This window comes from Pelophylax lessonae (genome assembly GCF_965119305.1).
Source record: "Pelophylax lessonae genome assembly, chromosome: 9".
In the NCBI taxonomy this organism is placed as follows: Eukaryota; Metazoa; Chordata; class Amphibia; order Anura; family Ranidae; genus Pelophylax; species Pelophylax lessonae.
This window is the reverse complement of record NC_138776.1, coordinates 143257592-143834307: the sequence shown is the minus strand read 5'-3', so window position 1 is coordinate 143834307 and position 576716 is coordinate 143257592. Positions and strand designations below refer to the sequence as shown.

General features: G+C 42.4%; 2 protein-coding genes across 3 annotated transcripts; one reads left to right on the top strand and one right to left on the bottom strand.

Annotated features, from left to right (window-relative positions):
• Positions 1–102606: 102606 nt before the first annotated feature.
• Positions 102607–512171, bottom strand: ASCC1 (activating signal cointegrator 1 complex subunit 1). Its single transcript, XM_082268081.1, has 10 exons — positions 512051–512171; positions 502987–503107; positions 502789–502888; positions 493993–494090; positions 453758–453936; positions 385840–385976; positions 368012–368131; positions 303902–304026; positions 296278–296357; positions 102607–102948 (listed from the first exon to the last, which is right to left on the bottom strand). The coding sequence occupies exons 2-10, from the start codon at positions 503093–503095 to the stop codon at positions 102832–102834; spliced, it is 1065 nt and encodes a 354-aa protein (XP_082124207.1). The 5' UTR covers positions 503096–503107; positions 512051–512171; the 3' UTR covers positions 102607–102831.
• Positions 512172–512431: 260 nt separating this feature from the next.
• On the top strand, positions 512432–554863 carry ANAPC16 (anaphase promoting complex subunit 16). 2 transcript variants are annotated; one of them, XM_082268294.1, is made up of 4 exons: positions 512432–512502; positions 519624–519775; positions 543948–544022; positions 554657–554863. In XM_082268294.1, exons 2-4 carry the CDS (start codon positions 519634–519636, stop codon positions 554776–554778), a joined length of 339 nt encoding a protein of 112 aa, XP_082124420.1. In that variant the 5' UTR covers positions 512432–512502; positions 519624–519633; the 3' UTR covers positions 554779–554863. The 2 variants fall into 2 exon arrangements, with proteins under 2 accessions (XP_082124420.1, XP_082124419.1); XM_082268293.1 differs by having other exon boundaries at positions 554642–554863.
• The last annotated feature ends 21853 nt before the right edge of the window (positions 554864–576716 follow it).

Sequence of the window (576716 nt, the reverse complement as noted above, 5' to 3'; positions counted from 1 at the left end):
GGGCACAGTTCTGGAGGATGAGGAGGATGAGGAGGAGGAGGAGCTGGAGGAGGAGATGGAACCATGTTCACAGCAGGGTGGCACCCAGGCCAGCTCATGGCCATCACTGGTGCGTGGCTGGGGGGATACAGAGGACACGGACCATACACCTCCCACAGAGGACAGCCTTTCGTTGCCTCTGGGCAGCCTGGCACACATGAGCGATTACATGCTGCAGTGTCTCCACAACGACCGCCGAGTTGCCCACATTCTAACTTGTGCTGATTACTGGGTGGCCACGCTGCTGGATCCCCGTTACAAGGACAACGTACCGTCCTTAATTCACTCACTGGAGCGCGATCGCAAGATGCGCGAGTACAAGCGCACGCTGGTAGACGCCATGCTGCTGGCATTCCCATCTGACAGCGGGGCCACAGTGGAAGCACAAGGCAGAGGAGGAGGAGGAGGAGGTCGCCAACGCAACCAGGGCACCGCCAGCACCTCAGAAGGCAGGGTTAGCATGGCCGAAATGTGGAAAAGCTTTGTCAGCACGCCACAACAAACAGCAGCACCAGCAGCTCAGATGGAACGTCTTAGCAGGAGGCAGCATTTTACCAACATGGTGGAGCAGTATGTGTGCACACGCCTACATGTAGTGAATGACGGGTCTGCCCCCTTCAACTTCTGGGTCTCCAAATTGGGCACATGGCCTGAGCTTGCCCTTTACGCCTTGGAGGTGCTGGCGTGCCCTGCAGCCAGTGTATTATCTGAACGGGTATTTAGCACGGCTGGGGGCGTTATAACAGACAAGCGCAGCCGCCTGTCCAGAGACAATGTGGACAAGCTCACGTTCATTAAAATGAACCAGGCATGGATCCCACGGGACTTTTCCGTACCTTATGCAGAATAGCAATGGATACCGACCTTACCCACCCATTGTTCCATTTTTGCTCTTTCTCACTCTTTTGGGGTGTACCCTCATTTAAAATTTGTGAAAAGAAGCAGTGTTGGCTACCTCGTCCTCCTCCTCAGGGCCAGATTAATGTAGGGGCTATTGGAGCTGCAGCTCCAGGCCCCTACCTTTTATATAGGCCCCGGGTTGGCCATATTCACTGTTACCGCTCTTCTGTCACTTGTAAACACAGAAGTCTGGCTTCTATGCTCGCTTCCCCAGGCAGCACCCTCAGAACCTCCCCACACAGCGTGAAGGCCGGACAAGGAGGGACAGTTGGCGATGCATGGATGTGTTTATGGGCTTCAGAGACAGCATCCCATGTTGAATTAGGCATGCATGGCTGCACCCTTCCTCCTCTGGGTGCATGGCAAGGCACGGCCCTAAGGCCCTTCAAAATCCTCAGCACCAAGCCCATGATGCTGTTAATCCGGCCCTGGTCCTCCTCCACCGCCGCTTCCACCTACACCGCCCATAGGTGTGCGCAGCCTATTGCATTAAGGTGTGCACCCCAAAGTTGAAATACACATGCATGTGTTTGCCAGCAGGGAGAGTAATGTATCGGGGCCATGTACCTGTAGGCAAGGAGAAATAGAGCAGAGCAGGTCCCAGGGAGATCTTTCCCATCTCCTCACTGGCAATGCTATGTGCCCTAGGTGATTAGGGTGTGCCCAGGCACACCCAGCACACCCTGTGCGCACGCCTATGTCACCGCCACATCCACCACCACCTCAACCTCCCTCCTACTCCATATGGGCCTCGTCCTTCAGAGATGAAGAAGAACATTGTTTTATTTTTCTGTTTTTTTTTGTTGTTTTAAGTTATTTCCCTATCCACATTTGTTTGCAGAGCACTTGCCATGCTCTTAATTACGTTTTGCTGCCATTTGCAGCACTCTAGCCCTTTCCTTTGGTGTTTTAGAGCCATTTTAGTGCCTTAAAGTTCGGGTCCCCATTGACTTCAATGGGGTTCGGTGTCCGGGAAAAGTTCGGTAAAAGTCCGGGACACGGACCCGGACTTTTTTTTAAAGTTCGGCCGAACCCGTCGAACACGGACATCTAGGTGTCCGCTCAACCCTACTTAAGAGTAATCTTTTCCATAGCTTTTAGATTTGTTGTGGTGTTTACTTCCACTATTTATTTCAGGAATGTTGCTGCTAAAAGAGCCTAAAAAAAGCCTTTTCTTTCAAGTTTTAAATACCCAGATCGGGGCGTTGCTGCTGCTGCATGTAAGCCAAGAAATAATGTGTAGCACCCTTTTAGATAGGTGCTAGGATTTGTTAGATGTAGTGTTGGCCTACTGTGTTCAGTGGAGCTGGATGTGTTTTGGTTAGGTACATTTAGCTTGCCTCACTGTAACCAGTTTGGCTGTAATTATTGTGTTAGGTAAATTTAGTTGTGCTCACTGTAACCAGTGCAGCTGATTAATTAGGTCAGTTCAGTGTTCTCAGCTGCTGCCAGTCTGATAGCCCCCTCTGCTTTCAGGGAGCTGTGGGAATTATCTGAAAACATAGGTGTGGAGTTATGCAGATGACAGTATGAATATTTATGTAGCCCGGGCCAATCCCAGGGAGCTGGGCCCTGGAGGCTGATGGGAAACTGCATAAAAACTCTGAGAGACTGGGCTTCTAGGTTTTTTTTTTGTAGAGGAGCAGTCCAGCAGCCCTCCAGGGCAACACTGCCATGTGCTTGCTGTTCATGAGGCCTCAGGTGGGCGAACTGAGGGCCTGAATGCTGAAGGTACAGAGAGCTGACTGAGCGGCTTTCTGCTGAAGATCTAGTCTGGTATCACTGGAGAAAGGTGTGGCTCAGAAGTTGGAAGAAGGCTACCAACCAACCAACCATTTTGTGAGTATAGACTGCTGTGAGGGATATTTGAGACTTTTGGGCTGTTGCCATCCCTGTGCTTAACTGTTTCCACTACAAAGCCACGTCTAAAGCCAAGGAACTCTACTTCAGCTCTTTCAGAAAAGAGTTAATTGTCCTCAAATTTTACACTTTTGGAGTATCACACTCAATTCCCTCAACCCTATCCCAGTTTTCAAAAATAAAAACAACACCCCTAGACTGGTTATTAAGAATAAAGTATGACTGCGATTGTGTGCCTGGCTGTGGGGCAATCCGCTAGAGAAAAACCTGGGCACAATTCCAGCGGCTCCTATAGGAATAAGCGCTACAAATGTAAAAGTAAACAAGTCAATTACACTTGCAAAATACATGATACCAGAATACAGTATATCTAAAGCTGTGAGAGTTGTACTGTTCTGTAACATCACATACAGCTTAAACATCTCTCAAGCATGTATTCTAAAGGATTTGCATTTTTCGCATGTTGCTCCCGAAGTTGCTTTAAAATGTGAGCCCTCTTCTGCCGTATGATATTTTTTAACATTTGTTTTGCATTGGTACATGTTCCCCATCTCAGGGTTCAGCTCCCTATGCTCCTTGTTTGACTATCCCTTTCCTGTTAGCCTTGAAAATGGCCAGAACTGATTTTCAAGATTTGTCCATTATGGACTTCAGTTGGGGTTCAGATTAAAGATTGCAATTTTTGACTTTACATAGGGTTCAAAAAATGCCCCATGAACTTCCCCAACTCAATCCATGTACCAGTCTATTAAATTTAAACCCATCCTCCCTGCTTAACACCTCAGGCATTCTGCAGGTACCCAATCTGCTACAGGACTCTATTCTAGAGTACATACAATGATGAGGATAGTCTTTCAATAGGTTGGACAAATAAATCACACATCCATCTACATCTGACTAACTCCATCAGTTTGGTCTGAAGAGAGGCAAAGGGGAGGTTTTTGGGCTTTTGTGTCAAATGTTGTCTCATGGGGATAAAAGTACTCCAAAAAAGTCAGATGTTGCCATTACTTCTTAATGCCTTTTGGAAATCTACATAACAACTGCTCCTACAGTAAAGGACCCCCTCCTTACCAACTGTTCAGTATTCTTCCCACCTTCACAACTGATGTGCTATCACTTAGATATTACAAAAAAAACATGATTTCTGATTTTTATATTGACATTAGATGTAGCTATAAATATTAATTAGATCACACCTTGCATTAAAAATATGATCCACCATTCATTTGATAAAGTTAATTGCACAACTTTGAACCCTCTCCAAATTTCATGGGTCTATCTGCCATTACTATGCACAAAACTGTCCTCTGATTTAAAACAAAATATCTCTATAGCAACAATAAAACATTTGCATCATAGTTTGTATCTAGCATTTTTTTAAGCTCATAATTGTGCCTCCTTTTGCAGCTGCTGCTTGCCACAGCTTAGATCACTGTTAAAGAGGGTTTAAATCCAAAACCAACAAACAAAATTGATGTGGTGGCTGCATTCATTTTCTATTTAGGTCTGTTCACTCGTTTGGAAATCTGGCCAATAACACACCTCCTGTATTAGAGTGACTACACTCGGAATGAAGGTCAACAGAGACTCCTTTGGACAGTAATATTGTCAGTCTAGGGGGAATTTTAGATGCACTAACATGTTTAAATACATTAACCACTTCTGCTCCATAATGTTTACCCTCTTCCTGACCAGGCCATATTTTGAGATACAGCACTGCATTAGTTTAACTGACAATTGCCCGGTCATGCGACGCTGTACCCAAATAAAATTTATCTCCTTTCTTTCCTACATAGAGGGCTTTCTTTTGGTGATATCTGATCACCTCCGCGGTTTTTATTTTTTGGCTATAAACAAAAAAAACAATGAAAAAAAAAACAATATTTTTTTTACTTTCTGCTATAAAACACACCCAAAAAATTTTTAAAAAACTAATTTCTTTATCAATTTTGGCCAATATGTATTCTGATACACATTTTTGGTAGAAAAAATTCCAATAAGAATATATTGATTGCTTTGCGCAAGTTATCGCATCTACAAACTATGAGATAGATTTATGTACTCTATTTTATTCTTACTATTAATGGCAGCGATCAGAGATTTTTAGTGGGACTGCAACATTGCGGCGGACAAATCTGACACTAGGTGACACTTTTTGATAACCAGTGACACCAATACAGTGATTAGTGCTAAAAAAAAGGCACTGTCACTGTACTAATGACACTGGCATGGAAGGAGTTAACATCAGGGGCGATCAAAAGGTTAAATGTGTTCCCTGGGAGTGTTTGCTAACTGCAGGGGATGCTTTGACTGTTCTTGCTTAGCAGAAACACAAGATCTCCATCTTTCCTACTGACAGAACGGTGATCTGCCTTGTTTACATAAGCAGATCACCATTCTGCCTGTCTCGGTAATGATTGTGGACCCGCTAATTGGCTCCTGCTGTGTCCAATAACAGCGGGAGTGGGTAGCCAGTGGGGCGTGTACCCCAGACCTGAAGAAAGAAATGACGTACAGGTACGTGATTTTGCGCTTAATGACCGCCTTGCCGCGGTATATGTATGTGGGGCGGTCGTTAAGCGGTTAAAAAATTGAAGTCAAAGTTTAGCAACATGTCCAAAAAAGACCAAAAAAAGTAAATTAAGGGGACTTTAATGGTGTTATCTTTGAAAATACTGTACAAGTACACATCTAAAATAAAAAAATGTTATTCATTCAAACCAATAAAGAAAAAAATCATGCAAATAAATCCGCAATAAGCACCCCCTTGTGGCCTGCTTATAACTTAAAAATCTACGTCCAAAGTTTATATTTTAATCTTGATCATCACTTAGTACATATATATATAATGCATAAGTTCTGAAAAATTTGTTATGGATGAGGCCTGTGACGGACGCAGGTATCAGATCCCTGCCCTTCTCACTAACTCGTGACAAAGGACAGGCCAATCTCACACCATGCTGTCACTTACATAACAATGACACTCTCAGCTGCACCCTGCACAAAGATTTTCCAGCTTGCGGGACCACAATCTAGGTGCCAGCAGGCCGAGAGCAATTGTCACTGGGCTAATTAAGCAAATATCCCTTTAACCACTTGCCTACAGTGCACTTTCACCCCCTTCCTGCCCAGACCGATTTTCAGCTTTCAGCGCTCTCACATTTTGACTGAGAATTACTCAGTCATGCAACACTGTACCCATACAAAAATTGTGTCCTTTCTTTCACACAAATAGAGCTTTCTTTTGATGGTATTTGATCAATACTGGGTTTTTTATTTTTTGTGCTATAAATAAAAAAAGACTGAAAATATTGTGAAAAAACGCATTTTTCTTTGTTTCTGTCATAAAATTTTGCAAATTAGTAATTTTTCTTCACAAATTTTGGCCAAAATTTATACTGCTACTTATCTTTGGTAAAAATAACCCAAGTAAGTGTATATTATTTGGTCTTTGTGAAAGTTATAGAGTCCACAAGCTATGGTGCGAATCATTGAAAATTGATCACACTTGATCACACCTGATGTACTGAAGGCCTATCTCATTTCTTGAGACACTAAAAAGTCAGGAAAGTACAAATACCCCCCCAAATGACCCCTTTTTGGAAAGTAGACATTCCAAGGTATTTAATAAGGGGCATGGTGAGTTTTTTGAAGTTGTAATTTTTTCCCACAATGCTTTGCAAAATGAAGATTTTTATTTTTTTTTTTTTTTTTTTTTTACAAATTGCCGTATTAACAGGTTATTTCTCTCACACAGCACATGTATACTTGCAACTACACCCCAAAACACATTCTACTACTCCTCCTGAGTATGGCGATACCACATGTGTGAGACTTTTTCACAGCCTGGCCACATACAGAGGCCTAACATTCAAGTAGCCCCGTCCGGCATTCTAGGAGCACAAATTACACATATAATTTCCTGACAACCTATCGCACTTTTGAAGGCCCTGGAGCACCAGGACAATGGAAACCCCCATAAAATGACCCCATTTTAGAAAGCAAACAGCCCAATGTATAATTTTTGAGGCATAATGAGTCTTTTGAATATGTCATTTTTTTCCACAAGTTTTTGGAAAATGTGGAAAGAAAATGAAAACACATTTTTTTTTTACACAAAGCTGTCCATTTATGCAATATTTCTAACACATAGCATGTACATAGCAAAAATTGCACCCCAAAATACATTCTGCTATTCCTCCTGAGTATGGCGATACCACATGTGTAACACTTTTTCACAGCCTGGCCACATACATGGGCCTCACATCCAAGTAGCACTTTACACAAAGTTGTCCATTTATCCACTTTAAGACTGGGCCTATTTTTGACACTTGGTGTTTACAAGCTAAAATCATTTTTTTTTGCTAGAAAACTACTTGGAATCCCCAAACATTATATATTTTTTTTTAGCAGAGACCCTAGAGAATAAAATGGAGATCGTTGCAATATTTTTTATCACACCATATTTGCGCAGCAGTCTTCCAAATGCGTTTTTTTTGAAAAAACATAAGAAAACAGTAAATTTAGCACAATTTTTTCCATAATGTGAAAGATAATGTTACGCCGAGTAATTAGATACCCAACATGTCATGCTTCAAAATTGCGCATGCTCACAGAATGGCGCCAAACATTGGTACTTAAAAATCCCCATAGGCAACATTTTAAAAAATTCTGCAGGTTACTATCTAAGAGTTACAGAGGAGGTCTTGGGCTCAAATTATTGCTCTCGCTCTAACGATCGCGGCGATACCTCACATGTATGGTTTGAACACCTTTTACATATGTGGGCGGGACTTGCGTATGCGTTTGCTTCTGCGCGCGAGCTAACGGGGACAGGGCGCTTTAATTTTTTTTTTTTTTTTTTTCCTATTTATTTTATTTATTATTTTTTTATTTTTACACAGTTTAAAAAAAAAATGTTTTGATCATTTTTATTCCTATTACAAGGAATGTAAACATCCCTTGTAATAGAAATAGGCATGACAGGTCCTCTTTATTGTGAGATCTGGGGTCAAAAAGACCTCACACCTCACAACTACACTAAAAAAGCAAAAAAAAAAAAAAAAATTGTTGAAAGAGGAAAAAAAAAAAAGCAAAAAAAAAAAAGCGGCCCTTTAAACCGGTTGCTAGGCAACGTCTTTTGACGTAGCTCCGGTCCTCCAAGACCATAGAGTTGAGTGAGGGCCATCTTGCCCTCACTCGACTTCCTGTCTCTGAGGATCCGGGACCGGATAGTTTTCCCCGCTGCCGGCGGGTCCGGTAAGCTGGGAAAACGTCTGGGACGCGGCAGGAGGGGGGGGGGGCACCTCTTCCCCTGCACCGTAAGGGTAATTCCGCGGTGAATCCGCCACTGGGACCACCCTTATCTGAAAGCCGACCGCCCGCCGTTTCAAAAAATACCAGGGTTATGGGGGCTATCTGCTGCCATAACCCCAGTATTTAGCTTTTACTGGCCGACGCATATAGTCGTTAGGCGGTCAGTAAGTGATTGCATGTATATGGCAAACAGGTGACGATGACTGATGGGGTGACAGGTGACGATGACTGATGGGGTGACAGGTGACGATGACTGATGGGGTGACAGGTGACGATGACTGATGGGGTGACAGGTGATGATGATTGATGAGGTGACAGGTGACGATGATTGATGAGGTGACAAGTGACGATGATTGATGGGGTGACAGATGACAATCACTGACGGGGTGACATGTGACGATGATTGATGGGGTGACAAGTGACGATCACTGATGGGGTGTCAAGTGACGATGATTGATAGGGTGACAGATGACGATGACTGATGGGGTGACAGGTGACGATGACTGATGGGGTGACAGGTGACGATGACTGATGGGGTGACAGGTGACGATGACTGATGGGGTGACAGGTGACGGTGATTGATGGGGTGACAGGTGACGGGCGATGGTCACTGATGGGTGACAGGTGACGGTGCACGGCGGTACTGATGGCAGTCTCTGGTGACCGGTGAACTTTAGGCTACATTCACATGTGAGCGTAGCGATCGCGGGCAGAATCACTGCGATTCTGCCCGTGATCCAGAAATCATTGCAAATGGCGGGACGCCTGTGCGTTGCCCGTGATTTGCAATAGCACCCCAAACGCTGTGCGATGTTGCAGCGATTTCCGCCTGCCGAATCGAGGTAACATCACGCAAACAACGCATGACGCCCCAAAGAAACTCTTGTACCTTTTTTGGGCGTCATGCGATGTTTGCGCGATGTTACCGCGATTCGGCAGGCGGAAATGGCGGCAACATCGCACAGCGTTTGGGGTGCTATTGCAAATCACGGGCAGCGCACAGGCGTCCCGCCATTTGCAATGATTTCTGGATCGCGGGCAGAATCGCGGTTATTCTGCCTGCGATCGCTACGCTCACATGTGAACGTTATGGGTGTCAATTTCTGGGCACTGATGAGGTGACTGTTGGGTGACAGGGGACATTGGGGGGGGGCTGAGGACTGTGTGTGGGGACCTTTATTTGTGTGCTTTTTACTTTTTACAGGGGTACAGAGCAGTAACTCACTATTTCTAGCTCTTCTCTCCTCATACTGGAAACTGTATGAGGAGAGAAGAGCTAGTAACACTGAGTTACTGCTCTTTGTTTACATTTTGTGATCGGCTGTGAATGGATTCACAGCCGATCACATAGTAAACAGTCACTGTCAGTGACTGCTTACTACCGCCGGTGACAGCTGTGTTCCTACGGAACACAGTGCCACCGACATGACCGCGCTGCGCGCTCCCGATCGCGCATGCGCGGTCATCTCCCGGGCGCCTCCATTGTGATCGGCTGTGTCATTGGAACACAGCCGATCACATGGGAAACAGCCATGCCTATTGGCTGTTTCCCCCCTGCCGGTGATCGGCTGTGTCCCGGGGACACGCCGACACCGGCAGTGCACGGCGGCGCGCCCGCGATCGCGCGCCTGCCCTGCTTGAATGGGCGGACATCATATGACGACCGCCCAGGATAATAGCCGCACCGTCCCGCCGTCATATGACGGCGGGCGGGCGGTAAGTGGTTAAATGCCACCACCTCCATTTGGTCCCAGTGGGAGGAAGCTCGTAATTTTAGCAATACCAATTATGCTTTTTGGAATAATCATCTATAACACACACTGTCGCCACACCAATTATGCTTTTTGGAATAATCATCTATAACACACACTGTCGCCACAGACAGGTATGTTCAGAGGATTTATTCTACAGTATACAGTAGCACTCTTCAAGAGACAGGTTCTTTGTTAGCTTGCATTAAGAGCTTACCGACAAGGTTAACACTTTTCAAAATAAGGTTTTAATAATGAAAAGGTCAAAAATGGTGCAAATAAAATATTTACAGGAAAAAAGGTATTTCAAAGAAAAAGAGACATAATTCAGCAATAGAAAAAATAAGGTAGAATTGAGGAGGAAGAATACTTGCAATCAATGTCCTGGGTGTTATCAGAGTTCAATCCATGAGCCAGGTGTTATCGGATCTCAAACTTGACAGATGTTCCTGCTTTGATGGTACCATGAGAACTCCCAACTGGTTAGGGATCTCCCTTTTTCTCTGGGATCAAACGGGTGTTGACAGATGAGATGCCCCTGACCAATAAAACGGAGTGTCCATGGGCTGTCCTGAGTTTATGACAATATCAGGGTCCCTCCTCTATAGACAGTTTTATACCTCTATTCATATCTTCCAATATGTATCGGATGCTTTCTTGAAACTGATAGGTTATTGTTCAGCATTGGAATTCGCATCCAGGGATACTAAATGCAGGGTAGCTCAGATAAACCTGTCACCCAGGGAATATCTGACAGCTATCTTCCCTCCTATATGTGCTAGTGTGGTCATGTATGACCCTAATTCAGTCAGTACAACATTTCTCATTCAAATATATACTTATTATTAATGTGTCATGTTCCTGTCTCAGTTTATGAATCATGTGGGGATTTGTTAAGTTTTAAATTGGGCAGAGCTCTGTGATTGCCTTTTATGATCCCTGTTAGTTCTGGTTATCCTTAATGGATTTGGTCATAGTTTTATGATAGGCCTGGACAGCAGAAACAAACATCCTGCCACAACTCAATTAGCGGTTTACAGCTCTGCACAGGCCTAAGTACTGGTTTTTGATGTCTCCGAGTTGGGATAACGGCTCTTTTGAAGTGTAAAACATATGCATTCCATGGATTTGAGGAGGAGGGAGGGGGTTATCACTGCGGCAATGTGTAACTGTTCTGAACAACATGGCCCGCTTGCTACAGCTTTTCGTGTGTTCAGTAGGGGATATCATTACAAGGCCTCTCAATGCATTTTGCTCATTGCTTTTTCAGGACTGAGTTACCAGCTGTTAAGCAGTGACCTGTCACCAACAGGGGAATAAGCTCACCCCTAAACAAACCAGAAACACCAGGACAGACATCAGCGACAAGGCACAAATTTAATAACCCCTTAAAAAGTGTCTTCTGGCTAATACAAGGTCACAACATCACAAAAGGGGGGGAGTCACAAAATTTTTTTTTTATCCCATACAGTCCCATCTTGAACTCTGATACAATATATAATGTTCTGGGACTGCTTGTATACCCACATGCCAGCTACTTTTTAACCAGTTACTGCAACAATTCTGTTCCTTTCTGGATAAAGGTTTTACATAAATAAAGGCTGACCAGTGTGTAGCACCTTACTAGGTAGGTGCTAGGGAGAAAGTATAGTTTTGAGTCCTGTCTGCTTACCAAAAGGACTGCTGGTAAATCTATATTGTTCTCTGCCTACCAGAGTGCAGTATCTGTTAGCGAGGTCTGCTTATTGTGCTCAGGTGCAACTCATTCTGTCTGCAGAGTGATTCACACTGGTCCAATAGGGAGGCATATTGGACAGTGGGAGTAAACCTGACAAATACGTGCACAGGTGTTTGATACAGCCCTGGTGATTTGGCAGAGGAAAAGTGCCTCAGTGCATGCTGGGATACTGTATAAAATCCAGGAGCACATGTGCTCGAGGTCTTTCGGCTGGATAGCAGAGTACCGGAGGGAGCGGCTGCCTCCTCCTCTGTAGAGGTGCCAAGCTGCCTCAGGTAGTCGACCTGAGGGCCTGGAGAGTGCTAGTGAGTTACTGAACTCAGAGGTCTGGTGAAGCCTACTGAAAGGGGAGACACTGTAGGATCTGATTCTGCAGTACAGTGAGTACAGATCTGTGTCAAGGGGCCTGACCTGAGGGGGGCCACAGCTGCAGCTAGAAGAGTCAGTGGGCAGTTGTCAGTAAAGGGGATGCTAGTGAGTGTCCCGAAGATAATGTAGATTCACCAAGTCTATTGCTGGAGAGAAAAGAGCAAGGAGGCTTAACCCTTTCCATACATGGGGCAGTATGGATTAAGCAGTGCAGCTGCTTCCACAAGCAACCTGGTGAGGCCAAGTGAGAGTTGTCCTTATCCATTGTGAATAGTTACAGTTGGAGTATCCCACTATTCCCTTCTCCCATCCATGTTTCAAAATAAACACTAAAAACCAATACCCCTGGACTGATTATTGTGTGACGAGCCACCGGGAGTAAGTAGGGATGTGTTAACTGTACCCCAAGTGACTGTGTGTTGGTAATCAGTGGATGCTGGAGAGGTCATCTTACAGCAGGCCCTAAGGGGACAGTGCTACAAGTGTAAACACCTCTATAGAATAAAAAAAATCACTGTGTTTAGATAATATAAAGGAAAGCAGCCAACACACCATGGAGGAGATGCAGCATCTGTCAGGCGAGATTAACCCCTCATGCTCTTTTTGACCATTCACTAGTAGTAGCGGTCAATATGATCTGGTAAGAAGCTGGAGTGTTTTATGTTGGTTTTGGAGCACCTTTCTTGTCCTACCACACAATATTCCATTGTATTTAACCCTATATGTGCTGTTAGACCATTCACTAGTTTAATAGTCTTTAGAATCTTGTAAGAAGCTGGAGTGTGTTCTTTCTACCTGGGTGCATGGATCTGATCTATATCACATGGGTGATTATGGCTTTCAATATTGGATTATCAATTTATGAACTTTTTATATATGAGAACTTTTATATTGTCTGGATTAGGACACAATTAGAGCATTGGTGATCATAGTTCAGTTGGCATGTTCTGAGCAGATATTTTTGCTTATTAGTTGTAAGCATCTCCATCAATGGTAAATCGTTTGTCTCAACCCTCTTACATCTATATCTGCAGGACCGCTTGTTCTGTTGAAAAACAACAAACTTACTGGCTAGATCACCAATTGAAAAAAAAAAAAAAAGAAAGCCTAAAAAATAAAACAAATGCAGCCATCACACCTAAGAATTGGTAAGCTGTAGTATAATAAATGTTAAAAGTGATTGTAAAGTCTAATTTTTTTAACCAAACATTATGTTATACACACCTCCTCTGTGCAGTTGGTTTTGCACAGATCAGCCCGGATCCTCCTCTTCTCGGGTCCCTCGTTGCTGCTCCTAGCCCCTCCCTCCTGTCGAGTACCCCTACAGCAAGCAGTTTGCTATCGGGGCCAGAGCCAAGCTGCAGCTGTATGTGTCCATTCGGACACGGAGCTGCCATTCGGCCCCTCTCCTCCCTCTCTGATTAGCTAACTGACTTTGATTGACAGCTGCGGGAGCCAATGACGCCACAGCTATGTCTCAGCCAAGCAGGAGAGAGAGTCCCGGATGGCCGAGGGACTCGTGGACATCGCTGGAAGGAGATGGGCCTCAGGTAAGTATTAGGGGGGCTGCTACACCCAGAAGGTTTTTTATCTGAATGCATTGCCGCTCGCCTCGGGGCCGGAGCGCGGACGGAAGTGGGGCGCCTCCGACCGCGGGGCCCGCGGGGAACCACCGCCTCAAAGTCCCGCCGGCCAGCTTGGGAATGCCGGCCAGCATGGCGCGCGGTGCCGTTTCGCGGCCGGAAAACAAAAAACTCCTGAATTTACAACTACTTTAAGAGAGAAACAGTTTCGGGCTGACGTAACTCAGACTCCACCTATATGGTTCGGACTTTATAGGCTCAATATGGGAGACCACACACATACTGTAGATTTCATAAAATATATATTCATTCAAAAAAAAATTTAAATTCATGAATAAAATATAGGCATACCTGCCTCTACATGATCCAGATGTAGATACAATATAAATATTATGCCCCACTATAGCTACCGGAATTAATCAATACATTTGATATATAGCAGAATACAGTTATACACATAGACTTCAGTATATTTCTGGTAGTCAGGTCGAACTTCTGTATATTTCCAGGTTTTTCACATGCGCCCAGCTGCCTGCGCGCGACAGAAGTGATAACGAGAGGCTGTCATTCTGCTATAGCGTAGTCGGCAAGTGGTTAATTAGTAAAAAGTGATCAAATGAGTGCATGTCAAGCAATACAAAACTTTTTTCTATTTTTTGATGTAGTCGGGAAGGATTAGAAGTTCTGTTGGGTTCTTAAATGTATCCAGGGATTTATTAGAGATGTTTACTTTCACTTTCTTTTCTGTTGACAAGAGTTTTACTAGACAGGAAGTGGGGAAGAATATGTAAAATAAATATAAATCTGACAGGGGCTCTAGCCTTCCCCTACACTACAAAAGTCCAGAATTTTATATGTCTATCTATGTTGTTAATACGGGGGGGCATTCAAGTCAAACCGGGACTTTTGAGTTTATATAATTAAAGAACAAATTTCAAGGAGAAGAAACTGCATTTCTTTTTTGACATCCTCCCCTGCTACATTTATACACTTATCCCTGCATTTAACTAATGACAGGAAAGCTTTGGCATAGAAAGATTTGTCTGTACGCTTGAACCATTCTAGGACAGCCTGCTTCACTTCATCATCAGTGCTGATATCTGTGGTGGTGGTGGTGAGTCCACACGCATCCACTGCTTTAATGCTCGTTTTGATACCACAGTGAAATAATGAGCCCATGTTTTGTCACATGTAATGATGTGATCCAGAAAATCCTGCCCTTCCCTGTCAAAACGTTCCTTCAAGGCAGTACAGACTTCAACTCTTCTGTGCCGATCAAAAGTGGAAAGCGGTCTTGGTACCCAGCGTGCACTAACTTTTCAAAAATGCAAATGTTCGTGAATGATTGTGTTCACTCAACGTTCCCACAGAAAGATTTGTCTCTTGTGCAAATTCACAACAGGTTATGCGTCAATTTTTCAGGATCAGGCGTTCAATGCGCTGAATGTTCACAGGAATGACTGCTGTGGAATGGGAACTACCACAGCCGGGATCGTCACTGATGGATGTACGGCCATCTTTGAAATGTTTACACCATTCAATTGTCTTACTGTGGCTGAGTGTCTCATGAACGTACTAATTCTGTTGTCTGTCTTCTTGATTAACGGCTTCTGGACTGGCCTGTGACATGTGCGCCGCCTATCAGTAATAGGACACACTTGACACTTACTACTGCCTGTAGTAATTCCACGCTATCATCCCTTTTTATACCTGTAAAAAAAAAGTCCTAGTTTGACTTGAACACCCCTCGTATAAAGCTCCCCTGCATATCTTTTTTGGCAAAACCCTGACAACAGGACGGAGCCCCTAGCAGTAAAAACTGTACAGCAGTTCTAATCTTTCCCCACTATATCCAAAATGAAAAAGAAAAAGTGTTGTCTGGACATACTGTACACCTTACAATGTACCCATCTTTCATGAAACCATGCTGATTCTCTGTTATTAGAATATTCTCTACTTTGTATTTTTGTATGTCATCTCTTAGAATACCTCCATACAATTTACATACAACAGTAACCAGTGTTACCGGTTTGAACCATTTTACAAGACAGAAAAATTGGAGCAGCCATTGCTGGCTTGTTGAAAGTTCTAGTTCTAGGACTTTTGTCCTCTGTAAGTCCCTGACAAGAGGACAGCCAAAAGCTAGGCATTTTCATCCTTGCTTAGGGGCCAGTGTTTCACAAGTAAGCATGTCAGGATGAGAAAAAAAGCTCAAGAGCTAGGTCAGCAATCGAAACTCCCATATTTCTTTCCTGACAGGTTACCTTTAAATAACTGTACACTCACTCTTTGCATTATGTCAGGCTTCCTGCAGGCAATAAGTTAAAACAAAAAAATGAGACAATGTAGTCTTACCTTAATTATATTGTAAGCGCCTAGGGATAAATTCCATCTTACCAGAAACTATATTTGTCTTCATTTCTCACACCAGATCCATCTTTTATTTCAACAAGCAAAATTGTTATAACTTCTTGTTGCATGAAAAGCATAACTGCACCCTTTCTTGCATTAATCAGGTAGTACTGAATAAGAATCATGATTACATCCCTCAAGCATATTTTATTTCTTAGTCCTAAACAACCAGGTTGCAAGGCCTAACACCTTATCTGCCTCAGTGTTTCAAAGTACTCGAATCAAGATTTAGGGACATGTGGCTGGTTTAATATTTTTGAAGTTCCAATTAAGGCCACCCTATTCTGCATTATGTCCTCCCTGAATTTTACTTGTTGGAAGAAAGATGGATCTGGTGTGAGAAAACTGGATGAAGATGTGATTTCCTTCATTTGTTTCAATGTAAATCCTGTTTTTCCTTTGAAGAGACACCCAAAGTGAATTCACTGAATCCAAACCATTTTGTATTTTTTTCCCTAGACTTTAGACTTTAACTTTACTATGCAACTGCTCCTAGCAAATATTCTATGTTTCATTGTGGACATTAGTCATTTATTAGACAATACACTTCATGATCATTGGAAGCGAAGCTTGAGTATAGGGTTATTCAAAAAGATGGAACAGATTTGAACTTTTTATTTCAAACTGTAACTGGCAGAGAGGGGTTCAATGTTTTATGATCCTTGGGGTTGTATGCACCTAACATGAGCACCATGAGTTGCGGGGCAAACATCAAAATGGTAGGCCAATTCTTGCCCCACTTGAAGCAACTGGTCACCAGACTTGTATAAAGTACTCGAAATTTCTACTTGAGTAAAAGTACAAGTGCTCGATCAAAAAGTGACTTGAGTAGAAGTGGAAGTGCTCGCAGAAAAAGTTACTTAAGTAGAAGTACTAAAGTATTCAACATTTTTTTTACTTAAGTATTGCAAGTAGTTTTTTCAAAAAATTTGCTACTTAAGTACTAAAAGTAAAAAGTACCAGTAGTTTTGAAAAAAAAAATTCTACTCAAGTACTGAAAGTAGAAGTACAAGTACTGTGTTATGTAGTTATTAAAGAAAGAAGTCAAAAGTTTGAACATCATATTGTTTTTTATTATTTCAAATGATTTATTCAAATGATTAACCTGTGTTTGTTAGTAGTTTCTTGATGCACTTTAAGCGCTGTAGCATCATTTATTTGTTTGTTTCATATTTTCTTTTTATTGGAAAGATTTGGTATAGCAGCTTTTATTATACACAGCCTTTATTTTCGTATGCGCTGATTTACAAATGACATTATACACATTTTTTTGAGCTTTATGCAACCTGCCATCTACTGTTCTGGCAGTGGTAATTTTTTTAAAAGTAACGAGTAACTATGCAGCACAAAAAAAAAATACTTGAGTAGAAGTATCAAAATCATCGAAAAAATGTAGTGAAGTAAAAGTAGAAGTAGGAGAAAAAAATTCTACTCTAGGAAAGTACAGATACCGCATTTCGGTACTTAAGTACAGTACTTAAGTAGTTCTACTTCGTTACTATACATCTCTGCTGGTCACTAGTTATTAAATTCACAGCTTCAACAATTTGATGTCTCAGATCTTGAAGAGTAGCAGGCATAGGTAGAACAAACACATTTTCTTCTTTTATGTACCCCCACAGATAACAGTCACAGGGAGTAAGGTCTTGTGACCTGGGAGACCACAGATGATGAACAAGATCTTGTTGTCCACCTTTTCCAATCCATCATCCTGAAATGGTGTTGTTCAGATTACGCCTGACCTCCAAGTGGAAGTGAGGTGGGGCACCGTCTTGCATGAAATTGAAGCAATTCAAATCTTCTTGAAGTAGAGGAAAACAGTTTTGTAGCATGTCCAGACATGAAAATCCTGTTCCAGTTTCCTGAAAGGTCCATAAACTTTGCTTACAGAAATGGTGCAAAACACATTCAGCTTGGGGGAGACTCTTTCATGTTCAACAACTTTGCAAGGATTTTCACTCCCCCAATTTCTAACATTGCAGCCATTACCCTTACCAGGGATTTGTAAATTTGCTTGTGACAAGGTGGCTGTTTGTTGAACCGAGGGCGGAATACACCTTGCACTTGAACAATGGATTCACACTGCAAACTGCAGTACACAAAATGACTTCTCCTGTGGCATTGCCATTTTCCTATAAACAAGAAACAGCGCTGCTGTGTGGAATTGGATGTGACTTCTAGGTGGACTTTTAACTTTGAATCTTCCTCTATCCAGTGATGTTTGGAGTGTGCTTCTATCCCTTACAGTTTGTTTGAAATAAAATTTTAATCTGCCATCTTTTTTACAAACTCCATATGTCATATCACTTGCAAGTGTAACCCAATGTATTTCCTGCATATCCTAAAAACATATCATGAGTATCTGACAGGTCATTGTGTAGACATTACCTGTAGAAAAGGGTGTCACAAATTGTCCCTGCATAAGCTAGACTGTTTATTCACAATTAATCTTACAAATTAGTATTCTGTGCCAAGGTTGCATCAGCTAGAATATAATCAAAGTGAACAATCCTTCCTGTGGAAGTGTCCAAATATGCTGAGTGTAGTACTCCTCCTGCTGCTGATTACAGTGTCCAGTCAAGGATCCCAGTGACATACAATGTAATTAGGAAGGCACCAGCAGAGCTTGCCTGGTTTTTGCAAACATACAGGATCGCTTTGTTGAATTTGAAGTTTTCTCAATGTCAGGTTAGTTAAATGCCAATGCATTTAGCGCTATGCCCTGAAATGACTTCTTGCAAGGATTTTGTAAGAGTTATAAAAAAATAAAAAAAATACATGTCTAGCCTTAGTGTAGTACACAATATTCATGGGACAGCTTGATTCATCAGAAGTATTGAGTTGGTCTGTAAATTTGGAGGCACTTTAGAATAATCAGAACCTATTGAAATACTAAACGGTCCTTTTCCACTTTTAAAAGTCTAATTAGACTGTATGCTGCTTTCACAAGATGTATTTTCCTCCTTATTCATCTTATCATATGATGATTGGCGTACACACAGTGAAGTGGAAGATATGGGCACAATATAAAAGTAGAAAGCACACTGTGGGAATATAACTATGACAAGTATTAAGCAACTTCTCTGTCCCTAAAAGAGATACAGTGTGTCCTAGTCCTTCGACATTAGAGAAAATTAAAACAGGGATGGGGATGATAAAGATAATAATGTTAAAGCAGTTAGTAGAAAAATGCTAGATCTCTGAAAGTTACTGTTATAGAAAATACCATGAGATGGGGTGGTAAAAACATCCTGTCACCAGCAGGCAAACTAAAGCTAAACTAGTTTTAGTTTGCTCACTGTTTAGAAGGATGTTGTCACAAAGGGAGCACAGAGAGTGCAGTAGGCAAGTAGGGCGGTGGACATGTCCCGCTATCACATTGTTACATCCCTATTACTTTCAAAGAATTCCATTAAGAACATTTAAGGGGCTTCCATACATCTAAATGTCATACACATGTGAAAAGGCAGTTCGAGTGCAACACAAGACCAAGGTGCCATGTAAGTCAGTTGCCTCATGCCTCACAGCCAACCTCTTTTCTGTGTCTTTTTGGCATCCTACCATTTCCCCTGGAGTTAAAGAAGAAGTCTTATAAGCTATTAAATCCTAACTGCTGTTAGCAGTACTTGGTAGTAAAAGCAAACTCATTTGTGCAAATGTGCAATTCTTAAGGAAATCCATTCTCTTTCTCCCCCAATGCTACCTGTCAGCTCCTCCCCTGCTGGTAGCCCGATTTGTGGGCACTCATGTTAGCTAAAGCAGAGCTATGTTACTTACTTAGTAGTGATGGCACAATCCTCTCCTGTGAATCTGCCTGTATCCTGACCATCTAGCTGACACACCCCCTCCCTGAAATGCCTAGTGTTGGTGCTTGCCGCTAGCAAGTGCCTGGTGCTAAGTGCTGTTAGTCCAAGCTTATTACCTATTCATCTCCTTGAAAGCAGCATGAGGAGGATGCACTGAAGACATTGCTAGCTGTGTAGCCAGACTACATTGAAAAAAGGGACAGAGTGCTACATGCAATTTGTATCATGGAGGAGCAGGTCATAGAAATGTTTTATGAGACTCTTTTTAACACTATTCATTATCCTTTTTAAAGCACGTCACATAAAAGAAATAGGAATGTAATTACAATCATTTATAATAATGACAAAGAGCATAACATATAGTTAAAATATACACATATGTAACAATTGTTGTCCTGAATATACCATTTAAACTGAAAAAAAATATTGTAGACTAAAATTATGTTCAACAGTGAAGAAAGCTGCAAATTTTTCAATGATTTTCTTTTGTGCTTTGACTAAAATCATTCCAACCAATAATCAGGTACACATTATGCTAAGGTTTGTTTGAAGTTAAACCATGGGATCTCTGATAAAACATTTTTAGAAACCTCAATTCTTTCTAATATGCATTGAGAGTTTAAAATGTACTAAAAACCACAGAAAGTATCTGAAAGTAAACCTGCCCCATACCTGAGCAATTTAAACTGAGCATATGACAACAAAAATGCTGAAGTAGAAGTTGCCTTCTGTAAAAATGTTAAAACAAATAATGTATTCATAGATATAATCTGTTTAATTACATATAAACCTCACCTTTTTCTGTAACACCGCTAAAGCCTGACTACCTGTCAGTTAATGTTGATGGGCAGCCTTGCTGCATGAAAGGGAGAATCAGAATATGGGAGAGGCAGGGCAAAAATTGGCTGTTACAGAAAGTATTTTATAAATGTTGCCCAGGTTTGTGACAGGTTTACATATTCTTCACTTTAAATAAACCTCCAATGGTGCAACAAAGTCAAGTGGTAATGTTTTGTCTGGAATGGGTGCATAATTCTAGGCCACAGAATAAGCTGAGGGCAAGGACAACTGTTGCAGATAACAGTGCTATACTAATGAGAGCAACAGATTTACAGGGATACAGCTTACACGTTGTTGTAATAACACAATGTCTGCATCATGGGGATGCCTTAGAAAGCAATGCCTTCACAGATGCACAGGAATGCCCCTTAATCCATGTGTATTTATTACAGGTACTTACTGTATATAGCGCTGTCAATTTATGTAGCACTTCACATATATATTGTACATTTACATCAGTGCCCTGCCCTCAAGGAGCTTACAATGTAAGGTCCCTAACTAAAATTTATACACACACATACTAGGGACAATTTAGACAGGAGCCAATTAACCTACCAGCATGTGGGGGGTGCGATTCTCAGAACCTGGATAGTTGGTTTTGCCAACGTCCCGTGTGTATGTATGTTTAAGAGGGTTTGGTGCCTCGAGCCAAAAATGATTGGGGCTTTATGGGCTAGTAACAAGAGGTGTTTAAAATTATATAACAATTTATTGAACAAAAACAAAGTAGAAGTATTACACACAAGGGTGATGTGTTTGGGTTATAGACCCATTGGTGATGGTGAATAAGTTTAGAATTTTTGTGACAAGGGGATATGGTGACTTTGGAATATTTCTCTCTGCTGTTCCATGCTTTCTGTTCAGCCTGGAGTGTGCAGAGAGGGAATATCCTAAATTCCAACGCATTTCGGCTTTACATATAGAACGCCTTTATCAAGGATGGTTCACCATATCTGTAATTACAATAAGTCATTGATCAAAAAACATATGCATTCCAAGGGGTGACAAAAATCCCATAGTCACATAGTTTTTACATACTTTTAGGTGTATGCCTGACCCAGGATAACTCTATTCTGATCTGTGTTTCACATTGAGAACTGTGTGGATGCTGCTGTTTAGGTACATAATATATATTAGATGTTTTAGTGTTTATATCCTTAGTATATTTCTTTAAATCCAAATAAATAATATTGTACTTACTAACTGCACTGTATGTTGGCAGCAAAATTGGTTCAGTCCAGATGATTTCTGGTTTGCATGCCATTTTTAAACTACCTAAGAAAAATAAATTGTAACAATATTCAATAAGACCAGTCTCTTCCTCTGTGTCAGCGGCCGCTACAGCGGTTTCGTAATTCATCCATCCTAGGTGCGCGCGCAGCACTGCTTGACGCACGCGCACCAGAGACACACCCGCAAGTCGGTATGGCATCGCGCTGCGCACAACTGCGCATGCACAAACCGTTATAAAAGGCCGGGGAACTGAGCAAGGCGCCACTTCCCTCTTGATGACGGAGAAAGGCGGACCTCCTGGATATGCTGCTCTTGGATCTTTCTGATGACCAAGCAATACCAAACAGTGAGTTGTTCAAAGTTTACAGTGAAGTTCCCCCAGACTACTCTGGAAGAAACCACTAACATCCTCCTTTTTTCCTAATAAATATCTTATTGAATATTGCTAATATTTATTTTTCTTTGGTAGTTTAAAAACGGCATGCAAACCAGAAATCATCTGGACTGAACCAATTTTGCTGCCAACATATCGTGCAGTTAGTAAGTACAATATTATTTATTTGGATTTAAAGAAATATACTAAGGATATAAACACTAAAACATCTAATATATATTATGTACCTAAACAGCAGCATCCACACAGTTCTCAGTGTGAAACACAGATCAGAAGAGAGTTATCCTTGATCAGGCACACACCTAAAAGTATTGTAAAAACTATGCGACAATGGGATTTTTTCACCCCTTTGAATGCATATGTTTTTTGATCAATGATTTATTGTAATTACAGATATGGTGAACCATCCTTGATAAAGGCGTTCTATATGTAAAGCCAAAACGCGTTGGAATTTAGGATATTCCCTCTCTGCACACTCCAGGATGGACAGACAGCAGGGAACAGCAGAGAGAAATACTCCAAAGTCACCATATCACCTTGTCACAAAAATTCTAAACATATTCACCATCATCAATGGGTCTATAACCCAATCACATCACCCTTGTGTGTAATACTTCTACTTTGTTTTTGTTCAATAAATTGTTATATAATTTTAAACAACTCTTGTTACTAGCCCATAAAGTCCCAATCATTTTTGGCTTGAGGCACCAAACCCTCTTAAACATTAACCTACCAGCATATCTTTGGACTGTGAGAAGAAACTAGAGTACCCGGAGGAAGCCCATGCATGCACAGGGAGAACATGCAAACTCCAGGAGAGTAGTGTCGTGGTTGGGATTCAAACGTTTTTGATGTTAAAACATGCGTATATCTACTCTTATTGTATTTACCTTTTTTTTTTTTGTTATTCCCTTTCTTTATCCTTCATTTTCTTTTTGATTTTTTTCTTTATGGTGTTACTTAGCCTGAGCCTGCTTTGGTGCTACCATTTCAGAACTAGGTATTTGTACTGCTGACGTTCTATGCAGTCCGACGTGATACCAAGCTTCATTTACTTTCATACCTATATGGCAATGTAACTTTTTTGACCAATGTTGTATAAAGTCTGGAGTTTTTTCCCTGATGTAAAAGTCATTCTCATATGCACCATGATGTCTGTTTCTTACTGTTTTCTACTTCTCTGTATGAAAAAATTATCTATTCTAAAAATGAAGATTAAATAAAATAAACATGCGTAGGTAACCACACCAGTTCAGACTTAAGATACTCCCATGTTTAGCCACGGCACAGGCCCAGGGTACTTCAGTTCAACACTTTTGCCACCTGCTCCACAATGCCATTATGCCAAGGTATAAGGAAAGAAAGATCACCTAGAGCAGCCTTTCTTAACCTTGTCAGATTTCCTTAAAACAAAAAAGGCTATGGTACATTAGTATGATAACTGATGTTTAAAATAAAAGAAAATGGGTTACCCAGTGTATTTTATACCAAAGGCATAAATCACAAATCTGCTATATATATCAAAATAATTTTCATAATATCAGAATCTTGAAATGAAAAAGAAATTGTGATGCCCCATTACATTAGAAGCGTAGACATGATTGCTTATATTGGTGGTAAGGGGAACCCTAGAGTTCCATGGAACCCTGGTTGAGAAAGGCTAATCTGGAGTGTGTGGATGATACCCTGCCTATCCACAATCCCTGTCTGCCTTTAACCGTACATATCATAGCTGCTACATCTGTCCTAATAAAAGCACTTCTGAGTTACACAAAGCACCCTACACTGACTTTTTTTTTTTATTATCAATCATAAGGAGGTCTACACATTAAAGTTACAATTACTTAATCCCCCTTCCTGAACTTATTGATAAGTGCCTGGAATCCCAATGGTGCAAGATGTTTGGATTCCAGCTTGTTAATTATTCAAAATATCAAAGGTATTTTGCCATCTCGTGTAGTTAGGCAAATGCTCTGATCTATAAAGGCCTATTAATGATAGAAACAACATTTTGGAATTTATTACTCATAAAATAGTTCTGTTTAGTATTGCTAGCAGAGAAAGCAGACCCATCTGAAATACTGTATGCACAATCTGTAATCTACAGCCTCTTTACGGATATATATATATATATATGCAGGTTCCATTTTCCGAGATTCATCGCGGCATCATTCCCAAAGTAAGCTGTCACAGCATCTGTCGGGAATGTTGTGTGGCCTTTGAAGTTATCATATTTCAAGTCTCGTGTTCTGAAAGCAAGTAGGAATAATTGCAGAGCCAACAAAACAAGCAGCATAAATCCCAGCTTTCTATGAAGCAAACATGCCTGGGAGAATAAACATAATATAAGGAGCAGGATAGTGTGCTGAGCTCTCGACACTTACTCTATTGATGTGTTTGTTATTGTATTCTGTATGTCACACTGCTGTTGTCCCAGTGTGCTGCAGTATAAAACATTAATGATAACAGGGCTAATAAAATAAACCATTCCTACTAAAATATGTGGGTTTCTTTTGCCAAAAAATGACTAATTGCTTATTCTAAAGGGAAATTATTGAAGTGTAAGGCCATTTTTTAGACATTTTTATAAACATTTGGAGTTATAGTAAGGTTGGAATCCTTAGGAAAATAATTTCTTCATTACATCTCTTTCAAAGAACGATAATCACAGTGTACAGCTATCAATCTGCCAAGGACTCACAAAAACAGCTTGTAAACTGCTTTGGCTATTCTCAAACTCTTACTGCATCTTCTCGATGAATTGATGCAAAGTTTTACCATTACAGTATATCTAAACCCAAGAGCAAACCTTATACGTGTGCCACTGGCCAGCTGCCTCTTCAGGCTCAATAAATCTAGTATCAGCACTTAAATGGTCAGAAAGCAGCAGCGTGCAAATAGTGTAAATATACAAACACCAAAAGTGCATATAAAATTTAAAAAAAATGCTACAAATAAAACATTTACCAACTTATATCAGTATCAAGGTGAAACATTTAAATAAATGTAAATTCACTGAAATAATCAAGTGATTAAGAAAAATGTCCTTGTGTGCAATAAACAATCCAGGTGTGGATGATCAGCAATCTCCAAAAATCACTCTCAGTGTCTTGCCACCACCAAATAAACGAAGTGCAAACTCACCAGAACCAATTGCTGTCTAAATTATAGGACAGCAAAAGAGCATTCATTAATCACTGGTCTTCCTTTCAGAGGCGCATGTGATAATGTATTGACTGATCTGATTTCGAACAAGTGCAAAGGATTATTTTTTTTACAAGTTTATGAAAAATAGTGGATCATCAGTGGCCAACTTGGCAGGAGACCACCAGAGGCAGGTTTGAGAGCAGACAGCTGGCCACCAGAGGCAGGCTTGGCAGGGGACCACCAGAGGCAGGCTTGGCAGGGGACCACCAGAGGGGATTCCTCTGGTCTGGGTCAGATGAGAATAAGCATTTCTCCTGATGGCCTCATCATTGAGATTGAAGGATCAACCATATTCATACATTATCACATGCGCCTCTGAAAGGAAGACCAGTGATTAATGAAAGCGCTTTTGCTGTCCTATAATTTAGACATCAATTGGTTCTGGTGAGCTTGCACTTTGTTCATTTGGTGGTGGCAAGACCCTGAGAGTGATTTGTGGAGATTACTGATCATCCACACGTGAATTGTTTATTGCACACAAGGACAATTTTTAAATTTCTTGATTATTTCAGTCCACAACTGTTTATTTAAAATTTTCGCCTTGACACTCATATAATTTTGGTAAATGTTTTATTTATAGTGCTGCATTTTTCTTTTATATGCCTCTTTAAGCTGCCTAGCTGAATATTCCTCTCTGGTGGCAACACATAACTTCCCTTCACTGTCAGTGATAGATCATAGGGAGATGGGTGGACACTGGAAGGAATTTGATTGGTTGCCGCTATAGCCAAGGACAGAAGCCTGCCCTTGGCAATAGGGCATGCGGGTTCTGATTGACTGCATCCAGGGGATAGACCCATCCACTACCCAGCAGAGAAAAGGACCAGTGTGCCAGAATCATGTATTTGAGGATCCCACAATGTTCTAAGAAAACCCAGGCTTGAGTTTATTGGAGAGCTGCATAAAGCCAAGGGACATGCCATGCTGCCATGTGCTTAGGGTATGTGCAGGCACAGCCTATGGAGAGAGTTGCTGGGCAGGGTGTGCCAGGAGCCCTATGTGAGATGAGTTGCTGTGTGAGGACCACATGCTGTGTTGCTGTGCTGCAGGTAAGGAGAGGGCTATTGATTGATCATGTGCCATCCAGATACTGACTGTAGAAATCCTTGGTGGCAGAGCAATATAGGGCAGAACCACAAGCCAAGCATTTGATAGGAGATACAGACTTGAGAGGAAGGACCTTAGCTTTTGCCAGACTTTACTCAGAAGCTGTGTCCTAGCTAATCGATCAATCAACTTGGGTACAACCAGCCTGTCGGATTCTCTTGCAATTATCACGAGCGGCTGGTTCAGCTGCTAGCAATAATCACTGTCTTCTCCCGGCGACAATTTCTGATTTCCCTGTCAGCACTGTCTGTGTTGATGGGGGGGGGGGGGGGGGGGGGGGATCATGCAAATTTTCACTGTGTATGGCCACCCTTAGGCTGTGACAAGGCCTTAGGATGTGACAGTTGTCTGCATGTCTTTAGCTGTGATGCTTCTCATTCACTTGACTAACAGTTGTGCACTTTCGCAACTCCAGGTTTTGTAACTTTCATTTTGAGTAATCCAAGCCCAATGTTACTGTTTACATACAGTAACAGCATCTGTGGCCTTCCTCTTGCTTCCCATGACTTCCAAAACTCCCCCGGAAACCACTTTGTTTCCTTTATTTACCCTTTTAAAGGAAGTGACCCAGCCTCCAGCTGTTGTGCCACTGCACACAGTTAACCCCACAGGTATCCAGGCATTAACATAAAATACAGTGACAACAGTTGGCACCTGCAAACATATGTTTTATGCTTATTTCATGTGCTCCAATTGGAAGCTATGGGGCCAAAATGCTGCCCAAAAAGAAGCACCTGCACTTTTTCAAAAATTGCACTGCTTCATGTTGCCTTGATGTGAACAGACACTATAAAGAATAATAAAATGATCGATGTCTTGCAATGCAGTATGACGGTAGACACAGGAGAAAGCACACTAGTGTGAACAGGGCCTTATTATGTAACATAGATCTGATAATAGGACCTGATATTTTGTTAATTATTAGCTGTACCTAGCTAGTTACCTGGGAATAACAAAAAAAAAGGTGAATTTGTTACTTTCAGGGTTGCTTGTAAGGAAAATCTTTTCATCTTGTGTACTGGTTATAGTGTGCAGCCTGCATTGCAGCATGAAGACCTTCACATTTATGTGAGCAGGGCCCTATTATCCTTATTGTATTGTAAATAAAAAAGATCTGATTCAAAAACCTAATATGTTGGCAATTATTAGCTTTACCTAGCTAGGTATATGGTAACTAACAAAAAAGGTTAATAAGTTACTTTCAGGGTTACTTATCGAGGAAATCTTTTCTGCTTGTATATTGGTTTTGGTATGCAGCAGGGGTTGTAAACCCTCTTTTAAAAAAAACAAAAAAAAAAAAAAACACAAACATGGCTTTACTTACATGCACTGTGCAATCATTTTTCACAGAGCAGCCCTGATCCTCTCCTTATGGGGTGCCCTGCCTGCACTGCAGGCCCTCCTATTCATCAAGTGCCCTGACAGCAAGCTGCTTTCCATGGGGGCACCGGGAAGGTCTCGCTCCCAAATTCCGCTGCTAGGGCCATTGACACAGACAGCTGGATCACCCCCCGATCCTGTGTCACTAGATTTGATTGACACCAGCAGGAGCCAATGGCTCCTGCTGCTATCAATCTGTCCAATGAGGAGAGAGACAGTGTCTGGAGCCGCTACGCTTGTGCACATTGCTGGATCAGATCGGGCTCAGGTAAGAAAATAGGGGGAGGTCTAGGGGGAGCTGCAGCACAGAAGGTTTTTCACCTTAATGTATATGTAGCACCTTCCTAGGCACCCTAGGTAGGTGCTAGGTAGATAAAGCCCAGTGTCTCCATCTGCTTAATAGGGGAGCCTGATTGTTACTTAGGCCTGTTGCATGTGTCTATGTGTGATTCATCTGGTCTGAGGGAGTGTCCCCACTGTATCCAATAGGGGAGTCTGTTGGACAGTGGAGGAAATCCAGCCAGTGACACACAGGCTTTTGTAACTATCCTAGTGGGTTGGCACAAACAGTGGTGCATCCTGGGATAGGTTACAAAAGCCAAGGGCACATGTGACAGGGTGTCTTTGGGTGGGAAGCCAAGTCCCAGAAGGAGGGTTACATTTGTCTCTCCTTCTGCTGCTGTGGATGGTGGTCACAGGCGGTCGGCCTTGTGAGCCAGGAGTGTGGAGCTGAGCCAGGAGATCCAGGAAAGCTGACTGGTGGAGTTGGAGGCAGAGCAACCTTGGGAAAAACAATATCCGTGACTACCGGGAAGCTTGCCGGGGGTCTGCCCAGGAAGGGGACCACTCCAGTGGAGAGTCAGTGGACAGGTGTCAGCACACACAGCAAGTGAGAAAGATGGTGCCAAGTTAGAACACTGAAGAGTAATTCAAGCAGGAACACATTATCTATCTTCACTTCAGTGGCAAGGTGAAGCAGCGACCTTGCCGCACACTACAGCTAGTTGTCCTCAAGATTGTGCATAGTTCATAGTTGGAGGATCCCACTCATCCCTTCTCCTATCCCAGTTCCAAATAAAAACACAAAAAACCAACATCTCCTGGATTGATTATTGACTGAGCCAAGGACTTGCAATGCTAATTGTCTGCTATCAGTTGCTAAGGGTAACCCAGGGGAATCCAGAAAGTGTCATTCTCAGCAGTCCTCTAGGGGGCAGTGCTACATATAAAATGCATTAAGGTGAAAAACCTTGAGGCTTTACAAGCACTTTAAGATGCCCCCTTAATGACCAGGCCATTTTTTGCGATTCAGCACTGCATTATTTTAGTGGACAATTGCTCAGTCATGCGATGCTGTACCCATAAAAAATGGATGTACTTTTTTCCCACAAATAGAGCTTTCTTTTGGTGGTATTTGACCACCTGTACAATTTTAATTTTTTATGCTATAACCAAAAAAAGAGCGACAATTCTAAAAAAAAAAAAAAAAAAAAAAAAACAATATTTTTCACATTCTGCTATATAACATTCCCACAAAAAAATATTTTAAATTAAAACTTTTCATTCTTTTAGGCAAATTTATATTCTGCTACATATTTTTGGTAAAAAAATTGCAATAAGTTTATTTTGATTGGTTTGCACAAAAGTTATCGCGTCTACAAACTAGGGGAAAGATTTATGTCATTTTTATTTATTTATTTATTGTTTTACTAGTAATGGCGACGATCTGCGATTTTTAGTGGGACTGCGACATTTTGTTGGACAGATCGGACCCCTAACTCACACTTTTGGGGGGACCAGTGACATTACTACAGTAATCATTGCTAAAAATATGCACTGGTACTGTAATAATGACACTGGCAGGGAAGGGGTTAACACAGTGGTGATCAAAGGGTTAAGTGTGAGCCTAGGGGAGTGTTTTCTAACTGTATGGGGGATGGGCTTGTAAAATGATCATAGAGACCTGTGATCCCTTATAGAAGGATCACAGGCGCTCTGTGATCATTTCAGAGAGAACAACGGTCTGCTGTGTTTACAACAGCTGACTGTCCTCTCTCAGCAGGGAACTATCGCGGGTGCCCGGCGCAATCGCAACTGCCGGCCCCGTGGATCGGCTTCCCCGCTGCCTAGTGGGGGCTGGAGCGGGCTGGCGGCGGCACGCGCTCATCCCCAGCACCGCTCCCGCGAACCGACATATCCATACGTCAATTCGCGAAGCCAAGCCAGCCTGCCGCAGTATATCTGCGGCGGTCGGTAAGCGGTTAAAGTAATTGTAAAGGTTCATTTTTATTTTTTTTTTAAATAACAAACATGTTACTTACCTGCTCTGTGCAAGGGTTTTGCACAGTGTAACCCTGATCCTCCTTTTCTGGGGTGCCCCGGTGGCGCTCCTGGCCCCTCCTCTTCATCGGGTGCCCCCACGGAGAGCTGCTTTCCATGGGGGCACCCGTGCGAGCACGCTCACAAGTCCTGCTGCTGCGTCCATTGACACAGACAGCGGGACTCGGCCCTGCCCCCCGCTCCCCTGTCACTGGATTTGATTGACAGCAGCAGGAGCCAATGACTCCTGCTGCTATCAATCTATCCAATGAGGACCCCAGACAGCGGCTGGAGGGGCTGAAGCCGCTGGGCTCGTGCTCGTCGCTGGAACGATCGGGTTCAGGTAAGAAAAAGGGGGGGGTCTGGGGGGCAGCTGCAGCACTGAAGGTTTTTTACCTTAATGCATAGAATGCAGACTTTACAGCTCCTTTAAAAGGAGTGTATCTGCTCATCTTTGAAAGTGAATCTCCTTAAATGAGAAGATCTGTTGGGAAAAATAAATAAATTACTCAAATCTTAAATAATCTTGTTGTTAAAGATAAGACGTTTATGATTCAGCTGTTACACGACGCCTTGAGTGAATATAGAAATCAAATATATACATTTTCTTTATAGAAATCTAAGATCCACTTAACAAAGTTCACATCTCAAAGTAGTTTGCAGCTCTGGGCCTCAAAAATAAGTTTTTGAAATGAAAATAGTCTCTGCTCCATAGCTAAACTGGAAAATGACAGTTTGAAACTGACTGGTTGTTATGGAAACTGCAAACAGTTCTCATTTCCACAATTTGCTAAATGAGTTCCTCCGTGCAGCATCAAACTGAACATGAAATAAATCTGTATTCCCACCAAGTACATAGTGTACGAGTACACTGACTACATAAATGAAAGAAACATTTAAAATGGCTTGGGAAAAACAACAACAAAACAAAGCTGCCTGAATAGGGATTCATAGTAAAAACATGAAAAGCTGATGAATCGAGCTTTGGAAACACTTGTAGATATCAATGCTTTATGATGAGGGACAGAGTGGTCTCCATCCTATATTTTAATGTGTGACATGCGTAGTCACATATGTGTCACACATGTGTTAGCCAATTGGATGGCATCATGGACCAATTATAAGCCATGACCTTTTAGATATATAACATGGGGAAGGATCTTTAACCTAACCTTGGGATTGGAGGAAATAAAAGGAGAAGAGAGCTGTCTGCGGAGGGTGACTTTTCTGAAGACATTTTTAAAACCCAACTCTGGTTTGAGTAAAAAGATTGATTACGTTTGATTATCTCCAGCAGCAGTTAAAGCTGAACTCAAAAAGCCAAAATTGATGACCACTAATGCAGTCTGTTGTATGCCTGGCTCCTGCTTTGTTGTTTAAAGGTTTTGCTTTTATTAACCCCCTACAGAGCTGTAAGTGTCGAATTTCTGGTGCTGAAACTTAGGACGGCCACACTGTAGATGGTTCAAGTTTTGGCTGGCTCAGCAGGGACCGGCCGAGATTCCAACCATGTATGGCAAGGCTGAATATACCCATTTGATCGATCAATCAACTTGGGCACAGCCAGCTTGTAGGAAGTTGCAAAGAGACAGCCAAGAAGCCTTAAGGATTCAGAGAAGATCTGTAAAGAAAAGTCAACCAAAATCCTTTCTGAGATGTGTACAAACCTGGTCACCAACTACAAGAAACGTCTTACCTCTGTGCTTGCCAACAATGGTTTCTCCACCAAGTACGAAGTCATGTTTTGCTTGGGGATCAAATACATATTTTACTCACTGAACTGCAACTCAATTTATAGCATTTGTTTTATGTCTTTTTTCTGGATTTTTGGTTGATATTCTGTCTCTATCATTTAAAATACACCTGTGATAAAAATTATAAACCCTTCATTTCTTTGGAAGTGGACAAACTTACAAAATCTGCAGGGGATCAAATAACTATTTTCCCCACTGTATGGTTCTGCTTGGTGAGTGATGATCAGAAGAGTTATTTGTAGAATTTGTAGAGAATAATGTTTCCAGCACCTCCACCAAAACACTGGACCACCCGGTGTGCACAAAAATGCTTACCAGAATGAACAAACCCCTTATTTTAGGGGGTCGGTTCAGGCTGTGATTCACAAGTTGTAGACAGGATATTAGCGGGCAAGAACCAGATAATTCAGTCTCCAATAGGTACCTCCAAACACTTCACACCATCCACCTTAGAGTATCCTCAAAACCAGGGGACTGGCCTCCCGTATAGCATGGTTAAAAAACAACGAGGGGCTCTCATGGTGAAGTAAGTAAGTAAAGAGTTTATTAAATAAATGGATGCACTTACATAACGGTTTATTTCAACCCGACATGTAGAAATAAAAAGCTGTGGGATCCAGGTAGAAATGCCGCTTCTGCATTTCGTCAGCACGTAGCTGTCGTTATCAAGGGTCATTGATGACCCTTGATAACGACAGCTACGCGCTGACGAAATGCGTCGGGACGTTTGATCGCAATCACGCTACCACTCCACTTCCGGCTCCAGGTGGAACGCAGTTGGAACTCATGAATGTGTGTTGGAGGCTTTTCTTGATGCTGCTCTATGTGCTTTACATGCTCTGTTGTATGATGTCCAATTTGAGGTCTTTAGTGTTGTACATGACCACCTACGCCTTGTTCTACTGTACTTTTTTGCTTTTGATCCAACTGTGAGACTTTTCTTGTTAAATTATTATGTATTGCTTTACACTCATTTGTAAACTGCAACTTTTTTTGAAAATAAAGTCATTACAAAAAAAAAAAACAGTTCAAAGATCTGAAGGCTCTGATTGATCTGAATGACAATTGAATTTATTAAATCTAGTTTAATCTCTATCTTTAAGGAAAACTGTAGTGAGGGAAAACTCTCCTTCTAAAAATGCTAGTTGTTGGGCTGTCATGTTGGTCCAATAACTTCAATACTTTCCAAGTCACTGATTTTATACCAGCATGCAAAAACCAGAGTCAGATGGAAGTCTCAACGCCTAATTAACAGATTTAGATCAACCAGAATGATACATTTTTCCCTGGGTAGTTACAGAAAGACAAAATGCACAAAGTTTCAAAATGCGCAAAATCTGACATCAAATACTAGTGCTCAATGCATTTTCTGTTTATGACTCCCCAGCAGCGATGAGTTTTAGAACAGGAAGACACAGACACATGTGTATGCTAAATGTATGTGTTCTTCAAAATCTCAGTGGCTGTAAAAGCCTTGCTAGAACCTCAAAACAGAACTAAATTATTTAAGCCCAGCACCAATCTCACTACATTTCATTGTACATGTGATGTGGTGTGTGCAGAGGATGGACATTGAACCACCTTCATGGCCATTGATGCTTCTTGTGTGCAAAAACTATAATTTTACTTTTCCATTTACTATCCCTTAAGGAGGCTTTACATGGTCTTTTTATGTAGCATTACCCAATTGGCTCATTTTGCCATTGAAGCTATGTTTAAATTGACCTGTTAGAAAATCTTTGTACTAATTTGCAGATCAGATCCTTCTTGATTGAGAAAAAGAGACAAGAAGCGCATGGACTGCTTCTATTCATAGACCGAGTTGCAAGCCACAGAAGGTCCCAGAAGGTTATTCTCAGCCTGTCCATGGCCATCCGAAGGATACCACACATTAATTCGCTCATAGAAATATTAACTTCCAAAGTTCTGTGATTACTTTAGAACATAATTTAATCTAAATTGGAGCTTTGTTCTTTAACATAGGACGATTCCAATCACCAAGATACAACCTTTTAAAATTGAAAAATTACTGTACACTAACTCTGGTCCTATGGGTGATTGCCCCTGTAACTGTAATTAGCACCGAACACTAAGATGTATTCCCTTGATCCTTTTTTCACTCCGGTGTGTAATGGTTTATAAACAGATATAATTAATCTCTACAGCACCAAGGCTACAATATACTAACAGGATTACAAACTTCAGAAAGATAATAAACATTTCTAATCTCACATGACGGCATTGCAAAGACCCTATAAACCATAGCTACCTGGACACACCAGACAGATTTGAGCTATAAATGTATATGGATTTATTTTTAATGAAAATAACCTCACTGTGTTTGCTGTGTACATCATATGCACTTCCAATGTTATGCTCATATTATTAGTTACATATGCATGATTGCACTTTGAGGGTAATAAATTAAACATAAGGGTAAGAGTACCCAGCAGTCACTATGGTACCTTAGTGACATATAACTGTATCCATGCTCAGCTTGTGATTTATAAAAGCACGATTCTAGCATGATCACTGCACAAATGTTTGCTTAAAGGAACGTAAATATATATATATATATATATATATATATATATATATATATATAGTTATATATATATATATATATATATATATATATTTAGTACACAGTTTATACACAATATATATATATATATATATATATATATATATATATATATTGTGACAGGAAGTCAGGTAAATCTGGGAATGTAGTCACTGAGAGGAGACACATTCCCACCTGCTTTGAAAGTTCACTGATACTATAGGGTGTTGGCTGCAGAGAGAGCCAGCAGGAAGTTGAAAACCATTCAGCTGTTCAGAATGAGGAGATCAAGGACTCTATAATTTGTCCAGAGAAAATCTATTGAGTGCTGCCTCCTGTCGCTGTGTGAGCTGGGAAGAGGAGGACAGACATACGTGTACCTCCCGACGCCGTGTGGGCATGGGAGAAGGACTGCTGCCGCCTGTCGCCGTGTGGGCTGGGAGAGGGGGACAGTCGGATGTGTGCCTCCCGACAAGCTGGTGAGCATGGGAGAAGACCCCCTAAAGCGATGTGAAGCTAAGGAGGGTAACCACGAGTGAAGACGTCTCAAAGGTGAGAAGACAAAGTGTTCCATGTGAAGAGTGTGAAGAGTAAAGGGACCTGTTAAATGAACTGTGTTCAATATGAAGAATCTGAAGAGTAAAGGATCCTGTTATAAATGAACATGTGCTGTGTGAAAGAAAACAAAGGGACATGTTCAATGGACAATGTTTGTGCTGAGTGAAAAGCAAACAAATGGACATTTGAGTGTCTGCTGTAGGATCAGCAGTGTCGGCCCAACAGTAGGTTGGAAAGACTTCTTAGGTAGGTTCCAGCGTGAGAAGGTAGCCGCCCACAGAGGCAAGGATTTATTTTGTCTTTTATTTTATTTTGGCTGTTTTGATGCTTGCAATTGTGTTAAGTAAATTGCATGAATAAATCAGTCTTGTTTTCAACCTCTAATCGGCTATCTCTCTGTGAAAACGCACCCCCAAAGGGGTCATCCACGCCTACCACCGAGCTAATCCCTCACATATGGTGGAGGTATGCAGTGGGCAGAAGCAGCAAGATCCCTGCAAGGAAGTGCAAATGTTTGATGAACTTTGTCTGGTGCATGAGATTGCACAATCTATGTGTGCAGGAGAGAAGATCCTGACAGAAGAAAAAAAAAAAAAAAAAAAAGTGTTTTAAAGAGACAGGGGTCTCAAAATTTTTTGATGAACTTTGTTGTGTCTGGTGCAAGTGACTGCACAAACTGTGTGCGCAGGAAAAGAGATCCTGCAAGAGAGAGAAAAACTACATGTGTTGAAGAGACAGTGGTCTGAAAATTGTTTGCTGGACTGTGAAAAATTTGTTTGTGGAGTTATTGAAGATGGGGCGGTCCAAACGCCTGAAAAATGCAAAGATAGATGAAATGAGAGACCGGATTCTTTGGATGGAGGGGATGTTGCCGTCTGAACCAGCCCCATCCATGCCTAAAGAGAGTCTACTAAAGAGGAAGGTTGTTGTCCCTAGCAACACTGATGAAACTGCTATGGAGACGCAGTGTGCTCAGATGAAAAGTAAACTCAAAATGGAGGAGATGTTGAAACATCTGATTATATCAAATGCAGCTCAACAGCAAGCAAATGCAGCTCAACAGCAGGCAAATGCGGATTTTCAGCGGAGCTTTGCAGCTCAGCAAAAGGCTCACCAAGAGAGCATGGCAGGCTGGAAACAGAGACGCCAGCAGCCAATGGAGGCCATCGGTTTGGAAGAAACCGAGTATGTGTGCAGGGCTGAATTGGATGCCTTGCAACGGAAAATGGAAGAAAAGGAACAAGCCTTGGAATTGCTTAAAATGGAGCATAGAAACTTGCAGGAAATGAATGAACTACTCAAGTCTCATGTGTTACAGTGGGAAGAATCCACTGCTCTTCTTTTGGTCGAGTTGCAAAAACGCAGAGAGACTATAATGGAGAAAGATACCATCCTCATGGAAAAGGAAAGTGAAATTCAGACTTTGCAGAAGCAAAGTATGGCTGATATGTTGGAGTTGCGTAATCAGCTGGAAAAAAGTCTTCAGTGTTTGGAAGTTACAAAAATAGACCTGCAGGAGTCGCAGGAACAGAATGTTGCTCTGAAAGCGACATTGTCTCTCAGCGACAAAGAGAAAAGTGAAAGAGAGGCTAAATTACTGAGTACTGTGTATGAGCTCACTACTTTAAGCAATGTGGTAAATGAATGGCGTGCGGACTGTGAAAGTTGGAAAGGGGAAGCCCAACGTGTCCAGCAGCAGTTAAAGGAGAAAGAAGCCTGTGTGGCAGAATTACATTCTTATTCCCAGATGCTAGCCAATGAGGTGAAGGCTCTTATGCAGGGAAAAGAAGATTGTGAACATAAGAGGGAAAAAGTAGAGGCACAGCTTCTGGAATCGCAAGTCAAAGTGTCAGAAGGTGACCGATTGTGTGCTAAGCTGTCAGAGAAGGCAAACCGACTGCAGGTTGAGTTGGACAATGTTACAAATCAGCTTTCTCAAGCAGACAGCAAATCTAGAGAAATTGCGGAAGATTTTTCTATCTTGGAATCGCAGCTGCAAGACACGCAGGAACTCTTACAGGAAGAGAGGTGTCAAAGGCTGAGTTTTAGCACAAAGCTCAAACAAATGGAAGATGAGAAAAATGGCTTCCTGGAACAATTAAAAGAGGAGGCGGACGCAAAGAAAAACCTATCAGAGCAAGTCGCAACATTGCAAGCTCAGATAGCGGATATGAAAAAACGCATGGAAGAAAGCGTTGGTTCATTACAGTGTGTTGAAGATGTGAAAAAGAAGTTTGATCAGATGCTTGGTGAAGAGAAGACTGTGTCTGCAAAATATGCAGAAGAACGCGCCCGTGCAGAAACGGAGGTGCGTGATAACGAGAGCAAAGCCCTGTTCTTGGCTCGCTCTTTGGAGGAAGCTCTAGAGTGTAAGGCTGAACTAGAAAGTGTTAACAAACAGCTGCGTACAGAAATGGAAGAATTGGTCAGCTCCAAGGATGATGTTGTGAAAAGAGTTCAGGAGCTAGAAAAGTCTAAGCGAGCCTTAGAACAGCAAGTAGAAGAGATGAAGATTCCGTTGCAGGAACTGGAAGAGGAATTCCAGGCAACAGAGGATCTGTCCCAAAGAGGGGATAGTGTGCCTGATGCAGTTTTTAAAAGGATCAGTGTTTTGGGGTCTGTCCTGAGTGAGCCTCAGAAATGTGATGACATGTGGCTTGAATCACCCCTTTGGAATAAACCGTTCCTTCAAAAACTTCAAGCATTGGAAAATGTATCATTAGAGCTTCAGCAAACAAAGGAGCTGAGTAAGAAATGTGATGATTTCTCAGTTCAGGCTGAAAACCTAGTGGGGAAAACTAAGGCTGTTGGTGAAAACGTGAAGCAAATGAATAAGTGCCTTTCAGGGAGTGTTTCCAAAATGGAACTGGTGAAAGACGGGTGGCAGAAGTTTGATCGTGATCTTGAGATGCATTCCATGTGGAATTCAGATAGAGAAAAAGAACTAGGTGACCTTGAGCGGTCAAATAGTTCAGCAGAAAGTGCATTGAAGAAACCTGTAAAAGAATGTGTTGCAGTTCCATGCTTCTTCACTGATGCAGAGAGGAGGTCTATAATGGATACCACCCAGATCGCTGGGTTCAACTGTGTTGTTGCCTTTAACCCCTATGTTGGTGTAAGGAAAGTTGATGATGTTCTGGTTGACTACTTCTGTGAAGAGTTTGGCAAGAAATATAAACTGAATATCAAATCAAATAGTAGGCCTTTACTGCGACTCGCTCAGGAGGGCGAAAAGTTTAAGAAGTTGATGAGTGCAAATGCTTCCGATCTGCCTATGAATATGAAATGTTTGGTGAATGATATTGATATCTCTGGGAAAAGGAACAGGGGTCACTTTGAAGAAATGTGTGACAGCCTGTTGTCTCAATTGGAAAATCCTCTGCACAGCATCTTAGAGCAAGCAAAGCTCAAGGAGGAAGATCATTCCCTTTTACAACAAAAAGTCAATGATTGTGTACAGATGTATGGAGAGGCAACTCAAGTCACAGAGGGATGTCAAGAGTCCCTACTTGGAACAAAGCTTAGTGAAGCAAAGGTTCTCAAAGTTTTGTGGAAAACATTTATGGATTGCAGAGAGAGGCGTCTTAAGAATGTTGAAGACATTAAGACTAGCCCAATTGAGTTGCCTATGGATCACGGTCCTCCATGGTGGATTGGACAGACGGTTATGAGGGACAAGCTGTCTGACATTTATGAGAAAGCTGTCAATGAAGATGACAGAAACGAGAAGGAGCAAAATGATGCCAAAAATGCAGTTGAAGAATGTGTATATGAGATGAGAGACAAACTGTGTGGCAGTTATGAGAAATCTGTCAATGAAGATGACAAAACAGTTTCATCCGGAAGCTTGAGGATAATAGGAGGCTTATCAGTGAGTCAGCAGTGCCTGACACATGCGTGCCTGGAAATATGTGTCCCAACCCTAGGGTTGAAACAAGAGGGGGGGGTATGTGACAGGAAGTCAGGTAAATCTGGGAATGTAGTCACTGAGAGGAGACACATTCCCACCTGCTTTGAAAGTTCACTGATACTATAGGGTGTTGGCTGCAGAGAGAGCCAGCAGGAAGTTGAAAACCATTCAGCTGTTCAGAATGAGGAGATCAAGGACTCTATAATTTGTCCAGAGAAAATCTATTGAGTGCTGCCTCCTGTCGCTGTGTGAGCTGGGAAGAGGAGGACAGACATACGTGTACCTCCCGACGCCGTGTGGGCATGGGAGAAGGACTGCTGCCGCCTGTCGCCGTGTGGGCTGGGAGAGGGGGACAGTCGGATGTGTGCCTCCCGACAAGCTGGTGAGCATGGGAGAAGACCCCCTAAAGCGATGTGAAGCTAAGGAGGGTAACCACGAGTGAAGACGTCTCAAAGGTGAGAAGACAAAGTGTTCCATGTGAAGAGTGTGAAGAGTAAAGGGACCTGTTAAATGAACTGTGTTCAATATGAAGAATCTGAAGAGTAAAGGATCCTGTTATAAATGAACATGTGCTGTGTGAAAGAAAACAAAGGGACATGTTCAATGGACAATGTTTGTGCTGAGTGAAAAGCAAACAAATGGACATTTGAGTGTCTGCTGTAGGATCAGCAGTGTCGGCCCAACAGTAGGTTGGAAAGACTTCTTAGGTAGGTTCCAGCGTGAGAAGGTAGCCGCCCACAGAGGCAAGGATTTATTTTGTCTTTTATTTTATTTTGGCTGTTTTGATGCTTGCAATTGTGTTAAGTAAATTGCATGAATAAATCAGTCTTGTTTTCAACCTCTAATCGGCTATCTCTCTGTGAAAACGCACCCCCAAAGGGGTCATCCACGCCTACCACCGAGCTAATCCCTCACAATATATATATAGATATACATATATATATATATTTTAAGATTGGGGTGATTAAACTCAAGCGGTAGGTGCGTTTCCAATGAGTTGTGCCAGTCCAAAACTGTATTTTAGGACATGGTAGCCCACTTTTATTTAACCACTTGAGCCCCGGAAGGTTTTACCCCCTTAATGACCAGGCCATTTTTTTTTTGCGATACTTCACTGCATTTATTTACCTGACAATTGCGTGGTAGTGCGATGCTGTACCCAAATAAAATGTATGTACTTTTTTCCCCCCACAAATATAGATTTCTTTTGGTGGTATCTGATCAGCTCTGTGTTTTTTATTTTTTGCCCTATAAACAAAAAAGTGTGTCAATTTTGAAACAAAAAACTATAATTTTTACTTTTCTGTTTTAAAACACATCCAATAAAAAAATGTAAAAACTCCAATTTCTTCATCAATTTAGGCCAATATGTATTTCGCTACATGTTTTTGTTAAAAAAAGAAAAAAAGAAAAATCCCAATAAGCGTATATTGATTGGCACAAAAGTTATCACGTCTACTAACTATGGGATATTTTTATGGCATTATTATTTTCATTTTTTTACTAGTAATGGTGGCAATCAGCAATTTTTAGACATTGGAAATGTGACATTGCAGCAGACAAATCGGACACCTAACTGAGACTTTTGACACTTTTTTTGGGAACCAGTGATATTATTACAGTGATCAGTGCTAAAAATATGTACTGGTACTGTACTGACACTGGCAGGGAAGGGGTTAACATCTGGAGCGATCAAAGGGTTAACTGTGTGCCTAGCTGGTGCTTGCTAACTGCGTGGGGGTTGCTCTGACTGGGAGGAGACAGATATTGGTGTTCCCGCTTAGCAGGAGCACAAGATCTCTATCTTCTCCCCAGTCAGAATGCCGCTCTGCCTCTCCCGGGAATCGTCACACGCCCCCCAGTGTCTTTTGCATGAAATGACACACAGATACGTTGTTTCGTGCAATAGAGCCGAACTGCGGCAGCACAAATGCGGTAGGCGGTCGGCGAGTGGTTAAAAGCAAGATCATACAGATAGGTCTTCCCACACAGGGGGTTCTTGCCATCACTGCAAACACATAACATTCAGCCTCCTGGCTCTCTTATGGCAGCTTTACTGCTCTGAACACCTCTGCAGGGTCTTCCTGACCATCAAACACCTTTTGATCTTCCTGACCATCAAAGACATCCTCCCACTGTTTATGCACAGATGCTGTATCTTAGCTTTGAATCTTTCCTCGCAGCCCTCTAGCTGCGCTTGTGCCTCCTGGACTCTCTCTCAGGCTTCAGCCCTGGTCTGTCTCAACCTGGAAAGAATGGTATACAGTACCTCATGGCTCCATTTACACATTGACTTCCTCAAGGGAGTGTGGCCCCGAGCTCTATATATAGCTCTCTCTCTCTCTCTATATATATATATATATATATATATATATATATATATATATATACATATATACAGTATATATAAATATATATATATATATATACACACACACACACAGTATCTCACAAAAGTGAGTACACCCCTCACATTTTTGTAAATATTTTATTATATCTTTTTAAGTGACAATACTGAAGAAATTACACTTTGCTACAATGTAAAATAGTGAGTGTACAGCTTGTATAACAGTGTAAATTTGCTGTCCCCTCAAAACGACTCAACATACAGCCATTAATGTCTAAACCACTGACAACAAAAGTGAGTACGCCCCTAAGTAAAAATGGCAAAATTTGGCCCAAAGTGTCAATATTTTGTGTGGCCACCATTATTTTCCAGCACTGCCTTAACCCTCTTGGGCATTGAGATCACCAGAGCTTTACAGGTTGCCACTGGAGTCCTTTTCCACTCCTCCATGAAGACATAATGGAGCTGGTGGATGTTAGAGACCTTGCACTCCACCACCTTTCCTTTGAGGATGCCCCACAGATGTTCAATAGAGTTTAGGTCTGGAGAAATGCTTGATCATGCTTTGCTTCAGTATGTCACAGTATATGTTAGTATTCATGGTTCCCTCAAGGAACTGTAGCTCCACAGTGCTGGCAGCACTCATGCAACCCCAGACCATGACACTCCCACCACCATGCTTGACTGTAGGCAAGACACACTAGTTTTTGTACTCCTCACTTAGTTGCCGCCACACACGCTTGACACCATCTGAACCAAATACGTTTATCTTGGTCGCATCAGATCACAGGACATGGTTCCAGTAATCCATGTCTTTAGTCTGCTTGTCTTCAGCAAACTGTTTGCGGGCTTTCTTGCGCATCATCCTTAGAAGAGGCTTCCTTCTGGGACAACAATGCAAACCAATTTGATGCAGTGTGCGGCGTATGGTCTGAGCACTGACAGGCTGCCCCCCCACCCCTTCAACCTCTGCAGCAATGCTGGCAGCACTCATATGTCTATTTCCCAAAGACAACATCTGGATCTGTATGGTCTAGGCCACCGTGCTGCAGCTCAGTTTCAGGGTCATGGCAATCTTATTATAGCCTAGGCCATCTTTATGTAGAGCAACAATTCTTTTTTTCAGATCCTCAGTGAGTTCTTTGCCATGAGGTGCCATGTTGAACCTCCAGTGACCAGTATGAGAGAGTAAGAGCGCTAACACCAAATTTAACACACATGAGACCTTGTAACACTGACAAGTCACATGACACCGGGGAGGGGAAATGGCTAATTGGGCCCAATTTGGACATTTTCACTTAAGGGTGTACTCACTTTTATTGCCAGTGGTTTAGAAATTAATAGCTGCTCATTAGTTATTTTGGGGGGACAGCAAAATTACACTGTTATACAAGCTGTAAACTCACTACTCTATATTGTAGCAAAGTGTCATTTCTACAGTGTTGTTACCTGAAAAGATATAATAAAATATTTACAAAAATGTGAGGGGTGTACTCACTTTTGTGAGATACTGTGTGTGTGTATATATATATATATATATATATATATATATATATATATATACACACTGCTCAAAAATATTAAAGGAACGCTTTGAAAACACATCAGATCTCAAAGGGGAAAAATGTCATGCTGGATATCTATACAGATATGGACAGGGTAATGTGTTCGAAATGAAAGGATGCCACATTGTTTAATAGAAATGAAAATTATCAACCTACAGAGGGCTGAATTCAAAGGCACCCCGAAAAATCAAAGTGAAAAAAATGATGCAGCAGGGTAGTCCATTTAGCTAAAATGTCATTGCAACAACTCAAAATGGTACTCGTTAGTTTGTATGGCCCCCACGTGCTTGTATGCATACCTGACAATGTCGGGGCATGCTCCTTTTGAGATGACAGATGGTGTCCTGGGGTATTTCCTCCCAGATCTGGATTAGGGCATCACTGAGCTCCTGAACAGACTGAGGGTGCCAACTGGTGGTGTCAGATGGACCAAAACATAATGTCCTAGGGGTCTTCTATTGGATTTAGGTCAAGCAAGCATATTCAGTGGTATCAATTCCTTCATCCTCCAGGAACTGGCTGCATACTCTCGCCACATGAGGCCTGGCATTGTCATGCACCAGGAGGAACCCAGGACCCACTGCACCAGTGTAGGTTCTGACAACGGGTTCAAAGATTTCATCCCAAAACCTAATGGCAGTCAGGGTGCCATTGTCTAGCCTGTAGAGGTCTGGGCGTTCCTCTATGGATATGCCTTCCTAGACTATCACTGACCCACCACCCAACCAGTCATGCTAAACAATGTTACAGCTAGCAAAACATTCTCCATGGCTTCTTTCGTCTGTCACATGTGCTCAGGGTGAACCTGCTCTCGTCTGTGAAAAGCACAGGGCACCAGTGACGAACCTGCCAATTCTGGTGTTCAATGGCAAATGCCAATCAAGCTCCACGGTGCCGGGCAGTGAGCACAGGGCCCACTAGAGGACTTTGGGTCCTCAGGTCATCCTCATGAAGTTGGTTTCTGATTGTTATGTCAGGGACAATCACACCAGTGGCTTGCTGGAGGTCATTTTGTAGGGCTCTGGCAGTGTTCATCCTGTTCCTCCTTGCACAAAGGAGCAAATACCGGTCTTGCTGATGGGTTAAGGACCTTCTTTGGCCTTGTTCATCTCTCCTAGAGTAACTGTATGTCTCCTGGAATCTTCTCCATGCTTTTAAAACTGTGATGGGAGACACAGCAAACCTTCTGGCAATGGCACGTATTGATGTGCAATCTAGTGCCATTGTTCATTAACATCAAACCAGCTGAAACTGAATAACAACCCCCTCTGCTACTTAAACTATTAGATCAATATCCCAGAAGTTTAATTGACCTGATGCGTTCCTTTAATTTTTTTGAGCAGTGTATATACAGTGCCTTGAAAAAGTATTCATACCCCTTGAAGTTTTCCACATTTGGCCATGTTACAACCAAAAACGTAAATGCATTTTATTGAGATTTTATGATAGACCAACACAAAGTGGCACATAATTGTGAAGTTGAAGGAAAATGATAACTGGTTTTAAAATTTTGAAAACCATTCAAAAATGTTCAATCCATCATCAGAAAATGGAAAGAGTATGGTACAACTGCAAACCTACCAAGACGTGGCTGTCCACCTAAACTGAGAGGCCGGCTAAAGAGAGCATTAATCAGAGAAGCAGCCAAGAGATCCATGGTAACTCTGGAGGAGCTACCGAGATCCACAACTCAGATGGGAGTTTTTCATCATGTCCAGTAAAGAGTGAGAGAGCAGAGAGAGTCGCTGCTCTCAGGCACTGCGCTGGATCGAGATTGGGTTTAGGTAAGAGAATGTATTAATGTAAAAAAACATCTCTCTTTTACAACCAATTTAAGTCCATGCAGAGTCGAGACACAGTTCTTGTTTGTTTTTGAACAACATACAGTATTTATGCTGCATATCTTCAATTGCCTCTCATGCCAAAAGTGCTCATGCTATCTTCAAGTTAAATCAACTGAGGTTTTTTTATTCCCTTGCAATTTGTTGGGTTTCTTTCCATCCCATACTCATGATAGTCTTGCTTTTCTACTCTTAGCAGACAGAAGTCAAATCCTATTGGTTTTCTATTTCTTCAGCCAATCCTTCTTTAAAGTTTGACCAGCTGTGCATTTAGAGATACCGGCTTGACCACCTTTCCTGTAATCAATGGCTTTTTGAGAAGTTGTGGACTTTCTGTCAATGAGAAGGTTGGAAAGTTTCCTCTCACCTCTCTATAACAAGGCGTTTTCACTCACAGAACTGCTGATCACTGAATCACTATTGAGTGACAATCCCAGAATTCAGCAGTTCTTCATATGTTACACTTTCACCTGACAATCATTCCATGGTCCATCCAGTTTCCTGTTTATTGATTTTGGTTGATCCGTAGTCTATACAACATGGAAAGCAATCTTTCTGGTCACTGGCTGTGTAATAGAATAGGAAGGAGATTTATTTTTAACAACTTTACTATTATATAAGAAAAAGAGAAAAAGAGCATGCCTCGGTAACCCATCAGTTAAAAATGAACCTAAAAGTAACCTATTCTTATAACAAGATTTAGACGACTCCAAACTGGCACAATAACCCTCAAAGGAAAGGTTTTGCATCACAGTAATTGCAGATAGTCTTGATAGACAAAAACTATTGTTGCTATTGTGCCCTAATAAGGTTAGTTGCTTTAAAGGGTAATGGGAAAAAATAGCAAATAAAAAAATAATATAGTGTATACAATTGCGACACAAATCATATTGTAATTGAATGTTATTAAAAATGACCTTTCCTTTTCAATCTGCAGCTCTGTAATTTTCTGGAAAGTGCAATGCAATATGGCTACCTGGAGTTGTTCTGTACACAGAATATATAATGAACACACCCCAGAAACATCATTTCCTGCTTGTGTGATTGGCTTACTGATTTTCCCCATTTTCCTAAGATACAAGTCAGAATTCAGACAATCCCTGCAACAAAAAAGTAATTTTTGGTGAGATACTCACCATAGGAAATCACGTCTAAAGGGATGCAGACCCTGCAATTTTCCCTCAATAGAGCCCTGCAGGCACAGTAGCTGATTGATAATTACGAAATCACTACCATTAGCTTCACTTTCCCATGTGAACACAGACAAACACACGGGGATTTCTTCAGAATAACAAAAGGTAGGAATATGCAACAACGTTTTTTAAAATCCTTGCAATGACAGATCACCCAGAGGGGAATGTTTTTTTTTTTTCCAACAAAAGTGGAGTTACTCCATTATTAATATGCATTTGTCTATCGCAGAAGTTCCCAAACTGTGGGTTGGGACCCACTGGTGGGTCGCGAGCTGCGTTTGAGTGGGTCGCGCTGAGCCGGAAATCACTGAGAGCGGGCCTGCTTAAATTGTGCTGTGCGAGCCTGTGCAAATTACAGAGAGCCAGAGCAGTGAAATCGCGATGGATTCAGGACCCCGCCCATGCAGTTTACAGAGGCTGGTCTGCATTTCCCGTGAGGAGGATACTTGCATTAGTGAGTACCCATTTCTATGGCATTGTAATGTTGTATTTGTATGTACGTGGGCTGTTATGTATGATATGTTAATGGGGGGCAGGGCCAGCTCCTCGTTCCTGCTGGCAGCAACGGTGGTGGCTAGACTGGCGGCGGGATTCTCTCTATAGTGGGGAGAGATGGCAGCCTCAGTGTCATAGGAGGACCAGGTGGCCCGGCGGTGTCAGCATTTAATGGCAGCTTCTGTGACCCCAGTAGAGGATCTGAAGGAGAAGAGCCAGGATACCAAGACCAGCATAGAGCTCCTCATCATGGAGACTCTGGGTGAGGTGTGCTGGGCCCTGGAGAGGGCAAAAAGGGGCTTTACCTTCACTGTGGACCACTGGGAGAGGAAGGAGGGTGAATGCCATATAGCCTGCTGATCACTGTCCTGGGATGGTTGATTTCTGTCCTCTACCTGCCTTATACTGTCTATGAGAGTGCTGATTACTTACAACTATTATTTGCATTTATATAGCACCAACAAATTCGGTAGCGCTTTACAATATGCAATTACAAGCAAGTGGGTCACGAAAAATAATTGTATTCAGAAGTGGGTCTCAGCCCAAAAAAGTTTGGGAAGGCCCTGGTCTATCGGGTTCAGGCTAAATGGCAGCCAGCATTATGTGATCCCTGACTGTCATTAGTCTGCTCCTAGCCTGAAACTGGATAGTGAAGGAGAAGGCTTTCTCACTCTGCTTTTTCTTGCTATTAGCGTATGAAATGATGGGCTTATAGGCATGCACAGGGGGTGTACCGCTAATCACTTTGTGCAGCGTCAATTCCCCCTGCTGTCCGCTCTCATATGCGTGTAAAGGCAGGCGTCCCAATACTTTTGGTAATATAGTGTAAATATGGGACCCTGTGACCTTAAATTTTCCATGTTAGCTACAAAGATCAGCGTCATTCTAAAACAGGGCTCTTAAAACTATGGCCCTCCAGTTGTTCAGGAACTACAATTCCCATCATGCCTAGTCATGTCTGTGAATGTCAGAGTTTTACAATGCCTCATGGGATGTGTAGTTCCGCAACAGCTGGAGGGCCGTAGTTTGAAGACCCCTGTTTTAAAACAATAAATAAAGCTTAGTACAGAAATACTTACATATAACAGAATTCAGTTAGACTGCGAGTGACTTTGAGACGTGGTTTTCTTTAGGTGCTGGTCTCCCTGTGCAGCTGGGCACTATGGTAGCTGCTGGGCCTGCTAAGGTTCTCATTACATCTATGTAAATAGTTATAAGACTGGCAGTTAGAGGAAGCAATGTTTGCTTACTACAAATTGCCAAACAGGACAAGCAAGAGCTGCAGCTGAATAAATTAGCGTAGTCACCGGACAGATATCTTTTCTATGGGGAATACAAAGTCCATATGGGGGGGATGGTGATTGCAGTGTATTGATTGCATTCACCTCCATGCCCCCAGTTCTCTGATCAGCAGCTTCAGCATTGTTGTGTGTTCCTGGTAACTGCGTCCTGTTCTGTCATCTTCCCAGAATCAAATTCAATTTTTTTGTCTGGTGGGAAGCTCCAATGTTAGTTCTGTATCCTATTTAGCACAGTAGAGTAGATCGTATAATAGAGATGCTCTCATTTCCTGCTTAGGGGCTTTCAAGGAAGCGAAGCAATAACTTTTAATATCTTGTAACAAATCCCAAGAATGGGAAATCAAAATGAAAGCTCTTACCCAGTGGCTATCCAGTGCAAGGATCATTAGAGATCTAAAGGTACGGACCAAAAAATGTCATAAAAAGGTAGCTTCCAAAAATAAATACACTTAGGTTAATTAAATGTATAATAAAATGTATTTAGTATACTGGTAATTGTTACATACTGCAAAACAGCTCAGAAATTGTTCCCAGCACAATTGCACACATTGCAAGCTTCCAGTGTGGGGTGATATTATTAAAAGAACTGAACTGTAGTTGCTCCACTGTCTTGCTGTGTTCTTTGAATTAATACTAAGATATCATAATCAGAAATTGTGCCTGAGGACACCATTGCCCTTTTGTGGTGTATGTCTTCCTCTCGGAGTTCCAAGTTCTAGCTTCTTACATGCTACTGAGAAAAAAAAAAAAAAGACTAGAAAGATAAACTGTCTTGGTCTATTAAGCTATGATGGCCACTGCTTGAATTTATTTCCAGGGACATTTTACTGCTGCAGGGGGTTAGGCAGACCAACTAATCAGACTTACAGTAGGGAAATTCATTATTTGATCCCCTGTAGGTTTTGTAAGTTTGCCCACTTACAAAGAAATGAAGGGTCTATTTTTTATCAAAGGTGTAATATTTATACAAAAGAAATGGGCCCCCCTATGTGTACAATTATTAACCATACACCTGCCATAAATTTTGGGAATAAACCCAAAGAAAATGGTTATATTGATTTTAATTTTGAGGCGCTACGTGGTTTAGTGATACTTGAATATGGTGCATATAACATAAAAACATATAAACCTGTTAAACTTGTGCTGTAAATTATCAAATTATTCAAATATATACTGTGGAATTCAATGCAATAAAAATACATTAACACATATTGCTAAACAATTAAAAAAATGGGAAAAAATATTATATAATCCAAAAAAATATATGATAAAAAAAATGTGTCACGAGGGAAAAAGTATACTACCCCTAAACCATATGCGGATTTCTTGTAAAATGTGTTATGTTTGTTGTAAGTATACTTTTTCCCTTGTGAAATCCAAACTCTATCTTTACAGGGAGCTATCCCCCCCCCCCCCTTACACCAGGGATGTGTGGGGCTATCTCTCCTCAAACAAATTGGCTATACAGTTTTAAACATCTTTGATCCAAACTGTCACATGAAGAGCTATGTCGTATCTTATAAATGATTGTCTAAATTGATCCGGTATTTCATCTTGCCTTTCTTCCACCCCCCCCCCCCCAACATTTTTATTAAGTTCTAGAAACCTATGCTAATTTTATGTACCAAGAAGAGTGTTAATTTCTATGTATTCAATGTATTTTAATTATCGCTGTATTGTTGTTCATTTAATTAGAATAAAATAAAACTTTTATTGGAAAAAAAAAAAATAATGTGTCAAATAGATACAAAATGGTGTCTTCCACACCCTATGCTTAAATGTGCTCTATATTCTCCTTTCACACGTGCTCCTTAGTGATGCTCCTCCACCTTAATATAAGGGGCCACTCACCAGAGGAATCCAGGCCACCAGGACCCTCACAGCTTGGTATATATGATTGGTCTCAACTTGTAACTCCCATCTTCAAGACCACTTTCCTCAATCAAATATGGTCACAACCTTAGCAAATGGATATGTTTTTCTATGGGTATTGAATAAAGCTCCAGATTAACAGAATTCCAAAAAAAACATAGGACATATGATCGTACAATACGTTTATTCAACTTTCTTAACATAAGAAAAAGGTAAAACTACTCACATTTTAATGTGCCTACAAGCGGCAGCCACTGGTTAACATTTGAGTGAGCAGTGCCATCTGCGATCTAGACCGGCGTGCGTGTCAGCTGTTTTCCACCGAAGTTGCGAAACAAGAAGTATCAAAGGTGTATTTTAAATGATGGAGATAGAATATGAACCAAAATTCCAGAAAAAACATACGATACAAATGTTATAAATTGAGTTGCAGTTCAGTGAGTAAAATAAGTATTTGATCCCCAAGCAACCAACAATAATTCTAGATCCCACAGACTGGCTACAGTATGTGCTCATGTGTTACAAAGACCCATTATGTGTACTGTATAAAAGAGACCTGTGCACAGAATTTCTTTCTTCCATTCAAACCTCATGGGCAAGACCAAAGAGCTGTCAAAGGATGTCAAGGGCAAGATTGTAGACCTGCAATAGGCTGGAATGGGCTACAAGACCATCAGCAAGAAGCTTAGTGAGAAGGAGACAACTGCTGGAGCGATTATTCCCAAATGGAAGAAATACAAAATATGTAATTACCTACTATCAACGCTGTATCTTGGCCTAGGCCACAAGGCCCAGGCCTAGGGTGGCACTTTGCAGGGGGGCAACAAAAAAGCTGCCCCTGCATGAAAAAAACAGCCTCTTCCCAGCTCCTGCATGAAAAGGGTCCCCACCGTTTGCACTTTTAGTGTAGCGCCAGTCTTATGGGCCGGACCGGGTAGCAGGGCCTAGGAGACTGACCTCACGTATGGACAGACAAGTGGCACTTATCCCTCCTGGACATACAAGTGGCACTTATCCCTCCTGGACATACAATGCTGATCTGAAAACAAAGGTATTGCTCTTGGCTGTCAGTGCCACTTATCCCTCCTGAGATAAGTGGCACTGACAGCCAAGAGCAATACCTTTGTTTTCAGATCAGCATTGTATGTCCAATAATCCATAAATATGGATTTAGCCCAACCCTATCTGCTGGCCCAATATGATGTCATTTAGGGGTATTTTAGCAGGTGAATAGGAGCACTTCCACCACTGGAAGTGATTTTGTCATCACTTAGCACTGGCATTTGTTCTGACATCAGTTTGAGATGTTTCAGTGATTATTCAGAATTCATTGACAGGTGCACTTGACCTCCTTCTGAGCTGCATTTACCTGTGCTTAATGCAAGCAAAAGCCTCTAGCCACAACTTAGGGTCCATTCACACCAGCCGCTGCTGGCTTAGGCACAACACCTAGATACATCACTGCTTTACCATACTATATTTTTCTTATTATGTGCTTGCATTGCATGTAATAGGCAAGTATATCACTTAGCAGTATTTATTACCTGAGATCACAGCATGTCCCCAACAATGATGTAATTTTCTTTCATCTCAAGAAAGATGTTGCCATCTTTGTTCAGACATCAACAAGGATCAGCATCCTCTTCTTGAAACAAGATGCTAACTGAGCAATGACAGGGGCATGTCAATTGTGTTGCCTCTACTTGGCTGTGTTCACAACTTTCCCTACTCATACCTGTGCGACAATGCATGACAGGAGGAGTCTTATTATTTTCTATGGGGCCCTTCACACCTATGCAAAGCATTTTTATGGGGCTTTAAAAAAGTTGCAGGCACTTCTTTTGATGCAATCTAGTGTATTTTTGGTCCATTGGACTTCAATAGGAGTGCATAAAAATGCATTAAAATGCAAAAAAAAATGCACAGAAATTGCATGAAAATGCCTAGCTGAGTCTGGACCTAGTCTTAGGCCCGCCATACACTGTTCGAATATTAGCCGGTTCCTTCGAACCATTAACTGCTTCCCTACTGGCCACAGTATATGTACATCATGGTTGGGATGCAGTTATATAACAATCATGGTTGAGGCTACAACCATGATTCTGGTATCAGTTTTTAGTGTGATTCTCTTTTATGTAAACGTAATATGAGTGGGTGGGTAGCTGCTAAAATACTTTTACAGGTGGTAGAAGGGGGTCCCACCCCTCTCCTGCCGCCACCACCTTTACTGGGTTCATCCACATAGCAGCCAGTGAAGCAGGCGATTAGTCCAATCTGTGTCTGATCAGCTGCATTGAAGCCCAAAGGAGGGAAAGTCTGAAATGTTTGGTATCTATTTACTTGGTGTAAAATCATCTTTTAAATTTTACCCAAAAAATTGGTATTATATTGTGTTTTTGTTCACTATACTTAATAAATGTGTATTTTTTCCCAAAAAATTGCATTTAAAAAACCACTGCGCAAATACCGTGTGACATAAAAAGTTGCAACACCCACCATTTTATTCTCTAGGGCCTTTGCTTAAAATATATATAATGTTTGGGGGTTCTAATTTATTTTATAGCAAAAAAAACCACACATTTTACATGTAGGAGAGAAGTATCAGAATAGGCTTGGGAAGTAAGTGGTTAATGGGCAGGCTGAATGTACCAAGTTGATTGATCAATCAACTTGAGTACAACCAGCCTGCTAGATTCGCTTCCGATTATTGCAAGTTGCTGCTATAGCCACTAGCGATATTCACTGGCTTCCCACTCCTGCCCCCACTGGGAGAAGACAATTTCTTGGCACGAGGGAATCCTGCATCAGCACTGTCTGTGTTGATGAGAGAATTGTGTGAATTTCTTTCCTGCAACCCGTAGTTGCAGGAAATAATTCTGCACTGTCTACGGGCTGCCTAAGTTAGATCAGCCCCTGCTGCAGCTTCACCTTGTGGCCTGCTTCAAAAGTTACAATGTAAGTGGACTTATAATAGAATTTAAAACACTCTTAAGGTTTGAGAATAGAGAATAACATCAAATTTGGAAATTGATTGTTGAGTTGGATGGTGGGGTGAGATAGAGGCAGAAGGGGAGAGTTGGGAGGCAAGTTTTTAGGGTTTAATTTGTATTGGCAATGTTATGTGAGATGTTTGCTATTCTCCTCTCTTTTTATTGTTAACAGCAGTTTAAAATTAATAAAATATATATATAAAAAAAAAGTTACAATGTTGCACTGGGGGAGAGGGGATGGTGGTGGATAAGCTTTCTCCTACCTGCAGCAAACTGATGGCATCAGAGTGGAGTGGAGCTGAAGGACTGCTTTTACATATTAAAGACCAATTCAATTATACAATATTTTTAAATTATGCTGTTGCTGTATATTGCAACATTTCACAAAGGTATTCATGCAAACTTACTGAGGTCAACTATAATAAAATAATTACTGCACACATTCTGTAATGCATAGGTTAGATCTTTTATATTAGTATTTGTGTAAAATTACCTTTACTTTCCACCAGTAATAACAAATGTGCTTGGAAGGTACTGGAGATCCTCTTCAAATTCAGAGAAAACAATAGTACTGCATTCACTTAGTCCTACTGTGTTAGGTTTTAAACATTAGATAAATTATCTGGGAAATATAGACAAACATTATACTCATCCCAGATCTAATTCTCTTTTGTCCAAATGTGTTTGCATGCATTTACACACATTTACATGTGTTTAGACACGTACAGATCATCTAATCTATCCCAGATACACGGAATTCGATGTTCCCTGAATATAGATAAACCAAATGCAATACAGGCAAACACACTGTATGAATGATACCGTTATATATATTTAGAAATGTCCTGCAAATGCAAATAAACATGTATGTTATTGCTGGTGTGAATGAGACCTAAAGGTTATGCAGCCAATCGGGAATTTCCAGCAATAGCTGGTATAGTATTTGGACATTAGGGTAACGTAACTAGATAATCTAATGAACATTTAATGCATGTACAATAAATTAATAGACTATAAAAATAAAAAAAAAAAAAAAACAGAAAGCAGTAACAGTACAGCCACAGACAAGGCAGTGAGCAAATAAACAGACAAATGGCTTACATTTAGAAGAAGAGCCATGTGCTGTAGATTACTCTGTCTACATCTACTATCTACATTGAAAATTATTATCACCCAAGAGCAGAATAACAGAGGATTTGTCAGATGTGTTTGTCAACCAGATGTCAGCCAGTCCATGGAATTTAGTGTGCTTGTGCGCAGAGCTTAGACAGTTACACTTGTCTATGTCTAATCCAGCAGAGCAGACCTCTTGACAGAAATTTGCTGCAAGAAGCAATCATTCTCTTTTCTCTTCCCACTGCCTGTGAAAATGCTGTGTGAAAATGCACACAATCTGTATGCATAGCTCCCAACTGTCTCTGATTTCGAGGGATCGTTCCTGATTTGGAACAAAGTCCCTCTTACCGTCCCTCATTTTGGTCTGATCTATATAGTTGTATATAAAATACACTTTTTATCTTTCAAAAAGTGTTTCCTAGTGCTAAACCTTTCATTAAATTTCTAAATTGCTGTTTTGTATATTTCAAAAGCCAGTATAAAAGAATAGTAGAGGTAAAAAAAAGGACTCATGGTTTTACCTAAGCATTTTTTTTGGTATAATTCTCCTTTAAGGGGCTGGTGTGGCAGGGGGTATGTACTTTGCCTACATACTTTTGCTAATAGGTGTCCCTCGTTCCCATCTCAAAAAGTGGAATGGAAGTGATTACATAGAACTGTGGGTTTGTATACCGTAGCATTCCAGGGGGGGCATGGCTTGCAGTCCACATCAGGTACCATGATTTGGAGGGCGCCATGTTGTGGCCTTCAGCAACATGCAGAGCAAAAGCAGTGTGACAGGTACTGAATAAAGCTGGAACTGTCAGATAAGGTGATCTTGACCAAATAGTTGGAGCATAGTACAGTAGAAGTGTAGTCAGATTGGGGGGTAATGGGTAACAGCATAGAAGGAAGTAAAGAGAGGGTATTATGTTGTTTCATACAACCATTGACAACCAATGCTGGGATGAAGGGAGGGTTATTGTTATTGCTTACCTTTCCCTGGCTTCAAATCTTCTTAGTCACTAACCCAAACCAAGGATGAAGCTATAGAAGTCAAAGGTTCCTATCTGAATAATTGTGCTGGGTCAGACAGCAGATAAGCAGTAGTTATAAGAAAAAAGAAATAAGTTAAAAGAACAATAATTAAAAATCCTATTGATCCTATTGATAGACTCTTTTGAGACATTGGGGTTAATTTGTTAAAGGCAAACTGGCTGTTCAATTTGCAAGAGAATTTTCCTTTGATTTAGTGGATGTGGTGAAAATTCACTTTTCAAAGAATATGCAATCACGTGCAAGAAAAAAACAAAACAAAAAAAAAACGTATGACTGAATGGATGGAAATCAGCTTAATCTTACCTCATTCACTAAATTAGGGGAAATTTCATTTGCAAAGCAAAAATTACCTTCCAAAGTGAAAAAGCTATATAGCTTTTAAAGAAATAGCATATATATATATATATATATATATATATATATATATATATATATATATATATATATGTGTGTTTTTTTTAGTTGTTGTTTTTACATTTGTGCCTTGGCCCACACCTCAAATCATACTAACATCCATTGCATCCCCTGTGAAAAATGCATAGCATATAGTCAGCTTTACTGTATCCCATTTGTCAAGAAGCATAGGATTAACCATACAGTCTAGAAGTAAGTCAATTTGAGCAGGACAAGCAACCAGGGAAGAGTAAAGTGTTGGCTGCTTCTGCAGAAAGTCAGATTGATGTACAAGGAAATTCTATCATACTTCAATCACTGAGAAATAATTCACTTAAAGTCAACAAATAACAGATGGCAAACCCTCATACTGGAAGTCACATCTTACTTGTCATTAGACCTGGCCTCCGGGCCCTTGACCTTACTGTCTAAAGGATGACATTTTTAAAATATAGACGACAGCAATGCAATTCCGGTCCTCTGTTTTCTGTGCAATGTGTAACACAATCATTTTGGATTTCCATTTGGAAAATGGCACAGTTGTTTTATTAGTAGTAATTACAAGGAAATGTAGCCTCTTGCCCAGAATGTCTTTATTTGGATGTATACCTAATAAAGTTCCGATATCAGACCTCAAATTGAACTGCAAAATGATGTTATTCATCTGGCAAAAAATTGCTTGCTCTCACATTCATATTGTTCCGAATTTATCGATGCCCTATCAGAGAGCCTCTCAGCTAGCTCAGACAAAAATGGTATCTCTAAGTGGAGGTTACAGAATTCATTGATGTTAAGAACAATTTCATTGCCCCTGCCAGACCTGTTCCCTTCTCTTGATAGATGTCCCTGAAAAAATAATTTTACATCCACTGCTACTCTTTTCATATCCCACCAACTATGTCTTTTCCCTTACCAGTACGTAAAAGAAGAAGGTTTACTTTTTGGGAAAATTCCTTACTTCCCACTGGTATATTGCCTTCTGATTTCAGATGGTGGACAGAAAATGGGCTTAACTATCTACTATAGTTGAATAGGCATTTCGGCATGAATAGATCCCAAAATGTGGTCTGACTTTCAATTAGGCCAAACCAATAGGTAAACTTTCTGCTTTTAACTAATAAAACATAAAACATTTAATAGTCACACGTCACATGAAAACACTATTTAAACATTTACAAATCATTCAAGAAAACGTTTGAGGACTTGTAGAACCTCTTTAATTAGCAATGATCTCCAAAAAAAAATGCTTTTTTTGTAGATTTTGATCAGGCTCACACAATAGAGAGAATTTCATTCAATTCCTCTAAATAATTCTTAGTTCACCAATATTTTAGTGGTTCTTTGCATGAATGACCCTTTCAGGTCATGCCACAGCATAATAATTTGGCTGAGGTCTAGACTTTGCCATGGCCATTTCAAAATAAACAGTTTATTCTGTTCCAGCCATTATGTTCAATTAAGCCAAGGGTGATGGACTTCTTTAAGCAGTTTTGAATTTATTGCTGACTTTTATACCTGTCCAGGCCCTAAATAAGCAAGATGTTCCCAATCCACAATGTCCCCTACACCATGCTTCAAAAGATGATGTTTAGTGCAGGCGTATGGTGCCATTTTCCTTACCATTAGGGAAACATTTTTTGTCAACAATGCAGCTTTTGTCTTATATGCCCATTTTGACTGGGTTTTGCTTTACATGAACAGGTCTTCTTTCTTTACTGCCAGGGCACCTTCAAAATAACGCCTCCAATTTAATCTGATTCATTGAAATACTTAAGTCCAATTACCTTACCAAAGACCTGGACTGTTTATAGTCAAATACGTTTTTATTTACCATTTTTAAAAAATAGGTTACAACTGTTTGGTATTCAATATCAAGTGACATAGTAAAAATACATAGATGGTCCAGATACTGGTCACAGAGAGGATTTTCCAGGAAGAGGTCTTGGAGAATGAAATATCAACAAAGTACAAACAAACACAACAATATTATTGACAAAAAAAAAAAGGGAGGGGGGACAGCGAGGGCATTCCTTAGGCAACTTAGAAGGACCCAGACTCAGTTAAGTCCAGATGTTAAGAAATCTAAAGTATATTCCACAAAAAGTAAAAATGATTAAAGGAGATTAAAGAAAAAAGAGAAGCGCCAAAAGAAATGCAACTAATAAAGTTCAGATTAAAGATTAATTGAGCAGATCTTTGAAGTTTGCGGAATCAATATATGCGCACCAGCAGGTCCAGGTAGTGCAAACTTTTTCAAGGTTTGCACTATCCTCCACTACCAACGTCCCCATCGCTATTATATCATTAATAACCCAGACCCATTCTAAGAGGGAGGAGGAAGAGGAAGTCTTCCAATATTGGGAGATAACAATGCGGGCCACCAATAGGCAGTGTCCCTAGGATACCTTTTTTAATTTTGGATATGGGTCCAGGATTAATAGACAAAGGGGCAATTTCAGGGACAGCTTGAACATCCAAAATGTACATATATTTGCATGCAGTAAAAACTTTCCCCCAGAGCTGTGTAAGCAAGTGGAAACTCCACCATGTGTAAAGGTGGGTGCTCACCTCCTCCAAATACCACCAACAGTGGTTTGAGATGATGGGATATATGGGTGGCAGGACATCTGGGGGTCTGTACCAAAAATCTCTTATATCTCATATCTTCTAGCTTTTTTTCTTGGAAAAAAGATGTAGAAAGTTTATGAGTAAAAAGCACTTTTACCAATTGTCTTCTGAAAACACAGAACTCCGATAGGTCTTCCACTTAGCAACAAAGGGAGGATCCATGGTGGAAGTTTCATCTCTCAATATGCTATTTAATGTAGACGCTGTATAGTCAGGGACACTATCCTACAAGGGAAGCGTCCCAAGTGGAGTGCAAGTAAAGGAGGCCTGGGGGTCTGTCTGGCATTTGCTCAGTTGTTAGTTGTGTTCTGGCAAGCCAGTGACCACTTTGCGGGTAGGTGGATTGGGGGAGTGACACATCCTAGTGGGTAATGTGGCTGAGATGAACACTATTTACTTGGGACCAATTAACAAAGGACAAGCCTCCAACTGTAGATGCATAAACCCCCGGGCCAAAGAAGGGGTTGTCAAAGATGGGGTCTGTGAGTCAGGCCTCATGGGACTATGGCTCTTCCCCAAAGGGTGAGAGGGGGTACTGTCAAAAAGGGGAGAAATGTAGAAGAAAGGCAAAAGGTAGGAGGTATCAAGGGAAGGGCCCGAAGGTCAAGAGTGGATAGGTCTTGATTGAGTTGTGTCACCCGTTTTGTCTGTTCTATGGTGAAACCAGTCAACCACTCCATTAACCTTCCTAGCGGTATTCCCGAGTGTGGCTCGGGGTTAAATTTCACTGCCACTCGGGGTACCGCTAGGAAGATCACTGGATCCTGGAAGAGAGGGTACTCACCTTGTCCACGGGATCCAGCGATGTATCCCGGCAGTGTGCGGCGGCAGATCTTCCTCCCGATGCTCTGTGCCCCGGCTTCCGTCTCCTGTGACGTGACGTTCGCAGGGGGGCGGAACCGGCGGCAAATTCAAATAGTAAAACCCACCAAATGCACTGATACATTACAAAATAAATTCACATTAGTTTTCCCCCCAGTGCCCTTTCCTGCAGTTTTCCTGTACTTTATATATATATATATATATATATATATATATATATACACGTGTATATATAAGTATATATATATATATATATATATATATATATATACACACACATACATACATACTTTAACTTATTTATAGTTATTTATTATATTATAATTTATGATTTTGTGTTTCAAACTTTATCATACCAGAGATGTTATGAAGAAGAACGCACAGTAAAAAAAAAATCATATGTAAATAGTTGGTTTGGGCTGCTCATTCTTAAGAATTACATGCAAAATAATTGTACCGCTTTCAGCACCTAAAATCGTAAAGAATCATACCACCAAGGAGGTTAAGTAGTGATGCTCTGTGACAGAGTTCAAAAGGCCCCCTGCTGGTTTTAGTTTAGTAAGGACCATTATCTTCAGACGAGGGCACTGGGAACCTTGTATGAAATGTAGTATCCCTGACCGCAGCTAACGATAAGAGATTTTGGGAGGATGTATAGAGATCACATTGAAGATTTATAGTCAGCCCAAAAGTATATCCATTTTTAGCGTATTAACCCGGCCAAATCAGGAGATCTTTTGGGGTTCCCAGCATAACAGATCTTTCGATATGTCGTCAAGGATTCTAAGGTAGTTTAGTTGGTACCCAAAAGATCAGAGGGAAAGACTGTTTTAAGCAATAGTTAAAGACATGACAAAGTAAAATGTTGTGTAAGTTGTTCGTTGAAGCAAAACTACTTTAAAGAATGTTTTAAATATCTTTTCTCATATTTTATACAATAATTTTTTAGACTTCAAGGTTCATAAAAAATAGATGTCTGCGGTGTGATGACACTCGTAGGGGGTATGATTCTGATAGCCAGGAAGTGCTTAAATTACATTGGATGCCTTTTAGCTCAGAGGTTTATGAAAGCAGTAGGCAAGATCAAACCTTGGGCCCTACAACAAGAGGAAAGAAACGTTTGGATGTGGTTTTCATTAGGAAATAGCAAAAAGCAGGGCGCTGAGGTTAATACAAAGCACAAAAACACCTTTACTAAAAACAGAACACTTATATGTCAGTAATCACCAATCCGCCAGTGGATAGTAACACAGCAGATTGAGACACAAGAGCTGATCAGCTGAAGATACACAGGGGCAATGGATGGCTGCCAAGCATGCAGCAGCATGGGCTTCATATTACTCCATACTACCTGCTAGAGCTTTGGAGCCCCTGCAGCTGCATGCTTGGCAGCCATCCATTGCCTCTGTATATCTTCAGCTGATCAGCTCTGGTGTCTCAACCTGCTGTGTTACTATCCACTGGTGGATTGGTGATTTCTGACATGTAGGTCTGTTGCTATTAATAAAGGAGTTTTTGTGCTTGGTATTAACCTCAGTGCCCTGCTTTTTGCTATTTCCTACTTTATAAAGCGATCCTGCCCAGATCTTACAGCAACTGCAGAGGTGAACACAATTCATCTATCCATCTACTCTTCATTCATTCATCATCCATCCATAGATTTACTCTTTATTTATCCATCGTCCATCTATGCATCTATTTTTCATCTACCCCTCTACCATTCATCTAATATTGCTATAATTTAGGTTATATCACAGCTTCTTAGTGCGTTTATCCATAGACTAATTGTCAACACATAGGACAGAGGAGCTCTGGATGCTTTATGTAACTTTTACACCTTTCTTTGTTTTAGTATGTGTTTTTCTTTGCCTTTCATTGGCTTTAGGGAGTGCCTGCTGGTTACATAGTAAAGTAAAGATACCCGTCGGTTGTGGGATTAATTGATTTGTGTAGCCCCAGCTTGGCACCTTCCCGACAGGGTTTACAACCCTCCACAACTTTTTTCACTGACAAAACAAGGAAAATTTGCTGACAGAGGGCATTTTTTTACTTACGACAGAAACTCCTATTATATTATAAACTAAGAGACTTAATTTTTAACCTCTTACCACAAAGTGACGTAGGGGTACGTCGGCAGATTTTGCGGAGTTATATCGGGGTGATGCCTCTAGCTAGAGGCATCACCCCGGCAACGTTGTTTAGAGCCGGCAATCGGCTTTCCGGTAGTGATGACCGATGCGGCTCGGGAGCCGCTCGGTTGTTACCCCGGCGAGCGGGAGGGGACGTTCCCCCCCTCCCGCCGGCTGGATGGAGTCCCGATCTAAGCCGAATGCGGCTTCGATCGGGTCTCCGATGATGTAACCCGGGGGTGGCGTCCATGACATCACATCCAGGTTACTCTGCTGCTAAAGGTGGCAAATTCAAAAAATGAGTGTATTCAAAAATGCCATTTGCTGCGTTTTGAATATATGGAAGTGTAGTGGAGGGGTCTAGGGTCTAGGGGATAAAGTTAAAAAAAAAAAATAAAAAAAAATAGGAAAAAAAAAATAAAAATTTTAGCTGCCCCCGTCACCGTTAGCTCGCGCACGAAAGAAAACGCATATGGAAGTCGAGCCCTGAATGAAATCACTGTTCAAACCACACATGTGAGGTATCGCCGCGATCGCCAGAGAGTGAGCAATAATTAAAAAAAAAAAGAGCTACACTTTAACTCTAAACTGGTACCCGTTAAAAATTTTTAAAGCGTCGCCTATTGAGATTTCTATTGACCGTAGTTTGTCGCCATCCCACGGGTGTGCGCAATTTTAAACCGTAACATGTTGGGCATCTATTTACTCGGCAAATACCGCGTGACAAAAAATATTGCAATGACCGCCATTTTATTCTCCAGAGTCTTTGCTAAAAAATATATATAATGTTTGGGGGTTCTAAGTAGTTTTCTAGGAAAAAATACTGATTTTAACTTGTAAACAAAAAGTGCCAGAAATAGGCCTGGGGCTTAAGTGGTTAAAAAAGTGAAACTAAATGTAAACATTACCAATGCAACCATTACTATATGCAAACAAAATAATAGTGTTTTCATGTCTAGTATAATGACAAAATAACCTTGTGTAAGTTTCCTTTTCAGCCGAATTCATTTACGTTTCTAGTGAATGTGAAAATGATGTATACAAATGCTATATTAGGTAATAATCCAATATATTCCAGTATTTAAAAAAATACTCCATATATATACTCCATGTAAATACAACCACTGCTTGAATCCTATTTTCTGTTACCAGGGTATTTTTATTATATTATTAATACAGGGAAATTTTCAAGATTTTTGGGCTATTAACATTTTTTTTTTGCTAGATTTAAAATGGCTTGAGACAAGATCAGCTCAGGAGGGCTACAAGCAATACTGGTTACTGGACAATTGTCCTCTGCTTGCCTTTTTTAGAGCCCAGCTTTCATAGTTTGGTCCTCTTTAAAAGAGGTTGCATCAGTGTGTACTACTGTTAAAGTTCACCCATGCTTGCCGGTGAGAGATATTAATGGTCCGGTCCCCTTGGGTGTTTCTGTCTACCAGTGACTACAGGTGAGGTTGTTTTATTTCCCCACATCCAGTGCTACTTACCATATAAAAAGACAATATCTTTCACCCTTTTTTTTTTTTTTTTGTTATCCTAGATACAAAATTTACCCCCTTAAATCCTCCTGAGGAAGCGACTAAGTCCGCGAAACATGTAGAGGAACACGCTGAGACAATCTAGTCTCTTCCAAATATGGGATTGTATCGACACAAGTTTGTCACTGTATTGTCTGATTTTTTGTAATGTTCTGTATGTATATATGATTTTAATGTGTACTTAATAAAGATATCTTTTCTTTTCGCTTTCTGTATCGTACTGTTAATTGGTACCCAAAAATCCAGCCCCTCCCCTTTGTCCCTTCCCCTTTCTTCCCTTTTGGGCATCTATGTTTTTGGGGAACTGAGGCCCATTTGAATTCCCTTTCCCCATTTTTTTAATTTGAAATTTATTCTGGAAGTTGGTACCCTTTTTCCTTGTTTATTACACATCAGGCTCCCAATACTTCTGCTATTTAGGTCAATTGAAAACACGTGATATTAGAAATATTTAGAATTAAGTAATAAATCAGCTTAATAAAGCCAGAGCTCATTGCCTGCTGTTTGCAAGAAGAAAAAATTCAATATTTATTATGAAATATTTCATATTACCTAAATAAAATTACAAAGTAAAAAAAAATATTTTCAGTCATGAACAAAATAAAGAAAATATTGCATAATTATCCACTAAGAACGATAAGTCTGTTTAATCTCCTTAGCAATGTGCTATGTTTAGCAGTCCATGTGATCAAAACAAAAAAAGAATGGAGGAATTTGTGCCAACATCCCAATTAACATCAGTCTTTTAAAACTACATTATTTGTGGTGGGACTTTTTAGGCACCATTATGTACTAAAATGTCTGACACGCACTGTATATGAATAAAATCATTCAATATTTTATTGTAAAAAGAAACGACACAATAAATCAAAGCCGACAATCATATTCTCATTTTTCATACAAGCGGATATAATTACTCTCGAGTCCAGCAAATGTCATGGTGCCAAATAATTCAATTTTAGTCTCCTCTGACTACCTTAAATGCACCTTGAAGATTCTGAGGCCACATGGAAAAGATGTTATGGTCAGATGAGACTAAAATTAAATTATTTAGTCTCAACACCAAATGATCTTTCTGGTGGAAATGCAATACAGCTCATCATCCAAATAACACCATTCCTACAGTAATGCATGGAGGTGGTAATGTCCTGTTATGGGGTGTTTCTCTGCAGCAGGGACTGGAGCACTTGTCAGGATAGAAGGAAAAAATGGATGGGGCAAAATACCATCATATTCTTCAGGAAAATCTGCTGACCTCTACCAGAAAGTTGTCAACGGGAAGAAGGTTTACCTTTCAACATGACAATGACCCCAAAGCACACAGCAAAAATGACCACACAGTGGTTGAAGGAGAAAAAGGTGAATGACCTTGCATGGCCTAGTCAGAGCCCAGACTTAAACCCTATTGCAAGTCTGTGGAATGACTTGAAGACTGAAGTCTACAAACCGTCATCATCAAATATAACTGGGCAGTTCTGCAAAGAGTGAGCAAATATTGCAAAGTCTAGATGTGCAAAGTTAGTAGAGACATATCCCAACAGACTAAAGGCTGTAATTAGAGCGAAAGGTGGTCCAACAAAATAATGACATAAGGGGGTTCATCCTTTGTCCAACTCTGATTCTGTTTTTGAATTTTTAAATGTTTTTCTGACATGGTGGTGTTGTATCTATACTTGGATGTTAAAGATTGCACTAGTAAATAGAGCTGGATGAAACAAAAACCGTGTCTGTCTTCATTTCAGGCTGCAAAGCAAGAAAATGTAATTATTTCAAAGGGGGGGGGGTTATTTTTTATACCCACTGTAAGTATAACATGTTCGTTATTCAAAAAAACAAAAAGAAAAACAAACATTTACAATAGCTTAAAAATATTTATTTATGTGAATAGTATATCATAGCAATGGTAGAGAATTGTATCATGATAAACATAGAATAATGCAGGAGTTTACATGATACCCTTTTTTGGATACCTTTTATTGAGAAATATATAAGCCCGAAGAAAGGATCTGAGGCATCCCAAAAACGTGTATCTTTAATTAGCAGCCAACATATGTAAATCTATATGTGGATGATACATTTAAATTCTCCCTGCCCAGCCTATAGCAGAATAGTGGCCGGGTGGTGGCTTTCCCATCATGGCTGGACATCACATGACACCCTGTCAGAAAGCGCTGCTCGCGAAGCGGCGCGATCTTTCACCAGCTATGTCCACCGGACACAGCTGATGACTGATCAGTGTACCGGCCCACTGTCAGTGCCATGTGACTGCCACGATCAATCACAGAAGGTCACATGACACTTGTACACAATGGATGGCTTCATTTCATGCCATCCATTGTGTACAGTTATGTTGCTAGCTGTGATTGGTCAATTTGATCACATGGTACAGACAGAGCTAATCACAGCTCATCTGTACCATGTGATAAGCTTCACAGCTAATCACAACAAAACAAACTGAATGAATCAGTTTCATTTAGTAAAATGCTTGCTTCTAGCAATGTAATTTACTGCTATAAGCAATCATAAGCTGTAAAAAACAAAAATATATAATATCCTGATCACTTCCTTACAGTAGTACAATATTACAATAATAACATTATATTGCTCTGGTCACAGTTGAAAAAAAAATGGTAAAAAAAAAAAAAAAAAATAAGAAAATGTAATAAAAAGTTAAAAACTATCTAAAAAATAGTAACTTTTATTTGTACTGTCACCAGCCATTGTCCCTGATGACCACTACACCAGTTATATGATTAATACTGCACTACGCTGTACTGTACTGGTGACAGCATGTAAAAAAAATAAATACATTTTGAAATGTTTTTGTTTTTAATTTCTTAATTTCCTGAAAACTTATGACAAACAATTACAACTTACATACCTTGGACTGTCTACTTTTCAAAAAGGGGGGGTATTTATACTGTCCTGGTACTTTAGGGCCTCAAGAAATGAGATAGTAAAATGTGTGATTGCTCTGCCTCTAAATAAAGGTAAAAAAATAACTAGAAAGTGACAATAAAATTACCAAATAGGTAAGAATATATATATTTTTTTTTTTCCAAAAGAGGTAAGAATATTTTATATATATATATATATATATAAAGTGCCAGTGCAAATTAAATCCATGAACAAACATATAATGCAAAAAAGGCCTCACATTTATTAGGTAAAAACAAGCATATATTAACCACTTAAGCCCCGGAAGATTTTACCCCCTTCCTGACCAGGGCCTATTTTGCGATTCGGCACTGCGTGACTTTAACGGACAATTGCGCGGTCATGCAAAGCTGTACCTAAACAAATTTGACGTCCTTTTTTTTCCCACAAACAGAGCTGATTTGTATTTGATCACCTGTGCGATTTTTTGATCATGCGCTATAAACAAAAAAAAGCGTCAATTTTGCAAAAATAACAATATTTTTCACATTTTCTATATGAAATTCCCCCCAAAAAATGTAAAAATGAAAATTTTTTAATATTTTAGGCCAATTTGTTTTATGCCACATATGTTTGGTAAAAAAAAATTGTAAAAAGCGTATTTTGATTGGTTTGCACAAAAGTTATTGCGTTTACTAACAAAGGGAAAGATTTTTGTAATTTTTGTTGTTTTTTTTTTAACGAGTAATGGCGGCGATTTGCGTTTTTTTTTGCGGGACTGAGACATTGCGGCGGACAGATCGGACCCTTGACTGACATTTTTGACACTTTTGGGGTTACCAGTGACATTTCTACAGTAATCAGTGCTATACATATGCGCTGTTACTGTAAAAATGACACTGGCAGTGAAGGGGTTAACTTTTTTGAGAGGGAGGGGTTAAGTGTGTCCCTAGGGGTGTGATTCTAACTGTGATTGGATTTGGCTACTGGTGTAAGAACAGAGATCAATGGTCCTACATAGCAGAACCGTATGATCTCCATTCTTACACAGGGAAGAATGACAGGCGGCTTTGTTTACATTAGCTGCCTGCCTTTCTTCCGCTGTAACGGACGATCCCGAGTGCCCGGTGGACATCGGGTCCTCTGGGCACATGCGCGGGGGGGTCCGTGACCGAGCGGGAATGGGAGCACGCGCTCGCTCCCTAGAGCCTCACCGGCTAGCGACGTAGTCCTACGTCGCTTTGCCTGTGAGGGGCTGACCGCCGCAGTAAATAGTTGTGCGTCGGTCGGCAAGTGGTTAAAATCCAGCTTCTCACATGATCCAGTGAAAACTCCTGCCATCAGGCTCAACCTCAAAGCCTTGCGCCACCAACGCACGTGGCTTCATCTGGAGTTTTCACTGGATCATGTGAGAAGCTGGATTTTAATAAATGCTTGTTTTTTACCTAATAAATGTGAGTGCATTTTATGAAATGGGTTCTGTACGGTGTGTTGAGCTTAATAACCCAGGTACTGCACTAGTGGAGGCTGTTCTTTTCTGTTTGTTGCCTATGACCTAGAGTATCTCACAAAAGTGAGTACACCCCTTATATTTTATTATATCTTATCATGTGACAACACTGAAGAAATGACACTTTGCTACAATGTAAAGTAGTGAGTGTACAGCTTGTATAACAGTGTAAATTTGCTGTCCCCTCAAAATAACTTAACACACAGGGTGTTATTTTAGCTTAAAGGGTTAGTTCACCTTTACCAAAAAACTGCTTGCACAGATAAGGGACGTCTATAGATAAAAATAAAACTGTGCAGATTTTATTAAATTTGAATAATGCCCTTGCTAGAGGTGTAGGCCATTTACGTACCTAAACCCAGCTATGGATAGATCAAAAATTAGCTTAGCCTGTTAAACAAGGACCAGCCAAATTTCAATACATCTATGGGCAGGCTGGCTGTACAGAAGTCGATCTCTTGACTGACTTTGTACAACTAACCTGTCGGGTTTTTTTAGTCTGATCAGTGCTGCCGGCTATAGTCTGCAAAACTGATCTTTGTATTCTGATGGTGTCCTTTAGTAGCGCAGAAGACTAAAATGCTGTGATGCTCTTATATGCAAATGTTAACACTTTCTTGTTGTGTCAGGAGCTGGCCCACCCACTTCCTATTCTTTCCTTGAAATTTGCATAAATTGGGACTCCTTAAAAGGTATGTGCAGACACAGCAAGGAATTTGCATTTTAGCCATGTAACTAGTTCAGAAAAGTTTCAGTACTGACAAGTGTACCAAAAGCTAGATATCTCAATGGCCAACTGGGGGTGAGCAGAGGAAAGGTAAACCTTTTCCTCCTTTTGCACTGGCAGCTACACTATAGTTTTTTCTCCCTGCCTTACAGCGAGTTCAGATGTGGAGAGATGAGGTCTGTGTGACAGACAGCGATCCTATCAGGTTTTAAACCATTTTTTAAAAAAAGCTAAAATTGTGCCTCACTATGCTGATTTCAATAGTATTAGATTTGGAACTTTAGACCTAAGCTGCTCATTTTTAGTAAGGTTTGGATTTATCACTATATTCAGTAAAAGGGGAAGCTTCGTTTATCTGTCTCCTCCCCCTCCCCCCTGCCACATTTGGCACCTTTTGGGGAAGAGGTGGCAAATTGAGCCGGAAGGCTTCACTGCCAGTTTCCCTCAGCCAAAATGGCGGCAGCAGCACCTGAGAGCCAATTCAAGAATTGGCTTGGGTGAGGACACCGCTGGATACCTGAACAGGTAAGTACCCTAATAGTAAAAGTCAGCAGCTACAGATACGGGAGGGTCGGAACTCCTCTTTAAAGCATAACTAAACCAGAAAACAAAAATGTAATATTTTAAAGTTTACCAATCATTGGATGTGGTAGTTCCCTTCAATTTCATTTTTCAGGTTTTTATTACTTTATTTCCATTTTGTGAGCTGGCGCAGTGGTGTCACTAGGGTTGGTGTCACCAGGTGCGGTAAAACATGGTGTCATCCCCCCTCCACCAACTATAGTGCCCCCTCAATAAAGGCCCCCCTTCCCTCAGTACAGACCCCACTCTCCACAAAGTATTGACTCCCCCTCCCTGTCAGTACAGACCTCCCCTCTCTCAGTACAGACCCCCTCTACAGTAAACAAAAAAGGAAAAGGTAGTGTTCCGCAAGGGGCCTCAATCAGGGTCCACTAGGGAGAGTTAAAGTAGCCATATATATTAGACCTCCTCAGCATCTGTCCTGGATAATGACCGTTGGTCAAACAAAGGCATATAATACAAAAAAGGAAAAGGAAGGGGAAGTGTTTGATGACCAGACCGAAGTCTGTCAGGCACGACCCCAAAACACCAACTAAGGGCACTCCAGACAAATATTTGAAAAATTATGCAAAATTTTATTTAGGCACATATGCCTTGGAAATGAGGTGAACAGACAAGAAAATCAGGGTGGTGAACCATACACTGCATAACAACATAATCATTAAAATATATAAAAATTGATCATCCATGCACATGAGATAGCAAAGTAACCGCCTAATTATATGCACAGGACCGAACAGGCACCAGCATAGCTCGTAAGCTGTGTAGCCTGTATGGTGCTGTGCGAGGACCTCTTGATGAGTAGTAAAAAAGCTCTCATAAATCCTAATGTTGGTGAGCCTTGGGAGTGACTCAATACCATATAATGGATCCGAATGGAGTAGGACAATAGATGTGAAGGCAGGGGAGAGACCTGTGGATATACGGCCAGGAGGTGGACTGTGAACAGCTTCCAAATGATAAGTAGTGGCACAGTCAATCGGCAGTCCCAAGACCAAACAATTTAAATTGTATTAGGTTGACAAGGTGCACCGGGATGAAACAATAGTGGTCACAGTGAGAGCCAAACAGACTTAGTAGGTAGGAGCTTCACAGACCCTCTAGATCGTCCCAAAGATTAGTCAGCCAATAATAGGGGGCCGTGTAAAAGTGGCCAAATTATTTATTTACTGCCTATATTTGGGGAAGTATGTTTTCCCCTATACCTTCTCCATCCCACTGCACAGCAGCTTGAAGAAGCAGCATATTAGTACAGCAAGTGCACTTGCTGCATTTTATTAGAAAAAAACGTTGTGCCCAAACAACATAGTAAATTGCTACCATGGTCTAATTGAAATAATCTAATAATTGATTGCTTCATCTAATAACCGATTTTTTCATTAGGCTCCATATGTAATTATTGATTTAATTTGGTCATTTTTTATTGATTAGGTCAGTTTGTTTAATGTTTGCAAAATTATCTAGGTGTTTTTTTTGTTGAGCGGTTAATCTTCTATACATAAACTTGTCATATATTTTTAGCTTGTTTATCTAGATTGATTGTTACTGATTTATATCTTATCATTTTTTATTATAGCCCCCCGGGGGCACGCAGTAGCTGCGAGAATGGGCGGACGTCATATGACGCCTGCCCAGAGGGACGGAGTGTTCCTGCGGGCGTCATATTACTATGCTCCGGTAGGGAACTGGTTAAGCTATGGTCCAGGAATACAGGATCTTGTTGGTTGTTCATTACCACAAGACAAGGTCAAAGACTGCAGGCATGGCAGATGAGACGGTCAGAGACTGCAGACATGGCACAAGAGACAATCAGAGACTGCAGACATGGCAAAAGAGATGATCAGAGACTGCATACATGGCACAAGAGATGGCCAGAGACTGCGGACATGGCACAAGAGACGGTCAGAGACTGCGGACATGGCACAAGAGACAGTCAGAAACTGCAGACATTGCACAAGAGATGGTCAGAGACTGCAGACATGGCACAAGAGCTGATCAGAGACTGCAGACATGGCACGAGAGATGATCAAAGACTGCAGACATGGCACAAGGGGTGGTCAGAGACTGTGGACATTGCACAAGGGATGGTCAGAGACTGCGGACATTGCACAAGGGATGGTCAGAGACTGCTGACATGGCACAAGACGGTCAGAGACTGAGGACATGGTACAAGAGACGGTCAGAGACTGAGTATATGGCACAAGTGATGGTCAGAGGCTGCAGACATGGCACAAGAGACGATCAGAGACTGCAGACATGGCATAAGAGATGACCAGAGACTGCTGACAGATCATGCGTCTCTATGATCAATTATCATGGTGACAGTTGGTAGCAGTGTTTAAGAGCATTTCAAACGTCCTTTCTGAAGAAAATTTGAATAAAAACATGTTTTCAATTGGTACAGTGAAATTACATCAGACCACCTATTGGAGAACTAAACAATTTTTCCGCTGAATAGAGTTCGGCAATAACTTCTGGAGGAGTGAAAATCTTCTCCAGGAAGCAGTGGCTAGTGTTGAGCGAACACGGACTGTATTATTCGTGTTCGTACCGAATAATTGGATTTTTTGTACCCGAACACGGACACGGACACTTTACTGTATGTTCGGGTAAAAATCCGTGTTCGGTCGTTTTATTTCCGGGTTTTGCATGCTTTGGCGCTCTTTTCATGGCGGGCTTTCAACAGCCAATCAACAATCGTTTAACTGGTGTGCCTTAAGCCATCCCAGCCATGCCTGCAAATGTCTCAGTAGCTGTGATTGGCCGTCTGAAGCATGTGACCAAGTCTTTATAAGTTCCAGGCAGCCGCAGCGTCTTCATTCTGCTGCTTAGATCAGGGACAGAGCACACATCAACGTGCTGGCTGCTGATTAGGGAAAGACAGGCAGAAAAAAAACATTTGTGTCCGGATAGAATTGAGGGACAGGTCGGAGTGTTTAGGCAGGGCGAGTTGTAGGCATTTTAGGGATAGAGTCTGCTGAATTATAGGGTCAGTGTCTTCTACAAACTACAATCGATATTGCTGTGTGGGGGGTGGGGTCTGCACTCAATCCTGATCTACGATCTCTTCTCAATCCTGTTAGGGAGAGGCTGCTGCTGAATTTTAGGGAAACTGTGTTCTACAAACTACAATCGATATTGCTGTGTGGTGTGGGATAGGAGATAGGCAGGTGTCAGTGATCCACATCCATTTTTCTGTGTGTGAGCTGCAGTGAACACAATCTTTTTGGGCTGCAGTGAACACAATCTTTTTGGGGTGCAGTGAACAACGTCCTTTTTGGGGTACAGTGAACAAAATCTTTTTGGGGTGCAGTGAACAAAATCCTTTTTGGGGTGCAGTGAACAACATCATTTTTGGGGTGCAGTGAACACAATCTTTTTGGGGTGCAGTGAACAAAATCCTTTGTGGGGTGCAGTAAACACAATCTTTGTGGGGTGCAGTGAACACAATCTTTTTGGGGTGCAGTGAACAACATCCTTTTTGGGGTGCAGTGAACACAATCTTTGTGGGGTGCAGTGAACACAATCTTTTTGGGGTGGAGTGAACAAAATCCTTTTTGGGGTGAAGTGAACAACATCCTTTTTGGGGTGCAGTGAACAAAATCCTTTTTGGGGTGCAGTGAACACAATCTTTTTGGGGTGCAGTGAACAAAATCCTTTGTGGGGTGCAGTGAACACAATCTTTGTGGGGTGCAGTGAACACAATCTTTTTGGGGTGCAGTGAACAAAATCCTTTTTGGGGTGCAGTGAACAACATCCTTTTTGGGGTGCAGTGAACAAAATCCTTTTTGAGGTGCAGTGAACACAATCTTTTTGGGGTGCAGTGAACAAAATCCTTTGTGGGGTGCAGTGAACACAATCTTTGTGGGGTACAGTGAACAGAATCTTTGTGGGGTGCAGTGAACACAATCTTTGGGGGGTACAGTGAACACAATCTTTTTGGGGTGCAGTGAACAAAATCCTTTTTGGGGTGCAGTGAACACAATCTTTGTGGGGTGCAGTGAACACAATCTTTTTGGGGTGCAGTGAACAAAATCCTTTTTGGGGTGCAGTGAACACAATCTTTGTGGGGTGCAGTGAACACAATCTTTTTGGGGTGGAGTGAACAAAATCCTTTTTGGGGTGCAGTGAACAACATCCTTTTTGGGGTGAGGTGAACAAAATCCTTTTTGGGGTGCAGTGAACACAATCTTTTTGGGGTGCAGTGAACAAAATCCTTTGTGGGGTGCAGTGAACACAATCTTTGTGGGGTGCAGTAAACACAATCTTTTTGGGGTGCAGTGAACAAAATCCTTTTTGGGGTGCAGTGAACAACATCCTTTTTGGGGTGCAGTGAACAAAATCCTTTTTGGGGTGCAGTGAACACAATCTTTTTGGGGTGCAGTGAACAAAATCCTTTGTGGGGTGCAGTGAACACAATCTTTGTGGGGTACAGTGAACAGAATCTTTGTGGGGTGCAGTGAACACAATCTTTGGGGGGTACAGTGAACACAATCTTTTTGGGGTGCAGTGAACAAAATCCTTTTTGGGGTGCAGTAAACACAATCTTTGTGGGGTGCAGTGAACACAATCTTTTTTGGGGGGGGAGTGAACAAAATCCTTTTTGGGGTGCAGTGAACAACATCCTTTTTGGGGTGCAGTGAACAAAATCCTTTTTGGGGTGCAGTGAACACAATCTTTTTGGGGTGCAGTGAACAAAATCTTTTGTGGGGTGCAGTGAACACAATCTTTGTGGGGTGCAGTGAACACAATCTTTTTGGGGTGCAGTGAACAAAATCCTTTTTGGGGTGCAGTGAACAACATCCTTTTTGGGGTGCAGTGAACAAAATCCTTTTTGGGGTGCAGTGAACACAATCTTTTTGGGGTGCAGTGAACAAAATCCTTTGTGGGGTGCAGTGAAAACAATCTTTGTGGGGTACAGTGAACAGAATATTTGTGGGGTGCAGTGAACACAATCTTTGGGGGGTACAGTGAACACAATCTTTTTGGGGTGCAGTGAACAAAATCCTTTTTGGGGTGCAGTGAACACAATCTTTGGGGGGTACAGTGAACACAATCTTTTTGGGGTGCAGTGAACAAAATCCTTTGTGGGGTGCAGTGAACACAATCTTTTTGGGGTGCAGTGAACAAAATCCTTTTTGGGGTGCAGTGAACAACATCCTTTTTGGGGTGCAGTGAACACAATCTTTTTGGGGTGCAGTGAACAAAATCCTTTGTGGGGTGCAGTGAACACAAACTTTGTGGGGTACAGTGAACAGAATCTTTGTGGGGTGCAGTGAACACAATCTTTGGGGGGTACAGTGAACACAATCTTTTTGGGGTGCAGTGAATAAAATCCTTTGTGGGGTGCAGTGAACACAATCTTTGGGGGGTACAGTGAACACAATCTTTTTGGGGTGCAGTGAACAAAATCCTTTGTGGGGTGCAGTGAACACTATCTTTGTGGGGTGCAGTGAACACAATCTTTTTGGGGTGCAGTGAACAAAATCCTTTTTGGGGTGCAGTGAACAACATCCTTTTTGGGGTGCAGTGAACAAAATCCTTTTTGGGGTCCAGTGAACACAATCTTTGTGGGGTGCAGTGAACACAATCTTTTTGGGGTGCAGTGAACAAAATCCTTTTTGGGGTGCAGTGAACACAATCTTTGTGGGGTGCAGTGAACACAATCTTTTTGGGGTGGAGTGAACAAAATCCTTTTTGGGGTGCAGTGAACAACATCCTTTTTGGGGTGCAGTGAACAAAATCCTTTTTGGGGTGCAGTGAACACAATCTTTTTGGGGTGCAGTGAACAAAATCCTTTGTGGGGTGCAGTGAACACAATCTTTGTGGGGTGCAGTGAACACAATCTTTTTGGGGTGCAGTGAACAAGATCCTTTTTGGGGTGCAGTAAACAACATCCTTTTTGGGGTGAAGTGAACAAAATCCTTTTTGGTGTGCAGTGAACACAATCTTTTTGGGGTGCAGTGAACAAAATCCTTTGTGGGGTGCAGTGAACACAATCTTTGTGGGGTGCAGTGAACACAATCTTTTTGGGGTGCAGTGAACAAAATCCTTTTTGGGGTGCAGTGAACAACATCCTTTTTTGGGGTGCAGTGAACAAAATCCTTTTTGGGGTGCAGTGAACACAATCTTTTTGGGGTGCAGTGAACAAAATCCTTTGTGGGGTGCAGTGAACACAATCTTTGTGGGGTACAGTGAACAGAATCTTTGTGGGGTGCAGTGAACACAATCTTTGGGGGGTACAGTGAACACAATCTTTTTGGGGTGCAGTGAACAAAATCCTTTTTGGGGTGCAGTGAACACAATCTTTGTGGGGTGCAGTGAACACAATCTTTTTGGGGGGGAGTGAACAAAATCCTTTTTGGGGTGCAGTGAACAACATCCTTTTTGGGGTGCAGTGAGCAAAATCCTTTTTGGGGTGCAGTGAACACAGTCTTTTTGGGGTGCAGTGAACAAAATCCTTTGTGGGGTGCAGTGAACACAATCTTTGTGGGGTGCAGTGAACACAATCTTTTTGGGGTGCAGTGAACAAAATCCATTTTGGGGTGCAGTGAACAACATCCTTTTTTGGGTGCAGTGAACAAAATCCTTTTTGGGGTGCAGTGAACACAATCTTTTTGGGATGCAGTGAACAAAATCCTTTGTGGGGTGCAGTGAACACAATCTTTGTGGGGTACAGTGAACAGAATCTTTGTGGGGTGCAGTGAACACAATCTTTGGGGGGTACAGTGAACACAATCTTTTTGGGGTGCAGTGAACAAAATCCTTTTTGGGGTGCAGTGAAAACAATCTTTGGGGGGTACAGTGAACACAATCTTTTTGGGGTGCAGTGAACAAAATCCTTTGTGGGGTGCAGTGAACACAATCTTTTTGGGGTGCAGTGAACAAAATCCTTTTTGGGGTGCAGTGAACAAAATCCTTTTTGGGGTGCAGTGAACAACATCCTTTTTGGGGTGCAGTGAACACAATCTTTTTGGGGTGCAGTGAACAAAATCCTTTGTGGGGTGCAGTGAACACAATCTTTGTGGGGTACAGTGAACAGAATCTTTGTGGGGTGCAGTGAACACAATCTTTGGGGGTACAGTGAACACAATCTTTTTGGGGGGGAGTGAACAAAATCCTTTGTGGGGTGCAGTGAACACAATCTTTGGGGGGTACAGTGAACACAATCTTTTTGGGGTGCAGTGAACAAAATCCTTTTTGGGGTGCAGTGAACAAAATCCTTTTTGGGGTGCAGTGAACAACATCCTTTTTGGGGTGCAGTGAACAAAATCCTTTTTGGGGTGCAGTGAACACAATCTTTTTGGGGTGCAGTGAACAAAATCCTTTGTGGGGTGCAGTGAACACAATCTTTGTGGGGTGCAGTGAACACAATCTTTTTGGGGTGCAGTGAACAAAATCCTTTTTGGGGTGCAGTGAACAACATCCTTTTTGGGGTGCAGTGAACACAATCTTTTTGGGGTGCAGTGAACACAATCTTTGTGGGGTACAGTGAACAGAATCTTTGTGGGGTGCAGTGAACACAATCTTTGGGGGTACAGTGAACACAATCTTTTTGGGGTGCAGTGAACAAAATCCTTTGTGGGGTGCAGTGAACACAATCTTTGGGGGGTACAGTGAACACAATTTTTTTGGGGTGCAGTGAACAAAATCCTTTGTGGGGTGCAGTGAACACTATCTTTGTGGGGTGCAGTGAACACAATCTTTTTGGGGTGCAGTGAACAAAATCCTTTTTGGGGTGCAGTGAACAACATCCTTTTTGGGGTGCAGTGAACACAATCTTTTTGGGGTGCAGTGAACAAAATCCTTTGTGGGGTGCAGTGAACACAATCTTTGTGGGGTACAGTGAACAGAATCTTTGTGGGGTGCAGTGAACACAATCTTTGGGGGGTACAGTGAACACAATCTTTTTGGGGTGCAGTGAACAAAATCCTTTTTGGGGTGCAGTGAACACAATCTTTGTGGGGTGCAGTGAGCACAATCTTTTTGGGGGGGAGTGAACAAAATCCTTTTTGGGGTGCAGTGAACAACATACTTTTTGGGGTGCAGTGAACAAAATCCTTTTTTGGGGTGCAGTGAACACAATCTTTTTGGGGTGCAGTGAACAAAATCCTTTGTGGGGTGCAGTGAACACAATCTTTGTGGGGTGCAGTGAACAAAATCCTTTTTGGGGTGCAGTGAACAACATCCTTTTTGGGGTGCAGTGAACACAATCTTTTTGGGGTGCAGTGAACAAAATCCTTTGTGGGGTGCAGTGAACACAATCTTTGTGGGGTACAGTGAACAGAATCTTTGTGGGGTGCAGTGAACACAATCTTTGGGGGGTACAGTGAACATAATCTTTTTGGGGTGCAGTGAACAAAATCCTTTTTGGGGTGCAGTGAACACAATCTTTGGGGGGTACAGTGAACACAATCTTTTTGGGGTGCAGTGAACAAAATCCTTTGTGGGGTGCAGTGAACACAATCTTTTTGGGGTGCAGTGAACAAAATCCTTTTTGGGGTGCAGTGAACAACATACTTTTTGGGGTGCAGTGAACACAATCTTTTTGGGGTGCAGTGAACAAAATCCTTTGTGGGGTGCAGTGAACACAATCTTTGTGGGGTACAGTGAACAGAATCTTTGTGGGGTGCAGTGAACACAATCTTTGGGGGGTACAGTGAACACAATCTTTTTGGGGTGCAGTGAACAAAATCCTTTGTGGGGTGCAGTGAACACAATCTTTGGGGGGTACAGTGAACACAATCTTTTTGGGGTGCAGTGAACAAAATCCTTTGTGGGGTGCAGTGAACACTATCTTTGTGGGGTGCAGTGAACACAATCTTTTTGGGGTGCAGTGAACAAAATCCTTTTTGGGGTGCAGTGAACAAAATCATTTTTGGGGTGCAGTGAACAACATCCTTTTTGGGGTGCAGTGAACAAAATCCTTTGTGGGGTGCAGTGAACACAATCTTTGTGGGGTACAGTGAACAGAATCTTTGTGGGGTGCAGTGAACACAATCTTTGGGGGGTACAGTGAACACAATCTTTTTGGGGTGCAGTGAACAAAATCCTTTTTGGGGTGCAGTGAACACAATCTTTGGGGGGTACAGTGAACAAAATCCTTTGTGGGGTGCAGTGAACACAATCTTTGTGGGGTACAGTGAACAGAATCTTTGTGGGGTGCAGTGAACACAATCTTTGGGGGGTACAGTGAACACAATCTTTTTGGGGTGCAGTGAACAAAATCCTTTGTGGGGTGCAGTGAACACAATCTTTGTGGGGTGCAGTGAACACAATCTTTTTGGGGTGCAGTGAACAAAATCCTTTTTGGGGTGCAGTGAACAACATCCTTTTTGGGGTGCAGTGAACACAATCTTTTTGGGGTGCAGTGAACAAAATCCTTTGTGGGGTGCAGTGAACACAATCTTTGTGGGGTACAGTGAACAGAATCTTTGTGGGGTGCAGTGAACACAATCTTTGGGGGGTACAGTGAACACAATCTTTTTGGGGTGCAGTGAACAAAATCCTTTGTGGGGTGCAGTGAACACAATCTTTGGGGGGTACAGTGAACACAATCTTTTTGGGGTGCAGTGAACAAAATCCTTTGTGGGGTGCAGTGAACACTATCTTTGTGGGGTGCAGTGAACACAATCTTTTTGGGGTGCAGTGAACAAAATCCTTTTTGGGGTGCAGTGAACAACATCCTTTTTGGGGTGCAGTGAACACAATCTTTGTGGGGTGCAGTGAACACAATCTTTGGGGGTGCAGTGAACACAATCTTTTTGGGGGGGAGTGAACAAAATCCTTTGTGGGGTGCAGTGAACACAATCTTTGGGGGGTACAGTGAACACAATCTTTTTGGGGTGCAGTGAACAAAATCCTTTGTGGGGTGCAGTGAACACTATCTTTGTGGGGTGCAGTGAACACAATCTTTTTGGGGTGCAGTGAACAAAATCCTTTTTGGGGTGCAGTGAACAAAATCCTTTTTGGGGTGCAGTGAACAACATCCTTTTTGGGGTGCAGTGAACAAAATCCTTTTTGGGGTGCAGTGAACACAATCTTTTTGGGGTGCAGTGAACAAAATCCTTTGTGGGGTGCAGTGAACACAATCTTTGTGGGGTACAGTGAACAGAATCTTTGTGGGGTGCAGTGAACACAATCTTTGGGGGTACAGTGAACACAATCTTTTTGGGGTGCAGTGAACACAATCTTTTTGGGGTGCAGTGAACAAAATCCTTTTTGGGGTGCAGTGAACACAATCTTTGTGGGGTGCAGTGAACACAATCTTTTTGGGGTGCAGTGAACAAAATCCTTTTTGGGGTGCAGTGAACAACATCCTTTTTGGGGTGCAGTGAACACAATCTTTTTGGGGTGCAGTGAACACAATCTTTGTGGGGTACAGTGAACAGAATCTTTGTGGGGTGCAGTGAACACAATCTTTGGGGGTACAGTGAACACAATCTTTTTGGGGTGCAGTGAACAAAATCCTTTGTGGGGTGCAGTGAACACAATCTTTGGGGGGTACAGTGAACACAATTTTTTTGGGGTGCAGTGAACAAAATCCTTTGTGGGGTGCAGTGAACACTATCTTTGTGGGGTGCAGTGAACACAATCTTTTTGGGGTGCAGTGAACAAAATCCTTTTTGGGGTGCAGTGAACAACATCCTTTTTGGGGTGCAGTGAACACAATCTTTTTGGGGTGCAGTGAACAAAATCCTTTGTGGGGTGCAGTGAACACAATCTTTGTGGGGTACAGTGAACAGAATCTTTGTGGGGTGCAGTGAACACAATCTTTGGGGGGTACAGTGAACACAATCTTTTTGGGGTGCAGTGAACAAAATCCTTTTTGGGGTGCAGTGAACACAATCTTTGTGGGGTGCAGTGAGCACAATCTTTTTGGGGGGGAGTGAACAAAATCCTTTTTGGGGTGCAGTGAACAACATACTTTTTGGGGTGCAGTGAACAAAATCCTTTTTTGGGGTGCAGTGAACACAATCTTTTTGGGGTGCAGTGAACAAAATCCTTTGTGGGGTGCAGTGAACACAATCTTTGTGGGGTGCAGTGAACACAATCTTTTTGGGGTGCAGTGAACAAAATCCTTTTTGGGGTGCAGTGAACAACATCCTTTTTGGGGTGCAGTGAACACAATCTTTTTGGGGTGCAGTGAACAAAATCCTTTGTGGGGTGCAGTGAACACAATCTTTGTGGGGTACAGTGAACAGAATCTTTGTGGGGTGCAGTGAACACAATCTTTGGGGGGTACAGTGAACATAATCTTTTTGGGGTGCAGTGAACAAAATCCTTTTTGGGGTGCAGTGAACACAATCTTTGGGGGGTACAGTGAACACAATCTTTTTGGGGTGCAGTGAACAAAATCCTTTGTGGGGTGCAGTGAACACAATCTTTTTGGGGTGCAGTGAACAAAATCCTTTTTGGGGTGCAGTGAACAACATACTTTTTGGGGTGCAGTGAACACAATCTTTTTGGGGTGCAGTGAACAAAATCCTTTGTGGGGTGCAGTGAACACAATCTTTGTGGGGTACAGTGAACAGAATCTTTGTGGGGTGCAGTGAACACAATCTTTGGGGGGTACAGTGAACACAATCTTTTTGGGGTGCAGTGAACAAAATCCTTTGTGGGGTGCAGTGAACACAATCTTTGGGGGGTACAGTGAACACAATCTTTTTGGGGTGCAGTGAACAAAATCCTTTGTGGGGTGCAGTGAACACTATCTTTGTGGGGTGCAGTGAACACAATCTTTTTGGGGTGCAGTGAACAAAATCCTTTTTGGGGTGCAGTGAACAAAATCATTTTTGGGGTGCAGTGAACAACATCCTTTTTGGGGTGCAGTGAACAAAATCCTTTGTGGGGTGCAGTGAACACAATCTTTGTGGGGTACAGTGAACAGAATCTTTGTGGGGTGCAGTGAACACAATCTTTGGGGGGTACAGTGAACACAATCTTTTTGGGGTGCAGTGAACAAAATCCTTTTTGGGGTGCAGTGAACACAATCTTTGGGGGGTACAGTGAACACAATCTTTTTGGGGTGCAGTGAACAAAATCCTTTGTGGGGTGCAGTGAACACAATCTTTGTGGGGTGCAGTGAACACAATCTTTTTGGGGTGCAGTGAACAAAATCCTTTTTGGGGTGCAGTGAACAACATCCTTTTTGGGGTGCAGTGAACACAATCTTTTTGGGGTGCAGTGAACAAAATCCTTTGTGGGGTGCAGTGAACACAATCTTTGTGGGGTACAGTGAACAGAATCTTTGTGGGGTGCAGTGAACACAATCTTTGGGGGGTACAGTGAACACAATCTTTTTGGGGTGCAGTGAACAAAATCCTTTGTGGGGTGCAGTGAACACAATCTTTGGGGGGTACAGTGAACACAATCTTTTTGGGGTGCAGTGAACAAAATCCTTTGTGGGGTGCAGTGAACACTATCTTTGTGGGGTGCAGTGAACACAATCTTTTTGGGGTGCAGTGAACAAAATCCTTTTTGGGGTGCAGTGAACAACATCCTTTTTGGGGTGCAGTGAACACAATCTTTTTGGAGTGCAGTGAACAAAATCCTTTGTGGGTGCAGTGAACACAATCTTTGTGGGGTACAGTGAACAGAATCTTTGTGGGGTGCAGTGAACACAATCTTTGGGGGGTACAGTGAACACAATCTTTTTGGGGTGCAGTGAACAAAATCCTTTGTGGGGTGCAGTGAACACAATCTTTGGGGGGTACAGTGAACACAATCTTTTTGGGGTGCAGTGAACAAAATCCTTTGTGGGGTGCAGTGAACACAATCTTTGTGGGGTGCAGTGAACACAATCTTTTTGGGGTGCAGTGAACAACATCCTTTTTGGAGTGCAGTGAACACAATCTTTTTGGGGTGCAGTGAACAAAATCCTTTGTGGGGTGCAGTGAACACAATCTTTGTGGGGTACAGGGAACAGAATCTTTGTGGGGTGCAGTGAACACAATCTTTGGGGGGTACAGTGAACACAATCTTTTTGGGGTGCAGTGAACAAAATCCTTTTAGGGTGCAGTGAACACAATCTTTGTGGGGTGCAGTGAACAAAATCCTTTTTGAGGTGCAGTGAACACAATCTTTGTGGGGTACAGTGAACACAATCTCATACTTCTGAAGATTTGAGGGTGCTGCCTGTTCCATACTCCTCCTCCTACTGCTCAACCATCCTTTTAGGGGTACAAACAATAGTAATTGGGGCCTAGTGTGGTGGTGTACGTGTGAGATACATACACTTTCTTTTTGATCATATTTTCTATTCCGCTATTCAATTAAATCCTTTGGGGATCAATTAAATTGCGTGATAGTCTGTGTCGGTACGTGTGAGATCCACCTTTCCAAGTTTTTGGGGTTCATCTCATACTTCTGAAGATTTGAGGGTGCTGCCTGTTCCATACTCCTCCTCCTACTGCTCAACCATCCTTTTAGGGGTACAAACAATAGTAATTGGGGCCTAGTGTGGTGGTGTACGTGTGAGATACATACACTTTCTTTTTGATCATATTTTCTATTCCGCTATTCAATTAAAACCTTTGGGGATCAATTAAATTGCGTGATAGTCTGTGTCGGTACGTGTGAGATCCACCTTTCCAAGTTTTTGGGGTTCATCTCATACTTCTGAAGATTTGAGGGTGCTGCCTGTTCCATACTCCTCCTCCTACTCCTCAACCATCCTTTTAGGGGTACAAACAATAGTAATTGGGGCCTAGTGTGGTGGTGTACGTGTGAGATACATACACTTTCTTTTTGATCATATTTTCTATTCCGCTATTCAATTAAAACCTTTGGGGATCAATTAAATTGCGTGATAGTCTGTGTCGGTACGTGTGAGATCCACCTTTCCAAGTTTTTGGGGTTCATCTCATACTTCTGAAGATTTGAGGGTGCTGCCTGTTCCATACTCCTCCTCCTACTGCTCAACCATCCTTTTAGGGGTACAAACAATAGTAATTGGGGCCTAGTGTGGTGGTGTACGTGTGAGATACATACACTTTCTTTTTGATCATATTTTCTATTCCGCTATTCAATTAAAACCTTTGGGGATCAATTAAATTGCGTGATAGTCTGTGTCGGTACGTGTGAGATCCACCTTTCCAAGTTTTTGGGGTTCATCTCATACTTCTGAAGATTTGAGGGTCCTGCCTGTTCCATACTCCTCCTCCTACTGCTCAACCATCCTTTTAGGGGTACAAACAATAGTAATTGGGGCCTAGTGTGGTGGTGTACGTGTGAGATACATACACTTTCTTTTTGATCATATTTTCTATTCCGCTATTCAATTAAATCCTTTGGGGATCAATTAAATTGCGTGATAGTCTGTGTCGGTACGTGTGAGATCCACCTTTTCAAGTTTTTGGGGTTCATCTCATACTTCTGAAGATTTGAGGGTGCTGCCTGTTCCATACTCCTCCTCCTACTGCTCAACCATCCTTTTAGGGGTACAAACAATAGTAATTGGGGCCTAGTGTGGTGGTGTACGTGTGAGATACATACACTTTCTTTTTGATCATATTTTCTATTCCACTATTCAATTAAAACCTTTGGGGATCAATTAAATTGCGTGATAGTCTGTGTCGGTACGTGTGAGATCCACCTTTCCAAGTTTTTGGGGTTCATCTCATACTTCTGAAGATTTGAGGGTGCTGCCTGTTCCATACTCCTCCTCCTACTCCTCAACCATCCTTTTAGGGGTACAAACAATAGTAATTGGGGCCTAGTGTGGTGGTGTACGTGTGAGATACATACACTTTCTTTTTGATCATATTTTCTATTCCGCTATTCAATTAAAACCTTTGGGGATCAATTAAATTGCGTGATAGTCTGTGTCGGTACGTGTGAGATCCACCTTTCCAAGTTTTTGGGGTTCATCTCATACTTCTGAAGATTTGAGGGTGCTGCCTGTTCCATACTCCTCCTCCTACTGCTCAACCATCCTTTTAGGGGTACAAACAATAGTAATTGGGGCCTAGTGTGGTGGTGTACGTGTGAGATACATACACTTTCTTTTTGATCATATTTTCTATTCCGCTATTCAATTAAAACCTTTGGGGATCAATTAAATTGCGTGATAGTCTGTGTCGGTACGTGTGAGATCCACCTTTCCAAGTTTTTGGGGTTCATCTCATACTTCTGAAGATTTGAGGGTGCTGCCTGTTCCATACTCCTCCTCCTACTGCTCAACCATCCTTTTAGGGGTACAAACAATAGTAATTGGGGCCTAGTGTGGTGGTGTACGTGTGAGATACATACACTTTCTTTTTGATCATATTTTCTATTCCGCTATTCAATTAAAACCTTTGGGGATCAATTAAATTGCGTGATAGTCTGTGTTGGTACGTGTGAGATCCACCTTTCCAAGTTTTTGGGGTTCATCTCATACTTCTGAAGATTTGAGGGTGCTGCCTGTTCCATACTCCTCCTCCTACTGCTCAACCATCCTTTTAGGGGTACAAACAATAGTAATTGGGGCCTAGTGTGGTGGTGTACGTGTGAGATACATACACTTTCTTTTTGATCATATTTTCTATTCCGCTATTCAATTAAAACCTTTGGGGATCAATTAAATTGCGTGATAGTCTGTGTCGGTACGTGTGAGATCCACCTTTCCAAGTTTTTGGGGTTCATCTCATACTTCTGAAGATTTGAGGGTGCTGCCTGTTCCATACTCCTCCTCCTACTGCTCAACCATCCTTTTAGGGGTACAAACAATAGTAATTGGGGCCTAGTGTGGTGGTGTACGTGCGAGATACATACACTTTTTTTGATCATATTTCCTATTCCGCTATTCAATAAAAACCTTTGAGGATCAATTGAATTGCGGGATAGTCTGTGTCGGTACGTGTGAGATCCACCTTTCCAAGTTTTTGAGGTTCATCTCATACTTCTGAAGATTTGAGGGTGCTGTCTGTTCCATATTCCTCCTACTCCTCATCCATCCTTTTAGGGGTAGAAACAATAGTAATTGGGGCCTAGTGTGGTTTTGTACGTGCGAGATACATACACTTTTTTGGATCATATTTCCTATTCCGCTATTCAATAAAAACCTTTCTAGGGCAAGATCTTAAATTACAGAAATATGAGGAGACCGTCAAATAAGGGCCGTGGCCTGGGTCGTGGTGCTGCTGGTAGAGCTCCTGTTGCAAGGAGAGGACGTGGTCGATCTGTGCCAGCTACACGCACAAGTGAAACACCTTCCTCAAGTGTGAGTAGGCGACAGAACCTGCATCAGTATTTGGTAGGGCATCATACGCCCCTAGAAGTGATGAGGCCAGAACAAGTGGAGGCGATAGTAGATTGGTTTGCTGCTGACAGTGCCTCCAGTTCCTTCACATTGTCTCCCACCCAGTCTACTGCAGAAAGGTCACAGTTGGCACCTGCAGCCGATGTCCAACCGTCTTTCACCTCACCCCCTTGCAAATCAGGCAAGCAGTCTGAGCCCCAAGCCATACAGCAGTCTCTTCTTCTTTTTGATGACTCTGTCAGCAGGGTTTCCCAGGGCCATCCACCTAGCCCTGCCCCAGAAGTGGAAGAGATTGAGTGCAGCGATGCCCAACCACTTATTTCTCAAGATGAGTACATGCAAGGATCATCGCAGCACGTCTCCGATGATGACGAAACGCAGGTGCCAACTGCTGCGGCGTTCAGCATTGTGGAGACCGACAAGGAGGGCAGGGGTGAAGACTGGGTGGAAGATGATGTGGAGGACGATGAGGTCCTCGACCCCACATGGAATGAACGTCATGCAGGTGACCTGAGTAGTTTGGAGGAAGAGGCGGTGGTCGCACAGAGCCACCAGCACAGCAGAAGAGGGAGCAGGGTGCAGAAGCGGGGCGGCCGTGCCCTAGACACTACGCCCGCTACTGCCCAACGCAGCAAGGGAACGAGCGCACCAAAGTCAGCTCAAAGGAGTTCTCTAGCGTGGAAGTTCTTTAGAAAATGTGCTGATGACAGGACACGAGTGGTTTGCACCCTGTGCAATCAGAGCTTGAAGCGAGGCATAAACCTTCTCAACCTGAGCACAACCTGCATGATCAGGCATCTAAGTGCAAAGCACGAGCTGCAGTGGAGTACACACCTTTAAAACCAAGAAACGTCTCTGGCTCATCCTGCTTCCTCTTCTGCTGCAGTCTCGGCCGCTCCAGCCACATCTGTAGTGATACCGGCACCTGCCACCCCGCAAACAGACGATCTGTCAGCAACACCACCACCTGGGTCACCAACAACCATCTCCACAATGTCCCGTGGAAGCGTTCAGCTTTCCATCTCCCAAACACTTGAGAGGAAGAGGAAGTACCCCCCTACCCACCCGCGATCCCTGGCCCTGAATGCCAGCATTTCAAAATTATTGGCCTTTGAAATGCTGTCATTCCGTCTGGTGGAGACGCACAGTTTTAAAAACCTTATGTCGGTGGCTGTCCCACAGTACGTCGTGCCCAGCCGCCACTACTTTTCCAGGCAAGCCATCCCTTCCCTGCACAACCAAGTGGGGGAAAAAATCAGGTGTGCACTGCGCAACGCCATCTGTGCCAAGGTCCACCTAACTACCGATACCTGGACCAGTAAGCACGGTCAGGGGCGTTATATCTCCCTAACGGCACACTGGGTAAATGCAGTGGCGGATGGGCCTGAGGCGGATAGCAATTTGGAGCATGTCCTTCCACCACCGAGGATTGCAGGGCGCTTCAGTTTGCCTCCTGTTCCTAACTCCTCCTACTCCGCTTCCTCATCCTTTACCGCCTCCTAATCCGGACAGCGTAACACCTTCACCACCAACTTCAGCACGGCCAGGGGTAAACGACAGCAGGCAGTTTTACAACTTGCCTGTTTGGGGGACAAACCACACACCGCGCAGGAGTTGTGGAGGAGCATGGAACAGCAGACAAATGAGTGGTTGCTGCCAGCGAGCCTCAAGCCCGGCCTGGTGGTGTGCGATAACGGGAGAAATCTCATAGCAGCTCTGGGCCTAGCCGGTTTGACGCACATCCCTTGCCTGGCGCATGTGCTGAATTTGGTGGTGCAGAGGTTCCTTAAAAACGACCCCGATATGTCAGAGCTGCTGCAGAAAGTGCGGGCCGTTTGTGCGCACTTTCGGCGTTCTCACCCTGCTGCTGCTCGCCTGGCAGCGCTGCAGCGTAACTTCGGCCTTCCCGCTCACCGCCTCATATGTGACGTGCCCACAAGGTGGAACTCCACCTTGCACATGCTGGAAAGACTGTGCGAGCAGCAGCAGGCCATAGTGGAGTTTCAGCTGCAGCACGCATGCGTGAGTCGCTCTGCGGAACAGCACCACTTCACCACCAATAACTGGGCCTCCATGCGAGACCTGTGTGCCTTGTTGCGCTGTTTTGAGTACTCCACCAACATGGCCAGTGGCAATGACGCCGTTCTCAGCTTAACTATCCCACTTCTATGCCTCCTTGAAAAAACAATTCGGGCGATGATGGAAGAGGATGTGGCACAGGATGAGGAGGAGGATGAAGAGGTAACATTTCCAAGGCTTTCAGGGCAGTCATTCGCAAGGGGCTCCGAGGGTGGGTTCCTGCACACACAAACGCCAGGGACACAATTGTCCAGCAGGGGCACAGTTCTGGAGGATGAGGAGGATGAGGAGGAGCTGGAGGAGGAGATGGAACCATGTTCACAGCAGGGTGGCACCCAGGCCAGCTCATGGCCATCACTGGTGCGTGGCTGGGGGGATACAGAGGACACGGACGATACACCTCCCACAGAGGACAGCCTTTCGTTGCCTCTGGGCAGCCTGGCACACATGAGCGATTACATGCTGCAGTGTCTCCACAACGACCGCTGAGTTGCCCACATTCTAACTTGTGCTGATTACTGGGTGGCCACGCTGCTGGATCCCCGTTACAAGGACAACGTACCGTCCTTAATTCACTCACTGGAGCGCGATCGCAAGATGCGCGAGTACAAGCGCACGCTGGTAGACGCCATGCTGCTGGTATTCCCATCTGACAGCAGGGCCGCAGTGGAAGCACAAGGCAGAGGAGGAGGAGGAGGAGGAGGTCGCCAACACAACAGGGCACCGCCATCACCTCAGAAGGCAGGGTTAGCATGGTCGAAATGTGGAAAAGCTTTGTCAGCACGCCACAACAAACAGCAGCACCAGCAGCTCAGATGGAACGTCTTAGCAGGAGGCAGCATTTTACCAACATGGTGGAGCAGTATGTGTGCACACGCCTACATGTAGTGAATGAGGGGTCTGCCCCCTTCAACTTCTGGGTCTCCAAATTGGGCACATGGCCTGAGCTTGTCCTTTACGCCTTGGAGGTGCTGGCGTGCCCTGCAGCCAGTGTATTATCTGAACGGGTATTTAGCATGGCTGGGGGCGTTATAACAGACAAGCGCAGCCGCCTGTCCAGAGACAATGTGGACAAGCTCACGTTCATTAAAATGAACCAGGCATGGATCCCACGGGACTTTTCCGTACCTTGTGCAGAATAGCAATGGATACCGACCTTACCCACCCATTGTTCCATTTTTGCTCTTTCTCACTCTTTTGGGGTGTACCCTCATTTAAAATTTGTGAAAAGAAGCAGTGTTGGCTACCTCGTCCTCCTCCTCAGGGCCAGATTAACGTAGGGGCTATTGGAGCTGCAGCTCCAGGCCCCTACCTTTTATATAGGCCCCGGGTTGGCCATATTCACTGTTACCACTCTTCTGTCACTTGTAAACACAGAAGTCTGGCTTCTATGCTCGCTTCCCCAGGCAGCACCCTCAGAACCTCCCCACGCGAAGGCCGGACAAGGAGGGACAGTTGCCGATGCATGGATGTGTTTATGGGCTTCAGAGACAGCATCCCATGTTGAATTAGGCATGCATGGCTGCACCCTTCCTCCTCTGGGTGCATGGCAAGGCACGGCCCTTAAGGCCCTTCAAAATCCTCAGCACCAAGCCCATGATGCTCTTAATCCGGCCCTGGTCCTCCTCCACCGCCGCTTCCACCTACACCACCCATAGGTGTGCGCAGCCTATTGCATTAAGGTGTGCACCCCAAAGTTGAAATACACATGCATGTGTTTGCCAGCAGGGAGAGTAATGTATCGGGGCCATGTACCTGTAGGCAAAGAGAAATAGAGCAGAGCAGGTCCGAGGGAGATCTTTCCCATCTCCTCACTGGCAATGCTATGTGCCCTAGGTGATTAGGGTGTGCCCAGGCACACCCGGCACACCCTGTGCGCATGCCTATGTCACGGCCACATCCACCACCACCTCAACCTCCCTACTACTCCATATGGGCCTCGTCCTTCAGAGATGAAGAAGAACATTGTTTTATTTTTCTGTTTTTTTTTGTTGTTTTAAGTTATTTCCCTATCCACATTTGTTTGCAGAGCACTTGCCATGCTCTTAATTACATTTTGCTGCCATTTGTAGCACTCTAGCCCTTTCCTTTGGTGTTTTAGAGCCATTTTAGTGCCTTAAAGTTCGGGTCCCCATTGACTTCAATGGGGTTCGGTGTCCGGGAAAAGTTTGGTAAAAGTCCGGGACACGGACCCGGACTTTTTTTTAAAGTTTGGCCGAACCCGTCGAACACGGACATCTAGGTGTCCACTCAACCCTAGCAGTGGCGACTCTAGGAACAATATATGGGGGGGGGGGCACATAATATACCACAGAACTACTTGTATACACAAATAGGATTACAAAATAAAAGAGTAATGTGGTATGCAATGATACCTTTTTATTGTACTAAACTAACACTTAAAAGACAAGCTTTCAAGATTTTTCCACACAAGAGATAATCAGAGACTGTGGACATGGCACAAGAGATGGTCAGAGACTGCGGACATGGCACAAGAGATGATAAGAGACTGCAGACATGGCACAAGAGAAAGTCAGAGACTGCGGACATTGCACAAGAGAAGGTCAGAGACTGTGGACATGGCACAAAAGATGGTCAGAGACTGCAGACATGGCATGAGAGATGATCAGACACTGCAGACATGGCAAGAGAGATGATCAAAGACTGCGGACATGGCACAAGGGGTGGTCAGAGACTGCTGACATGGCAAAAGAGACGGTCAGAGACTGTGGACATGGCACAAGAGATGATCCGAGATTGCAAACAGATCATGTGTCTCTAGAGGGCAGGGCCAGTACAATAATATAAACAGCCAATCAGACTCAGACATCATAAAGCTAAAAGCAGCATTGATCCTGCTTGCCCTACCTTCCACAGTAATGATCATCATCCGTGCTGTGCCAGTGCCACTCGTGCTTCTCCTGTGCTTTCTGCTGGCCCTGGGCCCTCCCCCTGGTATAAATTGGACCCTCCCCTCATCACACACTCCCTCCAATTCAGCTGCGATTAATCTTTGTATGCTGCTGGATTTTTTTTGGCGTAGGGAGCCTTGAGGGCTGAAGGGAGAGGGTGTGTCTCCAAAGAAGGCCATCTTACTCTCTCTGCCCTGCATCTGGCAGAGAAGAGGAAAGGAGTGGATTAGGCAGGGCAGAGCTGCCGGTGGAATGCCAGAGCCTGCTTGCTGTGACCCCGGTAGTTCTGCCACTGCCCGGCAGCCTAAATTACCAATGGGGCACACGGGGGGGGGGGAATAACCTAGGAGGGCAATTGTCCCCTAGTAGCCATGCCACTGTCGGGAAGGCCCACTCATTATATACTGGCCGCTTTATTTTTGAACAGGGAATGTCTTTTTACATTTGGCAGATCTCTGTCATACTTATCTGTACACATAGGGGCATAGCGAGATGGAGAATTGGGTGTGGCAAAGCTGAGGCTTTTGCGCACAGCAGATGTATGTTCTCCATTACAAGCATATTGCATGAAACTCCCTCTACCACTGCCTGAAACTACCTCTGTGTCCTTTTCATTACCTTCCATATGTGTCTGTTCGAGGCCAAGCATATCGAGATCCAATACAGGCAGAGACAGATGAGGCTGGAAAAGGAGCCTGTTTTTTTTTTTTTTTTTGGGGGGGGGGGGGGGTCCTAGACAGTAATGGCTATATTAAAGTTGTTAGTTGTTCAAGAAGTTGTGACAGAATTGCAGAAAATTTGCTTTTGTCAGGTAGCCCACTTATGTGCCTGAGACAGAACTATAACTGGATGCAGAGACCTGTGTTAAAATAGGGTCCTTCTCTGATTCACTGGAAGCATCGTCATTGTGAGGTTGAGTGTTGTGCGTGATTTCAGCAGAGTGAATATTCACCTGAGGTTTTGCTGTAGTTCCCTTATGCCTAGTAACTACAGATGAGGGTATTCCATGTGGGGTACTGGCGAAGTTAAGTGTGGAATATAGGGTAGGTTGGTCTGGAGGGAGAATGCAGCCACCTGAGTGTAGACTGTCCTGCAGCGAGGTCCTTGTATTTAAAGAGCATGAGGGGGCCCCTGAATACCTTATAAAGGCTTTAGGCAGAAGCGGCAGTGATGTGGCCCGTGATGTAATGCAACACCTGGTCATCGACCTGAGCCTAAGCTTTATTTGGTTGTGTTATAGTTCCAATTTTAAAAGTTTGCACTATGAAGAGAATACATTCCAAACAAGCCCCAGTAATTAACAGTAACGGTCAGGAATACAGGATAACTTTGTATCTTGTCTTACCTAAGACACTGGCAAAGCAGGGATGAGAAACTGAAAAATTAGTTAGTAAAAGCAGCACACTGTACACACGTTACACATAGTTAGGCACAGATTGAATACCTTTATCTCCCTAGGTGTAAACCTCTTTCCAGCTAGTGTCATTAGTACAGTGATAGTGTATAGTATTAGCACTGATCACTGTATTAATGTCACTGGTGATGTCAGTGGCAGTCAGTTCCCCCCCAGCTTCAGTTAGTGTCAGATTGTCCGCCGCAATATCACAGTCCCATTATAAGTCATTGATTTCCGCAATTAGTAGTATGAAAAAAATAAAAACTTCTGTATATAAACACCATAGTTTGTAGGTGCTATACCTTTCACGCAAACCAATCAATATTGGAATTTTTTTTTTTTTTTATTAAAAACATGTAGCAAAATACATTGTGGCCAAAATTTATGAAGAAATTTAATTTTTTTTTATTGGAAAGGTTTAAGCAGAAAGTAAAAAATATTTATTTTTCAAAATTGTCAGTTTTTTCATTTATTTCTCAAAAAAATAAAAAACCCAGTGCTGATCAAATACCACCAAAAGAAAGCTCTATTTGTGTGAAAAATAAAATTATATAAACGTTGTTTTAGAACAGCGTTGCATGATAGCACAATCTCCAGTTAAAGTAGGGCTGGTCATAAAGGGGGTAAAATCTTTCACAGCTGAAGTGGTTAAATAATATCTGTGCCTCAGTCTTCTGCCTGTGAGGTGTATCACTGTCGGATCCTGTGCCCTCTATCTTGTAACCTGCTTCCAGTACCCTGTATCCTGCTCTGCTCCCCTTATTCCTAGTCCCAGTCCTCATCCTGCCCTGTTCATGTGAGCTCCCTTCCATCTTTGTACTTAGCAGTTGTTGGGTTGTTATTCTGGGTTTTCTCTGCTGTCATGGTTATTTCTTACCTTTATATTGTTTATGGTTTGTTGGTGTTGGATGGGTGTTATTTATAATAAACTTCACTTAAAGTGGTAGTTAAGTCATGTATTAAAATTAAAAAAAGATGATCCCCCTGCACATTATGACAGACTTACCTGCAAATAGAGCCTACCAGTGCAGCACTGTTGTGGCTTCCCCTGCACTTTCATCTTCGCCAAGTCTTCCTTTCCGGGTTTCGTATCTTCTGCCACTTAAATAGCCGGGCCGCGCATGTGTACGGGAGTCAAATTGCCGATACAGCATACGGAGCAGGCCATATATGTGATCTGAGATTTGCATGTGCGGCTCAGATCACATTATCGGTTGACAGGCAAGGGGGAGAAAAGACCACTAGGGTTTCTTCTGTTATAAGAACCCTGCTTGTCAGTGGATTTTAACAAACATGACTTTACTACCACTGTAATCATACTTGGTCGGGTTCCTGATTCCTTGAAGTGTAGCCTAATAGTCTGGTAATCCCTGCTGGATACCTGCATTTGGTATCCTTTGCATAACACTGAAGCTACTAACGGAGGATTCAACTGCATCTGAGAATTGGGAAGTTCCTGGCCTCAGCATTTGCTAATTGCTAGTGACAGAGGAAAGGAAATATTGCCACCCAAATATTTAAGGAGTAGACTAGAGAACAGTTGTGCTCCTTCTGGCTCAATCTCTTGGAAGACAGGGAAGACAAACAGATGTCCTGGGAAAACACCCCAGCAGCACTCCATAAGAAGGAAGCAATTCTCTGGTAAAGGCAGAACAAAAACAGAAGGTGCTTCTAAGTGCAGTATAAACAAGAATTTTATTGCCCAGAGGATAAAAAAAACACTTACTAGAGATAAAAAGTATATAGGCTCATCGAATCACATAAGATGTCCAGCAGTAAAGCCGTCTTTTGTCCGAGGGCTGTCTTGTCTGTTGAAAAGTGCAAAAGACTGCACACAAATTTTGTCGGCCAACAACAGCCGACTGCAGAAGTGATGTCATGTGATGGTTAACTTTCCTTGTCTTTTTTCTTTTCTGAGCATGCCCAGTCTTGCAAATCTGCTGTCTGTCGGCCGAAATCTGTACTGACTGGCGAACAATCGGCCGTTCTGGTGTTGGCCAACAAAAATTTTAATGCTTGCACGACAGATTCTGTTCGGCCGAAAATGCGCTGTCGGCTGTCGCATCATACTAACAAGCCTACAATCGGCCGATCGGTCGTCGGCCGAATCTTTACGGCCAACAATCGGTACGTGTGTACGGGGCATAAATGTCCCAAACGGATATCCCAAAGAAGGTGGCAGCATTGATGGATAGATCATCAAACCAACCAGCAGTGGGGAGATTTATGTTTAAATATCCAGGAAGGGCAGCTAAGCTGCCAGGACAAGGGTGGACTGCAGGGACCCAGATGTTATGTCAAAAGGGCAGGACACATTTTGGAACATGCGTGGTGGCTCCTTCTTCATGCCACCAGGCATGCTCTGAAACACGTCTTACCCCTTTTGACGTCACATCCGGGTACCTGCGTTCCAAGCTGGTCCTGGCAGCGTGGCTGCCCTTCCTGGATATTTAAACATACAGCTCCCCATTGCTGGTTGGCTGCCACCTTCTTTGGGATGTCCTTTTTTTGACATTTACTGCTGGACATTGTAAAGATCGGGGTGATTGGACTCAAGTGGTGCATGCGTTTTCAAGAAGTTGTGCCAGTCCAGAAATGCATTTTTAAGGGCATGGCAGCCCACTTTTATTTAAAGAAATAGAAAAATTTACAAAAAACAGATATTGCCCACACAGGGGTTACACCATTACTGTAACTTACAGAATGCTTTAGGCTCCTGGTTTACATTCTTGCCACATGGCTGCTTCAGTCATCAAGCCTTTAAGACAAGCTCTCTTAAAGCTTACTCACGATCAGCTCCTTGCTGTTCTCTCGCAGACTACATCTGCCTCCTGCAGACATGCACACTCTGGCTATCCCCATGCAGTCTCTCTGATGCCTAGAGAGGATGGGAGTCCTCCTAACTCCCATGCACAGACCTCCTGTCTGCTGGGTGGAGCCCTGAGCACTAACCCTGGGTCTATTATGAACCCAGCCCACAGCTGAGCAATCAGCATGCCTGCCTCTCCAGAAATCTGGCCTAACTTGCTAAAATAAACAGTGGCACGGGCTGGCATCTCTACAACATTTGATGAGCCTATTTAGTTTTTATCTCTAGTAAGTGTTTTTATTATCCTTTGGGCAATAAAAGTCTTGTTTATACTGCATTTAGAAGTGCCTTCTGTTTTTGTTCTGCCTTAACCAGAGAAATGCTTCATTCTTATGGAGTGCTGCTTGAGTGTTTTCCCACAATGTCTGTTTGTCTGCCCTGTCTTCCATAAACACTGTGGATTATCATTTATGGTCGCCCTACATTTCACTTGCCTTGACTATCTCTGGTGGCTCAGTGCCTGAAGTCCAACCTGCCTTTAATGGTCTGGTGACTGATGCCCGGCCTGCCTCTGATGGCCCGGTGCCCGACACCCAGCCTGCATCTGATGGCCTGGTGCCCGACACCCAGTCTACCACTGATGGCCCAGTGCCCGATGCCCAGCCTGCCTCTGACTTTTAAATATATATATATATATATATATATATATATATATATATTCAGGACTCTCAGTACCCTGGCCTTACTGTACTGCAATTAAATCTGTTCAAGCTTGTCCAGGCTGACTCGTTTGGCTAAGTGGGGTTCTCAGTCATTTCCCAAAGCCACTATGCACAGGGGGTTCTGACCTTTCAATCTGATTCTACTGATCTGTGACCTGCTACCCAGTTTCTGTCTGTTGATATGCCTTCTGCTATGTAGACTAATGCCACTGATCCCCTGTTTATTGTCCAGTTTGACTCCATTGATCCTCTGGCTGACTTTGTTGATCCTCTGCTGCCCACCCTGATGGTCCAGTGCCCGCTGCCCAGCCTAATGGCCCATGCCCGCTGCCCAGCCTGTCTCTGATGGTTCAGTGACTAACACCTTGCCTGCCTTTGATGATCTGATGCCCAACCTGCCTCTGATGGTCTGGTACCCGACGCCCAGCCTGCCTCTAATGGCGTGGTGTCTGAGGCCCAGCCTGCCTCTGATGTCCAATGCCCGGCACCTAGCCTGCCTCTGATGGTCATATGCCTGCTGCTCAGCCTGCCTCTGATGGTCTTGTGCCCGCTGCTCAGCTTACCTCTTGTGTCTGCTAGCCAGCCAGTCCTTGGTCTCAGGATTAAGATCTCTGAGGATTTTCTTTCTATTTATATATTTTTATAATTGTGATGTTATATTCTTTTTATTAGTTTTTTGTGCGATGAATAATAAAACACTTTGTTATCTTACTATTGGTGCCTAAAAAGTCCATGTTGTTCTTAGTTTCTAATTAACCACTGTTAAGATCTCAACAGCTGTTGGGTCTAATACCACTGTGTCTCCACGTTTGTTGCATGCCTGGCAAGGGTTGTTTGGTCTAGGAACCCTATTGTCACCTGTTCCGAGTTATTTTAGCAGCTAGTTTCTTCTGTTGCGCCAAGGCCTGGTAGTCCAGACACTCACTTTGGATTTGAGAGCTACACTAGCTATTACAGCCTCTGTGGTAGAGGTCTTTTGGAGAAGGTCAGAGTTCCATTTGAGCCTTGTCCTGACTTAGACATTATCTCTGCAACCCCAGGTGCATTAAGGTACCTGTGTTAGGTAACCAATGCCTTGGGTAGACCTGCGTGACTGTTAAAACATGGAGCAGTTTCTAGCAACCCAGATGCAGAAGATCCAGTGGCAATGGGACACTCTGACATCAGGGTACCTGTATCAGGCACTGGTGCAAAGCCTTCAGTAGCTTATGGGATCCCAGCATTGGGACATTTGCTACATTAGGGAATTGTACGTTCCAAGTGTATCTGACCTGCGGCTAACCCATTTAGCTTTTGTACCTTGACAGTGGCATACTTTGTAAACTTTCAGACCATGGTGGTGCGGCACATAGCAAGTGACCACACCTGGGAGGCACGTCATTCTGCAGGTTGAAGGACTCTTGCCCGAGAATAGAGTCCCCAGACATTGGTTATAGGAGACCTTTTTGGACTTATCTGGCACTTACACAGACTTTCGGGTTTTAAGGCAAAGTGGAGCTCCTCAAGGGGATATGGGGGGAATGGTCAGGGCTCGTGTTAGGACTTGGATCATCTGCTGGTGGCACTTTTTTTCCCAGAGCTGAAAAACGCAGTATCGGGGGCCACCAGCAGTTATCTCCCAGCAGCCAGCTTATCCTAGTAATTAGACTCCACCTGATACTGGCTGATGAAAAGGTATATAATCCCTCCCTTAACTAATATCTGTGCCTCAGTGTTCTGCCTGAGATCTGTGTCATTGTCTGATACTGTGCCCTGTGCCTTATATCCTGTGACCTGCTTCCAGTACCCTGAATCTTACTCCGTTTCACTTGTTTTCAGTCCAAGTCCTGATTGTGCCCTGTAAATTAGAGCTCCCTCCATTTTTGTACATATTTAGCAGTTATTAGTTAAAATATTGTTCTGGGGTTTCTACACTCTCACAGGTATTTCTCACTTTTAAATTGTTTATGGCTTGTTGATGTTGAAAGGGTGTTAGTTACTGTATATTAATAAACTCTTTTTAATTATACTTGGTCCTGTTCCTGATTCCTTGAAATGTAGCCCACTGATCTGGTCACCCCTGCTGGACACCTGCATTTGGTATCCCGTTTACAGATGCAAAGGCAGTTCTGGAAGATTTCCCCCCCCTTAAAATCCCTCTATTTTTAGCATATACTGCACAAAAAAAGTGTGTGACAACAAGCCCCAATAAGTATGACCTTTAAGACAATAACCACCTTCACCAGGCCTACGAACATACTGCAGCATTATATAGTTACATAGTAGTTGAGTTTGAATAAAGACTATAGTCCATCCAGTTCAACCTGTGTAGGTGTGTGTGGCCGTAATCATTTCTCATACCCCTTAATGTTCTGATCCTTGAGATGTATGTCCAAGAGTCTTTTGAAAGTAGCCATACTTCCCGCAGAAACTACCTCTTAGTTAGTATGGTAGAGAATTCCACAGTCTTGTAGCCCTAACAGTAAAGAACCCCCTGCGTTGCCTGAGGTTAAAACGCTTTTCCTCTAATCACATTGTATGACCTCGCGTCCTCATACAATCCTTGTGACTGAATAGTTTTTATTTTCTATGCGGAGATCACCGTTGAGGTGTTTGTAAATTGCTATCATGTCCCCTCTCAGGCATCTCTTCTCCAGGGAGAATAAATCAAGCAATTGTAAACACTCTTCATAATTAAGGTCCTCCTAATTAGTTTAGTTGCCCTTATCTGGACTCTCTCCAGCTCCAACGCATCCCTCCTGAGGACTGGCGACCAGAATTGGACAGAATACTCCAGATGCGGTCGGACCAGAGTTTTGTAAAGTGGTAGGATTATAGTTTTATCTCTGGAAAACATCCCCTTCTTTATGCATGCTAATATTAGTATTCTGCCGGCTTTGGCAGCTGCAGCTTGACATTGCATGCTATTGCCTAGTCTATCCTCTACTAAGACTCCCAGATCTTTCTCCATTTTTGATTCCCCCAAAGGTCCCCCCCCCCCGAAGTGTATTGTGCTTTTATGTTTTTAGTCCCCAAGTGCAAAACCTTGCACTTCTCCACATTAAACCTCATTTGCCATTTAGTTGCCCACTCTATTATTTTGTTCAGGTCATTCTGTAAGTTATCTGCCTCATGTTGTGAAGTTATTGCCCTGCCCAATTTTGTGTCATCTGCAAAAACTGATATAGAACTACTGATCGCGTCCTCAATGCTGTTTATGAATAAATTGAACAAGGTTGGTCCCAGGACTGAGCCTTGGGGGACCCCACTTACCACCCCAGACCAGTCTGAGTATGCGTTATTTATTACCACCCTTTGGACACGCCCTTTTAACCAGTTCCGTATCCAAGAGCAAACCTTGTGGTCGATGCCTACAGACCTTATTTTATAAATTAAGCACTTGCGGGGAACTGTATCAAATGTCTTAGCAAAATCCAAGTATACCACATCCACTGGTCTTCCCCTATCTAGCTCAAAGCTCACCTCCTCGTAGAATCTCAACAGATTGGTTTGACAAGAACGCCCTTTTGTAAACCCATGCTGATGTTGTTGTTGTCGTCTTTAGCAAACTCTTGGATATAGTCCCTTATCATTCCCTCCAGAAGTTTACATACTATTGACGTCAGGCTGACAAACTTAGTGTGATGCATTTACTTTAGCCCACGGGCATCCCCTTACATGAAAGGGCCAGTTTATGTTTATTCCCAGGTAAGTTGTTTACAGTCACCCCTCTTTAGAAGCTTTACTACAACCCTTCTATGTATATTTTGTGCTGCCCATTCCGTACTTGAATGTATAGTATATCTGCTGGCTAATAAAGTAGCAGAGGATACGGTGCCTGATGACCAGCAGAGGAGCCCATTCTTCCATCAAGGCCAACAGGTAAGCATGCTGGGAAATTTCCTTCAGCTTCCACTGTGCGTTTGCTGGGCTTCAAATGTGTCCCTGTGCCTTTAAGAAGGAATGGGCTCACTCCAGGCATACCTGCCCTTAATTTATCCACTGCTCTATAAGTTCCAAATTGGAGACTCTCAAATTATAGAGATTGGACCAAACTTTACAAAGGAGCCTTGGTGAGGTATAGCGGCTTCACATATATTTGCAAAAGTGTGCAACTAAAACCTCTGTTTTTAATGTAAATTGTTAGTGTCAATTTGTTTTATTTTTTATTTTCTGCAGATTTTTCTAGAAAAATTTCTGTTAGCACTGATTAGAAGAGGAGACCTAGAATAGCCTTCCCTGGTCAATAACTTGAATGTGGATATTAAGGCCACATGCTGAAAAAGGATCCTTTATTACACTTTTCAAATACCATGATGTGGGTAATTTTTAGAAAACATATTCTGTATGTCTTAGGCCCTAATGTATATTTGGAAAAGCCATGTTAAATAGCTTTCATAGATCACATACTGAAAGATGTGGTCCTACCATTACCATACCACTACAAGAAACTACAAAATGTTGCAAAAGATCTGAGCAGGCCTCATGTGGTAATAATGTGCACTAAACAGGAATAAGGTACTGAGCTGTACACTAGCAAATTAATATATTTTCAGCCACCTTTTATTTCTGCCTAGCCTCAACAGCAATTAATTTATTTTTCTGACTTAAAAGAAAAAAATAGGAGAAATGAATAGCAGGAGATAATTAAATAACATATTTTCAGGAATATATATGAGTTTTTGAGGCCTTGAGAAGCTCATTACCAGGTTACCTGAGGTAAGAGTAAACGACCACCTCAGGAGAACACAGGCTGATGATGTACACCTTGCTCTGATTTGCATAGCACAGTATGTGCTGATCATTACAACAAACTGTAAGATCAGGCCAGGCTTCTAAGGACTGGTTTGAAGTTAATGTTGTTTGCAGCCTACAGTGCTATGCAAATCATGCGTCCTACATTTCTGTGTCATCCCTTAATCTATTTTGATATTTTTCCCTGAAAGCAGAGATTCTGTGACACTTACGGGGTGGTAAAAATATGCCACAAACTTTTAAGGTGACTTGCTTGAAAACGACAGGAACAGACATATTTTTTGCTGGTGGCAATGGATGTGTCAGTGTGTAAGGAAGCAAAAAAAAAAAAAGAAAAGTAAATGAAAAGTATTCTCCTTCCCTGCAACAAAGACAAATGGCTTAGTGATATATAATTTAGATAAAAAAAGAAGATCTGCCGTGGCATTACAAAATACATCTGGGCAGCAATACATGGCAATCTTTAATAACAGAATAAATAATGCTGAGCTTAAGTGATCAATGTATGGAAATCCACAATAAGAATTTTTATTTGGCAATGTTTCAGTTTAAATACTTGAAGTATAACTCCAACAATTTTTTTTTTTTTGCAGAAGGGTTGGATTATTTTATGAGTTTGTATTACTATCAGTGGACCAAATTGGTAGATTATCCCTCGCTTCCTGCTTTGGCAACATTGCAGTGCCTATCTCCACCAAAGGCACAGACAGCAATAAAAACTTGGTGGAGGGTATAGCCTCCCAGACAGCAAGCAATTGTGCTGCAAGTTTGAAAATGATTTGTTAAGTTACTTCTAGACTTGCCAGGCTTCACAAGTTTGTTGCACAATTGCAGCAAGTCCGCACTGCATAATTCCAGATCAACTTTCTTTGTAAACATTCTGTAAGTCTACTGCAAGTTCTAGTTCAGGTATGTTGTGCATGTGCAATCATCATCACACCACAGGGGTCACCGTGGCTGAATTTTCATGCTGTAGACTTGCAGAGCTCTTGCTCTAGACTCATAACTGCAACTTTGCTCTTGCTAGACTTGCCATGCAAATGTGCTACAAATTGGAACAGTGTCAATTAGAAATTGTGCTTCAAGTGCTCTGCAAGTGTACAACTTGCCAGTGAAAATATGCAGCAAGTTAACAGACTTACAATTCAACACTGCCACAAATTTGTTGCAAGCTATCCTTGCTATCTGGGCTTCTTCAATTCCAATAAAGCAGTGGTTTTACTGAAGTTGTGTCATGGCTGGTCAGACTTTCCTTAGCATCCTACCCTGGTGCGAATGTTGTCACTGGGGCAGGAAGTGAAAAGTAAATCACTCCAGCAAACACACAGCAGATAGAACTTTGGAGAAATTCTAACCCCTACATACTTATCCAAAACTAGAAATAAAGTTTTGGCTCAAGGTCAACTTTTAAATAATTTTATCAACAAACATAATATATGGAATGGGATAAAATTAATTTTGATGGAATAATTGGTACAGAGATCTCACATAGTATTGGACCAGGCTTATTACAAAATCTGATGGTACCGTGACCTCTATGCTTTCTCTACAACATACCATAAAGCAACTTACAGTACATACAGTAAATGCACCAAATAAGTTGTGTTCCAAGCAAAGAAGATATTTCTGCAACCACTGCAAATTTCCACTGTAGTGAAGAAAAAGCACCAGCTGAAGAATCTTCAGAACCAACACCTTCGGGAGTGCTGGATTCCTGGTGCCCCACTACACACTCAGTGGTTCAACCTGCCGGCCCTAACTTCACTACTTTGTTCTGTAGTGACATAGGGGTTGTGGGAAAGAGCAGTGTGTGTCGGGGGACCAAGAAATCCAGACTACCAGAAGTGTAAAACAATAACTTATTTTCCGCGCTGTGATGTATATTTTGGTGAAAAAATAATGTATAAAACCTGAAGCTGCTGCTCACTAGGTAAAATACCAGAAAAAACTAAAAACATAAATAGACAGCGCTAACAGGTGACAAAATGTAAAATGAATTATAAATATATATAAATGTGCTACAATAATTAATTGGTGCCCTAAAACATTGATGCTCTAAAAAATTGATTGGTACAACCAAAAAGTGTATTTATAAACAATACATATATAATGAATAATAAAGTGCTAAGATTAAGTGTCCATAATATAACCATTAAGGTGCAAAGTGATTTGTTAAGGTGCAGTCCAATAAATGCTTCTTCAACAGAAAACTAAAGTGCCAAACAGGTGCTCGAATCCATAAAAGTGCCCAAGTGCTCTTCAGGAAAAAGGCCCCCAATGGGGATGCACTCACCAGATTTTGGGTAAAAATGAGCCTTGAACATGTATAATGTTCCTTGATCGGATCACAGGATCAATGCAGCTACCCTAGCATATGAGATATCCCTCAAACGGATGGATGGATGACATGCACCTCATAGACTGGCTCCTTAATAATTCGTCTCCTCTCTCTCTCCCATGTGTGTTTCAAATATAAAGAGAGAAGCCATACATAGTGAAGCCCGTAATATTTATTTGAAACAGAATGGTAAGAATAATACTCACAAAGTATCTTTAAAAAATCCGCAATAAACAGCATTAAGCAGCCTAGCACAGTCAATCCTCCAATTTCCGTGTCGCTGCCGGCGTGCGTTCCACGGTGGTTAACCGGAAATGACGCTGCAAAAGCTCCGCTGCCCGGAAGTGCGTCGACGCGTTTCGCCCGCCTTAATGGGCGTTATCAAAGACATCAAAGTCTTTGATAACGCCCATTAAGGCGGGCGAAACGCGTCGACGCACTTCCGGGCAGCGGAGCTTTTGCAGCGTCATTTCCTGTTAACCACCGTGGAACGCACGCCGGCAGCGACACGGAAATTGGAGGATTGACTGTGCTAGGCTGCTTAATGCTGTTTATTGCGGATTTTTTAAAGATACTTTGTGAGTATTATTCTTACCATTCTGTTTCAAATAAATATTACGGGCTTCACTATGTATGGCTTCTCTCTTTATATTTGAAACACACATGGGAGAGAGAGAGGAGACGAATTATTAAGGAGCCAGTCTATGAGGTGCATGTCATCCATCCATCCGTTTGAGGGATATCTCATATGCTAGGGTAGCTGCATTGATCCTGTGATCCGATCAAGGAACATTATACATGTTCAAGGCTCATTTTTACCCAAAATCTGGTGAGTGCATCCCCATTGGGGGCCTTTTTCCTGAAGAGCACTTGGGCACTTTTATGGATTCGAGCACCTGTTTGGCACTTTAGTTTTCTGTTGAAGAAGCATTTATTGGACTGCACCTTAACAAATCACTTTGCACCTTAATGGTTATATTATGGACACTTAATCTTAGCACTTTATTATTCATTATATATGTATTGTTTATAAAGACTACCAGAAGTGTCAGGTTCTGCAGGATCTTTAGCTGGTGGTTTTCCTTCTCTACAGCAGAGATTGGCATTGTAGTCAGTGGAAGAGGTGAGTATTGGGGCCTATGTCGATGGACTTTTGTTTGCACCATATGAGTTTTGTTTTTTCCATTAAAGACATCTCAAACTGATATCAAACTGATGTCAACAACAAAAGCATGCACCAGGATCCCCATGCATGCACGACATGTTGCAAGTCTCTGCCAGGGGAATGATGCTTGGGTGAAGTTTTGTTTTAACTAGACAGTGAATATTTTACATAGAATTTTAAATATTGTTTTTACGGGATTTAGGGGTCATTCTAATATTAAAATCATTGTATACCTTTCTGACATACAAATATAAGAAAATGGTTAAACCGTGTTTCAGAGTTGTTTATTTTTTTTGGTTTACACATCCCAATGCTGAGCAACTAGGAAACATTGAAAATAATTTCCTAGAAAACCACTATATACCAACTAATCTCTTGGAATCCTCCAGCAGAGGATTATAGGAGTTGTTTACAAGCTGGATCCTCAGGATATTTGGATGTGTCCAGCAGATGTGTAGTAGCCAGAGCTATCTGTAGAAAACCTCTGAGAAAGGTGAACCATGTCCAGCTCCACTTCTCCAAAACAGAACTTGTCAAAAATCTGAAAAGACAAAAATATTCCATGTAAGCAGTCACTAGGGATAGATTAGTTATAGGGCAAAAGCTCAATAATATCACTTTATTTCATTATTTTCAATAGGCCACAGTGCTCTTCTGTCAAACAAGATTTCCATCTCACACTGCTGCCGAGGTTACACAGGATTCAGCATGAAGACTTCCCAGGGGCTTATTTTAGGTCTGTGTTCATTCAAAATTCACTTACATCAGGAGACCAAACATGTGAAAGGCATCAAAATATTTCCGCAACTCCTTCACTGCCAGAAGACTTTTAGCCTGAAAGTAGATTTAGCTAAGATGTCTGTTTTTCGGTATACAGAGGATTCTGGGAATAATGTTCCTGTGGGAAAATTTAGATACTTTAAATACTAATTGGCTATTTGCATGTTAATCACCATGGTGCTTCCAGCTTCAATTATGAGATGGTTTTCAGATACATTTGGATGAAGATATAAGCTATTAGTGCTTGAATTAAGGTATGGTTAGTAAATGATCACATCTGCCACAGGGAAAGGCAAGTATCTTGCCTAAGGTGGCATTTTTAGGAAGTTGTTAAGGAAGAGATGAACAAATTTGTTTTTATTGAGAAAAAAAACAGAAAAAGATATGTGAAATCTGTCAACTGCTATTTCTATTTCTAAAACTATGTTACATCAAGCTTTCAGGATTTGTTGATGCTTTTTCAAGGATGACATATTATCCAATGAAGCATGCCACCTGAGACCTCTCCTGAATGCATACCCTGTCTCTAGCAATCCATTATTAAGCCATTGGTAATATAAGAACAGAAAAAGCCATCTAGTCAAATAGGTTTGCTACCTAGTGGTGTTTGTTTATCATTTTTTTTTTTTTTTGTGAGGATCCCTACACCAGAAACCAGACGGTTTTGTCCAAGAGACTGTTTACCAGTTACACCAGTCTGGCCTTTCAGTGAATTTCAGATAAACCCACGTCCTATAGTTCCAGTGGGCAAGGTTAAACAAAGATGATATGAACAGCTCTAGGAACTAACAGAATTAATATTTGTAGGGCCAACTTCCCACCACTCTTCCTCCTCATCATTAAATTTGAGTCCTCAGATCAATGGACATCCCCCCCCCCCCCAGGGTGTGCCCAACATCAGTTCAGGCATCTTCTTCATACTTTCCAATGAGTCAGTGGGCTATGGCATACTGTACATGCAAGGCCTTACCTCTATAGACTCCAATGGAGAAGTGGTCTACTTGCAAACCTGTAAATAGGTAGCCTAATATGGGAGTTTAGGGTGAAAAGGCTGCTCATTAAAAGAACACTACATCCCACCAGCACAGTGTAGAGGACTGATGAGCTGTCTTATCTGGCATTTGGAGGATGTGGCCCATGGCATTCAACACCAGCTGATCTGAGGTCCATAGCGGGTACTACAGATTGGATGGGGCAGGGGAATGGTACAGTTAGCCCCATAAATATTTAAACTATTGTTATTTTTAAAGCAGATGTGGCTTGCCATAAAATTCTGTACAGCACGTTTAGCTGCAATACTTCTGACCATAAGCCGAGAAATGTAATAATCATAAAGTTTAAAGTCTAAATGAAACTGCGTCATTAAAAAAAAAAAAAGAAAGAAAGAAAAGTCTGTTGCATTTTACTGACCCATTGCAATGCCATATTTCAGTAAAATCTGTAACTAAATGCTGAGAATGTGCATAACAAGGCACTGTGTTTGAATAACAGAAGGTAGAACGCCGTACACCAGAAGCCAGCCATTATATAGAGAGGTAAAGATACGGCTTCAGCCTGAACTTCTCCTGGGTATGCTCCTCTGACATGTTTTGCCCTGCCTACTGTTTTAACTAGCCTGGATGAGCTTGATTGAATGTAAGCACCCAATCTGTGCTTTAGACTGCAGGGTGAAGTTTTGCAGTGCTCTGAGCGGCACTCCATGTCTTTGTGTTACTACATACAAGGCTCCCAAGCGAGTAATGCTTTTCATGAGGTATGCACAATTCTTCCAGAAGCGCATTTGTGAGGTCATGCACTGATGTTGGCCAGGCCTCACAGTCTCTACTCCAATTCATCCCAAAGGTGTTCCATCGGGTTGAGGTCAGGAATCTGTGCAGGCCAGTCAAGTTCCTTCACCCCAAACTCTCTCATCCATGTCTTTATGGACCTTGCTTTGTGCACTGGTACGCATTTATTGTGGAAAAGGAAGGGGCCATCCCCAAACTGCTTCCATAAAGTTGGGAGCATGAAATTGTCCAAAAAGTTAGATAAGTGAAAAAATAGGCGCTGGTAATCAGGTAATCAGTGGTGGTGTTCCAGGTGTGTTAGGGGGTATTAGATTGTCTACACCAATCAATTATGTCCATAGAGATTGGTTGATTGGTGTAGACAATCTAATACCCCCTAACACACCTGGAACACCACCACTGATTACCTGATTACCAGCGCCTATTTTTTCACTTATCTACTACTTGTATTTTTTTGGCACACCACCATTAAAATAAAAAAGGGCAGCAGGTTTTTGCATTACATCAAGGGCCAAAACATTATAACCAGGCGCCTTCACCATCTATAATCTAAAATTGTCCAAAATGTCTTGGTATGCTGACGCCTTAAGAGTTCCCTTCACTGGAATTAAGGGGCCAAGCCCAACCCCTGAAAGACAACTCCACACCATTATCCCCCCTCCACCAAATGATTTGGACCAGTGCACAAAGCAAGGACCATAACGACATATATGAGCGAGTTTGGGGTGGAGGAACTTGACTGGCCTGCAACTTGAGTCCTGATCTCAACCCGATAGAACACCTTTGGGATGAATTAGAGCGAAGACTGCAAGCCAAGTTTTCTCGTCCAACATCAGTGCCTGACCTCACAAATAAGCTTCTAGCAGAATGGTCAAACATTCCCATAGACACACTCCTAAACCTTGTGGACAGCCTTCTCAGAAGAGTTGAAGCTGTTATAGCTGCAAAGGGTGGGCCAACTCAATATTGAACCCTACGGACTAAGACTGGGATGCCATTAAAGTTCATGTGCGTGTAAAGGCAGGCGTCCCAATACTTTTGACAATATAGTATATATATATATATATATATATATATATATATATATATATATATATATATATATATATATATATGCAAAAGTTTTAGGCAGATGTGAAAAAAATGCTGTAATATAAGAATGCTTTCAGGAATAGTTGATTTTTACCAATTAACAACATAGAAAGTAAATGAACAGAAGAGAAATCTAAATAATCTAATTAAATCAATATTTGGTGTGGTCACCCTTTGTCTTCAAAACAGCATCAATTCCTCTAGGTACACTTGCCCACAGTTTTTGAATGAACTTTGTTTGTTGTTCAAAAACATCTTGGAGAACTAACCACAGATCTTCTGTGGATGTAGGATGCCTCAAATCCTTCTGTCTCTTTATGTAATCCTAGACAGACTCAATGTTGAGAACAGGACTGTGTGGGGGCCAAACCATAAATTCCAGGACTCCTTGTTCTTCTTTACGCTGAAGATAGTTCCTAATGACATTGGCTGTATGTTTAGGTTTGTTGTCCTGCTGCAGAATACATTTGGGGCCAATTATATTCCTTTCCTGATGTTATGGCATGATGGATAAGTATCTGCCTTAAATTTCTTAACATTGAGGACACCATTGATCCTGACCAAATCTCCAACTCCATTTGCAGAAATGAAGCCCTAAACTTGCAAGGAACCTCCACCATGCTTCACTGTTGCCTGCAGACACTCATTATTGTACCGTTCTCCCTTTAGCAAAAACACGTCCTCTTGCTACAGCCAACTTTTCAACAAACGGCATTTGGGTAAGAAGGGCACAGTTAAGAGTAATATACACGTTACACTTAACTCCTACTGCCTTTTCAAGAGATCATTTCAGGAGCTCTCCTTTAAAAGATAGAGGTTTCTATTCCTGATGGATTCGGGATTTCATGTTTTTTTCTTAAAAGGAGCCCAATCTTTTTCTGCATTTCTCAAAGCAGTGGAGTACATTAGCTTAAGGAAAGTACATTCTTAATTGTGGCTCCTCACTGTCTGGACCGCTGTAAGCAGAAGGTATATGCCATAGAGCAGATCAATCAATATTGGGATACATAACTGATTTTCGAGCTATAAAATATCAATATTAACTAAACAACAATACATACCGCCTCCTTGTATATAATTCTTCTTATAATCATCATTGTATCTTTGTTTACTTTATAACACATACATGAAAATTGGTGGATTCAAATTGAATGTATCAAACAAACATGAAGCCAGGAGTTTCTTTTAAAATATAATATACTTTTTACTGCCAAATCTAAGGTTTAATTGCTCTTTATTAAAGCTGTCAAATGGTAGTCACAAGCATCTACCACTGCTTTCAAAAAATAATTTTTCATAGGCTGTATGATGCTTGTGTAGTGTTTTATGCTTTTCAATTCTCTAATAGCACTCAAATCAATGTCTGCCAGCTTCCTAATGAATTTCCCACTAAGAATTTAGTGAAATATTACTGTGACTTGCATAATGCTTTGCAATGAAAATCAAACTGCAAAAAGCTTTCACTAATGAAGAAAAAAGAACATACAATTATGACAATGGCCTTACTTCACTATGCTGCTTTGTTTGTCTTCATTCATATTCTAGATAGCAAAATAAAACAGCAAAATAGCTCCAACAGCTACAATCACCTGTCAAGTGTAATAAACAATGTCAAATCACTGAATGACAGCAACCTCAAACAAACAGGAGGAAAACATAATATACTTCCAGGGTGTTTGAGTCATCATTTCCACACAAAAAACAAAGCATTATAACAAGGGAAATAAACAGATGTAGCTGAAGATTAACTAATATAATGGCATTATCTAGACCTCAACAGGTTTGAATTTCCATAGATGGTTTGTTGTTATAAGCCTGCAATTAATTTCTAACAGGTCTATAAAAAAAGTCTATGTAAAAATCTTTAGCTGGGTTTTACACATATATTTGTTCCTCAGAGCTTTTATACTGCTCACAGATGCCATTCTAAATTGCTACATTTGAATATATGTTTATTGAATTTTAACAAAGATACAATAAAATGGGTAGGGTTCAAAACTAACAATTACCAACTCCAGTGTATCACATGTATTCGGTCAAACCCATATTCAAAATAAGGCATATGGATAACATGCGCAAAATACAAGAATTCACATAGTAAACATAGACCCTAAGGCCAACTGCATGCCATATGTGGGATACTAAAAAATGAATTCCAAAATGGCGAAAAACCCGTCACGGTTATGCCCTTGAAGATTATATGAGCCGGGGGGGGGGGGGGGGGCAGATAGAAAAGAGACAGAGAAAAGGAAGAAGAAAAGAAGGAGAAGCAAAGAAAGGTTTGTAAAACCTGAACTATGAGAAAGGGCGTGTAAGAATAAAAGTAAAAGAGAGATCAGGGCAGGCCCATCTGGGGATGCTGAGGTGTTCAGTGAGGCTCTACTGTACAAAACTACAAACTAAAAAGGGAGCTCCAGCGCTAGGGGATCTCAAGGCTTACATTACGGAAGGCGACTTTGAAGCTTCTCAGGGACCAAATAGTGCATCCAGCTGTACTAGTAGTAAAGTAGTGAACTTTTCCCAGGAGTTTGATTTCCGTGCCTGCATCCCCTCCATCAACATGATGTAGTTAATTGTATTTACCCACCGTGCTAAAGGAGGCATCAATTCTGAGAGAAAGAATCATAGTAGACAATTTTTCTGTGATTTTACAGAACCTGGGAGTATCGATAGTAACACTATGGAAGGGGAAGGGGAAGGGGAAGGGGTAAGAGACTCAACGTAGATATCGATATAAATTTGGAAAATGGTATTCCAAAACAGCTGTATCCGCGTGCATTCCTACCAGATATGTAGGTACATACCTCATTTAGGACAGACTAAGCAATCTAAATTTCAAAGGGACCTGCAAGACTGGGCAAAGGATGAGATATTTGATCTAACTAGGACAAGAGAATGAAGCAGATAAAGAAGAGGCGAAAAATGATCACGATCCACATCTAGTGGGGAGCAGAATACATTGGAGAGTGAAGAAGAAACAGAGAGATCAGTTGGCGATCTGCTGCCATAATCCCAGTATTTAATGTCAAAGTACCAATGTAAAACTGTGGCGGGCGGTCCATAAGTGGTTAAATGTATTCTCCTTGGAGAAAAGACACTTAAGAGGGTATATGATTGCAGTATACACTGCCTGGCCATAAAAACAGGTCACACACATTGGACCGCCTTTAGCTTTGATTATGGCTCACTGTGGGTATGTTTCGATAAGCTTCTGCAATGTCAGATTTATTTCCGTCCAGTGTTGCATTAATTTTTCACCAAGATCTTGTATTGATGATGGGAGAGTCGGACCACTGCCCAAAGCCTTCTCTAGCACATCCTAAAAATTCTCAATGGGGTTAAGTTCTGGACTCTGTGGTGGCCAATCCATGTGTGAAAATGATGTCTCATGCTCCCTGAACCACTCTTTCACAATTTGAGTCAGATGAATCCTGGCATTGTCATCTTGGAATATGTCCGTGCTATCAGAGAAGAAAAAATCCATTGATGGAATAACCTGGTCATTCAGTATATTCAGGTAGTCAGCTGACCTCATTCTTTGGGCACATGCAGTAACTATCCAATAGGATAGTTACTACATGCTTAGTTTAGTTAGTTGCTTAGTTAATTCCAGGTGGCAAATTTTTTTTGTTGGCCAGGCAGTGTATATCTGTAGTGTTTATTGTCTCTCTTCATAGCTCTAAGTTTGGTTTCTCTCTGGTACTTCATTCCTCTGTTATCAGCATGAGTCACTACTCAGAAGTTTTCCCAACACATGAGAAAAATTTGCGATGGGGAGAGAGATAAGCACACAGCTTGCCTATTCAGAATACAGCTCTGCGTGTTCCTTCATTCCTCTGCCTATGTGAGGGAGGGAGTGTCTCTTTCCTTCAATCAGCTCTTACACAGTGTATACGAGCTGTAACTACAGCTCTCCACCCTCTTCTCTGTACGTCTCACAGATGCAGAAGGGTTTTATCACAATTGTGCTCTTTTGAAGGGTTTTAGACAAGAGAAGACTGCAAACAAGTAAAACTTTGGGGGATTTGTTTATGGGAACTTGACTGGCCTGCACAGAGTCCTGACCTCAACCTGATAGAATACCTTTGGAATGAATTAGAGAGCAGACTAACTCACGAGAATTAGTCATTCAGGCCTTCTCGTCAAACATCAGTGCCTGACCTCACAATTACACTTCTGGAAGAATGGTCAAACATTCCCATAGACACACTCCTAAACCTTGTGGACAGCCTTCCCAGAAGAGTTGAAGCTGTTATAGCTGCAAAGGGTGGGCCAACTCAATATTAAACCCTACGGACTAAGAGAGATGCCATTAAAGTTCATGTGCGTGTAAAGGCAGGCATCCCAATACTTTTGGTAATATAGTGTATATTAGCTGTAATGTTCCTGCATAATTTTCCGGCAAACTTTATTAAAAATGTTATTAAAATCACATAATTTTCTTCACATATTAAATTTAGCTTATTTTGCATGTAGTGTACCTATTTAATGTGCCTATTTAATGTATAAGCTTTTTTTATTATATTTTTTCGCTTTCATATATGTAGCAGCTTGAATAAAAAAGATGTGTTTTGATTATTGTGTTTTCAGATTCATCCTGCTGCTGCTTTTCATAAAATTGAAAGCACAACAGGAAAAAAGTAAGTAAGTGTTTCCTGCTAAGTCATATTAGGTCTGAAGCTGTGACAAGTCGTGTTCTATGTTTTACAGATACAATACAATCGTGAGATAGTCACAGATTTTTATTTTTTTTTCTTATTTGCTTGGAATATTGACATATTACTAAAAAGTAAATTCAGGCAATCCCATTTACTGCTTAAATCAACGTAGTTTAGGTCAACAAGAAATATATTTGTCCAGCACATTACTGCAGATTTTCGTATGTTGATTATAAACAGTAGAATGCAAAACAAACCATTATTTTCTAGCACAAGCATGACATGAAAATAAAAAACAATGTCAAATCCGCAGCATGATTTCGCAAAACTATCCAACGCCCCCCCAACATCACTTCCCACCATTAACAGAGAATCAATATATGGGTAAGGTAGAAAAAGGTAGGTATTTTGGTGCTTGTATTACTATGTACCTACCACAGCAAGACTATTAAAACTTCAATGCAATGTTTAAAGCGGTAGTATCATCGATTTTACAACATTGCATTATCCAAATGATCTGTGTCAGTATTATATGACCAACCTTTTCCCCTACCTGTCACTTCTGCCGTTCTCCTTCGATTTAGATCAATGCAATAAACTACGTCACTCGCGCATGCTCATTTTGATCTTCTTTTCCGGCAAGATAATGAGCTTGCCGGAATAATTCAGTGTCTATTGCGGGGCTGCGTCATTTCCTCTACTAGACGTCAGCCCCGTGCTCCCGCGAGACTTCCCTATTATTAGATTGTGGAGAAGGGGGGGAGCCTCCTATTGGTTGTCCAAATGGTGAATGAAACCAAAACGAGGCTTGGTTTCGGTGTCTACTGCGCATGCGCGGGATTTCGGAAGAATACACATACTGTGGGCGGAAATACAGCAGCGATCAGCAGAAGAAAACCACAGAAAGGATGGCGGCGCTCAACATCCCAACAAATCGATCAAAAAATATCAAATTATACAGGTTAGGAAAACGCACAATTGATTGCTTTCACTCAATTACATTGAACATTGCATGTTACTGGTGTTGAATGCTTTCAAATGATATGCTATGACTGAGTTTACTACCGCTTTAAGACCACTTGGTGCAGCCAGATAGCCAGTTGATGCAGCTTATGCATGGATCCAGGGCATTACCAACTGAAACAAATTCAAAGATGGCAAAAGAAGCTTCTCTAGATAACAAAGGTAACCATAAACATCTTGCAATGTCTGTTCTTAAGAGGGGTTTCCACTTCTTTTTCAATAATATTCATGAATTTGCCATGAAAAGTGATACATAGAACGTACACAAAAACGTAAAAGGATAGTGCAAGCAAAGGGAGAATATTTTCCAACAATTATTTCCTGAATGTATATGCAATACAATGTACAGTATATAGTAACAAAACCAAATGGGAACTATGCAAAGTTATGCTTAATTCCATGTAGTATGTAACATCATAGAAGTAATGTTACATTTACGACCTGCTTTTATGGTTTTAGGCTCCATTCACACCTGAGCATATTGTTTTCAGGCGTTTTTTTGGGGGCTTTTTTCCAGGCGTTTTTTTGGGCGTTTTTCAGGCGTTTTTTGAATGTGATTGGAGGCAGGCATTGACATCTATCAAAAATGCTTGTAATCTGCCAAAAAAGAAGCTCATGTACTTTTTTGTGCTTCCGGTCGTTTTGCTTCAGGTGACAAAACGTTCAGATGTGAACAGGGGTTATTGAAATGAATGGGATTTTGCTTGTTGAACATTTTGGGGCTTCAGAGATAAGCGTTTTACGAGCTGAAATACACTCAGTTGTGAACAGGGCCTAAGGCTAAGAAAAACATTCACAAGTCACATGAATAAAAATTGCTTATATGTCCTCCAACAACTGCAATACAGTGATTAACAATCAAAAAAAAAGAGGAAAGCAAGAGAAAATAAGGGGATAACCTGTTAAGGTATTCATCTCTATTGCCACCTCAATATCTGCTCACAGGGAGAAGATTGTACATAAAAGATCCAAAAATTCCAGACCCTCTCGAACGCTGATTGTGTTTTCTTAAACACATAAATCTACCACTGAACTCTTCCATGCCTTAGGTATCGCAAATAAATCACTAGGAATAATATAATAATTTAATGTTTGAGGAATGTTTGTATGTCTGGGAATATTGTCAATAGGTTTTTTGGGGGGGCAACCGCTTTATAATATTCAACATGGTAACAGAATGTATCAAGGAATGCATACTCACTCAGATATGTCTGACCTTGGGGCAATTCCACCATGTGTGAAACATTATTAACACTTATTTGTTTATTACAGGTATATTGTCAAAAGTAGTTAAGACACCTGCCTTTACATGCACATGAACTTTAAAGGCATCCCAGTCTTAGTCCGTAGGGTTCAATACTCTCCACTCAAATTCATCCCAAACTTGTTCTATTGGGTTGAGGTCAGGACTCTGTGCAGGCCAGTCAAGTTCCTCCATCCCAAACTTGTTCATTTGTCTGACATAGATGAGCGAGTTTGGGGTAGAGGAACTTGACTGGCCTGCACAGTGTCCTGACCTCAACCCGACAGAACACCTTTGGGATGTATTTGAGTGCAGACTGCGAGCCAGCCATTCTCGTCCAACATCACCTGCCTGACCCCAGCCCGACAGAACACCTTTGGGATGAATTTGAGTGCAGACTGTGAGCCAGGCCTTCTCCTCCAAAATCACCTGCCTGACCTCACAAATGTGCTTTTGGAAGAATTGTCAAACATTCCCATAGACACACTCCTAAACCTTGTGGACAGCCTTCCCAGAAGAGTTGGAGCTGTTATAGCTGCAAAGGGTGAATCAACTCAATATTTAACCCTACAGACTAAGACTGGGATGCCACTAAAGTTCATGTGCATGTAAAGGCAGGCATCCCAAAACGTTTGACAATAAAGTGTATATAGCCAAGAGAATTTACGCAACACTTTACATATAAAGTATACTGTACATTCACATTGGTCCCTGCCCTCAAGGAGCTTAAAATCTAAGGTTCATTACTCAGGTTTATACATACACGCAAATTTAGGCAGAAGCCAATGAACCTACCAGCATGTCTTTGGAGTGTGGGAGGAAACCGGAGTACCCAGAGGTAATCCATGCAGGCACAGGGAGAACATGCAAACTCCAGGCAGGTTGAGCCATGGTTGGGACTCAAACCGTCAAACCTAGTGCTGCCAGGTAGAAGTGCTAATCACATAGCCACTGTGCTGCCCTTGACTCTATGATTCCTCTATACTACCTCCCATCCGCGCTATAGCCGAAGTACGGCTGCAGTGCGGACTCACATTTTTGGGAGGCTGTCTTTAAACGGCCTCCCAGACACAGGCTCCCCGCGTGCTCCCACGAGCGCGCATCGGGGAAAATCTGCGTCGGCCGTGTCCCTTGGACACAGCCGATCACAGATCGTGGTGAATGGCCAATCACAGCGGCCATTCACCACGTGATCGGACCGTCCAATGAGAGATGATCTCATATGCAAACAAATGAAATCATCTCTCATCACCAGCTCTCCTTCCTCACACAGAGACTGCAGTGTGAGGAAGGAGAGAGCCGATCAGTCGTCAGGGACAAAGAAAAATGTAATCAGGGCACTGATCACCAGTGCCCTGATTACACAAGGTACACTATACACACTAACTGCTCACCATCAATGCCCACAGTGCCCGCCATCAGTGCCCCCCATCAGTGCCCACAATCAGTGCCCATAGTGCTGCCAGTCAGTGCCCATCAGTGCCTGCTCATCTAGGCACTGATGAGCACTGACTGGCAGCACTATGGGCACTGAGTGTGGGCACTGATGGTGCTGCCCATCAGTGCTCATCAGTGCCGCCCATCAGTGCTCATCAGTGCCACCCGCCAGTGCTCATCAGTGCCGCCCGTCAGTGCCCATCAGTGCCGCCTCTCAGTGCCCAGCAGTGCCACCTCTCAGTGCCCAGCAGTGCCACCTCTCAGTGCCCAGCAGTGCCATCTATCAGTGCTCATCAGTGCCGCCTATCAGTGCGGCATATTAGTACCTCCTCATCAGTGCCCATAAGTGCCACCTCATCAGTGCCCATAAGTGCCACCTCATCAGTGCCCATCAGTGCAGCCTATCAGTGCCCATCAGTGCCGCCTCATCAGCGCACATCAGTGAAGGAGAAAAATGTATTTATTTTCAAAATTTACTCGCAGAAAATAAGAAAACTTTTTTTTTTCAAAATTTTCTGTCTTTTTTCTTTTTTTTTTGTAAAAAATAAAAAACCCAGAGATGATTAAATACCACCAAAAGAAAGCTCTATTTGTGTGAAAAAAATGATAAAAATTTCATATGGGTACAGTGTAGCATGACCGCGCAATTGTCATTCAAAGTGTGAGAGCACTGAAAGCTAAAAATTGCTCTGGATGGGAAGGGGGTTTAAGTGCACAGAAGGCAAGTGGTTAAAAACATAAGGCAGATGACTCTGGATACATTTTAGATAGGCGCTTGGAAAATAAGTACCATCAACAGAAGACTTTATAGTTAGCTTCAATTAGTATAACAATCATAATTCCTTTATAAATTCTGGAGGTCCAGTCCCTCCAGTCTTCCTCATTGATGCCTGTTTCAGGATGTTTTTCCAAAGCAAGTTTATAAGACAACTTACAAGGAGTGTTAATTAAAGAGTTTTGGGATTCTGCCTCTCTGAACCATACCCTGAAAGCAATCTGTTTTCAAAAATCATTCTCAGTTTGATATTACTAGTTATGTTCTGACGTAATGTTAAGAAGTGTAGAATTTATCTCAAGAGGATTAGTTTGGAGTACAGCACCACAAGCATGAGTACAAATACTCTTCTGACCAAGAAAGTGTCCTAAACAATACATTCCTTTATCTATCCACCATTGAAATTAAGGAGGCTCCAGGCCAGGTGGGATCCCTGGATTATTAAATATTGGTGCCACTGGTGTATGCAGATATTGGGGTGGTATCATCTTAGAGGAAGAATCTTGTAAGCATAAGGAATGAGACAATGTCGGGCACAGAATTGCTTTGCAAATTTTAGAGAGAACCCACATTATAAGATCTATTGGAGGGTGTCACAGGCCTGTACTTCAAAGGATAAACAAGCTGGTCTTTAAGAATTAGAATAGATTTGTATCAATAGAGCTAGTAGAGTATCTTTATACTTCCTGAGGACTGAGACTCCCACGCCTCCTGTTTCTTTGGGGGCATAAAGAGTGCACAACAATGTCAAAAATGGCCCCATTTGGGGATATACTTGGTGCCAGCCCACCATCCTAAGAGAATGTGATGACAATATGTTAGTAGTATCGAAATACCAGTTCATAAACAAAACAGTCTATAACAATGGAGTTCACGCAAAAAAGTACACATTAACAGCATCTGCAGTCTCTCCTTCAGGCAAATTCTGTAGTATGTTCCACCAACATACATGTAAAAGAACACAGACAGGGGGAGGCAGAGACAGCTCACTTGTCTAATAGCAAACATTAAAAAGAGACATGAATACATTGAAATAGGTGTTGCACTAACCTACAAACAGTTAGGTATGACTTTTCAAGATGGATATGTAACCGTTGGGATTGTCCAGTATTCACGTCCTAACCCTCTTAGTTGGCAGCCCACATTAGGGAAGAGAACACAGAACCATTTGTTGTCCAGGGTTTCAGTAGTAGCACTATTGTTGTAACAGAGTTCAAGTGAGAGGATAAATTTGAAAACACCCTGCATACTTACGCTTTATAATTTTTTCGTTGTCTGTTAGACAGGGATCTCATTATATAGATCAAGGCAATCCTATCACCAAGGTATTCCAGAAAATAAGTATACCAACAGCTTTGGGGCAGCATAATAGAATGTGGATTCCAGCTTTATATAAAAAATTATTTGCTGCCTATAAAAAAGCATAGTGGCACCAGATGCTTCTAGGCCCACAGTTCTATGCTCTCACACAAAGAATGTGAGCTTATCTTGTACTGCCACTGGGATTGTCACTGGTGATTAAGTCAGCAGACAAGGGTGGAAATATCGTCCTGATGGAGAGACACTTCTACCTCAAGATGTGTCATCTTGAGTAATGAAGTTATTTATGAAGTGTTATTAAAAGATCCTACACCAGAATACCTAGAAGAACTTCCAAGGATGAACATGCGTTTATTATCAATTAATCACCCTACTATAGCAACCTTCTACGCTCTCCCTAAACTGCACAAACAGCAGAACAGACCTCCAGGTTGTCCAATTGTATCCGGCAATGAGAATCTGACAGAAGGAGCTAGCAAATATATAGACTTTGTCATGCGACCATTCGTCTACGAATTACCGTCCTATATCGAGGACACAAAGGACTTTGTGAACAAGCTGACTGACAGTCTTGGAAGAGGATATATTGCTAGCGAGCCTGGATGTTGAAGCCCTATACAGCAAAACTGGACACGATTTGGGCTTACAGGCATGCAGATTCTTCTTGGATGCGAGAGGAGTTGTTTTCCGGACGCACACAGAGTTCCTTTTGGAACTATTAAAGTTCATATGGAGCACAATTTCTTTTTATTTGATGGAAAAATATATAGGCAGTGGGAAGGCACCGCCATGGGCTCTGTATGTGTGCCAACGTATGCCAACCTATTTTTGGGCTGGTGGGAGCGCACTCTGTTATTCAGTGAAACTATGGATCATTATACATCAAGGATTCTTCTCTGGGTACGCTTTATAGATAATATATTTATCTTGTGGAAGGCCCAGAAAGAAACTTTTGTGGAGTTTGTGAATTGTCTGAATGAGAACGAAATTGGCATGTACTTTACGAGTGAGATCAATTACAACAGTATACATTTTTTTAGATCTGTCCATCACAAGGGATGCCCAGGGCTTAATTCAGACAACAATCTACCGGAAATCAAAATCCACAAATGCCCTACTCCACTGGGACAGCAACCACACAGCATCCTTTAAAAAGGGTATACCCACTGGCCAATTCATGCGAGCCAAACAAAATTGCTCAATGGAGCAGGCTTTCCAGACAGGGAGCTCCTTGCTAATGAAGCGATTTTTACAGAGGGGTTATAAAATTCATGACCTTAAAAGATCATAGCAAAAGGTAAAAGACATTCCAAAAGAAAGTTTACTGGTTGACAAATGGAAGAAAAGGGACACACGGGCAGGTCTTCAATTCATTGGCTCATATTCTAATCAGACAGGCCAGATTTTCAATGTCATAAAACTAAATTGGAATATCTTACATGACGACAAGGACCTGCATGACGTCCTTCCCCAGAATCATTGAATTACTTATAGGAGGGGGAAAAATCTAAGAGATATGCTAGTACATAACTATCTCAACAGAACTAGAAATAGCTCAACCATCTACTTCCACTTGGTTACCGCGACAACCAATGGGCTGCTTTAAATGCGATCATTGCAAGGCGTGCACATACTGTACATCTCGACAACTAAGGAATTTGTAAACCCAAAGGATGATACAATGATCCAATTAAAATAAATTTTACAATTGCAGCTCAGGAGTGATCTACACAGCCAAGTGTCTGTGCCCCAAATTCTATGTGGGCAAGACCATTCGTCAGCTACCACGACGGGTTTTGGAGCACATTGGGGATATAACACTCAATAGAGATAAAACCTTGGCTAGACATATGTGACAGGTGCACAGTAAGGAACCATGCCAACTCAAGTTCTGGGTCATTGAACAACCAAAACAGGGTGCAAGAAAGGGAAACCTGCATAAATAATTATTAAAAACAGAGTTTGGTGGATTTTCTATTTAAATGCACGTGCACCATCAGGCTTAAATGAGGGTTTTACTTATCTGCCCTTTATGAAGAAATTATCATGTTTTGCAGTGTGCATTCTGAGTTACCCTTTAAATGGAATATAAGCCTATAATGTTCTGGACTGTTAAAAATGGTTAGAGAAGACTAGGATCATAAAGAACGTGCATTTAGAGATAGACATAGGAATATTAATATGTCCTTACCTAATTGTAATGTTCTGGTACCTCTGGTACCCTTGTTCCATATTTCTCCTTTGCTAATTGCGTCCCATCTTGTGTAACAAGAGACGCATATACCTTTAAGACCGGATGACATCATTGCCGAGCGCCGATATGAGCGGCTATTTCAATCGCCGGCTTTCTCTCACTCATCGCTCGTTCAAACCACATGTTCACCGCACCTTCTCCTGTGAAGTCGGAGCTGCTGACATTTCCTTTGCTGAACTGACGCCGGAACCTCGCCGCTGATCCGTATCTCGCTACGGGATCACCTCTCTATCTATGGACATTGTTACTACTAACCTATCTAAGTGATAAGTACCCCACAGGGGATTCCTTACTAACCAATCTCCTACTGTCATCTACTGCAATTACCAGGACTATCTATCTATCTATTCCATACCATCTGCATAGACTGTTAGCTCTTGGGACTACCTTCAACTATCCTTGCACTAGGTTACTCTGTCTAAGTATACTCCATCTGTGTCCTCTTACCATCTGCACTATACTAGACATCTGTAACGCTCCTGCGTTTTTATACGGTGTGGATTTTCAGCTGCAGAAATAGTTCCACGTCAGCAGTCATGTAAGAGATATGCTGAGATACCATTCCCAACCTCAATGACTCATCATGTGTGGAAGGTCTTATTTCAGCCAGTAAATACACACAATTAGCAAGCTGGTTCCTAGAGTGACTTTATGTATGTGGTAACACAATGATGAAGGTTGAGGGATAGGTTGAGTGGAGGTGGTAGGTGATAGACACTTGAAGGTGAGACAGTAGCAGATGGATGCAGGAAGGTTTAGCAATGTTGTATGATAGCAGATGAAAGAATAGCAGGTGGACATACAAAAGAGATCAACCCAGTGCAGAAAAGTAGCAGTAGTCTCAAGAGCTAGCAATCTAGTTTATGCAGATGTGATAAACAGTCTCTACTATGCAGAGCTAGATAGTGTAAGCTTAGTATAAGTTTATAGAGAATTCCCCTGCGGGGTACTTAGCACTATTAGCGATACAGCCGAAGGGTGGTTCAGGAGAGGCGGATGATCCAGTAGCGGGATACAGGGATCAGCGCAGCGAGGTTCCGTCAGCGAAGTAAGCTTGCAAGCATGGAAGCTTCAAGCAAGGTTAGCATCCAGATAAGGGTGTTTGAACGAACACATGTGAGTGAGAACCGACCCCTTAAATAGCCATCTAGTCCGGCGCTGAGTGATGACAGCTCCAGTCTTAAAGGTGTATGCGCACCTTTCCAAAAGTAAATGGTAGGGCGCATACACTTGTGGAAAGTGTAATTTAGGGTACCAAAGGTACCGGAACATTACAACATCAGAACCTATCTGCTTTACCATCACCTGCAACTCTCCTAATATTACTCCTAGTAATCACCATACAGCCTGTCTCTCATCTATACATTCTCATATGTTCTATCCCTCCACTAAAACATCTGATTGAGTATATGTATATTGCATAACAGGCTGTACACCGTGATGAAGTCCTGAGAGTTGGATAGGTTTATTCAACAGTATCTCTACAAGGCTACTGAGTGTGATAATTCTGCAGCTGAAAATCCATCCATTAACAAAAACGCATGAACGTTACAGATTGATCGAGCCCTAAAAAAAATATGGATTCAGCAGAATTACCCACTCATGTACTACAATTAAAACAGCAAGTAGATGCATTGATCCTTGCGCTTACAGAGGTACAAAACGAAAATCAGACCTTGAGACAGCAGGTTGGCCGTCTCACACAGCTTTCTGCTACTCAGCCCCGTGAGCCTAAGATAAACCCTCCTCTAGTGTTTTCTGGTGATCGGAGCAAATTTAGTGAATTTAAAAACGCATGTCGTTTACTTTTTTTGTTAAAACCTCTAACCTACACCACTGACCAAATTAAAGTTTGTACCATCATCTCCTATTTAACGGGTGAACCCCGGGCCTGGGCAGACGCTCTCTTTGAAAAGGATGATCCACTCCTTAATTCTTACCCTCTATTCCTAGCACAACTCGCTAGTTTATATGAAGACCCCAATAAGCAGAGTACCGCTGATACCCAGTTACGGGCCTTGAAACAAGGAAGGAGACCCGTTGAAGATTTCGTGGCAAATTTTAAAAGATGGTCCCCTGATTCAGGGTGGAACGACACATCTTTGAGAACGCAGTTTAGACTCGGCCTATCTGAGGCCGTTAAAGACGAGCTCGCCCGAGCGGATTTACCTGGCACTCTGGAGGGACTGATACAGACCAGTATCAATATTGACAGACGACTACGAGAAAGAAAGGCTGAGAAGATGGGCTCACCATTTTCCAGTCCTTCTCGGATGTTGCCTGCTGACCCTACTCCTATGGAGGTAGGAATGATACGCCCACCTCTGACCCTTTCTGAACGTGCCAGAAGGAAGACCGAACATCTCTGCATGTACTGCGCATCCCCGAATCATTTGATAAGCGGCTGTCCCCTTGTCCGCAGAAAAGAGGGTGAGTGTTCAAATGTCTTGCTAGGCGGACTCACAACTTCCTTTTCTAATCCTTATTAGTGTTGAGCGAACACGGACTGTATTATTCGTGTTCGTACCGAATAATTGGATTTTTTGTACCCGAACACGGACACGGACACTTTACTGTATGTTCGTGTAAAAATCAGTGTTCGGTCGTTTTATTTCCGGGTTTTGCATGCTTTGGCGCTCTTTTCATGGCGGGCTTTCAACAGCCAATCAACAATCGTTTAACTGGTGTGCCTTAAGCCATCCCAGCCATGCCTGCAAATGTCTCAGTAGCTGTGATTGGCCGTCTGAAGCATGTGACCAAGTCTTTATAAGTTCCAGGCAGCCGCAGCGTCTTCATTCTGCTGCTTAGATCAGGGACAGAGCACACATCAACGTGCTGGCTGCTGATTAGGGAAAGACAGGCAGGAAAAAAACATTTGTGTCCGGATAGAATTGAGGGACAGGTCGGAGTGTTTAGGCAGGGCGAGTTGTAGGCATTTTAGGGATAGAGTCTGCTGAATTATAGGGTCAGTGTCTTCTACAAACTACAATCGATATTGCTGTGTGGGGGGTGGGGTCTGCACTCAATCCTGATCTACGATCTCTTCTCAATCCTGTTAGGGAGAGGCTGCTGCTGAATTTTAGGGTCAGAGTGTTCTACAAACTACAATCGATATTGCTGTGTGGGGTCTGCACTTAGTCCCGATCTACGATCTCTTCTCAATCCTGTTAGGGAGAGGCTGCTGCTGAATTTTAGGGAAACTGTGTTCTACAAACTACAATCGATATTGCTGTGTGGTGTGGGATAGGAGATAGGCAGGTGTCAGTGATCCACATCCATTTTTCTGTGTGTGAGCTGCAGTGAACACAATCTTTTTGGGCTGCAGTGAACACAATCTTTTTGGGGTGCAGTGAACAACGTCCTTTTTGGGGTGCAGTGAACAAAATCTTTTTGGGGTGCAGTGAACAAAATCCTTTTTGGGGTGCAGTGAACAACATCCTTTTTGGGTGCAGTGAACACAATCTTTGTGGGGTGCAGTGAACACAATCTTTGTGGGGTGCAGTGAACAACATCCTTTTTGGGGTGCAGTGAACACAATCTTTGTGGGGTGCAGTGAACACAATCTTTTTGGGGTGCAGTGAACACAATCCTTTTTGGGGTGCAGTGAACACAATCTTTGTGGGGTGCAGTGAACACAATCTTTGTGGGGTGCAGTGAACACAATCTTTATGGGGTGGAGTGAACAAAATCCTTTTTGGGGTGCAGTGAACAACATCCTTTTTGGGGTGCAGTGAACAAAATCCTTTTTGGGGTGCAGTGAACACAATCTTTTTGGGGTGCAGTGAACAAAATCCTTTGTGGGGTGCAGTGAACACAATCTTTGTGGGGTGCAGTGAACACAATCTTTTTGGGGTGCAGTGAACAAAATCCTTTTTGGGGTGCAGTGAACAACATCATTTTAGGGGTGCAGTGAACACAATCTTTTTGGGGTGCAGTGAACACAATCTTTTTGGGGTGCAGTGAACAAAATCCTTTGTAGGGTGCAGTGAACACAATCTTTGTGGGGTACAGTGAACAGAATCTTTGTGGGGTGCAGTGAACACAATCTTTGGGGGGTACAGTGAACACAATCTTTTTGGGGTGCAGTGAACAAAATCCTTTTTGGGGTGCAGTGAACACAATCTTTGTGGGGTGCAGTGAACACAATCTTTTTGGGGTGGAGTGAACAAAATCCTTTTTGGGGTGCAGTGAACAACATCCTTTTTGGGGTGCAGTGAACAAAATCCTTTTTGGGGTGCAGTGAACACAATCTTTTTGGGGTGCAGTGAACAAAATCCTTTGTGGGGTGCAGTGAACACAATCTTTGTGGGGTGCAGTGAACACAATCTTTTTGGGGTGCAGTGAACAAAATCCTTTTTGGGGTGCAGTGAACAAAATCCTTTTTGGGGTGCAGTGAACACAATCTTTTTGGGGTGCAGTGAACAAAATCCTTTGTGGGGTGCAGTGAACACAATCTTTGTGGGGTACAGTGAACAGAATCTTTGTGGGGTGCAGTGAACACAATCTTTGGGGGGTACAGTGAACACAATCTTTTTGGGGTGCAGTGAACAAAATCCTTTGTGGGGTGCAGTGAACACAATCTTTGGGGGGTACAGTGAACACAATCTTTTTGGGGTGCAGTGAACAAAATCCTTTTTGGGGTGCAGTGAACAACATCCTTTTTGGGGTGCAGTGAACAAAATCCTTTTTGGGGTGCAGTGAACACAATCTTTTTGGGGTGCAGTGAACAAAATCCTTTGTGGGGTGCAGTGAACACAATCTTTGTGGGGTGCAGTGAACACAATCTTTTTGGGGTGCAGTGAACAAAATCCTTTTTGGGGTGCAGTGAACAACATCCTTTTTGGGGTGCAGTGAACAAAATCCTTTTTGGGGTGCAGTGAACACAATCTTTTTGGGGTGCAGTGAACAAAATCCTTTGTGGGGTGCAGTGAACACAATCTTTGTGGGGTACAGTGAACAGAATCTTTGTGGGGTGCAGTGAACACAATCTTTGGGGGGTACAGTGAACACAATCTTTTTGGGGTGCAGTGAACAAAATCCTTTGTGGGGTGCAGTGAACACAATCTTTGGGGGGTACAGTGAACACAATCATTTTGGGGTGCAGTGAACAAAATCCTTTGTGGGGTGCAGTGAACACAATCTTTGTGGGGTGCAGTGAACACAATCTTTTTGGGGTGCAGTGAACAAAATCCTTTTTGGGGTGCAGTGAACAAAATCCTTTGTGGGGTGCAGTGAACACAATCTTTGTGGGGTACAGTGAACAGAATCTTTGTGGGGTGCAGTGAACACAATCTTTGGGGGGTACAGTGAACACAATCTTTTTGGGGTGCAGTGAACAAAATCCTTTGTGGGGTGCAGTGAACACAATCTTTGGGGGGTACAGTGAACACAATCTTTTTGGGGTGCAGTGAACAAAATCCTTTGTGGGGTGCAGTGAACACAATCTTTGTGGGGTGCAGTGAACACAATCTTTTTGGGGTGCAGTGAACAAAATCCTTTTTGGGGTGCAGTGAACATCCTTTTTGGAGTGCAGTGAACACAATCTTTTTGGGGTGCAGTGAACAAAATCCTTTGTGGGGTGCAGTGAACACAATCTTTGTGGGGTACAGGGAACAGAATCTTTGTGGGGTGCAGTGAACACAATCTTTGGGGGGTACAGTGAACACAATTTTTTTGGGGTGCAGTGAACAAAATCCTTTTAGGGTGCAGTGAACACAATCTTTGTGGGGTGCAGTGAACAAAATTCTTTTTGAGGTGCAGTGAACACAATCTTTGTGGGGTGCAGTGAACACAATCTTTGTGGGGTACAGTGAACACAATCTCATACTTCTGAAGATTTGAGGGTGCTGCCTGTTCCATACTCCTCCTCCTACTGCTCAACCATCCTTTTAGGGGTACAAACAATAGTAATTGGGGCCTAGTGTGGTGGTGTACGTGTGAGATACATACACTTTCTTTTTGATCATATTTTCTATTCCGCTATTCAATTAAAACCTTTGGGGATCAATTAAATTGCGTGATAGTCTGTGTCGGTACGTGTGAGATCCACCTTTCCAAGTTTTTGGGGTTCATCTCATACTTCTGAAGATTTGAGGGTGCTGCCTGTTCCATACTCCTCCTCCTACTGCTCAACCATCCTTTTAGGGGTACAAACAATAGTAATTGGGGCCTAGTGTGGTGGTGTACGTGTGAGATACATACACTTTCTTTTTGATCATATTTTCTATTCCGCTATTCAATTAAAACCTTTGGGGATCAATTAAATTGCGTGATAGTCTGTGTTGGTACATGTGAGATCCACCTTTCCAAGTTTTTGGGGTTCATCTCATACTTCTGAAGATTTGAGGGTGCTGCCTGTTCCATACTCCTCCTCCTACTCCTCAACCATCCTTTTAGGAGTACAAACAATAGTAATTGGGGCCTAGTGTGGTGGTGTACGTGTGAGATACATACACTTTCTTTTTGATCATATTTTCTATTCCGCTATTCAATTAAAACCTTTGGGGATCAATTAAATTGCGTGATAGTCTGTGTCGGTACGTGTGAGATCCACCTTTCCAAGTTTTTGGGGTTCATCTCATACTTCTGAAGATTTGAGGGTGCTGCCTGTTCCATACTCCTCCTCCTACTCCTCAACCATCCTTTTAGGGGTACAAACAATAGTAATTGGGGCCTAGTGTGGTGGTGTACGTGTGAGATACATACACTTTCTTTTTGATCATATTTTCTATTCCGCTATTCAATTAAAACCTTTGGGGATCAATTAAATTGCGTGATAGTCTGTGTCGGTACGTGTGAGATCCACCTTTCCAAGTTTTTGGGGTTCATCTCATACTTCTGAAGATTTGAGGGTGCTGCCTGTTCCATACTCCTCCTCCTACTCCTCAACCATCCTTTTAGGGGTACAAACAATAGTAATTGGGGCCTAGTGTGGTGGTGTACGTGTGAGATACATACACTTTCTTTTTGATCATATTTTCTATTCCGCTATTCAATTAAAACCTTTGGGGATTAATTCAATTGCGTGATAGTCTGTGTCGGTACGTGTGAGATCCACCTTTCCAAGTTTTTGGGGTTCATCTCATACTTCTGAAGATTTGAGGGTGCTGCCTGTTCCATACTCCTCCTCCTACTGCTCAACCATCCTTTTAGGGGTACAAACAATAGTAATTGGGGCCTAGTGTGGTGGTGTACGTGTGAGATACATACACTTTCTTTTTGATCATATTTTCTATTCCGCTATTCAATTAAAACCTTTGGGGATCAATTAAATTGCGTGATAGTCTGTGTCGGTACGTGTGAGATCCACCTTTCCAAGTTTTTGGGGTTCATCTCATACTTCTGAAGATTTGAGGGTGCTGCCTGTTCCATACTCCTCCTCCTACTGCTCAACCATCCTTTTAGGGGTACAAACAATAGTAATTGGGGCCTAGTGTGGTGGTGTACGTGTGAGATACATACACTTTCTTTTTGATCATATTTTCTATTCCGCTATTCAATTAAAACCTTTGGGGATCAATTAAATTGCGTGATAGTCTGTGTCGGTACGTGTGAGATCCACCTTTCCAAGTTTTTGGGGTCCATCTCATACTTCTGAAGATTTGAGGGTGCTGCCTGTTCCATACTCCTCCTCCTACTGCTCAACCATCCTTTTAGGGGTACAAACAATAGTAATTGGGGCCTAGTGTGGTGGTGTACGTGTGAGATACATACACTTTCTTTTTGATCATATTTTCTATTCCGCTATTCAATTAACCGGTTGCCGACCGCCGCACGACTATATACTGCGGCGGTCAGCCCCGGCCAGGCAGAGTGACGTATCGGTACGTCACTCGCCTGTCACTGACTTGCGAGCCTATCGCGGGCGGGCTCGTTCACAGGCAAGTCAGTGCGTGTGACCGGCGGACTCGATGTCCGCCAGTCACACTGCGATCGCTCCTGTGAAGGGAGAAAGACAGAGCAGCTTGTGTAAACAAGCTGCCTGTCAGTTCTCCCTGTGTAAAAGTAAAGATCTGACCGTTCTACTATGTAGAACGGTTGATCTTTGCTTTTACACCAATAGGAATGTCCCTACACAGTAGAAAGCACGCCCCTAGGACACACTTAACCCCTCCCTGTCCAATAAAGTTAACCCCTTCCCTGCCAGTGTCATTTTTGCAGTAACAGTGCATATGTATAGCACTGATTACTGCAGTAATGTCACTGGTAACCCCAAAAGTGTCAAAAATGTCAGTCAAGGGTCCGATCTGTCCGCCGCAATGTCGCAGTACCGAAAAAAAAATCGCAGATCGCCGCCATTACGCGTTAAAAAAAAAAACACCAAAAATGACAAAAATCTTTCTCTTTGTTAGTAAACGCGATAACTTTTGCGCAAACCAATCAAAATACGCTTTTTGCGATTTTTTTTTACCAAACATAGGTAGCATAAAACAAATTGGCCGAAAAATGTTAAAAAATTTTGATTTTTACTTTTTTTTTTGGGGAATTTCATATAAAAAAATGTGAAAAATATTGTTATTTTTGCAAAATTTACGCTCTTTTTTTGTTTATAGCGCGTGATCAAAAAATCGCACAGGTGATCAAATACCACCAAAAGAAAGCTCTGTTTGTGGGAAAAAAAGGACGTCAAATTCGTTTAGGTACAGTGTCGCACGACCGCGCAATTGTCCGTTAAAGTCACGCAGTAAAAAATCGCAAAAAAACCCCTGGTCCTTTAGCAGCCAAATCCTCCGGGGCTTAAGTGGTTAAAACCTTTGGGGATCAATTAAATTGCGTGATAGTCTGTGTCGGTACGTGTGAGATCCACCTTTCCAAGTTTTTGGGGTTCATCTCATACTTCTGAAGATTTGAGGGTGCTGCCTGTTCCATACTCCTCCTCCTACTGCTCAACCATCCTTTTAGGGGTACAAACAATAGTAATTGGGGCCTAGTGTGGTGGTGTACGTGCGAGATACATACACTTTTTTTGATCATATTTCCTATTCCCCTATTCAATAAAAACCTTTCTAGGGCAAGATCTTAAATTACAGAAATATGAGGAGACCGTCAAATAAGGGCCGTGGCCTGGGTCGTGGTGCTGCTGGTAGAGCTCCTGTTGCAAGGAGAGGACGTGGTCGATCTGTGCCAGCTACACGCACAAGTGAAACACCTTCCTCAAGTGTGAGTAGGCGACAGAACCTGCATCAGTATTTGGTAGGGCATCATACGCCCCTAGAAGTGATGAGGCCAGAACAAGTGGAGGCGATAGTAGATTGGTTTGCTGCTGACAGTGCCTCCAGTTCCTTCACATTGTCTCCCACCCAGTCTACTGCAGAAAGGTCACAGTTGGCACCTGCAGCCGATGTCCAACCGTCTTTCACCTCACCCCCTTGCAAATCAGGCAAGCAGTCTGAGCCCCAAGCCATACAGCAGTCTCTTCTTCTTTTTGATGACTCTGTCAGCAGGGTTTCCCAGGGCCATCCACCTAGCCCTGCCCCAGAAGTGGAAGAGATTGAGTGCAGCGATGCCCAACCACTTATTTCTCAAGATGAGTACATGCAAGGATCATCGCAGCACGTCTCCGATGATGACGAAACGCAGGTGCCAACTGCTGCGGCGTTCAGCATTGTGGAGACCGACAAGGAGGGCAGGGGTGAAGACTGGGTGGAAGATGATGTGGAGGAGGATGAGGTCCTCGACCCCACATGGAATAAACGTCATGCAGGTGACCTGAGTAGTTTGGAGGAAGAGGCGGTGGTCGCACAGAGCCACCAGCACAGCAGAAGAGGGAGCAGGGTGCAGAAGCGGAGCGGCCGTGCCCTAGACACTACGCCCGCTACTGCCCAACGCAGCAAGGGAACGAGCGCGCCAAAGTCAGCTCAAAGGAGTTCTCTAGCGTGGAAGTTCTTTAGAAAATGTGCTGATGACAGGACACGAGTGGTTTGCACCCTGTGCAATCAGAGCTTGAAGCGAGGCATAAACCTTCTCAACCTGAGCACAACCTGCATGATCAGGCATCTAAGTGCAAAGCACGAGCTGCAGTGGAGTACACACCTTCAAAACCAAGAAACGTCTCTGGCTCATCCTGCTTCCTCTTCTGCTGCAGTCTCGGCCGCTCCAGCCACATCTGTAGTGATACCGGCACCTGCCACCCCGCAAACAGACGATCTGTCAGCAACACCACCACCTGGGTCACCAACAACCATCTCCACAATGTCCCGTGGAAGCGTTCAGCTTTCCATCTCCCAAACACTTGAGAGGAAGAGGAAGTACCCCCCTACCCACCCGCGATCCCTGGCCCTGAATGCCAGCATTTCAAAATTATTGGCCTTTGAAATGCTGTCATTCCGTCTGGTGGAGACGCACAGTTTTAAAAACCTTATGTCGGTGGCTGTCCCACAGTACGTCGTGCCCAGCCGCCACTACGTTTCCAGGCAAGCCATCCTATCCCTGCACAACCAAGTGGGGGAAAAAATCAGGTGTGCACTGCGCAACGCCATCTGTGCCAAGGTCCACCTAACTACCGATACGTGGACTAGTAAGCACGGTCAGGGGCGTTATATCTCCCTAACGGCACACTGGGTAAATGCAGTGGCGGATGGGCCTGAGGCGGATAGCAATTTGGCGCATGTCCTTCCACCACCGAGGATTGCAGGGCGCTTCAGTTTGCCTCCTGTTCCTAACTCCTCCTACTCCGCTTCCTCATCCCCTACCGCCTCCTCATCAGGACAGCGTAACACCTTCACCACCAACTTCAGCACGGCCAGGGGTAAACGACAGCAGGCAGTTTTACAACTTGCCTGTTTGGGGGACAAACCACACACCGCGCAGGAGTTGTGGAGGAGCATGGAACAGCAGACAAATGAGTGGTTGCTGCCAGCGAGCCTCAAGCCCGGCCTGGTGGTGTGCGATAACGGGAGAAATCTCATAGCAGCTCTGGGCCTAGCCGGTTTGACGCACATCCCTTGCCTGGCGCATGTGCTGAATTTGGTGGTGCAGAGGTTCCTTAAAAACTACCCCGATATGTCAGAGCTGCTGCAGAAAGTGCGGGCCGTTTGTGCGCACTTTCGGCGTTCTCACCCTGCTGCTGCTCGCCTGGCAGCGCTGCAGCGTAACTTCGGCCTTCCCGCTCACCGCCTCATATGTGACGTGCCCACAAGGTGGAACTCCACCTTGCACATGCTGGAAAGACTGTGCGAGCAGCAGCAGGCCATAGTGGAGTTTCAGCTGCAGCACGCACGCGTGAGTCGCTCTGCGGAACAGCACCACTTCACCACCAATAACTGGGCCTCCATGCGAGACCTGTGTGCCTTGTTGCGCTGTTTTGAGTACTCCACCAACATGGCCAGTGGCAATGACGCCGTTCTCAGCTTAACTATCCCACTTCTATGCCTCCTTGAAAAAACAATTCGGGCGATGATGGAAGAGGATGTGGCACAGGATGAGGAGGAGGAGGAGGATGAAGAGGTAACATTTCCAAGGCTTTCAGGGCAGTCATTCGCAAGGGGCACCGAGGGTGGGTTCCTGCACACACAAACGCCAGGGACACAATTGTCCAGCAGGGGCACAGTTCTGGAGGATGAGGAGGATGAGGAGGAGGAGGAGCTGGAGGAGGAGATGGAACCATGTTCACAGCAGGGTGGCACCCAGGCCAGCTCATGGCCATCACTGGTGCGTGGCTGGGGGGATACAGAGGACACGGACGATACACCTCCCACAGAGGACAGCCTTTCGTTGCCTCTGGGCAGCCTGGCACACATGAGCGATTACATGCTGCAGTGTCTCCACAACGACCCCCGAGTTGCCCACATTCTAACTTGTGCTGATTACTGGGTGGCCACGCTGCTGGATCCCCGTTACAAGGACAACGTACCGTCCTTAATTCACTCACTGGAGCGCGATCGCAAGATGCGCGAGTACAAGCGCACGCTGGTAGACGCCATGCTGCTGGCATTCCCATCTGACAGCGGGGCCGCAGTGGAAGCACAAGGCAGAGGAGGAGGAGGAGGAGGTCACCAACGCAACCAGGGCACCGCCAGCACCTCAGAAGGCAGGGTTAGCATGGCCGAAATGTGGAAAAGCTTTGTCAGCACGCCACAACAAACAGCAGCACCAGCAGCTCAGATGGAACGTCTTAGCAGGAGGCAGCATTTTACCAACATGGTGGAGCAGTATGTGTGCACACGCCTACATGTAGTGAATGAGGGGTCTGCCCCCTTCAACTTCTGGGTCTCCAAATTGGGCACATGGCCTGAGCTTGCCCTTTACGCCTTGGAGGTGCTGGCGTGCCCTGCAGCCAGTGTATTATCTGAACGGGTATTTAGCACGGCTGGGGGCGTTATAACAGACAAGCGCAGCCGCCTGTCCAGAGACAATGTGGACAAGCTCACGTTCATTAAAATGAACCAGGCATGGATCCCACGGGACTTTTCCGTACCTTGTGCAGAATAGCAATGGATACCGACCTTACCCACCCATTGTTCCATTTTTGCTCTTTCTCACTCTTTTGGGGTGTACCCTCATTTAAAATTTGTGAAAAGAAGCAGTGTTGGCTACCTCGTCCTCCTCCTCAGGGCCAGATTAACGTAGGGGCTATTGGAGCTGCAGCTCCAGGCCCCTACCTTTTATATAGGCCCCGGGTTGGCCATATTCACTGTTACCGCTCTTCTGTCACTTGTAAACACAGAAGTCTGGCTTCTATGCTCGCTTCCCCAGGCAGCACCCTCAGAACCTCCCCCACACAGCGCGAAGGCCGGACAAGGAGGGACAGTTGCCGATGCATGGATGTGTTTATGGGCTTCAGAGACAGCATCCCATGTTGAATTAGGCATGCATGGCTGCACCCTTCCTCCTCTGGGTGCATGGCAAGGCACGGCCCTTAAGGCCCTTCAAAATCCTCAGCACCAAGCCCATGATGCTCTTAATCCGGCCCTGGTCCTCCTCCACCGCCGCTTCCACCTACACCACCCATAGGTGTGCGCAGCCTATTGCATTAAGGTGTGCACCCCAAAGTTGAAATACACATGCATGTGTTTGCCAGCAGGGAGAGTAATGTATCGGGGCCATGTACCTGTAGGCAAAGAGAAATAGAGCAGAGCAGGTCCGAGGGAGATCTTTCCCATCTCCTCACTGGCAATGCTATGTGCCCTAGGTGATTAGGGTGTGCCCAGGCACACCCGGCATACCCTGTGCGCCTGCCTATGTCACCGCCACATCCACCACCACCTCAACCTCCCTACTACTCCATATGGGCCTCGTCCTTCAGAGATGAAGAAGAACATTGTTTTATTTTTCTGTTTTTTTTTGTTGTTTTAAGTTATTTCCCTATCCACATTTGTTTGCAGAGCACTTGCCATGCTCTTAATTACGTTTTGCTGCCATTTGCAGCACTCTAGCCCTTTCCTTTGGTGTTTTAGAGCCATTTTAGTGCCTTAAAGTTCGGGTCCCCATTGACTTCAATGGGGTTCGGTGTCCGGGAAAAGTTCGGTAAAAGTCCGGGACACGGACCCGGACTTTTTTTTAAAGTTCGGCCGAACCCGTCGAACACGGACATCTAGGTGTCCGCTCAACCCCAATCCTTATCTTTTTGTTCATTTAACATTGCAGTGGGACCAAACTAGGATCACCACCCAGGCTATGATCGACACAAGATCTTGTGGAAACTACATTGACATTTGTTTTGTCTCCCTTAATAAAATACCTATTGTTTCAAAACCCAAACCTGTCTCCGTTAGTTTTATTAACGGTACCCCCCTATCCTCTGGTCCTATCACCAGTCAGACAAAGGCACTCCTTGTAACTGCTGATGAATCTCATCTGGAGACCACCACCTTTGATGTGTTAACATCACCACATTTCCCAATCATTTTGGGACTTCCCTGGTTACACATACATCAACCAATCATCGATTGGAAAACAAGAACGCTAGCGTTCTCTTCTCACTATTGTGAAACGACGTGTAATCTCCCCACATATGATAGGATCCTGTCTGTAGTGCCGGATGACATTATACCCAAGTGTTATCAGGACTTATCGGAGGTTTTCCTTGAAAAAAACGCTCAAATGCTACCTCCTCATAGGGACTATGATTGTTGTATCGATCTACTCCCTAATAGCAAGTTGCCCTTCGGACATGTTTATCCTCTCTCACAGGATGAACTCTCTCATCTTAAGGAGTATCTGGATGAGAACTTGGCAAAAGGATTCATCCGACCTTCTACTTCCTCCACTGCTGCTGGACTCTTCTTTGTCCGCAATAAGGATTCTAGCCTTAGGCCTATCATTGATTTCAGACAATTAAATGCCATTACAATAAAGGATCGTTATCCTTTACCTCTTATTCCTGAACTTATCGAACAGGTGCGTGGAGCTTCTCTCTTTTCAAAATTGGACCTAAAAGGGGCATACAATTTAATTCAAATCCGTAAAGGGGATGAATGGAAGACGGCATTCAGAACCAGATACGGACTGTTTGAGTACCTTGTAATGCCATTTGGGCTATGTAATGCTCCCGCAGCCTTCCAACGGTTTATAAATGAGATATTCAGAGACTTGCTTGACGTTTGTGTTGTAGTATATTTGGACGATATACTCATCTATTCTCATTCCTTACCTGAGCACATAAAACATGTGAGACTTGTGTTGTCAAGACTACTTGCACATAACTTATATGTTAAATCAAAAAAATGTTTGTTTCATAAAGAAGAAGTACTATTCCTAGGATATATTATATCAAAAAATGGAATCAAGATGGACATGAGCAAAATATCCTGCATTCTAGATTGGCCTGTGCCAACCACTCGCAAAGCATTGCAAAGGTTCCTAGGATTCTCTAACTACTATAGGAAATTCATTAAGAACTTCTCTGCGATTGTGAAACCTCTCACACAACTCACAAGCACGAAGAAACCATTTAATTGGTTAAAAGAAGCAGATGGAGCATTCTGTCTGCTGAAATCAAGCTTCACGACTGCCCCCATACTATGCCATCCAGACCCATCCCTTCAATACATCTTGGAGGTAGATGCGTCAAATATGGCAGTAGGAGCAGTTCTCTCACAACGACCAACAAACACCTCACCTCTTCACCCAGTTGCTTTCTTCTCAAAGTCATTAAGCAGCCCAGAGGTGAACTACCCAGTAGGAGAGAAGGAGTTATTAGCCATAAAACTGGCATTAGAGAATTGGCGACATCTACTTGAGGGCACTCAATTGCCAATCCTGATATATACTGATCACAAAAACCTTCAATACCTTCAGACTAATAGAACTCTTTCCCACCGACAGGTTCGGTGGTCGTTATTCTTTCTGAGGTTTAATTTTTTAGTGACTTATACGCCCGCAGACAAAAATAAAAAAGCGGATGCACTTTCACGACTAGCCGAGAAAGATTCTATCGAGGTTCCCTCAGTTCCTATAATACCACTTGAACGTATTATCGGTGTCATTCGCTCCCTGAAGGAAGAGATTTTGCACAGCATAGGACTGGACTCACCTCCACCACAACTAACTACTGACGCAGAAGGCTTCCTCTATTACAACGATAAATTATACATACCCCCTACTATGCGAACCAAAATCTTGGAATTGTCGCATGACGTACCTATGGCAGGACATATGGGTATGACTAAAACTTTAAATCTACTTACTAGGCAGTTTTGGTGGCCAGACATGAAGACAACCGTAAAAAAGTTCGTTTCATCTTGTGATATCTGTGCAAGGTCTAAAATCGACAACACGAAACCATCGGGGTTACTTTGTAGTTTACCGATACCCCAGGTTCCGTGGGAAGTGGTATCCTTAGACTTCATAGTGGAACTACTACCTTCCAAAGGATTCAACACCATCTTGGTATCAGTGGACCATCTGACCAAGATTGCACATTTTACTCCTATCCGAAGACTACCTTCGTCCAAACAAACAGCGGAATTACTTGTGAAACATGTCTTTAAGTTACATGGTATTCCAAAAACATTGCTGTCTGACGTGGTTCACAATTCATCTCAAAGTTTTGGCTAGCTCTATGTCAGATACTACGAATAGAGCGTAAACTTACTTCTCCATACCACCCTCAGACCAACGGACAGACAGAGAGAGTTAACCAGTGCATTGAACAGTATCTGCGTTGCTATACTTCGTATCTACAGGACGATTGGGCAGATCTCCTCCCGCTGGCGGAATTCGCCTATAACAACGCGACTCATAGCACTACTAAACAAAGTCCATTTTACCTGAATTACGGGTTTCATCCCACACTCCTTCCACCACGTATCTTGCCATCAAGTAATCCAGTGGCATCTGATTATCTTGCCCAGATAAAGGATTCTCTGGGATTACTCAACAATACCATATCACATGCTCATAGCCAACAAAAGAGGTACTACGACCTCCGTAGGAAACCCTCTCCCCAATATGCCATTGGGGATCTTGTTTGGCTTTCTACAAAAAATCTGAGATTAAAAATCCCTAGTAAAAAACTTGGACCTCTATTTCTGGGACCTTTCCCAATAGAGAAGCTTATTGGAAAAGCTGCAGTACAACTCACATTACCAGCAGACCTCAAGATACATCCTGTCTTACATGTGTCTCTACTGAAGCCCCATGTTCCTAACCAAGGAATAAGGCCTACTATCTCACCTCCACCTCCTGTACAAGTGGAAGGTGGAGAAGAATTTGAGATAAAAGAAATTTTGGATTCCCGTTTCAATAGAAGAAGACTCCAGTATCTTGTATGATGGAAGAACTATGGGCCCCAAGATGACACCGGGCTGGATACCTCCGATATACATGCCCCTAGACTGATTCGCAAATTCCACTCGAAATATCCAGAAAGCCAGTTCTAGAGGCCTTCCGGAGCTGGCCTTAAGGGGGGGGTACTGTAATGTTCTGGTACCTCTGGTACCCTTGTTCCATATTTCTCCTTTGCTAATTGCGTCCCATCTTGTGTAACAAGAGACGCATATACCTTTAAGACCGGATGACATCATTGCCGAGCGCCACTATGAGCGGCTATTTCAATCGCCGGCTTTCTCTCACTCATCGCTCGTTCAAACCACATGTTCACCGCACCTTCTCCTGTGAAGTCGGAGCTGCTGACATTTCCTTTGCTGAACTGACGCCGGAACCTTGCCGCTGATCCGTATCTCGCTACGGGATCACCTCTCTATCTATGGACATTGTTACTACTAACCTATCTAAGTGATAAGTACCCCACAGGGGATTCCTTACTAACCAATCTCCTACTGTCATCTACTGCAATTACCAGGACTATCTATCTATCTATTCCATACCATCTGCATAGACTGTTAGCTCTTGGGACTACCTTCAACTATCCTTGCACTAGGTTACTCTGTCTAAGTATACTCCATCTGTGTCCTCTTACCATCTGCGCTATACTAGACATCAGAACCTATCTGCTTTACCATCACCTGCAACTCTCCTAATATTACTCCTAGTAATCACCATACAGCCTGTCTCTCATCTATACATTCTCATAAGTTCTATCCCTCCACTAAAACATCTGATTGAGTACATGTATATTGCATAACAGGCTGTACACCGTGATGAAGTCCTGAGAGTTGGATAGGTTTATTCAACAGTATCTCTACAAGGCTACTGAGTGTGATAATTCTGCAGCTGAAAATTCATCCATTAACAAAAACGCATGAACGTTACACTAATTGTCTCTATGCCTTCTTATATGGACTTTTAAAGAGGTCTCTTGGGAATTTTGGTGAATTTTGACATTTCCCCAGATTGGGAGACTGTTTTCTGGTTACTCCCCACCAGATGGGGATATTCCCCACCGAAAGTGCGTTTGGATGTATATTTACGTCATGACGCGATTCCACGACAATGTCATGGCGTCATATTAGGTGTGTGATGATGAAAATGCGGAAATAACATAGTAAAACCCTATAAATAGAGGAAAGAAGGGGGATGCCGCCATTTTGACTAAACCATGTGGGGATAGTTTGGTCCCCTCCATTTTCTTTCTTTATCTTTTGACACTTTTACTTCGGTGCATTTATATTTCACTCCTGTCGTGGCATACCTATCTCGCATTTTCTGGCTACCTTATTGGCCTTTACAGAATGCCTTGACTGGCATTTAGAATGGTTATCTTAAACAAAATGTCTTTCGAGTTAATCTCATTTTACTTTGATTTCTTTACATGTGTCACTGAGCTTGCAAAGGCTAAGAATATATCAGATGATCGAAACAGTGGAAATTCCCTATCTCTCAGAATATCAACTCTGTCTGGACAGCTGACCACAAAGCCAATAATATCTTCTAAAAAGCCCCTTTGGAACTTTTATTGTGTGTCACCAAGAAATTTCCCTTTATGACAGAGAATCACGATCTAGATTGACATAATGCTAACTATAATTAGTTGTTAACTTTGATTGGATAAAAGATGTTAATAACAACCCATTTCTTGTACGTCAGATTGTAATGACAAACCCATTTCTGAGTATATATAAACTCCAGAAATGCTGTAATAAACCAGGTCACTATGATTCAGCCATTTTGAGTCTTGTCTGATCTCATTATATATATAGCTATATATTGTCTGATTTGGTATCACTGACTAACAGGTAACAGGTATTTTGTACCTGAGGAAAAATTCCACAACAATTCTGACAAAGCTTATTTTTTTTTAATTTTTGGAGCACTATTGTGATTTTGGGTACATCATGGTTTGTGGGGAGGGTGTTTCTTTAGAGTGGGCAGGCTTTACCAGTGCTAACAGCATTTCGTTTTTGGATGTGGCAGGCTTGATCAGCTTTTCTAGCCTTCAGAAATAGACTAGGCAAGAAAACATTTGTCAGTCTATTTGTTAGCCAGCCATCCTACTTTGAGAGTAAGGCTTGACGAGCATGAGTAGCCAGCCAATTTAATAGTGTGTAGCTATCCAGATTCTGACAGGCCATATTCTCTGAAACAGACTTGACAATAGAGCTTATGAGAGAGAGAGAGAGAGAGAGATTCCTTAGGAGGCAAATTTGAACAGCTTTTCTAGCCTTCAGATTCAGACCAGGCAAGCAATATTTGCTTCAAATGTCAGACAGCCACTAAGCTTTGTGAGCAGTGAACATACAGAAACAAGCTCCAGTGGATAGCTTAGCTACAAGAGAAGACATTTAGGATAGATATGAACCAGAGAGATAGAGCCTTACAGCTTTCAGTGCCATTTATTAGGTAGACTTGATGAGTAAGAGGAGCAAGCATAACCAGTGGTGTGTGGCTACCTAGATTTTTATAGACCATTTTGTCTAGACAGGCACAACTCAAGACTCCACAGAAGAGAGTATTTTTCTTCTCTTTTCTCATTATCTATCTTCTCTTTTGGCGTGATTATTTATTATTGTGTGCATCAATCATTAGTACACTATTGGCTAACCAATAAACCCACCCTCCCTTTTTGTACATGTATACAGTTCAGACAATGTTTTACAGGTATGAATAAAAGTTATATTTTAAATATCTATGGTGTATGGTGCGTAAGGGAAAACACCCTTCCTTCAGTGTAGCTTCAGTTTGTTGCCAGTCTGGTATTTTTTTGCTAAACTTCAGGTAATAGTCTGTGTTCACGAGGATTGGGGAGATTGGATATAACACAGCCAAAGTAGGTTGGGCGAAATTTCAATTATGGCAGCAGAGATTAAAAAAAAAAAAAAAAAAAAAAAACTCTGAGGAACATTTAAGACATAAATTATGCTGTTAGCTTTTTTATGAATGGCTTCTGAGTTTTTAAAATATGTTTCTTTTGCCACATGTCCTAATTTATTTCCTCTGCCACCCAAACAGTTATCTTTTGCAAGTGGTTTTAAAAAATGAAGATTCTTTAAACCCTTTGTGACACTAATATAATTTTAGTGCTTTATGAGCAATTACTGTAAAGGTTAACTCAAAGTTTGTATTCATGGCATGGAGCATTTTAGTTTATTTGCTAAACACATAAAAATAAAAGGAAAAAAAATAAAATAAAAGGGTGTTTCAAGAGTGACCCCAAAATTTATGTCTAGTTCACACCAGCTCACATGGTAAAACACAGCGATCTACTGTGCAGGGTAGCAGTCAGCATGAGCTCCAGCAGAAAGCAGTATAATGTGTGCTTTTGTGCATCACACTGCTTACTTTTTTTTCCCTCATTCATGTCTTGAGTGGTGACATCCAGTGCAGTGACATCCAGTGCAGAGACATCTAGTGCAGAGACATCCTGTACAGTGACATCCAGTACAGTGACATCCAGTGCAGAGACATCCAGTGCAGAGACATCCAGTATAGTGACATCCAGTACAGTGACATCCAGTGCAGAGACATCCAGTACAGTGACATCTGGTGCACTGTGGTAAAATGCAGACATGTTGCAGATAGAATGTCAAGCTCCTGCAGATACTGCCTCCAGCTTGCCAGCCCACACCTCCATATTGGCAGACAGCTATAAAGCTGGAGGAATGGTTAATGAACTGTCACAGTTCATTGAGAATCACAAGCCATCTGCCATGGTGGAAAACCAGACTTGTAGTTCATTCATTCATTCCCATGACCTGAAACGTGTTGTATATTACACTCTAAATATGGGTGCAATGTGTAACATGCCCAGAAAGGTGAACCTATCCTATAACATTTTGGCTTCACAAAAATTGGGCTCAATGACACTGGGCATCTGAGCAGGACCACAAAGAAGAATGATTGGGGCAGGGCTGCACCATATAGAAGGTGAGTACTGCTTGGCAATTGTAGTGTTTTTCTCCTTTACCATACCAAATGACTGCAATTATTGCTGGCCTTATTTAAGCAGGAATCTGAAGTGAGGACATCCTGTGTGCCTCATAGTAACCAACTGGTTATAAACTTGCAACCTATTATGGGGATTTAACTTGAAATCCAACTTGCATTGCTCTGGTAAGCCAAAATATGATACCACATTGTTAGCCAGCTACTGCGCCTGCAAGTACAATGGATATAAAAAGTCTACACATCCCTGTTAAAATGACAGGTTTCTGTGATGTAAAAAAAATGAGACAAAGATAAATAATTTCAGAACATTTTCCACATTTTAAAAAACTGTACAACTGATTTGAAAAACAACCTGAAACCTTTTGGGGGAATAAAAAAACTAAAATAATGTGGTTGCATAAGTGTGCACAGCCTCTTATAACTGGGGATGTAGCTGTGTTCAGAATTAAGCAACCACATTCAAACTCATGTTAAATAGGAGTCAGTACAAACATGCCATCATTTAAAGTGCCTATGATTAACCCAAAATAAAGTTCAGCTGTTCTAGTAGGTCTTTCCTGACATTTTCTTAGTCGCATCCTACAGCAAAAGCCATAGTCCGCAGAGAGCTTCCAAAGCATCAGAGGGATCTCATTGTATCAGTCAGGAGCAGGGTACAAAAGAATTTCCAAAGCATTAGATATACCATGGAGCACAGGGAAGACAGTCATCATCAAGTGGAGAAAATATGGCACAACAGTGACATTACCAAGAACTGGACGTCCCTCCAAAATTGATGAAAAGACGAGTAGAAAACAGGTCAGGGAGGCTGCCAAGAGGCCTACAGCAACATTAAAAGAGCTGCAGGAATATCTGACAAGTACTGGCTGTGTGGTACATGTGACAACAACCTCCCGTATTCTTCAGTTTGTTGTTTAACTTTTTATAGGCCACATTAAATTTGGAAAAAGTTCTGAAATAATTTATCTTTGTCTCTGACATTTTAACAGGGGTGTGTAGACTTTTTATATCCACTGTAGCTGACATCCTCTTTCCATTCAGCAAACACGCCTTTAGATCCAGGTAGGTTTTCATATTTTCTTCACTTATATTGATTTAATTTATACTTTTCCAAGTTGGGCAAATTGAACCTCACACAGGTATTAAACATTTCCTAAAAAATAATGGGCCTGCATGCTTAAATGAATTAAAGTGTGCTTTGTCACTACATAGCTGGCGGATCCTCAAATGCCTCAGGCACACTCCAAATCACTAATTTAAATCAGGTGTTACTGTGCCGAATGACTCTGTTGGATTTTGGACAGTCAAGTAAAGTTTGATAAATGACAGAAAGTGATGATTTGTGCATTATTTAAACATACAGGTGCACTTCCTACTACTTCACAAATACCAAACACTAGCAAATAAAGTACAAATATATGTGAAAACGATATCAAACAACTTGATATATAAATAAAAAATAAATAATAATTGAATTGTGCTAGTGCAAATATGGACCATAAATCAATCAATCAATAAATAAATCAATTAATGTAAAATCAAATTGGTAGTGAAACATGTTGGGCAGGGCCTATCCGGTGATGTCATTACGCCTTCCATGTTCGGAGTGTGTGGCGTTCTCAGCTTGTACACTCTGTCTCCTTTGTGATGGAGTAACACTAGGCTGGCTCCTTTTGGAGGATGAATGCATCGCATATGCCACACTATTACCCTTTAGTATGTGGGGAACAGAAAGAGGTCCCATGAGACGAAAATGCACATATAGCAATAGTACTCAACATTCTCTGGAAATATGAATAAGACATTCAAAAAGTTAGATATTTAAATATCTAAGAGCAATATAAGTCTAAGATCAATGGTAAGAATAGAATTAGCTAGAAAACAAGTCCCATGTGAAAATGTTTGCAAATTGAGAAACGATGCGGAATTGAAGGAGAGTCTAGATTGTGTGTATGTTGAATGATCTGTCTGGAGGTCTGGAAGATCACAGTGGCATGCACACATTGAGTGATTATTATTCTCTGTCATAAGAGATAAAAAAATATTTATATATTTTTATGATGATTTGCGCATTAGTAACAGGACGCGGTTTTGGAGCAGTCGTGATAGCTTTAGTAAATTGGTTCTACAGTATGTGTCTTCTACTTCTGCTTAAGCAGAAGCACATGCCAATCTTAGTAGGATAAGAATAGGATAAGAAAGGAATGATTAATAGTGGGCCAACTCTCCATCTAGATCAGTGTTTCTCAACCATGGTTCTGTGGAACCCTAGGGTTCCTCCTGAGGTTGCTAGAGGTTCCTTGAGCAATGGGCAACTTCTGCCTCTCAGATAAGTTTCCAATGACACCATTGTTCCTTTTAGCTATCTGTAAGGGGGTAATTCTTCCCAATGATGACAAGAGTAAGGAGCATTCTTCCCACTGACTGTCACACTGATGTGTCATGAGTTGTAGATGTTTCCATTTTTAGCAGGAGTTCCCAGAGGCCAGAATTTTTTTTAAGGGTTCCTCTGTGTTGAAATGGTTGAGAAAAGCTGATCTAGATCCTAAAACTACTGGTTATTAGAATATTTATAATCTTTTACCTAACTTGCTTATATCTGTTGCAGGCTTGTTGGCACTTTGCAGCTAGGTATGAACACCACAGTTCCTACATTATCCACCAATTATCATGTCAGTCTTTGTTTAATGAGAAAGAGGGAAGTTTATAATGCTGAAGCCCAACACATCCAATAAAAAATATTCTTGCATTGCTGCAGCCATACCAAACTACAAAAAGATATGACTGACCGCTGTAGGTAACTTAACATGTTAATAAAAAATGGGGATTATGTCATTAAAAAGTAGGAAGCTTATTTACAAAATTGATATGAAAAACATTGAGAAGACCAAATGCAACAAAAACAATGTCTTCTTATCATCCAAAAAAAGGTTGCAAAAAATAAGCTGGCCTAAAACAATAATACGTGTTCAATAATACAATTTCAAGGGTTTACTTGGAAAAAATGAGTGTGTCATTAAAGGATTATGGAACGGATGGTGGGTGCCTGGTGATGCATAGCAGAAGCTGGCAGAAAGTGACTGAACTGTGATAAGCAGTTTTACCGCCCTTCCATTCGTTTGAGGAAATGTAGATTGGTTGCAGCACGTGTTTCAGCTGTGTATGTTTTTCCAGCTGACTTCGTTATATGGAACATATAGAACATATTGGCCTCTATTTACATTAGAGTAAAATAATTGAAGAAATTCACTGACTGAAATGGATTTGCAGTGAACAAGGGGATGGGCCTTATCCTCTACATGCCACACATATGCATTCATATCAGCTTTGTTTTTTTTTTTTGTTTCAATGTGTTTATTAAAGTTTTTACATATTACAAAAACTCCGATACGTAAGCAGTATAAATCTCAACAAAGAAAGGCAGTAGAACCATAACAACTGTAAAACCAATTACCTTCAAGAAAAATACAGTGAAGGGGCATACACAAGTGGAGCGAGAGACAAACACAGCTGAAGTCTACAAACAGTTCAAAAGAGACCTTCTCGGGGCCCCGCTCCACTCATCGCAGTGCTCTGTCATAGGTGGGATCCATCTAGACAATAGAATCCCCAGGAGGGCACAAGGTGGACCGATGAGAACCACCCACCCAAAAGCGGAAAGATAAACAGTATAAAGAAAAGATAGTGAAAAAAGAGAAGAGAGAGAGGAGCAGAGAAAAAAAAGGGGGACCATGAGTAGCTAGCTGACAGTACCAAACATGCAAGTGGATGGACACAAGCCGTGTCCAGCACCCCATCCCATCCATTGTGAGCTGAAACCGTCCATGAAAAGCTAGCACTGGTCAGCTCGGGGGGTCCCCCTCTAGATATTGCAGCCATGATTTCCAGACTTTTTTTAAACATTTGCACCTTGTCATTGAGTATGGCCGATAAACGCTTATTAATAATTAACCAAGACAGTTTTGCTCTGAGCAATTCAAAGGGTGTGGCGGCTGACTTCCATGACCGCGCAATTACTATTCTGGCCGCCACAAATATAAATCTAATGAGCAGTTTAGCTCCTTTAGGGGATCAGCTTTATTTTAAGTGCTGAAAGTGCACTTGCTGCATGCTTCTAGTACAGTGACTGAATTGTAATTGACAGCTCCTGGTCCTTAGCTATGATTGGGAGTCAGCAGGATGGGCTACTGATCATGTGACCACTGTGACAGCCAATCACATTTGTCATGTGATCAGGAACTCAGTCCCAAACCCCCTTAAGATCCAGCTAAAGTGCCGTGGTGGAAGGACAGGAAGGGTTTAAAGTGGAAATATACTCTAATTGACAGCCATTTATTTCACATACTATTTACAATGTACCATAAACTTTTTTTTCTAAAGAAAATACTGTTTGCATAGTTTTTTTAACCTTTGTTGCATCTCAATGCTTCTGTTTCAATCACTTTTTTTAGCATTTTATCAGTACAAAACATACTGTAAAGTATAGAGCATCGAACAATCCTTGAGTGCCCCATTAAAAGAAAGTAATGGTACACTGGTGGAAAAACATCAACAGAGAAACTTGGAAAAAGGTTGTGTCCACTCAGAGGTTGAGGATGTATCATTGGTTGTCTAGTGCACAATAATGAACCAGCTAAGGATCCGTTTTGTAGAAATATGAATATGAAATAAACCCGATAATCTAGTCAACAATAGCAAACATCTGCATATCTGTTGTTTTAAGGTTTCTATGTGGAGCATAGGAGCTCTAGACCTTGAGTTCAAAGCTGGCTTGGACCGACCCAACCAGACACGGTCCTCCCCAATTGAAGAGCCCATGGCCCTCAGCAAACATCAATCCCCTCCAAGTATTGTAGGGACATCTCAGTGCTTCTAATCTCCAGCAGCCTCTCTACAGCCACTTCCTTCTACATTAATGCCATTCAGCAATGGCTGCATGTCATCACTGCATTTCAGGTTTCTTAATGATGACAACAGCGGAGCACGTCTGCACAAAGAGGTTGATCTAGTAAAGGAATCAAGCATGTTCACTTTTAAAGCAAAGTTTCACTTTTTAAAGAGAACTTTAACTTATCTTAGTGAACAGTATGAAACAAAGTGATAATTTACTTTGCAAAGTATACCCAATTGGGTGCAAGGAACAAAAAACAGGATTTTTTTCTTGCAAATGATTGAATGACTGTCAGCACAACTTCACCTCATTCACTAAGGTTGGCCATAGGTGTTTCAAATCTCGGCCAGTTCAGCAGAAACTAGCTAATATTAGAACCGTGTATGGGCAGGCTGTATGTAGCTACATGATGGATCAAGCAACTTGGGTACAACCAGCCTGTCAGAAATCACTGTCTTCTCCCGTCTCCCGGTGGGGATGGCTCCCCCCCCCCCCCCGCAGGGAGAATACAATGTCTCAGCAGAGGGGATTACCCTGTCAGCACTGTCTATGTTGATGGGGGAATTGTGCAAATTTGTTTCCTGCAACCCGTGTTTGCAGGAAAGAAATTTGCACCTTCTACAACCTACGGCAAAGTACACATTAGCTTTGCAAACAGAGAATGTAATTATCTTTGTGAATAAAGTGAGGTTGTGTGGACTTCAGTAATCCAAACATGTAGAATATTTTTTTTATTTTATTTTACTTGCCCATGATTGGGTAATCTTTGCAAAGTGTACATTCATTTTGTTTCACTGTACTGAACATGCTGTACTCCTTCAGTAAGTCATTCCCATCGTGTGGTGAGGGCAACAATAACTGCCTGAACAAGTAGAATCATGGCTATTTATTTCATGAAAATTGCAGATCAAAAAATATTGAGAATTACTTTTGAAATTACAACATGTTAAAAATGATAAGGATACAACTAATTTTCGCCAAAGTGTAACAAATACATACTAATTTATACCAACATTTTTTAACAAAAATTAGTCCACCCTAATCTTGGCATAATTTATTCATTTAAACAGAGAAGCTGCAGAAGAAGAATTGTTCGGCATAAGGTGCTATAATTTCATGTACTGGATTTTACTGTATAACACAGCAAAAGGACATACTGATTGGTAACAATATGAATTTGTCTGTATTCTATCCCTTTTTAAAATGATTATAAGCTCTTTAGAAGATAGAATATCTGCTCACATTGGATTAAACCTTGATTATCCATAGCATTAGGTCTTGGTCTTGAACACTGTCAGCTCTGCTGAATAGTTACCTTTTTTTCTTGTGTAGCTGACAGTTCACTCAAGTGAGAAATTGTGATTTCCATCAATAAAATAGTGCAAGATGCATTATTCATAGCTCACTGCTCCGCCAGTTAAACTGCTAGGTGCCTGATAACAAAATATTCTGGGTATCATGAAAAGAAATGTGGCATTCTGAAATGTATCCTACCAGACCGGATTGCGCCCCACTGGCACGTCTCACAAACTAAAATAAACACAAATGTCTGCTGCTCATCCCTTTCAACCAATACACCTATTTCCCTAGCAACTGATAATCACAGCCTTGAGTGCCTACAGAAGAGCTACATGAGCCTTCTAGAAATCTATTCTGTAAGCATCACTCATACTAGTCAGTACCCAATGACAAACACCTCTTTACAGACTCTTATGTCTCATTCCTTGTCCCTATTATTTGGGAAAGAGCATATTACGGCACTGTAATGTCAGGCCTTTTAAGCAATAGTGGAAGTCAAGATTTGTATTTTATTGGACTTTATATGTCAAGAATATATCATCTACTACACAACTAGAACCTGTGAATCTTACAGCTGTCCTTATATCATGGCAAGACAGTAATAAATTCTACTACCCGGAACAAAAAATGTTTAACAAAAAAGGCCATTTAATATCCTAATTTATATAATTAACTGTGGAGAACATTCCGGTATTTTTTATGTATCTACGGTATTTACAATAGGGCAAAAACATATAATTTTTTTGTCTGCTAATAGTTAAATGCAAACTTCAGGTACCCCTCTACCACATACTCCCCGACCTGGTTTGCTTGGAGCATCCTTTTTTTGTTTTAAAAAATAAAATCTATCCATATACTTTTTCCAAGGATCTTTGGTCCGGCTACATAATGTCCTTGATCCTCGTCTTCCTCTGGCGATTAGCAAGTCCTGAATACTACAGAAAATGGCACTACAGTCTCCTATAATTAAAGGGTGGCCTAATTAAGTGTGTGTCCTTGATATCTTGGGCTCACAGGAAGGGGGTTGAATGACGCTGGGTGTCATTAAATCTTGTAAGAGGACCAGCACTGGATTCAAAACCAGTGAGTTTGCACAGGGCAGGCCCAGGGAGAAGAGTAGTATCGCAGACATAGCTGCTTTTTTCCTTTTAACTTGGGAAGGGGAATATTTTTAAAAATGTTTTATTATCCTGAAGATGGACTTGAAGTTATACATTTGTAATTTATGAAGTCAGCAATTCGAATTTAATCTTTTTCACAAATTGTATTTTACGGTTAACAGAACGCTAAAGATTACACACATGCATGTGAATGAGTCACAGGAAAAACACATTTATGCAGATTATAAAACTGATGGAGAATGAATATACAGTATATCACATAAGAGACACAAAGTTAAAGGGTAACTCCACTTTTGTTGAGAAAAAAACATTCCCCTCTGGGTGATCTCTGTACATTGCAGGGATCTTAACAAACTTTGTTGCAGACTCTTACCTTTTGTTATTCTGAAGAAATCATTGTTTGTTCCTCTGTGCCAAGTGGGTCAAATGGGAGTGATTTCATAATTATCTATCAGCTGTGGCAGCTGCAGGGCTCTAATGAGGAAAGCTGCTGGGCCTGCATCCCTTTAGACGTGTTCCTATTGGGAGTATATCACCAAAAATGAAATTTTTGTTGCAGGGAATGCCAGAAATCTGACTTGTATCTTAGGCAGACTTCTGGGAAAATTGGTGAGCCAATCGCACAAGCAGGAAATGATGTTTCTGGGGTGTGATCAGAACACATTTTGTGTACAGAAGCGCTCTAGGTAGCCATAATGCACTGCATTTTCAGAACATCACAACAACTGCAGATTTAAAAGGAAAGGTAATTTTTTTTTATAACATTCAATTACAATCTGATTTGTTTTGCAATGATATATGCTATATTGTTTTTTCTTTATTTGCTGATTTTTTTCCCCACGAAGGTGGAGTTACCCTTTACCAATATTAACTATACTAAAACAACAATGGGCAAGGCAATACTACAGATACAATCTATACAGAAGACAAAGAGATGTTAGAAAGACAATGGTTCCAAGAAGGCTGAAAAAAGGTCTGTACAAATTTGAGTTAGAGTAAAGAATTGAGATGAATTTCACAGCAAATGTTTTCTTTGAGTTTCCTAAATTGAATAAGAACTGGCCACTACAGACAGCACATCGACACCTGTAATTTTCTGTGCACCACTATGTCTTTCTCCACTAGGAGTAGCTAAGCTTCTTGAAGAGCATGATTAAAAAAAAAATGTGTTAGTCCATGGTCACATTTAGGACTGTGTTTTACATTGTAATATGTACAATGCTCCGGAAAAAATAAAAGAGTCTAGTTATTCTTGTTTTATGTTGTACTTTTTCTTTCGTGTTTTCTCTTCTAACAATCTCGCCTACTTCCCTTGACAATTCAGTTATGTTTCCAAGATTCTCTGTCATATGTCAGGGTCTAAGCAAAGAAAAGAATGAATGCTAAAACTTTGAAAATATTGAGACAAAGCCAGCTACTTACAAAATAAAGTCTTGTTTGACAAGTACATTGCAGTAATTATTCAAAATGTATCACATCTTGTCTGGCTCTTTACTTTTGTTGCTGGAATTAGCAGATAAAACCTAGATACTCAAACATAAATCATAAAATCACAGTGCAGAGCTAAAACACACACTAATATCCTAAGGCCATAAATGAGATGTAAGAATCAATTAGTACATCAAAGTAAAATGAGAGAGTCCCAAGGTGAACAAGTGCTCACGCAGAGGGTATATCCATTAGGTGTACTCCACTAAGTGAATCCTCCACCAGTCACACTAGCATCTCACCTCCAGACAAGCCCATGTTAACAGATGGGCAAACGTACAGAGTCCTTGAGACCATTAGTAAGTGACCATCACTGCAGTAGCACTGAAAGCGACCTGGGATCCTCAATCCATAGCAGTCCAATTGATCACCATATGAAACATAAAGTACTGCACATAGTGTGTATTGTACTAAATAAACTATTTATTGCATCAAATAGTTAAAAATTAGCGAATCAAGCACTGTTCTCAGTGGGAGGTGTACAGCTGATCCACACAGTAGTTCTCCGTGCAGGACGGCAGGTGACGTCATCAACTCCTCCCTCCATACATGGTACGCCCCTGTGGGCGGGGCTTCATCAGCGGATGAGAGGGAGGAGGGAGCGATCGTATATGAAGGCAGAGGATCGCTCCCTCCTCCCTCCCTCTGTAATATTTAACTATTTGATGCAATAAAGCGTTTATTTAGTACAATACACACTATGTGCAGTACTTCATGTTTCATACGGTGATCGATTGGACTGCTATGGATTGAGGATCCCAGGTCGCTTTCAGTGCTACAGCAGTGATGGTCTCAAGGACTCTGCACGTTTGCCCATCTGTTAACACGGGCTTTTCTGGAGGTGAGATGCTAGTGTGACTGGTGGAGGATTCACTGAGTGGAGAACACCTTGGTTCGACCCCTCACATGACTGGCTGGCCAATATCCAAGGGTATTCGGTGTACCGGAAGGACAGGGTAGGAAAAAGAGGGGGAGGGGTATGTCTCTATGTCAAGAACAATATAAAGGTGATAGAAAGGAGTGACATTACGGAAGGGATGAGTATGGAGTTAGAATCTGTGTGGGTTGAACTCCATAGGGAAGGAGAAAAGGGGAAAGTAATTGTGGGGGTTTGCTATAGGCCACCTAACCAAGGGGAGGAGGTAGAGCTGGAATCCTTAGCACTAATGAGTAAAGTGGCAAAATTGGGATCAGTCGTCATATTGGGGGACTTCAATTACCCCGACATTGACTGGGGAGAGGGGACTGCACACTCACAGAAGGCCCGCCGATTCACAGAAACCTTACTGGATAATTACATGTCACAGTTGGTGGATTCTCCGACTAGAGAAAATGCAGTCCTGGATCTATTGATCACTAATGACCCAGACATAATCTCGGAGGTAGTAGTTCAGGACAACCTGGGCTCTAGCGATCACAGGATGATCACATTTAGTATAAATAACAATATAACAAGGCAAGTGGGGAACATAAGAACCCTAAACTTCAGAAGGGCAAACTTTCCAAAATTGTACTCATTGATGGAAAGGGTAAACTGGGACCAAACCCTGGGATCCCTGACCACAGAGGAAAAATGGGAATGCTTTAGGAACATATTAAGCAAAGGCATCTTGCAGTGCATTCCTATGGGAAATAAATTTAGAAGAGACAAAGCCAAACCTGGCTGGCTAAACCGTAGCGTTAAAAAACTTATTAGGGGAAAAAAATTGGCCTTCAAGAAATATAAATCAGAGGGCACTGTATTGGCTTTCGAGCAATACAAGGAGGCAAATAAGAAAAGTAAACACGAAATCAAAATGGCTAAAATCAACTTTGAGAGACAAATAGCGGAGGATAGTAAAAAAAAACCCAAAGAAATTCTTTAAATATATCAACAGCAAAAAAACTAGGGCAGAGCATATTGCACACATAATTAGCGATGATGGGGGGATGGTTACAGAGGACACTGAAAAAGCAACCGTGCTGAATGCTTTTTTCTCATCAGTCTTTACACAGGAAAAGGAGGGGTACACTGACCATGAATGTATGGTTAGTAGTAATACACAGGATTTGCCACTATGGCTAACAGAGGGTGAAATCAGGGAAAGGCTGGATAAACTTAACACAAACAAATCACCAGGCCCGGGTGGCGTACATCTGAGAGTACTCAAGGAACTCAGTAAGGTTATATCCAGACCACTGTTCCTGATCTTTGCTGACAGTATTAGGACAGGAGATGTACCAGGGGATTGGAAGAAAGCTAACGTGATTCCGATATTCAAAAAGGGCCAGAGGCATATCCCGGGAAATTATAGGCCTGTCAGTTTGACATCAATAGTATGTAAACTTCTGGAGGGGATGATAAGGGACTATATCGTAGAGTTTGCTAAAGACAACAACATCATCAGCAGTAATCAGCACGGGTTTACAAATGGGCGTTCTTGTCAAACCAATCTCTTAGCATTCTACGAGGAGGTAAGCTGTGAGCTAGATAGGGGGAGACCAGTGGATGTGGTGTACTTGGATTTCGCTAAGGCGTTTGATACAGTTCCCCACAAGCGCTTAATTTATAAAATAAGGTCTGCAGGTATCGACAGCAGAGTTTGCTCTTGGATACGGAATTGGCTTAAAGGGCGTGTCCAAAGGGTGGTAATAAACAGCGCATACTCAGACTGGTCTGAGGTTGTAAGCGGGGTGCCCCAGGGCTCAGTCCTGGGACCAACCTTGTTCAATTTATTCATAAACAGCATTGAGGACGGGATCAGTAGTGCGTTATCAGTTTTTGCAGATGACACAAAATTGGCCAGGGCAATAACTGCACAGCATGAAGCAGATATCCTACAGAATGACCTGGACAAAATTACAGAGTGGGCAACGACATGGCAAATGAGGTTTAACGTGGAGAAGTGTAAGGTTTTGCACTTGGGGACTAAAAACATAAAAACACAATACACGTTAGGAGGGGAACCCTTGGGGGAATCAAAAATGGAGAAGGATCTGGGAGTCTTGGTTGATGATAGATTAGGCAACAGCATGCAATGTCAAGCGGCAGCTGCCAAAGCCAGCAGAATATTAGCATGCATAAAGAAAGGGATGTATTCCAGAGATAAGACTATAATCCTTCCACTTTATAAAACTCTGGTCCGACCGCATCTGGAGTATTCTGTCCAGTTCTGGTCGCCAGTCCTCAGGAGGGATGTGTTGGAGCTGGAGAGAGTCCAGAGAAGGGCAACTAAACTAATTAGGGGATTGGAGGACCTTGACTATGAAGAGCGTCTACAATCGCTCGATTTATTCTCCCTGGAGAAGAGACGTCTGAGGGGGGACATGATAGCAATTTATAAATATCTTAATGGGGATCCCAGCTTAGAAAAAAAGCTGTTCATTCGAAGGGATTGCATGAGGACTCGAGGGCATACAATGCGATTAGAGGAGAAGCGTTTTAACCACAGGCAACGTGGGGGGTTCTTTACTGTTAGGGCTACAAGATTGTGGAATTCTCTACCACAAGAGGTGGTTTCTGCGGGTAGTATGGTGGCTTTCAAAAGACTTTTAGACTTACATCTCAAGGATCAGAACATTCAGGGGTATGTGAGATGAGTACAGCCACGCACACCTACACAGGTTGAACTGGATGGACTATTGTCTTTATTCAACCTCACCTACTATGTAACTATGTAACTATGTAACTATGTAACCTAATGGATATACCCTCTACATGAGCACTTGTTCACCTTGGGACTCTCTCATTTTACTTTTATGTACAAATTGATTCTTACATCTCATTTATGGCCTTATGATATTAGTGTGTGTTTTAGCGCTGCACTGTGAATTTATGTTTGGGATTTGATTTATTGGCCCTTAGTGTTCAGCTGCTTGTCTCATAGTGTGTTACAGAGGCACGTTGATTTTTTTTTCTTATTGTTTTAAAACCTAGATATACTATACATTTCACTTCTGCTCAAGTGATGTAGGCAGAAGTGAGGTCAGACTATCGGCCGAGCATGGTGGTGTGGTATCAGGCTTTACATTAGTGGTCAGGGTCAATATGTTCTGTATGATATGCTACATTACACAATATTGTATGGTGAGCTTTTTTTTTTTTTATGGAATAAAATCTATCAATTGAGTTTTACTGCACTATTGGAAGCATTTAATTTTTCCTTTACATGATATATGATCACTGGTCAATTTGGAGAAGAGCTGGGGTAGAGAGGTGCCTGTAGAGGTGGAATGAAAAGAAAGGGGTGCTTTTAGCCCCCATTTCTTTATGGGATGGCGGCAAGGGGAAATTTTACATAAACTTTAATTTATTCAGTCAGGAAGTATGGGCCTAGTCAGCTGGCCTGTCAGGTATTCAACCTGGGCAGCTGAACTTTTGACCTTGGGTCAGTGTGTTTTGAATTTCCCGCCGAACAGCGGGGTGAGTAACTAGGCAGATTTGAGGGTCTGGTGCTTATTCCCGCTCTTTATCAGCTGTTACTGGGCAGTTTCAGCGCGTGGAGCTTCACTCCCGCTCAAAAAGCCCGCCGTTTTTTGACTAATTCTGGTTCTGACTGGCTCCAGTGGGGCTTATTTAAACAAGTGGCCGCGGGGCTCCGGGTCACTTTCACCTCAAGAGCTTGTGCACTTCGTTCCCCAGCAGAAAGCTGTACCCTTCTTCAAGCACATCCAAGTATGGCATTGCGAGTAGCAGAATGCCCTTTCTTTAAAAACTAATAGAGAAAGCGGGCGAAGCGGGAGGCGAAGATTGGGTACGGAGGTGCCTAGAGTTACCTTAACAGGAGCGGACACCGGTAGCCATGACAGGAGTAGCCGTCGGTCAAGCCTCGTTGTTATCAGCGTGTGTCGTACCTGAAGAGGAGAGCGCCAGCGAGGACACATCTTTCCAAATTGAAGTCGGCGGAAGAATACCCGGGTCATCGGGCATGCGCAGTATGGTGGCTTCGGTCATGTCCGGTCCGGAGGAGGAACCGGCAAAACGTCGCAGACTGCCCCGGAAGGGATACTCACCGGCACCCGGAAGAAGAGTGGACGAAGCTTCGCAACGCAGATCGCCGAGCAGAAGAGGAAGACGGAAAGCGACACGATGCCAGCAAGAGCCCCCCGCGAGTCGCAGCTCCCACCCCTGGGCACAGGGAGTCGGATGCAGGTTCCAGAGAGGCGTTCGAGATCGAGACCCACCACCGCAGCCACCAGGGAGACAGAGACGTCCGTCCAAGCTGAGGCATCAGCTTCACAAGCCCCGGGTGAGTGCTCTACCCCCAAAAGGTTGATTTTATTGATGGCTAGTATGTTAGAAGAGTTAAAATCGGTCACTAGCTTTTTTAAAAAAAAAATCAGCCTTTGCCTCCAACTGCTGATACTGTCTGGGGTGCGCCATCTAGTGGCGATTTAAAAGTTGGTCAAGGCATGGGCTTCATTTGAGTTAGCAAAATCAGAACCTTAAAAAAAAAAAAAAAACAAGTTTAACAGAACCAATTGTTTGTAAAATTTTCCTCCTTGGTTTTCACCTCTCAGAGTCCATAAGAAAATATGGCAAGGAGCCTTTATTGATTTATTGTCATTGCTCCCCTCAGCCAGAGATTTTGTTTCTAAAGCTGACAAAAAGGAGGAAGATGAGAGGAGAAGACCTATATCAAAGTCATTTAACAATTGGTTACAGGCGTTCCTAATTTTCTCCAGTGTTGTTTGAGAAAAAACATCCCCAAAAATAAAAAAAGTGTAGGTTATTTCAGCATATGGATATGGCTTTTAGGAACCCACATCTGCTTTAATTTTAATAAGACAGCATGCAAATGACCAAAAAAAAAAAAAAGATGTAAATTCAAGCACGAGTGTGCTTTCTCCTCGGGATCATACCCGTTATTTAAATGTTTTAAAAGATTGGCAAATTCACAACAATCATGCGGAGTTCAGAAAGGCTTCCACGCTAGTGAGGTTAGCGGAAATGCTGCCGTAGCTCCTCAATTACCAAACAGGGAGAAAACACAATTACTAAGTGATGGGTTTTCGCTTTTGGTTTTCAGTTTCCTGATTTCAAAGGTACGGGCTGTACTATTCATAAAAATTTAAAATCTGTGGAAGGTTTGCATGCCATTGTAGCGGAAAAAATTGCTTTAGAGCGGAAGAAAGGCAGGTTTGCCGGCCCCTCTTCAGATCCCCCTTTCAGGAGTTTCAGAATCTTCCCCCTGGGTATAGTTCAAAAAAAAAAAGAGGAACCCAACAAGTATAGATTAATTCATCATTTTTCCTTCCCTATGAATGATTCTCTGAATGTTGATATTAATGAGAATCTGTCCTCAGTCCAATATGCAAATTTTGAAGACGCTTTGGAGAGTATGAGATCCGCTGGTCAGGGGGGCTCTGCTTGCCAAGGCAGACATTAAGTCCGCCTTTAGGCTTCTAACATTCACCCTAGTTCTTTTAACTCTTTGGGTTTTTATTTTAATAACCAGTATTATTTCGACAAATGTCTTCCGATGGGATGCTCCCTATCTTGTTTTTTATTCGAAAGTTTTTTCCACATTTTAGAATGGGTGGTATCCCGAATAACCGGTTCTTATCTATTAGTTCACTACCTGGATGATTTTCTTTTTATTGGTCCTCAGTCTTCTGCTAAATGTTCAAATTTATTGGAAGTCTTTTTCAAAGTGTGTAATCTTTTGGGGTCCCCCTGGCCCTGAAAATAAACTGTTTTCCTTCCTAAATCACTAGTTTTCCTAGGAATTACAATTGACACGGATCGGATGGAATTTAGGCTGCCGGAGGACAAAATAGACAAACTTCGCAGATCCCTGCTGGTCACAGTGAGACAGAGAAAGGTTTGCCTTAAGGAGCTGCAATCCCCCTTTTGGGATTGCTAGCATTCGCTTCAAGAGTTATTCCGGTAGTTATTCCGGTAGGTATGGTGTTTTCACGGAGATTCTATACAGCTATCTCAGGTTTAAAGTCACCTTCTTCTAACGTAAGAATTTCCTCAGACTTAAGGAAGATTTACTAGTTTGGCTACAATTTCTCCTCTTTTTCAACGTCGCTTCTGTGTGGCAGGAGCAGTTCTAAGGCCTTACACGCAACAATGTTTTATTGGAGTTATTCCCAATAGTGGTAGGGTTATGGGGTCAATATTTCAGAAACAAGAGGATCTTAGTAAGGACAGACAACAGGGGAGTGCTCTTTGCAATCAACTGTTTGTCTTCCAAATCGCCCCTGGTTACTACTATGCTCAGGTACCTGGTGGTGAAGTGTTTACATTTTAATATTTGGCTAAAAGCCTCTTTTGTTCCCGGCAAGTATAACACACTGGCAGATTGTCTGTCCCGTTTGCAGATTGCAGATTTTTGACTTCCGATCAGCTTGGTGGCACTGGATTCAGCATCTCCGGATTTTCAATCTAAAACCAAAAAAAAAATTTTTTTTCGGAAAGCTTGTTGTTATCTTTTCTGGATTCGTTATTTAAAAAATAAGTTGGCATGGTCCCATTTTAATATAATTCTAGCTGGTATTTCCTTTTTTTTTTTTTTAATAAACTTTGTAATCAACCGGCTTGCTTATCTTTTTTTCAGTTAGACAGGCCATGAAGGTTTACCGCAAACGCCATTTTAAAACTTATGGCAGGTTGCCTATCTCCACTGATCTGCTCGTTGAGCTGTGTGGGGCTTGGGAGAGAGTTTGTTCTGAGCGTTTTTTTGCGGTAATGTTTTTTCGCAGATCTTAGAATCTCCGAGCTAATTCCAGATAAGAAATTGGGTTGTTCAGGTTTGGGAATACAGGACATCAATTGTTCTTCTTACAGTGTTATTATTTTTTTTTTTTTGTCCCACTCGAAAACGGACCAATTAGGTGTGGGAAGGCAGGCTTTGTTACATGAATTTAAGAATTCCAACATTTGCTCTGTTTCGCTTCTCAGAGATTTTATTTCCGTAGACCTTCGGTAAGTGAGGTTTTATTTTATTCATGCCTCTGGTAAATATCTGCCACGTTATCAGTTTGCTGCAGTGTTAAGAATGTGTTTGAAGTTTTTGAACTTAAGTGAGGCAAAAAAAATAAATAAATAAATAAAAAACATCACACTCATTCAGGATTGGGGCAGACACGGAGGCAACTAGATTGGGCGTGAATATTGATTCTGTGAAGCAGTTTGGTAGGTGGGCATCTGACTGCTACAAGTTTTACATCCGCCCTAATACTGTTGTTTAATTTTACAGGAAGCCAGGTCACGGTCTGGATCATAGGTCAATTTTTCGTTCATTGGGCCCTACATCGTGCCTGGAGGAGAGTCTACTCAAAAATCTGGGACTGGATGCAGAAAAATTCAAGGTCTTATGGTTTAGCAAGCGGGGAATGTTATTGGGTAGAATGGTAAGAGGGCACAAGTAATAGGTGCCCTCGCACATGGGACAGGGGATGTTATAAAAAAAAAAAAAAAAAATTTGTGTCAGAATTTATTTAATTTATAGGACACTGCCCCTTTAAATGTTATAAAGTAGCCCCTCATAGTTTTGGCGGGCTTCACAGCAGCGCACGCCCCTCTAGAACATTCTGACCCAAGGCTTTATATAGGGGGTCTCTGAGGTAAGCCCCTCAGTTAGGAAGTGACTGCCTGGCGAGCTCTCCTCTCCTCAGCTGTTGTTGCTGCACTCGCTGGCTCTCCTTCCTATAATGAAGTCTCTTGTTCGCCAAAAGTATTGGAAAGAGCAGCTTTAGAGGGGGGAGAAGAATGGCTGCGGAACTGTCTCATGGTGAGGGGAGCGGAATCTGAACAAGTAAGGGAAGGGGTGAGCGGAATGGCGGTACCTGCGGCGGTAGTGCGGGCAGAGGAGACGGCCGTTAGGAGGAGTGTATCTCCCTCACCTCAGGCACCAGCAGCGGGGAAGGCAGTGGCTAAACAGGGTCAGCGAAGCCGTCCTCCGGAGCGGCCAGCATCCTTGAGACAGGTGTCCGACAGCACAGCTGTTGGACAGTCGGAAGCTGCGGGAGGGCTGAGGAGAAGCAGAAGAGGCCTGAAGAGAAGGAGGTTTTCTTCACCATCACCGCCACCCAGTGGTGAAAGGCGGGATAACACCCGGCCTCACAGAAGCAGAATTGAGAGAGCATCTGAGGAGAGGGTTGCTAGGCAACCCAGGGAAGATAGTTCCAGTCAGGTAACAGCTGAAGATGTTTTTCTTAGCCAGGCTTTACGTCCACAGGTGAATACAAGCAGTACAGAAGCACAGCATACGGTGCCTCCCGTTAGCCAATCAGCTACGCTGTCGATAGGAGTTGGTGAGTTGGCGCAATTGAGCAATTTAAAGGTTATTTTAGAATCTTTATCTAAATTTGCGAGTTTGTTAAATGTTACACCTGTTCCTGCTGTAATGTTCCTAGTTTTAATATACAAGGTCCTGGTAATGTATGGTCCCCAGTCAGCACTACGAATCAAGCGGCTAATGTGGTAAGTAGTGTTCCGGTCACACCTGTGTCAGATGGTGGTACCAGAGTTAGTCAATTTGCACACACGGTTCCTGAGACGTGTCTAAAGGAGGTGATGCCATGCGATATGTCGCCGCTTGGTTATCATCTCACAGCAGGGATCAAAAAAAAAAAAAATTTGGAAGGGCGAATTTATCGATTTGCTCTCATTGTTGCCGTCAGCAAAGGAATTTGCTGTTAAGAATGAGAAGAAATGAGAGATGATGGGCAAGAAGAAAATAGGAGGCGTCCGGTTTATAGGTCATTTAACAATTGGCTTCAAGCCTTTTGCATTTATAGGAGGCGTCTGGTTTATAGGTCATTTAACAATTGGCTTCAAGCCTTTTGCATTTATTTCGGTTTTGGGTGAAAAATTTCCAGAGTATTGCAGTGGGTATTCCAGCATGTAGAGCATATCCTGGAAGCGTACAAGAACTTTGGTAGCCTGGGATGGTTTTACTACGATGAGTCCTTCCGATAGAAACTATCAGTTTATCCCAGCCTGAAATGGGGCATGAAGGACGTAGGCCTTTGGTTAAATTTAATTATTCCTCAAAAGTTTACGCCAACAAAACAGGCAAGTGCTGCGCCTAGCGTATCCCCCTATAGGAAGGGTATTTGTTATGCATATAATGAAACGCAGTGTAAGTGGGCAGCAGCGTGCAAATTTAAGCATGAGTGCTCATTTTTGTACAGGCCAGCAATGAAGTGTTTTAAGAGGGCAAGTCAGCAAACTCAGGCATCTAGGGATATTTTTCAGAAAAGCCTGCACTTCAGTGAGGCTGGAAAAAATGCTCCCGTGGCTGCAGGCATATCCAAACAAGGAGAAGGCCCAATTATTAATTAATGGTTTTGAATCAGGTTTTAAGCTTCCATCTTTTAAAGGATTGGGTTGTAAAGTTAAAAAAAAAAAAAAAATTTTAAATCAACAGATCAATTTATAGATATAGCCAGGGAGAAGATTTGCTAGTTAACCGGTTGCCGACCGCCGCACGACTATATACTGCGGCGGTCAGCCCCGGCCAGGCAGAGTGACGTATCGGTACGTCACTCGCCTGTCACTGACTTGCGAGCCTATAGCGGGCGGGCGCGCGCCCGCCGCGGCTCGTTCACAGGCAAGTCAGTGCGTGTGACCGGCGGACTCGATGTCCGCCAGTCACACTGCGATCGCTCCTGTGAAGGGAGAAAGACAGAGCAGCTTGTGTAAACAAGCTGCCTGTCAGTTCTCCCTGTGTAAAAGTGAAGATCTGTCCGTTCTACTATGTAGAACGGTGGATCTTTGCTTTTACACCAATAGGAATGTCCCTACACAGTTAGAAGCACGCCCCTAGGACACACTTAACCCCTCCCTGTCCAATAAAGTTAACCCCTTCCCTGCCAGTGTCATTTTTGCAGTAACAGTGCATATGTATAGCACTGATTACTGCAGTAATGTCACTGGTAACCCCAAAAGTGTCAAAAATGTCAGTCAAGGGTCCGATCTGTCCGCCGCAATGTCGCAGTACCGAAAAAAAAAATCGCAGATCGCCGCCATTACGCGTTAAAAAAAAAAAACACCAAAAATGACAGAAATCTTTCCCTTTGTTAGTAAACGCGATAACTTTTGCGCAAACCAATCAAAATACGCTTTTTGCGATTTTTTTTACCAAACATAGGTAGCATAAAACAAATTGGCCGAAAAATGTTAAAAAATTTTGATTTTTACTTTTTTTTTTGGGGAATTTCATATAAAAAAATGTGAAAAATATTGTTATTTTTGCAAAATTTACGCTCTTTTTTTGTTTATAGCGCGTGATCAAAAAATCGCACAGGTGATCAAATACCACCAAAAGAAAGCTCTGTTTGTGGGAAAAAAAGGACGTCAAATTCGTTTAGGTACAGCGTCGCACGACCGCGCAATTGTCCGTTAAAGTCACGCAGTAAAAAAATCGCAAAAAAACCCCTGGTCCTTTAGCAGCCAAATCCTCCGGGGCTTAAGTGGTTAATTGAGGCTGGGCGGGTAGCAGGCCCATTCTTGGACCCGCCGTTTAAGAATTTTCGCATATCTCCTCTAGGTTTGGTCCCTAAAAAGGAACCCAACTCCTTTCGAGTAATACATCACTTGTCATTTCCTAGAGGAGATTCTTTAAATGACGAAATAGACCCTATTATATCATCGGTTTCATATACTACATTTGATGAGGCGGTTGATATGATTAAGCAATATGGCCCTAGTGCATTATTGGCTAAGGCTGATGTTCAATCTGCATTCCGATTATTACCTATTGCTCCGGAAGCCTTCAATTCCTTAGGTTTTTATTTTGAAGGCTATTTCTTTTTCGACCGCTGCTTGCCGATGGGATGCTCCTTGTCCTGTGCCTATTTTGAATTTTTGCGACTTTTCTCCAGTGGGTGATGGTTCAGGAATTGGGTTGTCAGGGGGTCTTACATTACTTGGATGATTTCCTTTTTGTGGGACCCCCTGATTCTGACATCTGCCTTTTACTTCTAAAACTATTTTCCCTTATTTGTAAACATTTTGGGATACCATTGGCTGAGGATAAAACGGTTTTACCCAGCACTTTGATTGAATTCCTGGGTATTTCTATTAATACAGGCATTGGTGAGTGTCAGCTCCCGATGGAAAAAATTTCTAGGATGCAGACTACAGTAAGTGAATTTTCGAGGCGGAAGAAAGTTCTCTTAAAAGAGCTTCAGTCTCTGCTAGGCCTGTTAGCATTCGCTTCGCGTATTATGCCAGTAGGTAGAATTTTTCGAGACGTTTGGCTTTAGCAATGTCTGGTTTTAAGTCTCCTTTGGCACATATCCGGCTAACGGCGGATTTAAAAGATGATTTGCGCGTTTGGTCACGTTTTTAAATGACTATAATGGCCGGTCATTTTTTCAAAAAGACTGGATTTTTGCTGCTGACCTTCAGTTATTTACGGACTCAGCAGGATCTTTAGGGTTTGCGGCCGTCTGGGACACGCATTGGTGTTGCGGGTCTTGGCCTACCGCATGGGTGGAAAGTAAATTTACTAATAATATAGTTTTATTAGAATTATTCCCGATTTTGGTTGCCCTTGAACTTTGGGGGTCTAATTTCAGTGATAGGAGAATTTTGGTACACTCAGATAACAGAGGAGTTTTGTATGCAATAAATGCTTTGTCATCAACATCTACATTGGTATTAAAACTTCTCCGCTATCTTGTTTTCTTATGTTTGAAGTTAAACATCTGGATAAAGGTCAAATATATTCCTGGAGTGTCAAATTGCATAGCTGATTCCCTATCCCGTTTTCAGTTCTCTCGTTTCAGGGAATTTCATCCGAACGCCGATCCGGTGGGATTTCATTGCCCGGATCATCTGTGGACCTTGATCTAGATCTGGTCTTTGATGCGATAAAGTGGCACCTCACACTTGGTCGGAGTATGGTTCCGCTTGGCAGAGATGGTTGTTATTCTGTAATGAGATGGGTATTCCATCTGAGCCACCTCGGGAGGGTGATATGCTAGCTTTTTTATGCGCATTGATGAATCAGCAGCTATCATATAGCCACATTAACAAGATCCTAGCGGGGGTTTCATTTTTCTGAAATTGAAGAATTTCGGGGGGTTTATGAGTTTTTCTCGATAAGACAAGCCCTCAAAGGTTATAAAAAGAGAATGTTCACCCCTGATTCACGCAGACCTATATCAATTGATTTACTTAGAAGATTATGCTTGGCCTCCCCTGCTGTCTGTTTTTCGGAATATGAGGCAAGACTTTTTTCAGCAGCCTTTGTACTTAGTTTTTTCGCTGCGCTTCGTGTTTCCGAATTGGTCTCAGACAATAGGGCGGGCCAATCAGGCCTTAAAGCTAAGGAAGTCATTGTGGGAAAGGATAAGGTTAATATTTTCATTAGCCAATCAAAAACTGATCAGTTTAGAAAAGGCCATTGGTTAGAGCTGGCAGCCTGTGGTGATCAGTATATATGTCCTTGTGCGGTTCTTAGCAGGTATTTGGAGGTCAGACCCCCCTTTTCGAATAATTTCTTTATACATATAGATGGTTCAGTAGTCACTAAATATCAATTTTCAGCTGTTTTAAAAAAAAAAAAAAAAAAATGTCTAAAGTACTTATAGATTTACTGCACATTCGTTTAGGATAGGAGCTGCTACGGAAGCGGCCAGGATGGGATTAGATGAGTCTATGATAAAAAAGTTGGGAAGATGGGAATCGAAGAGTTTTAATCTATATATCAGACCTAATTTATCTGTTTAATTCCATAGGTGTCAAAGTTTCCGTATGGATCATTGGACACTCCTTTGTTCACTGGGCACGAAAAAGAGCTGCACACCGGTGTTATACTGAAAATTTGTCTTTTGATATTGATCACTTGCATATATTTTGGAAAGGAGTGAGAGGTCTGAGTTGGGTTAATTTGTGTGACTTCATTTATAGATTAAAGGAAGTTTGGCCAGCCCCATCCATATTGATATTCTATTTGGGAGGGAATGTTGTGGGAGTTTTGAAGTCATTAGATTTATTATTCAAGATTAAAAAAGATTTATATAATTTCAAATTACTTTTTCCGAATTGTACAATGGTGTTTTCGGAAATTGTTCCTCGTTTAAAATGGTTGTCTTCTATAGAATTTAAGCCTTTGGAAAGGACCAGGAGGAGAGTAAATCACGCAATGGCAAAATTTATGCCATTGGTCGGTGGTTTTGCTTTCCGACACGTGGACCTTGAAGGTGGTTTCCCTGGCCTTTACAGGCAGGATGAAATCCATTTATCTGATATAGGCCTAGATATCCTCAATTTAGGGTTTCAAAATAGCATAGAAATGGCCGTGGTGGTGGGGGGGCCGGCACAAGTTTGCAACTAGTCCCGGCGTCTGGGGGACTTTGGTGGTTTTAAATATGTTTATTTTCGCTCGAGTTCTGGGACTGAGCGATACAGATTTATGTTTTATAATTTTGTTGGAATTGAAATTTATTGGATGGAATTTTGAATAAATAATTATTTAATTTATTTATAACCAATAAAGTGCCGCGGCCATTTATTTATGCCAAAAAATTAATTTGTGTTTGTTTTTATTTATAGTATTAGTTTAGTTATATTAAAAAAATACATCCTCCTGGCCCATGGTAAGAGGGCACAAGTAATAGGTGCCCTCGCACATGGGACAGGGGATGTTATAAAAAAAAAAAAAAAAATTTGTGTCAGAATTTATTTAATTTATAGGACACTGCCCCTTTAAATGTTATAAAGTAGCCCCTCATAGTTTTGGCAGGCTTCACAGCAGCGCACGCCCCTCTAGAACATTCTGACCCAAGGCTTTATATAGGAGGTCTCTGAGGTAAGCCCCTCAGTTAGGAAGTGACTGCCTGGCGAGCTCCCCTCCCCCCCACCCGTCGCTGGCACTTTATGTGGTAGAGTCACCCTTGGATCAAGGGGGGACTTTGGTGGTTTTAAATATGTTTATTTTCGCTCGAGTTCTGGGACTGAGCGATACAGATTTATGTTTTATAATTTTGTTGGAATTGAAATTTATTGGATGGAATTTTGAATAAATAATTATTTAATTTATTTATAACCAATAAAGTGCCGCGGCCATTTATTTATGCCAAAAAATTAATTTGTGTTTGTTTTTATTTATAAAATGTGGCGCCCGACATCGTTAGGAGGTAACGATGTCGGGCGCGTTAAGACTCTGGATTTGTTGTTTCAAATAAGGGACGATTTTTCTTTACATTCGATCACAATTTCCAGACGCAGTTCTGTTTTTTTTCCGAAGTAATTCCGCGGTCGACATCGTTTTAAGTATCACAGTTTAAAGCCTATTGGAAAGATGAGAAAGCGCTTAAACAGGGGCCTAGCTAAATTACTCACAGGATTGGGTTTTTGTCCTACAGGCATGTCGAGTAAGGCTCCATGTACACGGGACGTTGTTAAAAGTCCCTTTGAATGCTGGAATTTTTAGGACGTTTGAAACGTCCATTCAGTCGCGTTTGTACCCGTGTTTAGTGGACGTTTAGCAGCGTTTGCGGGCGTTTGCGTTTAGAAGCGTTCCTAGAGGTCATAAAAATTATTCCCCTTTAAAATGGATGCTGTTATAATGCCATTATTGCCTATCTGAAATATGTCAGGCAATTTGATCTGGTGGATTACACTAGAATGGGGTGAAGGTGTGGCGATCACTGGATTCACAGTGGTGTTGTAGTTCAGAGGAAGAGGATACAAGAGTGGAATTGTCACTTAATTTTGAAGCAGTTTTCTGGACTGGTTTCACATACTTACCTATCTTTAAAGACACTGGGAATTATTCATTTATTATAAAGTATTTAGGGACACATGTACATTCATCTATTGACTTATTTATTCACTGATTTTGTTTTATTGTAATATGTGGATATATTGTTTTACAGCGCTACTGGTGATTAAGCACCTTGTTGTTTAATTCCACTGGGATTTTAGGAGAAATTATCAATTGTTTTCAATCAGTCATTCTGAGTTTTTATTGAGAAGTTTACTTTTATGCCACCTTACATTTCTGGGCTGTTCTCCTGAAAGTGCCAGTTGTTTGGCTCTCTTTGGGTCCAATATTTCCAGAAACAAGAGTGCAGATTAAGAGCTCTAACTTCTAGCTGCATACATGCTGCGTGTTTGTAACCCCTAGATACAGTTAGGCAATGAGCGTTTTCTGAAGGAGCTCAGCAATGGCTGTCTACATGTTTTTCTTGATACAAGCTTCTTCAAAAACATTTTTCTCTCTAGGGTATCAATACATGCAAATGTATGTAAAAGAGGAAACTGCATCCATATTGAAAAATTGTTGCAAGACAATCAAATTACAAGATAGGCCATAAGGGAAAGACATTGTTAAGTCTACTGACAAAACTCTTTTAACAGACTTGCAATAAAATAAGAGTAGAAAAGTAAAAGAATAAAACCTCTAAAACTGGAACTCCTGTTGCTCAATTGTTTTATCACAGTGGGTAAGCACCAATGTTCTATCACTAGGGTGAACGGGTTTATTAAGTGGGTAGTGGTTTTCTTTCAGTATATAAAGATATCATACCTTGATGTGTTGTCTATAGCCTTTAAAAAGTTGGGCTACGCCCTACTGAAACATGGGTCTCAGTAAACAGCAGTTCCACCGTCTACCTCTTAACATGTCTTGATTTGCTAGAGCTGTAACCAAGTCTAATGTTGTTTGCTTACTGTGCATATATACCTTTTACATTCTTCATTACCCTCTCCAACAGAAAAATAATTTTTTTAATATGACCATTGATATGTATTGAAAAATAACCTATGAAAACATTTCAAGGCAATATTGGTTTACTAATGGATTCAAAATATACTACTTTCAACGCAGGGAAATCAAGCAAAGTCTTGCTACTTTTAATGATGGTTTGGCCACTATTCCTAATTACCACTAACTGCAGATTCTGCAGTTTTCTATTTTATTAGGACATTAGACACAATCTCTAATTAATGTTCTGCTTTTGTTTTTGACCCTTTTACTTTTCCATATTATGTTAGTGCCATATCAAGTAGAACCTTTCCCCTAATTTCATGGAATGGAACACATGAATAAGTTTAAATGTTTACACTGCAGTTTGCATTTGTAAGCCTTGATGAGCAGACTTATAGTTATATACACTCTGATGCTTCGTATTATTCCTTACAATGCAAAAATAACATATTCAACACAGATGTGGTTGAGGTCTTAATGGAGACCTACCATTAGAACAATTTGCATTTAAGGCTGAAAACTAGGTAGATTTAAAATACACAACATTAACCACTTGCCGACCGCCGCAAGTAAATATACTGTGGCGGTCAGCCCCTCACAGGCAAAGTGACGTATATATACGTCACTAGCCTGGGAGGGTCTGGGGAGCGAGCGCGCGCTGGAGGCGCGCTCCCGCTCCTGCGCGCCGCCGGCGGCGTGCTACCGCGCGGTCACGTACCCCCCCGCGCGTGTGACCGGCGGACCCGATGTCCGCCGGTCACTCTGCGATCGTCGGGGGAGAGGGAAAAAGGCAGGCAGCTTGTGTAAACAAGCTGCCTGTCAGTTCTCCCTGTGTAGAGACACTGATCATACGGTTCTACTATGTAGGACCGTTGATCAGTGTCCCTACACCTCAAGCCACAGCCAATCACAGTTAGAATCACGCCCCTAGGGACACACACAGCCCCTCCCTCTCAAATAAAGTTAACCCCTTCACTGCCAGTTTAATTTTACAGTAACAGTGCATATATCTAGCACTGATTACTGTAGAAATGTCACTGGTAACCCCAAAAGTGTCAAAAATATCAGTCAGGGGTCCGATCTGTCCGCCGCAATGTCGCAGTACCGCAAAAAAAATCGCAGATCGCCGCCATTACGCGTTAAAAAAAACAACAAAAATGACAAAAATCTTTCCCTTTGTTAGTAAACGCGATAACTTTTGCAAAAACCAATCAAAATACGCTTTTTGCGATTTTTTTTTACCAAACATATGTAGCATAAAACAAATTGGCCGAAAATGTAAAAAAATTTTGATTTTTACTTTTTTTTGGGGAATTTCATATAAAAAAATGTGAAAAATATTGTTATTTTTGCAAAATTGACGCTCTTTTTATGTTTATAGCGCGTGATCAAAAAATCGCACAGGTGATCAAATACCACCAAAAGAAAGCTCTGTTTGTGGGAAAAAAAGGACGTCAAATTCGTTTAGGAACAGCGTCGCACGAACGCGCAATTGTCCGTTAAAGTCACGCAGTGCCGAATCGCAAAATAAGTATCTGAATTTGACCTGGTATCAAACTCTTACAAGCCCTGTACAGCAAAACTAAGGCTTCAATTATACCTGGGTGTTCCGATTTACTGGCATTTTTTAAGAATTTTTCAGCTTTTTACAAGCATATTTGAAATAGTTTTAGAAGCACATTACAAGCGTTTTACAGCTTCAGGCGTATTTGTTTGGCCTACAGAAAGCAGAAGGGGTAGGAGTGGGAGAGGAAATTAGGGGTGGAGAGCTGCTGTTTGAGCAGAAAATTAACGACAAAACGCCAGTAAAACGCTCAAGTCAGGTGTTTCTATTGGAGTCTATAGGTCCAAAAGCTTGAAATCTGCCAAAAAAGAAGCTTATGTACTTTTTTGAGCGACAGGCATTTTGCTTCAGGCACTGTAGACATAAACAAAAAGAAGGGCGCACCAGCCTAGCGCATTATCCTCAGTAAGCTTTTTATTGATAAAATATTTAAAAAATGGCTACTCACAAACATGCGATGTAAACCAGCATATCAACTCCATTGAACAACGTCCATGATGTAAGAGTCCAATATCTTATGAAAGTGAAAGGCTAACGCGTTTCAAGGCTGTGCCTCTTCCTCAGAGCCTAAGGGCCATGACTGAACCCTTGGTATATATATAGTAGAAAAAACCTCCACATGACCCTTAAGATCAGGGGAGGGGATAACTCCCTTGTGGGCGTGGCCACACAATTGTATTATATCAGCACTTACAATTATTATGTTCTGGTCAAAGCCAATTGTGTGACCACGCCCACAAGGGAGTTATCCCCTCCCATATCCATTATAAAACTATAGATTGAATATGTTTTGGTAAATACCTGAAAAAAACTAAAATTGTGCCTGTGTCCAAATATATATGGACCTAACAGTAACTACTGAAATAGGCCCATTTAGTGTAAAGGGTCATTCACATTTGCAGAAGCCCTTGCTGCTCTCCTGAAAAGCGATCTGTGGTGAAGGTTGACATGTGGCTGTGGAGAGATATGTTGCCTCCTTGCCACCTGTTTTAACCCTGAAAAGCCCACACCACCAAGCCATGTTGTAGGATGAGTGCGGCTTGACCCCATTCACTTTATTGAAGTCTTTTGTGCCAGTGCTGCCGGCCAAATGTGACATGGGGTATAATATTTGCTGCGGCCAAGAAGTAAAGTATTGCATCCATGGCATGTGTACAATCCTGTTTGCCATTGTAGCTTAAGGACAGCAATCGGGATGCGTGTAAACGTGTTTAGGTACTGTCTAGATGCGCTTGGACATTCAATCATTTCATTGGTCAGAATAATAATTTATTCTGGCCATTGAAATTATTTAACACTCAAGCACTTAATGTGCTTAGGATGAATGCACATTCACACGAGTTTAGTCACGTCAAGCGTTTTTTTCTGCCAGAACGCTGTTTCTCCCAGATGCGTTTACAGTGGGGTTTTTTTGTCTGCCTCTAAACGCCTATGAGGCATTTAGAGGCAGAAAAAAATAAAAATGCCAGACGCCCTTAAAAGCATCATTTTAAATGCTCAGTGTGCATGAGGCCTAATATTTATATGTTTGTCTACCATAAACTAACTGCATAAACACATACACACATATATGTAAAGGCTACAGTGCCCCTTTAACATCACAACCACAGCAAAAACATCAAGAGCCAGCTAAAAATGGTTATTGTGGATATTTGACAAACTTTTATAAAAAGAAAATGACAGCGTAATGGAAGCTATTAAACCCTGAATGACCCTGAATGGCTACATTTTTACATCTGAAGACAGTTATAAATAAATAATAACAGCGGCGTGGAAAAAACAAAAATACTCACTTCTAACTGCACCTACACTAAGGCCATTAAAATAAAATAATCAGGGAAAAAGCTAGTAACCAAAAACATGGTGATTTAAACAGAACAAGGCAAGAACAGGCATTTCTAAGAATCTGAATGAAGTTGTTTTAACAGTGTAGTCAGTGATTATGTTTCTGGTATTTTGATGTGTTCTCTCACTATAATAACAACAGTAGCCACTCAGCACTAGGCTGTGAATAAGCTACAGGGGCTGACCTTCTACCTAAGCACAGGACTGAAACCCTCTGGACTGCTAGACTAGGGTAAAAACTGTCCATTAGCAAAACCTTAAAGTGACATAAGTGACTGGTTCCCCGTTAAGCCCCTGTCACACTTGTACATTGTTATGCAGTTACAGTGCCTTGAAAAAGTATTAATTCCCCTTCAAATTGTCCACGTTTTGTCATGTTACAACCAAAAACGTAAGTTTATTTCATTGACATGTTATGTGATAGCCCAACACAACATAATTCTGAAGTGGAAGTAAAATGATAAATGGTTTTTACATTTTTTTACAAATAAATAAGTGAAAAGTGTGGTGTGCATTTGTATTCAGCCCCTCTGAATCCACCTTTCGCTGCAATTACAGCTGCAAGTCTTTTTGGGGATGTTACTACCAGCTTTGTACATCTAGAGAGTGACATTTTTGCCCATTCCTCTCTGCAAAATAGCTGAAGCTCTGTCAGAATAGATGGAGAGTGTCTGGGAACAGCATTTTTCAAGTCTTGCCACAGATTCTCAACTCGATTTAGGTCTGGACTTTGACTGGGCCATTCTAACACATGAATATGGTTTGATCTAAACCATTCCATTGTAGCTTTGGCTGTATATTTAGGGTCGTTGTCCTGTTCGAAGGTGATCCTCCGCCCCAGTCTCAAGTCTTTTGCAGACATTAACAGGTTTTCTTCTAAGATTGCTCTGTATTTGGGTCCATCCATCTTCCCATCAACTCTGTCTAGCTTCCCTGTTCCTGCTGAAGAAAAACATCCCCACAACATGATGCTGCCACCACCATGTTTCACGGTGGGGATGGTGTGTTGAGGGTGATGTTCAGTGTTAGCTTTCCACCACACATAGCATTTTGCTTTTAGGCCAAAAAGTTAACTTTTGGTCTCATCTGAGCAGAACACCTTCTTCCCCATGTTTGCTGTGTCCCCCACATGGCTTCTCGCAAACTGCAAACAGGACTTCTTATGACTTTCTTTCAACAATGGCTTTCTTCTTGCCACTGTTCCCAAAAGGCCAGATTTGTGGAGTGCACGACCAATAGTTGTCCTGTGGACAGATTCTCCCACCTGAGCTGTGGATCTCTGCAGCTCCTCCAGAGTTACCTTGGGCCTCTTGGCTGCTTCTCTGATTAACCACTTGCCGACTGCTCACTAGAGCACTACTGTGGCAAAGTGGCTCGATAACGCCTGGCGATGTAGTACTACGTCACCAGACATTCCCCTTTCTCGGCGGAGGCTCGCTCCCGCTGTGTTCAGTCACAGCGGGAGTCGGGCCAGGGGAGGAGCAGCGGCGATCGCCGCTGCTCTTCCCCGATCGTTGGGGAATCGAGTGTGGAGATCCGCCCGCTTGTGTAAACACAAGCGGGTGGATCTCCTAAGTGACAGGCAGGGTCAGATTGCAGGGTTCAGCATAGCATAGTGGTGTCTGTTGGTTGGAATGTGCTCTAGACTGCACACAAATTTTCCCACACAGCAACAGCATAGTGGTGTCTGTTGGTTGGAATGTGCTCTAGACTGCACACGAATTTTCCCGCACAACAGAATTCTACTTCAGAAGTGATGTCATGTGTTGGATTGCTTTCTTTGTGTTCTTTCATCTCTGAGCATGCCTAGTCTTGCTCAGAAGATTTTTCCCCATTGAAATCTGTACTAATGAGACGAAAATCGGACATGTTTTGATGGTCGACAAAAATTATATAGCCTGCACACCAGGATTTTTTCGGCCGAAAAGTCGGAGTCGGTTGTCGGAAGCACCATACTAACAAGCCGAAAATCGGCAGATCGGTCGTCGGATGAAATTTCCCAGCCGAATTTCTACTCGTGTGTACGGGGCTTAAGTCTGTAGGGTTCAATATTGAGTTGGCCCACCCTTTGCAGCTATAACAGCATCAACTCTTCTGGGGAGGCTGTCAACAAGGTTTAGGAGTGTGTCTAAGGGAATGTTCGACCATTCTTCCAGAAGCGCATTTGTGCGGTCAAGCACTGATGTTGGAAAGAAGGCCTGGCTGAGTCTCCGCTCTAATTCATCCCAAAGGTGTTCTTTTGGGTTGAGGTCAGGAATCTGTGCATTACAGTCAATTTACTCCACCCCAAACTCACTCGCTTATCCATGTCTTTATGGACCTTGCTTTGTGCTTTTGTGCAACGACTACAAACACATTTCCAAGTTGAACACTGCCTTGCTAAAGTAGCTGAGGGTAAAGGCGATGACTGGGCAAGCATATCTCCAGACCTAAACCCTATTGAGCATCTGTGGGGCATCCTCAAATAGAAAGTAAAGGAGCGCAGGGTCTCTAACATCCACCAGCTCTGTGATGTCATCATGGAGGAGTGGAAGAGGACTCCAGTGGCAATCTGTGAAGCTCTGGTGAACTCCATGCCCAAGGGGGTTAAGGCAGTGCTGGAAAATAATCGTGGCCACACAAAATATTGACACTTTGGGCTCAATTTGGAACATTTTAACTTTAACACTTTTGTTGCCAGTGGTTTAGACATTAATGGCTGCGTGTTGAGTTGTTTTGAGGGGACAGAAAATTTACACCATTATACAAGCTGTACACTTACTACTTTACATTGTAGCAAAGTGTCATTTTTTCAGTGTTGTCACATGAAAAGATATAATAAAATATTTACAAAAATGTGAAGGGTGTACTCACTTTTGTGAGATACTGTAAATAGTTTTTTCAGATACAGCGCACCTCAACACATGGTATTCACACCACACATTCAATGTACGTGCACCAGGGATGTCTCTGAAATCAAAGGTACAGCATCATGTCAACTTAAGTGCATGCATAAATGTGTGTGGTGGTAGCATAAGTGTTCCGCAATGCACTGCAGCTGAGAGCTGTGCATAGGCCCTTAGGGTCAGATTAGCTCTTGCACAAAGAACACAGAGTGAAATTAATAAACCTTTCACAGACTTACTTTAAAAAAACTTTAAAGCACTATTTATAATTTCACAATGTTCGTTATTTTTTTTGAAAGTTCATATTATTTTTAACAAACAATTCATAGGTTTTTCCTTTTTTGTGTGAAAATATTTAGCGAAATTGTATAGTTTTAACAAGATGTAAAAACTGCATGTTTTCTAAATGTCCCCTGCTGTGTTTAATGTCTACTTTAGGTCACAATTCACACAGGAAAGGTTGTGCCAATGATGATCATTTTGGTTTCCTGGTGGCCAAACCTTGGGCATAACATTAAAAACCATTAATTTTTTCTTCTTCAGTGCATTAAAAATAGAAAACCAAAGTAAATAATTATTCACATGGGATATATTTAACAGCATTGAATTTTTTTTTTCCTTTCTTTTAAAGGAACCCATAATTGTCACCAACAACTGCGCCTGCAGTAGTTGAAAAAAAAAAAGGCACTTTTAAAGCAGTTCATTTATGTTATCAGTAGGAAAAGACATTGCCTGAATACATTTCATAATCATTATTCTTTGCCTGTCTTCTAAATGCATTCATGTTTGACAATCCATCGTATTCAGTGAAAATAATGAGCAAAGACTTTGCTCACTGCAAAAGTGATTGCAAAACACATCCTACAAATAAACCCTTATTTATGTTACTGAGAATTATGCTGAGCACTATTGATTTTGCGGTAATGTAGCTGATGCACTTTAAAAGCGCTAAAGCTTTTTTCCACTGCCAGTATAGCTAATTTCTCTTTTCACATGGAAAGAACCAAGTCTCTTGAGACCAAAATCCTCATGGGTTTGAACAGGGAAAAAAAAAAACGCAGTTCATTCAGGCCATTCAAAAAGCATCAGTTCCACTATCATACTACACGACATTACACTGCTGCACATGACGAGGTGGAATATTGAGGTCATTAGGAAACAATGAGGACTTCCAGCCAATTCTATTGATTGATGGCAGTGATACTCCCAGACTGCAATACTGGGCAACCGCTGAAAGGAATCTGTGCTCTTATGAAAATGCTATTTTCTTTACCTACGACTTTCATACTTTAAAATGTGTGCCTAGAGATGGACATCCTAATCATGATCATTCAAGAAGAGTTAGTTGTGAGTTAGGCAACCGTTTCCCCAACAACTGCTTTTTCCGATCTGAAACAGTAATTTGTATTGTCTATTGTGCTTTCTTAGTTTCTCTCAATGGGTTTTCAGTACGATTGCTGATGTAAAGCCATGACACATTATTTAAAAAAGGTAACTTTAAATAATATCATAAATAATATCATAAGCAGAACAAAGATAATCTTTTTGATATACTGTATATATGAATGAAACATTTAGGGGGTCTATGTATAAAAAAATTTGCCATACAGATGTCTGAAGCATTCACAGTGGCCTCACAATAATTCGCGGTATTGTTTGTAAAATTACTATCTCCTATCTTAGATTGTAAGCTCTAGCAAGCAGGGCCCTCTGATTACTACTGTATTAAAGTGTATTGCATTTGTACTGTGAACCCTCAAGTTGAAAAGCGCTGCGTAAACTGTTGGCGCTATATACAGTGCCTTGCGAAAGTATTCGGCCCCCTTGAACCTTTCGACCTTTTGTCACATTACAGGCTTCAAACATAAAGATATAAAACTGTAATTTTTTGTGAAGAATCAACAAGTGGGACACAATCATGAAGTGGAACGAAATTTATTGGATATTTCAAACTTTGTTAACAAATAAAAAACTGAAAAATATGGCGTGCAAATTATTCAGCCCCTTAACTTTCAGTGTAGCAAACTCTCTCCAGAAGTTCAGTGAGGATCTCTGAACGATCCAATGTTGACCTAAACGACTAATGATGATAACTAGAATCCACCTGTGTGTAATCCAGTCTCCGTATAAATGCACCTGCACTGTGATAGTCTCAGAGGTCCGTTTAAAGTGCAGAGAGCATGGTGAAGAGCAAGGAACAGGTCCGAGATACTGTTGTGGAGAAGTTTAAAGCCGGATTTGGATACAAAAAGATTTCCCAAGCTTTAAACATCCCAAGGAGCACTGTGCAAGCGATATTATTGAAATGGAAGGAGTATCAGACCACTGCAAATCTACGAAGACCTGGCCATCCCTCTAATCTTTCAGCTCATAGAAGGAGAAGACTGATCAGAGATGCAGCCAAGAGGCCCATGATCACTCTGGATAAACTGCAGAGATCTACAGCTGAGGTGGGAGACTCTGACCATAGGACAACAATCAGTCTTATACTGCACAAATCTGGCCTTTATGGAAGAGTGGCAAGAAGAAAGCCATTCTTAAAGATATCCATATAAAGTGTTGTTTAAAGTTTGCCACAAGCCACCTGGGAGACACACCAAACATGTGGAAGAAGGTGCTCTGGTCAGATGAAACCAAAATCGAACTTTTTGGCAACAATGCAAAACATTATGTTTGGCGTAAAAGCAACACAGCTGATCACCCTGAACACACCATCCCCACTGTCAAACATGGTGGTGGCAGCATCGTGGTTTGGGCCTGCTTTTCTTCAGCAGGGAGAGGGAAGATGGTTCAAATTGATGGGAAGATGGATGGAGCCAAATACAGGACCATTCTGGAAGAAAACCTGATGCAGTCTGCAAAAGACCTGAGACTGGGACGGAGATTTGTCTTCCAACAAGACAATGATCCAAAACGAAAAGCAAAATCTACAATGGAATGGTTCACAAATAAACATATCCAGGTGTTAGAATGGCCGAAATAAAGTCCAGACCTGAATCCAATCGAGAATCTGTGGAAAGAACTGAAAACTGCTGTTCACAAACGCTCTCCATCCAACCTCAATGTGCTCGAGCTGTTTTGCAAGGAGGAATGGGCAAAAATTTCAGTCTCTTGATGTGCAAAACTGATAGACTTACAGCTGTAATGGCAGCAAAAGGTGTCGCTACAAAGTATTAACTTAAGGGGGCTGAATAATTTTGCACGCCCAATCTTTCAGTTTTTTATTTGTTAAAAAAGTTTGAAATATCCAATAAATTTCGTTCCACTTCATGATTGTGTCGCACTTGTTGTTGATTCTTCACAAAAAATTACAGTTTTATATCTTTATGTTTGAAGCCTGAAATGTGGCAAAAGGTCGAAAAGTTTAAGGGGGCCGAATACTTTCGCAAGGCACTGTAAATCCTATATAATAATAATAGTTTGCCCTATCTACTGGCCAAAATGCAGTGTTGTCCTGAAATACCTCAATCAAAACAAAATAATGCATTATGGCCACTAAGAAGCTGGCAATCATAGGAGATAACCGTACAACAATACAGTGATCATTTGTGGCCTCTGAGCAAATGCCTAAAGTGGTTGTAAACCCCCCCTGTAATATTTGTACCTATAGGTAAGCCTATAATAGGGCTTACCTATAGGTACTGCAAAAATCTCCTAAACCTGCACCGTTTAGGAGATATTTATATTGCATGCAGCGGATGACGTTATCAATGCCCGTGCCGTTTCTTCAGAGCCCTGTGCCGTGACCAGCGGCTCCTGCACGCATGTGTGGGAGTGACGTCACGCCGCACCGGCCAGTAGCACAGACGGAGTCTGCAGACCCAGAAGAAAGACGGGCGAAGATGGATGCGGCCTCCAACGGGGATGACGCAGGCTTCGGTTGCAAGTAGGTGTCACAAAATGTGCTAGTATGCATTGCATAATAGCGCATTATGAATTTACTATGCAGGTAAACAAAAAGACATTTTTTTTTCCAGACTTTACTTCCTCTTTAAGACATGAACAAAACTTTGATACTCAGACCCTATAGTATTGTTATGTAGCACTACTCCCAAGGGAGCTGCTGAGTGTGGGTCCCCCTGGGTTACCGCTAGCAACAACAGTACCTTTAAGCATGTTTTTTCAAGTGTGAGCACCTCAGACAAGAACCAGTTCAGCTTCTTTGGCTTTTTTTGTGTTTATTTGAAAACTTGGATGGGAAAAGGGAGAAGTGGGATACTCCAACAACTGAATTATACACAATTAGGCAGGGATACTGAAAAATGCTGCTTGACGCTGATTAATGCTTCACTGACGCTGTTTAACGCTGACTGACGCTGGTCACGGCTAGGCCATTTACTAGAACTTCACCTCTGACTGTGGAAAATTCTCTTTGAGCTCCCAAAGGTACTTCTTCCTGAGGTGGCTGACTTTAATGCAAACTGTATTGCTGAACACTTCAGGGCCCTTCCTGGCGCCCTCTTTACTCCCCAAACTTCAGGGCTTTAACGCTTGGCACCCCCTTTACTATACACTCCTGGTTAACTGGCTCCTGGATCCCCCTTGATCTCTCTGGAGTGGTCTCCTCTCCTAGGAAGACCCCTGGGCAGATCTTGAGTACTCACGACACAGTTTTTCCAGAAGATCTCTGCCCAGCAGCTCCACTCAGTCAGCAACTCTGGATCCCCTGCAGCCCAGCTCAATCTCCAGTTCCCAGGCCGACTGCCCGGACCACCTTCACACTTGAGCAGGAAGAGAGACCGCCATCAACTCCTCCTGGGACTCATGCTCCCGCCAAAAGACACTCTGTCACATGCTGCCTCAGGATTTATTTCAAATCCCAGGGTGCACTGCGGCAATCACTGCCCACTGGGACTGTCATAAACCCTGATGTGCTATTGGCCAGGTTTCCTCCACTGTCCCTCATTGGATACAGTGGGGAGACTCCCCAGACTCAACAGACCACACCTGGAAGCATGTGACAGATTAACTAACTGATTAGCCCCCCCTGATAAGCAGACAGGGCCACATATATGCTTTTTCCTAGCACCTACCTAGGAGGGTGCTACATCTATATTGAATTTTGCAATAAAACCTTACTGTTTATAAGCAACATTTTGCACAGAAAGAGCTACAGCAGCTCCTGTGATACATTTGCAGGCAAAAGCGGGTGGGACATCATGGTGGGAGAAGAAGGGCAGGGCCCATGATATATGCCCTAGGAATATTTCAGAAGTGCAGAAGTGCTTAGATTCGTGTATTAAATGTATTCTTAGAATGTCTTAGAATAACTTTAGCTTTGGTGAAAATATTTAGAGGTTCAGTTAAAGTAAATATACATGCTAATCTAGATCCACTCAATCTGAATGGACGCAGAAAGGCTGTTTAACCATTCTCCTACCAAATGGTCTGGTCTGACTAGTGTAGTCTGTCATTGCACTGTTATCCAGTAATAAATGGTGCTTTGTACAACAAACATGCTTTGGTTGCATTGCGCCAATTAGAACTGAAGGAACCAAAGCTGTACGCAGAAGTCCTTAGCTACTGTACCTTACTGTAGCTGTATAAACCCAACCAGGAAGACTGAAATTTCTGTTTATGATTTTTATCCATAAACAATTTCAGTTTATGATTTTTATCCCCATGAACAGCGATATCAACGAGTCCCTCGGCCGTTTGGTACACTCCCTCCTGATTGGCCGAGACACAGCTGCAGCACCATTGGCGCCCGAGGTAATCAATCAAAGTCAGTTAGCCAATCAGGAAAGGGGGTGGGGCTGAATTGCAACTCCGTGTTTGAATGGATACACAGAGCTGCAGGCTCAGGCGCCACCATAGCAAGCTGCTTGCTGTGGGGGCATTCAACCGGAGGGAGGAGCCAGAAGCAGCCACGAGGGACCCGAGAAAAGGAGGATCCAGGCTGCCCTGTGCAAAACCAACTGCACAGAGGAGGCAAGTATAACATGTTTGTTATTTGAAAAAAAAATGGAGACTTTACAAACACTTTAAGAGGAGCTTCAATCACTTATACTGTTATCCCCCTGCTCATATTTGGAGCCATTGTCTTTAATCATCTGGTGCATTTGTGAATATGAAGCTGGTCTCTGCCAAATTATTAGGGCCTAGCAGAGACCTGTGACACATCTGTGCATGCAAAGACAGTTCTGCACATGCATGGTTACGCCACTTAGGATTCTGGCAGAGAACATTTTGGGCTTTGTGGTTTGTTTGCGCATGAGTGGAGCATGAGCGGATGTGCCACAAATCATTATGGCTTGTTTGCTCATGAGCAGGGCGAGTGAAGATTTTGCTGCAGGTCTCTGCCATATAAAAAAAACAACTGTAGCAGATTTGTGCTTCTGTGCATGTGTAAAATCTCACAAAATGCTTACAATCTGCATTGAATTTTAGGAAAATCTTAGGAGGCTGCGGGGCACGTTGCCATTCTGGAATAGGCTGCAGTGCAGCACAAAAAAGGGAGTTAGAGTGCTTGTAAAGGCTAAAGATTTTTTACCTTGCATTCTCTCAAACTTTAAACCTCTCTTAAACTTTAATGGCATCCCAGTCTTAGTCCGTAGGGTTCAATATTGAGTTGGCCCACCCTTTGCAGCTATAACAGCTTCAACTCTCGGAAAGCGGTCCACAAGGCTTAGGAGTGTGTCTATGGGAATGTTTGACCATTCTTCCAGAAGCGCATTTGTGAGGTCAGGCACTGATGTTGGGCAATAAGTCCTTGCTCGCAGTCTCTGCCCTACGTCATCCCATAAATGTTCTATCGGGTTGAGGTCAGGACTCTGTGTAACCCAGTCAAGTTTCTCCGCCCCAAATTCACTAATCCTTGTCTTTATAGACCTTACCTTGTGCACTGGTGAGCAGCCATGTGGTGAAAGGTGGGAATATGGTGTGGTTTTCAGGGGTTGGGCTTGGCCCCTTAGTTCCAGTGAAGGGACATTTTGGACAACTTCATGCTCCCAACTTTTTGACAACAGTTTGGGGTTGGCCTTCCTGTTCCATCATGACTGCACACCAGTGCACAAAGCAAGGTCCATAAAGACATGGATGAGCAAGCGCCAAGGCAGGAGTTTCAATCCTTTTGAATATATATATATATATATATATATATATATACACTGTATAAACCATGCTTTGAGTGAAAACTATGCTAAGATAAAATGCATTACAACGTATGACCACAGGTATTTCCACATTGAAATAATGTAAACAGACTGGATCCACAGCATGAAACATGGAGCCATTTTTCAGCACCAGCTTGATGAGAGAAACCAGACGTTTCGGTGAAGGCAACCAACCTCATCAATGTTATTATCACACAACAAGCAATAAACACAAGCTTCATAAAGCAGCAGCCTTCAGTCCTCAGTGACAGGATTGCACAGATATGTTTGAGCAGTATACTGGCAAACACGTGCATTGATGTCATAAATAGAACATCTTTACCCTGTCACAAAAGCTTGATCATTAGCCTATGAGACTGAGAAGGAATTCCCTCAATCTAATACACAATATCAAAAACTAGAAAACTGGATAAATGATATACAGATTTGCTCAAAAAAAAAAAGCAAATTAATGATATTCAAGAATCTAGGCATTAAAAAAGGTAATGGTCTTTCCTTTCCTCTGCTTCCAGCACTCAGTTCAATTAGTATTCCCTGTGCTTTAAAGCCAGCCACCCTGAAGGTTGACACTCTTTTCTGCAGTTACTTTACTCTGAACTCAGCGCTGGCCTCGCCCAATGCATGAAAAATACCTCACTCGATGCATGAAAAATGAGACTAAAGCCTTGTACACACAATCAGATTATCAGACGAATTTTCTATAGTTTTTTGTTGCATGCTAGTCTCATATGGAAAACAAGCATGCCTAGTCTTGCTCTTATGATTTTTTTCGGACGAATTAAACGAAAATCGGACGTTGTGTTCATGTACGATAAAAATTTTATAGCCTGCACATCCAGTCTTTGTCATCCGAAAATTTGTAATCGGCTGTTGAAAGCACTGTACTAACAATCCGAAAATCGGCAGATCGTTTGTCGGACGAAATTTTACTTCCGATTTTCTTATCGTGTGTACGAGCCTTTACAGTGCTGTAGATAGAATTTTGTGTTAGCCACCCCTGCTCCATTTCTTCTCATATTAGTAGACAGTGCTAAAGCTTCCAGTGTGAGCCTGATCTACAATTTCAGCTGATGTGATGGAGAAAGGTGTAAATTTAATGCACTATAAAGGCAGATTAAGGGTAACTGAAGTACCTGAATTGATGACAGTGTGGGGTGAGGACTGAGAAGTTAGAAATAGCAACTGATTAAAAAAAAAACGTTGTAAAGGCAGTCACTAGTAAGCACACTAGGAGTGTCCTCTGTAACCTATTATTTTTATCCAGTGATCAAGCTGTTATTTTTCAACTTCCTTTAACAGCCCAAGCTGGGCAACAAAAGTGGAAGTTAGAGAGCTAGGGCAAACCATTTAACATTGCCAGGCGCTTACCATGATCAGCTTTCAGTTGTAAAAAAAGTTTTAAAACAAAATAAAAAAATGTTAAGTGCCTCCGCCCGCCCGTGCTCATGCGCAACTGTGAGTGCATAAGTAAGTCCTTAATATAATAGTCCTTATTTCCAGCATTGAATATCCACATGTGCAAAATTCCTTAATCAATAATCCTCTTCAAGTGATTCTCTCACCAATATCTTAAATCCAAGGTTACTTTCTCCTATTTCCTCCACTGCTTGCCACACCTTCTGTGCAATAATTCCTTATAGACATATAAAAACAAAAACCATCATAGCGCAATACTATGAAACCAAAACCTTGCTCCCTACACTTTATTTATTGTGCTCACATAAACATATAGTGATCTCATACTATATCACTACCACCGCTATGATGGTTTTGTTTTGATATGTCCATAAAGAATTATTGCACAGAAGGCGTGATAATCAGTGGAGGGAACAGGAGAGAGTAACACCGGCTTCTTGTTGAGTACAGGTGTGATTTGACCCATTATACAAAAGGAGTCTTACTATCTGGTGAGCATTTAAGATATTGGTGAGAAGATCACTTGAAGAGGATTGTTGATTAGGGAACTTTGCACAAGTGGATGTTCAGTGCTGGGAATAAGGACTATCATTTTGAGAGCTTTTTGGGGAAAGGAGGACTCAAGCAACTAGAATTATACCGTTTTTGGGGGGCGATTATAAGTTTTCATATATCCTAACTGCTGATTAGCACAGTGTTATTTATATGCAAGTCCGGAACACATATGTAAATGATGATCACACCACACATGAGAAGTTTCACTGCTAACATGAAAGCAAGAGTAATAATTCTAGGGCCAGACCTCCTGTGTAATTCTAAACTGGTAACATGTATAGGCTTTTAAAGCATCGCCTATGGTTTTTAGATTTTTAGGTAGTGTAGTTTGTTGCCATTCCACAAGGCGTACACAAATGTAAAGCACGGCATGTTAGGTATCTATTTACTCGTAAAGAAAATTGAAAACCAGTGGGACTTTAACCACTTGCCGACCGCTCACAGTAATACTACTGTGGCAGGTCGGCTCCCCTGGGTCCAGCGACGTAAACCTATGTCGCTGGACTCCTAGTGATTAGACACAGCAAGAAGAAGTGGAGAAGATCTGCCTGCTTGTGTAAACAAAGCAGGCAGATCTTATCTGTGACAGACAGGGAGAGATCACAGGATTCAGCATAGCTGAACATGCGATCTCTGTCTGTGTCACAGAACCCCCTCCCCCACACACATCAGTAAGTATCAGGCATATATTGAACCCCTTGATCACCAACAGTGTTAACCCCTTCCCTGTCAGTGTCATTATTACAGTAACAGTGCATATTTTTAGCACTGATTACTGTAGTAATGTCACTGGTACCCCCAAAAGTGTAAAAAATGTCAGTTAGGGGTTCGATCTGTCCGCCGCAATGTCGCAGCCCCACAAAAAAATCGCAGATCGCCGCCATTACTAGTAAAAAAAAAAACAAAACAATAAAAATGACATAAATCTTTCCCGTAGTTAGTAAATGCGATAACTTTTGCGCAAACCAATCAAAATACGCTTATTGCGATTTTTTTTACCAAAAATATGTAGCAGAAAACAAATTGGCCTAAAATGTTAAAAAATTTTGATTTTTAAATTTTTTCTTTTTGGGAATGTAATTTTTTTTATTATTTTTCAAAATTGTCGCTCTTTTTCTGTTTATAGCGCAAAAATTAAAAATCACACAGGTGATCAAATACCCCCAAAAGAAAGCTCTATTTGTGGGGAAAAAAAGGACGTAAGTTTTGTTTGGGTACAGCCTTGCACGACTGCGCAATTGTCTTTTAAAAATAATGCAGTGCCGAATCGCAAAATATGGCCTGGTCAGGAAGGGGGTAAAATCTTCCGGTCTTAAAGTTGATAAAAATACGCTCATTGAGAATTTTTTTGTCAAAGATGTGTAGCTAAATACATTTTGGCCTAAATATATGATAAAAATTGAATATATTGGATATTTTTTAACAGTCAAAGTAGAAAATGTAAATTTTTCACAAAATTTTCACTGTTTTTTTTATTAATATTGCAAAAAATAAAAAGCGCAGAGGTGATCAAATACCACCAAAAAAAAAAAGCTCTGTTTGTGAGAAAAAAGGACATAAATGTTGATTGGGTACAGCATTGCATGACCGCGCAATTGTCAGTTAAAGTCACGCAGTGCCAAGTTGAAAAAAGTGGCCTGGTCATTGAGCAGCAAAATTTTCCAGGGCTAAAGTGGTTAAACATGTTGAACCACTGAATATCTATTTACTCAGCATAACATTATCATGAATGTGTAATTCTACCATTCACAGGACTCTGTGAATGAATGATGCGGCTGGGTGTAACATGTAACATGTTACAAAACATAAACTTATCCTTTAATCTCCAGAGTCTCTGCTTTCAAAAATATATAATGTTATATATATTATAATAATATATAATGTTTGGGGGTTCTATTTAGCAAAAAAAAAAATGATTGACTGATTTTACTGTATGTGAATTATCAGAATTAGTCTGGGGGTAAGGTGGCTAAAAATTGTTAGATGGAGTTAGGCTTTAAATTATTACTGATATTATACATTTATTATTATTAGTCCATCTAACTCTACCCTCTCCAGAGAGTTCAATGGTGACTCCGATGCTCATTCATAGTTATAGGAGCCACTCTAAGAAAGGAACTGTCCAGAATAGGTGCAAATAAAGGGAAAAACAAAAAAAAGAAAACTAATACCACCACTAGGTTTAGGAGTTGGTAAGCTGCACCATAATCATCATTTTTTTTTTTTTTTTGCTTTGGGGTTTCTTAATGCTTTATTTTCTTAAATATTTTTACATTCAAATTCAGGAAATGTATCTTAGGTCTTGCCATCTCATTCTGAACACCAGTTAATTGTTTCCTTTTTCCTACTCTGTGTAAAAAAAAAAAAATAAATATATCATAGAGGAGAACAAGATTTAATTGACCTTTTCATTCCCCTAGAGTAGGTCTGGTAAATGATCCACATTCTGATTCTTTATGAGATTGATTGCCAGTCCTCTTCCTTTTATGTTCCCTCAAAGATATAAAAACATTTCTCTCTCTTCACTGTAGAGAGTTTCTGCATCTGACATAACACTGAAAATAGTTAAAGGTCAAAAACAAGAATATCTAAGTTATAATCAATGTGTAATGTTCTCAAGTTTATTTTAGCATCACTCTTCCCTATTTACTGTGCCAGTAAATAACACCAAAACAGACAAAAGTGTCTGGTGAAGTTTTTACATCATATTCCTACATTTAAATTTTAAGACATTTCAATCTCTTTTTATCGTATGGGCTACAGACATCACCTGAATTTATTTTACATAAAATAGATTTCTGGTGAATGGGTGGATTTATATGTAATTGTGTAGGCCTTTACATGCATTTAAGAAATATTTCAGATCAATGAATGAAAAGAATTTTATCCAATGTCGACTTTTATTTTTTCTTTGCTTTTCCTAGAGGGCTTATTAGGAAAAAAAACAACAGCAAATCAGACAGATATGCTCAGATTCCCCTTTGTCTAACAAGGACTCAAAATTCTCCTAGGGCATCCACAGTGAATTTTAGAGCATCTGGGAAATACAATATGATTTTGCTGAATGCTTGGGTCAGCCTCAGGACTTACTTTTAGTTGGACATGCATGAAATCTTCTCCAAATGAAGCCTCCTGGGGGTATCTGTATGGGATTCTAAAACCAACTTACCAGATACCTGTTAATTGGAATACGCCACTGATCTTATGAATTGCCAAACTCGGACTCCTTTCAAAGAAATTAAAGGTGACCATCACTGTAAAAAGGAGGGGGTGGGGAGCGAAGGCCTAATCACCAGTAGAGTTCCTGCAGCTGACCTTCTCCTTATTTCTGATTTATAATGCTTTATTCCACACTGTTGGTGCATGCAGGCAGCCATCTTGGCAGAGAATTTGTATCATAAACCAGCGCCTAGAAAACACTTAGGGGATTATCTTACTCATAAATTAGATTCTCTATAGATTTCTTGTTTACAAAAAATGTATGTGTTGTTTTTATTCCAGCCATATTAACAGCGTTAAACTGAAAATACAAAAAGGCCAATATAGTGTAGTATATTCAAACCCACTTTAAAAAATAAATCAATAATTTATTGTGCTTACATATATCAGTGATTTTGTGCCAAACTTCACCCAGTATTATTTCCTTCACATCCCCAACTCCATGTACTCTTACCAGGCCTTTAATTCTTGTGTATATATAACAACAAAACACTCAATGGTGTAATATTGTCTATTCCACTTCCGAACTAGTTTTGTCTTGGATCTGTAGACATTCTGTCTGGTAAGGATAATTAGCATGTGGGATTGGCTGCATGACATTGTGAACAAAGGGGATTTATGATCTTCACTGATATTCACAAATTTAATGTGAGCACATATTGGATGATTTGCATTTTTTTAGTGGAACAGACAATATTACACATTTTTGTTGTTTTTTTTTTTTTATATATTTTCATGAGAATTGAAGTCTTGGAAAAAATTGAAGGAGCGAGGATAACTGATATATCACTGGAAGAATGTTTGCACCTGGTGAGAGTATATGGAGACGGGGCAGTAAAGGAAATAACACTGGGTGAAGTTTGGCACAAAATCACTGATACATGTGAGCACAATAAATTATTTATTTATTATTGAATATGGGTGTGAATATACTACACTATATTATTGCTGATCGACAGACCTTTTTCGGTCATGCCCCTTTGACAGAAGCCGGATGTTAAGCTGGCTTCTGTCGGCCCGGGTGCCATACAAAAATAAAGAAGAAACATGGAGATCCCCACACTGCAGGTCCTTTGGCACAGCTTCCTCTCCAGTAAGGAGAACAGTGAGCAGCACAGAAGTGACATCACCAATCTCCCCCTACAAATTAAAAACAAAATAGCAGTCACAAGTGCTTGGATGATTTTATACAGCAGATGTACAGCTTTGATGCTCAATTCACAGGAGTGTGTAGGCCCATTCACTTATCTGGAAGTACACTACTAATTTTCAGGTGGAATTTAGGACAAAAGTGTAAGTCTTTAAGGTACAGCTTGGGCCACATGTAACTGGGTCACAGACTAACTAGAACAAAGGATGTCTTATGAGGAAATTCAATAAAGCCTAAAATAGCTTCTATGTGAAATGAATAAAACAGAGTCTGTGCTAATAGGTAATCAGGCAGTTAGCAAGGAATCAATATATGTAAATTCCAAACAGATCAGGGGCAAATGCAGTGCCTACCAACAAAGTGAAATTAGAGTGAACACAAATCACATATATGATGAGAAGATTAAAGTGGTTCTAAAGCCTAAACATTTTTTACCATAATGCATATTTTTAATTAAGGTAAAAACATTTTAGGCACCAGTATTCACCCTCACCCCCTCATTCACTTACCTGAGGCCAACAGTGTGCACATCTGCAGCTCTTCTCTCCCCCCACAATTCCTGGTATTACTGGCTTTGCTGAAGCAGTGGGAGCCATTGACTCCCACTGCTGTCAATCAAAGCTAATGGCAAGGTAGCAGAGGGGGGTCTCAGTCAATAGGAGGAGCCAGGAGCACCTGTGGGGGGACCCAAGAAGAGAAGGTTCAAAGCCCGCTCTGTGCAATTCCATTGCACAGAGCAGGTAAGTATAAACCTGTTTATTTTCTTTAATTTTACATTTACATTCACTTTAAATAAACAACTAATGTGTAACAAATGTCAAACTAATAGGAAAAAAAAACAAAGTCATAAATAAAATAATTTCATAACCAGTTCATAAAGCTCCACGGCGGAGTTTGTGCATGTTGACGTCACACGTTGCTGTCCAGGTCAGACAGCGGCATCTTTGTATGTTTTACAACTGATATCTGTATTTTATTTATGAATATGTTTTTATAATAAATGTTTTAATACTAAACTATTATCCTGCATGTCTGCTGTGCTATTGAGTGGCCTATTCCAAGTGAGACAAGGAAGCAACCAAGGGACTGCAGTGTGAGAGCTGCCAAGGATTCAGCCTGTGGTGTAATTGGAGCAGAGAGCGACCCATCAAGGGGTGTCCAAGGATTGCTGTGAGAGAGCTGTTTTGGCTTCAACTGTAATGTAGACAGAGCAAGTAGAGATACATTCAGCATGGGGATATTTTATGCGCTGCTCACCTCTGCTTTTGAGGGTAAATGTTCAGTAAGCTTAAAGGAGAAGTGCAGCCATAGCTTGTTTGGTTGTACTTCTCCTGTGGATCACAGTTCAATCTGCACTCCTGCAACCCATTTTAAGCAGACAGCAACCTGAAGCCGCTGTCGGCTGATGCCACAGAACCGGTCTAGGCTTAGGAAAAATCGCGACCATATGGTTGGGATCTGCCACATGCCTGGACCAGCACCCAGCTCAGCCTCCCTCCCCCTCCACAGCCCAGCGCTCCAGTGAGCAGGGGGCAGAGTAGACAGTGGTGACTGATAGTCACCAGCTCTCTGCCCAGGGAGCCCTGAGAACCGAGCGATTGAGAGTGTTCGATTACTCAGTTCACAGCAGCGAGCCAGCTCTTAGAGCCAGCAGGGGACTAATGCTGCATCCACCTAGGTAAGAATGATTCTAAAACCCCATCCCCATACTTTACTTCCTTCGGTGGAAGACATGCTTCATCTGGATAGATTTAAATTATGAACTGGTTATGGACTTATTTCATTTATGACACGTTTCCTTTTTTTTTTTTCTTCTTCTTTTCTTATTAGTTTAATGTTTGTTGCACATTGCTTGTTTATTTAATTTTCTCATCATATATGTGATTTGTGGTTACTGTAATTTTACTTTGTTGGTCGATACTGCATTTGCCCCTGAGCTTCTACGTGACAGTAATCCACTTATCAATCTCATATTCACAGTTTCCATAACTCATTTATAAGTTCCTGATAAAACAGGAAAATCGTTCATAAGCGGGTATCAAGGTTTTAATACATTCTGGCTAGCAGCTACTCTTTAAATAAAAAGAAAACAACCTAACTCTCTGCAAACACGAAAAACAATTCACCCAATATAGGTAAACACCTTAGGTGAAGTGGGTGGTGAAAGCATTTCTACAGTTATGCGTCCACAGTATTTTAGCCTAGAGGTGTGTAACTGTATTACATTCAATTTTACATATGAAAACTGATTATATAAAATCAGGCTCTGAAAGTTAGACTGCATGCTGTGGAGTTTCAGCAATTTACAACATGTGTAATTCACTCCAATCATTCCCACAATAAAACTTGATTAGAGAATATCAGTATGCTGACAGTCTCCTATATATTGACAATTAAGGTGCAAGAACTAGAAGGCAGCAATTTCCCTCTCCCTGTGCTCATTAATTAATCACTGACTCATTCTATCTAAATTATTGCATGCTTGCCAGAACTCTGTTCCATACTGAGGATTCCCAGGAAAGTAGGCTCTTTGGTCCTAAAATCATATTATTTCCAATAAAACAGGATAAGTTAACACTGAAAGCTTTTAGTGAACAGACAACATATTGTGAGTAGGGAAAGAATGGCTTGCATTACCATAGACCTATGGAAGCAATTGTCGCAGAGAATGGAAGAGAATTGGATTAATGTATTAAGAGCTTTCTTTATTCCTTTCCATGTGTCCATTTATCAGTGAAATGCTGCATTGGATATTAGGGAAGAGATTTGCCGTGCTTTTACAGCACATTTACACTGCTTTGGGTAACTAAAAAATCAAGCCACACAGATACAGCAAGAAAAGTCTGTGACACTGTATTCAACACTACTGATTTTCTCTATGCATTTCTGCGGGTTGCCATATATCAAAATCCAACCTGTTGCTCTTTCCCTTTAGTTTTCAGATTTACCCTCATTGGGGTTGAGGTCATGACCAGGAGAGATTGAGTTAAAATGTCTTGTATATCATCTGCATGATGTGTGGTGCTGTTAGGACTACACCTCCTGCGAGCACCTATGGTAGTAGGGAGTGGGGTTTTCAACAGGGACAGTACTAATGCACACAAACGAATACTTGCTCAAAGTACATGGTAATGCATCTGCAGACACAGATGGCTGTGAATGTGGCCCAACACAGAATTGTAAACTTACTTAAAAATGTTGATTTTTTTTTTGTTAAAATGGATTAACACTTAGCGAACAAATGCAAGAACAATTTCACAGTGTCTCTTTACTGGACTTTTATACGTTTTATATTCCCAAAGAAAAATATCTCACTGTTCACAATCACGCCTTATTCATTTCATCAGGTTTTGGCAACACCTATATTTGTAAACAACTTGTTTCAAGGATGAAGCACATAAAAGGCAAAATTGGAACCAAAATATCTGATGAGCACCTTGAGAATTCATTGAGAATATCTACTACATCAATCCAACCAGATATTGATACGTTAGTTTTTAAAAAACAATGTCAGATATCGCACTGGTCTTATGCTGCCCTATGTTACTTATATAATAAAATATTTTAAAAAATTGGATTTTTGACTTGCCCTTAAATACATTTCTCTGATGTGAATTGAAGAACACAGCTCCTGATATTCATAACCATTGGGTTATACTGCCCCCTACAGGAGTAGGACACTAGGCAGAAAATAATTCTGGCCACACCCATGGTACAGTCCCAGGGGGTATACTGTACTCCCTCTCTCTGCTATAGCCACTCAGATTTGTTACAAGCAGTGTCAGGAGAATTATAACTCCACAGAGGGGTGGGTGCTGTGTCCATCAATGAACATCAGAGAAATGAATTTTACAGTAAGTCAAAAATCCCATTTTCTCTTTCGTTCATTGACAGGCACAGCTCCTAATATTCATAACCATTGTGACGTCCCAAAGCAGTGTTAAACATGAAGGATGGGAACAACTAAAAAATTCCCAAAGCTAAACATTAGCCAACCAGGCAACAGGAGCTCAACCAAACAACTGGAGCCCACCTGAAAAAAAACAACACACCCTCAAGCAGAATCAGGTCCTTTTAAACACAAAACCTTGCGGCCAAAAGAAGCAACACGCCAACACATCCACTTTAGAAAACTTTGTAAAAGTGTACACCGACGACCAGATGGCCGCCTTGCAAACCTGCGTCACTGATGCCTGATGACAGAAAGCCCAGGAGCACTAAGCACCCTAGTAGAGTGTGCCTTGACAGGGAAAGGAGGAACCTGAACCCTAATGAAATAGGCCTGAACCATGGTCTGTCTGATCAATCTGCAAATGGTTGCAGAGGAAGCGGACAACCCTTTTCGAGGTCCATCCGTGAGCACAAAGAGAGAGTCTGACTTCCTGAAAGACTCCGTAGCTGCTAGGTACACCCTATTGCTGGGACCACATGCAAGACAATTTCCTTCAGGTGTTTAGGTCTGGGACACAGGGAAGGCAACACAATGTCTTCATTCAAATGAAAATCAGAGACAACCTTGAGAAGGAACAATGGACAGGGGTAAAGAATAAAGAACCACCGTATCCCTGTGGATCATCGGGTAAGGTGAACAACATGATAACGCCACCAGTTCCGACACCCTGCACGCAGAGCTGATAGCCACCAAAAAGGCCATCTTCTGGGACAGTGTATGCAGGGGAGTCTCTGGAATATTTTCAAAGGGCAGCTTCTGTAGAGCTGAAAGCACCAAATTAAGATCCCAAGGCGGCAACGGAGCCTGCACTGGAGGAACCAAATGTTGGACACCCTGAAGAAAGGTACGCACCAGGGAGTGAGTGGCCAAAGGTCCTTGGAAGAAGACCGCCAAAACTGACACCTTGCCCTTGATGGTACTCAAGGTCAATTCCTGTTCAACCTCTCCGTTGAAGAAAGGTCAAGATCCGAGCCACCGAGAAGGAGCGAGGAAGAACCCCAAGAGACTCACACAATGCAATGTACAGCTTCCACATACAATGGTAGATCTTCCTGGAAGTAGATTTCCTAGCTTTCAACAGTGTAGGAATTACCGACTCAGATAAACCCCTATCCTTTAGCACCTGAAGTACAACAGCCAAGCCATCAAGGCCAGCGACTGTAAAGCAGGATGGGGCAGCAGATCCTCCCTGAGAGGAAGCTGACAAGGAACGTTGGAGACCAGTCACACCAGATCAGCGTACCAAGGCCAGTCTGGAGCCACTAAGATGACCGGAATCCCTTCTGCCTCGATCCTGCGTAGAAGTCTTGGCAGAAGCTTGTGAGGAGGGAAGACGTAAATCAGACGATACTGACCCTACGGGGCTACAAGCACGTCTTTGGCATCCACCAGAAGATCCCTTGACCGAGCCCAAACCTCTGCACCTTTCTGTTGAGCCAAGATGCCAACAGATCCACCTTGGGGGTGCCCCACTGGAGACACAGCTAATGAAAAACCTCCGGATGAAGGGATTACTCACTGTGGTCCAACATCTGCTGACTGAGGTAATCTGCCTGCCAATTTTCTAATCTGGGAATGTGTATGACGGAGAGGGCTGGAACAAACCATTTTGCCCACCTTAGAATGGCAGCTACCTCCAGAGCCACCAGGACACTTCTTGTGCCCCCTTGGTGATTAAAATAAGCCACGGCTGTGGCATTGTCCGATTGAATGCGCACTGGACAACCCTGAAGACGATCCGTCCAATGATTCAGACACAGTCTGATTGCTCAGAGTTTCAAGACATTGATCGGGAGTCTGGATCCCTTGAGCAGAATGCTTCCCGAAGACGCCTCACCAGCCGATAGGGGAGGAAGGATTTTCCCAGCTGAAGAGCTTGAGAACATAGCCACCATTATCAGGGACTCCTTCGTGCCCCGACTCAGCCAGATCTGATTGTCCAGAGACTGCGAAGTCTTGTCCCATTTGGTCAGAATTTCCCTTTGCAGGGACCTCGTATGGAAGTGTGCAAACAGAACCGCCTCAAAGGTAGACACCCGCATGCAAGTCCGGAAGGATGACCATTTATTGGACAACAGGAGGTGAGTCCAGAGTCAGGCCCAGGAAGTCCAGCTTTGTTGACGGAACCAGAGCAGACTTCTGAAAATTCAGAATCCAGCTGAACTCCCGCAGAGTTTGTGTTGTGATCTCCAGGTTCTCCACCAGAGCAGAGGGAGACTCCACTCGCAGAAGAGATTATCCAAGTAGCCCAGTACCGAGATCCCCTTTTGGCGTAGCAAAGCTAGCACCAGGGCTAACACTTTAGTGTAGACCCGAGGAGCAGATGCGAAACCAAAGGGTAATGCCACAAACTGATAATGCTCCTCTCCCACAGAAAAGCGGATAAAATGCTGCTGACTGGCACATATTGTAATGTGAAGGTAGGCATCCTTGATATCGATAGAGGCAAGGAAATCCCCCTGACACAAGGATGCCACCACCGTTCAAATAGACTTCATTATGAACTTCTGTACCCGCAGTTTGGCGCCATGAGGTCCAGGATTGGAGGCACTTTGCCTTCCTTCCTGGGAACTGTGAACAGGTTTAAGTAAAATCCATGAAAAAGATCAGAGGTCGGAACCAGGACAATCACCCCTTGAAGGAACAGGTCTAGTACCGCCCCAAACAGGCCCTGTAAGTGGTCTGGGGACAGGCGCAAGTTGGAAGGAAATGATTGCCTGACCAAATTACTTTGTGGACCCACTTGTCTTGCACCCGGGAAGTCCACGGGTCCAGAAAACAGCGAAGATAAGGGTGAGGGCGCACCTTCATGCAGAAGGAGCATTGTCCCTGGTCTGGAGAAGCCTGATCTTGGCTTGCCAGACCAGGTTTGTTTGGATCCTCCAGAAGAGGCCTCCATACAAGCGATCTCCTTGAAAAGGAAGATCAGTCAAGGCCTTTTTTGAAGTCTGATCCACAGACCAGCACTTAAGCCAAAAAAACATGCCGAAGGACCCCTGCCAAAACAGAGAGGTGAGCCATTAGGGGAGCTGCATCCAAAGACGCATCACAGATAAACTGCATACCCCCTGGGACTGCCCATGGGTGTAGCCAAAATTATTTTCTGCCTAGTGTCCTACTCCTGTAGGGGGGCAGTATAACCCAATGGTTATGAATTTCAGGAGCTGTGTCTGTCAATGAAGGAAAGAAATTACGTTTTAAAACTCAGAAAGGAACATTATCTATATCAGTGTTCATAACTTGTGATCTGCCCCATTTTTTTTTGCTCATCACCTATCCTTATTGTTAGTGTATTTTATGTGCAGCCCAAGACAATTCCTCTTCTTACAATGTGGCCATTAAGTTCAAAATGGTGGACACCCCTGATCGACAGCAATGCAGTAAACCAATTGCATGGAATTCAATTTACCATTGTCACCATTGCGGGGAGAGGAGAAAGTCACTGGCAGGTTTGCCAGGTATTTATTTATTTAGTGTGGTATGACACTTTTTTATACTTTGCTTATAGTTGTACTTTAAAAGGTGCAAGTTTGTGGACTGCTATCAATAACTTTGCTTCACATACTGTATCAAAGCTTACACGGTAATAAGGATGTTCTTTATGCCCCCATGTAAACTATTCAGGCCTGGAATTGTTTGCTCTAGCTCCGTACACTGCACAACAGCAAAAGGAGTAGGTAGTATGCTCCCTGATGCCTGAGCTGAATGTATGCCTAGAGGCTGTAGCTGAAACATTGGACAGCAGCAAATCGCAGTGGAGGTAATTAATAATATCCAAGAAAGTGGACCTGTTATTTTGTTTAAAGGCAATGTGACGTGTTCACTTTAATCTGAGTTCTTAAATGGGTCTGTGCATTTCAACCCTGCTCACATGCTTCAGAACAACTGAGCAAAATTGAACTAGACTCAAAACAAGGTGCATTGTTGGAACCAGAGAACACTGGTCTGCATTTTCACATACTCAGATACAAGACCATTCAGTAGATGAGAGGATCAAGGTCAATAGATAACTGAAAATGAGGTTTTCATGAATGCTCAGAAAATTAGGAATGCTGAATGCTCAGCATGTATGTTTGATGGGAAGGGGGGGGGGTTTCTAAACACAGTCACAGCCATATTTACCTGGAGTGTACTTCTAAAGGATCATTGTGTCTAGGGTGCAGCCATCTGTGGTGATATCCTCTTCCAAACAGAATTACCATGGATTTCTGGTTAAGTACTACATACACTATATTACCAAAAGTATTGGGAAGCCTGCCTTTACATGCACATGTACTTTAATGGCATCCCAGTCTTAGCATGTAGGGTTCAATATTGAGTTGGCCCATCCTTTGCAGCTATAACAGCTTCAACTCTTCTGGGAAGGCTGTCCACAAGGTTTAGGACTGTGTCTATGGGAATGTTTGACCAATATTCCAGAAGCGCATTTGTAAAGTCAGGCACTGATGGGGACGAGAAGGCCTGGCTCACAGTGTCGGCTCTAATTTATCCCAAAGGTGTTCTATCGGGTTGAGGTCAGGACTCTGTGTAGGCCAGTCAAGTTCCTCCACCCCAAACATGCTCATCCATGTCTTTGCTTCGTGCACAGGTCCAAATCATTTGGTGGAGGGGGGATTGAGGTGTGGGGTTGTTTTTCAGGGTTTGGGCTTGGCTCCTTAGTTCCAGTGCAGGGAAATCTTAAGGCATCAGCATACCAAGAAATTTGGGACAATTTCATGCTCCCAACTTTGTGAGAACAGTTTGGGATGACCCCTTCCTGTTCCAACATGATTGCGCACAAATGATGGTGCACACTGAAATTAGAATTTTACGATTCTAACCAATTTTATTAACTGAAAAGTTAATAGAAAACACTATTAGGATATTGTATGGTTTTTGCCTTGAGTTACATTACCTGAATATATTAATGGCATTACATTTTGCACACATTTTTTTTTTTATTTGTTTTTGAACGATGGTGTATTTCAATGTTATTTCACATATAATGGGTATAGAAAAGAATCACCCCCTTTTAAATAATCACATTTTGTTGCTTTGCAGCCTAAAAATGAAGACAGACACAGTTTTTATTTTCTCCAGCTGTATTTACTCAGTACAACTTACAACATTCAAGTAAAAGATATAACATCAATAGGTCAGAAAAAAAAAATCAAAAACAGAATCACTGAGTTGGAAAAAGGATCACCTCCTTTTGTCAGTATTTTGTTGAACCACATCTTGCTTTAATCACAGCCTTTAGTCTGTTGGGCTATATCTCTACTAACTTTGCACATCTAGACTTTACAATATTTGCCCACTCTACTTTGCAGAACTGCTCAAGTTCAGTTAAATTTGATGATGACCGTTGTCTGATGTGCACTGCAGTCTTCAAGTCATTCCACAGATTTTCAGTGTGGTTTAAATCTGGGCTCTGACTAGGCTATGCAAGAACATTCACCTTTTTCTCCTTTTACCACTGTGTGGTCATTTGTGCTGAGTTCTTTGGGTCATTGTCATGTTGGAACGTAAACCTTCTTCCCACTGACAACTTACTGTCAGAAGGTGGCAGATTTTCCTCAACAATTTGACGGTTTTCTGCCCCATCTATTTTCCTTATATGCTGACAAATGCTCCAGTCAATCCTCCAGAGAAACACCCCCATAACAGGATATTACCACCTCCATGCTTTACTGTAGGAATGGTGTTATTTGGATGGTGAGCTGTACTGGATTTCTGCCAGACAGATAATGATTACATTTTAGTCTCATCTGACCATAACACCTTTTTTCCATGGGGCCTCAGAATCTTCAAGGTAGGTTTGGGCAAAGCTCAGTCGTGACTGAATGTGGCCTTTCTTGAGGAGTGGGTTTTTTTCTTGCAACCCTCCCATACAAGTGAAATTTGTGTAGAATTTGTGATATTGTTGTCACATGCACATAATGATCACTCTTTGTAATAAATTCCTGCAACTGCTTCACAGTTGCTGGAAGCCTCTTGGTAGCCTCTCTGACGAGTTTCCTCCTGGCTCTTTAATCCAGTTTGGAGCGACATCCTGATCCAGGGAGGGTCTGTGTTGTACCAAATACCTTCCACTTCTTAATAATAGACTTCACTGTGCTTCTAGGCATTGATAAAGCTTTTTTTTATCCATCTCCTGACTTGTGCCTGTCCACAAATGTATCCCAGAGAACTTTTGACAGTGCCTTGCCACCCATAGTTGATTGTTTGCTTCAGTTGCACTACTGGGACTGAAATGCAAAATGACCACAGCTGATCACAGTTGAAAGTCAAATGGCTTTGTGTGCCATTGAGAAAGTGATTAGCTACACCTGATTGAGTTTAAAAGTCATTTTAAGGAGGGGGAGTGATCCTTTTTCCAACACAGTGATCCTTTTTTTTGGATTTTTTTTTTTTTTTCTAATATGTTGGTGTTATATCTTTCACTTGGATGTTATAAGTTGCACTGAGTAATTACAGCTGGATTAAACAAAAACTGTGTCTGTTTTAATTTCCGGCTGCAAATAAATACAATGTGATTATTTTAAAGGGAAGTAAATCTTTTCTATACCAACTGTATGTATATTAGGAAGTAATGATGTATACAAGATTAATAATTATTGGTAATTGTATGTATAAGTAAAATGTGTGAAACTGCACCTAAAAAGAGTATTTATATATTTAGAGGTGTGCAAATCACATAACAGTGCTAAGCAGCATGCAGAAATAGGAAGAATTTAACCAGCAGGGCAGGGGAATCGCATAACATGTAAAGTTCTTTTACTGCTTGCCCAGGATATGTAAATACTTTAGTGTGTGTAGTCTGAACAAATGTTCACTTTAAAGTGATGCATGCAATTCCTAAAGTGGTCTTTTCTAACAGCACCTGTGCAAAGAGGCTGTTTTAGGCCCTTTTTTGCTTCCTCTCTCAGGTCATCCTTTGCTAGCAATCCCTAAACAGCAGCTGTGAAACCCTATGTAAAAATTAACTTAACATTCACATTTTTTTTTTTAAGACAGCATGAACCGTAAACCAATGAAAAAAAATATTACAGGTATTTTAGAAAGGAGGGATTAAATTACTGTACCTACCTAGACAAACTTACTACAGAGGCACAATCTGTTACAGTAAGCATCTGACTTACAAGGGTATAATTATTATTACAGTATAAAGTAAAACCTTGGATTGAGAGCGATTTTGCAAGACAAGCAAATTATTTTTAGAAGTTTTGACTTGATAAACAAGCGATGTCTTGATATACAAGTAGCATCACGTCACAACTGAGTATAAAAGAGAAGAAAGGTGCCTCTAAGTGTAGCAATATAGTTACATTTAATGAAGGTACAACATTTTGCAACTCACATGGTTAATGATTAAAGGGGCACATCCAAGTATGCAGGTATCTGGGGTAAAGCTGTCCACACAGATCGTCCTCAACACCGCCAACAACATCATCCCTTCCATGCTGCACTTCACAAGTGCTTCAAGCCTCGCTTTCAGATCGCTCTTCTGCAGGGTAGTCTTCCCAGTCACGATTGGGGGTAAGGAGCATGGTCTATGTGGACAGCTTTACCCCGGATGCCTGCATACCTAGATGTGCCTCTTTTTATTATCAACCATGTGAGTTGATAAATGTTGAACCTTCATTAATATTGACATTGACCATATTGCTACATTTAGAGGCACCCCGCTTCTCTTTTATACTCCGTAGCTCCTGCTGGATTTTGCTTCTATAATCCCCTTGTGGAGGCTGCCATTTGTGGATGGACATTTTATGGTTACAAAGCCTATCGCAGTGCTATAATCTTTTTTAAAGGACTATAAACTGAAGGCCATCTGAAGAAATGGTTGTGGAACGAATCATCTGAGTTTCCATTATTTCGTATGAGGAAATTGGCTTTGGTATAAGAGTGCTTTGGATTACAAGCATGTTTTCAGAACGAATTAGGCTAGCAATCCAAGGTTTTACTGTACTGAGTTCCACAGCTGCCATCCAGGGGGTGCTAGAGAGTTGTAAGAGCAAAGAATAAACAAAAAAGGGCTTGCAACAGGCTCTATGCACAGGTACTGTTAGAAGGGATAAAAAAAAGGGATAGAAAAAGGAATAGCCAGAGTCACTTCAAACACAGGTGCAACGTTCCCAGGAAGAGTTCACCTACTGGTTTCACATTCCCAGGAACAGATCTTCAATTTGCAAATGTATTTTACACTTTCAAAACCAGTTTATGCCTTGTGACTCTGTTCTTGTTACTAGTCTAAAGTATAGCCTCCCACAGTGTTGGAGTTATAATGAACATTCTGTCCAAGGGATTTACCTACCTGTTTAAAAGGCAAAGAAAACACTAAAAAGACAATCTGTCAATAAAATCTATAAGAGAACAAAAATGTATGCAGAGAGGAGTATAGGTATCTCAATTATTTAGCTTTCCCTTCCGTTTCCAGCATAACTCATATTTAAAAGCGTTACCTTAAAAGCGATCTGACTCAGCAGTCTTTTTAAAATCAGAAATAAGAAAAAAAAAACAGCCATGGGGAACAGACCTTAGAGATTAACAAGTACAAAACAGTCCCTAGTGACTAGCACATTGAAGCAGGACAGATAAATTATCATGTCATTAGCCTGTGGCCTATCAACCCTGCAGAAACAGCACAATTACCAACACTTTCTAAAACACTTTCCCAGATCGCTTCTGTCTAACTGCCAGTCTGTTCAGAGGACAAGCATATGGAGAGAGGAAATTAATGAACCAGGCAATCTAATATTAAAGTATGGGCATTTTCCTGCACAAACACAAACTCAGTAAGAAAAAAAAAAAAAAAAAAAGCCTCCACAAAGATCACGTTGCCAAGTGCACTAAAACCGCAAGAATACTCAGTAAATTGCCAGGAAGAAATATTCCAGTTTCCTTCAGATTTACTTTTATTGTATCTGGGGCAGCAGTCATATTGTTTCTGTGGTATGAAAAATAATACAATTCACAGATTTAATATAGAACCAGAATAGGTTAATCATGCGTTAAGGTAGTAGATAAAGCAAGTGATATTTATGAGGAAATTTGACTTTTGATTCTTGACAAGGTAACAGTTTTTTCTTCAAATTGACACTACAACATATACATACTGTACATACGTATATAAAATAAAGAAAAAGCCTAAATGTCTCAATATACTTTGAAATGTTGTGCAGCAGAGCTACAGAAAGAAAGTTACATCAACAGCAGTATATCCCAGCATTTCTTAATGATTTTGTCACAATTCAAATAGTTTTTATGTCTAAGGCCCCGTTGCATTTCTTAATGATTTTGCCACAGTTCAAATAGTTTTTATGTCTAAGGCCCCGTTCACACCTGAGCAATTTTCCGCTTCAAATTTGTAGCTCTACAACACTCAACAAGCCAACTTCCATTCATTTCAAGGGCAAAAATATTGCATGAATTCAAAAATACCTTTGAATTGATCCAATAATACTTGCGTGAAACCTGGGTAAAAGTTGTGTGAAAACATTTATAAATAGACCACTAAATTAAACAAACTAAATTACCCTAAATACATGCCCCTAAATTGGGCAAAATTTGAAAGTTTCCACTTTGATGAAGATTCACTTACTTACTTCTATAATTCTATCATTTTTTTAAGAGGTGTATTTTCAAGAATAGAGACAGAATAGCAACCAAAAATCAAGAAAAAACACGATACAAATGTTATAAATTGAGTTGCAGTTCAGCAAGTAAAATAAGTACTCCCCTACCAACCAACAATAATTGCTACAGTAGACTGACTACAGTATGTGCACATGTACACAAGTTAGTCCTGTCAATTTAACTAATTGCAGAATCTGGGCATACTAGACACACCCAAAAACATGTAATCATTGTACAAAGGGCATGTCTAGTACATCCAGTCCTTCTGCTCTGCTGCTGGGATTTCCCTGTCCCAGTACCCAACAATACAGCTGTGATTAATCACAGCTGCATTGAAAAGTACACAGAGATTGTCGGCAGCAGGAGCTGTAAAAAAAAAACAGTCTGGCAATGTTTATCAACAACATTGCTCAAACAAGAATACAGAAAGTTACATTGTATCCTTTGTAACTTTCTGTGTTTCTCATCTATAGAATAAAGGGATGAACTTCAAACTGCAGATGAAGAAAGGTAAAGCAACCTTGACAAGTAAAGTTCGAATTAAATGTTTCTCGGTTTAACCCCTTATTAACCTCTTAGTTTACTCAAATCAGCACTAATTAGCTCCGTATTCTCCTCCTCCATTCAATTGTAATTTTTCTGGTGATTTATTTTTCTATTTTATTAGGAATAGTTAAACTTTTTTTCTGTTTTTGTCTGCTTGATTGCTCTGGTCCATAAGGGGTAAACAGGTGTGAGAGCCGAAGTGGTTAAGAAGGTGTTCCTAATGAAAAAGCAGTTGACAGCTCCATCTCCACTTTGTGTGCAGAGACCCACTCTCTTCTATGGGAGATTGGATAAGACCGCCTGTCCATTTTCATCTGATCTTATCCGATCCGATCCTCCAGACGGATGGAAAATAGGGTTTCCATCCCTCCGGATTTCATGGACAGATGTCTCCGCTGACATCCACCGCTCGATAGGGCTGCATGGAGCATCCAATCCGGTCCGCCTGAAAAACTGACAGGCGGACCAGATCGGAAAGCCCGTGTGAAAGGGGCCTTACATAATAGGTTTATGTGAAATCTCCATTAACAGCTATAAATAATGTTGTAATTAGAAATATATTTCAGTTAGAAGGAAATAAATTAAAAGTATTGAGTGTTGTGTTGGTGTTACTGTAATTAGTTCCACTTCAAAGGTTGGCCTTTTGTTTACATGGGTAGCAAACAGCAGCCTTCTTTGACTCAAGAGGGAAAAAAATAAACCACAGACGACCTTAATGTTTGTTTTAAGGAGAAGCCTCTGAAATTGAGTAATTGCAGTCAGGCCTAACTAAATTCTAAAATATTCTTTTTTGTTTCTTTCATTAACCAGTTTATTTTCCTCTCTCTGTACATTATTTTTTTTGTTGCCTGCCTGACTTACACGTTTGTTTTAAAAAAGGATCAATAATATGTTAATCCCTACCATAGAGGGAGTGTCTTTTGTATAGCTGCAAGGTTTGGAAGCAGATTCACTGCTCTTTAACAATGTAAAGAGAAAGGTGTAGGGCAAATGCCATGTTGAGGCAGCATTAAATGTGTACTTTTTTTATTTTTTATTTAATTTCAATTTCATTTTTTTTTAACTATTTCTCTTTCTTTTCTTTATCACCTTTATTTTTGGGGGTGATTCTTAAGTTTGGTTTTGCTATGAAAAAAAGGGGGGGGGAGTATGGGGAACATTATATTGAGAACATTTAAAAATGCTGGTGTAGAATATAAAAAGTTCCATATAGCATTTTGTGTTTTGGCCAATTTTCAACAGTTTTTGTGCCCCTTCCAACATTGAATAATTGTTTTATATTAATTTTTTTAAGCTCCCTCTTGTCATTTAGCTATTACCAACTATGACAATAGTAACAGTAACACTAGGTTTTTTTTTTCAAATATAATTTTTATTATTTTTTTCAAACACACAAAATTTACAAGAAGTCACTAATGAAATAAGAATACATATCAAAACAGATTATCATCAAAGAATAAACTCGGTTAACCCTTAAAAGGGAGGAGTTCCTTAATACTTGTCTCCCCTATCTCCACTATGAACACGTAAGCTAGGTTTATTCAATTTATATCGCTATCCATAACAAGTGTTCACGGTAATGGGCAGGAGACATCCTTATCTTCCCCGTCCATTCCAATTCTATTTCATTTATTCAAACTGTAACTAAATATACCCTAACCCTCCCCCCTCCCCCCCAGGAGAAAAAAAATAAAAATTTCCCCCCTCTCTCTCCCTTCCCTCCATTCCTCCTCCCCCCCCCCAGCCCCGACAGAGGCAGCTCCCCCGTCCCCTCCGCCTACGAATGCATCAAGGCCACTCCCTCATCAGACATAATAAAGGTGTTACAGAGCTCCCAGGTCTCGCTGTATAGCCCCCGTTTACCATGTGTCGTCATCACCAAGTCTTCCATTTTGTTGATGGCCTCTACTCTCCGTAACCAGTCCCTTACCGTAGGAGAAACAGGACTTTTCCATAACACGGGGATACAGGCCTTCGCTCCATTGACCAGATGGCGCACCACCGATTTCTCATATCTCTGTATTGGAATATCTGATAGATGGAGCAAAAAAAAGGCTGGATCCTCCTGGATTGGAAACTCCGTAAATTTTTGAACTATGGATCTAACCTTGGAACAGTATGTTGAAAGTTTCGGGCAGGACCAAAATATATGTAATATCGTTGCATCTTCCCCTCCGCACCGCCAGCAATTCGTCGATACGCTTGGGAAGATCTTATAAAGTTTATAAGGTGTATAATACCATCTAGTCAATATCTTAAAATTAGTCTCTTGGATTTTAGTACAGATAGATGTTCTAAAAGCCAATAGAATGATCTTCTGTGATTGTGATGGAGTGAAGGTACAATTTAGGTCAGCTGCCCATTTAGTCTGGCATGGTAGAGGGGATTCGTCTGTCCAGGATGTTAATAAGCCATATATTAAGGAGAGTATATGTGAAAGAGCTCCCTCGTCCAGACATAACTTTTCAAATTTAGTCAAGTTCCGCATAAAATCTACGGGTTTCGGTAGTGTATGTAGGAAATGGTGGAGTTGAAGGGCAGACCAGAAATTAAGCCCAAACTCCCCGTCTGCATTTGTCAAGGTCTCCAATGTCAGCCACCTATCTCCTGCAAAGAGCTGAGTCACTCGAACACATCCGGCTGGGCCCAATTTCACCAGATCTGGTGTCGAAAGTCCGGGTCCGAATCGCGGGTTTCCAATTACCGGAAATAAAGGAGAACAAGGGGGCGAAAGGAGATATCGCATATTAGCTAAGTGGCATATTCGCAGCGTAGTGCCCAGAAGAGGGTGGAGTCTTAATTGTGGTGGCAAATCTGGGTAGCACCAGAGTGCTCCCCTAAGAGGAATATTCGTCTGTGCTTGTTCTATACTGACCCACAATTTGGATGTTTGATGTCGACACCAGTCTACCATTCTACTCAAATGAGCTGCCTGGAAGTACTTCTGAATATCCGGAAAGGCTAAGCCGCCCTGAATCCTTGGCCTAGCCATATGCGACCGCGCAAGCCGAGGTCTTTTCTTTGCCCAAACAAACTCAGTGAAAAGAGCGTGGATCATGTGGAAATACCGGGCAGGCAACCGTATCGGAAGAGCTCTTATCAAATAAATATGTCTGGGCAAAATACTCATCTTAATCAGGTTGCATCTGCCAAACCAAGAATGAAGGTCCATATGCCACTTTTCCAATAGGCTGCGTGTCTCCTCAATTAAAGGAGGAAAATTCAACTCATATACTCTAGCCAAGCATGGTGGTATATATGTACCCAGATATCGTAGGGCCTTATTAGTCCATCGAAAACTGAAGCTCAATTGTAAGGTCCGTAAAAGAGATGGGCTCACCCCTACTCCCATCGCCTCCGACTTGCCAAAATTGATTTTAAAGTTCAAGATAGACCCGTATCTGGCTAGTTCCTGCAATAAATTTGGCATAGAAAGGATCAGATTTGTTACTGAAAACATAAGATCATCTGCATAAGCAGATATCTTATATTGACATCCGCCTACTTTCACTCCCTGAATGTCTGGGTTCTGGCGAATGGTACAGAGGAGAGGTTCCAACGAAAGAGCAAACAAAAGAGGGGATAAGGGGCACCCCTGTCTCGTACCATTTTTGATAGGGAAAGGATCAGATACAAAACCATTCACCTTGACCTGTGCAGAGGGCTTTGAGTATATATTAGTGATCCAACGCTGCATATTGCTCCCCAGGCCTATATATTTAAGGACTGTAAACAAAAAACGCCAGTTCACCCTATCAAAAGCTTTCTCTGCATCGGTATTAATAAAGACACTCGGTATTCGAGATGTATTAGCAGTGTGGATCAGATTTAACACTTTGGTGGTATTGTCTCTAGCCTCTCGGCTAGGGACAAAACCCACCTGGTCGAGATGCACTAGATCGAGGAGATGTGGAGCTAATCTATTGGCCAGAATTTTTGTAAGAATTTTCAAATCTATATTAAGTAAAGAAATAGGCCTATAGCTTCCACAAGATGTAGGATCCTTTCCTTCTTTCAAGATCACCGTAATATGCGCCGCTAAGGTGTCTCTAAGCATATTGGCGCCTTCTTTTATGGAGTTATAGAATCTAACCAGATACAGGCCTAAAGTAGAACAAAACACTTGAAAATATTGCAGCGTAAAGCCATCTGGGCCGGGGGCCTTCTTTAACTTCATCTTGCTTATAGTCTGTTAGACCTCTAACAGAGTGATCGGTTCATCCAACTGCTCTCTTGTCTCCGTAGAGAGTGTAGGAAGATGAGATTTCACAAGATATTCCTCCATCTCAGAAATAGGAGTAAGGTTCTCTATTAGTGAGTACAGTGAGGAGTAAAATCGTCCAAACTCTCCCACAATCTGTTTGGGAGGTGTTAATTTATGGCCCTGCGCCTTGAAATAATATTAGGAACATAGGTCGACATCTGTGGGTCTCTGACAGACTGTGCGAGCAGTTTCCCGCATTTGTCTCCAAATTCATATCCCCTACCTCGGCTCCTCTGAAGAGCCGCTTTAGCTCTGAACAGAAGAAGGTCGGCTATTTGTTGCCGTGTTCTTATAAGTTCAGTTTCTAAGGCCGGTGACGTAGCATGTTTATATTGGGATTCAAGATGACGAAGCGTAACTAGGAGCTGTGTTAATTGTTTATCCTGTTCCTTTTTAAGTCTAGATCCGCGTTCAATAAGAAGCCCCCTGAGAACAGTTTTATGGGCCTCCCACAGATTCCCTATCTCACATCCCTCCAGGTCATTCATCTGAAAGTATTCCTGCAATTTAGATGAAATATCCGTCAGAACTTCAGGAATCTGTAGGAGGCTCTCATTCAGCCTCCAAAAACATTGCCGAGAGGCGGCAAAATCTGATAAAGAATAAGTAAGTAGTACCGGCGCATGGTCTGACCATGTTATGTCCCCAATTATTGATGCTTTAACCGCGTGAAGCTGTCTGTGCGGTATTAAGAAATAGTCGATCCGTGAATAGGCCTTATGAGGGGCTGAATAAAATGTGTAGTCTCTTTCAGAAGGGTGTAGTAAACGCCACACATCTATCCATTGGGCACTGAAAAACGTCTGTGTAATACTTTTACTTGCAGACGGCAATATTGCTGATCTACCCGTAGATGTATCCAGTCTGGCCAGTGGTGGGACATTAAAGTCCCCACCTAGTATAAGCTGTCCTTCCGTGAACTCCATAAGCAGTTTAGTTACACGTTTGAGAAAACTAGCTTGGCATTCATTTGGTGCATACACTGTTGCCAGTGTAAGCTGTATGTCTCCCAAGCTCCCCTTAATAAACAAAAACCGTCCCGCCGGGTCAGTTAAGGTCTCTTTCAATGTCTAGGGGAGTCTAGAAGACAGTAAAATAGTCACTCCTCTAGATTTAGCATCGGCATTCATGGAATGATAAGCTAGATTATATTCTCTGTTCGTAATCCTGGAAGCTCTGTCACCTCTAAAATGGGTCTCCTGGACAAAGGCCACATCCACCCTGGAGCGCTTAAGATCATTAAGCAGCATCCTTCTCTTTTCCGGTATATTAAGGCCTCTAGCATTCAGGGAGAAGACGGTGAGATCCTCCATCCTCGTGGCAGGAAGAGGAGAAGGAGAGAATAGAGAGCGGAGGAAGAGAGGGAAAGAAAAAGAGAAGGAGAGAAAAAAAAAAAAGGGGGGGGAAAAAAAACCCCTAAACCCGAATAAAAAAAAAAAAATTCTCACTAACAAGGGAAATTCCCGTGTACACTATATGACTCTAGTCACCCCTCAGTGTACTGGCCTAAGTGGGGGTTAATCTAGAACATGGACCTCGAGCAAAGAATGGGAGAAAAAAAAAAAAAAAACCCCAAACATAATAAGCCCAAAAAAAAAAAAAAACAACTCCATAAAATCCAAAAAAAAAAAAAGTAATTGCTAGCTTCCCGTCCCTCCCTCCCACTACACCGACCAGAGTCCAATAGTTTATTTACTTCATATCTATTGTTCCTCCAAAAAAAAAAAAAAAAAAAAAAAAGTGGGGGGGGGGGGGATCACAGAGCCTAAGCTCCTACCCTCCTCATCATTCCCACAATTAATATCCTCCATCCTTCATACCGGATGGGCTGTCCAAAAAGAAAAAAAGGGATCCCCCCCTCCCCACCCAGGGCGTCTATTCCGGTCATCGATCTCTATCCCCAGATTATTCACTCGTCTCTCATCCCCCAATCTCCCCCCCACCTCTCAAGGGTAGGGAGGAGGGTGGGGGAGAAAAGGGAGGACAGGGGAAGGAAAAACACAAATAGGTAGCAGGAAGGGGGGGAACACACACCTATGTTGGCAGCCCTATAAGTCAACAAACATCACTAACAGTCCAAAAAAAAAAAAAAAGGGGGAGAGGGGGCAATGGGGGCCTATACCCCATAACCTAACCATCTCTCACTACTCAAAAACCTGAGCCCCAAAAATTGCCCCCCATGAGTCTCGCGTCCGTCAGGATCCCGCCAAACACCCGCGGCCATCATCCTAGTGCATATATACTCTTAAATAAGAGTAATATATGTTATGATATAACATATACTACTGAAAAAAAAAATGAAAAGTGGAAAACCTTTAATAATGATCGTGCCCGTGAAGAAGAAAAAAAAAAAAAAAAAAGGAAGGAAGAGAGACCTCAACTTAGAGCCTCATAATCACTTGTGTCTATAGGAATTATTAAAAAAAGCCCCCCCCCCCAAAAAAAGGGGGGGGGAAACCCACGTGACAGAATATCCAAAAAAAAAAAAAGAGTGTGATGTGATTAACTTAATTTCAGATAGTCCGCAGATGCAGGCCCCAGCCCGGCCCTGTGCGATCCTCGTAAAGGGGTCACCCAACATATCTAACCCCCCCACTCCCCCCCCCCCCGGGCACTCCCCACCAGGGTAAACAAAGGGAAGGGGCAAGGGTGACACCAAAAAAGAAAAAAACAATTGATGGCGATCTCCATTGACTATGGTTAAAGTCTCTGGTATGGGGGAAAAAAAAAAAAAGGGGGAACAAGTTCTATTATTCAAAGATTTCTTTCAAATAATCCCCTGGCTTTCCATTCATGTCGGTCCAGTCCCTTGCAACACCTTAAGAGGCTCCTCTACTGCTTTCTTCTGTTCCTGGCGTGATTGTCGCCTCTTTCCTGATAACAGTCTGTTCCTATTCCCCCCTAAGATAGAAAAGGGGATCAACCAGTTTGGGACTTGAAAAGGGTCTATATCCAGAAATGAAAAAAGATTTGGTAGGTCCTCTGGCGTACGTAAAGTAAAGGAACCCTGGGGGTTGCGGAAGGTAACAATCAAAGGGAAACCCCATCGATATGTCAGGCCTTGCTGTCTTGCTTCGTCTAATACTGGTCTAAGAATAGCTCTCCTTTGCAGCGTGGCCTTAGATAAGTCCGGAAGAATTTTAATAGGGGCCCCATTGAAGTCTACTGTGCCTTTATCCCAAGCTCCCCGAAGAACTAGCTCTCTATCCACAAAATGATGTATCCGGCAGACCACATCTCGAGGTCTATCGGCATTAATAGGACGGGGGCCTATAGCTCGATGTATTCTATCAAACTGCAGCCTGTTAGGGTAGTGATCTCCAAGGATTCCCTGAAATATGTTTTTTGCCATCTCCTCAAGATTTTCTGTTTCTGCAGGCTCTGGGATACCTCTCAGACGCACAGTATTGCGTCGACTTCTGTCCTCTAGCTCCTCCATCCGAAGCTGCATAGACACCTCCACATCTACATGCGACTTAACATGATTTTCCAAACATCGCACAAGCTCTTCCAAAGAGTTTAAGGCAGATTCACTCACCGACATTTTCTGTGCCACAGCATGTATCTCGCCACGTACCTCTTTAATGACAGCCTGCTGTTTCTCCTCCATACGGGCTATCATTGCAGCGATGTCTGCTTTGGTGGGGAGGGCTTGTAGCAGAGCCCGCAGCTCCGCGTCTGCTCGCAGCGATAGAACGCCTTCCTCGGGTCTGGCCTCCGTCGCCTCCGGGATACCGGCATGCACTCCGGCGGACTCCAGCCCAGTCAACCCGCTCGTCCGCTCGCTTCCTGCGCAGAAGCCGTCCGACTCCAGGGCCCGTGAGTCACGAGGTATGGCCATCTTAGACCCAAGTGAGCCGGGGGTTGAGACCGGGAAAAATTGCGAAATCTCCCCAGGTTTCAGTAGGTTTATTTTCTTGACCGAGCTTTTCGCTTTTTAGTTAGGGTCATTGCCAGGTCTAGTCAGAGTATCGGCGTGGACGGAGGGAAGCCAGGAGCTCAGCACATGTGTGTCTCTACTCCGCCATGTCCTGACCACACCCCCCCAACACTAGGTTTTAGTCATTCAACTATTTTGTACATGTTACATATAGTCCTCTCTACAGCCCTAATATGTGGCAGTCATCATATGTGATCATTGGTCAATTTTTTCTTTGTGCCATGATTAAGTTCAAAGAGCATTGCTTAAATATCATATAGATATACTGGGACTTGTGAAATTCATAGTGATTAGCAAATAGCAGGTATGGTATAGTACAACTGTACTTAAGAGTAACTTAGTTTGATTATTCCTGAAGCCACGAGTAACTGGTGACATCACACTTATTCACATTCTGAAATCAAGTTATTTTGTCTGCTGGATTGACACTGCCTACTCTGTTCTGGGCCTGCTAAAGGTATGACCTCTTCCTCAGCCTGCTAAAGGCATGACTCCTACAGTAGCTAAACACGGTAGGAAAGGACAAAACGACGTGCACAAATGTGTGGCACCAGCCAAGGTTTAAGCCCATCAGGGTTTGGATAACTGAACATATTTTCAGTAAAAGGAATTAGTGTTGAGTTGCGATGGCAACAAAATCCCCCCTGTAGACTTGAAGGGTCACATACACACACAGGGGTAACCAGCAGAAGAAGGCATGGCAGAGTTATCTGCAGGCATATGACAATGGATGAATAAGGAGGGGTGATGAAAATCCGAGAGCACCTGGCTGAAGGGGGTAACCAGTCAAATTGTTAAACGTGTCAATGGGAGAGGGTCTCATTATTATGTCGCAGTACATCTATAGCAATTCTAAACAAAGGTCTTTACTACTCAGAAGTACAAGATAAACATTCATTTGAATGAATTTGTCATAGAAATACTCAGGATACCTGTGTCCACATTAACAAAGTATAATCTCAGAAAGCCAGAAAAGCTGGTCCAAAGCCTGTTGTTGAATACGCTGTTTCCAATTTGAATCCCCATGGAAGGCTGTCCCAGAAGCAAAAGCAATATGACCTGATTTGTTCTTTTTTTTGTTGTCATTGTTGTGTCTCTTATTTTTATGGACCTATTACATCTCAAGTGATGAACTACAGATAAAGAGATCCAGGAATGTGGACTGTAGAGATGGAGAGTTTATAGAGTCTTTTTAACAATTTTTTTATTTCAGAAAGCAATGACAAAAGCTCCAAATAGCAAAGGAGATTACACATAAACCATTATTTTATGTGTGGCCTTAGTTTTCACTGGCCACAGGGGGCCAACTGTTACATAATAGGTTTATGTAAAATCTCCATTAACAGCTATAAATAATATTGTAATTTGAAATATATTTCAGTTACAAAGAAATATATTAAAAATATTGAGTGCTGTGCTGGTGTTACTGTAATTAGTTCCACTTCAAAGGTTTTGTCACTAAGCTATGTTTCTCTTTTTTGTGGGGACACACAGCAGGCACCATGCCAGACCTGAAGTGGAAAGGTAAACTAACTCCATGCTTGTACATTGTATAGTAAATATGGTTGTTGTGGGTAATTTGTAAATATATATATAAATATATATATATATATATATATATATATATATATAAGCCAGGGGACTTATACTGTTAATGTGTTTTAAATACTTTTTAGTGTGTAATTTGTATATATATTATGCAACCTTTCAATAAATGTGTATTGCAGATGGAACTACCTCTTTTGTGTAAGATCTCTCAGATCTAGATTATGTATAGGTACATACTACTACAATGATTGGGGTGTATGCACATTTACACATAACCTAGGCAACAGCTGTCAAAGGACATCAAGGATAAGACTGTAGACCTGAACAAGGCTAGAATAGGCTACAAGACCATCAGCAAGAAGCTTGGTGGGAAGGAGACAACTGTTGAAGAAATTACTGGCAAATGGAAGAAATAAAAACAAAATAACCATCAATCGCCTTTGGTCTGGAGCTCTATGCAAGATTTTGTTTTGAAAGTGAGGGATCACTCCAGAACTACACGGGAGGAGCGATCGGTAACACAATACACTGCCATGGATTGAAATCCTGCAGGTTCTTCTGAAGTTTGCCAATGAACATCTAAAGGATTAAGAGAAGGATTGGGAGAAAGTGCTGTGGTCAGATGTTGAGCCTTTTTTTTTGCATTAACTCGATCACCGTGTTTGGAGGAGGAACAATGCTGACTATGACCCTAAGAACACCATCCCTAAAGTCAAGCATGGAGATGGAAACATTATGCTTTGAGGCTGTTTCTCTGCTAAAGGTACAGGCAACTTTGCCGCATTGAGAAGCCAATGAACAGGGCCATTTATTGTAAAGTCTTGGATGAGAACCTTCTTTCCTCAGCCAGAACACTGAAGACAGGTTGGGATGGGTCTTCCAGCATGACAATGACCCAAAACATACCGCCAAGGCAACAAAGGAGTGGCTCAAGAAGAAGCACATTAAGGTCATGGAGTGGCGTAGCCAATCTCCAGACCTTAAGCCCATAGAAAATGTATAGAGGGAGCTAAAACTTCGAGTTGCCAAGTGACAGCCAAGAAACCTTAAGGATTTAGAGAAGATCTGTAAAGAAGAGTGGACCAAAATCCCTCCTGAGATATGTGCAAACCTTGTAACCAACTACAAAAAACATCTTACCTCTGTGGTTGTCAACAAGGGTTTCTTCACAAAGTACTAAGTCATGTTTTGCTTGGGGATCAAATTCCTTATTTTACTCACTGAACTACAACTCAATTTATAACAAATGTATCATGTGATTTTGTGGGGGGATTTGGTTGATATTCTGTCTCTATCATTTAAAATACACCTACGATAAAATGATCCCTTCAAATCTTTGTAGGTGGGCAAACTTACAAAATCTGCAGGGGTCAAATAATTATTTTCCCCACTGTATATCTGAAGTGTTTACTTATGTCTCTGCAAAGCTCTAAGTTTCTCTCTGGTGCTTCATTCCTCTATTATCAGCAAGAGTTACTTCTGAGAAGTTTTCCCGACACATAAGATACAGTTGTGCTTATAAGTTTACATAGCCTGGCAGAATTTATGATTTCTTGGCCATTTTTCAGAGAATATGAATGATTACACAAAAACTTTTCTTTCCTCATAGTTATTGTTTGGCTGAAGCTATTTATTATCAATCAACTGTGTTTCCTCTTTTTAAATCATGAAAACACAAACTACCCAAATTACCCTGATCAAAAGTTTACATACCCCATTTCTTAATACCGTGTATTGCCCCCTTTAACATCAATGACAGCTTGAATTATTTGGTGTTATTTGTGGATAAGGCTCTTTATCTTCTCAGATGGTAAAGCTGCCCATTCTTCCTGGCAAAAAGCCTCCAGTTCCTGTTAATTCTTGAGCTGTCTTGCATGAACTGCATGTTTGAGATCTCCCCAGAGTGGCTCAATGATATTGAGGTCAGGAGACTGAGACTGAGCCACTCCAGAACCTTCACTTTATTCTGCTGTAGCCAATGACAGGTCAACTTGGCCTTGTGTTTAGGATCATTGTCATGTTGGAATGTCCAAGTACGTCCCATGCGCAGCTTCCAGGCTGATGAATTCAAATTTTCCTCCAGTATTTTTTGATAACATACTGCATTCATCTTCCCATCAATTCTGACCAAATTTCCTGTGCCTTTGTAGCTCACACATCCCCAAAACATTAGCGATTCACCTCCATGTTTCACAGTAGGAATTGTGTACCTTTCATCATAGGCCTTGTTGACTCCTCTCCAAATGTAGCTTTTTTGGTTGTGGGCAAAAAGCTAAATTTTGGTCTCATCACTCCAAATGACTTTGTTCCAGAAGGTTTGAGGCTTGTCTCTGTGCTGTTTGGCGTATTGTTAGCGGGATACTTTGTGGCATTTGCATAGTAATGGATTTCTTCTGGTTGCTCGACCATGCAGCCCATCATTCTTCAAGTGCCTCCTTATTGTGCATCTTGAAACAGCCACACCACATGTTTTCAGAGTCCTGTATTTCACCTGAAGTTATTTGTAGGTTTTTCTTTGCATCCCGAACAATTTTCATGGCAGTTGTGACTGAAATTTTAGTTGGTTTAACTGACCGTGGTTTGGTTTCAACAGAACCCCTTTTTTTCAGTTCTTAATTAGAGTTTGATCACCTCTGATTGGCATTCTCAATTCCTTGGATATCTTTTAATATCCCTTTCCCTTTTTTATACAGTTCAACTACCTTTACCCACAGATCATTTGGCAATTTGTTTGCTTTCCCCATGACTCAGAATCCAGAAATGTCAGTGCAGCACTGGATGAAGGATTCAAGGGTCTGCCAGGAGTCCAGAAACTCATTAACCTTTTATACACACACTCTAATTACAAGCAAACAAATCACAGGTGACAATGGTTACCTTTCAAACCACTCTGTGTCAACCTGTGTGCATGTTATCAGGCCAAAATCACCAGGGTATGTAAACATTTGATCAGGGTAATTTGGGTAGTTTTTGTTATCATTCTGATTTAAAAAGAGTAAACACAGTTGATTGATAATAAATGGCTTCAGCCAAACAGTAACCATGAGAGAAAGAAACGTTTTTGTGTTATCATTCATATTCTCGGAAAAATGGCCAAGAAATCATAAATTCTGCCAGGGTATTTAAACTTATGAGCACAACTGTACATTTGTGATGGGGGGAGGAAGATAAGCACACAGTTTGTCTATTCAGAATACAGATCTGTATCCTTCCTTTGCCCCTGTGTGCTGTGTCAAGAAGAGTGTGTGCCTTTTTCTCCAGTCAGCTCTCACACTCTGTGACTGCAGCTCTCCACCCCCTTCTCTGTAATACTAACAGATGGAGAAGGATTTTAACACTTTTGAAGGGATGTAGGGAAGAGAAGACTGCAGGTAAACAAGTAATACCTATGTAGCAGAATGTGTTTCATTTTTGTGTATCATCTGAGGCCAGTCACTTCACTGGGTATATGAGAGGGGTTGACAACCACTTTAAGCCAGGGGTAGGCAAATTACGCACAATTCACAAGCCAGTCATTGACTACAGGGAGCCATATGGGTTTTTATGTAGATATGGAATGCTTCTGGTCATATCAAAACACATCAAATAAATTTGTTACCAGCTGGGGTACAGCTGTCTACCTCCTGGGATTTGTTCAGCTATGCTCTAATGCTTTTTGCATTTCTCATGGTTTAAAAATCATAGTCTCTGTCAACAAATGTCAAGCTATAGCCCTCAGATAAGGGCTGAACGTCTTCAGGGGCGCCCCTGAAGACGTAATTTGCGTATGACGAAACGCGTTGGGCCGCTCCCGATTGGATGCCTTGACGCACATGCGCAGTAGAGGACAAGCGCGGCCATCTTGTCGGCCAAACACGGAACCACGCAGGTCGGCGTTTACATGCTAGGATACCTCCTTTGCAAATGTGAGTTGTACTCTTATGTTCATTAATAAATTATTTCGATTACATACTACACTATGAGGAGGTTTATCTTGTCTTTATGAGTGGTTCCTGATTTGGTGTGACGTTCGGTGTATACATATGTGTTTCCCTCTGAAAGTTGGATTGAGATGAAGACCCTGAGACAGTGATCTACAGCCTAGCTGAGGTTCAGCTTGATCGCTTGTTTGTTTTATCCGTCTGGTAAGCGTGTTTTGGCACTCTACTTGGTGGCGGATCTGCTTCACTGATTAACTCAGACCTGGTTGTTGAGCACCTTTTTTTCACTGGGATCTCTGGAAATTTAAATGAACTGTATATGGACTTTTTTAACCATTTGTTTTAGTGCTACATATATATATATATTTACTATTCTCACATATTATCAGTATATGGTCAGTGTAGCTGCTGTTTGTTATATTTTAAGAATTTTAATGATTTTTACTTAGCACAACTATTTATTTACTATTGACTGTACATGTACACCAAGGCCACTCAGACATTTTGAGTGTGGAAGAAAGAGGAGAGCCGAGGGAAGCAAAAATGAATGGACAAAGATTTAAAAAAATGTCCAATCAACTGGTATCCTATATAATGGTTGCCCAGATGTGATCCCTCGTACTATAGACATGAGAACAGAACATGGTTCAGCTGATTTTACATAGCTCATGAACAAACAGACTGCTCACACATTATGTTTTGCATTACAATTCAGTTACGCAAAGTCGTAATCCATACCAATGAGATTACTAGCTCCAACGTAGCAAATTACATTTATAGCCAAGCAATTATTCTTCAGATTATTAAAGACGGATTCCAGATAATAAATTAAATTAACCATTGATCTGCTAATGCCAGCAGTGCAACTGTAAAAATTAGATATTTCCCTTTTACCTATATCTACAGTAACATGCATGCAATGAAATACAGTTAGATTCCAGGAAAAATCCAGTTATGCTTCTAACTGAACTGTGGCCTCTACTCATGGGATTTTGCACCAGGCAGCTTCCCATATCGCCCCGTGAGAAACAGCAAGGACCATATATTGGTTGGGATAGTGTATACATAACCTGGTCATTCATATGGCTTTACAAGAGGTGTTCCCTTAAAAAAATGTTTGATAATGACATTTTCTTTCCAATTATTTTTATTAGTTATATTCCAGGAGGAATACAATCTATTACATATATCGTGGAGAAAAGAATGCAATTGTTTTTTTAGTGGGTCTTCACTAAATATTTTTTTGTGTATGGGATACTGAAGGAAGACATTTGAATAACTAAAACAATAAAGGCACACTTTATCTGAGGTAGGTACAGCCCAGAAGCAATCCCTGATGCAGGTACAGCCCAGACTGATAAACAGGTATTTCTTTCAGCAATGTGCAATGAAAAGATGTCAAGTTAGTGGCTGATTATAATTAGCATGAATTCTCAAGATAATATGCATTATTTGCCAATCCGTCACCACAGCATTTACATGACAAATATGTTGCTTGTATCTAACTGTATGAATAAATAAACTAAATGCACCACAAATATGCATCAGGAACAATTTTCTTGTCTTTTTGCTGTTGGTGAAAAGCTGATGTTTATTAATAAATGCTAGTCCTATTTAAATAGCTTAAAGGAAATTTCTTTGGAAGAGAAGACATGCAGCAGTCTTAATTGCACATCAGAGACTTATAAAAGAACACAGACAAGCAGGAGAAGATCTGGACAGTCAATCAGATTTACTTTCAATTATGTGGAGAAAAGTGGGTCACTAATGAAATCCAGTCGTTGTGGAAACTACAGATGATATGGTTCAGTTTATATTGTATTACATGTTCATACATACGTATATCTAGTCCTTCCTTTATAACAGCAGCTAAAATTCTATATTTTCACGGCACATGAATGCAGTGTGTATTCATGGATAAATGTATGCCCTGCATCACTAGTACACTAAATGAATAACCTATACTGTATACAGTGGGTACGAAAAGTATTCAGACCCCCCCTAAATTTTTCACTCTTTGTTATATTGCAGCCATTTGCTAAAATCATTTAGGTTCATTCTTTTTCCTCATGAATGTACACATAGCACCCCATACTGACAGAAAAACACAGAATTGTTGACATTGTTGCAGATTTATTAAAAAAGAAAAACTGAAATATCACATGGTCCTAAGTATTCAGACCCTTTGCTGTGACACTCATATATTTAACTCAGGTGCTTTCCATTTCTTCTGATTATCCTTGAGATGGTTCTACACCTTCATTTGAGTCCAGCTGTGTTTGATTATACTGATTGGACTTGATTAGGAAAGCCACACACCTGTCTATATAAGACCTTCCAGATCACAATGCATGTCAGAGCAAATGAGAATCATGAGGTCAAAGGAACTGCCTGAAGAGCTCAGAGACAGAATTGTGGCAAGGCACAGATCTGGCCAAGGTTACAAAAAGATTTCTGCTGCACTTAAGGTTCCTAAGAGCACAGTGGCCTCCATAATCCTCAAATGGAAGACGTTTGGGACAACCAGAACCCTTCCTAGAGCTGGCCGTCCGGCCAAACTGAGCTATCGGGGGAGAAGAGCCTTGGTGAGAGAGGTAAAGAAGAACCCAAAGATCACTGTGGCTGAGCTCCAGAGATGCAGTCAGGAGATGGGAGAAAGTTGTAGAAAGTCAACCATCACTGCAGCCCTCCACCAGTCGGGGCTTTATGGCAGAGTGGCCCGACGGAAGCCTCTCCTCAGTGTAAGACACATGAAAGCCCGCATGGAGTTTGCTAAAAAAACACCTGAAGGACTCCAAGATGGTGAGAAATAAGATTCTCTGGTCTGATGAGACCAAAATAGAACTTTTTGGCCTTAATTCTAAGCGGTATGTGTGGAGAAAACCAGGCACTGCTCATCACCTGTCCAATACAGTCCCAACAGTGAAGCATGGTGGTGGCAGCATCATGCTGTGGGGGTGTTTTTCAGGGACAGGACGACTGGTTGCAATCGAGGGAAAGATGAATGCGGCCAAGTACAGGGATATCCTGGACAAAAACCTTCTCCAGAGTGCTCTGGACCTCAGACTGGGCCAAAGGTTTACCTTCCAACAAGACAATGACCCTAAGCACACAGCTAAAATAATGAAGGAGTGGCTTCACAACAACTCCGTGACTGTTCTTGAATGGCCCAGCCAGAGCCCTGACTTAAACCCAATTGAGCATCTCTGGAGAGACCTAAAAATGGCTGTCCACCAACGTTTACCATCCAACCTGACAGAACTGGAGAGTATCTGCAAGGAGGAATGGAAGAGGATCCCCAAATCCAGGTGTGAAAGACTTGTTGCATCTTTCCCAAAAAGACTCCTGGCTGTATTAGATCAAAAGGGGGCTTCTACTAAATACTGAGCAAAGGGTCTGAATACTTAGGACCATGTGATATTTCAGTTTTTCTTTTTTAATAAACCTGCAACAATGTCAACAATTCTGTGTTTTTCTGTCAGTATGGGGTGCTATGTGTACATTAATGAGGAAGAAGAATGAACCTAAATGATTTTAGCAAATGGCTGCAATATAACAAAGAGTGAAAAATTTAAGGGGGTCTGAATAGTTTTCGTACCCACTGTATACACGATATTACCAAAAGTATTGGGATGCCTGCTTTACATGCACATGAACTTTAATGGAATCCCAGTTTTGGTCCAATGGGTTTAATATTGAGTTGGCCCACCCTATGCAGCTATAAAAGCTTCAACTCTTCTGGGAAGGCTGTCCACAAGGTTTAGGTCTTTGTCTTTGGAAATGTTTGACCTTTCTTCCAGAAGCGCATTTGTGAGGTCAGGCACTGATGTTGTATGAGAAGGCCTGGCTTGCAGTCTCCACTATAATTCATCCCAAAGGTGTTCTATCGGGTTGAGGTCAGGACTCTGTGCAGGCCAGTCAAGTTTCTCCACACCAAACTCACTCATCCATGTCTTTATGGACCTTGCTTTGTGCCATCCCCAAACTGTTCCCACAAACTTTGGAGAATGAAAGTGTCCAAAATGTCTTAGTATGCCTTAAGAGTTCTCTTCACTGGAACTAAGGGGCATAGCCCAACCCCTGAAAAACAACCCCACACCATAATCCCCCCCTCCACCAAATAAATATGGACCAGTGCACAAAGCAAGGTTCATAATGACATGGATGAGCGAGCTTAGGTTGGAGGAACTTCACTGGCCTGCACAGATTCCTGCCCTCAACCCAATAGAAAATCTTTGGGATGAATTAGAGCAGAGACTGTGAGCCAGGCCTTCTCATCCACATCAAAAAAGCATTTTATGAAAAACCTATATTTATTTATGATACATAGTGCTGTAACAGTAAATTTAAAGTAAATGTCATCCAGGCAGGTTTTAGACCTACTTTAACCCTTTGCCAATGAGTGTACACACATATGGAGCCTCACAGAACTGGACCTTTTATCGTGGGGCCAACTATGTGTGTGCCTGTGTCTGTGCTGGGAGCGCTCTGTATAGTACGCTCCCAGCGCCAGGACAAAAGCTGTCACCAACTGCTTGGGTCTCGCACTAATAATCAGGAATCAGGAATGCAAGAAGTAAAAGGGAACTTATTTTAGGATGTTTTTTGGCTCTGGGTTATGGTAATAGCAAGAAACATACAGTTAAATTAAAAAACAAAATTCCATTTTTTTAACAGCGATGATTTCTTTTTATTGTGCAATTCTGTACTTTTTGGATGTAAGTGCATTTTTACATTTTAATTAAAAAGTTACATGGGATTTCACATTTGCTCACATGTGGAGGATACACACACAGTGGTATTAATATCTTGGGCCAATCCACATACCTGGGAGAGAGTGTTAAAAATTCAGCTAATAGTATGATCATTGATGACACATGCTTTCTATGACTTCTCTGTATTAGACAGTCAAAGATTTCTGGTAAGCCTGCATTTAAGCCCTTAGGTGGCGGAAATTATTTTCGGTTTTGGTTTACTATTTGAATGGTGAGCATGCTCAGCTCCCAGTTTTTATTCTTTGGGACACTTTGATCTATTTATCTAACTTGTACCCAAAAGTGAACTTTTTACACGAGTGCATTTTACATTACTCTTTTTCTTGCAAATTATTTTTATGTATTAGCTCACCACTTTCTATTTATAATTGTATCTATGATTAATATCTCATAGTGTGTTTGCAGCTATATTTTTGGATCATCTGTAAGTGTCCATTCACACTACCACGACTTGTCAGCCTGACAAGTCGCGGCCCATTGTGTGCTACAGGAAACGCTCTAATAGGAGCGACACAAGTCGTTTCGACTTAGAAAAAGGTTCCTGTACTACTTCGGGGCGACCTGGAGCGACTTGCATAGACATTCATTATATGAAGTCCGTTCAAGTCACGCCGAAGTCGTGGTGCACGCGACTTCACAGGTCGCCCCCGAAGTCGTGCCACGGTAGTGTGAACTGGCACTAACACTTGCGCTGTTTTTTATTTTATCTATTATATTCACTAATTTATGGGCCCGCTGTCAGCGCTGTATAAACTGTATATAGCATAAAGGGTACAGGAAATTCCCGTCTGCTGCTGGAACAAAATTGAGTCAAGCTAAGCACTGCTCAGCTACCCACAGGAAACCTTGTATTTTCAATAAATTCAAGGCTTCCTCCGATTGGCTAAGGTGGTGGCTGATCTCAAAATCAGCCAATCAAAGGAAGCCTTGCATCCCTTTAAAAAAAAAAAAAAAAAAGCCTTCCTATGAATGGCTGAGAAGCACTCAGTCAAACTCAATTTTTTTCTGGCAATAGACTTTATACAAAGATTTTATTGCAATCATTTGCCTAATCTCGTATTGTTTTCTTTTCCCTTTTTGCGTTTAAGACATGTTCTCTACATTTTTTGGTGCAAACCTTATTAAATCAAAATGTTTGACAAAGGAAAAAATGCTTTCAGGAAAATGTTGTCAAAACTACTTAAAATGTGTGCTCACTGACAATTCACTGTAGTTCTGTAAAGAAGTCTATCACCACTATAGTTCAACCAATAAAATATTTTAGACTTGTCGAAAAATTTTACTGATTGGGTACAAATTAGTACATGAAAATTGTGTGAGGGCAGGTGGAAATCATCAACTTTATCATTCTGTACTTAGTAAGATGTAGCAATTACTCATGTCTCCTGGATGTTTTAAAAGGTCACAAGCAACTCAGAAATGTCACGTCAGTAGAAAATGACTTTTCATGCACAGCTTTTTTTCATTAAGTACCACCAAAATGACAGATGTTATCTGTATCTCAATGTTAAATGTAACAAGTCAAGCATACAAATTTTACTCCAGAATCAAACAAAAGGTAGTGAAGATGTCCACACAGGTCAGTAAAGAAGGTATGCAAGGACATTTTAGACCTAACATATGATAAGAAAACCTTAGGTGTGGTCAGTCAATAGCAGATTAGCAACTACTGAGGTCCAACAACAAGGATTGTAACTGTCACTCAAAGACCACCTTCATTAAAGTATGAGGTTCCCATATGGCCACTTCTAACATAGCTAAGGCCTGCTCAAACCAAAATGTCTACTTCTGTTGTAGCCCCTCCACATAAGAAAAATGCCACATAAAAACATTAAAAGAAGAAAAAAAAGAAAAAAATACTTGCCTTACGCTCGGCTTCTGAAGAGCCTGCCTAGGTGTAGGTGATGTCAATGGACCTTTTCCCAAAATCCTGGGAGAGATAAAGAGCCCAAATCTAGCGAGAAGTCTTTTTTGTACAATGTTGGAGCCCAGAGAGGTCTACCTCACCTACAGGAAGCTGTCTGAAGCTAAGGTCTATATTTTCGTTCATAAAAAGTGCAGCGCATACAGATCCCTTAGTGAATGTAATAGTGTGAACATACAAACAGTAAACATACACATAATATACAACTGAGGAGAAGGAGCAGTGAAGCAGTAGCTTTTTGGAAAACAGGCCACTGGAAAGGTTGATGACTGGAGTTAATTTTATGCTGCTGATGAACCACTGTAAGGAGAGTGACCATCTGCCGATCTATGGAATTTACAGTTTACCAAGTGCTCTTTGTGACCTCTTTATCCAAGGGTCGCATGTATTTTGGTAAGCCTCAGAGTGATTCTTGGTGGAAGACACTTGGTGTTTATTGGTGATCTTTTTGCTGATTAAGTTCTGTTACGGAAGACCTTTACTGTACTCACCAGAGGATTAGTTCCTCTTCTTAAAGCGGAGTTCCAGCCATTCACTCACCTGTCCAACGGTCCAGCGATGCGGCCGCCCGAAGCCTCGATCCTCTCCCTCGGCGCCGGCATCACTGCTGGGGGCACCCGGCTGTGACAGTTTGCGGCTTCACAGCCGGGTACCCACTGCGCATTCGCGAGTCGCGCCGTGATTGGCCGGCAATCTTCTGGGACCTCTAGCGTGTCCCAGAAGATTGCATGGGAGGCAGGGGGAGAGGAGAACTTCCGTTCAGGGCGCCGCGGCGCTCCAAGCGGAAGTAGGAGCGGGTACCTGTCAAAACTAGGTACCCGCTCCCCCCCCCAAAAAAATGACATGCCAAATGTGGCATGTCAGGGGGTCAGGACTCCCTAAAGCGGAAGTTCCACTTTTGGGTGGAACTCCGCTTTAAATTACTTTCATACCATATGTTTGTATGTTTATTGTTTATATGTTCACACTATTGCATTCAGTAAGGCTGCATTCACATGTCAGCGTATTGATCGCGGGCAGAATCGACGCGATTCCGCCCGCGATCCGGAAATAATTGCAAATCGCAGGACGCCTGTGCGTTGCCCGTGATTTGCAATAGCACCCCAAACGCTGTGCGATGTTGCCGCGATTTCTGCCTGCCGAATAGCGGTAACATTGCGCAAAAAAATCGCGGGACGCATTACGCTCCAAAGAAGCTCTTGTACTTTTTTGGGCGTAATGCGTCCCGCGATTTTTTTTGCACGATGTTACCGCGATTCGGCAGGCGGAAATCTCGGCAACATCGCACAGCGTTTGGGGTGCTATTGCAAATCACGGGCAACGCACATGCGTCCCGCGATTTGCAATGCTTTCCGGATCGCGGGCGGAATCGCGGCGATTCTGCCCGCGATCAATACGCTGACATGTGAATGCAGCCTAAGGGATCTATATGCGTTGCACTTTTTATGACAGTTGTTTTGGTATAGTATATTCTGTACACGTGCTAGCTGCTATATATACACTTTTGTCCTGCACTGCGCAGGGTTTTATACTTTTATTCTTTGAAGCCTACAGTTTCCTTGAAATTTTTTTGTATCCTTTATAATCTTCATTCAGTGTATAAGTGTATCGATAATAAAAAAAAAAAAGCATATAGTAATTTCCACGCTGTATTTTAATTATTTCTAGCCTACTCCTATTATTTTGAATGGTACTGAAGTTTATAAACTTTTGTTATGAACATCCCCATACATTTACTTCATGCTGCCCCAATGTATAACTTTATATTAACCACTTAAGAACCAGGCCTGTTTCTGGTAAATTCAGTATTTTTTGCTAGAAAATTACTTAGAACCCCCAAACATATATGCAGTGCCTTGCGAAAGTATTCGGCCCCCTTGAACTTTGCGACCTTTTGACACATTTCAGGCTTCAAACATAAAGATATAAAACTGTAATTTTTTGTGAAGAATCAACAACAAGTGGGACACAATCATGAAGTGGAACAAAATGTATTGGATATTTCAAACTTTGTTAATAAATAAAAAAAAAAACTGAAAAATTGGGCGTGCAAAATTATTCAGCCCCTTTACTTTCAGTGCAGCAAACTCTCTCCAGAAGTTCAGTGAGGATCTCTGAATGATCCAATGTTGACCTAAATGACTAATGATGATAAATAGAATCCACCTGTGTGTAATCTAGTCTCCGTATAAATGCACCTGCACTGTGATAGTCTCAGAGGTCTGTTTAAAGCGCAGAGAGCATCATGAAGAACAAGGAACACACTAGGCAGGTCCGAGATACTAAATGCAAAAAGAACAAAGAAAGGGCGCACCGACCTAGCGCATTATCCTCAATAAAGGGCTTTAATTAAGTAACCTATAAAAATGGCTACTCACAGACGCAGATGAAAATAAAGCGTGTCAAGCTGGATTGCTCAAATGTCCGTGTTTAGTCCATATAGTCGTCCATGACCGATGAGATGACTGACGCGTTTCGAGGCTTAGCCTCTTCCTCAGTGGCTACAAAGTATTAACTTAAGGGGGCTGAATAATTTTGCACGCCCAATTTTTCAGTTTTTTATTTGTTAAAAAAGTTTGAAATATCCAATAAATTTCGTTCCACTTCATGATTGTGTCCCACTTGTTGATTCTTCACAAAGAAATACAGTTTTATATCTTTATGTTTGAAGCATGAAATGTGGAAAAGTTCGCAAAGTTCAAGGGGACCGAAAACTTTCGCAAAGCACTGTATATAAATATATATATATATATATATATATATAGAATAAAATGGAGATTGTCACAATACTTTTTGTCACACCGTAGTTGTGCAGTGGTCTTACAAACGCAATTTTTTTGGAATAAATACATTTTTTTAATTCAAAAATAAAAAAAACAGTACAGTTAGCCCAATTTTTTTCTATAATGTGAAAGATAATGTTACACCAAATAAATTGATACCTATGTCGATACCTCACATGTGTGGTTTGAAAACTGTTTACAAATGTTTTTTGGATCTTAGCTGGAAGGGAAAATAATAGTTTCTGCCACCATCCCGGGAGTATAGTTTTGTCAGTTCGTGGTGCCTCAAGTCAGGTATGGGATTTTAAGGGCAGGAGTAAAGCGAGTAAACAATAGTTGTACAGTTTATAGGTAAAATTTATTCACATGTATAATTATATACAGAAATTTGAGTGAATTAATGGGTAAAGTCCCATTGTGATGGTGAAGAGAAAGTAGTAGGTGTGTTTACACGTGAAAAAGGTGACTTGAACAAGAAAAGTAGATGGTCCTGCTCTGCTGTTCCTCATATCAAGGAATGGGAAATGGTTGCAGAGAGGGGCCTGATCGGTATTCCGACATGTTTCGGCCTGTAGCGGCCTTTATCAAGGATGTTACCGATTCTAGGAATAAGTAAAATGGATTTGTCAGTGATAATAATATATAGTTGTTCAGATTTAATTATGTATAAGATTGTAATATAACATACATATTTTTTGTCCACTTTCTGGGGTATTGCTTTCCCAGATTTTCTCCGGGAGCTGCAGGAACAATGCTGTATTGGGTGAAAAAAGGTGTGATTTGGTTGTAGTTGGAGCCACAAGTAAAAACAGGGAGGGTTGTTTGTAGTAAGTAATAGAAAGTATAATAATAATTACTTCTTGGGCCACGTTTTCCTGGTCCAAATGGTTCAATGTGGCTATGATATAAAGATTTCCACATTGATAGAGATCATCTGTGGTGTTTCCACATTGATGGAGATCATCTGTGGTGCGGGGTATATAAGGTATAGTACATAGTAAATGGTAAAGGATGTGGCTTTAGGTAAAGTAAAGCATCCTGGGGTGAAGTACAAAAATTAGAAGTTTGGAAGTGTATAAGGAATTTAGACTTGGTGGGAAGATGTTTGCACATCTTCTCCAGGTCTATGCTTACGCTTAGTAGAAGAGTATCGGTGTAGTGTCACAGCATGTTGCCTCCAGGTCCTGTCCTCCTTCGATCCGGGAGAGACTGAGGACTTGGAGGTGTTCCCCGGCCTTTTAAAGGCTGTCGCACATGCAATATATTTAAGGTGGTACACTGTACAGAAGTGTATTCACCAGTTAAGTACATATAAAGAAAAATAAAATTAAAGATAAACAAAGCATGGTATATCAACAGTGTCTTAATGCAGCAAAATAATAGTAGGAGGAGAGGGGATGTGAGAAGGTCTGGATCGGGTCAGGGGAGGGGGGTTTATGGTCAGGCATCCCAGCATCATGTTTGGCGATGTATTGGAGGTTGGATGACCAAATGTGAGGTCAATCCAAATAATAGGTGGGTTCTGTTGGTAATGGGTTTAGTCTTTTTTGCCGGAGGAAAATCCTGGGAGGAATGGACGATAACTTTGAGCTTCATTTAGCCCCGGTGGGGTAGTAGCCTTGAGAAGTGTGATCCAGCGCATTTCTAATTGTAGCAACGTTTTGTTCCAGTCCCCGCCACGTAGCGGGATATGGACCCTGTCCAGGGCCATGAAGTTAATTTTTGGCATTTTATAATTGTGGTCATCCCTCACGTGTCTACATAGTGGCACATAGAAATTGCCAATGTGCATGGTCTGGAGGTGTTGATTGACCCTTTTCCCAAATTCCTGTCGGGTCTTTCCTATATAGAAGGACCCGCATTCGCAGGTCATCATATACACTATTCCTCTGGTTTTACAGTTGCAAAAGTGTTTTGGTTGGAATGGGTCTCCATTCGGTAAAATAGTATTTGTTATTTGACGAATGACAGGGCATTGGGCGCAGTCTCCGCAGGGGAAGGTGCCTTTGTTCTTGCATGGGTCTCTTTTAGATCCTTCCTGGAATTCACTGCGTACTAGTTGTTGTTGGAGGGAGCCTGCTTTCCTAAAGGTAATGGGTGGATGATGTGGTAGGAACTTAGAGGTGCTGGGTTCTTCCATGAGGATGGGCCAATTCTTTGTAAAGATATTTCTGATTTCCTGGTGTTCGTTGGTAAATCTGATGATAATGCCGGTATCAGGTCCAGTTTTGGTAGGTTCCTTGTTTTTAAAGAGAAGCGTTTCTCTGTCTTTGTTGTTGGCCCGATTAAATGCTTTGCGCAGTGAGGTTTTGGTATAGCCTCTTTCTAGAAATCGGGAGGTGAGTGCATCAGCTTCCAATTGGAAGTTGGCTGGGTCATTGCAATTTCTCTTGATTCTGAGGTATTGGCTGTAGGGTATGGAATGAATGAGAGGTTGTGGATGAAAACTTGAGGCATGGAGAATGGAATTGCCTGCTGTCTCCTTTCTGTAGAGAGTGGTGGAGATTTTTCCTGTGGGGTCTTTATATATTAGGGTATCGAGAAAGGATATTTGTTGTTTGTTATACGACATTGTAAAAAACATGTTATGTTCGTTTTGGTTCATCTTGGTTAGTAGGTCAAGTATCATGTGTTCTGGTCCGTTCAATATAATCAATATGTCGTCAATATATCTTTGCCATATGAGAATCTTGTCAGTATAGATGGTGTTTTCTTCATGTGATAGGAATTCTTGCTCCCATGAGCCTAAGTAGATATTGGCGTAAGAGGGGGCGCAGCTGGTTCCCATCGCAACCCCACATGTTTGGATATAGTAGTTGCCACCAAATGTGAAGACATTATAGTTGAGTATATATTGTAACATGTCTGTGATGAAATGATTGAAGTTTTGGTCACGTTGGTTGTGACAGCGAAGTGTTTTTTCGATTATTTGTATTCCTTTGGTATGGGGTATGTTATTGTATAGAGATTCCACATCAATCGTAATTAAATAGGTTTCTTCTGGTATGGAGATGTCATTGAGTATTCTGAGAAGATGAAGGGTGTCTTGGGTGTAGGAGGGCAGTTCTTTAACATGAGGGCGTAGGTATCGGTCAATAACTTTACTCATGGACTCTGAGATGCTTCCGTTTCCGGATATGATCGGTCTTCCGGGTGGGTCATCTATGTTTTTATGCAGTTTAGGTAATGCATATAATGTGGGTGTTTTGGGATGTGGTGTCCTTATGTATTCCCATAGGTTCTGGGAGATGGTGCCTTCCCGGAATGCGTTGTCCACTTTGGTGTAGAAGATTTGATCGTATGATTTGATCATTATTGGGGCGATCTGTTTGTAGCATTTAGTATTGGAGAGTATTGTATGGCACATATTTTTGTATTTTTCTTTGCTCATAACAACTACATTTCCTCCTTTGTCTGAAGGCTTAATGATAATTGTATCATTATTTTTGAGTTCTTGGAGAGCTCGTTTTTGTTTGTTTGTCAAATTGGACATATGTTTTTTCTCTCTGATTGCTTCTATGTCCTTAGTGGTTTGTCGCACAAACAGTGCGATTGCTGGATTGGTATTGAAGGAGGGGAATTTGTTTGATTTCTTTTTAAACGTAGGTATATCTGAAGTTGCTTCTGGCTCATCATTGTCAGAGTCTTGGTCTGGTTCACTTGGATCATCCCAATCATCTAGGTCACTTTCTTGAAGTAATAGGTTGAGGTCCCGGATGGCTCTGAACTCAGCCGCTGTGAGTGTGGGTGTGGCTTGTGGTTGGGGCTTGTGGTTGGGGTTGTTTATGATAAAGAGTTTTGAGTAGCAAATTTCTGGCAAATAAGTTAACGTCCTTGATGGTTTCAAATTTGTCTAGGCATGTATTAGGACAGAAGGAGAGTCCTAAAGATAGCACTTCTTTTTGTTCCTTGGTTAGTGTGTAGGATGATAGGTTTATTACCGTTTTTCCTCCTGTTTCTTCTCCGATTGATGTTTTCTGGGGGGTTTGGAGTTCGTTTTCCCTAAAAAAACACCCTGTTGTTTTGGATCGACCTTCGATCTTGTGAACATGTTGTAAGCTTTGGGGGGTTGGTCCATGTTCCCCGATTGCGTGGCTTGTTCATCTGCCATATTGGTTCCTTGGAATTGAGGTTCAGTTTCCTGAGTATTTTCCTCATCTGTTCTGCGTCGGGGTTCGTGTTGTTTTGGAGGTGGTCCTCTTCTATTTTTATAATGTTCAGGGCCAGAGTTGTATGAGGATGAATCCGATGAGTAGTAGTGTTGTCCTGTTTTATCTGAGGGTCTGCCATATTGGGTTCTACGGTTGGTCCGTTGGTTTGCCCATCTATAGGCTCTGCCTTGGGCAAAGGCATTCTTGTCGCGCCAGTATTTTCTTTCTTTTTTTCGTAAGATGTCTTTTCCATATTCTTCAAGGTGCGATTTGAGTTTGTTTTCTTGTTCACTATATAGTTGGGCTTTTTTGAGAGGAGCTAGTTGTTCGTAGGTTTTTTTGATGTCAAGGTCTAAGGTTTTTATTTGTCTCAAATATTCTTCTTGTAGAAGAATCATTAAGTTCCTTGAACATTCATTAAGTTGGTTTTCCCATTCTTTCTTAAGTTGGGTTGTAACATTTTCCATGGTGGGAAAGATTTGGATTCTTAATCCTACAGGGAATTTGGAAAAGGGTCAATCAACACCTCCAGACCATGCACATTGGCAATTTCTATGTGCCACTAGGCAGACACGTGAGGGATGACCACAATTATAAAATGCCAAAAATTAACTTCATGGCCCTGGACAGGATCCATATCCCGCTACGTGGCGGGGACTGGAACAAAACGTTGCTACAATTAGAAATGCGCTGGATCACACTTCTCAAGGCTACTACCCCACCGGGGCTAAATGAAGCTCAAAGTTATCGTCCATTCCTCCCAGGATTTTCCTCCGGCAAAAAAGACTAAACCCATTACCAACAGAACCCACCTATTATTTGGATTGACCTCACATTTGGTCATCCAACCTCCAATACATCGCCAAACATGATGCTGGGATGCCTGACCATAAACCCCCCCCCCCCCCCCTGACCCGATCCAGACCTTCTCACATCCCCTCTCCTCCTACTATTATTTTGCTGCATTAAGACACTGTTGATATACCATGCTTTGTTTATCTTTAATTTTATTTTTCTTTATATGTACTTAACTGGTGAATACACTTCTGTACAGTGTACCACCTTAAATATATTACATATATTGTCATGATACTGTTCGTCCACTTTTTTGCCCATTTCCAGAACTCCAGGAACTCCCGGCACGGAAAGCCCCGAATCCTCTTTTGGATCGGGGCATTTTGAAGCCGACTGGTTGGTCTCGTACCTTCCACTATCCCCTCTGGGGATTGCGGCTTTCATTCCGTGTCGGCGGCCGTAGGGGCACGTCCGCACGGCTACAAGGGATGCCGCATCTGCCGCACGCAGGCGCATCTCTTGCTACACCACGGACACCGCCCACAGGCGTCACACAGCGCATCACTGCGCATGTGCGACAGCCTTTAAAAGGCCGGGGAACACCTCCAAGTCCTCAGTCTCTCCCGGATCGAAGGAGGACAGGACCTGGAGGCCACATGCTGTGACACTACACCGATACTCTTCTACTAAGCGTAAGCATAGACCTGGAGAAGATGTGCAAACATCTTCCCACCAAGTCTAAATTCCTTATACACTTCCAAACTTCTAATTTTTGTACTTCACCCCAGGATGCTTTACTTTACCTAAAGCCACATCCTTTACCATTTACTATGTACTATACCTTATATACCCCGCACCACAGATGATCTCCATCAATGTGGAAACACCACAGATGATCTCTATCAATGTGGAAATCTTTATATCATAGCCACATTGAACCATTTGGACCAGGAAAACGTGGCCCAAGAAGTAATTATTATTATACTTTCTATTACTTACTACAAACAACCCTCCCTGTTTTTACTTGTGGCTCCAACTACAACCAAATCACACCTTTTTTCACCCAATACAGCATTGTTCCTGCAGCTCCCGGAGAAAATCTGGGAAAGCAATACCCCAGAAAGTGGACAAAAAATATGTATGTTATATTACAATCTTATACATAATTAAATCTGAACAACTATATATTATTATCACTGACAAATCCATTTTACTTATTCCTAGAATCGGTAACATCCTTGATAAAGGCCGCTACAGGCCGAAACATGTCGGAATACCGATCAGGCCCCTCTCTGCAACCATTTCCCATTCCTTGATATGAGGAACAGCAGAGCAGGACCATCTACTTTTCTTGTTCAAGTCACCTTTTTCACGTGTAAACACACCTACTACTTTCTCTTCACCATCACAATGGGACTTTACCTATTAATTCACTCAAATTTCTGTATATAATTATACATGTGAATAAATTTTACCTATAAACTGTACAACTATTGTTTACTCGCTTTACTCCTGCCCTTAAAATCCCATACCTGACTTGAGGCACCACGAACTGACAAAAATGAAAACTGTTTACATATGTGGGCGCAACTTGCGTATACGTTCACTTCTGCACGCGAACTTGGAGGGATGGGGCGCATTAAATTATTATTTTTATTTTCACACTGTCCCTTTTAAAAAAAAAAAATGTTCATCACTTTTATTTCTATTACAAGGAATGCAAACATCCCGTGTAATATAAATACCTAGGACAGGTCCTTTTTAATGTGAGATCTGGGGTTAAAAATACCTCAGATCTCACATTTACACTTAAAAACAATAAAAAAAATAAAATAAAAGTAAAATAAAAAAAATGTAAAAAAAAAAAAGGGCCCTTTAAGGCCTGAGGGCGGAAGTGACTTTTGTCGCTCCAGTCCTCCAAGGGCATAGAGTCGAGTGGGGGCCATCTTGCCCTTACTCGACTTCCTGCCCATCCGCAGTGGGGATCGGATCATTTTCCCTGCTGCGGTAAGCCTATGAAAGTGATCCTGTGGCGAATCTGCCAGTGGGACCACTTTTATGCTAAACGGACTGCCCGCTGTTAAAAAATATAAAGGGGTTATGCTAGCTATCTGCTGCCATAACTCTGGTATTTAATGTCAAAGTAGCGACATAAATACATGGTGGGTGGTCCAGAAGTGGTTAATAATAAAGGCTCATCTTTGCTTTTCTGCTTCCATCCAGTTCTCATGGAAACATTATTCATAAAAAGAAATGCAGATTGAAATTGAAAATTATGTCACTCCCCTCTTATACCCCGCCCCAAATCCTCCCACTAGTTTCATATAAGCTGGCCATACAATCAAGTGACATAAAACTCTAGTTTGAAAACAAAATTCCCTTAAGGTCATCCTAAATCAAAAAGTATATTTTGTTGCTCTCAGCCTTCTCTAAATCTTCAATTTTTTTTTTTTTTTACTGCTGTGTTCTGACTTTCTGTTAGAGGGTGACTACAATCGCTCTCCATGCTTCCACTGTATGTAGAAACGTAGCCGCCATCTCTTGCTTGCTCCTGAGATGGACCAGGGACTATGGAACAGGGGATTTGTAGCATACATACAGCACTGCACATGACCGAAATCAAATAAGGCTGCCTGTTCCAAGAAAACAGAAGCGAGGGGGAAAATAGCTTGGGAAAAGGGAGCTCGGAAGCTCATAGAGAATTTTATAAGGAGACAAAAAAAAAAAAACAATAAGAAACAATTTAATGAAAGATAGATTGCCGGTCCAACAAATAATTGATGTGTAAAGATTATTTGTTGGGATTAAGAAAATTGTTTCGTTTTTCACTAACCATTTAGTCAGCCCCTAACCTGGGATCGGGTATGCAAACAGTGACATAAGAACTCTTTGTCCACTTACCCTGCTTCGGTAACCAAGTAGATAAGCAATATCTAAAGGAAATGTGCCATGGCCATCCAGCTATTTCATGCAGGGCACATTCAATGTAAAGTAAAATAGCTCCCTCTAATGAACAGGTTATGTTTCCCTTGAACCTTTCCTCTTGTTAAAAGTGACACTTTTCTAATGCTGTCAATGGATGATCTGTTTTTTGGCTGTACAGTTACACAGCTGTGCCCAAGTGAAGCTCTGCTCAGACTATTATACACTAATATTTATGAGATATGATCTTAATTGGAAGGGACAAGCAGCAAGGCTTTCAATTTGTATTCCACATAGTAATTATGGAAGCATTAAATACATAACTATTCATTTGGTTCTCATTTACAAATTACCTGCCTTCATCTAGGTATTACTTTTAATAGTTGTGCTCTTCTTCACAGACCTGCATCCATTTAATTCCTATCTAATTCACCAAGTTATAGTTTGTAGAGTTCTGCCCAGCTTAATGGAATCTAAACAACCAAGATGCAATTAACATATGCTGGCTATACACCTTGAGATACTCACAATGCAAACAGATTTAATTGAGGATCGGCCCAAGATACATTAAATGAAAAGGTATAGGGTGAAAGCAGAGAAGCATAGTCCAAAACTAAGGGAAATCATATATTAAAAAATTTGTAATAATCCACCAATGGTGTGGTAGCCAAAGTAATGTAATTCCAAAATGTGGAGATTATTTTCTGGTTATCTTGACGTTGTACTGGTTGGCATTTACAAAGATTTTGGACACACAAATATTTTAGCATACTGGTAAATGTATGTCACTAATTTATTTAATCATAAAAAAATGCATAAAAAGAAGAATTGCCTGGAGTAGATTCAATATACAGCTGCAAGACAAAGTATGTGAACCCTTTGGAATGATATGGATTTCTGCACAAATTGGTCATAAAATGTGATCTGATCATCATCTAAGTCACAACAATAGACAATCACAGTCTGCTTAAACTAATAACACACAAAGAATGAAATGTTGCCATGTTTCATGTTGCAATGCTTCTTGTGAAAAGCAAACCCAGAACCGGTGTGTGTTTTTTTTATAGGGCAGGGCAGCTGTAACCAACACCTCCAATCCCATCTCATTGATTGGACTCCAGTTGGCTGACATCTCACTCCAATTAGCTCTTGGAGATGTCATTAGTCTAGGGGTTCACATACTTTTTCCACCTGCACTGTGAATGTTTACATGGTGTGTTCAATAAAAACATGGCAACATTTCATTCTTTGCGCGTTATTAGTTTAAGCAGACTGTGATTGTCTATTGTTGTGACTTAGATGATGATGATCAGATCACATTTTATGACCAATTTGTGCAGAAATCCATATAATTCCAAAGGGTTCACATATTTTTCTTGTAGCTGTATACTACCAATGTCCTGAGAATATTTTCAGAATGTTCTCAGATGTCTGAAAAGAAATAAAATTTTGGGGAAACTAATGTCTCAGGAGCATAAGACCTTATATCAAACAGAGGTGCACATGCATGCGGTTTACTAAATTGCAGCAAACCCTGCACACCATCAAGGATAGGGAGATTCATTCAACTGTTTATAAAGGCAGAGGGTTTTTACCTTAATGCATTCTCTGCATTAACCACTTTAGCCCTGGAGGAGCATAAGACCTTATATCAAACAGAGGTGCACATGCATGCGGTTTACTAAATTGCAGCAAACCCTGCACACCATCAAGGATAGGGAGATTCATTCAACTGTTTATAAAGGCAGAGGGTTTTTACCTTAATGCATTCTCTGCATTAACCACTTTAGCCCTGGAGGATTTTGCTGCTTAAAGCTGAGTTACAGCCTCAAAATCAACTTTTCCCCATCCGCTTGCTCTAAATTACCTGAAAAAGAATTGGATAATTACATTCTTTTTTTTTATTCACTTACCTTGTTTTTAAAGAAAATATATTTACCTTCCCCTTCCTCTTCCTCCCTCTGTGGCCGCGGCCCGTGCTTTCACTTCCTGCTTGCATTGACTCCTGGGAGATGAGCGTCATCGATCCCAGAAGCTGTGCCGGGATGACGCGCCTGCACCGGAAGTGACGAGCAGGGCATTCTGGGACTCCGACGTCACCGAAGAGAACACCGAAAAGGACGCTCCGTCTTCAGCTACCCACACCTGAGATGGCAGCGCTGGATAAGACATTTTCAAGGGAAGTATTTCTTCTAAAATGTAAGTGAAACAGGGGACGGTTCCAAGGCTATCGTTGCTTAAAGGCACTAGCCCTGACTGTGCCGGGGGTATTTTATCTAAAAAGTTTTTTTCAGGGTGGAACTCCGCTTTAATGACCAGGCCCTATTTTGTGATTTGGCACAGTGTTACTTTAACGGACAATTGCGCAGTCGTGCGAGCTGTACCCAAATAAAATTGACGTCCTTTTTTTTCCCACAAACAGAGCTTCATTTGGAGGTATTTGATCACCTGTGCGATTTTTTTTTTGCGCTCTAAACAAAAAAATTGTGACAATTTTGAGCATAAAACAATATTTTTCACATTCTGCTATATAACATTTAAAAAAAAAATGTAAAAATCAAACTTTTTTAACATTTTAGGCCAATTTGTTTTCTGCTACATATTTTTGATAATAAAAATAGCAATAAGCGTATTTTAATTGGTTTGCGCAAAAGTTATTGCGTCTACTAACTACGGGAAAGATTTATGTCATTTTTATTGTTTTATTTTTACTAGTAATGGCGGCGATCTGTGTTTTTTTGCGGGACTGCGACATTGCGGCGGCCAGATCGGACCCCTGACTGATAATTTTGACACTTTTGGGGGTACCAGTGACATTACTACAGTAATCAGTGCTAAAAATATGCACTGTTACTGTAATAATGCCATTGACAGGGAAGGGGTTAATACTATTAGTGATCAAGGAGTTAAATGTAAGCCTAGGGGAGTGATTCTAACTGTGGAGGAGCATACCTTGTGAGATCATCACAGAGACATGTGATCCTATATAACAGGATCACATAGCCTCTGTGATCACTTCAGGGAGAATGACAGAGGGCTGTGTTTACATCAGCCGTCCGTCCGTCCTCTGTCAGCGGGGGGTGATTGCGAGCGGCCAGCGGCCGGCGGCCATCGGAGCCACCTGTCACACGCACTGGCTCCCCAGCTGATGAGCGGGGGCCAGTGCGCGCCGCCAGCGGCACACGCTCGCCCCTAGAGTCTCCTGAGCGAGCGACGTAGTACTAGGTCGGTTTGCCCAGGAGCGGCTCCCTGCCGCAGTAAATCTGCGGTGGGCGGTTGTCAATTGGTTAAGGAAAAAAGCTTCCACTGTCTGTGCCTCCCACTGTCCCCTCCCAAATACTTACCTAACACCACTCTCGATCCAGCGCTGCCCCTGCCGGTAGCCCTGATCTGCCCTCTTTCTGCATTTACAGGCTTTACTGAGAGCAGTGGCAGCCAATGGCTGCTGTCAGTCAATTCCTGAGAAGGAGGGAGCAGGGCCAAGCACATTGTGTGGGTAAATGGACACACAGCCCAGCTCAGGAGCGCACCCGAATATTCCCCCTCATAGAAAGTGGCTTGCTATGGGGGCACTAGGAGAAAAGGGGGAGCTGACAAAGCCGGTGGAGGACCCTGGAAGGGGAAGATCAAGGCTGCTCTGTGTAATACCATTTCAAATAAATATATATCTTTACAATCACTTTAAGGCTGCCTATAAACACCTAAAAAAAGCAAACTTTGAGTCTGAACTGACTTATCAATTATTGTTTGGAAGAGTGATAATGAACTTTTCAGATAGCCAGGTGCATTTCTTTTGCCACAGATAGATTTTCCAACCTGCTGCCTATCAAGACTTTTGCATTTCAGTAACTCACGTTACAACTTACCCTTTAACACATGCTACAGCTTTGCATAGTAATATGCGGTCTATGTGTCCTGCCATTCATTCTGAATTCTACACCAACATATACAGTAGACCTAAACATAACTGCGCTGTGCTATAGAGATGCCATAAATAGTGCAGGTGTCTATTTTCGTACCTTGAGTTAAATGAGCTGCCCTAACACAACACAGGTAAAAGCGCATGAGTTAACGCGTGCAAGGGTCGTTGTTTCGGAAAACATTGAGGTGAAAATAATCAGCATGATCAGAGTCAAAATAGCAAAAATATATAGTTATATTGCAAGAGATTTTAACACCTTTAAAATTGCAGTGTTTATATGGATTATTATTAAGCACTAGCAATTTGACAGTGCTATATACAGTAAGTACCTGTAAAAAATAAAATAAAAATATATCAACTTGCAGTTAATCTTTAAATATAAAAACAAATGCATCCATGAAGTTGGCTTTACATTTTTTTGTCCACAGCAGGCTTTTCGAGTTACATCAAGAAGATACCTCAGACGACCTTGTAAAAAAATTTATAGGCCTACTGTTACTATAACCATAATACACATGATGAATGCAGTGAGCTTTCTCAATTCTAGTCACTGTTTATAAGTCTAAATATTAGCAGACAATCCCATTGAAAAATGATGCACCTGAGATTCACGTTCAGCTAAACAGTAAAAGGAAAAAAAAAAGCCTTGAAATGCAACCACTGCTTGATGTCCTTCTGCATACCTAATGATTTCACACTTATAATACAAGTTGGTAAGTTGGTAAGAGCTAGTTCAACATTTCTCAACTCCAATTCAACACCAAATCTTTATTAAGCCCAACTGTGTCTTTGCTTCTGACATTTATTACATTTAAGATACCTTTCATTTTTATAACACTCATCCTGCCAGATGGTGAACTCCTTCAAGGTACTAAGTTGCTGAATAAAGTAAATAGGAAATGCAATCAAGTTAAATGAAGTGCATGTTCTCCCATTCTGTGCCACCTACACTGCCGCCTAAAATGGCCACAGAAAGATTTATCCTTCACTGGATATTTGTATTCAAATCAATGTGCTGATTCCAAATGCATGGGCTAAATGTAGATTACAGGAATAGGCTTTATTATTATTACTAAATGCTATTATACATTCATGAATTCTCATAAAAGCTTTACATGATAATGGGAGGATTATGAAATATTGAAATGGCCCATTCTATAGAAACAGACTCATAAGTGTATAGTTTAGGAAAGACAAACTAAAAAGAAAAAAAAAGCCTTTTCCAAACCTTAATAACAAACTCTGCATTTTCAGTAGATTTGAAAAAAAAATAACTGATTTCTTTCTTGGAAAACTCCAACTGCTCTGGAACTTGCCAAAGAGTGTTTCAATATCTGAACAGTATTATGTGATGGTGTAATGAAAAGTTTGGTCTGCTCAAAGGTAGACAGATACCTTCCAAAGTCTGTCAGGCAATAATGCATTTGTTTATCCTTCAAATGGAACTCCAGTTGTATTTTTAACATGTAGCCCAGCTGCGCAGTAACCACTTAAGCCCCGGAGGATTTGGCTGCTCAAAGACCAGGGTCTATTTTGCGATTCGGCACTGCGTGACTTTAACGGACAATTGCGCGGTCATGCGACGCTGTACCGAAATGAAATTGACGTCCTTTTTTTTCCCACAAACAGGGCTTTGTTTTGGTGGTATTTGATCACCTGTGCGATTTTCATTTTTTGCGCTATAAACAAAAAAAGAGCATCAATTTTGAAAAAATTATATTTTTCACATTTTTTATATGAAATTCCCAAAAAAAATTAAAAATCTAAATTTTTTAACATTTTAGGCCAATTTGTTTTCTGCTACATATTTTTGGTACAAAAAATTGCAATAAGCGTATTTTGATTGATTTGTGCAAAATTTATTGCGTTTGCTAACTACGGGAAAGATTTATGTCATTTTTATTGTTTTTTTTTTATAACTAGTAATGGCGGCGATCATCGATTTTTTTTGCGGGACTGCAACATTGCAGCGGACAGATCGGACCCCTGACTAACATTTTTGACACTTTTGGGGGTACCAGTGACATTACTACAGTACTCAGTGCTATACGTATGCACTGTTACTGTAAAAATGACACTGGCAGGGAAGGGGTTAACTTTATTAGAGATCCAGGGGTTAAGTGTGTCCTTAGGGGCGTGCTTCTAACTGTCAAGGGGCGTGGCTTTTGATGTAACCACAGAGACATACGATCCTACATAGCAGGATCGTATGATCTCTGCAGTAACACCAGGGAGAATGACAGGTGGCTTTGTTTACATCAGTCGCCTGCCTTTCTCCCTCTCCAGCGGGAGATCGCGAGTGGCCGGCGGACATCGGAGCTACCGGTCACTCGCGCAGGGATCCCTGTGAACGAGCGGGGGCGGGAGCGCGCCTCCGGCGGCATGCGCTCACCCCCTATTGGCTCATGGGCGAGTGACGTACCGGTACGTCACTTTGCCCCAGAGGGGCTGACCGCCGCAGTATATGTACTTGTGGCGGTCGGCAAGTGGTTAAAAAAAATTTCCTGTCCAAGATTCCACATCACTCCTCTTCTGAGTGGAGTGATGAACAGCATCATTCCACCCATTTCCCATAATACCAGGCTGTTGTTGGCACACCCCTTGGGGTGCATTATTACATCGATTTGGGCTAACAGTAGAGAGAGTCAGAGCAGAGTTGATGTCATAATGTCAGTGCCACCTTCTGCTGTATTAAAGACCGTCCAAACACATTATGTCATCAGCCAGAATACTACAGTTTTGAAAAGGCAGGTATAATGGGAATTTAGGATAATTCCTTTTTTTTTTTAAACAATTGGATTAAGGTAATTCCAGTCTTTTTTTTTTTTTGGAAAAGCACAATCTCCTCTTGCCCTGGATTGTCAAACTGATAAAACAGTGACCCGAACCAAGCAGACCAAAGCTTTATGTCAAATTTAGACTAAATTATGTCTACCACAGCCAACACCTACCTTCCTCTAGAAAATAATTAAGGCACTTCAGAACTATCATAATAGTAAAAATGCAACATATAATATTAAATCCTGGAAAAGGGACCTTTAAACAATTGTTTTATCATTTAGCTGCAAAATTATGTCAATAAGTATAACATCAACTAAAAAAAACAGCTGGGGGCACGTGTTTTTTTTTTATCCTTAAAGCCAAAGTTTAATTAAAGTTTTTTTTTTTTTTTAATCAGGGACAGTACTTTCATTTAACAAGCTGTGTTCCTGTGCTGACTACCCTAGTTGAATGTTGAAATCTTCCATTCTGTGCTCCCCCTACACCAACTTAGCGGTAATCTTCCAGTGCTGAGGGGGTTAATACAACTGCTGTACCTGGCCTAGGCACTCATCAAGTGTGCTGACTATGCCTTTCCTTTCTGCCCCCCTCCTTCATTCATAGAAGTTGTATTATAGTTTCCATCAATGAAAAGCACTCTATGGGGGAAATGTACAAAAGCTAATAAACACAGAATCGGGTGCAGCTGTGTAAAGTAACCAATCGGCTTCTAAATTCAGCTTATTTAATTAAGCTTTGATAAAAAAACCTAGAAGCTGATTGGTTACACACACACAGCTGCACCAGATTCTGTGTGCACCAGCTTTAGTAAAACTCCCTCTATAAATGGAGGATTGGTGGTTGAATGAAAGGTCTTCTTCCTCCATGCATACAGCACTTTTCATTGTACAGCTTTTTTCAGTGGAGGACAGTGGCAGGGTATAGTTGGTACACTTGATGAGTGCCAATTCAGGTTCAATGGCTGCATTACCCCTGCAGCACTGGAAGATTACTGCTGTGGAGGTTTAGGGTATTTCAGCAGACAAAGATTTCAACTAATATAGCCAGCACAAGGGACACTTCTCCTTAAATGTAAGTACCATCTCATGTGCCGATTTTTATTTTAGAAAATAATTTCAATAAACGTAGACTTTAAATGACTGGATACTGCAAAGAAGGAGAAAGAGAGCTGCATGTAGCCTGTTTTAGGAAATCTATACATCATAAGGGTTTTAGCAAACTTGGTTGCAGATTCATACCTTTCACTGTTCTTACGAAATAGTTTCACCATGTCCATTCCAGACTGATTTGAGATTCCCTTAGAAGAGAACAGGCTTTAAGGAGTATCTCAACAATGAAACTCCTATTGAAGTAAATGTCTAAAATTTCACTTATATCTCTAGGTAAACCAGTAAGCCAATCTGACGGCAGTCTATGCACCAACAAAAAACAATGTACTGTGTATATGGTCGTTTCCCTCAACTGTTGCTTATCAATCAGGGTTAACAAATGGAGTGAAATTCAGATCTCTATCTAGTGTCCAACACATGGCTCACCAGTCCTCTGCATGTGGTCAACAAGCTACTGGGGACCAGATGGCATCAAGGTGAAAGAAAGACTGTACTATGAGGTGAAGTTATCTCTGCCTACAGAATAAGTAAAGTCGAGGCCTAGGGAGAGAGATAGCAGCACAGGAGCATGTGATGAGGTAAGTGGTCACCGATGTGAAGTTATGGGGGATTAACTGTCACTGACACTGACCACCAATGCAGAGAAGGGGCGGCTTAAAATGAACTTTCACTGACCTTCAATGGAGAGGGGTGGGGGGATTACATTTCATTGACAGTGACTAATAATGTGGAGGAAAAGGTTAATATTACTGACACCAGTATTGAGGGCTATTATTACAGCCACTGACACTAATGTTGGGGATTCCTATTGCGTCCCCTGGCACCAATGTTAGAAGTTATTATTGTGTCCACTGACATCAATGTTGAGAGTAATTTTTGTGTCAACTGGCACTGATGCTGAAAGTTATTACTATGTCCATTGACACCAATGTTGGGGGTTAATATTGCACCCACACCACCAATGATGAAAGGTTTTTGTTACGTCCACGGACACCAATGCTGGAACCTATTATTGCACTCACTAACACCAATTCTGGAATTTATTATTACTGCTACTGACACCAGTGCTGTGGGTTATTATTACTTCCACTGACATAAAAGTTTACGGTTATTTTTTTCCAATATCTTCAGTGTGCACTGCAAAAAAAGCAGCAGGGCCAACATTCTTGGGCGTTGAGATGTGTTATAACCTATTTATTTTGAATGGGTTTGCCTATCTTAACGTAAAGCACTTTAATGCATAAAAACACACTGCCATTGTGTGGCTCTCTGGCCCTTGTACAACCATGCTATTTTTGAATTGAGCTAGCGGGTGTGGGGAGAGGATTCCCCGCCCGCTGTTACGGGGGGGGGGCTGCAAGGACAGATGCTGGAGCATGTTACACATTACACCACATATGTCAACCACAAGGCCCGTGAGCCGAATGTGGCCACCCAGGGTCATTTCATGTGGCCCTCACACCTCTCCTGCAGCTGCGGCACTCTCCCGTGTCTCCATTCCACCTTGTCTCAGCAGTCAGCAGCAGAGAGAAAAGAACTCCTTCTCCAAATCCTGCACTTCTTTGTGCAGCTATGGTGAGGCTCGTCTCTGACCCCTCCCCACCCCCCAAGTCTCAGCAGTCGGCAGCAGAGACAATGACATAACTCTTACTACAGATACTGTACCTCTTTGTGCAGCTGCAGCACCCCCTCCACCCTCCGTCTTAATATTCAGCAGACTCCAGTCCTCCTCCAGACCCTGCACTTTCTGCTTTCCAGCTCTACCCCCAGCTTCTTTTTCAGCAGCAGCACAAGGTAAGTGCACTGTGATGTAAGGGAGGGTGGGGGACTCTTGACAGCTGATGTGAAGGGGGTGGGTGCTCTGGACATCACCTAGCACATAGTACAAGTTATATCACTTATGCAGGCATCATGCAAGAAGACCAAGTGACCATGGCCACGTAAGGGTTAATTAGAGAAGAATGATGCACTTTCCAACTAAGCTGAAAGATATCTGTATGAAGTTGCTATTTCTATTAAAAAGTTCACTGTATTTAAACATCAGCCAAATCATGAAAAGATCACAGCAATTCATAGTGTTTAGGACCAGGGACAGTGTCTACACATTCACAATCTGCTCCTTGACCCAATCAGCAAAGTTTTCACTGGCGGATGCATATGGTGAGACAAAATTATTATATACTAAATGGCTACACAAGAGCAGAAACAATTGTATCTTCTCATCCAGCTTCCTGCAACTGGGGAAAACTGTAGAAAATAATTTGCAAATCTACAACTAAAATGCTAAAAACAATAAAATATTAAAATTTACTGTATGTTCATACTTGATCACAACATGGCAAACCATATTTTGACACTGCTAAAATCCTTCCTTGCAAGCAGACCTCAGGGTTATTTTTTTCAGGTTCTGGCACACAATCAGAAGCATACATCAAATCCACCAGCTGCGCAATACAATACCCATCATGTTCACACCAGAAATGTACGAGGCAGTAGCACCAAAATTGCAACAAAGGATTCAGAATACTTTATTGATCCCAAAGGAAAATTATTGCAACACATGCCACACAACACAAGCTCACAACAATGAACAGAACAAGACACAAAGACATAACATTTCCAACAACAGCCATCAGCACCAAAAAATAAAATAAAACTGCATTCTAATAAACATCCATATTATTAAAAAAACAACATAGAATAAATAACACAGAATAAAAAATAACAGAAAACCAAACTACCGAAATGCAAATAATACACCACTTTCTCTAGCATTACAACAAATATTAATATAATACCAACATACTATAAAAACTACATAAAAATCCTGATCATAAAGTATAGTTAAAATCTTCACATCCAGCCCTCACAGGGAGGAATTATATAACTTCATGGCCACAGGCAAAAATAATTTCCTATGTCGCTCTGTGGTGCATCGTGGTTGTAGCAATCTGTCACTGATAGTACACCGCAGACTAATCAGCGTATTGTGGATTGGGTGGGAGGATGAAAAATGGGAAAACAAGTATTTTATTAAAAATGTAAAAAAAAAAGGTGACCCAGGGTGAATTCTGTTGGGCAGCTGCACCAAAATTGCCAGTTTTAGCACCAGATTCATGTACCTGTCAGAAACAGGTACATGAATCTGTCAGAAGCTGGCACTAAAGTTGGAATGTCCTTCCGGGGTTAGTAAGCAGCTTAGATCAGAGTGGAAGGGTTGGGCCTGACAGCAGGCTGCTATGGAGGCTGAAAAGGAACAGAAACTTCCTCTATAGGTCTCGGAAGGATAATATCCATCACCTCGACCTAGTGTTGGTGTAAAAAAAAACAAAAAGTTACTTTATCAGTCACAACATATTTTTGAATTTGGGGATAAAAATAGTAAGCCTTTAGCATATTTGGCCCACTCCCAGCACGCTCCTGCCTCCATTCCTCGTATTTCTATTGAACAGCAAACCCTCTATACTTCCCAGAATTATAAAGCCAGTGCCTTTGTTGAGTTTTTCTTTGACCTATATTCATCTCGGGTAAGTTATGGAGAGGAAGAGGTTAATCACTACTTAGCACCAATCACTCTCTCTGAGTTATCGCAGGAGGCAGGCAGCAGATATGGAACTCCGTTTACTACAGACAAAATAATGGCTGTAATGCTCTCCCTTAGCCCTAACAAGACCCCTGGGCTGGATGGGTACCCAGTGGAGTGGTTCAGCACCTACAAAGATTTTGCAGCACCAAAATTACTTGAGGTTTATAATGATGCTTTCAATAGGGGTGTGCTCTCTGGTTCTCTTCAGGAAGCGCTAATTGTGCGGATTCCCAAGCCACACGAGGACCACAACTTTAGTGAATCATATTGACCAATTTCCTTGATTAATGTGGACGCTAAAATATTAGCCAAACTTCTTGCCAAAGGACTAAACAAGGTAATAGCCTCTATCATTAATTCAGACCAGACTGGCTTCATACCAATATGATCGACGGCTTTAAATTTACGCCGTCTATTCACGATCTTGCAGTCGGAGGGGCTTGGCCCAGATATTCGAGTCATAGGGTCATTGAACACCCACAATGCTTTGACTCCATTGAGTGGCCTTATGTGTTGGCAGTCCTTGTGCAGTTGGGTTTTGGGCCTAAATGTATTGCTAATGATATGCTCTTATATTACAAGAAGCAGAGGGGTCTTTGGTCACAGCCTTAAACAGAATTTCAAGTTTTGGCACTGGGTTTAAAGTTAACTGGAATAAGTCAATCATTTTTCCCTTTGACCATGAATATACCCCAGGGCTGCCCCCAGATGTCCCACTGCAGGTGGTCCCCAGATTTAGGTACCTGGGAGTTGAGATTCAGCTCCTGCGGAGTACATACATCTCTAATAACCTCTCTTCCCTGATGACTCAGCTGAAGAATAATTTACAGACTTGGTCCCAAGCTGCATCTCAGTCTTCAAGGCCGAAAAACCTATTTAAAATGATTTATCTTTCCAGATTTCTCTATCTGTTCTGGCATGCCCTGATTTGAATCCCCAAGAAACTATTTACCGGAAAAAAAAACACTACTCTCCTCGTTTCTTTGGGGATATAAGACACCTAGGATCTCCTTTGATACATTATACTTGCCTATACAAGCTGGAGGATTGACTTTGCCAAATTTCCAGTGTTACTACTTAGCGTCCCAATTAACTCTTTTTCCCAAACTTGGACATTGCTTCTGTGGCCACTCAAGTTCATTCATATGAAACACAAATTACCGTATTATACAGAAATTGCCCATATCCTGAAAAGGGGGGGTGGATATTCTTAAACATGCTCATAGAATTTTTCATATGTGTAATAACAGAACAGGTGACACTCTGACTACTTCTCCTATGCCCCTCTTTGGCATAACCCTCAGCTAATTGAAAAATCAAAATATTGGGACCAGAAGGGACATGTTGGGCTAATAATGGAATCACATATACTCACCAGCTGTTTTCCGGTAATGCCTTCAGAACATTCAAAGGCCTACAGATAGAGTATTTGATCCCCAACCCTTTTTTTTTTTCGCTAATTGCAATTATGTCATGCAGTGACGGCACAATTTGGATTGACAGAGGTCAAGCTTTGCCCCTCTAATTTGGAAAAACTTCTATTTGAAGATGACCACTCAAAACTCATCTCTAGATATTATTTTACTCTGTTGACCTCTTCTTCCTCTAGGATGGAGAAAGTAGCTAAACAATGGAGTACTGATATTCCATCTCACAGAGCAAACATGGTCTGAGGTCAGATCAGCCAGAGATAAACTGATACAGTTCAATTATTTACACCGTATTTAATATACTCCGACACGTATTTATAGGATGGGTAGGGTGGATTCCCTTGATTGCCCCCGCTGTCATGCTGCTGTAGGTGATTATTTTCTTATGATTTGGCCTTGCCCTCTTGTCGGGAAATTCTGGGCCGCAATCCTAGAGTTTCTAGAGAAGAAACTGGCCCATCCAAACATCTACTCCCCAGTAGTACCTAGTACGTGATCTGACACTTTAGGGTGTGGGGAGACCCATGGCGACCACCGCAGACTTGATGTCCGCCGGCACCTGCCGATTACACAAGTCAGATTGTCATTCTGTCAGCTGGGAAGGCTTTGATCCTGTGTCTATGCAAATCAGGAACACAGATCTTTGCAATTCAAAGCACCTCCCCCACAGTGAGTAAGCACAACGTAGTCACGCAGTTAACTCTTTGATCGCCCCTGTTAACGCCTTCCCAGCCAGTGTCATTAGTACAGAGACAGTGCATATTTTGAGCACTGATCACTGTAATAATGTCACTGGTCCCCACAAAGTGTCAAAAGTGTCAGGTGTCCAATTTGTCCACTGCAATATTGCAGTCCAGCTATAAGTCGCTGATCGCCGCCATTACTAGTAAAAAATAAATAAATAAAAATATCCCATAGTTTGTAGATGCTATAAATTTTGCGCAAACCAATCAATTTACACTTATTGGGATTTTTTTACCAAAAATATGTAGCAGAATACATGCTTCTTGATGAAGCAATTAGATGTTTGACATTTTTTTTATTGGATGTGTTTTAGAGCAGAAAGTAAAAAATAATATATTTTTTTTCAAAATTGTTGGTCGCGGAAAAATAAAAAAGACAGAGGTGATTAAATACCACCAAAAGAAAGCTCTATTTGTGGGGAAAAAAAAGAACATCACTTTTATTTGGGTACTGTGCAATTGTCGGTTAAAATAACGCAGTGCTGTATTGCAAAAAATGGCCTGTTCATAAAGGGGGTAAACCTTCCAGGGGTCAAGTGGTTAAGGACAGGTTCTAAAAGCGGGGGTAATAACAAGTGAATTTGTTGCACATGTTGGTAATGTTACTCAAATTGGCACAAATGCTTGTCTGAATCAGATGCAGGTAGTTTTAAAGGGAACTACTGCCAGAAAAGTGACTTAAATGCTTTATTGGATTCCCCTGAAAGTGCTTTAGCAAACTAAAGGTTTTTCATTTAGGATTTACTTTGAGTAAAAAGTATTGGTTCTACTGCAGAAAAATGGGAAAGTGTTAATGACCCACAGTCAGGAAAATGCTTATGGAAACAGAAGGAAGCACATAAAAACATGAAGCATATGTCACAGTGGAGATAAAAACTATATTTGGGCTTAAATCCTGCATTTTTACTTAATGAGTTGACTTCTGCTAAGTCATTAGCTTTGCCACATTCTGAAGTGTTTGTAAATTACTTCAAAACTTGTTAGGTCATTTAGGTTGCCTAATTCTCTGAGTGTCTGGGCTGAAAATAAAAGCTGATCAACATTTCCATGTCAGTGACTGGGCCTCAAACGCCACACAAATAAAATCCAGTTTGATGAAAACGACTGTGCTAAAAAATATATTAAAAAATAAACTTGAGTAGACATACACTGACCTCAGCTCCCATGGTCAAGCACTGGCTCACAATAAATGTAATGAGCCCAGTAAGAAGGTGTGGAAGAAGGTGGACCAAAACTTGCCAGCCGACGTTGTGGTTAATATTTGTGTTATATCGCACCCCAGGTTTTGAGGATTTTGATGCTTTGAAGATAAACTGAGAATGCTGGAGGCCATTGTACAAATTAAGATTAGCCCACAGGTTTAGTTTAACTCTCAACTAACTCGTTAAGGAAACATGCACAGGAAGGATTTACATGGCAGTAAACAGCTGGTTAAAACTTGATTGACAATGTCACATGCTAGGTTGTCTAATCAGTCTTCATTACAAAAACAATATGGTGGCATGATCTTTTAGCCTATCTATATTTTGTATATCCAGGCCTGAAAGATAAAACATGATGTTACTGACTGCCAATAAAAATAATTATATTTGCTTAAAATGGACCCATTAGTAGCTTTATGGTGTTGCTCACATCATCTGTGTTCAGCTGCATTGATCAGCACAGATCAATGCAGGCTCAATGTTAGGTCACAATAAAACAATGTCTGTTTTACAATGTTACATACTAGGCTGTTTTTTCACACCTGTCCATAACACAAACACAGTGAGCCTAAATAGGAAAGCTACCCAATTTTATTAAGGATGGAGAGTAATTAGGGTATTTAGTATGTGATGTTATAAATCTAGTGAATCCTGTAAGATTGAACCTAAGCTCAAACAAATAGGCCCAAAACATAGACCGTGTGTATTTCAGGCTGCTCATCCGCACCCGTAAGTCTGTCACGTTAGGACAAGCGTCTGTGTTTGTGTAGCTGCTGCATCATAATAGACTTAAATGGGCTACCGGAACTCAATAGCTAGAGTCTACACGCATACACGTTCCAGTGCGCGTGCGAATATGGCCTAACCAAAGGCAGAAATAAAATTGTAGTTATTTATCTTCCAATTTAATAAGTCAAAAAATTAATGACATCCTGTATTTATGAGATGATATTGAGTATAACTGAGATCCATCTAGTCCAGCCTTTTTTAACCAGGGTGTCTTCTGGGTTCCTCAGGGGTGTCTTGGCAAACTGCTCCAAATTGCCCAAAAATTGTGAATAAGCCAGTGGGTGGATCAGCCTGCCATTTTGTTTTGGAAAGCCATAGGTTTTTATTTTGCAGCATTACAGCCTTGAGCACTGTGCCGGCCAGTTGCTGGCATCCTAGCAACCAATGATGTCATTGGATGATAAGGGAGACATTAGGTGGTGTACAGCATCCTCACCTGTCCCTCCCCTGTCCTTCCAGTAGCAGTGTGCAAAGGTATATTGCTTTGTAAGAAAAAATCACCTCTAATGTTCGGTGTCGTATGTGTGTGGATGCTGTTGCATGTTTAACAATTTGCCACCAAAATATGGTCACAATTGCCCAGGTATTTTAACGATTGCCCATTTTCTGCCCGTAAATTGGCACATCCATTTTTTTGTTGTCCACCTGTTGTCACAATTCCCCTTTTGTTGTTGCCTGCATATTGTAACAATTGCCTATATGTTTTTTTTTTTTTTTGTTTTGTTTTTTCTGCTGTCACATTTGACTATTGGTTTCTCTCACATTGCCACATTTGGCTGTTTGATGTACATGTATTGTAATAATTGTTGATTTGTTGTTCACATATTGTCATGTTTACTTATTTGTAGCCCTTGGTATTTGGGACCCATATATTGTAAGGATTGGCATTTTTTGTCTACATATTGTAAAGTCACAGTTTTACAAAAATGTAGTCCCTTGTAGTTCTGTCTATCAAAGCACACTACTACTATACCCAGGTTATTAAACTCTTCTGATTGTTTTTTAGTATGCCACTATTATCCCCCTATTTCGGGAGTTCTTGAATGTCATTTTTTTCTTTTACCCAACATAATTATATATATTTAGATAATTCTTCATGGTCTCTGTTTTTTTTTTTTTTTTAGCCACTAATATTTATATGCATGGTTATTTCTGAAAATAATTTTAACATACAAAAGTAAACGGGCGTATGGTGGGGAGTTAAACAAAAAACAATCTGTCCTAGGTGTAAAATACATGAGGCATGCCGCTGGCTTGCAGTACTTTTACAATGCTAAACGCATCTCTACGTTTAGAGGTTTTCTCAACAGAAGGCAGATACAGCTTTATGAAGGTTTATACTGTCTGAATGTCTTGTTTAACAGCCCAAACGATACAGCGCTTACATTTCAATAAACTTACTGTAAAATCACATCTTACACATCTTTTTAAAAGTTTAATACAGCAAATTTGGTTTGCACATCTTTTGAATAAATAAAATAATTTCAGATACAAATAACCTGAAAAACACAGCAAAAGAAACTTGGGTCAGGTTAAAGCTGCAATGTCTGCATATGTAAAAATGACTACAATATAGCCAGGATTCAAGAAAGCCATCTTCACAGTCGCTGTACAATTTACCTGTAAATAAGTATGTATCAGGCCATGCACTATAATGGTTATTAGATTCAGGTCTCCAGGCTGACTTCAATAGGTAATGCTCCGGATAAGAGAACCATTCCCTCCTCCTCGAGAAAAGTTCGAATTATTTACACTACATGTAGCACAATCTCTGATTGGTGGAGAGTCAGATGAATGACAGAATTATCTCCTCTATTCAGAGATTATGTTTTCAGTAATAACAATGAAAGAGCTTTTCGCCATGGAGGAGGGAGGGAGGGAGGAGGTGAGGTTCTCTTATTAGGAGCTTTTTCTATTGAATTCAGCTTGGGAACCTGAAGCTATTCACCACTGCAATGCCAGATGTTCAGAGCCAGGAAGAGGACTGGCATTCCTGCCATGAAGATTTCTCCACAATTCAGTTGCCTGCACAACATGGGACATGTTTTATTACAGATAAGATAGGTCATCAATGCTGTAGGGCTAGCTTTTTAGCTAAACTTCAGCCTTATGAACACTGTAAAGGATAAGTTCACCTTTGGGAACATGTTATATGATCGACCCATTTTTAGGATGATACATGTAACATGTTCCCAATGCTGCAGCCGCTGCCCGATTCCCTCCCCCCCCCCCTCCTGTGAAAGCAGTGCAGGGAGAAGTTCCCCGTACTAGCTGTCACTTTTTGAAATCAGTGCGGCCTTGCAGGGCTCCATTCACATAGCCACGTCATTCATTCACACAGCTGTGTGTGTGAATGAATTACAACCCCCAACATCCTTTGCAGCTGTCGGCTTGTAGTTCTCAATGAACTACTACCACATGTGGAGCAGCATGGTCGATTATTGATTCTTCCAGTCAGTGTATCTGTATGGGCACACAGATACACTGACGGATCTGCAGGAGACCTGAATGGCACCAGTGTTTTGCTGATCGCTGGTGCAATGCTTTACAGGCTTCAAAATAAATAAATGCACGCTTTTTTACCTGCAAAAACATGTGCATTTAATATTTTTTTTAATTAAAGAAAGGAAACTTATCCTCTAAATTGTTCCCTAATGAAGATTGTTCCCTAATGAAGACTGACTTTTCACCATCATCACCAATAATGCTGAGGTTGAGCCATTTATGGCCACCTTGAGTCAAAATAGAATAATAAAATGAGGAATTCTGACTTTTTCTGATTTGGCCATATAATAATTACCATATCACATATTGTACAGGACTAAAAGCAAAACCAAGAAAACCTATTTAGCATCTTACCAACATTTTTTCTCCAGAAGAGTCAGTCCACTAAATCCTAATCTTTCAAACGTCATGAAGATACCTGTTTGCTGAATCACTCATTTTGTGTTCTCTTGGGACCTTCCCCAGCCAATAGACAGGAGTTCTACTTACTGTGTTGGGTCAATCTACATTTCTGAGTAGTCACCTTTCTCTGTTGTACAGGGACAACAGCAAAGGCAAAGAGGTCAGACTGCTGAGAAAACAATAAATGATTAGGCCCTTCTCTAGGTTCCAGACATAACCAAAACTAAAAGGTAGACTGACTTTTTTTTTTTTTTCCATAAACAAATTTTTATTTTGAAAAAAGCAAAAAATAACAAGAAATGTATACAGTACAATAGAATGAGGGCCAATGAGCCCACGTAATAACAAGAAACATAATGGCACAAAAAACATAAGAGATTGCGTGGTTACAGACACAAGAAGACATAATCAAAAACGTATAAAGTGGAAGCACTCTAATAAGATAGGAGTGAGGCTTTAAGTAGTACTCTGGCAAAAAGATTTGTTGAGAAATAAAAGGAGGAGAAAAAAAAAAAAAAAAAAAAAAAAAAAAAAAAAAAAAAAAGGAAAAAAATTGGATTAGTGTCCAACTGGTGGGGAAGGAGTCCTTGTTTGTTATTATATACAAGAGTCTGCTTCCTTCATGTGTCTGAAACAAGGGAGCTGGCTTCTTGGTAACCATCTGTGGGAGTGCCGAAATATAGCTTGTCAAAGAGATAGAAAAGGATAGGTAGAGAGGCGTAATAGAAAAAAAGAATAGATAAGAAATTAAGAGGAGAGGTGAAAGAAGAAAAAAAAAAAAAAAAAAAAAAAAAAAAAAAGGGGAAAAGTAAAGGGGTTGGGGGGGGGGGGGGGATGTGTACATGAGGGTCGAGGGGGGATATCCGGAAGCAATGGACTTCATGGTGACAATGTGCTCAGCTTCCCGGTTCCCTCTCCTACAGGGAAGCCGGTTCCAAAAAAAAAAAATGATAAATCTATGAGTTCAGATTATGAAGAGCTGGCAATGGATTTGTATTCGTTCGTCTCTTTGTATCTGATCCAATCCAGCCACTCTGTAGAGAACTTGGATATGTCTTCTCTTGAAGTAGCTATCAGTTCTTCTATTTCTTCAGTTCTATTTAGTCTGTGAAACCATTCTTTAAGTGAGGGTATGTCAGATGTGCGCCAGTGGCACGGCACACAAAGTTTGGCAGCGTTTATCATGTGTCGTGCTAGTTTAGTTTGAGAGAAATTGGAGGTTCTAGGGGAATAGTTAAGAAGGAATTTTTCCGGGGTGAGAGGAATTTCACTGGATGTGACTTTTTTTATGGTGTTTTGTACCTTTTCCCAGAAAGTTTGCAATATTGGGCATGTCCACCATATGTGAAACATGGTGCCCGGAGATTCATTGCATCTCCAGCAGGTGTTGTCAACTGTTGGGGCGAATCTATGAATTTTGTCTGGTGTCCTGTACCAGCGGGTAAGGATTTTGTATCCATTTTCTTGTGCAGTGACATTAATCGAGGTGCGGTGGGGTGAGCTGCAGATTGCTTCCCAGTCTTTTTCCGAAAGGGACAATTGTAAGTCTTTCGACCAGGCAAGGGAAAAAGTAGCAGAGGATGCAGATGGGGCATCAAGTATGTGACCATATAGTTCTGAGATTGTGTGTCTTTGAGGATGGGAACGTTCACATATGTTTTCCAATGGTGTCCTGGGTCTTGACCATAAAGCCGGGGTGCCTTTGGAAGAGAGGAAGTGGCGTATTTGAAAAAAAGACCACAATGGTATGCTTAAGGGGTGTAGTGAGGAGTTAAGACTTTCCCATGAGATGAATGCTCCATCTTTGTAAAAGTGTTTGGCTAAGATTTCTTTGTGAGGCCAAAGGGAACGCAGAAAGCCTGTAGACATGCCTGGTGGGAAGGCTGGATTTAGCCTAAGGGAGGTCAGTGGGCCACAGCGGGGATCAATTTTTAACTTCTTACGCCATGAATCATGGATGAGTAGCGGAGGCCCAATGAAGGGGTGTATTTTAATAGATTGAGGTATGTCTGATAACGGAAGCCACGGTAAAAGGTGTAGCGGAGTGAATGACCAGACATTCTCCATCTTAACCACCTCTTTATGTTCAGCATGAAGGGTCCAATCAACTATTCTGCCTAGAAGGCATGCTTTGTAATAGCTGGTCACATCTGGCAAGTTGAGACCTCCTCTGTGTTTGGGGGCTGTAAGACGAGAAAACTTAATCCTAGGTGGTTTATCTTGCCAAATAAAGTTCCGCCATGAAGAGCGTAGGGAAGAGAAAAAGGCTGGGGGAATATGTATGGGGATTGTTTGGAAAAGGTATAACAATTTGGGGAGAATAGACATTTTAAGAATGGCAGCCCTTCCAAACCATGAAACCTGAATATTCCTCCAAGATTTTAAATCTGTATTGATTGCTGACAGGAGGGGTTGGTAGTTGGAAGCATAGAGATGTGACAGGTCATGGGGAATATGTATGCCTAAGTATGGGAGTGTTGTGTTAGCCCAAAGAAAGGGGAAATTAGATTTACAACGATTCACCTCGGTAATAGGTAAGGAGATGTTGAGAGCCATTGATTTTGAATGGTTAACTTTGAGGTTGGATATAGAACCATAATATTCCAGGTCTTTCAATAAGTTCGGAATGGAAATGTGCGGTTGCGACAAAAAAAGAAGCATGTCGTCCGCGAACGCAGCTACTTTATGGGTGGTATTACTAATCTGTACCCCGTGGATGTTGGGGTTTTGGCGAAGCATGTTCAGAAAGGGTTCGAGGGATAGAACGAAAAGGATAGGAGAGAGTGGGCATCCCTGTCTTGTGCCGTTGGATAGCTGGAAGGCGTCCGACAGGTGACCATTGACCTTGACTCTAGCAGTTTGATCTGTGTAAAGTGCCTGAATGTTCGAGATCATCCTGGTACGGAGTCCAATGGACTCCAGGGTCTTAATTAGGTAGTCCCAGGCCACCCTGTCGAACGCCTTCTCTGCATCCAAAGAGAGAAAGAACCCAGGGGTTTTCTTTGTTGTCAACCAGTGGTGGATATTTAGGGCCTTAGTGGTATTATCTCTCGCCTCCCTGCCGGGAACAAAGCCTACTTGGTCAAGGGAAACGAGAGATGGCAGAAAGGGGAGTATTCTATTGGCCAAAATTTTTGCATATAGCTTGGCATCTACATTTAGGAGGGAGATCGGTCTATAACTAGTGACTAGGGAAGGGTCTTTTCCTGATTTCGGGATAACAGAGATATGTGCCTCTAAAAGAGAAGGTGAGTGGTTAGGGGATGTAGCTAAGCTCCCAAATGCACGGAGAAAATGTGGCGTGAGGGTATCAGCAAAAGAACGATAGTACTGAAGCGAGAGCCCATCGGGGCCTGGGCATTTCCCCGGCTTCATTTCTTTGAGGGCGCGGTGTAGTTCTTCACCAGTTATGGGAGTTTCCATGGAGATCGCGTCGGACTCGGAAATGGGGCTCATGCCGTGATCATGGAAGAACTTATCTAATTGGGCTTTCCTGACTTCTGGAGAAGGTTTAGTGGCAAGTGAGTCTGTGAGATTATATAGTTTCCTATAATAACACTCAAATTGTTTTGCAATGTCAGGGTTAGAGTGGTGGTTCTTGCCAGAAGCATCCTTAATAAAGTGTACTGGGGATGACGTGTGCTGTGGGCGTATAGACCGCGCCAGAAGGCGACCACTTTTATTCCCCTGTTCGTAGAATAATTTGCGAGAAAGAACGAGTCTGCGGTGGGCTTGTAAGCCCAACTTATCTCGCAGTTCGGTTCGTATCGCTGTCAATTCTGATAGAGTGGATTGTGCCTGTGAGCGTTTGTAGGATTTTTCAAGTGCTTCGAGTTTAGAGTATAGTTCCGTAAGGTCTTTCTGTCGGGCCCGTTTAAGTGTTGCAGATAGTGCCAAAAATTCTCCCCGGATCACACACTTGTGAGCCTCCCATTGGGTGAGAGCTGAGGTATCTGGGGTATCATTCAAATTGAAATAATCTTTCAGGGAGTTTTGGATCCTGGTGATTGCCTGTGTGTCTTTTAGGAGTGAGGCATTTAGTTTCCAAGTCTTACTTCTTGTTTCTACTTCTGGAAACTTCAAAGTTAAGGTGATAGGATTGTGGTCGGATAGCACACTGGTTTCTATCGAGGAGGAGGAGAGGTAAGGAAGATCTGGTTGGGATAGGAAAAGGTAGTCGATCCTGGAGAATTTTTGATGAGGTGAAGAAAAAAAGGTGTAATCTCTGGTGTCTGGATGGGTCAATCTCCAAGTGTCGTGGAGACGGAGGGATTGAAGTTGTGTAGTGATTTGTCGTAAAGCCTTATAGGGAAGGACCGAACTGCCTGTGGAGGAGTCAATTAAGGGGTTCAGAGGGGCGTTGAAATCACCTCCAAGAATTAGAAGCCCAGTTGTAAAGTCCTGAAGTTCCTGTAAGGTTGAACGAAAAAAGGCCACCTGTTTGGTGTTAGGGGCATATACGTTTGCGATTGTAATTGGACGAGAGGCAAGAAGTCCTTTTACAAAAAGAAATCTACCATTAGGATCTCTTTTGATGTCAACCAGCTTAAAGTCTAATTGACGTGCAAATAGAATCGAGACTCCTCGTGATTTGGTGCCTTCTGTCGTGGAGTGGAAACCCGTAGGGTATCGTTTGTTGGAAAGATAAATTGGGTCTCCGGTTCGAAAATGGGTTTCCTGCAATAAAATAATTTGTGCCCGTAGTCTATGGGCTTCTGATAGCGTTTGCGAACGTTTTTCTGGCACATTTAGGCCATGTGCATTCAGTGAGAGAATTCTGACACTATGTTGAATTTGTGTCAACTTGGGGTTGGTCATGATGGAAGGGGAATAGTGAAAGGGGGGTAAAATCTGGGGGAGAATAAAAAAAAAAAAAAAAAAAAAAAAAAAAAAAAAAGGGGGGGGGGAGGGGAAGAGGAGAAGAGTAGAGTTAGGAAGGTTGGAGGGGTTATTGAGAGTGACAGAAAAGAGATATAGAGGGGGAGGACGCCCCCAGAAAGCTCACCAAGATTACCAGGAAAACTTTATTCTGGGGGGTGAAGAAATGCGCACTTGGTGCTAGGTTCAACGGGCGCCCGAGGTCAACACAGGCACCCGCTGTGGTGCGGGGAGGGGTCTTAGAACAAAAACCAGATAACCGTGGGACTGCACGGCACTGGGGGATAGCAGGAAAATGTAGGCAAACAAAAATCTTTGGTGTCTCGAAATGTGGATAAAAAAAAAAAAAAGTGAATTGTAGAAAAACAATTGCAGATAATGGTCTTAAGGAGCCCGGGTCGTCAGGGGCTTTTTTTTTTTTTTTTCTTTTTTTTTTTTTTTGGAGCCTGTATGGAATGCAAAAAGGAGAAAATTGTCTCCGGTATACCTAGAGATATATGTAGTATAGGGTCATGAGCGTCCCTGAGTTCCTATTTGGTCCAGATCAAATGTAACAGTGACCAGCTCAAGCGAAGGGTGAATAATGTAGAGTAGTGAAACCTTAAGGGTGTATGTAACATCACATATAAACAAAATTGCATAACCGCTAAGGTATTTAAATCAACTTGACAGTTAGTAACAAGATAGTATGAACATTTAAACAGTTGTATTAGATCGGTTGAGAAGTTTTGGTGAGCCTGGATGCCGAGAAGTAGTTGACTGTGAGGTCTGGCAATGTTGAGTAGGGAGTAGAGTCAGATCACTGAGGACTGAGGAGGGTATAGGGAGATGAAGATGCAGGGGACATGTGGGGTAATTGGGATGAGGGGATTGTAGGGGAAGAGGGATGAGAGAGTGAGGCTAGGGACGGGGGGGGGAGAGGGGGGAGGGGGAAGGGGGGAGGGAGGAGGGGAAGGGAAGGGAGAAGGAGAGGGGTGTAGGGGGAAGGAGGGAGGGGGGATGAGGGGGAAAGGGAGGGAAGAGGGGAAATGGGGGGGAGAGGAAGGTGGGAGGGAGCAGGGATGGGGAGAGGGGAAGTAATCCATGGGGTCAAGGTTCGATGACTCCAGATCTTATCTTGGCAGGATGCCAATTTTGTATTTCGGTACTGGGGCTTATTGATTGTGATCTGAAGTCAAAATGGAGCATCAGGCAAATATTACATTAATGTTTGCAATACTTTTTGAACCTGTTGTTGATTATTATCGGAATATGGAAATTTAACAAAACACCACTGGTTTAGTAATACCGTACTATTGAGCTTAGAAGTATAGTTGCATTTCAATATGAAGATAGGCATGATTTAAGTAGGGAAGGAGCAAGAACATATCTCCGAGGGGATCATGGAAATCCATCAAAGTCCCATAGGCCACATGCACAATCCCCATCCTAAAATGCAACTTAGTGCAACCTAATATTACCTTCTATTGTATAACATAACAAAGTATACATCATCAGTCCCATAGATTATAGATATATGAGTTGGAAAAATAGAATATAGAAAATATAGGAATATTAATTGGAAATAGGAGTTGAAAAAATAGGAGTTGGGAAGGGTATTGAGGGGAAAGGATTAGGGGGGGAATGAGGAGGGGGTAGGAGAAGGAGGGGGGAGGGGAGGGACTGAAGGGAAGGGGAAGGGAGAGAGGAAGGGGAGAGGAGGTGAACATAATGATGGAATGATTTGAGCAAAAAGATAGGGAAGTGACAGCTGACGGATATCTGAAGAGGCATATAGAATTGCAATTTCTGCAGCTAGAAGTCAGATAATCAAACTCCCCCTACATCCGCCCCCCCCCCCCCCCATCATCAAACCCAGGTTACCATCAACCAACCAAACAACAGTTGAGAGGTGTAGAAGCCTGATTTCACGAGCCTGCACCATCTTCCTAAGTCATACATTACATTAGATCCTGTTGCGAGAACGTTAACCATCTTACAGCCTGAGTGCTGGAGACAGGGATCAAGCATCCTCTCTGGTGTCAGACAGTTTCTGCAAAAAGTTCAGTTCAGCTTGGATCGGTGACATCGGTAATTCAGGATGACAGGGATAGCATATATTGCTAAGGTGAAGCATGGTGATGGATCGCGTACAGGGAAATAAGCAGCAGGCGATGCAAACAGTCTCACAGACAGATCGATGGGAGGAGGGGGGGGAGAGGGCAAATAGCGAGCCAGACAGATTCTGCTTGCAATTCCAGTTCAGGGTATTCAAAGTTTGTGATCGAGGAGGAGGATTGGGGGGGTAATATTCCCAGGAGCTAAAGAGGGCATGGGGTGGTTAGGAATTCTATAAATCTGGGGAAAGGGCATCTTAGGGTAGAGCAGGGAGAAAGGAGAGACTCACATTGTCAGGCATCCAGGCTGCACGTAGGAGTGAAGTTATAGGTCTACATGTTCCCTCTGCTGGGTTGGGGAACGACGAGGGCTGCTCCGGTGATCATCTCTTCCACGGTTAGGTGTGGAGCCAGGGTGTGATTGACGACGTCTGTGTCGGTGGCGTTGGGACTTCGGAGTTGAAGAGGATGTCACTGAGATCCAGGGTTCCGGAGTGTAGAAGGTGCTGTACCAGTCAGGTAAGTCTATTATAGGGATCTCCATGGCATCGCAGAAGGCGGGTAAATCATCTGGGACTCTGAGAGCTGCAGATCTGCCCCGGAATGATGCAGATAGGCAAAAGGGAAAGCGCCATCTGTAAGTAATGCCTTTTGAACGCAGGGTTTCCAGCAGGGGACGAAGAGCCCGTCGGTTTTGCAGGGTTATGGTAGATAAGTCTTGGAAGAGCTTTACCTCAGAGCCTTCATAGGAGATGCGATCTCGGGCTCTCGCTTTCTTCAGGATAGCCTCCTTAACTTGATAGCTGACCAGGCATGCCACCACATCTCTCGGGGGATCATTATCCGCTCCTCTCGGTCTGAGGGCGCGATGAGCTCTTTCAAATTCCACAGGAGTGTCTGCAGGGCGCTCGAGTAGGTCATTGAAGATGGCGGTCATTGCAGGCACTAGAGCGGGTGGTTCCACTGATTCAGGGAGACCTCTCAGGCGGATATTGTGCCTCCGACCCCGATTATCGAGATCTTCCAGATGCCTGTTGATCTCGATAAGATGTGTTGTTTGGGCATCAGTTGATCGCTGAAGCTGTTTGATGGCGGTCGCCTGGGTAATCGATGATTTCTCTGTCTCTGTGAGGCGGGCCGTTACAGAACGCAGCTCGACTGAAAGCTCCGTGATAGCTGATCCCAGGGTATGTTTTATATCGGCCGCGACTGTTTGTAGGTCCGCCAGGCTGGGTAGTGGAGTTGCCATGTTAGTCCCCAGTTGGAGCGGTGAGGAGGAGACAGGCTGTACTTCAGGAGAGCGGGGTGCTGGAGATGGTGAGGCCGCTCGTAGGCCTTCCCGCTGAGCCCTAAAGATCGCTGGAATGTTGCCAGAGTTTTGGATCGTCTGGTCGGGTGGTACTCGGCTGGCTGATGCGCTGCGGCCCGATCTGACCATGTTGGGGTGATAGATGAGACACCAAAAAGCTAATATTAATCCCCCAGTGCAGAGAGCTCCTCTACCATGCGGCCATTCAGGTCCGGTGCCAAGCCACGCCCCGGTAGACTGACTTTTTAACAGATTTTTTTTGTAGAAAAGTGATGGCAGAAAAAGACAGTAGTCCATCGAGTCTGCCCTTTTTTTTTCTTTGGTTATTGTTTTTTTGTTCTTTTTCGTTAAACTTTTTGCCCGAGTATAGATCTAGGTTTTTCCCAAGCATGTTTTAAGCCATTTACTGTTGACTGTCTCACTACCTCTGCTGGTAGTTTATTTCAAGCATCAACTGTCCTTTCAGTAAAATAATTTTCTAAGATTAGTTTTGAACTTTCATCCAGTTAGTTTGAGGTCATGTCCCCATGTTCTTGATTTTGGTTTCATAAAAAAAAAAACTGCCCTCCTGAACCTTATCCCCCCTCCTTGATGTATTTAAAGGTTTTAGTTATGTCTCCCCTTTCCCCTCTTTACTCCAAACTGTATATATTAAATTCCTGAAGTCGCTCTTGATCGGTTTTATCCCCCAGAACCTTCATCATTTTTGTTACCCATCTCTGGACTCATTCTATTTTATCAGTATCTTTCTGTAAGTTAGGTCTCCAGAATTACACACAGCATTCTAAATGAGGTCTCACTAAATATCTATATAGAGGAATCAGAACCTCCTTCCTCCTGCTGGTGATCCCTCAAGTGATGCATCCTAGAAGTCTATTTGTGCACTTTCACATCCATTTATGGGCTCCGTTTTATCACACAGAATATAACAAATCATGTACCCAGTTATTATAAATAAAAGTAAATGGCAAAGTCTAAAGGACAGCAGAGAGAGAAATGTGTATAGAATTATACAATGTCATTCATTGTATTAAATAGTAAAGCAATAGATAGTGTGCTTTTATTACCATGTTATAAAAAGAAGCAGCAAGCAGTGCAGAATAAGAGCAAAATAAAGCATAAAGATTCTGTCATTGACTGGTTTTGTTTTATTCATGGACTGGCTGGAAGCATTTTGTGCTAAAAGATTTCTCAAATGAAAACATGTAAGCACCTGTATGTATAATAAAGGGCAGAACAATGGAGCTGTTCAGACAATCCTGATGCACATTTCACCTTACAAAACAATGTAGATATGGTGGCAAATGGTATGCTAATGATCTTGTTTGCTCTGACTGCCATCTGAATTACTGAAGTATACATTTTTTTCTCTTGCTGCAGCTATAACCTTGAGAAAGGCTTTCTTCAAAGCTAAAAACTATGGAAAACTATTTCTTTACTCACAGATATAATTCCAAGACTAACCTTTACCAGATTCTTACAATACCTCTGCCTGGAAAAATATATTAAAAGAGCTTTGACATCTAGGTACAGATTCCTCTTGCATTCAATCTGAGGCTGGATTGAAATAGTTGTGGTAATTGGTAGCAAGGCAAAGAATTCTCGGGGACAGGCATGTCAAACTGGTGTCCTTGGGCCACATACAGCTCTCTAATCTTGTGGCCCCACCTGGTTTAACCACTTAAGCTCCGGAGGGTTTTACCCCCTTTGTGACCAGGGCATTTATTGCTATTCGGCTTTGCGCTACTTTAACTAGTAATTGTGCGTCATGCGACACGGTACACAAATGAAATTTATGTGAATATACTGTTTTTTTTATGAAGATTTTATTGCAAAATATAAAACAAGCAGTGAAAGATTTTATGCCAAAAGTGCAAATAATATATATCATATGACATATAACAAGCACAGGACATCCAACGGGTCCTCGGGAGAGCACAATACAAGCAATTATTTCAAACAAATAAAAGAGAGCTAGTCACTAGGTCAAAAGCAGTTGTCTCGGCCCTACCCTGCAGAGGACCCAAAGGAGGCAAAAACAAAAGTGACTGAAGACAAAGAAGCAATAAAAAGAGATAAAACTAGAACTAGAAAACTAGAAAACTAGAAAATTAAAACCCGCGCTAAGATAGTGTATAAAGTGTAAATAAATACGTAAAATAAATTAATAGTGTATCCTGAAGCTGCTACTCACTAGGTAAAACACCAGAAAAGTTTAAAATTCATAAAAGGCAGCGCTAACAGGTAAAATCAACAATCCGTGTATACTATAATAACTTAATAAATAAAGTGCACAATGTGTTAAAAAATAGGTAAAAAATCATCCATAATAAAGTGCATAAGTGAAGTGCAATTGAATGTCCATCAAACAATCATATATATATTGGTGCAAACAAAAATAAAGTGCAGTCCAAAAGATGGTTCCCTCAAAGGAACTAAGTACTGGAAAGTGCTTATATACTCCACGAAAAGTGCCCAGGTGTTCTCAGGAAAAGAAATAGAGAGAGAGGTACAAAAAGAACTAGAGAAAGGAAGAAAAAAAAAGGTGGGAGGGAAGAAATAAGAAGGGGGGGGGTGGAGGGGGATTTAGGGGTAAGTTTGAAGAAAGCGAATGACTGCTAGAGCAAAAGTCTCAAGCCCCACAAAGGGACCCAAACACAATGTTTTGAAATTAAAAGGAGGTGCAAAAAGACTGGCCTATGCTTCATTAAATAAACAAATGGTATTCCATAGACTCCTTAAACAGCAGCCAGCAACACCAGGTCTTGGTAAAATTTGGAGATCTTTTTGTATGAAATATGAATCAGCTCTTCCATTTCTGCCATACGAATAATCCTCTGAAACCATTCACGGATCGAGGGGATGGTAGTAGAGCGCCAAGACACAGTTTAGCTGCATTTACCATGCACATTGACAAAGACTTATGATAAGATGCCTTCAGTTGGGAAGAATGATAGAATAGAAGTTGCGCCGGGGTGAAATCTAGGTTATAAGAAGTAACTCTCAAGATTATGCTATGCACTTGTGACCAAAAGGCCTGAAGCCTGGGGCATGACCACCATACATGCAGCATTGTACCAACTCCTGACCCCCATCTCCTGCACAGATTGGAGACATTGGGGTAAAATTTGTGGAATAGAGAAAGGGGTCCTGTACCAGCGCTAGAAGTTCTTATAGCCATTTTCCTGAATAGCCACATTAGGTGTACCCTTATGGATAATGGAACAAGTGAACTCCCAATCAGTGCCAGAAAGAACTTGGTCTAGCTCCTGGGCCCAAGCAAGACAGGCTGGAGACTCAGACAGAGGGGTATGTGCTAAGAGGGAACAGTACAATGTTAGTATGCGTAAGTAAAGCTTCAAAAGTAATTAGGGGCCTAGTCTTTTGCTTAATTGTGAGTTCAGAAAATGACTTATTTGGAGAGACATCTAATACGGAATCACATGGGGCTCAACAGATCATTGATAACATCCCGTGAAAGCAGAGAACCATTTTGAATGAAGTGCTGGTCTTGAACCTCTCGAAACGGCCAACCCAATAGTAGAAAGGAGGGTGACATACCCAGAGGGAAATCCGGGTTAAAACGTAGGGGGGTCAAGGAACCCCTCTGTGAGGGCCCGTATAAATGTCTACATAAAAGATGGTATGCCTTTAATGGAGGACCAATAAATGGGCGGGATTTGGCCTCCCGGGGATTCTCAGTTGGCTGAAGCCATGGCAAGAAGTGCAGGGGCAAGGAAGTCAGGAAGCGCTCAAGAGCTACCGAGGACTTGATGGAGTCATTTACATTTCAGTCCACAATCCTGATTAGAAGGCAGGCCTTATAGTAGTTTAGGGCAGTGGTCCTCAACCCTGGCCTACAGGGCCCACTAACAGGCCAGGTTTGCAAGATAACTGAAATACATCCCAGGTGATATCATTTGCTGCTCAGTGATTGCAGTACTCTAGTCTGCATCTCCCCAAGGTAATACTTAAAATCTGGCCTGTTAGTGGGCCCTGAGGACCGGAGTTGAGGACCACTGGTTTAGGGGGTCTGAAAAGCCTAGGCCTCCCTTAATCTTAGGGGCTACCAAGTGGGTATATTTAATTCTAGGGGGTTTACAGTCAGGTCCATAAATATTGGGACCTCGACACAATTCAAATTTTTTGGGCTCTATACATCACCACAATGGATTTGAAATGAAACAAACAAGATGTGCTTTAACTGCAGACTTTCAGCTTTAATTTGAGGGTATTTACATCCAAATCAGGTGAACGGTGTAGGAATTACAACAGTTAGTATATGTGCCTCCCACTTTTTAAGGGACTAAAAGTAATGAGACAGATTAACAATCATAAATCAAACTTTCACTTTTTAATACTTGGTTGCAAATCCTTTGCAGTCAATTACAGCCTGAAGTCTGGAACGCATAGACATCACCAGACGCTGGGTTTCATCCATGGTGATGCTCTGCCAGGCCTCTACTGCAACTGTCTTCAGTTCCTGCTTGTTCTTGGGGCATTTTCCCTTCAGTTTTGCCTTTAGCAAGTGAAATGCATGCTCAATCGGATTCAGGTCAGGTAATTGACTTGGCCATTGCATAACATTCCACTTCTTTCCCTTAAACGCCTACACTCTGGAACAATAGAGAATGGGGGGGGGGGAGACTCCTTAAGGTTATACAAGGATTTATATTAAACCTCAAACTGATTAGCAATGGCCTCATTAGAGCAATGTTTATGACCCTGGGAGTCTCTAATGAAGTGCACCGCTGTGATACCACTTTGAGTCTGGACCGCCCTCGCAAGAAGTCGACCACTCTTCTTCTCTTGCTCATAAAAGACCCTCTGACTCAACTTGCGTTGTCTGTAACCTTTCAATGGCAAGTATCTCGAGGAGCTGTGCGCTCACATTCATGACTTTCTGAAGGGTGGATGCAGCTTGAAAAAGTTTGGGGGCCTGCTCTAAAAGGCGGAGAGTTAACCAAAGCCTGCTGTGATTTTTTTTAGCGGCCGCAGAGCGGGCTAGAAATTCTCCCCTAATGACGTACTTGTGTGTTTCCCACTGCATTAGAGGATCCACATCAGGAGTATCATTGGTTACAAAGTAGTCTCTCAGTATAGTGTTGAGTTAGGAGGTGACCTCTGTATCCCTGATAAGGGAGGAATTCAATCTCCATATCTTACATCTCGTTTCCTGCTCAGGACATGTCAGTGTGAGAGTTAAAGGATGATGGTGGGACAAGACCATAGGTTCTATGGTTGGCGAGTTCAAGATTGAAAGATCAGGTTGGGACAAAAAAAAAAGTAGACCAGCGTGAAGAATTTCCCATGTGGGGGAAGAGAAAAAAGTAGTGTAGTCCTTGTCTCTCGGGTTTAGAACCCTCCAGGTATCGTGAAGATGGAGGTTCTGGAGCTGCAAGTTAATTTGGCATAACAATCTATACGGAATAGCAGAGGTACCCATTGAAGTGTCTAGTAAAGGGTTGAGAGGAACGTTCAAATCACCACCCAGAATCAAGATGCCAGAGGTGAACTCAGAAAGTACACAGCTGATCTGTCGAAAAAACCTTACATGGCTGCTGTTAGGGCTGTAGATGTTAGCGATTGTGAGTGCACGCAACCTGAGCTGGCCCTTAAATAATAAGCATCGACCCTCAGGGTCTATTTTAGTGTCTTGTATCTGAAACTCACAGATTTAGAGAACGAGATCGAAACGCCTTTTGTTTTAGCTTCAGCAGATGTAGCATAGAAAACAACAGGAACACTTTTATTGGTAAATTTAGAAATATGACTCGTCTTGAAATGAGTTTCCTTAATCAATACCACCTGAGCTTTCAATCTGCGAAATTCCATGCGAAATTAGGACTGTTTGGATTTATTTATTTTTTTTAATACTAGTTATGTCGGATTATCAGCCACTTATAGTAGGACTATGATAGCGTGGCGGGAAATCTGACACTAACTGACACTGGGTGGGAACTGACTAACTGACATGGACATCACCAGTGACACTAATACAGCAATTAGTGCTAATACTATCACTGTAGTAATGACACTAGCTGGGAAGGGGTAACATCTAGGGGTAATCAAGGGCTTAACTGTGTGCCTAACACGTGTGCTGCTTTTACTAATTAATGTGGCTGTTTTTTCTCCCTGCAACAACTACACAGCTGCTCCTTGTACAGAGCCCTGTGTTGTTAGTAAACCAGTAGGTCCCAGCTATAAATCATTGGTCGGGACCTGCTGACCGACTAGTGCTGCATCGAATTACAGCATGAAAGAGGGGACAGGCGCAGGCCCCCTAAGCAGAAATGCCGAATCACGTACATGTATGTGAACTGGCACATAACTGCAGCCCCGCCACTGTATTTTTACATGGTTGGTCCGCTAGTGGTTAAGGATTTAAAGTGAATAAGGCCCCTGGCTCTTCAGCTGGGCCATACTTCCTATCATACGTTTTCAGTAGACATACATTAAGGCTGGCCATACACTATACAATTTTCTTATTCAATTTCCTTTAGATTTACCTTAAACTATGTAGTGCAAGGGCCTGCCTGATTGCATACACATTGAAAGTGTTTAGGTTTGACCTCATATTACATGGTTTTGGTAAATCTAAAGGAAAGTTGAACAAGAAAATTGTATAGTGTATGGCCAGCCTAAGTAGTAAAACACGGGCCCACTCGTTTGGCAATATCAGCCACCATATTTTTCTCTTGGCAGGCTCCCAGTACCGTGAGTGCGCAAAAAAAATAAAAATAACTAGGTATATTCTGCCTTTTGGACTGATTTAGGATTTCAGGGTTTGATTTAAAGCGTTATTAAAACCAAAACTATAATATATTGCAGCTTACCAATCATTAGATATGGTGGCTGCATTTTTTTTTTTTTTTTTTTTTTTAGCTTTTCTTCACTTTTTTTACCTGGTGAACTGGCTAGCAAAACTCATCCTGTATCAGAATGCCCCTGCTCTAGATAAAGGAGCACAGGATCATGTTTGAACAGCATCATTGTTAATCTGGGGTTGTGTGTGTTTTACATTAACAAACTGAAGAAAAATTCCAGCTTTATAAGGAGTTTTTTTTTCCCCTTTTTGAATAAAGGTTTAACATAAATAAAATCTGATCATTGCAAGCACCCCTGTCAGTGTTAAATGGTTTGTTTCATCCCTCTAACTGCTACATCTGCAAGAGAGCTTGTTCTTTTGAAAAAACAACAGACTATGGCAGATAATAGATGAGTCCATCTTTTTTTCCCATTCAACGAGTAGGCTGACTTGATTTCACATACTCAAAGTGGATGGGGGAATCCTCCCAGCTAAGCTATTATATTCTGACAGCGGAAGATTTCCTCACTGTCAGACTACACCGATGAGTGTTGCAGGTTGATTAGGCAGGGAAAATCCTGCAGGGCGGTTATGCAGAAGCCAATCAATAGACTTCAGTAAATTGACTTCTGTACAACCTCCCTGCCCGTACATGGATCAAAATTCAGCCGTCCCTGCCAGACCAACTGAATTGCACTCAATGTATGGCCGGTCTTACTGGCCAGTTTACCAGGTGAAAATAAATGAAAGAAAACTAATGCAGTTCCCACATCTAAGAACTGGTATGCTGCAATATAACAATTGTTTACTTTTGGGTTAATACCACCTTATTTACTTGTTTTTGTCTCTAAAAAACAGCATTTAGTTTTTCGCTACAATGAAAATGAATATATCTGCATAATCTGCAGTCTAAGAGCAGCATGTTGTTGGGAAAAAGACTGTACATCATTATGTTAAAAAATTCAGGATAGCAGCCCACAGGCAGCTTTGATGGGCAATTGACAGCACTCATTTTTCACACTCTTTTGAGACTACCTACTGCAACTAACAGTTGGTTGACTATGCTATATATACGCAACAAAGCCTCCCCCACTCAGAATATCAGACAATCAAAGATTTTATAAACACCACAGCATTTCCAGAAGTGTTACTTTTCAGAAGGTTACACTCAGAAGACATATGATACAGGAATTAATAATTAACAATAAGTATAAATAAAATGAACAAGAAATGTACAATCTAAAAAAGCAGCACAGTAATGACACTAACTCTAAGAGAATCCCTTGAAGATTGATATTGTGTTGATATTGGAGGTTGATTTACTGAAACCGGAAAGTGCAAAATCTGGTACAGCTGTGCATGGTAGCCAACTGGCTTCTAACGTCAGCTTGTTCAAATAAGCTTTAATAAAAAAAAACCTGGAAGCTGATTGGTTCCTATGCAGAGCTGTACCAGATTTTGCACTCTACAGTTTTAGTAAATCTACTCCTCTGTGCTAAGTTGTAATATACTCATCGTTTTCCTATTTGTACACTGTGACTGTACATTTGTATAATACTTGTGCCCCATTTCTGCATCACTTCTGGTTTGGGAGGTATCCTTCCCTGGCCGATACAGCTAGGGAAGCATATAACTGTGCAGATCTCTCTAATCGAAACTTGTCAGGGTGGGGCTATGACATAATTGCATCTACCCCTGAAATGTTTCGTCATGCTCTTGTGACTTTATCAAAGAGTAACATCAAAAGGGTGTGGCGACATATGTCAGGGTGGGGCCTATGACATCATTGCATCTACCCAGAAGTGCCGCTGGATTGCTGGAAATAGGTGATTCTGAGGTTTAGCCTTAAGTGGATATTGTACCCAGAAGATTTATGTCATTTTTATTTTTACTGGTAATGGCGGCGATTAGCGGAACTGTGACATTGCGGCAGACAGATCGGACATCTAACTGACGTTTTTGACACTTTTGGGGGGACCAGTGACATTACTACAGTAATCAGTGCTAAAAATTCCACCAGGGGCGATTAAAGGGGTAAATGTGACCCTAGGGGGTGCTATTTCATTGTGTCAGGGATGGGCTTGCTGCATGAACACAGAGGCCTGTGTTCCTAAATAAGAGGAACACAGGATCCCTGTGTTCATTACTGACAGAACAGTGGTTTGCCGTGTCTACAATGGCAGGCCGCCATTCTGTCTCCCTGGGGAGCGATTGTGTCCGCCCGCCATCGCAGCCGCCGCACCCACTGATTGGCTCCCCCTGTAGCCAATCGCTGCGTGTGTGCGGCCACACTAGCGGTCCTGCGAAGTGATGTACAGGTATGTAGTTTCACGGGACAGAGCCGACCTGCCGCTGCAAAACTACAGTGGCTGGTCGGCAAATGGTTAAGGATAAATGTTATTGTCACTCATGAATATAAACTGGTGCACGTATCATTATTTGAATACGCAACAATGAGTTTGGTTGTTTTGAGCATTTTTGTTGATTCATAGTAGCGTTTTTTAATTTTTATTTAATTTGTTATTGGAGCACCCACAGTAGCCAAGTAGGTGTAATACCTTTGATGCACAAAAGGTGTTGTACAGCATTTTTTTTTTTTTAATTTTTGTTTCATTCATATTGATGTGAGATACATTTTAGTGCAAGTAATAACAACTTAAAAGAAGTCAAGTCTTAGCAAGTGTGTGCAGAAAATAATTAAATTATTTTGCGTACACTAAAAAATTTTTTTGCTGAAAATATGCATTTGATAGTTGCACAAATATTGTGCAGCAAAAAAATTGCAACTATTATTTTTTATTCTACATAGCCTCTGTTTTCAGAAAATATAACATGTTTTAAGTTATTTTATGGGCAAAAATGCAGAATTTTACATGCGTGCAAAAGAATAACAATTATGATCTAGTGCCAAAGTGGGTAATTCAGTTGCCACCCTCAGGTAGGCTGGGCCTGCTTGCACCACAGTGTTAAAAACAAAAGCTGCCATCACTAGATTGCGATCGGTTTTAGGTTAAGTATTCGGGGGGCTACGGGGGAAGCTGCTTACTTAAGGTTTTTTACCCTTGTGTAATGATCTACTTTAACAATTTTGTAAAAAAAAAAAAAAGAAACATGGCTACCAGCATTGTCAATGCGAATTCCCAAGCCTGTAGCTTGTCAATCAGTATCTGGCCACCCCTAGTCTTGCCCACTGCTTTCTGGATTGACAGCACTGCCTATTGCTGAAACCCTCCCAATGCAAGTGAGACACGAATGGAGGATAAGGCTCAGTCAGAAAAGGTAAAAGTAGCAGTAACATCATCACTATGTTGTACATAGCCTGTGCAGAGAGCAGAGCTGTTGGAGGAATGCAGCAGGCCCCACACACTACAGGCTGTCTGCAGAAAACTACAGGAAGGGGTGGTGACAAGACCCGTCACCCTGCCCAGGGAGAGAGAGCATCAGCGATAGGTCTTTATTACAGGAAGCTCCTGCACAGAGGCAAAGTTTCAACACTGGCTTCCTGCACAAATCTAGAAGACATACACAAAGCACACCAAGATTGCAGAATACAATAAAGAATACAAATGTCTCTTGTATTTAGACAAAATGTGCTTATCCCGGATATCAGCTTTAAACATTCATTAAAATGTGGTCTTACAAATAGTTCAAATATTTTTAGTTTTTACTTAATAAATCCTGCTTAATAAATAAATGATATATTTTTAACAGTATTCATCTTTAAACAAAACATCCACACATGTGTAATACGCAATTACAGGCATTATGGGAGGAAACCTAAAGCCGGCCATACACAGAACGAATTTCTCTCCTGCAACCACGGGTTGCAGGAAAGAAATTAGCTTGATTCTCTCATTAACACAGGTAATGCTGATGTGGCAATCCCTCCTGCTGGGCCATTGTCTTCTCCCAGCTGGGGCGGGCGAGGTAAGCCGTCCCTGCCGGGAGAAGACCGTGATTATAGCTAGCGGCTATAGCAGCCGCTAGCTATAATCGCAAGAGAATTCGGCAGACTGGTTGTATCCAAGTTGATCGATTGATCAAATTGGTATATTCAGCCTGCTGAACTGGCCGAAATTCGAACCGTGTATGGCCAGCCTTAGTAGCTAGAGGGCAAACACAGGGAAATAATGCAAACACCATGAAGACTGCATGTTTACTGGCATTTCCACACAAATCTCCATCCCTGATAGAACACCTTTGGGATGTCTGCTATTCCTAACTATCATGCTGCTTCATTGTATATTTTTCTGTTATTATTAAGGTTTTCTGCTTCCATCCAGTTACCTTGAAGTGGTTGTAAACCCTTACATATACCCAGTGAAGGGACTGGCCTCAGGTGATACACAGAGATAAAACAAATCATCCTAAATAAGTTGTACATGTTTATCTGCCGCCACTTCTTCTCTACATCCGTTCAAAGTGCTGAAATTTTAAAGCTTGTCTGAGAGTTTAGAAAAAAAGGGGGTGGAGAGCTGAAGTTACACTCTGAAGAGCAGCGTGAGCAGAGCTCCAAGAGCTCAGATTAACAGAGTTGAGGCTGTAAATCTGCAGGAACTCCTTCCCCAGTCATCGTTTCCTCTTGGTGTCAGGAAAACTTGTCAGAAGTGACTCATGTTGATAGTAGAGAAAAGAAGCAGCAGACAAAAATGACACTTGGTGTTCCTAACAGAGACAAGTACACACAATCGAGGGATATGCTTTGTTCATAATTCATGTCTGAAGTTTACAACCAATTTAAAAACAATAATGTTATTAACAGCTTTCCGACCGCCGCCGGAGGCACGCTCCCGCCCCCTGCTCATTCCCTGACATGTCCGCGCGAGTGACTGGCGGCTCCGATGTCTGCCGGTCACCCGCAATCTCGCAGTGGAGAGGGAGAAAGGCAGGCAGCTAATGTAAACAAAGCTGCCTGTCATTCTCCCTGATCTAACTGCAGAGACTACACGATCCTGCTATGTAGGATCGTATGTCTCTGTGGTTACATCATTAGCCACGCCCCTTTACAGTTAGAATCACGCCCCTAGGAACACACTTAACCCTTTGATCACGAATAAAGTTAACCCCTTCCCTGCCAGTGTCATTTTTACAGTAACAGTGCATATGTATAGCACTGATTACTGTAGTAATGTCAATGGTTCCCCCAAAAGTGTCAAAAATGTCAGTCAGGGGTCCGATCTGTCCGCCACAATGTCACAGTCCCGCAAAAAAAATCGCAGATCACCGCCATTCCTAGTTACAAAAAAAAAAAAAACAATAAAAATGACATAAATCTTTCCCTTAGTTAGTAAACGCAATAACTTTTGCGCAAACCAATCAAAATACGCTAATTGCAATTTTACCAAACATATGTAGCAGAAAACAAATTGGCCTAAAATGTTAAGAAATTTAGATTTTTACATTTTTGGGGGGGGGGGGGGATTTCATTTAAAAAAATTTGAAAAATATTGTTATTTTTTCAAAATTATCGCTGTTTTTTTGTTCATAGCGCAAAAAGTAAAAATCGCACAGGTGATCAAATACCACCAAAAGAAAGCTCTATTTGTGGGGAAAAAAGGACGTCAATTTCATTTGGGTACAGCGTCGCACGACTACCCAATTGTCCGTTAAAATCACGCAGTGCCGAATCACAAATTAGGCCCTGGTCTTTGAGCAGGAAAATCCTCCGGGGCTTAAGTGGTTAAAAGGAATCCAGCAGGAAATTACAAATTTCATGTAACTCCTCTACCCCACCCCAAATCCTCTCAATATTACAATGTAAACTTTATATAGGTTAATACTGCAAACAAAATTGAACACACAGTCTGAATGAATACTAAACACACACTGTTTAATTTACATAGCCCTTTCTATTTCTGTATGTAGATGATGGCACTGTAATTATTTTAATTTACATAGCCCCTTCTATTTCTGTATGTAGATGATGGCACTATAATTATTTTAGTAGAAAAAAAATCTAAGTACATTTTTCCTATTCGATATACAGCTGTCACATGACCCAGATCTTTCCCATCCTAACAAAATGCCAAGTGAGGCTAACAGTCCTATCTACACTATATTACTAAAGTATTGGTACGCCTGCCTTTACACGCACATGACCTTTAATGGCATCCCAGTCTTAGTCCATAGGGTTCAATATTGAGTTGGCCCACCCTCTGCAGCTAAAACAACTTCAACTCTTCCAGGAAGGCTGTCCACAAGGTTTAGGAGTGTGTCTATGGGAATGTTTGACCATTCTTTCACAAGCGCATTTGGTCAGGCACTGATGTCGATGAGAAGGCCTGGCTCATAGTCTCCGCTCTAACTCATCCCAAAGGTGTTCTATCGGGTTGAGGTCAGAACTCTGTGCAGGTCAGTCAAGTTCCTCCACCCCAAACTTGCTCATCCATGTCTTTATGGACCTTGCTTCATGCACTGGTCCACAGTCATGTTGGAATAGGGCCAACTCCAAACTGCTCCCACAAAGTTGGGACCTTGAAATTGTCCAAAATGTCTTGGTATGCTTACGCCTTAAGAGTTCCCTTCACTGGAACTAAGGGGCCAAACCAATCCCACATCATAATCCCCCCATCACCAAATTATTTGGACTAGTGCACAAAGCAAGGTCCATAAAGACATGGATGAGCGAGTTTGGGGTCCTGACCTTAACCTGATAGAACACCTTTTGGATAAATTAGAACAGAGACTGTGAGCCAGGCCTTCTTGTCCAACATTAGTGCCTGAGTTCACAAAAGGGCTTCTGGAAGAATGGTCAAAGATTCCCATAGACACACTCCTAAACCTTGTGGAGAGCCTTCCCAGAAGAGTCGAAGCTGTTATAGCTGCAAAGGGTGGGCCAACTCAATATTGAACCCTACGGACTAAGACTGGGATGCCATTAAAGTACATGTGAGTGTAAAGGCAGGCGTCCCAATACTTTTGGTAATATAGTGTACATACAGGCGCTTATTTTTATAAATTCCCCACTGATTACAAACTATATAGGTAAAGTTCAATACGGGGGGGGGGGTGAAGAAAGAGGGGACCAAATAGAAACTTTATGTATCCATTTAATATCCTACAGAGACTGACTGCCAGGACCCCTTTACATGGACACCCATCTGTAGGTGAAAATATATAGCTCATCAGAGTATGAAAAAAATTCCATGCCCTTGTGATAAACATCCCAAATGGAAGGGGATATTGATGGGCATGCTATAACAATGTATCTTCCCTTTCATAAAATAAATATTGCACAAACTACCCCTCCATAAAGCAGTGACATATAGGGAGAGGGAGGGAAGAAGAACCCAGGGTCCCCACTAATCTATATGCCCAAAACCTGGATGTAATAGGATCCCAAATTACTGTGGACATGAATCATATAGGAACTACATAAGCCAATTAAAAGAGCCATACACAGATGATTAATAATAGCAGGTAGGATGTTTTAGCCACTGGCACTAGCCAACCATTCATTTTTTTCCCTTCATTATCTCCTTTTCCAGTTCTATCCTCCAGATGCAAATACAACTGTCACGAGAAAAATACATAAACATGAGGCCTCAAACATAATACGCAGCCTGTTTTATTTTTTCAGCAGAAGCATTACAGGCAAAGTAACAAAACTCTGAAGCAACTTTAGCACAGTGATGCACTGTCTACATCTCAAGCTACACACTGCTCTTTGACTGCAAATTAGGCAGATATAACAGCATGACTTGTGGCTGGAAACAAAAAGCCGCTCTTAGACACAAACAAATAAATAAATAAAATAAACTGGATTTTAGGGCTGGTCGATACAAAGCCATAATAAGTTATAAATCAACACTTACAATACCTGCTCTCTGATGACTTTCTTTTTGCTAAGAAATACAGTATATGTGAATGCGGGCAGCCTAAATAAAAAATATCACTGTGTTTAAATGTTTTAAAGCTCACCTGTCACAAGGTCACACTAAGCGCCCATGCAGCTGCACAGCAGACACCCTCCGGTGCCACTTTTTTAAGTGTGACTAAAATGTGGCCCCCAAAGATGCTATGAAAATGGCAACTTTTCTGATCTGTGTGAAGACTAACATAAGGAAGTGTAAGTGTACTTATGGACAGGTTTACACAAGCGGCAGGCCTCACCTATCCTCTAAAAAGAGATTCTACAGTGGATCCTTTTTCAGAGGCATTTGACAGGCACTGGAGGATGCAATATGTCATCTAATCATTGCCCTGCAAAGCCTGTACAACAGGGGTCTTCAAACTATGGCCCTCCAGTTGTTCAGGAACTACAATTCCCATCATGCCTAGTCATGTCTGTGAATGTCAGAGTTTTACAATGCCTCATGGGATGTGTAGTTCTGCAACAGCTGGAGGGCCGTAGTTTGAGGATCCCTGCTGTACAACAACCATGTCCACTGCATCATCACTTGAATGGATCAGGTTCCGCAGCGGTACTGCCCGCCAAAAGCAACATAGGGTATCATTTTTGACATGCCCACAAAGCAAAGCATACCAGCCTTGGCATGGGTACATTCCCATCCAGCTGCCTTTGCAGCTTAACTACTTCCCTACCAAGCCATTTCTGGCATTTCTCTCCTACATGGAAAAATCATAAATTTTTGCTAGAAAATTACTCAGAACCCCCAAACATTATATATATCTTTTCAGGCAGATGTCCTAGAGAATAAAAAAAGTGGGTGTTGCAATTTTTTTCTCTGTCATACGGTATTTGTGCAGCAAAGTTTTAAAATCAAACAAAAATTCATTAATCTGATCCAATATTTAATGACAGGGGCAGCTGAAATTCCCAAAGGAAAACGATATACAAATAATCCAGTACAAAACATGCCCATTCGTCCAGCATTGCCAAAAAGCTTTCTAGACCATTCAGGAAAGACCTATTGCCTTAAACAATTTTTCAGTTTCTCTACACAATTCGTGGTGTACGGACTGTCCTGGTCCTGTGGGCTCTTAAATGTGGGCTGCCTCATTCGCACAGTGCGGGTACGGTTTGTGAACCACAGGAGATTGATCAAGAAGGGGTCTGAAGACCATAGTGTCCCCAGGCACTTCCTTTCTCATCACAGTCAGTCCACCAAAGGGCTGCGAGTTTGGATCATTAAAACCATTCCCCTGCGACTCCCTTGTGTCGCAGAGAGACTTTTTGGATTTTCATGCTCAATTCTTTAGCACCCAGAGGGTTAGGTGAAGAAATAGAGATTAAGACCATCTTGTAAACCTTCTGTCGCTCATGTTTTTGTTATCTTCCTTTTTGTGTATTAACTCTTAGAGCAATGTGCTATATGCATGTCCATGATGTAGTTATTTATTAAAGTAGCCTTCACATTCTGTTGCCATTGAATGTGTGACTCTTTGCATACCTTCTTATATATATATATATATATATATATATATGGTTGTGTGTGTATACACACACTTGTATACTCATATGATAATTATTCATTTTTAGTGTCCATATGTTGCTTCTGTTATGTGCTTTTTATTTATTTATTATGTGTTTCCCCTTTTCCCTGTTCTCTTTTTTACAGATGAAATTATGAAATTTTTGTAGAACAAATGATATAACATTTTCTACTTTTATTGTTTAGAACATGTTTCTTCGGTAATTATTTTTAGGTAAGTGTACTGAGACAGGTTTCTTGATACATTAGACATGGGTGGATTGGAGGACTATGGAAGCCCATCCGCTTTTTTTGCTCCTTTTTATATATATATATATGTAATGTTTCACTTGTCCTTTAAATAATTGCCTTTGGCGATCCCCCACCCGCTCTGTCCAGATCGCTGCTCGATTCCCGGCTATGTGGATGCTTCTGCTTAACTTTTTGTAGGACAGCCCTGCCCCGCCCATTCCCCCTCATGATTAGCTTTATCGCCGTCCGGTTGATAGTATATATTCTCCCCCTCTGGGGGGTGGATCAGCCTAAAGAAGGAGACGGGGCCTCAGAAACACCTCTCTCCAGCTTGTGTGCTCTGTCTTGTTGCAGCCAGTAGTGGTGCACAAGACGCTGTGATGCCACCGTTCTCCTGCTCTCTTATGCAGCAGGTCTGGACTTGTGTGAGCGGTGGTCTCTCTATCGGGCTGTTTTACCTTTGGTCACTCGGCAGTGGAAGCCTTGGAGTTTTCTCATTCTGTTAGCCCCAGCAGTCATCTTCAGCGGGTTCGGACATCTTCAGTAGCCCTCCAGCCCACCCAGTCTACTGTCTTGGATTACCACACAATATCACAGCACCTCTACATGCAGTCTGCAAATTATTCAGATGTAAGTGGATATTTGAATAAAGTGTTGTTGTTTTTACTCGCACTGACCTGGCGCTCTGTTTTCTCTTTTGATTTTTGATCACTTTAAAATTGTTTTAGCTTTTTTTAGAGCAGGGAATTAGCAAATCTACAGGTTTTTTTTTGCAGTCTAATTTCCTGTCCTGGTGATACTACAGGAAATTTCTTTAACATTAGATAAAGTCCTCTCTTAGACAGTTAACAGTCTAATAGGTGTTTACATAAGAAGATCCACCACACCTCCAGTTCAAGTGAGAGCTATACATTTTTAGATTGTCCATCACTTTATATTTCAGCGAAAATGGTCATCAGGATAAAGAGAGGGTATGTCTTCCATCTTTAGGTCTGCATCCTCCAACGAGAATGTTGGAAAACTTATCTTGTCTCAGCAGGGATTATTCCTCTATCCACCTCACAAGTATGGAAGGTGGAATCTATTTGCTTTTTTTTTTTCAATCTGCCTTTTGGCTGATCGAAAAAAAAAAAAAAAAAGAGAGTCATCCATGACCACCTTTATCCTGTAAATTATTTACTCAAACCAGCAATTCAGCAAGTATGGTGAATGCACTGTCTAACAGATAGGTATGCCATCTTGTGGATACTATGCATAGCAAATTTCATGAAAAGTTAGGGGAAAAAAAAATAAATATGTATAAATCATTACCTTATATAAACAATACATTATCAGTACTAAAGAAATAGTTTCAGAAAATTGTCAATTTCTGAATGAAGCAAACTACGTATCAGATGCATTTTATGTTTTTAACATAGTTACTGTTATAGTTAATATCCATAGTTCATTAATGCTAACCACAGCAGAGAAAAAAAATTATTTAAACTAGGATAAATAATAGGACAATACTCTAAACGAAGATACAATTTCAAAAGCATCGCCAAATTTATTTTTTAAATTTTAAGCTTCATTAGTTAATAACTCCTCAAGCTGTTTTAATTGCATGGTTGCTAACCTGGTCCTCACAAATGAGAATTCTGCCAAGTGTTTTGGGATCATCATTATCTGTTTATTTTCATTACCTAATTTCCTCTTGATCGAAATATTGTAGAGCAGTTTATGTTTTCTGCTATTCTTCTGTCTTGTAAATTGCAGCTTATTGTTTCTGTTCTTTGTAATTAAACAAGCTAATTGGCTAGAACAAAAAAATATGCATTAAAAATACATGTTTAGAATGCTAAAATTCTTTGAGCATCACTATCTTGAGAACATTGGTAGAAAAAGGTGAGGAATGCTACCAATTAGTTCCTTTTTGTAGGCAAAATGTTTCTTTAGGGAATGATATTGCCATTGTCATACAGTAAAAGACAATTTTAATGCTTGTAGCTATGGATCACAAGAGACTGTGCTATCGTATTTTCAATGATAACCAGCTACTGACAGTGAATTATTACCCTGCCCCTTGGCAATAAGCTTACTCCTCTACCCCAAAATTAAAATGTGTTGATCCTGACATGCTGATCTATCTCTTAATATAGAAACATCACACAGTTTTATTGCAATGATATTTAACTGAAGACAGCTGATTGATTGCAAAGCCATATTTCTTACTTTAAAGGCTTTAAAACAATATTCAGCACTTTGTATATATGTAAATTTAACATCTGACTTATTGGAGTTCCTAACGGGAAGTGAATAATGACATGGCTGCAATATTCAGTAAATGTCATCATCCTTGTATGTCTAAGCATAGATGAATTCTGAGCAAATGCTGCATGAAACTCTAACCCTTGGGGAGTTATATACACAATCTAAGAAAATCTAATTGTAAATATGCTCTAAAAGAACATGGCTTCATATTTTCAGTGATCGCACGATTTTAGTTATTGTTGTTTACCTAAAAGTATCTTTTACATTAATTTTTTTTCTAAATAGGGTGTTTAATAAAGAAGTTTTCCTGAACTAAAACATTTTTAAGTAACCACAGTTATACAGTTCAGGAACCACAGTACCTGTATTAGTCTTTAAAGTGTAAGAAAACCCAGAATATCCATGTCTCAATGTATACAATTTTCTTAAAGGGTAACTAAACCCAATAATCCATGTCTTTCCTCCCACACTCCAAAGACATGCTGGTAGGTTATTTGGTAAAATTGGCCCTAGTATGCGTGTGTACGAATGTGAGTTAGGGACCTTAGACTGTACGCTCCTTGAGGCCAGTGACTGATGTGAATGTATAATATACATGTGAAGCGCTGCATAAATGGACAGTGCTATACAAGTACCTGTAATAATAATAATAATCATGATAATAACAACAAAAAGTTTATATTCTGCTTACTAATGCTAAGGCCCCATGCACACAGGGCATCGGAAAAAAACAAGCTGCAGAGCCACTTCTAACGCCAGGAAAAAGCAGCTGTAAAAACTGCTTTTAGTAGATTTTTCCATTGGCGTTATTGCACGTTTGGCCACGTTGGCTTTTAGCAGCGTTTTTTCTGCCTTCATTCAAAATCAATGGTTGCCTAGCAGCCGTGTTTGATATGGCTTTAAGCCCATTGATTTGAATGGAAGTTGCATCACAAGTCGGATCACTTGGTGGTATTTGATCACCTGTACGATTTTTATAAACAAAAAAAGAGAAAATTCTGAAAAAAAAAAAAACCCAATATTTTTCACATTCTGCTATATAAAACATTTCCCCCCCCCCCCCCAAATGTAAAAATCCACATTTAGGCCAATTTGTTTTCTGCTACATATTTTTGGTAAAAAAAATTGCAATAAGCGTATTTAGATTGGTTTGCACAAAAGTTATCGCGTCTACTAACTACAGGAAAGATTTATCATTTTTATTGTTTTTTTTTTTTTACTAGTGTAGCACCACCCCCGCAGGAGCTGCTGATTATATTATTGGGTCTACACCCTGCCTAACAACCCAATCAAATTGGCTCGATCCCTCCTCAGGCACAACTGACCCAGAATAGGACTGGACTATCAAATGGATACACAGATTGGAATACAATACTTCACTATGCAACAATACCTTGTTACCTTCTTGAATGGTAGTCCTTCTGGGTGACACAATGGAACAACGCACAGGATTGTAATTAACCAAACTTAGTTTACTATATATCAAATTGAATAGGGGAGATACAATACAATACAAGTCCATAAAAGGTTATTTAAAACAGCTTTAAAAAGGTAAAAGAATACCCCCACACTCCTCCTGCATTAAGGCTAGACACAGTACCAGGTAGGTGGGCCTATCTGAGTCCCTCCCCCAGAGTTCTCTTCTTTCTTGTTGATCTTCGCTAGCAAGGTTATTGAATAGAGCTCATTTGTAATCCAGATTAGGAATAAAGATCAAGAGAGAGAAAACAACGAGCTGTTAGTTGTCACCGCAGGGTGTCTGCGTAACTGAGCAATAACTTCTGCGAGAGAGATAAGCCTCTGGCGACTCCTTTACAGACCTTATTGTTTGTCTATGAGTCTCCTGAGAGAGTATGGTGATAAACCCCGGGGTTTTATCACCTCCTGCTGCGCTACCGCTATCTGTAGATAAAACTGTCTCTTCAGCAGATAAAGTCAGTTATTGGGCATGTGCCCTCTCACCAACAGAAGTTTCTCCTTCGCGCGCTTCCACTGCGGTCTCAGTCCTTTGGCTATATGCCAGCCGCGCGGGGTCCTTCTGGCGGATGACTTCCGGTCTCGGCAAACAGCAGTATGACCTCCAGGAATGTGCCTCGTGCTTGAGATGGGACGGTTCCACGTCGTCCCTCCAGGCTAAAAGGCTCTGGCCCAATATCCAGTGTCAGTCCTTCACTCTCGCTCGCTGGTTCCTCAGAGTCCAGCGCAGAAAGGCCCCCCTTCGCGCGCTTCTCTCTCCTTTAAATAACCTCCCCCATAGTGCCGTGCGGTGCAGCCGTGCACCCTGGATCTTGCAAAGCAGCCTGGGAGATGTAGTTTCTTCATCTTGTGAAAAGGAAGTCACAGCCCGGGAAATTCCATGCAGCTACCACTAGAGGGAGCCTAGTTCCTGGATCTTGCAAAGCAGCCTGGGAGATGTAGTTTCTTCATCTTGTGAAAAGGAAGTCACAGCCCGGGAAATTCCATGCAGCTACCACTAGAGGGAGCCTAGTTCCTTCCCACATATCAAACAGTGTCTTTAGGCATGTTTAACCCCGCTACACACTCCCCCCACTTGAGAAACTTTGGTCCCCAAAGAGGTCAACAGTATGTACCCTAGTGCATAGGTTGGCATTATACAACAAAAACATTAACATTTTGCTGAAATAAGTCAATCTGAATACATCCAATTTTGTATTCTAATAGCAGTGCAACAGTAAAACGATAAAGTGCAATTAATAAGCAAATAAGTGATTTCTACAGTGTTAATATAGTGCTGATTTCTAGTGCTTTTATATAGTGCTCCTTTAAAAAGCACATGTGCCTTTGCAATTTCTTAAACACTTACATCTTAAAGTTTGTGTTGAAAAAAAAACATCAAAAGGTGAGAAAGAGAAAAAAACATATAGTGAGGTCAGAGCAACAAAATGTGCGCAAACATTAACTCACAAAGTAAACCAAATTGTGAACATCAAAAACTGTGCTTATTATAATGGCCAAACCCAATATCCTTATGTACAAACTTAAATGCAAACGTTTTCTACTTCAATACTTTGTTCTCATGATCTCTCACAGACCCCCCAAAACTTGGGTGGCTTGTACAGTTGTGCCTGGGGGTGAGCTAGGGTTGTCCCCCACCAAATCTACAGTGGAGGAACTAGGCTGGTCAGGAGACCTTTTGGAGATAAAAACAGCTTCTTCCGAACATTCACCCAATTGATCATAGGTCAGTCTCTTAGGTGGGTGAATGACTCTCCTTTCCCTCTGTTCCCGTGGAGGCATGCTCTCAGAGGTACTAGGATCAGGCACTTCTGAGGATTCTTCCATGTCCCCCTCCTCATGTTCCAACACAGAGGCACCTGATGGTTCAAGAGAGGTCAGTTCTTCTTCAGAGAAGGGTGCAACCTCCTCCTCAGGATCTTCATCCTCAGCTGCTTCTTCTGGAAGCATATGAAAGGGTATGAATTCAGGGGCTTCTGCCCGAAGGGCTCCTCTATCAGCCAAGTCAGACGAAGACAGGGAGGCAGGTGTGGGTTCTGGCAACTGAGATGACCACAACCAGTCGGGTACCTCCTCTTCATCTTCCAAATCTTCAGATGGAGAACTTCCCTCTCCCTCATCTGGGAGCATCGTCTGAGATCTGGTAACTGGTCTGGACCGGCGAGAAGTCGAAGGGGCCGCTGACAAGTCTTCCACAGGGGGCATACGAACCGCTTCAGAGAGAGGCAGCAAATGGTTCCGATGCCAAGCCTTCAATGGACCCACACTTCCCTCAGGCCGAATTTGGTACACAGGAAGGTTTGGCAGTTGCTTACAGATAACATAAGGTTGGGACTTCCAGCGGTCTGCCAACTTGTGTTTTCCCGGGACACCCAAGTTTCTCAACAAAACCCTGTCCCCTGGTTGCAGGTCATGGATCCGAACTTTTAGGTCGAAATTTTTTTTATTCCGCAGTCCACGTTGATCAGATGTGGCCTGAGCCTTGTCATAGGCCGCTTTCAGACTCTTCCGCAGTCGGTCCACATATCCTCTATGCGATGCTGAAGAGGTATGATCAGGCGAAATGCCAAAGGCCAAATCCACTGGCAACCGAGCCTCCCTTCCAAACATCAGCCGATAAGGGGAATATCCAGTAGCATCACTGACAGTGCTGTTGTAGGCATGCACAATGGCAGCTACGTGCCTGCCCCAATGCTGTTTCTTCTCTGAGCTCAAAGTCCCCAACATATCCAAAAGAGTCCTGTTAAATCGTTCAGGCTGGGCATCCCCCTGTGGATGGTAGGGAGTGGTTCTAGTCTTTTGAATGCCTAACATATCTAACAGTCTCTTGATCAGTCTGCTTTCAAAGTCCCTTCCCTGATCAGAATGGAGGCGCTGTGGTAACCCATAATGTACAAAGAACTTCTCTACAAGAACTTTGGCTACCGTTGAGGCCTTCTGATCCCTTGTTGGGAATGCTTGAGCATATCTGGTAAAATGGTCTGTTACCACAAGGACATTCCCCTGGCCACTCAGATCAGGCTCTAAGCAAAGGAAATCAATGCACACCAGCTCCATGGGTCCCTGACTTTGTAGATGGCCCATTGGGGCTGCTTGACGTGGCAGAGTCTTCCTCTGTATACACCGGACACAAGAATGACAGTATCCTTCAACTTCGGCCCTCATACAAGGCCAGTAGAACCTGTCCCTGACAAGCTGAAAGGTTCTTTCGGGCCCCAGATGGCCATGATTATCATGAAGAGCGGCCAGAACTCCCTCTCTGTATTTAGCTGGTAAGAACAGTTGCCACTTCTCCTCCAGATCTTCAGATGGACCTCTCCGGTAGGCCACTCCTTCTCTGATCTGTAACCGGGTCCACTCTCTATGCAACAGACGGGCCCCCTGAGGGGAGTCAGTTAGAAGCAACTCAGGGCTCTGGATCTCCAGGGCTTCCAAGAGAAGTTTTCCCAAAGGGTCTTCCAACTGCTCCTTCCGCAAGTCCCTTTTGGACAGCCGGGGCAAACCCTCCCCTTCAACTTGGGTCACCTGGCAGTAGCATTTGGGTACTCCGATAGCCGAAACCCCAATCTCTTCTGCTCTTGACCCTCCTCGGGATCGAAATTCAGTTCCCTGATATAGGGCACGCACCCCTTCTGGAGCCAAATGAGTCCATTCTTCCGCAGGTTCCTGTGGAACATGCAACCTTCTGGATAGGGCATCTGCATCCCTATTTCCGATTCCTGGCCGATACTTCAGGCTAAAATTGAAGCTAGAGAGGGCAGCCAACCATCGATGTCCTGTTGCATCCAGCTTGGCCGTAGTCAACAGATAGGTGAGGGGATTATTATCTGTCTTGACAATGAATTCAGCTCCGTACAGGTAGTCTTTCAATTTGTCAACCACTGCCCACTTCAAGGCCAAGAATTCAAGTTTGTGAGTAGGATAATTCCTTTCAGCAGGCAGTAGGCTTCTGCTCACATAGGCAACAGGTCGCAGATGACCCTCATGCTCCTGATAAAGTACCCCCCCCAGCCCATCTCGGCTGGCATCAACATGCAGTTCATATGGTTTTGTGGGGTCCGCATAGGCCAACACAGGGGCAGTGGTTAGGGTTTCCTTCAGCTGGACAAAGGCCCCTTCGCATTCCGGGGTCCACTGATCCTGGATGGATTCCTTAGCCTTCCGGGGGCCTATGGTGGACTTCGCCGGCTTTACCAACTCAGGGACATCATCTTCTTCATTCTTCAGGAGCTCATTTAGGGGTCGGGCAATCTGGGCGAACCCCTCCACAAACCTCCTGTAATAGGAGCAAAAGCCCAAGAATGACCGGAGTTCGGTCACATTTGTGGGTCTCGGCCAGGAAGCAACAGCATCCAGCTTGTCCGGGTCAGTGGCCACCCCTTCTTCAGACACGATATGGCCCAGGTAATGGACCGAGGACTGATAGAATTGGCACTTCTCAGGAGAAAGTTTCAGACCTTCTTCATGTAGCCTCTTCAAGACCTTTTCCAACCTCTCCTCATGTTCTTCTAAAGTTCTGCCAAACACGATAACATCATCCAAGTATACCAGTACCTCTATCAAATTCATATCTCCAACGGTCCTCTCCATCAGCCTTTGGAAGGTAGCAGGGGCCCCGGACAACCCCTGAGGCATGCGATTGAACTCAAAGAACCCCACAGGGGTGATGAAGGCTGTTTTCTCCCGATCTTCAGGGTGCATGGGGATCTGATAATACCCACTCTTTAAGTCCATCACACTGAACCACTTCGCCCCTGACAGACTCTGTAGGGCATCTTCGATTCGAGGAGTGGTATACTGGTCTGGGATGGTTCTTCTGTTCAGCGTTCGGTAGTCGATACAAAGCCTCAAAGATCCATTTTTCTTCCGGACTACCACTATCGGGGAAGCATACGGGCTCCTGGATTCTCGGATAATCCCGATCTTTTTGAGCTCTGCCAGCTGTTGACGTAGATCTTCTAAGTCACCTAAGGGGACTCGCCGGACTCTCTCCCTGAAAGGCTTGTCCTCACTCAGGCGGATCTTATGAGTGGCGCTCCTGGCACATCCCACGTCAAACTCGTCCTTAGAGAATATTTCCCTCCATCGAGCAAGTTGTGCCTTGGCCCTCTTCACCCATTCCGGCGGGAGGGCAGCGTTTCCAGAGCAAAGCTCCTCTATAACCGCTTCACCCTGTTCCTTTTCTTTGAAATCAATGGGGGCAACTGGGGTAGCCGGGTTGACTTGGCCCAGGAGCACTCTGGCCGGTACCTTCACTGGTGTAATAGAGGTGTTTCTGACACTCACTAAAACCCTTCCACGGTTTTCCTGTAACACCTTCAAAGGGATCACCTCAGGGATCACTTCTATCCCTCTCTGTCTCTCCTTTTGACCTGATTCAAAGATAATGAAGGGACCCGGCTGTTGCCATGTGAGTTTAACAGAAGCCTTAAAACAGGCCACCTCTCCTGGCTGTAAGACCTTTTCTGCTCTATCCAGCTTCCAGAGTCGTCCAACTCCTTCTGCGGGGGTCTCTTGCTCCAACACTAATCGTTGGTAGGCCTGCCGTAGCATGGGATGGATCCTTGGCGCCTGAGCACCTTGTCCCTGGACCAGTTGTATCAGAAGGCGCCTTACCAGGTCAGTGTTTGTTCCTACGATGAAAGAGCTTTTGTTGGCCCCTGGTGGACGAGGACAGACTACCGCTAAGGTGTCGAAGGTTTCCGCTTCACCAGCCACTGATGGATCAAAGGTCAACTTGATTGGCAGATACCCGTCATAGGGAAAACTTTGGGTCCCAATACCCCATATCTCCAGATCTTCCAACTTCTGCAAAGGTAGATGGGTAAGATATTTATCATAGAAGTCTCTATACAAAAGAGTCACCTGGGCCCCTGTGTCAAGGAGGGCTCTTGTGTAAATTCCTTCCACCTGAACCGAGACCACTGGGGAGGGCCCGACCAAGTTAGTTGGGAATTCTCTTGATGTAGCCTTGTTATCTGATTCAGTTCTCTGTACCCTGGCCCTCTTCTCCTTTTTCTTCCTTGATCTAGGCCCCCGCCGAATCCGGTGTGCATTGACTTTCCTTCCCTCAGTAACCCGGAGTCTAGAACTGGGGGTGTTATATTTGGGTCTGACCCCCTGACTCAGTTTCCCTGATCCTGCACCACTTCTGGAGTCCCTTAAGACTGGCGGACACCCGGTTGACTCCTTCACCGGTGTCCTCTGAAGTTTCCCGCTGGCTCGCGAGGTTTCGCGGCAGCATTTCCTGAGCTGGGACATACCCTTCTAACATGCCCAACTCCCCCGCAGTTGAAACAAGTTAACAATCTTGCAGGCCGTGGCTCTGGATCTGTGCTGAGACTAACAGGTTCATCTGGCCTCTCCGATATACTCCCCTTGGGTAGAGTGGATACCTGACCAGTCAGGATGGACACCATTTCTATCAACTGAGACACTTGAGTCTTTAGGAGTTCAACTTGAGAGTCACCCTCTTCCACACTTATCACTCCAACCCGGGCAGTTGAGTCAAACTGCCGACTTTTCTTCTTGTTGTCCAACATGACCTCTTCCTCTCTGACCATTCGAATCAGATCGGGGTATTCTAGAATGCCGCCATCTCGACGAGTTCGTAACAGTATGGCAATGGGATCTAAAGGTTGAGCCCCTTTCAGAACCTGTCGTGCACGAGTCTCATCTATTTTCCGGGGGTCTATTCCTTTCTTTAACAGAATCTGGTGGATAATCCTATCCAGACGTTTAATGAATTCGGACAACTTTCCCCCTCTTCTTGATAACAGTGGTCCAACTGGTAGAGAAGTTCAGCCGCGTTCTCCGTCCGACCAAACACATCTTGCAGAATGTCCAAATAATCCTGTGCAGTGCAGTTCTTCTTGCTAAGCTTTAGATTACGTACAGCCTCTAATGCAGGTCCCCTTAAACTCTCTGTGATCCTCTGCTTCTTGTGCTGTTCTGGTACCTCCCATTCCTCCAAAGCCTGAGTGGCGGTATCTAGCCACTCTTCGAACCCATCTTCTGCTGAAGGCACAGGCTGTTTCCCAGAGAATGTCCGGAGCTTCCTATATCCAGTCATCAGATAGCTCGAGGAGTCCCTGCTACATTTTGCCACAATCTCCCCAAGAACAGCACACAGTTCTGAGCTAAAAGTCGACAAAGGTGATGACTCAGGATGCCCTTCTTGGACACCTTTTTCTTGGCTGGATACCCCAGGGGTGGTGGATGAGGGACCCGCAGTAGGAACTCCTGGATGTATCAGGAAAAGTTCTGTTTGGTCAATAGTTTTTACACTGTTTCCATTGAAATAATCAGGGACCCCTTTCCTCCACTCACACAGTGCATACGTGTGTGGGGCAGTGGTGTCAGTTTTTATGTCAATCACCCAGAATTTCCTGTCTGTGGATAGTGCCCTTAAAACAGGGAGGAGCTTTTCTTCAGTCCAGGCTTCTCCCTTGATTTCAACCACCAGGCCATTTTCCACTATGACATTCTCTTCCTTGCACCACTCAGCAGCAGCGACAGGATCCATTTCTGCGTGGGAGGGGATTCTGGGGCTGAGAGGGTTGTGTTGCAGGACTGTAGAAATCCCGGACGAGCCCCCACGTGTAGCACCACCCCCGCAGGAGCTGCTGATTATATTATTGGGTCTACACCCTGCCTAACAACCCAATCAAATTGGCTCGATCCCTCCTCAGGCACAACTGACCCAGAATAGGACTGGACTATCAAATGGATACACAGATTGGAATACAATACTTCACTATGCAACAATACCTTGTTACCTTCTTGAATGGTAGTCCTTCTGGGTGACACAATGGAACAACGCACAGGATTGTAATTAACCAAACTTAGTTTACTATATATCAAATTGAATAGGGGAGATACAATACAATACAATACAAGTCCATAAAAGGTTATTTAAAACAGCTTTAAAAAGGTAAAAGAATACCCCCACACTCCTCCTGCATTAAGGCTAGACACAGTACCAGGTAGGTGGGCCTATCTGAGTCCCTCCCCCAGAGTTCTCTTCTTTCTTGTTGATCTTCGCTAGCAAGGTTATTGAATAGAGCTCATTTGTAATCCAGATTAGGAATAAAGATCAAGAGAGAGAAAACAACGAGCTGTTAGTTGTCACCGCAGGGTGTCTGCGTAACTGAGCAATAACTTCTGCGAGAGAGATAAGCCTCTGGCGACTCCTTTACAGACCTTATTGTTTGTCTATGAGTCTCCTGAGAGAGTATGGTGATAAACCCCGGGGTTTTATCACCTCCTGCTGCGCTACCGCTATCTGTAGATAAAACTGTCTCTTCAGCAGATAAAGTCAGTTATTGGGCATGTGCCCTCTCACCAACAGAAGTTTCTCCTTCGCGCGCTTCCACTGCGGTCTCAGTCCTTTGGCTATATGCCAGCCGCGCGGGGTCCTTCTGGCGGATGACTTCCGGTCTCGGCAAACAGCAGTATGACCTCCAGGAATGTGCCTCGTGCTTGAGATGGGACGGTTCCACGTCGTCCCTCCAGGCTAAAAGGCTCTGGCCCAATATCCAGTGTCAGTCCTTCACTCTCGCTCGCTGGTTCCTCAGAGTCCAGCGCAGAAAGGCCCCCCTTCGCGCGCTTCTCTCTCCTTTAAATAACCTCCCCCATAGTGCCGTGCGGTGCAGCCGTGCACCCTGGATCTTGCAAAGCAGCCTGGGAGATGTAGTTTCTTCATCTTGTGAAAAGGAAGTCACAGCCCGGGAAATTCCATGCAGCTACCACTAGAGGGAGCCTAGTTCCTGGATCTTGCAAAGCAGCCTGGGAGATGTAGTTTCTTCATCTTGTGAAAAGGAAGTCACAGCCCGGGAAATTCCATGCAGCTACCACTAGAGGGAGCCTAGTTCCTTCCCACATATCAAACAGTGTCTTTAGGCATGTTTAACCCCGCTACACTAGTAATGGCGGCGACCTGCGTTTTTTTGCGGGACTGCAAAATTGCGGCGGACAGATCAGACCCTTAACTGACATTTTTGACACTTTTGGGGGGAATCGTGACATTACTACAGTAATCAGTGCTAAAAATATGCACTGTTACTCTAATAATGACACTGGCAGGGAAGGGGTTAACACTGTGGGTGATCAATGGGTTAAATGTGAGCCTAGGGGAGAGAGTCTAACTGTAAGGGGGTGGGGCTTATGGAATGACCATAGAAACCTGTGTTCCTACATAAAAGGATCACAGGAGCTCTGTGATCATTCCAGAGAGAACGATCAGCTGTGTTTACAACAGCTGACCGTTCTTCTCTCTCAGTGGGGAGCGATTGCGAGTGTCAGGCGGCAATCGGAGCCGCCTGCCCCGTGCATCAGATTCCCCACAGCAGAGTGGGGGCGGGAGCGCGCCACTGCCGGCGCGCGACCGACGTAGCGCTACCAGAATCAAGCGTAGGTGCTATGGACTAAGGCAAGTACACTTTCTATAAGGATATGCTTTGTTCTTTTTTTATTTCAGAGGTTAACAACCACAACAGCAAATTTATCAGTTACAAAGTTTCTTACCTGCAGACCCTCTTTTCATGATAAAGGCCAACCTCTGTCAGTCAACTGTCAAATACAAAAGCTTCTAACGCTCTCTGAAGTCTTTGCATTTGGCAATTGACTAACAGAGAGGGGAGTTAGGTGGGAAATGCATGGGTTAATTTCTAGTAAACCTGTTGTTAGAAAACAAATTGCAGAGTTTATTGTCAGTCTTGGTCCTGATGTCAGTACTCTTTTGGACTGTGTAGCTTCTAGAAAGTTCATAAGCAATGCCTTGTGGTGGGACCACATCTGCAGTTGCAGAAAGATTGCAGGACTAAAGGGAACATGAATTACAATGGGGCTTGTTGAAAGAGTCTAGATTGCTTTTGTGGGTGTTAGATATTTGCTCTACAAAATGTATTCTCCATTAATCATCTGTGCAGGAAGTAGGGGTGAAAACATTTTCAATATTTTAAGGGAAGACACTTATCCACAGTGCACATGTGTGCTACTAGTTGGTTTTAGTATTTCACGCAAGACTAGATATAGGATGACATTGACATATGCATCAGGACTATAGCTATATCTATGGTAGCTTCTATAGATTTTCTGATTTGATGAATCTTGCATCCATAAAGTAAACATATTCTGTGGCACTGCAGAACGCCCATTTGCGGTTTGAAGAAGGGTAACAGCAGGGCTCTGAAATTATACAGGTAACTATTACTACTACTGCCCTTTCTTCAGAAGTGACACTGTTATTTTTACAGTTGGCTATCCCATGTTTTTAGCTCCTGTGGCATTCTGCAGCTTAAACCTAGAGGTGGATAGAAGTCTGTCACTGAAGTTTAAATTGTTAAAGCTGCATGTATAGGTTTTAGGCCTTCCATACATTGCTTGATATTTAGAAAATTATTTGATCACTGATTCCCATAATCTGAGAATATAAGGGTTAACATTTGAAGAATGATGAGCAGGAGAATCAAAAGTGCTTTTGCTACCCAGAGATATTTCACCATGTTCCCTCATAATGAATGAGCTGGACTTAATGCAAGTTACATTAACATGCAACATAACCCACAGTAACACGCATGCAGTATTGCAACACAACAGATTAGGTAAGTCTGAATGGGCTCTGACTGTCTGTTGGACAGTAAGAAGCAATATGTCCACTGGAAGATGTATGCTAACATAATTTAAGAAATGCATATAGGAGTTACCAAGGCCAGTGACTACCCACTTACAACCAGAGATGTAGAAGCCTTTTTTGCATAATGATTATGTATGGAAAGACTTCCAGCTACTTCTGCACCCCTGGATAAATATTGAGAGTATTTAGAAAGAAAGCAATCTTCTAAATGAGTATACAGAGGTTTACATTGCACAAATGTAAATGTTATCATATTAAAATAGCCATAATAAAATCACAACAGTAGGTGCGTCAAAGTTCCCTCACGAGACCCAGAAGGGACATTAATATGAGCTGAGCTCAAACAAACCAGTTAAGCTACCCACACACACATCAAACCTGACCAATCCAACTGTTGTTTGGTGGACTCGGTGACAAGTTCTACAATTCCAAACTAAACTTATAAAAATGCAAATAGTTATTGACAGGATTATGGTACTTCAAAAGTAGGAAATGATTCCTATTAATTCAAATCGTATTTAATAAAGCAACTGTTGCATAACAAGAAAGATAGGACATGATAGTGAACTGTACTGCAAATTTAGAACATTTGTAATTTGAACAGTATATAGTTCTACGTTGCATGTCCCAATTTATCCTCCACGTCAGAGGTTTTTCTACTTTGCTTCAGAGGATCAGCATTACCAGTTTGTGGTCTTGCCATTCTGTCTGGACCACTGCCCCTCAAGTGTGCACAAACATTTTGGCCCCAATACTGGGTCTCTTAAAGGTTTAGGGGGTGTCCATTTTGGGGTATTTGGACAACCTGTTTCTCAGAGCAGTCGGCGCTCTAACTGTGGCACGATGTGGACCTTACAGTTAAGATGAGTTAAGATGTTAGCAAGGTTTGGCTGGATCCTCAGCCTTCAAAAGTCAGTCTTGCTAAGAACCCAGAGACTGGAATATTTAGGCCTGATATGGGATACAGTCTAGTTAAAAGATTTTCTTCCTCCAAAGCGTGTGCCTCCAAGAAGGTCAGGGGGCTGAGGAATCGCTCAGTCCGCACTTGCATGAGGGTGTTGGGGAAGATGATTGCCTCATTCAAGGCAGTTCCTTTTCCTCAATGCATTCCAGTTGGGAGTAGATTTGAAGCTGGCCCCGAGTACTATAAAGGGGCAGATTTCAGCCTTGGCAATATTTTTACAGAAGCCATGTTCATGGAGCCACATGTATGTTGCCTCCAACTGAATCTCCATTGCCTCCGTGGGGTCTCAACCTGGTATTGTCAGTCTTGCAGAGACCACCATTTGAGCCAATTGGGGAAATTCCATTAGTGCTTCTGACTGAGAAAGTTGTTTTCCTGGTCACTATTACATCGGCAAGGAGAATATCAGAATTGGCAGCTCACTCCTGTAGGGAGCCTTTTCTGATACTGCATAAAGACAAGGTAGTGCTTCATCCTTTTCTGTCTTTTTTACCAAAAGTAGTTTTGTCTTTTCATCTTAATTAGGACATTGTCTTGTATTTTTTTCTCCCCAGGCCTGAGTTGCCAGGGGATAGAGCTCTTCACACGTTGGATGTGGTACACGATTTAACGTTGTTTTTAAAAATTACTGCTGCAGTTAGGCAGTCGGATTCACTGATTGTCCAGAATATTGTAGGAAGGGTCAGCTGGCTTCTTAGTCAGACATTTCATGTTGGATTCAGCAGCCTATGACTTGAAAGGAAGGAATCTTTCATTTTGTGTGATGGTTAACTCTACCAGATGTGTAGGGGCCTTTTTGGCTATCCGTCATCAGGCCTCAGTGGAACAGGTATGCAAGGCTGCAACCTGGTCTTTTATTCACACCTATACAAGTTTTTATTAGGTGGATGTAATTGCCACTAAAGATGCTGCAATTGGTTGCAATGTCTTGAGGGATGCTGTGTAGCTTTGTCCTGGCAGTGGTGGCTGTGTCTCCCTCCTCTCATCGGCAGTGCTGTGGGACACCCCAGGTAGTCATGGTTATTAAGCCTGCTCTGTGTTTCCTGGTGCATGAAAAAGCAAAGCTGGATTTTTGTGCTTACCTGTAAAATCCATTTCTGTGAGTACATCATGGGGCACAGAGATTCTTTCCCTCTCTGTTGGCAGATATTGGTTGCTACAAAACAGATGCTCTGAGAGGTGGGTTTATATAGGGAATACTTTCTGTCTTTGTTTACCAGTGTCCATCCACCTATAGGTAGCACATAACCCAGGTAGTCATGTCTATTAAGGCTGTTCTGTGTCCTCTGATGTACTCCAAGAAATAGATTTTACAGGCAAGCACAAAATCCATTTTTTTACATGCACGCCAACATTACCATCTACAACTAAAAGATTTTGGAGTATGGCAATAAGTTACTGCACACAATCCCTAAAGACACATTTTCCAAAGGAAATGATATAACTGTAAGTGTCAGAAAATGGTAGCTACCTGCAAAACACAAATGCATCAAAGGTAGTAAAAATTGTGATATTTGAATCAATGCTCTGGAGAAAAATACCTCTAGACTAAATAACAGTAGAGATTTCTAGTGAGGCTGTAGCTGTGGATAAACTAGTAAAAATAATACACAGAGTGTGAGGGAAATGTTTTCCTTTACTATATATACTGATATACTCTGGAGCAAAACTGTATGTTATAATGTTTTTATGTATGTTACTTCTCGAACTTGCTCTTGAAGGGTGGGTATATATTGCTTGATATTTGCAAGTAGTGACACAGTTTAAAGTATAATTATTTGGCCATTATTATCGTGTGATTACAAGCACTTTCAAGCACTGAAAGTGCTTGTAATATCTGTTCACTACAAAAAAGAAATGATCCCTTCACTTTACTTGTACTGTAATTTCATAGGCCAAGATATGAAGAAAAACTACAGCTGGTACATTATGAAGATACACAGTAGTACTGTATTCTGGTGTCATTAGATTTTACCAATAATATTATCATATAATGCCAAAAGTTACAGGTTCAAGCACTTTTGCTATCAACAGTCACATGGCTAGATGGTCAATAATTACAAAGATGGTAGAAGAGCTAGAGATATGACTAGTGTACATGAGTTGTTGTGCTTTGTTCTGGACTTAAGTCTTTGAAGCATTTTTAAAGAACCTGGAAAATGAACAAAAGGTAAGTGGATAAAAAAAAAAAAAACATCGCCTCAAAAGCAACCCATTTTTTCCCGAAAGCACCTGAAGGCATGGTTTCCCATATCTCCATTTGACTTGCTTTCGAGTTTGACATGCAAATGAACAAGCCCATATGTTACTTGGTAAGCACAATGAATGCATGGCAATATTTGGTACCTGCTTTACAAAAGGCTCTTCAAACTAGTGATAAAAAATATATTGCGCTATTATTGATAGATTTATGTATTTGTTATGTGGATGGATCTATTGAGCTTTAGTATTCAAATAGTATGGCTGTGCCCTTGAGCAGAAGTGTACAATCAGTATTCTGGGTCAGCAGTTTAGATCACAAAACCTGTTCTTATGAAAGCTACTTATTATTTTAGCAACCTCAACATTTGAAGACCCTGAAAATGGCAATTCAACACTTAAATATGTTTTATTTAACCACCTAAATACCAGACACTGTAAGCCCCTTACTGTCCAGTCCAATTTTCAGATTTCAGTGCTGTCACACTTTCAGTGGCAATCACGCAGTCATGCATCACTGTGCCCAAATTAAATTGTTATTTTTGAGACAGATAGAGCTTCCTTTTGGTGCTATTTATTACCACTGGGTTTTTTTTTTTTTGCTATATAAAAAAAAAAAAAATACAAAAAATTCTGAAGAAAACACATTTTTCTTAAATTTTGTTTTAACATTTTGCAAATAAATTATTGTTTTCATAAATTTTGGCCAAAATGCTTTCTGCTAAATTTCTTTGTTAAAAATAACCCAAATTAGTATATATTATTTAGTCTGTGGGAAAGTTATGGTGTTCTCAAACCCTGGCTCTCCATTATTTACTGTACCCAACGCACCAATCCCCCTGCACCCTCTGGTAGCAGCCACGATCCACACAATTTAGTTTTCATTCCTCTTCTTCCCAAAACCAGCCTCCCCTTCTCCTCTACCCTGTAGAATGCCTGCTCCGTCTGAAAAAAACTCACTTCTTTAATCTTTCCTTTAATCTTCTAGCTGTTACCGAAACCTAGCTTCATGAATCTGACACACTGCTTCTCCTGCATACCCTCTCCCATGGTGGCCTTCTTTGGGCTCACACCTACAGATCCAGTGGACGGAAGGGAGGAGCCCAATCAATGACATTGCACTACACACCACCCTGACAACAACGGTTTACAGGGAATTTAATTTGAGCACACTTATTATAGTCCAGGATCTTCAGGGACGGCGATTTATCGCGTCTCAGTGACACCTGTTTTCCATACTTGTGGCTTGTGACCACAAAAATCCAAGAAATTCTAAAACCACAATTCTTCGTCACTGTTTTCTTACGAACGAATTGTGGATGGTGTGTCAATGACTGGGTGAACAGGCAGAATTATCAGATTTTGTTTTTAAGAGGATACATGTAATGTCTACGTGCAATGCCATGTGACTGATTTGAAGTGACACCTCCCATATCCCTAATGAAGGAAAGTTTGTGCTCTCTGAAATGCGTCGGTTAGAGGAAGTTACAACTTTATCATTGCATCATTCACAGTTGGTGTATTGTTAGTTCATTGCATCATGTAAACATTGTGTCGTGTAAACATTGCTATGTATCTTGTGCACTTTTTGTATATGTAACAATTTACATTTTTAATATGTACAAATAAATTATATTTTTTTTACAAATATTTCTCTACTTGCATTACTAAATATAAAGTGCCAAAAAAGTTCCAAACACTAAGGGGGAAACCATTTTTTGCACACTTCTCTTCAGAGAAGCCCATCCTGCCTCCACCTAACAATTGTACATTTATTTTCTCCATCAGCTTACCCCCCACAGTTATTACCTTTTGTATCACTTGACCCTCCCTTTTAGATTGTAAGCTCTAATGGGCCTTCCTGTATTGAATTGAATTGTAACTGTACTGTCTGCCCTCATGTTGTAAAGCACTGCACAAACTGTTGGCACTATATAAATCCTGTATAATAATAATAGAAATTGTATTTATATTTGAAAATTGATCAGTCCTGATGTGCTGATGGCCTATCTCTTGAGGCCTTAAAAAATGCCAAGACAGTACAAACACCACCCCCCCTCATGAACCCTTTTTGGAAAGTAGACAGTCCAAGGTATTTAGTAAGAGGCACGGTGAGTTTTTTTAAGTTGTAATTCTTTTGTCACAAATTTTTTTGAAAATTAAGAAATTCAATTTTTTTTTTGTACATATTGTCATCAGAGCATTGCATTGTCACCATAAGATTTCTATGGTGGTGATCAGGAACACTGACTGGTGACAGTATGTAAAAAATAATAATCATTTTTTTTTTACATCCTGTGACCAGAGCAGTACAGTGTCACAATAGTGACCAATTACATCAATCACATTCTACCAGGGCCATGCACAGCCAGCCCTGTACAACAATCTGTGTTTCTACAATGGGTCATAGGTCAGGGCGCTGCTCGCCTCTAGGGTGCGCACAAGGTGCGCAAATGGGAGGACATCATATGACGCCCTCCTGGGATAACAGTACTCCCGCCCGGCCATTATTTTACATTAAGTAGGCGGAAGGTGGTTTTAATAAAGCAGTGAAAGAGCAATGAAAGCAAGTGGACATAATGTTTAATTAATTCAGAGCAGACTTTTTCAACCAGGGTTCCATGGAACCCTAGGGTTTCTTTTGAAGCTGCTAGGGCTTCCTTGAAAAGTGAGCATTGTTGAATTGATCTTCTGTTTATGCTGAACATCAATGTATAAGAGCATTCTCCACTTACCATCAATAAAAGGGGCACATTTTTTCAACAAACTTACTAATCAGATGATTATACAACGTATCATGAGTTTTAGCTATAATAATTTATTAATATCATTTAAGCAGGGAATTACGAAAGATTGGAAAAAATATTTCAAAGTAAAAATATTGAGAAAGGCTGATTAAGAGCAATCAAAATAATGCAAGATTATTTCTGGGGTTGCTGGTCAATATTGTTTGATGTAATTTGTTTTCAATGTTCTTGTTCTGCTATATGAAAGCCAAGATAAGGTGTCAGAACAACACATTCTATGTGGATTCCTCATTAAAATGTTAAGCACCATTGGCCTAGACTATCACTAATGCAAGAACATATAGGCAAAGCTTCAGGATGATGCATGAACACAAGCTACTATTCTTTTATATACAATATGCTTACTATAGTAAATGTAGCCAAGATTAGGACTCTATCCAGTATGAAAAAGATCATGGTTATTAATATTCATAACCTAGTAGCTAGTAATTAGTCAAAATAGTGACATGCATTTCCCCAGCAATATATGTAAAAAAACTCTATGTTAAAGAACAGTATAAAAAAAAAAAAGAATCCTGTAAATTTCAACTTCCATTAGTTCACACACTTCAACTATTCATTCTCTGCAATCACTTTCAATTGTCAAACTACAGTCAAAGATGTGCTGGGCGATCTCGATTCACCATTAATTTATTTCCAAGCACGATATATAAATCATATGAGAGAAAGTTCAAATGACACCAGCACTGTATGCCCAGAAGCTCCAGTCATTTAGAAAATGAAAACTGAACCTGTAGTGGAAATCTGCTGGGCTGCTGTGAAATAAAATATTCAGAACTGCACAGTGATATTGGCTAGATACGCAAAACAAAATGTAATTTTCTTTACACTGTAACACATTGACATTTTTTTTCCCAACAATGATAAAGGAGAAGACAAAATCCAATGTATTATTTACATTGCAAAACCTTGATCTGATTAACACGTGTATGGTTTTCTACCTGCTAGCATACAACCAGATTTTAATGCACCACTGAGCTAGCAAGCCGAGAAATATAATGTGATGATACTGATTGGGTTAACAATAGGAGTGAATTCAACAGAATAAGAAATGAGTAGAACATGCAAAACTTATGTGTACTGCACGCTGTGTGAAATAGGGTATGTGTTCTCCATCATAAAAAAAAAAGAAGAGAAAATTCTCAGCAGAATTAGACACTGTTTCTTTGCATTGTGCATTGATTTACACATTTAACTTTTACAAATTCCTCTTTAAGAGGGTCTCTTTTAAAAAACAAGTATAATAAAGGCTGTCTATACACATACTGTAAGAGCTGCCATTCAAGGTGTAAGGCTTCCAAAACTGCAGAGTGTGTGGCACTTAAAAAGTGTTTCACCTATTACCTACTCAGATGTCACCTGGATTGACCAGTATAGCAAAACTGACCTTGGTCGTCATAATAATTAATCTTACTTAAATGCAGCCATATAGCCAAAGTGTGATACTTGTTTGTATGGCTAAATCTAAAGAAGTTGCAGCAATGTAAAGTTACAGCCACCTATTCAATTTCTGTGTCCCAGTGAACCCCAGGGATGATCCAATGAGCAAAATATGTAGAGAGAATTGTCTTCTGCCTTACCTAAAAAACATATATTTTTTTTTTTTACTTGTACCGTAGTGTAGATAAGCTTAGGTGAGCTCAGAGGACAGCCAAGCTTATCTCTACTACACTCTTCAGGGTAGCTCATTTGCTGCCCCACAGCTCATGACCAAACTCATCTCCAAAACTTACTTTCAGCCCTGATCTAGCAATCTTCAGTGCAGCTCCACTCTGAGCCACACAGCCATTCCTCATAAAATGGCCACTTTGCACTGCAAATGTGCACTGCATCACTATTTGTTCTCATGAGAAAATCATGGAGGCCTCAAGCGGTTGCTGGGAGTATAACCCTACCATAACAATAAATGGGGCTTGGCGTGCCCTGTACAAAGAGGCAATTTCTGGAGGAAAGGTTGTATGGTTCAGTAAAGATTGATGGATCTAAGATAAGGGTAAGTATAGGACCAGGTGGGCAGCACCCAGTTTCAAGTGAGGAATCTGGTAATGTAAGAGGTAAGTCTCAGCGCCTCCATTTAAAAGTCTAATTTTAGGATCTCTACTCTCCACTGAGGGCCTAGCATTGGGCTGCTGCACAGTGGGAATCTGCTTTATGTTGAAAAAATTCAAGGCCCTTGGTACAAAGTGAGCCTATGAAGAAAAATATCCCTGACCATACAGAAATTAGGATGATCAAAAGTACAAAAGTGTTTGCTAACAGCACTGTTAGTTTGGACAAATAGGGTACCTGACAGGTTTAGAGGTTACACCATACAGGTTTACTTTAACATATATCAAAGTGAAACCTAACAAAGGGCTGAAACTTACATTTCTTCTGCTGTATAATATATTAGAAAATTGAATGAGTATTCTTAAAACAAAAAAAATCATGTGTACCCAGCTTTAGCCTAGTGTGTATAAAATAATGTTCTTCCTGACTCCCTCCTATCTGTACAACCAAGCCCTATTGGGTGAAACATGTTGGAGGAGGCGGTCTCTGGGCAGTATTTTTTGAGATTCCCTGTGGAATGAACTGGTGACCTTTGTGATGTCATCAGTGTGCGGGTGTTTTTCATTATCCAATGTTAGCCTGTTCAAATATGTTGAAAAAGTCAACATTTTTAATGGGGTTTACTCAACCTTTTTCATGACTGTATATTCCAGTGTCATATACTATTTTAATAAGGCAGGCAGCACCCAGAGACTCAGACTGATGCTGTTTTGTTGTCAGATCAGTAATCTGTGCAAGGATATGTCACATGTAGAAGAGTAGTTATGCTCTAGTTTTAATAAATGTTAACAACATTTTATTTGGTTTATGTATAAATATAATGAGAAAATCATAAAGCAGCATATGGATCTAAAGTATTTCTTACTAACCTTCAGTACATTTCTGGCATCAAACGATTCTCTTTCTCTTTGGCCAGGCTTTCCAGGAGATACAGTACTTCTTTCTTCAGCTGTAACGAAAATAACTTTACTAGTTATTTAATTTGCCTTTGTAATCTAGCATACATAAAACTAGAGGGCTCTCTGTTAAAAGAAAAAAAAAAAAGGTCCATAAAATGAGGGTAGAGATACTGAAGCAGTTTATATAAAAGGTAATAAAACATTCCAACCAAATGCACATGTAATAATAAAGCGATAAGCCTTGCTAAATGTCTAAGCCCTGCTGAGTGTTTTATTTTTTTATCAATCATAATTTCAAGAACATATTACACATATATTACTGCATTACAAGAGAACCTTATATTAAAATAATAATGCAGTCTATTTAGAGTACAGAGCTGCATGCACAGAAATTGTCTTCAGTAGGGGTGAGGTTTAAGTTCAGGTCTACCATGGAATAGAGGCAAACCCTGCCTTGCTCATAATTATGAGTGACGCACTCCTAACCCAGGCACTCAGTGTATTTTTTTACACTTAAGTTTAAACATAATTAAAATAAAAAAAATGTGACTGGGCTATGTGGTCAAAGAAATAATAAATATATATAATAAGAAAGCTGCTAGCACAAAATATAGAATATATGATATCCATATTCAGTTTACCCAAAAAATGGCCATGCTAATCAATCAAAACAAACAATTACATTTTCCACATGATCAATAATGAAATAACAAAAATATGGTGGACAAATCAAAACCACTCAGTAAAGTGTCACACAAACCAACCACACACAATTAGTGACATTCAAAAGTGACATTAAACAGTGCAAAGTTCATACACATAATCCCAGTCATGCTGTGACTTGGATTACCAGTGTAAATATCTATCTTTATGTGTACTTCATCAAGTGCCCCTTCCACCTCCACTTCCACATAAAGGCTTACCAAGAGCAAACATGACCCCCAAAATACGAGAAGTCAAAAAAGGAACATTATGTGATTTTTAGGAAACACTGTTCAGCTCTCAAAAACAATAAAGTGTTAGGTCCTCTTTTTTGAATAAGCCCCATATCCTGTTTAAAGGAGTTCCATCCAAGGGAGACAAGATTGCTCCCAATGTGTGGACCCTTTTTTCATAATTTGAAAGGGTTATTTTCCCTGTAAAGAATGTACAGTTTGCAAAGTTAATGGTTTGCATAAGAACAAAATAACATTCTCCCAATCCACTGTAACTTTCAAAGTGTATTCATTTAAATCCTCGATTACCTGTGTCACATGTAACGTGGTATATTTATTGCAGTGGCTTTGCGACATGCATTATGTGGGAAGGACTACCCGAGCCATACATGTTCATCTAAATGAGCATGTGGGAAATATCAAGAGAGGTGTCAAACGTCACAGCATTTCAAAGCATTACGCACGTGTTCATAACAAGGGCCCCAACGGAACACTCTTTTTGGGAATTGACAGATATATACCACATTGCAGGAGCAGTTCTATCAAAAAGGGGGGGGGGGGGCATATAAATGTATAACTTGCTTTGGTAACCCTTGATTTGGAAGTGGCGGTGGAGTGGCATTTTGTGAATTACACATGAAGATGGATAAATACACGGTTAATACACAGTTAATCACAGCATTGGGCATTTTTGCCATTCCCTGTGGAATGAACTGGTGACCTTTGTGATGTCATCAGTGTGCGGGTGTTTTTCATTATCCAATGTTAGCCTGTTCAAATATGTTTATAATAAATACTTTATAATAAATATGTTTACATAAATACTTTATGTATATGGACTTTGAACTGTTTAATGTCACTTCCGATTGTCACTAATTGTGTATGGTTGGTTTGTGTGATGCAATTAAGGATTTATAGAGCCCACCCCAGCCCATCAGAACTACGTCCATCGTTACCTTAGGGAAGGTACGGTTTTGTATGCTTTCCTGAATTCTAGGGCTAAGATGGAAATCCACCATACCAGGGAGACTTTTTCCTGGCTGGATAGCAGTAGTGGGTGATCCAGAAATAAGATCAGCTTGTTCCATTTAGTGAGAATGTTAAATGCAAGGGTTTTGAATGAAACTGAGCAATGGGGAACACTTCAAAGGAGGCTACCAAGAGCCCCAAAAATTACGTACAGAAGCAAGTCGTGGGATGTCTCGTTGACCTGAGAGTCTGGCAACTGGACCTCAGCAGAGCAATCTTTTCCTGAGGAATGAAAATTCTTTGCCTAGGGTGTGTCAAAGGCTAACCCCCCCAATACTCCAGACAATGGGAGGGCTGGAGGTCATACTTTGTAAATTTGATCACGCATCTAAAAGTTTGGAGGAACTGGACTGTCCTTTTATTGTTGGAAAACAGGACTGTGGCTGAGAAACCTTTCAGGATAAGATTGTCTAGGTACCCAATGATATGGATTTATTGGGATCTTAGTGGAGTCAATACTTTTGTGAAGACTCTTGATGCAGAGTAGAGCCTGACAAATTGAAAAAAGCATAGAAAGCATTGGTGTGCAGGAAAGATGGAAATAAGGAGATGGGCATCTTGGATGTTCACTGAAGACTGCAATTCTCCTTATCTGAGAGAAGAGATGACAGATCTTGTGGACTCCATGCGGAATTTGGGGACACACACATATATATTTAGGGATTTTAACTCCAAAATGGAGAGAACATCTTCATTCAGCTTGGGACCTGTAAATAGGTTGGACTAAAGCCCTTTGATTCCTTCCTCTGCAGGAACTGGACTACTTGTGCCTGAAGTTGATTTAGAGCTGCCCACAAATCTGTCTGTGTTTGAGGTGAAGCTGGCAGATTGAAGGTAAGGAATTGAGGAGGGGCAAGGATAGAAACTATGTTTTGTAGCCCCTGGAAATGACAGATTGGACCCAAAAGTCCGGAATGTCTCTGATTCTGATGCTGGTGCAAATGCTAACAGATGTCTCCCCTGCTGCGGACACTGAGGATGTTCTTTTATCCTGAAGACGTCTTCTGGGTAAGTTTGTGGGGTTTTGGGGTCCAAGGAATTTGACTAAAGAATGGATTTGCTTTTGACTTAGAGGAGGATGCCTGGTTGGGTTTAAAGAACCCCGTTCTATGAAAAGAGATAGTAGCCATGGGAATGGTAGGCTTAGGCTGTATTTGTGGTATAGAAGTACTAGCGACTCTGGCTAATTAGGAAAAAGCTTGTTACATCAGCAGAAGTGAAGCATAGCTGATGTGCAGACTGTCCCACAAACCTTTACCAGCAGGCAAAAGGAAGGGGGGAGTCACTGATAAAAGACAAAAAAACAATATATTTAGAAGTATATTTTTATTATATATACATTTGCCTTGCTCAAATACTACAAATGACTGTCTAAATGTATGTGCTGACCTTACATGGGCTTTATATGTGTAATTTAAATGTTTCAGAAAAATCTTTACCTTAAAACCTAACCTTTAAACTTAATCTTGACCCCCAAATCTAAGGCTAGATTCACACATATGCGGCGCAAATTGAAGCTCTGTTTTCACAGCTAATTGACAAAGTAGTTCAGTGTTTCAGGTCAGTTTTTGAACAGTATCAGGTCAGGTTTACATCAGTATCAGGTCAGCATTTTATCCTGTTCACAACTGAATGACATGTGTGATTCAGAAGCGGTCCCATAGAAGTCAATAGGCCTGAATTTGCACCTGAGCCGGACCGCACTGCTCAGAAAACTGATAGGACTGCTTTTCAATTCCCACTGAATCCGCACTCCAGTTGCACCAGACATATGTGAACAAGCACAAAAGAAAGCAATGTTCTTTCACTTCTAATGCGAATTCGATGCGGTTCAAAGCGCATCCAATTCACATATGTGTGAACCTAGCCTGACCCTTACATTCAACTTTAACTTTTAGCTACTAATGTATTCCTTAAACTTAACATTAACCTCTAAGGCTGAACACATTGACTTGGGATTGACTTAAATATTAATCGCAATTACTATAAACCAGAAATCGGTGTATCCAATAATTTAACCAATCTGTATCATGAATAAAACTATAGGTGCAGCACTATAAAATGTCCAGATTTTAAAATCTGATATATAGAAAACGTCCCAAAAAGTCCAGTCACATCCAAGTTCAATCCTTTAAACCACAGAGGTATAGCTGGAAAACCTATAGAGCCCAGTGCTTCAGAGGGTAAGATAAAGCCATCAACCTCACCCGATCACACCGCCTCTTACCGCCTGGCATGGACCCCACACAAGGAGGTCAAGAAGGCAGTTTGTATTATAATCCTGGATCCATTATCTTATGTGGATGATTCACCTACTCCTATGCCTACATACTATGGAGAGGCTTTTCTCATTTATGTGATCATGTTTGTGATACATGTGGAGAGGAGAAATAGGAGCAGGTTTCAAATAACAATTATTTCTGAGATCCTAGGAGGAGTGTGCAAGCAAACATGTTTGATCTATAGGAATATATAGGTCTAACTTGAAGGGAAGGGGTCCACCCATATTTTGGAAGAAAAAAGGCTAGGGAGGAGCTGTGAAGTGTGATGTCATCGCGCAGCGGAACGTGGCGGCCATCTTTCTGGTTGGAAAGGCTGAGGTTTTTAGGATATGCTGTTTTATATCTACTTAAGCGTGAGTACAATACTTTTCATACAATAAATTTGAGTCTGATATACTACACGATGAGATGCATTCCGTTTTTCCCACGACATTGGGGAGATTCTAGTGGAGCCTATCTGGAGAGTGCAGTTGTAGGAGGAGTAGGCGAATCATCCACATAGGATACCGGTCCGGGATTATAATACAAACTGCGCTCTTGACCTCAGAGTGTGGTGTTCATGCCAGAAGGTAAGAGGCGGTGTGATCGGCTGAAGGTGATGGCTTTATCTTTCCCTCTGAAGCACTGGGCTCTATACGTTTTCCAGCTATGCCTGTGTGGTTTGATGGATTGAACTTGGATGTGACTGGACTCTTTTGGGACATTTTCTATATATTTAAGATTTAAAAATCTGGACATTTTATAGCGCTGTACCTATAGTTTTATGTGTTTTTAGATTGTTTGTCTAGCAATTTTGTGCTAGCAGCTATTACCGTGTTTCCCCGAAAATAAGACCGGGTTTTATATTAATTTTGTCTAAAAAAACACACTAGGGCTTATTTTCAGGGGATGTCTTATTTATAAACCTTAGTTAAAGTCATTGTAAAATTATGTAATCAATTTTGTAAAAAGATTGTATAATGTGCAGTGTGTCTCCTCTTGTAACCTTATTTTAGAAAATACCTTATTGACGGCGTGGCTGGGCGCTCACATGACCCGCCGGAGCTCTTCTTCCTCCGAATACTGCAGAGGGAGAGGCCGTCAGCCCTGCTCTGAGCACTGCAGAGGGAGAGGTCGTCAGCCCTGCTCTGAGCACTGCAGAGGGAGGGGCCACTGACGTCAGCCGGAAGGAGAGGAGAAGCTCTCCAGCAGGTCACGTGAGCACCCAGCGGCGCTATAAATGAGGTATTCTCCCCAATACAAAAAGAGACACACTGCACATTATATAATCTTTTTACAAAATCGATTACAGATTTTTACAAAGACTTTAACTAGGGCTTATTTTAAGGGAAGGGCTTACCGGTATATTGCAGCCATCCCTGAAAATCACACTAGGTCTTATTTTCGGGGTAGGGTTTATTTTTGGGGAAACAGGGTACATCTATATATATGTTTGCCATCTACACCTAGCGCAGCTCACTGTTGTTTAAAATCAATCTGAATTGAATTATGATCGGTTCTTCAGCATTTGTTAGAGCAATTGAGAAACTTCTGAAATGGCCCATCGATACAGCAGGGTCAAATTTGATCAGGGGCTCTCTAAATGGTTTGCTGATTCCTGGTGCAATGCTTTACAGGCTACAAAATTTAAAAAAAAGTGCATTTATTTTTTTTTTTAGAGTAAACTTATCTTTTAAATTTAAACTGCAGTGATAAGGATAAGGATTTTGCACTGAAAACTGTAGCATCACACTGATAAGATATTCAAAACAGTTCCAAAAAAAATCTCAGAGCCATATTTTCTGCATCCAAACATTTGCATTGAAAGCTATTGACTCCCTATTTTCCCCAGCTGTGGAACTAGGGCTGAACGATATTCGATGTAACATCGAATATCGTGCTGCAGGAGTGGGCGATAGTCACATCGCTGGATCAGCCGATATTGGGGACTCACAGTGAAGGAAGGTAGAAGAATACAGCCTGACCGTCCCGCATGTTAAGTCCGTCCTGCAGCTCTCCTGACTGAGCGGTGAGCAGCGGCACAGGGAACAAATCACGCGTGCCTGCACACCTGATTGGTTCGCTGTGCCGCGCTCACCGCTCGGTCAGGAGAGCTGCAGGACGGACTTAACATGCGGGACGGATGTCGGCATTGTCGGGCTGTATTCTTCTACCTTCTACCACAACTGTGAGTCCCGATTTCTCTGCTTATAGATCTTCCCGTCCAATGGCAGGCACTGATTTCTGATGGTTCAAGTTCTCCTCGCCGCTGTGCCAGTCTTTTATGTCTTTTTCTATTTGTCTCCGGCTCCCCGTCTGTCTCCTCCAATTTCTTCTGTCTTACCGTGTCATTCTGATTTACCTTCTCGCCGTACAATCTCACAGTTTACCATTTAGAATCGGAATTCGGAATTATTCGAGAATTGGGAGGGTGGGGATTGTGTGCAGTGTTAGCTATGTAAAGTTGAACTAGCCCTTCAAGTGCAGAAATGAAACCTATTGCAGCTCACCTGTCTGTAGAGGTGTGGGGGGGGGGGTCTAAAATAGTTTTTTTACAATTTATTTTTCTTCTTTATTTTCACCTGCTGATCCTGCTAGGAACATACTTCTATTCCTAGGGTGACAACCGTACTGTATCTAGGAGGAGCAGCGTTGTCACTCTAGGAAGGAAGTATGTTAGGAGTATATAACACCTCCCCCTCTCTGTAACATGGGGGGGGGTTAGTCAATAGAGATAGCTGGGAACAATGCTGAATGATAACTGTCCCCAGAGGAAGAGAGCATAGGAAGTTATCAGTTCACAAGACCTCCTCATCATCGCAATACTGCTTTTTATTGTATAGTATATGTGTGTTTTAACCCTGTATTTAGCCTGGATTGATGGCTCTCTCAATATCGCAATATATATCGTTGGGAAAAAAATATCGTAATGTACTTTTTTTCCAATATCGTGCAGCCCTATGTGGAACCTTACCATTCTGTTGCATCTTCATAATAAAAAGAAAACTGACAATTATTCAAACACTTTAGTGGACATACCGAACGGCTGGAAATATAAAATTGTAATTAAAAGGCCACCCAGCATACTTGCCAAGTAAACAAACATTTAAGCATCAGTTATGATTCTCTGATGTATCACACACATGATTTGAATGAGTTTGTATTTAAATGTAAAAGTAATAAAAATATTTCTCGCTATAACTGTACACATTATTTCATATTTTATCTCTAGTTCATTCTCAATACACTCTAGTATAAACTGTATTACATCACACAAAAACCAAATCAGGCAGACAGGTATGGTTGATCATATGAACAATACATAGATTCTCTTTTTGATATCAATACTTGTAAGACATATGCACTTGCCTAGGGGGTCTCTCCGGAACAGTGTATTCATAACTGTTGCATGAAGTTTTACCCTGTCCCATTCTTTTAACATCAGCCCCGAGCCCAGAAATCTCTGCATAAGACGGTCCGCTATGAGCTGCAACCTGTGCAGGGAGAGAGAATACATATTATTTTATGTCAGCTCAGTCTACCATTTACAAAGTGTAGTGACTGAGAAGAAAAGGTGCGAGTATCCTAATTACAGCAGCAGAATAAAGCACAAGCCATCCGAACAAGACAAGAGGAGCCCCTTGATATAAAATGCGAGTGTGTGCCAGGGCAATTGGCAAGTTTGTTTTAGAACATTTAGTAAGACTGCAGAGATATAATTTCTGTACATGATTAGAAATATCCTACAAACTAACTTGGTTTTAATGTGAAATTACTTTGTCATTTAATCATAGTGCAAGAGAACATCATTTTTTTCCTGGCAAAATAAACAACAGGCTGGGGACAACTGTGTTTGAAAATCGATTCTTCTTCCAAGATTGGTTGATTAGAGGGTGAATGCAGAGGTTGCAGACTGCCCACAGCCAAATAATTATTTTCTGATCCTGATGGGGATCATCTAATGCCTTGATTACTTTATCCATCTGTTATCATAATACTTTCTTCAGGCATAATGTACCCAACAGAACTCCCATATATTTTCATATCCACCTAGTCCTGCAGCAAACTGCAGTGTGATATATGTAGTCATGTACCCTTTATTTACAAAACCAGTGCAAGCAAATACGCGTTATTGGCTGTGACATAGTGCAGTCAATATTACATTTTAAACAGACCTTTTTTCACCCACCCAGGGCAGAGTAGAAGGTTCACTTAGCTTTCTTTTTCCTAGAAGCATTTACTCACCTTCCTTTGCTCTAGCAAGAGCAGCCCGCATAGATGTGAACTTAGACTAAGATTGGCCTCCTTGAATGGTAGTTCAGGAAAGTGAGGTTTTACATTGGGTCCTTTCCATGTGGGGCCAAGGGAGAAATCCATAGTTTCCTTTACCTAGTCCCAGCAGTAAGGCTCCATTAACATATAGGCATTTCGGATCGCGGGCAGAATTGGCGCGATTCTGACCGCGATCCCGAACCATTGCAAGTCGCGGGACGCCCGTGCGATTCTCGTGACTTGCAATGGCACCCCTAACACGGCACAATAATTCTTTTGGGCGAACGGCGTTCCACGATTCTGTTTGCGTGATATTACCGCGATCCGCCGGGTGACAATTGCGGCAAAATCGCGACACATTTGGGGTGCCATTGCAAGCGACAGGAATAGCACGTGTCCCGCGACTTGCAATGGTTCGGGATCGCCGGCAGAATCGTGGCAATCCGAAACGCCTATATGTGAATGGAGCCTTACTGCTGGGACTAGGTAAAGGAAACTATGAATTTTCTCCTTGGCCCCACATGGAAAGAACCCAATGTAAAACCTCACTTTTCTGAACTACCATTCAATGAGGCCAATCTTAGTCTAAGTTCACATCTATGCGGGCTGCTCTTGATACATTTTTGCGGCTCGTTTTGCAGTGCGTTTTGCAGTGCGTTTTGCGTTTTCAACCACTTCTGGACCAAGCCTTTTTCTGACGCTTGCTGTTTACAAGTTAAATTCAGTATTGTTTGCTAGAAAATTACTTAGAACCCAAACATTATATATATATATATATATATATATATATATATATATATATATATATATATATATATATTTTTTTTTTTTTTTTTTCAAGCAGAGACCCTAGAGAATAAAATGGAGATAATTTCAATACTTTATGTCACACCGTATTTGCTCAGAGGTCTTACAAACGCAATTTTTTTTTTGGAAAAAAGACACTTTTTTGAAAAATAAAAAAAATAAAATAGTTAAGTTAGGGCTCTTTCACACGGTCCGCTCCGTAGGCGGATCCGTGTTGCTCAGCAGGGATCGATCCACGATCCCCGCTGAGCCGGACGGATGACAGCTCCGTCTCCGCTTGCAGAGTGGAGAGGGAGGTGTCTCAGCCCCCGCTGCCCTCTATGGGGGATCGGATGAGAGCGGACCGCCTGTCCGCTCTCATCAGATCCGATCCGCTCCGATTACTGAACGGATGGAAAAATAGGGTTTCCATCCGTCCAGATTTCAAGCACAGGATCGGATGCGGATGGCAGCGGGTGTCAGCGGAGGTGTCTCCGCTGACACCCGCTGCCCCATAGAGCTGCATGGAGGATCCGATCAGATCCGCCTAAAAAACTGACAGGCGGATCTGATCGGATCGCCCGTGTGAAAGAGCCCTTAGGCTAATTTTTTTCTATAAAGTGAAAGATAATGTTACGCCAAGTAAATTGACACCTAACATGTCATGCTTCAAAATTGGGCACGCTCGTGTAATGACAAACATTGGTACTTAAAAATCACCATAGGCAACGCTTTAAAATTTTTTACAGGTTACCAGTTACAGAGGAGGTCTAGGGATAGAATTATTGCTCTTGCTTTAACCACTTTACCACTAGAGGATTTTGCTGTCTTACGTCTGGGCCACTTTTTGCGATTCGGCACTGTGCGACTTTAACTGAGAATTGCGCGGTCATGCGATGCTGTACCCAAACAAAATGTATGTCCTTTTTTTCCCACAAACAGAGCTTTCTTTTGGTGGTATTTGGTCACCTGTGCGATTTTTACTTTTTGAACTATAAACAAAAAATAGCGTTTATTTTGAAAAAATAATATTTTTTAAATTTTTTTATATGAAATCCCCCCCCCCCCCCCAAAATGTAAAAATCAATTTTTTTTTTAATTTTTGGCCAATTTGTTTTATGCTACCTAGGTTTGGTAAAAAAAATCACAATAAGCGTATTTTGATTGGTTTGCGCAAAAGTTATTGCGTTTACTAACAAAGGGAAAGATTTCTGTCATTTTTGGCGTTTTTTTTTTAACGCGTAATGGCGGCGATCTGCGATTTTTTTTGCGGGACTGCCACATTGCGGCGGACAGATCGGACCCTTGACTGACATTTTTGACACTTTTGGGGGTACCAGTGACATTACTACAGTAATCAGTGCTATATATATGCACTGTTACTGTAAAAATTACACTGGCAGGGAAGGGGTTAATTTTATTGGAGAGAGAGGGGTTAATGTATGCCTGGTGCTTACTAACGTGTGTGGGGGGAGGTGACTGTGTGACACAAGGACAGATCCAGGGTTCAGCTATGCTTGTGTTTACACAAGCGGGCGGATCTCCAAGCGAACGGGTAAGAGCCGCTGCTCCTCCCCTGGCCCGACTGAATACAGCGGGAGCGAGCCTCCGGCGGCGCGCGCGCGCCGCTGAGAAAGGGGAGTGTCTGGCGACGTAGGTTTACGTCGCCAAACGATAACGAACCACTTTGCCGCAGTAGGCTCAACGTGAGCAGACGGCAAGTGGTTAATGATCACGGCAATACCTCACATGTGTGGTTTGAACACCGTTTACATATGTGGGCGTGACTTGCATATGCTTTCATTTCTGCGCGTGAGCTCGGAGGGATGGGGTGCTTTAAATTTCTTTTTTCTTCTTGATTTAACTTTTTATTTCTACACTGTCCCTTTAAAAATTATTAATTTTTGATCACTTTTATTCCTATTACAAGGAATGTAAACATCCCCTGTAATAGAAATAAGCAGAACAATTCCTCTTTAATGTGAGATCTGGGGTTAAAAACACCTCAGATCTCACATCTACCCTTAAAAGCAATATTGTTGCTTCAGTCCTCCAAGCCCATAGAGTCGAGTGAGGGCAAGATGGCCTAGGACCTGAAAGGATCAGACTGTTTTCCCCGCTACCAACAATGCCCATAAGCGGGGAAAACATCTGGGAAACTGCGGGAGGATGGTGGGCACTTCTCCTGTCGCCCATAAAAGTGATCCACTGGCAAGTCCGCCACTGGGACCACTTCTAAGTAGGGATCAACCGATTATCGGCAAAGGCGATATGTCGAGGGCTGATATGCACTTTTCACGATATATTGGAGGTTACCGATATTGCCGATATTTCGGGAAAGTGCAAGTTCCGGAGTGATGCCTGCAGCTAGAGGCATCACCCTGGTACCGGCATCCATAGCCGACGGTCGGCTGTCTTGTAATGACAACCGATGCGGCTGAGAAGCAGCTCGGCTTTCATTGCAAGGAGCGGGAGGGGACGTCCCCCCTCCCCCCTCCCGGCGCTTTCTGCGGCTCGCCCGGGTCTCCCGCAGGCAACCAGCCTGCACGGCCGCCGAAGACCCGATCAAAGCCGCATTCTGCTCTGATCAGGTCTCCATGCAAAAACCTGGAAGTAATGTCATGAGTGACATCACTTCCAGGTACTGTCTGGCGCCACATTCAAAAAAATGACAGCATTCAAAATAGCCAAACTTGGCGTTTTGAATGCTTTTAAGTGAAGAGGAGGGGTTTGGGGTATTTTTAAATGTACAAAAATATCGGCCGATACCGATATGCATTGGCCAAAGTATCGGCAATGAAAAACAGATATCGGTCGTTTACTACTTTTAAGTAGTGGCGTAAAAAAAAGTGGGTGGTCCAGAATTGTTAAACCCTCGTTCTTTTTTTAATGCGCTTTTGCTTGCAGTTTTCATGCATTTTGAATTTTTTTCCCCTTTAAAAACACTGTATATAGCTGGTTGCTTGCTAGGGAGCGAACTGGGAAGCTGGTCATCGTGCCCTTAACAACTGATGTGTCATCAGCTGTCAGCAGGAATCCCCGCTGACAGCTGAATGTAAAAAAAAGAATTGCTGGCTAAAATAAACTGTGAAGAAAAAACAGCGTAGGGTCACCCCCAGATCCACACCAGGTCCCTCGGGTCTGGTATGAATTTGGAGGGGAAGCCTACTCCAAAAACTAAAAAAAAAAATGGAGTGGGTCCCCCCCCAAAATCCATACCAGACCCTTATCCGAGCATGCAGCCTGGCAGGTCAGGAAAGGAAGGGGTGACAAGTGCGCCCCCTCCTAAACCATACCAGGTTACATGCCCCCAGCATGGGGGGGATGCTTTGGGCCAGGGAGGATGCTTTGGGGCGGGGAGGGCTGCCCTGGCAATGTTTATAACCTACTGCAAAAATCAGTCTGGCACTGTTTATCTACAACACTGCTCAAACGGGAATACAGAAAGTTACATTGAAACATTGTAACTTTCTGTCTATACATTTACAGAATAAAGCGATCAACTTCGATCTGCAAATGAAGACAGTTAAAGCAACCCTGACAATTAAAAAAAAATGTTTTTTTTTCTAAATAAATGTTCCTCTGTTGAACCCCCATATTAACCCCTTAGGTTACACTAATTAGCACTAAATAACTCTGTATTATCTTTCTCCATTCAATTGTAATTTTCCTGGTGATTTTCTTTTTCTATTTTATGAACTAACAGTTACATTTTCTTCTGTTTTTTTTTTCATTTTGCTTTGTTCAATAATATTTTTATGTCTTTAACATATAATTTACACGTATAACACTGAAAAATCGCAAATTTGAAAAAACCCACTTTACTTCATCTGTAAATAACTTTGCAACGCTTTGTACCAAAATCATAATTTTAGTGTTGATTTAAACAGGATAAATTACAGAAAAAAATGTACACTTTTTTACGTGCAGTAACATTATATATGTTTAACCACTTCTGGACTGGAAGGATTTACCCTTTAATGACCAGGCCATTTTTTTGCAATACGCCAGTTATTTTAACTGATACTTCCGCGGTCGTGCGACACTGTACCCAAATAAAATTGATGTCCTTTTTTTCCCCACAAATAGAGCTTTCTTTTGGTGGCATTTGATCACCTGTGCATATTTTATTTTTTGCGCTATAAACAAAAAAAGAGCGACAACTCTGAAAAATAAACAACATTTTTTTATTTTCTGCTATATAACATTCCTAATAAAACATTTTAAAAATCAAAATTTTTTCATCATTTTAAGCCAATTTGTATCCTGTCACATATTTTTGGTAAGATTCCAATAATCGTATGTTGATTAGTTTGCGTAAAAGTTATTGCGTTCACAAATTAGGGGAAAGATTTATGTCATTTTAATTATTTTTTTACTAGTAATGGCGGCGTTCAGTGATTTTTAGCGGGATTGCGGTGGACAGATCAGACAACTAACAGACATTTTTGACACTTTTAGGGGGACCAGTGAAATTACTACAATGCTCAAAATATGCACTGTTACTGTACTAATGACACTGGCAGGGAAGGGGTTAACACCAGGGGCAATCAAAGGATTAAATGTGTCCCTAGGGGTGCTTTCTAACTGTGGGGGGGGTGGGCTTTCTGCATGAGCACAGAGACCTGCATTCCTAAATAAGGGGAACACAGGATCCCTTTATTCATAACTAACAGAACAGTTCTGTCTCCACGAGGAGCGAACGCAGGTGCCCGACGGCAGTCGCGGCTGCGGGACCCGCTTATCGGGTTCTCCTGTGGCGAATGGGCGTGTGCGCGTGCCCCCGCTAGCGGTCCCACGAAGTGATGTACAGTTACATCGTTTTGCGGGACAGAGCCAACCTGCTGCAGTAAAACTGCGGCGAGTGGTCGTAAAGAGGTTAAACTAACACTGTTCGAAAAAAGACAAAATGCCCTTTGTTTAGTTCTATTGCGTTTAATTGTCTGAGGATTGCGAATAAAAAATGTTTGCTGCAGGACAATATTCACGAAAAAAGTGCATTGTTTGTCCTTAAAACAACAATGTATGTATTACGTTGTTATGTTAAGTAATGACAAAATTATCGCCAAATAAATAGACTCACAGCAGAAATTAAAAAATTGCTCTGGTCCCCCGAGGACGAGCATTGGCTGGAAACGCGTTGGTCGGTACTACTCATGTGACATCACGCCGCCGCCAAAAGTACTGATCGTGGCAGCGCTTCACAAGATGCGGTGAGAGTGATTGGTGGTCCCCCAGCAATACACGCTTTGAGGCCCTTGAGATGCTGTTGTGGAAGTCGATATACTACTTGTGGCATTTATATGATGGTGATAGGCTCATTGAAATTAAGCATCTGGGGAGTTTGCACAGCATGCGGGAATGATGGAGTGAAGCACTGGATTTTTTCGTTTGTTTTCATCACCGGTGGCTCTATTCCTATCAGTTTTGCTAACATTCAAATAACATACTGCACTATGAACACTATTCATTATTTTTTCTTGGTATGATGGTGAAATAGTTGCAAGCACTCTTCAACAAAAACAGGCCCCTTTGGAAACCTACACAGGTATCTTCATAGGTATACAGAGCCTTTCAGCTTTTGGTGAGTGACTATCATTTTGAGTGAAGGAAGGACACAGTTGGACTTCTTATGAACCTTTTTTGGGTATCATTACCCTCATTTGGTGTTTTATGATTTATGATTTTTAGAAGCACTGCAATTTAGTATTTTTTAAAAATATATATTTTCTTGTTCTCTAGTCCAATTAAAGAGTACCCCACTTTTGTTGAGAAAAAAACATCCCCCTCTGGGTTATCTATGTACATTGCAAGGATTTTAACAAACTTTGTTGCAGATTTCTACCTGTTGTTATTCTGAAGAACTCTGTGCTTGTTTGTCTGTGCCCATGTGTAGAAGTGAGTCTAATGTAAGTGGTTTCTTAATTATCAACCAGCTGCTGCACCTGCAGGGCTCTAATGAGGAAAATTGCAAGGTCTGCATCCCTTTAGACGTGATTTCCTATTGAGAGTATATCACCAAAAAAGACCCGAAATCTGACTTGTATCTTAGCGCAGACTTCTGGGAAAATCAGCGAGTCAATCACACAAGCAGGAAATGACATATCTGGGAGGGTGTTTTGTACACATTCTGTGTACAGAATACGTCCAGGTAGACATATTGCATTGCATTTTACAGAAAATTACAGAGCTGCAGATTGAAAAGGAAAGGTCATTTTTATTAACATTCAATTACAACACGTGTCAAACACAAGGCCTGCGGGCCGAATCTGGCCCTCCAGGCCATTTCATGTGGCCCTCGCACCTCTCCTGCAGCTGCAGAAGAGCTCCAGCCCTCCTCCAGACCCTGTGCTTTCTGCTTTCCAGCAATGCCTCCAGCTTCTTCCAAGCAGCAGCACAAGGTAAGAGTGGTGCACTGTAATGTAAGGGAAGGTGGGGGCCTCAACCTCTGATGGCGGGGAGGCTCCTGACGTATTATGTAAGGGTATGGGATGCTCTGAACATCTGCTCTTACAGATACAACCGACCATTTAAGGGCAATCATATTGCTGATTCGGCCCTCGATTAAATTGAGCTTGCCACCCCTGAATTACAATATGACTTGTGTCACTATTGTATATGCTATATATTTTTTTTTTTATTAGCTATTTTTTTTTCAACAAAAGTGGAGTTACCCTTTAAGAATTTGGCCATTAAAAAGACAAAGGCAATTCTCACACTCATAACAGAGCTGCAAGTGGGCAAGGAGGAATAGAATACCACAAAAATAAAGGCATCATCCGTTCATACATCACAGAACTTCAATAAATAGTTATCATACAAAACAGGCCCTTTACATATTTATTAATTTAATAGCATGCTGCAACTGTGCAGAAGTAGGATACATAAACAGAATTCAGAAAGCAGTTTATCAAAATCACTACAGAGAAATTAGCTGTTTTTCTATAGAGGTATTTACATTGCCAACAGCAATACAGCTATTAAATTCAAAAGATTCACTACATCTACATTGGGGCCTGAACCATTACAAAATTACACCCTGTACCCTGCCTCCTTCTAGCTAGCAGCTGGTAATATTGCATTATAAGAGTGTGAATGTTTTATGCTTTATACATTATGAATTTAAATGAATGATTTTACAAGTTTATTACATAGCTGTAGACTTCAGCATCATAATAAAGATTAACAAAAACAAATGAATAAAACTGAAAAAGCCATATCTTTTCCTCCCTCCAATCAGTCCTCCTACTCTTTTCCTTCATCTCAATCCTAAAGCAAATATTCAGTTGAGAGAAAAAACAAAAAACAAAACAAAACAGTATTAACATAATAAAAGATAAAATAAAAAAGCAGCTTTTCCTGCAATACTCACCCAAAATACAGAGTTGGCGTCTGCAGTACTTATTTTCCTCCACAAGGTGGCTTGGACATTCAGCAACCCTGTTACTCTGAGCCTAGGATGTCATGTAAGTGCACCCAGCCTGTGTTTGAACACTGAAGGAGAAGCAGCACAGTGATAAACTCATCTCTCTGTCACTCTCCTTTCCACTCCTGCTAGCACATGAACTGATTGACTTGTTGTGTTGCCATTTTCTTCTCCCAACCAGTTATGCTGTACAGGGACTACACAGACGACAGATGACAGGTCACAAAACAACAAAAAAAAAAAGAATTGGTTGAACCGAATAGTCAATTGCCAGGTTGCTTTATTATGTACAAAATTTGAAATCAACTGATGCTTCCCTATCAAGAAATATAAGTCACATTCAGGCAGTTACACAAAAAATAAATTGAATGGTGCTGTCCAGCTTTAAAGTCATAACCATTTATCATATTCACTGTATAGTTAGGGGTTTGTCTAGATCTATAGCCCCCAACGGCCTACGTAGATATACTTTGATGAGAGGTAAAATTTTAAATCTAACACTGAACTAATTTCTCCCTTAGCCCCCCCTTTCCCCGACACACCCACTGGAGCAGTCAATCAGCTTTCAACAAAAATCCCAATTTCAAAAATGCCTAATTCCTCCACTGCGCTCAATATAAGATGTATTTTTTTCAAATTGTTGACAATTCATCAAACAGAGCCCTAGCATCTTAAGATGCTGCCAAGGCATTTGATAGCTTAGAATTGTGCTATATATGGGAAGTGCTTGAACACTTTGGGGATGTCTCCTGCAATAGGGTCAAACTTATATATACATTTTTCAGAGCCTCTGTACAGGTTAATGGTGCGATGTTCAATTTTTTTTCTTTGTCTCGCGGGACTAGATGGGGTTCACACTGTCGCCCCTCCTGTTTGTGGTAGCAATAGAGCCTCTTGCGGTCTTGCTGAAGCAGACTCCGAGGGTAAGAGGTTCCTGTATGGCAAAACATAAAGATAATATAGCTCTATATGCAGGCAACATGCTGCTGTTTTTGGGGGATCGTTGTCTACAGCAATGTCCATCATTAAGAACGGTGGCGTTATTTCTGGTCTTACCAAAAACTGAGGTAAGTCCATATAACTTCCACTGGATCCTCTTTATGGCCCTTTTTCCTCTGTATTGTCACAGGTTAAGGTAGATGTGAAACCTAAATAACTTGGGTTAATGGTCTCCGCTAAACCTCGGGAATATATTTCTCATAATTTGCTACCCTTACTTTTGAAATCTAGATCCCAGGTTAATGTGTGGCGTTAACTGTCTTTCTGTAGCCAATCACACTAACCTTAATTATATGGATGCCTAAGTTATTATATGTTTTACACAGCTTTCCCTGCTGAATTCTTCAAAATCATTTTTAAAATTCTTAATATGGTTTTTCAGAATTTGATATGGTGTAATATGGCCGCCAGAATTAAATATGAATTACCTAAAAGATCAAGGGGGCTTGTTGGCACCATATCCCTGGGTACATTTTCTGGTGGCCCAACTTCAACATCCTGCAGGTTGGGAAAATAGAGGCCCACAAATATCTTCTTATAATATATTTACCTTTTTACTGCAAAATTGTAATCCTTTGTTAGTCCTTGATTCTACTATTCCACCCTTCAGTCAATCCACCTATCCCACATTGTATTTGATATACACTGGCAGTCCACTAAGACACTACTGGGCATTTCAGGGTATACCAGATATACTCCTCCTTGGACCGACAGGGCATTTCCTGAAATCCTCATATTGTAGAGATTCACTAGGTATGAACACGCAGGGATCCCTACCTGAAGCAAATTATTTTCTGGAGAGGTTCTGAAAACATATCAACAACTTTGCTCTGATTATAACCTGAATGGTTTTATCAATATTTCCAATTAAAACATGCTTTAAAGACCCAGGGTCTGACTTGGATTGACTTTTTATCCTCTGTCCCCGTTCAAGATATTATAGTTCAAACAGATATTACCAAAGGCCTTATTTCTAAGATATATACACAGTTGTTATCTGCATTTCTTTTTAAATTCCCTACTGCTTATAGGCAGAGATGGGACATGGATATGTACTCTAGGAGATAGATGGGATCAATTACTGCAGAATGTATAGCTGGATTCATTGCCTCCAGCCCATAGGGAGACCCTGCTCTTCATTCTGTATAGAGCCTATTGTACCCCTGCATTTTTCCACAAAGTAGGCCATACAGATAACTCTCTATGCGCAAGATGTGCCCGATCCCCTAGCTCCTTTATACATCCGTTTTGGAGATGTCCTAAACTTTATCAGTTTTGGCAGGAGGTGTTAGATATAGTTAATACAGTTTACAATTCTGCATTGACTTTAAACCCTGTCATATGCCTATAGGAGTATGTGAATTCCAATGTACTGAACCATGACTAGGTATTGGCTATAGCGAGATCACTTTATAGCAAATACTGGTGTACTATAAGGCCCCGTTCACATTGCCGCGATCCGACTTGGGGGGGCGACCTCCGAGGTCGCGGTGCGAGCAGCGCGCCGCGACCTTGGAGCGGCCGCCACGGACTTCATAAGATTGAAGTCTATGGCGGTCGCCTCCGGGTCGCCCCAAAGAAGCTCCGGACCCTTTTTCTAAGTCGGAGCAACTTGTGTCGCTCCTATTAGAACGGGTCCGCAGCTTCCCTATGGAAGGCGACCTGTGAGGCGACCAGGTCGCCTCACAGGTCGCCTAAGTGTGAACGGGGACTTAATATTATCTCATAGTATTTTGCTGTATTTGATGGTATTAAATTATGTGTACTGATGCTTTCCATTTTTTTTAATTCTTTTTTTTTTGGTGCTTTGCTGTCCTGTGAGATAACTTGTTTCTTTTTGTATTTGTTATAAAACATTTCCTATAAAAAAAAAAACAGGGCAGGGGGTAAAGCCTTGATGCTCTAGGCTCACAGAAATGTGGCTTAACAAATGATTCTGGGTATTATCCCAACCAGATGTGCAGTGACACTCGATTCCAAACTTGGTGATTCTGCAGGGTACAGCTCCAGAGATGAGGCAAGTAGGCACATTTTCATAAACTCCTGTCAAGGACTCACATTTTTTTTATTCCATGTCCAGTCTTGAGTTAGGCTTTAACTAATCAACTAGGATTTTAGATAAAAAACAAGTGGGATGGTAGATTTAATTTGCTAGTGGTGTTTTTAATTATCAAATTGCCTATTTATTGATCCAGGAGGAACATTCAGAATTTGCTTATAACGTTTATAGGTAAATCTAAGTAAAATACAGCCATTGGGCAATTGGTTTGAGCAGATGGACCTGGCAGCCCTGATCATTTGGCCATTTTTAAGCCCTATGACTGTGTCAAAACAAGAACACCACTGGGGAAGGGGGTTAATTATCAAGGAAAGACTACATTGAAATTCACCCATCAGGTTGTGTAATTATTTTACTTTACTCGGATGTGCAATTACATAGGCTCCATTTAGGAATTACACTCTGATGTTTCTGTTAATAGAAAGTATAGGCACTAAAGACAATTACAACTCAGCAAAGCTAAACAAACAGTAAAAAAACAGAGAAAGAAGAAAAATCTATTTATGGTGTATCAGAGAATAATTTTATATACTACATCTAAATAAATGATAAATGAACATAAATGCAATGGTGATGGGGCTAGAAAGGTTTGCTAAGATTTGTAAACCTTAAGATTCTTTCATTAGCTGCACAGTCATGCTCTACGGATTTTTTGTTTTCTTGCCAGACATCAAAAATAAATAAGAAACCTCTGCAGTGCTAATATAAAACTCTAGGTTAGTTAAGAATACAAACAACTCGACCTAAAACTGCTATGTGTTGCAAAAATGTAAGCAAAGTTTAATACATAATCCTACCAGCTTATGTTTGAGAGATATCAGAAACAACCCTTTCTATTACACGGTAATCTTTCAAAATAAGAGCCAAATGGGAGTTTCTGCAGTATACTTTCTGAAGTATGAAAATCTTGCTCTATATTTTTTTGAAAACAGACAATCGTCAGGGCTATGTCTAACACAGGTCTTATAATAACAGTGCATAACAACTATTCTTATATCTCATAACTATATCCAATTAGAGTCAATAAATTTGAAATGAGAATGCATGTAACCCACTTGCTGTGGGGTTAATCTTAAAGCTTTCACAGCTTGAAAAGCAGAGTTTATCAATCATGTTTTCGGACCATCTACACCACTGATGTCTAACACAGTTAGAAAGAGGCAAGGTCTCCTGCACGTTAGATGCAAAAATTCATTCCAACACTGAGACAAACAAGCTTGTCTCTAATGTTCCTTTACATAACAGAATATTTGTAAAACAAAAAGCAGAAAAACTCCCGAAAAGATAAAGATAAATTATATATATATATAATGCTGAAGACAATCCAGAACCATGTCCTGTGGTCTGATGAGACCAAGATAAATGTATTTGGTTCAGATGGTGTCAAGCATGTGTGGCAGCAACCAGGTGAGGAGTAAAAAGACAAGTGTATCTTGCCTACAGTCAAGCATGGTGGTGGGAGAGACATGGTCTGGGGCTGCATGAGTGCTGCCAGCACTGGGGAGCTACAGTTCATTGAGGGAACCATTAATGGCAACATATACTGTGACATACTGAAGCAAAGCATGATCCCCTCCCTTCGGGGACTGGGCCGCAGGGCAGTATTCCAATATGATAAAGACCCCAAACACACCTCCAAGACGACCACTGCCTTGCTAAAGAAGCTGAGGTTAAAGGTGATGGACTGGCCAAGCATGTCTCCAGACCTAAACCCTATTGAGCATCTGTTGGGCATCCTCAAACGGAAGGTGGAGGACCGCAAGTTCTCTAACATCCACCAGCTCCGTGATGTCATCATGGACAAGTGAAGGAGGATTCCAGTGGCAACCTGTGAAGCTCTGGGGAACTCCCTGTCAAGGAGGGTTAAGGCAGTGCTGGAAAATAACGGAGGCCATGCAAAATATTGACACTTTGGGCCCAATTCGGACATGTTCATTTAGGGGTGTACTCACTTTTGTTGCCAGCAGTTTAGACAATAATGGCTGTGTGTTGAGTTATTTTGAGAGGACAGCTAATTTACACTGTTATACAAGTTGAGCACTCACTACTTAACATTGTAGCAACGTGTAATTTCTTCCGTGTTGTCACATGAAAAGATATAATAAAATATTTACAGAAATGTTAGGGGTGTACTCACTTTTGTGAGATACTGTATTTATATTCCATTTCAAATTGTACATTTTATAGATAGTTAAAGAAACATTTAATAGCCTGACTCCTCCTCCGATGCAATACTTAACAAAACAGGTTTCGATGACTGAGCCATCCAAGGCTACTCTAGGGGACAATAACAAGAATTTCCAATAGTCACACACACTCATTATAACCCACAGTGATATTCCAACTTACTGGAGCAAATTCTTTATGTAGGTTTATGGTTTATCTAGCTACCCCATTCTTGCCCATCATCTCTGAGCTAATCATTTGTCCCAGAGAGAGCTACAATCATAAAGCTACTAAAGGAGCTCTGAAAGTTTAACTGAAAAATCATGGCAATGTTTGTATGTTACAACCTTACTTATCAGAGTCTTTGTAAATATCAGTGAAGCTGTGCACTTAATCATTTAGACCATGTTATATCTAGTAGTAATAAATCAAACAACTAATATATTTTTCTCCCAACAAGGCAAAAGTAATTCTAAATATGTAGTAGTTAACACTTTTGCCTGGCAGCAAAAGGGTACCTGGTTCGAATCCCAACCATGACACTACCTGCCTGGAGTTTGCATGTTCTCCCTGTACCTGTGTGTGTTTCCTCCAGGTATTCCTGTTTCCTCCCACACTCCAAAGACATGCTGGAAGGTTAATTGGTTTCTCTCTAAATTGGTCCTGGTATGTGTATGTATGAATGTAAGTTAGGGACCTTAGATTGTAAGCTCCTTGAGGGTAGGGACTGATGTGAATGTACAATGTATATGTAAAGCGCTGCGTAAATTGACGCTGCTATACAAGTACCTGAAATAAATAAAATAAATAAAATATAAATATATTCAGATAAAGGAAGGGAATTTTGAAAATGCTGACAATGGTTAACCACTTGCCGACCACCGCACGACTATCTACGGCGGCGGTCAGCCCCTCACAGGCAAAGTGACGTAGGTCTACGTCGCTCGCCTGTGAGGGTTTAGGGAGCGAGCGCGCGCCGCTGGAGGCGCGCTCCCGCTCCCGCGTGGTCACGGACCCCCCCGCGCGTGTGACCGGCGGACCCGATCGCCGCCGGCCACTCTGCGATCGGCGGGGGAGAGGGAGAAAGTCAGGCAGCTTGTGTAAACAAGCTGCCTGTCATTCTCCTCTCTGTATGAGAGCTGATCACATGGATCTACTATGTAGATCCATTGATCACTCTGCATACAGTTGAAGCCACAGCCAATCACAGTTAGAATCACGCCCCTAGGGACACACACAGCCCCTCCCTCTCAAATAAAGTTAACCCCTTCACTACCAGTGTATTTTTACAGTAACAGTGCATATATATAGCACTGATTACTGTAGAAATGTCACTGGTAACCCCAAAAGTGTCAAAAATGTCAGTCAAGGGTCCGATCTTTCCGCCGCAATGTCGCAGTACCGCAAAAAAAATCGCAGATCGCCGCCATTACGCGTTAAAAAAAAACAACAAAAATGACAAAAATCTTTCCCTTTGTTAGTAAACGCAATAACTTTTGCGCAAACCAATCAAAATACGCTTTTTGCGATTTTTTTTACCAAACATAGGTAGCATAAAACAAATTGGCCGAAAATATTAAAAAATTTTGATTTTTACATTTTTTTTGGGGGGAATTTCATATAAAAAAAAGGGAAAAATATTGCTATTTTTGCAAAATTTACGCTCTTTTTTTGTTTATAGCGCGTGATCAAAAAATCGCACAGGTGATCAAATACCGCCAAAAGAAAGCTCTGTTTGTGGGAAAAAAAGGACGCCAAATTCGTTTAGGTACAGCGTCGCACGACCGCGCAATTGTCCGTTAAAGTCACGCAGTGCCGAATCGCAAAATACCCTCTGGTCGTTTAGCAGCCAAATCCTCCGGGGCTTAAGTGGTTAAACATTAAACATGCAAAAATCACTCCACTCATGTTTTTTGTTTTTATTGGAAAGACAATCTGGACGTAAAAAAATGTCACCAATCTTTTGAGCGGCTTCTTTAGATCAATAAGGAAGAAATTTCCAGAATTTAAATCTTTACATCCTTCCCTAAGCAAAGCCTAGTACACATGGGTCAAATGTCAGGCAGCAAAAGCCTGTAAAAAACTGGTCGACATTTAGCCTGTGTGTACTGCAGCCAGTACATGACGAAAAAGGTCTGCCGATCGGTTCCCCCCTGTCACAACACAATAGCACAGCGGGGGAGATCAGATAGTTAGTACAGAGGCTCCTCATGAGCTGTCAGTTTTTTTCGTTCAGCTCGCTGGGTTCAACAAAAAAAGCAAACTAGTAGTGTGTACCAATGTTTAAAGGTGAGGTTTGAGGCACAAGCCATTAACTTACAAAGGCATACTAACATAGTAGTCTTCATACATTCAGCTATGTATCTCAAAACAACTCAAATAGATATCAAGTCAGCATCTCCCAAACAGCCCTGATGGCTTTTTTTTTTTTGGTAAATCTGATCAATTAAGTAATTTTCCTGGAAACAAAAGCCAGAAATTAGTAGCCAAATCATAGCTACCACACAGTAAAGCGGACAGAAAAACACATTTGCAGCTTCAAGCTACAGGATCTTATTTCCCTTTAAAGTGTAACTCCACTTTTGTTGAAATAAAAACATTCCCCCTCTTGGTGATCTTTGTACATTACAAGGATTTTAACAAACTTTGTTGCATAATTCCTACCTTTTGTTATTCTGAAGAAATCACTGTGTGTTTGTCTGTGTTCATGTGGGAAATTGAGTCTAATGGGAGTGATTTCATTATTATCAATCAGCTGTGCACCTGCTGGGTGTCAAGGTCTTACTTTGCCCTCCTGCTGGCAGCCATCTTGGACATGCGCAGACTGCTGCCTCTTATAAACTCTGATTGGATCATCACTTGCCTGCTGCCTGGGTGTCGCACAGTGATGATGCTGCACACCTGATTATATCTATCACCTGATGGGTTGCAGTCCTTGCCCTTGCGTTTGTGCTCCAAGGTGCCTCTCTGCTAGCAGTCTTCTGTTCTCCGTGTTCCTCCATGTATGACCTGGCTTGACTGACGGCTCTCTTAGCTTTCGACCCCGCATTGGCAGACGAACCGACATACAGTCAGGTCCATAAATATTGGGACATTGACACAGTTCTAATCTTGTTGGCTCTATACACCACCACAATGGGTTTGAAATGAAACAAACATACTAACTGCAGATTTTCAGCTTTAATTTGAGGGTATTTACATCCAAATCAGGTGAACGGTGTAGGAATTACAACAGTTTGTATATGTGCATTTTCCCTGCTTCTCTTTAGATGTGATTTCCTATTGGGAGTATCTCACCAAAAATGACATTTTTGTTGCAGGGGATGCCTGGAATCTGACTTGTATCTTAGGGCAGACTTCTGAAAAAATTGGTAAGCCAATCACACAAGCAGGAATATATGTGTTTGGGGACATTCAGTCTACAGAACACCTTCTGGTAGCCATATTGCATTGCATTTTGAGAAAATTACAGCACTGCAGACTGAAAGGTAATTTTTAATATGAATTAATTTTCATTATTAATAATAATATTACTATTATTCAATTACAATAGGACTTGAGTCGCAATTGTATACAATTTATTATTTTTTCTTTATTTGCTATGTTTTTTTTCCAAGTATACAGATCATGAGCTCTGACTTAATTTGCTGCACGCTTGAAATAATCTAAAGCAGAGATAATCAGGAAACTAGCATTTCCAAAACAAAAACAGCTCCTATAATTCCCTCATGAAAGGACCTCTTTAGGGTTAGAGATGTCTACCTGTAACTAAAATGCTCTCAGTGAAAAATGTTCTTCCCCTATTTTAGTTGATAGGACCGAAACAAATTCCCAGCCTCAAGTAGTCTCAGCCGCATAGAAACTTTTGATTCAGCCATTAGAATCTTTTACACTCCCAGTTCTGATTAAAGCCCCTTTCACACATATGGATGGTTTGTCCGTTTTTCATCTAGCCATTGACAGATGAAAAACGGACATCAATACATCCCTATTGAAAAACGGATGTAAACAGATGATCTATTTACATCAGTTTACATCCACATTCGTCAACATCTGTTTTTTTTTTAAACAGATCAAAGCCCTATTTTCCTTACGTAAACAAAAACCGAAACAGACAAAAAACGGATGTAAACGGGCAAACGGTACGTTTTTGCATGAGTTTTTGCATTGGTAGTGGATGTAAACAAAAACTAATGAGAAACTGATGAGCAGCTGATGAAAAACTGATGTAAACTGATGAAAAACGAATGTAAACTTCACCCGTACTTCAATACCGGGCACTTTTCCCCCTTCCCACCCAGGCATGAATGGAGGAAAGCCGATCAACGGCACTTCCTATTTACTATGTGACCAGCTGTGATTGGACACAGCTGGTCACATGGTAAAGAGGCTACGTCCGAGTGACACACCGCAGCACCGGCCCCCGCTCTGCGGGCCCCCAGGGGGCGCACAGAGCGCATTATCCTACCGCCATCATATGACGGCGTGTCAGGATAATACAACCACCTTCCTGTCGTCAATTCCCTATAGGGCGGGCAGGAAGTGGTTAAAAAAACGTGACTGAGCTGATGAAATGAACAGCCCACATGAGTGAAAGGGACCTAAATAGGAGAGAGAGATCTTGGCACTACATTTTCCCCTATTCAAAGAGAGACCTACTCTACTTTGCTCATTACTCTTCTATAGCTAGTAAGTACCAAAACCCCTACACCTCTTTTCTTTTTCTTCTTCATTATTCTTGTTCATTCTCCAGTTCCTGTTTTTGGTTTTTGTATTTAACTTTAGGATGGGGTGGGAGTCATGCTGCCAACTGGCCTTCTCATAAATGCATCTCATAAATGCATCTAAACAATGGTAGATGCAATATATGTTTTTGTACTGTATAATTTTTCTTGGCATCATTTTTTTTGGCACGTTTAACCGCCTCCTCCCCAAGTCTATTCTGACACTTCGCTACATAAAAAAAATCTACTTTTTTTTGGCAGAAAATTATTTAGAACCCCCAAACATTATATATATTTTTAGCAGAGATCCTATAGAATAAAATGGTGTGTCTTGCAACTTTATATTTCAAATGGTATTTGCGCAGCGGTTTTTTAAATGCAATTTTTGTGAAAAAAAACACTTTCCTGAGTTAAAAAAAAAACAGTAAATTTACCCCAATTTTTTTGTATAATGTAAAACTGCGTCTGCCCGTGGAATGGCAGCAAACTACGCTGCCTAGAATTATACATAGGCAATGCTTTAAACCCCTCTACAGGGTACCAGTTTAGAGTGGAACAGGAGGTCTGGTGCTAGAATTATTGCTGTTGCTCTGAAAGTCACGACAATACCATACATGTGGGAATAATGTACGTGTTCGCATTTGCGCGTAAGCACGGTGGGACGGGGGCGGTTTACTTCACTATTTTTACATTTTTGTATTAACTTTATTCATTAACATCATCCCTTGTGACAGCATGGGTCATAACAGGTCCTATTTATGGAGAGATTTGGGGTCTATTAGAACCCTCATGCAGCCGATCAGGAGGAGATCGGTCCGATCAGCTGCTTCTCTGGCTGCTGTTGGCCAGGCAAACAAAGAGGCGGAACCGGAAGTGGCGAATACTCGTCGCTCCCAGTTTCAAGGGTTATATAGAGAGGGGAACAAAGTCAGTTCCTCTCTCTCTCTGTACCAGGCAGCCATCGTCGCCAGCCGCATCGCTCCCGGCCTCCGCGATGGGAACGGAGAGCCCGGGAGAGGCGGTGAGAGGGGGGATGGGACTGCTTCTGCCACCCGCAGAAGTGATCGAGTGGCTTACTAGCCACTCGGATCACTTCTGCCTGAAAGGGGATTGCCGGCTGCAAAAAATGATCATAGGATGATGCCTGTAGGTGCAGGCATCATCCTGGTATTACCACTGAACCCCAAGGAAGTACAGGTACTTCCCTTTGGGGGAAGTGGATAAATGTAGAAGGATCTTTTCACACCTGTATGTATCAAGCTGATGGTATCATGATTACTTTCCTTTTGAAAAACATATAAATAAAGCATTTAAAAATAACAAACATGTCATACTTACCTGCTCTGTGCAGGGTTTCGCTAAAAAAAATTGCCTGGTCAATAAGGGGGCAAATCCTTTTGGTCCAGAACTGGTTAATATAATATTGTATCTCCTGCCAGTATTCCTTAATTTTTACACACTCCCACCAAACTTGTGCCATGGTACCTTTCTGATTATATCCTCTCCAACCCTCTCCAACATAGGGCGGAGGTGCTGTTGGTATTTTTGGGCTTTTTCTGGCGTTATATACCACCTTGCTAGGCATTTGTAGTTAATTTCTATCGTATTTATATTAGTAGCATACTCATGTGCCGATCTCAGCACATTTGCTACTTGTTGCTCCCCTATCTTAATGCCCTACTCCTCTTCCCATTTCTTGATGTTTCGGGGCATTTCCAGTCCCCCCATTTCCGTGAGTATTCTATATATTCGACATGTTCCATGTTTTCTCGTTTTCTATGTATTACATAGTCGTTCAATTGGGTCTAAATTCTCCTTTGACCCAATTGGTTGTGGAAGTGTTTTAACTGTAAATAACTCCATTTATCCTGTTCTATTACTTTATTTTTTAATCTATTTATTTATATTCTGTTCTATTCTGTTTTATTATTTTCTTTTCTATTATATTCTATAAAGCAGCCTAAGTTGAAATCATCTTATTTCACTTTTAAACCTTACTGTTTTTATTGCAATAAAAGGTCTGCTGCAAATCTGTACAATTTTTATTCTTCATTCCTTGGAAATGGCCAATCATTTTTGTACATGAATTATGCCAGATTTCTCCCTGATATAGCAGACTTTTAAAAAGGCTTAAAACTGCTGCAAATATGTTATACTTTTCAGTTTTTAGTCTCCAACCAAATAAAGTATTTTTTGTTTAATCAGGAGGAAATCTGCATGCTCTTTTCTACTGACATACAGTCAGGTCCATAAATATTGGGACATCGACACTATTCTAATCTTTTTGGTTCTATACACCACCACAATGGATTTGAAATGAAACAAACAATATGTGCTTTAACTGCAGACTTTCCGCTTTAATTTGAGGGTATTTACATCCAAATCAGGTGAAAGGTGTAGGAAGTACAACAGTTTGTATATATGCCTCCCACTTTTTAAGGGACCAAAGGTAATGGGACAATTGGCTGCTCGGATGTTCCATGGCCAGGTGTGTGTTATTCCCTCATGTTGCCATTTACAAGGAGCAGATAAAAGGTCCAGAGTTCCTTTCAAGTGTGCTATTTGCATTTGGAATCTATTGCTGTCAACTCTCAATATGAGATCCAAAGAGCTGTCACTATCAGTGAAGCAAGCTATCATTAGGCTGAAAAAAAACAAAACAAACCCATCAGAGAGATAGCAAAAACATTAGGTGTGGCCAGATCAACTGTTTGGAACATCCTTAAAAAGAAAGAACGCACCGGTGAGCTCAGCAACACCAAAAGACCCGGAAGACCACGGAAAACAAGTGTGGTGGATGACCAAAGAATTCTTTCCCTGGTGAAGAAAACACCCTTCATAACAGTTGGCCAGATCAAGAACACTCTCCAGGAGGTAGGTGTATGTGTGTCAAAGTCAACAATCAAGAGAAGAAGACTTCACCAGAGTGAATACAGAGAGTTCACCACAAGATGTAAACCATTGGTGAGCCTTAAAAACAGGAAAACCAGATTAGAGTTTGTCAAAAAACATCTAAAAAAGCCTTCACAGTTCTGGAACAACATCCTATGGACAGATAAGACCAAGATCAACTTGTACCAGACTGATGGGAAGAGAAGAGTATGGAGAAGGAAAGGAACTGCTCATGATCCAAAGCATACCACCTTTGGATCATGCTGGTGGTGGTAGAGTCATGGCGTGGGCATGTATGGCTGCCAATGGAACTGGTTCTCTTGTATTTATTGATGATGTGACTGCTGACAAAAGCAGCAGGATAAATTCTGAAGTGTTTCGGGCAATATTATCTGCTCATATTCAGCCAAATGCTTCAGAACTCATTGGACGGCGCTTCACAGTGCAGATGGACAATGGCCCGAAGCATACTGCGAAAGCAACCAAACAGTTTTTTTAAGGGAAAGAAGTGGAATGTTATGCAATGGCCAAGTCAATCACCTGACCTGAAATGCCCCAAGAAGAAGCAGGAACTGAAGACAGTTACAGTAGAGACCTGGCAGAGCATTACCAGGGATGAAACCCAGCGTCTGGTGATGTCTATGCATTCCAGACTTCAGGCTGCAATTGACTGCAAAGGATTTGCAACCAAGTATTAAAAAGTGAAAGTTTGATTTATGATTGTTAATCTGTCCCATTACTTTTGGTCCCTTAAAACGTGGGAGGCACATATACAAACTGTTGTAATTCCTACACTGTTCACCTGAATTGGATGTAAATACCCTCAAATTAAAGCTGAAAGTCTGCAGTTAAAGCACATGTTGTTTGTTTCATTTCAAATCCATTGTGGTGGTGTATAGAGCCAAAAAGATTAGTGTTGTGTCGATGTCCCAATATTTATGGACCTGACTGTAGCATCTTAGCTAAAAAAGGATACACGCTGCCCAATAAATCACTGCTGTTTTTCTTCCTTGTGGCTCTGGAAATTTACACTCTAATATAGTTACATATAATACCTTCTAAGCCTCTCTGTCTTTGATTGTACTTACATGGTATGCAGCATGTCTGTGAAATATTTCGGACTTTGAAATAATAAACAGATTTTTTGCAACAAAAAAAAAAGGAAAGTAAAAGAACAGAAGAGAAATCCAAATCAAATCAATATTTGGTGTGACCACCCTTTGCTTTCAAAATAGAATAAATTCCTCTAGGTACACTTGCTCATAGTTTTTAAAGGAATTTGGCAGGTAGGTTGTTCTAAACACAGATCTTCTGTGGATTTAGGTAGCCTCATATCCTTTTGTCTCAAGTGATCCCAGACAGACTCAATGATGTTGACATCAGGACTCAACATCACATGTGGGGGCCAAGCCATCACTTCCAGGACTCCTTGCTCTTCTTTACGCTGAAAATAGTTCTTAATGACATTGGCTGTATGTTTGGGGTCATTGTCCTGCTGCAGAATACATTTAGGCCCAATCACATACCTCCCTGATGCTATGGCATGATGGATAAATATCTGCCTGCATTTCTCAGCATTGAGGACACCATTGAGCCTGACCAAATCTCCAACTTCATTTGCAGAATTGCAATCCCAAACTTGCAAGGAACCTTCACTATGGCTTGCAAGAAGACATAAACAAAATATTTGTGTGGGCATATTCATGGCAAATTAGGCTTAATGTTGAAAATTGTAAGGTAATGCATTTGGGTGCCAGGAATACGAACGCAAGTTACTCACTAGGGGGGAAAGCCTTTAGGGAAATCTAAGATGCAAAAGGACCTGGGGGTCCTAGTAGACGACAAGCTCAGCAATGGCATGCAATGTCAAGCTGCTGCAAGCAAAGCCAACAGAATACTGGCATGTATTAAAAAGGGGATTCACTCCAGAGATAAAATGATAATTCTCCCACTCTAAAAGACTCTGGTCCAGCCACACCTCGAGTATGCCATCCAGTTCTGGGCACCAGTCCTCAGGAAGGATGTGTTAGAACTGGAGAGAGTCCAGAGAAGGGCAGCAAAACTAATGAAGGGATTGGAGGATCTCAGCTATGAGGAAAGACTACAAGCATTGAACTTATTCTCTCTGGAGAAGAGATGCTTGGGAGGGGATATGATATTAATGTACAAATACCGTGCTGGTGACCCTAGCATAGGGAAAAAACTATTCAGCGAAAGTGAATATAAAAAGACTTATGGCCATTCGCTAAATTTAGAAGAAAAGCGGTTTAACCTGTGGAATTCTCTTCTGCAAGCAGTGGTATAAGAGGGGAGCATCGATAGTTTAAAAAAACTATTAGATGGGCACCTTAACGACCACAACATAAAGGGGTATACAATGTACTATTGACATAAACACTTATACACATACTCATCATAGGTTGAACTGGATGGACTGGTGTCTTTTTTCAACCTCACTAACTATGTAACTATGCTTCACTATTGCATGTAGACTCTCATTATTGTACTGCTCTCCAGCCCTTCAGGAAACAAGCTACCTCCTGCTACAGCCAAATATTTCTAATTGTGACTCATCCGTCCAAAGCACCTGCTGCCATTTTTTTGCACTCCAGCCCCTGTGTTTTCGTACATGGTTGAGTCACTTAGCCTTGTATGGCTTTTTGGCTGCATTTCTTCCATGAAGACCAGACTTCTCCAGACAATAGATGGGTGTACCTGGGTCCTACTGGTTTATGCCAGTTCTGTGCTGATGGCACAGCTGGACATCTTCCAATGTCCAAGGGAAGTAAGCATTATGTGTCTCATCTGCTGCATTAAATTACATTGGTCCTCAACATTGCCCATTTCTTTGCGCTTCTTCAAAAGAGCTTTAACAGCACCTTTTGAAACCCCAGTATGCTTTGAAAGCTTTGCCAGGAAGAAATCTTACTGATGCCGTTTAACTACCTTGGGTCTTGTTGCTATGCTCAGTCTTGCCATGATGTAGGACCTGTGACATGAAACTGCATTCCACAACCTCACCTTAGTAGCAGAGTTTGGCTATTCCTCACCCAGTTTTAAGCCTCCTACATAGCTATTTCTGTTTTAGTTAATGACTGTGTTTCAACCTATATATGAAATTGATGATCATTGGCACCTGTTTGATATATTTGGTAATCATACACCTGACTCTATATCAGGACCTGGATCACATGCCTGTGACACTATGCTTCCCAGGCCGGAAGGTTGTAGTTCTGGTTTCTATCAGCAGGTGTTTCCCAGCAGCCAGCAGATCTCAGTAATCACATTTCACCTAATGCTGGCTGATAAGTGGGTATTTAGGTCCCCCCATTAGTGCCTCTAGCTCCAGTCTTTTGCTCTGCTGCCAGACTGTGTGCCATTTATTCTGACCCTTATCTTGTTCCTGTCCTGCATCCTGTGCACTACTGTCCCTTATCTGCTCCTCTTGTTCCTGATCGCAGTCCTGGTTCCCCTGTTCAATCTGTTCCCTGCATCTCAAATTTACCCAGTTGATCTGTGTTCCCCATTGTGTGTGTACCGTATATTGTATACAGTCAGTTTGTTATTTAGGCTTTCTGTTACTCTGTTAAATTGCTAGTTTTATTTATTTTTTTGTCATTGGGGTATGGTTCTTTATGTTTGCTGTGTTTTTGGTTTCCTTGGTGTTTGGATGGGTTATGTTTCACAGTAAATAAATCTCACTTAAAGCATATAGTCTGGTCTCAGTCTTCTAAGTGTAGCTACACAGATTTGGCCATCCCTGCAAATGATTCCTGAAACTCTAATCCTACAAAATCCCTGATTTTGTACAAGTGTACAAAGTGTGCACGTGAAGGAATTGATGCTGATTTGAAGCCAAAGTGTAGTCACGCCAAATATTGATTTGATTTTAATTTTTTCTTCTGTTTCCTCACTTTGCATTTTGTAAATTTATTTAAAAAAACAATTAAAATATATAGTTTTAAAAGCATCTTACTTTATAGCATTTCTCCACACCTGCCTAAACCTTTTGCACAGTACTATATGATTTTATTTTTTGACCATAGATGCAAGTTAAATTTAAAGCACAGCTCGGTGCATATACAGTATAAATGAACAGCTTTCATTTTAGCTATGTATACATCAAACTTTTAGCTGAACTGAATTACAAATATGTTGCTAGATGAAGCAATATACACACAGGAGTTTTTTTAACCAGGGCTGTAACTATGTATGATGGGACCCCATACCAACATCATTAAACCCACTCCTTCCCAGCTCTTTAAATATCTACAGCAAAGGCAATTCCTCTTGTGATACAGAATACTAATTGCATTTCTGGCAAACTTATTGGTGTTTACAAACAATATAGACTTTATATTGTGCCATATTTTACTACTACCTGTGTAGCAGAATAACTCATGGCCCATATCAGTTGCAGGGTCTATTATGGCTATAGTTACACCCTTGAATTCAACTGTGTGTGTTTAACGGTTTTAGCTGTGGTTGTTGTTAAAGTGATTTTAAAGGCTGAAGGTTTTTTACTTTCATGCATTCTATGCATGAAGGTAAAAAAAAAACCTTCAGGGTGCAGTCTTCCTAATACTTACCTGTGTCTGATTCCAATCCAGTGATGTGCACGAGAGCTGAGGCTCTCCCGAGACTCTGTCTCCTGATTGGCTGAGACACAGCAGCAGGAGCCACTGTAAATCACAGCCAGTGAGGAGGGAGCAGGACTGAGCCACGCTCTGTGTGTCCCATAGACGTGCACAAGTGCCCCTAAAACAAGCAGCTTGTTCTGGGGGCACTCGACAAGAGGGAAGGGCCAGAAGCACCAGCGGGTGACCCGAGAATAGGAAAATTAGGGCTGCTTTGTACAAAACCATTGTACAGTGCACGTAAGTATGATGTGTTTATTATATTAAAGAAAAAACAAAAAAGACTTTAGAAACACTTTAAATTTGAACCCCAGGCAGTTAGTTATACAAGACACTAATTAATTTATTTTTTAACTTTTAATATTTTAACGTATTTTTAATTTTTTTTAATAGAAGCAGACAAAGTACCTACATTTGACTTAGTATCAGCCCCTTGCAGCCCCTGTTTAGAAAGTGCTCAGATGAGGAGAAGGGAGAAGCACAAGGGGGCAGTCAGTTGTACTAGAGTACAGAGTAGAGTCATAGTTTGCTGCTGCTTCTTTTTTCCCTGTCCAATCACAGGCTGGAGGGGGAACAAGGCCTGTAAGTGTTACTTATCTGCAGCACCGAAAAATTGGGTCTTCAGCACTGCCAACATGGGCAAATACACAGGTAAAACAGATTTGTTTTTCAACTGTGTATTTAGCATTTTGCCTAGAGTTCAAAATTAAATCCTTCCTATGGTCAGAATTTAAACTCATATTCCACATTGTATTTCAATTATATCTACTCCTAATGATATTAACAATCCTGAAGTTTGTAAGATAACCTTGTGAAGAATTCCACACATTTACTTCATTGAATTCTGTGACACATATTCATTATGCAGAGGTGCTGGAAGGAGAAGTTTCAACAGGAACCATCAGTACAGCAACCAGTGCTTGCAGGCAGCAAGGTAACATGAAATCATATGTACTTCTTGAATATCCTGTTGCTACATCTACCATGCACTTTCATCAAAATGTGCATTATATAGAGCTCCATGGTAAAACACAACTAAAACACAACACATGGGCCTAACTTGTTGCCGGGACGTCAAAAAGATAATTTCATCAATAACATGGAAGCGGCGCTCAGCCATTCATAGGCAGCTATTTATTCTGTGAATAAATACAAAGCTTCTTCTGATTGGCTGAGTGGGAGGGGCAGGCTGAGGACATCACACTCTGAGACTCAGCTAATCAGAGGAAACTTTGTATTCATTTGCAGAATACAAAGCTGTCTGTGAGAGGCTGAGCGCCGGTCAGCCAGCCTTGGTTTTATTCTGGGTGTGAGACGGAAAGTCTTGGTCTTACAGCCTGAACCCAGCTTTGTGTACTGTATGTAGATGAAGTTACATGCAGTACATACAGTGCTTAGAGACAACGCAGCATTTAGTGAAGCAAATAGTTAGTTGGGACTAGCTTGGTCCAAACAAACTATTTAAAGTGACATGAAATATGGACCTCAGCTTTAAGTGTTTCTGCTTTGCTTACCACTATTTACTTCCATTATAATAACTGCTAATGGATATTCTGAAGTACTTTAACACAGGAAGTTAGCGTAATTGTCTTGGTTGCACAAGGAAGGATTTTTGAAAAATAGATTCTCAAAAAGGAATGTTTTGCATTTCTCTAGATCAAAACCTATTTGGGAGAGGTTGAAATAGCTGAAAATAAATGTGTTTTTTAACACAGTTTACTAAATAGCTCTATACCTCAGCAAACAAAGGTACCAGAACCCGAAAGAAAGTTAAACACCTAAAACAACCAGGGGCAAAATGCACAGCACATACGAGAGACAGTATCATAACATACTGCTAATAGACAAGTTAACACGAGACTAAGCAAACAATCCAAACATAAAACTGAAAGACTGGGTGGAAATAGGGCTAGCTACCTAGGATGAAGGGCAGGGGACTGAAACACAAAAAGCGGAGGGGGGGGGGAAGTATAAAGGAGGCAAGCGTTTATAGAGAAGCAGGATCCAGACTACGCAGCAAAACTCAGACTGGTGCTGGAGCGGCAAATGATTTTGAGCCAATAGTAACCTAGGTAAACTTACCTAAACAGAAAGATGGTCTGTGAAAAAAACTGACAGAAGCACCTGATAAAACTAATAAGCAAAAGCCAACACAAAGTGTATTAGCAAATGCATCATCAAACAGGAAGTCACTGGTCGATATAGCTACAAGGCAGGCTAGAAAAGGGAAGAAGTGAGGTAGACACAATGAAGGGAATTTACCAAAACTGCAGCAGCCAGAATCCCAGTGATTTCTTGGGGAAAGAGATAAAAAGGGAAAACACACTCCTGGGAATGCTCCAAGGTTAAAAAAACAAAAAAGATAAGCATTGGTATGAATAAGAGTAAACACTGAGCAAGAGAAAGATTGACTTGGCTGGAAACCCCACAGACTGGTCAATGGGTAAAAGGAACAAATCCAGCAATTCCTGAGTTCAATCCCAGGCAAAACATTCCAAAACAAATGTATGCAAATTGGATATTTGCCTCTAATTGGTTATTGCCAATCAATTACATTTTCCAATTGTACTAGGACAGTGATGGCGAACCTTGGCACCCCAGATGTTTTGGAACTATATTTCCCATGATGTTCATGCACTCTGCAGTGTAGTTGAGCATGATGGGAAATTCAGTTCCAAAACATCTGGGGTGCCAAGGTTTGCCATCACTGTACTAGGACATCCACTCACTAACAATCAGATGTCTATGTTAAGGGGGGATGGGTGCGCTGATAGTGTGTTGAAGCTGCTCCCGGTATTCAGTGCTTGGTGAATATATAAATAAATATGGTGTGTTGGGGTGCGCTAAACAACAATTGATATATGAACAAAATTTATAACTTATAACCAAACTTAAATATACAAAGATATTCGTGAGTATTCAGTATGTGCAAAAACACAAAAATTCATAAGTGTCCATAAATGGGTGATGACAAATGGGTGAAAAACCTAAATCAATTCCACATCCGAAGTGTATCCACCACCAAGTGAAATTCCTCCTTACCGAACGGAAAAAGGTAAGGTGCAAATAATAAACTCATATGCTGAACAAAATCCGATCTCCTTAGTGAACAAGCAATCACCTCGTGCAAAACACCTGGGTTAGCCTCTTACCAGATAGCAATCAGTATGCGCTTGTCTCTGCAAAGACACTGCCTCCCCTTCTCTTTAGAATCCACAGAATCTGTCACAGCAACCACGCTGACGATTCCAGCTCCACCATATGACAAAGGGAACAGAGGATTATTCTCGAAAGTAACCGTAATGGAATCCTCATGTACATCTTTTACAAAGGCCTGCTTGCGTTGCTCCGACTGTGACGTCCCGGGCGACTGACAAAGCCGAGAGCCAATAGTGCACGGACTCGGGCGGAAAAGTGGCCAATCAACAGCTGCTCTTTTGAAGCAGACACAATGAAGGGAATTTACCAAAACTGCAGCAGCCAGAATCCCAGTGATTTCTTGGGGAAAGAGATAAAAAGGGAAAACACACTCCTGGGAATGCTCCAAGGTTAAAAAAAACAAAAAAGATAAGCATTGGTATAAATAAGAGTAAACACTGAGCAAGAGAAAGATTGACTTGGCTGGAAACCCCACAGACTGGTCAATGGGTAAAAGGAACAAATCCAGCAATTCCTGAGTTCAATCCCAGGCAAAACATTCCAAAACAAATGTATGCAAATTGGATATTTGCCTCTAATTGGTCATTGCCAATCAATTACATTTTCCAATTGTACTAGGACAGTGATGGCGAACCTTGGCACCCCAGATGTTTTGGAACTATATTTCCCATGATGTTCATGCACTCTGCAGTGTAGTTGAGCATGATGGGAAATTCAGTTCCAAAACATCTGGGGTGCCAAGGTTTGCCATCACTGTACTAGGACATCCACTCACTAACAATCAGATGTCAAATCATGTAATCAGAGCTTTTTTTTCTCACCAGGCAAAGGCCTTGCAACAAGGCTTTAGTCCTTTAGCGCTCCCAACAAGTTTGATGTGTCGGTAGATAAAAAGAAAACAGCATCCATCACATGCTCTGGCGATAGCCATTGTCCCCATGCTACTTTATGGTGCATAAAATATGCTGAATTTCAAAGCATGCTAGGAGCACAGGACAAAAATAAATATGTGCTGACCCTGGGCAGGCCAGGCAGTGGTGTAGGCGGTCAGTAAGGGTATTCTAGCTATAATAAGTTTAGTTTTCTGCAGAAAGTGGGTGTGAAGTTAAAGGAATTCAGTGTTTTCAAAGGCAAAGTTATTTCAGTCTACCTGGAGCTTATACAAAACAGTATGTTTCATTTCAGTGATAACCTTCTTTTTGAAAGATGAGGGTTGTTAGAAATACAAGCTCTTGACGATATTAACTATATCAACCAGGTTGTAAGACTTACATCAACTAACAATTCAATGCTCAATTGCACAATAACAGTGCTAGCAGCGAATGAGGGCTGGCTGCTCGAACCGACCATTATAAATCCTCTTCTTTCTCTAAAGAATCATTTCAATTTATCTGCTCCTTGCAAGACATGAAATAGTGAAATAGTGGGTCAGTCCTACAGTAATGCTTTTTCAATAGCCTAGAATTCAATAAGACTTTCTCCGCTGCTGTCAAATGAAGATTACAGTGCAGGTCAGTCAGGACATGGAGTCATCTTACCAGGATGGGTATTTATATGTTTTAGAAGAAATGTGGTATAACATTTCTGCAAAGGACTTTTATACTATAGAAGAAACATCAAATATTATTGAAATTAAATACGAATATTGTACATGACAAAAGATTGTGTTAGCATGTAATTCCTTATCTTTAAAGCCCAATTCAATATACTGTATTTTCTGGCGTATAAGACTACTTTTGAACCTGAAAAAAATCCCCCAAAAATGGGAGGTCGTCTTATACGCCGAGTATAATATCTCCAAGGTAACCTAAGTATAAGTATTACCGCTAGATCATGTAATAGGGGGGTCGTCTTATACGCCCAGTCGTCTTATATGCCGGAAAATACGGTACTCCCTGCTATTAGCATTTGCTATGGGAATCAGGGTGCATGATGCACATGTACAAGTCTACAGACTAAGTGCAGTTTCATAGAGAAATCATTTCCCGTGTTTGTAGCACATACATAAAAAGCAGTACTTTACTGGGTACTTTGAACCATGTTAGTCCTTGGGTTTTAAAGTAACCAGCAATCTAATGTCTCTACTAAATTTACATAGGCTAAGACAGATTTAGTAGAAATCCAATTACCCTAACTTTGTTTTTTGGGTGTAGTTACATACATATTTGCATGTACCTCTATTTAATTTTTCATTAATAGACCAAGGATTCACACATTTTTTCCAATCAAATCCAATTAGAAAAAAAAGTGTTCATTTTGGGTGAAACATTCATAAATAAATTCTATAGTGTAATATACTCAAGAAAAAAATAGAAGAATTTCTGCACTAAACTAGATACTCAAAAAAAGAAAAGCTGCATACACAAGACCCACAAAAAAAGATCCAAAGATATAAAACAGCAAAAAAGTGTAGCGCTAATCATAAATGTAAAAAACATGAGTGAAAAAAACAAATGAAAGTTTAAATCACATGGCATAAATAGTGCAAATGACTTATATCAATATTGGTAAAAACCAGAAAAAGTCCCAAAAAAGTGATAATAAGAGTTCAAAACCATAAGTAAAATGGTGAATAGTCCAAATAATCTCTTCAAATCCAACACCACCAGGGAAGTGGTGAAAATAGGAAATAGGAAGCTCCGATCTCAGCATCCCAGACAACGTCCTTTGATGAGGAAACGCGTCTGCGGCACCAGAGGCTACGTACACACGCCCCCATCTATGCCAGCTCTGTTACTATTGCGCTGCTTGGAACACGCGGGACGCCGCGATTGGACTAACCGCAGCTTCTATGTTGAATGTGCCTGTTTTTCACCTGTCATTGTGAGTAATTTTCCAAAATAAATATTTTGTGTGCACTTTACAGTATTACGCTATGTTCTTTTTATCATATATCTCCATGTATATGTGACCATTGATGAACATAACTGCTGAGATCGGAGCTTCCTATTTTCACTACCCGGCTTCCCTGTTTGGGCTGAAGCATTCCACATTGATTCAAAGGCTTGGTGAGGTCATTTCATTAGTTTGAATGACCATAGTGTTCCGGTAAGCTGCCCTCCATCAGCTGCACTTTGTGGTGTCCCTTTACCTACACTTCCCTGGTGGTGTTGGATTTGAAGAGATTATTTGGACTATTCACCATTTTACTTATGGTTTTGAACTCTTATTATCACTTTTTTTGGGACTTTTTCTGGTTTTTACCAATATTGATATAAGTCATTTGCACTATTTATGCCATGTGATTTAAACTTTCATTTGTTTTTTTCACTCATGTTTTTTACATTTATGATTAGCGCTATACTTTTTGCTGTTTTATAGTGTAATATAAATACATAAAAACACCTTACGGTATCTGTACAACTCACAAGAGATCACAAGTGCATGAACTGCTGTAGATCTTTTGTTTTACAAGATGTATATACATAGATTCAACCATGCAAACATATGAAAAAATAACTTTTACACAGGGATTGTTGATTGCTCAATCCAGATTTGTGACTAAGGTCATATTTACTAGAGATTGTCCGATTATTGGCATAGCCGATATATCGAGGGCCGATATGGACTTTACCTGATACATCGGAATCGGCTTTTAATTTACCGATATTTTCGTGACGTCATCTCGTATGTTGCACCATGTGCCTCCGCGCACTGAACATCGCTTAGGCCGCCTCCCTCTGCCTCCTACAGTGTCTTACCCGCCGATGCCACAATGGAGTCTGCATGGTCGGTCGGGAGAGTCGAGACAGGAAGAATTCTGCCACATCTAGTGAGTGCAGTGCCAGTGACCAACAGTCTGACACACGTTCTGTATTCTATCTGTTCTGTGATAAATGATAACAGTGACCAACAAACACTCTGACACATGTTCTGTATCTCTCTGTTCTGTTCTGTAACACAGCCGCTGTGGCCACCCACCACCCACAGCTGCCCGGTGCCAGCCAGCAAAGCAGTTCCACACAGTCCAAGCAGCCAGCCACAGGCCCTGCCTGAGTCCTCCTCCGTCTGACTCCTGACTTCACAAGCTCTCCCGCCACAGGCCCTGGGCCTGTACATGCCAGGCCAGCCACCACACAGGGTGCCAGCCAGACAGCCACCACAGGGTGCCAGCCAGCCACCCACCCACCACACGGTGCCCACCAGCCGGACAGCCACCCAGCACAACAGGGTGCCAGCCCCAATAGGGTGCCAGCAAGCCACCCACCCACCACACGGTGCCTGCCAGCCAGACAGCCACCCACCACAACAGGGTGCCAGGCAGCCACCCACCCACCACACGGTGCCTGCCAGCCAGACAGCCACCCACCACAACAGGGTGTCAGCCACCACAGGGTGCCATCCAGCCACCCACCCACCACACGGTGCCTGCCAGCCAGACAGCCACCCACTACAACAGGGTGCCAACCACCACAGGGTGCCAGCCAGCCAGCCACCCACCCACCACACAGTGCCTGCCAGCTGGACAGCCACCCACCACAACAGGGTGCCAACCACCACACGGTGCCTGCCAGCCAGACACCTACCACAACAGGGTGCCAGCCACCCACCACACAGTGCCTGCCAGCCAGACAGCCACCCACCACAACAGGATGCCAGCCAGACACCCACCCACCCACCACACGGTGCCTGCCAGCCAGACAGCCACCCACCACAACAGGGTGCCAAACACCACAGGGTGCCAGCCAGCCACCCACCACACAGTGCCTGGCAGCCATTTTGTGTAAGCCAATATTAATGTCTGACTCGGACTCACTCTTGTTTCAATGGAGATGGATGGAGATAGAAAAATTAAAAGTGTGGTTTGGGAGTATTTCTCTTCTCCATCGCCAGGAAAATCAGTAGAACTGTGCAAAACATGCAAAAACAATGTGAGCATTGGATCAATAACTGCAAAAACCAAAAATACGTCTAATCTTTGGGCCCATCTAAGAGTTCATCCTCTTGAATTGTATCATTATATCATGCAGGACAGAAAAAACAAAATGAATCACAAGGTGAATCATCCCTATCCCAGGCAACAATAACAAATATGTTTCAGAAAAAAACCAGGTGGCAAAAATCTGATGGAAGATCACAACTGCTGGACAGAGTAATCACAGAGATGATGGTCACTGATAACCAGCCATTTACAATAGTGTCTGACTCTGGATTTAAGCGGTTGATGTCCATAGTTGAGCCAAGATACACACTGAAGAGGGACACGTTTTATCGAACTGAAATGCTGCAAAAAATTCACCAAAAGGTCGTTGACAAAGTTAAGACTATGCTGAAACCAGAGAATGCTGGCAACTCCCTCTCATTCACGAAGGACTGCTGGTTAGGACAAACAGGATCACTAATGAGTCTTACATGCCACTACATTGACAGCGGATGGACAAGAAGGCATTTGGTGTTGAATACAAAAGTGATGCAAGGATCCCACTGGGGAGTACATTAAAGAAATGTTTCTAGGCATGCTAAAAGAATGGGGAATCAGCAAAGATGGAGTGATGCTTGTGCTGTGAGACAGTGGAGCGAACATGGTTAAAGGTATGAGACTTGCTGAAGTGTCAGACCTCAGTTGCATGGCACACGCCCTCCAACTGGTGTTAAATTATGGTCTGTCACACCAGAAAGCTTAGCTGGACATTATTACCATGCTGAAGAAGTGCACAGGCCATTTCCACTATTCTGCTCTTGCCAAGCAGCGACTGGGGTGCATTCAGGAAGACCTTGGCCTACCCAAAAAACAACCTGATACAGGCTGTTCCAACACAATGGAACTCAACGCTACACATGTTACAAAAGGGTGCTGGAGCAGAAGCGAGCTCTCACTATATATTCTGGTGAATATGGACTTGGAGGACATTCTTGCCATACTGCAGATCAGTGGTACATAGTAGGCAACATTATAGAGACGCTCGTACCCATTGAGGAAGTGACACCGGAGGTGAGTCATTACGACTCATCTGTTTCCTCTGTGATCCCATGTGTGAGAGTCCTGAAGATGCTTCTTCAACAGAATGAAGGACCCGAAACACGTGGCATCAAAGCATGTAGGCAGGCCATGAGGGACAGCCTCGCCAACAGGTTTGAGAAGCATGAGAAGAATAAAACTGTTGTGCTTTTATGTTGTTTGGAACCTCGATACAAGAACCATCCTTTCTCCTCTGATGATGTATTGGCCAAGGCAAAGCAATGGCTGACAGAAGATATTCAACAGAAGGTGCAGGAGGTTCCTCCTGACGAAAAGAAAAGTCAAGGACAAGAAGAGAAGGTTTCTGACGTGGAAGAGCAGGATGCAGGGTAAAAATGTCCCAAAAGACAACGAACAGAAGAGAAAATTCATTGTGGTTAAATAGATGTAATGTTCAGCCTTTTATTGGGGCCTCATGCAGAGGATTCATCAGAATCTGCAATAATGAGCCTGGATGATGAACTTCATCTCTATTTGAAGGAACCAGTAGTTGACAGAAGAAGTGATCCTCTTCAGTGGTGGAAAGAAAATGAGGCACGCTAAAAAAGACTTGCTTCTCATGCTAGAAGATGCCTTTCTGCTCCTCCTTCCTCAGTACCATGTGAGCGTGTTTTTAGTGAAGTGGCAGCAATTTATGAAAAGAAAAGAAGCCGTTTAACTGGTGAACATGCTGAAATGTTATGCTTTCTGCACTATAACATTGTTCTACTTAACTGGGAGTATTGATTTGAAAGTGTAGCTAGTCTATAGTGTAGTGTCTGTCCACCAGTACACTGAGTCTGTCCAATCCACTGTCTAGCTTGTGTCTATTTTTTTCTAACATTTTTGCACTGACTGCACTGCCGTCAGTGCAAAAGTGATAGAAAAAAAATAGACATAGACAGTGGATTGGAGTCAGTGCCAGTGGACAACTGCTGCAGTAGAATGCCAATCACTGCTGCAATAATTTTAAATCACTACTGCATTAGTGCAGTAGTGATTTAAAATTATTCCAATGAGTGAGTGCCCTACTGCAGCGGTAGTACACACAGTCCAATCCACTGTGTAGCTGTTGCCTTGCTTTTCTTCTAGCAGTATGGCACTGACTGCAGTAGTTACAGTCAGTGCCATACTGCAGTGCAGGATAGTCCTCCACTGACTCCAGTCCAATCCACTGTGACATGTGTAGCTGTTGCCTACTTCCCTTGCTTTTCTTCTAGCAGTATTGCACTGACTGCAGTAGTTGCAGTGAGTGCCATACTGCAGTGCAGGATAGTCCTCCACTGACTCCAGTCCAATCCACTGTGACGTGTAGTAGCTGTTGCCTACTTGCCTTGCTTTTCTTCTAGCAGTATTGCACTGACTGCAGTAGTTGCAGTGAGTACCATACTGCAGTGCAGATAGTCCTCCACTGACTCAGAGTCCAGTCCAGTCCAATCCACTGTGACATGTGTAGCTGTTGCCTTGCTCTTTTTATAGCAGTTGTGCAGTGTGTGATGTGTATTTTATTGTGTAGCTGTTGCCTTGCTCTTTTTATAGCAGTTGTGCAGTGTTTATGTGTATTTTATTGTGTAGCTGTTGCCTTGCTCTTTTTATAGCAGTTGTGCAGTGTGTATGTGTATTTTATTGTGCAGCTGTTGTTGCCTAGTTTTTTTTCCTCAGCACACTAAATCTGCAATGCATGAGAAAATGCAGATGTGTGGATATTGATTAACTGACCTATTTATAACTGAACCTGGCAACTACAGATGATTAACCAGAAAAAGAGAAAACTGTTGTTCTTCCACATTTTGAATAAATATAAAATAAAATCTAAAAATATCATTCAATTAATAATATTTAAAAAAAAAAAAGTCCATAACCATTAATATAAAACACCAGTGAAGTGAAGAGTATTATCAAATATATTCCTCCCACAAGTGTATGATTGGCATCACCCAAAGTGAAGATATTCCACTAAGATAAGATGGCCTCTTACCATAACAAGGAGACCTGTAAATGTCAATAACACCTGTGGTTTAACCCCACCAGGGCCTCTATTATCAAGGAGAAATGGAAAGTGATCCTGAAGTTGATGTCCACACGTCCACCTCCACATTCATATAGATGTAATTTCCCATAAAAAACAATAATACTCGCCACAGTGTAAAACCTCAATAATTTATGTAAAGAGTGTAAAAATTGCACTTACAGCAGATCCATAAAAAAGCACATATCTAGAAGTATCAGTTGCCGGCCAGCACTTCAAATCCACCCGTCCTTTGGGGACACTGTACGCGGTGACTTCAGCACGTCGCGATGCGGGCATCTAATACTTCTAGAATTTAGCTTTTTTATGAATCTGCTGTAAGTGCAATTTTTACACTCTTTCCAATAAGTTATTGAGGTTTTACACTAAGGCGATTATTATTGTTTTTATGGGAAATTACATCTATATGAATGTGGTGGTGGACGTGTGGACATCAACTTCAGGATCACTATCCGTGTCCCCTCGATAATAGAGGCCCTGGTGGGGTTACACCACAGGTGTTATTGACCTTTACAGGTCTCCTTGTTATGGTAAGAGGCCATCTTATCTTGGAGGAGGATCTTTACTTTGGGTGATGCCAATCATACACTTGTGGGAGCAATATATTTGAAGATACTCTTTACTTCACTGGTGATTTATATTAATGGTTATGGACAATTTTTTCTATATACTATTCATTGAATGATATTTTATGTTTTAACAATTGATTTAGGGCAACTTTCTTGTTTTTATTGCTTATTTTTGTTGTCACGCATATTGTTGCTGCTTGTGTCTGCAAGCGCAGTTATTTTTCTTATTTATAAAATAAAATCTGCCTTATAAACCAAATACAGAAAAATTCATGTTGTTATCAGTGCCACACAATACCTGCTCCACCATCAATTATTATGTCCCACACAAAAAGCAATAAAAAAGAGGTCCCATCCCATATCCATTGTATCTAAACCAAAAAGAACCAGATTTAACTGGAGTTCCACTTTAAGGCTAGTTGGTTATTGAGTCATGGCTAGGGTGTGTAAGCATTATGATTAACTGGGCACATGTTGATAAGTGACAACCAAACTGACCAATAAAATAAGGCAACTTATGTCAACAGAGGCTGTCCACAGAAACTTGCGAAGGTCTGTTATATCTGGTTGGAATCTAGTGAAACTGCCAATGATGCTGAGGGCTCTGATGGGGTGACCCTGGGACCTTGATTAGTATGAACTCTTTTTCCCCCTGTGTGTGGTGGAGTCGGGACTTTTGACACCCTCATGGGCTTCTGGACTATCCCACGGTGAATGGATTGTCACTGGTCGCATGATCCTTAATAGTGATGCATAACCTTCTGTAGAAGCTGGGTGCAGCCTTGTTTGGGGATGTTTTTTTTTTTTTATACTTTATTGTTGTTGTATTGTTTTACTTTTGTGTTGTTGAGCCAGGGAATGCCCAACGGCTCTGTTTTGTATGTTGTTTTCTTCTCTAAAACGAATAAAAAGAATTTTCAAAAAAAAAAACTGACCAATGAAAATTTGTATGTGAGTGCAATGTGGTCACTCAATCCCTTGCAGTACAAACACTGCAAGCACTAAGGTCTTTGTGCTTAGAAAGTTGAACAGTTTTTCAACCAGGACAATCCATGAATCACAGATAATTTTCAGAGACTGTCTACTCTACAGGAAAAGCCAAAGGTCGGTGGTTGATGCATTGTTTTAAAAATATAGAAAGACTTTCACAATGATGATTTAGTGCTTAATTACTTTCAATACCCAATTGTTTGAGATGGCAAAGAGCTTGCTCAGCAAGCACACTCATACAATTCAAGCTTTTTGCTACAGACATTAGCGTATGTTTTCCATAATCCTTCTTGTTTTACATCAGTGGTTTTTAAAATTACCAAAGAAAAAAGGAGGGGAGATGAATGAGAGCAATGTAATTAAATTATTGTCGTACCGCATTAGACCTGATGTATTAAGTGAGAATGACATTTTATAAAGTTATAAACTTTAATTTAGACAATAAGAAATACTAGCTGCAATATAGAGATGTTTTGTTTGCCCGTGTTGCAGGACTACAAAATATGATTGAAGAACCCTATATGCACTAATTTGAAAGTGCCTAATTATTTATACATCAAAGGCTATTACATAAATTTTACTTTCCTAAACCTAGATGCTAATGATGGTATCTAACCAAATTATTTATAATGAATATGTAATTAAAACCTCAGTTATAATTAATAAACGCTTCTATTCTTTACTGTGACCTTCACTGTCCTAAAATTACAGTAATTATAAGTTGGGACGCTGTTTAAAATCTATATAAAAACAGAATGCAATGATTTGCAAATCTCATAAACCCATATTTTAATAACTTGCCGACCGCCGCACGACTATATACTGCGGCGGTCAGCCCCGTACAGGCAAAGTGACGTAGTACTATGTCGCCAGCCTGAGAGCCTCTAGGGGGCGAGCGCTCCCGCCCCCGTTCCTTACCTAACATGTACGCGCGTGTGACCGGCGGACCCGATGTCCGCCGGTCACTCGCGATCTCCTAGTGGAGAGGGAGAAAGGCAGGCGGCTGATGTAAACAAAGCCGCCTGTCATTCTCCCTGATCTAACTGCAGAGATCATACGATCCTGCTATGTAGGATCGTATGTCTCTGTGGTTACATCACTAGCCACACCCCTTTACACTTAGAAGCATGCCCCTAAGGACACACTTAACCCCTGCATCACCAATAAAGTTAACCCCTTCCCTGCCAGTGTCATTTTTACAGTAACAGTGCATATGTATAGCACTGATTACTGTAGTAATGTCACTGGTACCCCCAAAAGTGTCAAAAATGTCAGTCAAGGGTCCGATCTGTCCACCGCAATGTCGCAGTCCCGCAAAAAAAAAATCGCAGATCGCCGCCATTACTCGTTAAAAAAAAAAAAAAACACACCAAAAATGACAGAAATCTTTCCCTTAGTTAGTAAACGCAATAACTTTTGCGCAAACCAATCAAAATACGCTTATTGCAATTTTTTTACCAAACATATGTAGCAGAAAACAAATTGGCCTAAAATGTTAAAAAATTTTGATTTTTAAATTTTTTTGGGGGCATTTCATATAAAAAAATGTGAAAAATATTGTTATTTTTTCAAAATTGTCGCTCTTTTTGTTTTTATAGGGCAAAAAGTAAAAATCGCACAGGTGATCAAATACCACCAAAAGAAAGCTCTGTTTGTAGTAAAAAAGGACGTCAATTTAATTTGGTTACAGCGTCGCAAGACCGCACAATTGTCCGTTAAAGTCACGCAGTGGGGAATCGCAAAATAGGGCCTGGTCAGGAAGGGGGTAAAATCTTCCGGGGCTTAAGTGGTTAATCACAAAAGAAAATATCAAATGTTTAAACTGGGAAAATGTACCATTTTAAGAGAAAAATAACATCATTTTAAAATTGATGGCAGCAACACATCTCAAAAAAGTTGGGACAGGGCCATGTTTGCCAACTGAAAAGCCATTGCTTTACGAAGACAGGTAAAGGCAGCATATGTTGATCATCTGTCAATATACAACAAACAAATAACTGGGTAAATCCCAAACAAATGGGGGGTTCTCTTTTTAAACCCAATCATGATTTTTGTTGCCTTGTCCCAACTTTCTTAAGACATGCTGCTGCCATAAATTTAAAAATTACCTAATTCTTTTCTTAAAATGGTAGATTTTCTCAGTTTAAACGTGATGTTTTCTGTTTTCTATTGTGCTTAAAATATGGGTTTATGAGATTTGCAAATCATTGCATTCTGTTTTTGTATTTCATCCTACATCCCCAATTCCAAACTTTTTTAGAATTGGTGTTGTAGGATGAAATAATTATTAAAGAGAAGTCCGAGAGCAGTAAGGCTGGAAAACACCAATGATGTTTCATCATTTACCACTGAATGGGACTTTTTTTAAAAAAAGATCAATATTCAGATCCTATGGCTCTCGGAAATCCATAACTTATTGCACTACCAAGAATTACAAAACAGGTATAGCCATTCAAAATATATATGATTGGTAACTATTTCTAGTTAAACGACTAATGCATGAAAATAATGGCCAACTGTCAGTGGTATTGTTTCTCAACTGGCTATATTTATCGGTTTTAAAGAACCCTGAATCAAGCCACATCCTAAAGAGGTATTACAACTAACATATTAAAAAAAGAAAAAACAGCATTCTTGAGTATATTTAGTTACATAGTAGTTGAGGTTGAATAAAGACGATAGTCCATCCAGTTCAACCGGTGTAGGTGTGTGTGGACGTAATCATTTCACATACCCCTGAATGTTTTGATCCTTGAAATGTACATCCAAGAGTCTTTTAAAAGTAGCCATACTCCCTGCAGTTACTACCATTTGTGGTAGAGAGTTCCACAATCTTGTAGCCCTTACTGTGAAAAACCCCCTGCGTAGCCTAAGGTTAAATCTCTTCTTCTCTAATCGCATTGTATGGCCTCGTGTCCTCATGCATTCCTTGCGACTGAACAGTTTTTTTTTCTATGCTGGGATCACTGTTGAGGTATTTGTAAAATCGCTATCAAGTCCCATCTCAGGGGTCTCCTTTCCAGGGAGAATAAATCAAGCTCTTGTAAGCACTCTTCATAGTTAAGGTCCTCCAATCCCCTAATCAATTTAGTTGCTCTCCTCTGGACTCTCTCAAGCTCCCACACATCCCTTCTGAGGTCTGGTGACCAGAACTGGACAGAATACTCCAGATGTGGTCGGACCAGTGTTTTATAAAGTGGTAGGATTATAGTTTTATCTCTGGAATACATCCCCTTCCTTATGCATGCTAATATTCTGCCAGCTTTGGCAGCTGCAGCTTGACATTGCATGCTATTGCTAATGGGCCATACACACTATAAGATTTTCTGAAGACTTTTTCCTTTAGACTTACAAAAACCATATAATATGAGGTCAAACCTAAACACTTTCAATTTGTATGCAATCTGGCAGGCCCTTGCACTACATAGAAAAGGTAAATCTGAAGGAAATCTAACCAAAAAAGTTGGATAGTGTGTATCCAGCTTAAGTCTATCTTCCACTAAGACTCCCAGATCTTTCTCCATTTTTGAATCCCCCAGAGGTTCCTCCCCCAAAGTGTATTGGACATTTATGTTTTTAGTCCCCAAGTGCAATACCTTACACTTCTCCACATTAAACCTCATTTGCCATGTAGTTGCCCACTCTGTTATTTTGTTCAGGTCATTCTGTAAGATTTCTGCATCACGATGTGAAGTTAGTGCCCTACTTAATTTTGTGTCATCTGCAAAAACTGAGATTGAGCTAATGATCCCATCCCGATGCTATTTATGAATAAATTGAACAAAATTGGTTCCAGGACTGAGCCTTGGCCCCACTTACCACCCCAGACCAGTCTGAGTATGCCTTATTTATTACCACCCTTTGGACACGCCCCTTTAACCAGCTTTGTATCCAAGAGCAAACCTTGTGGTCGATGCCTGCAGACCTTATTTTATAAATTAAGCTTTTGTGGGGAACTGTATCTAACGCCTTATCAAAATCCAGGTACACCACATTCACAGGTCTCCCACTATCTAGCTCACTGCTCACCTAGAATGTTAACAGATTGGTTTGACAAGAACGCACTTTTGTAAACCCGTGCTGATTACTACTGATGATGTTGTTCTCTTTAGCAAACTCTTGGATATAGTCCCTTATCATCCCCTCCAGAAGTTTACATACTATTGACGTCAGGCTGACCGGCCTATAATTTCCCAGGATATGCCTCTGCCCTTTTTTTGAATATTGGTATCACGTTAGCTTTCCTCCAGTCACCTGGTAGAGTTCCTGTCAAAATACTATCTGCAAAGATCAGGAACTTATGAATATTACGGTTGCAGTGTTTGTACTTAAAGCAGATTTCCACCCAAAAGTGGAAAATCCGCTTATCTGCTCCCCCCCCCCCCCGTGCCACATTTGGCAACTTTCGGGAGAGAGGGGGGAACGGGTACCTGTTTTTGACAGGTACCTGTCCTCACGTCTGGGAGACCTGGCTGCAGTGAGATGCGGCAAGGTCCCCCATGAGTTGGGCCCCCCTCCTCCTTCCCTCATCGCCAGGCCTTCCACAAAGCGTAGCAGGCTTTGCACATACGCAGTAGGGAACCGGCTGTGAAGCCACAAAGCCGGTATTCCCTTACAGGCAATGGTGGCAGCAGCACCCGAGAGCCAATGGAAACATCGTGCTGGATTCCAGGACAGGTAAGTGTCCCAATATTAACCACTCTGCAACCGCTCACAGTAATACTACTGCGGCAGAGTGGTTCGTTATCGTCCAGCCACGTAGTATTAACGTGACTGGACACTCCCCCTTCTGGGCGGCGCTGAATGAAAACAGCGGGAGTCGGGCCAGGGGAGGAGCAGCGGCGATCGCCGCTGCTCTTACCCGATCGTCGGGGATCGAGTCTGGAGATCCGCCCGCTGTGTGTAAACACAGCGGGCGGATCTCCATAGTGACAGGGAGTGACAGATCGGACTGTTCAGCATAGCTGGACATCCGATCTGTCCATGAATCACATAGTCACCTCCCCCCCTACACGTCAGTAAGCACCAGGCATACATTAACCCCTCCCTCTCCAATAAAATTAACCCCTTCCCTGCCAGTGTCATTTTTACAGTAACAGTGCATATATATAGCACTGATTACTGCAGTAATGTCACTGGTACCCCCAAAAGTGTCAAAAATGTCAGTCAGGGGTCCGGTCTGTCCGCCGCAATGTCGCAGTCCCGCAAAAAAAATCGCAGATCGCCGCCATTACGCGTTAAAAAAAAAACACCAAAAATGACAGAAATCTTTCCCTTTGTTAGTAAACGCAATAACTTTTGCGCAAACCAATCAAAATACGCTTATTGCGATTTTTTTTACCAAACATATGTAGCATAAAACAAATTGGCCAAAAACTTTTAAAAAAATTGGTTTTTACATCTTTTTTGGGGGGAATTTCATATAAAAAAATGTGAAAAATATTGTTATTTTTTCAAAATAAACGCTCTTTTTTTGTTTATAGCGCAAAAAGTAAAAATCGCACAGGTGATCAAATACCACCAAAAGAAAGCTCTGTTTGTGGGAAAAAAAGGACGTAAATTTTGTTTGGGTACGGCGTCGCACGACCGCGCAATTGTCAGTTGAAGTCGCACAGCGCCGAATCGCAAAAAGTGGCCTGGACGGAAGACAGCAAAATCCTCCGGTTGTAAAATGGTTAAAAGTCAGCAGCTACAGTATTTGTAGCTGCTGACTTTTCCATTTTTTTGTGGGGGGGCTGGAGCTCCGCTTTAAGATTATTCAATTATTATTGTTTGTTTTATTAGATTATTGTTTGGTTTATTAGGCAGTCTCAATAGAGAAAATTGTGGACAAATAGGGACTTTATCTGTACTCCATAAACTTCCTAGACAGTGAAATAAAATTAACAAACTGTACTGTAAGTTTAAAAAATAGATAACTCCCAAAGTTCAGCATTGCACCAGCAATAACCTTTCTAGACTCCCCTCTTACACCCACAGAAAAAAAATAATTCAATAAATTGCTTCCAAAAATATAAGACAATGAGTTTAGATGTATTACCCACGAAATACTGTAGTACCCAAAGTGAGATTATACAAATCCTTTTTTTCAAAAATAATTGAATATCAGACAGTTTTATCATTTACAGAGAAACTAAGCATGGTTGTCCACTCTCTCCTCTGCTGTTTTCTCTGGTTGTTGAATCACTTGCTGATCTAATAAATATTGTACTGCTGACCAATGGCTTGAAAAGTATAAATATCCTAGAGGAGTGTGAGTCTCTCCATGCCAACGATATGCTTGTCTTTTTGTCAGATACAGGTACCTCCCTTACCAATCTGTCGAACATCATCAACATTTTTGCGGATATCTCTTGGTTTAAGGTGAACTGGAAGAAATATGTACAGTATTTTTTCTCATGCTGCTCCTTTGTCCCACATACTTATCCACGGCATTTGAAGCTGGTATAAAAAATCCCGTTATCTTGGCATATACATAAAACAAACCTTGTAGACTCCCTTAAGGGACCAATGGAACACTGATAAAAATACATATTTTTTTAAATGGTATACTTACTAAAATTCCTGTATATTTTACTGAATCCCCAAGTGTATGCTCTGTTCAAATCGTTTAAGCATTCAAACTATCCTCTCTTATATGGGCACAGGATACACCCAGACTCTCATTTAATACCCTGCATAGTTTCACCTCTGACTGCAGTCTAGTATCACCAAACCTCCAGCTTTATTATATTGCCTCCCATTTACCATTTATTATGCACTGGAACGTTATGGATACGCCTCTTGAGGCAGGTATTATGACTTCCTATGAAGAACTGGCTAATTTACAGACAGTCTCTTCCAAAACCTAAGAGTACCACTATACGTTGTTTTTTTTTGTTTTGTTTTTTTTTTAACAAGCTCTTAACTTAAAGTAGCTGCCTTAATATAATTAATGCCTCAATCTGGCTGAACTCACAGCTGAAAGAGATGTACTGAATGGAAGATGGATCCCCTAGAAGCACAAGGTTGTTTACAATATGTACACCAAAATTTAAGGTGAAGGTGTATTTAAACGTCTGCCCCATTACAAGACCAATGCTCCATTCTATATAGAATCAATATAGAATCAGTGATGTAGCTCACTCCAACATTTTGGGGACTGTTTTGCCCTCCTCAAATAATCAAAAACTTGTTTCTAACTACTCGAAATATAAGGAAAATATAAAATTATAAAACCACACCCAGCGCCTCTACTCTCCTATTAAATAAGTAACAAGCTGCCACATGTAACGGGCCTGCTGAAGAAGACGGAATGACGAAACACATCCAGGGCGTGACCACAGAGAGTGGACGCTGGATATAACAGCATCACCCAGGTTTTACCTGCATTCAGTCGGTGAAAGATACTGGACTACCGGCGATCCTGGTTATTTGATCGATTTTTAGGCTATTTGCATTTGTATGTGAGTTGTATTTCAAGATTGCTGTGTAAAAATAAGTTTGAAACAGGATTACGCTATGTGGTGTTTTATATATTTCCCTATATGAGTACTAACGCATTACTGGAGGTGGAGAAGAGTCATTTGGGATCCCTATTCAAGGCTTAATTTTATCCAAGGCTCATTATTGTTCACCTTCTGGTGAGTGCATTTTCTGAAGGGGAGTGGATATCACGCGGTGTGGTGGAAGTGTCACTCATTTGAATTAATTTTCAAACATCCATACAACACAGCAAAATTATCTCACTATTATTGTGATTTACTCACATGGTGGACTTTAATAGTGTATTATTTGTTACTGTTTACATCCTAATGGATGCATGAACTTTAGCGCTACTATTGTGGTAGATCAATGATCAATGCATTCCACTGTGCTCCCTTCAGCAAGGTTTGGAAATTCACTCTCCAGAAACTTTTGCCAATCTTATTACAGAAAGGCAAATAAAGCATGGAACTATTTTAAATTAGTGCACAGACCAGTTATTTTAAATCAGTGCATGGGCAGTTTCAAAGAGAGGCATCGTCCCTTCTCAGCTCTGCCAAGGTCCCAAGTTAGACAGACAGATGAGCGCTCAAAAAAAAAAAAAAAAAAAGGACTTCAAATAGTGTAATACAATAATAATAAACAATTTTAATAGAAGAATACAATCTACTCACAGACTGAAAAATAATGCAGACATATATTCATGCCAACAGCAGAGGAGATTTACAGACTGACTGCTGACTGAGACACCCGCCAGCTGCTCAGCTCACTGCCGCTCCTACTGCTCCAGATAACTCACAACTGAATTCTGCTTTCAGCGCCAGGCTCTGTACCCAACTTGTTTCATTGGTAAGGACTTTGTTATGGGGAAGTTTGGTTACAGCAGACATATGTACACGAGTATCAGACATAAAAATGTAATTAGCGCCCTAGAATTGGCCTTAGGGGTGCAAAAAAATATTTTAAAGGAAGTATTATCATTTTGTCTAATCCCCAACTTCTTATTGTATAGGCGGACACATTTTTTTTAGAATTTGCTCCGAGCCCGGCAAATATTTTTATGGCACGGTGGAAGGAGTCTGTAGTGTTCAGGGAGAAGAGACCCGAGTTATTGTTGTATAAAAATTTATCGACAACCTCTGCATTATATAGAAAGGATCAGAGTCTTTACTCCTTTTTATAGCTGAATTCAAATAATAAGAATATAAAATTACATTTTACCTATAGAAAGGAGAGCATCAATTTTTTGGATCTAAATATACTGAGACATGGTTTAGGAGTCAGTACTATGGTGTTTTTCAAAGGAACCGATAAAAACAGCTATTTGTTCATAAATAGCAGGCGCTACCGGAGTTTGGATTAAAGTGGTTCTAACGGCAGAAGGTTTTTTATCCTGATGCATTTTCTACATTAAAACAATAAACCTTCTGTAGGCATCTTCCCTTCCAGCCCCCCGCCCCTTAGACTTATCCGAGCCTGATCTCGATCCAACGCTGTGCCTGAGTTGATCTCTCTCCTCACTGGAAAGACAGGCAACAGTGGGAGCCATTGGCTACTGCTGCTGTCAATCACAGCCGGTGAGCAGAGGGCAGGGCCGGGGCTGCTCTATGCAAAAACAGTGCACAGAGCAGGGAAGTATAACATGCTTGTTTTATATAAAACAGGAAAAAATCCACGCTAGGTCAGGCAAAAAGAACAAAAAGGTAAGCAGCCACTTAACCAACTATGATACCAGCTGTAAATGATCAATATAAATAAGAAGAGGTGCTAAATCCTAAAAGTGCAATCTTGAATAATCATATGGCAAATAATGTGACATGAAAACAGCTAAACATGCAGTGAATAAATTATGAGAAAAATATATCATTGAAAAATCAATCATATGAAAGTGATATAATGAAATAGATCCAAAATTCAGTGTTAGATGAACATAAAATGTCCTTTCAATGAAAAAGTCCTTTTTAATATTAAACAAAAGTGTCCATAAAGTGCAAAAAAGTGTATAAGTAATGTTGATTGATGAAATCCACCACCAAGCAGCAACACTTCTCATACACTTCTTACCAGATAGCATAGACCATAAATTACAATGGTCATAAAAGCACAAAATAACCTGGCATCTGAGATAGGTGGTGGCTGCTCAGCAGCAGCTTCAATTGGATCGAGAATAAAAAAAAAATTAACAAGCATAGTGAAGCCTGCTAACATTTAAGCCCTTTTATTTCAAATATATAAAAAGTACCTTTAATGAGTTGTAAACAGGCACAAACAAGTAAAAAACCAGCAGACTGTCAGCTCATAAGAAAGGACGGTTTACCAAGTGTGATGTCTTCAGTAACAGCCAATCCAAAATTATGCTTGCTTAGCCATCACTCACGGTGTTTCTTTCACAAGAGCGCACAGTCTGCTGGTTTTTTATTCGTTTCTGCCTGTTTACAACTCATCTTACATACTTATTATATAATTGATTTTTTTTCAATGATATATTTTGCTCATAATTTATTCGCTGCATGTTTAGTTGTTTTTATCCCACAATATTTACCATATACCATGCTTGTTATTTAAAAAACAATTGGTTTACAATCACTTAAAAAAAATACTGAAAGATCAAATGTTGCGGGTAAGACATAATTGTACCGAGGAGGAAGATTATTTATCTCAGGGAAAGATCCTAAAGAGTAGGTTTGTGAAAAAGGAATATTCGAGCACAAGGTTAGATAAGATTTTTCAGAGGTCCAGAATAGTCTCAGGGAACAGTTGTTAGAAAATAGAGAACAGGATACTCCCAGGGAAGAAGCTCAACAAAGAAGATTTCTTTCTGGTTTCAATGAGCAATATAAAGAAAGTGAGGGTATTTTAGTAAACATTGGCACATTTTATTGAACAATCAATTTGTGGGTCCTTGCCAATACTCCTTTACTCGATTATGAACGGTTTTTGGCATGTGGTAGATATGGAGGCAGTAGAACTAATAGTTCTAATCAGAGGAGGAAAACATTTTGTTCTACACAGACAAGGGAAAGTATAAGGATATTATTTCCTGTGACAACAATGAGGTCAATGCAGACCATGTAGACTACATGTCCATGTGGACTGCAGTATTTCGGTCATACAAAAAGACCATTAAATAAGTGAATTTCTGAACATGTTCATAATATAGAGGTTGGGCATAAAAACTACAGTTATCATTGCATTGCAAAAAATTATACAAATTTTGCTTGGGTACAGTGTTGCATGACCACACAATTACCAAGTAAAGTAGCGCAGTGCGGTGTAGTAAAAAATGGCATGATCATGAAGGGGGTAAAATCTTCTGGAGCTGAAGTGATTAAATATCAGACAGATATAGAGTCTGGTCTTTTCTCAGCTTTTGACATATGTGGTGACATGATGCTAAGTTTAAGAGAACTCTCTAAGGAAAGAAAGTTGTAGATGCCTATAAGTCTTAATAAGTAAGTCATAAAGAAAATAATCCACAATGGGGTACATTTAAACAACTGCCAATTTGTCCAGGACTGGCTGCCCCATAAAATTCCACCCCAGGGTGTTCAGGTAACTCTTGAAACAGTTGGGGTCTAAAAGCATGCATTTATAATCAGAAAGACATTGAACCAGTTCAGCCTGCATGGTTACGAATAAAAAAAAAAAAAAAAACAAGACTATAGTATGGTAGTGAGCATGGTGGTACAAATGTTATACTTTGGGGATGCTTTGTTGCTTCAGGGCCTGAACAGCTTGCAGTCAGAGTCAACCATACTGCACATTTTACATCATATCAAAGTATGCTTGAGGAGATTGTGAGGCCATCTGTCCAAAAGTCAAAGTTGAACCGAAAATGAGTCTTTTAAAACAATAATGATTCAAAGCACACTAGTAAATCCAATGAGGAATAGCTCAGAAGGTTAATAGGGTTGTGTAAAGTGTGAAAAGTGCGCTGATGAAAATAAAGTGATATGTAAAGCTGCGACCTTAGATCCAAAATAAGGATTATTGAAATGAAGTAAAAAAAGCAGGTGCGCTAAACAAATGTGCAAAAGTTCTACTAAAATCAAACAAATGACAAAGGGTAACTCAAAAACCTATAGGTGCGTGTAAAACTGCATAAATTGTATATTTCCTCAATAGGATGCTATTACCACAGTGCAGAAACACAGCAAAGCGAGTGACAGAATATAATATAATATAATATAATAACTGACTAATATCCTGGATGCATGTGAGCCAAAAAACATGTCAAACTTTAAATAAGTCCAACTGTGCAAAAAGTGCAAATAAAGTGTCCGTGATCAAAACCAAACACAATGAGTGATGTTCCAAGTGATAGTCCCAAGACAACTGGATGTGCTGGATATCCCACCACCAATTATGGACTGGCTTCTTACCAGAATTAAAGGGCGTGTATGTGACCAGATCCACATTGAAAAATCACATGCTGGGGAGAGGGAAAAGAGAGTATCATCCCGCACCTTCCTTATCAGGGAGGGGGAGCCTCTTACCAGATCAATACACTGTAAGGGCTTTAGATATTTCTTAGCTGGAAGTGGATTTCTTACTATCCTCCAGATATGAAGATGGACCGGTACCTCTGGCAATCTTATGGTTGATACTGATCCTCGTAGTGTGACCTTTGTGAAGACTTGCTATGGACTCACCCATTCAAAGTCTCAGTTTGACTCCCATTGACATTTTGTTCAATTTAGAAACAGGCATTTCATTCAAAGGAAAGCCACAAACTTCTTGCAACTAAATGAATTTTGCATGGATGAAGCTTTTTAAAACTACTGGTACACTAATTCAACAATCTCACTGGGTACAAGGCAAACAAGCCCAACTGTGGGCCTTGTTTGGGCCCACAGTGAGGAATAGCTCAGAAGGTTAAATTATAGGGTTATGGACTCACTCATTCAAAGTCTCAGTTTGACTCCCATTGACATTTTGTACAATTTTGAAACAGGCATTTCATTCAAGGAAACCCACAAACTTCTTGCAACTAAATGAATTTTGCATGGATGAAGCTTTCAAAACTACTGGTACACTAATTCAACAATCTCACTGGGTACAAGGCAAACAAGCCCAACTGTGGGCCTCAGAAGACTGCCATATGAGTCACAAGGAAATTGGCAGTTTATAGACATTTATGTGCAGCACTGTTTACACCAGATTATCTCACAACACTGAAAACCTTGCTTAGTGTATAGAACCTCAAAGAATTTTGGTTATTTATTGTATCTTCTGGACAGTTTTTTTAGACTTTATTTTCAATTTGCGCATTATCACCTGCTCTGAAAAAAAACACTAAAATAGAGCATGGCAGATTATACCTATGCTTCTAGGTCTTCATCTATGTAAAAATTAATTGTTTACAAAGTTCATGTGATCCAGACAGTGACAACTGTACTATTTTAGCATCACTATTAGAGACTGATAGGAAAAGGGGGAGACAGTTTCTATTCCCCCTTTTCCTCATGGAATAGCGGCAGGAAGGGCAGTTTCAAGTCTCCCCTGGGGGCTCGTGCACTTAGGGGAGGTTTCAAGGATGTCAGGTGGCCTGTCAGGTGACAGGTGTCCCTTGCGAGGCCACGTGACTTTAGTAGAAAGTTCCAGAACCCCTAAAGGGGCTACATAAAAGGGGGTTCCATTGCAGCAGGTTCAGTTGCCTCAGAAGACAGAGATGTGGTACTCTAGGAGCTTATCTCCTTTGGGCAAACAGCATCTTCTGAGGCAAAGAAGATGAGCCTGCTGCAGTGCCTGATTGAGAGGGCGAGAGAAGACGGCGGCGAAGAGTGGATCTGAAGGTGTCTGGACCTACGGCGAAGAAGGACAGCTGTCCAAGGAGGAGACCGTCTGGGAATCCATGCCGCCTCCAGAAGAAGAAGAGGAACCGCAAGAGGAAGTTCTGAGTCATCGACGGGGTGGCATCATCACCTCTGGCCTCCGGTGAAGAGGAGGCACATACCACGCCGAAGACACTCCCCGTCACCGCCGCAGTCAGCCCCGGCTAGAAGCGATTTGCGGTCCTTACTGCACAGGCGCGGAGCTATAGAAGGTGTGGCCCAGGGTGGGGCCAGAAGTGCAGCCAATGGAGAAGCTTTGTCATAGCGGACGTTGATGAGACGGTCTGAAGAGGAGTCACCATGGCAACGGAGGTCGTCAGCAGATGTCAGAGCAGTGGCAGCAGCAGCCATAGCTCCTCATGTCCAAAGCAGTAGTTCAGATTGTAATATCATCCCAATCATCGGCCCATCGCTACAGCCCACGGGTGCTTTACCACAGCAGCTTGGTACTGGTGAGTTGTCCTCTCTACCCATACTATCTAATATAGTGGATCTGTTGGCTAAATTAGCTAATGATATACATGCATTTCAAAACCAAACTCAGGCTATCCTAGCTCCTGTTAGTCAGCCTTCTCGGCTGTTTAAGTTTGGGTGCCATCTAGTGGGTTTTCTACTAAGGACGCTCAATTCTCTCAAACAAATTTAGATCCTTCTTCATTATCGGTTTCTTCTAGTTTTCAGTTGGCTAAGTCGCAGAATATTCCTGATTTAAAAGAATCACTATCATGTGAGCTTTCACCATTGGGATATCATTTATCCTTGACCGTTGAAGAAGAAATTTGGTGTAGGGAGTTTGTGGATATTCTATCCTTACTCCCATCAGCCAAAGAATTTATTTCAAAGTCAGATAAAAGAGAAGACAAGGAAAAAACAGATAATGATAGGAAAAGACCAGTAGCTAAGTCTTTTAATAATTGGTTGCAAGCATTTTGCATTTTCTCTGCTGTATTATGCGAGAAATTTCCCCCAAAAAATCCTGGACTTTTCCAGCAAGTTGACATATTTCTTGAAGCGTTTAAGAATTTTGGCAGTCGATTTCGGTTATGTGGAATATTCACATTCACATTCAGTTTTGTTAAATAAAAAAGAGTTTTGGCGGTACTGCTTGGTTTAATTATGATGAAGCTTTTAGTCAAAAATTGTCAGCATATTATACTTTGAAGTGGGGGGTAAAGGACATTGGCCTATGGCTAAATCTTTTTCTCACTCAAAAAGCCAGTTTATACCAAGTAGCCCCATGGTTCCCCCTTTTCTCATGTCATAGGGGTGCATGATATGAGGGAGGATTTATTAGTGTGGTTGCAATTTCTTATCCATTTTAAGGGTAAAACAATGTGGAAAGAGAAGTTGATTTTAGACAAAGATTTTCTCCTTTTCACTGATTCAGCTGGTTCTTGTGGTTTCACTGCGGTTTGGCGGACCCATTGGTGCGCAGATCGTTGGAGTCCCAGCTGGCAGGCGAAAGGTTATTTAAAAATATAGTTCTCCTCGAGCTGTTTCAGTTTATTGCGGCCTTAGAGATTTGGGGTCACCACTTTAAGAATAGGAGGATACTGGTTAGAACAGATAATAAGGGTCTGCCTTATGCTATCAATTGTTTAACACTCAAGTCTCTGCCAGACATTGTCTTATTGCGCATTATGATTTTTAAATATCAAAGTCTGAACATTTGATTAAAAGCTGCTCGCGTAGCAGGTAAGGACAATGACGTCGCAGATTCATTATCTCGCCTGCAGAGGGATCCTTTCTACCAGTTGTTTCCGGGTGTGGACCAGGCGAGAATATTAGTGTCCACCCAGTTTATGGGACCTTCTTTAGAGTTAATAACTGACTGTATTAAGAATTCAGTAGCTCCTTCCACCTGGGCTGGATATCATTTGGCCTGGTTATTGTGGCTTTCTTTTTAAAATTATATTCAGTATAAAAAACTGAACTGATCAGAAAGGACGCAAATCAGATGTTAGCAGATGGTCATCCGCTGACATCCACAATCCCATTGACATGCATTATGTCTGTTTTTCATCCGCAAACAAATGGGATGAAATACGGACATACGGAGCGCCCGTGTGAAAGGACCCTTAGAGTTTTAGAGCTGAATAATCTACAAGCTTCTGATGTTATGGTTTCTAGGTTATAAGTAAGAATATTTATTGGTCATTCTAAGATCAATTAGGAAATGGAAAATTGATTCATCTTCATAATTCTAGTGGCTCACCCATTTGCCCGATACATTTATTACTAAATTATTTACAGATAAGATCAATAGCTGGTTCTTGTTTTTTTGTCCATGAGTCTGATACCCCTTTAACAAAATATCAATTTGTTAGAGTTTATAAAAAATGTTTAGAAAGATTGAATTTACACAACTCTCATCTCACATCTCATCCTTTTCATACTGGAGCAGCCAAAGAAGCATCAAAGTTGAGTTTGGATTCAAACATAAAAAAAAGTAGTAAGGTAGAAGTCTGAAAGTTATAATTTGTCCTAACTCTTCTGTTTGAGGCAATACCTGGTTTATTATGGATTACCAGTCACTTACATCTTTTGGGCCCATCAAAGAGCAAAGCAGAGAGTGTATTCTGAGAACCTAGGCTTGGATCCACAAAAGTTTAACATTTTTTGGAGCGGTAGGACTGACCTATTTTTGAGATAGGTAGGCTTCACCAGCGTTTTCCCACGCCAATTGTTCATCTGGGGGAAAGATATTGGGCAAATAAAGACTTTGGATCTTATTTTTAGAATCAAGAACGATTTACACGGTTTTCAGCTATCTTTTCCAAAACAGTGATAGTTTTTTCCGAGCTGGTACAAAGGATGAGGTGGCTTAAATCCCCTTCGTTGCGCCCCTTGGAAAAAATCAGGAAAAGGGTAAATAGAGCGGTTTCAAAGTTATTGCAGGTTTTAGGGATTTTATCCTTTAGGCATGTTTTATACAGCCTGAGTCGTGGTGGCTAGGTTGTTTTTTTCAGTTGGTTGATTAATTCATATTTGTTATGTAGATTTAATTCATTGTATTTGAATCCAATAATAAATGGACACGGCCATATTTATTCCAACACTTCTGTCTGCATGTTTTTTTTCTAGTTGGTAGGTTTTGTATTTATAAGAGTTCCTGCCTGCTGTCCCATGATAGGTAACCAGGGGAGATGATTCCTATTCCCCCTTTTCCTCATGGGAGTGCAGCAGGAAGGGCAGTTTTAAGTCTCTCCTGGGGGATCGTGCTCTCAGGGTAGGTTTCTGGAATGTCAGGTGGCCTGGCAGGTGACAGGTGTCCCTGTCAGGCCACGTGACTTTAATATAAAGTTCCAGAACCCCTAAAGAGGCTATATAAAACGGGGCTCCGTTGTAGCAGGCTCAGTCGCCTCAGAAGACAGAGCTGTGGTGCTCCCCTCCTTCCCTTCCCTTTTTATGTAGCGACTGTTGATATGTGGTGGTGTCATCTTTGTCAAATACAAAGGGGGACAGTTGTTTTAATTAAATATATATATATATATATATATATACACACATACGCACAACGCAGTATCTCACGAAAGTGAGTACACACCTCTCATTTTTGTAAATATTTTATTATATTTTTTTATGCAACAACACCAAAGAAATGACACTTTGCTACAATGTAAAGTAGTGAGTGTACAGCTTGTATAACAGTGTAAAAGTGCTGTCCCTTAAAATAACTCAACACATAGCCATTAATGTCTAAACCGCCGGCAACAAAAGTGAGTACACCGCTAAGTGAAATTGTCCAAATTGGGCCCAAAGTGTCAATATTTTGTGTGGCCACCATTATTTTGCAGCCCTGCCTTAACCCTCTTTTGCATGGAGTTTACCAGGTCTTCACAGGTTGCCACTGGTGTCCTCTTCCACTCCTCCATGATGACATTACGGAGCTGGTGGATGTTAGAGACCTTGCGCTCCTCCACCTTTCCATTTGGGAATGCCCCACAGATACTCAATAGGGCTTAGGTCTGGAGACATGCTTGGCCCGTCTATCACCTTTACCCTCAGCTCCTTTAGCAAGGCAGTGGTCATCTTAGAGGTGTGTTTGGGGTTGTTGTGTTGGAATACTGCCCTGCGGCCCAGTCTCCGAAAGGAGGGGACATGCTCTGCTTCAGTATGTTACAGTACATGTTGGCATTTATGGTTCCCTCAATGAACTGTAGCTCCCCAGTGGAGGCAGCACTCATACAGCCCCAGGCCATGACACTCCTACCACCATGTTTGACTGTAGGCAAGACACACTTATCTTTGTACTCCTCACCTGGATGCTACCACACACGCTTGACACCATCTGACACCATCTGAAGTTTATCTTGGTCTTATGAGACCACAGGACATGGTTCCAGTAATCCATGTCCTTAGTCTGCTTGTCTTCAACAAACTGTTTGTGGGCTTTTGTGTGCATCATCTTTAGAAGAGATTTCCTTCTGGGATTACAGCCATGCAGACCGATTGGATGCAGTGTGCGGCGTATGGTCTGAGCACTGACAGGCTGACCCCCCACCCCTTCAACCTCTGCAGCAATGCTGGCAGCACTCATACAGCTATTTCCCAAAGACAACCTCTGGATAGGACGCTGAGCACATGCACTCAACTTCTTTGGGCGACCATGGCGAGGCCGGTTCTGAGTAGAACCTGTCCTGTTAAACCGCTGTATGAACTCTCTGAGGATCTGAAAAAAGAATTGTTGCTCTACATAAAGATGGCCTAGGCTATAAGAAGATTGCTAAGACTTTGAAACTGAGCTGCAGCATGGTGGCCAAGACCATACAGCGGTTTAACAGGACAGGTTCCACTCAGAACAGGCCTCGCCATGGTCGACCAAAGAAGTGTATGTGCTCAGCGTCCTATCCAGAGGTTGTCTTTGGGAAATAAAGGAACCATGTCCTGTGGTCTGATGAGACCAAGATGAACCTACTTGGTTCAGATAGTGTCAAGCGTGTGTTGCGGCAACCAGGTGAGGAGTACAAAGACAAGTGTGTCTCGCCTACAGTCAAGCATGGTGGTGGGACGCCTTTAATGTCCTTTTGATTACGAAATGCATCAGGCGCACAGGATACGCTGCAAGTATGCACGCCACACCGCATCCATCTTGGTACACCCCTGCCTGGTTTGATCTAGTAGCATGTAAGTGTTACTTTATTTTTATCTGCAATAAAAGTTTCGAAATACTACAGGATTGGAGCCTTTTCTCTTTGGAGGTTTGCCCATTAATTCATGTGCATTGGATCATTCTGGCATTGGAAGAAGGGGGTGACCCGGCCTAACCATCATCCCTGCTGTTGCGGATTCATGAAAGAATTTCATATCATATACACATTTGACCACTCTATGATTTGAGGGTCAAATGATTCTGGTAAGCAGCCCATTTGTCTGGAGCACAGCGGTGAAGTGTTTTCCATAAACCATCACTCTACCTGGCTTGGGAACTTTTCTATCTCTCTAAGGGATTCCCTAATTGGATCATATTACCATCTGCATTTTTAAGGACTGCACGATTGAATGACTGTCATTTATTTCTGGTGCTGCACCTCTCTGTTGTCTTATGGTGGTGGGAGTGTCATGGTCTGGGGCTGCATGAGTGCGGCCGTCACTGGGGAGCTATAGTTCATTGAGGGAACAACTATGCCAACATGTATTGTAACATACTGGAGCATAGCATGATCCCCTCCCTTCAGAGACTGGGCCACAGGGCAGTATTCCAACATGATAATGACCCCAAACAGACCTCCAAGACAACCACTGTCTTGCTAAAGAAGCTGAGAGTAAAGGTGATGGATGGGCTAAGCATGTCTCCAGACCTAAACCCTATTAAGTATCTGTGGGGCATCCTCAAACAGAAGGTGGAGGATCGCAAAGTCTCTAACATCCACCAGGAGTGGAAGAGGACTCCAGTGGCAACCTGTGAAGCTCTGGTGAACTCCATGCCCAAGAGGGTTAAGGCAGTGCTAGAAAATAATGGTGGCCACACAAACTATTGAAACTTTGGGCCCAATTTTGATATTTTAACTTAGGGGTGTACTCACTTTTGTTGCCAGCGATTTAGACATCAATGGCTGTGTGTTGAGTTATTGTGAGGGGACAGCAAATTTACACTGTTACACAAGCTGCACACTCACTACTTAACATTGTAGCAAAGTGTAATTTCTTCATTGTTGTCACATGAAAAGATATAATAAAATATTTACAAAAATGTGAGGGGTGTACTCACTTTTGTGAGATACTGTATATATACACACGTACATACATGCATAGAGAACAAAACAAATGATATTGTTTGGATTTCATGGTTTTCATGCTATGGGAGTTATTCAATTCTTGAAAAACTATTTATACAGCCTTAGTCATGGTGGCTAGGTTGTTTCTTCAGTTGGTTGTTTAATTCATATTTGTTATGAAGATTTAATTTATTGTATTTGAACCCAATAATAAACGGCCGCAGCCATATTTATTCCAACACTTTGTCTGCATGTTTTTTATCTAGTTGGTAATTTCCTGCCTGCTGTCCCATGTTGCTTACCTGAAGACAAAAGACTGCAGTCAAGTATCAAACTGTACCATTAATGAACTGATTGAAACTACACGTTGTAGTAAACCGACCACTCAATACAACAGATGCCAGGCACATTATCGTAAACAATTCCTGTACAAAAATAAAAACTTGCACAGTTCAAGTTCCACTCATGTGAGGTATATATGTAAATGTACTGCTCCGCATAGCACAAAATATTTACGGGATATATAAATATAACACCCTGCTAGTTACTTCATGATCAATTATGTCTGAGGAACAACAATATCCTCCTAAATTAGTGGAATGTATATAAATTATAGATTTTTTTTAGTATCAGTATTAGATGTGGCAGAAATAGGCAAACTTAATGAAAATGCATCACAGCACTCAGACAGGGGTGATTTAAACACTTGTGCTTAATAAAACAATTATGAAAATAACAGTTTGCCCAATGCAAAATTTAGCAAAGCCTGCATCAAATGCTGCCTGCCCACCCAATTTGGTTCATTCCACTAGAATGTGAAAGCTGTAGACAGGAGAAAACTGGAATCTGCAGCCACAGGGAAGTCTGTCTTGAAAGGATAACATGCCATGCATTATAGAAGGGATGTGCAGTCATTCTAGAGGAAAAAGACCATTCACCCTGCCTTAAAAGGCTATGACAAGGATGCCAGAGGTTACTAATGTTCAAAAAAAATTGTTGTGGATGCCCCAAAAGAAGAGGACAAATCCTATCTTATTATATACTTTGTTCTAATGAAGTGAAAGAGGACAAGCTGTGTATCTTCCTTTATCTTTAGCCATCACCTCATGCAAAACTATAAACTGCTCACTGTGGGGAACAGTGAATGAAATTTTTCCATAAACAGATTTTTCTGGGACTTTGGACTAGGCCCAGACTTAGCCTCGAATATGTAGAAATTAAAAAACTTAATGCCATTAATTTTATAAAAAGTTATTTTTTAAAATGTTACTATTATATAATAAATGTCATATTTTACATTTCAGATGATTGTGTTCTGGAGCCTTAAAATTATGACCGTTTTTTTTTTTTTTTTTTAATTGGTTTCCAAACAGCTTTATAAAACCACCCTTAGTCTTAGAATGGTAATGTTGCACCCATCAACCCATTTACTTTTTTCGCCAGTATATCATTTGTATGGTTCATAGAAATAAATGTTTTTTAGTGCACTGCTAAATAAAAATACTATGCATTCCCTTTAAAGTAGTGGTGATACTGTTGATGGGAAGACAGCATGGCTATGTTTCTCAGCTAGATGGGGATCTATGTATTAGATACATTTTTTACATCCTGATTCCTGCTGTACCTCGAGACTATACAAGACTGATTCTTTTTCCTGGGAGTTCCACCCTCTTTATGATGGTGCCATTTGTTTGGATCAGTTTGAGTCCCCCATTTTCCTAGGTGGTTATGGGGGCTCCCTCTAGTGGTATATGCCAGGACACATAAAATTCTCCTGATGAAGCTGCAACAGTGAAACACGCAGAAATTTTACATTACCTTGACCCACTCGTCTTATCATGGATCTGTTCTCCATCAGTCATGCATTATTCTTGGTATTGTTACGTCAAAAGGGTTAAAGGAAGATTTGTGTCTAGCATAAGATATACCTATTGTTATTTTTTACTTTTCAGGGCTGTGTTGAAAAACCCTTTTTATCATGGAAACCAATAAAAGATCTTTTGTAATCTTTCACTATTGTCTTATGCTTGAGAAATCTAGCACCATAAAGTCCTATTCTTTACTTGTATGTTCTAGGGGGCTGTGGTGCCTTATTCACCTATCAGTGCTTGTATTATTGTCTTTCTAAATAGTTTTATAAAAGCACCCCCAGTCTTAGAATGGTAACGCTGCACCCATCAACCCATTTACTTTTTTCTGGAGTATATCATGTGTATGGTTCAGAAAAAAAAAAATTATTTTTATTGCACTACTAAATTAAAATACTTTACATTCCCTTTAAAGAAATCACCCCACTTCAGTTTTATTATTAATGTATTCTGTTCCCCCATGTGTTCCTACAGATTTCCGACAACACTGTTAGTAAGAGGAAGGCTGTTTTGAAAAAAACAGCCCTTTTCTCTATCTCCAAGCACTTGACTGAGACAAGCGTCCCACAAGAAATGCAGGGGGAGAGAGACTTGTCAGCTAAACTCTTCCAGGTGAACTGGCAATACATGGAGATGGAGAAAGGTACTATCAAAGCAGCAATGCTCTCACTAGCTGCGCCAGACATTTGCAGAGGGAGGATGGGTACTTCTCTTAGGAAACATGCAAGTTAGACTTTTAGACTAAACATGATATTCCTGCAGCTGTCCTGACTCAGAAGGCAAATTGTCTTTGCTGAATGGGTGTGATTTTTTTCCCCTGATAGTCTTATGTTGCTTGCTGTCCCTGCCTAACTCTGAAGTACTGTTTTCACAATCTTGACATTTTAACCGGTCTGGTGTCCCGCCTGAAGCAAAAAGCTGGAGGAACCTGGCTGCATTTTTTTAAATAAAAATATTTTAGAAATAAACTGAGTTGACCTGCTCACATCAACACCTTTGCAAGTACCATGATCTTCCTTCCATAGGACTCATTCTTTTTGTTAGCATAAAAGAGTTAACCCTTGTATCAGAGTCCTTTACTTTTTAAAAAAAGAATAACCTGAAACATTTAAGGGTCCCTTCACACTTGTACAGCTATTGTTTAGCACACAGCCGGGTGTTGTGTTATATGTGGTCAAGGTGTTTATAGTTATGGTAATAAAAACACAGATGTATCTAAATTCTGATAAGCCAGTATCATAGCATAACTGGTACCATAAGGACACAAGTACACCTCAAGCAACACCATGAAAAGAAAATGTAATTGTGCAAATCAGGGGGTGGATACAATAACATTTCCAAGACACCAAATAATCCTTTGGGGTATAATTAAATCAATAACTAAGAAATGAAAAGAGTATAGCATAGCTGTACATTGGCAGGACCTGGTTTTGCACAAAAACTGAGTGACCATGCAAGGACACTAGTTAATGAGGCCAAAACACCTGTGGCAACCCTGAAGAGTTTGGAGCCTAAACTTTGGCTGTAATAACAATAGGGTTATTGTCCTGGAATGGCCAAATTAGAGTCTAAATGGTAATCCAATAGAAAATTAGAGGTTGAACTTGAAAACATTCACTTAAAAACACATGTAACCTGACAAAGGTGGGACAGTTTTGCAAGGAGGAATGAATAAATCTTTGCAGTGTCCAGATGTGCAAAGCTGATAGAGTCTTATATACATTGACTCAAGGCTGTAATTGCACCCAAAGGGGCATCTGCAAAACACTAACTTAAAGGAGTATGTATACCAATGCAGTCGGTTTTTTTTTTTTTTTTGTAATTAACTTTATGCCTAGATTTAGCCAATAATTGTATGGAGTGGAGAATGGTTCAACATTTCTACTGTTATGTTCCCACTTGGGAGATAGCCACTTTATAAGGGTTCCTACTCTTTTCCACTCTACTAACATGAAATATTTTTTTCTAGTGATCTGTGTAAAATTAAATTATTTATAGTAGATCCACTGTAATTCGATGATCTTTGACAATAAAACATGAAAATATCCTAGGGGGTGAAAAATGTTATAGGCATTATAAAATAAAATGAAATCGATATCATTAGAGCTTTTAACTATCAAACATAAAATGTGCTGAATGTCTTAAGTAGTTTAATGCAAGTTCAAAGAGAACAGATACAAACAAAAAAAGCTTTTCCTGAAAACATCTAAAAGAAATTGCAGTTAATGGTCTTCCCTGAAAGGACTTTATTCTTGTCATGAACATGATAGCCTTATCTTAAGTTAAAATAAAATCCATAGCCATGATTGTCTGGCCAAGACAGATGCCAGCTTTTTGGAACTACAACAGACTAATCTGAGGTGTTGGGATTAGGTTTCTCCTGACTAAAGTCTCAGGTTAGATGAAACAGATCTCATTAACTGCCCAATTTAAAACCCGTGCTAATTGCTCTAAAAAGCCAGATAACTTTTGGGAATGCTAAAAACCTATTAGTGTCCTGTACACGTCTACTCTGTACAGACTCCCGTGATACAATACAATATTCACAATCTATTTTAGATAAAATAACTAAAAACAATGTATTACATTCTCTTTGAGCGGTAAAAAAATCTAAGTAAAAAATACAGATTAGATTATAATCAATTAAAACTGGTAGGGGTAGCAAGAGTACCAATGGAAAATGCAAGAAATAGTAATTGAAGGAAATGTCTGTGTAATTTTATAAAGAACATTGTACCTATATGTTCTCTATATAAACAAGGTAAGGGCTGGATATCATTTCAGAGATCTGAGAGCAAACAATTTTAGAACTGTCCTTCTCCTGGCGTGTGCACACACATACACTAGTCCCTGCATATTCACCACTCAACCAGTTTCCATTTTAACAGCCATAATGGGAAGCATCTGTTTCAGAACCTATTCTTCCTCCTGTACCTGAAAGAAGTAAGCTATGGCTGTGAAAACAGGTGAAATGAAGGTTTAGCTTGGTGCTCACCTCAAACACAGCCACCAAAATATCCCTAGAAGGTCCACTATATATCTGTCTTTTGTAGACGTCATTACCAGCTTGTTCCCCCGAAGAACACAATCATGCTGCTTCTTTGCTCATATAAAAGGGGGGGGCAGGTAAGGCAATGTACAGGTGGGAAAAAGAACAACATGTGCTATGAAGGAAAGGGCTGTTGGGTGTCACATCAGAATCAGCCAGTTGGAGTACCCAGCAAAATGGTCTGATGCAGACATTCAACTGGTCAGCTTATTATTAGACAAAACTTCAGAATGTGGAAGAATATTAGAGGTATTCTAGTCTATACTTGGCTCACAGTCTAAAGCAACTTTTCTATATAGATATTATAACAGGTTGACAAAATGCTAGTAGATTTACTTTTATTTTCCGGCATGTAACAGTAAAGTAACACGCGATTTAAACTAAACTTTGCAATACTAACCTTTCTGATCCATCCTTCATCTCGACTTTTGCATAAAGGACATCCACCATTGCTGGGTCATCATTCATGTATTCAATTCCACACATTTTCACTTGCATTGGTTTGCCAGCTGCAATTTTACTAAAATATAAAAGAATATAAAACTGATAAAACCTGATACAACACTGGTAGAACCTGAATTAGCAACACCTATTCGCAGTTGGATTATAAACATTTGTTAATAGATTTGAAACCAGCAGATTATAAAACAAATCAGTAAGAATTTTTGGAATAAAACATCAATTTTATGTTATTTAAGTCTGTATCAAATCAGCAGTCAATTACTCAGCATTTAAAGGTTCATATTTTTTTTACAAACGACTGAATTAAACTGACTGGGGACAAATCAGGTGCCTCTACAGAGTAGTTTGATGTTTTAAATGTGCCGCATTTGCGTAGTTAAAATGTTTTCTTTTCAAAAGATTTGTATAGAGTTCTCATATACATAAGTAACATGGTACAAGGTTAGGGACAATAAAGGGCAAACTCCAGCTGTACATACATAACACACATAAATTAACAAGTACATGCTGCATCCCTGTAAAGACTATAAGGTGACTAAGGTAAAAAGAGCAAATGCGTCACAAAGCTAACCTTGATGAACTGTACTCAAATATATCTTGGCATTAACAAGAATAGGTACAAGCAGAGAAAAGGAGGACTAGAGAGAGTAGAAGTTATGGAGATGGAAGGGATAGGAGCAAGGGCATACGAGGATATGGAAAGCAGAGAGGAAATAAAAGGTTTTTTCTTTTCTTTTGTGTTAATTAAGGGTATGACAATAAAGTTTGCTAATCTATCCACATACTGTTTGCCATTCGTAGGGGCCTCACTACAACTAAATGACCCCACGTTTCAAATCCGGTAGTCCTCCGTTAGACTTGAGATTTCCAAAGTCAAGAAAACAGCAATGTAGTAAACAAAATCAAGTGTATTCATGGAATCATTTCCTCTCAACATCAATACAATTCTGTTATTTTCTAAGCATAAGCTCATAAATGCACAAGCACTTGCTGGAATAAATACAAAAAACTACAGACGTGTCTCTTCCTTGTTAGTGCTTGTAACCAGTTATTCAAACACATAACTGAATGTTGCAAAGATGGTCAGTCCCATACATGAATAATAACTAGCAGAATGCAATGTAGTTGCATAGTTCTAGTTCACCCATAGCCCAGAGGTGATTGACTGTATGTAGTAGTTCAGCCTCACAGGTAAACACAGCACTGAGACACAAAATCAAAGCCCAACTTCAAGAAAGACATTGACTTCTTTGTTTATTGTTACACAAATGACTTGCAATATGAGGACAGACGCAATATTGGCTGAGGATATCCATTTCTTTATTAATGGCAGCCTAACAAACCTTCAGTCCTTATGTTCCGCTGTCCATTCAGCCAGACCTCATTCTATTAGCCTGTCTCTATCACTTACTACAGAAGGAAATAAATGATCTGTGGCCTCCTCCCAATCTCCATTGTCAAGTTATGGGAAGACAAGTCTCCAGAAAATGTGCACTTTATCTACAGAGGAGGGAAGACTTTCTAAAATCTGTGCACAGAAGGAGATGCCAAACACATGTATGGCGAGGGAGGCTGCCATGTGTCCTGAATTGTTCAAAATAAACAAAATCTTTCTAAACGAATGTCTTCAGCACTAAATACCTTATTATGTACATTATATGTGCAATTATTAGGCAAGTTGTATTTTTGAGGAATCATTTCATTATTGAACAACTACAGTGCTCACAGTCAATCCAAAGTGTTACTAAACCTCAAACCTGAATATTTAACCACTTAAGGACCAGGCTGATTTCTGACACTTGTTGTCAAGTTAAAAACGTTTTTTTTTTGCTAGAAAATTACTTAGGACCCCCAAACATTATATTTTTTTTTAGCAGAGACCCTAGAGAATAAAATGGAGATTGTTGCAATATTTTTATCACACCGTATTTGCATAGCGGGCTTACAAACGCATTTTTTGGGGAAAAAATACACTTTTTTAATAAAAAAATAAAAAAACAGTAAATATAGCCAAATTTTTTTTCTATAATGTGAAAGATAATTTTAGGCGGAGTAAATTGATGCCCAACATGTCATGATTTAAAATTTGTGCACGCTCGTGGAATGGCGGCAAACATTGGTACTTAAAAATCCCCATAGCCGACATTTTAAAAATTTCTACAGGTTACCAGTTTAGAGTTACAGAGGAGGTCTAGGGCTCAAATTATTGCTTCCGCTCTAACGATCGCAGCGATACCTCACATGTGTGGTTTGAATACTGTTTACATATGTGGGCGCAACTTGTGTATGGGTTCGCTTCTGTGTGCAAGCCAACGGGGATGGGGCGCTTTAATTTTTTTTTTTTTTTAATTTTTGATCACTTTTATTCCTATTACAAGGAATGTAAACATCCCTTGTAATAGAAATAAGCAGGACAGGACCTCTTTAATGTGAGATCTGGGGTTAAAAAGACCTCAGATCTCACATCTACACTAAAAAGCAAAAAGAAAAAAAATGGTTTCTTTAAGGCCGTTGCTAGGACGCAACGTATGATGTTGTTTCGGTCCTCCAAGGCCATAGAGTCGAGTGGGGGCCATCTTGCCCTCACTCGACTTCCTGCCTCAGAGGAGAGAAGGCCGGATCGTTTTCCCCGCTACAGACTGCTCCGGTAGGGGGGGCACCTCTCCCGCTGCCCATAAAGGTGATCCCACGGCGAATCCGCCACTGCGACCACCCTTATGTTAAAGCGGACCGTCCATCGTTTAAAAAAATAACTAGCTATCTGCTACCATAACCCCAGTATTTAACGTCAAAGTACCAAAGTAAATACACGGTGGGCGGTCCGTAAGTGATTAAGAAAGAAAAAGTGAGGTTTTGGCTTTCTTAGGAGACTTTCTATATGTGCACAATTACTGGGCAACTATTAATTTGTAGAATTATTATGCAACTAAATGAACATTTTCCTGCCTCACTTATTAAAGTGAGAATCATAAACAAACAACTCAAAATTTACAAAATTTACAATTAAACATTTCTGACATTAAGGCTGCATTCACACTTGAGCGTAGCGTTTTTTACCGCGATTTTACCGCGATTTTTACCGCGATTTTACCGCGATTTTTTCAGGCGTTTTTCATTGACATCTATCAAAAACGCTGGTAATCAGCCCAAAAAGAAGCTCATGTACTTTTTTCAGCTACAGGCATTTTGCAAAACGCTCAGATGTGAACAGGGGCCATTTAAATTAATGGGGTTTTACTTGTTGGGCGTTTTGGAAGCGTTTCTTTTGAGCGTTTTTGGAGCTGAAAACGCCCAGGTGTGAATGGAGCCTAAAAAAAAAAGACAAAAAAACAAAAACAAATAGTGACCAATATAGCCATCCTTCTTTTCAATAACAGTCATAGGCCTTCTATTCATGAAGTCTGTCAGTTTCTTGATCTGTTGACGATCAACTTTTTGTGCAACAGCAACCACAGCCTCCCAGACACTGTTCAGAGAGGTGTACTGTTTTCCTTCATCGTAAATATCCCATTAAACCACCTCCTTCCCAAGTCTATTCTGACAGCCTATTCTGGCTTCTACATGTAAAAATCAACTTTTATTTGCTAGAAAATTACTTAGAATCCCCAAACATTATATATATATTTTTTAGCCCAGACCCTATAGAATAAAATGGTGTGCTGCAATCTTTTATGTCACACTGTATTTGCGCAGCGGTTTTTCAAAAGCAATTTTTTGGAAAAAAAACACATTCATGAATTTAACGGAAAAAAAAAAAACATATAATGTGAAGGATGATGTTACATCAAGTAAATAGATACCCAACAGTAAAGATATGTAGGTAGTTTACAGGTAAGATGTTACCATAATCCCATGAAAATTGTGAAAGAAGACTAACCCCCTTTTGGGTGGGTGGGACTTTACGGGCAACTAGTAATTATCTCTCATAGGAAAGATTAATTTAGAATAAAATAATTTATTGAGAAAAGTGATTATAAGAAAAATCATCAAGGTAATTTATATTACATATGTAACGGTATAAATAAACATGTGATACAATACAGTGTTACAGGTACACAACAGAGTCCAACGCGTTTCGAAGAATTGTATAGTACCAGAATCTTCCTCAGGGAATCTGTGTATATTCCTGAAAAGCATATGCCAGAAATAAATCAAAAAAAAAAAAAAAAAAAAAAAAAATGTAAAAAGAAAAAAACAAAGCAAAATAATGGCTAAATATTCTATATCAAATCATTAACATGGATACTTTTTGTAGTTGCGACAACATATTACTCCATCTTATTGTGAGAGACATTCCTGGCTAATTAGCCATCAATAGATCAGAAACCTTATCTTATACCCTATAGAAAAATAAGCAAGAAAAGAAAAGGAAAAAGAAAGAAGCAAGCATATCGCATGGTAAGAGTTCACATACCTGCAGACCTTTGGAGCCAGAGATATCTGTCCTGAAAGGGGGGGATATATAGTAATCCCACAGTGTAGGAGCAAGAGTCAGATATTAACTCATAATATTCATTACCTAAAGATAATAATTCATTATCAGTGAAAAGGGGGTTGCCATAAATTTAAACCACCATATATGTAGAGGACTATGAATCAATTCACCTGTTATGATGATCAAAATGTTTAATATGTAAAAAGGGAAGAGAAAAAATTCTCTCCAAGTATAAGAAGAAGGAAAGAGTTCCTAACAACTTGTGATGGTTATCCTCCAATGGGGGTGCCTTCAGGACTTGACAGATGGTAAATTCTGATAAAAAAGAAGAAAAAAGAAAAACAGGGAGCCAACAGAATAAATATATCCATTAACCACGGTAGACTATATATTATATCCTTGGTATTTCGGATGTCTTACCTCCGTATTAATGTGAAACATCCATGGTGTCTTTATTGACTTCTATGGATATAGTATTCACACGGGTATGTATAAAATCTCTATTCCAAAATGTATTCCCAGATTTTCAGGTCGATGTTGGATATTAATCTAGGACAGATACATGGATAATATATAACTTTATATGGAGGAGAAATAAATCCCCCCCCAAAAAAAAAAGGGGGAAAGAAATATATAATGGATTATTGAGATTTGGACTGTCTTACCTCAATATTGAGGTGGGTTGTCCATAGTATCCCCACCACTTGAAGGGCTGCAGTATTTATCAGTATCAATACCAACTAAATGCCTGCAACAATATATAAAAAAAGAAGAATATATTCATCTAGTTCCCCATATATGAAAATGTGCCATACATGAATCTTGCCCGTTAAGATAACGTATAAATACCGTTTAATGTAGGTGGAACGTAAAACATCTAGTTGCTATCCATAAGCGTTGGCCATCAAACAGGTCCCAAGGCTTGATAGCGCAGCCTTATAGATTCCATCCAGTATCCTGAAGGTAACAAAACAAAAATCCCCTTATGTGGAGTCAAAGCCTAGCACAGGCTGTTTAAGTCCCCTAAGGCATACTCACTGATTGTAGGAAAAATCGGCAATAGACCTGTCATGTCACGGAGAGATAACTCTCCGGACTGACTCTCGGCGTTTCCTTAAATATCAAGCCATTGCCGTGAATTCTCGTTGAGTCTCGCGAGATTGCGTCTAATCGGCGCACTGCAATGTCGTCACCTCCGTTTCCCTAATTCGCGGGAAATCTCGCAAGTCTACGGTGATGACACATCCGCCCTTAAAGTCTTTATTATGAAGCGTACCACGTAGCCGCCGTCAGAGATATACTTCCGCCCTGACTTACGGATGGGCATAGCTATATGTCCGCCCATGTTTCTCGCGGTCCGTGGACACCACCGAAAGACAGAGTGAAATAACGATGAAGAATAGAAAGAGAAATGAACATATAACACTGAAGAATCCGATCATAAATATGATCAGACCATTGATGCATAATAAAACAAAACCTCAGTTATATATGTATCTATATAGATTACTTGTTGTAAAGAACGGCATGGTACTGGTTGACAGAGAAGGAAAATCCTATCAGATATCGCCCCGGCACGGGAGATAGCGTTTAACCCCCTGAGCTCACCCGGGGTTCAGACATGGAATTCCCGAAAGAATTGTCGGGAATTGATCCAGCTGAAAAGACGCTGATTTCTCCAGTTGTTAAATGAGGACATCCCTATTGAATGGGGATCTCCATTGGAGAATGTCTCACCCGTGCCGGGCTCCTATGCTGTGGGTAATCTCCCCAAAAAAGAACAGAACCAAACCGTGCTATGCAGGGTTATGGCTCCAAAGCCGCTGGTGAACCCACCAGGCGAAAGGAGGGAGAAAATAGAAAAAGGGAGAAAAAAGAAATAAAGAAATGGGGATAAGAAAAATGGGAAAAATCCCTGGAAATATGTTTTTTATAAATAGGGGAATATCCCTTAATCTCACTATATCGAGGAAGAAAATAGTGGTCGCATCCTGCAATCACATAGTTTGTTCATGAAAATGAATATAATACATACATTGTATAACAAGTAAATCATTCTTAAATAAACCCACTTAAAGACATTGTGTTTTCCTAAAAGATTTCATATTTATAAATATATATCCTCAGACTGCTCAGTAGGAGTAAAGGGAGAAGGAAAAAAGGGGAGAAGTTGATAAGGGGAAGAGGAGAAGTTAGTGATAAGAACCCTGACAAACAAACAGGGGAGACATCAAGAAAGTCTATAGAACTGACAGAAAACTATATACAAATCACCGTTTGAGTATTTGAAATAGAGCTAATGTGGGGGGACCCATTAGTCCGTCTTTCCAGAGAAAAATCCCTCCAGAAAGGGTCTATAACTCTCCATTTCGTTTAAGCCAGGGGGGGTGGTGGCCCTAAGCTTCACAATCCAGCGCATTTCCCGCTGGAGTAGCTGCTTGTTCCAGTCACCCCCCCTGGCCGGAACATGCACCCTCTCCAGGGCACAAAAAGTTACCTTGGGGGTCCTGTATCTGTGGGTGATGGCCATATGTCGGCCAAGTGGCAGATATAAGTTACCAATATTTAGGCTTTGCATATGTTGGCTAATACGTTTTCCAAGTTCTTGTTTGGTCTTCCCAACATAGAAAGCCTTACACTCACATCGCATCAGATACACGACCCCCTTGGTTTTGCAGTTAACAAAATGTTTGGGGTGAAATAGTTCACCATTGGGAAGCCTAGTGGTTTTGCATCTCACTATCACCCTACACTGGTCACAATTGCCACAGGGAAATGTCCCTTTATCCCTGCAGGGGTCTTCTCTGTTTGAGCCCCTATATTCACTTTGGACAAGACTGTCCTTCATGGAGGTGGCTCTTCTGTAGGTGATAGCTGGAGATGGTGTAACTATATGTTGGAGAGTAGGGTCTTCCCTCAATATAGCCCAATGCTTTTTCAGAATCCCATAGATTTTATCATGTTCATTGGAATAATTCAGAATTATTCTTGGTGGATTCTTTTGAGGGATTTCGTTTTTCTTGGGAGTTTTGAAAAGTAGGTCCTGTCTTTTCATGTTTTGTACCCTGTTGAAATTTTTCCTAAGACAGGTCTTCGAGTATCCCCTTTCGAGGAGTCTCTCCGTTAATTCACCTGCCTTTTTCCTGAAGTCACCTTCAGAGGAACAGTTTCTCTTAATTCTTAGATATTGTGAGTATGGAATTGACCTCTTAAGAGGTTCGGGGTGAAAACTAGCTGAATGCAGCAGGGTATTTCCCGCTGTGGATTTTCTGAATAAGGTTGTTGTTATATAACCCTCATCACTTTTGTTGATGGTAATATCCAGGAAGTCCACAGATTTTGAGTCATAGTGCATAGTAAAGAACAAATTCATATTGTTCTTATTTAATCTAGTAAGCCATTCTTCCAGTAGCTCCACCGGGCCATCCCATACCAGGAAGATGTCGTCGATGTACCTCTGCCATAGAACAACGTGGCAGAAGTACATCGACAAGTCTTCACTGGTAATAATTTTATGCTCCCACTCCCCCAGGTACAGGTTTGCGTAGGATGGGGCACAACAGGTCCCCATCGCTACTCCCTGTACCTGGAGGTAGTGGGAGCCCTGAAAAGAGAACACATTATGTTCCAAAATAAATTTCAAAATGTCTAAGATAAAGTCATTATAGTTTTGTTCCTGATGCCCACTCTGTTGCAGAATTTTGGTTATAGCAGAGAGGCCTTTGTCATGTGGTATAGAATTATATAAACATTCTGCATCTATAGTCGCTAGGATAGCATTATGAGGTATGGTAACATTCTCTAGAATCTGAAGCATATGGATAGTATCTTTGGTATAGGATGTTAAACCTGTGACATATGGTCTTAAGTGGGCATCCACCACACGGCTTGCAGTTTCCGTGATACTGCCATTCCCAGATATTATAGGGCGGCCTGGTGGATTTTTTAGGTCTTTGTGGACCTTTGGTAGACAGTAAAAAGTGGGGGTACGAGGATGTGGTGTCCTCATGTACTCCCACAATTCTGTCGTAATTTTACCTGTTTCCCTGGCTCCATCAAGGATGGCATAAAATTCTTCATTGAATCTTGAGATTGTATTAGCTGATATTTTCTGATAGCAAGTTTTATTGTCTAGAAGTTGATGACACATTTTTTCATAATCTATATTGTTCATAAGAACAATGTTCCCCCCCTTATCACTGGGTTTAATAGGGATATCATTATTTTTTTGGAGGGTTTTTAAAGCTTTACGTTGGTCCGGGGGGAGGTTATCTCTATTGGAGTGAATGTTAAGTTTATCAATGTCTTTAGAGACTTGCCTGACGAAGAGAGCTATTGTTGGGTTTTGATTGAGTTGAGGAAATTTTGGAGATTTTCTCCTAAATTGTTTAATGGGAGTTTGATCCTTACCGTGTATTTGTGTATTTTCCTCATCTGATGAGTCGCTTAGATTTTCCCAAATCTCTTCATTATCGTATCCACTTTCCTGCAGAAGTAAATTTAAGTCCCTAAGGGCTCGATATTCAGCTGCTCTAAGTTTAGAGTCAGGTTTTTGTATTTTATCTGTATCTTTAAAATATTTACTTTTAAAGAAAATATCCCTAGCAAAGAGGTTTATGTCTTTGATGACACTAAACCTATCTGTTGGTTGACTAGGGCAAAAAGATAAACCTAATTTAAGTAGATCCTCCTCCTCTTTGGTAAGATTATGGGATGACAAATTGATAATAGTTAGTCCGTTTTCTCGGTTACCCGTATCGCAAAGGAGTCCATACTGACTTGCGTTTTGACTGCTTGTCTCGTATGGGGTCTTCCTAAAAAAGGACCCTTGCTATTGGTGCCTTGGGATTTACTGGTTGCCGCCCCATCTGGTTGTGTAGTAGTGGAATCCAGGTTCTCCATGGAACCACCTGCAATTTCACTTTTTGTGCCCTCCTTATTTTTGGGTGTAGGTGTTGATCCCTGAGGGTTGTTTGTTTTTTTCCTGATTTTATCCTTATTTTTTCCCCATTGTGGGTAATCGCCTCTAGGACGTCCCCGTGGGTTAGTTTGAGAAGAATTAGAAGCAGAGGAGTCAGAGGAGTAATTTTCACTCCTATTATATTCCCCCCTGCGTCTAATATTCCGTTGTCCTTGATTCCATCTATATGCCTTGCCTTCATTGAAGGCTATCCTATCCCTCCAGTATTTTTTCTCCTTCCTTTGCAGTATTGCTTTATTATAATCCTCTAGGTATGTTTTTAATTTACTCTCTTGTTCTGTATATAAAGGGGAGGTTTTTAGCGGATCTAGTTGTTTATTAATGGCGGAAACTTCTGTTTCTATGAGTTTCAGTTGTTTTAAATATTCAGCTTGAAGAAGAATCATTAAATTTTTTGAACAATCGTTCAGAATTCTCTCCCAATCCTGTTTGAGTTCTGACGAAATATTCTCAAGGGTAGGGAAGATCTGAATCCTTAGACCTAAAGGATTCAGGCCTTCCTTCACATACTTGTCAAAAGTTTTTATATGCCAGTGTAATGCTGACTTTTTTTCTAAGAAACGTTTTAGAGTGGAAAATAGGGTAAAGATGTCTGATTCTATCTGTTCTTTTTGTTGGAATTTGCTTTCAATGTCTGACATTAACTCCTCCCATCCATCTCCCTGAAAGCCTCCCATTCTGGGTTATATATAGTATACAGGCTATATAGATAGCCTGGAAAAGGGTTCGTAGGAGAAAATTTCCGGTAAAGACCCTTTTCCCCCTTTAAAAAACCCTTTGTAAATTAATTTTGAAAAAATATAATTGTTAATCTAAAAAAGTGGGTAACCTGTGAACTATCTACAGAAAATGGGGGTCGGGTGTGTTATCCACCCAAAACATAGACTGTAAAGATATGTAGGTAGTTTACAGGTAAGATGTTACCATAATCCCATGAAAATTGTGAAAGAAGACTAACCCCCTTTTGGGTGGGTGGGACTTTACGGGCAACTAGTAATTATCTCTCATAGGAAAGATTAATTTAGAATAAAATAATTTATTGAGAAAAGTGATTATAAGAAAAATCATCAAGGTAATTTATATTACATATGTAACGGTATAAATAAACATGTGATACAATACAGTGTTACAGGTACACAACAGAGTCCAACGCGTTTCGAAGAATTGTATAGTACCAGAATCTTCCTCAGGGAATCTGTGTATATTCCTGAAAAGCATATGCCAGAAATAAATCAAAAAAAAAAAAAAAAAAAAATGTAAAAAGAAAAAAACAAAGCAAAATAATGGCTAAATATTCTATATCAAATCATTAACATGGATACTTTTTGTAGTTGCGACAACATATTACTCCATCTTATTGTGAGAGACATTCCTGGCTAATTAGCCATCAATAGATCAGAAACCTTATCTTATACCCTATAGAAAAATAAGCAAGAAAAGAAAAGGAAAAAGAAAGAAGCAAGCATATCGCATGGTAAGAGTTCACATACCTGCAGACCTTTGGAGCCAGAGATATCTGTCCTGAAAGGGGGGGATATATAGTAATCCCACAGTGTAGGAGCAAGAGTCAGATATTAACTCATAATATTCATTACCTAAAGATAATAATTCATTATCAGTGAAAAGGGGGTTGCCATAAATTTAAACCACCATATATGTAGAGGACTATGAATCAATTCACCTGTTATGATGATCAAAATGTTTAATATGTAAAAAGGGAAGAGAAAAAATTCTCTCCAAGTATAAGAAGAAGGAAAGAGTTCCTAACAACTTGTGATGGTTATCCTCCAATGGGGGTGCCTTCAGGACTTGACAGATGGTAAATTCTGATAAAAAAGAAGAAAAAAGAAAAACAGGGAGCCAACAGAATAAATATATCCATTAATACGGAGGTAAGACATCCGAAATACCAAGGATATAATATATAGTCTACCGTGGTTAATGGATATATTTATTCTGTTGGCTCCCTGTTTTTCTTTTTTCTTCTTTTTTATCAGAATTTACCATCTGTCAAGTCCTGAAGGCACCCCCATTGGAGGATAACCATCACAAGTTGTTAGGAACTCTTTCCTTCTTCTTATACTTGGAGAGAATTTTTTCTCTTCCCTTTTTACATATTAAACATTTTGATCATCATAACAGGTGAATTGATTCATAGTCCTCTACATATATGGTGGTTTAAATTTATGGCAACCCCCTTTTCACTGATAATGAATTATTATCTTTAGGTAATGAATATTATGAGTTAATATCTGACTCTTGCTCCTACACTGTGGGATTACTATATATCCCCCCCTTTCAGGACAGATATCTCTGGCTCCAAAGGTCTGCAGGTATGTGAACTCTTACCATGCGATATGCTTGCTTCTTTCTTTTTCCTTTTCTTTTCTTGCTTATTTTTCTATAGGGTATAAGATAAGGTTTCTGATCTATTGATGGCTAATTAGCCAGGAATGTCTCTCACAATAAGATGGAGTAATATGTTGTCGCAACTACAAAAAGTATCCATGTTAATGATTTGATATAGAATATTTAGCCATTATTTTGCTTTGTTTTTTTCTTTTTACATTTTTTTTTTTTTTTTTTTTGATTTATTTCTGGCATATGCTTTTCAGGAATATACACAGATTCCCTGAGGAAGATTCTGGTACTATACAATTCTTCGAAACGCGTTGGACTCTGTTGTGTACCTGTAACACTGTATTGTATCACATGTTTATTTATACCGTTACATATGTAATATAAATTACCTTGATGATTTTTCTTATAATCACTTTTCTCAATAAATTATTTTATTCCAAATTAATCTTTCCTATGAGAGATAATTACTAGTTGCCCGTAAAGTCCCACCCACCCAAAAGGGGGTTAGTCTTCTTTCACAATAGATACCCAACATGTCATGCTTTAAAATTGCGTCTGCCCGTGGAATGGTGGCAAACTACGGTGCTTAAAATTCTCCATAGGCGACGCTTTAAACACCTTTACAGGTTATCAATTCAGAGTGGCACAGGAGGTTTGGTTCTAGAATTATTGCTCTCGCTTTAATGTTAGCGACAATATCTCACATGTGTGGTGCGATCACAGTTTACATATGAGTGCGGGAGTTACATATGCGTTCGCATTTGCACATAAGCACGGTGGGACGGGAGCACTTTCAATTTTTTTTTTGTTTTTTTTGTACAAACTTTATTGCTATCACAAGGGATGAACAACATCGCTTGTGATAGCATGGGCCATGACAGGTCCTCTTTATGGAGAGATTTTGAGTTTATAAGACCCCAAATCTCTCCTCTGGCCGCTGGTGGCCAGGTAAAAAAGGGGGTGGACTGAAGTCCCCACTTTACCCCATTTTAGGGAATCCAGCTTTTGCGACAGGCACTGCAGACCCAGCCTTCCGCAGGTTGGAGACCTGGAGTATCTTCCAGGCCTCCCACTTTGTCAGAGGGACCCAATGGCCATCAATGGAAAATTTGATGGCGGTGGATGGCCTTTTTCGTCTGGGGTTTTGGCAAGCGGCCCAACTTCATCATTTTTTGCACTCTCTGCCGGCGCCCACGTTCTATACGCGGGACCTTACGCCTTTCGAGGAGTACTGCGTGGGCAGTGGCTGTCTTCCCAGTCCCCTGTCCAAATCATATAATTTGTTGATCACTATGCAGATGACTATGCATTGCCTTGCCTGGGGAAATGGGAGTGGGATCTTCAAATGCATCTGACCCCGGCTCAACAGTTGAAGATCTGTACCCTGGCCCTAAAAATCTCGACTTGCACGAATTTACAGGAAACAAATTACAAAAATTCTTACTCGGTGGTATAGAGTTCCTTCCCTCCTACATAAATTCTTTCCGGACACGTCGGATGTATGTTGGCGCTGTCAGGAGGAGGTGGGAATCATGTTGCATATCTTCTGGTCATGTCCTCGGCTTGAGACCTTCTGGAAAGATGTCCGGGCTCTCACGGGGGAACTTACAGACCGTGACCTCCCCGGCCCCCCCGGACCTTTACCTTTTACAACTGTCTACCATGCCGATTTCCAAATTCAAGAAATCAATCATCCCTCATGTGCTTTGTGCAGCTAAATCATGCTTCCCGATGTTTTGGAAATCGGCTCGGGCTCCCACTATTAAAGATTGCATGCGTATGATGGAGGAAATTAACACGATGGAAGACCTTACCCTTACGGCACAGCACAGACAGGAGCGTTATGAGAAGATCTGGGGTTACTGGAACGTATTTGTCCTATCCGACAAGGGGAAGTCCCTGATGTGTGCCTAGAGACATGGCCTGGTTGGCTCGCGGTTCGTCCATGTCGAGGTCTCCCCATGCCCCCCCCTCCTCTCCCTGCCCCCCCTCCCCATTTTATTATTTATTTATTTTTTTTTTGGCTCCTCTAGGTTCTTTGCTCTCTTTGTCTTACCTTTGAGTTTCTGCTCTGTGCTCTAACTTCCTTTATCTTGTGTCTTTAACTCTTTGAAAAGGCTTGGTAGTGACAGTTGGGAAAGTTTTGTTACCCTGCCGATATTTCTACGCAAATTTAAGGTGCCTTACTCTGATGTGTTTCAGACGTGGTCCAAGGGCTTTCTCCCGGAAGTGGGGGATGGTTCTACGGGTTTTCTCTTTTCTTCTTTCTTGCACTTATTTGAACACTGTCTTGACTGTATGTTTTGTACTGATGGTCCTTACACCTGGTGAATGTTGTATCTTTCTGCCAAATATGTACATGTTTTTACTTTTCCACTGTTCTGCATTTCTAAATAAAATATTTGAAAAAAAAAGGGGTGGGACCGGAAGTGACTAACACTCATCGCTCCCAGTTTCCAGGGTTACAGGGAGAAGGGAATGACATCAGTTCCTCTCTCTCTGTACCAGGCAGCCTTCGCCGCATCGCTCCAGGCCTTCGCGATGGGACCGGAGAGCCTGGGAGAGGCCGCCGCGGTGGTGTAATGGGGGCGCAACCCCCTTCTGCCACCCACAGAAGTGATAAAGTGGCTAATTAGCCACTTAGATCACTTCTGCCTGAATCTGAAGCACAGGCTGCAAACAATGATACCGGGCTGATACCTGTAGGTGCAGGCATCATTCCGGTATAACCATTGAAAACCCAAGGACGTACGGGTACGTCCTTGGGTGGGAAGTGGTTAAGAAGGGCCCACAAGTTCTCAATAGGGTTTAGGTCAGGTGAGGAAGGGGGCCATGTCATTATTCTTTTAACTTTAAGGCCTTTATTGGCTAGCCGACGCAGTGGAGTACTTCGATGCATGCGATGGAGGATTGTCCTTCATAAATATCATGGTTTTTGAAAGATGCAAACTTTTTCCTGTAGCACTTCTTGCAGAAAGTGTCTTCTAAAAACTGGCAGTAAGTTTGGTAGTTGATTTTGAGTCCATCTTCAACCCGAAAAGGTACAATTAGCTCATCTTTAATAATACCTGCCCATACCAGTACCCCTACTCCAGACCTTGCTGGCGTCTGAGTCAAAGTGAAGCTCTGTGCCCGTTACTGATCCAGCCACAAGCCCATTCCATTCATCTGGTCCATCAAGAGTCACTCTCATCTCATCAGTCCAAAAAACCTTTGTAAAATCTTTCTTCAGATATTTCTTGACACAGTCTTGACACTTCAACTTATGTGTCTTGTTCCGTGGTGGTCAAGTTTCAACCTTCCTTACCTTGGTCATGTATCTGAGCACTGAACACCTTGCACTTCTGGAAACCCCAGGTAGGTTGCAGTTCTGGAATATGACAATATGACAGCACTGGAGGATAATACGCTCCTGGTAGCTTCACGTTTGATTCTTCTTAATTCTTTGGCAGTTAGTTTGAATCTTTTTTTCTCACCACGTTTCTTGTGACCCTGTTGACTTTTTGCAGCAAAACATTTGATGGTTCTGTGATCACACCCCAATATCTTAGCAATTTCAAGAGTGCTGCGTCCCTCTGAAAGACTTTTTACAATTTTTGACATTTCAGAATCAGTTAAATCTCATTTTTGGCCCATTTTACCTCAGGAAAAGAAGCTGCCTAATAATTATGCATACCTTAATATATAGGGTGTTGGTTTCTTTAGGCCACACCCTCCCTCATTACACAGATACCCATCACCCGATATGCTTCAATCCAATGAGCATTCAAGTTTATACAGCTTGGAGTTGGAAAATATGCATAAAAATTATGATTTAGACAAAATACTCACTTGCCTAATAATTTTTCACACAGAGTATATACCAACGTGAAAATTGGAAAGAATCATACAATCAAAAACATTATAATTTCTATATAACATGATATAAGTTGACCAAAGGTAAGCAATATGTTTCTGATTTGAACAGGTGTAAGAATACATCTAGCCAAACAACGCACTGCTTTAGAGCCACAAATACAATATAGGGAAGCACCCCAAAAAAATTCTAATATTCGAATATAATTATTTAGAAACTCCATGTCCTAATGCAGCTGCTGGGGAATTAAATTCCCGCACAGTCTTCTATCAGAATTGTGGTGATTAGAGAAAAATACATCCGAGGGGAGTTTTTTTATTTATTTACTTTATTGACTTCACTTATTTATTCATATTTTGTTCACATTAGCATTAGTGTTATTTGATATTATTTTCACATTATTGTAACATATGCACACTGTATTGGTGGCAAAAGTGTTTATTATTAAAGAGGAAGTAAACCCTCCTCAGGAAGTTGTACCTATAGGTAAGCCTATGATAAGGCTTACCTATAGGTACTGTAAATATCTCCTAAACATGTACCGTTTAGGAGATATTTACCTTTAATGCAGCCAGTGACGTCACTGGCGCATGCGCTCTGAAGGAACGGCTGATCGTGCCGTTCCTTCAGAGCCCCGTGCCGTGACCGTCGGCTCCTGCGCGCGTGCGCAGGAGTGACGTCACCGCGGCTCCGGCCAATCCGATGGCCGGATGCCGCGATCCCGGAAGACGGGCGACTGAACATGTCGCTCGTCATACAGGTAAGAGAGCGGCACGGCGGGGGCTCGTTCTAAGGTAAGTATTTCATAATGAGCTAGTATGCGATGCATACTAGCTCATTATGTCTTTCTCTTGCAGGTTGTAAAAGAAAAAAAAATTTTTTTAACGAGTTTACAACCTCTTTAAGAGTGAGAGTAACATTGGAATACATTTATATATTTATTTCCAATATAGCTGGGGTATAATGCTCAGAAATAAGCCACCAACCTGCATGTTGGCAGCTGCACTAAAATGACTTTGGAAATGGAAAAGCTACACTGTTTTAGAAGTAGGATCTGCAGGATAGATTTATTAAAGCAAGGAATAAAAGGTTATTGGATAAGGAAAGAAAGAATACCATCTACCACCCTGAAATTATCCAGGGTAAGAAAAATTGTAAACACTCACAGAATACGGAATACACCAGCAATGCTGTACACTCAAGTGAAACCTTTCTGCGGCCAATGCTTTGTACAGCATTTTAAATTGGCATGCTCTGCTATGGAATATATCTCCAAAGTTTCTGACGTGAACGTAGATTATGGCAGAAATGAACTGAGACTATGAGGTCCAGAGAAAAAAAAAAATGGAAATTTCCTCCAGTTACTTTGGTGGCAAAAATATGCTAAATCTCTCAACAGAGTGCAGAATGGCTTTCAGAGCATTGCTAGGCTTTGTCAGGGGCAACAACTTGCTTTGTTGTTTCACCCTACTTGTTTTCCTATACTCTATGAAAGGGTTATTTCTATTAGGGGAGGCGAAGAACTCAACAGCTAAAGGTAAATAGCAGGAACAACACAGGGCAGCCCTGACTTGAGCCCCACTGTAAGTTTTAGGTAATGAATAGAGGATATACATTATACACTGCAGTTTGGATGTAAAACAAAGCAATTTATCTTCCACTTGTTTTAAAAGAAAAATAGGGATGAACCTACCTTTGTTTGAAAATAAACAGCCAATGTGGTTTCACCTTCAAAAGGTGGACACAGTTCATAAAATGCCCTGGCAGTATTTTTTTTAGTGTACACTTTTATTTTTCAGTGTTCAGTTGTGTACTGGGTTAATTTTGTCATATATATGATTCGGAAAGCCTTTAAAAAGTGTAATGTCCAATTAAATGAAAACTTACAGTAATATTCTATTACCATAGAAAGTCTAAAGGTCATAAGCAGAGAGCTTGTACTTGCTAACGACAAAGCTTCAAGGTGACTTTTTGTATCTCTGCTATACTGTATGCTGGCTATAAGCAATGTTATTATTCCTTACAAACACTGAAGAAATGGCATTACAGAGAACAAGTTGACAGAATCACAAAAGCACCTCAAAGTCCTTTGCAATGTTATGTAATGGGTATAATAAAAGATAATTCACTCACTCCAGAAATTCCTCTTTGCACTTCTGTAACAGCTGGCAGGCCTGTTCCACTTCATTTTCATTCAGCAAAACCAGCGTCCCTATTGTCAGGTGGAGTTTTGATGGGTTCTGGAAAATGGTGCTTTCCACCCCATGATCCTGTGAAAAAGAAAAAATAACAGAAATCAAAATGCACTTTTTGAAAATTATTTTCTTCAACACGGTTGGAATACAGTTGAGACACAGTTGTTAAACGTTGAGCTGAATGACAGAAATGGCAACACAACTGCACATTCCAAAGAATTCCAAAGAATTCTAACATACAAAATCATGGCTGAATAACGGTCTCCCTACGTTCACAATATTGAGGTTAGCAACCGTGTTTGCTTTTTCTTTTTTTATAGCAAAGAAAGTATAAGGAGGAAAGTGAAAGATGTTTAGGGAAAAAAGTGGATGTGTGAGGGGAGGAGGAAAGGCAGCGCAGGGAGGAAAGAGGAGATAAAAAGAAAACAAAAAAGGAGGGGAGGGGGAGACGTACTCCGTATCTGTGGTCGCCATCACACTGTATATCTCTACGTGAACCAGGAGCTGCAGGCTTCAATCCTGGTGATTCCTGGAAGAAATTGGTTATGTATTGGCAAGAATGGATTTTTTTATTCCTCAGAAAAAGTATAGTCTATCCAGTAGAACAATTTATTTTTTGCCATTTGCATATATTTACTGAGGATATTCACTATCATTTAAAAGTACAGCATAGAACATATGTTTACATAAAAACCTGCCTGAGATACCTGGAACTACTTGGCTGGAAATACTAAAATTATTCTGAGTTATCAAGTGTTAATATTGTAGAAAATATATAACTACAACACAAAATGGACATGTATCGTATTTGTAATTTTTTGCTGTTTTAGTAAACTTATTGCTGTAATAATGCTGTAGTATGTTCGATTTTCTTTTTTTTTTTTTTTTTTTCCAGATAAAATTTTTATTAGATTTGCATACAAAGGAAAACAGGCATACCAAACAGAAATGTCAATATTAGAGAAGGTTACAGTCTTTGGATTAACAACCAAGGCAAGCAATAAACATAAGCCAGAATTGGGTGATCATTAATTAGAATTCAAATGCTAAACTGTAACAACTGTAACAACCAGAAAAAAAAGAGAGAGACATACAGATCCTGGAAAATTAAGAACGTTTCCAGGAGCTGTAAAATTCAAACCATGGAGACCAGTGCTTTTCAAAGTGAGGGCCTTTTCCATCTCTATAAGCCAGAATTCGCTCATATTCTGCTACCACCTGCACGTGTACAATAATTTCTTTGAGCATTGGAATTTCTGCTGATTTCCAGTTAGAGAAAATAGCTGATCTAGCCGCCATTATAATCTGCATGATAACTGTTTTAATCGGACCTTTAAATTCTTGAATCCCTATCCCCAACAATGCTAGTTCAGAACTGGGGGGGACAGAACATGTCACCACTCTGGAGATGAGGTGAAACACCTCCCTCCAGAGAGACTGTATGGCGGGGCACGTCCAAGCCACATGCAAAAGCGTACCGACCTGGCCGCAGTTCCTCCAACATGTGCTAGATACGTCGGGATTAAACTTGGCTACTATGTATGGGGTAAAGTGCCATCTGCTGAATATTTTGTAGGCCAGCTCCCAGTAATTAGAACACCTGGCATATATGCGTCCAGAGAGCAGAGCTGATTTCCACTGTTGGTCAGTAAAGACCTTACCCAATTCTGATTCCCATTTTATGCAGGAGGGGAGTTTAGAAAAAAGAGATTTGGAGTTGAGGGCCTCATAGAGAAGAGATATACCTTTGGCTTTGGGATTTCCGGCATGCCAAAAGCCCCAAATACGATCATCCACCTGCACATAGGGGGAATTCAGTTGTCTACAATATGACGCAACCTGGTGGAATTTGAAAATATCAGTTTGAGGCAATTTATAGGTAGCTGTGAGAGAAGAGAAGGGCACCACACCACTGCCCCTATATAGAGCAGCGAGGGAGGTGATACCCCGTTCCTCCCAATCACCAAGAGATATGTCTGGGATAGTCCAGCGAAGAGAGGCCAGAGGGATCGGTATTTTCACTAGAGGCGTATCCCTATCTTAGAACAATTTATTTTGATATTTCCCCTCTTGATGCTTCAGAGAGGCCGTCCCATCTTCAATATATTGGATGTTGTTCATGTTGGAAAACCATATTTTGAGAGAAGAGGGAACATCCAACTTTCAGAGGGAGTTGCAAATTTTGGGAGCATTAAAGCAGAATATAAAGTGGCTCTTTAGTCAAAAAATTAAGTCCTGCTAGATCACTTCAGGCTGGCCCTTTTTCCAGGTATAGCTACGTATATGTATGTACTTATAGCTTGTTTTTAGTTTATTTATAATAATTTTGTTTTTTGCCCAGCTTCACCACCGCCATTCTGGCCTGGTCCTGTGCGCATCTGGGATACTTAATGTCGATCATATCTCCCAGGAGGCTGCTGCAGAAGTTCCATTATAAAACACACAACCATCATAAACAAGAATGTGACAGACCCAACTGGGACAAGGGCTTTTGGAGGGGACTGCAGGGTAGCCTCTTGCCTACTGACTATGGGCCCTGGCTTTTAAAGGGGCTCTAATCTTTGGGAGGTGTGTGCCTTGGGAACATTATGAGTGATTTTGCTTCAGATTCGGGTCCATGTCTCCCTGAAAATACACAAACTCTGGGAACCAAGGACCTGAATACAAATTTGGGGCCTCTGTGCCCAAACCAACATTGATTGTTTCAACCCCCCTTCTATATTCAGGGATGCTAAGCAGAAGATTATAATCAGTTTAAAACAACCTGATGCTGGTGCCTCTTCCTGCTTTGTGTAAATCTGTTTATTAAGATATCTTTCTCTCATTCTATAACTCCCCCATTGTGTGCCTCCTATGTGTGAATTCCCATTGTTAATTAAGTTACCTATTGTTTCTGTCTGTCTGCTAATCCTCTTGGAGGTAAGACTAGTATTGTGTCCATTTTATCTTGTTACCGAACTATGGTGGGATATTATGCATTTATGTTTATGTTAGATGTACTGTTAGATATACTGATTATATTCCTGTTTGGTTGGGTTGTTCTTCGGTGCAATATTTAGCTATAATACCTGATTCCAGAGTGGAAGAAGCTGTGTCTTGGTGGAGGCACCCAGGCTGGGTGCCAGGCGGTCCCTCACAAAGGATTTCCCTGAAAAAGTCCTAAAAGCTGAACTACAGGCAGTAGAACTCCATAATTTACAACTCTTTACTAAGTATAAGACTAGGTTCTGGTGGATGCCCAGGAGGGTAAGCTACAATTTTATGATCCTGAAATAAACATGATTGTTAAAAGCTGTACTTCTGCCTTTCACTTTAAAAGGGATGATGCAGTTGAAGGCAGTTGGCGTTTGATGCAACATCAAAAAAAAAAAACTCAATTGGGGAGCGCATTTCATGAGCCCATCGCAATCCTTTTCAATATTAATCAAAAGTAGGGGGGAACTAAAGCTGCTACCTTACTTAGGCCATCAATCACCCTGTATGATAAAGCCCATTATAAAATCCAGTTACATATTATTTTAAAATGAATATGTACAACTATCATAACGACCTAAATCTTCCCGAATATCAGCCTTTTGTAATGTTCTGTATAGCAGTGTTCAGACAATGAGAGCAGCCCTCTAAGCCAATCAAGACTCTAAAGCCAAAACTGACAACTTAACACTAACTATAAAATTGGCTTGGTAAATTTTATTCATTTTTTTTTTACATTTATAGGTTTTTAAATGATGCTGTATATCATATACTGCTTTGCTGGGCTGCTTTCTAAGCCCATAAAACATCTATTAAGTCATGTTGCAGATACAAATCTTTGGAGGACGTTGGACACAACTGGCTTCAAGTCTTTCTAATGGAGAGGAAATAAAAACCAAAATATTCTGTTCATGTATTTGGTTTTATTTCTGCATTACAAAAAAAAAAAAAATGAGCTATAATAAAAACAAATATTAAATATGTCCTTGCGCAAATCAGAAAACTCAATTTTGTTTCCAATGACAATGAGACATACTTACATGTAACAATCTACTGTACAGTGTATACAGCATAATTGTCACAAGAATTATCATGCGTTGAATGCAGAAACACTACAACTAAAATTTGTAATGTTCAAGGTAAATCGAGTTTAATTAATGGAAAAAAAGAAAATCTTCTCTCTGATACACCTGGGGTGGATTTACTAAAACTGGAGAGTGCAAAATCTGTTGCAGGCCTGCATGGAAACCAATCAGCCTCCAGGTTTTTTTGTCAAAGCTTTAAGGGTAACTCCCCTTTTGTGGGGAAAAAAGAAAAGCAAGTAAAGAAAAAAAGCAAGTAAAGAAAAAAAAATATAGCATATACAATTGCAGTCATATTGTAATTAAATGGTATTAAAAATTACCTTTCTTTTTCAATTTGCAGCTCTGTAATTAAATGTAAAATGCAATGCAATATGGCTACCTGGGGGTGCACTGTACACAGAATGTGTACAGAACGCCCTCCAAAAACATAATCTCCTGCTTGTGTGATTGGCTCACTGATTTTCCCAGAAGTCTACACTAAGTCAGAATTCAGGCATCCGCTGCAACAAAAAAGGTATTTTTGACTTATCGTAAAATCCATTTCTCTGATGTTCATTGACAGACACAGCTCCTGATCTTCATAACCATTGGGTTACTCTGCCCCCTAAAGGAGTAGAATACTAGGCAGAAAAATAATTTGGCTACACCTATGGGTCGTTCCAGAGGGTATACTCCCTCTCTCTGCTATAGGTACTCAGTTTAGTTACAAGCAGTGTCAGAAGAATTACATCTCCACAGAGGGGGGTGGGTGCTGTGTCCGTTAACGTATATTAGAGAAATGAATTAGACGGTAAGTCAAAAATCCATTTTCTCTTTCGTTCATTGACGGACACATCTTCTGATCTTCATAACCATTGAGACATCCCAAAGCAGTGTTAAACATGAGGGGTGGGAACAGCAAAAAAATTCCCAAGGCTAAACAGTAGCCAACCAGGCAACAAGAGCTCAACCAAAACAGGAGCCTGCCTGAAAAAAACAATACACCCTCAAAGAGGATCAGGTCCTCTAAACAGCAGCCTACAAAACCTTGCAGCCAAAAGAAGCATCCGCAGATGCCAACACATCTACTTTATTAAACTTTGTGAAAGAGTGCACCGACGACCATGTGGCCGCCTTGCAAACCTGCATCACTGCGTCACTGACGCCTAATGATGGAATGAGGCACTAAGCGCCTGAGTAGAGTGCGCCTTAACAGAGAAAGGAGGAACCTGACCCCTGATGGAAAAGGCCTGAGTAATTATCTGTCTGATCCATCTGGAAATGGTAGCAGAGGAAGTGGACAACCCTTTCCGAGGCCCATCCATGAGCACAAATAGTGAGTTTGACTTCCTAAAAGACTCCTTAGCTGCACATCCAGGGCATGCAAGGAAATTTCCTTTGGATGTTTAGGACTGGGAAACAGGGAAGGCAACATAATGTCTTCATTCAAATGAAAATCCGAGACAATCTTTGGGAGGAGAGACGGACAGGGGCGAAGAACCACTTAACTCTGTGAATCACCAGTTCCGACACCCTGCGCGCAAAAGCCACCAAAGCCACCAAAAAGGCCACCTTCTGGGACAGCGTAAGCAGAGAATCTCCTGAAGATTCTCAAAAGAAAAAAAAGCGAGGATGAACCCCAAGAGACTCACACCACGCAATGTACGTGTTCCACGTACAATGGTAGATCTTCCTAGAAGTAGATTTCCTGGCTTTTAAAATCACTGACTCAGACAAACCTCTATTCATCAGCCCCTGGCGTTCAACAGCCAAGCCATCAAAGCCAGTGACTGTAAAGCAGGATGGATGATTGGTCCTTGGGACAGCAGGACTACCTGACAGGAAGCTTCCAAGGACCGCCAACGACCAGCCACACCAGATCGGCATACCAAGCCCAGCGAGGCCAGTCCCCGAGGCCACTAAGATGATCGGAATACTGTCTGTAGAAGTCTTGGCAGAAGCTTGAGTGGAGGGAAGGCGTCTGCCAGAGGATCTATGACCGAGCCACAAATCTCTGCATTTTTCTGTTGAGCCGAGACGCCGACAGATCCACCTTGGGGATGACTCACTGGAGACACAACTGATAAAACACCTTTGGATGAAGGGACCACTCCCCTTGGTTCAACGCCTACTGTCTGAGGTAATTGGCCTGCCAGTTTTCAACCCCGGAAATGTGTATGGTGGAGAGGGCTAGAACAAACCGTTCTGCCCACCTTAGAATGCCGTCTACCTGCAGAGCTACCAGGACACTTCTTGTGCCCCCCTGGTGATTGACATAAGCCACGGCCATGGCATTGTCCAATTGAATGCACACTGGACATCCCTGAAGACGATCCATCCAATGAGTACCAAGACATTGATCGGTAGTCTGGACTCTTCCTGTGTGCAGAAACCCTGAGCATAAATTTTGCAGAGGACGCCTCCCCAGCCGGACATGCTGGCATCCGTGGTGACCACTGTCCAATACAAGGGAAGGAAGGATTAGCACAGCCGAAGCACCGAAGAACAAAGCCATCATATCAGGGACTCTTTCGTTACCCAGCTCAGCTGGATCGGATTCTCCAGAGACTGCCCCATTTGGCCAGAATCTCCCTTGCAGGGACCTCGTATGGAACTGTGCAAATGAAACCGCCTCAAAGAAAGACACCTTCAGGCCAAGAACCTGCATGCAAGTCTGTAGGGATTACCATATGCTGGACAGCAGGAGATGAATTACAGCCTGCAGTTTCTGGAGTTTGTCCATAGGAAGGAGCACTCTGGCTAAGGCCGAGTCAAGAGTCAAACCCAGATAGTCCAGCTTTGTGGATGGAACCAGAGCAGATTTCTAAAAAATCTCATAATCCAGCCAAACACCCTCAACCTCATATGGTGATTTCAAAGTTTTCAACCAGAGCAGTAGGAGACTCTGCTCGCAGAAGGAGGTCATCCAAATAGCCCAGTACCGCGATTCCCCATTGGCGTAACAATGCTAGCACTGGGGCCAAAACTTTCGTGAAGACCCCAGGAGCAGAAGCAAGACCATAGGGTAACACCACAAATTGATAATACTCCTCTCCCACGGCAAAGCAGAGGAAGCGCTGGAGACCGACACATATTGGAATGTGAAGGTAAGCATCCTCAATGTCGATAAAGGCAAGAAAAAATCCCCCTGATGCAGGGAAGCCACCGCCGTGCGAACGAACTCCATTCTGACCTTCTGCACCTGCACAAAGCAATTCAACATCTTGAGGTCCAAAATTGGATGCACCTTGCCAGGTTTAAATAAAAACCCCTGAAAACTTTCCGAAGTCGGTACTGGGACAATAACCCTTTAAAGTAAAAGGTCTTACACCGCCCCATAAAGAGCCTGTAAGCAGACCAGGGACAGTCACAAGTTAGAAGGGAGAACCTTAACGGGGGGTAAGAACGAAATTCAATCTTGTAGCCGGACCGAATTACCTTGTGGACCCACCTGACTTGTACCAGGGGAATCCACAGGTCCATGAACTAGCGAAGACGACCCCCTACCCCAGATACGGGTCAGGGCGCACCTTCACGCTAAAGGGGCCTTGTCCACGGGTCTAGAGAAGCCCATTCTTGACTTGCCAGACCAAGTTCGCTTGGATCCTCCAGAGGAGGCCCCCGAAGGGCTCCAATACCTTGTCAGTCGACCCTGAGGGACAAAAAAACTTCTCATGAGCTGAGAAGGAGGGCCCATGTATTCTCCCCGTGAGACCTTTAATTATGTCATCCAGGGTAGCACCATACAGGCGATCTTCTTGAAAGGGAAGATCAGTCAAGGCCTTTTTAGAAGTCTGGTACGCAGACCAGCATTTGAGCCAAAAGACACGCGAAGGACCATTGCCGAAACAGAGAGCTGAGCCACTAGGGGAGCCGCATACAAAGAGACATCACAGATAAACTACAGCACCTGGACCAGCTGGTCCACCAGCTCAGCAAAGGCAGGGGGGGGGGTAAATCCCCCTCCAGGTCATGGTGCAAAAGCCTAGCCCATTCGGTCAGAGTCTGCGACACCAGGGCAATATTGAATATTGGCCTCAGTGCGGAACAAGCCAGGGTGTACATATTGTGGGCCACAGCCTCTGCCTTCCTGTCAGCCAGGTCCTTAAAGGCCTGGGGACTCTTCAACCAGAATCATGGTTGCCTTGTTCAATCTGGAAACCGGAGGGTCTACCACCAGTGGAAGAGTCCACTATGAGGGACTCCTCATAGGGGTATCGCCTAGCAAAATCACTTAGGGTCCCCAGGGGGACGCTTTGGTCGTCCCCAGTATTTAGTGACAGTTCTGTCAAAATAGGAGGGGAACGGGAATACCTTTTCGGCTCTGGATGGCTTGTAAATGCCAAAGGGAACCTGTGTCTCCATCAAAGTTTCAGCTGCATCCTCCATCTTTAAGGTCTCACGTACATCTACAATCAGTGCGTCCACCAGCACCTTTTCGTACGTGGTTGCAGAAGTGGAGGAATCCTCCTCATTATCTGAGGATTCAGGGCGCGTGGTCGCAGACCCAGCAGGGTGACCCACGTCCACGGCGGCCAAATCAGATTCAGGATCTGAAGAGACAGATGAGGCAGGGGAAGGCAGGTGAAGGGTTAATGGTGTTTTCATGCTGTATATTCTTCTCTACTATTCCTGCAATTATGCCTGATTTAGTCATAACATCTTGCTTGTTCCGCTATGGCTGACTCTGCATAATAGTTGCACGTAAGAACATCGGATAGGTAAATTTGTTATGAGAACAGTTTAAACTTGTGCAGTATGCATGATCATGAGTTATATTGAAACCCCTTATTGTGAAATCAAATTTTTCTATTGTTCTAACTGTATATATGCTCGGGATATTTCCTGAAATAAATGAACATGCTTTAACATTGCATCTTGTGTGTGTCTCTGTGTGATCCCGAATATTCGTAGGGAGCCCATCTCGTCGTCCAATTCAAAGTCCCTTACAGTTTGCTCTCAGAAGTGGGATGCAAGATCATCTAAGGCGCACCACGAGGCTCCTAGGGACCCAGGAGGGATACCTAGGCCTCAGAAAATGAGACAGGCAGGAAGGGGAGTACTTGGCAGGACCCCCACCAGGTACAGCCCCCCACCCCACACAGCTGATCGCCAGGTCACTGGTGGCGCTTCCCCCCGCCCCTAACGCCAGCACTGCACCCTGCCCCACCCAAGGCGGTGCACCAGGCCACCCCACAGCCCCAGCGCCAGTAAAGGAGGGGGGGAGCGGATGGGGGGGCGATAAGGCCGACAGGAACCACTAGACCGATGAGGGGGGTGCCTAACGGGAAGGAGGGGAACCCAGGGGTCCGACCGTCCCATGGAGGAGCCCACATCCAACCAAAAACCCTCCAGGGGGAGAGGGGGGACCATACTAGGAACCAGACGGGCACGGCTCCAGACAGAGCCTCCTCCCTTTCGAAATGGGGGGGCTTTCGGCCAAGAGGAACACTGCAACTCAGGCCGAGACCCGGTCATATGCAACCTCCCAAAGAGTTTAACTTGCAGGCCAGCCCCCATCCAGTTGGGCTATGTTCCGGCCAACCTAGGGCAGGGCTGAGGTCCGCACGCACTTGCTGGCCAGACTGGGGTGACCACTGGATCTAGATTATCCAGCCCGTCGCCCAGTCCGGCAGTTCATTGTATATATCACAGGAAAAAAAACAGGAGAAAAAAAATCGATCTAAAAATACAAAATTGCCAGGACCAAAGATCCCAGCAAGGAACTAGGTCCTTACTCCTGACTAGGCAGAAAAAAACTGAGTACCTATAGCAGAGAGAGGGAGTATACCCCTTGAGACTGCCCATAGGCATATGAAAGAGAAAAGAAGGGGCAAGCACCTAGTGCATTACCCGTGGACACCTTTAAAACGTTTTATCAAAATGCCAAAGACATACTCACACACATGAAGAGCAAAATCGCATATCGGGAGTCCACCACATGTGGAATGGAACATGTCCCTGTATTAGGACCGCTAACGCCTTTCGGGAGAGCCCTGAGGAAGGAAGCTTGACTCCCGAAACGACATACTGTATCTGTACATCTACACACGGAAAGCAGTATTGCTTTAAAGTACCTCCCCCCCACCTTTACTTTCTTTTACTTACCTTCATGTTAAAAAATGAACATGAACAATCCCACCACATTGCTACAGTAATCCTTTAAAACTTACAGTGTCTACAAAAATTAAAACAAAGAATTTAGCTGACAGTGTAGCCTAGGTATTCTGATAGTTTGCATGAAGATGTTAAATATCAAGAGCATTTTTCTAGAAAACCTGAATTACTATGCTGTTTAATTGTAGACTGAGAACGCATAGAAGATGGCTATACCTGGCCCATCAGGGCTGCTTTTTTCATGCAGGAAAAATATTTTTACAAGCAGTAGGTACTGCTGAGAAAATACGACAAAACATTCTTCCACACAGCATGCCTCTTTAAACAATTAGGCACCCATTTTTATAGCAATTCCTTAAAGTAAGCCTTAAAGTAGCCTCGACCCTAAGTAAACTGGTATACTGGTGATAAGAAGTAATTTCACATTTGCTATGTGGGTGCGCTGTACTTTTTGTTGTGCGTATTCAGTATGGCACCACACTGAAAAAGTTCCAAAAGACTGTGTATGCACCTTTCCTGTACAGTCAAAGGTAAAAAATGTTGTTAAATCTCGTAATATCTGGTGCGATCTGGAGCTTTTCATGGTGCAGCATGAAGGTGGTGCCTCACATCACAGACTATGAAGATCTCACCCAAAATAATTTTCAGTGCATGTTCGCGTATGGGGCCCCACATCAATTTTCTGACATTTCACTGACCTACAGCTGCTTAAATTGCCTCGATTATTATGTTACAGTATTATGGTTTTAAAATTGTGTTGATCTTTCAGAATGCTGCATCTTTCATCAAAATACCTGGAAATATATGAAAAATCAATTCTACACGTCTGTGCACAGAGAAACTGCAGAGCTAAACATTCAGAGAGAACTATTGCTCTGAATGAGGTGATGCATTTCCATTGATTATCACAGTGTCCTATCACTCTAATCTGAGGTTCCCAAGAAAACAACCATCAAACAGGCCAAGAAAAAAATATTCAGGTCAACAAAGCACACTATATTGAGTACACAGCAGACAATATTGACTATACTTTTAAAAATAATCTTTTTTTAACTTTGAAAACATATATATGAAAACTCAAGGCTTAGTAACACTAGACTCACTTAAAACAAAACCCAGTCTACCAAAACCCAAGAATAAAAATGTAATATATCGCACCTTATTGGTTGTTGCCTGTCCTTTATTTTCACCTAGTGATCTGTCCAGTAATGCACCTCCTGTGTTAGGATGCCTACGCTTACTCCTCCACTGTATCTATGGAGGAGCAGCATAGCCAAATTTTAGATGGACTAGTTAAGTGTTAGATGGACTAGTGGATTTAGAGTGTTAGATGGACCAGTGGGTTTAGATGGACCTTACATAAATGTCTAACAAAATATTAACCTCAGCTAACACTTGTAAGCAATTACAGCAGCATATGTTTTTAAACTATAGGTTATAAGTTATAACTACCCTATATACTCGAGTATGACCCAAACCGAATATAAGCCGAGGCACCTAATTTTACCTAAAAAAACTGGGAAAACATATTGACTCGAGTATAAGTCTAGGGTGGGAAATGCAGCAGCTACTGGACCCAACTGGACCACCACGAGACCCAAAACAGGGGCTGCAGGCATGGTGCAAGGGCTGCGAATATGGTACAGGAGATGCAGGGCTGTGAGCATAGCACAGGAGATGGTATAGGCATGGCACAAGAGATGGTTCAGGCATGGCACAGGAGATGCAGTGCTGCGGGCATGGTACAGGAGAATCTCCTGTACCATGCCTGCAGCACTACATCTCCTGAGGAGATGCAGGGGCTGCAGAGGAGTCTCGCTTACCTTTCCGCCTTGCATTTAAAAATGGCGCCGCCCGGTGCCAACACGTCACCGCGCATGCGCCGTCTGCCCGGGAATAGCCGAACGTGTACGGGCTTTCCCGAGTGGCGGTAGCTTATGCGCACTGACCGGGGAAAAGGTAACTGAGACTGTGACTCAAGTATAAGCCGAGGGGGGCTTTTTCAGCATGAAAAAACATGCTGAAAAAGTCGGCTTATACTCGAGTATATACGGTATATGAATTAAAGCTGACCATTGTAAGAATCCCTGTCTGTCAGTATTACATGGGTTGTCTGAACCTCCCAACACCCATTTTTGTTGAAAAAAACAGACTTACTGGCAGGATCAAAAGGTAATACAGCTATGTTACAAGGGCAGATACAATGAACACAAATTAATGCAGCTCTGTAACCAAATGGTAATACATCAAATACATTTATTTTACTAAATGCAAGCAGTGCAAGGACCTGGTATCAGCCTCTTGCAGTCCCTGTATAGCCGAGCTGGATTGTGAGAGGTAAGGTAAGTAACAGCACAAGGAACCAATCAGCTCGTGTGCTGACAAGAAACAGGATACTGGGAAAGGAAAGAAGAGTGACAGTAAGTTCATTACCAAGCTGCTTCTCTTTAAAATGTTCAGTAATATCCTGGGGCAGGTCCAGGATGCCCAGGGCTCAGAGGAAGTGGGCTGAATGAGGTTGCCATCAGATTGAGGACATCTAGAAGCAAAATAAAGGTACTGCAGGGAATATCTCTGCATTGAATGTGAATACTGCAGCATAAGGTGGATTTGTTATTCTATCTTTTAATGAGCTGTGCATTTTGATCTTGTTATTTTTGCTTGGAGTTTTGCTAAAATCTTAGTTACAGACTACATAAAATGTCATTCTTTACTTTGCCCATATTTGCACTTTAATGTTCAGGCCATACAGGAATAATCATAGGATTGACGTACTCTTCTCAGTGATCCCTGCCACCCTGACTCCCCACTAGAGCCCTATTAAACATCTGGCACTTCTGTGACATTGTGCCCTAACTTCCACAGTTCAGTGCTGAGTGTCCTAATACCAAGCCCAAGCACTGCCATGTGTACATCTGCAGAGTAGAGAGACTTGAGTGGGTAGAGAGAATTTGTGCTGGAGAGGATTTGTGCTGGGGGGTGATTGGGGGGCAATATGAGAGGGAGGGGAGGATTTTATGGTGAGTAGGGGAAATTTGGTGGAGGGGGAAGGGAATTTGTGCCGGATTGGGGGGGGGGGGGTAGGTGGATCTGTGATGGGAAATGGCATTTGAGAGGTAATATTTCTGACTGGAGTGACAGAGCTTTGGGCTGGAAGGGAAATTGGGAGGGGGACAAAGATTTGTGCTAGAAGGACGGATTTCAGGAAGTGGGAAATTGACTGGATGTAAGGGGCATTTTTGTTTGTTAAAAATGCAAAAAGAACTCTTTTGCTGGGGGAATTAAACATGCAGATTAGTGGTTGGGTGCAAATTTACTAAGGTGAAAATGGAGGAGAGTTTTGCACTATGTTGACCCCTATACTTGTGAGTTACACAAACCAGACCCCTGCATCCTGCACATTACACACATTTGACCCTTGCATTTTGTGCATTAAGTACTCCTGACCCTGCACTACACGTTTCTGACCCCTGCACTCTTGTGCAAAATCGTTATTTGATGGGTTGTGCAAAAATCGGATTTTTGTAAGATCTTACCGTAAAATCCTTTTCTCTTAGCTCATTGACAGACGTAGTCTTCTTGATTCACAAGAACTGGGTTATGTTGTCTCCGCAGGAGCAGGACTAGGCAGAAAGAAAAAACGTTCTGGCTCCACCTTAGGGGCAGTCCCTGAGGGTATATCCTCCCTCTCTCTGCTACAAGGCATCAGTTCTGTCACAAAGCAGCAACAGAGAATTTAACCCAACCCAACTCAATGATAGAGGGGCGGGTACTACGTCTGTCAATGAGCTAAGAGAAAAGGATTTTACGGTAAGATCTTACAAAAATCCGATTTTCTCTGTCGCTCATTGACAGACGTAGTCTTCTTGATTCACAAGAACTGGGACATCCAGAAGCAGTGCCACAAATGAGGGGTGGGATTGACCGAAATCAAAATCCAATCTAGAAGGCCCAACCGGTGCCAAACTAGAAGTTTTAAAGGCTCATTATAAACAAAGAATGAGACTCAAATGAAAATTTCCAACGGAAAAAAACCCTCGAGGCAGACCACTGGTCTCCTCAAATGGCGGCCTGCAAAACCTTGCGGCCAAACGAGGCATCAGACGATGCCATTACATCAACTTTATAATGTTTCATAAAGGTATGCACCGACGACCAGGTAGCCGCCTTGCACACCTGGACCACTGACGCCTGATGGCGAAAGGCCAATGACGCACTAAGTGCCCGAGTGGAGTGCGCCTTAACAGGGAACGGGGGCTTCCGACCCTTAATAGAATAAGCCTGTACCACCGTCTGTCTGATCCATTTGGAAATAGTCGCGGCAGATGCAGGCAACCCCTTTTTGGGTCCATCCGGGATCACAAAAAGTGAATCCGTCTTGCGAAACGAGTCTGTCATTTTCAAGTATACCCTGATCGCCCGGACCACATCCAAGGAGTGTAAAGCAAACTCCAGAGGATGACTGGGCTTAGGACACAGGGAAGGTAATACAATTTCCTCATTCAGATGAAATTCTGAAACCACTTTTGGTAGGAAGGATGGATTCGGACGAAGAACCACCTTATCTCTATGAACCACCAGATATGGGGAACGACAAGATAAAGCGGCCAGTTCTGACACCCTGCGTGCAGAAGTGATAGCCACCAAGAAGGCCACCTTCTGGGACAACGTAGGTAGAGGAATCTCCCTAATATCTTCAAAGGGAGGTTTCTGAAGAACCGACAATACTAAATTAAGATCCCAGGGTGGTAACGGCGCGCGCACTGGCGGAGCCAGATGTCGCACCCCCTGGATGAAATTCCGCACCAAGGAATGAGTAGCCAAAGGCTTCTGAAAGAAGATAGCTAATGCTGAGACCTGACCCTTGATAGTGCTCAAGGCCAGTTTCTGCTCAACCCCTTGTTGCAGAAAAGCTAATATTCGACTAACCGAATAAGACCGTGGACGGAACCCCAGAGGTTCACACCATGCAATGTAGGACTTCCATGTACGATGATAAATCTTTCTGGAAGTCGCTTTCCTTGCTTTAACTAGAGTAGGAATAACTGAAGCTGACAATCCCTTGTCCTTCAGCACCTGGGTCTCAATAGCCAGGCCGTTAAAGCCAGCGATCGTAAAGCAGGATGGAAGATCGGTCCCTGAGACAGTAGGTCCTCCCTGAGAGGAAGTCTCCACGGGACGTCCGCCACCAGTCTGACCACGTCGGCGTACCAAGCTCGGCGAGGCCAGTCCGGAGCTACCAGGATTACTGGAATTCCTTCCTCCTCTATCCTGCGAAGAAGTCTTGGCAGTAACCCGAGAGGAGGGAAGGCATACATTAGCTGGTATTGCCCCCACGGGGCGATCAGTGCGTCTGCGGTCTCTGCTAGAGGATCGCAGGAGCGAGCCACGAATCTCTGTACTTTCCTGTTGAATCGTGATGCCAACAGATCCACATCCGGGGTGCCCCACCGTAGGCACAACTGGTGGAAAACTTCTGGATGGAGGGACCATTCCCCCTGATCCAGAGTCTGATGGCTGAGATAATCTGCCTGCCAATTCTCCACCCCCGGAATGAACACCGCAGAGATAGCTGGAACAAATCGTTCCGCCCAGCGAAGAATGCAAGCCACTTCTTTGGCCGCTCGGACACTCTTGGTGCCCCCCTGGTGATTGACATAAGCCACGGCTGTGGCGTTGTCCGACTGGATCCGAACCGGGCTGCCCTGGAGCTGCTCGGTCCAGTGAATCAGACAAAGTCTGATCGCTCTCAGTTCCAATACATTTATCGGCAACCTGGATTCTTCCAGGGACCAAAGTCCCTGGACAGATAACTGACCGAGAATTCCTCCCCATCCGGATAGACTGGCATCCGTGGTCACTATCGTCCAATATATTGGCAGAAATGACTTTCCCTGGCTGAGCATCGGAGACCGAAGCCACCAGACCAGAGACTCTCTGGTCTGTTTGCTCAATCGGATCCGATTGTCCAGGGATTCCGGATTCCGATTCCATCTGAGAAGAATCTCTTGCTGAAGAATTCGGGTATGGGACTGGGCAAATGGGACTGCTTCGAAGAAAGCCACCATCAACCCCAGAACCCTCATGCAAGTTCGAAGAGAAGACCAGCTGTTGGATAGTAACAACTGGAATGCTGATTGAATCTTCCGGAGTTTCCCTACCGGAAGGAAAACTCTCGACCTGACTGTGTCTAGAATTAGACCCAGATATTCGAGCCTCTGGGTGGGAACCAGAAATGACTTTTGCTGGTTCACCAGCCACCCGAATTCCTGTAAAGAAATTATAGAAATTTCTATGTTTTGAGCAGGGTCTGAGGAGACTCTGCATGAAGCAGGAGATCGTCTAGGTAACCTAGAATCGATATGCCTCTTTGGCGCAGTAGTGACAACATTGGGGCCAACACCTTCGTGAAGACCCGAGGAGCCGTGGCGAGACCAAAAGGTAACGCCACAAACTGATAGTGGTTCTCTTCTACGGAAAAGCGTAGAAACCGCTGATGTCCTGCGAAAATGGGAATGTGAAGATAGGCGTCCTTGATGTCTATGGACGCTAGGACATCCCCTGGATGCAGGAAGGCTGCTACTGTGCGAATGGATTCCATCTTGAATTTTCTTATGTTCAGAAAGGAATTGAGTGCCCTTAAGTCCAGAATTGGACGCACTTTGCCCTCTTTCCTGGGTATTGTAAATAGGTTTGAATAAAACCCCTGAAAACGTTCTGTCCAAGGAACGTGGACTACCACTCCTTGTTGTAGTAAATCCGTGACTGCTCTCCGCAGATCTTCTAGACGATCCGGGGATAGTCGGATATTGGAAGGGAAGAATCGCGCCGGTGGGAGAGATCGAAACTCGATCTTGTACCCTGACCTTATGACTTCGCAAACCCACTTGTCCGGGATTCTGGAAAGCCATATTTCCGGGAACCGGCGAAGACGTCCCCCCACCCCAATTATGGGTGGGGGCGCACCTTCAGGCTTTGGACGATTTATCTTCAGGTCTGGAGGGGGCGGGCTTTTGCTTGCCCGACCAACGTCCCCTGAAGCCTCCTGAAGGAGCTTTGGAGGACTTAATTTTTTCACCTGCGGGACGAAAAAACTTTTTGTGAGCAGAGAAAGAAGGCCCTCGTCTTTGCAGAGTTCCTTTACCCTTAAAATTTTGCAGTAAAAAGGTGCTCTTTCCACCCGTGAGATCCTTAATGATCTCATCTAAGTTGGCTCCAAATAGACGCTCTCCTAAAAAGGGGATATTAGCCAATGCTCTTTTGGAACCTTGGTCGGCTAACCAACCTTTTAGCCACAGTGTACGCCTGAGAACCACTGCTGAAACTGATGCTCGCGCCAATAATGGAGTGGCGTCTAACGCCGCATCACACACAAACTGTAACCCCTGTATCATTTGTTCCAACAAATCTGATACCGCCTGAGGGACCTCTTCTAAGTCCCGGCGTAACCACTTGGTCCATTCAGTTACAGTCTGCGAAACCAGACCAATAGCAATTATTGGTCTGAAAGCTGATCCAATCAAGGAAAACATGGTGCGAGACATAGCTTCTATCTTGCGATCCACTGGATCTTTAAAAGACGGAGCGTCTTCTAAAGGAATAACCGTGGCTTTATTCAATCTAGCAATTGGTGAATCCACCACAGGTGGTTCTGTCCATTTCTTAATGAGGGTTTCCTCAAACGGATAACGCCTGTTAATGCGTTTAGAAATAGCAGAGGTGCTTTTTGGCAGACTCCATTCTTCTTTGATTGGATTGCCAAAACATTTGGGCAATGGAAAAACCTTCGCCACTTTGATGCGTTTTTTAGTCCCAAAAGGGATTTCAGTTTCAGCTATTTCCGACGGAATACCCTGTAATCTTAAGGTTTCTTGAACAGATACAATGAGTGCGTTTACCAACGCTTCCTCTCGGGCTATGGCTGATGCCGAAACATCCTCCTCACTGTCTGAAGAGACAGTACCCGAGACACCAATCCCAGATGAAGTACCTGCAACTGCAGAAATAGGCTCAGATTCTGAATCCGAAGTTTCAGATAATAAGGGGTTAGGCGGGGGTCGCTTTCTTGCGCCCTGTCCCTGACAAGCCACTTCCACCCGGGACACAAAAGTTTCCATAATAGCTGACAATGATTCAACCGTCAGTGGGGTGCTGGAGGATCCTGCAGACACCTCGAGGGGATCCGGTGGAGATACATTAGTGGCAGGGTCCATGTTAATTCAGGACACCTCTCCCACCAAACACATGCTGTATTTACAAGGGGGATTTTTAGTGTCAGACAGATACTGACCATGTATGGAGGGGCCCATAATTCATACTGCCTCATAACGAGGAAAAAAGGGAACGTTTACTCACCATACCGAACCGACAGGCACCCTCTCTTCACAATACCCTCTCCACCGGGGTGGGGGGTTGTGGACCACTCCGGACGCCTCGACTCTCTGGTTCCTGGCGTCCAAGCGAGACTTTTAACTCGCAAGGTCAGTCCCTCCAATGGGACTCCGTCGCGGCCGACCCAGCGCGGAGCTCTGGTCTGCACGCGCTCGTAGGCAGAAACCGGGGTGACCACTGGATCTCAACATCCAGCCCGTCGCCCGGCCCCGCATACTTACTTGAATGTGTCGCGGCCGACCAAGCGCAATGCAATGGTCTGCGTGCGCTCGTAGGCCGGCTGGGGTGACCACTAGTGTCGCCCAGTCCGGCGTATTTGCTTGAAGATCTCACAGGAAAAAAACACTGGAGAAAACTACCTAAAAAATATTTTTTCTAAGGAAAAAATCTTGCCAGGACCAAAAAGATCCCAGCAAGGAACTTAGGTCCTTACTCCTGACTAGACAGAAAAAAACTGATGCCTTGTAGCAGAGAGAGGGAGGATATACCCTCAGGGACTGCCCCTAAGGTGGAGCCAGAACGTTTTTTCTTTCTGCCTAGTCCTGCTCCTGCGGAGACAACATAACCCAGTTCTTGTGAATCAAGAAGACTACGTCTGTCAATGAGCGACAGAGAAATGCTTAATTTTACATACAAAAATAGCTATTTCTTAAAGTAAGCTTAAAAGGTCTTTACAGTATCCAAAGTAACAAACAAGTTGAATGTCAGGTGCCATAAACTATGTAAAGGAAAGCAAAGTGCACTCCAAACAGGTTCTGGAGAGCCAAAGATGTCCCACTATTGAAGGCCTTTATGAGTGGTGCCATCTGCTTTGTCACTACAGCATGCTGATTGTACAGGCTGTGTGCATTTTTGTGATCAATAACTAGGCTCCTATATGAGCATTCAAATTGACAGCTGAGTTCCACTAATGAAGACTTGAATGGGTGGCACCATCTCCAGCACTTGGTTAGTATAGGCCGTGTGCATTTTTTATGATTAATATAAGGGCTCCTGTTTGAGCATTCAATGTGCAAGGGATGTTTCACTATTGAAAATGCCATAAAGTGCCATATTCAACCTTCTACAGTAAAGCCCCACCACCCCAGTGGGCCACTGGAGTACTTTGAAAAGCTTACAGATGCCAATATACCCCTACCCTCTGCCTTTAGCCAGACTCCACACTATTTGGGCGAAGGGGGTCTCTTGGTCTGTGTAAATATTAACATTGTATAGGATGTTTATGAGCACCATTGATGTATAGGAGAGGTGAGTTGGCATTGTAAAAAGAGAAGTATGTTTTTTTTTTTAAGGATCATACCTACCTAGGTGAATGCAGCATCAGTCCGATGCTGCATCTTTCCCCTGGCGCCTCTATCATGTAGAACTGAGCAATCTAACATCGCTGATCACTCGGTTCTCACAGCTCCCTGAGCAGAGAGCTGGTTACTGTCAGTCACTGGCTCTCTGCTCTGCCCTCACTGGAGCGCTGGGCTGTGGAGTGTGGAGGGGGCAGGAGCAGCGGGCTCAGGTTCACAGCAGCTCAGTGAGAGGTGCCAATCCAGGGTTGTGGGTGGATACCGACTCCATTGTTATGATCTTACCTAAGCTTGGCCAGCTCTGTGATGTCAGCAGAGAGCAGACTTCAGCCCTCTGTCTGCTGAAAACGGGTCACAGGAGTGCAGAACAAACTGCACTGCTGTGATCCACAGGACAAGTACAGCCAAATGAGCTTTAGTTGCACTTCTCCTTTAAGGTAGGATTTGGCACCCATTGGTGTCTGCTATACAATTTAGGATTATGTCTGTGGTATTTGTAATGTGAAGGGACACTTACTTTAAGTTGCATTTGGGATATTTGTTTATGTGGTCAGTTTTAGTACAGCATACTGTCTTTTATTAGCCTCCAGCAGTTTTCTGAGGAAGAGACTGTAAGCTGAATACTACATTATACAATGCACAGGGGACTGGGAATTAAAAGGGAAAAGCACATAGTGGACCTCATCTATATGTTGATCTTTTCTCACTATTTAACCCACAATCTGGGACAGTCCCTGGCCAAGCTGTATTGCTGTAACTGCAGTAGAAAAAAGTAAGGTCAGAACTTAGCTGTTAGTTGATCAGAATTATTTCTGTAGAAATCGGTCAGAAAAAAATACATTTTTTTTTTTGTAGGTAAACATTTTCACAATGCAATTGTGTTTTTCGCAATCTGCCTACAGTTCAGCTTTAAGCAAAACATACCCATTTTCCTACTAATGAGAGTAACAGAGAATTGGTATTGGCTATATCTCATACCATCTACAGCAACCGCCTTAGACAATCAGATGGTCCAGGAATACAGACAGATGTATCACTTGCAGCAGAGCAGCAGAGGTTTGATTGATGGAAGTCTGTTAACATTCCGTGATACAACATAAGTAGCAAACATAAAAGCTTAAGAGCTTATTTATTAATGTACAGAGAATAATAAATCCAGACCAAAAAAACAGTCTGTTACAGCTCCTAGTGGTTCTAATAATGCAGAGAAAGACTTGCTTACCTATTATCAGTCACACAATCTTTTAGCTCCCATATCATTGTAAAATTGAAAAAAAAAGTGCAAGCAAAAAAAGAAACAATAACACAGACAATGGAGAATAGAGTTTCTAAGCTGGATACTACTGATTTAAAATATGAAATGAAAGCTGGCCAAAACCAAAAGCAAAAATGTAATATATTGCAGCTAACCAAGCCACTTAGCACAGTGGCTAAGTGGTTAGCACTTCCACCTGGGTAGCCGGTTCAAATTCCAACTGAATTGGAACACTACCTGCCGGGAGTTTTCATTTTCTTCCGTGGGTTTCCTCCGGGTACTCCAGTTTCCTCCTACACTCAAAAGAGATGCTGGTAGGTTAATTGGCTCCTGTCTAAAATGGCCCCAGTATGTTTACTGTATGAATATGAATTTGGGACCTTAGATTGTAAGCTCCTTGAGGGCAGGGACTGATGTAATGTACAATAATATACAGTATCTCACAAAAGTGAGTACACCCCTCACATTTTTGTAAATATTTTATTATATCTTATCATGTGACAACACTGAAGAAATTACACTTTGCTACAATGTAAAGTAGTGAGTGTACAGCTTGTTTAACAGTGTAAATTTGCTGTCCCCTCAAAATAACAACACACAGCCATAAATGTCTACACCACTGGCAACAAAATTGAGTACACCCCTAAGTGAAAATGTCCAAATTGGGCCCAATTAGCAATTTTCCCTCCCTGGCGTGATTTGATTCGTTAGTGTTACAAGGTATCAGGTGTGAATGGGGAGCAGGTGTGTTAAATTTGGTGTGATCGCTCTCACTCTCTCATACTGGTCACTGGAAGTTCAACATGGCACCTCATGGCAAAGAACTCTCTGAGGATATGAAAAAAAAAGAGTTGTTGCTCTACATAAAGATGGACTAGGCTATAGGGAGATTGGCAAGACCCTGAAACTGAGCTGCAGCACGGTGGCAAAGACTATGCAGAAGTTTAACAGGACAGGTTCCACTAAGAACAGGCCTCGCCATGGTCGACCAAAGAAGTTGAGTGCATGTGCTCAGAGTAAAAACCAGAGGCTGTCTTTGGGAAAAAGACCTATGAGTGCTGCCAGCATTGTTGCAGAGGTTGAAGGGGTGGGGGGATCAGCCCGTCAGTGCTCAGACCATACGCCGCACACAGCATCAAATTGGTCTACATTGCTGTCGTCCTAGAAGGAAGCCTCTTCTAAAGACGATGTACAAAGTACAAGAAAGCACACAAACAGTTTGCTAAAGACAAGCAGACTACTGGAACCATGTCCTGTGGTCTAATGAGACCAATATAAACGTATTTGGTTCAGATAGTGTCAAGTGTGTGTGGCGGCAACCAAGTGAGGAGTACAAAGACAAGTGTGTCTTGCCTACAGTCAAGCATGTTGGTGGGGGTGTCATGGTCTAGGGCTGCATGAGTGATTCTGGCACTGGGGAGCTATAGTTCATTGAGGGAACCATGAATGCCAACGTGTACGGTGATATACCGAAGCAGAGCATGATCCCCTCCCTTCAGGGACTGGGCCGCAGGGCAGTAGTCCAACATGATAACGACCCCAAACACACCTCTAAGATGACCACTGCGTTGCTAAAGAAGCTGAGGGTAAAGTTGATGGACTGGACCTATTGAGCATCTTTGGGGCATTCTCAAATGGAAGGTGGAGCAGCACAAGGTCTCTAACATCCAACAGCTCCATGATGTCGTCATGGAGGAGTGGAAGAGGACTCCAGTGGCAACCTGTGAAGCTCTGGTGAACTCCATGCCCAAGAGGGTTAAGGCAGTGCTGGAAAATAATGGTGGCCACACAAAATATTGACAGTTTGGGCCCAATTTGGACATCGTCTTTTAGGGGTGTGCTCACTTTTGTGTTGAGTTGTTTTGAGGGGACAGCAAATTTACACTGTTATACAAGCTGTACACACACTACTTTACATTGTAAGCACCCCTGTCAGTGATACATTGTTTGTCTCAACTGCCACATCTGCAGGACAGCTTGTTCTGTTGAACAGACATACTGGCCAGGACACCAGGCGAAAATAATGGAACAAAAGCCGAAAAAATAGAGATGCACCGAAATTTTGGCAGCCCAAACATATTGTCCGAAAATGGTGTTTTTGACAGTTTGCTGATAAAGAAAAACGTGCTGACAATGGCACTGAAAATGGTGATTTTGCTGTGATTTTACTGTGGAGAAGCTGCTGAATGAGCCTGGGATCATTCCAAATGGTCGTAAATAAGTGGAAAGGAGTTGAATTAAAGGCATCCTAAAGAGGCTGTGCTGGATCCATCCACCTGTCCAGGGGATACTGTATGAGCTTAAGGCGTTAATTTTTTCTGCATCTGGTGAGTGCATCCCCACAGGGGGTCTTCTTCCTGAGAGCACCTGAGCACTTTTTGTGGAATATTTAAGCACCTTCCAGCACCTTAGTTCCTCTGATGGAACCATCTTTTGGACTGCACTTTATTTATAATTTGTGTTTGCACTAATATATATTTTTTGATCATCTGAGGCTGCATTCACATGTCAGCATATGGATCGCGGGCAGAATTGCTGCGCGATCCGGAGATCATTGCAAATCGTGGGACGCCTGTGCGTTGCCCGTGATTTGCAATAGCACCTCAAACGCTGAGCGATGTTGCCGCGATTTCCGCCTGCCGAATTGCGGTAACATCGCGCAAAAAAATACGCTCCAAAGAAGCTCTTGTACTTTTTTTGGGCGTAATGCATCCCGCGATTTTTTTTGCGCGATGTTACCGCGGTTCGGCAGGTGGAAATTGCGGCAACATCGCTCAGCGTTTGGGGTGCTATTGCAAATCACGGGCAATGCACAGGCGTCCCGCGATTTGCAATGATCTCCGGATCGCGGGCGGAATCGCAGCGATTCTGCCCGCGATCCATAAGCTGACATGTGAATGCAGCCTGATGGACATTTAATTGCACTTCACTTATGCACTTTATTTTGGATGAATCTTTTATATATTTTTAACACATTGTGCACTTTATGTATTATTGTATACACTGATTGTTGATTTTACCTGCTAGCGCTGCCTTTCATGTATTTTATGGTGTGTTTTTCATAGGCCATGTGACTCAAAAACTGCATCAAAAACTTAACAATGGTGCGTTATTGAGGCATTCTTGCTGCGTTTTCAATGCAGTTTAACAGTGAGGTGTGTTTCTGGTGCGTTTTTTTTAACTGACCAAAAATGTAGCAAGATTTTTAACACCACAACAGAAGCGCAATTGACCAGTGTGAAAACATATATAGAATTTAACCACTTAAGCCCCAGAGGATTTAGCTGCTCAAAGACCAGGGCCTATTTTGCGATTCGGCACTGCGTGACGTGCGACGCTGTACCCAAATGAAATTGACGTCCTTTTTTTCCCACAAATAGAGCTTTCTTTTGGTGGTATTTGATCACCTGTGCAATTTTAACTTTTTGCGCTATAAACAAAAAAAAGAGCGACAATTTTGAAAAAATAACAATATTTTTAACATTTTTTTATATGAAATTCTCAAAAAAATGTAAAAATCAAAATTTTTTAACATTTTAGGTCAATTTGTTTTCTGCTACATATGTTTGGTAAAAAAAATCGCAATACGTGGATTTTGATATGTTTGTGCAAAAGTTATTGCGTTTACTAACTACGGGAAAGATTTATGTCATTTTTATTTATTTATTTTTTTAACTAGTAATGACGGCGATCTGCGATTTTTTTTTTTGCGGGACTGCGACATTGCGGCAGACAGATCGGACCCCTGACTGACATTTTTGACACTTTTGGGGGTACCAGTGACATTACTACAGTAATCAGTGCTATAAATATGCACTGTTACTGTAAAAATTACACTGGCAGGGAAGGGGTTAAATTTATTAGTGATCAAGGGGTTAAGTGTGTCCCTAGGGGCGTGATTCTGTCAAGGGGCGTGGCTTGTGATGTAACCACACATAGCAGGATTGTGTAGTCTCTGCAGTTACACCAGGGAGAATGACAGGCGGCTTTGTTTACATTAGCCTGCCTTTCTCCCTCTCCAGCGGGAGATCGCGAGTGACTGGCGGACATCTCGCTAGGGGATGTCAGGGAACGAGCGGCGGTGCGCGCTCGCCCCCTAGAGGCTCGTGGGCGAGTGACGTACCGGTACGTCACTTTGCCCAGGAGGGGCTGACCGCCGCAGTATATGTACTTGCGGCGGTCGGCAACTGGTTAAAGGGATGCATTTTTCTTGAGCTTTTCAAGGTGCCGATAATGGTTGACAAAAAAATCACATTAATTTAAATTCATGATATTAATAAAAAGTTGCATATATTAAAAGTATATATATAAAAATATAACAATTTGTTTTTGTGTTAAATATCACTTTAAAGGTTTCAGTGGAACAAATTTGTAAACTTAAAGTAGAACTATAATTTTTTTTTAATTTGTAAGGGAGGGTTATAACCCCTGTCAGATTTATTTTTTCGCCATCTGTATCCCATTATGGAGATTTCCATTCACTTCCTGTCTCATAGCCAAACAGGAAGTGGGTAGAAATCCATGAAAATTAAGGCAATTCCTTGGGGACCCCCATGTCACCAGAACTAGTGTCCCCATTTGAAGATTTCTCCCCTATTACTTTTTCGGGGACAACCTAAAATTTGGGATTTTCTTTCTACTTTTAATGATATGGTAAAACAGGACAAATAGAGAGGGTGAATCTCCCTAACGGGGACACAGACAGCAATAAAAATGAATAGGTGTTCTAATCCCTCTCCACTCTACCAAAACTAAAAAAAAATATTTTGCCTTCAGTTAGAGCTCCATGATTCTGCATAAAATGAGAATCACAATATTTTTGCGTAGAATAAAGATCACAATTCTCAGCATAACATCATCTTTCCCAATATACAAAAAAATTGGGCTAACTTTTCTGTCTATTTTTTTTTTTTTTTAAATAATGGAAGTGTTTATTTATTTTTTTTTTTTGCAAAAAAAATTAAATCTGGTTTGAAAGACCGTTGCCCAAATACAGTGTGACATAAAATATTGCAATGACTGCCATTTTATTCTCTAGGGTCTCTGCTAAATATATATATATATATACTGTGTGTGTGTGTGTGTGTGTGTGTGTATATATATATATATATATATATATATATATATATATGATGTTTGGGGGTTCTAAGTCATTTTCTGGCAAAAAATACTGATTTAACTTGTAAGCAACAAGTGTCAGAAAAAGGCTTAGTCTAAGTGGTTAAACTGATCTCATTTGCAGACTGAAGTTCATCCCTTTGATCTAAAAGGACCAAATGATACAATGTTTCTTTTTATCTCTAAGTGCTGAGCAATGTTGTGATAAACTTTGCCCGCTGTTTTTTTTTTTTTTTGTTTTTTTTGACAGCTGTAAGCACGGAACTGCTCTGCAATTACATGAATCATGGAAATGCCAGGATTAGGATCGTAAAGGAGGGTTGAATCGAGATTGCGTTTTTTTTAACATCTAATCGTGCAGCTCTACCTTTAGTTGTACTTTAATTTGGTGGAATGGATTATAAAGGATAATGTATAAACTGCACTACTGTACAATACAACAGTTCCATGTGACTATTCAGCAACAATGATTTTTAGGATTGCCTAAAGTTAATAGGCAAACATGCCTGGTCATAGTTATTTTCCCTACAATTAAAGTAATACTAAAATCTATAGGTACATTATAGGCACATTTCCGTTTCAGTACACTTGAATTAGAGAGTTTTAGATGCATACAGAGAGGAAGATGCTCATGGCATAGTAATAAACACAAAAAACAACAATAAGATTACAGTATAGAATATGTCAACTCTAATTATTTCAGTATATAATACAACAAGCTGCTATAGGCAGTGGGATCCTAAGACAGGTAACACATATTTCTCAACAATTATAATTAGATTCCGGTCTCCTTGTTACAAGGAGGACAACAGTTTATACTTTGAAAGCCATATACCCCACATTTCCAATACAACAACTTTACAGGAAATGTTCTCGGCATAAACACTGCACATCCAAATCATTTTATGTCTACGGACTTGATGTGGCTGTGTACAGCAGATTTTCCAATGAAGTGTCTCAGATGTGTGACCCCAATTACAATAGATAATGTATCTGTGAAGCCGCCACAGAGCACGGCAAGGTTCTATTTTTAAGAAGATCGGCCTTCAAAGTGTATTAAATTGTTGTATTGCAGCTTTCTCCTTTTGTTTCCACTTTGATTGGCTTTCCCATCAACAATATTCAAAGCAGATGAAAGCTTCACTATGGTCTTGGATATCTTTTATCTTCTATTAATATGGAAATTGGACAAAATCTACCAATTCCATGACAATAAATGATAGAGAAATGAGTTTCCAAAAAGAAGAAAACAGAAGGGCCAGTTCTCTTCAAAAGAAAGTGACTGCCTGTCTGTTGATTTCTTAAGTCTATCTAATCTGAGACAGATACCGAAGCCAATTGAAAAGAAAAGCAAAACAGACAGGTATTCTAGCCTACTGTATTTCTCAGAGAACACTTGCTGATGAGAATTCTATCTTATCCATATCTGCTGAATCTGCAGTTCACCTATGACTAGCCTGGATGAAAACTGGCTAGATAATTCATTCTCCTCTATTGGATGGCACATAAGATAAGTCTCTAATGTATCAAAAGCACAAAAAATAGTCCAGCTCTCAAAACTCTCAGGACCTACGCCCCTTCAGTATTGAAAGACAATTGGCGGGTGGGGATCAAAAAAGCAACTGTGTGGGAAAATGCACCATGAGAGATCCTAAAACCTATAATCAAACCAAGGGTAACCACATAAGCGCTAGATGATCCCAAAAGGGTGATGATGAGGGCAGCACGCACTATCCTTGACTTTGTGTGCTGCCATCATCATCACCCTTTTGGAATCATCTAGCGCAGGCATGTCCAACCTACGGCCCGGGGGCTGCATGCGGCCCAGAACCACAGACAATGCGGCCCACTGCCCCCTGACAATTTTTTTTTTTTGCTGGGGAGGAAGAAAGTCGAGTCGGGGGCACGGCCACAGAGGTTTCCAACTAACTGTAGGCAGGGGCTGCCTCGGAGGGGATCATCCACTAGTTGTGTTAAATTAGTGCTGGGGAGGGGGGCGGGAAGGGCGCAGCAGCGTTTTATTACTTATATACCATAACTATAGTATATATTTTATATGCGGCCCGAGAAAAGTTCTCTACACTCAATGTGGCCCAGAGAAGCCAAAAGGTTGGACACCCATGATCTAGCGCTTATATGTGGTTACCTCTAATGTATTAAAGCTGCTTAATCAGTGCACTGAGACACTTTGCAGTATCGAAGATACCCCATACACTACAATGTAAATAGTCACTTGTGGTGACATGCTCTGCTGGGCAAGGAGGCAAAACGTTTAAACTGTCAGTGGGCCAGCAAAATCCCAAAACATACAAAGTTTTTCATTTCTGTGAACACTGAAGACCCTCAAATTGGAAACTCAGACTGGAAAAGAATTATTAGGGTTCAATGGCTCACCAAGCAATAATTGTGCAGGGCTTGTAACCGAAAATACTATATCATAAGGAAATTACAGATGTTAGAGGAAACCTACTGAAAATAGAGGTTAATATATATCCACGCAGTGTAACCCTAAAACATATTAAGTGTACTGTATTGTGGAATCATTTTATGAATTTACAATATATCATCCAAAAAATTCATTTTATACACCTTCACCCCTTATTTAAAGTGTAGCTCCACTTTTGTTGAAAAAAAAACATTCCCCTCTGGGTGATTTATGTACATTGCAAGGATTATAGCGTTTGTTGCAGATTCCTACCTTTTGTTATTCTGAAAAAATCCCTGTGCTCAGTGGGTCTAATGGTAGTAGTTTCATAATTATCAACCAGCTGCTGCCCCTACAGAGCACTAATGAGAAAGTCTGCTGGGTCTGCATCCCTTTAAACTTGTTCCTATTGGGAGTATCTCATCAAAAATTAAATTTTTGTTGCAGGGGAAGCCTGAAATCTGACTTTTATCTTAGGCAGACTTCTGGGAAAATTGGTGAGCCAATCACACAAGCAGGAAATTATGTTTCTGGGGGGGTGTTCAGTACACATTCTATGTACAGAACAACTTTAGGTGGCTATAGTACATAACATTTTTAGAAAAAAAACAGTGGCTGCAGATTGAAAAGGAAAGGTCATTTTTAATAACAGACAATTACAATATGACTTGTGTTGCAATTGTATACGCTAAATTTTTTTTTGGTTTATTTGCTATTTTTTCTCCATGAAAGTGGAGTTACCCTTTAAGATTGAAAACTTTGGCAAAAACATTGTAGACTCTACCTGTTGTGGATATTTTTTAACTGATTCACATGACAAATGTCCCCATACATGTGTAATACTATCTCTCACCCACAGGTGGTTTAGTGAGCTTTTGAAGTCATGTATTTAAAGATGGCTGCCGCATATCCAATGTGGTTGTGGGTGGTGGGGGGGGGGGGGAGTGCAACCATGTGTTGATGACCTCACTCACAAAATGACCTGTGAGTGGTCAAGAGGAATGAATTCATCCTGTGGGTGGTCTCTGGTATACAGGACTATAAAAAGAGTCCATAGCATGAGGAATAGTGTGTTTTTTGGAGCTGTGGAAAGACCAAGCATGCAGCCAGGATTTCTTATTGTCCTGTTCCTCCAGCTATCCAGTGTAAGCCGTTGACATCCAAATACCAGAGCTCAGTATTATTTGATATTTTGGGATATTGGGAATAGGAGCATATGTTTGTTTAAGTCGTGGTATTTTGTGTAATGTTTATGGTAACTTTTATGTGTAAGATGCTTTATGTATTTTGATGTCCAGTAAAGTTTTGTTTTATGCTTTTTATCAAAACTGCTCTTGGTGTATCTGTTCATTTTAAATATTCACTAGATATTTGCGTGGCTGTCCAGTATACCTGCGATTTCAGTATATTGTGCTGCAACAATTAGGAGCTATTCTGCTCAAGTGTACGCAGGCTTTTGCTTTTTATAAATTTTGTTGTTTCCCACTGTTATTGGATTAATATTTATAGTCTAATAACAACCTTTGTTACACTACCCTACAGTCCCTCATTTTCATTGTGCATTGATTCCGGGCACCAGATTCACCTATTCGTTCAGTTTTAATTTATTGAAATTGCGCAGGCTTATATCTGAAGCATTTATAACTGCTCCCTTTTTTAGGTTTGAGTATGCTCTGTGACTGATGCTGGCCATACACTAGGTGAAAAATCGTTCGAAAATCTATCATTTGGACCATTGGTTCATTTTTCGTCCAGTTAATGGGCACAGAAAGAAAATCATTTTTAACTTTTTAGAGACTAAAAATCGAAGGAACAGGTTGGAAAATTCTGCCGAACGAACGATAAATTGAAAGGTTAATGTGTTTCTCGCCCAAACTGTTTGCACTAGGCATATGTGACCAAACAAACGAAAAACAGATTAATTTATGTCCATTGAACGATCAATCAAAATTTGATCATTACATGATAGTAAAATCATTTGCTCTCACAGCCCAATGTTTGTTATTGCAAAATTAGTTTGAACAATTTTTCATATCATGTATGGCCAGCATAACACTTCAAAGGTCACTTTAGATCTTTCAACTGCTGCCTATCAACTCCCTGACCCTTCCCACTATTTCACTGCTTCTGAGAACGCAGTGTGTGATGAAAGGCAGCAAATGTCAGACCTTACTCAACCTCTGAATTATATAAACAAACTTACGTGTCAGATTCATAAAAATCAATATAACATATGGGGAAAAGTATAAATATATAATATTTAAACACAGCATGCTTCGATTTTTACCTAAGACCAGTAATGATTGGTTCTCTTCACCATGTATGCTCATTTAAATTATTCATGTCCAAGATGGCCTTTTTTAATTCTACTTTGACTTGATGAACAGGATGGAACTCGCTAAGGCTCATTTTATTAAAAGTAAAAAAAACGCTGTTAAATATATATATACAGTTTCTCACTAAAGTGAGTACACCCTCTCACATTAGTGAGTGTACAGCTTGTATAACAGTATACATTTGCTGTCCCCTCAAAATAACTCAACACACAGCCATTAATGTCTAAATTACTGGCAACAAAAGTGAGTACACCCCTAAGTGAAAATGTCCAAATCAGGCCCAAAGTGTCTATATTTTGTGTGGCCACCATTATTTTCCAGCACTGTCCTCACCCTTTTGGGCATGGAGTTCACCAGAGCTTCACAGGTTGCCACTGGAGCCCTCTTCCACTCCTCCATGATGACATCACGGAGCTGGTGGATGTTAGAGACCTTGCGCTCCTCCACCTTCAGTTTGAGGATGCCCCACAGATGCTCAATAGGGTTTAGGTCTGGAGACATGCTTGGTCAGTCCATCACCTTTACCCTCAGCTTCTTTAGCAAGGCACTGGTCTTCTTAGAGGTGTGTTTGGGGGTCATTATCATGTTGGAATACTGCCCTGTGGCCCAGTCTCTGAAGGGAGGGGATCATGCTCTGCTTCAGTATAGCACAGCAGGGGCGATCGCTGTACCAGTGGCGTAGCGTGGGGGGTGCAGGGGGGGCCGGCCGCAACATCTGGGGGGGGGCGCATCCACAGTGTCACTCTGTCTGACTCTGACATACACAGTTCACACACTGTCTGCGGCTGCCTCCATCTTTAGGCTGGGATATGTCCAGCACGGCTGCCCTATGGCTGAAAATGGCGGGTCGGGGCTAGACAGTGTCTCACCTGCCCATTGGTCAGTGGCGGCTGGTGCGTTGGGGGCGCAGGGCGCTGCCCCCCCATCCATGCCCCCGGCCCCCTAATCTACATGCGGGGCGCCGGATGCATGGAGTTCAATGGGTTTTTTTTTTCTTTTAATCACCTTATTAGAGCCAGAGGCCACCCATTATGAGACCTGCTTCCTGATTGGCCAAAAGGCGAATGCATGCCATTGGCCGAGGAGGAGGCGGGAGGACTCGAGGAGACGCAGGGAACTGAGGAGAAGCCGCCGCTGCAGGTAAGTCTCTCTACATTGAAGGGGGCAAGCTGGTCACTCTGCATTGAAAGGAGGCACGATGATCTCTCTGCATTGAAGGGGGGCACGGCACGCTGGTCACTCTGCATTGAATGGGGGCAAGCTGGTCTCTCTGCATTGAAAGGGGGCACGCTGGTCTCTCTGCATTGAAGGGGGCACGCTGGTCATTCTGCATTGAAAGGGGGCAGGCTGGTCTCTCTGTATTGAAAGGGGGCACACTGGTCTCTCTGCATTGAAAGGGGGCATGCTGGTCATTCTGCATTGAAAGGGGGCACGCTGGTCATTCTGCATTGAATGGGGGCACACTGGTCTCTCTGCATTGAAAGGGGGCACGCTGGTCACTCTGCATTGAAAGGGGGCATGCTGGTCATTCTGCATTGAATGGGGGCACACTGGTCTCTCTGCATTGAAAGGGGGCACGCTGGTCACTCTGCATTGAAAGGGGGCATGCTGGTCACTCTGCATTGAAAGGGGGCATGCTGGTCACTCTGCATTGAAAGGGGGCACGCTGGTCACTCTGCATTGAAAGGGGGCACGTTCGCACTCCATTAAGTGTTTGAATAAACTTGCATTTAGATGAATTTTACTTTAATTACATCAGTATTTTCATAACAAACAATACATGTGCTTAGGGAGTAAGGGTTTCTTTAACTAACCTAGTGGAAGAGACTCGACTGCTAAAATCCCGCAGGTTAGGGGGCGCAAATTACTTGCCTTGCCCCGGGTGCTGACAATCCACGCTACGCCTCTGCGCTGTACTAACATCAGATTGTTAGTACAGCGGCTCAGACCTTAGCTGTCAGGTATAGTAGTATGTAAAAGGCTTAAGTCAGACACCCAAAATTATATGTATTTGTTTGTATGACAGTCATTATCATTCACTGGAAGGCAAGCTGTCAGTCGGCTGTGTCTGCCTTACCACCATGGTACGCTAATGCCTAGTACACACAATAAGAATATCGGAAGAATGATCGTCTGTTTTTTTTATTTTTGCATGTTAGTCTCATATCGAAAACCATTCGAATACAAAAGTTACGAAAATGATTGTACGAAAGAATACAACTTTGAAAGTGATGTACAGTAATGTATTGTAAAGTATTCTTTCATTTTCGAGCATACGTGATCTTGGTCATATGATTTTTTTCGTACAAATACTATACGAATTACACAAGAATTGTTCATTCAGTTATCGCAGGGAAAACATTTTCGTGCTTGTCCCTTCAGATAATTTTGCATGAACTATCGAATTCGCTCTCGAAAGCTGTGTACTAATGATCAGACGAAAGGTCCGAAAGCGGTTATTTTCCCCCAATATTCTTATTGTTGTGTACTAAGTATTAGGATGAAGAGGGCTAAATAAAGTTCCTATTTTTTTATTATATTAAAAGGTGTACATTTGTATATATTATAGGTATACATTACAGGTGACAATTTTAAGACTTTGGCATCCCCAAACCTAGTGATTTTCCCCCACAAAAAGACCTCTGTGTCTTTTTGAAATACCACCAGGGCCATGTTAATGGCACATGTGCAGTGGAGTTTTTCAACAACTGCAGCAAAAAATGGCTCAAGAAATTAGGTAATTTAATTTAATTTTAATTTGGACATGGTGTAAATACCTGCTTTACATACCCACTAGCATATATATGTACATACATAATGTTTAATATTTCCAGACAAGAAGATTGCATTTGGGTGGGGTTTACCCCTGAAGCCAGGAAAGTCACTAGGCATACCAACTAATTTATGCTTCTAAATGTCCCATCTAATATTAGACCCCACATGGTGTGTGCTACTTATTTTTGTTATCCAAAATTAAAGTGGAATTTTGGCAAAAATTACAAATTTGATGCAGTCTGTGGCTAGCATTAACACAGCAGTCTTTTTTCACCCCCCTTTCAAAATAGTTTTATTACCTATTGATACTGTCAGTAAGTCTTCTATTTTTCGACTTAACGGTCAAAGTTTCCCAGCAAAAGTGGCAGACAAACCATTTTACACTGGTTTTTACACTGGTTTGGTACATTTTACACCCCCGAAAATTTTAGCTGCAGTTAGGCTTTAACTTTGTTAGTCATTAAAGCGGAGTTCCACCCAAAAGTGGAAGCTTCACTTATCTGCTCCCCCCCCCCCTCCGCTGCCACATTTGGCACCTTTTTTGGGGAGGGGGGAGCGGATACCTGTCAAAAACAGGTACTCGCTCCCACTACCATGTAAGGGCGCCGCAGTGACCTACATCTTTTGTGGCCCCTTCATCTTAACCCGCTGCAGTCTGAGAGACACACACGGGTCCCAGAAGACAGCGGGACCATTCAAAAAGAGCAGCATGACTCACGCATGCGCAGTAGGAAACAGCCTCCCTTAGTAAGGATGCCTGCACCCGGAGCCGATGGACGGGTCAGCTTCGGGTGCCAATATCGTGGGCTTAATGGATAGGTAAGTCTGCTTATATTAAAAGTCAGCAGCTACAGTATTTGTAGCTGCTGCCTTAAATTTTTTTTAATACAGGTTGGAACTCTGTTTTCATGGATGTAAAAGTCCACTAGTCCATCCAACACTACCCTCAACACTGGGTGACAGTGCTGCTGTTCAAAAGTGGCTTAGTTTTTCATCCATAAATAGCATGAGTGTAGCCACCCCAAGACAAGGATTGTGTTACTGGCCACATCACTAGCTAAAAAAAAAGGAAAATCCCTAAAAAACAAAAAATAAATGATTACAGCCACCATACCGAAACATTGGTAAGCTGCAATATGCTAAAATTTCAGTTTATATTTTTAGATACACCTAAAGTAAATTTTGTTTTTAATTTAGTTTGAGTTTGGTATTAAGGGCTTGACTTACCTGACTTTCTAAGCCCCACCCATCCCTCTGCACCCTGTTTAATAAAACTACCATAAAATGCCAATAAAATGTCCACACCAGATAAGGACACTGCATTCAAGCTGGATGTACCCCTGTAGTCAGGGAAGACACACTTCTAGCATCAAAGTAAAACTAAAAGATGCATATTATGATGCCTGCACCTTTGGCTCACTGCAAGAACTGCTTTGTTGTTCCAGGCTATTATAAGACTTCAAAAAATGGATTTTTGTAAAATCTTACAGTAAAATCCTTTTCTCTTAGCTCATTGACAGACGTAGTCCTCGGTGATACAGCACCTTCGGGTTATGTTGCCTCCACAGGAGCAGGACTAGACAGGAAATTAAAATGCTCTGGCCACACCCTAGGGGCAGTCCCAGAGGGTATATCCTCTCTCTCTCTGCCTCAGCAAATCAGTTATGTCAAAAAGCAGTCTTTAGAGATTTTAACCCAACCCAACTCCAAAACAGAGGGGTGGGGACTACGTCTGTCAATGAGCTAAGAGAAAAGGATTTTACGGTAAGATTTTACAAAAATCAATTTTTCTCTATCGCTCATTGACAGACGTAGTCCTCGGTGATACAGCACCTTCGGGACGTCCCAGAGCAGTATCACAAATGAGGGGTGGGAAAATGGAAATCAAATCCCAATCTAGAAGGCCCAACCGATGCCAACTAGAAGTTTACAATGCTCATCCTTAATGATGAGACTCAACAAAAAAAGAAATTTTTCAAACAGAAAAAAACTCTCGAGGTAGACCACCGGTCTCCTCAAATTGCGGCCTGCAAAACCTTGCGGCCAAATGAGGCATCCGCCGATGCCGTCACATCAATTTTATAGAATTTTGTAAAGGTATGTACCGACGACCAGGTGGCCGCCTTACATACCTGGACCACTGACGCCTGATGGCGAAAGGCCCAGGAAGTACTGAGCGCTCGAGTGGAGTGCGCCCTAACAGGGAACGGAGGACTCTGACCCTTAATAGAATAAGCCTGTACCACCGTCTGTCTAATCCATTTGGCAATGGTCGCGGCAGATGCAGGCAAACCCTTTCTGGGGCCATCCGTGATCACAAAAAGTGAATCCGTCTTACGGAATGATTCCGTAGCTTTCAGGTATACTCTGATTGCCCGAACCACATCCAAGGAATGCAACGCATGTTCCCGATGATGCTTGGGCTGAGGACACAAGGAAGGTAGTACAATATCTTCATTCAGATGAAAATCTGAAACCACCTTAGGAAGAAAGGATGGCTTAGGATGAAGTACTACCTTATCCCTATGAATCACTAGGTATGGGGACTGGCATGATAATGCAGCCAGTTCTGACACCCTGCGAGCAGAAGTGATAGCCACCAAGAAGGCCACCTTCTGGGATAAAGTAAACAAGGGAATCTCCCTGATGTTTTCAAAGGGAGGTTTCTGTAGAACCGACAAAACTAAATTAAGATCCCAGGGCGGTAAGGGCGCGCGGACTGGTGGAGCCAGGTGCCGCACCCCCTGGATGAAATTCCGCACCAAGGACTTGGTAGCTAAAGGTTTCTGAAAGAAGATTGCTAATGCTGAAACTTGACCCTTGATGGTGCTCAAGGCTAGCTTCTGCTCAACCCCTTGTTGCAAAAAAGCCAATATTCGAGTCACCGAATAGGTACGTGGAGGAAATCCTAAAGATTCGCACCACGCAATATAAGTCTTCCATGTGTGATAATAGACCTTGCTGGAAGTCGCTTTCCTTGCTTTAATAAGGGTAGGAATGACTGAAGCTGACAAACCTCTGTCCTTCAGTACTTGGGTCTCAATGGCCAGGCCATTAAAACCAGCGACTGTAAAGCACGATGGTAAACTGGTCCTTGAGACCACAGACACTCCCTGAGACGAAGTTCCCACGGAACATCTGCGACTAGCCTGTCCAAGTCGGCCAGGCCGGCTTGACGAGGCCAGCCTAGAATTTCTAGGACCACTGGTGCTGACTGGATCTGAACCAGGCGTCCCTAGAGCTATCTGGCCCCGACCATCCGAGAAAGTCTGGTCGTCTTCTGTTCCCACACATTTATCAGATACCTGATTGCTATCAGGAAGGGTGATCTTTTCTGGTTGAACCTCAGGGACCGAAGTCACCCGGCTAGAGGCTTCTTGGCCTGTCTGGTCAACCAGATCCGATTCCTGTGGGGAATAGAAATTAATCTTAGGAAAAGGTAAAGGAAAAGATCTATTCAGGGAACGGTGACTACCGCTCCCTGTAGTACTTAAATGTTGGAAGGGAAGAATCGCACCGGTAGTAGTAGTTGATGCTCGATCTAATGTCCTGAATACCGGTGAAAACGTCCCCCCACCCTCAAACCGGGTGGGGGCGCACCTTCAGGCTGTGTACTCCTTTGCTTCGGGTTTGGCTGAGTTGGTCCTCTGTTTGTCCGACCAGCCTTTCTTGAACCCTCCTGGAGGAGTCTTGCCTTTCCCGCTTGTTCCAGCCGGGCGTGCGAACCCTTTATGGGCGGTAAAGAAAGGTCCTCGCTTGTTGTGAGGTCCCTTAGTTTTAGCAGCCTGTGGCAAAAAAGTGCTTTTGCCCCCAGCGGCATCCTTAATGATTTCATCTAGGGTGGCCCCAAATAGACGATTCCCCTGAAAGGGGAGATTCGTCAAGGTCTTTTTGGAACCTAGGTCAGCTGACCAGCATTTTAACCACAGCACACGTCTGAGGATTACCGCTGACATAGATGCATGCCCTAATAGGGGAGTAGTGTCCAAGGCTGCGTCACAGATAAACTGTAGCCCTTGTATAATCTGTTCCATCAAATCAGATGTTTCCTGGGAAATATCTTTTCCCCTAAGGTCTTGGCGTACCAATCTCGCCCATTCCGTAAGTGTCTGGGAAACTAGACCAATAACAATTACTGGTCTAAATGCTGACCCTATCAGAGAGAAGATGGTGCGGGACTCTGCTTACATCTTTCGATCCACCGGATCCTTAAAGGACGAAGTGTCCTCCACTGGGATAACCGTGGCTTTATTCAGCCTGGAAATAGGTGGATCCACCACTGGTGGTACCGTCCATTTCTTAATGATGGATTCCTCAAACGGATAGCGTCTAGCAATACGCTTGGAAATAGTAAAGGTACGTTTAGAATGCTCCCATTCTCCTTTAATCTTATTACCAAAACACTTGGGTACAGGAAAAACCTTCACCGTTTTGATGGGCTTGTTAGTACCAAAAGGAATCTCTGTATCAGTTGCTTCTGCCGGTAAAACCTCAAGTTTTAAGGTTTCCTGCACTGCCACAACTAGTGCGTCCACCAATGCTTCTTCCTGAATTATAGCGGGAGAAGAAACGTCCTCCTCACTGTCTGAGGGAGCTTTACCTGAGGTAACAGCCCTTGCAGAGGGACCTGCAACTGCAGTGACCATCTCTGAATCTGAGTCAGAGGTGTCAGATAATATAGGGGTAGGCGGGGGTCGCTTCCTTGACCCTCGTCCCTGACAGGCCGCCTCCACCCGAGCCACCATAGACTCCCAAATTGCTGTAAATGCCTCTACACTCTGTGCACCGGCGGGTCCCGTGGCCCCCTCGAGGGAAACAGGTGGGGGAATTTGTGTGGCAGGGTCCATGATTATTCCAGTAACTTCCCGGATAATATAATTCAAAAATAAAAAACTTTTTTTTTTTTTTTTTCACAGACCCCCAGCGCCACAAAAGCCCCTTAGTGTTACCTGCTAGGGATCCCTATCGATCGAGAGAGAGAGAGAGAGAGAGAGAGATAGACCCCCAGGCTCACCACTTGATGCTCAGAGTTTAACTGCAACAGGTTACAGCGCTGTCTTGACAAACAGGAAGTCTTTTGGCTGGCTGCCCAGGAAGAAAGGAGGCGGCTCCGCCCCTCTGCACGCCTTCCGGCGTCTCCCCTAGCTCCACGAGGTGTTTGGATCACCTCAAACATGGCCGCCCCCATGCTGGAGACACGAGGCTACGCCAAAATGGCGGCTCGTGCAATCCAGCAAAAAAAATGGCGGCGGCCTGTACCGAATAGCGGTGTACTGCAGGGCACACAACACTATCTCTGCATGGGGATTTTTTGGCGTGGTTGGCGGTACCGGCCCTGGCGGACCTCATGGCCTTCGGAAGGCCTGCTATAGCTGGAGATTTGACTAGGAAGGCAGTCTACATGTCCGTGGCTTCTGACTGGTAGGTACCTTATTCTTATCACAGTAAGATTCCCAGACTGCCACTGATTACAATCTTTTAAACATGTATACAATTAGATTGTTAGCTCCCAAACCAAGCCTCCTGGCTTTTTGCACATAAAATCACACTCAAAGTAGGGGGATCTGTGCCATGTTATAGGATAGAGGGGGACTCTATCTTACCATACAGAGAGGGGCCCGCGTTCACCACAAGACCCGTCAGGGGGAAAAGGGGGAACATACTACTCACCATACCGGAACCAGGCGGGCACCAACTCCTGACAGTACCCCTCTCCACCGGGGCGGGAGGGCTGTCGACCAATACGGACGCCGTGACTCATGGTCTTTGGCGTTTCAGCGAGACGTTTAACTCGCGGGGTCAGTCCCTTAATGGGACTTTGTCGCGGCCGACCCAGCGCGGAGCTATGGCCTGCACGCGCTCGTAGGCTGAACTGGGGTGACCACCGGATCTCAACATCCAGCCCGTCGCCCAGTTCAGCTTTCTTGCTTGAAGATCTCACAGGAACACTGGAGAAAAAAGCTGTCTAAAAAATCTTTTTAAGAAAAAAATCTTGCCAGGACCGAAGATCCCAGCAAGGTATCTAGGTCCTTACTCCTAACTAGACAGAAAATAACTGATTTGCTGAGACAGAGAGAGAGAGGATATACCCTCTGGGACTGCCCCTAGGGTGTGGCCAGAGCATTTTAATTTCCTGTCTAGTCCTGCTCCTGTGGAGGCAACATAACCCGAAGGTGCTGTATCACCGAGGACTACGTCTGTCAATGAGCGATAGAGAAAACCCAATATAAATTTCTAAACATGTGATGCAATGTATTTAAACAATACTTCAATTAGGCCACTGATAAGCTACTAATGCAACCAAAAATTTGAGAACACATATCCCAGAGATGTAAAAATAGTGTAATAGAGTAATCTATTCCACATTGTATTATCCTCAATGCTAAAATATCCTATCATTTCTGAGCATGTTTGTCTAAAAGGAAATAAAATAACCCTGTACGCCTACTGATGGATATTGCTTTAGAAAAATTTACATGTATTTCCACATTCCATTGTTACTTTTCTCTTGTATACAGATTTTTCATTTCACTCGTTTATATATGTCCAACGCTTTTCTACAGCACTCCAAAGAGAAGATACTGTAGAACCCCCTGTTGCTATGCTCAAATCAGTGCAAGTTTGACACCGAGAGGGAATCATTTTTTTTTTCACCCCCCACGCTCCTTTATCCATCGTAATTATTTTCAGTAGTAATCATGAAATTAAATGGATACTAATAATGGGTAGATCAAACTGGAGACAGTAAAGATTTTCTTTATTTGAAGTTTTCATACATAGTCATGTTGATAAAAAAAAAAACATAATAAAATTGAAGGTTTAATAGAGGCATACCACTGTGAAAAAAGGTGAAATTATCTGCATGCAGAATAAAGTGTAATACAAGGTTTTAACAGCGGCGCATGTAGTGCACCGCAGTGAAACATAGGAATAATAATGGAGTGCTAAATTAAATAAAATTGAAGGCTTTAGTAGCAGTGCACCTGGCGCACCATGGCGGAACATGAGGATAGCCATTTTTTTCTTATGTATTTGAAGTTACAGCTGTTTAGAAGATCATATTACTATAATTTAGTCCCTTGTAGACCCGTCACTATCAATGCATGCTGCTTTTATCCTGTCATTACATGGGCCCCATATGAGCAAATGTATACAATACACAAGCAGCAATCAGTCAACTGTTGTACGTAATACGTAGGTAACAATGCAAAAAGAGGACAATACCCAGGTAACAAATAGGCAATTGTGACTATATAGAGGAAACAAACAGGCAATCATAACAATTTGGAGGGAACAAACTGACAATTGTGACAACATGCATACAAATGGCATTTGTAACAATACATAGGCACATGTGACTGTCAAGGATCCCAAAGCAGTATTGAGATTCCAGACCAAAAAATCTTTATTTATTCAAAAACACTCAACTGATGATCACAGAACACATTCCATGTCTGTGTAGGCCCCAGGATTAAATAATAATAAATCAACACACAGCATGTGTCCTTTTGAAGCACCACCCAACACAAACACTGCCCCCAAGTCATTTAAATCCATAGGAAGATCCTCTGTAAAGAGGACAGGAATTTAAGGATGTTAGGCCAAATACTGTACATGTCCACGTTCGGGCCTGGTAACAAACCATTAGACTATAACTAAGTATTGGTGCTCTATCATGCTTTATCAAACAAATCTACATAGTGGTGCAAAAAGACAAACCTCATATACAAGTGAATATTGTGCAATAACATTAATAAAGAAATGTATTAAAAGAGTAAATACAGAAATAATCCACATAAAAGAAAGTCCCCATCTTGCGATCAAGATCAAACAAATGAAATATTCATTGTGAAAAAAAAGCAGTGCCAGTAGCAAACCACTGCAAACCAAATAGTGCTCCACAATTGTGCCACCAGTGCTCCAAAGTTCCTTATCAGATATTTTAATCTCAGAAAATCAAGATCAGATCGGCCTAGTAGCACTACACATTACCCATGCACAAACCAAAGAAACAAAGGGGCAAATCTCAGTGTAGTATCAAAAATAATTTAAAATGTATTTGTAAAAGCCATTCACGTGAGAAGATAAAAGATCAACAATACACAGCGTGCATGAGGATGTCACAGACCAAGCTCCACCCAACATGTTTCTTCTGCACAGACATCATCAGGGGAGGAGGCTGGCCGGCAACGTCTAAGACTGGGTTAACATACATGCGAATTGAATGCATTTTACACCGCATCGAATTTGCATAACATGTGAGTATGACCATCTTTCAATGGAGCCGGTTTTCACATGTCCAGTGCGTTTTGGGGTTTTGGTCACAGTCCACACAAAACTGTATAATATTTGGGATTTTATCCCATGCTCTACCCAGTGTGTTGTGTACCTTCTTCAGTGCCCGTGTGGTTTACGGTATGTGGGGCGAATCACATGGGCACTGAGTGTGGTTATTACACTGTTACAGTATGACATAATGGACAGACTCCAAATTGGGGAATGTAAATATCCACTGGGGATAGACAGTATAGGTATCCACGTCCCAAATAGATTAGAGAATAAGAAGGGAAATGGAGGGGCAGGGGGACTTTTATAGGGATACCGTCATCAAGACCAATAAATCAAAATATTGTATAAAAAAAGACAAATTTTATTAAAGACAAAATATTCAATAAAAATTACTGTGTTAACAAACACAGATAATAAATGCACAAAACACAGTTGACAAAAGATCATAAGTAGCATAGATAAGCTCATGGGAGCATACCATCCACGGGGGGGGGGGGGGGTTGGTTTGATCCACCCTACCCAATACAGACCTAACCCAGAGATGATATAACTGGTAGGTTATGAATAATGTATTGGACAGTCCTTATTTTGAGTAAATATTTATACTGATTAAATACTTTTTTACATCACTATCCCTCTGTCTTACCTCAGAATATATCATATGATATCACCCTGACTGGACCCCTGTTTGGTTTGGACTGCTCCCATGTCCGCCGTGGGGGTAATTACCCTAGTTGCGATCCCCATTCTGTCCACCTGCTTTTAGAATTGGCTCCATACAGGTGGGTTGTATCTTTTTGTCTGCGCTTACCCCCATGACCCGCACATTCTATGTAATAGCCTGTACTTATGATGTAATGTTTTGATACCTATATATATATTGATTTTGTCTTTCTTATTATTTGTAGTAGCAATTGTTGATATCCTACATCCACGTTGTCGCCCCTGAATAAGCGGTCACCCGCGAAACATGTTGGGCTAATGTATGGGAATTTATGTCCAATACATTATTCATAACCTACCAGTTATATCATCTCTGGGTTAGGTCTGTATTGGGTAGGGTGGATCAAACCAACAACCCCCCCCCCCCCCGTGGATGGTATGCTCCCATGAGCTTATCTATGCTACGTATTATCTTTTGTCAACTGTGTTTTGTGCATTTATTATCTGTGTTTGTTAACACGGTAATTTTTATTGAATATTTTGTCTTTAATAAAATTTGTCTTTTTTTTTATACAATATTTTGATTTATTGGTCTTGATGACGGTATCCCTATAAAAGTCCCCCTGCCCCCTCCATTTCCCTTCTTGTTTTCACACTGTTACAGTAGGTGATAGGCTATCTTGTAAAAGTGATCCAGATGGGTTCAGCCGCCTGACCACTTTTCCAGTACCAAAAAGAGCCCCCCTCCCACAGCGGCAGTGGTTCTCAAGCTCTCCTGTTCCACCTTGGGAGCTCAGGCCCTCCATAAACAGACAAGACCCTTTCACACAGGGGAGACAGGGGAACACAAATTCCCCAATCTACTTTGTGACTAATGAAGCCAGAAGCAATGATGATTTTAACACTTCTGATTTCAGAGCTGTCATTCCCTGGCTGTTACAATCAGGGAAGCAGCTGTGCTTGATCAGCTGCTTTGGAGGGCAGGGGAGACAGTGGGGGCCTAATAGACCCCTGATGTCTTCATAAAAATACTTGTCATAATTGATTGGGTTATTGGGTTTGGAGATTTCTAAACAATTTAGGAGTGAAGAAATCTCTGACCCAGTGTCCAGGTCTTGCAGAGGGCTGGCATGCTGTGAGTGCAGGTGTGCACAGCCCTTATAATGAAGGACCTGACCATAGCTCAGTTACCGCTAGGAAACAGGTGTGCTTTACTTAAGAGAGAGCACTCCATGCTGGAGGAGAGATTCCTTGTCCATAGTGCTGAGAGAGTTCAAGGGACTGAGGGAATGTGGAGATCTGAGGAGTGAGAGAGCCCAGGGTGTAAGAAGAACCCCTATCTAGAGGCCAAAGAGAGGGCCTGTGCAGCAGGGTGCTGCAACTGAAATGACAGAGAGCCAGGACAGCTGAGAGAGGGATTCAGAAACAGAGGTACTGTGCGAGATGGTCTGGGGGACCAACCCAGAGCCAAGATTTAAGGCCTAAGCAACAGTGCTGCTGAAGAGAGAGCCAGGTGGCTCTTTATATTCATTCTGTTTTGATGGTGCAAATGCCCTGTGTGGGCAACTGTGTTTGTTGAACTTTGATTTCCTTTAATAAAAGTTGGCCACCAAGCCCTAAGCCAAAAGTTCAGACTGGAAAGGACTCACTAAAATTGCAAGAGCAAATCACCCAAAATATCAAAGCAGATAAATGCAGCGTGGATGGCAACACTGAAAAAACATTATATGCATTTAGAAATATAGGGTGCCTGGCAAGCACAAAATGGGATTACAGTAGCGTCTTGGAACAGGCAGTTTACTGCTGGATTTTTGGTGGAATTTAAGGCTTCGTGCAGATTTTTCAATCAGGTACAGTCAGGCACAACTGACACTTCTAGATGTTCCATACACCATAGCAAATCTTCATTCTTTGAGTCAACTTTAACTGCCTAAAATAAAGCTTCATGCCTGAACGTTGCATTGGCACCTTGCTTATTATGCCCTGTAGTATACACTGCCAACTGCTCAATCACATATAAGAGTTGATTTGCTAAAGGAAAATAGACATTTTTTTATGTTTTTCTATTCTCCTTGGAAATGATTGGGTATTTTTTGCAAAAGTAAATTTCACCACATTTCCTAAGCTCTGGAGAAAATTCCCTTGCAAAGTGCAACTTTCCTTGCAAAATGAACAGCCTATTTGCCCTTAGTATATCAGCCCCATAATGTCTAAACTCTCCAGCATGACATATCTACTTTTTGAATCATTTAGGCAACCAGATGTTTTGCATTCACCAGTTTTACTCCCCCACATACATAAAGCAATTCAAAATGTCAGCACCGAATGCAATATTTTTAGACTACCAAACCATTCAAGTGTGGCCAGTCTACAATAATACACAGAAAAGCGTGTAGGGGTCAGTCCATGTTTTCTTTTCAATGTGCATCCGTCAGAAAATCAAATTATTTCCTAGGGTGATGGTGATGAGTTGGAGATAAGAACAGAAGACTGTCAAAAAAGTCTCAACAGAAGCATTTTCTTGTTGTCCTTTGTGTGTCATTGTGGTCCTCATATCACTGCTATAGAAAGATAAGGGATATGTGTTTTTTGTTTATACGTAAGATGATTTTGGTCAGTATTCCACACATGTATATGACTAAGAGAACAATATATTACTGCAGCAAGAATGCTTGCTAATCTCTCAGGGAGATGCTGATCACTGATTACCTCTGCTTTACAACGGCAACTTCACACTTACCATCCAGCTCAGTCCCAGGAAGCCATTCCTAACACTGAGAATGATTACTCTGCAGAATATTAAACCTACAACAGCTGCCAAGGGACTACCGTACAGAACAAACAAAGTGAGAGCCTCCCAGCACACTGTTTTTATTGCTAGGTATTGTAATGGAGGAATTAAATAGCTGTTATGCCTGGTCAGAGTTCTGGGGCCTAAATAACACATTGCCTTTTACCGTGTCAAGATGCAGATGAAGCCTAATCTTTTCAGGCAACTCGAAATGGAATTGGACACACAACAGTGATTAGATTTAGAGAGGGCTCAGTACACACACTACACGTGTAGAATTGGAATTTGCCCGAGTGTAGCATACAGAAACTGTAAGACTTTTGTATGTGCACAAGGAGAGGTAATCATTGCTGTCTTGTATCAAAGCTCTAGGATTCTCCCCACATAAAGCACATATATATCATTGCCTCATTCCCAAAACCAATCATATGTCTAAGTTTACTTCACTTAAAAAAAAAAAAAATCCATGAGAAAATGCACAACAGTTCATCCAAATCTAAATATGGGTAGTGAACAACAAACGTACAATGAGCCATCACAAAAACCGTTCATATATGATCATATGCAGAGGCCTATACAACTCGCTGACAGTAATGAGATCTCGGTTTATGCTGCTCACCAACGCTTGGCATGCATGGTATTCAGATGTGGAGTTGCTCATGTATCCTAAATATTGACAGCAATGTGTCAGACAAAAGTAAGGGTTTTGACTCATTGGCTTTTTCAATCAGATAACACACAGAGCAATGTTGACATGCAAAGTGCAGAAAGAAAAAAAAAAACAGTTTACTGTAACAAGACAAGCTAAAACAAGAATTCTGATACTTCTGATACTCAGCTTTATTAAAGTGGTTGTAAACCCCAGTCATGAAATTTGAGCAAAACACATATTTGTAAAGTTTACTTGTCTCTCCCTAAAGCTCTAAGTGTAATTTCCCTCTGGTGCTTTGTTCCTCTGTTATCAGCATGAGTCACTTCTGAGAAGTTCTCCAACACATGAGATAACATTAGCTAAGAATTTGTGTTAGGGAGGGTGCTTTGAGGGAGATAAGCACTGAGCTTGTCTATTCAGACTACAGCTCTGGATGTTCCTTCAGTCCTCTGCCTATGTGGAGTGGGGGGTGTCCCTTCCCTCCAATCAGCTCCCACACAGTGTAATTGCAGTCTTCCCACCATTCCCTATGTGCTGCTGGCAGATGTAGAAAGATTTTTAACACAATCTGCACTTCTGAGAGGGTATAGAAAGGGGAAGACTGCAGATATACAAGTAAAAAACTTATGTTGGAGGATTTGTTTCATCTCTGTGTATCATCCGAGGATATTCACTTCACTGGGTATATGTGAGGGTTTACAACCACTTTAAAAGAGAAGTTCATGCACCTATTGACAAATAATCTCTTTTGAGCTACTTAAAGTATAACTAAAGGCAAAACTTTGCTTTAGCTTTGGATAGAGTGGAGAGGGGTTAGAACACCTGTCAGTTTTTATTGCGGTCTTAGCCCTTGTTAAGAAGATTCAGCCTCTCTATTGGTCCTATTTACTATTAACATTGAAAGTGAAAGTAAAAGCCAATCCTAAATTTTTGGTTTTCCCCAAAAAAGCAATAGCGTGGACATCTTCCAAAGGGGACACTAGTTCTGTTGACCCCTGTTGGTCCCTAAGTAATTCCCTTAACTTGCAGGGATTTCCTCTCACTTCCTGTTAGGCTATGGGACAGGAAGTGAAATCTCTGCAATGGGACATAGATGGAGAAAAAAAAAATCTGACAGGGGTTATAACCCTCCCTTACTTTATTAAAAGTGAAAAAAAAAAAAAGTTTTGCCTATAGTTCTACTTTATTATTCTAAAAGATAAAAGGCACCAACTCCTGTATGATCAGTGTTAATTTTTACTTTAAATTTCAATTTAGTTTTAGTCATAGTGTTTTGACTAAAATGCCATTTTAGTTTTAGTCATATTTTAGTCATCTGAATTGTTTTAGTCGTATTTTAGTTGACTAAAATTTCCAGTACATTTTGGTCAACTAAAATCTCCAGTTTCATTCACAAACAAAAATATTGCTTTTTGACAAACAGAAGTGCAACTTCAAAATATAAAAAAACTGTAAACTCCATTGGCTGTATTGCCATTGCACATATTGCTTGAATATAAAAACTTTAACAGTTCTCTGTTAAAGAGGTTGTAGACCTCAGAAAAAAATAAAATAAAAAAACCTGAAAGACAAAGGCATAATGAGCTAGTGTGCATCACATACTAGCTTATTATGAAATACTTACCTTAGAACAAAGCCCCCGCAGTGCTGCCCGCTCACCGGAGACACGGCCAACATGTTCGGCCATCTTACTTCCGGGTTGGTGTCCTCCGGCCATCTGAGTGGCTGGATCCGCGATGACTTCACTCCCGTGCATGCGCACAGGAGCCGCCGTTCATGGTACAGGGTCTCTGAAGGAACGGCATGGGCTGGCTGTTCCTTCAGAGCACATGCTCCAGTGATGTCACTGGCTGCATGCAAAGTAAATATCTCCTAAACTGTACATGTTTAGGAGATATTTACAGTACCTGAAGGTAAGCCTTATCATAGGTTTACCTATAGGTAAAAGTTACAGAGGAAGCTTTACTTCCTCTTTAATAATGAAAACAAATATCAAGTAACATCGTTATAAATAAAACCAAGTTTTGTAAACAAAGAAGAATATTGCTTTTTGACCACTGTTAATTTTGATGTAAAATTCCAAATTCGTTTTAAGTCATAGTCTTTTTACTAAAATGCCATTTTAGTTTTAGTCATATTTTAGTCATCTCAACTGAAACTGAATTTTACTTTTGACAAATGTTATAAATAGTGATAGCCGTGCTAAAAAATATCCACCACATAAATTATAGCATCTTCTTTATTGTATGAGTATTCTAGTGAGGAGTGGCCTTGACAATCACTTTAAGACAGCAGAAATGCATCACATATTTGATGTTATCTCTCACCAAACACCTATTAATCAATACTTTGGAGAGGTTTTAAGTAGCCAAATAACCTGTGCAATTAGACAGAGGAGATTATGGTCTGGATGGCAGCAGTGTTAATTGCCATAATTAATTTGCATAAATGAAATCTATCAGGCCAGAGTATTTTTGTTTAATCTCTAAGTACCTTATTCACACAGCGCTCTTGTAGGGTCACAGGATCTTTCCCTTTTCTTTGGAATCTGCAGGGAAAGATCCTTGGGAGGGGCTTCTATTACTTTCTACAGTGTGAATCTGTGTCTGGCTAGCCCTGATTGGTGCTGTGCCAGTCACATGACTAAAAAAGTTTTAGAAGAGCAATTCAAATTACATAAACATCTAATAACCATTTTACAGCCCCCTATAAATATTTATAGAATATTAAATGTGTATTTTTTGTGCATTAATATGTGTGACTCTATAGTCATGTGGGCTGCACAGATAAGAAAAAGGAGGAAATGAAGGGTTTAGAAGGACATTGATATTGAGCATGCTCTGTAGAGGACGCCAGTTAGTCTACAAATCTCAGCCTTCAATGAGGACACAGAGAAGATGGGAGGGACAGCCAAAGGCAGGATCAACCAGGTATATTTTACTCTCCTTAAAAGAAATGCTTTAGTGGCTTAGTAAACATGAACACTGTAATATAGCACGTAATGAGATGAGTTTTTCATAGTCTAAGTTTAATAACACTTTAATTAAAAGGGAAACAAAGTAACAAAAAAAAAAAAACCTCATAACGCCAGAGGTATAAAGTAAGGGTAGAAATAGGTCTTGTGAAAAAGGGTAAGGCATCCTTTATAAGAGAATAGAGTCATTCTATAAGTAGAATACAAGGCCTAATGTGGGTAGGTTAAATGCTACCTAAGCAGGGAAGGAAGAATTCTCCAGAAAATCTAGATCTTTATAACCTAGGGTACAAATAAACCAGCCGACGCCAGGAAACAATTTCTGGCCTTCAGTATCAAAAGGTATGGATCCATATGTTGGATTGTCAATAGGCCCATTAGTTTTCTTGAATGTGATGTGACATAGAACAATCCGTGTCAGGGCAGGAGGTATATATCCTCTACTGTTTTCAATAATGAATAATATGTTGTCCAAGTTTTTCTTTAATTTGTGCCATAGCCCGAAGGCTTGTTGGGCAGTGTCTTATCAAATCAAGAAAGAAAAATCCTAGTAAGGTTGCTGACTCTTTGAAGCCTACAGGAGAGATGTAAGGGGGATTCTTTACTGTGGTAAGGCCCAACTGAAGGAAAGGCGAAAACATTATTGGGCTGGGGCTGGGAGTGTTTGATAGTTCACAACCTCAGGAAGATCTGTTCTTTGCTATGAAGGCCAGTAATAGGTGGGGGCAGTGGCCATTTTCTTTGTTGTTAATGTGTACTGGTGAGTGGACATACTGGATGCCTTTGCTGTAATACCATCAGCTGGGCATCCATTATGCCCCCAATTGACTTTAGGAGGGATGGGCCACCTCCAGGCTCACCTGCCCCCTATCTATCCATTAGCTTGCATGTGCTTCCACTGTGAAGGCTCTTATAAATTCATTAGAGTTAGGACTGCAGGTATACAGGGAGCCGTGAAGTGGCCCTGCAGCTTTCACATGCGTTTGCAAATGTGTGCTAACTAAACCCCTGTTTTGACGCAAACTGTTAGACAGGTTAATCTGGTTGGTAAGCAAACTGGCTAGCAAATTGAACTGGGAATTTTACTTTTGTTTGTTTCAGATCCCCTGTGTCTGGAAGGGGTTGATATCCCTGATCTACATTTTATAACAGGGGTTAGGGTAAGGAAGACATAAATATTACTAGGTAAAGAAAAAGAAGAATCTCACTAAAAGAAATCTGACTTTTTGAAGTATGAGTAAGGATAACCCAAGGATTAGGCCCAAGTATTTACAGACAGGGTGGGGTAGCACTGAGGCCTTGGGAGGTAGTACCTACCCAAGTGTTATCTGTCCAAATAGCCTTATTGACATATAATGCTAAAGGCTTTTTTTATGGGTACAGAATTCTACCTGCATCAAGAAACTTGTATCTTGAGTTTCTAAACAGTGAATCTACTGTAGAACTTTAGAGGTTACTCCAGGACTAGTCCAATGGACTTGAACCGTTTGTTATAAAAAAAACTGTGTATGAATGGTTTATATTGTCATAACAAGGTCCACAAACCTAAGGTTTAAAGTGATTGTAAACCTATATTTTTTTCTAATAACAAACATCATACTTACCTGTTCTATGAAATGGTGTGCACAAAGTAAGCCTGAGCCTCCTCTTTTCAGGTCCCTGCTGGCACTCCTCGCTTCTACCCCTTGCCAAGTGTGCCCACCATAGCAAGCCACTTGCTATGGGAGCACTCATGCTGGTTCACTCTCAAGACACGCTTTGTGTGTCCATTGACACACAGAGCACAGGTCAGGCTTTCCCCCTGCTCTCTCCTCACTGGCTGTGACTGACAGCAGCGGGAGCAAATATCTCTGAGCGTATGAGGAGAGAGAGAGAGCAGAGAGAGATGCTGCTCTTGTGCACATTGCTGAATCGGGATCAGGCTCAGGTTATAGGGGGGCTGCACTTAGAAGGTTTGCAACACAGTGGTCAAATCACAACTTGGAAGCCATCTAGCTTGTGGGTGTACTCTAGCCAAACTGTTATATATGTCATGTAAGTTTTCTCAACTTATTATGTTAATTCAATATTGGAAAACATTTTGTATAGCATGCAACCTTAATGTAAATATTATATATTGCAGAAGGGGTAAAAATCCCTGAAGAAGATTTTGTTGTATATTTTGAAAGCGTTGGATATCCCCACCACTGAGAAACATCTATACTGTTTCAACCTTCTCATGAACTGGACAGCAAGAAGCTGGGGAATACCACTTGCTTGCACCTTCATTTTGACCTTGCCATATTTGTTCTGCTTGTTCCCTATGTTTACCAATGCATATGCTTTTATAAATACTCTTTTTTAAATGTTTAAAATAAAGATATTTTTTTTTTTTATATAATTGTGTTTGGATTGCCTTTAAAAAAGGCATTTAATGAGGACTAAACATCTTGATTATTAACAAGGGATGATGGAAATCACACCTATAGCTATTGAGCCATTCCATCCCAGAAGGAATACAGAGAATGCATTAAAGCAAAAAAAAACCTTCATCCTTTAGAACTGCTTTAAGCATCCTCCGATATAAAAAAATTGTAAATGGTTGGGAAACCGGAACTAATCTTTAGAATTAGAGTATGGCACTCTATGATTCTGACTTTCTTGGCAGATCAGAAGGCAATGAAAAAGAAAATGAGAAAGTAGAGATGTACCCTAATAATTGTCTGAGCCCTTGCTGGAAATACAGTTTAAAGTAGTTGTAAAGGTAGAAGGTTTTTTACTCTAATGCATTCTCTCCATTAAGGTAAAAAAAAGCTTCTGCGCACCGGATCCCCCCTAGCCCCCCTATATACTTACCTGAGAATGATCTTGATCCAGCACTGTGTCCAACAGCAGCGGCTCTCTCCACTCTCGCTCTCCTCATTGGACATGGAGGCAGCAGCAGGAGCCAATAGCTCCCATTGTTGTTAATTACAGCCTGAGAGGAGAAAATGTGGGGGGGGGGGGCAGAGGCGAGCCGCGCTGTGCTCATCTATGGACACAAACAGCCCGGCTTGGGATCAAGCCCACACAAGTGCCCCCGTAGCAAGTAGCTTGCTTTAGGGGCACTTGATAGGGGGTAGGAGACAGGATCACTGGCGGGAGACCCCCAGAAGATGAGTATCGGGGCTGCTCTGGTCAAAACCATTGCACAGAGCAGGCAAGTTTGACATGTTTGTTATTTAAAAAAAATAATAACACCACATTAACTTTAAGGGCACTTGTGCCATTAGAGCACATATCGCACTTAACAGCCATTCTTAGCAACCTCCACCCATATGAGTGAGGAAGCGCTTTCAGAGAGGAGACATTGCAAAAGACTTGTTAAGACTTCTAGACTTGTGCCTAAAAGGATAAGTGAATCTACATGTACGTATTGCAACTGAGTAGAAACACAAGTGGTCTACAATTACAGGGGATAGAGGTTTTTGAGGAGGAGACTCTTGGGAGCTTCCTCTGTGTTGGAATTCCGCATTTTTCTGTGACATCTCTAATAATGTTGTCCAAAGCATCACCAAAAAAATAACCTCCGTTAAACAGCAAGAATATGAAGCATCTTCTGTATACAGCTTTAGCCAACCAGGCGTAAAGCCATGAATTCTATGCACGTTGATGGAAATCAAGGCCAGCCTAGAAATGTGTGTGTGATGACTGCTTGAAAAGCATCAACACAGTGAATTAGAAGAGGAGATAACCACTATAGGTGCACTGCTAAATTAGGATCCTGTAAAACAGGATTGTGTTAGTTGTACATGTTCCAGGTCTGACAGCTGTGGTCTGACAGATCGATAAAACAGCCATTGCTGCTGCTCTCAGGAGCGTTTCACATTTTCTAGGATACTTAAAGGTGAGGATACCTATTGGGGAAATAGCGAGAAGTTTATTCAATTATAAAATGGCTGGATCCATCCCAAAGTAAACTCTGTTTGTATAGGATAGAGTTTTGTGATAATTTCTGAAGGAGAGAAAATCTTTCCTGGATGGCACTAATCTTCAAAGATCGTTCCTTTTCAATTGTGAACAAGACAAACATTTTTAGATTTTTTAAAGTCTATCTATTCCCAGAAGATTATGACTAAATAGGAAGGGGTCAAAAGGAATAGCGCTAAAGCCCTCTTGAATAGCCGAGATAAGTAGTTCTGTATCCATAAGCTGTGTGCGTTTACAGTAGCCTGTACCTCTGGGCCTGGGAGAGAGACATTGTCAGAGATTTTGACTAAAACTTTCTACCGGTCTTCCTGTACCTATTTCAGGCTTGCCTCTGCAAGGGTAGGCATTGCGGAATCCAACACTAAGGCTGTGTCCCAGTCAGTATCCCCGATCACCGCTACACCAATCATATGACAATTAATGCAAAAGAAATGGCGCCTCCTATGTGTACAAATTATTAGTCACCATACACCCGCCATCAATTTTGGGAATGAACCCAAAGTAATGGCTATTAAGTTTTTTATTTGTTGAGGCTCTGCGTGGTTTAGTGATGCTTGTTATTAGTGCATATATCAAAAAACATATAACCCTGTTAAACGTGTGCCATAAACCATAAACATATTCAATTGTATATTGTGAATATCAATACAATAAATATATGTTGCTAAACAATTAAAAAAATGAAAAAACTTTATTGAACAAAAAATACATATAATAATAAAAAAAAAATGTTCAAGGAAGTGTGTCCATTAAACAAAATAGACAAAATAGTATCTTCCACACCCCATGTTAAAAATGTGCTCTATATTCTCCTTTCACACATGCTCCTTAGTGATGCTCTTCCACCTTAGTATAAGGGGGCCACTCATTAGACAAATTCGGGCCACCAGGACCCTCACACAGCTAGGTATATATAATTGGTCCCAACTTATAACTCCCATCTTCAGACCCAATCGCCTCAATCAAGAATGGTCACGACCTTGGCAAATGGATACATTTTTCTTTGTGTGTTGAATCAAGCTCCAGATTACCAGAATTCCCAAAACAAAGCATAAGACATATGATCGTGCAATACGTTTATTAAAAGTTTAGTTTGCACAAAAAAGCAATAGATAAAACACTCACATTTTAATGTGCCTTTAAGCGGCACCCACTGATTTTCGTTTTCTGTGTTCCACCGAAACCGGAAGTATCACCACTGTGGACCTCAATGCATTTCACCGGAAAAAATTTACAACTTCAAAAAACTTGCCATGCCTCTTACTAAACACCTTAGAACAGGGGTATCAAACTCAATTTAATCACGGGCCGTATCAACATTATGATTGCCCTCAAAAGGGCCGGTTGTATCAGTAAGACTAGATATCCAGAGTATCCCCCTACTCTTACATAAGATGTCAAGAGCCTCTTCCCAATCAGAAGTTGAGTTTTCAACCCTCCCTTACATCAGAGTGCAACCCCCCCCCCCCCCCCCGCCCTTACCTTGTGCTGCTGCTGGAAAGAAGCTGGAGGCATTGCTGGAATGCAGAAAGTACAGGGTCTGAAGGAGAACCAGAGGAGGGCAGGAGCTCTCCTGTAGCGTCAGGAGAGGTGCGAGGGCCACATAAAATTGCCTGGAGGGCTGGATTCGGCCGCAGGCCTTGTGTTTTACACATGTACCTTAGACTGTATACGTCAGTGTTTCTCAACTCCGGTCCTCAGGGAACACTAACAGGCCAGATTTTAAATATTACCTTGGGGAGATGCAGACTAGAATATTGCAATCACTGAGCAGCAAATGATATCACCTGTGATGTATTTCAGTTTTCTTGCAAACCTCAGGTCTGTTAGTGGGTCCTGAGGACAGGAGTTGAGAAATACTGGTCTACGTTACAAAAAGGGGTCAGTTGGGGGGGGGGGGGTATTTGTACTGTCCTCGCATTTTCAGGGCCTCAAGAAATTAGATAGGCTGTGAGTATATCAAGATTGAATAATTTTAAAATATATATACACCATAGTTTGCAGACGCTATATATATATATATCTATATATATATTTCCCAGAAACAAATTAATATACACTTATTGGGATTTTTTTATTTTTTTAACCAAAGACGTAGCAAAATATAGTCTAGCATAAATTTAAAAAGAAATTTAATTTTCTTAGATATACTTTATAACAGAGAGTAGAAAATATATTTTTTTGGTCTTTTTTTATTCGTATAGAAAAAAAAAAAAAAAAACCCAGTGGTGATCAAAAGAAAGCTCTATTTGTGTAAAAAAAAAAAAAACAAATTACATAAATTTCATTTGCGTATGACTAAGCAATTGCTAGGTAAAAGCGCAGTGCTGAATAGCAAAAAAATGGCCTTGTCATGAAGGAGATAAAACCTTCCGGAGGCCAAATGGTCATCATATCCCTTTGATCTTCAGATGAATGACACAGAGCAACTACAAAAGAATCAATGTTACTTTGCATCCATCTCATGCCTAAACAGTGCTTATGTACACTGCGTTTTACAGCAGCAGCTAATACAGCTTTTGACAACTGGGAATTGCGGGAAAATGCGGGGGGGGGGGGGGGAGTAGCAGTGGGGCAGATAGACAGACTGTACTACACATGTCCTGCGTACCCTACTTAGATTTTTTTTGGCATGAGTAGCAAGTCAAGTGTCCACAACTGTTTAAGGTGGTAATAAACCCAAAACCAAATTGTACTTTATACTGTGGCAGCTTACCAATCATTAGATGTGGTGTTTTTTTTCCCCTGGTGATATGGCCAGTACCACACCTATTGTATTTCAGTGCCCCCATTCTGGATGAAAGAGCACAGGGGGCATCTTTAGACAGCAGCATTGTCAGTCTGGGGGGGGGGGGGGGGGGGAGTACTAGCAGATTTAAATACACTAACAAACTAAGGCTAATACTTTACAATCAGTTAAATGGGTTGTAAACTCAGAATGTTTTTTTTCATCAATGCATTAAGTTAAAAAGCCTCCTGTGTTAAGCAGCCCCCCTAATACTTACCTGAGCCCCATCTCTATCGAGCGACGTCCACGAGGGCTCCAGCCATCCGGGACTCTCTGTCCTGATTGGTTGAGACACAGCAACGGCAACATTGGCTCCTGCTGCTGTCAACCAAACTCAGTTAGCCAATCAGGAGACAGAAGGTCAGGGCTGAACGGCAGCTCCGTATCTGAATGGACACACAGAGCTGGATCTCAGCTCGGGTGCCCCCATAGCAAGCTGCTTGCTGTGGGGGCACTTAACAGGAGGGAGGGGCCAGGAGCTGCATAGAGGGACCTGAGAAGAAGAGGATCCGGGCTGCTCTGTGCAAAACCAACTGCACAGGGTAGATAAGTATACCATGTTTGTTATTTTAATAAAAAAAAAAAAAAAGAGACTTTACAATTACTTTAAAGCAAACATTTTTTCCCTTTGGGATAAAGATTTTACATGAGTAAATAAAAGCTGATCATTTTAGACCCACTGCTAGTTTAACCACTTTAGCCCCAGCCCTATTTCGGACACTTTTTGTTCACAAGTTAAAACCAGTATTTTTTCCTAGAAAACTACTTAGAACCCCCAAACATTATATATATTTTTTTAGCAAAGACTCTGGAGAATAAAATGTCGGTCATTGCAAAATTTTTTGTCACGCGGTATTTGCGCAGCGGTCTTTAAAACGCCATTTTTTTGGAAAAAATTTGAAAAATCACATTTCACTGCATTTAAAAAATACTAAACAGTAAAGTTAGCCCATTTTTTTTGTATATTGTGAAAGATGATGTCACGCCGAGTAAATAGATACCAAACATGTTACGGTTTAAAATTGCGCCCCCCCGTGGGATGGCGACAAACTACGGTCAATAGAGATCTCAATCTGCGACGCTTTAAATTTATTTAACGGTTACCAGTTTAGAGTTAGAGTGTAGCTCTTTTTTTTTAATTATTGCCCACGCTCTGGCGATCGCGGCGATACCTCACATGTGTGGTTTGAACAGCGATTTCATTTGCGGCTCGACTTGCGTATACGTTTTTTTTTGTGCGCGAGCTAACGGTGACGGGGACGGCTAAATTTTTTTTTTTTTTTTTTCCTATTTATTTTTTCTTTTTTTTTAAACTTTATTACAGGTTTTTTAAAAAAAAAAAAATCTGATCACTTTTATTGCTGTCACAAGCAATGTAAACATCCCTGGTGACAGCAATATGTCGTGACAGGTACTCTTTATGGAGGGATCGAGGGTCTAAAAGACCCTAGACCCCTCCACTACACTTCCCTGTATGCAAAACGCCGAAAACGGCATTTTTGCATACAGCCGTTTTTCAAATCTGCCGCCTTTTGCAGCACAGTAACCCGGACGTGACGTCATGGACGCCGCCTCCGGGTTACGTCATCGGAGACCCGATCGATGCCGTTTCCGGCATTCATCGGGACTCCATCCAGCCGGCGGACGTGCCGGCTGGGTGCTCGGGGCTCCCGGTGGGACGGTAGCCCCGAGCAAAGCCGCGGAAGGCGGCGGGAGGGGGGGGACGTCCCCTCCCGCCCCCCCGGGTAACGATCGAGCGGCTCCCGAGCCGCATCGATCGTTACCGACGGAAAGCCGACCGTCGGCTTCAAACAACGGTACCGGGATGATGCCTCTAGCTAGAGGCATCATCCCGGTATAACCACTCAAAGTCAGCCGACGTAGAGGTTACGTGACTGGTAGTAAAGTGGTTAATATGGTCTGTCTCATACTCTGCCTCCCATGCCTCTAACTGCTTTTTTGTTGAAAAAACAATAGACTTATTGGCAAAATGGAAGAAAAAAAGCCTAAAAAAGAAAACAAATGCATGCATCACATCTAAGAATTGGTAAGCTGCAAAATAAAAAAATGTTTACTTTTGAGTTTGATACTGCTTAAGGTTGCAGAAAACAAAAATGGGTAAAAATCTAAAACATGTTCACAATCTCAAGTACCTCATTTGCAGCTTGCAAGTAGCTTATAAACCTGGGGGCTTTAGTTAATGTTAGCAAAGCAGACAGATGTGCTTATACACAATGATGGGAAACGTGTTGATTACACATTAGATGAGAAAGTGTAAATGGGTTTACACGTGGTAAGATGCACTTTTCACCTTTACGCATATAACTTCATTTCACCTTTAAGCATACAACTAGCTTTCACCTTTAAGTTAGAGCTGCACGATTCTGGCCAAAATGAGAATCACGATTTTTTAGCTTGGAATAAAGATCACGATTCTCTCACGATTCTCTGTGTAACAAAAAAAAATTGGGATAACTCTACTGTTACGTTTTTTTTTTTTTTTATTCATTAAAGTCTATTAATTGCGTTTGAAAGACTGCTGCGCAAATACAGTGTGACATAAAATATTACAACAATCGCCATTTTATTGTGTAGGGTCTCTGCTAAAAAAAATATATAAAATGTTTGGGGGTTCTAAGTACTTTTCTAGCAAAAAAAAATGATTTTAACTTGCAAGCAACAATTGTCAGAAAAAGGTCCAGTCTTTAAGAGGTTAAACTTCCTTTCTCCCTGGCAGAGGGAAGGAAAAGATACAAATGTAATCATTTTTGTTTATAGTTACTGGGAGACTTTGCTGATAGCAGTTTGCAGGAGGCTTTTTTTTTTTTTTTTTTTTTTTCCACAGCTGTTCTCTCTGCTATTCAGCTATGCAAAGAATCGAGCATATCTCAGGTTCAGATCGTCAGGGGGGGGTGAATCGAGATCGCGATTTTCATACGATTAATCGTGCAGCTCTACTTTAAGTATATAGCTACTTTAAACAGCTTTAACGATGTCACAAGCTAAATGCATAGACCTAGCAAGTCACAATAATTCACTCAGCATGTAAAATACTAATGTCTTGGATACCATTAAAATTGTGATATGGGAAGCATAAAAAGGGCAAAGCCATATAATTGCAGGCAATGAAATGTACCAATGGTGTGCATTATCCATCCTTACTCTAACCACAGTGTCGTACCACATACCCTATTTGAAAAAGGGCACACAGTATTTTTGGCCATAAACACTTCAGGGGAACCATGGGAGATCATTTCTAATATATATATCCATTATATGAAAAAGGCGTGCTCTACAATTCATTTGCAGTTTACACATCAGGTAAAATCTGAGATTGCAGGCTGCCAACTTCATAACTTTTAAGGGTCATTTAGAGGTTTCTTATGAACCTAAACAACGTTATAGCCGGTACACAAGATTCGAAAATCGGACGAAAAATAACAATTTCGAAACGACCGTACGATAATCTGATCATCAGTGCACAGCTTTCGAGAGACAATCTCAACAGTTCATCTGCAATTATCCAATGGGAAAAGCAGAAAAATGTTCCTCGGCAGATCGTACAGTTTTTATTTAATCAGTACAGTTGTAGTTCGAAAATACAATACAAATACACTACAACACATGACATCACTTCCAATTTTTTATTATGTCGTACGAGAATTTCAATCACTTTAGTAAACTCTTTTTTTTAATCTAGCAATCAAAAAAAATGGTTGATCCATCATACGTTTTGCGGTTCGTGTGTATGGGCCATTAAAGAGTCAATCAACTCAAAACTGATATTCCTTTTAAGATGGGCTCTAGTGGCCTGATTCATGCACTGGATTGACACCTCACCACCCTAAGGGCTCTTTCACACAGGGAGTCCGTCAGGCGGACTCCGTTTATCTCAGCGGGGGATCGTTCCGCCGATCCCCCACTAAACAGAAGGATGACAGCAGTGTCTCCGTGCTGTGTGCGGAGACAGAGCTGTCAGGTCCCCATTCTTCTCTATGGGGGAATCGGATGGGAACGGACTGTCTGTCCGTTCTCATCCGATCCCATCCGATCCGCTGGACGTAAGGAAAATAGGGTTTCCATCCATCCAGATTTGACGGATCGGATGTCAGCGGACATGTCTCCGCTGACATCCGATGCCCCATAGAGATGCATGGGGTGACCGTTCAGATCCGCCAAAAAAACTGGCAGATGGATTTGAACGGTCCACCTGTGTGAAAGGACCCCAAGTCAGCTTAGTGAGCCTGTGATCCTCTACTCCATGCAGTTTCCATTCTCCTACTGCATTTGCTTTAATGTAAAATACATGAATATCCTACTTGTTGACCTCCTAGTATTGGCAGAGGCAGGACTGGGAAGAAAAAAGCAGCAATCCTAACATCAGAGTCCCCCGGTCGCTACGTTGACATGTGAATGAAGCCTAAAAGTTGATCGCACCACACTTGTGAGGTATTGTCACAAACCTCAGAGCAAGAGCAAGAATTCTAGCACCAGACCTTCTGTGTATCTCTAAACTGGTAACCTGTTTGGCGCCATTCCACGGGTGGACGCAAAACAAATATATATATATATATATATATATATAATGTTGGGGATCTAAATTCATTTTCTAGCAAAAAAAAAAAAGAAGATTTTTACATGTATGTGAGAAGTGACTGAATTGGACCAGTATTGAAGTGGTTAAGAAAAGTATTTCTTTATATGTGCACAGTGAGATCACTATGTCAAAGTGGACATGGTGATCACATGACTAAGAATGAAGCAAATTGATTCCTGATTGCTAGTCTGCCTGCGTTGCTGTCAGTAACAGTGCAAGCACAGTATGGGCTTATTCAAAGTTGGAACATAGACTGGGATTTCATCTGCATTGAGCGTCATGCAAGGGAAAATCAATCTACAGTTTGTAGGCATGAAGGGGTTAGGTCAAGGCTTCTGGTGTGTCATGGAATTTCTCTTTAAAGTAATTGTAAATTACCTCCTTGTAAAACAACCCATTCAGTTTAAAACAGAACTGAACAGGAAGCATAGAATGAAAGGCAAAACATTTGTGTATAAAAAAGCATTATAAATAAATGTTTCCCTTTTTTAGTGATCACATTCTCGCTGTTCTCAGCTGCATAACAGCTTGGGGGAGGAGAAGGAGCAGCACACTGAGCTTCCCAATGAATGGCTGTGCAGGGGGGGCATGTCAGAACAAGTCTGATCATTGGGGTTACACAGAGTTCCCAGAATAGATAGAGAACTGACCACTCTGTGTTTTCCTGCTTAGTGTGGTCATTTTTCAATAGGAAAGCAGAGAAACAGCAGGGATTTCACATAAAGGAAGCAATACAAAGAGAACGGGATACTTTCTCATACAAGTACATGGTACAGCAGGCACATATCAGGAATATGAAGTGTTGGGGTAACAAACACTTTAAGTCAAGAGGAAGCTTCCGACCATGGAAATTCTCTTTAATAGCAGTAGTACCACAACAGGCGCGATCCACCTCCAGTCCACCTGTAACATGTACTGCCTCTTCTGGGTGTTTGGAAGAATTCCTCATTCAAGTTCAATAGATATATTTTTCAAATTAGTTGGCACACGTAAAAGTGGCTGGGAGAGCAGTGTTTGGTGCAGATATTCAATGACTGTCTGAGTAAAATTCCATAAAGAGGATTGTAAAACTAGATATTTGCCCTCATCTCAAATTAAAATGATTGGAGAAAAAAAAAACTATTAAAAAAAAAAATCTCTATCCTTTACTAAGAAGTAATCAACAACACATCTACAATTTATGCAACTGGCTTTTCCTGAAAATCCCAAAAAATATACCAAATCCGAGGAAACATAATCCTGATCTTTTGCCATGTCTAGAAGATAAACAAGTGACGGACATATGCTGTTGATATAAATTGATTCGGCTGAACTGTTATGCAGCAAGCTTTAGACAAAATTACTCTTTCTTGCTCTCTCTCCCATGTACCCATCTGCCATTTCCCCTCACAAAACAGGATACGAGACATATGTCTTCCTGCAATATTATTCCTTAAATATCATTTGAATCTGTTTGCTCTGATTGCATTATTTTGCCTATCAAACACAACACATTACATTCCAGCCCTGAGAACAGAAAATGCTAAATTGTTTTACTCCATTATAGTGACAGCGCCGAATGAGTTCAATGATGACCAACTCTGTATAGTGGTTTTGGTTCTACTTTCTTCTTTTCTGTATTATGGCCAGGACTAAAGAAAACATCTGAAACATGTTTTTCACTCAAGTAAATATGAAATAAAGCATTTCAAAATTATGTTGTCATTCAGTCAGCCAGCAGGTGGAGCTCTATGCTCCTTTTTTATGTTTTCCTCTGTCTCCTTTCCACCTGCAGCCAAAAACCTCATGTTTACAGAGCTCAACGGGCCAAGATAAAATTAGCACATGCAAGCGTGCTTGTGACGGGAGTCACTTTGGTTTGGGGGGCCCATGGAACACAGCTTAACTTAGAGAGGTTGGAAAATTCCTCTCTCAGCCCCCCAGTCAATTAGGGACACAGGGTGACCAAGAAGCCCAGTCTGGCCTGCCCAAACCAGACTTCCACAGACTGATCAGCTATGAGAGTTCCATGCGCCCTGCCGGGACAAATTTACAAACTATGTGGAACTTTGTCAAGGAAGCTACCATGATGGATTGACTCTTTGGGAATTGTTACCCGACTAACTCAGGCACAGACCGATTGGAGGTCTGGTACCTGGTTGGTCTACCTTTGGGGGGGAAGATATGTGATGGTACTCACCGTCACTGGGAGTGAAAGACTTAATGGTTTGTATTGCTTCAAATGGGGTCTGTGTTTACACTTATGCTAATGTATATTGTACTTCAATGTCAAAGACAGGCTCTCCCTATTGTTTGTGTACTGAGGTGTGATGTGGATTCTGTTAAGCCTGTCTGTCCCATTGTTAATTGTTCATGAACTCACATATTGTGTCTGTCCAGATGGCTAGATAATTAGTTTAGGTTAATTCTATTTCTGTATACAATTTCATCTGCATATGATAATGTAATCAGGCAACCCCTGACCTGTGTGTGGTAATCTGATCAGGAGGGGGATGTGCTCATGTGTGTATAAATTTGAGTGTGAAACTGTACAATAAAGTAGAAGATTCCAGTACAAGCTAAGTTGTCGGCTAGCTTTGTATGGGGGGGGCTGGAAAATCTGCTATCTATGTTCACGACTGAGAGGAAGTTATATACTGATGGAAGTCCACAAGTACAGTGTGGGTTGCGGTTCAGTTACAGTGCTTATCAAAGATCTATGATCAAGGTTTGAAGAGACCCTGTCGCCAACAAAAAAATGGAAAGTAAAAGGCACAGAAAAATCAAGTGCTCACTCGCAGTGTTTTTCACTTCCATAAATGATTTCTTTATGCATTTTGCAACGTGAACTTGCTAGAAAATTTGACTACTCCAGAATGAATCCTTCCCCCTTGCATGGTCATAGCTCTCGCCTCTTCTGGGAGCATCTCTAATTACTCTCTGTGCTGATCCAGAATCTCTGGCTCTCCCTTCCCTCCCCCCACCCCTACATATAACCATTTATGTGGCTCTCAAGGGAGCAGCGAAGAGGAATACTATAGCATGTAACCTAAATGACAGCAGGGGCTGCCATCCAAGATGGTGGAACCCAACCACAGTTTTAATAACTTGGATGTCTATACAAGGTATACTTTACAGATAAACAACATGAGTAAAATGCATAGAAGAAATGAAAATAATGGTCTGGCAACCGGGTCTCTAAGTCAGACAGCGGTAGGTGGTGACACTTTTTAGTTTTGAGATTTACACAGCCCTGCCACACAGCACAGCCAGGCAGGTGACAACACTTTCTATGTGTTAGTTAAAGTGTTTGTGGCTGATCCTGTCTGGTTTTGCCCTCCCCCCTGCTGCTGAGCCATGACACTGTGGTCAGTTTACGTGGCTCCGTTAGCCCCTGCTATCTGCAGCTCTCCTGTGTTTCCCTCTGTCATCCTCCCCCCTTTCTGCCGGCCAGCTCTCACTAGTGCCGCTCTGCTCCCCTCCCTGCTGCTACAAAACTATCTGATCTTTATACCATCCCCTCTGTTAGATAACAACCTGTGTCCCAGTGCCTGTGCTTTATTAAAAAAAAGCTGATTTCCACCTGTTTTCACAGCGCCTCCCAGCGCCCACGTGACTCTGGTGTCTCTCCTCGCCTCCCAGGCTGACGTGAGCGTGAGTTCTCGGACCCGCCCGCTGGAGATGTCAGCCCGGAGTCACGTGAGTGCTGGGAGGCGCTGTGAAAACGGGTAGAAATCTTATTTTTTTTATAAAAGCATAGGCACTAGGACACAGAGGGGGTGGTATAAAGATCAGATAGTGGTTTAACAACCACTTTAAGGAATACAGTTGTGTCATTTCCTCACTTCCTGTTGACTGGCCAATAAAGAAGCAGCAGAAAACTGATTAGATCAACTTTTTTTTTTTTTTCATTTTTGATAAAGTATGGGAGGGTACCACTCCTGTAAGGTTTTTTTTTTTTTGCCATCTAAGTCCCATTGATAAGCTTTACCTTCCATTCCTGTCCCATAGCCAAAACAGGAAATGAGAGGAAATTCCTCCAACATGAGGGAATCCCTGCTTATCATCAGGGTACCCAGAATAAGTGTTTTTTTTTAGTGTCCAAAAAAATATTGTATACAGGTGCTTCCAGTGTCCACAGATAGTGATATCTTAATAACAGTGACTCATAGAAAGCAATCTTCTGCAATCCCCGCAAAAGCAATCCGTGATGTGCTCCACTTCACCACCACCAGAAATCAAAAGCCTCTCACCTTACACACTGACCCAAGAATCAACCTAGGTCAGATACAGCTTTACCCCACCGGGGTCACAGGATGGTGTAGAGGATCTTCAATAGGACACACATAGAGATTCCTAAAATAAGTTCCACTCTCATCAGAAGCAGATGACAGGCATAAGAGGGAAAAAGCAAAGCAGATCTAATGCTCTCCGTATGGGTGAATCAACAGGGAGTTTATTAAAATAAGGTACTCACAAACAGACACTTGGATAAGTGCATATATGATAACAGCTCCACACAGCTGAGAGGATGCAGTGTCCGGCAGCATGGGCTCTGCCCCCTATACGCGTTACGTCATTGTCAATTAGACACTGACTTCCACAGTAGAGCATTAGATCTGCTTTGCTTTTTCTCTCTTATGCCTGTCATCACAGAAGATTGTTTTCTATGAGTCACTGTTATTAAGATATCACTATCTGTGGACATTGGAAGCACCTGTATACAATATTTTTTTGGACATTAAAAACACTTTTATAAATTATATATTTCTAATCATATGTTATATATACTTTTTCTAGCGCAGCACTGTATATGGTTTTAGTTTTGTTTTTTGGAGTGAATAACACCGTTTTGTGTTAGCAGCCGGACACTGTAAGATTTTGTTGCACTGCGATTATTTTATCGCACGATTCTTTTATTGCACGATTGTATTTCTATTTACCATTTTTGCGCTGGTAGTTTTACACTGTTATACCCAGAACAAGTGTTCCCATTGAAAATCCCCGGTTAGAGTGGTAAACAGAACAAAAAGAGAGGGTGACTCTCCCTATCGGGGCCACATACAGCAAAAAAAACATGACAGGGGGCTTCTAATTCCTCTTCACTCTACTTTAAGCTTGTATATTTCTGTAATTCAGGTGTAAAAATTGAATCCACTTTGCTTCAATAAAACATAAAAACATTCAAGAGAGTGAAAACTCTTCATAGACAGTGTAGCTCCCAAACCCCGCGATTTTTTAAGCAGCTCAGATGGCAGAGGGCTGTGTGACGTCTTGGCAGTGTGCTTTTTTTAAACAATTTGGTTAGTAGACACGGTCCAACACTATGGTTACTTTACTGAAGCTTAGTAAAACAAAGAGAACATCTCAATGTGTCCAACTCCTGAAAGAGTTCAATGCCAATTAATCACCTACCTATGTAATTTCACTATAGGAAAAAAAAATAGGAACCTAAAAAAAACTGATACAATTATATTAACCTGCAAACTCTAATATTTAGTCATCATATACAATCAAAATAATATATAGAGTCATTATAAACTACCAGCAAAAACTGCAACCTCTAGGTACAGTGTCTTGCTAAAGTATTCGGCCCCCTTGAACTTTGCGACCTTTTGCCACATTTCAGGCTTCAAACATAAAGATATAAAACTGTAATTTTTTGTGAAGAATCAACAACAAGTGAGACACAATCATGAAGTGGAACGGAATTTATTGGATATTTCAAACTTTGTTAACAAATAAAAAGCTGGAAAAATTGGGCGTGCAAAATTATTCAGCCCCTTTACTTTCAGTGCAGCAAACTCTCTCCAGAAGTTCAGTGAGGATCTCTGAATGATCCAATGTTGACCTAAATGACTTATGATGATAAATAGAATCCACCTGTGTGTAATCAAGTCTCCGTATAAATGCACCTGCACTGTGATAGTCTCAGAGGTCAGTTTAAAGCGCAGAGAGCATCATGAAGAACAAGGAACACACCAGGCAGGTCCGAGATACTGTTGTGGAGAAGTTTAAAGCCGGATTTGGATACAAAATATTTCCCAAGCTTTAAACATCCCAAGGAGCACTGTGCAAGCGATAATATTGAAATGGAAGGAGTATCAGACCACTGCAAATCTACGAAGACCTGGCCGTCCCTCTAAACTTTCAGCTCATACAAGGAGAAAACTGATCAGAGATGCAGCCAAGAGGCCCATGATCACTCTGGATGAACTGCAGAGATCTACAGCTGAGGTGGGAGACTCTGTCCATAGGACAACAATCAGTCCTATACTGCACAAATCTGGCCTTTATGGAAGAGTGGCAAGAAGAAAGCCATTTCTTAAAGATATCCATAAAAAGTGTCGTTTAAAGTTTGCCACAAGCCACCTGGGAGACACACCAAACATGTGGAAGAAGGTGCTCTGGTCAGATGAAACCAAAATCAAACTTTTTGGCAACAATGCAAAACGTTATGTTTGGCGTAAAATAAGCACAGCTCATCACCCTGAACACACCATCTCCATTGTCAAACATGGTGGTGGCAGCATCATGGTTTGGGCCTGCTTTTCTTCAGCAGGGACAGGGAAGATGGTTAAAATTGATGGGAATATGGATGGAGCCAAATACAGGACCATTCTGGAAGAAAACCTGATGGAGTCTGCAGAAGACCTGAGACTCGGATGGAGATTTGTCTTCCAACAAGACAATGATCCAAAACATAAAGCAAAATCTACAATGGAATGGTTCACAAATAAACATATCCAGGTGTTAGAATGGCCAAGTCAAAGTCGAGACCTGAATCCAATCGAGAATCTGTGGAAAGAACTGAAAACTGCTGTTCACAAACGCTCTCCATCCAACCTCACTGAGCTCAAGCTGTTTTGCAAGGAGGAATGGGCAAAAATTTCAGTCTCTCAATGTGCAAAACTGATAGAGACATACCCCAAGCGACTTACAGCTGTAATCACAGCAAAAGGTGGCGATACAAAGAATTAACTTAAGGGGGCTGAATAATTTTGCACACCCAATTTTTCAGTTTTTTATTTGTTAAAAAAATTTTAAATATCCAATAAATTTCGTTCCACTTCATAATTGTGTCCCACTTGTTGATTCTTCACAAAAAATTACATTTTTATATCTTTATGTTTGAAGCCTGAAATGTGGCAAAAGGTCGAAAAGTTCAAGGGGGCCGAATACTTTCGCAAAGCACTGTATATGCATATTGACTACATGCAGTGCAGTATGTTGGGTTTTTTATTCCATACAGCAAGGTTTTTTACAAAAAAGCAAAGGCTTTTTATTCCCAAGTATAGGGGAAAAGGTAATTTAACAGATGGCAGTACACATGACAGGTAGATGTATTAGTTACAATGCATTAAGATTTATACCAGTGATAGTAGTATTCAGAAGTATTAGAACTTACACATTAATGTTTTACCTTTGAGCACTTAGCCAGGACCTCTTCTTTGAACTGAAGGAACCTCTCCTGAATCTCTGGCTGATTAAGTGCAAATGACAGAAAGTGGGTGAAAGGCTGCTTCTTCCGGAATGTCTCCGCTAACAATTCAATGCGCGTCCGTGCAGAAATTACGCCATTTCGATGTTGCCCAGTAATTACTGAAATAAAATGATCAGGAATGAATCACAAAAAAATTATTTATGTAATGCAATGTATGCTGTATCTTCGTTTATCTACCTTCTTCTGATATGCCTTCTACCCAATTGGCCACAGCCAGACACATCTTACTTATGCTTACTACTCTATTGGCCACAGCCAGATACATATTACTTATGCTTACTACTCTATTGGCCACAATCAGAAATATCTTACTCATAAAAACTTTAGACTTGTCTCTTATTTAGCTGCACTAACTTTGTCTGAACCCGATGCCTCCAAACAAACTCCAACCCAACCTAAACCAGAACTAAACCCACTGATTTCACGGTTTCTAAAAACAATTACATGCTATGCCAGGAATGAGAACTGTCACAATTGTTTATGCTCTCAACCAAACTGTAAAGCCGCCTAATGGCTGGTGTCATAACTGATCACATGTGCAACACCATGGCACCTGCAGATCAAACATAGGCCAAGATGGTAGCCTTCTTGGCTGTAAAAGATAGGAGAGTTTAATTTCGCTTTAAGCTCCAGGGATTTCAGATCATTTGAAGTCTGACAGCTATTGTATATCAACTGCCAGGCCTCAGACACTGCCCCCCTCTTATCAATAATAAGCATGCACAAGAGTGTGAAATAACAGACACCACAGTTATAACAAAGGAAGGACACTTTTGTACACTGGAGTTAGAAGACAGTATGTAAGTCCAGGCAACTCATATTTCAGGGTGAACTTTGAATCCTGACACTCAAGCTGCAATGTCATACTCATGCAAAACTGGAACTTACGCTTAAATTCTTTCTCCCCCCTCCAGTGCCACATTTGCCACCTTTCAGGGGGGAGGAGGGAACGGGTACCTGTTTTAAACAGGTACTCTTCCCCACCTCCGGGACACAGCGCCGTGGCGATGTCCCTCGGAAGTCCCCCCCCCCCTCCTTCTTCCTCCTCCACCTTGCCAATTACAAAGCGCAACAAGCTTCGTGCATGCGCAGTAGGGAACCAGCTGTGAAGCCGAAAGGCTTCACTGCCGTGTTCCCCTACCCTGAATGGTGGTGGCAGTACCCGAGAGCGGATACGAAAATTGGCTTCGGGTGCCAACATTGCGGTAACCATGGACAGATAAGTTCTAATATTTAAAAGTCAGCAGCTACAGTATTTGTAGCTGCTGAGTTTAATTATTTTTCATGGCGGCAGAAAGCAAATATAAAGATTTGAAAAGCAAGAGTGCAAAATTGTAATACTTTTTGTAAACTAGGGCTGCACGATATTGAAAAAAAATCACATTGCGATATTTTTTTCCCAACGATATATATTGCGATATTTTTTTGCGGCGGATCATCTTCGTCGCGCATTTTTAGTAGTGATGAATGTTGGTTGGCGCTGGTGACCACCAAATATTGGAATGTGAAGGTAAGCGTCCTTGATGTCGATAGAGGCAAGAAAATCCCCCTGAGGCAGGGATGCCAACACCGTGAGAATGGACTCCACTCTGACCAAAGCAGTTCAGCGCCTCAAGGTCCAGAACTGGAGGCACCTTGCCTTCCTTCCTGGGAACCTTAAACAGGTTTAAGTAAAATCACTGAAAACGTTACGATGTCAGAACCGAGACAATCATCCCTTGAAGTAACAGGTCTTGCACTGCCCCAAAAAGACCCTGTAAGAGGCCCGGGGACAGGTGCGAATTGGAAGGAAAGAACCTTTCCGGAAGGTAAGAATGAAACTCTTGTAGCCAGACCGTATGACTTTGTGGACCCACCTTTCCTGTACCAGGGAAGTCCATGGGTCCGTAAACCAGCGAAGACGTCCCCCCACCCCATAAGCAGCTGAGGGCGCACCTTCATGATGAAGGAGCCTTGTCCGCGGGTCTGGAGAAGCCAGCCCTCGCCTTGCAAGACCAAGTTTGCTTGGATCCATAAGAGAAGGCCCTGAAAGGCTTTGATCCCTTGTCAGTCGCCCCTGAGGGATGAATAAACTTCTTTTGACCCGAGAAGGATGGCCCACGTCTATGACACAGGGGTGGGAAGGTACTCTCCCCCCCCCCCCCCACGTGAGACCTTTAATTATGTCATCCAGGGTAGCTCCAAACAGGCAATCTCCTTAAAAAGCAAGATCAGTCAAGGCCTTTTTAGAAGTCTGGTCCGCAGACCAGCATTTAAGGCCAAAAAGTACGCTGAAGGACCACTGCCGAAACTGAGAGCCTAGCAACTAGGGGAGCCACATCCAAAGAGGCATCATAGATGAACTGCTGCCTCTGGACCAACTGGTCCACCAGCTCAACAAAGGCAGGGGGGAACAGCTCCCCCTCCAGGTCATGGCGTAAAAGCTTAATCCACTCAGTTAGAGTTTGCGACACCAGAGCAATGGTGAATAACGGCCTCAGTGCCGAACTAGCCACAGTGTACATATTGCAGGCCACAGCCTCTGCCTTCCTGTAATCCCGGTCCTTAAAAGGCCAGAGATTCTTGAACCAGAATCATGGTGCCTTGTTCAACCTGGAAACCGGAGGGTAAACCACCGGTGGAACAGTCCACTTATTAAGAAGGGACTCCTCATAGGGGTACCGCATAGCAAATCGCTTAGGGACCACAAGGGGATGTTTTGGTCTTTCCCACTCTTTAGTGACAATTCTGTCAAAATAGGAGGGGAAGGGAAACACCTTTGCCGCTCTGGATGGCTTGTGAGTGCCAAAGGGAATCTGTGCCTTCGTCGCACCTTCAGCTGCGTCCTCCATTTTTAAGGTCTCACGCACAGTTACAATCAGTGCTTCCACCAGCCCCTTCTTGTGCACAGCTACAGGAGTGGAGGAATCATCCTCACTATCTGAGAACTCAGGGTGCATGGTCGCAGACCCAGTAGAGTGACCCACGTCTGCGGCCGCCAAATCAGATTCAGGATCTGATGAGACAGATAAAGCGGGGGAAGGCAGGGGGGCGCTTTTTGCTAGCCCCTCGCCCAAAAACCACCTCCACCAGAGACTCAAGGGACTCTGAGAGGGAATCAGGTGGGGAAATGTGCTCCAAAGACTCAATAAGTCAATAGGGGGACCCCACAAAAAAGGTGTAAAACACTGATAAGGGACACCCCCTCCACTCTGGCAGCACCACCAGATGCCAGTAAAAGAGCACCAATAAATCCTCAGCAGAGAGGGAGAGGACCCCATCAGACTCACCACCCCACAGAAACAGGCATCTGCAGCCACCAGGATAATCTAAACTCCATGTGCGGTGATGAGGAAATTAACTGATCCAGGAGTCAGCACCAGGGGATGAGGAGGGGCTCCCACTGCTGAAATCGCCGCCCATAGGGCTCCACTGTCATGGCAGCAGCTATTTTAAATGGCAAACCACCACAAAATGACTGCCAGACTACACAAACATGGCCGCCGTGCATTAAGCACACAGGCTACAACAAAATGGCGGCCCCGCGCGGCACCACAAGATTCCCAGGGACCCAGGAGGGATCCCTAGGTCTGAGAAAACGGCAGAGGCAGGAAGGGGGGCCCTGGCAGGAGCCCCCACCAGATTGCCCGGTCAACGGCGGCACACTTCCTCGGCCCCCATTGCCAGCACAGCACCCTGCCCCCACCCCAGGAGGTGGACCTAGACCACCCCAAAGCTCCAGCATAAGTGAAGGAGGGGGGTTGGATGGCCCACAGGGACCACCAGACTGATGAGGCTTAATGGGAAGGAGGGGAAGGAGGGGGTCCGACCGTCCCATAGTGGGGCCCACGCCCACCCCAAAACCCTCCAGGGGGAGAGGGGGGACAGTTACTTACCATACTGGGAACCAGACGGGCACCGCTCCAGACGGAACCTCATCTCCATCAAAATGGAGGGGCTGTCGGCCAGGAGGAACACTGCAACTTGGGCTAAGACCCAGTCATATGTGACCTCGCAAGGTGTTTAACTTGCAGGCCAGCTCACGTCCAGTGAGACTATGTCCCGGCCAAACTAGTGCGGAGCTGAGGTCTGCGCGTGCTCGCTGGCCAGACTGGGGTGACCACTGGATCTAGATTATCCAGCCCGTTGCCCAGCCTGGCAGTTGATTCTAGATCTCACAGGGAAAAAAAAAAAAAAACAGGAGAAAAAAATGTATCTAAAGTAAAAAAAAAATGCCAGGACCAGAGATCCCAGCAAAAAAACTAGGTCCTTACTCCTGACTAGGCAGTACCTATAGCAGAGAGAGGGAGTATACCCCCAGGGACTGCCCATAGGCGTAGCCAGACGTTTTTTCTCCCTAGTGTCCTACTCCTGTAGGGGGCAGTATTACCCAGTGGTTAAAAAGATCAGGAGCTGTATCCGTCAATGAATGAAAGAGAAATATTGTTTTGTTTTTTTTTTCAAAATTGTCAGTCTTTTTTTGTTCATAGCGCAAAAAATAAAAACCCCAGGAGGTGATCAAATACCGCCAAAAGAAAGCTTTTTTGGGGGGGGGGAAGGGAAATCATTTTTTTTGGGTACAGCATCGCATGACTGTGCAATTGTCAGCTAAAGTAACGCAGTGCCGTATCACAAAAAATGGCGTGGTCATGAAGGGGGGCAAACCTTCCGTAGCTGAAGTGGTTAAGTATGAATATACAAACCCAGTTTTCTTTTCAAACATCCTGTGTAGCCCTAGCTTTAACCACTTGTTAATAAGGGATTTAACCACTTGCTAAAAACTCTTCAATTAGCAGCACATACATTTATTCCAGAAGCAAAAGGGCTGCCAACAAGTGGTTAAATTTCCCAGTAGCAAGAAAATAATATTTTTCATATAGTCCTGGTCTTAGCATGGTAGCTACACAGGTTAATGAACTGATATTGATGCATTTTAGAGCAAAAGGTAAGAACGGCAACAGACAGATGAAATGTAAATTAGTTTTCAACAGTACACAGCAAATGATTTCTGAACTAATTTCCATCCTTTTAATCGTTTACATACAATTTTCTGCTACGGCCTCTCAAGTGAAATTTAAATAAGCAAGGCAGGGAATTCTAATTTTACTCCATAAAGATTTACATACGTTTGCAGCTTCTTCGTATATTTTAATTTATTTGTTTATTTGTGGCATCACTTTTCCTCCTATCCCTAACCATGAGCTGTCTTTTTTATTTGCCCTGAGCATCAAATATTGAAAAAAATAAGGCTCCATTCACACCATTACATTTTTTCATGTTTTTTTTTTTTAAATGGGTTCCTATGGAACACGTTCACATCAATGCATTTTTGTGTCTCTGCGTTTTTTGGAAAGGGCCAGGGACTTTTTTTAAAATGCAAAACAATGCTTTTTTTGATTCTATAGACTTCAATGGAGAAGCTTCAGAAAAGCATTTAGTGCGTTTTTACCGCAATTTTATCATGATTTGTATTTTGGGATTTTTATATCTGCCCAAAAACAAATAAAAAAAAAAAAAAATAAAAAAAAGGATAACAATTGCAAAATGCAAATCACGGTAAAAGAACGCTGAAAGCACAGCAAAAAGTGCAGAAACGCTCAAAAGCAACATGCATAGATGTGAATGGAGCCTAAAGATGCACTACAATGTTTTGCTGTGGTGTGCGCTGAAAAGCAGAACAGGTTGAAAGGTAAAACACCTCATAGCAATGCAGTGAACAGAAAACATTTCAATAAAGTTCTGTTTAAAAAAAATGTAAACAGCGATCAGCACAGCTTGCTGGTGTAAATAGGATCTTAACCACTTGACGGGAAGGTTTTACCCACTTCAAGACCAGGCCATTTTTTCCTATTCAGCATTGTGCTACTTTAACTCGCAATTGTGCAGTCATGCAACGCTGTACACAAATTTAATTTATATCTTTTTTTCATACAAATAGAGCTTTCTTTTGGTGGTATTTGTTCACTACTGGATTTTTTATTTTTTGAAATTTAAATGAAAAAAGACCAAGAATTTTGAAAAAAACTATTTCTACTTCATGTTATAAAAAATATCCAATAAAACCCAAATAAGTGTATATTAATTGGTTTATGTGGAAGTTATAGCATCTGCAAGTATTTTTTTTTTTTTAATTGATCAATCTTGATGAACTGATGGCCAATCTCATTTCTTGAGGCCCTTAAATTGCCAGGACAGTAAAAATTCCCCCTAAATAACCCCTTTTTGGAAAGTAGATAGTCTAAGGTAAATATAATTTCACTTTTTTTTTTACATGCTGTCACCAGTGCAGTTTAGTATAGCATCATTATATGACTGGTGTGGTGGTGAATAGGGATGATCGAACTTTTGAAAAGTTCGGTTCGACCAGAACACCCGAACTTCCCGAAAGTTCGGTTCGGATTCCAGAACCCCATTGAAATCAATGGGACCCGAACTTCGGTAATCAAAAAACACCATTTTGAAGCCTTAAAGAGGAAGTAAACCCTCCTCAGGAAGTTGTACCTATAGGTAAGCCTATGATAAGGCTTACCTATAGGTACTGTAAATATCTCCTAAACATGTACGGTTTAGGAGATATTTACCTTTAATGCATCCAGTGACGTCACTGGCGCATGCGCTCTGAAGGAACGGCTGATCAGGCCGTTCCTTCAGAGCCCCGTGCCGTGACCGTCGGCTCCTGCGCGCGTGCGCAGGAGTGACGTCACCGCGGCTCCGGCCAATCCGATGGCCGGATGCCGCGATCCCGGAAGACGGGCGACTGAACATGTCGCTCGTCATACAGGTAAGAGAGCGGCACGGCGGGGGCTCGTTCTAAGGTAAGTATTTCATAATGAGCTAGTATGCGATGCATACTAGCTCATTATGTCTTTCTCTTGCAGGTTGTAAAAGAAAAAAAAAATTTTTTAACGAGTTTACAACCTCTTTAAAACCCAATAAATGCCCCTAAAAAGTGCCCAGGGTTCTGGGTCATGCCCCAGGGACTATTAATCACACAAAAAAAGTTCTTAAAAATTGTCGTTTTTGATAGAGAGCCAATTATTGAAAAAAATTATTGGAAAAAAAAAATGAGATTTCTTTGGATTTAGTGTCTGGGGGTCTAAAAAGTGTACCTGTGAAGTTTCAGCTCTGTAGCATGTCCAGAACCAGAAAAAAAAGATAATTTTTCTTTGAATTTTTAGAAGCACAGGGATGGGGTTCCGCTCCTTTCACACCTGGGCGTTTTTGTTGCAGGCATTTATTGGGCATTTTTTGGGCGTCTTTGGAGGCAAGCATAAAATCTGAACTTCTGTATAGGGGTATATATACACACACACACATACAGTATATATAAACATATACACATACACACATATAGGTGTGAAAGGAGTGTAACCCCATCCCTGCGCTAATAAAATTATTTCATTAGCGCAGGGATGGGGCAGGGATGGGGTTCCGCTCCTTTCACACCTATATGTGTGTATGTGTATATGTGTATATATACCCCTATACTGAAGTTCAGATGTCATGCCTGCCTCCAAAGACGCCCAAAAATGCCCAATAAACGCCTGCAACAAAAACGCCCAGGTGTGAAAGGAGCGGAGCCCCATCCCTGCGCTACTGAAATTCTAAGAAAAATTTTCTTTTTTTTCTGGCGGTCACCCTGACATGGAAGAGTTCTGTCACCCTACACTATGGTCACCCTGACATTAACACTTTCCCTACAGAAACTAGATAAACACTTTCCCTACAGAAACTAGATTATTGAATCTAACTATAGTGGTATATAGTACCCTAACTACACTGCATATCCCTTTCCTCACACTAATAATTGCAAAATGACACTGGAGCAGCAGAACTGCTTCCACTCTATTCCACAGCCACTGTAATACAGTGCTAGAGATTTGGCGGGGCTATGTTATATACTGGGGGGCGTATGGGGGGCGTGTTCACTCCTGATTGGCCTCTGGACCCCCTAGTCACTCCAAATTGCTTTTACTGATGTTTCTGGGCCAATCACAGGCATTTAAAGCCCAGTTCCTGTCCCATTGCATTTTGGGCGTTCTGGTGGCCGAATTCCGAACTTTTACCGCAAAAAGTTCGGAATTCGGCCGAATTTCGAACAGCCAATGTTTGGGTCGAACCGATGGTCGACCCGAACCATTCGATCATCCCTAGTGGTGATCAGGGATTTTGACTGGTGATAGTGTGTTAAGAAAAAAAAAACGTAAATACTTTTTTGTTCCATTTTTTAACCTTTTTTGTTATCACATTTTTATTTTTTTTTACTTTTTGATTACTAGTAATCAGTGATTGGCTAAAGCTAATCATATGGTGCAGGGTGCTGTGATTGGCCCAGGTACCATGTGATAGCTGTGGGCCAATTACAGCATCACTCTATAGGAAACACATTTGTTAAGAATGAAATTCATCTATAACAGCTTTGCTAACATTGTGCTGAATGCCCCAACCCGGAACAGACTGGATGATGTACATGTACCGAATCCAGCCTGCCCGTGCTGCCCGCCCGCAGTAAGTGTACTGTGGGCGGGCAGCTAGTGATTAATCAGTTACATTCCAGGTGCATCTGAACCAAGTGTGTTCAAAGTCCTACAGATTGTTGTCTTTAAAAATCAGCCACAGCCTGAGAAGAAAAGCCTGTCCCCTGCCAACATAGATAGAGTATGGACCTTTGCTCTCTGCTGGGAAGCGATAATCACTTTGCATATGTCTAACTCAATTGATAAGAAGCATACATTTTGCTCTTGCTGAGCTGTAGGTCTGACTCAGCAGGGGGTGCGTCAGACCTCTGTGGGGGAGACCAGTCCTACCACACAGAGAGCAAGGATCCTTCCTTGCAGCATACTGGCAGGGGACAGGCTTTTCTATTTAGGCTGTGGCTGCTTTAAAAAAAAAAAAAAAGACATTGAACATCTTTTGTTCTGATGTTCATGGAATGTAATTAGTGGATTTAAACAAAAGGTCCAATTGGAATTTAACTTTTCTTCACTAATCAGTGATTTACTGTCAGAAAACAAGCATGTGCAGCTATCAGGACCAATGGAAATCACCCCATAATTAAAATGTCAGTTCTGGGTGGAACCATTCACTGTCTCAAGCTAAAGAGTCAGATTCAAACAAAAGGAAATAAGATTAAAAAAGGGTGGGAATGCAAATTTTTCATAGGTAAACTTACAATAATCAAAGACTGAATATTCTATTGTGAATAATCAGCATTTTGGTATGAATTTGTACATGATTTAGGCAGCTTTGGCTCAAGCAGGGAGTAGCACAGCAGTGTGGTGAAATGCAATGCCATCCAGTACGTACATAAAAATGTACACAGACTGCATTTTTTGGCACTGCACCACAATACACCACACATCACACCTGCATTGTGGTCTGAACAGGACACATAAAAGACAATTGCATTAAGGGTCAATTGATCATTGGAGCGGCTGATTATTATGGCCGATATTCGAGAATTTTAGAAGAATCGGTATCAGTCAGAAACTTACTGATATTACTTCAAGGGTTTGTACACCTGGGTGATGCCTTGTACTGTTTGTTTAGAGCCGATGGTCAGCTTTCTTGTAATAACAACTATTCCGACTAAGCAGCCGCTCGGCTGTCATTATGAGCAGTGGGAGGGGATGTCCTCCCCCTTCCACCACCTTCTTCAACTCCGCCAGTGGCTCCCATCCCACCGGGAGACACGAGTGACCAGCTGGCACATCCACCGGCTGGCTGGAGACCTCAACAAAGCTGGAATCGGCTTTGATCGGGTCTTGGATATGGTAATCCAAAAGTGACATCAAGAGATCACTTCCGGTTTACTCAGGCCCCAACGGCGCCAGTTTTAAAAAATAGAAAGTTTTAAAAAAACACAGATCTTGACGTTTTGAATACTTTCAACTGCAGAGAATGGATTTAGTGTCTTAAAGACCCCAGATCCCTCCATAAAGAGTACCTGTCCCTGCCTATTACTGTCACAAGGGATGTTTACATTCCTTGTGACAGCAAAAAAAGTGAAAAAGTAAAAACTTTAAATGTACAGAATATTGCTACCTGATATCGGCTATTGGCCTGAGAGGTGGCTGAAAAAAAAAAAGGAATTGGCCCTGAAAAAAAATAGATCGTCAACCCCTAAATTGTATTCTATGTGCCCTAGCGAAGACCTGCATTTATCCACTTCAGAAAAGCACAGGTCACCACATATAGTGTGAAAGAGCTCTTAAAGTGGAAATCAGAATACAGAACTACTCTTGTGTGGTCATGTGACTCCTGTGCACATGCATGTGACATCATCATGGCTCAGCCAATTAAGCAACCGAAAAGTCTGAAACGGGAAGGAAGACTGTGACACCCAATAGACCTGACACCACAGTGCTGAAAGGGATCGCTGAGAAGGTAAGTCTGCCATTATATGCAGTGCATAGTAGAACATTAAGGTATAAAGCTCTTCGGGCCCATTTTCTAGATTTTTTCTATGACCCAGTTTTTTTCTGCTTTAATGAGCAGCTCTAGTTTACTAGTTACCATAAATCTGTAAAGAAGTAAGATATGGTAGGGTTGGCTCTGTTGTAGGTTCTCCAGAGACCATGATTTTAGTCTTGGAAGTACCATGTTTCAGTCATTATATACATGTTGCCATAGTATTTTTTAGTTACCATGACAGCAAATACAATTTTGTCTTAGGTGTGGAAGACTGTTTCCATTACGCATTTTCATTGTGACAGGGGCTAAACTATAAACTAGAGACCACTAAACTCAAAGCACATTAGTCCCATCCGGGACCACGCTCTGAGGCCATGTGACATGGTTTGAAAAAAATTGGACCAGCTAACACTCACCCAATAAGCACATCTGCTATTTAGTGGGGATATTCTATTCAGACCATTTGTCAAAGACATAAAACAAATTCCCAATGCATAGATCTATCAGACATCGATTTATGGCCATTTTTAGCAACTCTACTAATTGGTAACCAAAAGGAGTTAAAAAAGCAAAAGGCATCTAAAATTGTTCTTCTTGCTGTGCTCATTCAAATAGGTATGCAAACTGCACAATGAAATTTAATTAATGTCTAATTAGGCAGTGAAGTTATGACAGTGGGAGAGCGAAGATAATTATACTTTTAGTGCTGACTGCAGAAAAATACTTTCTTCAAAAATATAAAGAAATTGTGATTATGCTTTGACCAGCCAATGTTACTTTACAGAAATGGATTTTAAAAAAAGCCAGCGGAAAATATTTTCTCTGGTATGTTGCCTTTTACTGCACAGCACATGCTGGAACAAAAGAGCCCAATGAAATCATTTATTAAAAATAATAGTGGATTGGAGATTGCCTCTTAATTGAATCATTTTTTTCCCCATGATTAAACGTGGAACCTTTCTGCTTGTGTTTTATACTTCAACAGCTTAATCAGAATTTAAACTACTATTTTAAACCAATTTAAAAAAATAGTCGGCCACAGACATTCATTTACAACTTTTTATTTTAATGGTTTCCTCTGTAATTTACTTTTCCCAATATTAAGGTCGTCACTGATTTTAGTAGACCCTGTCTGCAAAATATTTGTCAAATAATTTATTCTCGTACTTAATTATACCCTTAACATCTTCCAGCCGAAGCCAATTCTGGCATTCCTCTTCTACATGTAAAACTCATACATTTTTTTTTTTTCTAGAAAATTACTCAGAACCCCCAAACATTATATATATATATATATATATATATATATATATATATATTTTTTTTTTTATGTATGTATATTTTAGCAGAGACACTAGGGAATAAAATGGCAGTCGTTGTAGTTTCGTATGTCACATAGTATTTGCGCAGCAATTTTTCAAACGCAATTTATTTTGGAAAAAAAACATATTTATACCAATCTTTTTGTAAAATGTGAAAGATGATATTATGCCAAGTAAATAGATACCTAACATGTCACGCTTTCAAATTGTGCACACTTGTGGAATGGCGCCAAACTTCGGTACCTAAAAATATCCAGGCAGCGCTTTAAAAGTTTTTACAGGTTACCACTTTGGAGTTACAGAGGGGCTCTTGTGCTAGAATTATTGGTCTTGCTCTAACATTCCCGGTGATATCTCATGTGTGGTTTTAATTCCATTTACATATGCGGGCAGGACCTACATATGTGTTTGCATCTGCATACAAGCATGATGGAATTGGGGCGCTTTAAAAACAATGTTTTGTTTATTTAATTTAAATCTTTTTTAATTTTTACACTTTTCCTTTAATTTTTTATTTTTGATCACTTTTTTTCCTATTACAAGGAATGTATATATCCCTTATAATAGGAAAAGGGCATGACAGGTTCTCTTTACGGAGAGATCTGGGGTCTATAAGTCTCCACATCTCTCCTCTATGCTGGAAAGCCTGAAATAAAAAAAATAAAAAAATCGATCTCAGGCTTTTCAGCAAAAAAAAAAAAAAAAACACCAGTGGATTCATACCCTGGCTTCCCAATCACACAAGAGGGACCGGTTTAGCCTCAAAGATGGCTTTTACATGTAAGGGAATCGCCGGCTGGAAAAAAAGATATCTGGATGATGCCTGTAGTTGCAGGCATCATTCAGCTATCTCCACTCAAAAGTCCAGGATGTCATATGACGTCCACCTAAGGAGAAATGGTTAAATTGTCACTAAACCCACATCATAAAAAAAAAAAGTATCAATAATTGGTGCATTACATGCTATTCATACTCACTCAGTGACTATGAGATTGGTTTTCTGTATTCTGCAAAAAACCTGGTTGATCCTGCTGTTCTCAATCCCCCCCTTCTGTTCATGTCCCCAATTCAGCTAGGAACTTTTCAGCTGTGGTGGCTACTCTGCACATGCTCAGTTTTCAGTAAGTTTCTATGATGAGCATTTTCTCACCTCTGAGCATCCCATGTGACTATAGAGTCACACATGTGGGCGTATACACAGTGGTAAATGACAGTCCACTCCCTCCTCCTCCTCTATGTCCACTAACCAGCTAAACACAATGGGGACGGGATATTACATGTAGATTGATGGAGGCTAAGACACATGGTAATTCTAAGACACAAGCTGGAGGGGCGTAACACGGTCTGTGAGTGTCAGAAATCCACCCACACCATATTATTACCGCAAAGAAATAACGATTTCTCTTCAAATACATATTTGTATGTGTAACGCTCCTGCGTTTTATGTATGATGTGGATTTACAGCTGCAGAAATATTCCACTTCAGTAGTCATGTAGAGAAACCCTGAGACACCAATCCCAACTCCCAAAGACTCATCATGTGTGGATGATCTCAATTCAGCAAGTAAATACACACACTCAATAAGAAGTTCCTGGAGTGATCTATGTATATAGTAGTATAGAGGTGATAGGCTGAAGAGACAGGTTGGGTAGAGATGGTAGATGACAGACACTTGAAAGGAAATGTTCTTGAGAATGAGATAGTAACATGTGGGATGCAGATAAGTTAGCAATCATGTATGGTAGTAGATGATAGGATAGCAGATGACATACAGGAGAGACTAACCCAGTGCAAGAGCAGATGATAGTAGGCTCAAGAGCTAGCAATCTAGATAGTGCAGATGTAGTAACAGTCCTTTGTATGCAGAGCTAGACAGTGTAAGCTTTAGTATGAAGGTTATTGAGGTTTCCCCTGTGGGGTACTTATCACTAGTAGCAATGTAGCAGAGGAGAGGTTCGACAAGAGCGGATGATCCGGTAGCGGGATACAGGGATCAGCGCAGCGTGGTTCCGACAGCGAGGTATGCTTGCAAGCATGAGAGCTTCAAGACAGGTTAGCATCAAGGCGCATCTAGGCACACAGCAGGTTGAACGAACACATGTGAGTGAGAGCTGGTGATTTAAATAGCTGTTTAGTCCGGCGCTCAGTGATGATGTCAGCACTCTTAAAGGGAAACACACCTATATGTGCTTCATCTATCTAGGTAGATGGAACGCACCCGGAAATGATGTGATAGGAGGCACTGAGAGTGCCAGAACCTTACAGTATGCTAATTTAAAAAATGTGATACTATTTATTTTTAACATGTGACCAACAGCAGAGGACTAGAAGCTCCTCCTGCTTATGTTTCCCTGCAGACAGTAAGATCTCGGTCATGTGACAGCTGTATATCGATTAGGAAAAAGGTACTTAGATGATTTTTTATGTTAAACTATTTACAGTGCCATCATCCCCATACAGAAATTGAAGGACAATGTAAATTAAACCATGTGTGTTTAGTATCACTTTAAGGGTTCATCTACACAATGCTTACACAGGCATTTTGAATGCTGGTAATAATTTCTTAGTGCTTTTCTGAGCCCGTACAGCCTGCCATAAAAGTGAATGGCTGTACGCTGCCATGCTCTAGTAAATGTAGAAAGTTCTCAGAATTATAGGAACCCAACAGGTTCTAAACCTGCGCAAATTAATAACCAAAAACAAAATAAACTACAATAAAAGAGCTGTGTGTTGTAAAGTGTAAAAAACTCCAATAACGTGAAAAGAAAAAAAGGAACCGCAATCTTACTTAATAAAATACATATCACCATAGTGATTAAACAATAGTAAATAGACAAATAAATAAGTACATCTTCATTTAAATGATAGAAAACACAAAAATTGTGAAGTCCATATAAAATCCCACACGTGAATAACGTCCTCAGTGAGTATAGGAAAGGTTCCTCTCCACCAGCATGCAGATGCACTATACACTCATCAGACTTAATTGACCCCTATTACAGGGAGTCTAATTGCGCATATGGGAAAATCCAAGATGTCATACATGAGGTCACAGGAATTAATTCAAACCGCTGCTGTCACCCATTCAATATGTACAGTTGTGCCCATAAGTTTACATACCCTGGCAGAATTTTTGATTTCTTGGCCAATTTTCAGAGAATACGAATGATAACACAAAAACTTTTCTTTCACTCATGGTTACTGTTTGGCTGAAGCCATTTATTATCAGTCAGCTGTGTTTACTCTTTTTAAATCATGATGACAGCAAAAACTACCCAAATGGCCCTGACCAAAAGTTTACATACCTCAGTTCTTAACACCGTGTATTGCCCCCTTTAACATCAATGACAGCTTGAAGTATTTTGTGGTATTTGTGGATGAGGCTCTTTATCTTCTCAGATGGTAAAGCTGCCCATTCTCCCTGGTACAAAGCCTCCAGTTCCTGTAAATTCTTGGGCTGTCTTGCATGAACTGCACGTTTGAGATCTCCCCAGAGTGGCTCAATGATATTGAGGTCAGGAGACTGAGATGGCCACTCCAGAACCTTCACTTTATTCTACTGTAGCCAATGACAGGTCCTCTTGGCCTTGTGTTTAGGATCATTGTCATGTTGGAATGTCCAAGTACGTCCCATGCGCAGCTTCCGGGCTGATGAATGCAAATTTTACTTGTGTTTTTTGACCAATTCTGACCAAATTTCCTGTGCCTTTTGTAGCTCACACATCCCCAAAACATCAGCGATCCACCTCCGTGTTTCACAGTAGGAATGGTGTACCTTTCATCATAGGCCTTGTTGACTCCTCTCCAAATGTAGCGTTAATGGTTGTGGCCAAAAAGGTAAATTATTTTCTCATCACTCCAAATGACTTTGTGCCAGGTTTGAGGCTTGTCTCTGTGCTGTTTGGTGTATTGTATGTTGGATACTTTGTGGCGTTTGCATAGTAATGGCTTTCTACAGGCGACTCGACCATGCAGCCCATCTTTCTTCAAGTGCCTCCTCTTAGTGCATCTTGAAACAGCCACCCCACATGTTTTCAGAGAGTCCTGTATGTCACCTGAAGTTATTTGTGGGTTTTTCATTGCATACTGAACAATTTTCCTGGCAGTTGTGGCTGAAATTTTAATTGGTCTACCTGACCGTGGTTTGGTTTCAACAGAACCCCTCATTTTCCACTTCTTGATTAGAGTTTGAACACTGCTGATTGGCATTCTCAATTCCTTGGATATCTTTTTATATCCCTTTCATGTTTTATACAGTTCCTTTTCCTGCAGATCCTTTGACAATTATTTTGCTTTCCCCATGACTCAGAATACAGAAACGTCATTGCAGCACTGGATGAAGGATTCAAGGGTCTGTCAGGAGTCCAGAAACTCATTGGCCTTTTATACACACACACACTAATTACAAGCAAACAGATCACAGGTGAGGATGGTTACCTTTAATAGCCATTCAAACCCCTTTGTGTCAACTTGTGTGCATGTTATCAGGCCAAAATCACCAGGGTATGTAAACTTTTGATCCGGGTCATTTGGGTAGTTTCTGTTGTCATTATGATTTAAAAAGAGTAAACAGAGTTGATTGATAATAAATGGCTTCAGCCAAACACTAACCATGAGTGAAAGAAAAGTTGTGTGTGTTATCATTCATATTCTCGAAAAAATGGCCAAGAAATTAAATTCTGCCAGGATATGTAAACTTATGAGCACAACTGTATATAAATAGCATATGCAAAGCTTCAGTGTTGCCTTATAGAAAGGGAGAGGAATAAAAAGTCATGGTGCATTATTTCAAATTATTTATTTAAAAAAGAAGGTTGCATTTCACATAATTCAAAGAAGACAGGGATCAGAATGTATTTGAAAGGAATCGACGGTTTGCGCTCCACCTGTGTTCCAGCTAAACGTAAATGACGTATTTCAAACACCACCTATCGCCGTTTCATCAGTCTATGTCTGACGTCCTCAGGAGTTCCCAGAAAGTTCTTTGCATCATCGCTTACCCATATGTGCTTGCCTGATGTATTTTCCAAATGTGAAACTTCTGAAAGTCGTGCCCAAAAAAGGAAAGCATCGGAGACCCGATCAAAGTCGAATTCGGCTTTGTTGAGTGAGAGTGCATATTTTTTTGCACAAATCACTGTATTAGTGTGGTCTACCTGTGGTATTGGTGTGGCATGTGGTCTACCTGTTGCGTTGCCCATGTGGCCGCGAATATGTAGGCCGTACGATTCGCATGCTGCATGTGCGCCTGCAGGAGCATGTGGCAAATATTATTAAGAAATTCCCAAAGCACAGTGTCTCGGGGCATTATGATCTTTGCCATGGGGGAGACCCTAAAGGCACTGTGTTTTTGGGGATTGATAAATTTTCTGGCAGTTGGAGGGGTGCTAATCGCACAAGAGGCGTTTCCCAGCTGGAAACCAGCTGGATCTATCGATTGAAAACGTATGCCCCCCATGGGTTAAACATCGATTGGGACATCAATGCGTTCATTAATAATGCATAATTGATGTGTCCTCTCGATGTCCCATGGTCAGATCATTTATCATAGCCACCTACTTTGGAGTTTTAAAAATCGTGCATGAGCTTGGGGTATATTTTATCTTATTGTTTTAGTAAGAGATGCCTATAAGATTTTTATAAACTTTTTGTTGTTTTTATTGTTTATGTATTTTGTATTGTATTTCTGATTTTTGCTTTTGTGATTGGCACTGTATTTGGTAGATTGCCTTTGGGGTCTGCTTTCGCGACCGGAGGATGGCGCTGCGCACCCTAGTGGATCCTTTGTGGTGGTGCTACCTTTGTGCATTATAGCACTACATGGTCACTAAGTATGGACATTATTGGTATTATGGAAGCCAAGAGTGAAATATATATTCCCATTAATATCAATGTTGACCATGAATGGGGAATTTGTCATGTCACATAATGATGTGATCTTATGGCATCCCCATTGTATTATTGGATTGAGTACATATACCCATGTTAAGTCGTAATCCACATTCTATATATTCTGATTTGTGTTCGGTGTGTTGTTCTTTCATTAAACTGGCATCCGCTGCAGAATGTTGTGGATTGTATGACTTCTTGGTTCCGGCCGTTGAAGCGCAGGTTTCCGGGGAGCTGGATTGCAAGCGACCGGCACCAGGATATAGAACTTTTGTACTCTGACCCGGAAGTTCCGGTCGTTGGAGCGCATATGCTCGACTTCCGGTTTCGGGTTGTTATACAAAGTTCCGCCTCTTCCGTCCCGTCCAGCGTATAAAAGAGATTGGTTTACCGCAGGCCACACCCCCTGACGACGTCATTTACTGACGAAACGCGTAGGAGGAGCCTGCGGCACGCCACGCTGGGACACACTAGGGTAAGCGGCGGCCATTTTCTTGGTTGGAAACCGGATCCTAAAGGCGATATCTGAGAGAGACATGCTGTATAATCTGCTACTAAATGTGAGTTGCCAATTTTTATGCTAGCGCATCAATAAACACATTTGTTACTGTACTTCACTATGGGAGTTGTCCCTCTTTCTTCACATATGCACCCATACCTGTGCCTTTAAGGATTGGAGCTGATGTGGACATCGCTATGAGCCGGGTACTGTCTACAAGGGTCGTATAGATGTATGAATTGAGCTGGATCTGATCTCTGTAGTGGGGATGCATATATTGCGGTAAGGGGCCATCTTTTCTCTTGGTGGTGGTCTCTCTGCACAGATCTGTTGGAGTGTGAAGTAATTGGCTACACCTTTGGGAGCACGTCTTTCTGAAACAGACTCGTTTTCCTTCCAATGATTGATATACTTGTATATGGACTGTGGAGTTCATTTTATTATATAAGCGCTACACCATTTACCCTTACACTGTATTAGTGCCACTGGTTCCCAAAAAGTGTCAAAAGTGTTAGTTAGTGTCAGAATGTCCGCCGCAATATCGCAGTTCCTAGTTGCTAATCCCCGCCATTACTATTAAAAAATATTGTTTTTTTTTATTTTTCTAAATTGTCGCCGTTTTCTTATTTATACCGCAAAAAATTTAAAAAAATGCAGAAGTGATCAAATACCACCAAAAGAAAGCTCTATCTCTGGGAAAAAATTACACAAATTTTATTATGGACAGTATAACATGGCCATGCATATGTCAGTTAAAGTCCGTATAGCAAAAAAATGGGCTGGTCATAAAGGGGAGTAAATCTTCCGGAAGTCAAGTGGTTAAGCTTTGACACAAAAAAAGCCTGGAAGCAGATTGGTTTCTATGCAGAGCTGCACCAGATTTGACACTTTCCAGTTTTAGTGAATCAGCCCCCTCAGTGTTTTGAAGTGTTACTTGCAGCCGTGTACCTGCCTCTTTATATTCAATGTTATATAGCACTGTCTTTATTGGGAACACTGTCATTAATTTTTGCACATTTTTGTGTTATTTATGTTTTCTCACTTATAATATTGCTGCAAGTTAATTGATAATGATTTGAGCACATATAGTTTATGATTGTTAGCACCAGGTACGTTTTTACCAAGTTTCATCAGCGCACCTGTTTCACAGTACAGTACTTCTATTTTAAAATAATTGTAAAGTCTCCTTTTTTTCTAAAAAAAAAAAAAACAAACAAACAAACATGTCATACTTACCTGCTCTGTGTAATGATTTTCCACAGAGCAGCCCGGATCTTCTTCTTCTCGAGTCCATGGCTGGAGCTCATAGCCTTCCCCCCATCCTGTTAAGCGCCTCCACAGCAAGCACTTGCTATGGCAACACCTGAGCCATTCAGACACAGAACCGAGGTTCGGCCCCGCCCCCTCTCTTTCTCCTCATTGGCTAACTGAGTTTGATTGAGAGCAGTGAGAGCCAATGGCACCGCTGTGGTGTCTCTGCCAATCAGGAGCAGAGCGTCCCGGATGGCCGAGGCATTCCTGTACTCCGGTGGATCAAGAGGGAGCTCAGGTAAGTATTAAGGGGGCTGCTGTAAACAGAAGGTTTTTTTATCTTAATGCATAAATATAAAAAAATCCGTCTGCCTTTACAAACACTCTAAGTCTTGTATTCAGACCATTAGTGTGCTGCTTTTTTAGAATTTACTTTTGCTTTAGTGGGAATTGGATTTTATTTTTTTTTAAACTGCAAAACCACTTAACGCTTAGTAAAAGCCTGCGAGCAGCTTGGTAAGAGACTAATCAGCACTTTCAAACAGACCATTGTTTAATATTCCCAAACTGGAGCTGAATTGTGCTTTAAAAGCTTCAAGAAAGTTTGTCAAAAGCTCTGCTAATGAAAAAAGCTAGCAGTACTCCCTGCTCTTACACCAGCTGAAGCCTGTGTGAATGAGGCCTTGGTGCTGTTAGAAGCGGAGTTTTGAGTAAAAACAGCTATTCAGTCGAAAGGATTGCATGAGGACTCGAGGGCATACAATGCGATTAGAGGAGAAGCGTTTTAACCTCAGGCAACGTGGGGGGGTTCTTTACTGTTAGGGCTACAAGATTGTGGAATTGTCTACCACAAGAGGTGGTTTCTGCGGGAAGTATGGTGGCTTTCAAAAGACTCTTAGACGTACATCTCAAGGATCAGAACATTCAGGGCTATGCGAGATGATTACAGCCACATACACCTACACAGGTTGAACTGGATGGACTATTGTCTTTATTCAGCCTCACCTACTATGTAACTATGTAACTATGCAAATGTTGACAGGTTGACTTTTAAGTTAAATAATACACAAACAGCAATATATACTATATTGACAAAAGTTTTGGGACGCACACCTTTACATGAACTTTAATGGAATCCCAGTCTTAGACCGTAGGGTTTAAAATTGAGTTGGCCCACCCTTTGTAGCTATAAGAGCTTCAACTCTTCTGGGAAAGCTGTCCACAAGGTTTAGGAGTGTGTCTATGGGAATGATTGACTATCCTTCCAGAAGCATATTTATGAGGTCAGGCACTGATGTTGGACAAGAAGGCCTGGTTCACAGTCTCTGCTCTAATTCATCCTAAAGGTTTTCTATCAGGTTGAGGTCAGGACTCTGTGCAGGCCAGTCATGTTCCTCCTCCCCAAACTCGCTCATCCATGTCTTTATGGAGCTTGCTTTGTGCACTGGTGTGCAGTCATGTTGGAAAAGGAAGGGAAAATCCAAGAAAGTAGACCGCACTCAGGAAAAGTAAGATGAAAACAATCAAAACTCCTTAATTCTTCTTCGGTACAGCAGACAGACAGTACAATGCACATAACAGACGTGCCGGGTTAACGCGTTTCACGAATTAGATCGCTTACTCATAACCATACACTGTGTATGTGTCATGGTCTTACCTTCTTGCTGTTCTCCTTCGTTTGACATGTGCTGGCGGCCATCTTGGTTTCTGGGTTTCTTGTAGCCTCCCACTCTGCGGCTCCTCCTTCCAACTGGGAGGAGCTGGATGCCTAGCTCATATACAGGCATACCCCGTTTTACGTACACTCACTTTACGTACACTCGCGAGTACGGACATGCCCCGAGAGTGTACGTAAAGTGCCTCGCAAGTACGGACGTTCCGACATTCCCGCGCCGCGCAGCCGCAGTATACCCTGGAGGTGCGAGAGGCCAGGTTCCTGCCCAGAATACGCCCACAGACAGCTCGCCGCGCAGCCGCAGTATACCCTGGAGGTGCGAGAGGCCAGGTTCCTGCCCAGAATACGCCCACAGACAGCTCGCCGCGCAGCCGCAGTATACCCTGGTGTTGCGAGATATGCCCACAGACAGCTTGGAGTTGACCACCAGCCATCCGTGAGTTGCCTGCCAGGTTACATAAGCCGAGCCCATAGAAGCCTTTACCTCCATTACTTGTGCCAATGTTAAGAAGTTGGAAACAGCTGTGTGTATTTGTGGCTCTATGTTCTAGGCTGTGCTATGATAAGGTGACCACTTTTTGAAAATCAAATTCAGGGAGACCCTACTGACTGCACCCAGTTTTTTTTTGGGGGGGGTGGGGTAGGTTTGAGCAGAGGGGCTTCTTTAATGGCAGCATGTGAAGTGCACCACGCCAACAGTTGGGTGTGGCCAAACTGGAAGGGGCTTAAATAGGTATAGTTTGATAACACCTAAGCCTACTTTGCTCTGGGATGGGAGTGCAGGCCAAGGTGTGCACTGTGGGTCCCTGTCACAAGCAAGGGCAAGGCAAGCTTACAATTTTTTTTTTTTAATACTGTTCTGTATTATGTTTATTTTAGTTATCAATGCATTATTTATATCAGTTATGCCTCTAAATGACTATTGGAATGTAGTACATGCATTGAGAAGTGAAAAAAGGTATTGCTTCACTTTAAGTACATTTTCGTTTTACATACATGCTCCGGTCCCATTGCGTACTTAAAAGTGGGGTATGCCTGTATATAGGAGGTCTGTGGCTTCAGTTCCTTGCTTGGTCCTCCTGTGTTCACATGCTTCTAAGACTGCTGCTGCTTCTGGTTCCTGATTCTGGCTTCGTCTGACTACCCTGCTGGTTCCTGATCCTGGCTTCGTCTGTCTACCCTGCTGGTTCCTGATCCCGGCTTCGTCTGACTACCCTCCTGGTTCCTGACCTCTGGCTTCGCAAGGACTCTGCCTCGGTTTCGCCATCCGTTTGGACTTTTGCTTTACTGCTTGATTTTCAATAAAGCCTTCTTATTTTCACTTATCTGTTGTTGTACGTTTGGTTCATGGTTCCGTGACATTAGGACCAAGCCATGAATTCTGACGGTACAGGGCCATCCTCGCTATCCACGCTGGTTGCCAGACTTGATCAGCAGGATCACCTGTTGGGTCGGTTCGCCGTGGCGTTGCAAACCCTGCTTGAACGCACGGCTCATTTCGCTCCCGTTGCCGATGGGTCGGTTGTCGCTCCTGGGCCCGCTCCTACTGCCGCTCCGGTTGTTGCGCCAGAGTCTACCCCGACACCTGTTGTTGCGCCTGCGGTGTTTCGGGGTATGACCGGTTCTGCCCCCCTTCCACAGCGCTTTGGGGGAGAGCCAACACAGTGCCGAGGTTTCCTTAACCAGGTGGGCATTTATTTCGAGTTGCTGCCACATGCCTTTCCTACTGAGAGATAAAAGGTGGGCTTCTTAATTTCGCTGCTCTCGGACAAGGCCTTGGCCTGGGCCAGCCCTTTATGGGAGAACAACAATCCGGTGGTTGCCGAGTTTTCCGGTTTTGTTGCTTCTCTTCGGAGGGTATTCGATGTGCCGGCTCGTGCTGCCTCTGCTGCGAAGCTCCTTATGTCCATCAGACAGGGTTCACGATCCGTAGCTGAATAAGCCATTGAGTTTCGTACCCTGGCAGCAGAGGTGGGCTGGAATAATGAGGCTCTGGTCGCTGCTTTCTCTCATGGTCTCTCGGATGCCTTGAAGGATGAGGTTGCAGCTAAGGACCTACCAGTGGAGCTCGAGTCTCTTATTTCTTTCCTGATTTTGATTGACACCAGACTCAGGGAGAGACCTTCCTTTAAGGAGAGTCTGCGGAGGCCTCCTAACAGATTGGCGCCTACCTTTGCTGTCCCACCCGTGCCTCCCTCTCCTCCCACGCCTCCTGGGGATGACTTGGCTGGGGATGAACCCATGCAGCTGGGCTTTGCTCGCCTGTCCGAGGGGGAGAGGGTACTCCGGAGACGTGAGGGCCGATGCATGTACTGTGGTCTCGGTGGGCATTTTCGGTTGGCATGTCCGAACCGTCCGGGAAACGCTCGCACCTGAGATCCTGTCTGGGGCAGATCTTGGGTGGAGTCTCCTCGTCCCCGGTTTCCCGTGTTGACAAACCACTGATCACTGTTGTCCTCTCCTGGGTCGGGGGCTCAGTGACGACCCAGGCGTTGGTGGACTCTGGTGCTGGTGGTTTGTTCATTGATAGTGTGTTCGCTGCCGCCAATTCCATTCCTCTGCAGGCCCGAGGTTCTCCACTGGCTCTTGAGGCGATAGACGGCAGACCCCTTCTACCGCCACACGTGACTCATGAGACCCTTCCAGTGGGGATAGCCATTGGTGCCGTTCACAGAGAGTCGGTCTGCTTCCAGGTTATTTCGTCTCCACACTACTCGGTGGTCTTGGGGTACCCCTGGCTCCAGAAGCATAATCCGACTTTCGATTGGAGATCGGCCGAGATCCTCTCGTGGTCACCGCAGTGTGGGGCTAGTTGCATCCATGGGCCTGTCAAGTTGCTGTGTACTTCCTCGGACTCTCTGTTGCCTCCTGAATACGAGGAGTACCGGGATGTATTCGATAAGGTGCGCGCGGTTGCCCTACCTCCGCACCGCCCATACGATTGTGCCATCGAGTTACAACCTGGTGCCGTTCCTCCTCGTGGCAAGGTCTATCCACTGTCGGTAGCGGAGAATGAGGCCATGGAGGAGTACGTGAAGGAGGCGCTTTCACGCGGACACATTCGCAAATCCTCGTCCCTGGCAGGGGCTGGATTTTTCTTTGTGAAAAAGAAGGGCGGTGAGTTGAGGCCTTGCATCGATTACAGGGGTCTCAATCGCATCACGGTCAAGAACGCTTACCCGATACCCTTGATTTCCGAGCTGTTCGATCGCCTTAAAGGGGCCACGGTCTTTACCAAACTCGACCTGAGGGCGGCATATAACCTCGTATGGATCAAGGCGGGCGATGAGTGGAAGACCGCGTTTAACACCCGGACCGGTCATTATGAATCCTTGGTTATGCCCTTTGGGTTGTGCAATGCGCCCGCAGTCTTTCAGGAATTCATTAACGATGTTTTCCGTGACCTGTTGCAGCAGTGTGTGGTGGTCTATTTGGATGACATCTTGGTATATTCTGAATCCATGGAGACCCACATTCTGGATGTCAGACGAGTGTTGCAACGGTTACGAGAGAACAAGCTGTTCGGTAAGCTTGAGAAATGCGAATTTCACCGATCCCAGGTAACCTTCTTAGGTTACATCATTTCCGCTGAGGGGTTCTCCATGGATCCTGAGAAGGTTTCGGCTGTCTTACAGTGGCCCCAGCCCAGTGGTCTTCGCTCCCTGCAGCGCTTTTTGGGCTTCGCCAATTATTATCGGAAGTTCATCAGGGACTTTTCCATGCTAGCCAAGCCTCTCACGGATCTGACCAGGAAGGGCAGTAATTCCCAGGTCTGGCCGCTCGAGGCCATCCGAGCTTTTGAGGCTCTAAAGTCCGCCTTTGTGTCGGCTCCGATTCTGTCGCATCCCAACCCTGGGTTGCCCTTTGTCCTCGAGGTGGACGCGTCTGAGACGGGAGTAGGCGCCCTTCTGTCTCAGCGTAGAACACCAGAGGGTCCTCTGCTTCCTTGTGGGTTTTACTCCCGGAAACTGTCTTCCGCGGAGTGCAACTATCAGATTGGTGACAGGGAGTTATTGGCCATCGTGCAGGCCCTTAAAGAATGGAGGCACTTGCTCGAGGGTTCGGTGGTTCCGGTCCTCATCCTGACGGACCACAAGAATCTGACCTACCTTTCTGAGGCCAAGAGATTGACACCACGTCAGGCCAGATGGGCTCTGTTCTTGTCACGTTTTAATTACGTGGTCTCCTACCTACCCGGTTCCAAGAACATCAGGGCGGATGCCTTATCACGGCAGTACTCCGACCTGTCCAGGGAGGAGTCGATTCCGACTTCGGTCATACCTCCGAATCAGATCCTGGCCGCCATTCGCACCAGCCTGACCTCTCCCTGTTGAAGCCACTGGTGTGTAATCGTTTCACTTCATCGGTTCCTCGGCCTCGTCCGGTCCAAGTGGGAAATCGTGAGGAGTATGAGGTGAGCAATATCCTGGACTCACGCCTGGTCCGCGGTCGGGTGCAGTTTTTGGTTCATTGGCGTGGTTATGGTCCAGAGGAGCGTTCCTGGGTTCCCTCCGCAGATGTCCATGCTCCTGCCTTGCTCCGTGCCTTCCACGCACGCTTCCCTCAGAAACCGTTCTTTACTCCGCGGAGGAGGGGCCCTTGAGGGGGAGGTACTGTCATGGTCTTACCTTCTTGCTGTTCTCCTTCGTTTGACATGTGCTGGCGGCCATCTTGGTTTCTGGGTTTCTTGTAGCCTCCCACTCTGCGGCTCCTCCTTCCAACTGGGAGGAGCTGGATGCCTAGCTCATATATATAGGAGGTCTGTGGCTTCAGTTCCTTGCTTGGTCCTCCTGTGTTCACATGCTTCTAAGACTGCTGCTGCTTCTGGTTCCTGATTCTGGCTTCGTCTGACTACCCTGCTGGTTCCTGATCCTGGCTTCGTCTGTCTACCCTGCTGGTTCCTGATCCCGGCTTCGTCTGACTACCCTCCTGGTTCCTGACCTCTGGCTTCGCAAGGACTCTGCCTCGGTTTCGCCATCCGTTTGGACTTTTGCTTTACTGCTTGATTTTCAATAAAGCCTTCTTATTTTCACTTATCTGTTGTTGTACGTTTGGTTCATGGTTCCGTGACAGTATGGTTATGAGTAAGCGATCTAATTCGTGAAACGCGTTAACCCGGCACGTCTGTTATGTGCATTGTACTGTCTGTCTGCTGTACCGAAGAAGAATAAAGGAGTTTTGATTGTTTTCATCTTACTTTTCCTGAGTGCGGTCTACTTTCTTGGATTTTCTATTGCTTGGACGGCGGATCTGACCAGCACCAGCTATTGAACTGACACCTGAGCGGCTCTGCTCTTTGTTGTTATTTGTCTCCGGAAAAGGAAGGGGCCATCCCCAAACCGTTCCCACAAAGTTGAGAGCATGAAATTGTCCAAAACTAAGGGGCCAAGTCCAAAACTCTGAAAAACTGGATTTTTGACTTACCGTAAAATCCATTTCTCTGATGTTCATTGACGGGCACAGCTCCTGAGAATCTTGACCGGTGGGTTATACTGCCCCCTACAGGAGTAGGACACTAGGCAGAAAAAAAGGCTCGACTATGACTATGGGCACTCCCAGGAGGTATACTCCCCCTCTCTGCCATAGGTACTAGTGAACAGGCCTTTTCAAAGAACCACCTTATCTTTGTGGATCACCAAGTAAGGGGTGCGACAAGACAACGTCGCCAATTCCGAACTGACCCAGGCAAACCTCTATCCTTCAGCACCTGGCTTTCAACAGCCAAGCTGTCAAAGCCAGCGATTGTAAAGCAGGATGGAAGATCGGTCCTTGGGACAACAGATCCTCCCCGAGAGGCAGCCTCCAAGGGACATCGGTTACAAGCCGCACCAGGTCAGCGTACCAAGACCGGTGAGGCCAGTCCGGGGGCCACTAGAATGAACGAAATCCTTTCTGCCTCAATCCTGCGCAAGAGTCTCGGCAGAAGCTTGAGCAGAGGGAAAACGTAAATCAGACAATACTGGCTCCACAAGGCCACCAACACGTCTCTGGCGTCCGCTAGAGGATCCCATGACAGTGCTACAAACCTTTGCACCTTCCTTTTGAGCAGAAACGCCAACAGATCCACCCCGGGGACTGATAAAACACATCCAGATGAAAGGAATCACTCCCCTTGGTCCAACACCTGCCGACTGAGATAATCCGCCTGCCAATTTTCCGGCCCTGTATGGCAGAGAGGGCCGGAACTAAGCATTCTGCCCACCATAGAATGCCGGCTACCTCCAGAGCTGCCAACACACATCTTGGTTCACCCTAATAATAGACATAAACCATGGCTGTGGCATTGTATTATTGGATTCGCTCGCTCAATTCACAGCCAACAGCTCTGGTGGACATTCCTGCAGTCAGCATGCCAATTGCACGCTCCCTCAAAACTTACGACATCTGTGGCATTGTGCTGTGTGATAAAACTGCCTATTTTACAGTGGCCTTTTATTGTGGCCAGCCTAAGGCACACCTGTGCAATAATCATGCTGTCTAATCAGCATCTTGATATGCCACACCTGTGAGGTGGATGGATTATCTCGGCAAAGGAGAAGTGCTCACTAACACAGATTTAGCCAGATTTGTGAACAATATTTGAGAGAAATAGGCCTTTTGTGTACATAGAAAAAGTCTTAGATCTTTGAGTTCAGTTCATGAAAAATGTGGGCAAAAACAAAAGTGTTGCCTTTATAATTTTGTTCAGTGCAGGTCCTTACCCGTGACAAGGCAGAAAAAAAAGTATCTATAGCAGAGAGGGGAACTATACCTCCTGGGACTGCCCTAGTGTCCTACACCTGTAGAAGGCAGTATAACCCACTGGTCAAATTTTTCAGGAGCTGTGTCCCTCAATGAATGAAAGAGAAAACAACCGCATACGATAATCCCCCGTCCACCAAATGATTTGGACCAGTGCAAGAAGCAAGATCCATAAAGACATGGATGAGCGAGTTTGAGGTGGAGGAACTTGACTTGTCAGAACAGAGTCTTGACCATAGCCTGATAGAACACCTTTGGGACGAATTAGACATGAGATTGCGAGCCAGCCCTTCTCTCCAACATCAGTGTCTGACCTCACAAATGCGCTTCTGGAAGAATCGTCAAACATACCCATAGACACACTCCTAAACCTTGTGGACAGCCTTCCCAGAAGAGTTGAAGCTGTTATAGCTGCAAAGGGTGGGCCAACTCAATATTGAACCCTACGGACTAAGACTAGGATGCCATTAAAGCTCATGTGGGTGTAAAGGTAGGTGTCCCAATACTTTTGGCAATATAGTGTATGTTGCTATAGATACTGCAAGCACAGGAGAATTGCCTACTATTGTAAACATAGCTGGGACAAGGCTAGGAGCTCTTTTAGCTCTGATTTCTTCTTCTTTTATTAAACTCATTCTTTATTTAATTCCCGCCTGTGTGAGAAACAGCATGGTACGTTATCAAAGTCTAACCAAACGCAGAGTCTCTTGGCAACAATATGAGCTCTGCAACCAGTGAGGTGTGAAAGAAAAATATAATAATGCTTTCTTAACGAACACAGAGTTAAAAGGGCCATCTTATCTTTCCTTTTAGATGATATACATAGTTCCATGTTTAGCGTGTTGTTTAAAACTCCCCCCGTTATATTTATATTTACCCCCATCATAAAAATGTAAGAAGAATTTAGGCATTTGCAATATATCCTGCAGTTCATTTTCATTTTCTGCAGTTCTACACACCACATAAATTGCTTTATAAACATAATTTCAAAAAAAGTGGTAATAAATTGCAGAAATACCAAGGTAGAACCAAAATTCAATAGCAGAAAAAAGGAGTTAACAGCCGACAGAGTAATGTTTGATTGCAGTTTGCCATCTGCTGGTAAAACAAAGTAATACATTTTTTTCTGCTCAAAAATCCACTCACAATACTGTACAAGTATATTAGAAGTATTATAAATATTATGTAGCACCATCCTTTGCTGTTGGCACTGCACATTATAAATGTGGCAAAGGTTAGAACATACAGTTATTTAGCAAAATGTAGTAATAGCAAGAAACAACAGGAAAGAGGACCTTGCCCTTCCAAGTTTATATTCTTTGGCAGGGGTCACCAAACCTTTTAAATAGGACAAACTGTGGCCAATAGGAGTAAAAAAAAAAAAAAAAGGAAATGCCACAGCGGCAGAGGTAAAAAATGCCCCTTCATCAGAAGGGAGTAAAAAACAAAACAGATAAATAAAAATGCCCTGACATCAGTGAAAGTAAAAAAATAACCGAGTGGTCTGAATGGTGCTCCAACATTAATGCCCCATGAGTGGGAATTTGACATTTTCCTCACCATAGGAGTTCAGTGGGACTGTGTGTAGGCTCCATTTACAGCACCGCTCCTCAGGATGACATCACATGTGGGACTAAACAGGCACCATCAAGAAAGAGACTACTCTCTCCATAGTTGTCAGGTACCACCGAAGTGCTGAGAGGGCTGCCTTTGCAGCTGAGTGCAAAGCACCCCTGAAGGTTATAACAGTAGATGCTATGCCCAAAGAAGCACTCTACTGTCTAATATTTGGGTCCCGAGAAAGTCTATTATCTCCCCCACGAAGGGCTTGCAAATGTGGCATCTGGTTTTTCCTCAAGTACCAAAAAGCATAGGTTGACAGCTATGGAAGGCTGAAGTGCTAAGGTGATGTACAACGGATGATGGTCGGACAAGCAGGATGCACTACAGGGTAGGTGTCCCTCAGAAGTACCAGGCGATACTTGGCAGCAGGGCGAGACAGGAGGCAGGGTCTGGAGCCAGGCCAGTAATTGTGCATAGGAGGTCAGCCAGAAGCAGGGCAGGAAACAGGACCAGGAACAAGATGGGGGTCATAGACAGGAGATCAGGCAGCAGCAGGGTCAGGAGAGCAGGCCAAGGTCATACACGGGTAATCAGACAGCAGCAGAGTCAGTAGAAAAAGCCAGGAGTGAAAGCCAGGGATGGAGACAAGACAGGTCAAAAGGGCATAAAAAAAGAGCACAGGAACACGTTGTCTCAGGAATCGGCAGCAGATGCGGACAGAACTCCTCCACCAGATCCTGCGCTTTTCTGTGCAGCCAGGGAGAGGGTCATGCACCAGTCTCAGCAAAAAAGATGTCTGCGCAGCCACAGCACACATTAGGGCAGCCGACTCCCGCCCTCCTCAGGTCCTCCTCCAGACCTGTCACTTTCTGCTTCCCAGCTCTTAGCCCAGCTTCTTCCAGGCAGCAGTTAAGTGGGTGCACTGTGATATAGGTTTTTGGGACCCTTGACTTCTGATGAAAGGGGGGTAGGGTGCTCTGGACATCTAGTCTTTCAGATACAACCGGCCCTTTAACCACTTTACCACCGGAGGATTTTCCTGCTAAAAGACCAGGGGTTTTTTTGCAACTTTTTACTGCGTGACTTTAACGGACAATTGCGCGGTCGTGCGACGCTGTACCTAAACGAATTTCACGTCCTTTTTTTCCCACAAACAGAGCTTTCTTTTGGTGGTATTTGATCACCTGTGCGATTTTTTGATCACCCGCTATAAACAAAAAAAGAGCATAATTTTTGCAAAAATAACAATATTTTTCACTTTTTTTTTATATGAAATTCCCCCCAAAAAAAAATGTAAAAATCAAAATTTTTTAACATTTTCGGCCAATTTGTTTTACGCTACATATGTTTGGTAAAAAAAAAAAAATCGCAAAAAGCGTATTTTGATTGGTTTGCGCAAATGTTATCGCGTTTACTAACAAAGGGAAAGATTTTTGTCATTTTTGTTTTTTTTTTTTTTTTAACGGCGAGTAATGGTGGCGATCTGCGATTTTTTTTGCGGTACTGCGACATTGCGGCGGACAGATCGGACCCTTGACTGACATTTTTGACACTTTTGGGGTTACCAGTGACATTTCTACAGTAATCAGTGCTATATATATGCACTGTTAATGCAAAAATGACACTGGCAGGGAAGGGATTAACTGTATTGGACAGGGGGGGGTTAAGTGTGTCCTAGGGGCGTGCTTCTAACTGTAGTGGGACATTGCTATTGGTGTAAAAACAAAAATCAACGGTTCTACATAGTAGAACCGTCTGATCTTCATTTTTACACAGGGAGAACTGACAGGCGGCTTGTTTACATAAGCCGCTCTGTCTTTCTCCCGCTGTACCGGCGATCGTAGTGTGACCCGGCGGACATCGGGTCCGCCAGTCACACTCCCGCACTCCTCCGTGAACGAGCCGAGGCGGGCGCGTGCCTCGGCGGGCGCGCGCTCGCCCGCTATTGGCTCTAGAAGGAGTGACAGGCGAGCGACGTAGACCTACGTCACTCTGCCTGGCCGGGGCCGACTGCCGCAGTAAATATACTGTGAGCAGTCGGCAAGTGGTTAAGGACAACCATGCTGCAATTTAATTGAGCTGGACACCCCTGCTCTACCTCATTCTGAAGAAACCAAACTACAATGTATTTCATAACTCCTGAGATAATAACAGTACCACCAGGATAAGGACATATTTACCAGTATTCATTAATTAGCACAATTTTAAGGTCAAACTATGCTATGTTAGAAGGTACTGAAGGCAACTGGACACATTTCCCCTCCTAGGTGGAATAGCCATTCAATATCCCTCATATTTGGATTCATTTATATGTAATCTCATGCTGGAAAATAATATATAAGTTACTAGAAGGTAACCTGTCGAGATTTCAAGATATTAATGCCAATAGAAAACTATCTGTGGGAGGGCCACTACATGATCATAACCATGGTGACATCTCATCAGCCACTCCACAGACATCTTGATTGGTCAGATGATTTCGCTCCACACCCTCCTCATGGACTTGAAAAGAGAGAGCCAGTAATCCATCTTATGCTCATTGATTGGACTGTACAAGTATAAACATTTGATATGTTTTCTATTGTGAATAAAATATGGGTTTATGATATTTGCAAATCATTGCATTCTGTCTTTAAGTAGATTTTACACAGTATCCCACTTTGTTTGGAATTGGGATGGTAATAACAAAAACGTATGCTGGATTTTATTGACTAAATTTTATATGAACATTGAATCACCTTGATCGTCAGACCAACTGAGGTTGACATTATTTTATTGACATAGATATTTTATGGATATTATATACTATATATTTTTTAAAACTTTAAGGGCATACTGTACTGTATATCACTATATTGTTTATATCAGATATTTATGTTAAACTTTTTATTGTTCTTTTGAATACTAGCCCTGAAGAAGGGGGGAGGCTCTTCCCCCAAAAAGCACTGGCTTTATTTAATGAGCTTAAAGCGTTCGTTACCCTAAAAAAAAATAATAATAAAAGGATCCTGTTACTTTAAAGCATGTTATACAGGACAGTGCTTGTGATGTATAATTTGGCCCCCTGTATAACCTAAAATACATGGCTTATCCTGCCTGGTTCTGCCATTCCCACTGTAAACTTACCATGGTTTATCATGGCTGCGGAGCCCTGACACTGTGGTCAGTTTACGTGTGCCTCCATCATATGCTGCTATCTGCAGTTCTCCTCTGTCCTCTCTCCCCTCCCTCCCTGCCTGTCAGTTCTGAGTTAGTGCCCGCCCCCTCCCCTCCTGCTGCTGAAATTACATTTAAAGTTTCACACTATCCTCTATGGAGGATAATGTTTAATGTTTAATAATGCTCGGTGCCCCAATGTCTGTCCTTAAAAAAAATAAGCCGTTATATACCTTATTTCAGAGCGCAACTCGGCGCTAACGTGACCGGCTGAATCTCTCCTCTTCTCCTCCTGAGGGGGATTCTTGGCCCCATCCACCGTGGCTGTCAGGTGGAGAGAGGCGGCTGGTCACGCTCTAAATTAAGGGATATAGCGGCAATTTTTTTACAAAGCACCCACACACTGGGGCACCTAGCATTCCTAAACAGAGAGGATGGTATGAATTCAACCATTTTAACCAATAAACACCTTCAACCGCTTGCCGACCACCGCACGACTATTTACGTCGGCAGTCAGCCCCTCACAGGCAAAGCGACGTAGGGCTACGTCGCTAGCCTGTGAGGGTCTAGGGAGCGAGCGCGCGCCGCCGGAGCCGCGCTCCCGAGCGGTCACGGACCCCCCCCGCGTGTGTGCCCGGCGGACCCGATGTCCACCGGTCACTCGCGATCATCCATTAGAGCAGGAGAAAGGCAGGCGGCTAATGTAAACAAGCCGCCTGTCATTCTCCCCTGTGTAAGAATAGTGATCATACGGTTTTACTATGTAGGACCGTTGATCACTGTTCCTACACCTCAAGTCACAGCCAATCACAGTTAGAATCACGCCCCTAGGGACACACATAACCCCTCCCTCTCAAAAAAAAGTTAACCCCTTCACTGCAAGTGTCATTTTACAGTAACAGTGCATATGTATAGCACTGATTACTGTAGTAATGTCACTGGTAACCCCAAAAGTGTCAAAAATGTCAGTCAAGGGTCCGATCTGTCCTCCGCAATGTCGCAGTACCGCAAAAAAAAAAAAACGCAGATCGCCGCCATTACGCATTAAAAAAAAAAACAACAAAAATGACAAAAATCTTTCCCTTAGTTAGTAAACGCAATAACTTTTGCGCAAACCAATCAAAATACGCTTATTGCGATTTTTTTTACCAAACATATGTAGCATAAAACAAATTGGCCGAAAATGTTAAAAAATTTTGATTTTTACATTTTTTTGTGAAAAAAAAAAAAATTTGAAAAATATTGTTATATTTGCAAAATTGACGCTCTTTTTTTGTTTATAGCGCAAAAAGTAAAAATCGCACAGGTGATCAAATACCACCAAAAGAAAGCTCTGTTTGTGGGAAAAAAGGGAGGTCAAATTCGTTTAGGTACAGCGTCGCACGACCGTGCAATTGTCCGTTAAAGTCAGGCAGTGCCGAATCGCAAAATCGGCCCTGGTCAGGAAGGACGTAAAATCTTCCGGGGCTTAAGTGGTTAAAAAGACCTTTAAGTGATATTTATTTTTGTACTAGCCACTTCTCAGGACCCAACCAAAGGTTTGTCTGCTGAGAGATCCTTTTGTCACGATCAGAGATGTAGTGTCCTAGGACAAGAACAAGGTTCACATGAACTATACTTTTATCAAAAAACAGCTTATTTGAGGCACAATTTATATCCATCAGAACCAATTTTCACTTCTACTTGTCCAGTGCTATCACAAACACACCAGTTATAGTGGAAGTTGGAAGATATTGTGTATCTATGTAGAGTGGTTTGGTAGAAGCACAGTTCGTGTCAATGGCAATACTGAATTTAGTCATAATAGTAAGAATACAGTACAAAGAAAATGGAGAATTTATATGGATAGCTGAGACGGAAGGGCAACAGATTACTGCAAACTTGACAAACAAAATGAGAAAAAAAAAAGTGGCGCCTAAAGGAAGGGAGGGAATGACTGGATAAAAAGAACAGCACTAAGCTGGGAGGATGTCAACTCTATTAACTTGCTTGTTACCAGGGCTGTGATTATGGCTCATTATAGATCTCTGCTCAAGTATTCAGAAGTATTTCACAGGAATTCAGCCATGTTTCATTGGGATTTAAGTGTGTACTTACTGTGTACAGAGAAAACTTTCCAAAGGGCCCCGATCACTGGAGCCGGAGTCAGGAATAAGAGTATATACAGTGCCTTGAAATTTTCCACATTTTGTCATACGACAACCAAAAACGTAAATGTATTTTATTGGGATTTTATGTGATAGACCAACACAAAGTGACACATAATTGTGAAGTGGAAGAAAAATGATAAATAGTTTTTAACATTTTTTCAAATAAATAAGTGAAAAGTGTGGCGTTCATTTGTATTCACCTCCCTGAGTCAATACTTTGTAGAACCACATTTGGCTGCAATTACAGCTGCAAGTCTTTTTGGGTATGTCTCTACCCGCTTTACACATCTAGAGAGTGACATTTTTGCCCATTCTTCTTTGCAAAACAACTCAAGCTCTATCAGATTGGATGGAGAGCGTCTGTGAACAGCAATTTTCAAGTCTTGCCACAGACTCTCAATTGGATTTAGGTCTGGACTTTGACTGGGTCATTCTAATACATGAATATGCTTTGATCTCAACCATTCCATTGTAGCTCTGGCTGTATGTTTAGGGTCGTTGTCCTGCTGGAAGGTGAACCTCTTCCACAGTCTCAATTCTTTTGCAGACTCTAACAGGTTTTCTTCTAAGTTTGCCCTGTATTTGGCTCCATTTATCTTCCCATCAACTCTGATCAGCTACCCTGTCCCTTCTGGAGAAAAGCATCCCCACAACATGATGCTGCCACCACCATGTTTCACAGTGGGGATGGTATGTTCACGGTGATGTGCAGAGTTGGTTTTCTGCCACACATAGCATTTTGCTTTTAAAGCGGAGTTCCGGCGACCAAAAATTTCAATGAAAATACCTCCGGGACAGTCAGGGCTAGTACATTCCACAATGGATAGCCTCTGATCTGTCCCGGTTTGCACTTACCTGCAAGAAGAAATACTCACTTTTAAAATTTCTTCTCCAGCACTGCCATCTCAGGTGTGGGCAGCTTGAAGCCAGCGCAATCCTCTTATGCGTTCTCTTCCGTCCTCTTCGGTCCCGCGATGCACTGCGTCGGCCCCGCCGTCACTTCCGGGGCCGCAGCGTCATCCCTGCACAGCTTCTGGGCATGCCCAGAAGCTGTTTAGCAAGGTATGAAGCGCCTGAACCGGAACTGACGTCGGGGCCGGTGCAGGCGCATTGATTCCTGGGAGCGATGACGTCCAGCTCCCAGGAATCATTGCAAAGCGGAAGTGAAGGCGCGGGCCGCGGCAGGCGAGGGAGAAAGTGGTAGAAAGGTGAGTATATTTTTCTGCAATTACAAGGTAAGTAAAAAAAAAAAAAAAAATCGTAATTATCCATTTCTGTTTCAGGTGACCTATAGCAAGCGGATGGCCCAAAATCAACTATGTCGATTTTGGGGCCGGAACTCCGCTTTAAGCCAAAAAGTTAAATTTTGGTCTCATCTGACCAGAGCACCTTATTCCACATGTTTGCTGTGTCCCCCACATGGCTTCTCGCAAATTGCGGGACCCCTTATTGCTTTCTTTCAACAATGGCTTTCTTCTTGCCACTCTTCCATAAAGGCCAGATTTGTGAAGTGCACGACTAATAGTTGTCCTGTGGACAGATTCTCCCACCTGAGCTGTGGATCTCTGCAGCTCCTCCAGAGTTACCATGGGCCTCTTGGCTGCTTCTCTGATTAACCACTTATGGATCAAGCCTATTTCTGACACGTTGTTTACAATTTAAAATCAGTATTTTTTGCTGGAAAATTACTTAGAACCCCCAAATATTATATATATATATATTTTTAGCAAAGACTCTGTAGAATAAAATGGCAGTCATTGCAATATTTTATGTCACACGGTATTTGCACTGCAGTCTTTCAAATCCCTTTTTTTGCAAAAAAATTCACTGAATTTAAAAAAACCTAATCAGTAAAGTTAGCTTAATTTTTTTGTATATTGTGAAAGATGATGTCACACCGAGTGAATAGATACCCAACATGTTACAATTAAATTGCGTACAATCGTGGAATGGCGACAAACTACGGTACCTAGAAATCTCTGTTGGCGATGCTTTAAACATTTTTTACAGTTACCAGTTAGGAATTACAGATGAGGTATTTTGCTAAAATTATTTCTCTTGCTCTGGTGTTCGAGGTGATACCTCACATGTGTGATTTGAACACCATTTACATTTGCAGGCGCGACTTACGTATGCATTTTCTTTGGGCGCTTTATAAAAAAAAATGTTTTCCTATTTATTTTATTTTTTTTTCACTGTTCCTTTTAAAAAAAATCTGATCACTTTTATTGCTGTCACAAGGAATGTAAACATCGGGTACTCTATATCTAGGGATCGGAGGTCTAAAAGACCCCAAATCCCTCCTTTGCATCTAAAAGTATTCAAACGCCAAAATCTGCATTTTTGAATACTGTCAATTTTTTTAAAACCGCCGCCATTGGCAGCTGAGTAAACTGGAAGTTACGCCGCTTTCGGGTTACTTCGTCGGAGACCCGATCTAAGCCAGATCCAGCTTTGTTCAGGACTCCGACCAGCCGGTGGATATGTCGGATGGTCGCTCGAGTCTCCAGATGGGAGACCCAGGCAGAGTGGCGGAAGGCTGCGGGAGGGGGGACATTCCCTTTCCCTCCTTATGATAATGGTCAGTTGTTATCAGAAAGCTGACTGCCGGCAATTCTTATCTACTCTACATACATGGTACAACTGCAAATCTACCAAGACACGGCCATCCACCTAAACTGACAGGCCAGGTAATGAGAGCATTAACCACTTCCCGCAAACCGACATACCTGAACGTCAGCTTGAAGAAGTGGTTGTACCGGGGTGATGCCTGCAGCTAGAGGCATCACCCCAATACAAATTTAAAAAACATTTTTTATTAAATTAAAATGTATTTAATCATTTGTCCTGTTTTAAATCATTAGAGTGGTTGTAAAGGCAGAAGGTTATATACTTTAATACATTCTCTCCATTAAAGTGTAAGTAAAGGCAAAACCTAGCTAACGCTAAACCTACTCTCAGCCACATTCTAAGCCTAATCTATCTAGCCCTGTAAAGATAAAATCACTATACCCTCCTGTTCTGCAGCCGCTCCGGTCCGGTTCCAGAATGAGCTGTCAGCGGTGGCTTCGGTGTGTAGGAGAGGCCGCTGACAACGGAAGCCCCATAGTAACTCTATGGGTGAAGTCACTTCCCAGGCATTTCCCAGCTGGTATTGGCTTTCTCCTGCACACAGAGAGTCCCTCTGGAGACAAGACCAGTTCAACTGCAGAACAGGTAAGTATAGGGCAAGGCAGATTAGGCTTAGAATGTGACTTAGAGTTAGTTAGGTTTTTGCCTTTACTTCCACTTTAAGGGCAAAAACCTTCTTTTTTCAGTTTCACACACAGCCCCCCCCCCCCCCTAAATATTTATCAGAGCCCGATTTCCATACAGTGTTGTGCCCAAGAGCGTCTCTCTCCTCTCTCTCTTTTTCTTAACTGGTCATGGAGGCAACATTAGGATCCAATGACTCCTGCTGCAGCCAGTCACAGCCTGTGAGTAGAGAACCGGGGGCTGGGCCGAGTCACGCCATGTGTGTTAATGGACACACCAATCAAGCTTGGGATTGAGCCCGTATGAGTGCCCCAATAGGGGGGAGGAGTCAGGACCTCTAGCAGGGGACCCTAGAAGAGAATGATCAGGGCAGTTTTGTGCAAAACCACTGCACAGAGCAGGTAATTATGACTTGTTTATTAATTAATTTATTTTTTTAAATACCTTCACAATCACTTTGAAATTAGAATTCTAGTGCAAAGAACGGCAAAGTTATTAACAAATTTAAAAAGGCATTTTTTTCAATTTTGCACATGTTTTGTTGCAACCCAAAAATATACACAAAGACAAGCAATAACATTTTAAAAAGTGTGAAATTAGGCAAAAAAATAATAGCTAAGGGGAGAAGGAGAAAAAAGAGTTAGTTAGAACTAAGTAGGGTTGAAGTGTCACTAAACTGATTTTTTTTTAAGTTTTAGATAGAGTGGAAAGGGATTATAACACCTGTCAGTTTTTATTGCGGTCTCCCCCCTGTTAGGGAGCTTCACGCTCTCTATTTTTCCTGTTTACCATTATCATGGAAAGTGAAAGTAAAAGAAAATTCTGGGTTTACATCAGAACAAGAATAGAGGGGAAATCTTCCAATAGGGATACTTGTTCTGATGACCCTGGTGATATGCCGGTGTAACGTGAGCAAACCATACTTTGTGAAAATTCCATACCCACGTCACTTCCTGTCAGAAACAGCTGAGCAGTGTAGCAGTGCGCATGCTCACAGCTCCGGTTACGTCATTGAACAGCTGATGAGCTTAGCATTGCGCATGCTCGGAGGGTATGGAATGTTCACGGTAGTGTGTTATAACGTTACACCGCCTCAGCTGTTGCGGCGGTTACATTAAAACAGCTCTGCTGCAATATGAGTCATCTCCGCTCCTACCCCTGCCATTTCCCTGATCTCGGCTAGTAAATGTAAAAGCAGCGGCGGGTGTATGAAATCTAAATCACGGAGATGTCGGCTCCGTGATCCGCTTTTACAATTAGTACCCAAGATCAGGGAAGTGACAGGGGTAGGAGCGCAGATGACTCATGTTGCAGCGGAGATGTTTTAATGTGGTGATGCGGTGTAACGTTATAACACACTACCGTGAACATTCCATACCCTCCGAGCATGTGCACTAGTAAGCTTCTCAGCTGTTCATTGACGTAGGTGCTGACGTAGGTGCACCGGAAGTGACGAGGGTATGGAATTTTTATGGGTATGGTTTTTTCACAGAACACCGGGATTCCCTCATTTCTGAAGAATTTTCTGTTGCTTCCTGTTTTGGCCATGGGACATTTGTACAATCCCACAAAATAATAATTTGCTAGATTGAAACACATTTATTTACAACCAAAACAAAATAAATGGGAATATAACAGTAATTTTGTTGAATCCTATTTCTCAATTAGGTCCCATGCACACTGGGCGTTTAGACCTGGTGCATGGGGCTCTGGGAATTAAGTTTTGAGTAGAGGACACAGGTTCGCCATCCAGCCTCGCTACAGGACCCCTGTCAAACTCTATGAGTGCCTGACAGCTGCTGAGGCTGGAGGGGGTTGAACAGTGCACCTAGCGAGATGTAAGTTTAGGACAGTATGCACCCAGGGATGAATGCCCAGAACGCAAAGGGCAATTACCTAGGGCAGTCCTCTAAACTGACAACCACCCAGGCATTTTTTATTTGCATAACTCCCCCCAAGAGTCAGCATGCTGTTTTATGCATGCATTAGTTTTTATGCTGCATTAGGGCTATAGGCTCTTGAGATGAGTACAGAGGCAGGGTGCTGTGATGTTTTCAGGAAATAATGTACAGCAACCTGTCAGACCCTCCAATCAACCACAAAATGAATGCATGTCATGAAAACAAAAAGGATTTATATTAACAATTTAATTAGCACATCGATGGTCATTCGGGGTGGATGTAGAGAATGCAAAATAGAAGCAGAGTAACGTTCAAAAACAACAAATGGAATTCAAAACTGAACTTTAATTTCCTCTTACCAATTTCTCCTTCCATTCCTTGCCTTGGAATGCTGATAGATGTGCGTGTGTCTGATTCAATGTTTCTCTTAGTCTCTCCTTTCTTACCTATAATGTACCTAAAGCACAATAACAGCAGTACAACATAAGAATAAACCCTCTGGAAAGGCAATTACATTCATGAATTGCAAATTAATGTGTATGCATATACAGTGAAAGCACTACTTAAAGCACCATACTTAGCATCATTAGCAAAACAGACTTTATTTATTCAATGTAATGTGTGGCGTGACATGCATTAAGATTGTGCTTATTCCAAGTAGAAAGATACATATGTGTCTAGTGGAAGAAAGATAGTGATTGAACAAGGTTTTCTGACTATTATTATCAAATCAATTAATGTCAGCAGGCACACAGACATAGATTAACATCTCATGTCTAAATGGATTTTAATAAATGATGAACCATTCAAATGGCCAAGGCTAAAGAAGCTAATAACTATAGTGGTCCATTACATGCAATACATGGCCATGATAACTGTATATGTACATTCAAAATGATACTTTATGCAAGCCTAGTTAAAAACGATATGCAAAATCCAGCTGATATCTGCTCTTCTTGCATTCTTTAGATATCTGTTATTGGACCATATCTCACTGTATTTTGTTAAAAAGAATACTTTTAAAAAAACTTAATAAAAAATACTTGTTTAAAAAAAATATGGTGAAAAAAAGTACTGACTGAACTACTCTAGTGCTAAGAAAGTACTACACTCAGTACAAACATAAAAACACAATCCTCAGGTAATCAATAACTAACCAACAACCATTAAATAATAAAGAGCTAGGCAGTCAATTAAACACAGTCATACTGTGAAAACAATAATCAGTTTGTAATTGTAGTCACTGCATGACCACATAACACTGTACAGCTAGATCCTTTAAATGTTTACATTTATTTAAATCCAACAATAAAATGTAATAGATTGAAGCTTATCAGTCCCTTTATTTGGTGGCTGCATTTGTTTTTTCCCTTAATTTTGTCCTGGTGATCCTGTCCTTGGTTGACAACACTTAATCACCATTCTGTATCTACAGAGAAGTAGCATTGCCACCATAGCACAGGACTACAAACCGCTCCCATTGTTATCTTTTCCATAATGGATGTGATGGAATTCTGTAACTAACCTATAAGAGCACCAGCACAAGTAAAGAGCATGGTAAGTAATCAGCTTACATGATTTCTAGCAGGATTAACTAGTAGGTTTTGCACTTTATGAACAGATATAATAAAATGCCTTAAATTTTACAGTATCTTGTTAAAGAGAAGTATGTTTTTGTTTTTTTTTTTAAATCATACTTACCTAGGTGAATGCAGCATTGGTCCGTTGCTGCATCTGCCCCCCACCGGCTCTAAGACTGAGAACTGAGAGATCATTTACCGCTGCTCGCTCAGTTCTCAGTGCTCCATGAGCAGAGAGCCGTGACTGTTATGGTGGCCATACACTATATGAAAAATCGGCCGAAATTTGATTTTTCGCCCAGGTAATGGGCACAAATTGGTTGTGACGTTTTTGAGCTAAAAAAAAAACACAAGTACTGTACAAGATTGGAAATTTTCTGCCAAACGAACGATAAATTAAAAGGTTAATGTGTTTCTCGTTCAAACTGTTTGCACTAGGTAGATGTGAAAAAACGAACAAAAAACTGATTCATTTATGTCCATTGAACGATTTATCGGTCATTACATGATGGCACAATCGTCTGCTCTTTTACGGCCAAGTGTTTATTTTTCGAAAATGAGTTTGAACGATTTTCCATATAGTGTACGGCCAGAATTAGTCACCGGCTCTCTGCTCTGCTCCCCCACCGCCACCGTCACTGGAGCACTGAGCTGTGGAAGAGGTGGGAGCAGCTTGCTCAGGCTCCCAATGACCCGCTGAGAGGCTGAGCCAGGTGCCAGTCCAAGCTCCTGGGTTGATCTTGATTATATGGTCGAGATCTTCAGCCCGCTGTTTGCTGAAAACAGGTCACAGGAGTGCAGACTGAACTGCTCTCAGATCCCCATTGGAAGACACATTGACCCTGTGTCGTACGCGTAGGGGAGGGGCCCGGATGATATCTCAGCCAAATCTTGGAAGAAAAGGAGCAGCACACAGAGGATCTCCATTCCCACCAGATTGCTATCATATTTAATCATTAGGGATTGCTATTAAAGATGTTATATGCTTGGTGCACTTGAAGCACCAGCTGAATGTGAGTACAATACTGCTTTTTTTAATGAATTCACTTTAAAAAGATATACGCACTATTGGAGTCCCCCACTTACTTTCATGTGACATCGCATGGTAATGTGAGGGACATCAACCAAAGTAAAACCCTCTCCTGGGAGGCTGACATACCACCGACTCCGGGAAAGGCGACCCTGAGAGGGTAAATTGCGCTATATGACCTGGCTTAGCTGCTAGGTCACAGGAGTGAAGGTGAGGACCCAGACACACAGGGTGTTGCGGTGGAGGTCATCACAGAGGCTGTTGCTGGATGCACTGTTTAATGGACTACATATGGAAGTCTGTGGGAAGTGCGATATCCAGCACTGGAAATTAGCACCTGGCACTTTTTGCACCACCTATTCTAATTTTATTTTAATACGTTTATACACTTGGATATTTTCACTTATATTTTATCAGTTATTTAAAACTTTTATATAATCACTTATTTATTGTTGATCGTATTGGCACGTTATGCATTTTATATCCGATTGATTGCCACTACATTAATATTGAATGCACTTTATTTATTGCCACTACATTATTGAATGCACTTTATTTATGCAATAATTTACTAATCTTATACTCAGTGATTGTATTGTGCACATATATACAAATATTGTCATGGTCTTACCTTCTTGCTGTTCTCCTTCGTTTGACATGTGCTGGCGGCCATCTTGGTTTCTGGGTTTCTTGTAGCCTCCTACTCTGCGGCTCCTCCTTCCCACTGGGAGGAGCTGGATGCCTAGCTCATATATATAGGAGGTCTGTGGCTTCAGTTCCTTGCTTGGTCCTCCTGTGTTCACATGCTTCTAAGACTGCTGCTGCTTCTGGTTCCTGATTCTGGCTTCGTCTGACTACCCTGCTGGTTCCTGATCCTGGCTTCGTCTGTCTACCCTGCTGGTTCCTGATCCCGGCTTCGTCTGACTACCCTCCTGGTTCCTGACCTCTGGCTTTGCAAGGACTCTGCCTCGGTTTCGCCATCCGTTTGGACTTTTGCTTTACAGCTTGATTTTCAATAAAGCCTTCTTATTTTCACTTATCTGTTGTTGTACGTTTGGTTCATGGTTCCGTGACATTAGGACCAAGCCATGAATTCTGACGGTACAGGGCCATCCTCGCTACCCACGCTGGTTGCCAGACTTGATCAGCAGGATCACCTGTTGGGTCGGTTCGCCGTGGCGTTGCAAACCCTGCTTGAACGCACGGCTCATTTCGCTCCCGCTGCCGATGGGTCGGTTGTCGCTCCTGGGCCCGCTCCTACTGCCGCTCCGGTTGTTGCGCCAGAGTCTACCCCGACACCTGTTGTTGCGCCTGCGGTGTTTCGGGGTATGACCGGTTCTGCCCCCCTTCCACAGGCGTTGCAAACCCTGCTTGAACGCACGGCTCATTTCGCTCCCGCTGCCGATGGGTCGGTTGTCGCTCCTGGGCCCGCTCCTACTGCCGCTCCGGTTGTTGTGCCAGAGTCTACCCCGACACCTGTTGTTGCGCCTGCGGTGTTTCGGGGTATGACCGGTTCTGCCCCCCTTCCACAGCGCTTTGGGGGAGAGCCAACTCAGTGCCGAGGTTTCCTTAACCAGGTGGGCATTTATTTCGAGTTGCTGCCACATGCCTTTCCTACTGAGAGATCAAAGGTGGGCTTCTTAATTTCGCTGCTCTCGGACAAGGCCTTGGCCTGGGCCAGCCCTTTATGGGAGAACAACAATCCGGTGGTTGCCGAGTTTTCCGGTTTTGTTGCTTCTCTTCGGAGGGTATTCGATGTGCCGGCTCGTGCTGCCTCTGCTGCGAAGCTCCTTATGTCCATCAGACAGGGTTCACGATCCGTAGCTGAATACGCCATTGAGTTTCGTACCCTGGCAGCAGAGGTGGGCTGGAATAATGAGGCTCTGGTCGCTGCTTTCTCTCATGGTCTCTCGGATGCCTTGAAGGATGAGGTTGCAGCTAAGGACCTACCAGTGGAGCTCGAGTCTCTTATTTCTTTCCTGATTTTGATTGACACCAGACTCAGGGAGAGACCTTCCTTTAAGGAGAGTCTGCGGAGGCCTCCTAACAGATTGGCGCCTACCTTTGCTGTCCCACCCGTGCCTCCCTCTCCTCCCACGCCTCCTGGGGATGACTTGGCTGGGGATGAACCCATGCAGCTGGGCTTTGCTCGCCTGTCCGAGGGGGAGAGGGTACTCCGGAGACGCGAGGGCCGATGCATGTACTGTGGTCTCGGTGGGCATTTTCGGTTGGCATGTCCGAACCGTCCGGGAAACGCTCGCACCTGAGATCCTGTCGGGGGCAGATCTTGGGTGGAGTCTCCTCGTCCCCGGTTTCCCGTGTTGACAAACCACTGATCACTGTTGTCCTCTCCTGGGTCGGGGGCTCAGTGACGACCCAGGCGTTGGTGGACTCTGGTGCTGGGGGTTTGTTCATTGATAGTGTGTTCGCTGCCGCCAATTCCATTCCTCTGCAGGCCTGAGGTTCTCCACTGGCTCTTGAGGCGATAGACGGCAGACCCCTTCTGCCGCCACACGTGACTCATGAGACCCTTCCAGTGGGGATAGCCATTGGTGCCGTTCACAGAGAGTCGGTCTGCTTCCAGGTTATTTCGTCTCCACACTACTCGGTGGTCTTGGGGTACCCCTGGCTCCAGAAGCATAATCCGACTTTCGATTGGAGATCGGCCGAGATCCTCTCGTGGTCACCACAGTGTGGGCTAGTTGCATCCATGGGCCTGTCAAGTTGCTGTGTACTTCCTCGGGCTCTCTGTTGCCTCCTGAATACGAGGAGTACCGGGATGTATTCGATAAGGTGCGCGCGGTTGCCCTACCTCCGCACCGCCCATACGATTGTGCCATCGAGTTACAACCTGGTGCCGTTCCTCCTCGTGGCAAGGTCTATCCACTGTCGGTAGCGGAGAATGAGGCCATGGAGGAGTACGTGAAGGAGGCGCTTTCACACGGACACATTCGCAAATCCTCGTCCCCGGCAGGGGCTGGATTTTTCTTTGTGAAAAAGAAGGGCGGTGAGTTGAGGCCTTGCATCGATTACAGGGGTCTCAATCGCATCACGATCAAGAACGCTTACCCGATACCCTTGATTTCCGAGCTGTTCGATCGCCTTAAAGGGACCACGGTCTTTACCAAACTCGACCTGAGGGCGGCATATAACCTCGTAAGGATCAAGGCGGGCGATGAGTGGAAGACCGCGTTTAACACCAGGACCGGTCATTATGAATCCTTGGTTATGCCCTTTGGGTTGTGCAATGCGCCCGCAGTCTTTCAGGAATTCATCAACGATGTTTTCCGTGACCTGTTGCAGCAGTGTGTGGTGGTCTATTTGGATGACATCTTGGTATATTCTGAATCCATGGAGACCCACATTCTGGATGTCAGACGAGTGTTGCAACGGTTACGAGAGAACAAGCTGTTCGGTAAGCTTGAGAAATGCGAATTTCACCGATCCCAGGTAACCTTCTTAGGTTACATCATTTCCGCTGAGGGGTTCTCCATGGATCCTGAGAAGGTTTCGGCTGTCTTACAGTGGCCCCAGCCCAGTGGTCTTCGCTCCCTGCAGCGCTTTTTGGGCTTCGCCAATTATTATCGGAAGTTCATCAGGGACTTTTCCATGCTAGCCAAGCCTCTCACGGATCTGACCAGGAAGGGCAGTAATTCCCAGGTCTGGCCGCTCGAGGCCATCCAAGCTTTTGAGGCTCTAAAGTCCGCCTTTGTGTCGGCTCCGATTCTGTCGCATCCCAACCCTGGGTTGCCCTTTGTCCTCGAGGTGGACGCGTCTGAGACGGGAGTAGGCGCCCTTCTGTCTCAGCGTAGAACACCAGAGGGTCCTCTGCTTCCTTGTGGGTTTTACTCCCGGAAACTGTCTTCCGCGGAGTGCAACTATCAGATTGGTGACAGGGAGTTATTGGCCATCGTGCAGGCCCTTAAAGAATGGAGGCACTTGCTCGAGGGTTCGGTGGTTCCGGTCCTCATCCTGACAGACCACAAGAATCTGACCTACCTTTCTGAGGCCAAGAGATTGACACCACGTCAGGCCAGATGGGCTCTGTTCTTGTCACGTTTTAATTACGTGGTCTCCTACCTACCCGGTTCCAAGAACATCAGGGCGGATGCCTTATCACGGCAGTACTCCGACCTGTCCAGGGAGGAGTCGATTCCGACTTCGGTCATACCTCCGAATCAGATCCTGGCCGCCATTCGCACCAGCCTGACCTCTCCCCTGGGTGAGCAGATTTTGGCGGCTCAATCTGGTGCTCCCTCTGGGAGACCCAACGGCAGATGTTTTGTGCCTGAGGAGTTGCGCACTCGGTTGTTGCGAACCTACCATAACTCCAAGACCGCGGGGCATCCTGGAAAGAATCAGCTGTCCTGGGCTGTTTCACGTCTGTTCTGGTGGCCTTCCCTACGTTCCGACATCGCCGCATATGTAGCGGCATGCTCCGTTTGTGCCCAGAGTAAGTCCCCTCGGCACCTTCCGTTGGGCCTTCTGCAACCCATAGCCACCGGGGAGCGCCCATGGTCACACCTGGGGATGGATTTCATTGTGGACCTCCCTGCATCCCGAGGTCATACGGTCATTCTCATGATTGTGGATCGGTTTTCCAAAATGTGCCACTGTGTTCCTCTCAAGAAGTTACCCTCTGCACAGGAGTTGGCCACGATTTTTGCCAGGGAGGTCTTCCGGTTGCACGGTTTGCCCAAGGAGATTGTGTCGGATCGGGGGAGTCAGTTTGTGTCCAGGTTCTGGCGCGCCTTTTGCTCCCAGTTGGGGATTCATCTCTCCTTCTCCTCGGCCTACCACCCTCAGTCCAATGGGGCCGCAGAACGATCCAATCAGGCCTTGGAGCAATTCCTTCGTTGCTATGTCTCCGATCACCAAGACAATTGGGTTGACCTCCTGCCTTGGGCTGAGTTTGCCAGGAACACGGCGGTGAACTCTTCCTCTGGGATGTCTCCCTTCATGGCCAATTATGGGTTCCAACCTGCCGTGTTACCGGAGGTATTCTCTCCCCAGGATATTCCGGCTGTGGAGGATCACCTTTCCGTCCTACCTGCTTCTTGGGTACAGATCCAGAAGTCCCTTGAGGTCTCTGCGCAGCGCCAGAGACTCCAGGCTGATCGCAGACGAGCGCCTGCTCCTTCCTACCAGGCCGGAGACCGTGTATGGTTGTCCACCCGCAACCTCAACCTTCGAGTGCCCACTCCCAAGCTGGCGCCTCGCTTTGTTGGTCCCTTCCGAGTGCTTCGCAGGGTAAACCCGGTAGCCTATGCCCTTGCGCTTCCTCCTGGCATGCGGATCTCCAACGTGTTTCATGTCTCCCTGTTGAAGCCACTGGTGTGTAATCGTTTCACTTCCTCGGTTCCTCGGCCTCGTCCGGTCCAAGTGGGCAATCGTGAGGAGTATGAGGTGAGCAATATCCTGGACTCACGCCTGGTCCGCGGTCGGGTGCAGTTTTTGGTTCATTGGCGTGGTTATGGTCCAGAGGAGCGTTCCTGGGTTCCCTCCGCAGATGTCCATGCTCCTGCCTTGCTCCGTGCCTTCCACGCACGCTTCCCTCAGAAACCGTTCTTTACTCCGCGGAGGAGGGGCCCTTGAGGGGGAGGTACTGTCATGGTCTTACCTTCTTGCTGTTCTCCTTCGTTTGACATGTGCTGGCGGCCATCTTGGATTCTGGGTTTCTTGTAGCCTCCTACTCTGCGGCTCCTCCTTCCCACTGGGAGGAGCTGGATGCCTAGCTCATATATATATAGGAGGTCTGTGGCTTCAGTTCCTTGCTATGTCCTCCTGTGTTCACATGCTTCTAAGACTGCTGCTGCTTCTGGTTCCTGATTCTGGCTTCGTCTGTCTACCCTGCTGGTTCCTGATCCCGGCTTCGTCTGACTACCCTCCTGGTTCCTGACCTCTGGCTTCGCAAGGACTCTGCCTCGGTTTCGCCATCCGTTTGGACTTTTGCTTTACAGCTTGATTTTCAATAAAGCCTTCTTATTTTCACTTATCTGTTGTTGTACGTTTGGTTCATGGTTCCGTGACAAATATATGTTTTTGGAGCACTTTAGATTGCACGGCATTATTTAAATTTATTAAGGTTAACTGAACCTTGTTCAGAGGAAAACGTTTGTATCATCGCTCTGATTTCCAATGGACAAAGGGAAGATCACATGATTGGTCTAAGAGTCGGTTCACACTGAGGCGACACGACTCCTTACTACTTCGGGGGCGACTTGTGCATTACATTGCACCACGACTTCGGATCGACTTGCAGGGACTTCACATAATGGAAGTCTATGCAAGTCGCTCCGAGGTCGCCCGGAAATAGTACAGGACCCTTTTTCTAAGTCAGAGCGACCTGTGTCGATCCTATTAGAACGGGTCCTGTAGAGGTCAATGGACCATGAAGGAGCGCGACATGTCAGGCTGACAAGTCGCGCTAATGTGAACCGGCTCTTAGAGATTTTACAATATGTTGATATTAGCTATTATAAATAAAAATCAATCACTTGCAAGCTTAAAGAGAGGGATGTAATGTAATAAAATGTTAAACTCACTTAAATAGTTGACTAGGTAGATCAATGAAACACTGGTATCCCTTCTCAGTTTCCTCAATGGTGTAATCATCACAGGGCTCATCTATACATTGCTCAGATTCTGTAAAGAAAGAATATGTTCAGAGTGAATCTTGAATAGGTCTACTATACAGAGACTTTTTAGTTCTACAAGTCAATAACAAGTCAAGAATTTGCTACCTATGTAAAAATCCTCCTCCTCCTCATTCTGGTAAACGGTCTCTCGAACAGCGTTCTTTCTGTATATACGTCCGCCAACAGTGATCAAGGTGGGACGCAACACTTCCATGGCTCACGGAGGCTAAGATACAAGAGAAAAAAACATGAACAACTTTAGCATATAAATCCATGGGGGAAAGAAACAAATCATTGGTTGTGCTGCTGACGATGCGCCATCAGCAGCAGAATCATCTGTCTTTGATGGCCCTAAGGGTCTTCATCAAAGACTCTTGAAAGAAGGTTTACATTTTGAAATATGTCATTAACATTAGGAAAAATTGGATCTTTTGTACTTACCAGAAAATCCTTTTCTCTGAGCTTACTGAAGGCCACAGCCCAGTAAGTACTCTTAAATGTAGGGTTAAAGTGGTTGTAAATCCCAGTCATAAAAATATGAGCAAAGCACATATATCTGTAGTGTTTACTTGTCTCTCTCCAAAGCTCTAAGGCCAGCCATACATGGTGGGAATTTCTTTCCTGCGACCACGGGTTGCAGAAAAGAAATCTGCACGATTCCCCGATCAACACAGACAGTGCTGACAGGGGAATTCCTACTGCCGAGCCATTGTCTGCTCCCAGCAAGGGCGTGCGGGGAAAGCCGTCCCCACTGGGAGAAGACACTGATTATTGCTATAGCTGCAATCGTAAGAGAATCCGGCAGGCTGGTTGTACCCAAGTTGATTAACTTGGTACATTCAGCCTGTCCATTAACTATGATTCAAAATATGTATGGCCAGCCTAAGTGTCGTTTCTCTCTGGTGCTTTGTTCCTCTGTTATCAGCCTGAGTCACTTCGGAGAAGTTTTCCTGCCACATAAGATAAAATTTGTGACGGGGAGAAAGATAAGCATGCAGATTGCCTATTCAGAATACAGCTTTGCATGTTCCTTTATTCCTCTGCCTCCTATGTGGAGGGGGGGGGGGTGTCCCGTTCCTCCAATCAGCTCTCACACAGTGTATAAGAGCTCTAACTGCAGCTCTCAACCCCTTCCTCTGTACTCCTTACAGATGCAGGATTTTATCACAATTGTGCTCTTTTGAAGGGTTGTAGACATGAGAAGACTGCAGATAAACAAGTAAAACTTGGTTTCATCTCTGTGTATCATCTGAGGGTATTCATTTCACTGGGTATTTGAGAGGGTTTACAACCATTTTAAAAGCGTCACCTCCAGCAGTAGGACGATAGGGATGCCCCAAAGCAGTGAACATTGAGGGGTGGGAAAACACCAGTAGGTACAAGCACAAAACAAAACCCCCAGAAGATAAGAAAAAAAAATTCAAACTGCAGCTTGCAAAACTTTAAGGAGCCGCCTTACAGACTTGGTACACAGAAGTTTGATGACAAAATACCCAGGACATGCTAACTGCCTTAGTGGAATAGGCTCCAACAGGAAATGGAGGAGACTGACCCATAATAGCTTGCGTCTAAATGAAAGTCCACCCAATCCATCTTAAAAAGGTAGCCGAGGAAGCAGGCCAACCCTTTCTGCGTAACTTCAGTGGCCACAAAGAAAGAATCAGTCTTATGGAATGAAGCCGTAGTCGATATATCCTTACCTCCCCCAATCACATCCAGAAAACGAAGCAAGTTCTCTTTAGGATGAATCGGTCAAGGACATAAGGACAGAAAGACAGTATCCCCATTATGATGAAAGGGAGACACCACCTTGGGCAGAAAAGAAGGATGAGGACATAGAACCACCTTATTCTTGTGAAAAACTAAATACAGGGTATTTGGCTGCAAGCTCCAAGAATCTGCACGCAGAGGTGATGGCAACCAAAAAGGAAGACTTTTGTGAAAGAGTCGAAAAGGAAAGAGTCCACGTATTCTCAAAAGGGGGCTTTTAAACCATGGAATGCACCAAGTTCAGGTCCCATTGTGACATTGAAGGGCAAAATGGAGGAGCAAAATGTCAAATGCCTTGAATGAAGCTCATTCAAAGAAGACCACCAGGCAAGCTGAAATTGATCGCCCCTGTGACGGAAGTCACTTTGGGCAGGAGGCTCATGGAAACAAGCTTACCTTTGAAAGCTCTGGAAATCCATTTTACAGCTCCCCCGTGTAAGTCACCCCGTGTCTATTAGGGGCACAGGGCAACCGTGAACCCCAGTAGGGTATTTCCTAACCAAACTCCAAGTAAAACCACACCAGACTCAAATTTTTGTTTTACCTCTATTATCCTGGGTTCTCTATGTGTGGTTTGTGTTAAAAGTTGAAGGGGCTCATTTAATTGGGACAGTAATATTTATCAACAATATCCCACAAGAAATATATGAAGATACCCAATTCCACCTTTCAGACTGCTAGAACACTGTAGGAGTGTCTCATAGACCATTGCTTGATAGTTTGAGGTGGGGGGGTTGTTAAGTGTTTATTCTGAAGTGGCTGTATCCCACTGTTTTCTGTCTGCCTTAGGAGCAAACTATTGTGGGATGTATATGCTTATGTGCGTTTCACAAGCAGGTGGCGCTGGTTTCCTCAGAGCTGTAGGAGACACGCTGGAGCTGCAGACCATGGATGTCTACTGGGAATAGGATCAGATGCACCTGGAGGATGGGTCCGCCCTATTCTTAAGGAGGGATATACCACTATTGGAACTTTCCTAATCTTATTACTGTTCTGTCAGCATCAACAGAGCCTCCATACATACTGGGCTGGTTCCCAACACCCACAACCAAGTGGCTATTGCTCTGGCAAGTGACTCCACATACAATTACAGGCTATGCCTGTCTGTGTTGGACACTCCAAGAGATCCATCCCGGATGAGTCCGGTCCCAGAGACTGCTCTACTTGCCTAGTCTAAGACTGTATTCAGGCTATTATCCATTCACCGGTGGTGGTTACTAAGTTTTCAAGCCTATAATACTATACTATCAGTGCAAGTATAGAAACTGGTTACTGCATACATCCCTATTGCTGTTACCTTGATTTTATCCATGTATCTTTTTTATCTCATGAGTGTGTGGTTCTTTTCATTTGTAACAATGACACCTTCACAATTAATAAAGTTTTTTGCACTAATACACCCAGATGTCCATAGTTGACTTCTTTTGAGGAGACCCTTTCTTCCTCCCCTTTTGTGTTGTATTAGTATGCTTGTCAACGGACAGCAGCAGGTGGTTTACCTGACTGCAAGGGTGATTAGGGAGTAAGCTGTACAGTCCAATAAGATCTGTCTTTGTGTGAGCAACCCTTGGGTTTTTTCTACTCAGGACATGCCTTGCCATGGTCAACCAAAGAAGTTGAGTGCACGTGCTCAGCGTCATATCCACAGGTTGTCTTGGGAAATAGACGTTTGAGTGCTGCCAGCATTGCTGCAGAGGTTGAAGGGGTGGGGGGGGGTCAGCCTGTCAGTGCTCAGACCATATGCCGCACACTGCATCAAATTGGTCTGCATGGCTGTCGTCTCAGAAGGAAGCCTTCTAAAGATGATGCACAAGAAATCCCGCAAACAGTTTGCTGAAGACAAGCATACTAAGGACATGGATTACTGGAACCATGTCCTGTGGTCTGATGAGACTTATTGAAACTTATTTGATTTAGATGGTGTCAAGCGTGTGTGGTGGCAACCAGGCGAGGTGTACAAAGACAAGTGTGTCTTCCCCTACAATCAAGCATGGTGATGGGAGTGTCATGGTCTGGGGCTGCATGAGTGCTGCTGCCACTGGAGAGCTACAGTTGATTGAGGGAACCATGAATGCCAACATGTACTTTGACATACTGAAGCAGAGCATGATCCCCCTCCCTTCAGAGACTTGGCCGCAGGGCAGTATTCCAACATGATAACGACCCCAAACATCTCCAAGATGACCACTGCCTTGCTAAAGAAGCTGAGGGTAAAGGTGATGGACTGGCGAGGCATGTCTCCAGACCTAAACCCTATTGAGCATCTGTGGCGCATCCTCAAGCAGGAGAGAGTGCAAGGTCTCTAACATTCACCAGCTCTGTGATGTTGTCATGGAGGAGTGGAAGAGGACTCCAGTGGCAACTTGTGAAGCTCTGGTGAACTCCATGCCCAAGAGGGTTAAGGCAGTGCTGGAAAATAATGGAGGCAAAATATTGACACTTTGGGCCCAATTTGGATATTTTAACTTAGGGGTGTACTCACTTTTGTTGCCAGCGGTTTAGACATTATTGGCTGTGTGTTGTGTTATTTTGAGGGGTCAGCAAATGTACACTGTTATACAAGCTGTACACTCACTACTTTACATTGTAGCAAAGTGTAATTTCTTCAGTGTTGTCATATGAAATGATATAATAAAATATTTACAAAAATGTGAGGGGTGTACTCACTTTTGTGAGATACTGTGTATATGTGTGTATATATATATATATATATATATATATATATATATATATATATATATATATATATATATATATATATATATACACACACACACACACACACAGTATATATACACACTATATACTAGGGCTCGACAAATGCCATGGCGACTAAAAATTGCGTCCTGGCACCTGGGATTTTGTCAACCCATTCACTGTTGGCACCAGGCATGAGCAATTTGTGATTCTGCATTTCTGGGTGGGAGGGCGCATGCCCACCCAGCTGCGATCTCACCGGCTCCTTTACATGCCGACCACTGGGTCCCGGCCAATGATTCATGGCCAGGACCCGCTGATTGTCGGAGCAAGTGACAGGAGAGAGATCTGTACTGTAAACAACACAGATCTCTCTACTGACAGCCGGGATGTGGCGGTTTGTGTCTTCCTGCAAACACATTCTATAGTAAAACAGTACACAGTTCAGTTCCATTACACTCCCTAGACACACAGTTAAAGCGGTAATATACTCTGCTTTTTCATTTTTACCTACAGGTAAGCCTATAATAAGGCTTACCTGTAGGTAAAATTAATATCTCCTAAACCTGCATGGTTTAGGAGATATTCACCCTGCATGCAGCCACTTACACCAGCGGTGCATGCGCTCTGAAGGTCCGGCATAACTTGCTGGACCTTCAGAGCTCCTTGCCGGCTCCTCCCTGGAAGGTAAATTCCAGCGCGCATGCGCGGGAGTGACGTCATCGCGGCTCCGGCCACTCACAGCGCAGGAGCCCCCGAACCCGGAAGAGACGTCGAGGGAACATGTCAGCTGCTTCAGCGCGTCCAGTGTGCGGGGCTTCGTTCTAAGGTAAGTATTTCATAATGTGCTAGTATGCACATTATGCCATTGTCCTGCAGGTTTTTTTTTTCTTTTACAGGGGATACAACCGTTTTAACCCTTTCTTTATCCGGGATGTTAACCCCTTACTACCCAGTGTCATTAGTACAGTGACTGTGCATTTTTTTAGCACTGATCACTGTATTAAGAGTCACTGGTGATGTTAGTGTACGTTAGCCAGTGTCAGAATGCCAGTAGTACTATCCCAGTCCCAATATAAGTCGCTGATCGCCGCCATTATTAGTTTACAAAGAAAATAAAAATCAGTATTTATACCGTCATTTGTAGAGGCTATACTTTTTACGCAAACAATTAAAATACACAACCAAAAGAAAGCTCTATTTGTGTGAAAAAAAATTACATAAAATGTAATTTGTGTACAGTGTTGCATGACCGCGCAATTTTCAGTTAAAGTAGTACAGCGCCATATAGCAAATATGCTTTCTTAAAAAAACTGGCTCCTAACTTTTTAGTTGGCTCTTGGATTCAAAGCAAATTTGTCAAGTCCTGTATCACCATGAAGAGAAAACAAGACACTAGACTTCAAAATGAAAAATGTTCAGTTCATGTTTATTCACCAAGAACGGTTATTCAAACTGGAACAGACTGCAGCCTAGACACACATGTGACTCCAGGATACCACATATATTTTTTTTTCCAGGACTTCTGACATGGCAGCTATTTGTGGACAGGACAGCTGCTACTGAAAACAATAAATACCGAAAGGGCAAAAGGTTTAGGAACTAAAATTAACCACTTAAGGACCAGGCCTATTTTTGACACTTGTTATTTACAAGGTAAAATCAGTATTTTTTGCTGGAAAATTACTTAGAATTTTTTTTTCTTTCTAGCAGAGACCCTAGAGAATAAAATGGAGATCGTTGCAATACTTTATGTCACAATGTATTTGCACAGCAGTCTTACAAACGCAATTTTTTTTTAGAAAGAAATACACTTTTTTTAATAAAAAAATAAGAAAAAAGTAAAGTTAGCCAAATTTTTTTCTATAATGTGAAAGATAATGCTACACCGAGTAAATAAATACCCAACATGTCATGCTTCAAAATTGCACTCCCTCGTGGAATGGCAACATTGTTACTTAAAAATCTCCATACGCGAAGCTTTAAAAATTTCTACAGGTTACCAGTTTAAAGTTACAGAGGAGGTCTAGTGCTAGAATTATTGCTCTCGCTTTAACGATCGTGGCAATACCTCACATGTGTGATTTGAACACAGTTTACATATGGGGGCGCGACCTGCGTATGTGTTCACTTCTGCGCCCGAGCTCGGAGGGACAGGACGCTTTACATTTTTTTTATTATTTATTTTACCTTATATTTTTTATTTTTATACTGTCCCTTTAAAAAAAATATTTTTGATAATTTTTATTCCTATTACAAGGAATGTAAACATCCCTTGTAATAGAAATAGGCAGGACAGGTCCTCTTTATTGTGGGATCTGGGTTCAAAAAGACCTCAGATCTCACATCTACACTTAAAAGAAAAAAAGTCAAGGCCATTGGAATGAAGCAATGTATGATGTTGCTCCGGTCCTCAAAGGCCATAGAGTTCAGTGGGGGCCATCTTGCCCTCACTCGATTTCCTGCCTGGGACATGGATGTACCGGATTGTTTTCCCCCTACCGCTTTTCCTCTTAATTAACAGTTTTTAAAGGTAACAGAGTGCCCTGTACTGTACATTACATACTCCTGATCTCTGCACTCTTTACCCTGTACTGTACATTACATACTCCTGATCTCTAAACTCTATACCCTGTACATTACATACTCCTGATCTCTGCACTCTATACACTGTACTATACATTACATACTCCTGATCTCTAAACTCTGTACCCTGTACTATACATACTCCTGATCTCTGCACTCTATACCCTGTACTGTACATTCCATACTCCTGATCTCTAAACTCTATACCCTGTACATTTCATACTCCTGATCTCTGCACTCTATACCCTGTACTGTACATTACATATACTGGGGGTCTGTGCTCTATAAACTGTACTGTACATTACATACTCCTGATCTCTGCACTCTATACCCTGTACTATACACTAGATACTCCTGATCTCTGCACTCTATACCCTGTACTGTACATTACATACTCCTGATCTCTGCACTCTATACCCTGTACTGTACATTACATACTCCTGATCTCTGCACTCTATACCCTGTACATTACATACTCCTGATCTCTGCACTCTATACCCTGTACTGTACATTACATACTCCTGATCTCTGCACTCTATCCCTGTACTGTACATTACATACTCCTGACCTCTAAACTCTATAGCCTGTACATTACATACTCCTGATCTCTGCACTCTAAACACTGTACTATACATTACATACTCCTGATCTCTTCACTCTATACCCTGTACTGTACATTACATACTCCTGATCTCTGCACTATATACCCTGTACTGTACATTACATACTCCTGGTCTCTGCACTCTATACCCTGTACTGTACATTACATACTCCTGAACTCTTCACTATATACACTGTACTATACATTAAATACTCCTGATCTCTGTACTCTATACACTGTACTATACAATACATACTTCTGATCTCTGCACTCTATACCCTGTACTGTACAATACATACTCCTGATCTCTTCACTTTATACCCTGTACTGTACAATACATACTCCTGATCTCTGCACTCTATACCCTGTACTGTACAATACATACTCCTGATCTCTGCACTCTATACCCTGTACTGTACAATACATACTCCTGATCTCTGCACTCTATACCCTGTACTATACACTAGATACTCCTGATCTCTGCACTCTATACCCTGTACTATACATTACATACTCCTGATCTCTGCACTCTATACCCTGTACTGTACATTACATACTCCTGATCTCTGCACTCTATCCCTGTACTGTACTGTACATTACATACTCCTGACCTCTAAACTCTATAGCCTGTACATTACATACTCCTGATCTCTGCACTCTAAACACTGTACTATACATTACATACTCCTGATCTCTTCACTCTATACCCTGTACTGTACATTACATACTCCTGGTCTCTGCACTCTATACCCTGTACTACATTACATACTCCTGATCTCTGCACTATATACCCTGTACTATACATTACATACTCCTGGTCTCTGCACTCTATACCCTGTACTGTACATTACATACTCCTGATCTCTTCACTATATACACTGTACTATACATACTCCCGATCTCTGCACTCTATACACTGTACTATACAATACATACTTCTGATCTCTGCACTATATACCCTGTACTATACATTACATACTCCTGGTCTCTGCACTCTATACACTGTACTATACAATACATACTTCTGATCTCTGCACTCTATACCCTGTACTGTACAATACATACTCCTGATCTCTTCACTCTATACCCTGTACTGTACAATACATACTCCTGATCTCTTCACTCTATACCCTGTACTGTACAATACATACTCCTGATCTCTTCACTCTATACCCTGTACTATACAATACATACTTCTGATCTCTGCACTCTATACCCTGTACTATACATTACATACTCCTGATCTCTTCACTCTATACCCTGTACTGTACATTACATACCCCTGATCTCTAAACTCTGTACCCTGTACTGTACATACTCCTGATCTCTTCACTCTATACCCTGTACTGTACATTACATACACTGGAGGTCTGTGCTCTATAAACTGTACTGTACATTACATAATCTGAAGTGCTCAGTGTTGTAGAGAAGACAGCACAGAAATCAGTGCTAAGCAGAATATCAGACACTGAAATGACTGAGAATAAATAAGAGGCGTCCTGAGTAATACCCTACCTGGATGACAGAGCCCTTTACACTTTACAGGAAATCAACATCTGCAATGAGGGATAAAGGGAACATAAATTCCATATTAGAGTTCCTGGGGGAAGGATTATTACAGCACACCCTAAAAGTGCCAGGAGTGTCGTATATCGTAGATGTTATATATGGTCTACAACAAAATGGAGGTGCGACAATAAGACTGTAGTAAGATACAGGAGCGAACACTTGTACCATTGTAATATGCCAGAGTGTGGGGACGGAGCAGCTGCTCCTTCTATTTTCTCAGTTACAGCTGTGAAATTATATATATTATTTAAACAGACGAAGCCCAAGAGAGCACAGACGAGGCACAGAGCGAGGAAACTGATTGGAAGAAAGCCGTCAGGTGTCCGGACACGGAAGTGTGAGGAGACAGTAGTGGGTAGAGGCCGGAAGTGTGTAATGAGAAGGCAGTTATAGAGGAGGTAATGTATACTGTGTTCTCTGTGTTGTTATGTTACAGGGAGATGTGAGAGGAAAGGAGGGAATGGAAAGCAATACAGCTCACACTTCTTGTATCATTCAGTCTCAGCTTCGTGTGTCTGCAGCTATAGACAGCAGGGGAAGCCTGCACTGAACGAGTGACAAGGCTGCCATTGTGGGCCTGCACGTAGAAATATATTCCTTTCCTGACTGTCATGCTAGTTGTGTGGCTTCACTACTCTGACCTGGAACAATCATTAGATGTGCATCAGTTTTCTTTTTTAGGCTCCCCTCCCCCCCTCTGTTTTCGCCTGATGATTGGGACAGTAACACACCTCCTGTATTAATGAGACGCAACTCTAGCTGAAAGACAACAGGAGGCACAGCAGAGAGCAGCACTGTCAGTTGGGGGCGGGGTACTGTCAGTTAGATGTACTAGCAGATTTAACCCCTTCCTTTGAAAATGTAAATAAGTGTGGGTCAGCGCTGCTTAACCACTTTACCACCGGTGGATTTTGCTGTCTTACGTCCAGGCCACTTTTTGCGATTCGGCGCTGTGCGACTTTAACTGACAATTGCGCGGTCGTGCGACGCCGTACCCAAACGAAATTTACGTCCTTTTTTTCCCCACAAACAGAGCTTTCTTTTGGGGGTATTTGATCACCTGTGCGATTTTTACTTTTTGCGCTATAAACAAAAAAAGAGCGTTTATTTTGAAAAAATACCAATATTTTTAACATTTTTTTATATGAAATTCCCCCCCCCCCCCCCCCCCAAAAAATGTAAAAATCCAATTTTTTTTTAAATTTTTGGCCAATTTGTTTTCTGCTATCTATGTTTGGTAAAAAAAATCACAATAAGTGTATTTTGATTGGTTTGCGCAAAAGTTATTGCGTTTACTAACTAAGGGAGAGATTTCTGTCATTTTTGGTGTTTTTTTTTTTTTAACGAGTAATGGCGGCGATCTGCGATTTTTTTTTTTTTTTTTTTTTTTTGCGGGACTGCGACATTATGGCGGACAGATCGGACCCTTGACTGACATTTTTGACACTTTTGGGGGTACCAGTGACATTACTGCAGTAATCAGTGCTATATATATGCACTGTTACTGTAAAAATAACACTGGCAGGGAAGGGGTTAATTTTATTGGAGAGGGAGGGGTTAATGTATGCCTGGTGCTTACTGACGTGTGTGGGGGGAGGTGACTGAGTGACACAAGGACAGATCGCAGGTTCAGCTATGCTAAACCCTGCAATCTGTCACTCCCTGTCACTTAGGAGATCCGCCCGCTCTGTTTACACAGGCGGGCGGATCCCCAAACTAGATTCCCCGACGATCGGGGAAGAGCAGCGGCGATCGCCACCGCTCCTCCCCTGGCCCGACTCCCGCTGTGAATGAAAACAGCGGGAGCGAGCCTCCGGCGGCATGCGAGCGCTGCCTACAGGGGGAGGAGTCCAGCGACGTAGTACTACTTCGCTGGACGATAACGAACCACTTTGCCGCAGTACGGTCAACGTGACCAGTCGGCAAGTGCTTAATAAACTACCCACATAAAATTAATCAATACCAATATATGATACAAACAATGCAAATATATACACAAGTGCCCAATGCAAACCGTGCAATACTTGGTGCAATATGTGCATGTGATATAGTTCTTCAAATACAGTTCATAAATAGCAACATAAAAGAAAGTGCTGTGGTGCTCCGTGAGGTGGTGCTCCCCTGCTGTGTCCCTACTCACCGGACGTCTCTACACAAGGGTCTCTGTGACAGGGGAAATCTCTCACTGCAGGTCTGAGAGGGAACAAAAATACTGTGTGGGGCTGCTATGCGCTAAATGCTGGCCGTGTTCTTTATTATTTCACCAAAATCACCACTACATTCATAAGCGCAAGGTTTTTCCCTACGTTTAACCCCTTCCTGCCTGCTCTATAGCCGAAAGACTGCTACAGACTTTGCCAGGAGGACGTCCTCCCGTGCTCGTGCTGCTCTGTGAACGCTGAGTCCTGATCACAGATCGGGGTAAAGGGCCAATCACAGGGGCCCTTTACCATGTAATCAGCTGTCACCCATTGACAGCTGACCACAGAAGTAAACAGAGGCTGGTTATCTGCTTTTTTTTTCCCCTCAAGCTGTCAGCATGAGCAGAAAAGAAGAAAGCCTTCCAGCCCATCAAAGGTTTATGGCGTCGGGAGGCGGGGCTTAAGAGCACGTTACCGCCATGATCCAAAGACTCCCAATGGCAAGCAGCGATCAGGAGCTGTCAGTTAGGTTTTGGTAACTTTGTCGGGCGCGCTTTCGGCACAGCTGTTTGGGCAGCAATTCACACAAATATTCAGGGCCAGGCACTAGGTGCCAAGAGGCTGTATATTTGCGTGTGGCCGGTGCCAAGGGTTTAACCAGTTTCTGTTACAGGGACATTGGTCCCAACGTTGCCGACCATTGCTGCTAATCAGTGCCTCATCATCTGTGTCACTTATCAGTGCCACATATCAATGCCCATCAGTGAAAGAGAAAAATTACCTGTTTGCAAAATTTTTTAACAAACTATGAAAAATGTTTGTTTTTCAAAATTATTGGTCTTTTTTGGTTTAGCAAAAAATGGAAAAACCCAGTGGTGATTAAATTCAAACAAATAAAAGCTCTATTTGTGTAAAAAAAAAAAAAAAAAATTATAGGAAAACAGTGTTGCATGACCACGCAATTGTCATTAAGTGCCGGTTCACACTAACGCGGCACGACTTCGGGGGCGACCTGTGAAGTCACGTGCACTGCGACTTCGGCACAACTTGCACGGACTTCATATAATGAATGTCTATGCAAGTCGTTCCGATGTCGCCCCGAAGTAGTACAGGACCCTTTTCTTAAGTCGGAGCGTCTTGAGTCGCTCCTATTAGAACGGTTCCCGTAGCACACAATGGACCGCGACTTGTCAGGCTGACCAGTCGCCTGACAAGTCGCAGTAGTGTGAATGGGGTCTTAAAGTGCAACAGCACTGATAATTGGCCTGGGCAGGAAGGGGGTAAAAGTGCCTAGTAGGTAAGTGGTTAAATACACTAACAAATTGAAGCCAAACTCCACCCCACACTTTATAATCTGTTACAGCTAAATGTTTTCCCTTTTGGAATAAAGGTTTTACTTGAATAAATAAAAGCTGTTCATTGTAAGCACCCCTGTCAGTGCTAAATTGTTTGTCTCGTCCATTTAACTGCAAGAGATTGTTCTTTTGAATAACAACAGATTTACTGGCCATATCAACAGATGAAAATAGACTAAAAAAGAAATCAAATGCAGTCATCACATCTAGGAATTGGTAAGCTGCAATATACAGTTTGCTTTTGGGTTTAATACCACTTTAAGTGCTCAGCAAGAGGTTATTGTGGTATAAAACCCCCCAAAAAATGTATTCTATATTGCAGCTTACCCATCCTTACATGTGGTGACCGCATTAGTGCCCTCACTCTGAATGGAGGAGCATTGGAGCCACCATTGGACAGCAGCATTGTCATTGTGGGGGGAGGGTGATGTTAGATGGACTTGACTAACAAAGCTAAACTCCAACAAACCCTTAACACCCGGTTCACACTTGTGCGATGCGGGAAGGCTGCGAATTCGCAGCCTGTTCCCGCATCGCAAATGCACATCTGGCAGTTCACACTGCCATATGTGATACGCAGGGGGTGTCAATTAAATGTTAACGACACCCCCAGTTTGATCGCATATCGCAGAGCGATCTGACAGTTTGTACAGGATCGGATCGCACAAGTGTGAACCACTGTGCGATCCGATCCTGATGCGGCAGAAAAAAGGGTCCTGTTCGTCTTTTGTGCAGGTGCAGTGTGAATTTCAGCCATACAAAGTGTATGGCTGAATTCGCATCCGCACATCCGATCGCATGTAATGAAGGAGCAGTGCGCTTCGAATTACATGCGATCGCCGCACTCGCAAGAGTGTGAACCGGCCCTAAAAGGCAGTTATAGCAACAGCTTTTTTTCTTTTTGGGATAAAGGTTTTACATAAAAAGCAGATCATTTTAGGCACCCCTGTTGGTTGGCAGGTGCCCCGGCAGTAAAGCATAGGAGGGCTTAGTTTCACTTTAGAGGAAGTTGAAAAATTACAAACTTGCTGGCAGGATCACCAGGTGAAAATGAACGGAAAACACCTAAAAAAAAAAAAAAAAACAACTAATGCAGCCATCACATCTAAGAATTTGTGAGTTTCAATGTATTACATTTTTGTTTTGAGTTTATTATTGCGTTAAAGTGTAACTAAACACACAATTTATTTTCTTAGTTTTGGATAAAGTAGGGAGGGATTAGAACCCCTGTCAGATTTATTGCTGTCTGTGCCCCCGTTAACTACTTGCCGACCGTATGACTTACATATATGGCTGCAAGGCAGCTGTGCTGCGCAGGATCTCGTGCCTAGTACGCGATCCTGCACTTCCGAGTCTGGGGCCCGCATGAACGCCAGCAGCAGCAGCCCGCTCCCACTATGATTATACACAGCAGGAGCTGATCTGCAGGTACCCGCTAATCAATCAGCACAGAGCCAGAACAGCAATTTGCCTATATAGACGAGGCAGATTGCCATTCTGTCAGTGGGGAAGACATTGATCCTGTGTCTCTGCAAAGCAGGAACATGGAGCAGTGCCTTCCCCTAGTAAAAGCACCTCCCACACAGCACACAAGCACTGGCTAGCAACACAGTTAACCATTTGATCGCCCCTGATGTTAACCCCTTCCCACCCAGTGTCTGTAGAGTGACAGTGCACATTTTTATTAGTGTCACTGGTCCCCAAAAAGTGTCAGTTAGTGTCCAATTTGACCGGCACAATATCATAGTCCCACTGTAAGTCGCTGATTGCCACCATTACTCATAAAAAAATAAATACAATTTCCATAAAAATATCCCATAGTTTGTAGACACTATATATCTTCTGTGCAAACCAATCAATCTACACTTATTGGGATTTTTTTACCAAAAATATGTAGCAGAATGCATATTGGCCTAAATTGATGAAGATCAAGAAATGTGATTTTTTTTTTTTACATTTTTTTTTTATTGGATATGTTTTATAGAAGAAAGTAAAATGATATTGTTTTTATTTTAAATTTTTTTTTTTTTTGTTTGTTTGTTTGTCACTTAAAGTAACGCAGTGCCGTATCACCAAAAAATGGCTTGGTCATGATGGGGGGGGGGGGGGTTAATCTTCCAAAGATCAAGTGGTTAAGGAGATTCACCCTCTCTATTTGTCCTGTTTACTGTTATCAGTGAAAGTGAAAGAAAATCCTAAATTTTGGGTTGTCTCTACACCAGGAATATTGCCGAAATATTCCAATGTTGAAGATAGTTCTGGTGACAACCAGAGTCCCTCATTTTGCAGGGATTTCCTCTCACTTCCTGTTTTGGCTATGAGAGAGGAAGTGAAGGGAAAATCCCCTCATTGGGACACAGATGGCAAAAAACTGACAGAGGTTATGACTCTCTCTTAATCTATGCAAAATGTAAAAAAAAATAAAGTTTTACCTATAGTTTTACTTTGTGCTTGCCTTTTGAGAGCGGATGGGAAGGATGTAGGGTGTTGATTATTTCAGACAGTGCTTGGTCCACAAAGTTCTGAGAATCTGTCACCACTGAAACTAGTTTTGGAGAGGTATGCAGAGTAGGGTTTTCTGGCTAACAAACATAATAGCGAGTGTTTGGTGATTATATAGAGTTTATAGTGGACCTGAAAGGGTCACTTTGAGCCTTTTTAACCACTTTAGCCCCAGCCCTATTTCGGACACTTTTTGTTCACAAGTTAAAACCAGTATTTTTTCCTAGAAAACTACTTAGAACCCCCAAACATTATATATATTTTTTTAGCAAAGACTCTGGAGAATAAAATGTCGGTCATTGCAAAATTTTTTGTCACGCGGTATTTGCGCAGCGGTCTTTAAAACGCCATTTTTTTGGAAAAAATTTGAAAAATCACATTTCACTGCATTTAAAAAATACTAAACAGTAAAGTTAGCCCATTTTTTTTGTATATTGTGAAAGATGATGTCACGCCGAGTAAATAGATACCAAACATGTTACGGTTTAAAATTGCGCCCCCCCGTGGGATGGCGACAAACTACGGTCAATAGAGATCTCAATCTGCGACGCTTTAAATTTATTTAACGGTTACCAGTTTAGAGTTAGAGTGTAGCTCTTTTTTTTTAATTATTGCCCACGCTCTGGCGATCGCGGCGATACCTCACATGTGTGGTTTGAACAGCGATTTCATTTGCGGCTCGACTTGCGTATACGTTTTTTTTTGTGCGCGAGCTAACGGTGACGGGGACGGCTAAATTTTTTTTTTTTTTTTTTTTCCTATTTATTTTTTCTTTTTTTTTTAAACTTTATTACAGGTTTTTAAAAAAAAAAAAATCTGATCACTTTTATTGCTGTCACAAGCAATGTAAACATCCCTGGTGACAGCAATATGTCGTGACAGGTACTCTTTATGGAGGGATCGAGGGTCTAAAAGACCCTAGACCCCTCCACTACACTTCCCTGTATGCAAAACGCCGAAAACGGCATTTTTGCATACAGCCGTTTTTCAAATCTGCCGCCTTTTGCAGCACAGTAACCCGGACGTGACGTCATGGACGCCGCCTCCGGGTTACGTCATCGGAGACCCGATCGATGCCGTTTCCGGCATTCATCGGGACTCCATCCAGCCGGCGGACGTGCCGGCTGGGTGCTCGGGGCTCCCGGTGGGACGGTAGCCCCGAGCAAAGCCGCGGAAGGCGGCGGGAGGGGGGGGACGTCCCCTCCCGCCCCCCCGGGTAACGATCGAGCGGCTCCCGAGCCGCATCGTTCGTTACCGACGGAAAGCCGACCGTCGGCTTCAAACAACGGTACCGGGATGATGCCTCTAGCTAGAGGCATCATCCCGGTATAACCCCGCAAAGTCTGATGACGTAGAGGTTACGTGACTGGTAGTAAAGTGGTTAAAAAAGTTCTCTAGGTGGAACTGTAAAAATTCACCATGTAGCAATAGACTGCTAATGTCTAGTAACGCTTATTTTTATTTTAAACTGAGTCATGTTTTAGAATTGTTTTGTGCTTATGCATGTTATTCCTTTTAAAGGCTTTTGGTAATGGCTGCTTCATCGTCGTCTTCATCAGCTGGCGGAGTAAGTGGAAGTTCTGTAACCGGGTCCGGATTTAGTGTTTCAGACCTGGCACCCCCACGGAAAGCACTCTTCACTTGTCCCAAAGCAGCTGGAGACATGCTAGAAGGTATTCTATTGTTTAAATTTAGCAGGGGTAAAATTATATATAGTGCATCCGGAAAGTATTCACAGTGCTTCATTTTTTCCACATTTTGTTATGTTACAGCCTTATTCCAAAATGGATTAAATTAATGTTTTCTCTTCCGTTCATTGACTGATACAGCTCCTGATCTTCCTAACCATTGGGATATACTGCCTCCTACAGGAGTAGGACACTTGGAATAAAAAAAGTCTGGCTACGCTTATGGGCAGTCCCAGGGGGTATACTCCCTCTCTCTGTTATAGGTACTCAGTTTTTTTTCTGCCTAGTCAGGAGTAAGGACCTAGTTCTTTGCTGAGATATCTGGTCCTGGCAATTTTTTCTTTCTAGATAGAATTTTTTTTCTCCTAGATTTTTTCCTGTGGGAGCTACAATCAACTGCCGGACTTTCTTTCTAGATAGAAGTTTTTTTTCTCCTAGATTTTTTCCTGTGGGATCTACAATCAATTGCCGGACTGGGCGACGGGCTGGTTAATCTAGATCAGGTGGTCACCCCAGTCTGGCCAGCGAGAGCGTGCACGCAGCCCTCAGCTTCATGCTAGGTCAGCTGCGACATAGCCCCACTGGACGGGGATTGGCCTGCGAGTTAAACGCCTTGCAAGGTCGCATATGACTGGGTCTCGGCCCGAGTGGCAGCGTTCCTCCTGGCCAACAGTCCCCCATTTCGATGGAGAGGAGGCTCTGTATGGAGCGGTGCACATCTGGTTCCTGGTATGGTAAGTAACTGTCCCCTCTCTCCCCCGGGAGGGTTTTGGTGTGGACATTTGCCCTCCATGGTACGGTCGAACCCCTGGGTTCCCGTTCGGCACCCCCCTCATTGGTCTGGCGGTCCCTGTGGACCATCCACCCCCCCCCCCCTTCACTGATGCTGGGGCTGTGGGGTGGCCTAGTCCACCGCCTAGGTTGTGGGTAGGGTGCTGTGCTGGCGATGTGTGGGGGGTTGCGCTGGGTGATCGGCTGTGGGTGGGGGGGCTGTACCTGGTGGGGGCTCCTGCCAGGGCCCCCCCTTTCTGCGCTGTTTTGTGGTGCTGCGCGGGGCTGCCTTTTTCTTGTAGTCTATGTGCTTAATGCACGGCGGCCATGTTTGTGTAGTCGGGCGGCCATTTTTCGGTGGTTTTCCATTGAAAATAGCGGCGGCCATGACAGTGGAACCCTCTGGGTGGCGATTTCGGCAGTGGGAGCCCCTCCTCATCCCCTGGTTCTGACTCCTGATCGCCATTCGTGCAGTGCAGATTCTCCTGGTACCTGTGGTGCCTTGTTTCTGCAGAGTGGTGAGTCTGGTGGGGTCCTCTCCCTCTCTGCTGAGGATCGCTTGTGCCTGGCGACTGGGTGGTGCTGCAAGCACAGTGGGGGTTGTCCCTTGCAGTGTTTTACACTTTTTAATGGGGTCCCCCTGGTGACTCATGGAGTCTTTGGAGCACATCTCCCCACCTGATCCCTTCTCTGAGGCTGCGGGGGCCCTCCGGGTCCCATCCATCCACTGATGCACTGACAATTAGTCCTTGTTGTCCCAGGTGGCTTTTGGGCGACGGGCTGGCAAAAGACGCCCCCCACCTTCCTCTGCTTCTTCTGTCTCATCAGATCCTCAGAGAGTGAGGAGGATTCCTCCACTTCTGCAACCGCGTACATGGTTTATGTCAATCAGCAGGGGGGGACACAAGAAGTGTTCTTGGGGCTCTGGAGGTAGCTGGCATTCTAAGGTGGGCAGAATGGTTCGTTCCATCCCTCTCTGCAGGCGGATTACCTCAGTCGGCAGGCGTTGGACCAAGGGGAGTGGTCCCTTCATCCGGAGGTGTTTCATCAGTTGTGTCTCCGGTGGGGCATCCTCGAGGTGGATCTGTTGGCTTCTCGGCTCAACCGAAAGGTGCAGAGGTTTGTGGCTTGGTCACGGGATCCTTTGGCAGACGCCACAAATGCGCTGTTGGCCCTGTGGGGTCAGTATCTGTCAAGACTTTTAGGCAGGATCGAGGCAGAAGGGATTCTGGTCATCTTAGTGGCCCCGGACTGGCCTCGCCGGGCTTGGTACGCCGATCTGGTGCAGCTTGCCACTGACGTTCCTTGAAAGCTTCCTCTCAGGGAGGATCTGCTGTCCCAAGGACCAATCTTCCATCCTGTGTTTACAGTCACTGGCTTTGATGGTTTGGCTGTTGAGCGCCAGGTGCTGATGGATAGAGGTTCGTCTGAGGCTGTGATTCCAATGCTATTAAAAGCTAGGAAATCTACTTCTAGGAAGATCTACCATTGTACATGGAAGATGTACATTGCGTGGTATGAGTCTCTTGGGGGATTCATCCTCGCTCTTTTTTTCGGTGGCTTGGATCTTGACCTTGCTTCAACGGGGGGTTGAGCAGAAACTGGCCTTGAGTACTATCAAGGGTCAGGTGTCTGCCTTAGGGGTCTTCTTTTAATGGCTTTGGCCACATTCTCCTTGGTGTGTACTTTTCTTCAGGGAGTTTGGCACTTGACCCCTCCAGTGCGGTCTCTGTTGCCACCTTGGGACCTCAATTTGGTGCACTGTCCTCCAGAAGCCTCCTTTTGAGAATCTTCAGGAGATTCCCCTGCTTGCGATGTTCCAGAAGGTGGTCTTTTTCGGGGCTTTCACCTCTGCTCCAGGGTGTTGGAATTGGTGGCGGTACCCTGTCGTTCACCTTACTTGGTGGTTCACAGTGATAAGGTGGTTCTTTGCCCCTATCCGTCATTCCTTCCTCAGGTTGTTGCCTTCCCTGTGTCTTCCATGAAGTGCTTTAAAATTTCCTGATAGAGGGCTGCACTGGACTTGATAAAACACAGTGGACCAACACTAGCATATGACATGGCTCCCCAAATCATCACTGATTGTAAACTTCACATTAGACCTCATGCAACTTGAATTCTGTGTCTTTCCACTCTTCCCCCAGACTCTGGGACCTTTAATTTACCAAATTAAATGTACAATTTACTTTCATTCGAAAAGAGGACTTTGGACGACTGAGCAACAGTCCAGTGTTTTTCTCCTTAGCGCAGGTAACATGCTTCTGATGTTGTTTCTGGTTCAGGAGTGGCTTGACTCAAGGAATGCAACAGTTGTTTCCCATGTCCTGGATACATCTGTGTGTGGTGGCTTTTGAAGCACTGACACCAGCCATAGTCCACTCCTTGTAAATCTCCCCTAAATTCTTGAATGGCCTTTGCTTCACAATCCTCTCAAGGCTACAGTTATCCCTTTTGCTTGTGCACCTTTTTCTACCACACTTTCTCCTTCCACTCAACTTCTGATTAATATGCTTGGATACACCAATCTGTGAACAGCCAGCTTCTTTAACAATTACTTTTTTTGGAGAGTGTCTTCTGGACAACTGTCAAGTCAGCAGTAGGCATGTGACGGTATCAGATTTCCATGCTGCGATTAATTGATTAAGGTTTTGCCACGGTATACGGTATTATCACGGTATTAAAAAAAATGCAGTGGCCTTGAAATCCATCCTGCTTTTGCACCATGTGACTTATCTGCAGTTCCTGCACTGGCAAGCTTTCTGCGTTTTTATATACGCAGGCCCAGCATTTAAAAATCCAGTTTGGGCGTACAGGAACTGCAGGTAAGTCGCACGGTGCAAAAGCAGGATGGATTTCACGGCCACTACATTTTTTTTTAATTTTGCATGCACCTTTTTTCAGCTGAAAATGCAGGCATAGCAGCCCATTCGAATCAATGGGCTGCTATGCCTGTGCAAATGTGGGTCGCCAACCTGCATGCATGTGAACCAGGCCTAAAATAAGCCATCAAGCAGTGTCTGGCCTACCTGGTGACTGGCGCTCAGCTCCGATCCGATGGCCTGGTCATTAAGGGGGCATCATGCCATGCCTCCTTCTTAATTCCTTGTCTCCTTCTTCATGTCATGCCTTGTCTCATTCATGCCGTGCCACATGGCATGAAGGAGGCCATGGCATGAAGGAGACAAGGCATGATGAAGAAGGAGGCATGGCATGAACAGGAGGTGGCTTGGCTACATAGGTAGAGGTGTTGAAGGGTACAGGGTGACCCATCTTCGGTTACCTGTATGTTCTTCACATGCTGGTCCCATCCATCCCCACCTCTCATCAGCACGTGGAAGGATTGATTCCAGGCAGGGGACTCCGACTGACAGGATAGCTGCAGGTGTCAGAGTGCAGTGGCATGCTGTTCAATCAATCGCGTCATGGCTCCTCCTGTCATAGGCGGAGTGCAGTATTACTGACTCCGCCTTTGACAGGAGGAGCCGAACGTTACAGGATGGAAGCAGTGGCGCCGCTCAGTTCTTGGCTGACCGAGTTCACTGACAGCTGACAAGTGCAGCCGAGATATTGGGCTGCGCTTGCGGGTGAGCCGCAGGCATAATGCGGGAGGCCCACCGGCGACCCACTGAAATGCAGCTCGCATTTGGGAACTCCTGGTTTAGATACTTTTATCCGGTTGAACAAACACAGTATTTTAAACTGCCCACAATAACAATACCGTGCTTATTCATTACCACAATTTATTGCATTACCGACTTCCTCATGATGGTGTAACCTAATGAACCAGACTGAGAGACCATTTAAAGGCTCAGGAAACCTTTACAGGTGTTTTGAGTTCATTAGCTGATTAGAGTGTGATACCATGAGTCTACAATATTGAACTTTTACACAATATTCTAGTTTTCTGAGATACTGAATTTTAAGTTTTCACTAGCTGTGAGCCACAATCATCAAAATAAAAAGAAAGAAATACTTGAAACTAGGGATAGACCGATTATCGGCAAGGCCGATCTGCACTTTCCCTGATATATCGGTATCGGCCCCCGAAACTGTCCGATATTTTTGTGACGTCATTCTGCCTTCTTAGGCCGCCTCCCTCGCCTTGGACAGCCTCGTCTGGAGTCGGGATTAGTCTCGCGGGAGTATATTAGACATGCACCCACCCACAGCAGCCCGATGCCAGCCAGCCACCCACATCTACAGCCCCTGTACCAGCCAGCCATCCACAGGCTCTGTACCAGCCAGCCAGCCACAGGCTCTGTACCAGCCAGCCAGAGGCCCTGTACCAGCCAGCCACAGGCACTGTATCAGCCAGCCACCCACAGCCCCTGTGCCAGCCACCCACCAACCACAGGGTGCCAGCCACCCACCCACCACAGGGTGCCAGCCACCCATCCACAGAAAGGGTGCCAGACAGCCACCCACCCACAGGCCCTGTGACAGCCAGCCACCCACAGGCCCTGTGACAGCCAGCCGCCCACAGGCCCTGTGACAGCCAGCCGCCCACAGGCCCTGTGACAGCCAGCCGCCCACAGGCCCTGTGCCAGCCAGCCGCCCACAGGCCCTGTGCCAGCCAGCCGCCCACAGGCCCTGTGCCAGCCACCCACCCATCCACCACAGGGTGCCAGCAAGCCAGCCACCCACCACAGGGTGCCAGCAAGCCAGCCATCCACCACAGGGTGCCAGCAAGCCAGCCATTAAGCATTAAACAAAAATTAACATGTTCAGTATCAGATTTGTTTTAACAATTGTCTTTATTTTTCAAAACTTTAAATGTACAAAATATCGGCCGATACCAATACGTTGTGACCAAAATATGGGTATCGGTCTATCCCTACTTGAAATGCATCACTCTGTGTTAGAGCTGCATGATTCTGGATAAAATGAAAATCACAATATTTTTTTGCTTAGAATAAAGATGACGATTCTCAACGTAACATCATCTTTCACATTATATAAGAAAATTGGGCTAACTTTACTGTTTTTATTTTTTTTATTTTGTTTTAATATTCATTGAAGTGTATTTTTTATTCATTGTAGTAGTTTTATAACATAAACAAAAAAACATTTTTTTTTCAAACTTTTTGGTCTTTTTTTATTTGTGTAGCAAAAAAGAAAAAACCTTGCGGTGATCAAATACCAAGAAAGCTCTATTTTATGACATAAATTTGGTTTAGGTACAGTGTTGCATGACTGCGCAATTGTCATTCAAAACGCAACAGCACTAAAAGCTGAAAATTGGCCTGGGCAGGAAGGGGGTGAAAGTGCCCCGTATTGAAGTGGTTAAGTGGGTAAACTGACCTAAATTGCAGTCCAAAGTTTATCTCTTTGATCTCTAAAAGAACCAAATGGTGCAATGTTTCTTTTATCTCTCAGCGCTAAACAATGTTGTAATAAACTTTGCCATCTGCTTTTTTTTTTTTTTTGACCGCTGTGAGCAGAGAACTGCTCTGCACTTACATGAATCATAGAAAAGCTGGATTAAGATCGTGAGGGGGGTTGAATTGAGATCGCGATTTTGGGGTTTTTTTAACGATTAATCGTGCAGCTCTACTTTGTGTGTATTGAATCTATAGGAGTTTCACTTTTTGAGTTGAATTACTGAAATAAATTAACTTGTTGATATTCAAATTTTTTTAGGTGTGTGTATGTGTACACACCGAATAAAGCATATGTAATAAAAAGGCATGTGTTTGTTTAAACCCTTTGATGGCAATGACTCTAGGCCATCACGTCCATGGCATTTAAAAGGTTAAAACTTTATGAAGTCCTGCTAGGAGAAGGCACAACAGGATGCGTGTTACTATCTTCATTACCCTGTCGCCTTCCTCTTGTACCCACGGCCTGACTTCACAGGTAAGTCCCACTAACTGCAGTTCTATTGTTATTGTACGATGGATGGCAGGTAGTGGTGCTTAGCAATGGAGTCAGGGCAAATCAGGCCCCAGTGGCAATGTGATACAAAGGGGCCATACATATAGCTTAGAATTCTTGTTGCTTTCCGCTGGACACCGCAGTGTTCACACTACATGATCTTGCATTTTAGGAATCTGTCATAAAATATAAGTGAGACCCACAAAATAGGGTCTTATGGCAACTATGTAAATGCTAGCATCTTGTGGTATCAATCCTTAGACCCTGAGTCTGTCTATAGTTGACATGCCTTTTTGAATACATTTATGGCTGGGTTCACACTGGTGTGAATTAGATGTGGGTTTCCCCGCATCAAATTTGCATGTCTGGAGCCTGTGACTGGCTCTCAATGGAGGCGGTTCACACAGCTCTGGGACAGCTGCAGAGCAGTTTGCAGGAAATGCGAATGAGTCTTCTGGTCCGATTCAGGTCCGAATGTAGCCAAAAATTCAGACCGAATTCGGACCTGAAACAGTGAATGGGACGCATTGGACCTCCTGCTGTGAGCCACTCCGCAATCCAGTGTCAACCCATCGTAAAGGGTAACTCCACTTGGGGGGGGGAGCAAATAAAGAAAAAATAATATAGCGTATACAATTGCGACGCAAGTCATATTGCAATTAGATGTTATTCAAAATTACATTTCCTTTTCAACCTGCAGCCCTGTAATTTTCTGAAAATGCAATGCAATATGGCTACCTGGAAGTGTTCTGTACACAAATGTGTGTGTGCATTTTATGGCTGCATTTTGAAAATTGCATAGGAACCCTTTTTCTTGCATAAAACACAGGCACAGCTGCCTTCTCAAATGGACTGTAGTGCCCGTGCAGAAGCGCTTCACAGAGCTGTATAGATGTGAACCAAGTCCGTTTTTTTTAAGTTATTGGAAATCCAACATTTTACAGTTCTCATAGTAACAGGAGAGGAGGGTAGATCTTTTTTTAAGGACAGTCAAAGTCTGGTGACAGTTGTGCAAGAGGGGATTTCTACTCACTTTGTAGAGACTTCTTGTTGCATATCCATGACAGGAAAAGAAGGGAAGTCTCCCTAGTGGTACACAGGCACCGAAAAAATAAACTGACAGCTGATGTAATCTTCTTCTTCTAATTTATCCAAAACTCGAAGATTTTTGACAATCTGTAAAAGCAGTAAATTGCTTTTTGGCTGGATTGGTAAAACAGTGCATTTGTTAGATGTGATTGTTGTGCTGACTTGTACACAATAAGCTTAACCGCTTGCCGACCGCCGCACGACTATTTACTGCGGCGGTCAGCCCCTCACAGGCAGAGCGACGTAGTACTACGTCGCTAGCCTGTGAGGGTCTAGGGAGCGAGCGAGCGCCCCCGGACTCCCCCCGCGCATGTGACCAGCGGACCCGATGTCCGGCGATCGTCGGTGCAGAGGGAGAAAGTCAGACGGCTGATGTAAACAAGCCGCCTGTCATTCTCCCCTGTGTAGAAACAGTGATCATACGGTTCTACTATGTAGGACCGTTGATCACTGTTCCTACAGCTCAAGCCACAGCCAATCACAGTTAGAATCACGCCCCTAGGGACACACACAGCCCCTCCCTCTCAAATAAAGTTAACCCCTTCACTGCCAGTGTAATTTTACAGTAACAGTGCATATGTATAGCACTGATTACTGTAGAAATGTCACTGGTAACCCCAAAAGTGTCAAAAATGTCAGTCAAGGGTCCGATCTGTCCGCCGCAATGTCGCAGTACCGCAAAAAAATCGCAGATCGCCGCTATTACGCGTTAAAAAAAAAAACAACAAAAATGACAAAAATATTTCCCTTTGTTAGTAAACGCGATAACTTTTGCGCAAACCAATCAAAATACGCTTTTTGCGATTTTGTTTACCAAACATATGTAGCATAAAACAAATTGGCCGCAAATGTTAAAAAATTTAGATTTTTACATTTTTTTGGGGGGGGGGGGGGATTTCATATAAAAAAATTTGAAAAATATTGTTATTTTTGCAAAATTGACGCTCTTTTTTTGTTTATAGCGCATGATCAAAAAATCGAACAGGTGATCAAATACCACCAAAAGAAAGCTCTGTTTGTTGGAAAAAAAGGACTTGAAATTCGTTTAGGTACAGCGTCGCACGACCGCGCAATTGTCCTTAAAGTCACGCAGTAAAAAATCGCAAAAAAACCCCTGGTCAGTAAGGGGGTAAAATCTTCCGGGGCTTAAGTGGTTAACCAGCTAATGGTAATCTGTTCTCAGTCAACAATTCGGTTAGACAACTAAAGTAACAGCAGAGGGCGCCACTCTCCTTAGAAAGAAATCCTATACAAAGCAATAATTAGAAAAGCACAGGAACCATTTTTCTCTCTGCAAATAAGGGAACCTCTGTTTTAATAGAACTGATTATCCTGACCCACCTTTGCTTCCTTGTGAGACACTGACCTGAAAAAAACATATAGCCAGTGAAGCCCAAAAAAGCCCCTTGGCCCAGAATATTTTTTCAGGTTAATTAATTCCTTTTTGGTGAGGCCGGGATAAGGATGACAGCCCTGAGGTTTGCACCCCTTAAATCAAGTTAGGAATGGTGTCTGCAGTATTTCTATTTTTGCAAAACCCTCTTATAGTTGCAATGCATTTAGCTGTTTTTACTGAATTTCTTTATTTTTGTAAGTTTTCCAAAAGTAATGGTATGTGGTTTTTATCACTGATGAAAAAAAAAAAAAAACTTTAGGACTTGTTCACACTGACAGTTTTACTGCTCCCTAACCACAAACATAAAATGTTACTAAACCCAGAAGCCTGCATTCACTATATCTGGTCTCCCTCAATTCACAGAACATGGAAATGCAATAGTTTTAGTAAATATAAACTGCTAAATACTTTCTCATCAGCAGTATATAACAGTCTTATGACTTCTATCAGTGTCTGGTTAAAGCTTGTAGAAGAAGTTTTCATTCTATTCTGACCGTCCTCTGAGGATGTAGGACCCCTTACTCTCTGTCTGGAAAGTGCTGATTGGCCCTGTTCTGATCAGATGCACTTTTCCCAAGGAAAAAAAAATAAAAAGCTCTCTAGCAATACACATTAAACTGAGCATGTGCAGAATGCCCCCAAGGCTCTGTACTATCAGCAGATAGATTGGGGACTGTGGAATAAAGGGAGGATCAGAGAAGACAGGTTTAAACAGCCTTTTTACATAGTATGGAGGATTAACCCCTTAGGTTCCACAGTGAGTATAACAAGCATGCTGTACTGCATATACAGATTTTACTGTTGTGGGTCAAGTAACACTTTAAAGGCGAATGTGCAGCCACTCAGGGCTGTAAACATGCCATGACCACCATACTTTGCTATGCAGCTGTGCATTGGGTGGGCAGTACCACCGCTAAATGCAACCCATTCAAATGAATGGGACCGTGCTGCATTTGCATGTAATGCACACAGTTGCATTGCAGTGGTGCTTGCTTTTTAGGGTTCAAACAAGCTGTGAGAAGGCGCCTGTCCACTGCAGTGGATCGCTTTCAGAGGAGCAGTGGGTGTAAATGAGTCCTTACTGTTTTTAAGGGCTGGTTCACACCAAAGAAATGCAGTCCAGATGTGTTTCTGCATGCGCGTTTTTGATGCTTTCCCATGCATTTTTTTATGTTTTCCGGTGCATTTTTTCCCCTATTTTTTACTTCACCCTAAATAAGGACATGTGCCTTCCAGTGCGTTTTTTAAAGCATTTTTAACACATTCCAGTACAGTTCAGTGCAGACAAAATGCAGCATGTTCTCTCTTTTTCTGCAACTGGAATGCACTGGTGTGAAATAAATGCACTGGACTGCATGTGGTGTGAACTGGCCCTAATATTTTTCAGTTTGTGTTCTACAAATGTTTAATTTTGATACAGAATGTTTGTAAGCAATTCTGTACACGCTCACAGAATATTTTTTTGTTTTTCTACCCAGTTGTTGCAGGTGTTACAGGAATCTTAATGGGGGCTTTAATTAAAAACTGCAGATTTTTTCAGGTTGACAATCCCTTTTTTTCTTTTCACTGAATGCAAGGTGCTCTGTGATTGGAAGAGAGGAGATCACAACATTCATCTGTACCTCCTCTATTCACAAGAAACCTTGCATTCAGTGAAAAATTACAAGGGTTTTTATGAATAAAGGAGGTACTGTAATCTATTCAGATATCTATACTACAATTGGAACCAGATATATATACTACAATTGGAAACACAAGTCTCAGTGGCAAATGTTCAATGCCAACATGCAAGTGTGGGCTGAAAAAAGTTTTAGCAAATGCTGCAGCTTCCACAGATGGGGCACAACTCATTAGAGGTAACTTATTTCTACTGTGCTAATATACAAAATCATTTTCTCTCGTCCTCCGACAGTCGCCGCCATCTTCATATTCGTCACAATGGGTTAATGACCTTTGCTCCGTAGGAGTAGCTAGGCAACAGAATATGTTAATGTTAAAGCTTTTAACATATCACACCCCCAGGGGGTGGTCCCCTCAGTCAGTAACCTCCTACTTCCTGTATCCATACCTCAGTTTCAATGTCTAGCTTGTCAGGAGTAGCTGGATGTCTCTATGCTGGGGCATTTTGTCTCAGCCTTTCTCTTCTTTTTTTGATTTTTGTTTGAGTTTTTTCTCTCTCTTCACCTAGCTGTTATTTTTGTCAGCGTTAATTAGTTCTTCTGATGAAGAGGATTCGTGCGGGCTGGGTCTCGGGCTGATCCCCATGTGGGTCAGTGGCTTCCCAGCCTGCCTTCGAGCATTCAGTCAGGTAACGCTCCTGACGCAATGAACGACCCATCCCTGTTCGGTGCAGGGGTGCTATGGTGAGGTGGCTACCTCACTGGACGCTGTGCGGTTTCTCAACCCCAGTTTTTTCTGCGTCCTGGATGCGACTCTCCCTGTCACATGTGCAGCGGCTTGTTCGCCTATGCGGGTTCCCCACGCCATCTAAGAGGTAAGTGTATCTGTGTGGGGACCTGTATGTTTGGGGGGTGTCAGTCTGGGACTGTGTTACCCTACCTCTGATCACACTGTTAAGCTCCCTGTCTCTCTGGCTGCATGCTGTGGGCTGCAAGGGGGGGGGGGGGGGCTGTGCTGCACTATCTGTGTCAGACTGTGTATGTGTGACAAGCTGTGTGCTGGGGGCATGATTATATCGTGTTTGGGCACTTCCAGCGACCGATGCGGCGGTCCGCCATGTTTTACTGTATTGTACTGTTTTGCCTGCGGTCCTCACTGGGTGGAGGAGCGGCGTTTTCGGCGCCAATCGGCGCCATTTTGGCAGCGCTCACTCCAGCCGCATGGTAACACTGCAGGCGGCCATTTTCTTGTAGCCTTCCATAGGCTTTAATAGAGCGCCCTGAGTTACATCACTTCCTTTTCCCTGGGCGCACCGATCGAGGCAGCAGCAGCAGCAGTGGTCTCTCAAGGTTTTTATCCTCTCCATTCCTATATCCTTGCCTGAGTTGAGCTTTTCTCCCTGTGGGGGTCTCTATTGTGCTACTGTGTGTGTGCAGTGGGCTGCGCTCGCCGCGCTTGTTAAAGGGGCAGTTAACCCTTTATTCTTCGGCATATTATTTGGGGGCAATGGATTCTCAGGAAAGCAAATTTCCTACCACTTTGGTGGGAAGCCAGGGGACTGCTGCTTCCCCCCCAGGGGGGGATTTGGCCGAGATTGTGGCTAACCTTGCTGCTCAGGTGCAAATGCTTGTGGCTGCTCGATCCACAAAACGGTCCAGAGTTTCAATTTCCTCTGATTCAGAGGGTGATGGTGATGGGGCTGCTATGGCTGGGGTCTCCTTATCGGGGTCCCGTTCCTCCCTGGATCTTGTGGGGTCCGAGGTGGAGGCTGAGGTTGAAGGGGTTGATAATTCTCCCCTTGGCTCGCCTGAAGAGCTTGCACTCATGGATGAATTGGTTGCTTCTATCAAACAAACGCTGCGTTTGCAGGATGAACCATGTCCTCCTGCTGCCCTGGCAGCTTATGGGACGCAGAAAAGACGCAAGACATCGCAGGTCTTTCCCTGCACTGATGATTTTCAGCGCGCTGTTAAGGAACAATGGTGCAATTTACACAAGCCTTTTGCTGTGCCAAGTAGGTTCAAGCTGCGTTATCCTTTCACGCCCGCTACTGATGAGCGGTGGTGTGTACCGCCTCCGGTGGATCACGCGGTGGCGGTTTTGAATAAGTCCACTGCGATTCCTGCGGAGGATACCCCGGTGTTCCGGGATGCCACGGACAGGAGGCTGGAGTCTCTTGCCCGTCACACTTATTCTATTACGGGTTCAATGCTAAAAGCTCTATTTGCTTCTCTTATGGCAGCCCAGGCTGTCGCGAGTTGGACGCAGGTGCTTAGGCGCGTCCTGGTGGCTGACTCTGCCCCTCCAGAGACGTTGGCTATGGTGGATCAAATCCATCAGGGTGTCATGTATTTGTGTGATGCGGACTTGGATATAGTACCGGTGGCTGCACGTGTGCACAGCGTGGCGGTATTGTCTCGCCACCTGGTTTGGTTGAAGTGTTGGTCTGTGGACCAATCTTCGCGCAAGACCTTAGCCAATCTGCCCTATGAAGGATCTCGCCTTTTTGGAGAATCCTTGGATACACTGATAAAGGGGATCACGGGTGGTAAGAGCACGCTCTTGCCCCAATCCCACAAGGCTAAGACGGCTCCGGGTAAGAAACATGCTTCCTTTCGGCCCTCTCAGGGGTCCTTTCGTGCCTTTCGGTCGCACTATAAGGGCAAGCCGTTCAAAGGTCAGGGCTCCCAAAAGAAGCCGTGGTCAGGTAAGCAGAAGTCCGGCCAGTCCGGACCCGCTGCCCATAACAGTGCGGCCTGAAGGGGCGCCCTCACCCGGTTCTGGGGTGGGGGGACGCTTGCTCGGTTTTCTTCAACCCTGGCTGGCCCGTGTTCGGGACAGGTGGGTTCAGGAAATCGTTCGATCTGGCTACAAGATCGAGTTTCTCTCTCGGCCGGAGAGCAGATTTTTTCCCTCAAATCTTCAACTGTCCCTGGAGCGTTTGCGGGATCTGCACCTGGCGGTGCGGGACCTGAGGGCTCAGGGAGTGGTGGTTCCGGTGCCTCATCGGGACAGATTTCGGGGGTTCTATTCCAATCTGTTCACCGTGCCCAGAAAGGAGGGCAAAGTTCGTCCAATTCTGGACTTGAAAGCTCTGAACCGCTTTGTGCGGGTTCGCAAGTTCCGCATGGAATCCCTGCGGTCGGTGGTGGCTGCCCTGGTTCCGGGGGAATTCATGGCTTCCATCGACTTGAAGGATGCGTACCTTCACATCCCGATTTTCAGGGGTCACCAGAGGTACCTCCGATTCGCCATTGCGGAGGATCACTACCAATTCGTGGCGTTACCTTTTGGTCTCGCTTCGGCTCCACGGGTTTTCACCAAGGTGCTTGCACCGGTTTTGGCCTTGTTGAGAGCCCAGGGCGTCTCTGTCCTGGGGTATCTGGACGATATTCTGGTTCGGTCTGCGACCAGCCAGGGTCTGGAGAAGGACCTGTCCATCACGATGCAAACTCTACAGGAGTTTGGTTGGACAGTAAATTTTCCAAAGTCGACGCTGTGCCCGTCGGTTCGTCTTCCCTACCTGGGAATGATCCTGGACTCGGTCCAGGCGAAGGTCTTCCTACCTGACGACAAACTCAGGACTCCTCAGGAAGAAGTCAGGTCCCTCAGGGACGTTCCGTGCTCGTCACTCCGGACGTGCTTGAGATGTCTGGGATTGTTGGTCTCGGCTTTCGAGGCGATTCCCTTCGCCCAGTTTCACACGCGGGGTCTCCAAGCGGAGATCCTGTCCAGGTGGGACGGGCGACCGCAATCTCTGGATCTCCAGATTTCGTTGAGCCATCGCACCAGAAGGGATCTTCTGTGGTGGCTCCAGTCCCCGACGGTGTCAGGGGGCAAGTCTTTTCGTCCTCTTTCGTGGACGGTGATCACCACGGATGCCAGCCTGTCGGGCTGGGGTGGTGTTCTGGGCGTTCTGTCCGCCCAGGGAACTTGGTCGGAGGAGGAATCCTCCCTTCCGATCAACATTCTGGAATTGCGTGCGATAAATCTCTGCCTCCGACGTTGGACGGACAGGCTGCAGGGCTGTCCGGTTCGGGTGCAGATGGACAATGCCACGGCGGTGGCCTACATCAACCACCAAGGGGGCACCAGGAGTGCACGAGCGGCTCAGGAAGTGGCCGACATTCTGTCTTGGGCCGAGACACACGTCCCGGCGATATCGGCGGTTCACATTCCGGGGGTGGAGAACTGGCAGGCGGATTATCTGAGCCGCCAGACCCTGGACCAGGGGGAATGGTCCCTCCACCCGGATGTCTTTCAGATGTTGTGCGCGAAGTGGGGTCTTCCGGAGGTAGACCTGTTCGCGTCTCGTCTGAACAACAAGGTGGAAAGGTTCGTGGCAAGGACGCGCGATCCTTGGGCGGACGCGTCGGACGCGTTGGTAGCTCCGTGGCATCAGTACCGACTGATGTATGCGTTTCCACCGATTCAATTGCTGTCCAGGTTCCTTCGCAGGTTACACTTGGAACAAAACACGGTAATTCTTGTGGCACCGGACTGGCCTCGCCGGTCCTGGTACGCAGGCCTCGTGAATCTGGCGGACGACGCCCCGTGGCGTCTGCCTCTTCGAGAAGATCTCCTGTCTCAAGGGCCGATATTCCATCCTGCTTTACAGTCGCTGGCTTTGACGGCCTGGCTGTTGAGACCGAGGTCCTGAAGGATAGGGGTCTCTCTCCTGAGGTCATTCACACTTTGATCAACGCGAGGAAATCTTCCTCTGGGAAGGTCTATTACCGTACTTGGAAGGCCTATTTTGCCTGGTGTGAATCCAGGGGGTTTTCACCTCGCACATACTCGGTATCTAGAGTATTGTCCTTCCTACAAACGGGTGTCGACCAGCGTTTGACGCTGGCTACGGTCAAGGGTCAGGTGTCTGCGCTGGTCGTTCTTTTTCAACGTCCTGTGGCTTCTAACTCCTTGGTTAGCACCTTTGTTCAAGGGGTGCGACATCTGGTCCCTCCTAGGACTACCTCCTTGGGACTTGAATCTCGTTCTGTCCGTGTTACAACATGCTCCTTTTGAACAGATCAGGGAGATCTCGTTGCCTATGTTGTCCAAGAAGGTCGCCTTTTTTGGTGGCGATCACTTCGGCTCGCAGAGTGTCTGAACTGGCGGCTTTGTCCTGCAAGTCTCCGTATCTGGTCCTTCACTTGGATAAGGTGGTCTTGCGACCTAACCCTTCTTTTCTTCCGAAGAGGGTTTCGGAATTTCACCTAAATGAGGACATTGTCTTGCCTTCGCTTTGCGCGAAGCCAAAACATCCGGCGGAGGTGAGGTTGCACTCTTTGGATGTTGTTCGGGCGATTAGGGTTTACCTTAAGTCGACTGAGGCTTTTCGCAAGACGGATTCTTTGTTTGTCCTCCCGGAAGGTCCTCGGGAGGACATGGCGGCGTCGGCTTCTACCATCGCCAAATGGATCAGACAGACCATTGAGCAGGCATATGCTTTGAAGGGAAAAGTTCCTCCTATGCCTGTAAAGGTGCACTCTACCAGATCTCTGAGTACGTCTTGGGCCTGTCGTCATGGGGCTTCTGTGGCCCAGGTGTGTAAGGCGGCGACTTGGTCGACCGTGCACACTTTCACAAAATTCTACAGAGCGGATGTTCAGGCATCGGCAGATGCTTCCTTTGGCCGCAAGGTTCTTAGTGCGGCAGTTCCTTAGGGTCCCTTGTTTTGGGCCCTTGGCTGTTTTGGGATATGTTTTGTATCCCTAGGTTATTTGTTTTTCCTGGGTTGTTGCTCCTGTTGAGCATACTTTTTTTCATGTTGCCCAGCTGGTTTCCTTCCTTTGGTAAGGTTCCTTTCTCTGATGTGGAGACTGCGTTGCCTTTAGGCGCAGCTGCATTTCCCACCCCTCATGTTTGCACTGCTTTGGGACGTCCCCATTGTGACGAATATGAAGATGGCGGCGACTGTCGGAGGACGTAAGAGAAAACTGAATTTTTGTAAAATCTTACCTGTAAAATTCCTTTCTCTGAGTCCTCCGACAGTCGCCGCCCGCCCCTCTTTTGGGGTTTGGTTGTATACTCTACTGCTATTCCACTGAAACTGAGGAATGGATACAGGAAGTAGGAGGTTACTGACTGAGGGGACCACCCCCTGGGGGTGGGATATGTTAAAAGCTTTAATATTAACATATTCTGTTGCCTAGCTACTCCTACGGAGCAAAGGTCATTAACCCATTGTGACGAATATGAAGATGGCGGCGACTGTCGGAGGACTCAGAGAAAGGAATTTTACAGGTAAGATTTTACAAAAATTCTGTTTTTTGCCATACTTCAGCTTTAGGCGACATGAAGTCAGGGGCTCCCTTGTCGCCACTGAATGCACACAGCCCGACTCGGGAGCATGCCCACAAGGGTGCCCCCACATGGCTTGCTATGGGTGCTCACTGAGGAGAGGAAGAGTGCACATCTCCTGCAGGGAACCCTAGAAGAGGAGGTAAAGGACTGCTCTGTGCAACATGTGTGTATCTTTTTTTCATTTTAGGTACTCCATAGACATGCTGGTAGGTTAATTGGCTCCTGTCTATATTGGCCCTAGTATGTGTATGTATGAATATGAGTTTGGGACCTTAGATTGTAAGCTCCTTGAGGACAAGTACTGGCACAAATGTACAATACAGGTACATCTCATAAAATTAGAATATCATCCAAGTTCATTTATTTCAGTAATTCAATTCAAAAGGTGAAACTCCTATAATTTATATAGATGCGTTACACACAGAGTGATATATTTCAAGCATTTGTTTCTTTTAAATTTGCTGATTATGGCTTACAGCTAGTGAAAAAACTGTATCTCAGAAATAATTTTATATTGCATACAGAAATGTTGGCTTATTGAAAAGTATGTCCATGTACAATATAGTATGCACTCCATACTTGGTCAGGGCTCCTTTTGCATGAATTACTGCATCAATGTGGTGTGACATGGAGGTGATCAGCCTGTGGCACTGCTGAGGTGTTATGGAAGCCCAGGTTTCTTTGATAGTGGCTTTTAGCTCATCTACATTGTTGGATCTGATGTCTCTCATCTTCCTCTTGACAATACCCCACAGATGCTCAATGGGGTTTAGGTCAGGCGAGTTTGCTGGCCAATGAAAGATAGTGATACGGTGATCATTAACCACTTGCCGACTGCCGTCAGTATATTTACTGCGGAAGTCAGCCCCTCACAGGCAAAGCGACGTAGGTCTAAGTCACTAGACTATAAGGCTCTGGGGAGCGCGCGCCGCCGAATGCGCGCTCCCGCTCGGTCACGGACCCCCCCCCCCCCCCCCCGCGCGTGTGCCCGGTGGACCTGATCGTCCGTTACACCGGGAGAAAGGCAGGCGGCTAATGTAAACAAAGCCGCCTGTCATTCTCCCCTGTGTAAGAATGGTGATCATACGGTTCTACTATGTAGGACCGTTGATCACTGTTCTTACAGCTCAAGCCACAGCCAATCACAGTTAGAAACACGCCCCTAGGGACACACACCACCCTTCCCTCTCAAAAAAGTTAACCCCTTCACTTCCAGTGTCATTTTTACAGTAACAGTGCATATGTATAACACTGATTACTGTAGTAATGTCACTGGTAACCCCAAAAGTGTCAAAAATGTCAGTCAAGGGTCCGATCTGTCCGCCCCAATGTCGCAGTCCCGCCAAAAAAATTGCAGATCCCCGCCATTACTCGTTAAAAAAAACAACAACAAAAATGACAAAAATCCTTCCCTTAGTTAGTAAACGCAATAACTTTTGCGCAAACCAATCAAAATACGCTTTTTGTGATTGTTTTTTTAACCAAAAATATGTAGCAGAAAACAAATTGGCCTAAAATGTTAACAAATTTTGATTTTTCATTTTTTGGGGGGGAATTTCATATAAAAAAAAAATGTGAAAAATATTGTTATTTTTGCAAAATTGACGCTCTTTTTTTGTTTATAGCGCATGATCAAAAAATCGCACAGGTGATCAAACACCACCAAAAGAAAGCTCTGTTTGTGGGAAAAAAGGACGTCAAATTTGTTTAGGTACAGCATCGCACGACCGCGCAATTGTCCGTTAAAGTCACGCAGTGCCGAATCGCAAAATAGGCCCTGGTCAGGAAGGGGGTAAAATCTTCCGGGGCTTAAGTGGTTAAGGTAGGTATTGGTACTTATGGTAGTATGGGCAGGTGTCAAGTCCTGCTGGAAAATAAAATCTGCATCTCCATAAAGCTGGTCAGGGAAGCATGAAGTGCTCTAGAATTTTCATGGTAGAGGGCTGCGTTGACTTTGGACTTGATAGAACACAGTGGACCAACACCAGCAGATGACATGGCTCCCCAAATCATCACTGACTGTGGAAACTTTACACTGGACCTCATGCAACTTGGATTCTGTGCCTCTCAACTTCTCCTCCAGACTCTGGGACATTGATTTTCAAATGAAATGCTACATTTTGCACAGTACCTTTTTCCTATGTGATATACAGCAGTCACATCACCCAGCTCTTTCCCAGAATGTCTGCAAGGAAACATAAGCAGGAGGAGCGTCTACTAAACCTCAATAAACTGTTTTAAATTGCCATACAAATATATACAGTATCCCACAAATGTGAGTACACCCCTCACATTTTTGTAAACATTTTATTATATCTTTTCATGTGACAACACTGAAGAAATGACACTTTCCTACAATGTAAAGTAGTGAGTGTACAGCTTGTATAACAGTGTAAATTTGCTATCCCTTCAAAATAACTCAACACACAACCATTATTGTCTAAACTTCCGGCAACAAAAGTGAGTACACCCCTAATGAAAATGTCCAAATTGGGCCCAATTAGCCGTTTTCCCTCCCCGGTGCCATGTGACTTGTTAGTGTTACAAGGTCTCAGGTGTGAATGGGGAGTAGGTGTGTTAAATTTGGTGTTATTGCTCTCACTCTCTCATACTGGTCACTGGAAGTTCAACATTGCACCTCATGGCAAAGAACTATCTGAGGATCTGAAACAAAGAATTGTTGCTCTACGTAAAAAGATGGCCTAGGCTTTAAGAAGATTGCCACGACCCTGAAACTAAGCTGCAGCACAGTGGCCAAGACCATACAGCGGTTTAACAATACCGGTTCCACTCAGAACAGGCCTCGTCATGGTCGACCAAAGGGATTTAGTGCACGTACTCAGCGTCATATCCAGAGGTTGTCTTTGGGAAAAAGACGTATGAGTGCTGCCAGCATTGCTGCAGAGGTTGAAGGGATGGGGGTCAGCCTGTCAGTGCTTAGACCATACACAGCACATCAAATTGATCTGCTGTCGTCCCAGAAGGAAGCCTCTTCTAAAGATGATGCACAAGAAAGCCTGTAAACCGTTTGCTGAAGACAAGCAGGCTTAAGGACATGGATTACTGGAACCATGTCCTGTGGTCTGATGAGACCAAGATAAACTTATTTGGTTCAGATAATGTCAAGCATGTGTGATGGCAACCGGGTGAGGAGTACAAAGACAAGTGTGTCTTGCCTACAGTCAAGCATGGCGGTGGGAGTGTCATGGTCTGGGGCTGCATTAGTGCTGCCGACACTGGGGAGCTACAGTTCATTGAGGGAACCATGAATGCCAACATGTACTGTGACATACTGAAGCAGAGCACGATCCCCCTCCCTTCAGAGACTGGGCCGCAGGGCAGTATTCCAACATAACAACCCCAAACACACCTCCAAGACAACCGCTGCCTTGCTAAAGAAGCTGAGGGTAAAGGTGATGGACTGGCCAAGCATGTATCCAGACCTAAACCCTATTGAGCATGTGTGGGGCATCCTCAAACGGAAGGTGGTGGAGCGCAAGGTCTCTAACATCCACCAGCTCCATGATGTCGTCGTGGAGGAGTGGAAGAGGACCTCAGTGGCAACCTGTGAAGCTCTGGTGAACTCCATGCCCAAGAGGGATAAGGCAATCCAGGAAAATAATGGTGGCCACATAAAATATTGACACTTTGGGCCCAATTTTGACATTTTCACTTAGGGGTGTACTCACTTTTGTTGCCAGAGGTTTAGACAATGGCTGTGTTTTGAGTTATTTTGAGGGGGCAGCAAATTTACACTGTTAGGCCCCTTTCACACAAACGGTTCGTTTGTCCGTTTTTCATCCATCCGTTGACGGATAAAAAAACGGACATCAATGCATCTCTATGTAAAAAAGATGACAACGAATGATCATCCGTTAACATTCATTTTCATCCACTTCCGTCAACGGATGAATGCCCTATTTTTCATCCGTCAAAAAAACGGATCCGACGAAAAAAACGGATGTAAACGGACAAACGGTGCATTGGTAGTGGATGTAAAAAAACGGATGAAAAACTGATACATTTTGACATGATTGAACTGATGAACTGAACGGGGACCGTATGTGTGAAAGGGGCCTTATACAAGCTGTACACTCTACTTTACAAAGTGTCATCTCTACAGTGTTGTCACATGAAAAGATATAATAAAATATTTACAAAAATGTGAGGGGTGTACTCACTTTTGTGAGTAACTGTATACAGGGTTAGTCTAGTTGAAAAAAGACTCCAGTCTATCTAGTTCAACCAAAAAAAGGGGGGGGGGAGTCATACAATCTTATATACACAATCTACACACTACAATACACTGTTGATCCAGAGAAAGGCAAAAAAATCCTTCCTGATCCCCCATAAAGCATTCAGATATTCCCTGGATCAACCTTACCTATAAAATATTATCATCTAGTTATGTCTAGTTATGTACGTTTAGGAAAGAATGCAGGCCTTTTTTAAAGGCCAGAACCAGCTCTTGAGGGAGTATATTCCACATTTTCACAGCTCTTACTTTGAAGAAACCTTTCCAAATTTAAAGATTAAATCTCTTTTCCTCCAGACATAATAATGCCACCTTGTCCTCTGTGATGACAGTGTATATATTTGAAATCAAATCTTTATTATTTTTTGGAAATAACGTGGTGTGGGCGGGTTTCTGCCAATCACAGGCTGTGTCGCCCTACAGCCAGTGTCTTAAAATAGGAGGGAGGTGAAGCCTCCATTAATCTACTCCATGTAATATCCTGGCCTCATTGTGTTTAGCTGGTTAGTGGGCATGGGGGAGGAGGGAGAGTGTGACTATCATTTATCACTGTGTACACCCCACATGTGTGACTCTGTAGTTACATGGGCTGCTCTGATGTGATGGGTACGAAATGCTCAGCGTATAGACTGAAAACAGAGCATGTGCAGAGTAGCCACCACAGTTGAAAAATCCCTAGCTGAGATGGGGACATGAACAGAAGGTGGAGCTAGAGCAGCAGGATCAGCCACCTTTTTTGCAGACTATAGAAAATTAATCTCATAATGACCGAGTCAGGTAATAAACCATTTATTGACAGTTTTTTATGATGTGGGTTTAGTTTATGATGAGGGTTCAGCTCTACTATTTAATCATTGTCAAAATAGTTACCGATCAGTTGTTTGGTCTTTCACATAATGCTGTATTATACAGTATCCTTCTCCTTTTTTTAATTTTGTAGAATTATATTCTGTACCCATTATGTATAAACATCTGCCTAAATAGATTTTGTATATTGTGGCAATTTTTAACCACTTTACCACCGGAGGATTTTGCTGTCTTCCGTCCAGGCCACTTTTTGTGATTCGGCGCTGTGCGACTTCAACTGACAATTGCGCGGTCGTGCGACGCCGTACCCAAACGAAATTTACGTCCTTTTTTTCCCACAAACAGAGCTTTCTTTTGGTGGTACTTGATCACCTGTGCGATTTTTACTTTTTGCGCTATAAACAAAAAAAGAGCGTTTATTTTGAAAAAATAACAATATTTTTAACATTTTTTTATATGAAATTCTCCCCAAAAAAGATGTAAAAACCAATTTTTTTAAAAATTTTTGGCCAATTTGTTTTATGCTACATATGTTTGGTAAAAAAAATCGCAATAAGCGTATTTTGATTGGTTTGCGCAAAAGTTATTGCGTTTACTAACAAAGGGAAAGATTTCTGTCATTTTTGGTGTTTTTTTTTTAACGCGTAATGGCGGCGATCTGCGTTTTTTTTTTTGCGGGACTGCGACATTGCGGTGGACAGACCAGACCCCTGACTGACATTTTTGACACTTTTGGGGGTACCAGTGACATTACTGCAGTAATCAGTGCTATAAATATGCACTGTTACTGTAAAAATGACACTGGCAGGGAAGGGGTTAATTTTATTGGAGAGGGAGGGGTTAATGTATGCCTGGTGCTTACTGACGTGTAGGGGGGGAGGTGACTGTGTGAGTCATGGACAGATCGGATGTCCAGCTATGCTGAACAGTCCGATCTGTCACTCCCTGTCACTATGGAGATCCGCCCGCTGTGTTTACACAAAGCGGGCGGATCTCCAGACTCGATCCCCGACGATCGGGTAAGAGCAGCGGCAATCGCCGCTGCTCCTCCCCTGGCCCGACTCCCGCTGTGAATGAAAACAGCGGGAGCGAGCCTCCGGCGGCGCGCAAGCGCCGCCCAGAAGGGGGAGTGTCCAATCACGTTAATACTACGTGACTGGACGATAACGAACCACTCTGCCGCAGTAGTATTACTGTGAGCGGTTGTAGAGTGGTTAATAGGTTTAGTTCCAGTGCAAAAATAGTTGTTTCTGTTTTTAGAATAAACATTTAACTGTCCTCAGCAGGAATAGGTAAATTACTAATAAACTCGCCTCCCTGTTTCCCCTCACGTCCTCCTGAGCACCATTATTTTATTAATTTTATTTCCCCTTGCTCATATTACATCCTTCTTGCTTCCTGGATATATTATACTGCGTGCCTGGCGTGCTGAAATGGTATTGTTCTAGGGGAGGGGCGCTGGTATACTTGGACTTTAGAAAATGTCTATCGCAAGAAGATGTTTTTGCACATCTGGCAGGTTTGAGCTTCCAAAATTGGTTTCCAGAAAGCCACAGGTTTCCTCTGCTTTAGACAAAAGGTTTCTTGTAGAACCTTGCATTCTTTTATAGTAATGGTTTTTGGTGGTTTCTACTCATGAATCTGGTCACATCCCAAACCAGGCAACTCATTTAATCTCCAAGTTTAGTCCCACCTCTACCCTTATTTTTGTAAGTGGATTTGTAAAATATCTCTTGTAGTTTGGTTTTCCTGTGTAGGCTGTTGGCATGTTCTTTGTGCCCACCAGGACATTTTGCTTGCATTCATCTTATTCATTTGCACTTATGTTAATGTTATGCCTGTAAAAATGTTCAGCTGTGGAATATGGATGACTGCAAACTGCTGTCACTAAATAGCATGCCTAGCAGAAGAAGCTGGACCTTTTTATACTGAAAGAGTAGATATTTGAACATATTTCTGAACTAAAACACACTGCTGAATCTTGTTGGAAAAGGATATTGCTCCTAATTTTTATGACTGTGCACTGTTTTTCTTTGCAGATGGCTCTGAAAGGTTCCTGTGCGAGTCAGTATTTAGCTATCAAGTTGCATCAACTTTAAAGCAGGTGAAGCATGGTAAGTAGATAACTAAAAACAGATTTCTGCTTTGGAGCATGCCTTTAAATAGGTTTAATTGAAGGACATGGCAACATAATCAATGTGGCAGGCTTTAAAGCATGATTAATGCATGGATATTATATATCAAACTGGAAAAAAAAACAGTATTCAAGGCAATCTTTGCAGGAGCATTTTAAAGAAACAAGATTTTTATTTGCCAGGGGCTGACCTCAATTGGGAGTTCACCAAGAGACTAAAGCCCTGTACACATGGGCCGAATATCGGCTGGTTCATAAGAGAAACCGGGCGACGTTCACCACGTGTGCCTGTCGAAGGGGCTTAATCGGCATCCGATCAGCGCTCTCAGCCAATTGCTGCGAGTGCTGACCGGTGTGTTCTGGCAGCGGGGCGTCCCCCTATCAGAACACAATAGCTCAGCAGGGAGATCACTGTACTAACATTGGATAGCTAGTACAGCGAGCTCTGTTTTTTTATTTTTATTTTGTTCAGCCCCCTGGGTTGAACGAAGAGAAAACTTAGTGTGTACCTAGCTTTATAAGTAAGACTGAGATGGGAAGACATCTTCCCAAGAATGACATGTGGAAAGAGATCTGCCTGTTCCCATGAGTGTCAGTGCCCCACTATACATGCATAGTACTTGTGCATTTGTACTCCATTTTTTTTAATAATGGAATAACTTCTAAAATCTCCATGTTTGGTAATGAGTGCCTACCAGCAGTGTGAGGGGGCCAATTAATTGCGCTCTTGCTTTTGCCAAATAGACTATGTACTATAATGCTAAAACCAGGAGCATTGCTTTCTTCCATATAGATGTCTATGGTCAGCCTACAGTATAAGAAAATTATTTTTTGATGGTCTTGAAGAAAAAAAATCTCTAAAGCAGTAATGAGGGTTTAGTGCCACTGTCAGATTTTTTTAATATCTGTATCCACATTAGTGAGATATACTCTCTCTGTTTGTCCTGGTGGCCACCGACACATGGACCAAAGGGAGTAGGGGAGAAAGCAAAATTGTGAGCTGCCACTAGAACAGGGTAAGATGGGAAATATAATTTAGGAGATCATAACCAATACTTGGTCAATTAAAACATAGGCTGGTACGCGTTCAACCCACATCAATCACAATTCTACAGGACTTATGATACTGCTCCACAAAATTCTAAAAATGTTGTAATCGCCATGCTGCATTTTTGTCTATTTTTTTTTTTGGGCCCCTAAAGTATACTTCAACACAAGAACGACATGTAATAAATTGTTGTCCTAGAGTGGCAACATTCACTTTCTGTCAGAGTTGCCAACTGTCAGTAAATTCAGGAACAGTTTGTAAAATGCGTGATTTTACATCGGTCTGTGAATGTCTGTAACGGACATTCAAAGACCGATGTAAAAATCACATCTTTTATTAACCGTCCCTGAATTTACTGACCGTTGGCAACCCTACTTGCTGTATTCTTTTGTGCACTCCAGGGTCAGATTGGCTCATGATGAAGGCCCGTGCACATGATCAGAAAATTGTATAAATAAAATAGCGCTTTCTAAGTGATCGTACGATAATCTGATTGTTAGTACACAGCTTTGGTCCGAAATTATCCGAAGGGACAAACCCAAAAATTTTCCTAATACACTACCAGATCGGACAATTTTCAATTAATCAGTGCAGTTTTCGTACGAAAATACAATACATTACATCACTTTCTAATTTTTATTCTGTTTTACGAAATTAAATCCTGGCACACACTATGAGTTTTTGTTGAACAAAAAAAAAACGGTCAGAGCCGCTGTACTAACTATGCAAAGTTAGTATAGCGCTCTCCCCCTGCTAAGCTGTAGTGCTTTGACAGGGTAAACGCCATTGGCTGAGAGCGCTGATCGTCAGTCAGCTGCTAGTTTTCCAGCATGCTCGTCCAACAGGGTCGAATGTCGGCCATTTTTTTTTTTTTAACCGGCTGGTGTCTCCCAATATTTGACCCGTGTGTACGGGGCTTTAGTAATCTCTTCATTTCAATATTAAGACTAGCATGCAAAAAAAAAAAGGAGGATCTTTCGTCCGATAATCTCATCAAGTGTAGCAGGCTTTATGTCTATAGTGCAGTTTATCGCTACATTTTGCATTACAATTTATAAGGCCACTTAGGAAATGACTGCATCCCTGCTGCTCTGATTTCTTTTTTTTTTTTTTTTTTTTTTTCCTTAAGGGCAGCATAATTTCACACTCCTACCCCTGAGAGGTTTAATTAAATGGGCAGAGCCTAGATCTTGTCTTTTAGTATGGGCTTGTAAAGCTTTCTTCTTTAATACCTGAGGCAAAAAGATCTGAAAAACATGAGCCACAAATCTTGTTCCCACATTTAGTTTGTCACAATTTGCTTTGCTTTAAATGTAACCTTTTCCTTTTTAGTCGCCAGATTTTCTATTTGCACCATTCATTAAAAAATAAAAACTGTGTTGTATTTTTCTGCTCCCGTTTGCTGTATTTTGTTGCTGTATTTCCTTTAGTCTGAGTGCACTTTCTTTCCTTGCATTACTCCCCACCAGATCTTGTAGATAAATAAAAAAATAAAAAAAACAAGGTCTGTGTGTTAACCAGAGGTATCTTGTTCCCTGTCAAAAAGACGAATGGAACTAGCTTGTTTGTGGTTTAGAAACTAGTTTAGCTTGTTTTCCAAACGTTTTAAATAAAGGAAAAAAAAAACACAAAAATAGGCTTGAAGCTATAGTCTTTTAAAGTTTATTTTAAAGTGGGATTAGCATCAAACATGAATGCAGTCCATGTCAGGTAGTGATGGTAATCTGATGCAAGTGCACATGGGTGCAGTAGTCTCAAATAAGTGTGCATTGGTGCAGTGGCAGCGAGTACAGAAGTGGGAGCCCGTGTCCCCTTTCACACAATGCCTGACTTCACAGATTTCCCATTCTTTCTAATTGTCGCTGTTCAAACTTTTTCGCCCTATGCTTTATGCCCTATGCTGCATATTCTGGCATTTTGGTCTCAGTCTTCAATAGGAACATCTGTAAATGCGTTACAGGCTGTTTTTCCTTGTGTTTTTACGCCTGAAGCATTCCTCTCCTCCTATAGAACGGCTCACCTCCCTTTGTCCAGCCCAGGAAACAAGCTCCTGAAGCTAATACATTTGCAAAAACGCCTGTAATACGCCTGGAAAAAAAGGCTTCGAAATCACCAGGAACATGCTCTGCTCTGGTGTGAATGTGAAGTGTAATTGAAAACCATATAAACACCTGTGCAAAGAGTCAAAATACAATCAGTATACAAAGTTAGTAAAAGAAAAAACCCAAAGTAAATCCTGCAGGTAGTTGCTGCCTTCAATTATGAATATACATAGATAAAAGTTAAAAGTTCAAAAATGGGGCTGTGCTTACACTAAATTTGATAAAACTGATTGAATTTTAAGCAATTTTAGAGAACCTATCAACATTTAAAACTATATCAGTTTTATCACATTTAGGGTAAGTGCAAGCCCATATGTTGTACTTTCTAAAGTGTTCCTAAACCCACAACAGTAAAATCAGTTTGTATATGCAGTAAAGCATGCTTGTTATACTCACTGTAGTTAATCCCCTGCATTTTGTAAAAAGGTTTATCCTGACTTCTCTGGTCCTCCCCTTCTTCCACAGCCCCCAACCCATCTCCTGATAGTACAGAGCATTGAGGGCACTGTGCACATGCTCAGTTTGGTGTATGTTGCTAAAGATTTTTTTTTTCTTTGGGGGGGGGGGGTACATGTGATTGGCACAGGGCCAATCAGCACTGTCCAGATAGAGGGTCAGGGGTCCTGCAGCCTCATTGGACAATCAGAGTAGAATGAAAACTCCTACAAGCTTTAACCAGACACTGATAGACGATACAAGACTGCTCTAACTGCTGATGAGAAAAGGTACTTAGCAGTTTATATTTCTCTATCATTCATTGACAGACACAGCTCCTGATCTTCTTAACCATTAGGCTATACTGGCCTCTACAGGAGTAGAACACTAGGCAGAAAAAAAATTTGACTAAATCTTTGGGCAGTCCCAAGGGGTATAATCCCACTCTCCGCTATAGGCACTTTTTTTTCTGCCTAGTCAGGAGTAAGGACCTAGTTCCTTGCTAGGATTTTCGGTCCTGGCAATTTTTTTCCTTTTTGATGGATCTTTTCCTGTGAAAATTTACAATCAACTGCTGGACTGGGCGATGAGCTGGATATTTTTTCAAATCCAGTGGTCACCCTAGTCTGGCCAGCGAGCGGCAGACCATAGCTCCGCGCTAGGTCGACCGCGACATAGCCCCACTCGACGGGGGCTGGCCTGCGAGTTAAACATTTTGTAAGGTTGCATACAGCCTGGCCTCGCCTGAGTCACAGCGTTTCTCCATTGCCGACAGCCCCCCCCCCCCATTTTGATGGAGAGGAGGTTCTGTCTGGTGGTGTGATTGTCCCAGTTTCGACTTTTTTCAGGGCTTTTATTCAAAGCTGTTTACAGTCCCCAAGAAGGAGGGCAAGGTGCATCTAATTCTGGACCTCAAGGCGCTAAACTGCTTTGTGCGGTTGCAGAAGTTCCGAATGGAGTCCATTCGCACAGTAGTGGTATCCCTAAATCAGGGGGATCTTCTTGCTTCTATCAACATCAAGAACGCTTACCTTTACATTCCAATCTGTGTTAGTCACCAGCGCTTCTTCCGCTTTGCCGTGGGAGTGGAGCATTATCCGTTTGTGGCGTTACCCTATTGTCTTGCCTCCACTTCTCGGGTCTTCACAACAGTGTTGGCCCCGGTGCTGGCATTGTTGCGTTAGCGGAGTATCGTGGTACTGGGGTACCTGGACGATCTTCTGCCACAAGCGGAGTCTCCAACTGCTCTGGTGGAAAGCTGGGAGATTACTCTGCAAACTCTGAGGGAGTTTGGTTGGATCCTGAACCTTCAGAAGTCTGCTCTGTTCCGTCCACAAATCTGGACTCTCTGGGTCTGACTCTGGACTCGGACTTAGCCAGAGTGTTTTTTCCTCTGGAAAATCTCCAGAAACCGCAGGAACCAATTCAACTTCTGTTGTCCAGCAGAGGTCATCCCTTTGGACTTGCATGCGGGTGCTGGGCCATGTCTGCCTTTGAGGCGGTTCCGTTTGCACAGTTTCATACGAGATCTCGGCAAAGAGAGATTCTGGTCAAATGGGACAAGAATCCACAGTCTATAGGCAATCTGATCCAGCTGAGCCAGTGTACGAGAGGGTTAGTGATCTGGTGGCTTCGTTCTCTGGCTCTTCGCCAGGGAAAATCCTTTCTCCCCCTGTACTGGACGGTGGTCACCACGGATGCCAGCCTGTCTGGGTGGGGAGGCATCCTTGGAAAAGATTCTGCTCAGGGGTCTGGACACTGGACTGCCAATCAATGTACTGAACTTCCGAGCGATCAGACTGTCTGGATCATTGGACGGATCGTCTTCAGGGTTATCTGGTGCAAATTCAATCAGACAATGCCACAGCTGTGGCCTATGTCAATCACCAAGGGGGCACAAGAAGTGTCCTGGCAGCTCGGGAAGTAGCCGGCATTCTTGGCTGGGCAGAATTTTTTTCCAGCCATCTCTGCTGTACACATTCCGGGGGTGAAAAATTTGCAGGCGGTTTACCTCAGTCAACAGAATTTTGACCAGGGGGAATGGTCCCTTCGTCCGGAGGTGTTTCATCAGTTGTGGCTCTGGTGGGGTACTCCCGAGGTGGACCTGTTGGCCTCTCGTCTCAAAAGGAAGGTGCAGAGATTTGTGGCACAGTCTCAGAACCCTCTGGTTGATGCCACAGATGTGCTGATGGCCCGTGGGGTCAGTATCGTCTGATTTACCCCCCCCCCCCCCCCCCCGCCCACCCTTTCAAGCTTCTGCCAAGACTTCTGCGCAGGATCGAGGCAGAAGGGATTTCGGTCATCTTAGTGGCTCCAGACTGGCCTTGCCATTCTTGGTACGCCGATCTGGTACGGCTAGTCGCCGATGTTCCTTGGACACTTCCTCCCTGGGAAGATCTGCTGTCCCAAGGATCAATATTCCATCCTACTTTACAGTCGCTGGCTTTAACGGCTTGGCTGTTGAAAGCCAGGTGCTGAAAAAGATAGAGGTTTGTCTGATTCAATGATTCCTACGCAGTTAAAAGCTAGAAAATCTACCTTTAGGGAGATCTACCATCGTACATGGAAGTCATACATTGCGTGGTGTGAGTCTCTTTTGGTTCATTCTCGCTCGCTCCTTTTCGGTGGCTCGAATCTTGACCTTCCTCCACCGGGGGGTTGAGCAGCGCCTGGCCTTGAGTACTATTAATAGCCAGGTCTCGGCCTTGGCAGTGTTTTTTTTAACGACCATTGGCCACACTTTCCTTGGTGTGTACTTTTATCCAGGGAGTTTGACACTTGGCTCCTCCGGTGCTGTCTCCATTGCCGCCTTGGGACCTCAATTTTGTGCTTTTATTCCTCCAGAAACCTCCTTTTGAAAATCTTAGGGAGGTTCCCCTGCTTACGTTATCCCAGAAGGTTGCCTTTTTGGTGGAAATCGCTTCTGCGCGCAGGGTGTCGGAGCTGGCGGCATTGTCTTGTCGTTCACCTTACTTGGTGGTTCACAGAGATAAGGTGGTTCTTTGTCCCGGTCCGTCGTTCCTTCCAAAGGTTGTCTCTGATTTTAATTTGAATGAAGACATTGTGTTGCCTTCCCTGTGTCCCAGGCCTAAACATCCTAAGGAAATTGCCTTGCATTCCTTGGATGTTGTCCAGGAAATAAGGTTGTACCTGGTACCTACGGAGTCTTTTAGGAAGTCAGACTCTCACTATTTGTGCTCACGGACGGACCTCGGAAGGGGTTGTCCACTTCTGCTGCGACCCGTTATAGATGGATCAGACAGAGTGTTTCAAGCCCATTTAATTAAAGGTCAGGTTCCTCCTTTCCCTGTTACGGCACACTCTACTAGGGCGCTTATTGCCTCCTGGGCCTTCCGTCATCAGGCCTCAGTGACGCATGTTTGCAAGGCGGCCACCTGGTCATCGGTTCACACTTTCACAAACTTCTATAAAGTGGATGTGTTGGCATCTGCGGATCTTTCTTTTGGCCACAAGGTTTTGCAGGCTGCTGTTTAGAGGGCCTGGTCCTCTTTGAGGAAAAAAAGGTTTGATGGGCGCTCCTGCTTGGAGGTAAGGCTTCAGTTCAGACATGATGGATAAAGTGCAGCCGGACTGGTATGGATGGCACAAATGCACAGATGTGGTGCTTACATTGAGGGCAGCTCTTTTTAGGCTGAAGCAACAGTCCCAGTGTCATCTCCCGGCTGCCGGACAGTTTTGAGGACAGGAACACCGCGGACCCAGAAGGACGCCGAGCCATGAGGATAGACGCTTGCCTACATGTAAGTCTTTATATGTGTCATTAAAATTATTTACATCTGCTACACTGAGTGGCGCCTTTCTTTCCTTTCTGCCTGGTCGGTCCTCTTTGAGGGTGTATTGTTTTTTCAGGTGAGCTCCAGTTGTTTTGGTTGAGCTCCTGTTTACTTGGTTGGCTATCGTTCGCCTTGGGAATTTCTTTTTCGCTGTTCCCACCCCTCATGTTCAACACTGCTTTGGGAGGTCCCAATGGTTAATAAGATCAGGAGCTGTGTCCGTCAGTGAACGATGGAGAAAATGGGATTTTTGCCTTACTGTAAAATCCATTTCTCTGATGTTCATTGACGGAAACAGCACCCACCGCTCTGTGGAGTTGGATTTCCCCTGACACTGCCTGTAACAAAACTGAGTGCCTATAGCTGAGAGTGGTAGTATACCCCCTGGGCCTGCCCATAGGCATAGTCAAGTTTTTTTTCTGCCTAATGTTCTACTCCTGTAAGTGGCAGTATAACCCAATGGTCAAGAAGATCAGGAGCTGTGTTCGTCAATGAACATCAGAGAAATGGATTTCATGACAAGACAAAAATCCCATTTTACTTAAACTATTGAATTTCCATGTTCGGTGTACTGTGGAAGACCAGATATTGTGAATGCAGGGTCCTGGGTTTAGTAACACTTTGGGTGTAATTGAGGTCTTACTCATCGCAGCGACACCTAGAGTCCCTTTAAATAAGAAAACCACTCTATTTAAACTACACTAGTTAACAATACCGCTTTTACAATTCTCCATCCCTGTGCTGTGTCATGCTGACTGACTACCCAGCTCATGCTGATACACTGCAAGGAAGATCCCTTTCACAAGGTTTCCCTTCTTCTGATTTGTTTGGCTGGTGTTTATGACCTATATGACCCTCTGCTATGTATTTTGTGGCCCTTAGGCCCCAACAGGCAGCAGTGAGAGTGTAAGCATTTATTTTGTAAGTGGGGTTGTAATGGTAGTGGTCTCTAGGAACCCCTTGTAACATATTCCCAGTCTCTTAATGTCTTGCTGTCCCTTCAGTCCCCAACCAATTGCAAGTTTTATGACAATTTCTTATAATACATTTTGCAGTCCCTGAAGTCTTCTGTAGCTTACTAGATATTCTATGCATCCCCTCAGAGGTCAGGGTCCGCATTGGAGGCCCCTACGCTGACAAACACGGCTCTAGCTACGCCATGAACAGTTTTCTGAAATTGTTTTATTTCTACATGTTTAGATGTAATCGGTGCCTAATCAAGGCTTTATTCTTTTATAACAAAGATATGCGAATAAAAGATACAAAAAATCTTACCTCTGCACTTTGCATTGTTGAACATATACCAAAAGGCAGTATCTGTTATCCCGCACTTGTAATAATTACACGTTAAATGAAATGCTAGATAAAGATGTTAGACAGGCTTATTGTGTGCTGTGGTTTTCTTCGCCCTCTCAGGCTGTATGTGCAGAGGTTTATGGAGAATAGCTCTAGTCTGTATTATGAGTGGGCACGTAACAGAAAATCTCATATATATTTATTGGCCATGTTAGCTTCAGTGTAAATCAAAGGATACACTGAAGGCATGGAATACATTATTCCATGCCTTTCTTTGCTCCTGAATGTAGCACATAAGCAATGATAACAAAAACGGTACTTCAAATGATGGTTCTGTCTTCCTTTTCCACTGCTGAATGCTTATGTGATGACCAGACATTTACACATATCAGAAATGGTTCTAGATTGTTACATTCCTTTTATCCCAGCTTTTATCAGACTTTTACAGTGTTTCCTTCTCTTCTTTTGGTCTCCAAGCTTCAAATGTTTGGGGGGGTGCTATATATATTTTTTTTAATTTGCAACCCAAATAAGTACCATCATACATTAAACCTGTGGACACTAGATAAGGTATTATATAAAAGGGAGAAAACAGTTCTGTCTTAATATAGTCCACACATGCACTTTCTCTCCTTAAATGGGTGGCAGTGGTACAAACAATGCATAAAGTGGACTTTTACCTTCATTTTGCCAATTCTCATTTTTTTTTTTTTTTCACACCTTTTTGAGAATGATTAATAACTTTTACTAAATTACTTTTCTAAGCTTCCCTCTCCCTACTTCCAGGTGAGAAATACGTCACTGGTATTCTTCACTTCCCGTAGAGTCTTGGGATATGAATATTCTATAGCCCAAGTGTCTTCAGACAACTTTGAGTGCTAGGTGCGGATGTGCGGGACAGATGGCGCCTGTGCACTCAGTCTCAGGAAATCATATTGTTGCCATTGCAATGGCAAAGTGTTAACAATGATTCCATGGGTAGAGCGCTGGGTGCATATGCACAAGATTGGAGGCACTGTACATTACATTTTCTGAACTTCCACACTCTGTATGCCAGACTGTGCTGTATATTGTACAATTCAAACCATTTTGTTTTGTACATAATAAAACAGACCATTCCACTATGTAAGCTTTACTGTATGTAGTATGTACTTCACCCTACTAGCCATCCATGATTCAAAAAAGTTTTGAGACTTTAGAATTTCACTGAAGGAAAATGCACAATTTGTTGTGCATAAAGGGTATTACAGTATTATGAAGATTGCAAAGGATATCAAAGGAAAGAATTAGCATCACCTTTTTCTAAGCGCCTGAAATGCATGATCAGTATTTTTCTAGGTTTGTCTATTATACATTCATCCGCTAAGTATAGGAATTAGAATTAGAGAACCTCTAATAAAGCAAATATCAGAACAAGCTGTATAAAAAGCAGATACTAGGGTGATAAGTATTGGGTATTGTGTTCCACCTCCCTATTTTGTGAGTTGTTAAGATTTTTTTAGACTAAATTGGAATGTTATTCATTGAAATTATAAAGACTTAGGCTGGCCATAGATGGATTATATTTTTTCTTTTTTTTTTAAGTTAAGCTTGCTAGCTGAACAAAAAAACGTTTTCCTCCATCCCTTCAATGCAGGATAATCGAATAATCCTCCCTGCTGAGACATTGTATTCTGACAGCTGGCATTCTCTGCTGTCAGAATAAACTGATCAGTAGCTGCTGATCGAGAAAAAATTTCCAACAAGCCACTTTGACAAGTAGATTGTTTGATTTCTGTTGAGCTGGAGCAGCCACACATGAATCAGTTATGGGAAATCTGAAAGCCATGGCTCATCATGAACACCCTCGGGTAGGATCTATGATCATAGAGAGACCTTGAAAGACAGTTGAAATCCTGTTCTAATTGCAGTAACATTTGTTTAGGTCTAATCTTTTCAGATCAGCAAGTGAGTCGAATGGAGAAGCTGGCTGGGTTAGTAGAAGAACTGGAGGCAGATGAATGGAGATACACGCCTATAGAGCAGCTCCTGGGCTTCACACCATCTTCAGGAGGAAAGTGATGGAACTACTGAAACACCAAAGGGTGACCACTAAAATGAAGACTTCTTTTGGAGAGGGTTGTGAGAAAACTTTTATTTTGTGCTGCTTTGACAAAGAGCTGCAAATGACATTTTCCTGTATGCAAATAGTCCTTTTGAAATCTTTAAAACCCCTTGGTTGTATTTGGCCAGTCCCACCTAACACAGTTGTAGAACTAAGTATTCGGTTTTGTAATAGAATGAGCACATGCACAACTCACACTTGTTTGCCATCATTTTACTAAGACCATCCAGGACTAAGAATAGATGTCTTCTGTTATTCCATATTTGACTTCCATGATGGAGATTTGACCAGACTTTAGATTTTGGGTGTCATCTAATTTGGCAAAGTTTTTTGACAGTGGCATAGTGTCATGTAGGTACTTTAACTTTGATATATTGTTTATCCCTCCTAGCTTATGTATTTTGTCATTTTGTTTTGTTGCATATTGTTTTTATAAAATAAAGATTATTGCTATGAAAGTTGGACTATGTGTTTCTATAGACACAGGTCTACCTTCACACAGTAACTGAAAACATATTTTATATACTCGTGTGTGTGTGTGTGTGTGTGTATGTATATACAGTGCATTGCGAAAGCATTCGGCCTTTTGCAACATTTCAGGCTTCAAACATAAAGATATAAAACTGTAATTTTTTGTGAAGAATCAACAAGTGGGACACAATCATGAAGTGGAACGAAATTTATTGGATATTTCAAACTTTTTTAACAAATAAAAAAACTGAAAAATTGGGCGTGCAAAATTATTCAGCCCCCTTAAATTAATACTTTGTAGCGCCACCTTTTGCTGCGATTACAGCTGTAAGTCGCTTGGGGTATGTCTCTATCAGTTTTGCACATCGAGAGACTGAAATTTTTGCCCATTCCTCCTTGCAAAACAGCTCAAGCTCAGTGAGGTTGGATGGAGAGTGTTTGTGAACAGCAGTTTTCAGTTCTTTCCACAGCTTCTAGATTGGATTCAGGTCTGGACTTTGACTTGGCCATTCTAACACCTGGATATGGGATATGTTTATTTGTGAACCATTCCATTGTAGATTTTGCTTTATGTTTTGGATCATTGTCTTGTTGGAAGACAAATCTCTGTCCCAGTCTCAGGTCTTTTGCAGACTCCATCAGGTTTTCTTCCAGAATGGTCCTGTATTTTGCTCCATCCATCTTCCCATCAATTTTAACCATCTTCCCTGTCCCTGCTGAAGAAAAGCAGGCCCAAGCCATGATGCTGCCACCACCATGTTTGACAGTGGGGATGGTGTGTTCAGGGTGATGAGCTGTGTTGCTTTTACGCCAAACATAACGTTTTGCATTGTTGCCAAAAAGTTTGATTTTGGTTTCATCTGACCAGAGCACCTTCTTCCACATGTTTGGTGTGTTTCCCAGGTGGCTTGTGGCAAACTTTAAACAACACTTTTTATGGATATCTTTAAGAAATGGCTTTCTTCTTGCCACTCTTCCAATAGATTTGTGCAGTATACGACTGATTGTTGTCCTATGGACAGAGTCTCCCACCTGAGCTGTAGATCTCTGCAGTTCATCCAGAGTGATCGTGGGCCTCTTGGCTGCATGTTTGATCAGTCTTCTCCTTGTATGAGCTGAAAGTTTAGAGGGACGGCCAGGTCTTCGTAGATTTGCAGTGGTCTGATACTCCTTCCATTTCAATATTATTGCTTGCACAGTGCTCCTTGGGATGTTTAAAGCTTGGGAAATCTTTTTGTATCCAAATCCGGCTTTACTTTTTGTATCCAAATCCGGCTTTAAACTTCTCCACAACAGTATCTCGGACCTGCCTGGTGTGTTCCTTGTTCTTCATGATGCTCTCTGCGCTTTAAACTGACCTCTGAGACTATCACAGTGCAGGTGCATTTATACGGAGACTTGATTACACACAGGTGGATTCTATTTATCATCATTAGTCATTTAGGTCAACATTAGATCATTCAGAGATCCTCACTGAACTTCTGGAGAGAGTTTGCTGCACTGAAAGTAAAGGGGCTGAATAATTTTGCACGCCCAATTTTTCAGTTTTTTATTTGTTAAAAAAGTTTGAAATATCCAATAAATTTCGTTCCACTTCATGATTGTGTCCCACTTGTTGATTCTTCACAAAAAATTAGAGTTTTATATCTTTGTTTGAAGCCTGAAATGTGGCAAAAGGTCGCAAAGTTCAAGGGGGCCGAATACTTTCGCAAGGCACATTATATATATATATTATACACAGTACAGACCAAAAGTTTGGACACACCTCATTCAAAGAGTTTTCTTTATTTTCATTACTATGAAAATTGTAGAGTCACACTTCAGAAGGTAGTCACCTGAAATGGTCTTCCAACAGTCTTGAAGGAGTTCCCAGAGATGCTTAGCACTTGTTGGCCCTTTTGCCTTCACTCTGCGGTCCAGCTCACCCCAAACCATCTCGATTGGTTTCAGGTCCGGTGACTGTGGAGGCCAGGTCATCTGGTGCAGCACCCCATCACTCTTTTTCTTGGTCAAATAGCCCTTACACAGCCTGGAGGTGTGTTTGGGGTCATTGTCCTGTTGAAAAATAAGTAATGGTCCAACTAAAAGCAAGCCGGATGGAATAGCATGCCGCTGCAAGATGCTGTGGTAGCCATGCTGGTTCAGTATGCCTTCAATTTTGAATAAATCCCCAACCGTGTCACCAGCAAAGCACCCCCACACCATTACACCTCCTCCTCCATGCTTCACGGTGGGAACCAGGCATGTAGAGTCCATTCGTTCACCTTTTCTGCGTCGCACAAAGACACGGTGGTTGGAACCAAAGATCTCAAATTTGGACTCATCAGACCAAAGCACAGATTTCCACTGGTCTAATGTCAATTTCTTGTGTTCTTTAGCCCAAACAAGTCTCTTCTGCTTGTTGCCTTTCTTTAGCAGTGGTTTCCTAGCAGATATTCTACTATGAAGGCCTGATTCACACAGTCTCCTCTTAACAGTTGTTCTAGAGATGTGTCTGCTGCTAGAACTCCGTGTGCCATTGACCTGGTCTCTAATCTGAGCTGCTGTTAACCTGCGATTTCTGAGGCTGGTGACTCGGATGAACTTATCCTCCACAGCAGAGGTGACTCTTGGTCTTCCTTTCCTGGGGCAGTCCCCATGTGAGCCAGTTTCTTTGTAGAGCTTGATGGTTTTTGTGACTGCACTTGGGGACACTTTCAAAGTTTTCCCAATTTTTCGGACTGACTGACCTTAATTTCTTAAAGTAATGACGGCCACTCGTTTTCCTGTACTTAGCTGCTTTTTTTTTGCCATAATACAAATTCTAACAGTCTATTCAGTAGGACTATAAGCTGTGTATCCACCTGACTTCTGCACAACACAACTGATGGTCCCAACCCCATTTATAAGGCAAGAAATCACACTTATTAAACCTGACAGGGCACACCTGTGAAGTGAAAACCATTTCAGGTGACTACCTCCTTGAAGTGTGACTACAATTTTCATAGTCATGAAAATAAAGAAAACTCTTTGAATGAGGTGTGTCCAAACTTTTGGTCTGTACTGTGTATATGTGTGTATATACATATATATATATATATATATATATATATATATATATATATATATATATATATATATATATATATATATAGTGTGTGTGTGTGTGTGTGTATATATATATATATATGCACTAATGTGCAAAGGTTTTAGGCAGGTGTGAAAGAAATGCTATAAATTAGGAATGGTTTCAGAAATAGAAGTGTTAATATATATATTTTTTTTTATCAGTTTAATAATAAAAGGGAAAGTAAATGAACAGAAGAGAATTTCAAATCAATATTTGGTATCACCATCCTTTGCCTTGAAAAGAGCATACATTTTTTCAGGTATACTTGCACACATTTTTTGAAGGAACTTGGCAGGTAGGTTGTTCCAAACCTCTTGGGGAACTAACCACAGATCTTCTCTGTATGTAGACAACCTCAAATCCTGTCTCTTCATGTAATCCTGGATAGACACAATGATGTTGAGATCAATCTGTGGGGGCCATCCATCATTTTCAGAACTACTTGTTTTTCTTTACACTGTAGATAGTTCTTCATGACATTGGCTATATGTTTGGGGTAGTTGTCCTGCTGAAAAATACATTTGGGGCCAGTTACATGCCTATCTGATGGTATGGCGTGATGGATAAGTATCTGCCTGTATTTCTCAGCATTGAGAATATCATTGATCCTAACCAAATATCCAACTCCATTTGCAGAAATGCAGCCCCAAACTTGCAAGAAACCTCTACCATGCTTCACTGTTGCCTGCGGACTCTCATTATTGTATCGCTCTCCAGCCCTTCTTGAACAAACTCCTGCTACAGCCAAAATTTCCAATTTTGACTCTTCAATCCAGAGCACCTGCTGCCATTTTTCTGCACCCCAGTTCCTATTTTTTAGTGCATACTTTAGTCCAGGGATCCTCAAACTATGGCCCTCCAGCTGTTGCGGAACTACACATCCCATGAGGCATTGTAAAACTCTGACATTCACAGACAGGATTAGGCATGATGGGAATTGTAGTTCCAGAACAACTGGAGGGCCATAGTTTGAAGACCCCTGCTTTAGTCGCTTAGCTTAGCCTTGTTTGCACGTAAGAGGTATGGCTTTTTGGCGCAATGCTTTCATGAAGTCCACTTCTGGCCAGACATATCTGGACAGTAAAAAAAAAACAGGGAATTTCTGCGCTACAAATGTGACAATTTGATAATGTGATATAAAAAAATTAGTGTGTAAGCAGCTTTCACAGGCCTATAGAAAAAAGTCCAAAACAAATATATAAAAAACCGTGTAGCGCTTACAATAATGTGTCAAAGTGAAACTTAAATCAGTGAAACCATAATTCTAAATAAGTACCAAGTCTAAAAAAAAGTTCATATATGAAAAAATGTAAAAATAAAATGTGCATAAAGGAGAGCCACAAGTCCCAGCATGCAGATGAGTCTCTGTCCCTCCACGACAGATGAGAGGAAGCCACCATTGGGATAACACAAAAAGGGGAATCGCCGCTTACCAGAGGCTGTTAGCTATCCAAATGAATGGAAAAGCCAAAAAGCAAAGCGCTTGTAAACAGTTGTAGACCACCGGATAAAAATCATCTGACTCGGCTGCTCAGGCCAACTCACAGGAGGGCATATAGGGCACATGGGGTCCATATACATGAGGAAATAACAATAGCACATAGTGTAATGTTGTTTGAAAAAAAAAAATGCATTTATTTAAAAGGTAGTGCACTTACATGTAACATGAAAATGTCAGGCATAAAAACAGTCTCTCCAGATAGCAATAGGGAAGCTAAACGCCACAGCATTTGTTTGCTTGAGCCGACTTGGGGGCGTGGTCGTAGCTTCTGGTCCAGCTCGATGTACGTTTCGTCACAAGATTGACGTTGTCGGGAGCATGATCAAGACGCTGGCCACGCTTATTTATATCCCAGAAACGATTAGAACACAGAAGGGTGGGCAGAAACAATACGGCCCATGCACATCATGCTAAGGGCGGAAGTGATATACATACATGATGTACATATGATAACAGAGGAAATCAATGCAATTATTATGTATTTATATATATCCTGTCTTGATATTTATATTTTGTTGTATATATTTTTCTTCCTCTGCATTATGTCGATATGGATTTTTCCCTTGCATAACATGATTTTATTATTATAGTATGAATTATTCATGTTACACACTTTTTCAACTTTAAACCTTTTATGTTCATTGTTATGTTTGTTTTGTTCCGCAATGGAGCATCTCTATATGTATGTTTAAATAATCCCAGGTGCTGAATCACGGTTCTGTCGGTTGTTCAATTGAGAAACACCAAGTTGATGATACAAACCTGCAATTAATCATCAATTAGAATTTGTATATCAAACCGACTTCCGTGATCCACCACTACGGTTATGAGTAAGCGGCTGTGTGCGCCGTGAAACGCGTTAACCTGGATTACCTGTTCCCTGCACTGTCTGTTCACATTTTGATTTGAAGAATAAAGTATTCCAATTGTTTTCATCTACCTGGGTGCGGTTCCACTACTTCTTTTGCAAGGGCGGAAGTGATGTCACAGTCAGACCTAAAGCAAGACCTGGTATCTGGACAGTAGATGGGTGTACCTGGGTCCCACTGGTTACCGCCAGCTTTGTGCTGATGGCACAGATAGACATCTTCCGATGTTGAAGGAAAGTAAGCATTCATCTGCTGCATTAAGTTTCCTTGACTGACCACTGCATATACGGTCCTCAACGTTGCCCATTTCTTTGTGCTTTTTCAAAAGAACTAGAACAGCACATCTTGAAACCCAAGTCTGATTTGAAACCTTTGCCTGGGAGAGAACTTGCTGATGCAGTGTATTTACCTTGTGTCTTGTTGCTGTGCTCAGTCTTGCCATGGTGTATGATCTGTGACATCAAACTGTCTTCCACAACCTCACCTTAGTAGCAGAGTTTGTCTCCTTTCACACAGGGCTTTCTGATCAGATCCGCCTGTCAGTTTTTCAGGTTGACCTGATGGGACGCTCCATGCACCCCTATGGAGCAGCAGATGTCAGCTGTGACATGTCTGCTGACACCCGCTGCCATCCAATCCTGTCCTTAAAATCCAGACTAATGGTAACCCTACTTCTCTTTCGTTCATTGACGGACACAGCTTCAGATCTTCATAACCATTGGGTTATACTGCCCCTACAAAAGTAGGACACTAGGCAGAAAAAGTCTGGCGATGCCCATGGGCAGTCCTAGGGGGTATACTCCCTCTCCCTGCTATAGGCACGTTTTTTTTCTGCCTAGTCAGGAGTAAGGACCTATTTCCTTGCTGGGATCTTTGGTCCTGGCAAAATTCAGATATTCAGAATCCAGCCGAACAGAAGGAGATTGTCCAAGTAGACCAGTACCGTGATTGCCCTGTTTGCATAGCAAAGCTAGCACGAGGGCTAACAGACCCAAGGAGGCAAGACCAAAGGGTAACACCACAAACTGCTAATGCAGCTCTCCCATGGCAAAGCGGAGGAAGCACTGGTGGCTGGCACATATTGGAATGTGAAGGTAAGCATCCTTGATGTCGATAGAGGCGAGGAAATCCCCCTGACGCAGGGATGCCACCACTGTACGAATGGACTTCATTCTGAACTTCCGCACCCGCACAAAGCAGTTCAGCGCCTTGAGGTACAGGATTGGACAAAGTTTGCCTTCCTTCCTGGGAACTGTAAACAGGTTTGAGTAAAAACCCTGAAAACATTTTGAATTCAGAATCATGACAATCACCCCTTGATGTACCAGGTCTTGTACCACCCCAAACAGACCCTAAAAGTGGTCTGGGGACAGGCGCAAGTTAGAAGGAAAGAACCTTGCTGGCGGACAAGAGTGAAACTCTTGTAGCCAGACCGAATGACTTTGTGGACCCACTTGTCCTGCACCAGGGAAACCGTAAACCAGCCAAGATGTGGCCCCCCCATATGGATGAGGGTGCACCTTCATGCTGAAGGAGCCTTGTCCGCATGCAAGGTCCGCCAGCTCAGCAAAGGCAGGGGGCTGTTCTCCCTCCAGGTCACGGTGTAAAAGCTTGGCCTACTCAATCAGAGTTTGCGACACCAGAGCAATGGTGAATACCGGCCTCAGTGCCGAACCAGCCAAAGTGTACATAGCGTGGGCCACAGTCTCCGCCTTCCTGTCAGCCGGATCCTTAAACGCTGGGGACTCTTCAACCGGAATCATGGTTGCCTTGTTCAATCTGGAAACCGGAGGGTCCACCACCGGTGGAACAGTCCTCTTCTTAAGAAGAGACTCCTCATAGGGCTAACGCCTAGTAAAGCTCTTAGGGACCCAGGGGGATGCTTTGGCTGTCTCCACTCTTTAGCGACAATTCTATCAAAATAGGCGGATACGCCCTGGATGGCTTGTGCGTGCCAAAGGGAACCTGCGCCTCCATCGCAGCTGCATCCTCCATCCTCAAGGTCTCACGCACAGATACAACCAGTGCTTCCACAAGCCCCTTTTCGTGTGCAGTTGCAGACATGGAGGAATCGCCCTCACTATCAGAGGATTCTGGACATGCGGTTGCAGACCCATCAGGGTGACCCTCTACCGCGGTGGTAAATTAGATTCAGGATCTGATGAGATAGATGAGGCAGGGGAAGGTGGGGGCGCTTTTTGCTAGCCCTTCACCCTTAGACTACCTCCACCTGGGACACAAAGGACTCCAGGGCCGCTGCTAGTGCATCAATGGATAGTTGGGACGCAGAGAACCCCGCAGCCTCAGAGGGGATCAGGCAGGGGGATGTGCTCCAAAGACTACATGAGTCACCAGGGGGACCCCACAAAAAGTGTAAAACACTGCAAGGGACAACCACCATTGCTCTGGCAGCACCACCCAGTTACCAGGCACAAGCACCAAGCGATCCTCGGGAGAGAACCCCTGTTTTTTTTTCTGTGAGATCTACAATCAACTGCCTGACTGGGCGACGGGCTGGATAATATAGATCCAGTGGTCACCCCAGTCTGGCCAGTGAGCACGCGCAAACCTCAGCTCTGCACTAGGTCGGCTGCGACATAGCCCCACCAGACGGGGGTTGGCCTGCCAGTTAAACACCTCGCAAGATCGCATACGACCGGGTCTCGGACAAAGTCGCAGCATTCCTCCTGGCCGCCAGCCCCTCTATTTCTATGGCGAGGACTTCTGTCTAGAGCGGTGCCTGCCTGGTTCCTAGTATGGTGAGTAGCTGTCCCCCCCCCCTCTCCCCCTGGAGGGTTTTGAGGTGGATGCGGGCCCCTCCATGGGACAGTCGGACCCCCAGGTTCCCCTCCTTCCCGTTATGTACCCCATCCCCACCTGTCCCCCCATCCTACCCCCCTCCACTAATGTTGGGGCTGTGTAGTTGGTCTGTTGGGAGCAGGGTGCTATGCTTGCGATGGGGCGGGGGGAATGGATGGACGATCGACTGTGCAGGGGGGTTTGTACCTGGTGGGGGCTCCTGCCAGGGACCCCCCTCCTGCCTGTGCCTGTCCTGAGGCCTAGAGATCCCTCCTGGGTCCCTGGGAGTCTTGTGGTGCTGCCATTTTCTTGTAGCCTTTGTGCTGCAATGCACGGTGGCCATGTTTGTGTAGTCCAGCGGCTATTTTGCGGTGGTTTGCTATAGAAAACAGTGGTGCCATGACAGGAGCCCTATGGGCTGCGATTTCGGCGGTGGAAGCCCCTCCTTATTCCCCAGGGCTTACTCTGGATCCTTTCTTTTTCTCATCACCCTACGTCCAGTGCAGATTCCCCTTGTGGCTGTGGTGCCTAGTTTCTGTGGGGTGGTATGTCTGGTGGGGTCCTCTCCCTCTCTGCTGAGGATTGATTGGGGCTCTGTGACTGGCAACTGGCTGTGCTACCAGAGTGGTGGGGGTGCCCCTTAGTGTTTTACACTTTTTTGTGGGGTTCCCCTGGTGACTCATGGAGTCTCTTGGAGCACATCTCCCCACCTGATCCCCCTCCCTGAAGCCACGGGGCCCTCCAGGTCCAACCATCCATCGACGCACTGACGGTGGTCCTGGAGACCTGTGTGTTCTGGGTGGAGTTGGATTTTGGTTGACGAGCTGGCAAAAAAGCACCCCCTAACTCATCTGTCCCCTCAGATCCTGAATATGTTTTGGCTGCCGCAGATGTTGGGCACCCTGCATGGGTCTGCGAGCATGCACCCTGAATCCTCAGATAGTGAGGAGGATTCCTCCACTTCTGCAACCGTGCACGGAAAGTTGCTGGGGGACACACTGATTTGTACCTGTGCGTGAGACCTTAAAGATGGAGACGCAGCTGCGACGGAGGCGCAGGTCCCCTTTGGCACTCACAAGCCATCTAGAGCAGCAAAGGTGTAACCTTTCCCCTCCTATTTTGACAGAATTGTCACTAAAGAGGGGGGACAACCAAAGCGTCCCCTTGAGGTCCCTAAGTGGTTTATTAGGCGTTACCCCTATAAGGAGTCCCTTCTTAAGAAGTGGACTGTTCCACCGAGGGTGGACCCTCCAATTTCCAGATTAAACCATACAGCCATGATTCCGGTTGAAGAGTCTCTGACCTTTTAAGGAACCGGCTGACAGGAAGGCGGTGGCTTCGGCCCGCAATATGTACACCCTGCCTGGTTCGGCACTGAGGCCGATATTCACCATTACCCTGGTGTCTCAGACTCTGACCGAGTGGGCTAAGCTTTTACGACCTGGAGGGAGAACAGCTCCCACCTGCCTTTGCTGAGCTGGTCCAAGGGCTGCAGTTTATCTGTGATGCCTCTTTAGATGCGGCTCCCTTAGTGGCTCAGCTCTCTTTTTTGACAGTGGTCCTTCCGCGTGTCTTTTGGCTCAAATGCTGGTCTGCGGATCAGACTTCTGAAAAGGCCTTGACTGATCTTCCTGTTTAAGGAGATCTCCTGTTTGGTGCTACCCTGGATGACATCATTAAAGGTCTCACAGGGGGGGAAGGGTACCCTTCTTCCACAGGCTACTGAAGACAAGGACCCTCGTCGTAGACATAGGCTCCCCTTCTCGGTTCATTTTTTTTTTTTCATCCCTCTGGGTCGACTAACAAGGGATCTAAGCCCTTCAGGGCTTCCTCTGGAGGATCCAAGCAAACTTGGTCTGGCAAGTCAAGAGCGGGCTTCTCCAGACCTGAGGACAAGGCCCCTTCAGCTTGAAGGTGCGCCCTCACCCGTATCTAGGGTGGGGGGACATCTTCGCTGGTTCCCAGACCCGTGGACTTCCCCGGTACAAGACAAGTGGGTCTACGATGTCATACGGTCCGACTACAAGATCGAGTTTCGTTCTTACCCTTTGGAAAGGTTCTTTCCTTCCAACGTACGGCTGTCCCTGGTCCGCTTACAGGCTCTCTTTGGGTAGGCGCACAACCTTTTACTTCAAGGGGTGATTGCCCCAGTTCCGACTTCGGAATGTTTTCAGGGGTTTTATTTAAACCTGTTACAGTCCCCAGAAAGGAAGGTAACGTGTGTCCAATCCTGGACCTCATGGTGCTGAACTGCTTGTGCAAGTACATATGGTGGTGGCTCAGGGGGATTTTCTTGCCTCAAACGACATCAAGGACGCTTACCTTCACATTCCAATATGTGTTGGTCACCAGCGTTTCCTCCGCTTTGCCGTGGGAGAGGAACATTATCAGTTTGTGGCGTTACCCCTTGGTCTCGCCTCCGCTTCTCGGGTCTTCACGAAAGTGTTGGCCCCGGTGCTAGCATTGTTACGTCTGCAGGGGATCGCGGTCCTGGGCTACTTGGATGACCTTCTTCTGTGAGCAGAGTCTCCTACTGCACTGGTGGAAAACCTGGAGATCTCCATGCGAACCCTGAGGAAGTTCTGCTGGATTCTGAATCTTCAGAAGTCTGCCTTGATTCCTTTCACGAAACTAGACTATCTGGGTCTGACTCTGGACTCGGCCTTAATCAGAGTACTCCTTCCTCTGGACAAACTCTAGAAACTGCAGGCTGCAAATCTCCTCCTGCTGTCCAGCAGATGGTCATTCCTCCGAACTTGCATGCGAGTGCTGGGCGTGATGGTGTCTGCAATCGAGGCGGTTCCGTTTGCATGGTTCCATACGAGGTCTCTGCAAGGGAGATTCTGATCAAATAAGACAAGACTCCGCAGTCTCTGGACAACCAAATACAGCTGAGCTAGGGTGCAAAAGGGTCCTTGATCCGGTGGTCTTGTGCATCGGCAGGGCAAATCCTCCCTCCCCTTGTTTGACGGTGGTCACCACGGCTGCCAGCCTGTCGGGGTTGGAGGCGTTGGTGACAGAAACTCTGCTCAGGGGGTCTGAACCCTGGGAGAATACAGACTACCGATCAATATCCAGGAGCTCCGAGCGATCAGACTATGCCTAGAACATTGGACAGATCATCTCCAAGTATGTTCAGTGTGCATTCAATCAGACAATGTCACAGCCGTGGCTTATGTCAATCACAAAGGGGGCACAAGAAGTGTCCTGGCAGCTCTGGAGGTAGCCGGCATTCTCTGATGAGCACAACGTTCTTTCCATCCCTTTCCGCCGTACACATTCCCGGAGTGGAAAACTGGCAGGCAAATTACCTCAGTCAGCAGGCATTGAAACAGGGGGAATGGTCTCTTCATCCAGAGGTGTTTCATCAGTTGTGTCTCCAGTGGGTCACCCCCGAGATCGATCTGTTTGGTGTCTCAGGCTCAACAGAAAGGTGCAGAGGTTCGTGGCACCGTCATGGGATCCTCTGGCGGACACCACACATGCGCTGGTTGCCCCGTGGGGTCAGTATTATCTGATTTACTCCTTCCCTCCTCTCAAGCTTCTGCCAAGACTTCTACGCAGGATCGAGGCGGAAAGGATTCCGGTCATCTTAGTGGCCCCCGAACTGGTCTCGTCTGGCTTGGTACACTGATCTGGTGCGGCTGGTCGCCGACATTCTTGGAAGCTTCTTCTCAGGGAGGATCTGTTGTCCCAAAGGCCAATCTTCCACCCTGCTTTTTAGGCACTGGCTTTGACAGCTTGACTGTTGAAAGCCATGTACTGAGGGATAGGGATTGCTCTGAATCAGTGATACCAAGGCAATTAAAAGCTAGGAAATCTACTTCTAGGAAGATCTACCATCGTACGTGGAAGACATACATCGCATGGTGTGAGTCCCTTGGGGTTCATCCTCGCTTCTTCTCGGTGGCTCGGTCTTGACCCTCCTTCACGGGGGTTCAACAGAAATTGGCCTTGAGTACCATCAAAGGCCAGGTCTCAGCTTTGGCGCTCTTTTTTTCAATGACCCTTGACCACACACTCCCTGGTGCGTACATTTCTTCGGGGTGTTCGTCATTTGGTTCCTCCAGTGTGGTCTCCATTGCCACCTTGGGACCTCAGTTTGGTTCTTTTGGTCCTCCAGAAGTTTGCCTTTGAGATTCTTCGGGAGATTCCCTTATTTACGCTATCTTAGAATGTGGGAATGAAGACATTGTGTTGAATGGCAGCATTATGCTGTCGTTTACAGAGATAACGTGGTTCTTCACTCCTGTCTGTCATTCCTTCCAAAAGTTGTCTGATTTCCATTTGAATGAAGACATTGTGTTGCCTTCCCTGTGTCCCAGGCTAAAACATCCTAAGAAAATTGCCCTGCGTGCCTTAAATGTGGTTCGGGCAATTAGGGTGTACCTGGCAGCTACGGAGTCTTTTAGGAAGTCAGAGTCACTATTTGTGCTTACTGATGGGTCTCAGACAGGGTTGTCCGCTTCCTCTGCGACCATTACCAGATGGATCAGACAGACAGTGATTCAGGCCTAATCCACCAGGGGTCAGGTTCCTCCTTTCCCTATCAAGGCGCACTCTACTTGGACGCACAGTGCCACCTGGGCCTTTCGTCATCAGGTGTCAGTGATGCAGGTTTGCAAGGTGGCCACCTGGTCGTCGATGCACACTTTTACAGTTCTATTAAGTGTATGTGTTGGCATCTGCGGATGCCTTTTTTGGCCGCAAGGTTTTGCAGGCTGCTGTTTAGAGGACTTGGTCCTCTTTGAGGGTGTATTGTTTTTTTCAGGTGGGCTCCAGTTGTTTTGATTGAGACCCTGTTGCCTGGTTGGCTACTGTTTTTGGCCTTGGGAATTTTTTGCTGTCCCCACTCCTCATGTTTAACACTGCTTTGGGATGTCCCAATGGTTAAGAATATCAGGAGCTGTGTCCGTCAATGAATGAAAGAGATAATGGGATTTTTGACTTACTGTAAAATCCATTTCTCTGATGTTCATTGACGGACACAGCACTCACCCCTCTGTGGAGTTGTAATTCTTCTGACACTGCTTGTAAGAAAACAGAGTACCTATGGCAGAAAGTGGGACTGCCCATAGGTGTTAGCAGACTTTTTCTGCCTAGTATCCTCCTGTAGGGGGCAGTATAACCAAATGGTTAGGAATATCAGGAGCTGTGTCCATCAATAAACATCAGAGAAATGTATTTTACTATAGGTCAAAAATCCCTTTTCTTTTTTTTTTTTTTTTTTTAAAGCATTCTTACTTTACAACATTTCTTTATACCTGCCTAAAACTTTGCACAGTACTGTGTGTTTGTGTGTGCACGTTTTCATTTTCACCCAGCACACATCAGTACAGCACCTTGTGCCTGTTGAAAACTATGGATTTCAGCTTGTCATTGCATTGTGCAACGCAGCCCAAAGAGCATGGCAAGAATGGGTCCTTAGACAGGTGTGATCTGTGTGTGAGAGATTGCACAACTTTATAGCACCAGAAAGGAAAAAAATAGACCTGAATAGGAATTTTAGCACAGTAAAAAGTATGCATACTCCAAACCCAATGTATTGTTTTAGGGTTTATTGGGGTTTGTCTGCAATGGAAAATATGATCTAGAGCAAAGGAAAATGGCTTATTCACAGTACTAACATCGCTAGTGAGTGGTGACTGATCGCTACACAAGATGAAACAAGTACTGCATACAGTAGTAGCAGGTAATCACAAATGATCATATAATGCTTCAATTGTTGGAGATTAAAGTATAACTAAAGGGAAAACTTTTTTTTTTTGATCATTTTTAGTTAGAGTAAGGCTAAGTTCACACGTCTGGTGCAGTTTTTTGTGGGGTCCCCCCAAAACCCAGACCCTTATCTGAGCATGCAACCTGGCAGACCAGGAAAGATTGGGAGAAGAGCGAGCGCCCCCCCCCCCCCCCCCCCTGGACCATACCAGACCACATGCTTAAAAGAACACGTCCTCAAAGAACCTTGTCCCAATGGGGACAAGGGCTTCTTCCCCTTAATCCTGGCCGGTGGTTGTAGAGGTCTGCGGGTAGGGGGCTTAACGAAATATGGAAGTCCCCTTCAACAAGGGGGCCCCCAATACTTGGTCCCCCCATGTGAATAAGTATAGGGTACATTGTACCCCTACTCATTCACCAAAAAAGTGTCAAAAATAAATAAAAACACAGTTTCAGACCATTTCTTTATTATAAAAACAACGTACCCTGGTGTAGATCCCGTGTTAATCACAACACCCGTCGACCCCAAAAAAGAAAAAACAAAAGCTCCGCTAAAGCCGAAGGCTCCCGCCATCTGCCTGCTTCTCGTTTCTTAAATAGCTAAGGGACAGGGCCACCTGTTGATGTCGCCTAGTGCGACCGCCCCCTTGTGACATCATCAACATTATTTTTTAATAAAAGATATGTCAAAAACTGTTTGCATTTTCATTTCTTTCTTGACACTTTTTTTTGGTGAATGAGTAGGGGTACAATGTTAATTTTTAGGGTGTAACATGTTACAGATGCAACGGCCCCTTCTATCCCCAATCCCCTGTTCTGACATCTAGCGGGGGATCTTCTGCCACCCTCACCTCAGCTAGCTGCCACAATGTGAATAGGAAAACTACAAGGTCTGACAGCCTTTGCAGCCATCAGCATGTAGTTCTCAATGGATTACCACAGCGCTGTGGTAGTTCATTAAGTCTTCATGTCACAGTTTAACTGCCTGCTGTATCGGGGAGTATTGCCAGACAGATAAATAGACAGTCTGCAGGACCATGGCATTACACCCACAATCTGCAAAAAAAAAAATGTGCATTTATTATTTTTTTGTAAAGGTGAACGTATCCTTTAACATTGCTCAGCAATAGGAATCTCCTCCTCTTCAATATAGGCTGATCACATCTCTCAATTACGCAAAGCTCGAAAAGGTACATGAGCTTTATTTTGAATCTGTGTCTCATGTTTTTGGCCCAACAGGCTTCAATGGAATTGTTTTTGCACCCAAACAACTGTTCTCCTCTGCTCTCATCCTTATCTTTCCTCCCACCCAGCAGTTTGCATACACATGCACAAATGGTGGCAAAACACTAAAAAAAAAAAAAAAAAAAAAAAAAAGCATGTGCAAAAAATTGCTAAAAATCCTGTATAAATGCTTACTACTTGTGAATGCAGGCTTCATTCATGTTAGTCAGGCAATGCACATTTGTGAGGAATTTTTTTTTATAACTATATTTTAGGTGATATGGGATGTTTTCTGGAAATACTGTTTTGGAGAATAGAAAGGACTTAGTACAGTGACACCAGCAACAGCTTGGATACATGACATTTGTCCAAGTTATCCCTTCTGCTTCTTGCTTAATCATTATTTTGTGGGACATTTCGCTAAATATAGCACATCTTTTTTTTTTTTTTTTTCCTGGCCACAAAACTAACCATATTTTAGTCTATTAAAGAGCTGGTCTGAAATAGACACTTTCCCATACAGGCTTATTTTGGAAAATAATACAGTGACAGAAGAGCTGAGGAGAGAGGTTACAGAGGCATCTGTCTGTGGGAGGTGGTGGTAGTTCTGGATCAGCAAATGAGGGGGATGTGAAACAAATTATCCATATTTAGTTGTTTATTACTAAAAATGAAACCTATACATGCGTGCCAATGCTAACACATATTTACCAATATGTTAAACATCTTGTGTTCAGAAGCTTGCTTACGTACTAGTCATGTTTCCATGAATTAGGATTTTTTTATGTGTCATGTTTATTTATAAGGAACATTTGTACAAGTTTCTGCATTACATTTTCTTTCACTTTTTTGCATAGATGTTTTTTTTCCAGTTCAATTTCTTTGTCGTGTGTGTGTGATAGTGCTGGACCAATAGAAGTGAGACTTGGTTCTGATGGCTATACAGTGATGTGTGTCTACCTTCCAAGGATCCGTGATGAAGGTATAATGGATGTGGACCTTGTTCTGATCCTAAGCTGCTACGTCTCTTGAGTGCTCAGCAGTTAATAAACTCTCCCAGTGCTACTGAAAGATGACAGCCTTTATCAAGCCCTAACATAGGTCTCCTATTGCTTCTCATCGTGACTCTAATCACATCCACTGCTGAAGCCTAGAAGAGGGGTGGAGGACTTTCACCCGAAACGCATTGGCTGTATTTGATGCTCTTAACCATTAAGTTTCAAAAACCCATTACAGGGAAATGCATTTTGATAATGGGCACTACTCAATAACCACCCCAGAGTTAAACATGTAAATGACTGAGGTACTTGGCAGAATATGGAGAGAAGAGAAAAAGAACAAAGACCGAGGCGGCAGGAGCGACCCTTTGACTCGGTTCACAGTACTGTGACCTGAAATTTGCCAGGCGTCTTCCTGGTGACTTGAGTACTACTTTGATGCGACCTTGAAGCGGGGGAGGGGCTACACCACAGGGAATGCCTGGGTAATTTTTCTGTAATGTCAAATCCAAATCTCATCAATATAGATGAGATCCAACTTGGAGTCTATGGGCACAAGTCTGATAGAAGTCTCCTTGAACTTGCACTTTATAGTGTTCATGTTTGATGATTTTTTGACTGTGTTTCGATGTACTTTGTATCTTTTCTATGTTTTTTTTTTTCAAAATTCTGTTTATTAAGTTTAGCACAAAGAAAAAAACAAGGCCATAAGGGGCACACCCCAGCCAACCAACAAGCAGACTAACACAAAAACAGAAAAACACCCACCCTAAACTTCCCTCAACCATACTGCTCAGTACCCTCCATCAAGAAATAGCATTTAAAAAGTAATAAAGTCCAAGTCAGAAACATTAGTCTCCGTTCTCTCTCCCCATGGTCCACCCCGCCAGAGTTCAGGCTGTGTCAGGCTCCGAGGCCCGCTCATCAACCGTGGATCTGGAAGCTACCCAGACCTGCCAGACTTTTTCATATTTCTTAGGGCAATTCCTAGAGATATAAGTCGCCTTGTAGAGCGGAACTACCGCATTAACCAACCCCTTCCAGAAGCCCAAAGTTGGAAGTGAGGAGATTTCCATTTAAGAACTATGGCCTTCCTAGCATAGAACAGCAGGATTCCAATAAGGGTCCTTGTCGCCCTGGCCATCGCCAAGTGGTCTACCATGCCAAGGAGACAGACCCCCACCGTCAATGGAATCGAGACAGAAGTCAGACCGGATACAAACTGAGTCACCTTCAAACAATAGGAAGCGATCTGCGGACAATCCCAGAAAATGTGAGAGAAATCCACAGAAGCGCAAGAGCATCTCCAGCAGGAAGCCGAAACACTAGGATAAATACGATGCAGCCTGTGAGGAGTATAATATATCCTATGTAAGATTTTAAATTGGATCAGCACGTCCCTGGTCGCGATAAGCGGCCGGAACGAACTGTCCCAAATGTACTCCCAGTACTCATCATCCAAGCCCTCCTCCCCCACGCTCCACGCCACCCGCAGTCCTGTCAACCAATCATGAACAGAGGGTAACAAGGCCCTTTAGATGGTGGAGAGCGGCTGACGCATACCAGGATCCCAAAGCTGGGATTCAAAGTCACTGCGCTCCAGGCCAGCCACAGGTGAGGGAAACTGCGCGCGGTAGGCATGGCGGAGTTGGAGGCACCTGAAAAAGAAGGAATTAGGAAGTTGAAATTTGGCCTTGAGGTCATCAAATGTAGCCAGAGCACCGCCAACGCTGATGTCCGCCAGAGTCTTAACACCCTTAGCGGCCCACAGGGCTGGGTCCGGAATGGACAGGAATTCCGCCAAGTGAAGGTTGAACCAGAGCGGTGTGTCTGGAGACCATCGGGCCAACTTCTGTTCCGGCGCAGCCAACAGTTGGGTCCATACCCGTACCACCACCCGCATAGCCAGGGTCAGAGGGGGATACGAAACTTTCAGGCCCCGGTAGAGGGCATTACGAAGGGTCTCGTAGGAACTCGCGTGCGCCGCCTCAAGGATAACCGAGAAGTTGGTGTCGTCCCACAAAAGCCAGTTATGAGCATGGTTTAGCATGGCAGCCAGGTAGTACGAGTAAAAGTCCGGGAAGGCAAGCCCCCCCTGTGTCTTGGGCCTACGGAGGATCCGTTTATTAAATCTAGGAGGTCGAGAAGACCATAAGAAAGTGGAAACCAAGGAGTCTAGTTGGGCAAAATAGGACTTCGGGATCCAGATAGGGGAATGCCGAAGAGTATAAAGAAGGACTGGAAGAACTTTCATTTTTAACAAATTAATCCTGCCAATCAGGGACAAGGGGAGCTGGGACCAAGCCCGCAATCGCTGCTTGCACCAAAGTATCTTGGGCTGCACGTTAAGTTTGAGAAAGTCCCCAGTGTCTGAGGAAATATGAATACCCAAATATTTAACAGTGCGGGTCAATCACAGCGAAGGACGCAGAGTCCCACAATGCCCTGGCCCCCGCATCAATGGGCCAGACAAGAGACTTATCCCAATTAGTGCGCAGACCAGAAACGTCAGCGAAGGAGGCCATAATACGAAGAGCCTCAGCGAGGGAAGGTCCAGGATCCTCTAGGAAAAGAATGAGGTTGTCCGCATACAGTGCCAATTTTTCCACTATGGGGCCAGCGTGAATCCCCCGCATCCCCCGTGCCCTCCGCAAGGCCTCAGCTAGCGGCTCCATTGCGAGGGCAAAAAGGGCCGGAGACTGCGGGCAACCCTGTCTCGTTACCCGCCGAATAGCAAAGGGAGGCGAGAGCTTCCCACTCAGCTTAATATGAGCCGTGGGTGCACTATATAGTAGGCTAATCCAACGACAGAAAACCGGGCCAAAATCAAAGGACTCCAGGACCTGCATAAGATAGCGCCAGCGGACCGTGTCAAAGGCATTTTCTATGTCAAACGACACCAAAACCCTTGACGCACCAGCCGGTGGTGGCAGCTGGAGATGCGTGAGAACTCTTCTATCTTTTCTATGTTTAATAAGGAATTTGTAAAAAGAAGTCTCCTTGAAGTAGTACAGGAACCTTTTTTTAAAGTCGGAGTGACTTCAGTAGTGCTAATCAAGACAGCTCCTATTTTCTAACATGGGATTTCAAATGTCATGCAAATTGGGATCTCACAAGTCAGAACCCAAGTCGCGGCAGTGTGAAGCGGGCCTTATAGTGCAATAATTTACAAATAATTCTATACAATGTATGAAGAGAAGGTAAAATACGATTTACAGTACTCACATCTGTGAGATTGCTGAGTTCTCACATGGGGGATCAGACAACCTGGGGTGAAAGCCTGCAGGGAAAATACCTGGCCCTGTGCAGATAGAAGTTGCTCAATACTTCGTGGGTGTATGGGACAATCCTATCCACTGCGGTCTCTGGATCCTGCTGTATTCTGTTGACCTGTAATTTGGATGACCAATTTAACCACTTTACCCCCTGCCAATTCTGACATTTCTCTCATATATGTAAAAATCATTTTTTTTTTAGTTAGAAAAAAATATTAGAACCCCCAAACATATATATTTCTAGCAGAGGCCCTGTAGAAAAAAATGGTGGGTGTTGCAACTTTTTTGTCACATGCTGTTTGCGCAGCAGTTTTTCAAATGCAATTTTGGGGGGAAAACACACTTTAATGACTTTTAGTGAACACCAGCTGAAAATTTTGATACCCACTGAAACTCTAGGATGTCAAATGATGTCCTACAGGTGGCAAGTAGTTAAAAGTGTATTTCTACTTTTACAGCCAAATTGGGATACCTATTTTATGTTTGTTGCCGAGATTCAAACCGAGTATGGGCAGACTGGATGTACCAAGTTTATAGATCGATTGATCAACTTGGGTACAACCAGCATGCCGGGTTCTACCTGACTGCTCTGGTTGGACCTGCCGTACTAACGATCTGATGTTAGAACAGTGATCTCTCCCGCTGAGCTGTTGTGTTCTGACAGGGGGACAGCCCCCCTGCCAGAACACTCTGGTCAGCGCCATTGGCTAGGAGCACTGATCAGTAGTCGGTCAGCTATTGGTTTTCCAGCATGCATGTCCGACAGAAGCTGGCCCTGACTATTTTCTTATTTTCTTTCCTGCAAACTTGTGGTTGCAGGAAAGAAAATGACTCCATCGATGGCCGGCCTTGAAGTGATTATAAAGTCTTGTTTTTTGTTTTTTTTTAATAAACATGTTATACTAACCTCCTCTGTGCAGTTGGTTTTGCACAGAGCAGCCTGGATCCTCCTCCTCTTCTTGGGTCCCTTTCCTCTGCTCCTGGCTCCTCCCTCCTGTTAAGTGCCGCACAGAAAGCAGCTTGCTATGGGGCCACCCGAGCCGAGCTGCAGCTCCATGTGTCCATTCAGACACAGAGCTGTGGCCCTGCCACTCCCTTTCCTGATTGGCTAACTTACTTTGACAGCCGCGAGAGCCAATGGCGCCGCGGCTGTGTCTCAGCCAAGAGAGTCCTGGACGGCCGAGGGACTCGTGAACATCGCTGGACAGAGATGGGGTGCTGGGGAGGCTGCTTCACATAGAATTAAGCCAAACTGGAGCAGGCTGAAAATAGGCAAGTATATTCATCATTCTTACACGGGTTAGTTAGCATAAGTGTTAATTTCTGCTGAACTGAACCACCCACTGGTTTCTTGAACTTCTATGGGGTTCCATCCTCTGGCATGCTTACATACAACATGAAAGATTGTCACTTCTAACAACATGTACAGTATATAACCATTTTTTGATGGCAATATGTGTGTGTATATGTATATATATATATATGTATATATATATATATATATATATATATATATATATATATATATATATATTGTGACAGGAAGTCAGATAAATCTGTGGGTGTTGTCAAAGACGGGATATACATTTCTGCTGGAAAGCTTCAGCTATTCAGAATGAGGAAATTAAGGCCTCTATAAGTTATCCAGAGGATGACTACTGATTGCTGCATCCTGAGGCTTTGTGCGTTAAGGAGAGCAGTGAGCTGAGAGACTTCTGAAGGTGAGGTGGTGTTGACTTTTTCTGTGTGAAAAGAAAACAAAGACTATTGGTTTTCTGCTGTATTAGCAGCAGTGTCTGCCCAGCAGTAGGTTGGGACAGACTCCATAGGTAGGTTCCTGTGTTGTGAAGGTAGACACCCCAAGTGGCCAGGGTTTATTTTATGTTTGTTTGATTTATGCTGTTTGGATGCTTGCACTTGTTTCCAGCAAA

Bases quoted from the DNA above. Each gene is read 5' to 3' on its own strand.
- ASCC1 (XM_082268081.1), bottom strand. From the start codon at position 503,095: ATGGAAGTGTTGCGTCCCACCTTGATCACTGTTGGCGGACGTATATAC. The intron at 502,889-502,986 runs GTAGCAAATTCT...CTTTCTTTACAG, and splicing joins GGAGGAGGATTTTTACATAG to AATCTGAGCAATGTATAGAT. The intron at 304,027-368,011 runs GTTAGTATTGCA...CTCCCTGCACAG, and splicing joins ATGAAGGATGGATCAGAAAG to GTTGCAGCTCATAGCGGACC.
- ANAPC16 (XM_082268293.1), top strand. From the start codon at position 519,634: ATGGCTGCTTCATCGTCGTCTTCATCAGCTGGCGGAGTAAGTGGAAGT. The intron at 519,776-543,947 runs GTATTCTATTGT...TTTTCTTTGCAG, and splicing joins AGCTGGAGACATGCTAGAAG to ATGGCTCTGAAAGGTTCCTG. The intron at 544,023-554,641 runs GTAAGTAGATAA...ACATTTGTTTAG, and splicing joins TTTAAAGCAGGTGAAGCATG to GTCTAATCTTTTCAGATCAG.